At 37.8% G+C, this 576,716-nt stretch overlaps 5 protein-coding genes and 1 pseudogene across 15 annotated transcripts; 3 read left to right on the forward strand and 3 right to left on the reverse strand.

Moving 5' to 3' along the window:
• Positions 1 to 1,721: 1,721 nt before the first annotated feature.
• On the forward strand, positions 1,722 to 180,788 carry NBEAL1 (neurobeachin like 1). Of its 3 annotated transcripts, XM_082840791.1 has the most exons (55): positions 1,722 to 1,835; positions 21,031 to 21,122; positions 25,976 to 26,137; positions 37,840 to 37,921; positions 38,485 to 38,612; positions 47,182 to 47,264; positions 52,117 to 52,202; positions 55,473 to 55,779; positions 57,315 to 57,421; positions 64,784 to 64,870; positions 66,982 to 67,065; positions 70,192 to 70,290; positions 70,381 to 70,961; positions 72,541 to 72,673; positions 73,301 to 73,420; positions 74,091 to 74,394; positions 77,079 to 77,164; positions 80,669 to 80,758; positions 83,924 to 84,092; positions 84,549 to 84,682; positions 85,158 to 85,317; positions 85,424 to 85,526; positions 86,121 to 86,277; positions 87,785 to 87,943; positions 89,401 to 89,560; positions 92,395 to 92,483; positions 94,593 to 95,168; positions 95,506 to 95,681; positions 96,740 to 96,893; positions 97,204 to 97,332; positions 102,098 to 102,403; positions 102,498 to 102,647; positions 116,256 to 116,413; positions 118,319 to 118,443; positions 120,953 to 121,079; positions 127,026 to 127,174; positions 127,788 to 127,921; positions 136,242 to 136,343; positions 137,995 to 138,090; positions 138,484 to 138,608; positions 141,205 to 141,345; positions 144,099 to 144,229; positions 149,965 to 150,074; positions 153,299 to 153,416; positions 154,478 to 154,575; positions 157,208 to 157,324; positions 159,785 to 159,874; positions 161,729 to 161,838; positions 162,279 to 162,451; positions 163,746 to 163,840; positions 167,121 to 167,237; positions 167,593 to 167,754; positions 168,709 to 168,857; positions 170,595 to 170,730; positions 174,310 to 180,788. In XM_082840791.1, the coding sequence occupies exons 1-55, from the start codon at positions 1,785 to 1,787 to the stop codon at positions 174,409 to 174,411; spliced, it is 8,169 nt and encodes a 2,722-aa protein (XP_082696917.1). In that variant the 5' UTR covers positions 1,722 to 1,784; the 3' UTR covers positions 174,412 to 180,788. The 3 variants fall into 3 exon arrangements, with proteins under 3 accessions (XP_082696917.1, XP_082696915.1, XP_082696916.1); XM_082840789.1 differs by lacking the exon at positions 64,784 to 64,870; XM_082840790.1 differs by lacking the exons at positions 1,722 to 1,835; positions 64,784 to 64,870 and adding an exon at positions 18,227 to 18,317.
• LOC309963026 (translation machinery-associated protein 7-like) lies at positions 7,866 to 8,438 on the reverse strand (the record flags this gene model as incomplete). The annotated part of the gene is made up of 1 exon (XM_082841126.1): positions 7,866 to 8,438. The coding sequence occupies one exon, from the start codon at positions 8,436 to 8,438 to the stop codon at positions 8,274 to 8,276; it is 165 nt and encodes a 54-aa protein (XP_082697252.1). The 3' UTR covers positions 7,866 to 8,273.
• A 7,355-nt stretch (positions 180,789 to 188,143) lies between the features above and the next one.
• Positions 188,144 to 268,659, forward strand: CYP20A1 (cytochrome P450 family 20 subfamily A member 1). 2 transcript variants are annotated; one of them, XM_082840818.1, is made up of 13 exons: positions 188,144 to 188,283; positions 192,552 to 192,601; positions 193,222 to 193,388; positions 196,559 to 196,701; positions 216,458 to 216,625; positions 223,242 to 223,320; positions 234,504 to 234,619; positions 235,664 to 235,718; positions 238,653 to 238,773; positions 243,415 to 243,526; positions 244,680 to 244,744; positions 255,313 to 255,402; positions 268,611 to 268,659. In XM_082840818.1, exons 1-13 carry the CDS (start codon positions 188,212 to 188,214, stop codon positions 268,612 to 268,614), a joined length of 1,242 nt encoding a protein of 413 aa, XP_082696944.1. In that variant the 5' UTR covers positions 188,144 to 188,211; the 3' UTR covers positions 268,615 to 268,659. The 2 variants fall into 2 exon arrangements, with proteins under 2 accessions (XP_082696944.1, XP_082696943.1); XM_082840817.1 differs by lacking the exon at positions 268,611 to 268,659 and adding an exon at positions 255,552 to 258,594.
• Positions 268,660 to 270,394: 1,735 nt separating this feature from the next.
• On the forward strand, positions 270,395 to 374,976 carry ABI2 (abl interactor 2). 5 transcript variants are annotated; one of them, XM_082840814.1, is made up of 11 exons: positions 270,395 to 270,618; positions 300,961 to 301,128; positions 329,957 to 330,133; positions 338,815 to 338,912; positions 342,089 to 342,235; positions 342,969 to 343,093; positions 348,843 to 349,001; positions 359,171 to 359,254; positions 361,831 to 362,004; positions 370,023 to 370,115; positions 372,207 to 374,976. In XM_082840814.1, the coding sequence occupies exons 1-11, from the start codon at positions 270,502 to 270,504 to the stop codon at positions 372,368 to 372,370; spliced, it is 1,506 nt and encodes a 501-aa protein (XP_082696940.1). In that variant the 5' UTR covers positions 270,395 to 270,501; the 3' UTR covers positions 372,371 to 374,976. The 5 variants fall into 5 exon arrangements, with proteins under 5 accessions (XP_082696940.1, XP_082696941.1, XP_082696942.1 ...); XM_082840815.1 differs by having other exon boundaries at positions 370,023 to 370,119; positions 370,347 to 372,320; XM_082840816.1 differs by lacking the exon at positions 359,171 to 359,254 and having other exon boundaries at positions 370,023 to 370,119; positions 370,347 to 372,320.
• Positions 374,977 to 375,322: 346 nt separating this feature from the next.
• Positions 375,323 to 472,674, reverse strand: RAPH1 (Ras association (RalGDS/AF-6) and pleckstrin homology domains 1). Of its 3 annotated transcripts, XM_082840792.1 has the most exons (16): positions 472,513 to 472,674; positions 439,086 to 439,205; positions 434,812 to 434,917; positions 433,489 to 433,994; positions 422,340 to 422,420; positions 416,879 to 416,953; positions 401,073 to 401,150; positions 400,468 to 400,627; positions 398,072 to 398,193; positions 396,845 to 396,910; positions 395,386 to 395,529; positions 394,398 to 394,508; positions 390,468 to 390,566; positions 389,291 to 389,411; positions 385,483 to 385,625; positions 375,323 to 382,862 (listed from the first exon to the last, which is right to left on the reverse strand). In XM_082840792.1, the coding sequence occupies exons 2-16, from the start codon at positions 439,203 to 439,205 to the stop codon at positions 380,931 to 380,933; spliced, it is 3,864 nt and encodes a 1,287-aa protein (XP_082696918.1). In that variant the 5' UTR covers positions 472,513 to 472,674; the 3' UTR covers positions 375,323 to 380,930. The 3 variants fall into 3 exon arrangements, with proteins under 3 accessions (XP_082696918.1, XP_082696919.1, XP_082696920.1); XM_082840793.1 differs by lacking the exons at positions 416,879 to 416,953; positions 422,340 to 422,420; XM_082840794.1 differs by lacking the exons at positions 375,323 to 382,862; positions 416,879 to 416,953 and having other exon boundaries at positions 382,896 to 385,625.
• Positions 472,675 to 509,589: 36,915 nt separating this feature from the next.
• LOC309963110 (large ribosomal subunit protein uL22-like) lies at positions 509,590 to 510,192 on the reverse strand (annotated as a pseudogene). Its single transcript has one exon. The product of its transcript is annotated as a large ribosomal subunit protein uL22-like (transcript).
• Positions 510,193 to 576,716: the final 66,524 nt, after the last annotated feature.

Raw genomic sequence — 576,716 nt, forward strand, 5'->3', positions numbered from 1 at the left:
TTGAGTAGTGGTAAAATAAACCCTTTGCACTTGACACCCGGCGACAGAGAAAGTATGAGGCACAAACACGATGAAGGGAAAGGATTTTTGCAGGGGTGTGGGAGCAGCTGTCTGTTCTCACTATACACTCCCACAACCAATCTCCTTTTCACACACACAAAAAAAGAAATCCCCTTTAGTTATCACGGTACGGTTCCCTGCCCTCAGATGACTCGCGGAAATGACGCCATCAGCCGAACGCTGTCTGCTAGTCCGCAGCAGCGGCGGTGGGTGGACGTAAGCACGTCGGTCCTCCTACGCGGCCACCTCGGGGAAGACTAGAGCGCTCCGCCGGGTGCCGCCGCGCACCGCCGCCGGGTCGTCAAGAGCCGGGTCGCCTGCGACTGCGCAGGTATGCAGGGGCGCGGCTTCAGGCCATCCCGCCCCTTCCCAGCCTTCGCGACCAATGAGCAGCTACTGCCCCGGGGCGGGGAAATCCTTAGAGGCCGGAATCATTAGCCGTGAGGACAGCCCCGCCCCTGTCTCCTCCCAGCCCCGCGCCCCGCCTCGCGCTGTCGTCGCCCCGCCTCCCTCTCCCGCCCTCTTGCCTAGCTGCGGGGTGATACGGGCTTGAGCTTGGGAAGAGGGCAGGGGAAGCAAGTTAGATGTCGGCCTGGCGGCGGCGGCGGCACCACAATCGTCCAATGTGAGCGCGGTGATGGGGAGCGGGTCGTAGGGAAGACGGGGCCGCGTGGCAGAAATGGGAGGGCTCCGGGTGCTTGGTGGTGAACGCGCCGTAGAGTGAGGGGCGGCCGTGAGGGGGCGAGGTTGACCCGGGTGTGTCCCGGTGCGGTCGGGAGGGCGTGGATAGCGGGTCGGGGGACGCCAAGCTCGCTTTGCCCCCTCCCCAAAGCTTCACTTGGCAGCTTGGCACGTCTTAAGTTTGCCTCCCTTTCGGTTGTTTGGGATGCGAGGAGGAAATTTAAAGGTCCCCCAAAACATTTGGAGGCTTTCTCGGGGTGTTTTCCTTGCCGGTGCGTGCGTGCTCCTTTCTTCTTACTGGATGGAGAGGTAGAGAGGCCAGGTGGGCAGGTCGACTTTCACTCTCTGAGGATTGTCCAAACAAACAAACCAGGAATTCTTCACCCTCCTCCCCACGCCCTGCCCTGCAACACACGACAAACATTCCCAACAAGTTTGAAGAAGCAGACTAGAAAATTCTGAGGGATTCTGTGTCTTTGAAATATGTCAGTAGTAAGTGTACTTCTTCTATGTTTATAGAAAATGTATGAATGGGAACGGCGTTTTTTCTGTTTATTATCATTGGACACATTTTTTGTTATGAGTACTCATCTTTGAGTTCTGCCCAAGAGGATTCTGACTTTGTGTTGATGTGATATATTGTATTAGCTGTGATGTTTTCCTGAAACACAAGTTTCTATGAAATCCAATCAGTTGTAAATGCTTAGCCGGTTGGTGGTGGGAAATGAGGTAGATAAATCTCTAGTTCTGATAAACCTATAATTATTAACATGGCCTCTTTTTAAAGCAAATCCTTGCATATTTTTCTCTTTCACAGATTTATCTAATTGCCCAACGACCACTGATGAAGATAGGTTGGAGTAACTGCTGAAACTGAATTTTATTGACCAGAAGACAGTCCATTTGTTTCACTTCTTTTTGTTTTCCCTACTGCTTTGAGCTTTACTGTAACGGCTGAAAAACTTGGAAAATAAAATGAACATGCTGTGGTCTTGAACTTTTTTTTTTTGAGGAAAAATTAAAGTGCCAGAGTGAAAGCCAGAATGGCATCCAGAGAGAGACTCTTTGAACTTTGGATGCTTTATTGTGCGAAGGTAACTGCTTTCCTTTTTATTTCTAAGTTTTAAAATACTTTGTTATAAAATTTTGTGACTGGCCTTATTAGCGCTTTATTTAATGGATAATAGCATATTTATTCATAGTAATGACCCCAAATTTAAAAACACAGGATTTTCTGTTTTCCAGTTTTTCACGTTTGAACACATACACAATATTGGCATGCTCTTAAAAGCTGTAGGATGTGGTTTTAATATGATATTTGTCTTCAGGGATCCTAAAATTATATAAGTAAAAGTATGACCTTTGAGAAAAATAAAACATTTGTATTTTTGTTTGTGCTTTTTTTTTTCCTCCCACAAGTGGGAGTACAGATAGAGATATTTTAATGAGAAGAGCATTAAGCATTTTTCTCATAATCTTTTAAATTAAAAGATTATTATATAAAAATGCTATTGATTTGAGGTGGTTACTGTAAGGTTGCCCTGATATTAGCACCTTATAAGCATTGTCTTTCTTGATCCTCACAACAATCCTGTGAGATGGGTATCTGTAATTATCCTTTTTACTGATGAGAAAAACTGATGCAGAGTTTAAAGGGGTTAGTGAGAAGGAGCCCCTTCTGCTTCCGTATATAGCCGGGAACTCACAACTGCCTGATTCAAGTCCATGCTCTTATCCATTATGACTGCTCATTATTTTTTCTTTGTCATTCAAAAATAAGTTTTTCTCCATTCGTCTTTATGTGAATTTTTACATGTTAGCTTTGATTTTAGGTTATTGGAGAAGAAGGGTACTACTTAAAAATATGTTTTTCAAGTTAGGAGCTATATTACTACTTTGAAGATACTGGCAAGGGTCAGAGTAACATCTCTAACTTACTCCTTAAGTTACTTTAGGTCTGCGTGGTGAAGTTCTCAAGTCTCAGCTTCCGTTTCTGCATTATCCTGTAGGGCTCCCTTTCTATACTTTCAGCTTTTTAAAGAACTAAAAGTTCTTTGAAGTTATTCTTTAACAGATGATCTCAGTTATCTTAATATTAAATATTAGAGCTCACACTGGAATTTTCTATGACTTCCTGGTTTGGTATTTTTTATAGTTACTGAAGGACATATACTTTGAAATATTTAATATGAATTTTTAAAATAGCTTTTAGTCTTGTGTAATTTAATGCCAGAAATGTCTTTTTAAAAATAGACCACTCTTCCAATAAAAAAGGGATCCAATTCTTAGTGACTTGAAAACAGTCACTAACACATGTCAGCCAAAAATTAAAATGCATTTTAGTATGCATGCCCAGTACTCATTTGAAAATTATTTTTTAAAAAATCCATCAAACTTACTAGGTTTTACATTTTCAGAATGACAAAAAGTAAATGGGGTTACACTGCCTTATTAATTAGTTATATTGTTTCTAGGTCGAGTTCATGTTTTATTCAGGCGACACTGTGCTTATTGAAAAGATAGTGTAGTTTGTTCGACAAACACAGAATTTTGTTCTTAATGACTTAACATAAAAGTGAATCCTTACTCTTTTATGAGAATGTCTGAGTAAATAATGAAGGACCTTCATGGTCAAATTTTGAAGCCTATTCTTGGACAGGAAGATAAATCGCATTTTTATGTTTAAGATTTAAATCACTTGTGCACTTAATAAGATTAAAATTTTTTTCAACGGTTTTCAAAAAAATCATTATTTAAGATAATGATTTTATGTTTCACCAGTTCATGAATAAGCTACTTGTAAGCTAGACAACAACTTTCTTTTCTTCCGATACCTTGAATTCAAGTAGCTTCCAAATATGCATCATAGATTTAACACTTCTTTTCCCTAGTGAGAATGATTACCAAATACCTGGTTCTCTATAGTACTTTCTCTCTAGCTTTATTGCTGTCACTCTAGCATATAACCCTTCAAACCACCTGACTTTGTTTTTTTCTCCTAACTTTTAAGACTTTTTTTTTGTACCTTTGACAGGCTTTCAGACTACTTCAGGACTGCTCAGATCTTCTCTTAACTTAGCTCCAACTAAGATCTCTTTTTGGGTTTGCAATTGTGCAGTCTAGTTTTGGCTTTGTTGCTGCTTTGTTTTTTGACCTTGAGCAAGACATATCTCTTTGGGTCTCAATTTTCTTATTTGTCAAGTAGTAGTGTGTATACAAGGAGAATTCTTGTCTAACTTACCATAAGATTTTCATTTATTTTGACCTCTGAGGGACGTGGAGCTTTTTTGTCCTTATTCTATGGATTATCATATAGAACTTTTTAGTTCATCTTTCTTTTTAAAGCTTTTATTGTGAAAAATTTCAAACAGGCACAAATAGAGAGGATACTGTACTGAATCCTTTGTATCTGTTACTGTGCTTCAGTAGCTATCCGTTCATATTCAGTGATGTTTCATGTAGAATCCTCCACTACCCTTCCCTCTACCCCTGAATTATTTTAAAGCAAATCCCAGACAACATATCTTATCCATAAATATTTTAAAATATATCTATATTATAAGAACTCCTCTTAAAAACATAATCTCAATATAATTCTTTAAACCATCAAATATCTGGTTGGTCTTCAAACTTTCCTGGTAGCTTCATAAATGTTCTTATTTTGCTACTGTTTGGTTGACACAATATTTAAACAAAACATACATGTTGTATTTTGCTGAAAATTTGTCTGTTAAGTCTTTTAATCTATGGGTTCCTCCTCACCACACTTTTTATCCCTTCTATTTATTTGTTGAAGAAACCAGATTTTGACATGAGAATTTCCTCAGTCTGGGTTTTGCTGGTTGAATTCTCTTGATTTTAATTGTTACTTCTATTGGTGTCTGCAAACTGGCAGATCTAGAGACTTGATTGATTCACATCCTGCTTGGCGGCTGGAGGCTAGAATAATTAATGAGTGTCTTGGCCATCAGTGACTTTTGCCTGTATGCATTAATTATGTCATTAGGAGTTTGCAAAACTGTGATATTCAGATTTTATCATTTCTTTATTTATGAGTAGAACATATATAGAGAAATGTCCCCTCATCAGTTATTTGATGACAGTTCCTTAAAGGGAAGGCAGGCAAAATAAACTTTGATTCTTTTTTTTAATGTTGAGCCTTCTTTTTAATTTATTTATTTTTTATTTTTGGCTGTGTTGGGTCTTCGTTTCTGTGCGAGGGCTTTCTCTAGTTATGGCAAGCAGGGGCCTCTCTTCATCACGGTGCGCGGGCCTCTCACTATCGCGGCCTCTCTTGTTGCGGAGCACAGGCTCCAGACGCGCAGGCTCAGTAGTTGTGGCTCACGGGCCTAGTTGCTCTGCGGCATGTGGGATCTTCCCAGACCAGGGCTCGAACCTGTGTCCCCTGCATTAGCAGGCAAATTCTCAACCACTGCGCCACAGGGGAAGCCCTAAACTTTGATTCTTTCAGTTTGTTTCCAGAATAATGACTTGATTGCTAGCATCCTCCAAAGGTGACCAGTTATTTTTCTTGAGTATCAAGTTCATCCTTAATGATTAAAATTTAAACATTGTCTATTATTGTGCTGCCCTGTTTGGTATGCTATTCATATCAAACACTGTATACATACCTGATTAAAGAAGACGACTTTGAAGATTTATGAAGATCTGTTTCAGGGCAATATGTATGGTTAAGACATCTTTTGTATTTGTTACAGTGCTAACCTCGGCACGTGTATTCCACAGTGTGTTAGCAATAGATGAATATTAAGGTGCCATCATAGAGTTCTATGTAAAGTGATGTTTTAAAGGTTGCCATTGAGCATTATGAAAGTTCAGTAGGTATTTAAATAGGACTGTATCAGAAATAACCCTTAGATAATACTGTTGGGTCAAAGGAATACTAAGGAGATATAGAAATATGTCTTTTTCCCATTAGTCTGGGTTTAGTTGCAAGCTTAAATACTAGTGATTAAAGTTTTTAAAGTAGAATTAAAATAAATTCCTGGTTTCAGAGTTTACCAGATGGGTCCCCATATATTAAATGCAATATTTCAAAAGAATTTGGGTAAAAAACTTTGCAGTTTGTTTTTTTTTTGCAGTTTTTTTAACCAAAGTTTTCAGGTCTAACTTTTTACTTTCTAGGAATAGGATTTAATTGCATTGTTAAGAACATGCATCTTCCTAGTAGGTTATTTATTAATCTCATGTAGTTGTTATTACATAATAGAGGCAGGATGATTTCTGATTACCCAGCATTCCTGCTCTATACAGGGTCTTTCACTAATGTATTAGGCTACTAATTTAAGTTATGTAGTCTGAATTTTTCTTGCCTCCAAACAGTCATCCCCACCTAGGGTCAAGGATTTCATCAACAGTGCATTTCATATAGCTCTTATAAGTTAAACATTAACTTGGAAACAGGTTTAATTTTGTATCTGGATTTTAGTACAGTAGTTAACTACTTCTCATCTGAGCATACTTTTCTCAAGTGTAGAAGGTAACTTTATTTTTTAATATCTAAAGATTTTAGTTTATATTGTCTGTGTTAGGCACCATGTAATTCCCTGTTTCTTTTGACATTATTTCTTAATGTGCTTGTGGTAAGAGAGATGGCACTGAAAACAGTTTTGGTTTCTACATTATCATACAACTTTTTGGAATTCATATGTTGAATAGAACAGATACGTACGTATCCCTGTCTCAAGTACACCCCTTAGATAGGCATAAGGATATATTTCTGTTCAACATTTAGCCTTTTGGTAGTGCTACAGTTGGTCACCAAAATATGCAGAAGAAACTGAGTCCTCAAATTCTTTGATAAGATTAATTCATTTTTGTTCTGTGTAATGGAAAGTATCAACTGCATTAACTCAGTAAAAAGATACAAAGTGAGTAAAAACATGACATTTTGAAATGTGGCAATGTGGGTTGAAATTCATGGTTCATTTTTGTCACTAGCTGTTTTTTGTTTTTTGAGATTCAATTTACACTGGAAAATTTTGTGAAACTTCAGAATTAGAGCCAAGATTTAGTCCCAATTCTGTTTCTGATTTTAAGGACCCAAAGACAGGTTACCTAGTTTCTTTATGTTTCAGTTTTTTCATGTTTCAAATGGAAAAAATAATTATTTTGCGTATCTTTCAAAGTTGTTGAGAACAAAATGAATTGACTGTATTTAAATGCACTGTAAGGGTAAGCTAAGAAATATAAAAATGTAATCTTTATTAGCATGTAAAGAATATGTATATGAGCATGAGAGTATGTGTATCAAGATTACTTCTATTTTGTCTTTATATGGTATAATGATAGTGGGAAATACTCTCTTGTCTTTTTACCAGTAGTGATGAAGCTGTGCTCATGAACGTCTTAATTTTTATTTTATTTTTAAATTAATTAATTTTTGGCTGCGTTGGGTCTTTGTTGCTGCACACGGGCTTTCTCTAGTTGCAGTGAGTGGGGGCTACTCTTCGTTGAGGTGTGCAGGCTTCTCATTGCAGTGGTTTCTGTTGCAGAGCACGGGCTCTAGGTGCGCAGGCTTCAGTAGTTGTGGCACGTGGGCTCAGTAGTTATGGCTCGTGGTCTCTAGAGCACAGGCTCAGTAGTTGTGGCGCATGGGCTTAGTTGTTCCGCGGCATGTGGGATCTTCCTGGACCAGGGCTCAGACCTGTGTCCCCTGCATTGGCAGGAAGATTCTTAACCACTGTGCCACCAGGGAAGTCCCCCCATCTTAATTTTTAATCTATTTATTTTTGCTTTCAAGCATAGCGCTTAATTATCCCAGTAATGATTCGGGATTTTTTTTTTTTTCACTCTAAACCAAGTTTGTTTTGGATCTTGGTGATGCTCCATTTCCTGCTGTTGCCCTTTGTCCTGCTAAATCTGGAATATGACTGAAATAGATAGTTTTGCAATGAGCTCAGAGTAAACTTCCTTTTCAGAATAAAAGTTTTGCTTCATAAGGAAAACAGAACTTATAGGTGTTTTATTCAGATAAAAAGGCATGTACCTCTTTTTATATATAGATTTGGAAAAAAACGGATGAATGAATATTCTTCTAATGAGGAAATTGTAATTTATTTATACAATTTTGGTTGTAATTGTAAGTGAAACTTTTGGCAAGGCGTACCAATATACATCAACTCTTATAATTTAGCCCTTTTTTTTTTTCATTTCAAATGAGTTGGTTTAATTCCAGGTGGTACAGAATTCAGGATAGGACAGGGGCTTAAGGACACAGGATTGGCAGGATTCTGGGCTGGGTTTATGCGGATCTCATAGCTGAGGTAGAAATGGCTGAGAGGAACTAAAGACAAGATGAGCCACTGTATGGTTTTTGTTTTTTTTTTTTTTTACAAAAGTTTATTCTTAAATGTGCATTAGGTTCCAAGACAACACTTATTCTAGCTATGGGTAGCAACAGATGTTATGGCGGGGAATCCAGATGTTTAATCCAGATGTTTAAACAGGAATGGAATTAAGGATCATCATTGCTTCAGGCACAAGGAACAGCTTACTTTTTGCCAGATTTCTTAATTCCACCTGTGACCTTTCCCTACGGCCTTCGCTTTTAGCTCAAGTTTCTTGTGCTCTTCCTTCTGTTTCTGCTTGAATGCCGTATCTTCCTCATCCATATCCTTGGCTTGCTTCTTGGGCTGCTTCAGGTGCTTCTTCTTGCCACCTTCGCGGCCCGACATGGTGCCTGCTGCCCTTTCCCCCATCCCTGCCACTGCAACCCATTTTTAATAAGTCTCTGATATGTGCAAAGTGTAGATAGAAATAGCTCTCAATTTACTCTGGCTTAATAATGACCTTGTATATAAAGAAAGTAATGTTGTTTGACTCTAAGGCAAAACAAAACAAAATCATCAGCTTAGTAGTATTGGTTACCAATTACATGTTCATTTTAGGAAGTTAGATGTGAAAGAAAGCAAGAAATGAGTATTTTTTGTCAATAGATGTGAGATTTGCCCTTAGGAAAGGAATATTACTACCTTTGTGGTTTGACTTGAGGAGCTTATGCACTACTCTAAAAAGTTGTTAAGATGCATGGCAATTTTTTTATTATTCTTTCCTTTTGAATATCAAAATTTAAATTTCCCTGGTAGAAGGTTGAATTGATAGCCCTTCAATGTGTAGGTGTGGAGGAAGAGGGAAAAGGAAGAGCCTAAAATAATTTTCAGGTTTTTTGGTTTTGCAGACTTGTACTAGGTCATCCCATTCACCAAGTTAGCTAGTGCAAGTTCACCAGGTTTTCAGGTAAACATGTGAGTTTGCAGTGCCTGGGGAATATCCAGGTAGAGAAACACCCCACGAAATGGAGTTCAGAAGGCCGTCTGTGCTGGAAATAAAGATTTGAGAGTTGTCATACTGGCAATTATTGAAGAGTTACATGAGAGTAAGAAGGGAAGAGGTTCAAAAGTCAGGGAGTCCTGAAGAATATTATCTTTTAAGAGGAGGATAGAGGAAGAAGAGTCAGGAGTTTGAATGGGAGGAGAGCCAGGAGTGAGTGGTTGCCTCAGAAAGTAGAGGGATGTCAAATTCAACATAGCTTTGAAGAAAAGCATTATGGAGTGTGTGTTGGATTCCAGTTAAGAGATTAATTGGTGGCTTTAGCAAAGTAGTTCTAAAAAGAGTGGGGAAAAAAGATGTTAAAAATACAAGCCCCCATTTTATTTTTAAATTGAATTCAACAGACTTAAAATCACTGACAAACTGCTATTAAAGTTTTAAAATGTTTACTCTTGATTTTTGTGCTTATCTGGCCAAGGACCTTTCAAACTTATTCTTAACTATATCTAAGGAATATCAGCATTTTCTTTTTTTTTTTTTTTTTTTTTGCGGTACGCGAGCCTCTCACTGCTGTGGCCTCTCCCGTCGCGGAGCACAGGCTCCGGACGCGCAGGCCCAGCGACCACGGCTCACGGGCCCAGCCACTCCGCGGCATATGGGATCCTCCCAGACCGGGGCACGAACCCGTGTCCCCTGCATTGGCAGGCGGACTCCCAACCACTACGCCACCGGGGAAGCCCAGCATTTTCTTTTAATTTATGTCTTGTGACTTAGATTTAAACTGGTAAAATTATTCTTTGGTTGAACCAAAGCATTAACTGATCCATGCATTTCACACAAAAGTCATTCAAGCATTTCAAAACAGTTTGTCTCTAAAAAAACCCCAGTGGTTTTGTTTGATGCCTTTAATTTAACTACTACATGATCTTTCCTGACAATAAACTTTAGAATAGTAGGAAAGATATGTACTATTTCAATTTATGGTGTCATTGTGAGGTGGGTTTATACTTTTTTACTGAATAATTTTGACTTATGATTTTTGTCAAAATGTAACATTTAACTAAGTTTTAAAATATAAAATTTCATTTTGTAATGAATGAACCTCATTTGAAGCATGACAATATATAGACTTTCTAATTTAGATTTATGCTCTAAGAAAAAGTAGTAAAGATGTTTTACTTTTATAACAAGCTTTAAAAAATTTTAAATTTAAGGTATACAAGTTAACTGTAGAAAATTTAGAAAATACAGATATGCAAAAGAAAGTAAAAATTTCATTATTCAGAGATTTTTAGTTAAAGTACTTTTATGCATGTGATTGAAAAATCTGTGTAAATTAGTTACGTTTACTACTACAAATCATTAGGATATCAAATTTGAAAAACTTCCATCTGATATGAAACTTGAATATTGTTTTAAACTTATAAGTCCCATTTAAAAAGTGTCAATGTTATATTTAATTAATGCATACATAGTGATATGCTTTTCCTTTCTAAGGAATTTATTTTAGTCCAATTTAGCTAGTTTTTATTGGATGCCTACTGTATGTACATGTTACTTACTGTCATTTTATCCCTTGAATTTAATATTTTTCCTCTTTTAAAAAATTTGGTCATTTAAAAAAATTAATAAACTATATTTTTAGAGAAGTTTTAGGTTCACAGCAAAATTGAACAGAAAGTACAGGAGGTTCCTGTGTACCCCCTGTCCCCATATATGCACAACCTTCCCAATTATTGACATCCTGCACCACAGTGCTACATGATCACTTGACTGACTTCCCAAAAACACTTGAAGCAGAAATTTCTTTACCTGTTAACTATGTGTGAAACTCCAAGATGAACACAAAAAGCAACAGGACATATTACACCTAACATTCCAATACTCTAGATGTTGGTCTTTTCAAGCCTTGTTAATTTTAACTGAGAATTCTCTACACTCTATTGATCAAATGTAGAACTTCATTAAAATAGTTATCTGAATGAATAGTTACTTAAAATTTAAGAAATACCTAAAGTAAAAAAATCTTTGTCATTAGTGTATTCTAAGCCTATTTTTATGCACAGACCTCTATTAGAATATTGCTTCTTTTCTTTGTGTTAAAATGGTTTCCAAATCTTTCCTGGATGTGACTGGTTTTTATCAGAATTTCCATCAAAATTTTATAACTTTCATCTGGTTAATTGACTGTGAGTTCATCTGAGGTCATGCTTTTCCAACTAGAGTCAGTTTCCCACTTAGATTGTGGGATGTGGGACCTAAGGGAGGATGAATGAAGTCATCAGCGATTGCTTAGTTGAAGAGGTAGCATTTGATTGAGGTTTTAAAGAATTAATAGTTTAATAGTCACAGAGGGTGTTCCAGACACATATAAGGCATGAACAAAAGTACAAAGGAAAAACAATCTTAGTATAGATTTTCATCATTAATGTCAAATTATACCCTGCTGCTCTGTTTTCATGCCTGTCTGTGTACACAATAACTTCATTTTACTGATTAATTTAGTATAATATTTTGAAGACATTTTGAACAGCAGGTAATCTCAACATGTTGGAGTACCAGCTGTGCACATAAATCTAGCAAAAGGACATCACCATGAACACCTGTTACCAGGTTTGCACAGGCAGTGACAAATATAACAGCAGCCTTTCTGACAGCAATTATAAGATGCATTTTGATTTCAAAGATCCCAAAATGTAAAAAATTATATGTCTTAGAATCAGAGAAATATGGTATAAAAAGCAGTTGTAAAAAAGGATGTCTAGAAATAGGAAAGAAATCCCAATAATGATATTTAAAAACCAATAAATTGGATACGAGTTTAGATAGCTGAAGAGAATTAGAGAGTTGGAAGGGAGGTCATAAGAATTCTTTTAGAATATATCCTAGGAAGTCAAAGAGTTGGAAAATGTGGAAGGTTCTGAAGGATAGTATGAAAACATTTAACACATATTTAATTGGACTCTGAAAAGGAGAGTAAAGAAAGCATGAAACAAATGATAATATTTGAAGAGATTGCAGGTGAGAGCTTTCCAGGATTGATGAAAGTCTAGTAAAACTCAAGGAGAAAAAATAAAACAAATTCCATACCAAGATTCATCATAGTGAAACCACAGTGGTTTTGCAGAAAACCAAAGGGAAAGAGAAAATTCTGAAAAGCTGCCAGAGGAAAAAAAGATTATCTTCAAAGGGATTACACATTAATAGCTGATTTTTCAGTAATAATGATGGAAGGGAAAGGAAAATGGATTGATATCTTTAAAGAAAATACTAATGTAGAATTTCCAACCAAGTGACATTTTTTCAAAGAGGAAAGTGAAATAAAGTCATTTTCAGCAAAACAACAGTTCATCAGGAAAATATAACAGTTTTAAATTTGTGTGTACCTCATAACCTAGTCTCTGAAGCAAGCATTGACAGAACTACAGAGAAATGAACATATGACAGTCATGGCAGTTTTTTAATTCAATTTATCATATTTTAGTATTTTTTTCTCAGTAATTGGTAGAATGAACAGACCAAAGAAAAAAATCAGTAAAGATACAGAAGATTTAATCAATAGGATCGACAAATTTAAAAAGGGATTTATGTAGAACAACACCCATACATTCCTTTCAAGCACACATATTTACAAAAATGATGATATGACAGACCTTAAAGCGAGTTTCAACAAATTTCAGATGATTGAAATAGAGTATGTTTTCTGACACGAATGTAGTTAAGGAAGAAATGTTGCTAAGGAAGAAATAGCAAAAAAAAAAGTCATGAACTACACTTGAAAACAAACCTTTGATTAAAGAACAAGTAATGAAGGAAAATTAGAATTTCGGGGAGGTGGAACTGAATGATAAAAGTAAGCATTTTAGAGCTTCTAAATGGGGGGTGCCTATAGCATTACTTAGGAAAATTTATGGCTATAAATGTGTTAGAGAAAGAGGCTAAAAATAAATGAACTAGTCATTTGTGGTAGCCAGCCTTCAAGATCCCTACCTCCTGGTATTCACACCCTTTTATAGTCCTCTCCTACATTGTATCAGGGTTTGTCTGTGAGCAGTAGAATTTGGCAAAACTGATGGTATGTCATTTCCGAAATTAGAAAAGACACTGTTGTTTCCATCTCAGTTACTCTTTTTTTCCTTGGATCATTCGCTCTGGGGGAAGCAAGCTGCTATGTTGTGTGCAGCCCTATGGAGAAGCCCTTGTTGCGGACAACTGAAACCTTGCCAACCACCACGTGAGTGAAGTTGAAAGTTCCTTCAGCCCAGTCAAGCTTTGCTATGACTGCAGCCCTAGTTTCCGTCTTCATTACAGGTTTGTGAGAAATGCTGAGCCACAGCCACCCACCTAAGCTGTTTTTGAATTCTTGGCCCTGAAAAACTGAGATGATATTTGTTGTTCAAGCTCCTAAATTTAATTTGTTATGTAGGAATATATTATTAATATATCATCCATTTCAAGAAGACAAGGAAAGAACAGAATAGGCCCAAAGTAGAGTGAAGGAAATTGTGAGGGCTTTTTTTCTTTGATGTGAAAATTCTGAAATTTATTATTTTTCAGTTGTTGAAGGAAGTGTACATAAGAAGGTTGACATGTATCACGGAATGTTTAATTTTAATAAAAATTATTCATTATTTAACAGCTTGGGATGAATGACATAAATACAATCTGTATCTGGATATAATTTTAATTAAGAATCTGGAAGTGAGTTTGAAAATAAATTAATAGCTCTTCCTTCTGCAAATCTTTCTAGTAGTCATGGTGGTATAAGGAAATTATAAGGTTTATTACAGAAATTACTCATAATAAAATATTGGATCTAGGAAAAGATAATAGGTAGCTTCTAACATCATGTAAGAGATAACTAGAAATTTATCTTTTGAAGGACATGTATAACACCACCTATGTTGTGTTTTTTTTGGGAAAAAAAAAATCTCTAAATCTGACAGTCTGTAGATCTACTACTTCGCAGGAAGTACAGAGGACTGAGGAACATGTTAAATGACATAAAGATGTGCAGTCAGCAAAATCCCTAATGCGAGAAATACTAAATGACAAATGGCCCAGTGTCTTCAACAAATAAATTAGGGCAAAAAAAAAAAAAAAAAAAAAGAAATGTAATAGAAACCTACAGGTTTAAAAAGACTTAAAAGATATACCAACAGTTTGCAATTTATGGACTTTATTTGGGTCCTGATCTTATCGGTTAAAAAAGGCATTTGTGGGACTTCCCTTGGTGGTCCAGTGGTTAAGACTTTGCCTTTCAATGCAGGGGGTGCGGGTTCAATCCCTGGTTGGGGAGCTAAGATCCCACATGCCTCGAGGCCAAAAAACCAAAACATAAAACAGAAGCAATATTGTAACAAATTCAATAAAGACTTTAAAAATGGTCTACATCAAAAAAAAGAGAAAAATCTAAAAAAGGCTTTTGTGAGCAAGTCAGGAAAATTTGAACATCAACTGATATTAAAGAACTGCTAATGTTTTTAGATATGATAATGTCACATTTTAAAAGATACCTTTTATGGATATACATTGAAATATTTGTGGATGAAATATGATATCTGGGTTTGCTTAAAAGTAACATTAGAGGATGGGGCTATAGGTGAAAGAAGATTGGTTACGCATGATTTGAAAGTTGTTGAAACTGAGTCATACCATTCTCTCCACCTTTTTTGTATGTTTGTGATTTCATTTAATAAAATGCTTTTGGAAAGAGCAGAAATTAATAATAAACATAATAGAAAGGATCAACCAAATAAAAAGTTGGTTCTTTGATAAAATTAATGAAATTGAGTCAGGAAGATAAGGTTTGTGGTTGTATGAGTTTCAGAAATTTCATATTATATTCACCCCTTCCAAAGGCGTTCATAAGGCATAGTTCATCTTTTTAAAATTTATTTATTTATTTGGTTGCGCTGGGCCTTAGTTGCGGCTCGTGGGCTCCTTAGTTGCGGCAGGTGGGCTCCTTAGTTGTGGCATGCGAACTCTTAGTTGCTGCAGTTCCCTGACCAGGGAATGGAACCCGCGCCCCCTGCATTGGGAGTGTGGAGTCTTAACCAGTGCGCCACCAGGGAAGTCCCGCATATGTCATCTTAAAGATAATGTATTGTTAAAAGTCTTGTTTAATTTTGCTTAACTAGTGCTTCTCTAACTTGATTAAACATAGCCATCTTTCCTTTTTCTTTTTTTTTAAACTTTTCAAATTGTATCTGTTCTCATCGAAACCGACAGTATTGTTAAGTACTTGCTTAGGAAATGGTGACTTCTCCAGTCTTATAATTCTATGCACCTGTCCCACTGCTTCCTGTTCTTTTCATGGTGGAACAATACCAAATATTGTACATCCTTTGAGCATATCTTGCTATTTTCTATCTGTCTGGAATTCCCCTCTCCCTTCCTCTCTCCTAGAGAATATCTGTTTATGATTTGTGAAAACTTTTGAGTATTTTTATTACTCAGTTACCTCCAACCTTGACAGATTCAGTAGCTCCCTCTGTATTGTTTTGATACTTTTCACAACTGTTCTACCTCTCATGATGTTTTGCACATATTTGTTTATGCTCTTCTTTCCTACTGAAAAAAGAGCACTTTGAGGACAAGATTATGGTTTTTTTAATTGAGGGATAATTGATATAAGATTATGTTTTGTCTTCATGTCCATAGAGTCTAGCACTGTCCCTGGTTGGTACATGGTTGGCATGTACTTATTAAATGTTTTTTGAAGCAGCTGAGTTCTATTAGAAAACCTTGAGGGCTGGCCTAGTATTTCTGTGGGAGGAATTTATCTTCTTTTGCTAGGACATTAAAAATGTGTTATGAATATAACTGACTGAAATGAACTTTTAAAATGCAACTCATATGTAAGTTGCAAGTTGTCCAACATATGGTTGAAATATATGTATGTATCTAAAAGTTTATAAAACTTGAAAGAATACTACAGCCCAAATATCGTTGTGTGGAGGAAGTAAGGTGTTTCCCCCATTCTTACCTGTAACCCTAGCCCATAAGAACTAGGTGAAATTGTATGGATCCCTTAATTCTGTTACCCACTAAAGCCTCCCAGTGGAGGAGTGGATGTTATAAGAAGGTAAAAGCCTCCTGTGCTTTAATGTAATTTAAATAATCACATTCGGCTAGTGGTCACTGCACTGGACAGCACATCTAAGTGTTTAGACTTCATCCTCTGGTAATGGGGGGACGTTGAAAGTATTTGGACAGGAGAGAAAAGATGATTAGATTCAAATTTAACAAACCCCATTAGTAACTGTGTGTAGGTGAGAGAAACTGAAGCTACAGAGACCTGTAGGGAGCTACATAACAGTCCAAATGAAGGACTGTCTTAACGGCAGATGATTGGATGAATATTTGAGTACAAGATCAATAAAGTTGATTTTAATTATTTTATAATTGCTTATTTTATTGAGCATTTGCTAAATGTCAGGTATTGCTGAGTGCCTTACATGTATTATCTCATTCAGTGCTTTCAACAGCCCTATGAGGGGAAGTATTACCTTCATTTTATAGATCAAGAACAGATCAGAGAGATGAAGTAACTTCCCCAAAGTTACACTGAAAGCAAATGCAGAGATTTGAAAGGAAAAGAATACAGTTAAAATCATGTGGCACAGGGGATCATGAAATATTTAAGTGTGTATGTGTAGCATAGGACATTCCTGTTTTGTGAGTGAGCCGTAATTTAGGCACATAATAGGTTATAAAAATAGCATTAGGGACTTCCCTGGTGGTGCAGTGGTTAAGAATCCGCCTGCCAATGCAGGGGACACGGGTTCAATCTCTGGTCCAGGAAGATCCCACATGCCGTGGAGCAACTAAGCCTGTGCGCCACAACTACTGAGCCTGTGCTCTAGAGCCTGCGAGCCACAACTGCTGAGCCCGTGTGCCACAACTACTGAAGCCCGTGTGCCTAGAGCCTGTGCTCCATAACAAGAGAAGCCACTGCAGTGAGAAGCCTATGCACCACAATGAAGAGTAGCCCCCGCTCGCCACAACTAGAGAAAGACCATGCGCAGCAACGAAAACCCAATGCAGCCATAAGTAAATAAGTAAATAAATAAATAAATTTAAAAATAAATTAATAACTTTAAAAAAAGTAACATTATACTTAGCATATACTATGTGCCCTTGACTAGGTTATTTAATTTTCACAACCCTGTAAAGAAAGCTACTATCATTATCTTCATTTTTATAGAAGAAACTGTTGTGCAAACATAGGGTGACTTGTTCAAGAAAGTGACAGAGCAGGGGTTAGAATCCATGTAATCTGGCCTCAGTGCTCCTGTAGTACTTAATACATTTGTGTGTTGTGTTAATAAATATCATACAAATGGAGAGATAGACCCTACTGTGGTGTTTCATTGTATCCAGCTCTCTTAACCATGAAAGTGGCTAAGCTTGAGATTTAATTAATATTGTTTCTGGGTGTGTGGACATTTTTCCTTTTATGGCTTTTGGCAGTAAAGTATAGATCTTCTTAAGGGTTTTCTCAGGCTGTGTGGAATGTGGCTGTTTTATGTGTTAAGTTGTTTATGGCCTTGAGTTTACTGATCCTTAGTTCCTCTTTTCCTCTTTTTGTCCACTAAGCTCCATTTTATTCCTGCTCACAGTTCAAAGACAGTATAGTGTAGTGTAGTAGAAAGAGCACAGTTGGATTCATATATCTTTGCATTTTAATCCCAGCACTATTGATGACTAGCTGTATGACTATGGATAAGTTATATATCCTTAGAACTTTGCTTTTCTAACCTGTAAAATGGGGAAAATGAAACCTCTAGATGGTTGTAAGGAGTAAATGGGATGATGTACACTTTTTAAATACCTGCTATAATACTTTGCACATTGCAGAATCTCAAAAAAAAATGTAACTGCTTCACTTCTTACTAAATAAAACATTTCCAGCTTTAAGTACCATTTCTTTCTTTATAGTTAGTTGCTCAACTTCGTAGGAGAACTCTGTACTTACCAAACTCTGAATTACCAAACACTTGGTAACTCTGACTTTCAGACTTTGAACTAGATATGGTAGAATTTCTAAATAAACTATGAGGAGGAATACATTAATTCTTTATGGCATTATAAACTGTTTTGTGCTGAACTTTTACAGAGTTTATTAAAACTCTGCTTTATTAAAAAGGAACCATGATAAGGAAAACTCCGGCTACCTGTATTTCTGGAGTCTTATCCTGATGAATGTATGAATGAATGAAGTGCTGGTTGGAAATGAAAAAAGCAATTAATGAAATCCTTGAGAAAATTTCTCACAAGAGGTAGTTCTTTTTCTGAAATATTTCTGTCTTCTCAGTGATGATGTGGACTATAACAATTTATGATCTGATTTTGGAACAGTATATTAATAGAAAAAATAAATACACAAAAGGTTAGCAGTCTGCATATTCTGGGAACATTCTGTTAGGAATTCTGATTTGTGTGTAATGCTTTTATTTTAGGGAAATAAATTATTTGAGTTCCCTTTATCCAAGAGCAGTACCTAATCAGTGATATTTAATGAGTAAGTAAGACTCCTGATATCATGTTGAAATTGACTGGAGTAAAAAAGTGTTAACGAGGTGAAGGAAACAAATTTGAGCATCATTGGCTCCGGACGCGCAGGCTCAGCGGCCATGGCTCACGGGCCCAGCCGCTCCGCGGCATGTGGGATCCTCCCGGACCGGGGCACGAACCCGTGTCCCCTGCATCGGCAGGCGGACTCTCCACCACTGCGCCACCAGGGAAGCCCTGAGCATCTTTTTTAATGATGTAATTTATATTTAAAAAGACATTTCTGAGGAATCATGGTTTTTTTCAAATCATCTTTGAGATGTAACTTACAGACCTTAAAATGCACAGATTTTTGGGCTTCCCTGGTGGCGCAGTGGTTGAGAATCTGCCTGCTAATGCAGGGGACATGGGTTCGAGCCCTGGTGTGGGAGGATCCCACATGCCGCGGAGCAAGTAGGCCCGTGAGCCACAACTACTGAGCCTGCGCGTCTGGAGCCTGTGCCCCGCAACAAGAGAGGCCGCGATAGTGAGAGGCCCGCGCACCGCGATGAAGAGAGGCCCCTGCTTGCCACAACTAGAGAAAGCCTTCGCACAGAAATGAAGACCCAACACAGCAAAAGTAATTAATTAATAAACTCCTACCCCCAACATCTTCTAAAAAAAAATGCACAGATTTTAAGTGTCAAATTTGATGAGTTTTGATACAAGCAAACATTTGTGTCACTACTACCTAATAAAACAAATGGAAAATTTCTATTACCTAGGAAAGTTTTCTTTGTGCCCCTTTGTAGTCAGTCCTCTGAAAGACAATCAGTGATCTAATTTCTGTCACCATAGCCTGCTCTAAAACTTTGTATAAGTGAAATCACACAGTGTATATGCTTAATGCCTGGCGTCTTTTGCTCAACATGTTCTTGAAATTTCTGTTCATTGTCGTATCAACAGTTCATTCATTGTTATTGCAGAATAGCATTCCATTGTGTGAATATACCACAATTCATCAGTTAACCTTGTTGATAGAATTTTGGTTTGTTTCAAGTTTGGGGCTATTAAAAATAAATCTTCTATGAACGTTTTTGTACAACTTGTTTTTGTGGATATATGTTTTCCCTTTCTTAAGAGGAATGACTGGGCGATGTGGTATATTTATGTTTAAAAGAAACTGCCAAACTGTTTTCCAAGTGATTATACCATTTTATACTCCCACCAGAAATGTGAGTTCCAGTTACTCCACATCTTTACCAACACTTGGTATGGAAAGTCTTAAATTTTAGCCATTCTAGTGGGTGTGTAATGGTATTCCATTACATTTTAATTTGCATTTCCCTCGATAACTAATAATGTTGAGAATGCTTTTGCATGCTACTTGCCCATTTGTGTATCTTCTTTTGTGAAATGTCTGAACCTTTTGCTCATTTTTAAATTGAGTTGTCCTATTTACATTGATTCATAGGAGTTCTTTATATATTCTTGGTACAAGTCCTTTGTCAGATATATGTACTGAGAATATTTTCAGCTGGCATATGGCTTGCCTTTTCATTTTCCTAATGGTGTCTTCTGATGAATCAAAGTTTTAAATTTTGGTTAAGACAAATTATTATTTTTTTATTTTTTTGCTTTGTGATTTTTGTGTCCTAGCTAAGAAATCTTTGTCTACCCCAAGGTTGCAAAGGTATTCTGTATTTTCTTTTAGAAGATTTTTTAGTTTTTATGTTTAGGTTAATGATCCATCTCCCATTTTATCTTACTTCTGCATTTTATATTTTTCATTAATTCATTGGGCACCTGGTCAATGCCAGGAGCTGTTTTAGGCACTTGGTGTCCATTAGTAAAAAGAAATCACTTGTGGTGGGCCCTTAGATAGGCCTTGAAATTGTGAAGCCTACAGTCTAGGGGAAATGACAGATAATAAATTAATAAATAAATAAATTATACAGTATGTTAGAAGGTGAGAAAGCACCATGAGGTGGGGCAACAGAATAGGGTAGAAGGTAAAGGTTAGTGAGAAGGTTTAAGAAAGGGTGGTAAAATTTGGCCTCATTGAGAATAAGCCATTTAAAGAATGACTTGAAGATGTAGGAATTAGCTATTCAGCTATCTGATGGAAGAGTGTCCTGGGTAGAGAAAACAGCCATTGCAAAGGCCTGAGATGGGAGCATGTCTGGTATGTCCCAGTAACAGCCAGGAAGCCAGTATAGTACAGGGTGACAGTGGATAAGGCCACAGAGATAGGGGAGGGCAAATTGTTTAGAATCTTATAGGACATTTTTCAGATTGTAGCTCCTTGTGTGAGTGCCATGGGTTCACTATACTTAATATACATTTTAAAACAACACATATGTCTTCTGTATATCATTTAGAGATTTCATATTATTGTTTCTTTAGATTTATCAATTCATATCTGCTCAATAGGAGTAAAAGCATTTTTAAAAAAAATTCCTGAAAGATGTACTTAATATTAAAATGGTTTTCTTATTTCAGAAAGATCCAGATTACCTGAAGCTGTGGTTGGACAATTTTGTTTCTAACTATGAACAATTCTTAGATGTTGACTTTGAAAAGCTGCCTACCAGGTATGTTGAAACACTTAATTTCCTACCCTTGGGTGAGTTTGTTAATTTTTGGTACAAAAACTTCATTGATGACATTACAAGGATGGCAGTTATGTGACACACATAACCCTGCTTTCACGGCAGACATTTCTGATTGATCACAGCAGTCTTTCTTGCTGATACTAGACGTGACTTCTAGAAGCCTCTTCTTTACTTTGTTCAGCCACTGGCAACTGGGTGTCCTGCAATTCATTTCAGTTCTGACACTACCTGGAGTTAACGCCAGATCCCATGAGTTAAAGGCAAAGTCCTCCACAAGACTGCCCTCACTTCAGACATCGTTAGCAAGTCTTGGGAGCCACCGACATTTCTGATCAACAGGCTGTAAATTTAGGGGTTGACATGACTCCCTCAGGTTCAATAATTTGTTAGATTAACTCACAGAACTCACTGATAGTCCTATACTTACGATTACAGTATTATTATAAAGGATACATGTAGGACAGGGCCTGGGAGGGTCTTGGATGCAGGGCTTCCATGCTCTCTCCCTTTGGAGTCAGGGCATGTTGCTCTCCCTGAACATCAGTGCATTCAAAGAAGGAAGCTCTCTGAGCTCTGGGTGTCAGAGTTTTGTTGGGTCTTATTACTTCATTGACCATGTGATTGAACTCAGTCTCCAGCTCCTCTCCCCTCCCAGAAAGTTGGGGGGGGTGAGTTATTTAGACGTGGCCAGCCCCTTTTTTGAAACTATCTAAGGGTCCACCATGCATCACTTTATTCATTTGTATAAAATTTCTTTATTATATGACAGGCATTCTATTGTAGTTGAAACTTATTATACTTCTTTTCCTAGCTTTAGAGAAGGGCCTTAGAAAACATCTTGGAGGAGGTTAAGTTTTCTGATTTTTAAAAACTAGGTTTGAAAATCATAAAATGAGGGAAAAATAAACATCTTGGAAGAGGTTAAGTTTTAGGATTTTTTAAAACTAGGTTTGAAAATCATGAGGGAAAAATTAGCATCTTATGGAAATGTATAAGTGAAATTACAAATATTTTCTCCCATTCCTCTGCCTACATCTGTTTCTGCAATCTCACTGTTCCCAGGCCCACTTCCCAGATAAAGTTCATATTGTATCTCAGGTCATCTTGTGGACCTAGGTAAGAGAGGTTAGGTTTGCTGTGGTTAAAAGCTGGAGAAATGAGGACATACTTTTAGCCGCAAAAGCAACTCCATTTATAGAGATGTGTTGAGAGAAGAGGAGAGAAATGGGTGGTGGTTGAGGATGAAAAAGTATCTGGTGAATTAAAAATCTTCAAGGACGAAAATATTTGCAGTTTGGGGGTGGAGGTAAGCAGTGAGAGTTTAGACACAGGTGAGTTGAACCTGGAGAATCACATGGGAGCCAGATCATGAAGTGCCACAAATGCATTACTAATGGACTTTGACTTTTTGTTATGGAAGATACAAGGCTCTACTAAAGAATTTTCTGCATAAGAGTATCATGGGACTTCCCTGGTGGCACAGTGGTTACAAATCCGCCTGCCAATGCAGGGGACACGGGTTTGAGCCCTGGTCTGGGAAGATCCCACATGCTGCGGAGCAACTAAGCCTGTGTGCCACAACTACTGAGCCTGTGCTCTAGAGCTCGCGAGCCACAACTGCTGAGCCCACATGCCACAACTACTGAAGTCCACGTGCCTAGAGCCTGTGCTCTGCAACAAGAGAAGCCACCGCAATGAGAAGCCCGCGCACTGCAACCAAGAGTAGCCCCCGCTTGCCGCAACTAGAGAAAGCCTGAGCACAGCAGCGAAGACCCAACATAGCCAAAAATAAATAAATTAAATATATAAAAAAAAAAAAGAGTATCATGATCAAGTTTGTTTTTTAAAAGTCACTTTGGTGGCATTATGGAGGTTGGATTGGAAAGGGTTGAGACTGAAGGCAAGAAGCCCAGTTAAGGGGTAATTGTAATAATTCAGAGAAAAAAATCATTAGCGCTTTGGACCAAGGCAATGAACTTAAGAAACAATATGGTTATGCTCAGAAACCACAAGTACTGTATTTATAAATACAGTTTCAGAGTTCTTCCCCATTAGATTATTTGTAACAGGTTTATAAAGGTTGAAAATCAGTATTAAATCTTGAACTCAAAATAAGATTATGTATTATTGATTTCTACTCATAAAAGAATATTCTTGTAGTTTATACTTAGGAGTGCTTTTATTTTAAAAATTTATAGCTCATTTTAAATCATGAGCCTAAGGATCTTATGGAGTCAGGATTTTGGCCTTTGAATGCTTGGGGTTTTGTAAGATGCACTTGTTATCATCCATACATTATAAATGTCTCCTTCCTTGGGAGGTCATTTCTAAAAACACTATGTAGACTTATATTGCCACTATATTTAAAGTAAGATGAAGAATCTCAAGAGTGTTTTTTTACTTGTGATTTAGTTGGTTTATTTAAAATTATATTTCATATCTTTGTCTTTCAAACTGAACCATGAATTTAGATTTTGCTTGTAGTAAACTTTCAATTTTTCAAGTGAATATTATATGTAAGATCTGTAAAACTAGTCTAGTCACCTTAAAGATAAGAAACTCACAGATAATCCTCATTTAAAGTATACTGACTTTATAGAATTTCCAAGTTAGAGAATTCATAATAGAAGACAAGGATTGCTTTTACCAGATTATAAGGCCTTGAAATTTAAGCTGGACTTTTTCCTAAGTTAGAGAGAACAATTGGCAGCTGTTTACAATAGACATTGACTAGGCAAATTGAGGAGTGGAAAAGATTTCTGGAGTTTGGGATATTTCAGCAAAAGGAGCTTAGAATTTTGGACAATAAAGTCCTAGAGGTGGGAAAATTCTTCTAAATTCTTAAATCCTCATCACATTAGGAACAAGGTCAAAAATTCCAACTTTGTCTATATGCCATGTCCTAAGTAAGCCCCAATTTTATAATGAGAGTCAATTAAAAAAAAAAGATTGCTCTTTTAGAAGTTAGTATTTTTTTCTGCCCAGTTAAATCAAAACGTGTGTAAATAGAAAATGGAACAATTAAGGACAAAAGGAACTACTCCTTTAAATAACTAAAATGGAATATTGGGAAATCTAATGTCTTCTTGCTTGTTGATTTAACATTTTTGGAAAAGTGCGGAGGAATAGTTTCACTTTGTCTTGAAAATCAGTTATATTTAAATGTTTGTTTATTATTTTGAAGTTAACTCTGGTTTTTCTAATCACCTCTTTTTAGCTCTCCAAAAAAAAATTAAATATAAAAATGGGTGTTTCTGATACCATCTATAAATAAGAGAGAATGAAAGAATCCAAAGCTGCAAGTGAAATGATGCCCAGACTAAAATGAAACATGTATTTTTAGAACATGATTATATAGTATTAGGCAACCTTGGTAGTATGCTTTGTGACTTGTGTTTATTTTATAAAATGCTTTATTAATTTATGTTGTAGGGTGGTTCAGGAAGAGGCTAATAATATTTACATATGTGTTTATGTGACTACTGCTAAGATGCTTCAAATTTCTTTGTCTACAGTGAATGCCTTTTACTCAATGTAAACATAGTACTAATACTTCATGTTAAGCATTATCTGAAGAAAAGACTATTGTAAAGTATAATTGCCATTTAATCATGGAACTCTTCGCAGTGCTTCTTTGCTATTTGAGCATTTTTCTTAACAGAGATAGGGAAATAATACAGTGGCTTATGAAAAGATTCTGAGGCTTTAGAGATAGTATATTTAAAATGCATTACATATTTAGAGTTCTTTACATACTTTATTTTTATTTATTTATTTATTTTTTTGCCGCACGCAGGCCTCTCACTGTCGTGGCCTCTCCCGTTGTAGAGCACAGGCTCCAGACGTGCAGGCTCAGCGGCCATGGCTCACGGGCCCAGCCGCTCCGCGGCATGTGGGATCCTCCCAGACCGGGGCACGAACCCGTGTCCCCTGCATTGGCAGGCGGACTCTCAACCACTGCGCCACCAGGGAAGCCCTCTTTACATACTTTAAAGCTGAAAATGCACATTGACTTTCTGGTTTCAGAGCCCAGTGAAATAGGGTGGATATCTGATATTACCGTTTTATAGATTAGGGAACTTCAGAGATTAAATGAAGTGCTTCATGTTACAGAGGTGGAACTTAGTATGCAGGCTTCTGACTTTGAATCTAGGGGGTTTTAATGTGAGAGGCACATGCAAGGAGCCAGTTACATCTGGTATTGGCTTTTGCCCATAAAGAACCATATTGTCTTCTTACACAGAAACCACCTGTCACAAAATATTGATGTATTGCTTTAAAAGAGTCTTCTATTGATGCTCATGCTTGGGGTTCTACATTCACCTCTATCTTTCTCCTTTCATTTTGCTAGTTTCCTTCTCTCCCTCTTCTGATCAGATGGCTTAGGGACCCTGTAGGTAGGTGAATATTGTTTATTTAGTAAAGCAGTTAACAGATATTAAACTAGTTAGAGGTACTTCATTTTTATTTGCTAGTTACCGTTTCTTTTAGAAATGGTATAGACACATTGTATTTCTAAATAGTAGAAGGTGAAGTAATCTTATATTTTAAATATTTTCTTTAACAATAGCACAATTGAAAATACTAAATAGCCTTTTTTTTCTCTCTCTTCTCAGTAAGACTCCTCTGAAGTAAGACTAACCACTCTGCTCTAATAATCTTCTAAAATGTCACTCTCCATTTGGTGGTACTATGCAGAGAGGAAGGCACAGAATATCTGGACTAAAAGAGCTTCTTTAGGATTTGAGCTGAAAATGTAGTTACTTTAAAGTGCCACAGATTTTCGTCCTGTATTTAAACACCCTTCTTATTTTGTTCCCCTTATATTGTAGGGTAGATGATGTGCCTCCAGGAATATCTCTGCTTCCTGATAATATTCTGCAGGTTCTGAGGACCCAGCTTCTGCACTGTGTTCAGAAAATGGCAGATGGGTTAGAGGAAGAACAACAAGCCTTGTCAATTTTGCTTATCAAGTTCTTCATTGTTCTTTGCAGGTATCTGGTACAAATAAACTAGTTATCTGTTTCAAATAATTATTAGCAAACTAATAATGCATTTATTAGTTATTAATGATGTTTGTTGTTCATATGGAGCTTTTAGGGATGAGTACAGCTTTTGCAATAGGCTTGTGGTTTGTTATTATATTGGAAAGCCTTTTACTATATCTACTTAGAGAGATTCAGCCAGGATAAAAAATAATTGCTTTAGAGTAAAGACAATGACAGGAGTTTTTACTTAAGAATTTATTGCACTGGTATTTTCTATATGGTCCTCACCAATAAACATGTACGTATACATTTTTATACTGTGCGTTATCATTTGTGAAATGTATTTTTCTAGTTTTTCATTTTATAATTTTCCCAAAGAAAGTATAATTATTCCATAGCTTATATTTCCAGATTTATAGATGATTAGGTCTGTGGTACTTAAATTTTGGTGTGCATAAATGTCAACTGGGAAGCTTAATAGAAATACAGAGTTTGAGCCTTATGTATGGAAGTTCTGATCCAAAAGAGCTCAGGCATTTTGAATTTTCACACATTCCATTAATCTGCATATAAGAATTTGAGAACCATTGGGTTAGGGGCATCACATGCCTCTTAAAATCTGTCTTCTTTTCTTGTTCTTAGAGGAAAAGCTTTCAGTCTTTTACCATTTAGTATGATATTTGCTGTGAAATTTTTATATATAGGTTTTATTATGTTGAGGTAGTTTCCTTCTGTTCCTAGTTTGCTGAGTGTTGTTATCAGGAATGGTTGCTGAATTTTGTCAAATGCTTTTCTGCATTAATTGAGATGATCATCTGGGTTTTTTTCCCCTTTATTCTGTTAATATGGCATATTACATTGATCAGCTTTCATATGTTTAACCATCCTTGCATTACAGGAATAAATCCCACTTAGTCATAGTGTGTAATACTTTTAATATACTGTTGAATTCTCTTTGCTAGTATTTTGTTGAAGATTTTTGCATTAATGTTCATAAGGGATGTTGGCTTGTAGTTTTCATGTAGTCTCTTGTTTGGCTTTGGGATCAGGGTAATACTGGCCTCATAAAATGAGTCAGAAAGTGTTCCTTCCTTTTCAGTTTTTTAGAAAAATTTGAGAAGGATTGGCATTAGTTCTTCTTTAAATGTTTTGTAGACTTCATGAGTGAAAACATCAGGTCCAGGACTGCTTTTTTGGGAGAGTTTTGATTACTGATTCAGTTTCCTTACTAGTTGTAGGTCTATTCAGATTATTTATTTCATCATGGTTTAATCTTGGCAGATTTTGTGTTTCTAGGAATTTGTCCATTTCATCTATGTTATTCAATTTGTTGTTGTACAGTTGTTCATAGTACTCTCTTAATAATCCTCTATATTTCTGTAGTATCAGTAGTAATATCCACACTTCATTTTTGATGTTAGTAATCTGATTCGTCTCTCTTTTTCTTAGTCTATCTAGCTAAAGGTTTGTCTATTTTGTTGATGTCTCCAAGGAACTAATTTTTGTTTTCATTGATTTTCTCTATTTTTAAAAATTTATTTTAATCTCTGCTCTGATCTTTATCATTTCCTTCTTTCTACTAACTTTGGGTTTAGTTTGTTCATCTTTGTCTGATTCCTTAAGTTGTAATATTAGGTAGTTGGTTTCTTGTTCTTTTTTTTTAGTGTAAGCACTTACACCTATAAAATTCTCCCTTTGCACCACTTTCATTGCCTCCCATAAATTTTGGTAAGTAATGTTTTCCTTTTCATTCATCTTAAGTATTTTCTAATTTCCCTTGTGGGTTTCTTCTTTGATCCATTGATTATTTTAAAGTATTTTTGTTAATTTACACAGTTTTGTGAATTTTTCAGTTTTCTTTATGTTACTGATTTTTAACTTCATCCTGCTGCAGTTAGAGAAGATACTTTGTATGATATCTGTCATTTTAAATCTGTTGAGACTTAATTTGTGGCCTAATATAGTGTCTATCTTGTAAAATGTCCCAAGTGCACTTGAGAAGAATGTTTGTTCTGTTGTTGTTGGGTAGAGTCACCTGTATATGTTTCTTAGAGCTATTAGATTTACTGTGTTAAGTCCTCTGTTGCTTTACTTATCTTTTATCTAGTTGTTTTATCCATTATTGTGGATGAGATATTGAATTCTCCAGCTATTATGGAAGAACTATATGTTTCTCTCTTCAATTCTGTCAGTATTTGCTTCATATGTTTTGATGGTCTGTCATTAGATACATAAATGTTCATAATTGTTATATCTTTTTGCTAGTGTAATACCTTTGTTATATAGTATACCATATATACTTTTATTACATTGTATTGTACCTTTTATTTTATTTATTTTTAACATCTTTGAGTATTAATTGCTCTACAATGTTGCATTACTTTCTGCTGTATAACAAAGTAAATCAGCTATGTGCCTACGTATATCCCCATATCCCCTCCCTCTTACGTTTCCCTCTCACCCTCCTTATCCTACCCCCTAGGTGGTCTCAAAGCACTGAGCTGATCTCCCTGTGCTAGGTAGCTGCTTCCCACTAGCTATCGATTTTACATTTGGTAGTGTATATATGTCAGTGTTATTCTCTCAATTCATCCCAGGTTACCCTTCCCCAACCCCGTGTCCTCAAGTCCATTCTCTACGTCTGTGTCTTTATTCCTGTCCTGCTCCTAGGCTCATCAGAACCATTTTTTTTTTAGATTCCATATATATGTGTTAGCATACGGTATTTCTTTTTCTCTTTCTGACTTACTTCACTCTGTATGACAGACTCTAGGTCCATCCACCTCACTGTAAATAACTCAATTTCATTTTTTTTATGGCTGACTAATATTCCATTGTTTATATGTGCCACATCTTCTTTATCCATTCATCTGTCGATGGACAGTTAGGTTGCTACCATGTCCTGGCTATTATAAATAGTGCTGCATTGAACATTGTGGTACATGACTCTTTTTGAATTATGGTTTTCTCAAGGTATATGCCCAGGAGTGGGATTGCTGGGTAATATAGTAGTTCTATTTTTAGTTTTTTAAGGAACCTCTATACTGTTCTTCATAGTGGCTGTATCAATTTACATTCCTACGAACAGTGCAAGAGGGTTTCCTTTCCTCCAAACGCTCTCCAGCATTTGTTGTTTGTAGATTTTTTGATTTTGGCCATTCTGACTGGTGTGAGGTGATACCTCATTGTAGTTTTGATTTGCATTTCTCTAATGATTAGTGATGTTGAGCACCTTTTCATGTGTTTGTTAGCAATCTGTATATCTTCTTTGTGGAAATGTCTGTTTAGGTCTTCTGCCCATTTTTGGATTGGGTTGTTTTTTTAATATTGAGCTTCATGAGCTGCTTGTATATTTTGGAGATTTATCCTCTGTCATTTGCTTCCTTTGCAAATATTTTCTCCCATTCTGAGGGTTCTCTTTTTGTCTTGTTTATGGTTTCCTTTACTGTGCAAAAGCTTTTAAGTTTCATTAGGTCCCATTTGTTTATTTTTGTTTTTATTTCCATTTCTCTAGGAGGTGGATCAAAAAGGATCTTGCTGTGATTTATGTCATAGAGTGTTCTGCCCATGTTTTCCTCTAAGAGTTCTATAATGTTTGGCCTTACATTTAGGTCTTTAATCCATTTTGTGGCGAGTGGGGGCCACTCTTCTTCGTGATGCGCGGGCCTGTCACTGCCATGGCCTCTCTTGTTGCAGAGCACAGGCTCCAGATGCATAGGCTCAGTAGTTGTGGCTCACAGGCCCAGTTGCTCCACGGCATGTGGGATCTTCCCAGACCAGGGCTCAAACCCGTGTCCCCTGCGTTGGCAGGCAGATTCTCAACCACTGTGCCACCAGGGAAGCCCTCCCTTTTTTTCTTGATGAGTCTGGCTTATGGTTTATCAATTTTGTTTATCTTCTCAAAGAACCAGCTTTTTGTTTTATAGATCTTTGCTATTGTTTCCTTCATTCCTTTTTCATTTATTTCTGATCTGATCTTTATGATTTCTTTCCTTCTGCTAACTTTGGGGTTTTTTCTTCTTTCTCTAATTGCTTTAGGTGTAAGGTTAGGTTGTTTATTTGAGATTTTTCTTGTTTCTTGAGGTAGGGTTGTATTGCTATAAACTTCCCTCTTAGAACTCCTGTTGCTGCATCCCATAGGTTTTGGGTCATCATGTTTTCATTGTCATTTGTTTCTAGGTATTTTTTGATTTCCTCTTTGATTTCTTCAGTGATCTCTTGGTTATTTAGTAGCATATTGTTTAACCTCCATGTGTTTGTATTTTTTACAGTTTTTTTTCCTTTAATTGATATCTAGTCTCATAGCGTTGTGGTCGGAAAAGATACTTGATACAATTTCAGTTTTCTTAAATTTACCAAGGCTTGATTTATGACCCAAGATCTGGTCTATCCTGGAGGATGTTCCATAAGCCCTTGAGAAGAAAGTGTATTCTGTTGTTTTTGGATGGAATGTCCTATAAATATCAATTAAGTCTGTCTCATTTAATGTGTCATTTAAAGCTTGTGTTTTCTTATTTATTTTCATTTTGGATGATCTGTCCATTGGTGAAAGTGGGGTGTTAAAGTCCCCTACTATTATTGTGTTACCATCCATTTCCCCTTTTATGGCTGTCAGCATTTGCCTTATGTATTGAGGTGCTCCTATGTTGGGTGCATAAATATTTACAGTTGTTATGTCTTCTTGGATTGATCCCTTGATCATTATGTAGTGTCCTTCTTTGTCTCTTGTAATAGTCTTTATTTTAAAGTCTGTTTTGTCTGATATGAGAATTGCTACTCCAGCTTTCTTTTGATTTCCATTTGCATGGAATATCTTTTTCCATCTCCTCACTTTCATTCTGTATGTGTCCCTTGGTCTGAAGTGGGTCTCTTGTGGACAGCATATACACGGGTCTTGTTTTTGTATCCATTCAGCTAGTCTGTGTCTTTTGGTTGGAGCACTGAATCCATTTACACTTAAGGTAATTATCAATATGTATGTTCCTATGACCATTTTCTTAATTGTTTTGGGTTTGTTATTGTAGGTCTTTTCATTCTCTTGTGTTTCCTGCCTAGAGATCCTTTAGCATTTGTTGTAAAGCTGGTTTGGTGGTCCTGAATTCTCTTAACCTTTGCTTATCTCTAAAGATTTTAATTTCTCCATCGAATCTTAATGACATCCTTGCTGGGTAGTGTAATCTTGTAGGTTTTTTCCCTTTCATGACTTTAAATATGTCCTGCCATTCCCTTCTCTTTTGCCGAGTTTCTGCTAAAAGATCAACTGTTAACCTTATGGGGATTCCCCCTTGTATGTTATTTGTTGCTTTTCCTGCTGCTTTTAGTACTTTTTCTTCATACTTAATTTTTGATAGTTTGATTAGTATGTGTTTCGGCATGTTTCTCTATGATTAATATGTGTCTCAGCATGTTTTTCCTGTATGGTACTCTGTGTGCTTCCTGGACTTGACTATTTACTTTCCCATGTTAGGGATGTTTTCGACTCTGATCTCTTCAAATATTTTCTCAGACCCATTCTTTTTCTCTTCTTCTTCTGGGATCCCTATAATTCGAATGTTGGTGCATTTAATGTTGTCCCAGAGGTCTCTGAGACTGTCCTCAGTTCTTTTCATTATTTTTTCTTTATTCTGCTCCCTGGCAGTTATTTTCACCATTTTATCTTCCAGCTTATTTATCTGTTCTTCTGCCCCAGTTATTCTGCTATTGATTCCTTCTAGAGTATTTTTAATTTCAGTAACTGTGTTGTTCATCACTGTTTGTTTGCTCTTTAGCTCTTCTAGATCCTTGTTAAATGTTTCTTGTATTTTCTCCATTCTGTTTCCGAGATTTTGGATCATCTTTACTATCATTACTCTGAATTCTTTTTCAGGTAGGTTGCGTATTTCGTCTTCATTTATTTGGTCTTGTAAGTATTTACCTTGCTCCTTCATCTGTAACATATTTTTTTGTCATTTCTTTTTTTTTTCTTTTAATGGGTGGTGCTGTATTCCTGTCTTCCTGGTTGTTTGGCCTGAGACATCCAGCACTGGAGTTTGCAGGCAGTTGGATAGAGCCGGGTCTTGGTGCTGAGATGAGGACCTCCCGGGGGCCTCACTCCGATGAATGTTCCCTGGGGTTTAAGTTTCTCATTAGTCCAGCGGTTTGGACTTAGAGCTCCCACCACAGGATCCCAACTCCCGGCCTGGGAACCAAGATCCTGAAAGCTTCGTTGTGTGGTAAAAAAAAAAAAAAAAAAAGGAAGAAGAAAAGGAGCAGTGCAATATGCAAGAATATAGAACAAAATAAAATTAGAAAGATAAAAAATATATTAATTGAAACAACTCCAACCGGGTAAAATAAAACCATAACAGTAAAAAGAAAAATAAAAAAGAGGGGGGAACAAGCCAAAAGGAGAGAATGTTAACAAAGTATAAAGAATAAAATAAAACTAGAAAAATAAAAGGCTTTTCAGGAAAAATAAAAATATAAAAGAATCGACAACAATGAATCAACAAGGTAAAACAGAACCCCAGTCTAAAAGAGGAAAAAAAAAAAAAAAAACCTTGGCTGTAGGGGGCAAAGTTTAGGCAGGGGTGGAATTTACGCAGGGGCTGGGTTTAGGGTGGGGCGGGACCTAGTCAGGTGGGGGGATGAGTTTTGAGCTTGGGGCAGCTCCTAAGCTTAGGACCCACGCAGCTGGAAACGCCCTGGGGGTGAGGCCTTGACAGAGTGATGTTCAAGCATAGGGTGGGGCCTCTGCTTAGGACCTGTGTGGAAGTGGAGAGGCAGCACATGGAAAGGAGGGCCTCTGGAGTGTGGAGTTAGGGAGTTTGGAGGTAGGGCCCTGAGTGAGGGTGTGTGGGTGGGGTTTAGGCCCAGTGCATTGGATGGGGTCTCAGAGGGCGTTCTCTGAGTGTACAGGTAGGGCCCTGGGTTGGGGTGTAGGGGCGGAGCTTGGGTTCTGCGTGGCAAGAGAGAGGCTCTGAGGGCAGGAGATTAGGCCTGGGGCCTAACAGGCTTCCTGGTACCTAAGTGGACAGGGAAGGCACAGACTGCATTCCCTTCCATTCCTTCATGCCCCCTTCCCCACCATCTCCCCCAGGGTCTCCCCCCTTGCTGCTGGACCCCTAACCGTGGGTGGGTCCCACTGGGTGTAGGAACTCCTCCCCTCATCCATCCACCCCTCAGGGGTGCCAGTCCCGGAGGTCCAGCCTTTACTTTTGCTCCCTCTTCCCTCCTTCCCACTCCCTCAGGACCCATGGAGCTGGAAGGGGCTTTGGTGGACAGAGGATCAGGCCTGGGATCTCAGCAGGTTCCTGGGGGCCCAAGTGGGCAGGAGAAACCTGGCCATGCTCCCTTTTGATCCTCTGCCCTCCCAGTGGTTCCCCAGTTTCCCCCTTCGGGTGTGGGATCCCTTCCCCTCCCCCAGCTGCCCCTCAGGGGCATCAGGCCCATCCCGCCTCCACTTCTCCTCTCCCATCACTCCTCCCAAGCCCCACATCCTACCCGCTCACTGGGGGTTCCTCCCATCCCTTTAGGTGTCTGTGGTCCCCTGCTGGTGCTGGTAGGTGCCCTAGTTGTGTGTAGACGCGAATTCCGCGTCCTCCTAGTATGCCATCTTGACTCTGCCCCCTGTACCTTTTAAAATATAAGATGTCCTTCTTCGTCCCATGTAACCTATTTTGTCTGATATTTGTATGTCAGCCTCTGCTCTCTTTGAGTTACTCTTTGCATGGAATATCTTTCCCTCTGCTTTCAGTTTCAACCTGTTTGTGTCCTTGGACATCAGGTAGACAGTATATAGTTGGATCCTGGGTTTGTGTCCATTCTGCCAATCTCTTTTCTTTTTTTGTCTTTTTTTTTAATATATCGTGATTGGAGTATAATTGCTTTACAATGTTGTGTTAGTTTCTGCTGTACAACCCAGTGAATCAGCTATATGCATACCTATATCTCCGTATCCCATCCCTTTTGAGCCTTCCTCCCACCCTACTTATCCCACCCCTCTAGGTCTTCACAAAGCACCGAGCTGATCTCCCTGTGCTATGTAGCTGCTTCCCACTAGCTGTTTTACATTTGGTAGTGTATATATGTCAGTGCTACTCTGTCACTATGTCCCAGTCTCCACTTCCTGCTCTGTGTCCTCAAGTCCATTCTCAATGTCTGCATCTTTATTCCTGCCCTACCACTCATTCATCAACACCATTCAGTCTGGTGTCTTTTGAATGGAAACTTTAATCCATTTACATTGAAAGTAATTACTCCTAAGGAGGAATTTACTTCTTTTACTGTTCTATTTGTTTTCTTTATGCCTTAAAACAGAAGTTTGTTTTTTTTAAAATTTATTTATTTTTTGGCTGTTTTGGGTCTCCGTTGCTGCCCATGGGCTTTCTCTAGTTGTGGCGAGCGGGGGCTGAGCTTCGTAGCAGTGCATGGGCTTCTCATTGTGGTGATTTAAATTCCTTTATCATATTCTTTTTTTTTATAACGAGCATTTCATTATTTATTTATTTTGTAATATTTGTTTATTTATTTATTTGGCTCTACCGGGTCTTAGTTGCAGCATGCAGGATATTTTAGTTGCAGCATGCAGGTTCTAGTTCCCTGACCAGGGATTGAACCCGGGCCCCCTGCATTGGGAGCGCAGAGTCTTAGCCACTGGACCACCAGGGATGTCCCCTTTATCATACTCTTTTGTATACATTCTGTAGATATTTTCTTTGTGGCTACCATTGGTGTTACATTTAACATTCTAAAGTTATAACATTCTAATTTGAATTTATACCACTTTAATATCAATAACATACAAAAACTCTGCTCTTTTATGGCTCTGTCCCTACTCGTTTTGGTTGCTGATGTCACAAAATTACATTTACACAATGTTTGCCCCCAAACATAAGCTAATAGTTATTTTAGATGCATTAGTCTCAAATTACGTATAAAACAAGATTTGGAATTACAAACCAAAGTTACAGTAATACTAGTTTTTACCTGAACAATTTTATTTCTTTAAATATAATCTCTTAAATTATATAAAAACAAAGAATACAGTTACAAATCACTGTTTCAATAATACTAGCTTTTATAATTGCCCATTTATTGACCTTCACTGAGATCTTAGTTTTCCATGCAGCTTTGAGTTGCTGGATAGTGTCCTTACCTCTCACCCTGCAGGAGAGTGTTTAGCATTTTTTGTAGGGTAGATCGAGTGATCACAGACTCCATTACCTTTTGTTTCCTGGGAATGTCTTTATTTCTCCCTCATTTTTGAAGGATAGTTTGCCAGATACAGGATTGTTGGTTGACAGCTATTTTTCTTTTAGCACTCTCAGTGTATCCTCTCACTATCTTTTGGCCTAAGTTTCTTAGTAGAAATCTGCTGATAATTGTATTGAAGATCCCTTATATGTGATGATTTGCTTCTCTCTTCCTATTTTCAAGATAGTCTCTCTGTCTTTTGAAAGTTTGATTATAACGTGTGTCTCAGTGTGGGTGTCTTTGAGTTCATCTTATGTGGAGTTCGTTGAGCTTCTTGGCTGTTCATATTCATGTCCTTCATCAAATTTGGGAAATTATCAGCGATAATTTCTTTAAGTATTCTCTCCCTTTTTCTTAGACTCAATCTTTTTTCTTTGTGTTATTCAGACTTGATAATGTCCATTGTGCTATCTTCAAGTTCACTGATTCTTTCCTCTGCCAGCTCAGATCTACCGTTGAATTCCTCTAGTGAATTTTTCATTATAGTGATTATAGTTCCAGAATTTCTTTCTGGTTTCTTTTTAGTTTTTTTTTAATCTCCTTACTGATATTTCCATTTTGTTTACCCATTAATTTCTTGACTTTCTCCACATCTTCCTTTAGTATTGATACTTTGAGCATCTTGAAGACAGTTATTTTGAAGTCTTTGTCTAATAGATCTTTTTCAGGGAGTTTCTGTTGATCTGTGTTTTTTTTTTGACTGGGCCATATTCCCCTATTTCTTTGTATGCCTTCTGATTTTTGTTTTTAATTGAATACTGGACATTTGAATCTAAGAATGTGGTAACTCTGAAAATCAGATTTACCCCCTTTCCTGGGGTTTGCTGCTTTTTGTTGTTATTTTTGTTTATTTGTTTTATTTTTTGATCCTTACAGATTGTCTCTGTGCTGAGGATCAACCTGAGTTGTAAACATAAGGTCTGCTCAGATCTACTCTGACCCTTTCCTTTAGCATGTGTGGTCACTCTCTAATTTTCCCCATTTATGCTGTTATTTTTGAATGTCCTAGTCTTTAACATCTGGCTCCCAAAAGGAGAAAAAACAAAAAGATGAAGGGGGAAAGGGAAATGGCCTTTAAGTCCCCTGGAAATTACTTCAGCCAGAGGGGGAGAGGCTTGTAACAAGTGATGGGGATGTGCAATATCAGTGCCTGCCTGCCTCTTTGTCTGCACCTCTATAATCAGAAGGAGCAATCAGTGATCAGAGCACGATCTCCAATATGTTGAGGACAGGGTCCTTTTTGCCTACATTGGTTTCTTCAAGCTGGTAGCAAGCTGCTCCTGGACTATGTGCACAGCTGCTTCCCACATGTCTGGGGGTGGCAGATTGATAGGTGCTACTGTGCTAATAGCTGAAAATGAGCAGAATTTAGGACATTAATTGCAATTTATCATCCAGATTTTCCCATAGAAGTTGCCAGCCTTCAACAGAGACTCAAGGGTTCCAAAATAGTTACATCAAACTGATTTTGACAGTGTAACTGTTTTCTAGGTTGAGAGACAGATTCCTGGTTCTTCCCACTTGGCTATTTTCCCAGAATCCTCCACAGGGGCTTTGAATTTTACCTCTGCCTTTACTCTTTGCTTTCTCAAAGATGTCATGCCATTCTGACTTCTTACACTAGGTTCATTAATTTAGTTAATTTTTCCTGTTCCTTTAGCATTTACTGGATTTTAAGATATAAAGTATTTTTCAAGGTCACAACGTCTCAGAACACAATAGAGTTTTTTGTCTTAACAGAATTTTTTTTAGTATGCCAAGAAAAAGACTGGTGATATTAGTAAGAGTACATGTTAGCATTTTACGTGTCATACCTCAGTCTTATTAAAAATGGAACAAAAATGAGGGCCATATTTTAATTAAACACCAGGCACTTGTTGACACACTGCTTTAAACAAGGCATGCACTGTGCCCTCTTGGAGTATGTATAGATGCCCACCCTTCTCTCAAGGCTTTTTAATATAGATGAGGAGATATATTATGAGTCTAAAAGGGGAACTATAATTTCAGAAAGCAAGATGATAACTATAAAACTGCACCACATGAGTTATAAAGGCAACGATATGTATGAAAAACCAAGCTTAAAAAGTACATAGGAAAATAACAACAAACCTGGAAAGAAATAATCCAAAATGTATATAGTTGCTAACGTTGGGGTTGTAAGAATATTAGTGACTTTTTCTTTTCTATTTCTACTTTGTGATATTTTCCAATTTTTTTATAATAAACAAATGCTAATTGGCATGTCTTTCTTAAATGTTCTCTGTTTATAGTAGTTAAATGGTGCTTGAGGTGTGTTTTGCATTCTCAGTGGGAAAGCAGTTATATAACCATATTGATTTTAAGTTTTAATGACTGTTTTTTGTATTTCATTTGCCAACATGTGTTCCGAAAAGCAACCTGAATTCATGAGCATACATTTTTCTCATTATTCATATGTAATAAATATATGGCTATTCTTTTTTTTCTCACAGAAATCTATCTAATGTAGAAGAAATTGGGACTTGCTCGTATATCAATCATGTTATCACTATGACAACACTCTATATTCAACAAGTAGGTGTGAATTAATATATTCCTTTTTGTTTTACTGAGAGTAACTAGTTTTTATTTTTTAAAATATCATAGTAAAGTTAAATGTGTTCAGAGGAGGTAATAATTGAGAAGATCATTAAAATTATCAGTGGGTACTTATATATTTCAGGCATCTTATGCAATTATCTGAAAGTAGACAAGCAATTATTAATACATTTTGTTATTTTAATTTAAAAGTTGAAGTGTTTTATTAATGACTATTTTAAATGACACAGTTTGCCATTTTATGTATTTATTATTTATTCATCAAATAACCCTCTTATTGAAAGCATCATCTATTTTGGAAAGACGTTTGTCTATCCATTTGAAATCCTTCCTAGGAAATATTTAAAATTTGAGAGGTTATATCCAACCCATATGATTAACTGGCCCTTTACACACTCAAATGGAACTTAGGCTTATTTGAATAAAAATGAGTTATTATTATTAGATGAATGAAACATGTAGTCTTTTAATGATGTTGGTCAGTATGTTATACAGCTTAACATTTTTAAGTATATATAATTTTATGTTTAAATTCTCAGTTAAAAAGCAAAAAAAAAGAGAAGGAATTGGCAGATCAGACATCTATCGAAGAATTTGTGATCCATGCATTGGCATTTTGTGAAAGTTTATATGACCCATATCGGAATTGGAGGCATAGAATTTCAGGGTATGTCTTATAAATCATAATGTTCATTTAAAACCTAAATATCATAATATATACAATTCTTCAAAGCAGGTCTCATTCTCTATGAAAGCAGTTGGTAAGATGTGTCTAAGACCCCATCCTTATCTCTGAGGTAGAGAACTACATTGGAGGTAATGAATTAGTGATAAACGCCACTTCTAGATAATAAATTTACCCTGAACATTTATTTTGTAATGCAATTGAATGCTAATAATCTGATGGTAAAATCTCAGAGCACAGTAGCATCAAGTAGAGTGTACATATTTTTCAAGGAACTTTATCTTTTTTTAAAGCATATTTCATGATTTGAAAAAGAATTTTAACAGTATTTTGTGTTTTTATTTTTAATTGTGGAGCTTGTATCAGTCAGAAACCAGTGTTTAAAAAGAGAGACTATAATACAAGGAGATTGTTAAATAGGTATTAGAGAACTCAAAAAACAAAAGGGGGACACTGATGTAATACAGAGATGGTAACTTCAGGAAGCAGCTACTTCCCTGGTTCTGTGGGAACAAAGGGAAGAGATTAGAGTTATCAGAAACTAGAAGTTTTGGAGAAGAGGTCCTGCAGTGCCTGGTCTGAGGCTTCTGAGGAAAGAGTCCTAAGCCAGTGCTGCTATCACTGAGCAGCCGTGAAGAGGCTGGTTCTGGTGTTGCCAAAAATAAGCTGAAGAAAGAAACCAACTGTGAATGCCATAGTTAAGAACTGTTGGCCAGTAAAAAAATAAGGAATAAGGCATCAGTCCCGCTTTCACTCTTTCAACTTTCCAGGCTCCGTTTAGTACCCACTATTGATGAACCCAAGAGTGAGGTAGCTGGAGAAAAGGAAATACAGTTTGTAGAATGACTGTTCCAGCATCACAAAGCAAATGGAATGTAAGATGATGGATTTGTAGCTTAGTGACAATGGCATAATTACCAGTACACAGCTCAAAGGGAAGAGTTTAAAAACTCATGTATCTTTCTTACCTGTGGGCAAAGAATAGGAAGAATTGTGTTATCACCTACAATCAGATCTCTTTTTTAGGTCTCCCTAATCTGCTGTGCTTTAAATCTCAGGATTTTTTCATTTTCTGTGTAACCTGACCCACTTATAAACAATTCCTACTTCCTGCAACATTTCGTTACTAGAATGTTTGATTTTTTTTTATAGGCTTTTCAGGATATTTAGGGTAGGATACCCTCACTTTGAATAGCCACCATTAGATAATGGTGAAGGATTGGTAACTGAGAGAACATGTATGTAGACTATGGGGTAATTAGACTATGGGGTAATACTTTATATGTTCTATATAATAATATTTTATTAAAATAACACATCCTTTAGGTAAAGCAAGAAGTGTCTAATAGAATTAATAGGAACAAATACTCCAGCTATTAAATATAACAATTCTATCTGCTTATTTATACATTTGCTTTCCTTTATGTGTTGAAAGTTGTAGTTTTTTTTTTTTTTTTTTGCGGTACGCGGGCCTCTCACCGTTGTGGCCTCTCCCGCTGCGGAGCACAGGCTCCCGACGCGCAGGCTCAGCGGCCACGGCTCACGGGCCCAGCCGCTCTGCGGCATGTGGGATCTTCCCAGACCGGGGCACGAAGCCGCATCCCCTGCATTGGCAGGCAGACTCTCAACCACTGCGCCACCAGGGAAGCCCGAAAGTTGTAGTCTTTAGTCAGGGTTCTCCACAGAAACAAAACTAGCAGGCCGTGTGTGTGTGTGTGTGTGTGTGTGTGTGTGTGTGTGTGCAGAACTTCATTGTAAGCGATTGCCTCACATGATTATAGAGGCTGGCAAGTCCAAATCTGCGATGTGGCCTGGCAGCCTTGCCACCCAGGGAAGCCAGTGGTGCAGTTAGAGTTCGAAGGCTATAGAGCCAGTGTTCCAGTTCCTGTCCTAGTTCAAAAGCAGTCAGGCTGGAGACCAGAACTGATGGTGCAGATGAAGTCAGAGGGCACTCTTCTGGAGAATTCCCCCTTGCTTGGAGATGCCAGTCTTTTTGTTCCGCTCAGGCTTTCAACTAATTAGTTGAGGCACTTTCTGGAGGGCAGTTCCGTTACCCAGTGTTCACCAATTTAAGTGTTAATCTCATCCCAAAACACCCCCCAAGTTGACACATGAAATTAACCATCACATCGTTCTAATACTTTTCTTGATTGTTTATTAATGGGAAGGTACTAGTGACCTTCTGATTACTTCCTTGTCTATTGAACTTTAATATGTCTCTTTTTCCAGTGAGAAAGTGCTTTGCATTTTTCTTGGCAAAGATTTATCCGTCAGGATAAGCTGCAGTAACAAACAAGGGGTTATAATAACAAAGGTTTACTTCTTGTTCCTGTTCTCTGTCTACCATGGTTGGCAGGGAGCCTCTACTCATCATAGTCACTCAAGATCCTAAACTGACAGAACAGCAAACATCTAAGGCTATGCTAGTTACCATGTGAAAGAGAAAAGAAAGCTCTGAAATTGGCAGAAAGAAAAGAAAGCTCTGAAATTGGTCTCACATTGGCAGTTTTAATGCTCTTGTCTGGTCATGACATATGACATGTTTCACTTTCATTCAGAACTCGTTGGCCAAGACTAGTTACATGCTCCCATCTACCACAGTGAGACCAGAAGAAGAAGGGAGACCAAGGTGGAAGTTAGTTCTACCCTGTGACTAAAAGGAGTAGACATGGAAATAGTTGGCAGACAGCACTGTCACTGCCTTTTCCCTCTGCCTATGTACTGCTCATAACTCTCTAAAGATTCAAAGAGAGGAGCACATAATAGTGCTCCATTTGTAGCCTTTCTACGCATTTAGCACTTTGGTTCTCAACTAATCAATGTTCCCCCAATTTTGACATTTATGCCAAGATTTCTTAAGGAAATTATATCTCTTCCTCCCACTATTGCTACTTCCCCATCCCCCACCTTAGCCTTGTCAGCAATGGCAAATCTAAGGTAACGTTTTTTAAGTTTTGAAACAGTGACAAAGAATTTTTATTTATAGACAGGAAGACATATAGAAGGAGGAACATAAGGAGAGGAGTCTGGAAATGACAGAAGAGGCTTTTAGAGGAATCCTTAAGAGCAAAATGAATTTAAAGGTGGGAGAAAGAGAAGATATGAAAAGGTAGACCGAGAACAAATTAAAACAGATTAAATAAAATTAGTAATTGAAAACAAAAATAAGTTTTGTTTTTGTTTTTAAATTTATTTTATTTCTGGCTGTGTTGGGTCTTTGTTGCTGCACGCGGGCTTTCTCTAGTTGCTGAGAGCGGGGGCTACTCTTTTTTTTTTTTTTTTGCGGTACGCGGGCCTCTCACTGTTGTGGCCTCTCCCGTTGGGGAGCACAGGCTCCGGATGCGCAGGCTCAGCGGCCATGGCTCATGGGCCCAGTCGCTCCACGGCATGTGGGATCTTCCCGGACCGGGACACGAACCCGTGTCGCCTACATCGGCAGGCGGACTCTCAACCATTGCGCCACCAGGGAAACCCGGGGGCTACTCTTTGCTGCGGTGCACGGGCTTCTCATTGCGGTGGCTTCTCTTGTTGCGGAGCACGGGCTCTAGGCACGCGGGCTTCAGTAGTTGAGTAGTTGTGGCGCACGGGCTCAGTTGCTCCGCGGCATATGGGATCTAACCGGACCAGGGCTCGAACCCGTGTCGCCTGCATTGGCAGGCGGATTCTTAACCACTCCGCCACCAGGAAAGCCCCCAACACAAGTTTTGAGAGCCAAAAACAAGAAGACATTTAAACATTATAACATGATAGAGTTATAGAGTAAGAGTTATAGTGTAAGATGACAACAAGAAGGAGAACTAAGAGTAGATGATCAGTGGTGGCATTTCATGAGTGCAGTATATATACCAGAAATTGTGCTGGAAGCTGTCCAGGTATTATTTTTAATAGGCGTAACAATTTTGCCAGGAATAGTATGAACTACTTCTGAGGTAAATGGTAAAAGCAGAGAGTGAGACTTGGTTTTCTTTGACTTTGATAGAAAAATGAAACATAGTGGAGATAAATCATGTAATTAGGAGAAATCTGTATAGCTCATGGAAGACCTGTACAGGGGAACTATAACAATAACTTAGACTTTATATATTAATATGATTCTGAAGTTAAATGGAAATTTGGAATGTATATATTTTCTTATTGTTTGTGCTTGTTGCTTACCAATACAGCTAAAACAGATTAGAACAGATTTAATTAAAATTAACATAATTCCAAATACAAAGCCATTTAAAATTATATTTCTTATTTGATGAAATATATGGATGTTTTTTGTATCTTCATGTGTAATTTGATTTAATTAATAGATTTGATTAATCTATTAGCCCAATTTTGGTTTTATTTGTAGAATCCGTCATATTTAGAAAGATTTCTCCAAATGGAACTAAAATAGGGAAAGAAATCTTTCCCTGAAAATTCATTCATTTATTCATTCAAGCATTTATTTAAAATATATTTATTGGGACTTCCCTGGTGACCCAGTGGTTAAGACTCCACGCTTCCATTGCAGGGGACATGGGTTCGATCCCTGGTCAGGGAACTAAGTAAGATCCTGCATGCCTCATGGCAGCCAAAAAACAAAAACAAACAATATATTTATTGACTTCCTACTTTGTGCCTAGTGTAAGTTCAGTAGGACTCATTGTCTGCCCACAGACTAAAATAGATTTTTAAAAAACATTATTTCACCTTTTTTTTTTTTTTTTTTTTTGGTTGTGTTGGGTCGGCACGTGGGATCTTCATTGAGGCATGTGGCATCTTTCGTTTCAGAACGCAGGCTTCTCTCTAGTTGTGGCGTGCAGGCTCCAGGGTGTGAGGGCTCTGTAGTTGTGGTGTTGGGTTCCAGAGTGTGTGGGCTCTGTGGTTTGCGGCACACGGGCTCTAGTTGAGGCATGCAAGCTCAGTAGTTGTGGTGCACGGGCTTAGTTGCCCTGTGGCATGTGGGATCTTATTTCCCTGACCAGGGATTGAACCTGCGTCCCCTGTGTTGTAAGGCAGATTCTTTACCACTGGACCACCAGGGAAGTCCCGAGAAAAATAATTTACATTAAGTTTTGTCTTCGGGCTCCTACTGGCCAAATCTGGGACAATATATACACAAAAATAATTCATTAAAGAATTATAAACCATTAGGGGGAAAAAGGGATTCATGAGTCCATACCAGTGATTGATAAAGATTGAGAGAGAGACAGAGAGGGAGAGAGAGATAGGGGAGAAGAGAGGGCTCTTGCTTACATTAGAAGGCCAAATGCCAATTAGTAATGTACAGGGGCTGCTGGTGTTGGGAAAAAATCAGCATTTTGCACACATCATAGGAAAGATATGGTTCAGGATGCTAAGTCTAGGGGCAGGTGTTGATAACAAACATGGCTTTTGCATGGTTTTAAAATGTTTCTCCACAGATTACTTATTTGTTGCAAAGGAAAAATTAGTAGTTATTTTGTACAGTACTGGGTAGTACATTGACTGGATGATCAAAATTAACATCATCATTGAGAAGCAGGTGGACATCCTGTGCTTACAACTGTGATACTCTAAGAAGGACCCATCATTGCTTGTATAATATTCCAGCCAAGAATGCATACTCTGAATCTTAAGTGTATGGAAACATCAAGCAAACTCCAGATGAACAACATTTTAATGAGTAAAAGGAGGGGTTAGGAGACAGTATGCTTTAAAAGTGTCATAAAGAAAGGCTGTGGAAATGTTTCAGATTAAAGGATGCTGAAGAGATGTGACAGCCAAATGTAATACCTGACCCTGGACAGGAGACTATACTTAGGGGTGGGAAGGTGGGAATGCTATAGGACATGATTAGGTCATTTGACATACTGGATTATGAATGGTAGATTACATAAATGTATTACATTAATGTTAAGCGTATTGAAATTTACAACTGTACTGTAGTGTTATGTAAGACAGTATTCCTAGGAATTATTCACTAAAGTATTTAGAGGTAAAAGGCTATAATATTCATAATTTTCCCTTAAATGTTCTGAAAAATATTATAGGTCTGAATATGTGTATATATAAATATATATCTCATATATAGATATATGTGCATATGTATTTTTTTCAGGGGGGAGTGAGAAAATTATAACGCATTTAGGATAAAGTTTTAACAGTGAACCTGGGTAGACTATACTTGAAGTTTTTTGTACTATTTTTATTCTTGCAGCTTTTGTAAGAGCTTGAACTTATTTCCAGATAAAAAGTTGAAAAATTAAGAAAAGTAGTTATGTTCTAGGTATGATGGGAAAACACACACACACACACACACACACACACACACACACACACGCACAAAAGCACAGAAAAATTGACCAGGGGACATAAACTTAGAAAACTGAGATGCAAGCAAACATTTTGCATCCCTCTCAGCAACCTGTTGATATGTATTGGCATCAACTAGGTGCTAAACGCTTGGCCCAAATATCAGCTAATAATAGAGCAACCAAATATACTATGTTCTAAAAATGGTACATTATTAGCTGTTTTGTCTTATCCTATTGAAAACATGCAGTGCAGACTACTTATGCTTTAATATTTGTGTTATGTATAATAGTTTTCACCTCTTTAATTTAGCTTATTAAATTTTAGCACAATTATAATGGAAATTATGTTCATATATTGCATCTAATACAGAGCCTTTAGAATGAGTCATTAATCACAGATTGCAGGAGTACATTTTCATTATGTTAATCAAACGAGAATCTTTATTTTTGTTTGTAGCACAGGATTTTTGGATAGGATATATCCAATGTATTAGTTAATATCATAATTTATAATAAATGTGCAAAATGTAAATAATTACGTGGAAAAACCTAACTGAAAGCTAAATCAGATTTCATACTTTTAAAATTACTTTTTCTACAACATGACTAATTTTTTTAAGGCATGACTCAGTTTTTTATTTGAAACTCTAGTAATATTTGTATTGTTAGAAACACATAAACAGTTTTGATAATGATCTTAAATAGGAAGATCTAGTAATGTTCTAAGATATTATATTTGAAATTAAAATAAATACAGAAGTATGATAATTCTTAAGCCCTCTACGCAATGGAAATAGGCATAGATTTGGAAAGCAGTGCAGTAGCAAATGGTATCTGATATGATTTCTAGTGAATCTGGATATTAGATCTGGATCTTAGAACTCTTTAGTGTGTCAGTACTAAGTCCAACTGTGCCTATCCTGTTCAGCTTATTCTATGATCAACTGGCTTTTCTTTCTATATAATTATAAGGAACAATTGTAATAATTATAAAGAAAATAATTTCAATACCTTAATTGAATATTGTTCAGATTGTTGAGAAGGCGGCATCTTAATCCAGTGCTTTATCAGTAGATTGTATTTAAATGTATGGAATTTCTATGTGGCTGTTCTCCAAATATTTTCCATTTTTGTTGGCTCTAACAGTGTTTTTTTTTTTGTTGTTGTTGTTTTAAGATTTAACAAAGTTTATTAAATCACTTGCTCTCTGTAAAGGCATGATTTTACAACCTTTTTTTTTTAGTGAGAACAAAAAGATTTTGGAGCGTATTTATACATTATTTTAATTAATTATTAATTAATTAAATTTTTAAATTTTATTTTATTTTTTTATACAGCAGGTTCTTATTAGTTATCCATTTTAAACATATTAGTGTATACATGTCAATCCTGTTCTCCCAGTTCATCCCACCACCACCACCTGCCCTGCCACTTCCCCACCTTGGTGTCCATACGTTTGTTCTCTACATCTGGGCCTCTATTTCTGCACTGCAAACCGGTTCACCTGTACCATTTTTCTAGGTTTCTAACAGTGTTAAGAGCTTGTTTGGGGGATGGAAAAAAGTCTTTTTTTTTTTTTTGGATTTTCAACAGTCCACCAGTTGCTGATATGTCATTGTAACAGTAACCTTTATTCCCTAAGCTCCACACCCACCATGCCCATCTAAGAGATTCATTTTGTGTTGAAGTGTTCTTTGTAAAAGCACATGCTGTTTGTGTTGGCCTTACCAAAGTCTGTAGAAATATTTCAGCCATCAAAATTACTGAAATTGTAATTAAAAACAAAAATAATCCCAGCCCTCTGGATCTGTATCCTTCAGGTAGAAGAAGCCAGTGGTATGGAGTCTTTGTGTCCAGATAAAATTTCAGAAAGTGGCACAGAGTAGCTTGATTTCTGATGAATTTCAGTTGCACTGTAGGAATAAGCTACTACCTTAGGTATCAAATTAGCAGTACTACTGAACTAGTTCTTTTACATTTTGGAAATTTTAAATGGCTATTTCCTTTTTCTATTTCCAGTTGTTAGGAAACTTAATGTGACTGCTACGTTTCACCATTAATTGTTTTAAATTTTTGTGTAATTCGAAAGAAGAAATCCTTTCAGTTGGTGAGCATTTAAATTAGTGGCTAGACTTGCTTTTCAAGATTATGGCAATCCTGGTGATGTATTATTTAGTACACAAATCAAAAGTAAAATATTAAATTTATTTTATAATTGTTTTTGTAATTGTGCCTTCTCTACTTGTCCATGTTGTAATTTGGTATTAACTTCTTTTTAACAATAGACGAATCCTTAGTACTGTGGAAAAGAGCAGACAGAAATATAAACCAGCTTCTCTCACAGTGGAGTTTGTCCCTTTCTTTTATCGTAAGTAACAGCTCTAATTTCTCTTGCTTTGATTCTGATGTTACTTTGATTGTTCCTTATTCTGATTCTGACCTTGATTCAGCTTTGTGTTTTTATATGATAAAGATTCTAAGAAACTATTACTGGAGTACTTGATTCATGTTTTGTTGTGATTATTCTTCTTGGTTTTATTTAATTCATTGTTCTCAAAGTGTTTTTCTTTTGAGAAGAGCTGAATGTTTTAATGACGGTAGTATATCTTAAAACTTTAGAATTTTTATGGAAAATAAACTTGAGAGAATTGGTCTCCGTTTGTATGACCTATATGGACTCTAGCTTTCTTTCTTTAAAGAAATGATTTTGCCATATTTTAAGAATGTAGAAAATTTTGCAGAATATAAAAGGAACACCTTGTGTTTCCCACTCAAATTGGTCAGATCTTAACATTTTGCCGTTTTGCCATATTTGCTTTAATTCTGTCACTCCTTTTTTTTTTTTTTCTAAGAAATAAAATAAGACAAATAGTCCCTGGAAGGGCAGTTGGTCCTGTCCAAAATATATATGACATTTGGTCCACGCCAAAAGATCCTTGATATTTGGTCCTGTCCAAAATGTCCATAAGACACTTGGCTATGCCAAAAGGTCCTTGAAATTTGCTCCTATCCAAATGAGCATATTTGGTTCATGCCACATGATTTTGGGTAGGACCAAATGTCAAGGACTTTTTGGCATGGACCAAATATCTTATGGACATTTTGGACAGGACCAAATGTCTGCTAACGAAATAGTCCTTTGATTGCTTGGTGAAGATGATTGCAGTGCCCACTTTGCTTGACCACCAGTAGTGATACTGCCTTCAGCTAGATAATCAAACTCACATGTCCACAGTAGGAAACCCAGCATGCCAATGGAACAGTGTAGGTGTTTCTTTTCAGGAGGAGATCTCAGAACATTCCAAGGGCTTTTCTTGGGTTTTCTAAGTGAGGGTATGAAACCAAATTGGTGGGTGTGTGAGCCACTCTGGCTTTGAAGTACAGTATCCCATAGAAGGCATGTATAGCTTGTAGTAACTGATGAATGTAATTTCCACATCCTGGGAAGGGAAATGCCTAAATTACACGTTGCAATCAGGGAAGCCCAAGGTTATTTTATAGTTATCATAGTCTTCCTAGTCCAGATCAAGGGCCATTTTTACCATGAGCAATTTTGCCTGGTAACTCATTTGTCACTCATTGATGGTCCACATTTGTCAGATTTCCAGAAATATAATTCTTGGTCCATTTTCCTATAGAGAAGGAGAAAGGGTTTTTCCTACCCTTTGTTAATCAGTATTCACAGTAGTGATAGTGAAAATTTTCAATTGTAAAGATGTTTTTCCTTTTGCAATTTTGCAAGATATCCTTGGAATGATACTGTGGCATAGGGTGAATATCATATTTTTCAACATTTTTTCACCTAATATTTTGCATCCATTGATGATACTTGCCTGGATCAGTTATTTTATTGAGGGTTGCAATATTGTGGTCTTCAAATTCTATCCTTACAGTTCTATCAGCTGTTGTATTCTGTAAAAAAGAATTTTCCCTCATCAACTGGGGATAAACTACAGCTGTTCCCAAAAAGGCTGGATAAAGTACTTAAATCTTTCCCTTTTACTATCTGTTTTCAAAATGAGTTCAAATAATAGTTACTTTTAGTGGGGCATATAAGTTTTATTTCTCTCTTTTTTGTGTATCACTGTGGACTCAACTTTTATTTATTCAATGTTACAATCAGGTTATAGTTTTTTTTTTTTTTTTTTTGCGGTACGCGGGCCTCTCACTGTTGTGGCCTCTCCCGCTGCGGAGCACAGGCTCCGGACGCGCAGGCTCAGCGGCCATGGCTCACGGACCCAGCTGCTCCGCGGCACGTGGGATCTTCCTGGACCGGGGCACGAACCCGCGTCCCTTGCATTGGCAGGCAGACTCTCAACCACTGCGCCACCAGGGAAGCCCCAGGTTATAGTTTTTGATGCTAAAGTTATTCCACACTTGATCACGAAGATCATTTTATCCTATTCAATTTGCATTTTCATTTAATTGAGTCTTTTAAAACACAGAAGCTTTAAATATTAATGGTATCTAATTTATAAAATTTTTTTTATGATCTGTGGTTTTTGTGCCTTACCGAAGAAATCTTGGTTACCTCAAGATCATGAAGATTTTCTCTTATGTTTTCTTCTATTAGGTCAGTTACCTGTTTTGAGTTAGTATTTTCTATCTAGCATAACGTTTTTCATTATTGTTCCAGCAACATTTGTTGAAAAAGCTCTTCTTTCTTCCATTGAGTTACCTTGGCACATTTGTCAAAAATTTGTTGACCATAAAACATGGGTTGACTTCTGGATTCTCTTTTTTGTTTCACATGTCTACCTGTATGCTGTTACCACGCTGTATTGATTATTGTGACTTTATACTAAGTCCTGAAGTCATTAAGACCTCCAACTTTGTTCTTCCTTTTCAAATTGTTTTCATTATTCTGGATCATTTGCATTTTTATATATATTTTAGAATCCATTTTTCAGTATTGTTACAAAATGCTTGCTGGGATTTTGATTGGGATTGTATTGAATCTATGGAACCATTTGAGGAGAATTGCCACCTTAAGAATATTGAGACTTCCAATTCATGAATCTGATATATCTCATTGTTTATTTGTATGTTTATTTCTTTAACCAGTGTTACATAGTTTTTAGCACATAGATTGTGCACATATTTTGTTAATTTATCCCCAAATATTTATCCCAAGTACTTGTAGTTGTAAAGTCTTTAAAATAAACTATTGCAAATTTTTTGAAAAGCCTTATCTTCATGACCTGTTTTTTGATAATGAAATGTCCCTTCGTATCCATGGTAATATTCTTTGCCTTGCCTTGGTGATATTCCTTGCCTGTTTTGTCAGATACTAGTATAGTATCTGACACTCCAGCAATCTTATGATTAGAATTTGTTTTCTGTATGTCCTCTGTGGCTGAATAGAACTCTATCATCTGTGTGAAATCTGAAATTTCAGTTTACAACTTCTTGGTAGGTTTTTGCCTGTCTTGTGGGATTTCATACTATAATTTAGGACTGGTACTTGGACTCAAAGTGAGCCCTTTGCATATTTCTGGATTGCTTTCTCTGTATGTAGAGCTTCCTCCATTCAAGTACTGCTTTACAAATTCCAGTTGCCTAGGCCTCCCCAAACTTTTTATCTGTCTCCTAACTCAGCAAATAGCCATGTTCTTTTAGGGTTCCCCTTTTCTCTGCATTTGTTCAGAAAATGTCTACAAACCAAAAGCTGAGGTGATTCTTGGGTTTACTTTGCTTTCCTTCTCTTGTGTTTCACAATAGAAGGACAATTTCTAGAACCTAAAAATCTCTAGAGCCTATTTTTTCCAATTTTCTAGTTATTTATAGCAGGAAAACATGTATAGTGACAGTTATTCCAGCATAGCTGGAATGACTTAATTTTTTAAATGTAAATTTCTATCAATACACTTTAACTCAAAATTGTTTCTTTTTGGTAATGTTTCTTATGTATAAAAATTGCATATAATTCTATTGTTATTATCTTGTCTTTGTGTGTAATGATGTATGCAAAAGGATATTCATTACTGGATTGTTAGTAGTATCAAAAGAAAATGGAAAAGCATAAATGTTTATCAGTAGAGAACTGGTTGAGTAAATTAAGGTACATCATTGTAGTGAAATGCTCTCTAGTCATTCCACTACTGATGAATAATGCAGATGTATATGTTAAGATGTAATAATGCCCGGAATGTATTAAGCATAATGTATTAAGCAAAAAAGCATAATGCAATAATATATGTAGAGCTTTTTTGCTTTTTTTTTTTTTTTTTAAGGTGTGGAGAGCAAGGTGGATTGAGGAATAGGTTAGAGGGAAACTTTCTTTTCCTTGTCAGTTCTTTTATGCTGTTTAAAATTTTCTGTGTAATGTGCATGTATAACCTTTTTTTTTTTTTTTTGCGGTACGCGGGCCTCTCACTGCTGTGGCCTCTCCCGCAGTGGAGCACAGCCTCACAGCCTCCGGACGCGCAGGCCCAGCGGCCACGGCCCACGGACCTAGCCGCTCCGTGGCATGCGGGATCCTCCCGGACCGGGGCATGAACCCGTGTCCCCCGCATCGGCAGGCGGACTCTCAACCACTGCGCCACCAGGGAAGCCCTGTATAACCTTTTAAAAACAATAAAATTATGTTAAAAGAAAGGTTACTATTGGTACTAGAGCTTTAGAATATTGGCCCTGGAGTGGACCCAGGAGATCTTTTTATCTAACTCTTTCAGTTTTATAATTGAATAATAATAGTTATACTAATAAGCAGTAGTTCTAGTAGTAAAAAGACGTCTAGTTTTATTGCAGATTTGGGTTAATTTGTAGCTCTGTCACTTAGTAACCGGATGACTTTAGGCACCGTATTAAATTTTGACCTTCCATTTGCTCATTTATAAATGGGGGCAAAATATCATCCTCGTATGCAGTATTATGAGAATTAAATGAGGTAACATAAAGAAAGTATCTAAAATGCTCCCTGATTGATGGTTTCTCTTTTCCTTTCCTATGAAAAAAAATGCATGTTAACTTTGCCTTTTAACAAATTTTAGCCTTTCACAAATCTTTTTTTTTAATTTTGTTCTGTTTTGTTTTGTTTCTTATAATTAATTTTTACTGGAGTATAGTTGCTTTACAATGTTGTGTTAGCTTCTACTGTGCAGCAAAGGGAATCAGCTACACAAATCGTTTCTGATGTTTCTGTGTCAAACATTCCTTAGAGATCAGTCATACTGTGAAAAAGAAACCTTATTTATTTATTTTGTGTATTATATTCACAGAATGTTTTCAAGAAAGTGAGCATCTCAAGGAAAGTCTTAAGTGTTGCTTATTGCATCTCTTTGGAGCCATTGTAGCTGGTGGGCAGGTGAGGAACATGTTGAAAGTTAACCTATGAAACGATAGTAAACATTACAAAAAGTTTTCCATAGATTATTTAATGAATTCTTTGTGTCTTTAAAAATTTCATGAACCATACAAATATTTTTTTGAGTTTAGATCTTGTTTAAAACTTAATTTACTTACTTCTTTTATTTATTAAGTTCCATAAAACCTAAGTAATAATATTAGCATTAACAATAAAATTACTGCATAAATAACTAGATTTAACAGTTCTTGGTATTTGAAGTTCTTAGTTGTATTAACTTTCAGCTTCCAGTTCTTACTTTAGAATATAGAGGATAGTCATCCCTGTTAGTTCATTTGATGAAATAAAACTCTAGCCATTTGATTTCCTAAGACATATGAATTTAGTCACTCTGCTGTCTATTTTTACTTATTAAATGCATATATACATGGCTTATATGCATTTTTCAACAAACTGAACTAGTTTTTAAATTATTTATAAGAAAGAAGTTCTAGTAATTTTATTTATTTATTTAAATTGAACATCTTAAAAGCTGTCTGTAGTAAACTTTGAATCTAACTACTAGTTGAAAACAGGATTATAGTTCAGAAGGAACATTCTACTTGTTTTGTTTAGCCACACAGTTTAGATCAGAGGTTTCTAACACATTTTATATCACATACCCCTTTGGCAGTCTGATATAGCCCCTTGTCAGAATGTTTTCACATGCCTAAAATAAAATACATATGATCACAAAGGAAACTATACTGAAATGCAGTTACTAAAATATTAACAAAACAAGTTTGTAACATAGTAATGTGCTTCTTTATAACACATCAAATAAAAAAATACAGCAGCAAGTCTAGTGACTAATGTAATTTCAAAGAAGAGATGAGGGTAAATGATATTTCAAGACACTACAACAACTATAATACATGAAAATGTATATGATTTCTATTGATGACAAAAATCACAGGTATTGCTAATAATACTGCTTGGGTTTCCTAGTGGGCCACCTTGCCCTCTCCTCTGCACTCTAGTAGAGGATAAGAGTCTCTGTAGCGAGAGGGATGGTGACCAGAATCCTGTTTTTCAGTTTGTTTGCTTTGTCACCTTCCTTTATTAGCTAATATCCTTCTTTTGCCTCAGTACCTCCCAATTTCCATCATTTCTCCACTACTAAGAATAAGAATTAATAAGTGTACATGAGTAAAATTGGAAATGACATTGTTTTTGACTGATGCCGAAGCTGGTTGGATCCTGTTCCCTTTTTGAATATACCCAGACTTGTTCTTGTTAGGGCCTGGGGTAATCGAGCCCCAAGAGACCTCCAGTTATTAAAACTCACTTGGAAATCAAATAGGTTGGAAGCCCAATTTATTATTTTATGTACTGAAAATACCCCAAATCCTTATAATCAGGTCATAGCTATAGTTACAAATATATTGAAATCAGAAGGCTGTTGAATATAGCCTCAGTACAAGGGTATTTAGATGAATAGTTAAAGGCATAATAATGGCTTTGTCACAGAGTCAAAAAAGTCCAGTGATTGGTCTCCCTTTCCAAAGCATCATGCCTGGCTTCCCACTGGCATATTTCTGCTGTTTTGTGCTATGTTAAGAGCAGGGGCTCTGGAGCCAGACTGACATAGGTTTGAATCCTATGTCATTTCTAACTAGTTGTGTGACCTTGGATAAACTGTTTACATTTGTTTAGTTTCTCTATTTGTAATGTGGAAATAGTAACACTTATAGGGCAGTCATAAGGACCAAATGACACATAATATATGTAAAACACTTAACAAAGTGCCTGTGCTTATAAGAATGAAGTATATCACAGGGGTATCAGATTTATGATTCCTTGAAAGTAGCAGTAAATACTGAAGTTCTAGTAGCTTAAGTTAGAAGTTTACCTTTTTTCTTTTGTTTAAAAAAAAAAAATAGCTGTAAGCAGTCCAGAGTTAATCTGGTGGCTCTAACCTCTTCAGGGACTCAGGTACCTTTTGAATGTCAATTTGTTATCCTTACTATTATTTCTTGTGGTACAAAATAGCTTCTAGAGTTTTGGCCACCATGTCTACATTTTGGGCACAAAGATGGAGGGGGAGGTGAAGAAGGAGACAAATGGCAGGTGCCAATTATCTTTGAAGGAGATACTGAAAAGCTGACAGTATCTCATTTGCCAAACTCCATCAGATAGCTGCAAAGTTGCAAATATGTTCAGATAAAAAATTTGATAAAACTTGTTTCCTCAGCCTCCTTAACAGCAGGGGAGGTTAGGAAATGTAATGTTTATTCCTGGTAGCCATGTGTCCAGCAAAAACATCAGGGGCTCTGTTAATAAGGAAGCAGAGGAAAATTGATGTTGGATGGGCCATCAGCAATTTCTTCCATAGTAGCACTTGTTATTATTGATATTATTTATCATATTGATAATAAGTCCAAATGGCCTAAGTGTTATTACTTTCAGATGATTTTACATAATTATACTCTGATTTATTATTTATGAATTTAACAATTTAGGGCAACATATTTATTTCAAGCTTAATGGATCACCTCAAATAGCTACCAGTTACTTAGAGTTTCAGAAATATATTTGTAGAATCAGAGCCAAGCCAGTCCTCTTATATATCTATATTATTTGGGATAATATGATATAAATGATATATGTCATTTGCTATAACCAATAGAAAACCTGAGAGAGGCTTGGCCAAATCGACGTGTTTATTTTTATTCTTGCATAAGAAATCCAGATGCAGGCGGTTCTGGGATAGCACAGCAACTCAATGATATCATCAGGGACTAAGGTCCTTGTGTTCCTGTTCTGCTCTGTAGCCTGCTACTTTAATTCTGGGGCTTGTTTCCTCATGATATAAAGGTGGCTCCAAGCTTCTTGTCTGCATTTCAGGCAAGAAAAGGGTGAAAAAACCAAAAGCAAAGGATCCTTCCCTTTTTTATTTGTAAAGTGATATCCTCTTCATGGTCTACTGGCATATATTCTTGACCAGAACTATGTCACATGGCTACCTCTAGCTACAAGGGAGGGTGGTAAGTAAGTTTTCTACATGGGCAGATGACTATCTGAATAAAATCAGAATTCTATTAGTGAAGAAATGAAGACCTAATATGTGTAAAACACCAGCGGTGTCTGTCAAAGTATCTGTGTAAAATTTTCTCAATGTTGATTGATAAAGAAAAAGTTGTCTGCAGATTTATTAAATTCTCTTTGTTTTTGCAAACATACAGCACTACTGTTAGATTTGGGTTTCAATTTTAGTCTCTCATGTTTCAGAGGAATGCTTTGCAAGCAATTTCTCCAGCCACCATGGAGGTTCTCATGAGAGTTTTGGCCGATTGCGATTCTTGGGAGGAAGGAAATCCTGAAGAAGTGGGTAGGAAGGTAGAACTTACTCTGAAGTGCCTTACAGAGGTGGTACATATCCTTCTCACTAGCAGCTCTGATCAGCGTCAAGTGGAAACCAGCACTATTTTGGAGAACTATTTTAAATTGCTAAATTCAGATCATTCAGCTTTACCTAATCAAAGGAGGTCCAGACTGTGGGAAAGCCGGTTCATAGCTCTACAGATCAAAATGCTGAGTGAGTATTAGATGAAGTTTATTATATTCAGTTTTCTCTGAATCTAGTTTGTTTTTTTTTTTTACCTTTATATTCTCCATTTTCATTAAAAATTCAAGGCTATTGTATAGAAAATATTGATTGTTTAATTCAGATATTGTGTGACTATTTAGATTTGACTTCAAAATAATATGGAATTGATTTGTCTTTCACATATTTGCTTTAACAGTGACAAAATCGAGCCTCTATATTCTCTTTTGAAAGTTGTAATCCACTAAAAGCATCAATGTTCAAAAGTAAATCAGCTGTGATTTTGAAATTCTAGGAAAAGTAAATTTTCAGAAAGTGCCATTTGTAGTTTCTAACCTATGGCAAAGAGTCACATACGATCAATTTTTTATGTGCTTCTAATACATCTCTGTAGAAATCACTTCAGTATGTCCTTCCTTTTGAGAGTTTCTGGTTTCTTGTTTTGTTTTGATTCCTCAGATCCTCTGTGTGTATGTGTCTTGTTTTTCTTTCCCTCTCTTTGTGTTGGTTGTTTTGTGTCATTCTGTGCTTCTTTCTCTCTCTCGCCATCTCCCGCCTCCCTGCAAGCTCCTTCACCAATATACGTGATTTCTTTTCGTACTCCTGTTAGATTGATAGATACTAATATTATTAACTGAGAGTTCCTTTTTATAGAAGTAAAATATTTTCATTATAGCTAAACTAGAAAATTCAGATAAGTGAAAAAAAGTTTTTGTATCCTGCCACCCAACATAACCAACATTAATGGTTTGTTGTATAGCCCTAGAGACTTTAAAAAATGTTTGTGTGGGTATGTGTGTGGTGTCCAATTTAAAAATATTGGACATCAAAATCTCAGTGAAACTTAATGATTCATAACAATAGTGTTTTTGTAGGAAAATAAGATTCATCTTATATAGTTTCTATTCTTTTATATGTTATAACATGTCACGTTTTATAATTATTATAAATTATAAGTTTATAAGGAAATTTGAGTCTATATTGAATGGACTTCTTTTTTATTATGAACTTGCATATTACCTATGTCAAATGTCCCTTGATTTCTGAGTGGGGACATCCTTTCAGTAGGAAACAAGACCAAAGCATCATCACCAATGGATTAATTACCTAAGTCTCATTTTCATGATAGCCATATGTTAATTTTATACTATAGAAATGAGACAGTGTTGCCAGACATAACCAAGTGTTGCTTATTCATAGCAAGTTGGGAACCACAGATTATTACACTTAAGTTATAATGGAAGAACACCTAAGTAAATCTCTGGGAAATATATATATCATTCTTATATATAAAAAAATAAATATTTTTAATAATAAAGTATAAAAATGTTCACTTTTTTTTTCACTTTTCTTATCAAGTAATAAGTACAGGTTTTGTTTTCTATTCCCCCTCTTTATTATTTCCTATTAATTTACATCTGTTTGTTAGCCAAAAAGCCTAAATTAAGTATATGGCTAGAGTGAATGTTTCTGTGATCCCAGATTTTCCACTTTATTAATGGACAGTTTTGTTTTTAATTTCATAGATACCATTACAGCCATGTTAGACTGCAGAGATAGGCCTGTTCTTCAGGCTATTTTTCTTAACAGTAATTGCTTTGAACATCTCATACGACTGCTACAGAACTGCAAGGTATTTTTCTATTATTACTATTATTGTTGTCTTTGATTTTAAGAAGCGGTTATTTTGTTTATGTTTTGATTCTATTTTGAGCATAACTATAACTAAATTTTTTTATTGTGGTAAAATACATGTAACGTAAAATTTACCATCTTAATCATTTTTAAGTATACAGTTCAGTGGTATTAAATACATTCACGTTGTTGTCGCAGCCATTACCACCATCCATCCCCCATAACTCTTCATCTTGTAAAACTAAAGCTCTATATCCATTAAACAACTCTACATTCTCCTCTCCGTTCAGCCCTTGGCAACTAGTTCTTGCTGTCTCTGTGATTTTGCTACTCTAAGTACCTCGTATAGGTGGAATTGTACAGTGTTTGATTTTTTGTGACTGGCTTATTTCATTCAGCATAATATCCTCAAGATTCATCCATGTTGTAGCATATTGCAGAATTTCCTTTCTTTTTAAGACTGAATAGTATCTCAATGTATGTATACATATGTATATACCACATTTTGTTTATTCATTCATCTGTTGATGGACTCTTGTGTTGATTCTACCTTTTGGCTATCATGGATAATGTTGCTATGAACATGAGTATACAAATATCTCTTCAAGACCCTACTTTAAATTCTTTTGGGTATATATCCAGAAGTGGGTTTGCTGGATCATACAGTAATTAAATTTTTAATTTTTTGAGGAACCACCTTACTGTTTTCCATAGTAGCTGCACCATTTTACATTGCCACCAACACTGCACAAAGGTTCCAGTTTCTCCACATTCTTATCAACACTTGTTTTCTTCTTCTTCTTCTTCCTCTTCTCCTTCTCGTCCTTCTTCTTCTTCCTCTTCCTCCTCTTCCTCTTCCCCTTCCTCTTCTTCCTCTTCCTCCTCCTCCTCTTCTCCTTCTTCCTCCTCCTCCTCTTCTTCCTCTTCTTTTTTTTTGATAGTAGCCATCTCAATGGATGTGAGGTGGTATCTCATTGTAGTTTGATTTGCTTTTCTCTAATGATTAGTGATGCTGAGCATCTTTTCATGTGCTTACTGGCCGTTTATGTGTCATCTTTAGAGAAATGTCTATTCAAGTCCTTGGTGCATTTTTTAATTGGGTTTTTTAGCTTTTTTGTTGTTAAGTTTCAAAGTCTTTTTTGTTATGCATTGTTAAAATTTAGTATGAGCATTTGATGGCATATGTTTTTGCACTTTTGTTTCACTTAAGATTATTTCATTAGCATATTCGTGTGTTATGATTTTAATATTTACATGTTATTATATTGAGTGGATGTACCATAGCTTACTTAACTATTCCCTATTGGTAAATTCTTAATTTGTTTCCAATTTTGTTTGTGATTACATAACTCTTTAAAGTTTCATAGAACAGAATTCTATTTCTAGTACAATTATTAGATCAAAGGGCATAAATTTTTTTAAATAGGGAACATTGTGTGTAAACTTATAAGTGGAAAATGTAGAAAAGTAGAAAAATAAAAATACTATTAAGGTTCTTGATGTATACTTCCAATTTGCTTATTTTTAAAAGTTTTTACTAATTTACACTTGTAGCAGATTTGTGTGTAAGTACATAATAACTAATATCTCTGATTATTATATGTTTCCATAAATATCAAGATGGTACCAGAAACCTTCTTGAGAAGCCTTTGAAAGTAAAACTACTTCAAAGAGCTTTTACCTTTCTATTTGAAATATTCCTTTCATGAATTCCCTGTTGAAAAATACTGGGGGTCCCTTCTGATTCTGTGAGAATATTCCAGAATAAGAATTTTAACGTCAGCTCCTTGAATTTTTCCACTCTGTTAGGAGGGGTATCCTTGAAAACATTTATGTCACTATATTGCTTAACTTATAGTAAAATTGTGAAGAATAGCATAAAATAGGAAATAATATATTGATAAAGTAAGTCATAATGAATATTTATGAAGTCAGCAAAAGTACCAAATTATCACTGTAGAGTCAAGATCTCTCTGTCCGCCTTTTAAAAATCATTCTTGGGAAAGAAATCCTAGGGAGGTGAAAGCAGCATAAGAGAAGTGTTTATAAAACCTTCTGTTTGTTGTAAAAATGCAGCGTGGCTTTATCAGTTATAAAGACAACTTCAGTAATAAAGGCAAGATCTCACATGTGCATTTATACAGTATATGAAACTAAGACATAATTAAAAATCTCTATCATATCATGGTCAGCAGTATCTTTTTTAAAAATACAGAACTGTTTGACATTGCGGTCATGATGGTGAGCTAATATTTACTCTTCTATGTTAAAAGCCAAAGTTTCTTATCATTTAGATCTAGAAACTTGCTGGTAGTCATACCATTTTAAAATTTAATTATTTGTTACCATTTATCACATTTTGTTTTGAAACAGGAAATGGTAGAGAAGAAACCAATTTCAGAGGGGAAAACTAGGCTTTGGGACCTGAGCCTTCTCTCCTGGCAGTAGTCTTTATTTGTGGAATATTCTAGTCAGACTCCCTGTAGATTCCTCACTAAACTTTAGACTCATTAAGTGTTTTTTTTTTTTAACATCTTTATTGGAGTATAATAGCTTTACAATGGTGTGTTAGTTTCTGTTTTATAACGAAGTGAATCAGTTATACATATACATATGTCCCCATATCTCTTCCCTCTTGCATCTTCCTCCCTCCCACCCTCCCTATCCCACCCCTCTAGGTGGTCACAAAGCACTGAGCTGATCTCCCTGTGCTATGCGGCTACTTCCCACTAGCTATCTATTTTACATTTGGTAGTGTATATATGTCCATGCCACTCTCTCACTTTGTCCCAGCTTACCCTTCCACCTCCCTGTATCCTCAAGTTCATTCTCTAGTAGGTCTGCATCTTTATTCCCGTCTTGCCCCTAGGTTCTTCATGACCTTTTTTGTTTTTTAAGATTCCATATATATGTGTTAGCATACCTCCCTGTATCCTCAAGTTCATTCTCTAGTAGGTCTGCATCTTTATTCCCGTCTTGCCCCTAGGTTCTTCATGACCTTTTTTGTTTTTTAAGATTCCATATATATGTGTTAGCATACGGTATTTGTTTTTCTCTTTCTGACTTACTTCACTCTGAATGACAGTCTCTAGGTCCATCTGCCTCACTACAGATAACTCAGTTTCGTTCCTTTTTATGGCTGAGTAATATTCCGTTGTATATATGTGCCACATCTGGACTCATTAAGTTTTAAAAACAAGAGGGGGGCCTTCGCTGGTGGCACAGTGGTTAAGAATCTGCCTGCTAATGCAGGGGACACGGGTTCGACCCCTGGTCCGGGAAGATCCCACATGTGTGGAACAACTAAGCCCGTGTCCCACAACTACTGAGCCCACATGCCACAGTTACTGAAACCCGTATCCCAGAGCCCGTGTACCGCAACCAAGAGTAGCCTCTGCTCACTGCAACCAGAGAAAAGCCTGCGTGCAGCAACGAAGACCCAACGCAGCCAAAAATAAAATAAATAAATAAACTTATTAAAAAATATAATAAGTTAAGATGATTTAATAAAAAAATTTTAAAATAGTAAAAACAAGGGGGAACCTTTGAAATAAACTGCCCAACTCTTTTATTATAGTAATGAGGAAATGTGTCCTAAGAGATTAAGTGATTAGCCCAGGGTTTAACACTAATATATGATGGAGGAAGGATTTCTTACCCAGGTATTCTGACCCTAAGTTCATTGTTATATGTAGTTTTGTAACTGTATTACTGGTACTTAAGGTCACTGTTTAGTCAGTAGAAAAAATGTTTTCTGTGCACTAAATATAAGAGAACTATAGGTTTTATTTACTGTATATACAAACATGTTTGATGGAGAGAGGTGATATGATTTATGAATATATAAAAATGTTTGGCATCTTGTGAAAACTTAAGTTCCCAGATGTGTTATAGAATGCTACAGATGTCTATGATTGATTTCTGTTTAAATTGTTATTTGTTAATAAGGAATGAATCATTTACTCTTTTATACAGTAATACAGAATCAAGACAATTCCTCATTTAAATATTTAGACCCATTGGAAGCATTATCAACTAACGCTTAAAGTGTCATAAACAATTTATGAATTACACAGAAATCTTTAGGGTGACTGTTGCAGTTTCTATGCCTTCTTTTTGCATGAGATTCACCAACCAGTTTAAGTACACATTAATTTCCTTGAATATTTGTATAAAGACTTCTGGGCTTGTCAAAATGAGTTTCATCATACTATAACATATTTAAAATACAGTTCCATGAAATCATATATTTAACTTTTATGATAGGTATGATGAACTTTAAATATTTAAGAATTATTTTGTTTTACTATATTGAATTTTGAAAGGGGAATATGCTTTGAGTTAATGTAAGTTTTTTTTAAGCTGTTCAAAAATATTTGAATTAATGTGAAGAAAATAACAGCAAATTTCTAGTAGCAAAGAGTAGAATTCAAAACCATTACATGGACTTTAGCACTTTGCTAGTTGAAATCATTTTTTCAAAAATATATTGTAAATATATAAAGTTCCATTTGAGGACTTAAGTCATAAGATTCTGGAAAGCTTTTGATATTGTGGTGTTGCTCATCTTCTTTGATTTGTTTTCTTTAATTTCTTCTCTTTCTTCTTCACATCTACTCCTTAAAATCAACTGCAACAAATTTATCATGATGACAGTCTTAGTAAGAATGAGAATTTATGAAAGGAGCAACCAAGGGATACTTTATGGAAAAGATTGTTAGGAGTGAATAGACAAAATGGTGTAGTTGAAAGCCTGACTTTGGGAATCAAATCTGTCTGGATTTATACACATTGTCTTAGTGACCTTGAGCAAGTTTCTTTTCATTTTTTAAAAAATAGATATTTATTTATCTTCTAGAACAATACACAATCAATATAGAGATTTTGGAGGAAAAAAGCATAAAAATATTTTTTTACAAAGCATATATATAGTATTTAAAATGTTGCAAAATATACATAATATTTGCATATATATTTTTAATGTGGATGTATTTTCCTTTACAAAATTGGAATACTACTGAATTTTTTTCATTCTGCTTTTAATTGTGTTATATCATGAGTCTTTCCATATGCCATCATATTTTTCAAAAGATTGCTTTTAATGACTGCAAGTATTTCAACACAGCAGTTCTCAAAGTATGGGATCCCCAAGATCATTTTAGGGAGTCTGCGAAGTCTAATCTTAACAAAATTTCTTTTTGAAGTTAATTTTCTTCTTAAACTGTAACCAAAACAACATTATAAAAGTTTGAACGCAAAAGCAGATAGGAGGGCTTCCCAGGTGGCACAGTGGTTGAGAGTCCGCCTGCCGATGCAGGGAACACGGGTTCGTGCCCCAGTCCGGGAAGATCCCACATGCCGCGGAGCGGCTAGGGCTGTGAGCCATGGCCGCTGAGCCTGCGCGTCCGGAGCCTGTGCTCCGCAACGGCAGAAGCCACCACAGTGAGAGGCCCGCGTACCGCAAAAAAAAAAAAAAAAAAAAAGCAGATAGGAGAGTTCATCTGTCTTATCTTAAGTCAGACATTTAAAGAGATTTGCAAGAATGTAAAAGCAGTGCCATCCTCACTAAGGTATATTTTGGAAAATATAGTTATTTTTCATAAACATGTTTTTATATAAACTTGTAATGGATTTATTTTTTGAATAAATAAATATTTTTTAAACGCCTTGATTTTAATTTCTGATATGGTAAATACTGATAGATGTAACCCACATAAATAAAAGTTCAGTTCATTGGGGTTCTCAGTAATTTTTAAAAGAGTGTTAAGGGGTCTTTAGACCAGAAAATTTGAGGATTTCTCTTTCAACCTATGGATGAACCATAATTTATTAACTTATTCTATTATGTTGATACTTGACTGGTTTCTAATTTTTTGCTGTTGTAAACAGAATTGAAGTGAGCATTTCTTTTCCAAAATCTTAGTGTCAATTTCTGACTGTTTCTTTGAGTAGATTCCTAGAAATACAATTACTGATTTAAAGAGTAAGAACTTTTTAAAAGAATCTTGATATGGATTGCTTTCTGGAAAGACTTTACTTATTTTTACTTTCATCAGTTTTGAGCAGTCCTGTGTTATTGCACCTAGACAATATGGAATATTACTGTTTTAAAATCTTTGCTGATAATAATAATACCAGCTTTCATTTATTTCACCCTTGTTGTATGCCAGTTTCTAGGCTAATAACCTAACATGGATCATCTCATTTAATCTGCACGCCAATTTCATGATATCTTATTCTTTTCATTTCTGAGAAAACAAACTTGGAGAATTTAAGTAGTTTTCCTTAAAACCAGACAGCTTATAAGTAGCAGAACCAAGATTCAAATGCAGGTTTCTGATTCCAAAGCATGTATTTTGTACAGTAATCTATTTTTAGGTTTAGCGTTACTTATGCTCTTGCATACCTTAACTATTATCCATTTTATTTTATATTGCATTTTTTCAGCACATTACTGGATTTTTGTTTTCAATTTCTGAAATGATAGTAGTTCCTAAGAAGAACTTCCTTCTTAGGGTGCTCTTGATAAATCCCTTTATAAATCTAACTTTCTCTCCCTTTTCACTCTCATTTGAATTATTTTCCTCTTTACCCAAACTGACTGAGATCTTTTGGGATGCTGGGTTTTTTTTTTTTGGGGGGGGGGGTTTATTTATGTAAGCCAAACTACTTGATTCTTTCATTTCTTTCAGAAAAGAGTAGTCTCAATGTATGTCAGAGGTAATCCTAATCCATCTTTCTACTGTACAGAGTAATATAAATTATGCTCAACTCTTGATAATTTTGGAGAATACTGTTAACAAAATTTTTAACAAAATGTGTGGTCAGATAAATTTGGGAAATACTACACACTGACCTCCCTTGTCAAAGTACGCATTAGCATATTCGAGACTCTGAGGAGCATTTCCAGAAAGACCCCTTTTTAAAGTTAGTTTAATAGCATTTCACACACCTATGTGGCTGCAGAACCCTTACTATACATTATTTACTACAGTATCTTTAGTCTGTCTCAGTAGCAGTTTCCTTCTCTTCTATGAGTCTTTCCCTGCTGATTCTTTAAGAATTCAGGAATATTAACTAAGTATTCCTAATAATTATTTAATTATTGCTGTTGTTTCTTATTTTGGTAACTTTGAGTTTCAGAGAGAAATAAATGATAATTAATTACATAGTTTATGAACTAATGTTAGTTAGTAATCCAAAAAGTGGAAAGTTGATTGTCATTTTAAGAGTGGTAGACTTCATGAGTGGATTCTTGGATTTATTTCAAGAGATATGGAAATCCATTTAAGCTTCACTTCTGCTTATAGGTAACAATTTAATGTTCTTTCTCCATTATTCTTGTCTCTGTTTTTAACAGCTATTTTTAAATGCTAACAGTAAGGTGGCAGACAAGAACGAGAAAGACCTTGCCAACAAATTACTGACAGAAATGAATGAGGACCAGGTATCTACAAAGCCTGCATCTTGTTTCAGCTGAAGTCCAAAATCAGTCAATGGGAGCACCTATTCCTGTACTTTTCTTCCTATGTTTTAAAGTATACAAACATTATCTATTTCTAATCTTCATTAATTATTTTTGAAAATTGTTTAAAAATTTAAAAATAAATGCTTTCATCTAAAAGATAAATATATTGAAATCTTGGTGAGGGATATAAATGATCGATTGACAGGATTCCATCTATGTATGTGTGTCTTCTTTTCAGTTTGAGGAAATATAAAGTACAGGAATGGAATCCCAATATCAGTGCTGTCCACCTAGTGATGACTCCATATTTTGGGGGCTTCTTTTTCTAAGCATTGTGGTGTATTGGGACCTTAGGGCTTTGTTCGTGAATATGTTTGATCAGTTTTAATATCTTGATTCTTTGCCTCTTGTTGACAAATGATTATTATAATTCAATGGACAACCCAAATCTTGGAGGAAGGGAAGAAGATGCCGAGCTCTTTGAGTCTTAATTTAGCATAAAATTTAACTTTTTTCTTTTCTAAAAACTCACCTTTACACGGGTATAAGGCAGACATATACAATTTATCTTGCTTTTCACAATACATTAGGCAATTTAGTTTGGCAGAAACTACCTATAAAAATTGCTTTGTTATTTGTCTTTCCCAGAATGTTTGTGAGAGAGCTTATGTGATATCTTTTATTAACATATTATTAGCGTTATCTTAATGTCCAGGTGTATAAATAGAGCTGTGGTATAAAAAGAGACATGATAATCTATTCTCTTCTGGATGTCAAATATCAATTACAGGCTACCGTTCTGGATTTCCATATAAGTGTTAGTCCCTCTTAAAGTCTTCTTATATAGATTTATAAAATGTTATAATAATCTCTTAGAGGTTGACAATTAGTATTCCTGATTATAGGTACTGTGATGCCTAGTCCTCTTCAATAAAGTCAAGAAAAAATATCTTAGTTGTATGATATTCTGTATGCAGAATGTTTAATGCATATGATGTTATTACACATGTAATATGTTTATTTTATGTAATAATGTTTAATAAACAAACAACATCAACAAAAACCAAGATACCAGCTTAAATAACTTGCCTGAAAATGATAGAGCTGAGCTCACAATGACAAAGATCTAATCAGTCCCCCTTTACTCAGATCATTTTTAGTGGGAGGCAGAGAGGAAAATTCTATTTGTGGGGTAACGAGCTTCAAGTCATAGTAATATATTACCAAAAGCAGATTTTGGGGTAATTTTTACAACTTTCTAGTAATTTTTACAACTTTCTAGTCCTCACACTATGCTTTCATGGTTGACTAAGTCTGTTGATGTAACATTCACTTTCAGTTTTTTTACATTGTTGATGTTCTATTTTGTTTTTGTTTTTGTTTCTTTTTCTATGAATGTACTGCCCTGAAATTTAACACATCTCTTCTTTATAATGAAGCTTAAACAGAAATAGACTGGAGCTGGTATTAATTTTTTCTTACAACTTCTGGCATTAAAGCTTGCCTTCTCAAAAACATGACAGTGCTTATAGATACATATTTCATTTTCTGTTCTGCCTCAAATTTCTGCATTTTATATAAAAATAGATGTATGTTCTTGTTTGCAAATGTGATTGATATATGCACATACCATTTCATTTATAACACAGGGTTTGGAAACTATATAGATAAGACTGTTTTAGACATCTTATTACACATGCTAATGAAATTTTAACCTAGGAAGTTTCAAGTGTATTTTTGAAGGAAAATTAAAACATACAAGAATTTCCCATGATAGCCCTCCCTCCCTTCCTCTTGAGATTGTCCATTACTTTTTAAAAGCATGTTTAAGCTTGGTGGGTTTTTTCCTCCTCAAAGCATTTTAATATAATGAGTGAATGTAACCTTATTCTTCTTGACATATGGCTTATTTTCTGTCAAGTATGTAACTTTTCTTACAGGTTTTAGTGTTTCAGAGATCCATTTCATTGGAAGAGGAATGTATTGCATGTTAAATATTTTTTTGAGGTTTTCAGAAGAAAGGCTTCCTAACTGAATACAAATCTTGAACACATTTGTTAATTTCTTACCTTTTCTTCCTTCTCTGGTAGGTGTTTCAGGTACAGTTGGATTGTTTGGCTGTGTCAACCATTCAGGCTTTGACAGCAGTAATGAACAAATCTCCAGCTGCTAAGGTAAAACATATGTCCTCAAGCTCTAAAATGTTATCATAGATATACCTGTTTTCACTATATAATTCCCAAAGTAATGTATGAAAGTATAAAATACGTAAGGTTTCACTCATGAAATAATTCACAAAATATCTCATCTTTGTGTAGGAATCACTTTGCCGATAATTTAAAAGACAGATGCCTATGGGCAATACTTTGGGCTTATTTAAAGCATTGATGACTGACTGCAAGCTCTAGGGATTTACAGCATCAGTCAACGAATGGGAAGAGAGCACTGGTGTTGAAATGTTGAAAGGATCATTTTAAGTGATTATTTGATTAGTGCATTTAAAGAATTAAATTTTATATCATAATTTTTCTTCATTAATAAAATAATCACTCTTTCACTATTTGGTCAGTTTATGACCATCTAGAATATGAAAAATTTTCACATGTGAACAGCCCTGTCAATTTGGGACTTGTTTTTCCAGATGGCCTTGGAAATTCTGCTTCTTTGTTTGTAGTCACTGACCCTCAGGATTTTCTTTCCCTTCTCATTCACTACCACTGACTCTGCCCTGCAGTCCACTTATGCTGATTCTGTGCTAGTAGTTTTCCCACTGAGTACTTTTAAGGATTAGTGACATCATCTGTGTAAAATGGTAAGCAGAGTGCCAGGCACAAGGTAAGTGCTTAATAAGTATGTGTCTATAATTATTTTTACCATTTTACCTTCTTATCCACCACTTCTAATATATTTCATTTAGTACCAGAAATAAATGAATTATTCCTTGTTCCCTAAGCCATGCTTTCAGTTGTATTTCTTACTTTCTATTGGTTTTTGTTAGGAGACTGACTTTCCCTATAAATGTTGCTATATATAACTCATGGTTAAATTCCTGCTGAATAGGCTTTTACAGCTATCACAGGCTGGCATGGAAGTCTAATCTCCATTTATAATAGTTACTTAAGGAAAAAATTATTTTAAGTTCTAAGTAATTGGTTTATGAATATAATGGATTGCCTATACTGTATTATGAAATTCAAACCTGAAATGATGTCCAGATCTTTTTTAAATATAATTTTTTAAACTATGTTATGTGTTGCATGGCTTAAAATTCGAAAGATTATTTTTTAAAATGCCTTTTGAAAAAAGACTTTTTTCCTATCCTTGGCCCACAGTCAACTAATTCCCCTTCCTAGAGACAACTAGTCATACTTGTTTAAATCTTTTGATTTTATAATGAGTGTATATATTTTTGCCTAACTTACTGGACCAATTTAGTATTGCTAGTTTTTTTTGTGTTCTTTACATTTTACGTTATGGCTTTTGGTACCCACAAGTCCAAGTGTGACTTAGAGCTTATTAAATTGAACTTTGTGCTCCAGATAATTTAGACCATTTAGATATTGGGTTGGCCAAAAGGTTCGTTCATTTTTTTCCCATAAGATGGCTCTAGTAGCACTTAGTTGTCTTTAACTTCATTTGAAACAGTTTTGCTAGATTGTATGACACCTGTCATATCAGAGTGCATTTTAAAAAGGACTTAACAAAATTGGTGAATTTTTGTATAGCCATTTTAATATTGAAGATGGAAGAACAAAAGCAACATTTTCGGCATATTATGCTTTATTATTTCAAGAAAGGTAAAAACGCAACCGAAATGCAAAGAAAAGGATTTGTGCAGTGTATGGAGAAGGTGCTGTGAGTGATCGAATGTGTCAAAAGTGGTTTGCAAAGTTTCATGCTGGAGATTTCTTGCTGGATGATGCTCCACGGTCGGGTAGACCAGTTGAAGTTGATAGTGATCAAATGGAGACATTAATTGAGAACAATCAACGTTATACGCCGGAGATAGCTGATATACTCAAAATATCCAAATCAAGTGTTGAAAACCATTTGCACCAACTTGGTTATGTGAATCGCTTTGATGTTTGAGCTCCACATAAGTTGAGTGAAAAAACCTTCTTGACCGTATTTCCGCATGCGATTCTCTACTTAAATGTAATGAAAACGTTCCATTTTTAAAACAAATTGTGATGGGTGATGAAAAGTGGATACTGTACAACAATGTGGAATGGAAGAGATTGTGGGGCAAGTGAAATGAACCACCACCAACCACACCAAAGGTCGGTCTTCATCCAAAGAAGGTGAGGTTGTGTATATGGTGGGATTGGAAGGGAGTCCTCTATTACGAGCTCCTTCCGGAAAACCAAATGATTAATTCCAACAAGTACTGCTCCCAATTAGACCAACTGAAAGCAGCACCTGACAAAAAAGCGTCCGGAATTAGTCAACAGAAAATGCATAATCTTCCATCAGGATAACACAAAACCACATGTTTCTTTGATGACCAGGCAAAAACTGTTATAGCTTGGCTGGGAGGTTCTAATTCATCTGCCGTATTCACCAGACATTGCATCTTCAGATTTCCATTTATTTAGGTCTTTACAAAATTCTCTTAATGGAAAAAATTTCAATTCCCCAGAAGACTGTCAGAGGGACTTGGAAGAGTTCTTTAATCAAAAAGGTAAAAATTTGGGGAAGATGGAATTATGAAGTTGCCTGAAAAATGGCAGAAGGTAGTGGAACAAAAGGGTGAATACGTTGTTCAGTAAAGTTCTTGAAGAAAATGAAAAATGTGTCTTTCATTTTTACTTAAAAACCGAAGGCACTTTTTGGCCAACTCAATACAAAGAGCAGAGGGAAAACCGTACCCAGGTTTTTTGGCCACTACTCAAAATTGCCAGGAGTCTTTAATCTAGTTCTTTGAGGCTACTGACTCCTTTATTCCTAAAGTCTTCTCACTTTTTCTCCATTTTTGTTTTGATTTCAAGTAATATTGTACTAATAACAAATCAAGTGAAGAAAGTAAAGGGATCTGCAAGTAGTATAACAATTTTATAATACACAGTCTTTGCTAATTCCATTTGTTTTACATTTTGGTATTTTATTGTAGCATTGTATTCCAGAAGGTATATGGAATATATTTAAGATGAAGACACCTGACTTACGAGAACAGAAATATTGAACTCATAATCTTTTAATATTGTTAATTAACTTAAATGGGTATTACTCAACATTTTTAATATTTTAACAAATTCAGTCTTTGAAAATCTGTTTTGATGTATTGATTTCTCCTCTCTTAGGAAGTATTTAAAGAAAGAATTGGTTATACACATATGTTTGAAGTATTAAAATCACTGGGTCAGCCACCACTGGAACTACTTAAAGAACTTATGAATATGGTGAGTTTTTTTTAGCTTTATTAGAAGAAGTTCCATCATCTTTGTATCAAAGATGGTAACTAACCTTTTGTCTCTTATGTTGCTTTACAGGCTGTAGAGGGTGATCACACTTCAGTTGGAATTTTGGGCATTAGTAATGTCCAGCCTCTCTTGCTTCTTATCCAGTGGCTTCCAGAGCTAGAATCCCATGACCTGCAAATCTTCATCTCTGATTGGCTGAAAAGAATTTGTTGTATTAATAGGCAAAGTCGAACTACTTGTGTCAATGCAAACATGGGAATTAGAATCATTGAAACCCTTAATTCCGATTCTTCCCTCCATCGAACTTGTGCTGAGAACTTGATTGCACTCCATGGTTCATTGGGGAGTCAGTCAGTGAGCTCAGAAGAAATCCGTCAACTACTAAGATTGTTGAGAGTGGATGAATCCGAGTACATTCACCCTTATACCACTCTTGTAACTCGAGCAATCCTGACAATGGCCCGAAAACAAAGTCTAGAGAGTGCACTGCAGTATTTTAATTTGTCACATAGTATGGCAGGAATTTCTGTGCCTTCCATACAGAAATGGCCAGGGTCTGCCTTTTCTTTCAATGCTTGGTTTTGCTTAGATCAGGATCAGTTGACTCTTGGCAATGCTAACAAAGGAGGAAAAAGAAAACAGTTATACAGGTACTGGTACAAGTTATGGAATATAAATGAATACTGTCATAATATATGCTGTGATTCTTAAACAGGAAAACATTTTTCTAAGCATCTATTTTTTTACTCCTCGAATACCTTTTTTTTTTTTTAAAAACTTTTATTTTTATTTATTTATTTATTTATTTTGCGGTAGCGGGCCTCTCACTGTTGTGGCCTCTCCTGCTGCGGAGCATAGGCTCCAGACGCACAGGGTCAGCAGCCATGGCTCATGGGCCCAGCTGCTCCGCGGCATGTGGGATCTTCCCGGACCGGAGCACGAACCCGTGTCCTCTGCATCGGCAGGTGGACTCTCAACCACTGCGCCACCAGGGAAGCCCCTATTTAATTTAATTTAATTAATTAATTTATTTATTTATGGCTGCATTGGGTCTTCGTTGCTGCACGCGGGCTTTCTCTAGTTGCAGCGAGTGGGGGCTACTCTTCATTGTGGTGCACAGGCTTCTCACTGCAGTGGCTTCTCTTGTTGCGGAGCATGGGCTCTAGGCGTGCAGGCTTCAGTAGTTGTGGCACACGGGCTCAGTAGTTGTGGCTCGCGGGCTCTAGAGCACAGGCTTAGTAGTTGCGGTACACGGGCTTAGTTGCTCTGCGGCATGTGGGATCTTCCCATACCAGGACTCAAAACTGTGTCCCCTGCATTGGCAGGCGGATTCTTAACCACTGCGCCACCAGGGAAGTCCTAAGCATCTACTTTTTAAATGTACAACAATTTATCTGAAGCCTCTCCTCCTTAGGGTGTACACAGTTTAATTATAAGTGCTTTGTTGCTTTCATAATAATAGTTGTATATCTCAAATATTATGCTAGTTAAGTTCTGAAACTAATTTGGAAACAAAGTTCCTTCTTAAAATTATTGTAAAAGTGGAGGAAAAAGGAATAGTAAACTTGAAAATGAATGGTGATTTCTCTGTTCTATTGAGGATGCTACTATATATTTATATGAAGGACCAGAAAAACCTATGTGTTCCCAAACATAGTTACTTCAGTAACTAATACATTTTAATATGCCTTGTGATTTTTTTTTTTTTTTGCGGTACGCGGGCCTCTCACTGTTGCGGCCTCTCCCGTTGCGGAGAACAGGCTCCGGACGCGCAGGCTCAGCGGCCATGGCTCACGGGCCCAGCCGCTCCGCGGCATGTGGGATCTTCCCGGACCGGGGCACGAACCCGTGTCCCCTGCATCGGCAGGCGGACTCTCAACCACTGCGCCACCAGGGAAGCCCCCTTGTGATTTTTTAAGACTTTATTCATTCTTTCTGAATCTTATTTGGAAGAATTTTGAAGATTTGAAAGTTTATAGTTTTGCTAGAGTTTGCTAATGGCATTCTGTGTATAAGGCTACCTTTTATAATTTACTAAACTGCTATGCCCAAAAAAGATTTAAAAATCAACTTTGAGGCAAGGTGGGATTGATGGTGTGTGACAATAGAATGTAAGCCACAGTGTGTTTTGTAAAGATATTCATGGTGAAGTTATGGTTTTGTGTGCCCCAGTGATGATGAAACTGTACAACTGACTTCAAAAGTTCTGATAATACATACTTTTGTTAGCTTTTTTACAGGAAGTGGCATGGGTTTTGAAGCTTTTATTACCCATTCAGGTATGTTGGTTGTGGCAGTGTGCACGAAAAGAGAATATGCAACAGTTATGCTTCCTGACCACAGTTTCTGTGATTCCCTCTGGGTAAGGCTTTAGGGCATCACATCTAACTTCTGGGTTCTTTCCTTTTAAAAAAACACATGTTTGGTGTGTGTACATCAGGTGTTATCATCTGCTTGTTGAGAGTTGATTAATTTTATGTTAAAGTTCTATTCATGTTGAAGTTTACCTATAAAGGAGTTAATACCATTTATCATAATCTCAGCGGTAATCATTTTTCTGCTAAAAAAATTAGATTGAAATGTTATATTTCTTTCAAGTTTTCTAGAATCAAATTTGATTTTGAATTACAATTTAAAATGAGAGCAGAAATTGTTAAAAAACAATGCATTTCTGTTGCTTTTCTTAAAAAATAAAATGCTTCTCATTAGAAACATTAATTCTAAAGAACACTCATAGACTTGGAAAATGCAGAAAAGGTACTATGTTACAATTGTGTGTAGATTTTCTAGAATAGTCAGAAGCTCTTTTATAGTACTACAGGCAAAATTGTTACTTTAACAGCATCATTTTAATCAGCGTTTAATTATGCTTAAACTTACTGTTCTACCTTTCACACAAACTAGTTATATAGTAATACTCTGAAAACATTTGTTATTGCAAAGACTTAATGTAATTTTTACTTTTTAAATATATGTTTTACTTTACCAGCACAACATAACCATTGTTCACATGCCTGGAAAAAGGCCCTTTGGTCAGAGCCTTGTATATATCTATGACAATGGACAGCAGAAGGTCTCTGCCCCTCTGAGATTTCCTGCCACGAATGAAGTAAGCACATCTAACCTACTCTTTTTTTTTTTTAAATATTTTTTTTTAATAAATATTTTTTTTTATTTTTAATAGGCGTAACAATTTTGCCAGGAATAGTATGAACTACTTCTGAGGTAAATGGTAAAAGCAGAGAGTGAGACTTGGTTTTCTTTGACTTTGATAGAAAAATGAAACATAGTGGAGATAAATCATGTAATTAGGAGAAATCTGTATAGCTCATGGAAGACCTGTACAGGGGAACTATAACAATAACTTAGACTTTATATATTAATATGATTCTGAAGTTAAATGGAAATTTGGAATGTATATATTTTCTTATTGTTTGTGCTTGTTGCTTACCAATACAGCTAAAACAGATTAGAACAGATTTAATTAAAATTAACATAATTCCAAATACAAAGCCATTTAAAATTATATTTCTTATTTGATGAAATATATGGATGTTTTTTGTATCTTCATGTGTAATTTGATTTAATTAATAGATTTGATTAATCTATTAGCCCAATTTTGGTTTTATTTGTAGAATCCGTCATATTTAGAAAGATTTCTCCAAATGGAACTAAAATAGGGAAAGAAATCTTTCCCTGTACTGTTTTATTTTAAATATGAGGATAGAGATTTAATTAAAATGTGTAATTTATTATATTTGTTTGTTTCTTACTTTTAGCCTTTTATTTCTTGCTGCATTGGTTCAGCTGGGCAAAGAACCACCACTCCTCCACCATCCCAAATCCCAGATCCACCTTTTTCTTCTCCCATTACCCCTCATCGAACATCATTTGGTGGAATTTTGTCATCAGCTTCCTGGGGAGGAACAATGGAAAAATCAAAGTTGATTACCAAATTGATATCAGCTGGAACACAAGACAGTGAATGGGGGTGTCCCACATCTCTGGAGGGTCAGCTGGGGTCTGTTATCATCTTCTATGAAGCACTGCAGCCTCTTCAGGTGAAGGCATTATATTTAGCAGGTGAGCATGTACCATCATACTGCCTAATTAAACTGAAATAGTTTTTTCTGTTGCCTAAATATATTCTGAAGAATATATTTGATCTAAAGAATGTACAGTTGGCCATTGAACAACTCTAGGGTTAGGGGTGCCAACCCTTCATGAAGTCAAAAATCCACATATAACTTATGTCGACCCTCCATATATATGCAGTTCCTTTGTATGCATGGTTCTGCATCTGCGGATTGTGGTACTGTCTATTTACTATTGAAAACAATCCACATATGAGTGGACCTACACAGTTCACCTCATGTTGTTCGAGGGTCAACTATATTTGTTTTAACTGGAACTGAAAGGGAAGAAAAAGCCCACCACAGATCATACTTTTACTCCCCTTAACTTTATTGAGATATTGACATTATAACATACATAAGTTTAAGGTATGCAATGTGCTGATTTGATACACGTATACCCTGCAAAATGATTACTGTAATAAAGTTGGTTAACACCTCCATACCCTCACATAATTACCATTTTTTAACGTGTGTGATGATAACATTTAAGATTTACTCTCTTCACAACTTTCAAGTACATTATAATTAATTATAGTATACTATACATTTTTTGATATGCATAAAAAAACAAAACTTTGAGAAATATTTCAAATATCATCCATAATACTGCCTGTGTTAGTCTATTAGAACTGCTATAACAAAATACCACAGACCAGATAGCTTAAACACTATTTTCTCAGAATTCTGGAAGCTAGAATTCAAGATCAAGTTTCCGTCAGGCTTGGTCTCTAGTGAATCCTCTATTCCTGGCTTGTAGATGGCTGCCTTCTTGCTCTGTCCTCACATGGAATATGTTCTCTGTGTGTATGTGCAGAGAGAGATCTCTGCTGTCTTTTCCTCTTCTTATAAGGGGCCCTATTGAATTAGGGCCCGACTTTTATGACATCATTTAGCCTTAATTACCCCTTACAGGCCCTATCTCCAACTACAGTCACACTGGGGGTTAGAGCTTCAACATAGGAATTTTGAGTGGGCGAGTACACAATTCAATCTATAATACTGCTGGTGCTTTTGACAGATTTTAATACATTGATGAAACAAAGTGTAAGTTTGTCTTCATAAGAAGTCACACAACTGATTCTATAGTCATATGAGTCTTATTCAAAACTTGTCATTTTTATAATTTATATGGTGATATATCTGAAGAATTCATGAAGGCATTAGAATTAGGAGCTCTTGGATAAAATTACAAGTTTTTGTTTTGGCTTTTACTTTTTCATTTGGCTCTGATTTTATTTTTATTTTTTGGGTTTTTTTTGTTTTTTTTTTTTGCGGTACGCGGGCCTCTCACTGTTGTGGCCTCTCCCGTTGTGGAGCACAGGCTCCACATGCGCGGGCTCAGCGGCCATGGCTCACGGGCCCAGCCGCTCCGCGGCATGTGGGATCGGACTGGGGCGTGAACCCATGTCCTCTGCATCGGCAGGTGGACTCTCAACCACTGTGCCACCAGGGAAGCCCTTGGCTCTGATTTTAAAGATACACACTGGTTGTTATTGGATCATAACTATTTGCAAAATTCAGGAGTTAAGCCTATAAGTAGTTATGTATATTAACTCTGCAGCTTAGCTTATTATTTGTCAGAATGTCTTTTTTTAGATTACATGGAGTTTTGAGATGAATGTCTCTGTCCACACTTAAAAAGTTTGTATTAGAACCTTGTCGTTACTTTAAAACTCACCAAAGTATTTGAAGTTGACCTTTAATCTAAATAAATTCCAAGTTAATAATAAGTCATTTAGTGTAGTCATTATAGCTATATAGTTTGGATTTTGCTCTTACAATTTTTCCTACTTAAAATTCTACTCTTACAAATAATAATTATTTGTTATGTATTATAATGATTATTTTTAATGGCTACATAATATTTCATTAGATTCATAATGCATGATTTACTTAGGTTGTTTATAATTTTTAATAGTTATAAACTTCAAAGATTAAATATGATGAACTATTGTACCAATTTTTTTTTTTTTGTATTTTGATGGATTTGCTTATGATAAGTTCCCAGGATAAATATTCAAAGGGTGTGAATATTTTTATAGCTCTCAATACATGTTACCTACTCAGTTTTCATAACGGATATAACAATTGACAGTGCCTACCAGTAACACATAAGTATATCCAACTCATTACAGCCTCATTAAGATGGAATGGTAAATACTGTTTCCTCCATTTTTTTGATGTCAAATGGAACCTTGCTTTAATTTGTAGTTTTATTTTTGTTTTTTTTGTAGTAAGGTCAAGAGTTTTTTCCTACTCATTTGCTGTTCCATTTCTGTGATATCTATTCACATTATTGATTGGTTGTTTTGCTGTTTTATCTTACAAATTTGAATTGTTTTACATTTGATAAATGTATAAACTTTGTTATGTTTTATATTAGTTTTTAATGCTATATAAAATTTCCTTTCTGTAGTAGAGATTGATCTACCCCCTCTCCGAACTTTACTAGGTGTTAGACAAATTGGATGTGATATAAAAATAAAGTACATTTTGGCTAATGTGTTTTAACTGTGTTATATAAAAAGCTTGAAACAGCTTAATTAAAATTTTTTTTCTGATTACACAGACCTGAGGAGGCCATATATATTCAATGATTTGTGTGTGTATGTGTGTATAAATAATTTTCAGGTCCAAACTGTTTAAGCCCTTGGAAATTTCAAGAGTCTGACATGGCTGACCTGCCTGGTAACATCCTTCTTCACTACACTGCAAAGGTCAGAGTAAATGCATGGACTGTCCATCTAGCTGTAACTATGCTGTGAACTAAAATTCCATTTTTATTCCTTTTGTCATTTCAGTGGGTAATTGAGAAGAAGGGGCTTGAACTACTGTTAAAAATTATTAATTTTCAAAAGAAGATGAGAAGCAGTAAAAATTAAGCTGCAGTTCTCAGCTGTGGTTCAAGTGTTATTTATCATTATGTCATCCCAGTCGTATGAATGGAGATGGTTGTAGTGGGAATTTGTACTAATGAATCAACTTCAGTAAATGAAATTGTTTAAATGTATTCTTCTTTTTTGGAAGGAGAGTTGAAACAGAATCGTGCTCAACTTTTGTTTATTTTTTAAATTTTTTGGCTGCGCGGCTGGTGGGATCTTAGTTCCCTGAACAGGGAATGAACCTGGGCCCTCGGCAGTGAGAGCGCAGAGTTCTAACCACTGGACTGCCAGGGAATTCCCTGTTTATTTTTAAAATGTGGTTAACAAGAAAACAAAACAAATGTTTACATCAGAAGGAGAAGAAAAGCTACATATACGCATACCATGCCCAGTCCTTTTTCCTTCAAGAAAAGTCGTTTATCTAGTGAAAGTAATTGAGGTTAGCAAGGGCTGAGGGAAAGATCAAAGGTAGAACTGGGAGGAAGAAAAGGGAGAAGTGGCATAAACAATATTAATTGCCTTCATTATATTTAATGTTACTTTAACCCAGAAGTTGCTTCTGTTGTGTGATATTATACATCATAGACCTTCCCCCCCCTAGTTGAACCAGCTAGTACATGGTCATAATTTATTACTCTGAACACTTGTTTATGTGTAACCTAATAAAATTTACTTGTCAGGTGGTATTTCCCCTTAACTTTTAATTTTGATTAATTTCAAACCTAGAGAGAAGTTGAAAGAATGGTAAAGTGAAATCCTGTATACTCTTTACCTAAATTCACCAGTTACTAACATTTTGCTGCACTTGGTCTTCACCTATTTCAAATCATTTGTGAAAGCAGATCAACATAGCAATCAAGACACTTTACTCCTAAACTTTACAACATAATCATTAACCTCCCTGAGAAAATGATCAATAATTCATGTCCTTTACAACCCATGTTCAAATTTTCCCAGTTTTCCCCAAAATATTTGTTTAGCCTTTTAAAAATTTAATCTTGGATCCATTTGAACATTGCATTGGTTATAATATCTCTTGAGTCTCTTATTTTTTATTTGTTTGGTTTTTATAATACTTTTTCCCAAAGATATAGATGTTTGTTTACCAAACTAGATTTTAAGTTATTTCCTGGCAGGGACTATCTCTTTTTTTTTCCCCCAGGGACTATCTCTTATACTTATTTTCATTACAACTATTTCGTATAGCTGGATAGGAAATAATTGGACTTAATCTCACTAATTGGTGACATGTCTAGACATGTGATGACTAATTGAGTCTTTTTGGCATATCCTTTTTTCAAAGTAACTTTGATTTTAATAATATTAAGGTTGAATTTTTACTTTTGGAAGTAAAAATTCTGTAATATTTAAAATAGCTATTTTTGGTCACAAAACCCGATATGACGAATATATACAATAAAACAGTTTATTGGAGGAACATTTCTTGAAAATGGTAACATATCATTATACAAGAATTCTGTGGTTAAATAACGTTGAGGGAATGTTGCATTCTGTATATCCTTCTTGGAGATGGATTATACACTTGAAAAATTCTGCTTATAAAGAAACTAGTTCACATTTGTTTTATCCTACTTTTTCACCAGTTATTTGAACATAGAACACATTTTGATTTTCATTTCACTTATTAACAGGTGGTAGTTTGGGAAAAGCTACTCCAGGGAATTTTAGCAGTCAACAATTTTTCATCTTTGTACTTATTTGTAGGAGGTGTTTAACCATCAATTTAAAATTTTTTGAGTGTTCTCTTTGTGCCAAGAGTTGTCTGAACTTTTAGGATACAAAGATGAGTAAGTTAAAACCTCTGGCTTTAAGAAGGTTACAATCTAAAGTGAAATAAATGTGTAAAAAATAAGTGCAATATAATTTTATTAGCATTTTTTAGCTACCATTTATTCGGTATTTACAATGTATTAAGCACTATGCTAAATGTTTCACATGTACTGTTTCACTTAATCTTTACAAAAGCTCTGAGGGTTATGTTGTACTCTTTGTATCTTTTCTAAGCTCTAGTTGTCTGAGGCTGAGGAAAGATAAGTAACTTGCCTAGCCTCATAATTCTAGTTAATACCTAACCTGTTTAATGCTTAACCACTATACAATATTTTTGTGTTGGAATTATATGCAGAATACAGTGTGGGTACAAAGGAAGAGTGGTTGGTTCTTCCAGGAGGATAGAATATCATAGAAAAGATGGTTTGATTTGTGTTTTAAAAGGCGGAGTAAAGGGAGGGATGTTCAGTGAGCAACACCTACAAAGGCATAGAATGTAAAGCTGGATTCTGTGTGTATTTGGGTATAGGTCACTGAGTGGGAGCAGTTGGCCAGAAATGAAGTTAGAGGGCCAAGTGGAGGCCAGATCATAGCAAACCTCTTATGCCAGGCTAAATAGTAGGCAATGGATAGGATTTTAAGAAGAGTGATATGATCAGGTTTGCATTTTAGAAAAAGGTCTTGAGCTACAGTGTCAAAGTTGGATTGGAGAGAGAGACTGGAGGCAGTCATACCACAGGGAGATTACTGTGTTTGGACAGGTCATAGATACATATTACCAAACTAAGGTAGTAATAGGAGAAAGACTTTTCTGTCTCGGAGACTAATACAGTTTACATTGAGTTAAATGTAAACTCAATTTACATTTACTTTATTAAATCAATTTTTCTCAGTTGCCTTAAGAGAAAAGCAACAACCACATCATCTGTGCTAAAATTTGTAGGTTTCTTTATTTTCTTTTGGTCTGGGGATTAGATTCAAGAATGTTTCATTATCTGCCAGTTCACAGGTTACATGTGAGGTTCCCTGGTTTATAAACCTTTATGGAAGTTAACAAATTAACAGTTTCTAGAGTTGCAGACTTTAAAGCTCTTAATTTGAATATAACTAAAATAGTCAGTAATATAAGGGAAAATAATGTCTTGTGCCTGTGGTTTGATTTTTGTATTGTGATATAATTTTCTGTACTAATGGGAATAAAACATTGAATTTTTTAAAAAGTCAAAAATCTGTTTGCATATATTGGTTTAGAATAGAAGGAATTTTAAACTATGTGATTGGTGAATGGTAAGTTCTAGCTAATCCTTATCTGTCAGACGACAAGCAGCAGTGACCTGCATTTGATGAGTGAGTGCATTAGAATCTAGTCCCTGATTCTTTTAAAAGACAATCAGAGAATAATAATATTAAACTTAATATTGTAAGCATCTTATCCTTGACTATACTATATACCTTTTAAAATTATGGTGAAATGTTCCATATATAGTTAAAGTTATGTTTTGTCTTCATTGTTCTTAGCTGTTTGCCATATTTTTCTTTTACTTTTAGGCCTGCAAAAATTCAATCTGTCTTGATTTATCTACTAATTGTTTGCATGGAAGGTTAACAGGAAACAAAGTAGTAAACTGGGACATTAAGGTAAGTTAATGATGAACGATGGGCAACGTATTATTTATTTAAGTGTACTGATCCTTTAAAAACTTTTGTCTTTTGAGCACCACCAGATTGATCTAAATAAGTCCTGTTTAAAATGTTTGCAGATACACAGTTTGAAGGATAAATAAATAAGTAGTTGAATGACTATTTGATTTGTTTGTAACGTAATTACCTTTTTAAACTATGCCATGAGCTTAGCAGTTTTCATAAGAAAAATATGCTGCCCTCGTTAATAGCTCCACTTTTAAGGTATTTAATCCCTAAAACTATGTAACAGATTTCAACCCCTCAGAGACTTCTTTGATTATCCCTTTTCTCCTATATCACATTCGTCTCCTGTCCATCAGCTTTAAACAAACTTAGATCTTTCCTCTCTGAGGTTAAAGATGAGTAATTTTTCCTCTTCTTCATAACCCCGTCTAGCCATTATATCTTGTCTGCCTTTTTCATGTGCCTCATATTTATGTCTTAGCTGGATGTAATGTCTTTGCTTCTATTTAAAGTCCTCTACTTATTTCCCAAGATGGAGTTGACTATTCTTGTCAGGAGTACCTATAGCAGTTTCTATTATTTCACTTATCATGGTGAATAGTTAACTGTTTGCTTGCTTGATTCTCCAGTAGTCCTTAAGAACTTCAAAGGAGGGAACACTGCTTTTTCCCCCAGTGCCTGGCACAGGGATACATAATAACATTGTTGACTGAGTGATTAAACTAGTAAAGATTATTTGGGCTAATGTGAAAGTCAGAGATATCCTATTTCTAAAATACAGGATTTCCTTAAAAGATATATTAAATAGAAATTACAGCCTAAGTAAAATAAAAATAAATATAAAATATAGTTATACTGGAACTTGCTGATAAATCAGCAAAACAACAACAACAAAACTTTTGTCTTCTAGTCATTTAATACCAATCAAAAATGCTTATTGTTTCAATGAACAGAAATCATTAGGATAATTCTTCTATGTAAAAATGAATCCATAAGTTTGTATTAATCTCATGTTATTCATGTAGTATAAAGCTTTTTTCTCTTTGACTTTGAGATAAGAACACCTATTCTTACCTGTTAACATAGTAAGATTTATGACTTGTTTGCCAATTTGTAAGTTTTTTTAATTTGAATTTTATTGTATTTATTTTTATACAGCATGTTCTTATTAGTTATCTATTTTATACATATTAGTGTATATATGTCAATCCCAATCTCCCAATTCATCCCACCCACCCCCACATACCCCCCCCACCCGCTTTCTCCCCCTTGGTTTCCATACGTTTGTTCTCTACATCTGTGTCTCTATTTCTGCCTTGCAAACCAGTTCATCTGTACCATTTTTCTAGATTCCACATATATTCGTTAATATACGATATTTGTTTCTCTTTTTCTGACTTACTTCACTCTGTATGACAGTCTCTAGATCCATCCACATCTCTACAAAAGACCCAATTTCGTTCCTTGTTATGGCTGAGTAATATTCCACTGTATATATGTACCACATCTTCTTTATCCATTCGTCTGTCGATGGAGATTTAGGTTGCTTCCATGTCCTGGCTATTGTAAATAGTGCTGCAATGAACATTGGGGTGCATGTGTCTCTTTGAATTATGGTTTTCTCTGGGTATATGCCTAGTAGTGGGATTGCTGGGTCATATGGTAATTCTATTTTTAGTTTTTTAAGGAACCTCCATACTGTTCTCCATAGTGTCTGTATCAATTTACATTCCCACCAACAGTGCAAGAGGGTTCCCTTTTCTCCACACCCTCTCTGGCATTTGTTGCTTGTAGGTTTTCTGATGATGCCCATTCTAACTGGTGTGAGATAATACCTCATTGCAGTTTTGATTTGTGTTTCTCTAGTAATTAGAGATGTTGAGTAGCTTTTCATGTGCCTCTTGGCCATCTGTATGTCTTCTTTGGAGAAATGTCTATTTAGGTCTTCTGCCCATTTTTTGATTGGGTTGTTTGTCTTTTTAATATTGAGCTGCATGATCTGTTTATGTATTTTGGAGATTAATCCTTAGTTGAGATAAGGACACTTATTCTTACCTGTTTACATAGTAAGATTTATGACGTGTTTGCCAATTCGTAAGTTAACTTTTGATGTCATGTATAAGATTGGTTTTATAAGGATAGTTTTATGGATTACTTATATAGAGAAAGCCGATTATTTGTGTTATACATTATACTTGAAAATCAAAGCAGTCTTTGTTGCCTTGAGTATAGATATGTAGAAATCAAAAAGGAACAGAATTATCAAGAGCAAGACTATTGCTTTTTTATACTGAAGCAAAATCAAAGCCAAAAAAAGTTAAATGACATGACAACTGGGAAAAAAAAAACACTTCCCATCCAAAATTCTAGTTTACTTACTGTAAAAAGCCCTTAAAAATCAATATGAAAAACAGGCAAAGACTATGAAGAGGTGGTTTACGGACTTAAGGTATGTAAACACGGCAGTTCAGAACATTTTAGCAGTTAATAATAGCTAATCTTATATAACACCCATTGTATGTCAGGCACTAAGCACTTTTCATGTATTAGCTTATCTCATCCTTGAAACAACTTTACAAAGTGGGAATTAATATTATCCTCATCTTACAGATGAAGAAACTGAGGCTAGGGAAATTAGTAACTTGTCTAAGATACTGAATATATTTTGTTAAGCTATCCAGAATAGTCAGTCACTTTGAACTTCAGTTGAAGCCACTCACTCCACCTTTTTTGTAAACTTAAAGTAGAGGAGTCAGTCATATTTGTACTGCAAATACATTCTTTTTTTTCATGACTTGTTCTCCTGTTTGTTGTGACTAATTGCCTTGTGACAGTTGTTACCTCTTATATCACTAGTGTTACGTTGTGAAGTCTACTTATGGGGTCATGTTTAGATTGCCTATGTTGGGAATTCGTAAACTTGGGAAAACAAAGATGTATTAAAATGGTCTGGCCTTGTCTCTTGAGTATTGATTTTGGTGACCCTTGAGGCTGCTCTTTAAAGCATATGCCTGTACAAGGGTTCCTTTAGCTTAGGCCATCATATACTTTACTTAAAGGTTTAGCAAATTGTAACCTCATACATGCTGTGTAGGTATTAAATGAGAAAATTGCCTGTGTTTTATAAGATTAAAAAATTGTAGTTTCCTCTTTCAGGACAGCATAAACTGCATAGGTGGAGTAAATGTACTTTTTCCTCTAATGGAACAAATCAGCCACTTTGGTGAAGGACAGATTCCTGAGGGATTGAATGAAAGCACAGTTCCTGAAGTGATAACACCTGTAGAAGGAGATTGGGTGGTATTGAACTCCACAAAGGCATCAGGTATTAAGCTGAAATTAATGTGAACTAGTCATTGAGAAACTTGAGAATTAATTGAAAGATAGATTGAAATGTCTTGCTACCATGATGAAGAAACTTAACCATTTGTAGCTGAAGTAGTCCATCCCTAATTTTACTAATGGAGTTCAGAAAGTGCATAATACTTCAGTGAAAACACTTAAGATGTTGATTATACTCTTGACTATCCTTAGTTTGTACTGTTAGCAGAAATCGGACAACATTGTTAAATTTATGGTAGAGAAAATATTTACATGTTCATATAAGTATATAATATGCAGTCACTGATTTCTCTGATATTTATGTTCTGCAAGTGACCTTTGGATGCAAATTCCTGAACCAAATTCCTTGTTTGTTATAATATGCATATGATATAGAACATGTGATACAAAAGTGATTAGCATAATTATGATAATTAATGACATCTTCACAATTCCACAGAGTCAAGACTAGAGAGAAATTTAATTGCAACATTTATCTTGATTGTGAAACACTTTATTCAAAGACATCCTATTAACCAGGACAATCTTATTCACTCCCATGGAGTTGCCATTCTTGGTGCCTTACTTCAAAAGGTGAGCTAGTCTAACGTTATGTAGATGTGACTGATGATTGTAATTACCAGTTAGTGTTGAGGTTTTTTTCTTTCCAATAAATAAATATATGTATATATTTTTTATTAAATATATTTTAAAAATTATACTATTATAGCTTAAGTTATATTAATGGATATAATTTATTTCACAAGCCGCTTTTTAAAACTTGAATCACCTTATACAAGAACTACATATCTTACATAACAGTGTATAATCTTTGATATAAGGACCTTGTGTGTTAACTTTGGTATTTGGGATATTTCATCATTTAAAGACACTATTTTAGGAATATGTTCTAGAGTTACATCAGAAAATATAATGTTTAAATTGTTTATATTTTTCTAACCAAGCGTTTTATATTTAGTAGATGTTCTGAATTAATCATTTCAAATTATAGCTTAATGACAGTTATTTAAACTGAACTTTACAGAACCCTCTTCTATTTGGATTTCAGGTGCCAAGCACCTTGATGGATGTTAATGTATTGATGGCAATTCAGTTACTCATTGAGCAGGTATCATTAGAGAAAAATATGCAGCTCCTGCAACAAATGTATCAGTATTTACTCTTTGACTTCCGTATTTGGAACCGTGGCGATTTTCCCTTTCGAATTGGTGAGAGCAGGCTGTTGGATAAATTTTATAGTTGTTTTAAAAATGTATTACTACTTATGTGACTTTATTTTAGGTATATAATTGAAGAGTGAACTTTCTATTTTAGGTCACATACAATATCTTTCCACCATCATCAAGGACAGCAGGAGAGTTTTCCGAAAGAAGTATGGTGTACAGTTTCTCCTAGATACACTTAGGATTTATTATGGGTATGATATCCTTACTCTTTCTCAGTTTGATATTGTTTCTGTTACTTGATTGGAACATCTAGATTGTTTATTTTCCAGCAGTTCTAATACCTTTAACTTCAGAGAGCCAGGATGTTGTGGAGGTTAAAATGATGAACAGTGGATCACATACACTGGGTTTGAATATTATGTTTCATTAATTGTCTAGCCATAGGCAACTTAGTCACCTTTTCTGTGCTAAAGTTTTCTGCTTTGTGACAAGGAGATAATAAAACTGTATGACTTCCTATGGTTGTTTTGAGGATTAACTTAAATGAATTAATAATGTGTAAAGCACATAGAACTGTGTCTGCTACATAGCATTGCATAAATATAAGCTGTTTTAACCCTTTTTGTCTTAGTATTGCATAAATATAAGCTGTTTTAACTATTTATGTCTTTGTCATTGCAACTCCTAACTTCAAAAGGTTTTCCTTAAAAAGAAAAAGAAGCCAAAGATGCTATGAATTCTAATAATTACATGGAAACAACTTCTTTTAAACTATGAAATCTTTTATATATAAAAGTACAAAAATATAAAAATTTCAATTCTTGCCCATTTACTTTCTCTTTCAGGAGTGATTGTAAATATAGTGAGCTGTCTCTAGATGATATTCGAACAATAAGGACTTCTTTGTATGGACTAATTAAATATTTTCTGTGCAAAGGCGGAACTCATGAAGAGATACAAAGTATTATGGGTTATATATCTGCTATCAATGAAGAAGAACAGGTATTATGCTCTGGATAAATCTGTTATTACTTTTTAATAATTAAGTTGCTATATCATCTTCTTTTAAACTTACATGTAATATAACATTTTAAGAGTAAAATGTTTATAGGTCACATATAATATTATTAAGCAGTTAAAGAGGTAAATTTTATCTCCTAACTGAAAGTTTAATAAAATAAATGGCAGTGTAATAAAACATTTATTTTCTAGCTAATAGGAAAATATTAGCTAGAAAACAGTATGTGGAAATACTTGTCCTGGCAATTCTGAAATCTGTTTTCGTAGGCCACATGATGTATATTTAACTGTTATCAAAGTTACTAGGCAGATTTCTAACATGAATTTTAATATATCATAGGTTCATAAAAATTTTGCATAAAGAGTAAATTATAACTGTATTTCTATTTTTAAATACTTCTATGTACACTATTCATTTTTACCTCAGAACTATCCTTTAAGACAGTGGTTCTCAATGTATGGACCCACTTACCTGGGAATTTTTTAGAAATGCAAATATATGACCAAATCAAGCCCTCCAGGTGATTCTGATGCATGGTAGAATTTGACCACGGATACAAAATATACAGACCAGGAATTACTCTTCCCATGTGCACATTTGGAAATAGATGTTCAGAGAGATTAGATGACTTAAAAAGTTACACAGCTGATATACCTGGAAAAATAACCCATGTGTATTTACTGCTCTTTCTGTGCTCTTTCGGTATACCACTCTCAACACCAAATCTGAGCATCCTTAATTTATGTTGACTCAAATATTTTGCCCTCTATCATGATATATGCATTGTGTACTCAGTGGTTATTATAACTTCATAATTGGTATTATATAGAAGAGTTAACTTAGGCTATTTCCTTATAAGGTTGAACTACTTCAAAAGCTTCTCATATTTAGAATAATGAATAATCATCTTATTTCATGATAGCTGTATTGTCACCTGCTATGATTCATTGCCAATGATATTTTCTTGGTCAATTTAGTCAAACAATTATTTATTGAATACTTTTATTATACATATACATAGAGTAATACTAGATATTGTAGGTATTTAATGATGAAAGAATTATCATTCTTATTTTTAGCCTAATGGAGGCAGGGATAGATAAGAAATGTTTATAAATAATTATGAAACAAAAAAGAGTATGATAATATTTATAAGAGAAATATGAAGTCCCATGAGGTTTTCACTGGAGAGTGTTACATGTTGAGGAGACTAGGAACGGCTTCAAGGAAGAGATGGCTTTTCATATGGACCAAGCAGGATAGGAATGGTTCAGCGGGTGAATGTGAGTAGTGAGAGGATATACAAAAGGAAATGGAATAAGCCAAAAGCCTAATGGAGGAAAGGCAAGGAGGGTTCAGAAGACATCTATTAATCCAGTTAAGCTAGAACATGAGGGTATAGAGGACTTAAATAACTATTTGTGGTTTATGACTTTATTTATGCTTCCATATATGAGTGTGGTTGTTTGTGTTGCTTAATTTTAAAAGCTTTTTGGAATTTTGGACATACTCTTCAGTCTCCTACGTACCAGCCCAACTAGAGGTCAACTTTTCTTACTGCTGTTTGAACCAGGAAATGCTGACATACTTTATGCCTTGCTCTTAAATCAGAAATACTCTGACAGACTAAGAGAAATCATTTTTAAGGTACAAACATGTCTTAAGAGTCTTTATATTTGGGGACATTTGTGGGTGTATGCATTTACATGGAACATATCCATTCTATGAATGTAAATTCTTTTTTTCATGTCTACTTCCATCTAGTTTTAAATTGTTCAGTTTGTTTTGATATATATTTATCATGTTTTTGTTGTTTATGTATTTTGATACTAATTATATTGTAATCTTATCAATAATTTCGGTGGAAAATCTACTCTGCCATACTAACGTAGAACCTCTTATCCCCCTTTTGACTTACAGTGGGTCTATGTGGCAGATCATACTAAGCTTATTTAGCATCCACTGTTTATCAGGCACTAAACCCTTTTTATATATTAGTTTACGTAGCTCTTGCAGCAACTTTATGAAGTGGATATTATTATTATCCTCATTTTACAGATGAAGAAACTGAGGCAGAGATATTAATAACTTGCTAAAGGATGTAGGACATATTTTATTAAGCTATCCAAAATATCCCAAACTTTGAACTTCAGCTGAAGCAGCCCACTCCACCTTTTCGGTTAATTAAAATTAAAGAAGGCAGTCATATTTCTACTGCAAATACATTTTTTTTCCATGATTTATTCTCCTGTTTGTTATGCCAAATTGCCTGTGATATTTGTTTCCCCTTACATCATTAGTATGACATTATAAAGTCTACCTGTGGGGTCATGTTTGGATTGCCTATGTTTGGAATTCTTAAACTTTGGAAACAAAAGTGAATTAAAAGTGGTCCTACATAGTCTCTCTTGAATATTGGTTATGGTTGACCCCTGAGGCGACTCTTTAAAGCATCTGCCCACACAGGGTTCCTATATGGAGATTTAATGTTATTTCTTCAAAAATGGCCTTGCAGGGGTTGTTCATGATACTATTTTGCCAAGATTACCCTTTCCGTATAGGCTTTCAGTATCTCACTTTGTAAAAGATTGATCTAACTCCAAGAAGTATGGGGTTACTAATTCATTCTTCCATTTTAGCATATGGATGGGTTGCTTCACAAAGTATTTCCTCGTTGTTGAAAATTATTTTGACAACTGTCACATAAATAGATTACTAGATTGATCTAGAAGTATCTTTGTTTTCTTTCAGAGCACACCTTTGTTCCTCTTGCAAGCTACAGGATTTGTTTCCATCTACACCGTAGCCATTAAAAGAAATTTTTAAAGTATTCCTTTCATCTACCAAGAAATTTATATAAACTAGGGTTTTAAACATATTAATTATTCAAATGCAGTTGCATTTCAGTCCAGTTCATTTTTAAATTTATTTTTTAATGATAGCAAGATAATGGAGTGTTCTTCCCTATTTAGTGCTATTTTTTTAATACTTGAGGAGTAAAATGATACTCTAGAAACATTGTATACTAATATTTATTCGATATTAACCTAAGTGACAATTGTTCTTAGTTCTCTATATTGAGAATATATTACTGTTGTGACCAGGTTATGGAACAGATGTTGAAATGCACGAACGTTTATGAACGAAGTAAACAACGTATTCGACTTAGAGAAGTTGGCTACTCAGGATTAGGGCTCCTTCTTAATGAAGCACCTGTTAATACTTCTCTCATTAAAAGTCTCACCAATCAAATTATAAATACAGGTATGACTAAGGCTAAATTATTGATACATTTAAGAAATGTTCTTCATAGTCATGTAATTCTATTTGATGGCCCTGAATTTTTTTTTTTCTTCTGAAATTCTTTCTTCTTTTCCCCTCTTTCCTCAGGTTGCTTTTAAAATTACCTATTACTTGATTCAGCAGGGCTTTTCTTGGGTACTGTTTCAAATGTACCTTTGTTGTTTTTGTCTCCCCGGAGCATAGCATAGTATCTTACTTGGTAGTCCTTCAGTAAATGTTTATTGACTGAGTGATTAGTAAATAATTCAGTCTATGTAAAACGAAAAGGACACTAGAGAAAATATGTACAAGATATTCTTTTTCCTTTCAGAGCTTAAATTCTTAAAGGGAAAATGAAAACTAATTTCAGATATTCCTTTTTGTTTCTAATTTTGCTTTTATGAACCTTTTTGTAAGTAGTTCCTACAAACTATAAAATTTTTGTCAGATGCTAGGGGTTCAGAAAGGTATAAGATAAGGCTCTTTGTCTTGAGTGGTTTATCATCTCATTGAGAAGACATGTACATAAAAAGATAAATACAAGTATAAGATCCAAGCAGTATCAACAGTATGTTCAGGCAATCAAAATAAAAGAACAGCTTTTTAGGGTTTAGCCAGGAAGATGTTAAACATTCTAAACCTATTGTTTTTGTAAAATTTGAACATATCTACAATTCCTATTTAAAATGAAACAATTATTTCTGCGTTTATATGACTATTACATACAGTTCTTTCTTTGAGAAAGAAGAAAGCTGGAGGCATCACACTCTCGGATTTCAAACTATACTACAAAGTTATACTAATCAAAACAGTATGCTGCAGTATGCATAAAAATAGACACATAAACAAGTGGAACAGAATCAAGAGCCTAGAAATAAAACTATGTGTGTACAGTCAACCAGTATTTGACAAGGAATCCAAGAATACTTAATGGAGAAGGATAGTCTCTTCAATAAATGTGATTGGTAAAACTGGATATGCACTTGCAAAAGAATGAGAATGGACTCTTGTCTTACACCACCCACAAAAATTAACTCAAATGCATTAAAGACTTAAATGTAAGAACTGAGCTGTAAAAATACTAGAAGAAAACATACGGGAAAAACTCTTTGACCTTGGTCTTGGCAATGATTTTTTGCGTGTGACACCAAAAGCATAAGCAACAAAAGTTAAAATAAACAGTGGGACTAAATCAAACTAAAAAGCTTCTGTGGACTTACCTGGTGGCGCAGTGGTTAAGAATCTGCCTGCCAGTGCAGGGGACACGGGTTCAAACCCTGGTCCGGGAAGATCCCACATGTTGTGGAGCAACTAAGCCCGTGTGCCACAACTACTGAGCTTGCACTGTAGAGCCCATGAGCCACAAGTACTGAGCCCGCGTGCCACAACTACTGAAGCTCACACGCCTAGAGCCCATGCTCCACAACAAGAGAAGCCACCACAATGAGAAGCCCACTTGCCGCAACTAGAGATAACCTGCACACAACAGTGAAGACCCAACGCAGCCAAAAATAAATAAATTTATTTATTTTTTTAAAAAAGCTTCTGCATAGCCAAAGAAACCATCAACAATATGAAAGGGTAGCCTATGAAATGGGAGAAAATATTTGCAAGTCAAATCTGATAAGGGGTTAATATCCAAAATATATAAGGGATTCATATAACTCAATAGCAAAAAATCCAATTAAAATATGAGCAAAGGACCTGAATAGACATTTTTTCAAAGAAGATATGCAAATGGTCAACAGATACATGAAAATGTGCTCATCATCCTTAATTATCGGGGAAATGAAAATCAAAACCACAATGAGATATCACCTCCCTCCTGTTAGTTTGGCGGTTATCAAAGAGACGAGATAATATGTGCTAGTGGTGAGGGTGTGGAGAAAAGGGAACCCTTGTGTGCTGTTGGTGGGAATGTAAGTGGTGCAGCCACTATGGAGAACAGTGTGGAGGTTCTTAAAAAATTAAAAATAGAACTACCATATGATTCAGCAATCCCTCTTCCAGGTATATATCTAAAGGAAATGAAATCATATCTCAAAGAGGTATGATCTGCAACCCCATGTTTATTGTACCATCATTCACAATAGTCAAGGCATGGAAACAGCCTAAGTGTCCATCAATAGATGAATGAATAATAAAGATGTGGTGTGTATATATATATATATATATATATATATATATATATATATATATATAAATGGAATATTAGCCATAAAAAAGAAGGAAATCCTGCCATTTGCAATAAGAGCCTAGAGGGCATTCTGCTAAGTGAAACAAGTCAGGCAGAGAAGGAAAATACTGTGTGATCTCACTTACATGTGAAAAAAAAAAATTGAGACAGGGTAGGTTGGTAGTTGCCAGAGTTGGGGCAGTGGGGGAAACAGGTGAAGGTACAAGGGGTACAAACTTCCAGTTATAAGTAAGTTCTGGGGATCTAAGGTAAGCGTGGTGACTGTAGTTAACAATACTGTATTGTATATTTGAAAGTTGCTAAGAGAACATATCTTAAGTGTCCTCACCACAAAAAGAAATATAGTAACTATGTGAGATAATGGGTGTGTTAACTGACCTTATTGTGTAATCATTTTGTAATATATACATATATCAGATCATCATGTTCTATACCTTAAACAGTGTTTTATGCCAATTATATCTTAATAAAGTTGGGGGCAAAAATAAAGGGCATCTGTTGTTGACAGCAGGAAAAAAATAAAAATGAAATGATTGTCAGCCTTTATATATAGCTACTACCACAGTTCTTTCTCTGGTTTTCTCTAGTATTTAATTTTAACTTTTTTTTCCCATCATAGATCCTGCTATTAATTTCAAAGATCTGTTATCTGTGGTATATATATCTCACAGAGCACGTATAAATGTCAGGGTGGTCATCTGCAGAAAGGTTAGTAAACTTTAAAGATGTACTTTAAAAATTGCAGTATCGTTGTATTGTGAAGAACTTTTAGATTGAGTATTTTTCACCAGATATAAGTTTAATATCTTTTATATGACATAATTTTATAGTTTCCTTTTTTGAGGTGAATTAACTTTATATAATCATAAGAAATCAGCATATAAATTTGTTCTTCTTAGCCATACATGAGCTCCTGGAAATAATGCCCTTTCCAGAGTCAAAAATGTATTACCAGAGAATATTTTCTTTATTCAGAACCTTTTGTTGTGACCATTTTTAATGCAAACACCATATTTTAGAGTTTCTGAATCTCTTAACCTTTGTGGAAAAGATTTTCTGTAGTTTGTTTATGAGTGTATTCCAACAATGATTTACCTTCAGTCCACTCATTTAACCTCTAAGTCGACGAATTGTTACCCCATGCGCTTCTTCCTGATTATATCCTTCTCTCTCCTCTACTGGCAACCACTGACCAGTCTAGTGTTTAATTTGCTTCCTTGTTTTTCTTTTTAGTTTTACTCCCTAATTGTGTCACAGTACCTTTCCATCAGTAAATCTGGATATGTCTTTCTCTTTAACAGCTACGTAGTTTTTTATTCTATGGCTATTCTATAAAAGTATTATCTGGTTCCCAGCTGATGGACATTTAGATTGTTTCCTGTTTTACCATATTAACAAACTTCTGTTAGGAACATTTTTTTACATTTGTCTTTACCTATCCATGGTAATACATATGTAGGACATAATTCATGAAATGTAATTTTTCTGTCAGAGTATTCACATTTTACATTTTAATGGATTTTGCCATGTTTTCCTTGAAGCAGGTCATGTAAATGGATCCTTTTCCTTTCAGTGTGCAATTAGAAACCTCTTTCAGTACAGCCCAGTTTTTATTCATTATGTGTTTATAAAATTGTAAAATAAGTCTGAAAATTTTAAAGTCATGAAATCATGAAAAGTTTCTTTGCCAACCAAAGGTTAATATGTTCAACTTAGTTAATGTGTTTAAAATTGCTATTGTGCACTGCTACAGTAAAGGTAGCTCACTGATTGATGGCATTAAGTGAGGAAAGAAACTTAACGTGTCATCATGACTCACTGCGACTCACTGCTTTCTATATCAGCATCAGTGTACATAAGAACCATTAATTTTGAAATCTGTACCAACATAACTCATTTCCTGCTATGAAATTTGTCAGAAATTCTGATAAAAGAGATACTCTATAAACACTGGGAGCCAAAGTTCTTTTCATCTACTTAGAAGTTTATTGGCTTTGTGATTAAAATGTCTTAAAGATCTTAACAGCATTTCTGATAGTGTTTGAGAATTTGTTTTTATCCAAAAAATGTGAAGTCAGTTGGGATACTAGAGATCATATACATTGCCATGTAAATTTCTACTCTTTAATTTCAGTTTCTTATTCTAGCTAAATATCAGCATCCATCTCATTGGAAATAGTTTTCTGGAATTAAAGTTCAGTTTTTGTTTTGTTTGTACCATGTAGAGTTAATGAAAAAAAATGCTTTTGTAAAAGCAGCCATTAACTTTGCCTGAGGAAAAAATGAGGTGGGAAAACATTCTTGGTGTACCTAGGTTCTGTCAAAGTTTCTTATGTGTTCTAGTTTACTCCCTAACCATAGTTCCAGAACTGTGCCTGGCACATAGTAGATGTTCAGTATTTACTGAACAAATGTACTAGGCTCATGGAAATTACTTAGTTGAGAGGATATGACTTTATTACATTTTATATATACCTTAATTCTATCTATATTTTTTTCTCCAACCAAATTAAATTAATAACGTGAGTGTGTTGGTATGTGGAGGATTATTTTATCTTTTTTTCCTTTTTTATCTTTCAGCAAATATTTGAGTCCCAACTCTAGATATACAAGGAGTAATATGCAGATTAGTTAAAAACACAATGTCTGCCGTCCACATATTTTCTAATCTAGTTAAGAATATAATCGTTTGAAAGTATATCCTTCCAAAGTTTCTTACTAAATTACTTTGTCATTAAAATAGCTGAAAAGAAACTGTTGTTGATGTAAAGTACTGTACACTTTTTGACGAATTTTGCATTCTTAATCTCTTCACAGATTTTACAGATTTTACAGTCCCAGCCAGATGCAGCACATCAAATATCTCAACAAGTGGGTTGGCAAGACACTTTAGTTAGGCTTTTTTTAAAAGCAAATTTTGAAAATGGAAATACTCTTCATAAGCACAGTAGGGCTGTTGTAATGAAAGACAATGATAAAAATATATCAGCTGAAGATATGAAGAGGAACTCTGATGAAAAGACAGATGAGGAAAAAATCAGCTCTTTTGCCTCAGCTCATGTGTCTTCAGATCAGTGGAGTTTGGAGGATAGACACTCCCTAGACTCGAACACACCATTATTTCAAGAAGATAGCTTGATGGGAGAATTATCTTTCAAATCAGAGAATCGAGGAGAATTCTGGCATAATAACCCTTCACATCTGAGTTTAGATCTCAGTGGAATTGATTCATGTGAACTGAGTGATAGTGGAAGTCAAATGCCAGACAGCTTGCCTAGCACGCCATCCCCGATAGAGTCCACTAAGTCATTTTCTGTGCAGTGTGACAAAGAAAGCAGCATCACAAATGATGTGGGCTTTAGTGATGACTTCCCTTTACTTGAAAACCAAGAGGTAAGATTCCTTATTTGTCCAAATGTGGTTTTATTTTTTTTATGTCTGACCTCAGAAATGTGTGATTGTTAACAATTTCATGTAGTATTCATGTTCCAAGTCTCATGATCTAAGGTATTAGAAGCCTGGAAGTCACCAAACTGTGAGTGTCTTGAGACCAAAGCCAGTGTCTTATTCATCTTTACATCTCTAGGGCCTTCGTAGTAAAGTTCCAGGTTCATGTAGCCACCTTAAAAATATGTTGCATGATTATAATTCATGTACCTCATGTTTCTCATGATCTGCTTTTAACACCCCCTCCCTCTAATAATTTCATATTAATTTCTCTTTTTTATAGAGATGTGAGGAAGAGCTTATTCAATTACTGACAAATATTTTGAACTGTGTAATGTGTAAGGGACTAGAAAAGTCTGATGACGATACTTGGATTGAACGGGGACAGGTGCTTTCGGCACTAACTAAACCAGGAATATCCAGTGAGCTACTTCGACCATCAGATGAAATAAAACTAATGTAAGCATTCATTTGGTGATACACCCTCTCCTTTTAGAGTGGGCAGGAGTCCAAAATAACATTTGTTATTGAACCTTTATTCAGTATTCAGTGGATGTAGAGAGAGAGAGAGAAAAGGAGAAGCTTTGTGCTCAGCCCTTCTCCTGTCTGTTGCCATTCTAGTGGGATCTAGAGAGAAATCCAAAACTAACTCCAATGTGAGGAGATTTAATTCTTACATTAATTTGGATTCTAACTGATTATATATTCCTTGTGTAAGTTGTTCTCTGCAGTATCTAAGCACTTGGTGCATGTGTTCTACAGTCTTGTCCAAATTTGAGTGCTTCCATGCTAAAGGAAGGTAGTAGTGTTTTCATGAAAATTACTTCTCTAAAGCTTTGAGTTCCCTGCATATGATAGAACACTGTACCAACAGCACACTAGAACAGAATTACTTTTTTGTTTTTCCATAGGTCTAGACTCTCTGTAAGGCATAAGGCTTTCTTCCCTAACATTTCCAATTTCAGTTTTTTGTTTTGTTTTGTTTTTTTGCGGTACGTGGGCCTCTCACTGTTGTGGCCTCTCCCGTTGCGGAGCACAGGCTCTGGACGTGCAGGCTCAGCGGCCATGGCTCACGGGCCCAGCCGCTCCGTGGCATGTGGGATCTTCCTGGACCGGGGCACGAACCCATGTCCCCTGCATTGGCAGGCGGACTCTCAACCACTGCACCACCAGGGAAGCCCTCCAATTTCAGTTTTAAAGAAACTTTTAAGTATCTCATGGAGGCTGGAATGTGAATTATTTTCATAGCTTTTTCAAGGTCAAGTCAAACAGGTAACTTTTACTTTGCCTTTTAATGTTAGGTATATTAAAGATAAGTACTCCAAAGATTAAAAAGTTGCTTCATTATTACTAAATTCCATCCACAGTGTCTTATACCTGCCAGTGATACTGTATCTTTGGAGGTACATTCCTATTAATAAATAACGAGGTTTGTTGTTGCTGGGTTTTTTGTTTTTGGTGACCTGTTATTTTTATAAATTTAAAATGGTTTTAAGAGGACTTTGTTTTATACTTAGTTTGCTACAGAAGATGTTAGAATGGGCAGTCACAGAAAACAGAGAAGCAAAATTTAATCCAGTAACTGCTGAAAATGCTTTCCGACTCATGCTGATCATACAGGACTTTCTGCAGTCAGAGGGACTAGTTAATTCGAACATGTGGACTGAGAAGGTACAGTAACATCTCTTTGAAATTATTTGTTTGGTAGTGAAGGACTTTCAAAGAAAGAAATTTTGTATCCCCTCTTTTCAGAGCATTAATATTTAATCAGATGCGATAAACATGGATAAGATGTGATAGTCGCAGATGTGATAGTTACTTTTGTTAAGTAACTCTTACTAGGATAATTCTTTTGGTTTTTACCAACTGAACATTGAATTAGTTTTGAAATATTTATGATTTGTATTACTTTTGGGAAAACTCATCATCAGTAGATTTAAAAATGGAATGTTTTTATTTCTCAATTTTTCCTTTGCGTTAGCTTTTAGAGGATATGATGCTGCTCTTCGACAGTCTGTCAGTCTGGTATTCTGAAAGTCCAGTATGGGTGAAACTCTCACAGATTCAAATCCAGATGCTTCTAGGCTTCATTGGAAGGGGTAATTTGCAGGTTTGTCGATTCTTTTTTGTTATTTTATATACTCACATGCAACATAGGAATTTGTGCAGTAACTGAATGGCAGTTATGTTTTCAGCATTTTAATTTTTTAATTAGTTTCAAAAATATCATGATTTAACTCTAGTTTCAGTTTTGTGAGATGAGAAAGAAGCTTGAGAGGCGGCTAATCGATTCTTTTTTCCTGATGTTTATGATTCAGTATAATTTAAGGTTTCCTGTTAGAGGATTTATGTATAGCTTATATTAGAGGGCATTACTCATATCATCTACATTTAGTATAGCTACGAGCTACACAGCCTGCATAGACTTTTATACGTGTGGAGTTCAGGGCTTGCATTTTTAGGAAAATTATTTTTTAAATTGTTCTGTCAAAATCTTTTTCTGTACTTAGTAATCCACTAATTCAGTTTTACATTTATCTCATTTTTCTTCATTTATTAAACACTTACTGAATACCTACCAAGTGTTAGCATTGTGCTAGGTTTCTACTATAAAGATAAATAAAAGATGGACCCACAGAATATTTATTATTTTCAAAAATTTTAAAGGTTGGGAAAGTTCCATGCAGATTTTAGTCTGTCATCTTTCTATTTATATTGGATGCTTGTGATTACCTGCATTGGATTAGTCACGACATGTATCGCATGGTTATTTATCTGGCCCTTTTTATTTTCTTTTGATAATCGTTTCTAATATAAACTTGCTATAATATTGATAAGAACATGAGGAGGTTAAAATACCATAAGGTTGCCCTATTTTAAAAAGACCATATTTTTCAACATATATTCTTTTCCAGTCATTTAAGAAAACATACTCATTGTGGAAAGTACACAAAAAACATAAAGAGAAAAAATAGATAAAACATCCTTCATCCCATATAGCCTAAGAGAAAACAACTGTCAATATTTTAATGTTTTTTTCTCTGTTTATATTTTTTCAGATGATTAAAACCATCATATATTTTGATAATTTTGTGTTCTTTTTTATTTTTCTTACAATTATATTAAACTCATTTCCCCACATTACTAACTTTTTAAAAGATAACACATGGTCATTGGAAAAAACATGGAAAAAGCAGAAAAGCTAAACAAAAAATAAACATTCTGATATGTGGATGATGAAAATTTGAATTGTACAGCTTTTAAATACAGTTTGAAAATTATATGAACTAAGAACTTTAAAAAAAAGTATGCTTTGTCTAGTAATTCTACTCTAAAACTATATCCTGAGGTAATAATCTAAAATACCAAACAGTATTTGTACACATAGATGTTCATTGTAGTTTTCTTTTTTTCTCCATCTAGAAATAGAACAAAGGTAACTTTTTTGGCTTTTTTATTAATATGAGTCTGGTGACTGGCTGTTAAAGCCCTTGCAGCCAGCATACCAGGTAGTTCTTTTTTTAGATATTAGAACTCTGTTTTTTTCCACTCATGATCACCCTCAGTGTTTTTATCCTTGGTGAGATTTCCAAGGAGAAGTAAAATGTCTGTTTTAATTTGCTCATGATTAAATATCCAGTGCCTGTACCATAGTAGCACTCTATAAATACTTATTAAATAAATAAAGTGTGCAGCACCTACAGGTAAGACTGATCCTATCAACCAGTAGTTAGTGACCTATAATACTTCTCACTAGCTACTTGTTTAATTTCACTCCCTCAGGAATAAAAGCATATTTCCCTGAGTTTGTGCATGTTAAAGGCTGGGGAAGGAACCCCTTCCCTTATAGGGGTTTAAATAGAGTTGCCTGCAAAAAGAATCTGGCTAGCAAATTTGTTTTGTTTGGCCCATACATTATTATTTAATTGCCAGCATTTAAGTATTAGGAGATTTCACATCAATGCCAGGATCTCCCAGGTTGTCTTTAAAGCAGGACTGAGTAAGTTGTTGATTTATTTAGATGCAGTATATGGTCACCGCGTTGTCTGGGTTTCTGCTCCTTCAGTTGTCTTAGCTCAGCCAGTGATTCTCTTCACTAGCTACACATGAAATCACATAGAGGAGCTTTTTAAAGATGCCTTTGTGGGCTTCCCTGGTGGTGCTGTGGTTGAGAGTCCACCTGCCGATGCAGGGGACGCAGGTTCGTGCCCCGGTCCGGGAAGATCCCACATGCCACGGAGTGGCTGGGCCTGTGAGCCATGGCCACTGAGCCTGCGCGTCCGGAGCTTGTGCTCCGCAATGGAAGAGGCCACAACAGTGAGAGGCCCTCGTACCGCAAAAAAAAAAAAAAAAAAAGGCCTTTGTGTGGGGCATCACTCAGTAATTAAACAGGAGAACTAGGGCCCAGGTATTTTTTGTCATTTCTCAGGTGACCATAATGTAGTACTCTTTATAATGTGAGGGCAGGGCTATCATATCTATGTGTGGGGGGGTAGTGTGTGTATCCAAAGTTAAGTCAGTGGTAAGTAAATCATTGTATTCACTGAAAGTGTCTTTATAATTTTAAATAAACATATAAACTTATAGTTATTTAATACTGTGATACTAACTTAAAAGCAAATCACTGAATATTCAACCTTTCATGTGAATGGTATTTTTAAAAACATATAGCAAAAAAGCCCAGAATATTAACATTGGTATTTCCTGGATAATGAGATTTTATGACCTTTTGTCTCACATTTGTTGGCCTCTATTGGGTTTGAGCTGCTTTAGTCAGATTCAAAGACTAAAGTGAAGGGATTTGGGGAAAACCTGAGAAGGGTAGAGAAGCTTCACTAGTAGAGGCTTAAGTTAAAAGTAGAAGAGTTAAAGTTTTGAACCATCTTAGAGGTTGTGTCCTCCAATGCTGTTTGCTTCCTTAAGTCTTGCATGGAAAGACTGCCTGAGATCCCTTATTGTTGCCTTGGCCTGCAAAGACGTGCATACAGCTCAGATCAGCTTTTGGTACACATATATTCTTTTTTTTTTTTAACATCTTTATTGGAGTATAATTGCTTTACAGTGGTGTGTTAGTTTCTGCTGTATAACAAAGTGAATCAGCTATACATATACATATATCCCCATATCTCCTCCCTCTTGCGTCTCCCTCCCACCCTCCCTATCCCACCCCTCTAGGTGGTCACAAAGCACCGAGCTGATCTCCCTGTGCTATGCGGCTGCTTCCCACTAGCTATCTGTTTTACATTTAGTAGTGTATATAAGTGCATGCCACTCTCTCATTTCGTCCCAGCTTACCCTTCCTCCTCCCCTTGTCCTCAAGTACATTCTCTACATTTGCATCTTTATTCCTGTCCTGCCCCTAGGTTCTTCATAACCATTTTTTTTCTAGATTCTGTATATAGGCACATATATATTCTTGAAGTGATGTCAGTTTTTAATACTTCCCTTCTTTCCCTTGCTGTTCTTTATTTTGAAAGTAATATGGTCCAAAATTGGGTTATAGGGTTAAGGGAGAAGGAGACACTTTATATCATTTGTCCTGTTTTGGTTTTAAGACTTCCATCTTTCTCTAGTCTAGATGAAATGAGGCCCCTTCATGACCAATTTACCTTTCTAGGATGGAGTTTAAGGCCAGAGCTTAAGAGTAATATGCATATTCCTTTGCCTGGGTTTGTGACCTAGATATGTATTTTCCTTGGGAACTTTACTCAGTTGCCTGTTCACTGTCCTTTATCTATAAGAATGCTTTTGATTCCAAATAACAGAAATATCAATGCAAGCTGACTTAGTTAAGAAGATTCATATAGTTGAAAATTCCATAGCTAAGATGAGTTTAAGGCATGATTCAGTCAAGGCTCTAGTTCCATTTGTTTGCTGTTCTCACAGCATTACTCTCCATCATGTCAGCTTTTCTTAAGCTGGCTGCCCTAATTGTCACAAAATCACTGCCAGCAGCAATTAAGGCTACATGCTTCCTTGTTCATATCCAGAGAAAGAGAGTGCTTCTTCCTAGAGTCATTGTTGGTAGACAGTTCTTCATGGATCTCCTGTGAATACAGACACTGGATGCCTTTGTGATGAAGTGTCTTTTTGAGGACGCATGTGTAGAGAACAGCTTGGGAAGATAGAGATGATGTCTCCCTCCAGAGCAAAAGCAGGTTTGTTTACTGTCCAGTATAATAAAGATAATGTCTCCTTCCAAGGCAACGTTCAGGTACACTTACTACCCAATTTAAAAGACTTGTGTTCACTTTGCTTGGGGTTCCTCTCCTATAATGCAACCACTGGGTGTGCAGGCATCATCTAGTTCTGTTCATTTCTCACCATGGAATTACATTTCGGGGAACAGGGCAAGTGCTGATATTCTGGCTATTGCTAATGCTGTAGATCTTCGTCTCTGATCCAGGAGTCTCATTCTTCTGCCAGCATCTATGAAACAATGGTAGGCTAACTTGTCAGCTTGGAGATGGGGTATTGATAAAATCCAAGCCCTTTCACAGTTCTTTACAGTTATTGTATAGAAGCTGTGTCTTTGCATGATAAAGCTATCCCTGAATGAATCCGTGTGACAAAGACAGTGACATGAGTTGACTGAAAGATGAGTTACCTGAACCAGTCACTGTGGCAAGGGGTTGGATATTCTGTTTGGTTTGTATCTTTTAGAACTAGAGATGGAATCATCCCCGAATTCCTGCAAACTCTCTGAAGGAGTAGAGTGGATGTTGGGGTGATTAATTATCAACCTCTTAACTTTTCTGTATATTCCAAATGAAACATGGGTTACTTTTATAATTTATTTTAAAAAACAACTTCAAGAGGAGCCAAAGAACTTTGTTATCACTAAATATCTGCTTTATTTTACTATTTTACTCCAGGTTTGTGCAGTGGCATCAGCTAAGCTAAACACCCTTCTTCAGACCAAGGTGATTGAAAATCAGGATGAAGCATGTTACATTTTAGGGAAGCTGGAGCATGTTCTAAGTCAATCAATCAAGGAACAGACTGAAATATACTCATTTCTGATTCCGCTTGTCCGTACCCTGGTTTCCAAAATTTATGAGCTTCTCTTCATGAACTTGCATCTGCCTTCTTTACCTTTTACCAATGGAAGCTCTTCATTTTTCGAAGATTTTCAAGAATATTGCAGTTCAAATGAATGGCAAGTTTACATTGAAAAATATGTAAGTTTCATCTTTGTTGAGTGGGGTTTTTCTACTAAATTATCATTTTTATGGAAACATGCATTAAATTTTGCGTATGTATATTTTTTATAAGATTGTACCTTATATGAAGCAGTATGAAACCCATGCATTTTATGATGGTCATGAGAGCATGGCACTTTATTGGAAGGATTGTTATGAAGCCTTAATGGTGAATATGCATAAACGAGACCGGGAAGGGGGAGAGAGCAAGCTCAAGTTTCAGGTAAAAATTATTAAATGTTTTTAATACCAGTTTTTTATGTTGATTTCAAGCATTTAATGTTCAAATGAGAGTAAAAACAAGACTGAACTTTGAAAATGAACAATATTTTATATTTTTTAATTTATTTTTAACATCTTTATTAGAGTATAATTGCTTTACAATGGTGTGTCAGTTTCTGCTTTATAACAAAGTGAATCAGTTATACATATACATATGTCCCCATATCTCTTCCCTCTTGCATCTCCCTCCCTCCCACCCACCCTCCCATCCCACCCCTCTAGGTGGTCACAAAGCAGCAAGCTGATCTCCCTGTGCTATGTGGCTGCTTCCCACTAGCTATCTTATTTTACGTTTGGTAGTGTATATATGTCCATGCCACTCTCTCACTTTGTCTCAGCTTACCCTTCCCCCTCCCCGTATCCTCAAGTCCATTCTCTAGTAGGTCTGCATCTTTATTCCGTCTTGCCCCTAGGTTCTTCTGACCATTTTCTTTTCTTTTTTTTTTTTTTTCAGATTCCATATATATGTGTTAGCATATGGTATTTGTTTTTCTCTTTCTGACTTACTTCACTCTGTATGACAGTATCTAGGTCCATTCACCTCACTACAAATAACTCAGTTTCGTTCCTTTTTATGGCTGAGTAATATTCCATGGTATATATGTACCATATTCCATTGTATATATGTACCACATCTTCTTTATCCATTCATCTGTTGGTGGACACTTAGGTTGCTTCCATGACCTGGCTATTGTAAGTAGAGCTGCAGGGAACATTGTGGTACATGACTCTTTTTCAATTATGGTTTTCTCAGGGTATACGCCCAGTAGTGGGATTGCTGGGTCGCAGGGTGGTACTATATTTACATTTTTTTTTTTTTTTTTGTGGTACGCGGGCCTCTCACTGTTGTGGCCTCTCCCATTGCAGAGTACAGGCTCCGCAGGCTCAGTGGCCATGGCTCACAGGCCCAGCCGCTCCGTGGCATGTGGGATCTTCCCAGACCGGGGCACGAACCCGTGTCCCCTGCATCGGCAGGCGGATTTTCAACCACTGAGCCACCAAGGAATCCCAGTAGTTCTATTTTTAGTTTTTTAAGGAACCTCCATACTGTTCTCCATAGTGGCTGTATCAATTTACATTCCCACCAACAGTGCAAGAGTGTTCCCTTCTCTCCACATCCTCTCCAGCATTTATTGTTTCTAGATTTTTTGATGATGGCCATTCTGACTGGTGTGAGATGATATCTCATTGTAGTTTTGACTTGCATTTCTCTAATGATTAATGATGTTGGGCATTCTTTCATGTGTTTGTTGGCAATCTGTATATCTTCTTTGGAGAAACAGTCTATTTAGGTCTTCTGCCCATTTTTGGATTGGGTTGTTTGTTTTTTTGATATTGAGCTGCGTGAGTTGCTTGTATGTTTTGGAGATTAATCCTTTGTCAGTTGCTTCATTTGAAAATATTTTCTCCCATTCTGAGGGTTGTCTTTTAGTCTTGTTTATGGTTTCCTTTGCTGTGCAAAAGCTTTGAAGTTTCATTAGGTCCCATTTGTTTATTTTTGTTTTTATTTCCATTTCTCTACGAGGTGGGCCTAAAAAGATCTTGTTGTGATTTATGTCATAGAGTGTTCTGCCTATGTTTTCCTCTAAGAGTTTGATGGTGTTCGGCCTTACATTTAGGTCTTTAATCCATTTTGAGTTTATTTTTGTGTATGGTGTTAGGGAGTGTTCTAATTTCATTCTTTTACATGTAGCTGTCCAGTTTTCCCAGAACCACTTATTGAAGAAGCTATCTTTTCTCCACTATATATTCTTGCCTCCTTTATCAAATATAAGGTGACCATATGTGCGTGGGTTTATCTCTGGGCTTTCTATCCTGTTATATTGATGTATATTTCTGTTTTTGTGCCAGTACGTACGGGCACATATGTAGCTTTGTAGTATAGTCTGAAGTCAGGGAGCCTGATTCCCCCAGCTCCGTTTTTCGTTCTCAAGATTGCTCTGGCTATTCGGGGTCTTTTGTGTTTCCATACAAACTGTGAAATTTTCTGTTCTAGTTCTGTGAAAAATGCCAGTGGTAGTTTGATGGGGATTGCATTGAATCTGTAGATTGCTTTGGGTAGTAGAGTCATTTTCACAATGTTGATTCTTCCAATCCAAGAATATGGTATCTCTCTCCATCTATTTGTATCATCTTTAATTTCTTTCATCAGTGTCTTATAATTTTCTCCGTACAGGTCTTTTGTCTCCTTAGGTAGGTGTATTCCTAGATATTTTATTCTTTTTGTTGCAATGGTAAATGAGAGTGTTCTCTTAATTTCACTTTCAGATTTTTCATCATTAGCGTATAGGAGTGCAAGAGATTTCTGTGCGTTAATTTTGTATCCTGCTACTCTACCAAATTCATTGATTAGCTCTAGTAGTTTTCTGGTAGCATCTTTAGGATTCTCTATGTATAGTATAATGTCATCTGCAAACAGTGACAGCTTTACTTCTTTTCTTCCAATTTGGATTCCTTTTATTTCTTTTTCTTCTCTGATTGCTGTGGCTATAACTTCCAAAACTATGTTGAGTAAGAGTGGTGAGAGTGGGCAACCTTGTCTTTTTCCTGATCTTAGTGGAAATGGTTTTGGGTTTTCACCATTGAGGACCATGTTGGTGGTGGGTTTCTCATATATGGACTTTATTATGTTGAGGAAAGTTCCCTCTATGCGTACTTTCTGGAGGGTTTTTATCAGAAATGGGTGTTGAATTTTGTCAAAAGCTTTCTCTGCATCTGTTGAGATGATCATAAGATTTTTATCCTTCAATTTGTTAATATGCTGTATCATGTTGATTGATTTGCCTACATTGAAGAATCCTTGCATTCCTGGGAATAAACCCCTCTTGATCATAATGTATGATCCTTTTAATGTGCTGTTGGATTCTGTTGGCTAGTATTTTGTTGAGGATTTTTGCATCTATGTTCATCAGTGATATTGGCCTGTAGTTTTCTTTTTTTGTGACATCCTTGTCTGGTTTTGGTATCAGAGTGATGGTGGCCTCGTAGAATGAGTTTGGGAGTGTTCCTCCCTCTGCTATTTTTTTTTTTTTTTTTTTTTTTTGCAGTACGCAGGCCTCTCACTGTTGTGGCCTCTGCCATTGCGGAGCACAGGCTCCGGACACGCAGGCGCAGCAGCCATGGCTCACGGGCCTAGCCGCTCCGTGGAATGTGGGATCTTCCCAGACCCGGGCACTGACCCGTGTCCCCTGCATTGGCAGGACTCTCAACCACTGAGCCACCAGGGAAGCCCCCTCTGCTATGTTTTGGACGAGTTTGAGAAGGATAGGTGTTTGCTCTTCTCTAAATGTTTGATTGAATTCGCCTATAAAGCCATCTGGTCCTGGGCTTTTGTTAGTTGGAAGATTTTTAATCACAGTTTAAATTTCAGTGCTTGTGATTGGTCTGTTCGTATCTTCTATTTCTTCCTGGTTCAGTCTCAGAAGGTGTGCATTTCTAAGAATTTGTCCGTTTCTTCCAGGTTGTCCATTTTATTGGCATATAGTTGCTTCTGGTAATCTCTCATGATCCTTTGTTTTTCTGCAGTGTCAGTTGTTACTTCTCCTTTTTCATTTCTAATTCTAATGATTTGAGTCTTCTCCCTTTTTTTCTTGATGAGTCTGGCTAATGGTTTATCAACTTTGTTTATCTTCTCAAAGAACCAGCTTTTAGTTTTATTGATCTTTGCTATCGTTTCCTTCATTTCTGATCTGATCTTTATGATTTGTTTCCTTCTGCTAACTTTGGGGATTTTTGTTCTTTCTCTAATTGCTTTAGGTGTAAGGTTAGGTTGTTTATTTGAGATGTTTCTTGTTTCTTAAGGTAGGCTTGTATAGCTATAAACTTCCTTCTTAGAACTGCTTTTGCTGCATCCCATAGGTTTTGTGTTGTTGTGTTTTTATTGTCATTTGCTTCTAGGTTTTTTTTTCAATTTCCGCTTTGATTTCTTCAGTGATCTCTTGGTTATTAAGTAGTGTGTTGTTTAGCCTCCATGTGTTTGTATTTCTTACAGATTTCTTCCTGTAATTGATATCTAGTCTCAAAGCGTTGTGGTCGGAAAAGACACTTGACATGGTTTCAGTTTTCTGAAATTTACCAAGGCTTGATTTGTGACCCAAGATATGATCTATCCTGGAGAATGTTCCATGAGCAGTAGAGATGAATGTGTATTCTGTTGTTTTTGGAGGGAATGTCCTATATATATCAATTAAGCCCATCTTGTTTAATGTATCATTTAAAGCTTGTGTTTCCTTATTTATTCTCATTTTGGATGATCTGTTCCTTGGTGTAAGTGGGGTGTTGAAGTCCCCTAGTATGACTGCGTTACTGTCGATTTCCCCTTTTATGGCTGTTAGTATTTGCCTTATGTATTGAGGGTCTCCTATGTTGGGTGCATAAATATTAACAATTGTTATATCTTCTCCGATTGATCCTTTGATCATTATGTAGTGTTCTTCTTTGTCACTTGTACTAGTCTTTGTTTTAAAGTCTATTTTGTCTGATATGAGAATTGCTACTCCTGCTTTCTTTTGATTTCCATTTGCATGGAATATCTTTTTCCATCCCCTCACTTTCAGTGTGCATGTGTCCCTAGGTCTGAAGTGGGTCTCTTGTAGACAGCATATATATGGGCCTTTTTTTTTTTTTTTTTTTTTTGCGGTACGCGGGCCTCTCACTGTTGTGGCCTCTCCCGTTGTGGAGCGCAGGCTCAGCGGCCATGGCTCACAGGCCCAGCCACTCTGCGGCATGTGGGATCTTCCCGGACCGGGGCACGAATCCGTGTCCTGTTCATTGGCAGACGGACTCTCAACCACTGCGCCACCAGGGAAGCCCTGGGCCTTGTTTTTGTATCCATTCAGCCAGTCTGTGTCTTTTGGTTGGAGCATTTAATCCATTTACATTTAAGGTAATTATCGATATGTATGTTCCTATTACCATTTTCTTAATTGTTTTGGGTTTATTATTGTAGGTCTTTTCCTTCTCTTGTGTTTCCTGCCTAGAGAAGTTCCTTTAGCGTTTGTTGTAAAGCTGGTTTGGTGGTGCTGAATTCTCTTAGCTTTTGCTTGTCTGTAAAGGTTTTAATTTCTCCGTCAAATCTGATGAGATCCTTGTTGGGTAGAGTAATCTTGGTTGCAGGTTTTTCTCTTTCATCAATTTAAATATGTCCTGCTGCTACTCCCTTCAGGCTTGCAGAGTTCCTGCTGAAAGATCAGATGTTAACCTTATGGGGATTCCCTTGTGTGTTATTTGTTGTTTTTCCCTTGCTGCTTTTAATATTTGTTCTTTGTATTTAATTTTTGATAGTTTGGTTAATATGTGTCTTGGCATGTTTCTCCTTGGATTTATCCTGTATGGGACTCGCTGTGCTTCCTGGACTTGATTAACTATTTCCTTTCCCATATTAGGGAACTTTTCAACTATAATCTCTTCAAATATTTTCTCAGTCCCTTTCTTTTTCTCTTTTTCTTCTGGGACCCCTATAATTCGAATGTTGGTTTGTTTAATGTTGTCCCAGAGGTCTCTGAGACTGCCCTCACTTCTTTTCATTCTTTTTTGTTTATTCTGCTCTGCAGTTATTTCCACTATTTTATCTTCCAGGTCACTTATCCATTCTTCTGCCTCAGTTATTCGATCCCTTGTAGTGAATTTTAAATTTTAAATTTCATTTATTGTGTTATCATTGTTTGTTTTCTGTTTAGTTCTTCTAGGTCCTTGTTAATCATTTATTTTCTCCATTCTATTTCCAAGATTTTGGATCATCTTTACTATCATTATTCTGAATTCTTTTTCCTGCCTATTTCCTCTTCATTTGTTTGGTCTGGTGGGTTTTTGCCTTGCTCCTTCATCTGCTATGTGTTTCTCTGTCTTCTCATTTTGCTTAACTTACTGTGTTTGGGGTCTCCTTTTCACAGGCTGCAGGTTTGTAGTTTCTGTTGTTTTTGGTGTCTGTCCCCAGTGGCTAAGGGTGGTTCAGTGGGTTGTGTAGGCTTCCTGGTGGAGGGGACTAGTTCCTGTGTTCTGGTGGATGAGGCTGGATCTTGTCTTTCTGGTGGGCAGGTCCACATCTGGTGGTGTGTTTTGGTGTGTCTGTGGTCTTATTATGATTTTAGGCAGCCTCTCTGCTAATGGGTGGGGTTGTGTTCCTGTCTTGCTAGTTGTTTGGCATAGGGTGTCCAGCACTGTAGCTTGCTGGTCATTGAGTGGAGGTGGGTCTTGGCATTCAGATGAGATCTCTGGGAGATTTTTGCCATTTGATATTACGTGGAGCTGGGAGGTCTCTTGTGGACCAGTGTCCTGAACTTGGCTCTTCCACCTCAGTGGCACAACCCTGACGCCTGGCTGAAGCACCAAGAGCCTGTCCTCCCCACAGCTAAGAATAAAAGGGAGAAAAAAAAAAAAGAAGGAAAGAAAGAAGAAGATAAAATAAAATAAAGTAAAATAAAATAAAGTTATTAAAATAAAAAATAATTAAGAAAAAAAGATTTTTTAAGTAATAAAAGAAGAAGAAAACCAGACGGAGAGACCCCTAGGACAAATGGTAAAAGCAAAGCTATACAGACAAAATCACACACAGAAGCATACACATACACACTCACAAAAAGAGAAAAAGTTGGAAAAATATATATATCATTGCTCCCAAAGTCCACCTCCTTAATTTGGGATGATTCGTTGTCTATTCAGGTATTCCACAGATGCAGGGTACATCAAGTTGATTGTGGAGATTTAATCTGCTGCTCCTGAGGCTGCTGGGAGAGATTTCCCTTTCTCTTCTTTGTTCGCACAGCTCCCGGGGTTCAGCTTTGGATTTGGCCCCGCCTCTGTGTGTAGGTCGCCCGAGGGCATCTGTTCTTCACTCAGACAGGATGGGGTTAAAGGAGCAGCTGATTCGGGGGCTCTGGCTGACTCAGGCGGGCGCAAGGGAGGGGTACAGATGCAGGGTGAGCCTGTGGTGGCAGAGGCCGGTGGGACGTTGCACCAGCCTGAGACGCGCCGTGCTTTCTGACAGGTAAGTTGTCCCTGGATCACGGGACCCTGGCAGTGGCGGGCTGCACAGGTTCCCGGGAGGGGAGGTGTGGATAGTGACCTGTGCTCGCATGCAGGCTTCTTGGTGGCAGCAGCAGCAGCCTTAGCGTCTCATGCCCGTTTCTGGGGTCCACGCTGATAGCCGCGAATCGCGCCCATCTCTGGAGCTCCCTTAAGCGACGCTCTTAATACCCTCTCCTCAAGCACCAGGAAATAAAGAGGCAAGGAAAAGTCTCTTGTCTCTTCGGCAAGTCCAGACTTTTCCTGGATTCCCTCCCGGCTAGCCGTGGCGCACTAACCCCCTTCAGGCTGTGTTCATGCAGCCAACCCCAGTCCTCTCCCTGGGATCTTGACCTCCGAAGCCCGAGCCTCAGCTCGCAGCCCCGCCCGCCCCGGCGGGTGAGCAGACAAGCCTCTCGGGCTGGTGAGTGCCGGTCGGCCCTGATCCTCTGTGCGGGAATCTCTCCGCTTTGCCCTCCGCACCCCTGTTGCTGTGCTCTCCTCCGTGACTCCGAAGCTTCCCCCCACCGTCACCCGCAGTCTCCGATCGCTAAGGGCCTTCCTAGTGTGTGGAAACCTTTCCTCCTTCACGGCTCCCTCCCACTGGTGCAGGTCCCGTCCCTATTCTTTTGTCTCTGTTTTTTTCTTTTTTCTTTTACCCTACCCAGGTACGTGGGGAGTTTCTTGCCTTTTGGGAGGTCTGAGGTCTTCTGCCAGCGTTCAGTAGGTGTTCTGTAGGAGTTGTTCCACTTGTAGATAGATGTATTTCTGATGTATTTGTGAGGAGGAAGGTGATTCCGCATCTTACTCTTCCGCCATCTTTAAGCTCCTCCACGTTATACTCACTCTGGCCCGCGGTCCCAAGGACTGTTGCGGCTTCAGCTGGTGGGGCCCCTCCAGAGCCGGCAGCCTTAGTGAGGCCGCCCTCCCCTCGGGCTCCAGGGCACTTCAGTCCGAACAGTGTTTCTTATTGTTTGTCCAAAAATTATTTGAGAATTGGAAGAAAAACAGATAAGAACTTAAAAATTAATATCAAAATGTTCTGTACATAGTGATTATGTAAAAAGTCTATCAGGCTGATAGTAGATATCTTTAAGGAGGCTGAGTATGTATCAGTCCTTAGAGGGAAATTTATAATACAAAGTACTTATTAATTTGAGACCTTTCTTCTTTTTTAGTATAAGTTCATTCTACCCTAAGGAACTTGAAAAAGTAAACTAAATTACATTAGTTTGGTTTTTTTGTTTGTTATTTTTTTGTTTTGGCTGTGCCACGCGGCTTGTGGGATCTTAATTCCCCGACCAGGGATTGAACCTGAGCCACCACAGTGAAAGCGCCAAGTCCTAACCACTGGGCCACTAGGGAATTCCCTTATTAAAGAGCAGAAATCAACGGAATTGAAAGCAGAAAAACAATAGAGAAAATCAATGAAACCAAAATCTACTTAAGATATCAATAAAATTGATAAACTTCTAGCCAAATTGAGGGAAAAAAAGTGAAAAATTACTCATACCAGAAATGAATCACCACTGACTTCACAGACATCAACATGATAATAAGGGACGACTACAGGCTAATCTGTGCACATAAATAAGATGATTTAGATGAAATGGATCAATTTCTTGACAGCTACAAATTTCCCAAACTAATTCAATAATAAGTAGATAACCTGGATAGTTCTCTGTTAAAGAAATTGAATTTATAGTTAAATACCTTCCAAGAGGGAAAACTCTAGGCCCAGATGGTTTCAGTGGCAAATTTTACCAAGTGTTTAACGGAGAAGTTACACCAATTCCTCACACTCTCTTCAGAAAATTGAAAAGTGGCATAACTTCCCAACTCATTATATGAGGCAATATTACCCTCATATTGAAACCATACAAAAACAGTGCAAGAAAACTACAGACCAGTATCCCTTGGGAACATAGGTGCAAACCAAATCTAGCAATGTATAAAAAAAAATACATCACAACCAGGTAGAGTGTCTGTTGGGAATGCAAGGCTGGTTCAACATTTGATGATCAGTTAATAATCAGTCACATTAATAGACTTATCAAGAAAAAGTACATGATCATATCAGTAGATGCAGAAAAAGCATTTGAGAAAATTCAGCATCTATTTATGATCAAAGTTTTTAGCAAACTAGGATTAGAAGGGAATACCTAAATCTCTACAAAAATTGTACAGCTAGCTTCATATTTAATGGTGAAGAACTGAGTGCTTTCCCCATAAAATAGAGACTAGGGTGGAATGTTCACTTTCACTCTTCTTAGTCACTATTGTACTATAAGACATAGGAAATGCAATAAGAATAGAAAAAAAAAAGGCATTTATATTGGGAAGGAAGAAATAAAACTATTTGCAGATCACATAATTATCTGCGTAGAAAATCCTAAGGAATCTATCAGAAATCTATAATTAATGAATTTAGCAACATTGCAGGACACAATATCAATACACAAAATTTAATCATATTTCTATATACTAGCAACGAGCAATTGGAAACAGCAATTAAATAAATACTATTTACAATAGGTCTAAAAAGAATGAAGTACTTAGATATCTATCTAACAAAATATGTATAGAATCTATATGCTAAAAACTAGAGAACACAGATGAAACAAATTAGAGAAGATCAAATAAAAACACATGTTTATTCCATAACTTAGGTATAAAAAGAAACATTCGTAATCCACCACTACTAATATTTTGGTATATTATCCTTCCTGTATTTTTATATTTGGTTTAACCAAAATGGTAGTTTCATTTGTTACTACTTTCTTAAAATGTACTGTGAACATTTTTCCATGCCATTATATGATTGTCTAATATTCCATTATATTATGTATTAGAAGATTTAAACTTATTTCCCGGTTTTAGACCTAATTTACCAGTTTCTTCTTTATTATAAATAGTATCGATCGTCTCTGTAGTCATATTTTTATGCTTATCCACAATGACTTCCCTAGAATAAGTGGAATTACCGGTATGGAGCAATTATAATAATTACTGTTATATTGCCCTCAAAGATGTTCTACCAACTACTATACCAACCAGCATTTTCTCTTTAACTTCACACTTAGCTTTTCTAGGAAAACCTGATTTGAGAATATCCTTATGGGGGGGCACAGGCAGGATGGCGGGTGACTCTGAAGTCCTGGACAGCTGGGGTGGCAGGGGTGGCTGGGCGGGCCCTGCAGCGCGGATGCTGCCGCCGCTGCAAACTACTGAGCTCTGCGTGTCGCGGCGGCACAGCACTCTTCAGGGCCGGGCGGACACCCCGCATCCACGGCCAAAGGGCCGGGAAGCCGGCCACACGTATCTGTCCAAAGCGTGCCTGTCCCATCCACCTTGGAGGCGGAGATTGCCCGTGGGTCCCTGGCCCCAGGTGCTGAACCGCACCAAGGGGCGATTGGGAAGGAGCTCATAGCGGCAGCGTCCTGGCGGTCCGCCGGAGAGCTGGATTCCCGCCTTCTCCGAATTTCCATCGTCAACTTTCTTGACCAGCCTTCTCTGGTGATCCGGACCATGCAGCGCTTTGGGCCCCCTGTTGCCCACTAAGTCAGGGCTAGGGAAAGGGGTTAAGGTCTAAACTTGTGTCCCTTCCTAGACAGTGCATCCCTCCTAGGGCAGTGATTCCTGCAGTAGTTGCCACTTCACTATGGGGGCCTCATCTTTTGCCTCTACTGGCCCTTGGGTGCTGAGGGTTCACTTGCTTTGTTTGGTGCTTAAATGTTTCTTAACTACTGAAAATAAAACTGAGCTATGATGCAATGTCTGACTTTATTTTCAAATATAGCACCTTTAAATATTCTTTCCTTTGTCCTTAGATTGGAGGGGAGGTTCTGTGATTCAGATATTCAAGTAGTACAACGTAATTGAAGACAGTTTAAGAAGTGGAAGAGGATAGGTCCTGTCATTCAGTATTAACTACTGTCCACATTCTGGAATATTTTCTTAGTTTTATAGTTGTATTTATGTAGTAAATATGTAACAGTAATAATATTTTGCAAGTTTAGCATTTTTCCTGATATTTTTCATCTAACATGAACCTTTTTCTAAAAGTTCTTCGAAAGCATTATTGAATGGATACATAAAAGATACATTATTGAATGTTTAAATTATTTTCAATTTTTGCCATATTATAGGTAATGATTCAGTGGAATGCTCGTATATAGAGTTTTGCCTGAATGATTGTTTTCTTAAGATAGACTACAAGAGGTAGAATTGGTTAAATATTTAAAGCTCTCAATCTGCAGTGTGTGAAATTGCTCGCCAAACTGTACAGAAAATGTACCCTCCCACCAGAATGCTGGTTTCCCACATCCCAGTCACTACTGGGTCTCCTCAGTAAAATTTTTTTAAAAACTGGGTTTGTATGACAAGAGCAAACGACCGAGAAACACTCGAATAAGGAGCTTTGTGGCTTACTGGCCTTGTCTCAGATCAGTGAAGAAAAACTGCTAGGACAGTCATATAGGCCTTTTGTTAGGAAGAGTTAGCTTCCTGTAAAAGATGTTATATCCTGCAGCCTTTCTAAACTCACTTATTCTAGTAGCTCTTTGGTAGATGCCGTTGGATTTTCATCATTGGTGATCACGTTTTCTAAGAATAAAGGCAGATTTGCTTCTCCCTTTAAAAAAAAAAAAAGAATATCCTTATGAGGACTTCCCTGGTGGCGCAGTGGTTAAGAATCCGCCTGCCAATGCAGGGGACATGAGTTCGATCCCTGGTTCGGGAAGATCCCACATGCCATGCACCAACTAAGCCCATGCGCCACAACTACCAAGCTTGCTCTCTAGAGCCCGTGAGCCACAACTACTGAGCCCATGTGCCACAACTACTGAAGCCCATGCATCTAGAGCCCATGCTTCACAACAAGAGAAGCCACCGCAACGAAGAGCAGCCCCCACTCGCCACAACTAGAGAAAGCCCGCATGCAGCAAACGAAGACCCAACACAACCAAAAAAAAAAAAGAATATCCTTATGTGCTTGAACTTCAAAACTGTGAAATTGATGTTTAATTATCATGGAGCTTTCATGACTTCTTCAGTTGTCTCAGCAATGATCTGTTTTAAATATTTGATAACACTGTCTCCCAAATCATTGATTTCCTACAAATATAGTAGTAGTTACAGTAACAATTATAATAATAACTATAATTTATTGAGAGCTTGCTACTTTTCTGGCATTATATTAAGCACATTAAATCTTAATCTTTATGATGACAATTACTGTCAGCCCCATCTTACAGGTGATGGTACTGAGCTTCAGAGAATTAAGTACCTAAGATTTGTACCCAGGTCTAGTTCCAAAGCTTATAGCCACACACGTCTGTACTGCCTCTTTAAAAGATGTCTTTTTCTTTTTTTTTTTGGCTGTGTTGGGTCTTCATAGCTGTGCGTGGGCTTCTCTAGTTGCTGCGAGAGGGGGCTACTCTTCGTTGTGGTACCTGGGCTTCTCACTGCAGTGGCTTCTCTTGTTGTGGAGAATGGGATCTAGGTGCACGGGCTTCAGTAGTTGCAGCATGCGGGTTCAGTAGTTGCAGCACGTGGGCTCAGTAGTTGCGGCAGGGCTCGTAGGGTGCACAGGCTTCCGTAGTTGTGGCGCACGGGCTCCAGAGTGCAGGCTCGGTAGTTGTGGCTCGCAGGCTTAGTTGCTTTGTGGCATGTGGGATCTTCCTGGACCAGGGACCAAACCCGTGTCCCCTGCATTGGCAGGTGGATTCTTAACCACTTGTGCCACCAGAGAAGTCCTTAAAAGGTGTCTCTTAAATCAATGTCTTTAACTATTCATTTTAATGTGATTCAGTGTTATTTGTTTGAAACAAGTTAAATACTATTTTAGTTCCTAATATTTCCTCATAAATGAATGTCAGTGTGAGTTAGATAAGCCAGGCTTACCTCTTGTCTTTTTGAAAACTTTAAAATTTTAATTTCAGGGCTTAGAGTTATATCTTGGTAGAACTTATTATCAGAATCTATTTTATCCTGAAAACTGGAATAGGTATGTGAATTCATTTGCTAGCTAGGATGCTGTTCAGAGAGTAGCACTCTTAAGTGATGGAATTTTTCATTGTGAGAGATTTGCCCCTGTAGATTTCTTTTGTCTTTGGCATTGCCTTTCAGGCCATCAACAGTAGAGTAGAATGTGGTTACTCTTCCTTTTACTTTATTTAAACTTGAGTCACATTCCAGATGCCTTATAAATCAAAAGATCTCAAAAGAAAATCATTTTACTTGATGGTATAAGGTTAATAATTCTGAGATTTAAAATCTTATGTTGAGACACTTTACATTTTTGAAGTTCTTCACATGTTTATTGTTGGTTAGTTACTTTCTTAAGTTTTAAAAAATACAAGTAGATTATAGCTAGGATTATATTAAAGAAATGATTCTAATGGAATAAGAAAATCTTGTTGGTTACCAGCTTCTTTCTTTCATTGCTTGATTTTATTGGGTCAGATGTTTAAAATTATGGCATTAAATTTTAAATATACCTCTAAATATATGATTCAGTGCTATTATTTATTGCTGTTTCTTTCAGGAGTTTTTTGTGGAGCCATTTAATCGAAAAGCACGCCAAGAGAACTTGAGGTATAATAATATGCTTAAACAACTTAGCAGTCCACAGTTAGCCACCCTGAGACGCTGGAAGGCAATAAAGCTCTATCTTACATGTGAAAGGGGACCTTGGGCTGAAAGGTAGGTGTCTATCATTCATTAAATACCCTTTTTTCTTTAGAGCTCTGATCTAGAACTTTATGAATCAGTGACCTCGCCAATCCAATTTTTAAAATGTTCAATTTTTAAAAGATTACTTTTAATTAATTTGCTTGCCTTTTATGGATTATAAGTTCGGTATGTGTAGAGCTTTGTGTGTATATGTTTTTCACCATGGAGTTATTTCCTTTACTCTTACCCTGTGACATAGAATTTGTTTTGATTCCATTTACTTCTGTCTTCCTGATACCACCTCTTTGAGCTAGGGTTAGTGACAATGTGTATTTGAATATTTTACAATTTCTTTATTTGATCCTAAGTCACTTCTGTTTTGCTGAATTATATTTTATACACACACACATTTTTTAACAGCCCTTTTTTATTGTGGTAAAATACACTTAATATAAAATTTGCTATTTTAACCATTTTAAAATGTACAATTTAGTGGCATTAAGTACATTCCTCATGTTGTGTAATAATCACCACTGTCCAGCTTCAGAACATTTTCATCACCTGAAAAAGAAACCCTGGACCCATTAACAGTCACTAGCTATTATCCCTTCCCCCGACCCCTGGCAACCACCAATCTGCTCTCTGTCTCTATGGATTTGCCTATTCTGGGTATTTCATATAAATGAAGTCATTCAGTATGTGGCCTTTTGTGCCCAGCTTCTTTCATTTAGCTTAGGATTTTCACTACGTTGTAGCATGTATCATTACTTTCTTTCCTTTTTATGGCTGAATAATATTCCATTGTGTGGAATGGATGATGGACATCGTGTTGCTTTCCTTGTGGCTGTTGTGAATAGTATTGCTGTAAACATCTGTGGATAAGCGTTTGTTTCAACACCTGTTTCTAATTCTCTTGCTTATGTACTGGAAGAATTACTGGGTCATATGGTAATTCTGTGTTTAACTTACTGAGGAATTGCCAAACAGTTTTTAACAGCAGCTGCATCATTTTACATTCCTGTCAGCAATGTTTGAGGGTTTCAGTTTCTCCACAACCTTACCAAGACTTGTCTTTTTTTTTTTTTTAATTATGGTCATCCTAGTGGGTGTGCAGTGGTATCTTATGATTTCATTGCAATTCCCTAATGACTAATGACATTGAGTATCTTTTCAGGTACTTGTTGGCCATTTGTATATCTTCTTTAAAGAAATGTCTATTCAAGTCTTTTGCCCATTTTTAAATTGGATTGTTTGACTTCTTGTGGTTGAACTGTAAGAGGTTTTTTTTTTTCAATAATAGACCCTTATTGGATATATTGTCTATAAATATGTAGGTTGTCTTTTCACTTTCTCCAAAGTGGCCTTTGATGCACAAAAGCTTTGAATTTTGAAGTCCAGTTTATCTGTTTCTTTCTTTTGTTGCTTATGTTATTGATATCTAAGAAACCATTCCCAAATCCAGGGTCATGAAGACTTACTCCTATTGTTTCCTCTAAGAGCTTTAACTCTTATATTTAGATCTTTGATCCATTTGCAATTATATTATCTTTATTTGTACTAAACTTATTATTTTATTTTGAAAACTGTATTTGGAATAAACTCCTAAATAGCTAGTTAAGAACTTCCTTGTAACAGTGAAAGAGTAAAATATATCAAGCTGTAAGTCTGAAGATTTATCTTCAGATCTTATTCCTGTACCTGTAAATCACATGGCATCTTGGGCCTGTCTTAGATTCCTCAGGTATATACTGTTGATATGCATAATAACATTGGTTTTTTTTCTCGGGGTTGTTTGGGTCAAATGAGATAAGGAATGTGAATGTTTTTATAAAATGGTGCCAAAAAAATGTAAAGTACCTGATACTCTATTTCAATAACCAGTCTTTGTAATTTTAAGCGAAATAGTTTTATTTGTTTACTTATGAATATTCATAGGAAACAAAATCCACTTCACTGGAAACTAGCTAACGTAGAAAATTATTCCCGCATGAGACTTAAATTGGTGCCAAATTATAACTTCAAAACCCATGATGAAGCTAGTGCTTTGAGAGATAATCTAGGTGAGTTTCAATGGCTGTTTAATTATTTATTGAAGATAATGAGGGTGTTGGTGGGGATTGGTTATTGTTTTCATTGTTTCAAAATTATTTAATCATGAGAGAAGGGTGACATTTTATAATTGATATTTAAGTGGTTGTGTATGTTGCCTTTGGCCTAAATCTAAAATGATTTCCTATTTCAATTGATTGCAGTTTTTCAAGGAAAAATGTAATTTAAGCTCATAAAATTATACTGTAGTTGATGTGAAATGTATCATCTCTATCTCCATTATGGTATAGTAAAACATGGTCCTTTAACCTTAGCCTTTTGCTTACCAAAACTGAGTTTAATGTTAAATATATTCAATATTTAGAATTCTTAGCAGCTCTTTAGGTCTTTCTTCTATGACCTGTTCTTCGTATAGAACTCCAGACATTTAGTATCTAGATGGGCCAATGCCTTTTTTCTAGAAAAAAGTGCTTAAAAATGCATAGCCTTGCAGTATATCAAAACAGATTTTAAAGAGTTTCTAAAATTCTTATGAAGCCCTTCCTTTATAGCCATCTGACTGAGCATCTGTGCACCTTATGTTTAGTGACTAAGTTATAGATGAAATGAGTACCAGTTTTTTAATCTTAGTTTTTAAAATTGCCTTAATATATTGGCCAGTACAGTAAATGCCATAAAATTGAGAGCTACGATGCCTGCCATTTAGAGTCTTATATTCTGAAATAAATCAGACACAGTAAGTGATTTCCCTTAATGTAAAATAATGGCCTTGTCCATGGTACAAAGAGTGTCTTATACAGGAACGGTCAGTGTGTATAGCTTGTCCTCCCAGTATATGTCCTGAGACTATTATACTTTCTCTACCTCTTAAAATTTTATACTTACCACACAGAAAACATCTTATGGTGAATGACTTCAATTTAGTAATATTTAAGGAAGAGTGTTCTCTATTTTTTCTTCATTTTTGCCAATAAATCCCACTCCAGGAAATTCCCTGTCCCTTTCCCTCCTTCTTCAACCCTCTTACACACGTATACAGGTATAATTTTATGTTTCTTCTTCTTGGTCTCAGTTGTTTTAAGTCCAGGAAAACCAGTGTCCTTTCTCTTTTTCCATCTCTGTTCCTTTCTTTACCTAGTTTTCAAAATTATCCCAAGTATAATGATGATAATAAAATTGTACAGAAGAAAAAAATCTTACATTTCAAAGTGAAATTGGGGGAATTCCCTGGCAGTCCAGTGGTTAGGACTCTGCGCTTTTATTGCCGAGGGCCTGGGTTCGATCCCTGGTCGGGACCTAAGATTCCACAAGCCGCACAGCACGGCTGAATGAATGAATGAATGTAATAAGTGAAATTGATAATAGTATAAAACCAGTGACCTCAGTCTTTAAAACTCTTCAAAGTTCCTTGAAGTTTACTTCAGAATTAACTGCAGAATGTTTTACCTACTCCATATATTTGTTTGTAAGTATTTTCGTCAGTATTTTTCTATTTGTATCAGATTATCTAGACTTGTATGTGATCAAAGCAGATTTATAAAAGAGAAATGCAGCTGTACATTAGGTTAATTCATTTTGTATGTCAGAGCAAGGATACCATTTGAGAAATTAAGGGAGGTTTTGTCATCTTTACAGTGTTTTGTTATTTAGCATGAATTGTTTTTATTATACACATGAAATGTCTTTATTCATAGTTAAACATATACATTTTTTCCAGTCCTACCTGCACATTATGCATATATTTTTATTACTATTCTTATGCCACCAGATAATTGAGAGATGAATGTGCAGTAAGAATAGCTACCATTTATTTATTTTATGTGTGATGTGATGTATCTCCATTTCACAGTTGCAAAAACATAGATTCAGAGGGGTCATATGGTTAATAAATGGCAGAATAGAATTTGAATTTAGGTTTACCATTTCACAGCCCATCTTCTTTCCATTACACTAGCGCTGCCTTCTTACATTAATGCATAGTTCATGACATTTGTTGCATATATATGTATCAGAATTATCTATTAAATTCCATACACTCCAGAAAGGAACACTTCAGCTTTTGGTCTTTGTATTATCTTGCAGTTAAAAATAATTTGTCACATTCTTTCTTAATATTTCTGTAGTTCAAATGCACAGTAAAAAATAATTCCATTGAATTAATGTAGTGAGAATAATTCTTTAACTTACTTAGTAGTATGCTTTAGAAGTAAATATGATTGAAGAGATTACTTGGCCTGTTTCTGAAACATAAATAATACCATCATTAAAGATAAATACCATCTTTTAAAACATTTATTCCTTGTATTATATGTATGATTATTTTAAAAAATCACAGGCAACACCATAGATAACTCTAAATCATGTATAAAAACTTCTCTGTAGTAAGTCGCTTATCTTAGAAAATTTCAAGTACCTTACTTATTATACATATTATTCATATAATTAACAGTCAGAAATTACAGAAGGACTGTGATATGATTTTCCTACTTTGTGTTTAACAAACATTTTATGTTTAAACAGGTATCCAGCACTTGCAGCCTTCCAGTGATTCACTGCTTTTGGAAGTAGTGAAACAAGTAAAAGTTAGTGATATGGAGGAGGATAAATTAGATCTTCCTGAAGAGGAAATAACAGCCAGAGTAAATATGTATGTATAAGTACTTGAAAGAATTTAAAATTATTTTATTCTGAGAAATGGGATTGTAAAATTGTGGAAAATATTTGCTTGAAATTCTAATACTATGCATTCCCAGAATCCAACAATTGATACTATATATCAGCTGTTAGGAGTCTATTAGTGTTAACTGAAACTATTGAAGAAGGCTTCTTAGGACTGGGTTAATTTGGAGCTGGACCTTGAAACTAGAAAATATTTTGAGTTGAATGATAATGAATCAAATTTATGGGATACAGCTGAGGTATTTATCTGGAAAGTACAGGTGAAATATAAACTTTTAAGAAAAAGGAAGAAATTATAAAAGCAGAAGTCCATGAAAGATAAAACCAAAAAACAAAAAGAAAGATCAAAGAAAACAAAAGTTGGTTATTAACAATCAGGTAACCAAACAATAAACCTCCAGCCAGATTGGTTAGGAAATAAAGACAACATAAATTACCAGTATCAGGAATGAGAGAGGAGATAACATTACAAATACTAAAATGATTGATTTAATACATTAAAATAATTAAAAGGAAATGATAGGGACTTCCCTGGTGGTCCAATGGGTAAGACTCCGCACTCCCAATGCAGGGTGCCTGGATATGATCCCTGGTCGGGGAACTAGATCCCGCGTGCATACCCCAACTATAAGAGTTCGCATGCTGCAACTTAAAGAGTCCACACGCCGCAACTAAGTCCACATTCTGCAACTGAAAGATCCCACATGCTGCAACTAAAGATCCTGCATGCCTCAATGAAGATTTCGTGTGTGGCAACTAAGACCAAGCGCAGCCTAAACAAATAAATAAATATTAGAAAAAAAATTCCAGACATCATTTAAAAAAAAAAAGGAAATGGCAACTTTATGCCAATAAATTTGACAATTTAAATGAAATGGGCAAATTCCTTGAAAGATACAAATTATCAAACCTCTCCCAGGAAAAAATAGCCTTAGATATATTTTAAAATTTTGAATTTGTAGTTTAAAAACTTCCCCTAAACAAATATAAAACATACTCATTTTCTCATCTCTCCTTTGTTACCATACATATTAAACCTGTATATGTTTTAAGCCCAACAGTACAGTTTAATGCATTTACTGTTTTATGCACTTATCTTTAAATCAGTTAAGAGAAGAAAAAACTATGTAATTATGCTTTCCTTTATATTTCCCTGCATATTTACCTACTTATACACTTCATTTCTTGGTGTACATTCAGATTGCCATCTGGTGCCATTTCCTTTTAAGCCTGAAGGACTTCCTTCAGTATTCCTTGTAAGGAAGGTCTATAAGCCACAAATTCTCTTAGTCTTTTGTTATCTGTGGAGATTTTTATTTTGTCTTCATTTTTGACTACTTTTTTAAAAATTGAGATATATTTTTTGAAAATTGAGATTCACTTAACGTAAAATTGACTATTTTAAAGTGCACAGTTCAGTGTTTTTTTAGTATATTCACAGAGTTGTGCAACATCACCACTGTCTAGTCCAAGAACATTTCCATCACCCCAAAAGGAGATCTTATACCTTTCAACAGTCAGTCCCAATTTTCTCTCCTCACATCCTCTAGCAACCACTGATTGGTTTTCTTTCTCTATGGATTTGCCTATTTTGAACATTTCATGTATTTCATTCAATATGTTATTTTTTATGTCTGGCTTTTTTCATTCAGTTTAATGATTCCATCCATTTGTTTTTGTGGCTGAATAATATTCCATTATATGGATATACAGTTTTTGTTTATCCGTTCAGCAGTTGATGGACATTTATGTAGTTTCTATTTTTTTTCTTTGGCTATTATGAATAATACTGCCTTGAATATTCATGTACACATTTTTTTTTTCGGTACGCGGGCCTCTCACTGTTGTGGCCTCTCCCGTTGCGGAGCACAGGCTCTGGACGTACAGGCTTAGCGGCCATGGCTCACGGGCCCAGCTGCTCCGCGGCATGTGGGATCTTCCCGGACCGGGGTACGAACCTGTGTCCCCTGCATTGGCAGGCGGGCTCTCAACCACTGCGCCACCAGGGAAGCCCCATGTACACATTTTTCTATCAACTTATGTTTTCATTTATCTTGAGTATAAAAAAAACCACTAGGAGTGGATTTGCCGATCATTTGTTAATTCTATGTTTAACCTTTTGAGGAATTGTGGAACTTTTCATAATGACTGTACCATTTTACATTCCCTCAGCAATGTATGAAAGTTCTAATTTCTCCAAATCTACCCCAACTTCTATTATTCTCTGTTTTTTTTTTTAATTTATGATACCATCCTAGAATGTTAGAGGTGGTATCTTGTGATTTTAATTTGCATTTCCCTAATGACTAATGATGCTGAACATCTTTTTATGTATTTGTTGGCCATTTATATGTCATTTTTGGAGAAATCTTTATGCAGATCCTTTGCCTATTTTTTAATTGGGTTGTCTTTTAGTTATTGAGTTGTAAGTGTTCTTTACATATTTTAGCAACAAGTCCCTTATTAGATACAGGATTTACAAAAATGTTCTTCCACTAAATTGTTTTTTTTTTTTTTTTTTTTTTGCGGTACGTGGGCCTCTCACTGTTGAGGCCTCTCCCGTTGTGGAGCACAGGCTCCGGACGCACAGGCTCAGCAGCCATGGCTCACAGGCCCAGCCGCTACACGGCATGTGGGATCTTCCCAGACTGGGGCACGAACCCATGTCCCCTGCATCAGCAGGCGGACTCTCAACCACTGTGCCACCAGGGAAGCCTTGAATTGGTTTTTTTTTACTTTCTGTTGGTATCTTTCGATGTACAAAAAATTTTAATTTTGATGAATTTCCTTTCATCTATTTTTTTCTAAGAGTTTTATATTTTATCTCTTATGTTAGGTCTTTGATCCATTTTGAGTTAACTTTTGTATGTGGCGTGATGTAGGGGTCCATATTAATTCTTCTGCATGTGATTCTAGTTGCCCCAGCACCATTGCTTTTTCTTTTGAAGATAGTTTTGCCAGATACAGAATTCTTGATTGACAGTTTTTTCCTTTCACCATTTTGAATATGTCTTTCCACTACCTTCTGGTTTTCACTACCTTTTGTTTCTGATGAGAAATGTGCTATTAACCTTTTCTGTTGTGTCCTGTATTATGGTGCTTTTAGGTTATTCTTTTTGTCCTTGGCTTTTAGTACCTTGGCTTTAGGACCATGTTTGGATATCTTTGTGTTTATCTTGCTTGGAGTTCATTGAACTTCTTGGATGTGTAGATTAATTTTTTTCATATTTGAGAAGTTGCCAGCATTATTTTTTCAAAGATATTTTGGCCCTTTTTCTCTGTTCTCTCCTTCTGGGTCTCCCTTTGCACATACGTTGTTTTGCTTGATGGTGACCCTTTGAGGTTCTTTCATTCTGCTTGATTCTTCTTTCTTTGTGTTCTTCAGATTGGACAGTTTCTTTTGATCTATCTTCAAGAGCCCTGCTTCTTTCTTCTGCAAGTTCAAATATGCTGTTGAGTCCTTGTGATTTTCAATTTCAGAATTTCTCATTTGGTTCCTTTTTAAAATATATATATAATTTCTATCTCTGTATCAATAATACTCTATTTGACTAGGCTTTTTTTTGCCATAATGCACTTTGGTTCTTTAAACATAGTTTCCTTTAGTTCTTTTCATGTATTTTTATGATAGCTACCTTGAAGGCTTTGTCTACTCAGTTGAGCATCTGAGGTCCCCCAGAGACAGTTTCTTTTTACTGCTTTTGATTTTATGGCCCGTATTTTCCTGTTTCTTCCTATGTCTCATAATTTTTGTGAAAACCATACATTTTAGATAAATTATACCAACTTTGGTTTCTAATCTCCTCCCTTGATGCTGGTTGTTGTTGTTGTATTTTTGTTTGTTTAGTAGTGACTTTTCTAGATTAAGTCTGTGGAGTCTGTTTTACCTGCAGTGAATGCCACTGATATCTGTACTTACTGGGTTTTTGTTTTGTTTTATTTTTAAAGCCTTGCTTACTAGGGGTTGCCCCTGGGTCAGCATAGCTTAGTGGTCAGCCAGTGATTAGTTTGTTTTCTGTGTTTAAACCCCTTGATCAGTATGACTGCCACTCTTTGCCAGTGGATCTGTATGTGGTTTAGAGAATGCATTCAAATTTGATGATTTACACATCTGCCCTGACTTTTACTTGTTATGATTGTAAAGCCTCACATTCAGCCAAGAATGAGTAGCTAAGTCTCAAGTATATAATTTATTCTGGACATCACTTTGTTTAGGTTATAAACAACATATGGCAAATATTTCTCAGAACTTATTTTAATACTATAAATTGACCAGGTTCATGGGACTTCCCTGGTGGTGCAGTGGTTAAGAATCCACCTGCCAATGCAGGGGACACGGGTTTGATCCCTGGTCTGGGAAGATCCCACATGACGTGGAGCAGCTAAGCCCGTGTGCCACAGCTACTGAGCCTGCGCTCTAGAGCTCACAAGCCACAAGTACTGAACCCGCGTGCCACAACTACTGAAGCCCGTGTGCCTAGAGTCTGTGCTCCACAACAAGAGAAACCACCGCAATGGGAAGCCCACACACTGCAACGAAGAGTGGCCTCCACTCACCGCAACTAGAGAAAGCCCATGCACAGCAGTGAAGACCCAATGCAGCCAAAAATAAATGAATAAATAAATAAATAAATTTATTAAAAGAAAAAATTGACCAGGTTCAATAATATCCTTTGTTGGCATAAGCAGGTTTTTTGGTTAATATAATTTTAGTAATTTTTAAATATGTCCTTGATTATTTTCAGGGAACTGGATGGGGTAGTTATCTAGGGAGCTGTCTTTGGTTTTGGTAGATTTTTTTAGTCAGCCTTTTAATGGGATTTTATTTTCTTTCTTCAAGGACTAGTGAATTCAGTGGATGTCAGTCTCATTCATTTTCAAATGAAAAGCCAAAACTCTTTGTTTCATAGAATAGAAATAACCTTCAGACTATTTACTCTCTCAGGTCACTTTTTTCTCTATTTCATCACTGTGAATATTGGAATTTCACTATTTAGGAAAACATTTTCAGTTTTTTATTTTAAGCTTAGCTTTAATGGTTGCAATATTCCCAGTTAGGTTGGTGATACTTGTAGAGCTTCTCATCAAAATCCATTGGAAACAAAATTAGATTTAGTCATTGCTATCCTGGAAATGAGGCAAATGTGAAATATCTAGGACCAGAGAGCAGCTGGCTTGAAGGATATACTTGAATAACATACCATGAGTCATAGGAGTTCTCATTTCTGTACTTGGCAGTTAAAAGTCAACTAGGCCACCAGAAGACTGTCCCTTCCCAGTTATTTCCTCCAAAAAGCATACTTGATAACAGTCCTCCAAATATGAGATGACTTCACTTTAAGTATGGTGTGGCAACAGTGGCTCCTAGTATTATCTCCGTTTACACTATCAGGGGATGCTATGATGATGATGCTCTAGCTTTTGTTGCTCTTGAAACATCTCATTCTACAGTTGAAGAATCAATCATAATACTTCTAATAATTATTTATGAAACACCACTAATGATACAGTCCTTTATTCACAGATTCGTTTATTCCCTGGGTCAATTCATTTATTCCCTGGGTCAATTCATGTCTGCCAAATATAACTAAAAAACATGACCAGTATTGCTGCATGTTTGAACCATCCTCTAGCAGTAGTATTGAAGATTCACTATATTTCGTTTTAATGGGTCATATACAATTGAAATGTAAAAAATATGTTTTTTGAAACTTAGTTATTGGGTAATAAGTATATTTGGACATATTTAAGTAATTTAATATGCAGTGGAATGGTTTTTGTAGAAAATTCAAGTACTCTTTCTTGGATAGTGACTTTACAGACACAAGATTCGTATTTGAATATGATGTTCTTTTCCATTTACACAGAATACATTGTTGGATGTTGTTTGTTTGGTTGGTTTTTGTTTTTACAGTAATGAGAAAGAAGAACAGGATCAAAAAGAAAAATTGGTGTTGTTGGAAGACTGTGAACTCATTACAATAATTGCCATAATTCCTGGCAGATTAGAAATCACTACTCAACACATTTACTTCTATGATGGCAGCATTGAAAAAGAGGACGGTGAGGAGTTCTGGGGGAATAATTTCTGTGTTCAATAGTTAAGTATCCAGTTTATCAATCATTAATGAGAAGAAAGCGATAAGGTGGGACTGTAGAATTGTAGTCTACCATGTAAAAGGAGACATGGAAAGTCAGTATGGAATTAAATTTATTATCAACAATGTACTGAAGGGAATGCTTCCTTTTTATTAATGTTTTTGAAAAGGTTTGGCTAGAGGGGATTGCTATAAACTGAAGTTATAAAATACAATTTTACTTTTATTTATATGTACACTTGTTCCTAGAGGCTTTTCACCTAATCCTTTATCTGAAAATAAAAAGATATTTAAATCTAAGCTGCCAACATAAAGAGAAAAGGAAAACTGTTTCTAAGATATAATATTCAGAGTTATTCTCTATTCCAATGGAAAGGAAGTAGAAAAGCTATAGAATTTTAAAATAGTCTTAAAAGAAACAAATTAAACATCCAATAAATTTAACAAATGGTTTTCATCATACAGAAACTGAATTCCTTTTCCATAGTGCTACTTTTGTCAGGAACTAGGAGATATTTTCTGCATAGCATCAGTAACTTTTTGTGGTACCCCAGTCACAAGATTGTTTCTGTTTTCAGGAGTAGGCTTTGATTTCAAGTGGCCTCACTCTCAAGTTCGAGAGATTCACCTACGACGGTACAACTTAAGGAGGTCAGCCCTTGAGATTTTTCATGTTGACCAATCCAACTACTTTCTCAATTTCAAAAAAGAGGTATGTAAGATGCTAACTTTCTGGAAGCCCCAGACTGTTAGCTTGAAATTATTTTCCAACTAGTGAGCTGTAATGAAACTTCACAACTCTACTCTTTCATCGAGTCAAAATATATATTAGAGAAAAATATATATATATACCTTTGGGACTAACCAGTATATGCATTTTTGTTGGAATTTATGTGCAAGTGTTTGGAGGATATTTGTTTTCAGTTTTTATATATAGGTAGATAAAGAAGTCAATAGAATATTGAGTGTCAGCTAATAGGTGTCTCACAGTATCCAGTTGTGAAATAATATGCAATATATATGATATAACTGGATTTATGAAATTAGGTTGGGTTCAATTCAACAATAGTGGAGCCTGTGTAATCAGGAAGAATAATGGAACATGTTTTTCTAGGAATAGAGTAAATTCTTACATAGTGTAAGTGGTTAAGAGATTGCCACTGAAGCCAGGTTACGTGGATCGAAGATCATTCCACCACTAGCTCTGTAACCTTTGACCCGTTACTTGCCCCCAGCCTTCCTTCCCTCTGTCATATACTTGAGGTCAGACTTGTATCAGAGTCTGATAGCTCTCTCCACCTTGCCTAGCTTTCTCTCCATTTTCTCTCACTGTCATCTCTCTTAAAAAAATCCTGCATGTTCAATTCTGTCTTAGCATTTGCTTCTCAGATGACCTGGATTAGCATAGTCAATAACTAAGTTTCTGTTCATTTGTGAGTTCCAGGTTTATTTGTGGATGATTTGATTCAGACATTAAAGAGCATTTTTCTATTTTTACAAAAAGATAATTTTTTACTATTAAAAATAAATTTTCCCCCATAGGAAAATACAATGTATGTGTTTTTTAGAAAGCTATTTTATGTAAGTAAACCAAGCACACTCCTATTGAATACTATGCTTTTGTAAATAGTTTTTTGTTTGTTTGTTTGTTTTTAGGCCTAGTGGTATGTCTTTATTTTGTTCCATTTATTTAATTCATTCTTTTGGTGGATTCGGGGCATAATAAGTTCGATTCTTATTGATAGATATAAGATGCTAGAAGGGTATCCAGGGAGAAATGACAAATATCTCCAGTTGGAAATATAAGTGTAAGGTAGACGTTAGGGTGGTAAATATAGATCTGGAATCAGCATATGGGTAACAGATGAAATTATGACAGAAAATAATATCACCTCATGAGCAGAACAGAACAAGAAAAGGAGTAGATGATAGTGGACCCCATCGTCAGTTTAAGGAGCAGGTAAAGGAAAAGGAGTTGGTGAGAGACTGAGAAGGATGATCAGAGAGTGATGTAAGACCTGGAGAGTAGTGTCCTGGATGATACGTACGGGAGAGTCTTAGGGGTTGATCTGTAAGGTCTAATGACATGTATCAATAGAATGAAGCCCCAAACAGATCATCAAATTGGAAAATGAGGTCAACTGCACTGACACAGTTCATCCAGATTGCTATGACAAAATTACCATAGACTGGATGGCTTAAACAACAAATACTTATTTCTCTTAGTTCTGGACTGAAAGCTGGAAGTTCAAGAGCAGGATTCCAGTGGAGTCAGGTTCTTGGTGAACACCTTCTTCCTGGTTAACAGATGCTGTATCCTTACATGGTGGGCAGAGAGGGAGAAGGAGAGAGAGGATGAGAGAGAGAGAAAGAGCTAGCTCTCTGGTCTCTTATTTTTTTTTTTTTTAATTTTGTAATTTTATTTTATTTACTTTTTTATACAGCACATCCTTATTAGTCATCAATTTTATACACATCAGTGTATACATGTCAATCCCAATCGCACAATTCATCACACCACCATCCCCACCCCCACCGCGGCTTTCCCCACTTGGTGTCCATACGTTTGTTCTCTATCTGTGTCTCAATTTCTGCCCTGCAAACCGGTTCATCTGTACCGTTTTTCTAGGTTCCACATATATGCATTAATATATGATATTTGTTTTTCTGACTTACTTCACTCTGTATGACAGTCTCTAGATCCATCCACATCTCTACAAATGACACACTTTCGTTCCTTTTTATGGCTGAGTAATATTCCACTGTATATATGTATCACACCTTCTTTATTCATTCATCTGTCAATGGGCATTTAGGTTGCTTCCATGACCTGGCTATTGTAAATAGTGCTACAATGAACATTCGGGTGCATGGGTCTTTTTGAATTATGGTTTTCTCTGCGTATATGCCCAGTATATTGTTGGGTCATATGGTAATTCTATTTTTAGTGTTTTAAGGAACCTCCATACTGTTCTCCATAGTGGCTGTATCAATTTACATTCCCACCAACAGTGCAAGAGGATTCCCTTTTCTCCACACCCTCTCCAGCATTTGTTGTTTGTAGATTTTCTGATGATGCCCATCCTAATGGGTTTGAGGTGATACCTCATTGTAGTTTTGATTTGCATTTCTCTAATAATTAGTGATGTTGAGCAGCTTTTCATGTGCCTCTTGGCCATCTGTATGTCTTCTTTGGAGAAATGTCTATTTAGGTCTTCTGCCCATTTTTGGATTGCATTGTTTGTTTTTATCATATTGAGCTGCATGAGCTGTTTATATATTTTGGAGATTAATCCTTTGTCCATTCATTCATTTGCAAATATTTTCTCCCATTCTGAGGGCTGTCTTTTTGTCTTGTTTATGGTTTCTTTTGCTGTGCAAAAGCTTTTAAGTTTCATGAGGTCCCATTTGTTTATTTTTGTTTTTATTTCCATTACTCTAGAAGGTAGATCAAAAAAGATCTTGCTGTGATTTATGTCAGAGTGTTCTTCCTATGTTTTCCTCGAAGAGTTTTATAGTGTCCGGTCTTACATTTAGGTCTTGAATCCATTTTGAATTTATTTTTGTGTATGGTGTTAGGGAGTGTTCTAATTACATTCTTTTACATGTATATCTGTCCAGTTTTCCCAGCACCACTTATTGAAGAGACTGTCTTTTCTCCATTGTATATCCTTGCCTCCTTTGTCATAGATTAGTTGATCATAGGTACATGGGTTTATCTCTGGGCTTTCTATCGTGTTCCATTGATCTATATTTCTGTTCTTGTGCCAGTACCATATTTTCTTGATTACTGTAATTTTGTAGTATAGTCTGAAGTCAGGGGGTCTGATTCCTCCAGCTCCGTTTTTTTCCCTCAAGACTGCTTTGGCTATTCGGGGTCTTTTGTGTCTCCATACAAATTTTAAGATTTTTTGTTCTAGTTCCATCGAAAATGCCATTGGTAATTTGATAGGGATTGCATTGAATCTGTAGATTGCTTTGGGTAGTATAGTCATTTTCACAATATTGATTCTTCCAATCCGAGAACATGGTATATCTCTCCATCTGTTGGTATCATCTTTAATTTCTTTCATCAGTGTCGTATAGTTTTCTGCATCCAGGTCTTTTGTCTCTTTAGGTAGGTTTATTCCTAGATATTTTATTCTTTTTGTTGCAATGGTAAATGAGAGTGTTTCCTTAATTTCTCTTTCAGATTTTTCATCATTAGTGTATAGGAATGCAAGAGATTTCTGTGCATTAATTTTGTATCCTGCAACTTTACCAGATTCATTGGTTAGCTCTAGTAGTTTTCTGGTTGCATCTTTAGGATTCTCTATGTATAGTATCATGTCACCTGCAAACAGTGACATTTTACTTCTTCTTTTCCAATTTGGATTCCTTTTATTTCTTTTTCTTCTCTGATTGCCGTGGCTAGGACTTCCAAAACTATGTTGAATAATAGTGGTGATAGGGGACATCCTTGTCTTGTTCCTGATCTTAGAGGAAATGCTTTCCGTTTTTCACCATTGAGAATGATGTTTTCTGTGGGTTTGTCGTATATGGCCTTTATTCTGTTGAGGTAGGTTCCCTCTATGCCCATTTCTGGAGAGTTTTTATCATAAATGGGTGTTGAATTTTGTCAGAAGCTTTTTCTGCATCTATTGAGATGATCATATGGTTTTTATTCCTCAATTTGTTAATATGGTTTACCACATTGATTGATTTACGTATACTGAAGAATCCTTGCATCCCTGGGATAAATCCCACTTGATCATGGTGTCTGATCCTTTTAATATGTTGTTGGATTCAGTTTGCTAGTATTTTGTTGAGGATTTTTGCATGTATATTCATCAGTGATATTGGCCTGTAATTTTCTTTTTTTGTGGTATCTTTGTCTGGTTTTGGTATCAGGGTGATGATGGCCTCATAGAATGGGTTTGGGAGTGTTCCTTCCTCCGTAATTTTTTGGATGAGTTTGAGAAGGATAGGTGTTAACTCTTCTCTAAATGTTTGATAGAATTCACCTGTGAAGCCATCTGGTCCTGGACTTTTGTTTGTTGGGAGATTTTTAATCACAGTTTCAATTTCATTACTTGTGATTGTTCTGTTCATATTTTCTATTTCTTCCTGGTTCAGTCTTGGAAGGTTATACCTTTCTAAGAATTTGTCCATTTCTTCCAGGTTGTACATTTTATTGGCATAGAGTTGCTTATAGTAGTCTCTTAGGATGCTTTGTATTTCTGTGGTGTCTGTTGTAACTTCTCCTATTTCATTTCTAATTTTATTGATTTGAGTCCTCTGCCTCTTTTTCTTGATGAGTCTGCCTAATGGTTTATCAATTTTGTTTATCTTCTCAAAGAACCAGCTTTTAGTTTTATTGATCTTTGCTATTGTTTTCTTTGTTTCTATTTCATTTATTTCTGCTCTGATCTTTATGACTTCTTTCCTTCTGCTAACTTTGGGTTTTGTTTGTTCGTCTTTCTCTATTTCCTTCAGGTGTAAGGTTAGATTGTTTATTTGAGATTTTTCTTGTTTCTTGAGGTAGGCTTGTATAGCTATAAACTTCCTCTTAGAACTGCTTTTGCTGCATCCCATAGGTTTTGGATCGTCTTGTTTTCATTGCCATTTGTCTCTAGGTATTGTATGATTTCCTCTTTGATTTCTTCAGTGATCTCTTCGTTATTTAGTAACGTATTGTTTAGCCTCCATGTGTTTGTGTTTTTTACGTTTTTCCCCCTGTGATTCTTTTCTCATCTCATAGCGTTGTGGTCCAAAAAATTGCTTGATATGATTTCAGTTTTCTTAAATTTACTGTGGCTTGATTTGTGACCCAAGATGTGATCTGTCCTGGAGAATGTTCCGTGTGCACTTGAGAAGAAAGTGTAATCTGCTGTTTCTGGATGGAATGTCCTATAAATATCAATTAAATCTGTCTGGTCTATTGTGTTATTTAAAGCTTGTGTTTCCTTATTTATTTTCATTTTGGATGATCTGTGCATTGGTATAGTGATGTGTTAAAGTCCCCCACTATTAATGTGTTACTGTCGATTTCCTGTTTTATAGCTGTTAGCAGTTGCCTTATGTATTGAGGTGCTCCTGTGTTGGGTGCATATATATTTATAATTGTTATATCTTATTCTTGGATTGATCCCTTGATCATTATGTAGTGTCCTTCCTTGTCTCTTGTAACATTCTTTATTTTAAAATCTATTTTATCTGATATGAGTATTGCTACTCCAGCTTTCTTTTGATTTTCATTTGCATGAAATATCTTTTTCCATCCCCTCACTTTCAGTCTGTATGTGTCCCTAAGTCTGAAGTGGGTCTCTTGTAGACAGCATATAGATGGGTCTTGTTTTTGTATCCATTCAGCCAGTCTGTGTCTTTTAGTTGGAGCATTTAATCCATTCACGTTTAAGGTAATTATCCCTGTGTATGTTCCTAAGACCATTTTCTTAATTGTTCTGGGTTTGTTTTTGTAGGTCCTTTTCTTCTCTTGTGTTTCCCACTTAGAGAAGTTTCTTTAGCATTTGTTGTAGAGCTGGTTTGGTGGTGCTGAATTCTCTTAGCTTTTGCTTGTCTGTAAAGGTTTTAATTTCTCCATCAAATCTGAATGAGATCCTTGCCGGGTAGAGTAATCTTGGTTGTAGGTTCTTTCCGTTCATCACTTTAAGTATATCATGCCACTCTCTTCTGGCTTGTAGAGTTTGTGCTGAGAAATCAGCTGTTAACCTTATGGGAGTTTCCCTGTATGTTGTCATTTTTCCCTTGCTGCTTTCAGTAATTTTTCTTTGTCTTTAATTTTTGCTAGTTTGATTACTGTGTGTCTCGGCGTGTTTCTCCTTGGGTTTATCCTGTATGGGACTCTCTCTGCTTCCTGGACTTGGGTGGCTATTTCCTTTCCCATGTTAGGGAAGTTTTTGACTATAATGTCTTTAAATATTTTCTCTGGTCCTTTCTCTCTCTCTTTTCCTTCTGGGACCCCTATAATGAGAATGTTGTTGTGTTTAATGTTGTCCCAGAGGTCTCTTAGGCTGTCTTCATTTCTTTTCATTGTTTTTTCTTTTTTCTGTTCCGCAGCAGTGAATTCCACCATTCTGTCTTCCAGATCACTTATCCGTTCTTTTGCCTCGGTTATTCTGCTATTAATTCCTTCTAGTGTAGTTTTCATTTCAGTTATTGTATTGTTCATCTCTGTCTGTTTGTTCTTGAATTCTTCTAGGTCTTTGTTAAACATTTCTTGCATCTTCTCTATCTTTGCCTCCATTCTTTTTCCAAGGTCCTGGATCATCTTCACTATCATTGTTCTGAATTCTTTTTCTGGAAGGTTGCCTATCTCCACTTCATTTAGTTGTTTTTCTGGGGTTTTATCTTGTTCCTTCATCTGGTACATAGCCCTCTTCCTTTTCATCTTGTCTGTCTTTCTGTGAATGTGGCTTTTGTTCCACAGGCTGCAGGATTGTAATTATTCTGCTGTCTGCCCTCTGGTGGATGAGGCTATCTCAGAGGCTTGTGCAAGTTCCCTGATGGGAGGGACTGGTGGTGGGTAGAGCTGACTGTTGCTCTGGTGGGCAGAGCTCAGGAAAACTTTAATCTGCTTGACTGCTGATGGGTGGGGCTGCGTTCCCCGCCCCCCCCCCCCCCCCCCCCCCCCCCCCCGCATTGGTTGTTTGGCCTGAGGCAACCCAACACTGGAGCCTACTGGGCTCTTTGCTGGGGCTAATGGCGGACTCTGGGAGGGCTCACGCCAAGGAATACTTCCCAGAACTTCTGTTGCCAGTGTCCTTGTCCCCATGGTGAGCCACAGCCACCCCCCACCTCTGCAGGAGACTGTCCAGCACTAGCAGGTAGGTCTGGTTAAGTCTCCCCTGAGGTCACTGCTCCTTCCCCTGGGTCCCGATGCGCACACTACTTTGTGTGTGCCCTCCAAGAGTGGAGTCTTTTTCTCCCAGTCCTGTCGAAGTCCTGCCATCAAATCCCACTATCCTTCAAAGTCTGATTCTCTCGGAATTCCTCCTCCCGTTGCCGGACCCCCAAGTTGGGAACCTGACGTGGGGCTCAGAACCTTCACTCTAGTGGATGGCCTTCTGTGGTATAAGTGTTCTCCAGTCTGTGAGTCACGCACCCAGCAGTTATGGGATTTGATTTTACTGTGATTGCACCCCTCCTACTGTCTCATTGTGCCTTCTCCTTTGTCTTTGGATGTGGGGTATATTTTTTGGTGAGTTCCAGTGTCTTCCTGTCGATGACTGTCCAGCAGCTAGTTGTGATTCTGGTGTTCTCACAAGAGGGAGTGAGAGCATGTCCTTCTCCTCTGCCATCTTGGTTCCTAATCTGTAAATAGTTTTAAAAGCACATTTGTATGTGGTATCTAAACTTCATAACAACATTCAGATTAGATATGGCAAATTCCATTCCTTTTTTTATAGATGAGGAAACTGAAGTTCAAAGATTAATTTTATTTTTTACATTTGCATAAACCTGAGTAATTCACAGAACTGTAAGGGTAGAGATTATTATATTTAATATACAAATAAGACTCAGTAAATTAATTGATTTGCCAAGATGATCAGTAAATGACAGAACTAAATTTGAACTAGAAGTGAAGTAGTTTTTTGATTCAATGTCTGAAGATTATTCCATTATATACTATAAAGTTCTAAAAAAAATACATGTCATAATTTCGTTAAGCCTTGTAAAATAGAGAAGTTAAAACCACAATCCTCTATTTATATGAAATGTTCAGAATTGGCAAATCCATAGTGATGGAAAGTAGTTTAATTGTTGTCAGGGGATGGGAGGGAGTGGAAATTGGGGAGTGATGGCTAGTGAGTATGTAGTTTCTTTTGAGGATGATGGAAATGTTCCAGAGTTAGATAATGTGAATGGTTGCACAACTCTGTGAATATTAAAAAAAGCCCACTGAATTGTATATTTTAAAGGGTGAATTTTATGGTACATGAATTATATCTCAATAAATCTGTTAATAAAGCCATAATCCTCATTTGTCTTGATCAATTTTTAAGCCATAAAGTGCTTCTTTTTTTTAATAGGTTAGGAACAAAGTATATAGCAGACTGTTGTCACTTCATTCTCCAAATAGTTATGGAACCAGATCACCACAGGAGTTATTCAAAGCATCAGGATTGACACAGGTAGGAAATTTTAAGTCACTGATTTGCTGTTCATTTTATATCTCAGACTTTTGCTTAGAAGTAAAACTTCCTTCTTTTAATTATTTTATTTTGATTCTGCAACTGCTCTTCTTCCATTCAGATTGATCTTATCAATTATCTTTGAATCATTCTGTTTCCCTCACACATACAGTGCCCTGTCTCCAGTTTGCATGTCATTCAGTTCATGGGCATATCTTATAAATTCTTTTTCTTTTTCTTTTCTATTTTTTTTTTTTTTTTTGCGGTACGTGGGCTTCTCACTGTTGTGGCCTCTCCCGTTGCGGAGCACAGGCTCTGGACGCGCAGGCTCAGCAGCCGGCCATGGCTCACGGGCCCAGCTACTCCGCGGCATGTGGGATCTTCCCAGACCGGGGCACGAACCTGCGTCCCCTGAATCGGCAGGCGGACTCTCAACCACTGTGCCACGAGGGAAGCCCTAAATTCTTTTTTAATAGTGTTCTTTTTAAAAAGTAGTACACAGGATTTTTTTTCTTAATAATAAAAATAATCTGTTCACAAGAAAAAAAATGGGAAAATACAAAAGACACCATGGAAAAAAGGCAAAAAAAAAAAAAAATTCTCCAATCCTTCTATCTGCCAAAGCTAATGCTTTCGTGTATTTTATCCTCACATATATCCCAACATCTCTTGAATTTACACTGTCCAAAGCCAAAGAAAGGCCCTTGTTTTTTGCTCTCTAGGGTTTTAGTAGTTTTCCAATTAGGTTCTCTTGTCTCCTGGCTCTCTCCTTCCTCCTACATATGTGTTAATCTTTAAATGTTGCTATTGTTCAAAAGCCATCAGCAATTGTTTCCTATTGTTTATGGAATAAGCTTTATTTAATAGAGTATATTTCCTGCTTTCTGTGGAATAAACTTTATTCATTAAAGTACTGTTTCCTCAGTTTGGCACTCAAGTACAGTTAAAATTGGGCTTTCTATAAAATCTGTATACATAGATTAATTTTTCACTATTTCCCATAAGTATGTCCTTTGCTTAAGGCACACAGTAAACTTAAAGGGGTGTATTAATCTGTCAGCAAAATGCTTGAGCATGCCTACACTGTGTAATTAGTAGTCTAAGTACAGTAAGGTGATTAAAAAAATAATGTTTATGTCTTCCTTTAGAAAATTTTTATATCTGTTATAGCAAAATCCCATTTACCTTTGCTCTATAAAAGTAGTTTTCTGAATATAGTTAATATAATGTTTATTTAAAATTTGTAGATCATTTAGTACATTGAGATACTGATTTTTTAATATTTACACTTATGAAAATTTCAACTTATGACAAAAATTTCAAATTTGGGCAGTCCTAGAATTAAAAAGTTTTAAGATATTCAAACAAAATATTTTTTAACTGAAGAAAAGACTTAATTCTTATAGAAGACTTTTTAGATTGTAGTGTAGGAGTTTTCCTTTTCTAGAGACCAATTTTTAAGAGGAAGTGAATTTAGGAAAAGCATATTGATTTTACCTCCCTGTTAAATATTTTTTAAAGCTTCATTCCTTTATCAAAAAGATGATAGAGATAATGGGAACAAATGATTATTTTAGTACTGTCAGTAATAGTTACTGATTTCTAAGAGTTACAGATTAATTTTGATTTTTTCTTTTATTGTGCTGTCTAGAAATGGGTAAACAGAGAGATATCAAATTTTGACTACCTCATTCAATTAAATACAATGGCAGGACGAACCTATAATGACCTTGCTCAGTATCCTGTGGTGAGTTTTATATAAATCTTGTAAATATGGAATTACCTTTCAGTTTTCTAATACACAAAATATATGTGGATGATATCTAATTTTTATTTTTAAAAAGACATAAAAACTGATTTTGCCTTTCTTTATATTTCTACCGTGCTATTTTCAAGAAGTATGTAAATATGAAGAGTATTTTAAAAATAAAAACTCTTTTTCTTTCACTTCATTGAAAATATTCCAGTGGAATTACAGAAAATAATGCTTCTGGTTATTGAACTAAAGATGAATAAACATTTGCAACAGGGAAAAAATAAAGACTATCCCTTTTTGTCTTAGATAAACATTTATATTAGATATGGAGATGGTAGCCTCTCTAGGAAGGAATGTCTAAATTGTAAATTGTGGCTCTTTTAGTTCCCCTGGATTTTACAAGATTATACTTCAGACGAGTTGGATCTTAATAACCCATCTGTATTTCGAGATCTATCCAAACCAATTGGGGTAGTTAATGATAAAAATGCCAAAGCCATGCGAGAAAAGTAAGTGCTTTTCATCCCTTTTGAAAGATGCCCATAGCTTGTTTGAATTTGTATTGATTTCTGCTATGGCCAACCAAGTGTTACTTTTTTTAAATGCACAACTACTTTTGATAATCAGAGTCTGGTAATTCCTTCACTAAGTTTTCTTGAAAATATATCAGTTGTCCTTCAAATATCTTAACTATAGTCTGTGTATTTCCCTTCATTACCAAAGTTAAATTTATATTGTTTAGAATTTCTTTCACCTTGTAATAAGTATGTGCTAAATGGTAATAGGTTCTTGAAATTTTTCTCCCCAGGTATTTTAGACTTAATAACCTACAGATCTAACATTCCATCTAATATAATATTTTGGTGGATATAAAATTAATAATACTAACCTGTTGTTCACCAATAATGTGAATAAAGAACAGTGAAATGTGTGAAAATTTAGAAAGTGATATTTGAATAAGGAAAGGAAATATTTATAGTTCTATATATTTTTGAGCCACCCTGTAAATGTCTTGTACTTTTTTTTTTATCCAAAGCCAGCTGCTGACAGTAAAAAATAATCTAATTTTAATTTTCTTTTTTCTCCGTGTGAACTTGTGGATGACTTGTCAGTTATGACTTCTAGTAATAAAGACAAAGAGCAATTCTGCAAACAAACTTAGTTGTAGATTTATTTGAGGGTTGATGGTACATTATTTTTTTCCCCCCTTTTTGTTTGCAGATCTTCTCCAGGACTTTTTGCAGTGTTTAATATTTGTTGTACTAAATGGAATTTTGCTGTGTATATATTACTCTACTGCCATTAGTCACACTGTTAACATTGTTCCACAGGAAATACTGATCATATAAATTAACTTATTTTATAGATAATCAAAGATACAATTTAATTTAAATTTCAGTAGTTTATTTTTTGCATAGGTACAAATGACTTTGACCCGAAAACTTTCTTTATTCTCCTGAATATTCATGATTTCTATGTAAAAGGAAATTTACCTTAGCTTGATGAACTGATTAGTATTTTGGCTTAAAAATTTCAATGTTTATTGCTTCCAAAAAACTGTTCATTCTTATTTAGATACTATATCCACGAACTCAGATGTCACCATTCAAAACAATTACAGGATCAGTGATAGTTCTTGCAGAATTATTATATATATCCTTTGCTGATAATCTGATTTAGACCTTCTATTCCACCATCTCCTTTTTTTTTTACCTTTTTAAAAAAAATTTTATTAGAGTATAGTTGATTTACAATGTTGTATTAGTTTCAGGTATACAGCAAAGTGATTCAGTTATACATATATTCATTATTTTTCAGATTCTTTACTCATATAGGTTATCACAGAATATTGAGTATAGTTCCCCGTGCTATACACATCTCCTTCTTTTACCTTTAGATCATTAGACATTCATTTTTACAATTCTTGACTGACCTTCTATATTTTTTTCCATTATCTTGGCCACAAAAGGATGTCTAATTATCACATGCTTACAATAAGCAGAAAAATAGAAACAACCTAAATATCTATAAGTAAATAGTGAAATTGTTGTATATTCGTAGATCTAATTTTTATAAATACCGTGTACCTGTTAAAAATAGACTATTCAGGGCTTCCCTGGTGGTGCAGTGGTTGGGAGTCCACCTGCCGATGCAGGGGACGTGGGTTCATGCCCCGGTCAGGAAGGATCCCACATGCCGCGGAGTGGCTGGGGCCGTGAGCCATGGCCGCTGGGCCTGCGCGTCTGGAGCCTGTGCTCCGCAACGGGAGGGGCCACAACAGCGAGAGGCCCGCGAACCGCAAAAAAAAAAAAAAGACTATCCAGTCGTTTCGTAAGATTTTTAAAACTTTTTATTGTCGTGTGGTTGATTTACAATGTTGTGTTAGTTGCTGCTGTACAGCAAAGTGAATCAATTATACATATTTTGTAAGATATTAACAGAAAATTGTTAGATGAAAAAATAAGTTGTGAACAATATATAATGTATAGTGGTTTTACATTAAAATATATTTTTATATTAAAATATATATTAATTCATAATTCAGGATTGACACATATTCATCAAAATGTTAATGTTAATTATCTCTGGGAAGTGCAATTGTAACTGATTTTAAATTTCTTCATTTTTGGTAGTTTCTCTCTGGTTTCTAATTTATAGTGAATATTATTGCATAATACAAGTGTTCAAAAATCCAATATTAGTGCTATTTTATTACTCAGAAAAAAGTAATAAATTTTTTTTCATTTATTAACATGACATGATGATACAAATACATAGTTTCTTTTTTTTTTTTTTTTTTTTTGCGGTACGCGGGCCTCTCACTGTTGTGGCCTCTCCTGTTGCGGAGCACAGGCTCCGGACGCGCAGGCTCAGCGACCATGGCTCACGGGCCTAGCCGCTCTGTGGCATGTGCGATCTTCCCAGACCGGGGCACGAACCCATGTCCCCTGCATCGGCAGGCGGACTCTCAACCACTGCACCACCAGGGAAGCCCACAAATACATACTTTCTTAAAAACTGTGTTTTCAGCAATACAATACAAACATATGTCTTTCTAAGTTAATTTTACTATTGTGGTTATAAAACTTTAGTTTCTTTTTTTAGATATGAAAATTTTGAGGATCCTATGGGAACTATTGATAAATTTCATTATGGTACTCACTATTCAAATTCTGCTGGAGTTATGCACTATCTTATTCGTACAGAACCATTCACCACCCTCCACATCCAGCTTCAGAGTGGAAGGTATGTTTTGGGTAAATAAGCTATTTTCTTAAGACTGTATGATAGTGTTGAAAACTCTTTGCCTTCATGTCATGTACTGTTATAACAGGGCCTTATCTTTTTTTTCTCCTCTGTTAGATTTCGATTCATATACTAGCTCCCTAGATAAAAGCAGCCAAACTTGTTTGAGAACAGGTCACTCAAACTGACTTACACAAATGACTTTTAAGGTGAATTCCTTTTTACTGCTATCCAGTGTACTTTTGTGATTTTCAACTGGGTTTAGGAATCTACCAGAGATTTAGAGTTAGAACTGATTTAGACCTTGATCCAAGATGTATCCCAGAAATTCAAACCTAACCAATGCCTATGTAGTCCTCCTAAAAATATTTATTAATCAATAGGAATAAAAATAGGGAGAAATAAGGGCCCTTACATTATTAGTAGCAGCTCAAACAGATCTGTGATGCCATTGTATTATCGTATCACCTGTCAGTGTTATAACTTACCTAACTTTCACATTTTCTTAATGATCCTAAAGAAAGAAACTTTTCCAAGAATCCTCCATTCCCCAATGTATCCTCCAGGAAGCTCTCTACTAACTCCCATTTTGTCTTCATGTTGCCTTATTCTTTACCATTATCATTTTGCCTTTTCTACCCAATCAAAAACTATGTAAACATTGCCTGTTCTACTCTTTCCATGTACATTTTATCTCTCAAAATTAGCCTGGGTTCCTTATTCCAGTCTTTAGTACACCAAGCCTTGGCTATCAAGGAGAGGCTTTGATCACTATACATCTCCAAATGTTACATTTGTCATGAATGCAGGTAATTTTCCTTCCAGGAAAGTATAACTGGGTCTTTTCAGCTTTTAGTGATTTTATGAATAAATGATTTTTTAAAAAGCTTCAAAAATAGATTCTGTTTGTGCTTCAAAGGACATCATCAAGAAAGTAAAAAAGACAACCAATTCAGTAGGAGAAAATATTTGCAAATTATAGATCTGTTAAGGGACTTGTATCTAGAATATATAAATAATTCTTGCAGTGCAATAATAAAAAGACAAATGACCCAGTTAAAAACTGGACAAAGGGTCTAAATGGACATTTCTCCAAAGAAGATTACAAATTCCCAATAAACACATGATTAACATCGTTAGTCATCAGGGAAATTCAAATCAAAACCAAATTGAGATACCTCTTTACCCACATGAGGATGGCTATAATAAAAAAGACAGATAATACCTACTGTTGATGAGTATGTTGAGAAATTGGAATAATTATGTACTGGCAGTGGGAATGTAAAATGATGCAGACTCTGTGGAAAACAGTCTGGCAGTACTTCAAAAGATTAAAGATAGAATTACATATTACCCAGCAATTCTACTCCTACGTATATACCCAAGATAACTGAATACATATGTTCATGCAAACACTTGTACACAAATGTACTTAGCAGCATTATTTATAATAGCCAAAATATGGAAACAACAAAAATACCCATTAACTGGTAAAGGAATAAATAAAATGTGGTATACCATGCAATAAAATATTATCTGGCATGAGTTAATAAAGGGAATGAAAGATTGATATATGCTACAACATAGATGAACCTTGAAAGCAGTACACTGAATAAAATAAGCCAGACACAAAATGCCATATATTGTATGATTTACATAAAATGTCTAAAATAGACAAATCCATAGAGACAGAAAGTAGATTAGTAGTTGCTCAGGGGTGGAGGGAGAGTGAATGGAGAGTGACTGCTATTAGATGCAGGGTTTCATTTTGGAGTGATGAAAATGTTCTAAAATTGGTTGTGGTGATGGCTACACAGCTCTGCATATACTGAAGGCCGTTGAATTGTTCACTCAGAGCAAATTATATGTATGTTAATTATGTATCAGTAAAGCTGTTCTCCCCCACCCAAACAAAAAGATTCTTCCATTAAAACTGTACGTCTCCTTCAATTTGAACATACCATTATTAGACTTTATTGATGACACAATCATTGACTATAATTAAATTTAGAGTTCTGCTAAGTTCAGCTCTGCTTCAAAACAAGGTTGCTAGGCATAAAGAGTCATATTAGTCATTAACTGTCACTTAGAAGTCATCATTTATGGAATAAATCCAGGAAAACACTATCAAAGGAGATGAAACAGAAGGGATTTATGCTGTTTGTGATTAGCCAAAACAATAAAATTGCAGCATGACCACGTGCGCTTCTTTCAACTACCATAGTCCCAGGATGGAACTTGAAAATAAAGTTAAAATAAGATAATAGTATATGCAAGTAAAGTATAAAAGCTTTAGCTACAGAACTATTTCCCTAACACCCTCTGGTTTTTAGCAAAAGAGTTTGTAGAGATACTTATGTATCAAGGATTAAATCAGCAGCATTTCCATAGATCTGTTAACTATGTATGTCAATACTATAATACTTAGAGTGATATTTAAACTCTGTAATTTTAAAATATCCAAATAATATTTATTCACTTTCTGTAATAAATTTTACTGATTAAAAATTATGCCATTTTCATCTATTTTAACTAAGATGATACTAGTGATTAAAATTATAGTATTCAGTTCCTGGCAACAAAATAAGAAAGATTGTCATAAGGAGAGCAACTTGTGTTTTTAGACGTTAAAGAGAAAGGTTAAATAAAGAGAAACTAATCATGAGGAAACCTGAAGGAAGATTAAAGGTTTGTTATAGCCTGTTGTTGCTCTCATTCAGTATTCACTGTTCTCTTTCAATCTCCGCATGCAGGTTTGACTGTGCAGATCGACAATTCCATTCCATCCCTGCTACCTGGCAGGCTCTCATGGACAATCCATATGATGTGAAGGAACTTATTCCTGAATTCTTCTATTTCCCAGAATTTTTGGAAAATCAGAATCGTAAGAAATAGATTAAAAATTGGACTGAACAGGTCCCAATGGAGAATCCTGAAAAATATCTTTTAGGACATTTTTGTGACGACCTCTAGATTATTTAAGGTTCATTCTGTCTGTGTATTATTCAGTGACAAGGCTTAAATGATGTTCAGGTACTAGTCTTATCTTCTACAGATAGAAGTGCTACAGTGAATAAGATAAATGAGTCAAATTTGAATTGGTAAGAGAATTTATGAGAGTACAGTGTTTACTAGAGAAGCAAAAAATGGCTATATGCTATTTCAGCCATAAAGCTCCATGGGTTAAAAGTGTTTGAGTTAGGTAAGATGAAGATTTATACCAGGGGTCAGCAAACTATAGGTTCATGGGCCAAATCTGTGAGCAGACCCATATGTTTATAAATAAAGTTTTATTGGAATACAACTAGCCAATTCATTTACATAAACTGTGGCTGCTTTCACAGTATAATGGCAGATTTGAGTAACTGCAACAGAGACCATAGGGCTCACAAAGCCAAAACTATTTATTCTTTGACACCTTGTAGAAATTTGCTGACTCCTTTTACAGCAGAAGACAGGAGGCAAGTTGAAAAAAATGACTGGGTATAAGTTACCACAATATTTGAAAAACCATATTATGTTTTTGAAGAAAAGAATCATAGAGTGAAATATGGTCTTTAAAAATGTCCAAATACTTTTTCTATGAGGTAGTTTAGATTTATTTTAAGTACAAATAAGGAAATTGGCAAGGTTCTTACTACTGGTGTTCTTTAGGGAAATTCCAGTGTCAAAGGGCTGTTACAACTTCTTTTTCCTCCCTCAGCACATAATGTTAATGTTTGACCCTTTGCTTTCTCAGTAGAATTGTTTGTCCTGCTGGTGAAAGCATATCCAGGACTTCATGACCTTCAATTGTTCACTCTGGGGCAGGTTGTTGGAGGCAAGGCATCTAATTCTCAGAGTAAGGCAGTTAGAAGTGGTCACCTTCAGAAAATCAGATGCAACTGTTGACTAAGTGTGATCCTAGACTCTAAGTCAGCCAGAGGATTCGAGTCTTCTAAAGAAGCGTATCTGGGATAGTAGGAATAAGCAGATTAAATTTGGATACAGAATTTAAGGTTTGCCTAGCTTGACAATTACTCACATTCACCACAGCTAGTTGCTGTCTTGTACTACTGTCCTGGTGGCCTCCATTTCTAATTATACATTGCTTCTTTATTTGAAATGAGCTGGGTAGGACAAAGCAAAGTATGTTAGAATAACAACAAATATGAATAAAACCAACTCAAAATTGTGCAAGCAAGAAAATTTTAGTACTTTCCATAATAAAAGTCCTGAGATATGGTAACTTAACAACATCATCAAAGCCAAGTTCTTTCTGTATTTTTACTCTGCTGGTCTGGGTGTTTTGGCTTTGTTCTTGGCTAGTTACTGTCATGATTACAAATAACTAAAGCAATTCCAGGCATCATAGGCAGATACAACAGTGTCTTAGAAAGAAGTGGGACTTTTAATTCTTTGTGTCCTTTTTTTTTTTTTAACATCTTTATTGGAGTATAATTGCTTTACAATGGTGTGTTAGTTTCTGCTTTATAACAAAGTGAATCAGTTATACATATACATATGTTCCCATATCTCTTCCCTCTTGCATCTCCCTCCCTCCCACCCTCCCCATCCCACCCCTCTAGGTGGTCACAAACCACCTAGCTGATCTCCGTGTGCTATGCGCCTACTTCCCACTAGCTATCTATTTTACGTTTGGTAGGGTATATATATCCATGCCACTCTCTCACTTTGTCACAGCTTACCCTTCCCCCTCCCCATATCCTCAAGTCCATGCTCTAGTAGGTCTGTGTCTTTATTCCTGTCTTACCCATAGGTTCTTCATGACCTTTTTTTTTTCCTTCTTAGATTCCATATATATGTGTTAGCATACGGTATTTGTTTTTCTCTTTCTGACTTACTTCATTCTGTATGAAAGACTCTAGGTCCATCCACCTCACTACAAATAACTCAATTTCATTTCTTTTTATGGCTGAGTAATAATCCATTGTATATATGTGCCACATCTTCTTTATCCATTCATCTGTTGATGGACACTTAGGTTGCTTCCATGTCCTGGCTATTATTGTAAATAGAGCTGCAATGAACATTTTGGTACATACCCTTTTTGAATTATGGTTTTCTCAGGGTATATGCCTAGTAGTGGGATTGCTGGGTCCTATGGTAGTTCTATTTTTAGTTTTTTAAGGAACCTCCATACTGTTCTCCATAGTGGCTGTATCAATTTACATTCCCACCAACAGTGCAAGAGTGTTCCCTTTTCTCCACATCCTCTCCAGCATTTATTGTTTCTAGATTTTTTGATGATGGCCATTCTGACTGGTGTGACATGATATCTCATTGTAGTTTTGATTTCCATTTCTCTAATGATTAATGATGTTGAGCATTCTTTCATGTGTTTGTTGGCAATCTGTATATCTTCTTTGTAGAAATGTCTGTTTAGGTCTTCTGCCCATTTTTGGATTGGGTTGTTTGTTTTTTTGTTTATGAGCTGCATGAGCTGCTTGTAAATTTTGGTGATGAATCCTGTGTCAGTTGCTTCATTTGCAAATAGTTTCTCCCATTCTGAGGGTGTCTTTTGTCTTGTTTATGGTTTCCTTTGCAGTGCAAAAACTTTGAAGTTTCATTAGGTCCAATTTGTTTATTTTTGTTTTTATTTCTATTTCTGTAGGAGGTGGGTCAAAAAGTATCTTGCTGTGATTTATGTCATGGAGTGTTCTGCCTATGTTTTCCTCTAAGAGTTTGATGGTGTCTGGCCTTACATTTAGGTCTTTAATCCATTTTGAGTTTATTTTTGTGTATGGTGTTAGGGAGTGTTCTAATTTCATACTTTTCCATGTAGCTGTCCAGTTTTCCCAGCACCACTTATTGAAGAGGCTGTCTTTTCTCCACTGTATATTCTTGCCTCCTTTATCAAAGATAAGGTGACCATATGTGTGTGGGTTTATCTCTGGGCTCTCTATCCTGTTCCATTGATCTGTATTTCTGTTTTTGTGCCAGTACCATCCTGTATTGATTACTGTAGCTTTGTAGTATAGTCTGAAGTCAGGGACCCTGAATCCTGCAGCTCCATTTTTCGTTCTCAAGATTGCTTTGGCTGTTCGGGGTCTTTTGTGTTTCCATACAAGTTGTGAAATTTTTTGTTCTAGTTCTGTGAAAAATGCCAGTGGTAGTTTGATGGGGATTGCATTGAATCTGTAGATTGCTTTGGGTAGTATAGTCATTTTCACAATGTTGATGCTTCCAATCCAAGAACATGGTATATCTCTCCATCTATTTGTATCATCTTTAATTTCTTTCATCAGTGTCTTATAATTTTTTTACATATAGGTCTTTTGTCTCCTTAGGTAGGTGTATTCCTAGATATTTTATTCTTTTTGTTGCAATGGTAAATGGGAATGTTTTCTTAATTTTGCTTTCAGATTTTTCATCACTAGTGTATAAGAATGCCAGAGATTGCTGTGCATTAATTTTGCATCCTGCTGCTTTACCAAATTTATTGATTAGCTCTAGTAGTTTTCCGATAGCATCTTTAGGATTCTCTATGTATAGTATCATGTCATCTGCAAACAGTGACAGCTTTACTTCTTCTTTTCTGATTTGGATTCCTTTTATTTCTTTTTCTTCTCTGATTGCTGTGCCTAAAACTTCCAAAACTATGTTGAATAAGAGTGGTGAGAGTGGGCAACCTTGTCTTGTTCCTGATCTTAGTGGGAATGGTTTCAGTTTTTCACCATTGAGGATGATGTTGGCTGTGGGTTTGTCATATATGGACTTTATTATGTTGAGGAAAGTTCCCTCTATGCCTACTTTCTGGAGGGTTTTTATCAGAAATGGTGTTGAATTTTGTCAAAAGCTTTCTCTGCATCTATTGAGATGATCGTATGATTTTTCTCCTTCAGTTTGTTAATATGGTATGTCACGTTGATTGATTTGCGTATATTGAAGAATCCTTGCATTCCTGGAATAAACCCCACTTGATCATGGTTTATGATCCTTTTAATGTGCTGTTGGATTCTATTTGCTAGTATTTTGTTGAGGAGTTTTGCATCTATGTTCATCAGTGATATTCGCCTGTAGTTTTCTTTCTTTGTGACATCTTTGTCTGGTTTTGGTATCAGGGTGATGGTGGCCTCGTAGAATGAGTTTGGGAGTGTTCCTCCCTCTGCTACATTTTGGAAGAGTTTGAGAAGGATAGGTGTTAGCTCTTCTGTAAATGTTTGATAGAATTCACCTGTGAAGCCATCTGGTCCTGGGCTTTTGTTTGTTGGAAATTTTTTTTTTTTTTTTTTTGCAGTACGCAGGCCTCTCACTGTTGTGGTCTCTCCCGTTGTGGAGCACAGGCTCCGGACTCACAGGCTCAGCGGCCATGGCTCACAGGCCTAGCCGCTCCACGGCATATGGGATCTTCCCGGACCGGGGCATGAACCCCTGTCCCCTGCATCAGCAGGCGGACTCTCAACCACTGCACCACCCGGGAAGCCCTGTCCTTTCTTAAATTTGAGAAACCCTTTCTCATAATCTCCCTTCACTGTCCAGAGCTGGGTCATATACCAACCCCTATGCCAGTCACCTACAACAAGCATGAAATATAAGACAGGATGGACACTTGAATTAAAGCAAGGTTCTTCTACCAGATAAGGAGGAATGGCTGTTAGGTGACCAACAATATCTGCTATACAATAGTTGGGTTAAGGCCACACACCCTGTGCATCCTATCATTCTGTGACACTTGAACCTGTCTTCAGCTTTAAGGACACACTGATATTTTTAGGCAGCATCTTTAATGAAGGTCTTTTGTGTTAACACTTTTCCCTTTCCACACTGTATGAATAAGAAAATCTCATCTTTGGGACAATTTTGTCAAAAGTACTGTGTTCTAACTAGAATGAGCAAATCTTTATTATGTCAGTATCTACTTAATATAGTGGTATATAAATATATTGTTTTTCCATAACACAAACAAGTCATTTTAAGTTACACCAAAAAGCTCTAAGGAGCTCTATTTTGTAAATTAACCATTAGAAGGACTATGTTAATTATTTTTAATGTAAGAAGAATGCTTACTGTTGCATTTTTGTTCAGGTTAAGGGTTTTGGTCATAACTATAATTTCCTCCACTTTTTTTCAGCAAAAAATAAACTATTATCTGATTTATCTTCTAATAACTAATTTTAAACTATCTTATTTTCATTTACCTTTTTAATCAACTGATAAAATACATTCCAATAAATAAGAATTATTTTTACCTGTTCAATAAATGTATATCAAGAAGGGAACTTGATGGGGGGGAGGGACAGATTGGGAGTTTGGGTTTGACATGTACACAGGGCTATATTTAAAATACATAGCCAACAAGGACCTGCTGTATAGCACAGGGAACTCTGCTCAATACTCTAATAACCTTAATGGGAAAAGAATTTGAAAAAGAATAGATACATGTATATGTATGGCTGAGTTGCTTTGCTGTGCATGTGAAGCTAACAGGGCATTGTTGATCAACTATATTCCAATATAAAATAAAAATATAAAAAAAAGAGAAAGGAACTTGATTCTCACCTTTTAATAAAAGAAGAAAAGCATTCAGTTTTGCTAAGTAATGTACCCTTTTATTTGTTTTACTTGATTTATTTAAATCTAAAATGATTTGATACGTTTATCTTTTACATGTCTTAGAATTTAACTTGGGTCGTCTACAAGTTTCCAGAGAACTAGTAAATGATGTCATTCTCCCCAAATGGGCTAAGTCAGCTGAAGATTTCATCTATAAACATAGGAAAGCTCTGGTAAGATTTTTGTGTTTAGTTATTAGACAATCAATAAGATAAAGATCTATGTGTTTTCCAGAGGATGATGGAATAAAGTATACCTATTATTTTCCTGGATTAATTTGTAATCTATTATATGTGCTGTTTTAGAAAGTATAATATAGTAATTTATTTTGAGGTTATGGATCTTCTGTTATAGTGAGACTATAGTAGTACAGTCCTATGGATGTATGCAAAAAATTTTTTTTCACTTCTATGAGATATCTACCTATTGTATGTGAACCTATTTTGGTTATAGTTTGATTTTCACAGTTCCCACATTTGTTTCAAATCTAACAAGAATAAGTACATTTTTTTTCCTCTGAAGGATTCCAGTAAGTTTTTAATAAGACAGCTAAATAAATCCTAAATGCCACTTAAAAATTTTACTAGTTTTTTAGCTAAATTTCCATTTTGGAATTGAAGGACTAGTGAGAGTTAGTTTAATGTTGCTATTGTGTTATTATCTTGCAGATAATGCTTTTTTCCCCCACAAGAGCACACTTAGCTTTCTATCTAAACTGAAATGTTACAGATTCTGAAACCAAATAGGCCAGTACTTGGAAACATTCCTTGTCATTAGTACATAGTCAAGTTTACAAAATTCAGGATTACATTTTAACATTTGTAAGCAATAACCCCATGCATGAATAAGGAATTGGGAAAAAATAAAACAACTCTGAAAAATAATCTGTTACTTTTTAACTAGGCAGGAACTTCTCAGATGCTTCCTTCTGTGTTATCTATGACAGTAAGTAGGGGTCCAGGATTTTAGGAAGACATACTCCTCATTAATAAGAGGTTAGAAGTTTGTGTTTCAGTTATGTATTGCCGTGTAACAAACTATCCCAAAATTTCGTGGCTTAAAACTATAACCATTTTATTATTTCTCACGCTTATGTGAGTTGACTTGCCTCAACTGGGCAGTTCTTCTGGTCTTGCTTAAGGTTCTCATCCCCTTGCAGTCATATGGCAGCTAAGGTCGGAGTCATCTGGAGGCTGCCTTGAGACACTGGGATGCTGACTTTTCTCCCTCTCCCTGTAGTCTCAGGATATCTCCTCTTCATGTGGTCTCTCTAACTGATTAGCCAGACTTCTTACCTGGCAGCTCAAGGCCCCCCAAGAATGCAAACGTGGAAGCTTCTAGACTCTCTTGAGGCCTAAGGCTGTGAACTGTCACAGTATCACTTCTGCCTTCTTGTCATGGTTAAATAGTAACAGGATGAGTGCAGATTCCAGAGGAAAGAAAGTAAACTCCATCTCTTAATGGTTGGAGTGAGAAAGAATTTGCAGCTATCTTTAATCCACCATTCACAGGCTGCCCTCTGGCCACAAAGTATTTACATTCCTTCTACATGCAAAATGTACATACTTCCTCTCAAGACCTTCCCAAAATCTCAGCTCCTTAAGGCAGGGTTCTACAGACTTTTTCCGTAAAAGACCAGCTAGTAAATATTTTCATTGGCTGTAAACTTAGTCTGTGTTGAAATTCTGCCATTGTAGTGCAAAAGAAAATGGGGGTATGGCTGTGTTCTGCTAATCTACAAATCTGGCTGCTAGTAAGGTTTGGCCCACAAACAGTAGTTTGCTGATCCTTGCATAAAGGCATGAGGCCTGAAGTCCAGAATCTTACTAGTCATCTAAATCAAATCCATGTGTGGATGAAACTACTCCAGTGTCTCCTCTTGTATCTGAAGACTGAAGTAAGGAGACAAGTTATCTGCCCTCCATGTAACAGTGGTGTAACAAGGACAGGAAAACTATAATAGACACTAACATTCAAAAGGAAGCGAGAAAACAGAGGCACCTAGCCTCTTGTTTATAACAATTCAGAATTCCAGCAGGGACATGCTCTCAGTTACTTTACTAGGGCCCAGTGCTATTCCCTGATATTGGTTCTCCATGCCTCTTTTTGTTCTACCCTTAGGCTCTTGGCTTTTCACTCTGAGTCATTCTTTTCCATAAAAACTAAAACAAAAAAACATTGTTTCCAAGAGTATCTTTGCAAGCCACTTTCCTAACCATGATAAGCTGGAAGCCAAAGTCTCTTTTATTTTTTGAACAGTTTTTAACTTTTTCAGCTTGAATTAATGCAGTTTCTTTTAAAATGTTATGGGTTTCTTATGCATCAACTCTCTTGGGCAAAAACCATTCCACATTACTTAACGAGATAGTTCATTATCTCCTTTGGGCTGAGTGGGAGGCTACAATGGGAAAATGTTCTTAAGGTTAAGATGCTCTATTGTCTAGTTAGGTGGGTCTGTGACACACAACCTAAAATCTTTGAGATCTCAGCAGATTGTTTTTTAGCCACACTCCTGATCTAAACTTTTGCCCAAGGCCATATTTTACTGGAAACATTCTGATTTAAGCATTAACTTAGACCATTTCTCACTTTGAGAGTCTTTGCTTTCTAGTGATCCTGGAAATGAGAAATAATTTTCGTGCCCAGCAAGACCCAGCTCCTTTATATACTTTTAAAATTATGCTTAAAACCCAAACAGTTCATTTTTAAAACTCATCCTTGCTCCTCCCACACATAATCACAGGCAGCTAAAAGAAGCCAATTAGCATTTAAAAACATTCTGCCTGGAAATCTCTGTCCCCAGATCCAAGAGTTCATTAGGTACCCCTTCTATCTTTCATGTAACGAAAACATGAATTCCCTTTTCTCCTGTCTCCAATAACAATTTTCTTATGGTCTTTCAACTCCTCACTAACAGGCTCCAGGTTCTTTAAGCTTCTGCCTACCACCAAGTTCACCTCTTAGTTGGCCGTGTGGGGGTGTGTGGAGGGAGTGATTTTTCAGCTATCTTCAGTCCACTCCAGTGCAGTTTCCTTGTTTCCTTGAATTGAATTTCTGGACTATTTCAGTGGAATTTTCACAACAAAGATGTATTCCACAGCTATCATTAATTTTTTTGTTGTTCTTATTTGGACTATAAGAGTATTTGTTATTTTCTTCACCCATTAGTTAGGAGATGTATATGTAGTAAATATTAATAAATATGTCTACATTTTACTAGATAGAATATAGTCAAATTGGATCAATGTTTAACATGATTTTGAGATAATTTTATTTACAGTGATAAGATTTGTGTGTGGAAATGCTTACAATGCTCTTATTTTTTTAAAGGACCTATCATTACGTTGTAGTTGGAAGGTATCTCTATATTAATTGCTAAATTTGTTTTTTTTTCTAGGAGTCTGAATATGTTTCTGCTCATCTTCATGAATGGATAGATCTGATTTTTGGCTATAAACAGAGGGGGCCAGCTGCAGTGGAGGCACTCAATGTTTTCTATTACTGTAGTTATGAAGGTATAAGCCTATACTTTTTCTCTTATGTTAATAAAAAATATTATTTAATATGTGTTTATACATGGTATTTTTGGCATAACTATTTAACACAAGAAAGACTACATTTAAAAAATAATTTTAGTTATCTTTTCTATTTGAAAGGCTGCTGCTTTTTAAAAAAATAGTAGTTAAAATGTCAATTATTGGTGGCATAAAAGATTTTGATCTCTGGCCATATGTATCCTATTCAGTTGGGTCTGAGTATTCTGTATTAAATTGTTAGCAGACATTAAATAAGAGTTTTTAAAATTAAAATAACAAATTCTTCCAATGATAATAAGATGACAGTATTCTAATGTTTAGCTCTGGATCAAGAACATTTTCTGAAGGCCTTGAAAGGCTTAAGAAGGAGTTCTTTCCTAATCCTTCCATAGAGCTAATAGTTCTAAAGATTATAAATAGTGTGAAGTTTTATGAATTTGAGCAGAACCCACATGACTTTTGGTAAATAGACAAGCATGTTTTTACCTTGCTGTATTCATTTGATAACAGTTTTGTAGGAAGGTAGTATAGCATGGTGGTTAGGAGCATAGTCTTTGAAATCAGACTTTACCTAGTTTGGTCAATTACTAGCTATGTAACAATAGGGATTAAGTATGGCTGGTATAATCAGTTAGCCAGAATATCACCTTGCCCAACTTTTGTTAGATAAACTAATTTATAGCAGTAATTTTGTGTGGTTATTATACTTGTTTCAGCTTAACTATCGTGAAGAAAGCAATCAGGTGTACTATGAGTATAGTGTGCATTTTTATAAGAGAAACTTTTATAGACTACCAGTTAACTTTTGTTTAAAATATTTTAGTTCTAAACAGTGGGTGGAATTTATTTTTGTACATATTTAATATCTGAAGCTTTACTGATTTTTTAAAAGTTACCTCTTTACAGTAGTTTTATAAATTGATGAATGGAATAATATTTTGTTGAAAATATACTAATCAGTCTCTGATATGTTAAACAGTTGTGTGGCTTGCTGATTTGTTTTCGCTCTATAGTGAATTGACTACTTCTCTTGGTTTTAGGAGCTGTGGATCTGGATGCCTTAACAGATGAGAAGGAAAGAAAAGCCTTAGAAGGGATGATTAACAATTTTGGGCAAACACCTTGTCAACTGTTAAAGGTAAAGCATAAAAGTTATTGATTACCGAAGTCCAGAATTTAATTTCTAAGGAATAGTACTATCAGTAATTTTCAAGGTTTTTAATGATTTAAAACCTGATTTCAGAATTATCTAGAATTTGGAAAAAATTATACTGTCACTTTAAAAATAAATAGATTTAAATGATTTTTCCTATTTTTTTAAATTAATTTATTTATTTTTGGCTGTGTTGGGTCTTCCATTTCTGTGTGAGGGCTTTCTCTAGTTGCAGCAAGCTGGGGCCACTCTTCATCGCAGTGCGCGGGCCTTTCACTGTCGTGACCTCTTGTTGCGGGGCACAGGCTCCAGACATGCAGGCTCAGTAGTTGTTGCTCACGGGCCTAGTTGCTCCGCGGCATGTGGGGTCTTCCCAGACCAGGGCTTGAACCCGTGTCCCCTGCATTGACAGACAGATTCTCAACCACTGCGCCACCAGGGAAGCCCATGATTGTTCCTATTTTGAATGTCAAAATATTGCAGTCAAAATCCACATATTCAGTCAATTCGTCTTAAGTCACAAAGGATTTATATTTACTCAGAAAGCCAATCACATTTATTTTGTTGTTTCTGGGAAAGGAAAAGGTGAGGTTGAAGGCCCCTGTCAGGTGGGCCTTCCTCCCTCCTTTATTAAATGGAGAAGTAGCTCTAACTGAGTACCAGTTAGGTTATACCATTAAAGCTGTTCTAATACTGGGACTCATTGCATGTATAAGACTTTTAGTAGCTGACATCTGCCCCCAAAGGGTTCTTATCATCCAGAGCCCAAACCCAGTCCTAAAAATCAAATTGCAGAATATATAAAATCGAAGTATAGATATTACTGTATTTCTTTTCCCATCCTAGTATCTGAAGTTAAATTATTGTCTTCCTGATTGCATACAGCTTTGGATTCATAGAAGTTAATCCAGTATTAGCTTGCAAAGACGTCTTGATCTTCGTTAGTATATGAATTTGGAAATGAGGAATACATAATAATATACCATTTATTAAGTTGATACTTTCCTATGCAAGCACTGTGCTAAGTGATTTACCTAACTTCACAGTAAATATTCAATTATCCTTACTTTTTACATGATGAAGCCGTATTTCATAGAAATTAATACCTAGCCTACAACACCTTAGAAAAATCAAATACTTTTTTCCAACTTTATACAACTAGAATGTGACTGGGACAGAATTTGGATGCATGATCATCTAACTCCAAATCCTTTCTTCCATGCCATGTTTCCTCTGAATTAATAGCTGTAAGCCCCCTTGTTGAACTTGTAGATCATTTTTCCATTCTTATGGGCTGTTATTTATATCCTAATTATGACACTTCCACCTTAGTTAGTTGTATATTTATTCATTTGCCTCACTATATTATAATATGTTAAAGGCGGCAACTTTTTAAAAATCATTTTTGTATCTTTCTTGCATATAGTTTGTGGGCAGTAAGTATTTGTTGAACTGAAATCTCCACAGCTATAAGAGCAACAGTATATCTAAACTCTGGCTTATAGATGAACTTCTGTTCATTCAGTTATCAGACCAAGATTTATAATTGTTACCATTCCTTAGCAACAGTTTGAATCCTCCAACATTGATTTTTGCAGAACACTCATATTTGAAATCAGTCTTTATTCCTTACCTGCTGATAGTCAGAAGGCAAAAGTAACAGAATAAAACACAACACTTCATTGGACTTTGAAATAGATTCTATAATATTTTTGCAGCAGCTTTTTTTTTTTTTACAAGGGCACTGCTAATTAGTTTTTAAGATAAAAAAAGACATAAAAATCAGCTTTTGATTTCAAATAAAGTGAATAATACTCACATGGATAATTCAGAGATGAATATTGAATTAGAGCTCTTAAATCTGTTTCCCATAATCTAATATTTTGCAATGGAGATAGAATCCTCTTTAGCTAGATTTCTATTCTGCATTTTAACTGTGGCATTGGATTATTAATTTGACTTGTAATTTTCTTCTCATTTAAAAAGGTGATAATATCTTTTGTTTCTGACATTAAAGGTAAGGAATAATAATAACTTATTTGAAAAGCAATACAGTAATATCTATAATTTGATTCTGAGAATATTGACATTCAAATCTTACTTCAGGAATTAAAGATTCACCCGTATTATAAATTTTGACTTTTGAATAATGTATTTAATTTTACCAAACATATACATAAGCATGTACCATATTTATGATACTTTTCTATGTGTTGAAAATCCAAAAATGAATATGACTTATTTTCTGACTTTAAGGTACCTATTGTCTAGTTGGGAAAGACCATAACCAACTATATGTAATACAACATAGAAAGAAATAAGTACTAAATAAAATACTAAATAATGTAGTGTGCTGAGAAAAATAATAGAATAGTTAATTCTGCCTTAGAGATTCAAGGGAGAGATCAGTACGAAAAACTTTAAAGTAGAAGTAGGGTTTCTCTAGGAATGAAGAGGGCCCGAACTCTGCCAAGGAAATTGAGCAAAAGCCAGGAGTTGTCAATAGTGCATGGTATGTAATCCATCATAGCTAGAGTCTGGTATGTATGAAGGAATATAGTGAGAGATGTTTTAATGTAATTATGGAATTATTTTTTTCTTAATTTTTTTTTTGAAGGAACCACACCCTTCTAGATTATCAGCAGAGGAAGCAGTGCAGAAGCAAACCAAAACAGACACTTCAACCTTTAACTTATTTCAATACCTCCCTGAACTCAAGTCATTTTTTATAGAGGTAATATCCAATTTGATAATATCAAAGGATTTTCTCTGTGATTTCTGTACACTTCATTGTTCCTTTTGTTCTTTAATGGAGAGGGTGGATTTTAATACTTAATCCAAAATAGTAAATAATACTTCAGTAATATGTTCTTAGATATTTTAAAACAACCTTGTTGAAAGCTTTTGTTTGCTGCTGTAATGTTTGTTTTGGCTTTCTTTCTTCCAACCTCACGTTCTCCCGAAGGAAACATAAAGAAGAAGAATAATTTGACTTAAATTGCTTTTTGTGTAGTTGAGATGATATATAGAGGAAGTCTGAAATAACTTTTAATTACAGTGTCTACTCACATATAAAATATGGCCCATGAGTCAGATTGTTAATTGATGATGTCAGAAGGAATAGTCAAGTGGAGCAAGATAGATAGTTAATGCTGTTCTTGAAAGAGTACCTTCAAATTCACACGTTTAAATATACATATTGAATTACAGTTGATTCTTGAACAACACAGGTTTGAACAGTGTGGGTCCACTTATACATGGATTTTTTTTCAATAGTAAATACTACAGTACTACATAATCTGGGATTGGTTGAATTTGTGGGTGCAGAACTGCAGATAAGGAAGAAGCACAGATACAGATATTATATTTATATATAAATTATATAATAATGCATGGAGGGTTGGTGTCCCAAACCCCTGAGTTGTTCAAGGGTCAGCTGTTCTTTGAATAGTTCAGAATGTGAATATGAAATGCATTAATACCTATAAATTTGGTTAGGACAGATAATAGTAACTCTTTTGGAAGAATACAAAATGATAAAAAGTTACTAAGAATAGATTGGAGATGTGCATAGAACAAGGATTAACTCTCATGCCATACAGCAAACGGTGGTAAATGTTTTCTTAAAGGGCCAGATCGTAAATACTTTGGACTTTGTACCTACATATCATTTGAAGGTGCTTAATTCTTCCAGTAATGAAATGTGACAACATGATTTTGTCTCCCAGGGAAGCTCATTAGAGACTCAGCTCTGCCTAGCACATTCCAAAACTCTAGACTCCCAAAAGAAAAGCCTGTATTCAGACGATTGTTTGCACAAATAGTCTAGGCATAGTGAGCCACGTGTATTATTGAAGACAAGTTTTATATCAGTGTAAGGATGTCTTTGCCTGCCAAGTTCCCTGATGCCAGGCAATGGCCAACCTTGCAAGCAGCCTTTCTAAGGTGAGCAGTCTCAGTCCTGCTATGTTAACTTTTGGCTACACATAGGGCAACCCACAAAACCCTATTTGACCCCTAAAATGATGGACATGTAATAAGATATTATGTAATGCTGATAAAAGTATTTTCATCATATCTAATCATTTGTGGCATTGTTTTTTATAGTACAATACATTCTGAGTTCTGTCTGCAGATGCAATGGCATTTGCCCCTCTCTGCACCCACCCCAAGTCACAGGGTAGCTTTCCTCAGGGCCAGTGTCTGGAGCAGGATTAAGAACACAATAGATATCCTTGGGTACCAATAATTGTTAATCCCTTTTCATCATCATACAAGAAGGTGTTTCCCACTCATTCATATGAAAAGAGAAGGCCTCTTTTAGTTCTCTTCCTAGGTATTAAAATGGTGAAGAAAATTGACGTAGCAGTGAAAGCAAGGGGCTTATTAAATGGATTTCTTCAGATACCATTTCCATTTATGCTGTTTCAATGTCAGTTGTCTTCTCTTGATTAATTCACAGTATGAAGAGAAAAGATATGCATTAACTTCATGTGGTTATACATCATTATTTAGTTCATATAAAGCTCTTAGAAAAGCATCTGGCACATCGTATGTACCCACTAATGTTAGTTAGGTTATAATTTATCTAATAAATGTTAGGTGTAATTTATAAACTATTGTCATATCAAAAAACTTATTTCAAATCGTTTTTCTCTTTCACACTGTAATAAGATAATGGTGGATGTTTTCTGAAGACTGTCTTTATTTTCTGGTCCTTTGTTGTAGCTTTCAGGAAGGGCCTCAGGTAATGGAATAGATCTATTTTTTGAAAGTTAAACCCAAAAGGAAAATTCCATAAAATAGAACTAGTTTTCCCATTTCACTTATTTGAGAAATGTTTTCTTATATGGTCTGTATTTTCTACTTTATATTCATGTCAGTACAGCATGGGAAAAGGAAAGGTTTTAAATCACTGGCTGTTTTAAATGGTTGACACTCCTTGAAATCTACATCCTTGTTTAACAGCAGCATAGTGGAATACAAGAGGTGATGGGTTTCAGAACTTTCAAGTCTGCCATTCAAACATGGTATATAATTCCTTTCGTATGTTTAAAATTAAGTGATGATATGTTTTGATAGAGTACAAGGCTGTATCTCAGGGTTTATCTTTAAAGAAATAGAAGTTTTCAATAATTTTTACCTAATAAAGATAGTAGAACCAGCCACTAAACCTCTGTCCTTTATTTTATAGGGAATTAGTGATGGTATTCCACTAATAAAGGCCATTGTCCCCAAAAATCAGTCTCGTTCTTTTATTTCACAAGGCAGTCCTGAGTTACTGGTAAGTTGATTTATACCTTTTCACACTGCCATGTCTATATCCATTACAACTTATGAAAAAAATTGAGAAAATAAAAAAATTTTTTAAGTCTTTTTTAAAAGCATAGGTAAAGGAATTCCCTGGAGGTCCAGTCGTTAGGGCTCCACACTTCCACTGCAGGGGGCCTGAGTTCGATCCCTGGTAGCCTGGTGGGGGAATGAAGATCCCACATGCTGCACAGCACGGCCAAATAAAAAAAGAGAGAAAATTTTAAAATAGAATTAATTTGACCAAGTATAAAAATGTATCTTTTAGGGGCTTCCCTGGTGTCCCTGGTCCAGGAGGATCCCACATGCCGCGGAGCGGCTGGACCCGTGGGCCGTGGCTGCTGAGCCTGCATGTCCCGAGCCTGTGCTCCGCTACGGGAGAGGCCACAACAGTTAGGGGCCCGCGTACCGCCCCCCACCAAAAAAAAGTATCTCTTATTTACAGAGCTTTTAAGTAGTTCTATAATCCTTTTTTTTAAAAAATAAATTTATTTATTTATGGCTGCATTGGGTCTTGATTGCTGTGCACGGGCTTTCTCTAGTTGCAGTGAGCGGGGGCTACTCTTTGTTGTGGTGCACAGGCTTCTCACTGCGGTGGCTTCTCTTGTTGCGGAGCACGGGCTCTAGGTGTGCAGGCTTCAGTAGTTGTGGCACGTGGGCTCAGTAGTTGTGGCGCACGGGCTTAGTTGCTCCGTGGCACGTGGGATCTTCCTGGACCAGGGCTCGAACCCATGTCCCCTTCATTGGCAGGCGGATTCTTAACCACTGCGCCACCAGGGAAGTCCTAGTTCTGTAATTCTAAAATTTATTTGGAATAATAAATATGTGAAAATACCAGGAAATTTTGTATGAGAAAATTGTGATGTAACTTCTTACTAGATGTTAAAATTTATCATAAGCAGTGAGAATAATGAAAATGAGATATAATACAGAATTGATAAAGGTCCGTCCACATGCAGGACATATTAGTGAGTACTTGAATTTCATCATTTAATCCACCTAACAATCCTGTGAGATAGGCACAATTATTATTTCCCTTCCTCAGATGAGGAATTAAAACTCAGAAGTAACTTGCTCAAAGTCACAGAGCTAGCAAGCAAGGGACCCTGGCAAATGGACCAAACCTAGGTCTGTCTTATTCTAATTCTGTCACTTAGAAATGATAAAAATTGAGCATAGCACAGTGAAAAGTAGAAATTCCAGAGTTAAACCTATTTTTCTAATTATCCATATTGTGTGTTTGCATAGAAAAAACATCTAGAAAGATATACAAAAATAATAAGTACTTTTGAGTGGCAGAATTCTTGTGATTTTTCAGTTTTAATACCTGTATATTTTTAAGTTATCTGAATTTTTTTTTTGGTAATCTGTTACTTTTATCAAGGGAGAATAAAAATTTCCATTTTTTAATGCAAATATTCACTGTTACTGTCCCTAATAAAGGGAGACCTTCTTAATAATTCTTCATAAGATCTACTTATGATTTATGTTCTAAATGATAGGTGTCTTATTTTTATGGTAAGACTTGATCCTTAATTTCTTCTGACTGCCAACTAATAGATGCTAGTAAACTTTGAGAAATTTTGAGGAAAATAATCTTATACTAAAGAAAGATACATTGGGACAGCTTTTCTTGCAGTAGGATAACAATGAGCTTTTTAACCATTTGAATTATTTTAAGACTTTCTTAATGAGTCTCATGTTTTAAGTACACAATCCCACACTATTCCCTAAGTGACAAATGCTAACATCATGTGAGCATTTGGTTATTCTATGTCATTTTCTTTAATTTTCATTTAATGTTTGTCTTCATGTGTTTCTTTTCCAGATAACAGTAAGCATGAATTACGTTATTGGAACCCATGGATGGCTGCCTTATGACAGAAACATTTCTAATTACTTTACATTCATCAGGGATCAAACTGTGACAAATCCAAAGTAAGTAAGTGAACATTTAAAGCAAAACAGGTACAGCTAGTACCTTATTGCCAGGAAAAGCAAATAGATTAAACTTTCCAACTTCCAGCTTTCCTGATCCTGGCATACCCTTATCTTGTCTAATTTGAGGCTGTTTACAGAATTGACAGTCTTACTAAATTGGCTTTGAAAGTCAAGATTTAAATCTTTTTCACACCTTCACCAATCTCAACTTCTTTACACTTAACCCTTGAGACTATTTTGTTACATGTATTTTTGTTTAATGAATAATATAAGATTAATGTAGTTCATGAATGTATTTATCACTTACCAATAGACATTTCAAAATGAACAGTTGAACAGACTTATTTTTTATTTCTTTTTGGAGAGATTAAAAAAATAGTTCATATCGGTCTAAGTGATCTTTTAAAGAAGAGTCTAATATTTAATTGTGTTTACAGAACTCAGCGTAGTATGAATGGACCTTTTGCTCCAGGGCTGGAGATCACTTCTAAGCTATTTATAGTATCACATGATGCAAAGTTGCTTTTTAGTGCTGGACACTGGGATAATAGCATTCAAGTGATGTCACTTACAAAAGGCAAAATTGTTTCACACAATATCAGACATATGGGTAAGCATTAACTATTTTTCCCCGTAAAAAATTTTTTCTGTTTTTTTCCTAACCATAATAGTAGTACATACGCCTTATAAAAAGCATAAATTTTACCTTTGAAGCTAAGTGAACTTTTTAATAGAGTTATGTTATGAATATTATATTCTTTAAGAGTGTCTAATGTATTTTGGTTATACTAAGCACTATATAAATTAAATACAGCTTCATAGTATCTGAAAGATGCTAGGCTAAGTCTGAAAAAATTGGTTGCTAGAATTAGAATTTTATGAAAAAATGGTAAAAAAAAATCTGTCATAGTTGAATAAGAAATCAACTGTCCTATTCTTTAGTAGTAAAGCATGAGAGAGGTAAAATTGTTGAATATAGTTTAACCAGATGCTTCCTTTTTTTTTTTAACCTTTATCTATCTATCTATCTATCTACTTATTTATTTTGGGCTGTGTTGGGTCTTAGTTGCAGCACATGGGATCTTTTGTTGCAGCACGCGGGCTCTTCATTGTGGCGCGCAGGCGTCTCTGTAGTTGTGGCGCGCGGGCTCCAGAGTGTGTGGGCTCTCTAGTTGCTGCACATGGGCTTAGTTGCCCCGCGGCATGTGGTATCCTAGTTCCCCGACCAGGGATCAAACCCAGGTCCCCAATATTGAAAGGCGGATTCTTAACCACTGGACCGCCAGGGAAGTCCCTAACCTGGTGTTCTTAGTGTCTCAGTCTTTTCAATGTAAGAATAAAACATTGAGTAGATTTTTTCCTAATAAACCCATTAGGGAAGGGGAATGGAGTCTGTTACTAATTCTGCGCCAGTGACTCCCAAGGTGTCACTTAGCTCAGGTTTTTACAGTTTAGGAAAAATGTATTTTATATTGTGAATTTACAGTGTCATATGTACTATTTTGGCTACGGACACATATTCTATAGGATTGCAGTTCCAGGGGGAATAGAAGGTGAATGGGGATAAGAGAGTAAGGGAGCAGAGAAGCATATCAAAATTAAGTGGGGATCCATTTAAAAGCTACCTAATCTCCTGCCAATATTTTTAACAGGCATTCCCTTGCCTCATGTCTACTCTTAACCATCAAAGAAGGGTGGCCTCAAAGAAAGCTCTCCTACATGATTTTAGTGCTGCTGCTTTTTTATGTCAGTCTTTCCCAGTGCTTTTCCAATGCCATTCCTACATTTCTCCCTGCTAGAACAACTAATTTAGTAATAGTTTGAACATGACCTAAAATTGCCCTTATGATTCTGTTCTAGCCAAACTATGCCATTTCATTTTTTTACATTCCTTTTTCTTACAGATATTGTGACTTGTTTGGCTACAGATTACTGTGGAATACATTTGATTTCTGGTTCCAGAGATACTACATGTATGGTATGGCAGATAACCCAACAGGTAGTCACTCATTTAAATACTCTTGGTTTGGATCAGAGATTCACCCTGGGAATACTATTGAGATGTTCTAATAGAATACTGAATTCTTCTCTTACATTGAATGATTATTTGAGCTCCTTTGCCTCCTTTTACCCCTCATTCTGTTCTGTCTTAATCACCACTTTTTCCCTAGGTTTATTGTTTGATTCATGACCTTATCTCATATTACCTTCCAAAGATAGCTCCTTATTAACTTCTTCTAGGAAAACAATTATTTTTCTTTTCTTTGTTAACATGATAATATTCCTATTTTCCTTTCAGGTGGAACTACTAGAAATTATAGATTTAGAATTTTCATCAACCTTATTGTGTACTCTCATGATAATGTTGGTGCAAGGAAGTGTCTTTTTTCTTTATGGCTTCTGGATTTTCTACCTTGCTTAGAAAAGTAAACAGGCGTTTTCTCACTCCAAGTTTATAAAAATATCATCTAAAATAGTTCTTGTAACACTTTTCCTGTTTTATTTTTTAAAATTTCAATCTTTAATCCATTTCTATATTTTGTAATACAGAATATTTAATATTAGATATATAATTATGTAGAAAGTCATTTATGCCAGCATAAACGATTACCTACTAAATTGGATCTTTTTCTGTATTCCCCATTCTTTTACATTTATCTATTTCTGTGTCAACACCAAAATGTTTTTACTTTAGTAGTTTAATATTTGGTAAGGCAAATCCCCTCTCACTGTGTTTCCTTTATTAACCACAGCTGTTCTTATATGAATATTTATTCTTCTGTATGAACTTTAAAAATACTTTAACTATATCCTCCTCAGAAAACTTCATTTTAGTCTTAATGAAATCATATTTATATATTTATTTGGTATGGATTGACATGTTTATAGTTATTCCTATCCAAAAATAGGAAATGTCTTTCCATATTTGTTTCAGGTCTTTTTTCAATGTCCTTTGATTTTTTTTTATTTATTTATTTTTTTTCCGGTACATGGCCTCTCACTATTGTGGCCTCTCCCGTTGCGGAGCACAGGCTCCAGACGCACAGGCTCAGCGGCCGTGGCTCACGGGCCCAGCTGCTCTACAGCATGTGGGATCTTCCCGGACCGGGACACGAACCCGTGTCCCCTGCATTGGCAGGCGGACTCTCAACCACTGCGCCACCAGGGAAGCCCTGATAATATTTTTTAATAATTTTTTTCCATTTAGATCCTGTACTTTGTTATATTTACTTTTAATTATCCTATTTTTATGACTGTTTCAGTGGGATTTTTAAATCATTTTTATTTGTAACTATTGCTAGTAAAAAAAAAGCTATTGATTTCTATACAGTTATCTTATATCTAATTATTTTGCCAAATCCTCTTATCTAGCTCTCATAATTATTAGTATTTCTTGGATTTTCTGAAAACAAGGTAGATATACATTAATGTGATCTGAAAAAATAGTGATTTTCTTTATCTTTTCCAATATACTAATTATTTCATTTTCTTACCCTCATACATTATTAGCAAATATAATAAAGCAAGAAAATTATAGTGAGCCTCCGTGTCTTATGTCTGATTTCGATGAAATTACCTTCATTATTGTGCCATTTAGTATACTGTTTGCTGTTAGGTTTCACTAGATTTTTTAAAATTTATTTTATTTCAGTAGTTATCTTCCTTCCTTTTTTTTTTTTGGTAGGCTTTTAGTTTTAATAAAATTTCAATTTACAGAAAAGATACAAAGGTAGCACATTTTTGCCATTTGTCTTAGCATTCTCTCCCAATCTTTTTCTCAGTATCTTTTTTTTTCTGAATATTTTAAAAGTTGGAAACTCTATGTTCCTTTACCCCTAAACACATCAGTGTTTTTTCTAAGAACAAAGACATTCTTATACATAGCCACAGTGCAGTTATCAAAACTGAAATACTTAACATTTATACAATACCATTATCTAATCCACAGTCCAGGTTCTAATTTTGTCAGTAGTCCTAATAATGTTCTTTACAGCTATTTTCCCAGTTTCTCTTTCTTTTTTAATTTATAGTTTTACTTTTTCTTAATGTAATGTATTATTGAGAAGTGTCCTAGGTTTGAACCATCCTTGAATTTCTATAATAAACCCATATAATTCATGAGATATAGTTATATTTTACTGCAGGATTTTATTTGCTAGTACTTTAGTTATTTCTCTACTTATAAGTGAAATAAATCTGTTTTTATTTTGTCTTTGCATGTTTAGTATTAAGATATGCAACCTTTATAAAATGAATTTGAGAAGAGTCCATCTTCCTCTGTAACTTGAATTGATTAAATAATATAGGAATTACTTAATATTTAAAAATTAGATGAGTGGACTAAGCACTCAGACTGATACTCTTAGAGGAAGACAAATGTGACCCAAGTAATAGAGTGTCAGGGAGAATTCATTTACATTGTATAAGTGCTCATAGAAGATCTAGGCATTTATCTATGATAATCATAAACCAAATACCATGGAAACTACTGAAACCTTCTGTCATTATATATCATAGAAAGTACTGTATCAAACAAAGCACACTAAAAACAGATGAAGGAAACAAGTGCAGAGAGATTTCCTGCAATAAATTGTGCTATTAGAAGAATATAATAAGAATATCATTCAATAAAATAGGACCTCAAAGATGAAATTATAAACTAGCATAATAAGATGAAAAGGGAGATTGCAGAAGAATCAAGCTGAGACTAAAACCAATACTGTTACAATTATAAATAAACCCAATGCAGAAGCATCAAGGAACAAATTTGATGTGACTGAAAATCAAATTATTAGCATGGAAGAAAGATTTAAAGTAAAGTGAATAGAAATGAAAAAACAAAAGGATTAAAGCAATTAGAAAAAGAATGATAGCTATAGAAATCAAAGACAAGTCGGCATAAAGATAATTGATGTCCTTGAAATAAGGACTCCAATAAATGAAAAAGAGAAAGTATTCAGAGATGTAATAGAAGAAGTTTCTTCCAAGTAAAGGAAGAATAATTCTGTAGATGAAAAGGGCAAATAATATACCTGTTAAAAATAATCCAAATCAATCAACTTTGAAATTCTTCAGATTAAGTTTCTGAGCTTGAAAAGATTGAGAATAATTTGAGAATCCAAGGAGAAACCCAAGAATGAGTACTTGTATGAGTAGACTTAGTGGTAAGAACTAGTTGCAATATCAGTTTGTGATTAGACGGTTTAAATACAGTATAAACCTTTTTAAAGAAAATAGCATACAAGAAAATTACCTTTGCTATTCTGTTTTTATATTAGGGAGGTGTTCCTGTGGGCCTAGCATCTAAACCGTTTCAGATTCTGTACGGACACACTGATGAGGTATTGAGTGTTGGCATCAGCACTGAGCTAGACATGGCAGTGTCAGGATCAAGGGTAAGATTTCACCTTTAAAAATACTGATTTCTTTAATACAAATTCAGAGGCAATATTTATATTTAATTTTTTTTCTAGAAGAATTGGTAAAAGCATAGAAATTTTATACTGTGTTTGCCTTGAACTTTGCAAAAGTAGAAAAATACAGAAAAAAAGAGACTAGATTCTATTTGGGGATTTTACTGGTCTTAGTAAGACTTGAAATTTCAAGATTGGAATTTTTCCTAAGGTACATGTGTCCTTGGTAGAATAATCATTTTCTTAGTTCCTTTACCATATTTCTTTCTCTTGCTCAGTTTCTTTTCTTCTTTTTTGTTCTTTTCTTTTCTCATTTTCTAATATTTTCTGTGTGTAGGATGGCACTGTGATTATACATACCATTCAGAAAGGTCAGTATATGCGGACTTTACGACCACCTTGTGAGAGTTCTCTGCTCTTGACCATTCCCAATTTGGCTATATCTTGGGAAGGACATATTGTCATCTACTCCAGCATTGAAGAAAGTACCACCCTCAAGGTATATAACAGTTTCATGCAGTAGGGCTAGACTATCTGTAAGCCTGTCTTCTCCTTCCCACATTGTGTACATATGAGGAGGCATTCTGAAGAAGGAAAGAACACCATATTTTGAAAAGGATGTTTTCCTTTCATCATTCAATTTGTTCATTCCCTATCACAATATTAGCCTCATGTTTGATTTTGTTTTAGGGCTTTCTATAGCCCTATATGACTTTAAAAATAATTTCTGATTATGTGGGGCTTCATAAGCTCAGGTGGAAATTACAACTGAATTAAATTCTTTTTGCACAAGACAGGGTATAAATAAACTAACTGTGAATTTTATATGTTTATTTCCTTCCGGTGATAAAGCTTTTTAAAAAATTAAGATAACTTTTTTTTTGTTTTTAATTTTATTTATTTATTTATGGCTGTGTTGGGTCTTTGTTTCTGTGCGAGGGCTTTCTCTAGTTGTGGCAAGCGGGGGCCACTCTTCATCGCGGTGCGCAGGCCTCTCACTATCACGGCCTCTCTTGTTGCAGAGCATAGGCTCCAGACGCGCAGGCTCAGTAATTGTGGCTCACGGGCCCAGTTGCTCCGCGGCATGTGGGATCTTCCCAGACCAGGGCTCGAACCCGTGTCCCCTGCATTGGCAGGTGGACTCTCAACCACTGCGCCACCAGGGAAGCCCAGAGAACTTTTTTAGTTTTGTTTTAAGAATGTGGGTTTTGTTGGATGAGAGTTTTAATTCTTTTGTAGGGGTGAGATTTTTAATTCTATTAAAGAAGAGGAGTACTTGTTTAATATTTATTTACTTAGCAATCTGATTGAAATCACTTTAACAATATTTCTACCTACTTTCTCTTTAAGTATAACCATTTGTTTATTCCAAAATTTTAAACCCAGTCATCATTCTGTGATAGTCATAGTTTTAATTTGAGATCATTAAATTTTCTTCAACTAATCTTTGCAGGATAAGAATGCATTGCATTTGTTTTCTGTAAATGGCAAGTATCTACGGTCTCAAGTCCTGAAGGAACAAGTATCAGATATATGTGTAATTGGAGAGCACATTGTCACAGGCAGCTTACAAGGATTCCTGTCCATAAGAGATCTCCACAGGTAAATAATAAGAATTATTAAAGTATCACTTCGGAAAAGATGGTAGTATTTTCAGCCCAGAGAGAGTAAAATCTGTAATCTAAGATTTCTAATCTTTTTTTTGATGTTGGGGGTAGGAGTTTATTAATTAATTTATTTATTTTTGCTGTGTTGGGTCTTCATTTCTGTGCGAGGGCTTTCTCTAGTTGTGGCAAGTAGGGGCCACTCTTGATCGCGGTGTGTGGGCCTCTCACTATCGTGGCCTCTCTTGTTGTAGAGCACAGGCTCCAGACATGCAGGCTCAGTAGTTGTGGCTCACAGGCCTAGTCGCTCCGCGGCATGTGGGATCCTCCCAGACCAGGGCTTGAACCCATGTCCCCTGCGTTAGCAGGCAGATTCTCAACCACTGTGCCACCAGGGAAGCCCAGATTTCTAATCTTTTTGTTCATCATTTATTATGAACATGTCTTTTTTGGCAACTATGAAAAAAATTGGGGAAGATGAAGTATTTCTGGGTTGGTAATGAAATATAGATGTACATTTTTAAAATGCAGAAAATTTTATGTTGTGTACATTTTACCACAATTAAAACAATTTTTTTTAAGTAGCCAGAAAAAATTTTTTTCATAGTGCCAAGCCTGGATTATGGATTTGGAAATTTGTACAATTATAGTTTGAATTTTTAGAAACTAAAGTTAGGTTTAAAAAATTTTTTTAATTGTGCTAAAATAAAGTATTTTTAAGGCTAGCACATCTGTTCTTGATTTTGTATGTCTGTGTTTAAAATCGATGAGGAGTCTTTTGTTACTTCACCCAGTGAAGGAAAAGATGTTTGAAAAATGGATATGTTTTTAAGTTTGGTATTCTTCATGTTTACCAACTTATATACACAAAGCATTGTTATTCCCTGCATGCCCAAATACATTTTTTCTTTTCTTCTCATTTAAAAAACTTACTGTGACATATTTATACTCCTCAAAGTATCTTGGCCCCTCCCAAAGCCCTTTTTTCTGAATCATTTCCTGATCCAGAGTGTTCTCTTATTACATTCATATCAGAATCACTTCTGTACCAACATCGCTTCCCTGTTTTTGTATTTGCCTTTTCATTTTTGTCATTCTTTCTCATGTGGTAGAGCATTGAGTCCACATTTCAGTAACGTCTTTCCAATATTTTGTATTAAAACCCTAATCTTAGGGTATTGTTAGGAGAATCCCAAATTAGAAAAAAATTAATGGAATCTTCTGGCAGGTTAGTCTAGACCATAGTATGTACATCCTAAGATTCTTCAATCTCTAATCATAAAAGCTGTGAGCATTTTTCATAATGGGGTGTTATATTTTATACCATATTATATTTTAAGATATTTTATATTGTATATTGCATCTTTTAAGACAAAGCAAATATACCAATTTTATTTACCTTATCCCCCACCAACACACAGTTTTTGAGCTTTTGCCCTTTTTATCCAACTTTTGCTCATTAATCAACAAGGTGAAAATCGTTTCGTGAGAGCACATATATATGGTTAGAAGGCAAACAGATGTTGGAAATAGAAAAAAAAAATCTGTTAAGTATTTTAAGTAATACTATAAATGTGGGCCTTTGTGTCACTCAGGTTTTCTGAACCTAAGTTCCCACATCTGTAAAATTAGAATGCAGAATTAGATGATCATTAAGTTATCTTTCAGGTATAAAATTCTGTGAATCCATTGTATATCCATGTAATTATGTGTGTGTTTTTTATTTCTCTTCTAGTTTGAATCTCAGCATCAACCCATTAGCCATGCGATCGCCTATCCACTGTGTTTATGTAACCAAAGAATATAGCCATATTCTTGTAGGATTAGAAGATGGCAAATTGATTGTCGTGGGTGTTGGCAAGCCAGCTGAGGTAAAACCTAGCATCAAGAATTTAGTTTCCCGTACTGTTGGGGATTCCTTCGGTTCTTTATTCCAGCTGAATCAGAAGTCTCCATTATGGATAAACAAATTGAAAAACAAATTTGATTTTTCAAACTACAGTAAATGAAAGGGGATAAAACTAGTATTCAAGAGTGATGTTTATATTATGATATTATTGAAATCACACATTTAACAGTTTATAACTCTATATGAAGAAGAAAGTTCTTTTATTCTGTTTTTCCAAATCTAGATTTTAGACCACATACTTGAATTTTTAATACATAAAAGCATTTGTAAAAAATGAAATATAGACTCAAACAACAAAACTACTTACCTTATTATTATTATTTTGTTAATTTGCCCATGCTGCGCAGCTTGCGGGATCTTAGTTCCCTGACCAGGGATCAAACCTGGGCCCAGGCAGTGAAAGCACTGAGTCCTAACCACTGGACTGCCAGGGAATTCCCCAAACTATATACTTAACTTTAATTTCAACAAATATTCAGCATGATTGTATGTCAGTTGTACTTTTGTAAAAGCATCATTTTTTTTTAACTTGGAACTACAAATATCCCCATATAAATGTGCTAATTCTCAATGAATTTCCTGTAGTTCCTATAAATTTATTTGCCAGTGGTTTATTAATTACTGAATATTCAGATATAAATGTAACACTGTTCCTATGAAAACTTAGTGGCTATACTCCAAGTAATCTAGTGATTCTTCTAGAAAATTTATTTTGTTACACAGACTCATATTTAAGCATTATAAATTTTTATTGGTATCATTGGTCTTTTCTGAGAAATCTAAAATGACCTCTGTACGGGTTATTTCAAGAGAAGACATTACTGAATAACATACTGTCAGTAGTTATAATAAATCTATTACAGATCATAAGAACATTTTTTTAAGTAAATATTTTAAGGTTTTGTTAGTCCTTATACTCTTTTTCAGGATATTATTTTAACAAGAGAGGTCTTATTAAATTAAAGTGATTGGGACTTCCCTGGTGGTTCAGTGGTTAAGACTTCGCCTTCCAGTGTAGGGGTGTGGGTTCAATCCCTGGTCGGGGAACTAAGATCCCATGTGCCTCCTGGCCAAAAAACAAAACATAAAACAGAAGCAGTATTGTGACAAATTCAATAAAGACTTTAAAAAATGGTCCACATCAAAAAATCTTAAAAAGGGCTTCCCTGGTGGCGCAATGGTTGAGAGTCCACCTGCCGATGCAGGGGACACGGGTTCATGCCCCGGTCCGGGAAGATCCCACATGCCGCGGAGCAGCGAGGCCCATGAGCCATGGCCGTTGAGCCTGCGCGTCTGGAGCCTGTGCTCCCCGATGGGAGAGGCCACAACAGTGAGAGGCCCGCGTACGGCAAAAAAAAAAAAATCTTAAAAAAAATAAATTAAAGTGATTGCAACAACATTTAGTTTCAGGTGTAATGATTCCCCAAATAATGTCAGCAAGTCTGTATCTCGATATTTCACTTACATTTAAAACATTTTAAGCGTTTTTACATTCAGTAGTAGAGTTTCTTGATTAATATATTTCCCAAGTAAAGATTTCCCTTCTGTCCTCTGCTGTGATGACTACTTGAGAACTCTGCTTAGACACTACTCTTTGAGTATGTTTCACTTTCTATGGTTTACTCAAGTGCCTTTAAATTTGCCTGCCCTCCAACTTAGGTAATTTGTTAAGTTTACAATTTTACTGAATTAAAAAATGAAATGACGTTATGTGCACACATTTAAAAAAAAATTGATTGGAAAAAAAATACCTAAGTAGCTTCATTTCATAGGCCTACATCAGTGTTTTGTAATATTTACCAAATAAGTTTTTGATCCTCATTGAAAGATTTATGTATAGTCTACAACACATGGAATTTGAATTGTGTATAGATTTTGAATAAAAGTATTTTTTATCGATTTTATATCTTTGTAAAATACATTTTCCATCAGCTGAATTATGGACCTACTTTATTAATAAATAATCTAATTAAGTACTCAGAATTTTGCATATTTATTAAATACAACTTTATGTGAACGTGTAGAAATTAAATAGATCAATAGTTATGAAAGAGTTCTATTTCAACATCTATTTTTATCTAAAATATCAAAATCTTGATTAATGTATATTTTTAAATCATGTATCAGTTTTTTTTTGTTTTTTGGGGGTTTTTTTGCGGTACACGGGCTTCTTACTGTTGTGGCCTCTCCCGTTGCGGAGCACAGGCTCCGGACGCGCAGGCTCAGCGGCCAAGGCTCACAGGCCTAGCTGCTCCGCGGCATGTGGGATCTTCCCGGACCGGGGCATGAACCCGTGTCCCCTGCATCGGCAGGCGGACTCTCAACCACTGCGCCACCAGGGAAGCCCCATGTATCAGTTTTACATATTATACTGTCAGTATAAAATCCATATTTATAAATTAGATGTTAAAGTGGAACTAGATTAATGGAAATAATGGTTTTGGAAATACATCTGGAAATGAAAATGCAAAGCAAACATGCCAAAGTGTCTTTGCCTGCGGCTTATCTTTTATCGCTCCAATAAGTGGACCCTAGAAAAGTACCATTAAAAAAGGGAAGCAGATGAAGCACCATTAAAAAGTAGATTGCTGGGGCTTCCCTTGTGGCGCGGTGGTTGAGAGTACGCCTGCCAATGCAGGGGACACGGGTTCGTGCCCCGGTCCGGGAAGATCCCACATGCCGCGGAGCGGCTGGGCCCGTGAGCCATGGCCAATGAGCCTGCGCGTCCGGAACCTGTGCTCCGCAACGGGAGAGGCCACAGCAAGTGAGAGGCCCGCATACCGCAAAAAAAAAAAAAAAAAAAAAGTAGATTGCTCTTGGGAAGTAATTCCAACAAATCATATGGTTAGATTAAGAAATGTTTCCCATGTGGAGTTTTGTTGCCCTATGTAGAAGTATAAGCACTTTTAGAGGGGCATTAACCCACTGATTCAATTAATTTTGATTAATAATTGTTATGTGCTAGGTGATAAAAAATTTAATGGTGGAAAAATATGATTCTTACCTTCAAAGAGGTTATGCTATTCTTATTTTCTAAATTACTTATCATGCTATTGTTAAAGATTTTTTTACATTCTTAGATCAAACTATTTAAAAGTTACTTCCTTTTCATCAAAATGTTATTTTACTTTCTTATCATTGTGATTGTCATTAATAGTACTGCAAATATAAGAGGAGAAAGTTCCCCACAACTATGTGTCTTGTTGCCTGATTATTTGAGAAGATTATTTTAATGAAGTGAAATGTAGTTTTGTAAATATATAAAGTAAGGGAGTCTTGTAATTTTGATATGTGGCACATTTAATTTAAAAAGTTGTACGTTGGTGTTAAATCTTTCTCAACTAAAAGACAATCAATGAAGAAAAGCCTTTCTTTAATTATTATTAATTATCATTAAAATGTTAATGATTCTGCTAACAAAACCTATTTCTTTTACATTCTACAGAATCATTGTCTTGTATATCAATTTCATTTATTTTTTATTTTTATTTTTCTTTCTTAATAACGTCTCTTCTTCATTTTTCTGGATTACTTTAAACAGATGCGCTCAGGTCAACTTTCTCGAAAATTGTGGGGATCTAGCAAGCGGCTCAGCCAGATTTCAGCTGGAGAGACTGAATATAATCCTCAAGATTCCAAGTGATTGTTATTTCTGCCGTCTGTCATGGATAACTGAAATTTGATTTATTGCTTTGTCACTTTAATCTGTGACAGATTAAATGTGATATTAAATCACTTTAATGTCACATCTCTCAACTATCTTAAATGTTTCAGGGCTGTTGTCCCTGAAAATCATTTAGGGATTACCAAAATTTGGTATCGTATGTGTATAAAGTCATAGGTTATATTATTATTATCCACTAAAAAAATTTCTGGTTAACATCACTGAATCTATCTTATTAACTAATTCTTGGTCTACACTAAGATGAATTTGAGAAAATACATTTGATTAAATTTAGTAGTTTATTTCTAAAGATCATTAGATCCATTTAAAAAAATAAACTTCTAAAAATAAAGAAGCTAAATTCAATTTGCTTATTCTAAACAGCAAAAGTTGAGGTATTTCTAATAAAAGAGTAGCAATAATGGGACAGTTGAGAGATACGGCTTTTAATACATTCTTTAGTTAATCATTCTCCTATTTACTGAATAAATCATCCTAAATACATCAATTTTATTATGGAACTTCTGATTGGAGGTAATATTTTAAAAGCATCTGTTGCATACTTGGATTTTTAAAGCTCAATGTAAATTACAGGTTTTCATGATAAGTTGAAAACAAGACTTTTGAAACTGGTACATTGGCTCATCCCACTACTACTTAGCATAGTACTAATGAGAATTTATTGCAATGTATTATTATTATCCTTAAATAATAAATGTTGAGTAGGAGTAAGAGAAACTAGAGACACATTTTGCGGATATATTTCATTAGTAGTAGAGTTAAGGAAAAATGCTCATTATGATTTTGACAGCTGGGTCCTTTAAGTAGCATCTGCAGCTCAATCTATATGTGCTAAGTACAAAATTTCTTGGCTTTTTCTTTATTAAACACTGTGTTTTCCCCCAATAATTATTGGAGTTGGCAATGATACCCAACATTTTTACTTATTTCATATGATTGATGAATGAACCGAAAAGATATGCATAACTTAAACTAGTCATTTGGATATAGTAATTTTTTAAAATACACGTTTCTATTTCATGTTATGTATAACTTTCAGGATTAAAATTAATTTTATTATACATAGCTAGATGTTACATTATGCTTTTAAACTAAAAGGCTGATAGATTTAATTCAAAGAGATTGTTAAACTTTGTACTTTTATAAGGTCATATTTTGAGTTAGAAAGTTTTTATAACTACGAGTGTCCTTAATCCAAGATTCCACAGGTTGGGGGGAATTTATGAATCCCTTAAAATTGTGTGGAAATTCTGTATGTTAGCTGCATTTTTTTTTTTTTTTTCAGGAATGAATGGTTGGGTGGCCTTATTAAAAGGGTCTGCGATTGGGGGAAAAAAGACTTTCTACAATACCTTTTAAAAATAATAATATTCTTTTTTCTACAAATTATAGATTTCCTTATATCCAATTGTCTTCTCAATTGAATCTTTGAGAAATTCTTCCTTTGTAGTCCTCTCCTGTTGCCCACGGTATCTAATACCCTTTTCTTTATAATCGTATGAGTGAGTACAAAATTTATGAGAAGTAAAGGATTTTGTTTAGGGAAACTTTTTGATAGATTTGATTGGCTTGTATTAGGACTTGTAAAAAGTTATAGAAGAATTTTCTTTCCAGTTATTTAAAATCCTCTGTTTTATTCAGTAAAAAAACGTTATGTTTTAGGTAAATCACACTGAAATAAACCGATGCAACAAGTGTAAAGTAGAACATATGCAAATGTGAAGGTTTCCTTTTTGAGGACTTCAGTAACTAGTGGTGAAAATGTCTCAAAACAAGTCAATAGAGATAATTATCATATATTAAGATTTATTTCTTCTGTTTTTTCATTCTATTTTCATTTTTTATCTTATATATTTTAGGAAGTTTCAAGTCAAGAGAAACAAAATGATGGGGTTTTCATATTTTAAATTTGATTTTTAAAAAACTGTTTCTAAATCAAAACTTTGAAAATGTTTCTTTTGCCTATTTATCTAGAGATTTTGGTATAAGGATGTTTATTTTTAAGGTCACTTAATATTGGTTTTGGAAGTTATTTTGGATGATTATAAGTTACAAAAAAATTTAACTTAGATTATTAGGGGAAAATTCCTAAATTTTTGGTATTTTATTTTGCTACTGTTTAGATGGAGGAGCTAAACAAGCAGTATTTATTTTATAGCACAAATATGAAGAAGCTTTTTTCACAGTAGATACCCTACCTAGAGTAATAGTAGATGTTCAGAGCAGTGGGATTAACCCTTATATAATATTTTCCAAAAAGTGAAAACCAAAAATGTAAAATTTTGAGGAAAATCTTTGAGAATATTAGCAACAGTCTAGAAGAATGGAACTTAAAGTTTATTAAATAAGCAAATATAGTAGTAGCATTGGCTGAATAATTCCTCTTTTGAACAGTTTAGACCACTGATTAAAAGTCACTAGATAAAAATCACTGTGAAGATATACCTTGAGGGATTATGGTGTATTTACATGTTACCCATAGAAATTATTTCTGTATTGTATAATGGGAGAAATGAACAGTATCATTAGAGTGCAGTAACAGGTGGACATTTCAGATGATGAATATAATATCTCAGCTGTTATATGAAGTGTGTTGTCTTTGAAGAACTTTTCATCTGCTTTTGTTTCTTGACACTCGTGATAGAAATAAAAATGTCAGCATCCTGATGATGTGGAGCAATTTATACTAAGGAGATGATTTTTTTTAGAAAGTGAGGTCAAGTATTAAAACATACAATAGAGGTACTCATTTAGAGAATAAAGAAACTTTATAAGATTTTTTTTTTCAACTCTTCCCAATCAGTATTCTGTCATTACTTAGATAAAATTGGAGGAGAGAAGAAAAAATAGAGTAGGGCATGAATGAAGCTTGGCCAGTTGTTTAAAATCATATAAGCCTGTGAAGCTCGTGTCATCTATGAATCATTTCTATTCGTTTCCTTTAGGTCGCAGTGCTTTTTCAGGTCACATCCTTTTGTAGGAGAGAAAATGCCAATTATTCATTTGTCATTAACTAGGCTTCCGTCTTTCTCTATGTAAGGCTTCCTTCTTTCTCTATGTAAGGCATATAAAAATTATCCTTCAAGAACTAGTATTGAAAATCAGTTTAATGCTTCTGAAGGAATAAGTGTACCCTCATAATTAATTAGAATTTAGATTTGAAAGTTAAATCCTTACCGAAGATTTTTTGTATTTTGCTTTAATAGGAGTAAGCAGAGGAAATTGTTAACTTAATACCCTATTTTTATTTAATGATGACACATGACACATGGCCTTTGCCTTTAAGTATATTTTATATTGCTATTACTAAAGAAATCACTAATGGAAATCTTTTAATTGAATTTAAAGAGGTTAGCTCCTTTTATATATTTATATTTATAAAGTGAATAGCATTGTCTTTATCACCTTTCCAATGAAAAGATGCAAGTGCATGGACTATATATAAATATTATATAAATATTAAATAATATTATATAATATGTAATGTCCTGTGGGGGTGTGTATATATGAAGGTTGATCTCTTAAAATACATCATTAAATATGTAATCCATAAATAAGTTCTTAAACCTGTCTTTAGGATATAGTTTTTGACTGATATAAGAAATGAAATACATTTTTTTTTTCTCTAAATCTAATCTGTTGTTTTCCTTTATTAGGCAGACTCATAGCTTGTCCTAATTACTGTTTCTCTCATCAACTAAAACTGTTCTTTCCCAGTAAGTGACCAGCCTTAAACATTTTTATCACTTTAAACAAATACTGTTCTCAGTATTCTTTTTGCCTAATTCATTTATCATACGTACATTTGATTTGCTTTAAACTTGATCATCCAGAACATTGTTATAGAGAGTTTTCCTACATCAGAGCCCTTGTTGTGTTTTTTCTGATGACATTAGGCAACAATATAGTGTTATCAGTCATCATTGGCCACAACTTTACTTCTTTAATTTGAATCTAGCATTTTCAAGGCCATTGTTTCTTAACTGAGATTGTAGATCAGACTTCTCTGTGAAGCTTTATAAATATACAGAAGTTTAAGTGCTACTCTGGATACTCTGAATCTCTTTACTTGATATTCTTGGTATAAAAAATTGTCTCAGGGTTATTATATTAAATCTTAAAATATTTTCTGCTACAGAAATTATATCCATTCATTTTTATAAATCAGATCCGATATTCACAGGCTTATTTGAAAATAGGTTTAATCATTATCCCTGAAGACATTTTTTCTAAAATTTGTTTGGAATGGCTTTCTTATCTTTGTTTTGCATGCCGTGGAAACAACCAAATTTCCTTTTCAGTTTGCGTTATTCTTATCATAAACTCTCTTCAGACCTTTCACATTTGAAAATTATAAATAAAATTTGCCTCCAAAAAAGTGTTTGCTTGTATTAGTTCCTAGTGGCTATCAGTGAATATTTTGCATATCTGAGTTAGGTAACATTTTAAACTATTAATAAAAAACATGAGTAACAAAATGCTAGATTTAAAACGTAGACTTAGATCTCTTACAGCGTTGAAGCTAGTAATCAGTAGTTTTCCTAATTAAAAGCATTGGATAAATTCCCTAAGCACTTCTGAGGACTTTTGTAGGTATAGCCTCTGTATGGAAATACTCTTTAAATTTTCATATGGAAAGTCTTAGTGTTACAAAAAAATAAAGCATTAACATTTAAGATATTTAGGCCTGTACTGGAAATGATTCAAATTTTCTACATTAAAAATGTAAGGTCATCTTAGATTATAGGAGTCATGCTTTTCTTCAGTATAAGAAGCTTGTGTAAAAGTGGCTGTCTTATCAGGTACTTTTCTGATACATTGTAGTAATTTATCAGATACATCTTCTTAGATTATCTCACTGACATTTGTCACATGTGGGTGATTTCTAAACACATTGTAGGATTTGGACCTATGAAGCTAATGGCGCTAGTGAAAAATAAAAGGACAGAGATAAAATTGTATTTACTTTTGTCTTCATGCCTTTAATCTTATAACTGAAAATTCAGAGGAAAAGAACAAGTAGAAATTCACTAATTCAGCATTTGTTTTCTGTGGTTTAGTTTTAATATGTTTCCTTGGAAACTTATTTTGCAAATATTACCATAATAATAATAACACCACAATATTGTCTCTGAATTGAAAAAGTTACCCATTCATTTTCAAAGTTGACTGCCAGTGGACTTTTGGATGTTTGTGTGTGTGTGTGTTTTCACTTATAATATGATGGCTGTCTCATTATTTAAAATTTATAACTATTTTTGAGTGTACAAACTGATTAGCTATTTATAATACTATTATAATATAGCATTGTAATTTGAGAATAAGAAAACAAGTTAGGATTTAGGTGGGATTGAAAAATAAAATTATATTTTATTGATTAAAATATAAACTTTTAAAAAAGAAGTCTTATTCCAATTGGACCTTTTAAAATTTTATTTTTCTAATAATATATTGCAACTTAATGTGTATAAAACTAGAGTTTCTCTGGTAGCCAGTGTACTAAATAAATAGTTACTGTTAAAATGCTATTTTTGTTGTTCCTTATCTTGGAAACATTTCCCCACAATATCTAAGCAATGTGTTTTAAGATTTATTGGGCTCAACCTACAAATTCAACAAATACTCCTTTTGCATTTTGGAGGAAAAAAATTAACTATGATATACATATTTTGCTCTTCAGAATGCTAAAATTGTATTAATCAATAAACACTTTAGAAAGTAGTTCTGGTAAGGAGACATCAGTTGTTGGACTTAAGTGAAAAAATTTCAACCTCTTAGTTTCTTATATAGGGATTAAAGAGAATAACTTTATCCCTTTGGGATTTTAACTGGTTTTCTTGGATATTTTTCAAAGTATTTAATTATAATAGTTTCTACATTTCTTCCAAAATTATGGCATATTACAGTACATCTTACTGTTAAAGATCTTTTATATTTTTGACTTTTTTTTCCTATTATGCTTTTTACTGCTGTCTCCGATTCATAAATACCATCACCAAAAATTTTTTGTGGCTACTGTTTATTTTATAGTTAGCTTTAACCATATGGCTGGTCTGTTCTCTTCAGGAATTCCTAACGGGTATGGCTTTCTTTCCCCCAACTGTTTGCTTTTATAGACTTAGAGCAAAAAAATTAGCAAAAAATAATGAGAGATCTAGCCAGTCATTTTCTATCAGATGCATTGCTATAGAAGTGAATTCATTAAGACTGAAAAATATTGAACACATATGATTTGTCTCTTATGTCAGTTTTTCTGGGACCCAGATTAAATAGGAGCATTTCAGTGTTATCATAGAAGTGACAGTGACTTGAATGCATACACACACACACACACACACACACACACACACACACACACACAGAGTCAGTTCAGAGGAGGACAGATGAAAATTTGGAATTGTTTAAAAAAAATACTTGCAAATCGTGCTGCTACTTAAATATTTAAGGAATTCAAAAAGTTATGTAGTTATCGTAAAGTGTTCCTTGTCATTTGTTCTACTGGAATTGTCCATGAAAAAGAATATTAAGCCTTATTTATATCCAATTATTGACTGTGCAAACTGTGACTCAATGGATATTTGTATGCCAAAAAAAAAAAGTTTTTAAAGTTGAGAAAGTTTTAGACTTAATAAAGATGTATAAATAATTTTGATTAGTATTCTCATTATAATGAAGCTACTGTTAATTTGGTGCAATACATTCTTCCCTTTCTCATCCTTTTAAAATTAAATATATGAGATGTATGTTTTGTTTTGTTACATTGAATTTTGTTTAAAAATTTTTCAGTGTGTATATGAACTAATGTTTGATTTGTTTCTGTATAGCATGAATGAAGATAATTGAAAATTTTGCACATTTTTTAGTCCTTTGGAAATTTGTATTCTAACAGTTTGTAAGAATATGCATTTATTTTGTACATAATAAATTTAGCTTTGTATAGGAAAATGGGTTTGAATCAAATAAAAAATGATGTTTTCTTCAGCTGGTTTGTAATTCTCAATTTTATAGAGTCTGATTAGAACTTAGCATTGGCTGAGTTATTTGAGTAGACAAGGGATTGAATACAGTATTTAAGCAGCAAATTGATCGCTGCTTCTTTCTCATATGAGCAGAATTTCTTTTGTAGTCCTATGTGCACAAGATAAGTGTTATGTTAATTGACCAGTTTTTGTTGTATATAACAACAGGTATTAAGCCTTTCATTTTAAAGCCACCTCAGAAACATGGTTATGAGCTAGAAATCTCCATTTGTAGCTAATCAAATAATACATTAGATTGGTTTTTTTTAAAAACACTTATTTCCTTTCACAGTTAAAATCCTTTACTCATCAACTTTGACAGTGTAGATGTTGACCTATTCCTATCCTATACACTTTACATTTGTGGATAAGGGTAACAGATTGAATGTAAGTAACTGTATTTTAGTTTGCTCCATATTAGAGTTCTGGCAGAAAAACAGTGAAGGCATAAACCTACAAGGATGAGGGCATAAGCCTAAAAGGACAAAGAAAATAGAGAAGATAATCAGTACAATTTTGGAAGGTGGAAAATTAATGGATTCAAACTGGATGAATCTAGACTTACAGGGTGCCTAAGATAACAATAGGTACCTAAGTCTAAATCTCTCCACATGTCCTCCAAAAAACTATACAGATAAACAAAAACAAATGTATCCTCAAATATCCCATGCCTTCAAGATATCAAGAAGACAGATAACACGACAAACATCAAATTACATAAAAATAGAAATATAAAAAGCAAATTCCAACAGAGCTATCTCTTAAGTTTCTATAGTAAGCCTTTACAGAAAGCAAGGAGAGTCCAGAAAAACTTGAGGGTAGTTGATTAGAGAACCTAAGATTGAGCTATAAAAAAAAAAAAGACTCCCAGAAAGAGAAAGCCCATCCTAAGTGCAAAAATACTGAACAAGAGTTTGAGTGGGTCAGAGTACTGCATACAAAAAGTGGACTTAGTGTGCAGGATTTGACATGGCAATCTCAGAAGACATTCTTAAGAAGAATGTAGAAATGCAATTGCTTTGTAGACTAGTTGGTAAAAGAGGAAAAAATGGGGGAAATTTAGGATTTAGGATCCTGCATGCAAGAGAGAAAAATATTGAGAGATATGTAATTCTACCCATCACCCTCATCTTCCGAAAACTAAAATAAAAAAAACTACAATCCATTATCTATCATGAACCATGACACGAAAATCCTTAAGTGAATATTAGCAGATCATTTCTAGCAGTGTTTAAGAAGTATAATGCCTCATGACCAAGTGTGCTTCATCCCATGAATTTAAGATTGGGTTAATGTTTAAAATGTCACCTGTTTAAGATAATTCTCAGTAGACTGAAAATAGAAAACTTTCGTAATAAAGTATATTTATGAAAAACCTATAGCTAACATAATATTTAATGTAAAAGACTGAATTCTTCCTAAATTAGGAATAAGGTAAGAATACCTATTCTCACTATTATTCAACATTGTACTGGAGACTCTAGCTAGTGCAATAATGCAAGAAATAAAACAGCATACATATTGGAAAGGAGACAGTAAAAATATCCTTTTGTGGTTAACAAGCATGTAGAAAATTCTAAGATATCTATGTACACAAAACAGTAGAACTTATGTAATAAATGAGCCAAGCAAAGTCACAAGATACAAGGTGAAATACAAAAATAGATCATATTTCTGTATTCTAGCAATAAAAATTGTAATTCAGAACAATACAGTTTACAATATCTTGAAAATATTAAATACTTAGGAAATAAAATATTTGCAGGACATGTACACAGAAACTACAGAATATGGCTGGAAAAGTGGAATAAAAAATAGATTTGAAGAAACTGAAAGGCTGATTCTAAATTTTATAGGGAAATGCAAAGGACACAATGTCAAAACAATTTGAAAAAGAACAAGGTTGGAAGACTTAACTCTGATTTCAAGAATTAGAGCTACAGGAATCAGACATTGTGGATTATCCAGCATAAGGATAGACATGTAGGTCAAAAGGAGTAAATAGAAGGCCTTTAGATGTGGCCATATATATGATGAATTGATTTTCTACAGATGTGCCAAAATAATTAAATGAGGAAAGAACAGTCTTTTCAACAAATGGTGCTGGAACTGATGATTTATTAACTTGAAGCAAATTATAGACCTAAATGTAAAACCTACAACTATAAACTTGCAGATGAACTCATAAGAATACATTTTACAATCTGATGTCACAGCTAAAAAATCTGAGTTTAGGAAAGCTGAATCTTTTATAATGGGCTGCAAGCACACCTTCCTGACCTTTGCCCTGGAGGGAAACATTAATACTGATGAGGAAGCAAACCTGCCTTCTATTCCAGAAGGAGACTATTTCTGCCTTCCAAGTAGTTTGCTGTACAAACATCCTTGAAAAGATACGTCCAGAACAAAATGGCAGTTAATACCTTGCTCTTAAGAGACTCAGTTTCCCAACACTGCCTATCATCCGCTAGGCCTTGTCAGACCACCACGTCTTAAGGACCGTAGGGAAGACATAAGCTGCATGAGCAAGTAGCCCAGATCCCCAGAGTATCCACCACTGTCGTACCAGTGCCCCTTCCTCAGCTAACACATTTGGTTTTATAAGTGATCTTGTATGATCAGATGGAGGAGGAAGAAAAAGACCAAGCTTCATTTACAGATGGGATGGCTCAGTATGTGGGGAAAGCCAAAAATGGGTAGCATTGAAGCCTTACTTATGAGTGGTTTTGAAAAACAGTGGCAAGGGAAAACCACCTCCATGGGCAGATCTTTAGTGGTGCACCATGTCATTTACTTTGTGTGGAAAGATAAGATGTGGAAAGATAAGAGACCCAAAGTTAGAATATATACATATATATGGAATCATGGGAAGGGATGAAAGGCCTGGCCAGCTTCTGAGAGACATGAATGGAAAAAGATTTTAAGATTGGAGACAAGAAGGTCTGGGATAGAGGTAGGTACATGGACATATGAGAGTGGGAAAGAAGTGTGAAAATCTTTGAGTCACATATTAGCACCCACCATGAAAGAGGCATTAAACAATCAAGTGGACTAAACAACCAATCCAATTCATGTCAGGTAGTCCCTGCACTGGCCACTCCAGGGCCGGTGCAATGGGTAGGTACGTGAACAAAGTAGCCACAATGGCAGAAATGGAGGCTATCCATGGGCTTAACAGCACGAACCCTCCACTTACCAAGGCTGGTCTAGCTATTGCCACCACTGAATGTCCAATTTACCAACCACAAAGATAAATGCTTAGTGCCCAATTCCTCAAGGAGACCAATGGGCCACGTGCTGGCAAGTTATGTATTTTGGGCCCCTTCCATTCTGGAAGGGCAAGTTCATTCTCATAGGAACAGACATGTATTTTATGTACATGGTTTGCCCTTTATGTCTACAGGGCCTTAACCAGCACCATTATCTTAAGGGCAGTGGAGTATTTGATTCATTGGCAAGGGATTCCACATAACATCACCTCAGACCAAAGGACCCACTTTACAGTACATAAGTGCTGGAGGGAGCCCATGACAATGGAACTCACTGGTCATATCACATACATCACCCACAAGCTGCCATCCAGATAAAGCATCAGAATAGCTTGCCGATGTGACCTGGATAATTAGGAAGAGGTACAGCTGCCATTACACAGTGGAATATGTAATAGTGTAGAACCCAGGTGATTTACTTGGGCACTACTTTGTACTTCTTTGCCCAATTGTGACTGCAAAGAGAAAAACCATAGTCTGAGAAGTACATGATTACCAGGTACTCAGGCAGTTCAGAATAATCCAGTCATTCTTCCAGAATAATCCAGTCATTCTTCCAGACTAATCAAGCCTCAAGACTCCATCTACAATGGATAGCGGAGAAAGAAGATAATAAGTATCAGTTGTGGCCCTCAGAAAAACTACAGAGGCTAACTTCCCTTCCAAGTTTTTTCTCAGGAAGAGAGTAAGGTGGGTGTGTGGAAAAAGGCCCAGCAAAGCCCAGTCGTTGTGGGTAATTCTCATTCCAAACTCCCCACTAGGTTGGTCTAGGAGTTGTTGGGCCTGCATCATAGTTCCACTTCTCTTTCTGCCCAATCCAGATTCCTTCCTTCACATGTATTAATCCTTACTACATATCTTGCATCTTAAACTCCATCTCAGACTCTGCTGATACAATGTGCAAGTACCCCATACACTCAACCTGTAGGAACTTTATCAATATGGCAGACTCCTAAATATTTTTTGAGATTTCTCTCTGACCTTCTGGCATGTATTATTTTACTAAGGCATCTAGGAAATTTCTACTTTATGCTCACCAGGTCTCAATAGTATGTCATCAGAGTAATGGACGAGCAAGATATTGTGTGGAATACCATTACAAATAAGTTAGAAATTTTATCTTACTATGTCACAGAGGAGAACTGACGAAGTCCTGGAGTAAAACACTGATGGTGTAATGCTGTCTCTACTAGGTAAAGGCAAACTGTATCTGATTATCCTTATTCATTAGAATTGAGAAAAAAAATTTGCACCCACCAAACAGGCATTTTTTCTTTTTTTTTTTTTTTTTTTTTTTTTTTGCCGTATGCGGGCCTCTCACTGCTGTGGCCTCTCCCGCCGCAGAGCACAGGCTCCGAACGCGCAGGCCCAGCGGCCATGGCCCACGGGCCCAGCCGCTCCGCGGCACGCGGGACCCTCCCGGACCAGGGCACGAACCCGCGTCCCCTGCATCGGCAGGCGGACTCTCAACCACTGCGCCACCAGGGAAGCCCAAACAGGCATTTTAATGGCAATAATAATTACCATGTGGATCAGAGTCCCAGCAGGAGACAGATGGCATGCTGAAACCAGTAATTAAAAGAGAGTTCAGTAAAGGAAATATTTATGAAGGTGTGGGAAAGGTTTAAGGAAACCACAAGGTTTCAGTGCTCCAAGACTAGCAGCAGAGGTGAGCCATCACCAACCCTAAGCCTGAAGTGGCAAGAAGGGAGTTCCATTTCCTAGAAAGGGTATCTGTATGGGAAGGGCCATATGACAGGAGCTATGGTAAACAGTGAGTCCACAGCATGAAAGCCAGTAGAATGACTATCTTGACTTTACTTTCCTCTCATCCTCTCATCTTATGCTACTATTTTCCGTTGGCCAAATCCAACCAGAATTTGGATCAGAGGGCTAGGGAACCCACTGAGTGTCCTTTTATATGGACAGTACCACCTATAGAGCAGAGCAAGACAGGCCCATGCTTGGGAGTTACCCACATATCACAAATCCATAAAAAAGTTAAAGAACGCATGGGCAAATCAGTATTCGATGGTCAGTCAGGATTTGGTGGTTAATCAGGATTTTGTGGTCAACGAAACTGTTAACATCCATTCTCATAGCTAATACTGCTCAGGCTCCAGGGAAATTCTTCATATCTCACATTCTATATCTTTGAAATATTATAAAATGTGACTGCATCTAAATGCTATAAAGGTTTGTAGGCTGTGCTGCTATAAAACTGGAGGAGAATATAACAGTGGCAAGAGTATTTGAGCTTGAGCAGGTCGATAAAAATAGATAAATTACTTTAGCCAATCTTTGTTCTCAGTAGAAACACAATAGATTTTTGCATAATGAAACATTATTTCTTCTCTTAGGGTTCCATTAGTGGACTGGAAGTACTCAACAATTATTGTGGTGACCACGGTGGTTGCAATTGGCAGCTTAGGAACACTTTTCCATATTAAATTACTGTTCCTTTTAAAATAATATATATGTAGGTCTAGATATGATGTGAGTAAAGTGTGGTACCACTTCTTTATATTACCCTACAGATCTAGTTATCGCTTTAAGAGATGGTGAGAATCACAATATAAGTGATACAATTGTTATGATAAATTTAAACTGTTTTATAATATTTGCTGCAATAACAATGTTACCATATGCAACAACTCCATTACAGTTGAACACAATAGATAAAAGTCATTGTTCATTTCTGAAGCTAAAGATTACTTTAAAAATTTTATTGATAATTCCAGTTGCTACTGCTTCAACAGAGCAAAATTTCTTCAATTTGAAAGAATTAAAAACACTATTCTATACATAAATTATGCTTCAATAAGCCTGAAATTGTTTTAAAAAAATCTATCCAAGAACCACAATGACCGAAGACAGGATAATTTGGCATTTCTGCAGACAGAAGACAAATGATGTCAAAAATCTTGACTTTAAAAAGAGATTCTTCTGAAGTAAAGGGAAGAAAAATAAATTTTATGAAATAAATATATAATGTGTGAATTATGCATCTATATTTTATATTTGATCCAAACACCACTAGATTATTATAGAACACCCAGACATGTGCAATAAAGTTCAGTTAGATTTTGTTATTACATATATTTTAAATCTACTTGGAAAAGTGTTGGTCGGGGCACAGCGATGATAACTCCTAATGTTTTCTCCAAGCCAGGGTTCCTCCTCCCCCAACAACTCGATCCCGGAGTCGTGGGCGTGTCTGGAGTCTCGGGCGTGCCAGGAGTCGCGTCCGCCGGAATCCCGCCCCGGGGCGCGGCTCCCATCTCCCAGAGCTCCTCCGCGCTCCCTTGCTCCCCTCGCCAGCCCTGGCGGCCCAGGCCACGCCCCCAGCGGCCCATTCGTTCGCTCGTCCCGCGGGCGCCCCCGCACACCCCTCCGTTGCGCGGGTCCCAGCACGCTGAGGCGCTGCTGCCGAGCGTGGAACCAAGACGTGGCTCCCGGGCGGAGGAGCCATGTTGGACTTCGCGATCTTCGCCGTTACCTTCTTGCTGGCGTTGGTGGGAGCCGTGCTCTACCTCTATCCGGTAACCGCCGGCTCGGCCTCGGTCTCCCCCGCATCCACGTCGCCCTGCCCGCGGCGGGCCGCAGGGGGCGGGCCCGGAGGGGGTGCGGGGAGAGCTCCTGCTGCGGTTCCGGCTCAGTCCAGCTCCGGGGCATGTGACGCTTCGCGGGCGCGCGCGGGGCTGGCGCTGAGGACGGAGCGGCGCGGACCACAGGGCCGCTTTCCGACGCCGAGTGAGGCGGGCAGGTGGTTCAGCAGCGCGGATGCGGCCGCCGGGGGCTGAGGGCTGGTCCGCGGGTCCGGCTTCCCTGCGCCTGCCCTCGCCACGCCACTGTTAAGGGCGGGTCTGAAGCGCTTTGGTGGCTTTCGGGCAGTAACTCTGCCCACTCCAGTTCCATTTTCTAGTGTGCCTGGGAGGAAACTCCAGGCTGCTCCACGCCTTTCCCCTTTCCCAAGGATTCTCCCCCAGTGTTTCTTTTGTCGTCTACTCTTCCATCTGTCTTTCGACTTTCATTCCTGACATCCAAAGTCCTTAAGGTCCAGACCGGGTCTTGCTCCTCGCAGGGCCTCACGGGCTAAATAAAGCGGTCGTGGAAGGAGCCCTGTGCAGGGGGAGGTTAGCTGTGAGCTTCACCTAGCCTAGTGCTTTATCTCTGAATCTCCTTCCGGCCTTCTTTCTCTTCTTGCCTTCTTCAACCTCAGAAGGTGGTTCTGAAAACAAAGGAACTAATGGATGAGGGATCATCTGCAAAGCAAGGTCGTGGTTTTGTAGAAGAAGTTGTAAAGCAGCAGCACAGTGCCAAATACATCGCTGGCAATGACAGAACACCTTAAATATTCTTGCTGGTAAATGGGTTGGATTGGAGTATTGCAACTGCACAATCTGGAACTTTCAGTGAATCTTATTTTCTGAGAAATAGCCATCTGGAAGGTTAGGAGAGTGCGGGAGTAGGGAAACGAGATTACCAGGCAACTCACTTGAGGGTCATGAAATTAAAATAAGACTAGTCATTATGGGTGTGTTTTTCCCCAGCAGTTTTTGTTTTTATTTGCGGTACGCGGGCCTCTCACTTTTGTGGCCGCTCCCGTTGCGGAGCACAGGCTCCGGAAGCGCAAGCTCAGTGGCCGTGGCTCACGGGCCCAGCAGCTCTGCGGCACGTGGGTTCCTCCCGGACCGGGGCACGAACCCATGTCCCCTGCATCGGCAGGCGGACTCTCAACCATTGCGCCACCAGGGAAGCCCTTCCAGCAGTTTTTCTTCATCTATGTGGAATCAGGGGCAGTTGACAGATATTGGGTTTAATTAGAATTGGTGTTTTACTAGGTGCTTTTGACAAAAGGATATAGGGCAAGGGAGTGGTTATAATGGACCATGGAATCTCAGCTGGAGAGAGTGGAAAATGAGTATATGAGTGGGTGGGTTAAAAGTCCTTTTGGGGTAAAAATAGTTTTTGGAGTCAAGATGTTAAAAATAGTGAAAAGGAAAAATAGGAGGTGCTTGGAGATTTGGATGCTTGATGTTAAAACTCTGGAGATGGTGAAGTTATTGGTAATGTCAAGACCTAGTGTACAACCATAGGAATGAGTGGCTGAGATCAGGTGGAGTTTTGAGTTGGGGACAGATGGGTCAGGAAAGAAGATAAACTTCTGTAGGAATAGGAGTCTGGGGGACGAGGGAAGACCTGGGGATGGTAGTCCTGGGCTTAGTGTGGTGTCTAATATAGGTAAGGAAAAAGGTCATAGTAACATTCTGGATGGTCTTAAGGTAGATGATAGTGGTGAGGGTACGATTATCAGGGAGTTTGGCAGGGTCTTGCCAGGTGCATGCCAATTTGGGGATCTCGTCAATTTAGCTATGTGGAAGATGTGGATATAGTAAAGGGCAGGAGAGCATTTTGCCTGGTGTTCTGGGGCTCACTCTTCATTTCTCCTCTTGAAGGGTGGAGGTTGGTGTAGGAGCTTTCTTATGCAAAACGCACAGACTTCTGAGGAAAATACATTTTTTGAGGCCTTGCTTGTGTGAAAATCTTTCTGTTCTAGCTTCACACTTGAATGATAGTTTGGCTTAGTGTAAAATTCTAAGTTGGGAATAATTTTCCCTTAGAATTATAGGGGCCACCACCCACCAGCCGGTTGTTCCTGAATCTGTAGTCTCAAGGTCTCTTTCCAGAAGGATCGTAATCACAAGAATGGTGTCTGAGGGATCTGTATACTGGCTTTTTGCTAATTGTTAAAATCTTGCGTCTTACCCTGCCTTTCTGGTTACTGAGTGCAAGTCTGATTGCTTCTTGTGGAAATTCTCCTCTGCAGACCCCCAGAGGAGGCCTCACAACTACGTCAATTAATCACTACTCCAACAGCTTAACACTTCCAAAAAAATTGGTTGGATTGTTCGTCCACTGTTGTCTCCTCTCCCATTCTCTATATCGGTATTTTCTCCCTTTTTATATCTTCACTTTCATTTTGTGGGATTTCAGGAAGAGATAATTGATGAGTGTTATCAATCTACCATGTTTAAAGAGAAGTCAGGAAACTTGTTTCAGTCAATAATTTCAACCTAGAAAATAAAAAGTTGGCTTTTTTTATATGACTGACTTTTTCTTTTTCTAATTGAGTTCCTTCCATCCTTTTCCCCACTTTTTATAATATCAAACTTGACAAGTTTCCATTATTGATGAGACTGTAGGACAAAATTTTACATTGTAGGTTTCATTGTCATCAGTTAAATGCAAGTTGCACATACTATTACCTAGATAGTATTTTTTTTTTTTGGAAAGATAATCACTTCAGACTACTACTTTTTTTTGTTTGTTTTAAATTTATTTTTATTTATTTATTTTTGGCCACGTTGGGTCTATGTTGCTGCGCATGGGCTTTCTCTAGTTGCGGCGAGTGGGGTCTACTCTTCATTGTGGTGCACAGGCTTCTCATTGCGGTGTCTTCTCTTTTTGCAGAGCACGGGCTCTAGGTGCATGGGCTTCAGTAGTTGTGGCACACAGGCTCAGTAGTTGTGGCTCGCGGGCTGTAGAGCGCAGGCTCAGTAGCTGTGGTGCACGGGCTTAGTTGCTCCACAGCATGTGGGATCTTCCCGGACCAGAGCTTGAACCCGTGTCCCCTTCATTGGCAAGCAGATTGTTAACCACTGCACCACCAGGGAAGCCCCTAGATAGTATTCTTATAGGATTTAGTACAAACTGTTAAACTCTTCAGTTAGTATCATTCAACCTAGTATCTCTCTTTTGGCATACATACCCCAAAGGAGGAAAAAAGTAAAGTTGTATAAAGATTTTCATGGCACTACCTATAACAATGAGAAAATGAAAGAAAGAAATAGCCTAGATGTTTTATAACACTATAGCAGGAAGATGATTACACAATTCTGGATACATAGTGGAACACTGTTTAGCCTTTAAATGTTCAAATAAATAAATATTCATTTATTTGTATAATGTTAAGTAGGGGAGAAAGGGCAGAATGTCAGACAAATAAACTCTGATTAGTACTAGCTAAAATCATTGACAAAATTCAGAATTGATTCTGGAGTTGACTATTTTAGGTTATTTTTCCTATAAATATTTAGTTTATTTAAAAATAGTTTTACAAGATATCTTATTATAAAACGCTTGTTGTAAAAAAAGATATCTTATTATAAAACGCTTGTTGTAAAAAAAAAAAAAGACACTAACCTCTAAACCCAGCGACCATAAACCCAGTACAAAATTGTAAAACATGAAAATTCCCCCAACTTTTTCATAGTTCATTCTTCAGAGGTTGTCACTTTTAACAATTTGCTATGAATTATTTTGTTATTTACTTCTATACCAGACACCTTTCTGACTGTATGACCCTGATAATAATAACTGCATTAAAGCAAATGATGAATATCACATTGTATTTTGGTAAATTCTTTGACTAGAAAGAGGAGAACTATTTTAGGAATGAAACTATTATAATCATGACATTGATTTTTTTTTGAAAGCCAAGCTAGATGGGACCATATGTAGTCTCAGAACAAAGAAAAATGTACTTGATTATGTATTAATTGATGAAGAATGGATGTTAAATTCTTCAAACACCTTAGTTTAGTTGATGGAGAGGAGGAATATTAGGATAATGCTTTTCAATACAAAGAATCCAGTTTTTGTATTTTAATATAGAAATAATCTCTGAGATTCAGCCAATTTGGAAAACCATCATTTAAGGTCCTGCAGATGTCTTGGGAAAATGCATCTGACTTATGGGATATGTGATAATTCATTATACTAAACTTCTTAAAATTTTTTCCCTAAGGCTTCCAGACAAGCTGCAGGAATTCCAGGGATTACTCCAACAGAAGAAAAGTGAGTTGTTGTTTTTTTAAATCAAGTAGAGTCAACTCTTAATTTTGGATCAAAACTAAACCGTGTCTTTAGATTACTCAGTTTATTTCATTCCTTTGTTTTCTCTAAACTTATCTCTGGGCATACTACCTAAACTTTGTTAAGAACAGAAAGGAAGCCTGTATAAATCAAAACCTTTAATTTCTTTCACTTCTGTTAGCCAGAGAGTGTTGAAAATAGAAAGAAAGGATTAAGATAGAAGGAAATAAGAAAAAGTTGCCATAGCTGATTTAAATTAGCCTGTGATTTAATAGCCAATGATGGTGTCCATTGCTATCTCAGAATGAGTTGCTGCAAAAATTGGATAGTTTTCCAGTGTCTAAGTCAGATGTTCCTCGTGTAGCTTTTTTATTTGGTATGAAGTGTTATGAATTCTCAAAATATCAGACAAATCCATATCCAAATGTAACTACCGAGAGAGAGAAGTCAAATATAATTCAGTTTTGGATTTTGCAGTAATTTGAATTTTGTGTACTTTTGCTCTCATCTGTTGACACAGTTAATTCAGAATCAACTAGTATTGTTTTTCTGATTCTTCCATGTTAAATTGATTATTTTGTCAAATGTTGCTCTTTTTTCAGAGATGGTAATCTTCCAGATATTGTGAACAGTGGAAGTTTGCACGAGTTCCTGGTTAATTTGCATGAGAGATATGGGCCTGTGGTCTCTTTCTGGTTTGGCAGGCGCCTTGTGGTTAGTTTGGGCAGTGTTGATGTGCTAAAGCAGCATATCAACCCCAATAAGACATGTAAGTTTAATTTTCTTTTTAATTAGAGTAGATGTCTATAAATGAAGATCTATAGGATTTATTAAATTTATTAAATACTTTGTATTATATGCCAGACATTGTGCTGAAGTCTTTATATTATTTCTTCATTTAAGACACAGTATTGTAAAATGATGATTTTCTTCCTTCAGTTTATAGATATGTACGAAAAAAATCCCAGCGTAAATGCCAACAGGATTTTTTTGGAACCTGAAAAACTAGTTCCAGGGTACGTCTGAAAGAGTAAAGGTACAAGAGCAGTTAAGAAACATCTAGAAAGAACATTAGTGCGGGAGATTCTTGTACCATCAGGTCGAACAGTGTACTATAAAACTTGATTAACTTAAAGAATCTTGTACTGTGATAGGACTAGACGGATTGATGGAATGGAGTAGGTAGCCCAGTAGACAAACCGAGTATATATGATAAAGGTAGCATTTTATGATAAAGGGGAAAGGTAATAAATGGTTTGGGAAAACTAGTTAGCTATTTGGAAAAAATAAATCTCAGTCCCTGTCTCACTCTTTATATCAAAATGAATTAGAAATGATTAAAATTTGGAGTCATAAAAGTAATAGAAGAAAAAATGGTTAAATCTTAAATTTTTTTGAGGGGGTTGTTGATAAGCCCTTTTGTACCCTGACACGAGATCTAAGAGCCATCAATCACAAGATGGGTAAATCTGTCTACATAAAAATGAAAAAATTTCAGTACAATAAAAAACACCATGAAAAAGAGAGATAGGAAAATGTTGGCCACATACTATATTTCTGTAAAATAAAAAGGTATCATGAAGAAGTTTAAAAGAGAGATGGGGGAACTATTTACCACCTATATATATATATAAAGTAAATGAAAACTAATAAGAAAATAAAATGCAATTGTGGAAAAATGGGCAAAAACAAGGTAATTAAGAAAGAAGAAATAAAAATAGCCAATAAGCAAATTAAAAGATTTCAACCTCACTAATAGTCAGTGGGATGCAAATAAATATGAGATTTTCACTTATCTGACTAGAAGAGATGAAAAATGTTGGCAAAACTCATTGTTGGTGAGGGAATGGAGAAACATGGAGTATAAATGTTTTACAAACTATCTGGAGAGAAGGTTGGCAGTGACCTTTGACTTATCTTAAGGAATTATCATAAGCTGATAATCACATAGATGAGAAAAGACATTAGTATTATTCATAATAAAAACTTAAAACTTAAATTTTTTTTTTTTTTTTTTTGTGGTACGCGGGCCTCTCACTGTTGTGGCCTCTCACTGTTGTGGCCTCTCCCATTGCGGAGCACAGGCTCCGGACGCACAGGCTCAGTGGCCATGGCTCACGGGCCCAGCCGCTCCGCGGCATGTAGGGATCTTCCTGGACCCGGGCACGAACCCGTGTCCCCTGCATCGGCAGGCGGACTCTCAACCACTGCGCCACCAGGGAAGCCCAAAACTTAAAAATTTTTAATGGCTGCATTAAAGGATACATTCAGGCGTTAATATGATGATATAGGTTTATTTTATTTTGTTCTTCAGATACTCATATAGCAATTTCTATATGCCAGCACTATTGTAAGACCTTACACACGTTAACTGATTTAATCCTCAGAACACCTTATGAAGTATGTATTATAATTATCCCCACTTTACAGAAGAGAAAACTGATGTACAGAGAGGCTAAGTCATTTGCCCAAAGTCACACAACTAATTAGTGATGGAGCTGGGACTTGAAGCTAGGCTCTCTGGGCTGGGTCTGTTTTCTTTTTTTTCTTTTTTTCTTTTTTTGCGGTACGCGGGCCTCTCACTGTTGTGGCCTTTCCTGTTGCGGAGCACAGGCTCCGGACGCGCAGGCTCAGCGACCATGGCTCACGGGCCCAGCTGCTCTGCAGCATGTGGGATCGTCCCGGACCGGGGCACGAACCTGTGTCCCCTGCATCGGCAGGCGGACTCTCAACCACTGCACCACCAGGGAAGCCCATGGGTCTGTTTTCTTAATCACAAAATTTCCGCAACGTGGAAGGATGGCTCCGTTAAGAAATGCAAAGATGGGTATAACCAGACATGGCCTCTGCTCCTGTGGAATTTATAGTCTAGTGCTGGGGAAGTGGGGGAGCATGTAAATGGTGTTCGAATGATCACACTAATGAACTGAGAGACGTGCTCTGAAAGAAGGGACTGTAGTTCTTTGCAAAATCTGACAGATTTTTCTGTCTGTCTCTCTCTGATGAGAAATGTTAACAGCTGTAAAAAAAAAAATCTCAGATATTTAACAGTGACTATCTCTGTGTGGTGAGATTTAGATGAATTTATTTTCTATGTATCTATGTTGTTTTAATTATTTACAATGACAGTGTATTTTTGCGTATGTGGAAATAATACAGTCATTAAAGAAACACTTATGGAATTCTCTGGCGATCCAGTGGTTAGCACTCTGTGCTTCCACTGCAAGGGGCCTGGGTTTGATCCCTGGTTGGGGAACTAAGATCCTGCGAGCCTCACAGCGCTGCCGCCAAAAAAAAAACAGGAAACAAGAAACACTTAAAAATGAATGAAGGAGAAAAGAAAAGAAATTTTTGAATTCAGCTAAATAATTTTAACTGTAATACTTGACAGTTACATACACAAAATCAATTTTGCTTTAAAAATCAGTGGTGTGATTTTTTTTTACAAAGTGAAAGATATTGCTGTCATGTGAGTAGAAAATTTATGTAAATATTAATGATTTACAGTGAAATTCCCAGTCAGAATATTGTTTTCTTGCCAATTTTTTTTTTTTTTTTTTTTGTGGTACGTGGGCCTCTCACTGTTGTGGCCTTTCCCGTTGCGGAGCACAGGCTCCGGACACGCAGGCTCAGTGGCCATGGCTCACCGGCCCAGCTGCTCTGCGGCATGTGGGATCTTCCCGGACCGGGGCACGAACCCGTGTTCCCTGCAACGGCAGGTGGACTGTCAACCACTGCGCCACCAGGGAAGCCCTTTCTTGCCAATTTTTATTGCCTCTTGAACTGTTCACATTTAGGAAAGACAAGGGAGTTGTGAAAAAAAGTTCATAGTCTCTTGGCTACAGTCCTGTACCTCCCTGATCTCTGTTCTTTTGCTGGAGATTTTTTTTTTTTTGAGTGATTACTTTGCCTTTGAAATGTTTAATTTGTCTGTTTCAGCGGACCCTTTTGAAACCATGCTAAAGTCATTATTAAGGTATCAGTCTGAGAGTGGGAATGTGAGTGAAAACCTCATGAGGAAAAAATTGTATGAAAATGGTGTGACTAATTCTCTGCGGAGTAATTTTGCTCTCCTGCTAAAGGTAAGGTAGTTTGTCCTGGAGTTCTATCATACAGATAATAGTATATGGATCTTCCTCGAGTTACGATGGGGTTATGTCCTGATAAACACATCGTGAGTTGAAAAATATCATAAGTTGAAAATGCATTTAAATACACCTAACCTCCTGGACATCATAGCTTAGCCTAGCCTGCTTTAAACATACTCAGAACACTTACGTTAGCCTGCAGTTGGGCACAATCATCTCACACTAAGCCTATTTTATAATAGAGTGTTGACTAGCTCGTGTAATTTATTGAACACTGTACAGAAAGTGAGAAATAGATTGTTGTCTGGGTACAGAATGGTTGTAAGCTTATGGGCTCTTTGCTGTCATGGTCCCATGGCTGGCTGTGGGCTACGGCTGCTGTTGCTGCCAGCGTCACAAAGTGTCGTACTTCATACGCTAGCCCAGCAGAAGATCAAGATAAGTTCAGAGGACCGTTTCTACTGAACGCTTATGGCTTTTGCGCCATGGTAACGTTGAAAAATTGTATGTCGGGGACCGTCTGTATATTTTAACTATTAGTGTGTCTTTGTTTTTCCTACTCTTTTCTTACCTGTCTTTCGAAGCTGAATTTTACTCTTTTTTTGCCGGGGCGGGCTGCACTGCAAGGCTTGTGGGATCTTAGTTCCCTACCAGGGGTTGAATCCATGCTCCCTGCAGTGGAAGCACAGAGCCTTAACCACAGGACCGCCAGCGAAGTCCCTCTAAGCTGATTTTTATTCTCCTGAAATTCTAAAACGAAACAAAAACAAATAAAAATCTTAACATCTAGACTCCCTATGTAAGTTGGAATGATGGGAACAGAGAGAACCTGAAGATATTTTATGTATCAGTAGACTTGTCCATTGTTTTCAGACCAGACTAAACCAGCATTTCCTAAAATATGGTCTGAACTCACCTGAAACACTCCTTCTTGTTTAAGGTGCAGATTACTGGGCCTTTACTTGGACAAACTGAATCACTGGGAGGGGCACCTGACATTTTTAAGAAGCTCAGCAAATCATTTACAAAGGTTGAGAACAATACTAATCCATACCGTTTCCTTTTTGTTTCTAAAGACCCTTAGCCAAGCCCTGTGCACTGCCTCACGGTTCCCTGTGCTCCCACAGGGCTGTTGCAGACCTTCACCCTTATTCTAGTACTGCCAGTCCTACCCACCCCTTTGCTTGCTGTAGATGTCCTAGCCTCCTGCTTTGCTGAGACTATGGAGTCCTTTACGTGTGAACTCCCTCAGTAGCCTGTTCCCCCACCAGTAGACTCTGTCCATCACAAACCTTGGTTCTTTTTTCTTACTTTAAATCTTGAAGAATCCTTCCTTCTGTCCAAAGCTAATCTATCCATTTGTGCCATTTAAAAATGATGTAATTTATAAAAGTAATATATGGTTACTAAAGAAAACGTGGAAAATCTGATAGTGTAAAGAAATCACTCATAATTTGACTATAGATTTTTTATATGGTTGAGATCATATTGTATGTACAATTTTATATACTTTTTCACTATAAAACGTATCGTAAGCATTTCCCCATCATTAAAAAATTTGCAGGGACTTCCCTGGCCGTCCAGGTGAAGGCTCTGCACTTGCTGCGGCCGTGGGGTGAGGGTGGGGTGAGCATGGCTTCGAGGTTCCATCCCTGGTCGGGGAACTAAGGTCCTGCATGCCCTGTGGCTCGGCCAAAAAGAAAAAGAGAAAAGAAAAGAGAAGAAAATTTCCAGAAATAACTAAAATTATGCTTTTTCTGCTAGTCACTTTTTAAAATATGGAAACATTTAGAGAAGTCCTAAGGAAAAAAATAAACATTTTTACTGCTGTTCATTCCCCGGTGATAACCATGTTTAACATTTTAAAATACTTCGCATCATTCCAGTCATTTCTGTGTACAGTAGAATTTCAATCAGCATTATACTGTAGAGATAGTTTTAGACTGCATTTTTATTTACCATTATATGATAAGTATTTTTATAATAGTAAATATTCTTAGAAAATTACATTTGAAAAGAGTCTCTAATGTCACTTTTACCTTCTGAATATCTTTCAAATTGCTCTACTCCACCAGCACTGCTCCCATCCTGGTTTAAGCTTCCATCGTCTTATGTGGATTGCTTGTTTCTCTGCCTTCTCTCTGCCCTTCCCCAATTTCTACCCTTTGTTAGGGATTCTTAGGCTTCTTTTAAGACATGTACCCCTTGCAGTTGTGGTGAAACCTACAGACTCCTTCGGAGAATAGCATTTGGAAATGTGTAACTACAAAGGAAACCAATATAGTTATCAAAATGTTATTTTTAAAAAACTTGTGATATTATAATATCAGTGCTTTATTGTTAATGTATTACATAACAAGATCTAGCAATGCTTCCTCAAACTTCCACAATTTTAAAGTAATGATGTTATGAGAGACAAAACCATTATTTTGAGAGTTTTACAATAACCAAAATATAATGTGAACGTATTTGAGATTTGTATTGCGACAAAGTTAAAAGGCCTATATTCAGAAAGAAGTGCTAAATTTTATTTAGAGGTTAGTGAAAAATAAAGATTTTTTTTTCCCCCCTCATCCAAGTTCATGGACTCCTGGATTCTATGCACAGACACAGACCCTTTGGTATCTATGGACTGGATGTTCATAACCCCTAAGAACAGACACTTTCAAAATACAATTCTTATTTTATCAGTCCCTGATCAAAAACCTCCACTGGCTTCCCTTTGCTCTTGGGACAAACTCCGAAGTCTTGAATGTAATCTTAAAGACCGTATGTGGTTTGACCTGCCTACTTTTCCAGCCTCGTTTCCCACTTTCTCATTTGTGCTTATACTCTAGCCACCCTGGTTTTCTCTTAGTTCTATACCTTGTTCTCTGCTATCTCAAGGGCTCTGTATATGCTGTTCTTGTTGCCTGGATTGTCTCATCTAACCATCCACACACCTAGTTAATGCATGTTCATTCTTCAGCTCAGTTTAGATGTCACTTCCCCAGGGAAGCCATCTCTGATCATCCCACTGTCCCTAGGAAGGTCCCCCTTTTAGATGCTGTCATAACACCCTTTGCTTTTCCTTTGCAACACGTCCTAGTTTGTAATTATATTATGTGTAATTCTTTGAATAATCTTTCCTAAGCTGTATGCTCCACGGAGGGAGACACTATTCTGTTTTGATTTCTACTGTATCCGTGGGTCTTGGTGTAGAGTAGGCCCTCAGTAAATATTTATTAAATCAGTGAATGAATACCAACCAACTTACAGGTCCTCAATTCATAGTCTCTTCTCTTATCTCTGTGGGTCTGTTCTTGCTATTTTCTCCTCAGCTAACTCCTGGCCAGCTCGTCTTCCAATATCCAGTTTAGTTACCTACGCTCTGCCATTCACTCTCTTTACTACCATGACAACCTGGCCATACTTACATAACAAAATTAAATTGACTTTCTTATCTCCCTTCTTATATTGTGTTTTCCTTCCCCTTTCCTGTAATCTGTGTACCTCGAAGAAAGTTTTTATTTTGTTGTATGTTTAATGTAGCTTCTTGGGAAGTAGTAGTATTGTATAGAGCAGAGACTTTAAGCTTGGGCAAAAGGCTTTGAATCTTATTTCTGTCATTTAGTATCTGCATGATTCTTTGTTACTTGGCCTTTGTGAGCTTTTATTGCCTCTTTTTTTTTTTTTTTTTGGTCACTCTGCAGGGATCCCTTAATTTCCCGACCAGGGGTCAAACCTGTGCCCCTTGCGTTAGAAGCACAGAGTCTTAACCACTGGACCTCCAGGGAGGTCCTATTGCCTCATCTTAAATTGAGGCTAATAGCATCCACGTTACAAATTTGCTGTGAGGATTATATGAGGTCATGATGTAAAATACCTAACAACAGGTCTTAGAACACAGTAACTACCCAAAAAAATACCTTTCCTTCCTTTGTTTGAGAAGTAGATTTTCCTGCTGTTTGTTTGCTGCTCCCCCCACCTCCCAGCGTTCTTCTGTTCTGTTAAATTTTCTTCTTTCTTACATTTTTCCTGCTCCTCTGAAACTACACCTCCTTATTAATGCTTCCAATTTAGTTAATGCGTTTCTTCTTTCATGCAGGATTTTTATAGTTGATGGGCCTATATCTGTCCCATTTGAAGGGTTACGTAGGAGTCCTTACTGTTCTATATAGATTAAACCCACATTCACTCACAAGTACACAAGTACACCCCACTGACTTTCACATTGTATATGGTAAATAATTTTTAAAACCATGGAAAAAAATTTTTTTTGAATTTTATTTTATTTATTTTTCTATACAGCACTTTCTCGTTAGTCATCCATTTTATACACATCAGTGTATACGTGTCAAACCCAATCTCCCAATTCATCACCCCTCCACCCCACTTTCCCTCTTGGTGTCCATACATTTGTTCCCTACATCTGTGTCTCTATTTCTGCCCTGCAAACTGGTTCATCTGTACCATTTTTCTAGGTTCCACATATACGCGTTAATATATGGTTTTGTTTTTCTCTTTCTGACTGACTTCACTCTGTATGACAGTCTCTAGATCCATCCACATCTCTACAAATGACCCAATTTCGTTCCTTTTTATGGCTGAGTAATACTCCATTGTATATATGTACCACATCTTCTTTATCCATTCGTCTGTCGATGGGCATTTAGGTTGCTTCCATGACCTGGCTACTGTAAATAGTGCTGCAGTGAACACTGGGGTGCATGTGTCTTTTTGAATTGTGGTTTTCTCAGGTATATGCCCAGTAGTGGGATTTCTGAGTCATATGGTAGTTCTATTTTTAGTTTCTTAAGGAACCTCCATACTGTTCTCCATAGTGGCTGTACCAATTTACATTCCCACCAACAGTGCAAGAGGGTTCCCTTTTCTCCACACCCTCTCCAGCATTTGTTGTTTGTAGATTTTCTGATGATGCCCATTCTAACTCGTGTGAGGTGATACATCACTGTAGTTTTGATTTGCATTTCTCTAATAATTAGTGTAAAAGTCATGAAAAATTTAATCCGTATTCTTATCACCAAACTTTAACAGTTAGCAAATTAGATGCAATCTTACTTTATCTATACCCCGACTTACCTCCCCTGTTTTCTCTCTGGATTATTTTTAAACAGATTCCAGACATCGTACAGGTGAGGACATACTTTTTCAAGGGCTTAAGATTATTTAGCATGTAATAGCTACTTGGTCAGGTTTCTTTTCTTTTCCTTCTCACCTTCTGTAACTTTGTTCATTCCTCCTAAAAATGTTCAGACTGCGCATTATAAGACTTTTGTGACTTTCTTGAGTTGTAGAATAACTGATAAATCTTAAGAGGATGCCATTTTGACTCATCCTACAGTATCTACTTTTAAAAAACTACATTCAGTAAATGCTTAATGCCATATTTTCCTTATTCTTCAATTCTGTTTGAAACTCACACTTTTCATTCAAGATTTGAGGCTGGCTTGTTGAGTTTACCAGAAGCATTAATTAACATGTTGGCTCCTCTGCACAGTTTTGCTTCCAAAAACTAAGCAAACAAGGCCTTTAACCATGGCCAGCTGCTGATTAGTCTTTCTCCTTTCCAGTTCCTATTTCTAACTGATAGCCATTATTCACAGGGCCATCAGGACATCTGTATATCAAATTTCCACCTTCTCATTATTGTCAGTACTGTTTGGTTTTGTTTTGTTTTAAATATTTATTTATTTGGCTGTGCCAGGTCTTAGTTGTGGCACACGAGATCTTCATTGTAGCGTGCGGGACCTTTAGTTGCAGCATGCGGGATCTTTAGTTGTGGCATGCAGAATCTAGTTCCCTGACCAGGGATTGAACCCAGGCCCCCTACGTTGGGAGTGCAGAGTCTTAACCACTGGACCACCAGGGAAGTCCCGGTCAGTACTGTGTTGTATCATCATGTTCTCTGGACCTCTCAGGCTGCCTGCCTGGGTTGTCATAGCTGGTCCTGTCACACCTGAATGTCCTACATGAAAGCAGTTATGTTGCCTCTGTCCAAGCATTCACCAGTCAGAACCTTTCTTTCTGTTCTGTTTAAACACCTAACATTTGTCTGTAAGAATCTTGGTATTTAATTGTATAGCTCCAGGGAATTTTACCTATTTCTCTTTGCTTTGCTTTCAGTGATTATGCTTTTCAGTAATCTTTATTGTTAAAAGCCTTAATTAGTCTTTCTTCTCTGCTTCAAGCTAAGTAATTCTAGCTTCTTTAATCTTTAATCGTAGGCTTTCTTTCCCAAATTTTCAATCTTTTTTGTCCTTGCTCTGTATTGCGTTTTTTCCTCCTCCTGTCTGATCAACGGCAAATCAAAGTGGAAAATTATTTACCAGTTTTCACATTTCTTGCCATCATATTTTCAAGCTTTGGTTCACAGACTGGGTCCATACATGAGAAACGTGTTTCAGGTTTATGTTTTCAACCCCATAGCACAAGCCAGTTACTTAGCTTACTCATTAGTCAGAAATACCAATTAATATTTAATCAGTAAGAACATGATTGAAGAGAGCTGTAGTCAGAGCATCCTCTTCCTCCCTACTAATGGTTTTTCTTTAAGAGAACAGGGCTGTTTATCAGAGTTACCACTCCAGAATAAGCTGTACTTCATATTGACACAATAAATCTTTTGCCTTTCTTTTTTTTTTTTAATTTATTTCTTTTTGCGGTACGCTGGCCTGTCACTGTTGTGGCCTCTCCTGTTGCGGAGCACAGGCTCCGGACGCGCAGGCTCAGCGGCCATTGCTCATGGGCCCAGCTGCTCCGCGGCATGTGGGATCTTCCCGGACCAGGGCACGAACCCGTGTCCCCTGCATTGGCAGGTGGACTCTCAACCACTGCGCCACCAGGGAAGCCCTCTTTTGCCTTTTTTATTTTTATTTTGGTCCAAATCTGAATTCTGTATTCAGACTCTTCTCTAATCCTCTCAAACCTCATCCTGTGAGTTCTGGTTCCTTCTTGCCCTGACCGTCTCTGCTCAAAGGCTGTGTGTAAACGTCCACTTTAGTTCTGTGAGTGTAACTTCTCTCTTCTGTGTGCTTCAGCCCCATATGCTCCTATGACTTTTGGGTTAAACTCTGATTTAAGAAGTATTTTCTGGATTTTAGAATTTATGACAGTTTTCCAGAACCCTCTTAATTGACAGCTTAGTAATAATAGCCAAAATTATTGAACTCATTGGTTTAATACTATCAAGTGAAGCTCATCAACAGATTGTTAGAATTCCCATCTAATACACATAGTCAAGATTCATAAACTAAAAGAGATTCATATAAGCCTCTAGCAGATGTACTAGATATGTATGTCGAGTAAAAACCTCCATGAATCATTTCTAATATTTGCATTGTTTTGTAGAGTACTGTGCAAAACAAATGGATGAGCAAATCACAACACAGTTCTGTGATACAAATGACAATATTGATAATAAAATTTTTATGCTCATGGCTAAAAAGGGGGAAAAAAAGGCTTTACCAGCATAGGCTGAAAGCATTTCCACAGTTAGTTGCATAATCAGTAATAACCTGGTACTGTGGGGAGATAGTCACAGTTAAAGTCTCTGATAAGTCACAGATTGCCCTAATAGGTTTTTAGGATACCATTTGGTCCTAAATTTGGACCCAAATGGTCCAAATTTAGGAATACCATTTATAGGTCCAATGTTTAGGAATACCATTTATAGGTTTGTTTTTTTTTTTTGAACATGTAATATCTCACAGAAGAAAGGTCACCAGAAAACTGACTACCTATCACTTAGAACTGAGGAAATATATACCCTGGATTTCATTTAAAAACCAGCTATGTACAGAAGCTCTTACACATTATTAAGGAAAAGATACAAGCCCCAGTAGAAAAATGGCTAAAGAAGTGCACATGCAGTACATTGTGGAAAACATGTAAATGGCCATTAAATATTTGAAACTTGTTTAAACCCTACCAATAATTAGAACGAAATAAGCCAATTAAAGCAATGTTGAGTTATTTTTTACCTGTTAGACTGACAGAGGTTTTATAAAATGACAACACTTAGTACAGTCCAAAGTATGGGAAATGGACACTTTGAGATTGCTGGTAAGACTGTAAGCTGATATAGGCTTTCTCCAGGGCAGCATGGCCATATAAAGCAAAAGCTTAAAAACTACTTCTTAACTCAGAAATTTCATATCTAAGGAAGTCAAATGGCAATAGATGTATATACAGAGATGGCTGTTGAAGCATTGTTTATTGTAGCAGAAATTGGAAAATACTTAAACGTCCAGTAGTAGAGGATTATTTGAATGATCGTAAATCCGTACAGTGGATTAGAATGAAAACATTAAGGTGGCAAAGACATTTATTTACTGACATGGGGAGATGGTTTGCTAGAGCTAGCACACACTTGGTGGCTTAAACACAGAAATTTATTGTCTCACAGTTCTGGAGGCTGTTGCCCAAGATCAAGTTGCCAGCAGAGTTGGTTCCTTCTGGGGGCTGTGAGGGAAATCTGTTTTATGCCTCTTTCCTAGCTGCTAGTAGTTTGCTGGTAATCTCTGGTGTTCCTTGGCTTGTACACTTATCACCCCAATCTCTGCCTTCATGTTTATAATGAGGTATCCCTGTGTGTGTATATGTTTGTGTGTGTGTTTCAGTGTCCAAATTTCCCCTTTTTATAAGGACACAGTGGTATTGGATTAAGGCCCACCCTAATGTGCATATCTTAAACTGATTATCTGCAAGAACCTATTCCCAAATGAGGTCACATTCACAGGCACTGGGGGTTAAAACTTCAAGATCTTTTGCGGGGGCACAATTCAACCCATAACAGATGGTAAGTGATAAAAACCAGTATACAGAACAGTTTGTAGAGTATTAATACATTGTCCAAAGTATACCTTTATGCACACATGTATGTACACATATACATGGATACACATACCTATAGAAAAACATGAAAAGCTCTATTAAAAAAAATGTTATCAGTAATTACTGCTACTGGGTTGAATTTAGGGTGATTTAAATTAATTTCTATATTTTCATTTATTTTTAAGTTATTTATTGTTTTCTACATATTAATTTTCTTTACACTAACCTGTATTACTGTACAAGTCAAAAACAATGAACCAAAAAAAAAAAACAACAAAAAAAAACAATGAACCACTCAACTCAGTGATAGTCTGAATAGTCACTGAATTTTCATTAGGAGCAAAGCTTAATAATTCATTGACTAATTAAAACCAAAATTCAATAATTTATTTAATTTTCTCTAAGAACAAAACCTTTTATTCATGGGCTTTCTTAGGACTATGTATTTGGTTTCTTTTTTCTTCTGGAAGCTGCTAATACGCAGGAGTTGATTTGGGGAGAATGATGTTCCCTGCTGTTGTTTTTGTACTGTTCAGTATTTTTTTTTAATTTAATTTAATTTAATTTTTTAACATCTTTATTGGGGTATAATTGCTTTACAATGGTGTGTTACTTTCTGCTTTATAACAAAGTGAATCAGTTATACATATACATATGTTCCCATATCTCTTCCCTCTTGCGTCGCCCTCCCTCCCACCCTCCCTATCCCACCCCTCCAGGCGGTCACAAAGCACCGAGCCGATATCCCTGTGCCATGCGGCTGCTTCCCACTAGCTATCTACCTTATGTTTGTTAGTGTATATATGTCCATGCCTCTCTCTCGCCCTGTCACAGCTCACCCTTCCCCCTCCCCATATCCTCAAGTCTGTTATCTAGTAGGTCTGTGTCTTTATTCCTGTCTTACTCCTAGGTTCTTCATGACATTTTTTTTTCTTAAATTCCATATATATGTGTTAGCATACGGTATTTGTCTTTCTCTTTCTGACTTACTTCACTCTGTATGACAGACTCTAGGTCTATCCACCTCATTACAAATAACTCAATTTCATTTCTTTTTATGGCTGAGTAATATTCCATTGTATATATGTGCCACATCTTCTTTATCCATTCATCTGGTGATGGGCACTTAGGTTGTTTCCATCTCCGGGCTATTGTAAGTAGAGCTGCAGTGAACATTTTGGTACATGACTCTTTTTGAATTTTGGTTTTCTCAGGGTATATGCCCAGGAGTGGGATTGCTGGGTCATATGGTAGTTCTATTTGTAGTTTTTTAAGGAACCTCCATACTGTTCTCCATAGTGGCTAAACCAATTCACATTCCCACCAGCAGTGCAAGAGCGTTCCCTTTTCTCCAAACCCTCTCCAGCATTTATTGTTTCTAGATTTTTTGATGATGGCCATTCTGACTGGTGTGAGGTGATATCCCATTGTAGTTTTGATTTGCATTTCTCTAATGATTAATGATGTTGAGCATTCTTTCATGTGTTTGTTGGCAGTCTGTATACCTTCTTTGGAGAAATGTCTATTTAGGTCTTCTGCCCATTTTTGGATTGGGTTTTTTTTTTTTTGTTATTGAGCTGCATGAGCTGCTTGTAAATTTTGGAGATTAATCCTTTGTCAGTTGCTTCATTTGCAAATAGTTTCTCCCATTCTGAGGGTTGTCTTTTGGTCTTGTTTATGGTTTCCTTTGCTGTGCAAAAGCTTTGAAGTTTCATTAGGTCCCATTTGTTTATTTTTGTTTTTATTTCCATTTCTCTAGAAGGTGGGTCAAAAAGGATCTTGCTGTGATTTATGTCATAGAGTGCTTTGCCTAATTTTTCCTCTAAGAGTTTGATAGTTTCTGGCCATACATTTAGGTCTTTAATCCATTTTGAGCTTATTTTTGTGTATGGTGTTAGAGAGTGATCTAATCTCATACTTTTACATGTACCTGTCTAGTTTTCCCAACACCACTTATTGAAGAGGCTGTCCTTTCTTCACTGTACATTCCTGCCTCCTTTATCAAACATAAGGTGTCCATATGTGTGTGGGTTTATCTCTGGGCTTCCTATCCTGTTCCATTGATCTATCTTTCTGTTTTTGTGCCAGTACCATACTCTGTTGATTACTGTGGCTTTGTAGTATAGTCTGAAGTAAGGGAGCCTGATTCCTCCAGCTCTATTTTTCTTTCTCAAGATTGCTTTGGCTATTCGGGGTCTTTTGTGTTTCCATACAAACTGTGAAATTTTCTGTTGTAATTCTGTGAAAAATGCCAGTGGTAGTTTGATGGGGATTGCATTGAATCTGTAGATTGCTTTGGGTAGTAAAGTCATTTTCACAATGTTGATTCTTCCAATCCAAGAACATGGTATATCTCTCCATCTATTTGTATCATCTTTAATTTCTTTCATCAGTGTCTTATAATTTTCTGCATACAGGTCTTTTGTCTCCTTAGGTAGGTTTATTCCTAGATATTTTATTCTTTTTGTTGCAGTCATAAATGGGAGTGTTTTCTTGATTTCACCTTCAGATTTTTCATCATTAGTGTATAGGAATGCAAGGGATTTCTGTGCATTAATTTTGCATCCTGCCACTCTACCAAATTCATTGATTAGCTCTAGTAGTTTTCTGGTAGTATCTTTAGGATTCTCTATGTATAGGATCATGTCATGTGCAAACAGTGACAGCTTTACTTCTTCTTTTCTGATTTGGATTCCTTTTATTTCCTTTTCTTCTCTGATTACTGTGGCTAAAACTTCCAAAACTATGTTGAATAAGAGTGGTGAGAGTGGGCAACCTTGTCTTGTTCCTGATCTTTCAGTTTTTCACCATTGAGGATGATGTTTGCTGTGGGTTTGTCGTATATGGCCTTTATTCTGTTGAGGTAGTTTCCCTCTATGCCCACTTTCTGGAGAGTTTTTATCATAAATGGGTGTTGAATTTTGTCAAAAGCTTTTTCTGCATCTATTGAGATGGCCATATGGTTTTTATTCTTCAATTTGTTAATATGGTATATCACATTGATTGATTTGTGTGTATTGAATCCTTGCATCCCTGGGATAAATCCCACTTGATCATGGTGTATGATCCTTTTAATGTGTTGTTGGATTCTGTTTGCTAGTATTTTGTTGAGGATATTAGCATTTATATTCATCAGTGATATTGGCCTGTAATTTTCTTTTTCTGTGCTATCTTTGTCTGATTTTGGTATCAGGGTGATGGTGGCCTCATAGAATGAGTTTGGGAGTGTTCCTTTCTCTGCAGTTTTTTGGAAGAGTTTGAGAAGGATGGGTGTTAGCTCTTCTCTAAATGTTTGACAGAATTCACTCGTGAAGCCATCTGGTCCTGGACTTTTGTTTGTTGTAAGCTGTTTTTTTTTTTTTTTTTGCGGTGCGGGCCTCTCACTGCCGCAGCCTCTCCCGTTGCGGAGCACAGGCTCCGGACGTGCAGGCTCAGCGGCCAGGGCTCACGGGCCCAGCCACTCCGCGGCATGTGGGATCTTCCCGGACCGGGGCACGAACCCATGTTCCCTGCATCGGCAGGCGGACTCGCACCCACCACGCCACCAGGGAAGCCCTGTCGGAAGCTTTTTAATTACAGTTTCAATTACATTACCTGTGATTGGTCTGTTCGTATGTTCTGTTTCTTCCTGGTTCAGTCTTGGAAGGTTATACCTTTCTAAGAATTTGTCCATTTCTTCCAGGTTGTCCATTTTATTGGCATATAGTTGCTTGTAGTTGTCTCTTAGGATGCTTTGTATTTCTGCGGTGTCCGTAGTAACTTCTCCTTTTTCATTTCTAATTTTATTAATTTGAGTCCTCTCCCTCTTTTTCTTGATGAGTCTGGCTAATGGTTTATCAATTTTGTTTATCTTCTCAAAGAACCAGTTTTTAGTTTTATTGATCTTTGCTATTGTTTTCTTTGTTTTTATTTCATTTATTTCTGCTCTGACCTTTACGATTTCTTTCCTTCTGCTAACTTTGGGTTGTTTGTTCTTCTTTCTCTAGTTCCTTTAGGTGTAACGTTAGATTGTTTGTGATTATTCTTGTTTCTTAAAGTAGGCTTGTATTGCTATAAATTTCCCTCTTAGAACTGCTTTTGCTACATCCCATAGGTTTTGGATCGTCGTGTTTTCATTGTAATTTGTCTCTAGGTATTTTTTGATTTCCTCTTTGATTGCTTCAGTAATCTCTTGGTTATTTAGTAACGTATTGTTTAGCCTCTGTGTCTTTGTGTTTATTACGTTTTTTTCCCTGTAATTGATTTCTCGTATCATGGCGCTGTGGTCAGAAAAGATGCTTGATATGATTTCAATTTTCTTGAATTTACTGAGGCTTGATTTGTGACCTAAAATGTGATCTATCCTGGAGAATGTTCCGTGTGCACTTGAGAAGAAAGCGTAATCTGCTGTTTTTGGATGGAATGTCCTATAAATATTAATTAAATCCATCTGGTCTGTTGTGTCATTTAAAGCTTGTGTTTCCTTATTAATTTTCTGTTTGGATGATCTGTCCATCGAGGTAAGTGAAGTGTTAAAAGTCCCCCACTATTATTGTGTTTCTGTCGAGTTTTTCTTTTATAGCTGTTAGCAGTTGCCTTATGTATTGAGGTGCTCCTATGTTGGGTGCATATATATTTATAATTGTTATATCTTCTTGGATTGATCCCTTTATCATTATGTAGTGTCCTTCCTTGTCTCTTATAACATTTTTTATTTTAAAATCTATTTTATCTGATATGAGTATTGCTACTCCAGCTTTCTTTTGATTTCCATTTGCATGGAATATCTTTTTCCATCCCCTCACTTTCAGTCTGTATGTGTCCCTAGGTCTGAAGTGGGTCTCTTGTAGACAGCATATATATGGGTATTGTTTTTGTATCCATTCAGCAAGCCTGTGTCTTTTGGTTGGAGCATTTAATCCATTCACGTTTAAGGTAATTATCGATATGTATGTCCCTATTACCATTTTCTTAATTGTTTTGGATTTGTTTTGTAGGTCCCTTTCTTCTCTTGTGTTTCCCACTTAAAGAAGTTCTTTTCGCATTTGCTGTAGAAGTGGTTTGGTGGTGCTGAATTCTCTTAGCTTTTGCTTGTGTGTAAAGCTTTTGATTTCTCCATCAAATCTGAATGAAATCCTTGCCGGGTAGAGTAATCTTGGTTGTAGGTTCTTTCCTTTCATCACTTTAAGTATATCATGCCACTCTCTTCTGGCTTGTAGAGTTTGTGCTGAGAAATCAGCTGTTAACCTTATGGGAGTTCCCCTGTATGTTGTTTGTCGTTTTTCCCTTGCTGCTTTCAGTAATTTTTTGTTGTCTTTAATTTTTGCTTGTTTGATTACTGTGTGTCTCAGCATGTTTCTCCTGGGTTTATCCTGTATGGGACTTTCTGCGCTTCCTGGACTTGGGTGTCTATTTCCTTTCCCATGTTAGGGAAGTTTTCGACTATAATCTCTTCAGATATTATCTTGGGTCCTTTCTCTCTCTCTTCTCCTTCTGGGATCCCTATAGTGCGAATGTTGTTGTGTTTAATGTTGTCCCAGAGGTCTCTTAGGCTGTCTTCATTTCCTTTCATTCTTTTTTCTTTATTCTGTTCCGCAGCAGTGATTTCCACCATTCTGTCTTCCAGGTCACTTATCCGTTCTTCTGCCTCAGTTATTCTGCTATTGATTCCTTCGAGTGTAGTTTTCATTTCAATTATTTTATTGTTCATCTCTGTTTGTTCTTGAATTCTTCTAGGTCTTTGTTAAACATTTCTTGCATCTTCTTGATCTTTGCCTCCATTCTTTTTCTGAGGTCCTGGATCATCTTCAGTATCATTATTCTGAATTCTTTTTCTGGAAGGTTGCCTATCTCCACTTCATTTAGTTGTTTTTCTGGGGTTTTATCTTGTTCCTTCATCTGGTACCTAGCCCTCTGCCTTTTCATGTTGTCTATCTTTCTGTGAATGTGGTTTTTTTCCACAGGCTGCAGGGTTGTAGTTCTTCTTGCTTCTGCTGTCTGCCCTCTTGTGGATGAGGCTATCTAAGAGGCTTGTGCAAGGTCCCTGATGGGCGGGACTTGTCATTATGATTTTGATTTGCATTTTCCTGATGGTGAATACAATTAAGCATTTTTTCCTTTGTTTATTGACCAGTTGGATAGTCACTCTGGTGTAGTGCTATTTCAAGTCTTTTGCCCATTTTTCTTTTGGGTTTTCTCTCTTTGTATTGATTTTTAAGAGGTTTTTAAAAATTCTGAATTTAAGAACTTTATTGGATGCATGTGTGTGTGCATATATATTATATATGTGTATATCTCAAGTATTTTCTACTGTGGCTTGATTTTATATGATCTTAAGCTTGTCTTTTGATGAACAGATACTAATTTTGGTGTAGTCTAACTTATTTTTTTTGCCTTTATGTTTACTGCATTTTAAATCTTACGTGAGAAATCTTTATTTAACTTAATGTCATGAATATATTCATCTAAGTTTTGTTCTGAGAGTTTTACTGTTTACCTTTCGAACTTAGATCTATAATCTATTTAGTGTTTATTATTGTGTAAAGAATGAGGAAGGGGGTTAACATTCATTTTTTTCCCATATGGTTATCCAGTTGACCCAGCATAACATTGAAAAGATCATCCTTTTTCCATTGTACTGTAATGTTACCTTTGTCAAAACCAAGTAACTGTGTAGGTCACTTGATGTATGTAAAGTTACCTTTACATATTGTTGACTGGGGAGAAACGCACAATCTAAAAGTTGTGAGTTATATTTTATTCAGGGACCTTACTGAGAAAAATAGCCCGGGAAACAGCCTCTCAGATGGCTCTGAGGAACTGTTCTGAAGAGGTAAGGGAGGAGCCAGATTATATTCCTATATATTCTGAGAAAAAAAACTGTGTAGTCAAACATCAGAAGACTACTGCTAATGGCAAAAACCAGATATCTGAAATTAGTGATTTTAGTGCTTTTCTATGTATGAGAAGATGTAAGAGTCTGGGCTTATTGAAATTATTCCTTAGATATACATCTTACATATCTAGGGCCTGTATTCTGTTTTTCTCCATTCTGAATCCCTTCAGGGTGCACCATGTGGGGAGGAGGGGCAGCAGTGGCTGATGGCTTGATGGTGGCAACATTTGTTGTTTACTGGAATGGTAGGCAACATTCTTTGTCCACAATATTATGGAATTTTCCAATCCATGAATATGGAAGAATACCCTCCCACTTTTTGGTCTTTAGCTTTCTCAATAATTTTTTCTCTTTTCAGTGTAGAGCTCTTGTACATCTTTTATTAAATTTAGTCCTATTTAGTGGTATTTTAAAAATGCTATCATAAATGCTACAGTTTTTAAATTTCATTGTTTGTTTGTTACTTATATATACATTTGATTTCTGCATATTGACCTTGTAGTCATTAACCTTGCCAAATTTCCTTATTAAGTCTAATGGTTTATCATGATATCCGAGATTAGTGACAGTTTTATTCTTTTCCAATCCTAATACCTTTCATTTCTTTTCATGCTTTATTGCCAATTATTCTGTTATACATATATATTTTAAAATATTTATTTATTTATTTTTGGCTGTGTCAGGTCTTAGTTGCGGCACATGGAATCTTCTGTTGTGGTGCGCGGCCTTCTCTCTAATTGTGGCGCAGCAGCTCTCTAGTTGTTTTGCACGGGTTCCAGAGTGCGTGGGCTCTGTAGTTGTGACATGCAGTCTTAGTTGCACCGCGGCATGTGAGATGTTAGTTCCCTGACCTGGGATTGAACCCGCATCCCCTGCATTGGAAGGTGAATTCTCAACCACTGGACCACTAGGGAAGTACCTCTGTTATATTTTTAATGTCATTAGCCTCATTAGTACCTTCTCTCTCTTCTTCTTGATTCATGTTTCTTAAAGTGTTTATCAGTGTGGGTCCAGTCAGGAGAGATAAAGCACACAATTATTTAAATAGGGAAAGTTTAATATAAAGAATTATTAACTACAGCAGGGGATTTGGAGTAATGAGAGATTAGCTAGTCAGAAGTAAAGATAACTCTAAAGAATACAGGAATAGCTGGTAAAAGGAGCAGTCACCAGCTCTAGGGCTGAGACAGAGCACCCAAGGAAGATCCCATGCTCCCGTGACTGATATCCAGACTCTGCTGGAGGGGGCACACCTGTGGATGGCAATCTTGAAATCAGATTCTTCACCTTCCTTAGAGTTTGTTCTTGCTATCTGTTGTGGATTATTGTTGTTCACTTGCTTAGTCTTTTCTAAACTGTTTTTGTAAAGTCTGTATTCTTTGTCATGTGTGGCCACTGAAGCATCTGTTCTGTTAGCTTAATGCTCAGCTGGTGTTTCGACAGATTTTACCTTAAACACTTGAAGCTTACAAAAGAAAATTAAAAAAGCTCTCCCAGCGTTTGCAGATTGGCTTTGTGTTGGAGTCCTCCTTTAACACTTACCCAGGCTTTATACAGCTCTGCCTTTGTTCTCACTTTCTGCTTATATGGAGCCAGAAGACCCCAGATGTGAAAGCCTAGTCTTCTCAGACCTTTTCTGAGCATGTATCCTGGTCTTGGGCATGTGCATGACTTTCTTAATTCCCTGGTATTTGCAGAAGCTTTTAAAAGCTCTCATTCCCACATTTATCTCTTCTCCCAACCCCTTCCTTCCCTGGCTTCTTGGTCTTTTCATTGCTTGTCCCAGCTGTCGTTTCATGCCCCAGCTTTTGCAGCCAATACCTGCACCTTTAAATGTTTTCGGCAGAAGCCACCTACGAACCTGTCCTAGCTCCGGAAATGCTCAGAGTTGGGCCAAACAAGGGCAGCCTTTGCACCAGTCCTTGATGGGAGTTGCCAGACAGGTTGAGACCCACAGCCACAATTTTTTGACAAAAATGTCTGTATCACTTCCTAGCAATTTGCACCAGGAGTATGGGCTGCTGTTCTCTTAGCTGCTGCCTCTCTGGGATATGGGAATTACAGGCAGTCTGTTTAAAATGTCACAGTGCTTTCTTACCACAAAGCAACGGCTTCTTTCTTCATCAAGGCTTCCCCTGGTTGTTGTAAGTCTTTGGCTGTATTCCAGAGTTTTTCAGAAGTTGATTTTGACAGTTTTGGCCAGCTCATTACATGCTTTTGGGGAGGGTTAGAGTCTTGGGATTCCCTGTCCTCCATTTTCAGTGACCGTTTTGATGACCAGTGGTGATGGTGCTTTTAATAGAGCTCTGTTTTCTGCAGTGCTGTTGACTTTTGGCTACTGTTGAGCTGGGGAGAGAAGGAAAATGAAATAACCTTAAGTTAAAACACTGAAGACCCCACTATCTTACGAAGGTTTAGTCGTTCCTGTTGAATAGACACTTCTCAGTGGGTACTGGGTTTTGGTTAATTGCCAAAGTGCTGGAATGGTTGATGTTAGTTGTTTAGTTGTTTTGCATGTATTTTCACTGTTTTAGAGGGAGAGTGAGATCACCAAAGTCCTCACTCCACCATTGTGGAAGTCAGTCTGTCTTCTGGAACATTTTGAAAGAGAATTGTAATGGGAAATATTATATAGATATGGTAAATTTTCAAAATTATGTTAGTGGCATATGTGTAGATCAGTGAAGTCCTTTACACTGTGACAAAACTTTCATGGAGTTGATGTGGGAAAGTAGCTTAAATTTGAGTTCCTAACATGAAAGGGGCTTTATATATTTTACTTCACAAAACCCTTCACAAAACTGTGTTGTGTGACGTAAGTACAATTATCCCTATCACAGCAACCGTGAAAAGTGGGAGATGTCATGCCTGTTTAACTGTTGAGACACCTGAACCTTGGAAAAGTCAAGCAGATTGCTCAAAGTCACATTACTTCTAAGTGACAGAGCCAGAAGTAAACCCAAGGTTTTTCTGACTCCAAAGCTTTTGATCTTTTTATTACACATTGTTTTATTTATTTATTTATTTATTTATGGCTGCGTTCGGTCTTCGTTGCAGCACGTGGGCATTCTCTAGTTGCGGCAAGTGGGGGCCACTCTTCGTTGCGGTGTGCAGGCTTCTCATTGCAGTGGCTTCTCTTGTTGTGGAGCATGGTCTCTAGGTGCGCAGGCTTCAGTAGTTGTGGAGCGTGGGCTCAGTAGTTGTGGTGCATGGGCTTAGTTGCTCCACGGCATGTGGGATCTTCCCAGACCAGGGCTTGAACCCGTGTCCCCTGCGTTGGCAGGTGGATTCTTAATCACCGCGCCACCAGGGAAGTCCCTACACATTGTTTTTTATTCCACAGGGGATTTGATAAATATTCGTTGGATGAAGGAATGACAAAGAGACTCTGAGAGGTTTCTGTCACTGAAGCATGTCTAGGACTTTTACATATTCATATATTTATTGATTGTTTACTATATCACAGCCAGTCTGTGGGGAACCTTTACCATTTTAAATTAGATACTAAGACTTTAATATCTTTTTTTTGTGTGTGTGGTATGCGAGCCTCTCACTGTTGTGGCCTCTCCCGTTGCGGAGCACAGGCTCCAGACGCGCAGGCTCAGCGGCCATGGCTCACGGGCCCAGCTGCTCCACGGCATGTGGGATCTTCCCGGACCGGGGCACAAACCCATGTCCCCTGCATCGGCAGGCAGACTCTCAACCACTGTGCCACCAGGGAAGCCCAAGACTTTAATATCTTAATTTCCTATAGGTTTAAGGTTTTCCCAGCCTTTGAACATTTAACTTATATTTTCTGTTTTCACTGTTGTGGTTCTTTTGTTTTCCAAATCAGCCCTTTGACAGAATCTGAACCTAAACTATTAGGGATGTAATTATTGGTGGAGCCAGTATTAGCCTGACAGGTCAGTAGACACCTGAATGTTTGCTGTGATTAAGGAGTTGAACTGTATACTCTATGAAATGAATCTACTTGATGGATTTTTCTAAGATTTAGTAGGAGAAAATAGTAAATCGTTGTGTTTTTCTGTTTTCTTTCAGCTTTCGGAAGAATTATTGGATAAGTGGCTCTCCTACCCAGAGTCCCAACATGTCCCTCTCTGCCAGCATATGCTTGGCTTTGCAATGAAGTCTGTTACGCAGATGGTAATGGGTAGTACATTTGAAGATGAACAAGAAGTCATTCGCTTCCAGAAGAATCATGGAACAGTAAGTCTAGGGCCAAATATAAAATTACTCTTTCATCAAATTAGATAGTTGAATAATGTAGACTTTGCCTCTTAAGAAGAAGGTTTAAGATTCTGTAGTACAGAATTTCCTTGTTTGGGGCTAAAAACAATGCAAGAAGGTTAATTGTTCCCTTTTTTAAAAATTTAAGAATTACTTTTTTTTTTTTTCTTTCTTTTTCTTTTATTTTGCAATATGCGGGCCTCTCACTGCTGTGGCCTCCCCCGTTGCGGAGCACAGGCTCTGGACATGCAGGCCCAGCAGCCGTGGCTCACGGGCCCAGCCGCTCTGCGGCATGTGGGATCTTCCCGGACCGGGGCACGAACCCGCGTCCCCTGCATCGGCAGGCGGACTCTCAACCACTGTGCCACCAGGGAAGCCCAAGAATTACTTTTTTAAGCAGTTACTTTTTTAAAAAAATTTATGTATATTATTTATTTATTTTTGGCTGCGTTGGGTCTTCATTGATGCTTGTGGGCTGTCTCTAGTTGAGAGAGCAGGGGCAACTCTTCTCTTCCTTGTGGTGCGCGGGCTTCTTCTTGTGGTGGCTCCTCTTGTTCTCTTGTGGAGCACGGGCTTTAGGCGCATGGGCTTCAGTAGTTGTGGTGCACAGGCTTAGTTGCTCTGTGGCATGTGGGATCTTCACCAGGGATCAAACCCGTGTCCCCTGCATTGGCAGGCGGATTCTCGACCACTGCACCACCAGGGAGTCCCTAAGCAGTTACTTTTTGAAATTTAAAAAAATGAATGACTAAAAAAAATTTTTCTTTTAATATGTAGCAAGTATGTCGGGAGTTCCTTGGTGGCCTAGCGGTTAGGATTTTGGGCTTTCACTGCTGTGGCCCAGGTTTAATCCCTGGTTGGGGAACTGAGATCCTGCAAGCCATGTGGCGTGGCAAAACACCCAAAACCAAGTGTGTTGTAAAATAATACTAATTTCTAGAATAAAGAGAAAAACCATACTTAATAGAGACTACGTCCTATATAGAAAGAAATTAAAGTTGATGGAGTGTTGAAATACTAAAATGAATATGAAGAAAGGCTAATGCAGTTGAAAACAGGTTTACTGTTTGCCTTTTCTGAACTCACATATGGACTTTATTATTCTCTATTTTTATCAGTCTCAACATTATATTACTTTATTTGTTTCAAATCATACTTAAGTCATTTACTTCACTGCATTTTCGATCTCTGAGAAATCACTTATTTTCTTCAAATCTATAAAAACAGGTTAAATAATATAACGTGTGTAAAACAAAATCACTAGGCACTGTGGCTTAACACTCTGTCACTGTTTAATATTATCATTTTTCCCTTTAAAATGGTTTTATTGCTTGTGTTTGATGATTGAAAAATATACATTTCTTAGAAAACGTTCACATGTTCAGGAGCGTAAAAATAAAAGTGGAAAAATCACTCTAATTCCCCTTCCTAGAGTAAACTACTCAGGTTACCCAGCTAAAACAAATTGGCTAAGGAATTCCTAAAATGTTTTCATATTTTAACGAAGAATCAATTTTTGACTCAGTTGTTGATATCTGATTTTTTTCATGTTGATGAGACAGCAGTTTTAAAACGGGACCTCCACTATTATTTCCAGAATTTTATTCTAAGCTGCTGATACCTATTCCTATTCTGTGTATTTTTATGCTGGCATTTTCTTTACCTTTCTTTCCTTAGAATTTCAAAGTAGAAATAATAATTTCAAACTTATAGAAAAGTTGCAGCTAGTACTAGGAACTCCCATAATATCCTTCGCCCAGGTTCACCAGTTGTTTACATTTTGCCCCATTTGCTTTTGTCATTCATTCTCTGTCTATCTATCCATCCATCCATCCATCCGTCCATCGTCCATCCATCCATCCATCCATTCCTCCTCTCCTTACCCAAACCATTTGAGAGTAAAGTAGACATTTTGCTTCTTTCCCCCTAAATACTTCAGTCTGTATATCCTAAAAACAAGGATATTCTCTCATATAGCAACAACATGGTTGTCAAACTTGGGAAATTTAGCATTCATACCATACTTTTATCCAGAGTCCATATTCAGATTTCATTACTTTTAGTGGTCAAACCTCTTTAATGTGAAACAGTTTCTCAGCTTTTCTTTGTTTCTTGACCTTGACATTTTTTTTTAAGTACAGGATAATTATTTTGTAGACTCCCTCATTTGGGTTTGACTAGATTCAAATTACATATTTTTGGGTGTGACTAGATTCAAATTGTATATTTTTGGCAGCAATCTGGTATTTTCTTAACATTACGGGAAGTTGTCAAAGTTTTCAGACCATAAACATGACTTAAAATCCTGCCTTAAATGATCTTTAATTTCTGAAACACCCCGGGGCTGCTGTTGTCCAGCCGTGCCACCAGGAGCACTAACCAGGTTGTGAATGCAGAGGCAGTGACAGCTGCACCATGACTGTTGCTTGGCTGACAGCACTTGGGAGATGTCGTCAGTCATAAGATGCATACCGCTTTCACAGGAGTTAACATGTGAAAAATGTTCACCTCACACCCAACTGCATACTGTTTCTGAACTACCCTCCAAAAACATTGTCCCAGTTATTTTCCCACCAGCATTAGCGTGCTCTTTCCTTGTGCTTTTGACATTTAGAGTTATGTGTCTTTTAAATATCTGCCTATCTTGTAAGTAAAAAATGATTTTTTATGATTAAAATTTATAATTCTTTTGTTTGTGAGGTTAAACATTGTTTAATATTTTTGCTGAACAACTTGTGTTTCATCTTTTGTGGGATGCTTTCTCATGTCCTTCACCCATATTTCTATCAATGTGTTTCTTTTTCTTACTAATCTGTAAGAGCTTTTTATTTTTATCTCAATTTTCATTTGCTTTTACGTTTATTTATAGTGCTTTTAAATTTTTATTTATTTATTTTTTTAAAAGATTTTTTTGATGTGGACCATTTAAAAAGTCTTTACTGAATCTGTTACAATGTTGCTTCTGTTTTATGTTTTGGTTTTTTGGCTGCGAGGCATGTGGGATCTTAGCTCCCTGACCAGGGATTGAACCTGCACTCTCTGCATTGGAAGTCAAAGTGTTAACCACTGGGCCACCAGTGAAGTCCCCTATAGTGCTTTTTTAAAAAGACTTCTTTTTTAAGCAGTTTTAGGTTTACAGTAAAATTGAGAGGATGGTACAGAGATTTCCTATATACCCCCTGTTTCCACACATGCATAGTCTCCCCCATTATCAATATCATTCACTAGAATGGTGCATTTTTTGCCAAGGATGAACCTACATTGGACACATAATAATCACCCAGAGTCCATAGATTATGTAAGGGTTCACACTTGATGCTGTACGTTCAATGGCTTTGGACAAATGTATAATGACATATATCCATCATTATAATATCGTCCCCCCCAGTCTCAGCAACCACTGATCTTTTTCTTGTATCCATAATTTTGCCTTTTCCAGAATATTGTATGACATTGGAATAATACAGTATATACCCTTAGATTGGCTTCTTTCACTTAGCAATATGTATTAATATTTAAGCTTCCTCCATGTCTTTTCTTTTTTTTAAAAAAAATATTTATTTATTTATTTGGCTGTGCTGGGTCTTAGCTGTGGCATGTGGGATCTTCGTTGTGCCATGTGGGATCTTTCGTTGCGGAGCGTGGGTTCTTTGTTGTGGTATGCGGGCTCAGTAGTTGCGGTGCGTGGACTCTAGAGCACCTGGGCTCAGTAGTTGGGGCACGCGGTCTTAGTTGCCCTGCAGCATGTGGGAACTTAGTTCCCCGATGAGGAATCGAACCCACGTCCCTTGCATTGGAAGGCAGATTCTTAAGCACTGGACCACCAGGGCATTCCCCCTCCATGTCTTTTCATGGTTCTTTTAGCTGGATAGTATTCCATTGTGTGTACCACAGTTTATTCATTCACCTACTAAAGGGCCTCTTGGTTGCTTACAAGTTTTGGCAATTATGAATAAAGCTGCCATAAATATCTTGTGGAGGTTTTTGTATCAACATAAATTTCCAGCTTCTTTGGGTAAATACCAAGGAGTATGATTGCTGGATCATATTGAAAGAGTATTTTTTGTTTTGTAAGAAACTGTGTTTGAGGATTCCATGGATATATCCTCTAGATCACACCTTCTTTCCTAAGCCAAAACCAGTATACTATCAGTAATAAGCCTGTCAAAGGCATTCTTCATTTCTGTTACAGTGTTTTTGATCTCTAGTTTTTTGTTGTTGTTGTTGTTCTTTCTTAGGATTTTCATCTCTCTGCCTACATTGCCAACCTGTTCTTGCATGCTGTCTACTTTATCCTTTACTTAAGGATCATTTAGAGCCCTTAGCCTATTACCCTTTAGAGCCTTTAGCAATTAATCATAGTTGTTTTAAATTCCTGATCTGATAATTCCAAGATTCCTGCCATTCTGATGCTTGGTTTGTTTCTTCAAATTGTGTTTTTTGCCTTTTGGTATGGCTCGTAACTTTTTCTTGATAGCCAGACATGATGTACTGTGTAAAAGAAACTAGTGTATATAGGCCTTTAGCAGTGTGGTGGTGAGGTGTGGAGAAAGGGGAACCATTCCATAATCCTGTGATTAGGTCTGTCTTTTAGTGAGCCTATGCATTTGGACTGTGAACTTCACCAGTGTTTCTCAGTTTTTTTCTCCCCCCTTAGGTGGGAAAGGATGGCTAGCATAGGCGGGAGTTCGGTACTTGCCTTCTCCCACGGGAAAGACCAGACTTGACTGGGATTGAATATCCCTTTCCCAGCTCTGTTAATACCCCAGAAGGTTAGACTCTGGCTAATGAGTTCCCTCTGAGGGCAGGCCTTGTTAAGAAGAGCAGAGTGCTCTGCCTTATTTTAAATGGGTTCCTTTTTCAGTCCCCCTGCTGGAAGCCTAAGGGGATTTTTCTCTTATATTTACTGTGGGAACCTGGTCAAGCTCCCAGAGGTAAATCTCACTTGGGGGGCCCTGTGTCTGGGTCCCCTGGAGTTTTTAACTGTCAGAGTTGTCATACTGAATCTCTAGCCATTTGTCAATTACAGTTCAGGTTTTCCTACCCCAGCACTGGTTCCTGAGGTAGTTTCCACTTGTATGTCTGTTCCAGTAAAGTGTGACTCCCTGTTTTCACCTGTCTCTCCAGTCTTGGGGGCCTCAGTTTGCCCTGGGTCCTCCTCTGTCTCAGAGACCCAAGAAGACTTGTTGATTTCTGTCTGTTCAGCGAAAAGCTGAACTTCTTTCTCACTTTAAGGGTATTCCTACATTTTCACGGTACTTTTTTTTAAAATAAAGATTCTATACTTAAATTCATTATTTATTTATTTATGTATGTATTTATTTATTTATTTATGGTTACATTGGGTCTTTGTTGCTGTGCGCGGGCTTTCTCTAGTTGTGGTGAGCGGGGGCTACTCTTGGTTGCGGTGCACAGGCTTCTCATTGCAGTGGCTTCTCTTGTTGTGGAGCACAGGCTCTAGGTGCGCGGGCTTCAGTAGTTGTGGTACGTGGGCTTCAGTAGTTGTGGCACGCGGGCTTCAGTAGTTGTGGCACACGGGCTTCAGTAGTTGTGGCTAATGAGCTTTACAGAGCAGGCTCAGTAGTTGTGGCGCGCGAGCCTAGTTGCTCCGTGGCATGTGGGATCTTCCTGGACCAGGGCTCGAACCTGTGTCCCCTGCATTGGCAGGCGGATTCTTAACCACTGTGCTACCAGGGAAGCCCTACATTACTTTTAATAGTTTAATTTTTTACACTGAAATAATCTGAAAGGCATACCTTTGTAAGATAAGACTTGAGGACTCTTAACTCTATTAATAATTTAAAAAATATTTAGGATTGATTAATAAGTGTTTTGTCCTTTCCCAGGTTCTTTCAGAACTTTTGAATTATAAACAATTTTTTAAGGGCTAATTATCCAATTTTGAAATAATTGGAAGCCTATTCTGTTGTTTACCCTCTCTAAATCTTAGACTAATTTTTAACCTTTTTCTGGATCTCAGCCAAACCTTATCAGTATTGCAGGTGAAGTAAAAATTTGGAATTCCGGATGAATTTTACTTATCCACTGGTGCCATTATAATAAAACATTGAGAATTGACTCTACTGCAATGTTCTTTTCTTCCCTGTGCATATACTTCTTTGAAATTCAGGAAGGGAACTTTTTTTTTTTTTTTTTTTTTGCGGTTCACGGACCTCTCACTGTTGTGGCCTCTCCCATTGCGGAGCACAGGCTGCGGACGCGCAGGCTCAGCGGCCATGGCTCACGGGCCCAGCCTCTCCGCGCCATGTGGGATCTTCCCTGACCAGGGCACAAACCCATGTCCCCTGCATCGGCAGGCGGACTCTCAACCACTGCGCCACCAGGGAAGCCCGGAAGGGAACTTTTGACTTTCTAATTATAATTAGTTTGGAAGTACTTTGAATGAAATTATTAAAATATATTTGTGCCCTATCCTTAAAGACTATGGAGTAAATGATTATGCAGCCCACTTGAAAAGGGGAGTTTAATTAACAGTTCTGTTAGTGAGACAGGTTCTCCGGCTGTTAGCTTAGATTGCTTGATATGATTTGGAAAATTTACATATTAGGTAATAGATATGTTATCCTATTTTCAGGTTTGGTCGGAGATTGGAAAAGGCTTTCTAGATGGATCACTTGATAAAAGTACAACTCGGAAAAAACAATATGAAGATGGTAAGTTTTATCACTATTAATTTTTAGTAAGTACTAAAGGAAATGTGCCCTAATTTTAATAGGGCTATGTCTGATTTATGAACATATAGGTCATGTATATTTTCTTCCTTTATTTATTTATTTATATTTTTAATCTTTATTGGAGTATAAGTGCTTTCCAATGGTGTGTTAGTTTCTGCTTTATAACAAAGTGAATCAGTTATACGTATACATATGTTCCCATATCTCTTCCCTCTTGCGTCTCCCTCCCTCCCACCCTCCCTATCCCACCCCTCCAGGCAGTCACAAAGCAACGAGCTGATCTCCCTGTGCTATGCAGATGCTTCCCACTAGCTATCTACCTTACGTTTGATAGCGTATATATGTCCATACCTCTCTCTCGCTTTGTCACAGCTCACCCTTTCCCCTCCCCATATCCTCAAGTCCGTTCTCTAGTAGGTCTGTGTCTTTATTCCTGTCTTACCCCTGGGTACTTCATGACATTTTTTTTTTCTTAAATTCCATATATATGTGTTAGCATATGGTATTTGTCTTTCTCTTTCTGAATACTTCACTCTGTATGACAGACTCTAGTTCCATCCACCTCACTACAAATAATTTGGTTTCATTTCTTTTTATGGCTGAGTAATATTCCATTGTATATATGTGCAACATCTTCTTTATCCATTCATCTGTCAATGGACATTTAGGTTGCTTCCATGTCCTGGCTATTGTAAATAGAGCTGCAGTGCACATTGTGGTACATGACTCTTTTTGAATTATGGTTTTCTTAGGGTATATGCCCAGGAGTGGGGTTGTTGGGTCATATGGTAGTTCTATTTATAGTTTTTTAAGGAACCTCCATACTGTTCTCCACAGTGGCTGTACCAATTTACATTCCCACCAACAGTGCAAGAGTGTTCCTTTTTCTCCACACCCTCTCCAGCATTTATTGTTTCTAGAGTTTTTGATGATGGCCATTCTGACTGGTGTGAGATGATATCTCATTGTAGTTTTTTTTTGTTTTTTTGTTTTGTGGTACGTGGGCCTCTCACTGTTGTGGTCTCTCCCATTGAGGAGCACAGGCTCTGGGCGCGCAGGCTCAGCGGTCATGGCTCACAGGCCCAGCCGCTCAGTGGCATGTGGGATCTTCCCAGGCCAGGGCACGAACCCGTGTCCCCTGCATTGGCAGGTGGACTCTCAACCACTGCGCCACCAGGGAAGCCCCTCATTGTAGTTTTGATTTGCATTTCTCTAATGATTAATGATGTTGAGCATTCTTTCATGTGTTTGTTGGCAGTCTGTATATCTATCTTGGAGAAATGTCTATTTAGGTCTTCTGCCCATTTTTGGATTGGGTTGTTTGTTTTTTTGTTATGAGCTGCATGAGCTGCTTATAAATTTTGGAGATTAATCCTTTGTCAGTTGCTTCATTTGCAAATAGTTTCTCCCATTCTGAGGGTTGTCTTTTGGTCTTGTTTATGGTTTCCTTTGCTGTGCAAAAGCTTTGAAGTTTCATTAGGTCCCATTTGTTTATTTTTGTTTTTATTTCCATTTCTCTAGGAGGTGGGTCAAAAAGGATCTTGCTGTGATTTATGTCATAGAGTGTTCTGTCTATGTTTTCCTCTAAGAGTTTGATAGTTTCTGGCCTTACATTTAGGTCTTTAATCCATTTTGAGCTTATTTTTGTGTATGGTGTTAGGGAGTGATCTAATCTCATACTTTTACATGTAGCTGTACAGTTTTCCCAGCACCACTTCTTGAAGAGGCTGTTCTTTCTCCACTGTACATTCCTGCCTCCTTTATCAAAGGTAAGGTGACGATATGTGCGTGGGTTTATATCTGGACTTTCTATGCTGTTCCATTGATCTGTCTTTCTGTTTTTGTGCCAGTACCATACTGTCTTGATTACTGTAGCTTTGTAGTATAGTCTGAAGTCAGGGAGCCTGATTCCTCCAGCTCCGTTTTTCGTTCTCAAGATTGCTTTGGCTATTCGGGGTCTTTTGTGTTTCCATACAAATTGTGAAATTTTTTGTTCTAGTTCTGTGAAAAATGCCAGTGGTAGTTTGATAGGGATTGCATTGAATCTGTAGATTGCTTTGGATAGTAGAGTCATTTTCACAGTGTTGATTCTTCCCATCCAAGAACATGGTATATCTCTCCATCTATTTGTATTATGTTTAATTTCTTTCATCAGTGTCTTATAATTTTCTGCATATAGGTCTTTTGTCTCCTTAGGTAGGTTTATTCCTAGATATTTCATTCTTTTTGTTCCAATGGTAAATGGGAGTGTTTTCTTGATTTCACTTTCAGATTTTTCATCGTTAGTGTATAGGAATGCCAGAGATTTCTGTGCATTAATTTTGTATCCTGCTACTTTACCAAATTCATTGATTAGCTCTAGTAGTTTTCTGGTAGCATCTTTAGGATTCTCTATGTATAGTATCATGTCATGTGCAAACAGTGACAGCTTTACTCTTCTTTTCCAATTTGGATTCCTTTTATTTCCTTTTCTTCTCTGGTTGCTGTGGCTAAAACTTCCAAAACTATGTTGAATAAGAGTGGTGAGAGTGGGCAACCTTGTCTTGTTCCTGATCTTAGTGGAAATGCTTTCAGTTTTTCACCATTGAGGATGATGTTGGCTGTGGGTTTGTCATATATGGCCTTTATTATGTTGAAGAAAGTTCCATCTGTGCCTACTTTCTGCAGGGTTTTTATCATAAATGGGTGTTGAATTTTGTCAGGCTTTCTCTGCATCTATTGACATTATCATATGGTTTTTCTCCTTCAGTTTGTTAATATGTATCACGTTGATTGATTTGTGTATATTGAAGAATCCTTGCATTCCTGGAATACACTCCACTTGATCATGGTGTATGATTGGTTTAATGTGCTGCTAGATTCTGTTTGCTAGTATTTTGTTGAGGATTTTTACATCTATGTTCATCAGTGATATTGGCCTGTAGTTCTCCTTCTTTATGACATCCTTGTCTGGTTTTGGTATCAGGGTGATGGTGGCCTCGTAGAATGAGTTTGGGAGTGTTCCTCCCTCTGCTATATTTTGGAAGAGTCTGAGAAGGATAGATGTTAGCTCTTCTCTAAATGTTTGATAGAATTCGTCTGTGAAGCCATCTGGTCCTGGGCTTTTGTTCGTTCGAAGATTTTTAATCACAGTTTCAATTTCAGTGCTTGTGATTGGTCTGTTCATATTTTCTATTTCTTCCTGATTCAGTCTTGGCAGGTTGTGCATTTCCAAGAATTTGTCCATTTCTTCCAGGTTGTCCATTTTATTGGCATAGAGTTGCTTGTAATCACTCACAATCCTTTGTATTTCTTCAGTGTCAGTTGTTACTTCTCCTTTTTCATTTCTAATTCTACTGATTTGAGTCTTCTTCGTTTTTTTCTTGATGAGTCTGGCTAATGGTTTATCAATTTTGTTTATCTTCTCAAAGGATCAGCTTTTAGTTTTATTGATCTTTGCTATTTTTTCCTTCATTTCTTTTTCATTTATTTCTGATCTGATGTTTATGATTTCTTTCCTTCTGCTAATTTTGTGGTTTTTTTGTTCTTCTTTCTCTAGTTGCTTTAGGTGCAAGGTTAGGTTGTTTATTCGAGATGTTTCCTGTTTCTTAAGGTAGGATTGTATTGCTATAAACTTCCCTCTTAGAACTGCTTTGGCTGCATCCCATAGATTTTGGGTCGTCGTGTTTCCATTGTCAGTTGTTTCTAGGTATTCTTTGATTTCCTCTTTGATTTCTTCAGTGATCACTTCGTTGTTAAGTAGTGTATTGTTTAGCCTCCATGTGTTTGTATATTTTACAGATCTTTTCCTGTAATTGATATCTAGTCTCATAGCATTGTGGTCAGAAAAGATACTTGATACAATTTCAATTTTCTTAAATTTACCAAGGCTTGATTTGTGACCCAAGATATGATCTATTCTGGAGAATGTTCCATGAGCACTTGTGAAAAACATGTATTCTGTTGTTTTTGGATGGAATGTCCTATAAATATCAATTAAGTCCCTCTTGTTTAATGTATCATCTAAAGCTTGTGTTTCCTTATTTATTTTCATTTCGGATGATCTGTCCATTGGTGAAAGTGGGGTGTTAAAGTCCCCTACTATGAATGTGTTACTGTCGATTTCCCCTTTTATGGCTGTTAGTATTTGCCTTATGTATTGAGGTGCTCCTATGTTGGGTGCACAAATATTTACAATTGTTATATTTTCTTCTTGGATCAATACCTTGATCATTATGTAGTGTCCTTCTTTGTCTCTTCTAATAGTCTTTATTTTAAAGTCTATTTTGTCTGATATGAGAATGCTACTCCAGCTTTCTTTCTGTTTCCATTTGCATGAAATATCTTTTTCCATCCCCTTACTTTCAGTCTGTATGTGTCTCTAGGTCTGAAGTGGGTCTCTCGTAGACAGGAAAGATATGGGTCTTGTTTTTGTATCCATTCAGCCAATCTGTGTCTTTTGGTGTGAGCATTTATTCCATTTACATTTAAGGTAATTATCGACATGTATGTTCCTATTCCCATTTTCTTAGCTGTTTCGGGTTCATTATTGTAGGTCTTTTCCTTCTCTTGTGTTTCTTGCCTAGAGAAGTTCCTTTAGCAGTTGTAGAGCTGGTTTGGTGGTGCTGAACTCTCTCAGCTTTTGCTTATCTGTAAAGGTTTTAATTTCTCCATCAAATCTGAATGAGATCCTTGCTGGGTAGAGTAATCTTGGTTGCAGGTTTTTCTCCTTCATCACTTTAAATATGTCCTGCCAGTCCCTTCTGGCTTGCAGAGTTTCTGCTGAAAGATCAGCTGTTAACCTTATGGGGATTCACTTGTGTGTTATTTTTCCCTTGCTGCTTTTAATATGTTTTCTTTGTATTTAATTTTTGACAGCTTGATTAATATGTGTCTTGGCGTATTTCTCCTTGGATTTATCCTGTATGGGACTCTCTGGGCTTCCTGGCCACGATTAACAATTTCCTTTCCCATATTATGGAAGTTTTCAACTATAATCTCTTCAAATATTTTCTCAGTCCCTTTCTTTTTCTTTTCTTCTTCTGGAACCCCTATAATTTGAATGTTGGTGTGTTTAATGTTGTCCCAGAGGTCTCTGAGACTGTCCTCAGTTCTTTTCATTCCTTTTTCTTTATTCTGATCTGCAGTATTTATTTCCACTATTTTATCTTTTAGATCACTTATCTGTTTTTCTGCCTCAGTTATTCTGCTATTGATCCCACCTAGAGTATTTTTAATTTCATTTATTGTGTTGTTCATCGTTGTTTGTTTCATCTTTAGTTCTTCTAGGTCCTTGTTAAATGTTTCTTGCATTTTGTCTCTTCTGTTTCCAAGGTTTTGGATCATCCTTACTATCATTATTCTGAATTCTCTTTCAGGTAGACTGCCTATTTCCTCTTCATTTGTTAGGTCTGGTGGGTTTTTATCTTGCTCCTTTATCTGCTGTGTGTTTTTCTGTCTTCTCATTTTGCTTATCTTACTGTGTTTGGGGTCTCCTTTTTGCAGGCTGCAGGTTTGTAGTTCCCGTTGTTTTTGGTGTCTGTCCCCAGTGGCTAAGGTTGGTTCAGTGGGTTGTATAGGCTTCCTGGTGGAGGGGACTAGTGCCTGTGTTCTGGTGGATGAGGCTGGATCTTGTCTTTCTGGTGGGCAGGTCCACGTCTGGTGGTGTGTTTTGCGGTGTCTGTGGGCTTATGATTTTAGGCAGCCTCTCTGCTAATGGATGGGGTTGTGTTCCTGTCTTGCTAGTTGTTTGGCATAGGATGTCCAGCACTGTAGGTTGCTGGTCGTTGAGTGAAGCTGGGTGCTGGTGTTGAGATGGAGATCTCTGGGACATTCTCGCCCTTTGATATTATGTGGAGCTGGGAGGTCTCTTGTGGACCAGTGTCCTAAAGTTGGCTCTCCCACCTCAGAGGCACAGCACCGACTCCTGGCTGCAGCATCCATATGGCTCAGAGGAAAAGGGAAAGACGATAAAGTACAATAAAATAAAGTAATTTAAAATATAATAAAGTTATTAAAATAAAATAATTATTAAGAGAAAAAAATTTTTTTAAAAACGGACGGATAGAACCCTTGGACAAGTGGTGGAAGCAAAGCTATACAGACAAAATCTCACACAGAAGCATACACATACACACTCACAAAAAGAGGAAAAGGGGAAAAAATCATAAATCTTGCTCTCAAAGTCCACCTCCTCAGTTTGGGATGATTCCTTGTCTATTCATGTATTCCACAGATGCAGGGTACATCAAGTTGATTGTGGTGCTTTAATCCGCTATTTCTGAGGCTGCTGGGAGAGATTTCCCTTTCTCTTCTTTGTTTTCACAGCTCCCAGGGGCTCAGCTTTGGATTTGGACATGCCTCTGCGTGTAGGTTGCAGGAGGGCGTCTGTTCTTCCCTCAGACAGGACGGGGTTAAAGGAGCTGCTGATTCGGCGACTCTGTCTTACTCAGGCCATGGGGAGGGAGGGGTACGGAGTACGGGGCGAGCCTGCAGCGGCTGAGGCCGGCCTGACGTTGCACCAGCCTGAGGCGCACCGTGCGTTCTCCCGGGGAAGTTGTCCCTGGATCACGGGACCTTGGCAGTGGCGGGCTGCACAGGTTCCCCGTAAGGGGGGCATGGATAGTGACCTGTGCTCGCACACAGGCTTCTTGGTGGCGTCAGCTGCAGCCTTAGCGTCTCATGCCAATCTCTGGGGTCCGCGCTTTTAGCCGCAGCTCGCGCCCATCTCTGGAGTTCCTTTAAGCAGCGCTCTTAATCCCCTCTCCTCACGCAGCAGGAAACAAAGAGGGAAGAAAAAGTCTCTTGCCTCTTTGAGAGCTCCAGACTTTTCCCCGGACTCCCTGCCGGCTAGTTGGGGTGCACTAACCCCCTGCAGGCTGTGTTCACACCGCCAATCCCAGTCTTCTCCTGGCGCTCCAACTGAAGCCGGAGCCTCACCTCCCAGCCCTGCCCTCCCTGGAGGGTGAGCAGACAAGCCTCTCAGGCTGGTGAGTGCCGGTCGGCACCGATCCTCTGTGCGGGAATCTCTCCGCTTTGCCCTCCGCACCCCTGTTGCTGTGCTCTCCTCCGCGGTTCCGAAGCTTTCCCCCTGAGCCACCCGCAGTCTCCGCCCGCGAAGGGGCTCCTACTGTGTGGAAACCTTTCCTCCTTCTCTGCTCCCTCCCACTGGTGCAGGTCCCGTCCCTATCTTTTTGTCTCTGTTTATTCTTTTTTCTTTTGCCCTACCCAGGTACGTGGGGGGTGTTTTGCCTTTTGGGAGGTGTGAGGTCTTCTGCCAGCGTTCAGTAGGTGTTCTGTAGGAGTTGTTACACGTGTAGATGTATTTCTGGTGTGTATGTGGGGAGGAAGGTGATCTTCGTGTCTTACTCTTCCGCCATCTTCCCGGCCCTTTATGTTTTTTTCCTACATTTCCTATTGTGAAAGTTTTTCTTAAAAGAAAGGAAAAAGCAGTGAATTAGTAAATAAACTAGCACTCACTGCAGAATGAGGGTGCTGGAGAGCTGGTATAGCCTACAGGATTAATGCAAAGTGTCAGGGATACAATCCTGGGAAAGTAATTTAAAAATACAAGTTAAGAGTCATAAATGAGTGAAATTATCTAAAATAAGAAAATATTCATGAATTTTTTTGTAATGCTATTTCTACAAGTAGAAAACCGAAAAAACTAAATATACAACAATATAGGAATTTTTAAGGAAATAATATCAACATGATAAATCTGTAAGAAATGTAGCAACATAAAAATATTCTTGGCCATTATAACATTGAGTAAAGATATTTTCAAAACTATTTAGCATTGGTTACAACTTTATAAAATCTACACAGAAAAATAGCAATTTTAGTTTAAGATGGGCCCCAACGTGTGTTCCCCCTTTTTTCTTTTTTTTTTTTTTTTTTTTGAGGTACGTGGTCCTCTCACTGTTGTGGCCTCTCCCGTTGCGGAGCACAGGCTCTGGACGCCCAGGCTCAGCGGCCATGGCTCACGGGCCCAGCTACTCCGTGGCATGTGGGATCTTCCCGGACCGGGGCATGAACCCGCGTCCCCTGCATCGGCCGGCGGACTCTCAACCACTGCGCCACCAGGGAAGCCCCCCCTTTTTTCTTTTGTATTATATCTTCTGTCAGTAATTTAATGATTGTTATCCTTTAATACGTTTATTCTGAGCTGCTGCAATTTTTGTTTTGGAAGTAAGCAGGGCAAATTAAAATACATAGGCTGTATTGGAATAATGGATTATTTTTCATGGATAATAGTATTGCTTCCCAAGATTCTCTTCCTTCATTCTTTCAACAAATATTTATTGAGGCCTGTATATGCTAGGCACTATTCTATGTATGTATAGGAGACAAAAAATCCGTGTCCCCGGGCTTCCCTGGTGGCGCAGTGGTTGAGAGTCCGCCTGCCGATGCAGGGGACTCGGGTTTGTGCCCCGGTCCAGGAAGATCCGCCATGTCGCCACATGCAGCTGGGCCCGTGAGCCATGGCCGCTGGGCCTGCGTGTCCGGAGCCTGTGCTCTGCAACGGGAGAGGCCACAACAGTGAGAGGCCCGTGTACCGCAAAAAAAAAATAAAATCCCTGTCCTCTTGGGGTTTACCATTCTGGTGATTCCTTCAGTTCCAGCGTAAGTCTAGAAAAGCCAATTTAATGGACACGTTTTCTGCTATCTGCTAGCCTACCATTCTGACTATCTTGATGGATGCATTTGGATTAATTACCCTTAATAAAAAATGTATTTTACAAATATTGGTTTTAATTTATATAAAAGGAAAATTAATAATTTATATTCTTTGATTCTAAATAAAAGTAGGTTGTCTAGTATGATATGCTCCTTGAACTGTAACATGGGCATAGATCAAATTTGAGCTTTTATTGAAAATGATTATGTTTTGGTATTTATATGAGTGGAAACTCATGGCTGGGTCACTTCTTCTGTTTTAAGTAAGTAATTCTCAACCTGGTCTGTACATTAGAATCACTTTGGGAACTTAGAACAAAACAAAAAATATTGAAGATCAGGCCCCACCCTAAATCAGTTTATTCAGAATATGGGATAGAGGTGCTTTGGTTGTCATATCTTTTTTTTTTTTTTTTTTTAAATAAAAGCTCTCCAGATTATCCTCACGTACTTGTAGGATAGAGAATGTACAGCAGTAGTTCCCAAACTTTGCTACACATTGAATCTTTTAAACTTTTTTGAAGCTTGACTTTCGCTCCTGAATATTCAGATTTAATTGGTACAAGGTGTGGTTTATATTTTATGATTTTTTTAAAAAAAAGCTTCCTAGGTGATTGTAATGTAAGCAAAGTTTGTGAACCATTGCAGTGCAGTATTAACAATTTCTCATTTTAATCACTAACGTGTTACTAGACTCCTTCAATTCTATAAATAATGAAGATCTAGAATATCCTGGTATGTTTTTCGTCCTGGGGAAGTGTCAGTGAACAAAACAAACAAAAATTCCTCTCCTTGTGGCACCACATTCTAGTGGCAAGAGGCAGATGAGAACCTGAATAAGTAAACTGAATAGTGTGTTAAAAGATGAAAGTTGCTATGGAGAAAATTAAATCAGGAAGGGGGATAGGAAGTGCTAGGGGTGGGGAGATTATTAGGAAAGGCCTCACCAAGATTAGGTGACTTGAGCAAACACTTGCAAGAGATAGGGAAACCAGTCCATGCAGATCATGTGTATATCCACAACAAGTAGTTGCAAAATCCTTGAGGTAGGATTCTTCCTGATGTATTTGAGGTACATCAGGGAGCTGTATGCCTGGAGTGAAATGAGTCAGAAGAAAAATAGAAGGAAATGATACCAGAAAGATTGGGGGGATGGAACAGATTTTGTCTGGCTTAGGTGTGACTAGGTTGCTACTATGAGATAGGAAGAAGCCACTGGAAGATTCTGAGCAGAATTATGAATCTGAGTCATATTTTTAAAGGATTACTATGGCTGCTGTCATAAAGGGGCTCAGAGCAGAAGCAGGGAGACTAATTAGGGGGCTACTGCAATGAACCAGGCAAGAAAAATAATGTGGCTTGGACTAGGTGACGGGTAGCAGAAAATATAAAATTTTTTTAAAAAGAGTAAGAGAGATTAATTCTGTATTTTGAAGGTTAGAGCCACCAACATTGACTGCCAGATTAGATATGGGGTATAAGAGAGAAGGAGACACCAGAGTTTTAGGCCTGAGTAATTGGAAAATGAAGTTAATAGGAAATAAGATGGGACAGACTGTAGAAAGATCCAGTTTTGAGGCGAAAGATCACGACTTCAGTTTTGGATATGTTTATGTTTAGTATGCTTCAGACATTGAAGTGGAGATGTGAGTTGATTGTCAGTTATATGAAACTGAAGTTCAGGGGAAAGAGATCCTAAATGGAAATATAAATTTGGAAGTGTTCAGTACATAGATTGTACTTAAAGCTTTGAGAATGGTGATCACCAAGGTAATGAATATAAATAGAAAAAGAGGAGAGGTCCAAGAAAAGAGATCCCTGACCTTGGGCATTCCGTCATTAAGAAATTTGAGAGGTGAGAAGGAATCGACAAAGGATACTGAGAATGAGCTGGCAGTAAAGTGGGAGGAAAGTGTGGAGTCCAGGAGAGTGTGGAATCCTAGGAGCCAAATGAAAAAGTTCTTCCTACAGAGTAAGTGACCAGCATCAGATGCTATGATAGGTCAAGTAAGGTGGGGCCTGAGAAATCTGTGGATAATTTTCTTGATAGTTGGATTAATCTTCCAAATGTCAGAAGTTTACTTTTCTGATTATTTCACATCTGTTTCAGTCTCTAAATGAGTGCTGATTTGGGAGAACAATGGAGTTAAGAGGACAGAATTTAGAAGGAAGGTGAATAACACCAGGGGAGGGATATATGTGTAAAAGGCCTTTAAGGGGCTAGCATTGTTCTATTTCTCGATCTGGGTGTTTGATTTACAGTTGTTTGTTAAATTGTGCGTGTATGTTTTATTCACTTTTTGGTGTATGTGTTAAATTTAGCAAAAAGAAGAAAAGTAAGTGGATGAGTTTAAACATAAATTAGCTTTTAAAGCATTATTGGTTACTACTTTTAACTTTGAAAGTTTTATTCTGCACATAGGAACATTGTAGAGATACAGAAAAATGTTCAGTCCTCACAAATGCTTATATTCTAAAATCTTTTCTTGTTTTTCTTCTCTAAGCCCTTATGCAACTGGAATCTATTTTAAAGAAAATCATAAAAGAACGAAAAGGAAGGAACTTCAGTGAACATATTTTCATTGACTCCTTAGTACAGGGGGACCTTAATGACCAACAGGTGATGTAATTGTTAAATGTTTATCAAACAAAAGATAATCAGACATGTATAGAGTGTGCTTTTTATCCACTTTAATTAACCCAGACTCCCTCCTAGAATTCAATGGCTTTTTTCTTTTTTTTTTTTGTGGTACGCGGGCCTCTCACTGTTGTGGCCTCTCCTGTTGCGGAGCACAGGCTCCGGACGCGCAGGCTCAGCAGCCATGGCTCATGGGCCCAGCCGCTCCGCGGCATGTGGGATCTTCCCGGGGCACGAACCCGTGTCCCCTGCATCGGCAAGCGGACTCTCAACCACTGCGCCACCAGGGAAGCCCCTTTTTTCTTTTTTATTGTACATCATCCAGAAATAGTATTTAGTATTTAGTCTCCTGTTATTTAGTTCTTTGAAGCAACTATATAGTATTTAATATTTGAGTAAGCAAATATCGAACCAAAGTTCTCTGACTGTAAAAGAGGAGGACTTGGATAAGCCTGTACTGACTAAGCTGCTCTGCCTACATTACCAGGTGTGGCAGCTTGGCTTGTTCCCAGTGTGTCTGTCACCCCAGCACACCACTGGGATATTGTGTGTTTGTGGTGTTGTCAGGCAAAGGACAGGAGTGGAGCTGTTACTGCCACACCTACCTGTTCAATGTAGGAATCTTCTGCCCTACTCTATGCATGCAAGTGCTCATAGACAAAAGCGGTTTTCTGGGTGTGTGTGGGTGCAGAAATTATATCAGGATCCAGGACAGTGGCAGGCTCTTCACTGTTCCTGAGTCTTCGTTCTGCTCTAGGCCAAGCTAGAACAATAGCACTGAACCAGTTTGTTTGATGTATCATGAGCCAGTAATATTACTGGGTAAGTGTTCACTGTATCAAAAATGCAGTGCAGTGTTTCTGTTGGTTTTTTCATTATATAGATTTTCTTTAAGTGAAAACCTCATAAAGAAATAACATGTTTTCCCTTTCCTTAACTCCCATTTTGTATTCTAGGTGATTTTACTAGGGCCTAATATAGGCCACCTTACATTTCACACTTTCTAAACTTAGTTTTGTTTCCTAGATCCTAGAAGACAGTATGATATTTTCTCTGGCCAGTTGCATAATAACTGCAAAATGTAAGTATAAATTGATTTCTGTTTGAGATAGGTTATAAAATATACAAGGATAAAGCTATTCTAAAATAAAGGAAACACTGTTTGCAAGACCTCTTTATAATTTCCCTTCGTTCTTCTTTTTTTATTCTTGTTTGAAAGGCTTGATTCACACAGGCACCTTTTTTTTTTTTTTTAAACCCCAGATGCTCTGTGCCACCTCTGAACATTGCCATAAATTTCTTGACACAGTTTATGGATTGTGAATTCTAGTTAGTGCCTTTAAAATGAACTGCTATTGACACCTTTCCAGCCAGAGCTGTGAGCTTTTCAATTTCCTGCTGTGGCTTTTCACTTTGTCTTCAATCTAGTCTGCTATTATTAAGACCTACCAGCAGAGGATATAGGCCACAGAAATCATGATTTAAAAAGAACTCTTCTCTTGGTGGAATTGAAGGTGATTATTATTTAAAATTCTAAAATGGGTGATATATTTCTAGTTTCCTTTCTGGTTTTTAGTTTATCAGACTACCATTTGTTTATACAGTATTTGTAAAAATTTGTATATCCATAAAAATATACTGACATAAAATGCTAAAGGAGATATTAAAACATCAGTTTAAAATCTAAAGAATTTATGTTAACTTGAAGGATTTCACTCACAACTCTTTCAGTTTAAGAAAATTTTAAAAAGGATGAGTATAAATGTAAACATTCTGTATTTCTTCTTTGTAAAATTTTTGATATCTAGACATGTCCAGATATTATAGATTAAATGGAATTTAGGTAAGCATGTGTCAGATATAATGTATCAAACCTTTTAAATACTTGTTTAAAAATTTATTACATTAAAATATATCTTTGCTGAAGACCTTCAAAAAATCTGAATCATTTATACTCTGGATACCATAAAAAGTGACCATTTCCAAGGTTGATTTAATATTTTAATCTTTTTTGCAGTTTTTAGGGGGAATTTTCAGAGTATTGCTATTTCTTTGCATGTGGGTTGGTTATTTTTTAAGGCACCTCTGAAATTTTGAGAGTCAAGATCGGCAGGAAACCTTAATTAAAGTCCCTCCTCTGCGACTTAGCAAGTCTTAGCCTAGAGCAAGATACTGAACTCTGCATTTCTTTCCTTTTCTAAAATAAGGGTGACCTCCAAGGTATCTTTCAACTATAAAATGGTGTCTTGATTCAATAGTATAATTAAAGAACATTAAGTGGCTTAAAATCCCATTTTAAAGCTATCCCCTCTGTCATACTCTTTAATAGAGTTGTACAAAAGAACCAATGTTTGAGGTTATTAAGTATATACAGTTAAATTAATTTTAAGTGATAATCTAGTCAATCAGTGTATATGAGTGCCTACTGTATGCAAATACTTGTGCTAAATCTTTCAATATTATATATTACTACATATTGTTGTAAAATTGCATACATGTACATATTGTACACTGTCCACGTAAGTTTTCATATCACTTGTGAAATAGAAATTCTGCAGTTCACTCAAAAGCCATAATAAAGAAACATATGTAGGAAAAAGTTAAGGTCCGCTACTCCTATGTGTTTTATGAACTCTGGGTGTGAGTAAATTATCAAAATAATTGAGCATGAGGTAGCTGTTGATTTTATTGATAATATTTAGTGCAGAAAGTGAATTACGTATTTTCCAGGCATTGGAATTGGATGATAAGTGACTTTGGCGAACATTTAAAAAAATTAACTTTGAGATAAATTTAAGCCAGCCCTTTAGCTCAGGAAAGAGATAATTAATAAGCAGAAGTAGAAATTATTAAATGCATTTTAAGAAGTACTTGACATAGAAAAAGTAGAGCTGTACATAGAGTCATATCAAGCATAGTCTAGGGAAAGAGATATTATGTGTCTGGATGGTTCCATTTGAACAGTTGTAATCCCAGTGGATTCCTAAAGGGAATATAACTACTGTTTCCTCTGTTTTATGTTCATCATGTAATTAATTTTCTTACCTTTTGATTTCCCCATGGCTATTATAATCCATAGCCATTTTAAGCAAAAGTAAGCCATAAGCTAGTGATCTTCCAGTGTTGATGTTCATCAAAGTAATTGTGGTATTTGTTAGAAATATAGAACCCTGGACCACACCCTAAACCTACTGAGTCAGGATCTGTGGATGGTGGGGTTGTGCCATCAGCAACCTCTCAGAAGAGTTTTGAGAACCACTGTCCTAAGCAATAATCGGTCTCAGTTCTTGAACCAGTGTATCTACCTTTACAAGTAAAAATTTAGAGTAATGATTTGTAGGTAAATCTCCTGCTATTTTGATTTGTATGAATCATTTAATTAAAGCTCCTGAGGAAATTGATAAATCAATTTTTTTTTTTTTTTTTTTTTGCGGTACATGGGCCTCTCACTGTCGTGGCCTCTCCCGTTGCGGAGCACAGGCTCCGGACGTGCAGGCCCATCGGCCATGGCTCACGGGCCCAGCCGCTCCGCGGCATGTGGGATCTTCCCAAACCGGGGCACGAACCCGTGTCCCCTGCGTCTGCAGGCGGACTCGCAACCACTGTGCCACCAGGGAAGCCCAGATAAATCAATTTTTTGATTTTACAAGGTCGATTGAACCAAACAGTTCATCACAGTTACCAACATTTAACACTTCCCCAGATGTGAAGTTTATTTATTATCATTACTATTTTATCTAAGGTAAAATGTATTAAGTGCCTTTGATTACTTGCCAGTTTTAAGAAAGAAATCTAGATTTCACTATCTCTTTTTGGGAATATTCTGTAAATATTCATGTTCTGTTCAATGAAGTACAAATCTTGTGAACAGTCTTGTTTTATCTTTTGGTAGCATTTATGTATCTTTTGTATCAGAAAAAAGGAAAATACCAAAAAATTATAAATTTGTTTCTTATTCTGCACCCAAACTATGAATTAGCTGCTTTCATTGTTATTAATATAAATTTTCGCTTAGTGTGTACCTGGGCAGTCTGTTTTTTAACTACCTATGAAGAAGTTCAGAAAAAACTATATGAAGAGATAGACCAAGTTTTTGGGAAGGGACCTGTAACTCCAGAGAACATTGAGGAGCTCAGGTAAGAACACAATAAGAGGAAAGAGGAGATCATTAAAGGGTAAATTTGAGTGGGTTTATCTAATTTAAAGCTAATGCTAATATCTAGGAAAGCTATATATTTTTACAGGACTTAAAGTATTTACATACAGATTTTAATAGATAACTTGCTTTTTAAAATCTTAAGGTACTTTTGGGAAACCTTTACATGAGCCTGTATAAAATAGTATCAGTGGGCTTCCCTGGTGGCGCAGTGGTTGAAAGTCCTTCTGCCAATGCAGGGGACACGGGTTCGTGCCCCGGTCCAGGAGGATCCCACATGCCGTGGAGCGCCTGGGCCCGTGAGCCATGGCCGCTGAGCCTGTGCGTCCGGAGCCTGTGCTCCGCAGCGGGAGAGGCAACAACAGTGAGAGGCCCGCATACCGCAAAAAAAAAAAAAAAAATAGTATCAGTGATATCTAATAAGTGGAACATCCACCACACCTTGTTGGTACAAATGCAGGATGGTACAGTTCTGTTAGAAAACAATGTGGCAGGATCTTATGAAGTTAAACATACCATATGACTCAGCAGTTCTCCTAGGCATTTACCCGAGAGAAATGAAAACATATGTCACACAGAGACCTGTATGCAAACATTTATAGTAATACTATTTATGATAGCAAAAACTGGAAGTAGTCCAAATGTTCATCAACTGGTAAATAGATAAATTGTGTTATATCTATACAAGGAAATGTTACCAAGTAACGAAAAGTAACACAATATCAATACACACAACAACACGGATAAATCTCTTTATGCTAAGTAAAAAAAAAAATCAAACACAAAAACTGCCTACAATACGTTTCATTTAGGTGAAATTCTAGAAAAAGCAAAACTATTGTGATAGAAAGTAGATCAGTGGTTGTCTGGGGCCAGAAATGGGGAGGGGATCAATTACAAAGGATCATGAGGAAAGTTTTATAGGGTGAGGGAAATGCTCTGTATCTTTCTTGTGGTTATGTTCACACAATTATATACAATTACTAAAATTCATCAAACTGTACAGGTAAAATAGATACTATTTTTTTTTTGCGGTACGCAGGCCTCTCACTGTTGTGGCCTCTCCCGTTGCGGAGCACAGGCTCCGGACGCGCAGGCTCAGCGGCCATGGCTCACGGGCCCAGCCGCTCCGCGGCGTGTGGGATCTTCCCGGACCGGGACACGAACCCGTGTCCCCTGCATCGGCAAGCGGACTCTCAACCACTCCGCCACCAGGGAAGCCCCTAGATACTTTTTTTTGTATGTAAGTGATACCTTAATTTAAAAGATTTTTAAAAATAACAGCTGTGACTTCTTAGGGGGTTGGAAGTCTGAGACTGGGTAGTAAGCACCCTTACCTTGGATCATCTTTCAACTATAGAAAAGAAGATAGGGATACAGCCATTGGAAAGAACTCTAAGCTATGGGTTTCACAGGGAGACTTTTGTTACCAATTCTTTAAAATGTAGGAAGCTTTATTACAATTTTAAAAGTAATACATACTTGTTTTTCTTAATTTATTTTTTAAATTTTTTAACATTTATTGGAGTATAATTGCTTTACAATGGTGTGTTAGTTTCTACTTTATAACAGAGTGAATCAGCTATACATATATCCCCATATCTCTTCCCTCTTACATCTCCCTCCCTCCCACATACTTGTTTTTTGAAGTTTTTATAATACAGAAGTGTATGAAGTGGAAGGTGAATGTCCTTTGTAAAAGAGATAATAATTGTTAACTATCTGTATTGTTTTTCCGGACTTTTTCTATGCATATATACATATGTATTTAACACAAAAAAATTAAAACCATTTAAAAATACAAAACATGTAACTCTTCTGTAAATTCCATTTTTTCTCTAAATGTGCTATAGTAACTCCACATCCAATCAGTGACTAAGTTCTGTTGATTTTGCTTTCCAAATAACATTTAGTTGGAAGTTTAGTTTTAGTTCTTTCCATTGCCCCCACTGCCTAGAGCACCATCAACTTGTCTGGGATATTTCAACAACCTTGGATTTGCTTCCCTCCTATGCATTCTCCAGATTGCTGTTGGAGCCTGTGACTGTACACTGTAATCGCTTCAACTACTTTAAAAATACACATAACCTGTGACCAATCCCAAACCAACAATCTCTTGGCATCAGAAATTTTCAGAAGCTTCTCAGGTGATTCTAATGTGTAGCCAAAGTTGAGAATCACTGTGCTAGTCATCTTTCTATATCTGGGGAGTCATATCTGATCAGACTCCCCGACTTAACATCCTTCAGTGACTTCTGGTTGCCCTTAAGATAAAATTTAAACTCACCAGCTTAGCTTATAAGGCATTTCAGGAGCTAGGCCTTGCATTCCTCTCCCACCTTTTCTCATTACTTGTGTCTCTTCATACCCTTGGATTCAGCTGTATTGAAATTCTTTTGTTTCTTCAAATGTAAAGCACTCTTTTTTATCTTCTGGCTTTTGTCGAGATTCTCTCTTCCTCCCTCCTCTAGCTAACTCCAGTTTTTTCTACAGGTCTCAGCCTAAGTGTTTATTTCTCTGCAAAGTCCTTTCTCTAGTTAGGTGCTCTTGCCATGTGTCCCCTAACACCCTGAACTTCCTTTATCATAACAGTTACTGTGCCCTTTTTTTTTTTTACTTCTTTTACTTTATGGCCACAGAGGAAGTAGAGGTTAAAGAGAGGCTGGAGAGAACTATTATAAAATTCCAGTTAATATCATCAGATAATTTGTGAGCTGTTATATTCACTGAAACCAGAACAGAGAAATTTCTGGAATGGAGCAACTCCACTAGTAATTTCAAAGCCTTCCTGACTATAGCACCCTAAATAAGAAGCCCTGTTTCTAGGAATACACTCAACTGGTTGTGCAGAAGAGCCATGTTAAACTAAACTGAGGAGATCTGACATTGACTTCTTTGCCATCCATCATTTTTAATCAACTTTATTGAAGTATAATTTACATATCATAAACTACATTTATTTTATACTCTGCCTTTTTTTCTTTGTATTTACGTTTTTAATATACTGTGGCTTTTTAATTGTTCATTCTTGATGTCCCTTCCTCCGTCCCTTCCCCTGCCAAGTAGACTTTGAAATTCTTTGAGGGTATCTGTCTTGTTCACTGTTGTAGCTCAATATCTAATGCAGTGCTTCTAATGTAGTAGGTACCCAAAAAATATTTGCTCAAAGAGGAAAGGATGTTTCCTCTTGTTTTTGTTGCTTTTAGAAATTACAAAAATCAGCATTCCAATGCTTACATCTTTGCTGATATTTCTGATTGTTTCTATTAATAAGGTTCAACTGGCATTTACTATGGATCCAACTCGTTATTTTTAATGGATGCATAGTATTGCATTGTATGAGATTATTATTTAAGAGTATATGCAATAGTGTAGTGTTTACGATTAGGGGCTATGGAGTAACAGACTTGGGTTTGAATCCTACCAATACCACTTACCTGCAGTACACTTTTAAACAATTGCCTCATTTTTAAAATCTGTAAAATTAAAAACTAATAGCATCCATGAGTTTCTTGTAAGGATTAAATGAGATACTGCATAGAAAGTATTTAACAGAACTGGCTCATAGCAAGATTTCAATACATTTTAACTTTTATTCTCATTGGGAGGCACACTTCATATTTTCATATATATTGCCAAGTTATCCTTCAGAAAGGTTGTACCAATTTATACTTCCACCAACTGAATATGAATGTCCTTTTCCTTATTTTTTGTTAGTGTTTGTCTGTGACAGTACTCTTGTTCATCTTTGCTAATCTGGCAGGTAAAAAAATTCGCTTTGATTGGCAATCTTTCCATTGTTAATGAGGTTGAGTATCATTTCTTAGGTTTCCAGGCCATTTGCATTTTTTCTTTGTTTTTGTGGTTTGCTTTTTATATTTTCTGTCCATATTTCTATTGGGGTATTTGATCATTTTAATTATGAATTTTTAAAGAGCTTTGATGCATTAAGGATATATTTACTGTAAATATTTTTCCTACTTAGCTTTTAATTTTACTTATGATGATTGCAAGAATGAAAAAAAAACTTCCATAGTCATATCATTCAATATTTGTGTTTTTCTTTATGGTATCCTTCATTGTTTCAGTATTTTTATAATTTTTAAGTAGAAAAGTCTTTTATTAAAATTTTTATTAAATCCTTTATTAAAAATAAAAGACGTTGGGGGCTTCCCTGGTGGCGCAGTGGTTGAGAGTCCGCCTGCCGATGCAGGGGACACGGGTTTGTGCCCCGGTCCGGGAAGATCCCACATGCCGCGGAGCAACTAGGCCCGTGAGCCATGGCCGCTGAGCCTGCGCTCTGCAACGGGAGAGGCCACAACAGTGAGAGGCCCGCGTACCGCAAAGAAAAAAAAAAAAGGCATTTCTACTCAAAAATTTTAAAAATACTGTTTCGAGTTTTCTTCTGGTACTTTTAAAGTTGTTTTTATTTGTTTAAATCCTTACTCAACCTGGACTTTATATACCTCTAATATGTAATGTATTTTAAGCAAATAAGAATTATGACTATTTCAAATTAGGAAGGTTATGAAAATTGTTGAATGACACTTTAAAATGTATATACATTTCAAACTGCCTCTCCCAAAATAAAGATCTTCAAAAAAAAATTTTTTTTAAACAGGTATTGTCGGCAAGTACTTTGTGAAACTGTTCGGACTGCCAGACTGACCCCAGTTTCTGCCCGGCTTCAAGATATTGAAGGAAAGATTGACAAATTTATCATTCCTAGGGAGGTAGGAAACATTTGGTATACTTAACCCATTCAGTTATTCTTTTCAACTCTGTTAGTGTGTGTTTTTAAATTTTATTGTTTAAAGTGTCCAATAAATGTTGCCTATTGTTAAATCAAAGACAAGTGTTTTAAATGACAAAATAATATGTGCTTGTTTTAAAGTTCAAACAATATAAAAGAAAGGCTCATTTCTCCACACGTACTACTGTGAATAGTTTAGTGTTTATTTTGTAGGTCTTTTTCTGTATATATGTATTACTCTGTGTGTGTATATACATGTATATGTATGTATTTTAAAAACCAAATTCATATGTGAAAGAGTAGTCTGTGTATTCTTTAATTTTCTTTTATTGAGTGTACCATGGCAATCGATACAACTGGCACTTACTATGGATCCAACTCATTATTTTTAATGGACGCATAGTATTGCATTGTATGAATGTACCGTAATTTATTTAAGCAGTCCCCATTGATGGAAATTTAGATTGACGTTAATTTTTTTCATTTTTACAAATTGTATACTTGTACTGGTATTGCGAGAGCCTTAGAAAAGGAGTTTGGGGGCCAAACAGCACATGTGTGTAAAATTTAAATTGCCCTCTACAAGGCAGTTTATACTTTGAGCAACAGTGTATGAGAATGTTTTTCCTTTCCATATTCTTACCACATCTGGATTTATGAATCTTATATGAAAAATTGTCTCTTAATTTGCTTTCCCCTGATCATTGGAGAGATTGAACAGCTTTCCATATATATATTAACAGTTTGTATTTCCTTTAACTTCTTTCTAGTGAGTTTATATGTCTTTTTGTATATTATACATATTAATTCTGTCACTTATATGGCAAATTTTTTTTTCTGTCTGTTATTTATCTTCTACTTGTTTTATGGTGTGTTTTTTGTTTTATTTTTACTGGATACGGGTTTTAAATTTTCATGTAGTGAAGTTTGTTATTCCTTTATGGCTTCGATATTTTTTGACATGCTCATCCTTCCCACTGTGAGATCACCAAAATAATGGCCTGTGTTTTCTTCTGTTATTTTATTTTTTATTTTTTATTCACTATCTATATTAAAAGAGCATTTAGATAAGTTGGCTTTCTGGGCATCTTTTTGTCTCTGTTAGACCTTGAATAACTAATTTTTTTTTGCAGACTCTTGTCCTTTATGCCCTTGGAGTGGTGCTTCAGGATCCCAGTACTTGGCCATCACCATACAAGTATGAAGTTTCTGTCATTGTCTTTGCAATTATTGATTTTTATGTGTTTGCAAGTTTTGTGTTCCTTTTTAAGTTTTGAGGAGAAAATTCAATATGTAACAGGCATACAACAAAAGAAAGCCACTGCCTTCCCTGTGTATCTTCTGCTCACTGCTTTTTCTTTCATGAATCTACTGTCTGCTACCCTTTGTCTCTCCTATTACCACTTCTATCCTAAGATCTATTTAATTACTTAATCTCTACAATTATTCTTTAATTTCAATGGTATTTTGGAGTTATTTTACTGATAAGTGGGTATTTTTAAATTAATTACTTAATTTTATTTTTGGCTGTGTTGGGTCTTTGTTGCTGCACACGCGCTTTCTCTAGTTGTGGCGAGTGGGTCTACTCTTTGTTCTGGTACGCGGGCTTCTCATTACAGTGGTTTCTCTTGTTGTAGAGCATGGGCTCTAGGCATGTGGGCTTCAGTAGTTGTGACACGCGAGCTCAGTAGTTGTGCCTTGTGGGTTCTAGAGCGCAGGCTCAGTAGTTGTGGTGCACAGGCTTAGTTGCTCGCAGCATGTGGGATCTTCCCGTACCAGGTCTCGAACCCATGTCCCCTGCAATGGCAGGTGGATTCTCAACCACTGCACCACCAGGGAAGCCCTGGTAAGTGGGTATTGGTTGTGCAGTTTCTTTATTTTCCTTCTTTTGGTCTCAATTATTAAGCTCTTTAGTCAAATGCAGAAAATAGGTGTTGTGTGTATATTGTTATGTGTGAGAACAGCAAAGGAGGGAAAAGGTGAAGAATAAAGTTGATATTGTTTGCCTCTTAGGTAGGCGTCTGGTAAATCCACCTTAAAGAAATGGGTTAAGATGTACTGCCCTGAAGAAGGTTATTCATTGAGTTGATTGGGACTAAGAGCTGTGTGAAATGCAGGGGACAGAGTTGATGGCATGGTTGAAGTAGTAGAAAAACCTACCTCTGGAATATAAGGATGGGACATTTTCAGTGTTCCTATCATTTTAGTTTTTAATATTACAACGACATTAAAGGAGAATCTATTAATAAATGAAATAGCAGTCCTTCAAAATCTTCTGTAAAAATTAAGTAAATTTTATATTCCAAGGGGCTTTTGTAGCAAAATTAAAGATAAACATTGGTTAAAAAAAAGTATGCTTATAATTATAAAAAATGAAAATTTCAAATTTTAAAACCTTAAAAAAATTTCATGTGGAAAAATGCCAAGTTTTTGATAAACTTTAGGTGTAATGCGAAAAGTATAAGAACTTTGCTGGAACTTTTGACGCTATTCCTATCCTCAGAGCACTCAGAGAATCTAGATTACAGATTGAAAATACTGAAAGGAATATCTGCTAACGTGTGGAAATCATTTTTACGAATCAAATGCAGTCAAATTTAAGAAATATTATTAATAATGTTGTATACCAAGGAAAAGCTTTCTTAGGTTGTGCAGCTCATCACCCATCCCTTGTGAAAAGTCCATAGATTCATTTGTGTCAGCACCTTGAGAGGATCCTTGAGAGACTAATTCACAGTAGCAAAAATGTTCGTAGACTGAGATAGACCCTGTAGAGGTAATTGATTAATTATAGTTTAAATGTGTCACACAGAGGAAGATGAAGAGGTTGACTTTTTTCACTATATTTAATGCTCTTGAGGTCAACAGAGGATGTTGCATATCTTTTTATGGCTGAGTAGTATTCTATCTTATGGATGTGCAGGGTTTGTTCAACTTTACCCCACTGAAGGACATTTGGTTTGTTTGCAGTATTTTGCTTTTAGGAGTAAAGCTGTTATAAACATCTGTGTACAAGTTTTGTGTGAACATAGGGTTTCATTTTTTAGGATAAATGCCCGAGAGTACGATTGCTGGGTTATGTGGTTAGTGCATATTTAATTTTGCAAGAAACTGCCAGGCTATTTTTCTCAGATTCTTAGCAGCAGTGTTTTGAGAGATTCAGCTTCTCTGCAGCCTCAATAGCATTAACTATTGTCACTATTTTTTATTTTAATTGTTCTAATAGGTATGTGGTGATATTTCATTGTGGTTTTTATAAGTTTTTTTTGAGTGAGTAGCTGACATTACCTTATTCTCCCTATAGAAAAATGTCTAGATATGATTTATTTGCAGAAATAAATGCATGGAAATATATTATTACTGTATTGGCAGTATCTCAGAGGAAGAAACCCTGGGTCAAATTCTATGACTTAAATGGATCATAATGTAAATATTACTCTATACCAAATAATGAAATATTCTCAACTTTAAAAAAACAGACTGAAATAGAATTCTCAACTGAAAAGAATGAAGACATGACTTCCCTGGTGGCACAGTGGTTAAGAATCCGCCTGCCAATGCACGGGACATGGATTCGATCCCTGGTCCAGGAAGATCCCATTTGCCATGGAGCAACTAAGCCTGTGTGCCACAACTACTGAGCCTGTGCTCTAGAGCCCGCGAGCCACAACTAGTGAAGCCACGTGCTGCAACTACTGAAGCCTGCGTGCCTAGAGCCCATGCTCCGCAACAAGAGAAGCCACTGCAATGAGAAGCCTGCGCACTGCAACGGAGAGTAGCTGCCACTCGCTGCAAGTAGAGAAAGCCCGCATGCAGCAAGGAAGACCCAATGCAGCCAAAAATAAAAAATAAAATAAAAAAAAAAAAGAATGAAGACAAACATTCAAAACCTCAGTATGGACTGGGACCAAGATAGTGACATAGCAGGCTTCTGAATTTCCTTCCTCACACAGATGCATTGAATGTACAGCTACACATGGAGCAATTCCCTCTGAGAAAAATCCAGGAGCTAGCTGAGTGACTCCTACACATTGAGCAAATGAGAAAATACCCACATTGAAACAGGTAGAAAAGAATGAGACACATTCTTGCCATAAACCCCACCCCCAGCCCAGTGCCATACAGTCAGGAGGGAACCCCCAAGTCCCAGCTTCTCCCTGCGGATTGAAGGCTTTGGACCACACATTTAGTGCCCTGGCTTTAGAGACTCCCACCTGAGGAGTGGGCTCCTAAAACATCTACCTCCGAAAGCCATCTGGGCTTGCATTCATGAGTCCCACAGGACTGTAGCAAACAAAGAAGCAGTTCTTAATGGGAGCATAGCGTGAGCACAAGCATTCATCATGGCTGTCCCCATAGGGTTCAGCATAGAGAGAACAGGAAAAAATGCCTGTCTCCCAGTCTTTCTCTGAAGGAGGTTGACTACATACTTTACAAGCTGCTGCCTGAAGGTCTAGCTTCTAATTGGCATGCGTCTGGGTATACTGGCTGTGATCCTCCCCGGACCCTGGGGGAGTCAGTGGACACACTTCCAACCTTCTCCTTCTGGTTCACTCCAACAATAAAACCAGGTCGCCAGCATCTCCCTTGCACAGACATCTAGTGTCCCAACTTTTATGGCTGCCATGCGAGGGAGGGATATGCCCTAAATCTCATAGCTCTGATAGCTAGTACATCTTGCATTCATAAGTCCTACGGGACTATAGCAAACAAAGAAGCATATGTTAATGGACATGGAGGTATTTGTGGTTAGCACCCACCTTTCAGTGCAGAGGGAGCAGGCAAAAATGCCCATCTCCCAGTCTTTCTCTGGAAGGAGTTTGACTACATACCTCACAAGCTGTTGGCTGAGGGTCTGGCTTCTAATTACCACCATCTAGGTGTTGACTGTGATCTTCTGGACCCCAGAAGAGCTGATGGGTACTTTCCTCACCTTCTCCCCCCAACTTTATGCCAACAATAAATCCAGCTTGCAAGTATCTCCCAGGAAGGAGCTTGTCCACACATCTAGCAGTCCAGCTTTTATATCTGCCACCTAAGGGACAGGCCCCCATCACCCAGCTGTGATAGCTTATGGGACTTGCATTTACAAGTTCCACAAGATTATAGTAAAGAAACAAACAGTTTTTAAATGGGTGCAGGAACACCCCCTGTGGCTATACACCCAGGCTCAGCACAGAGGGAGCAGATAAAAACGTACATCTCCCAGTTTCTCCTTGGAAGCAGTTTGACTACATACATCCTTACCTGTTGCCTGGCAGTCCATCTTCTTATCAGCCTGTGTATAGGTGCTGACTGTGATCCTCTCCTTTTGGACACTGACAGGTCATGACATACCCTCAACTACTGGGAGCAACTGTGAACAAAGACAGCAGTTTAGACAATCACAGATGTTTAAGAGGCAACCAGGAAGTCAGGCTAGGCTAATTAATGAGCTTCATCTCCTACACAAGACTGTGACAGCAGTCCATTTTACTAGATAAAATAGTCTGCTGTAAAGTGATGACACTGGAGAAAGACTGGAACAGCCATTGCTGGCTTTCCGTGAAAAGCCATATGCCAAGGAATGTGGGCAAACATAGGAAGCTGGAACACACAAGGAAATGATTTCTATTCTAGAACCTCCTGAAAGAAGTGCAGCCCTGCTGACACCTTCATATTAGCCCGAGTGAAGAAGGAGCCTCCCAGGAAGGAATTCTGGAAGATATGCCCTTGGATCCTGACAGAGAGGCTTATGAAATGCCTTCTGAGGAACAATATCAGGATTACGAACCTTAAGCCTAAGAAAAATCTTTGCTTCCAGTTTCCTGAGATCTGCTGACAGATGTTCCATCCTGTACAAATGCTCAGTTCCAAGATGTCCGGTAATGACATTTTCTCAGAGTTTTCACGTTGCATTATAAAGTAGAAGAATGTTTTATCTGATATAAAGAAACCAACACAAGGAGTCATGGAAAATGAAGAAACAGGGGACTATGTTCCAAACAAAAGAGCAAGATAAATTTCCAGAAACTGATCTTAACGAAATGGAGATAAGTGATGTACCTAATAAAAGAATTCAATATAATGGTCATAAAGATTGCTCACGAAGGTCAGGAGAGCAATGCATGAACAAAATGATAATTTCAGTGAAGAGATAGAAAATATAAAAATGTACCAAACAGAAATCACAGAGCTTAAGAATACAGTAACTGAATTGAAAAATTCATTACAGGGGTTTAACAGCAGATTAGATGAAGTGGAAGACAGGATCAGCAGATTTAAAGGCAGGGCAGTGGAATTCATCAGAGTTGCAAAAAGAAAAATGAAGAGTGAATATAGCTTAAGGGACTTATGGGATATCATCAGGTAGTCCAATATACACATTATAGTTGTCCAAGAAGGAGAAGAGAGAGAGAAAGGGACAAAGAAAGTATATTCAAAGAAATAATGGCTGAAAACTTCCCTATCTGGGAAAAGAAACAGACATCCAGATCCAGGAAGCCTGAAGAGTACCAAAAAAGATGAATCTAAAGAGACACACACTGACACACATCATAATTAAATTGTCAGAAGTTAAAGACAAAGAGGGAATTTTAAAAGAAGCAAGAGAAAAGCAACGTGTTATGTACAAGGGAACCCACATAAGATACTCAGCAGATTTTTCAACAGAAACCTTGCAGGCCAGAAGGGAGTGGGCTGATATATTCAGAGCGCTAAGAGAAAAAAATTGCCAATCAAGAATACACTACCTGGCAAAATTGTCCTTCAGAATTGAAGGAGAGGTAAAGAGTCTCCTAGACAAACAAAAGCTGAAATGTTAAAGGGAGTTATTCAAGCTCAAATGAAAGGATGCTAATTAGTGACATGAAAACATATAAAAGTATAAAATTCATTGGTAAAGGTAAATATATAGTTAATATGAATACTCAAATATTGTAATGGTCGTGGGTAAATCACTTATAACTGTAGTATAAAGGCTAAAATACAAAAGTGTTTAAAACTGCAATAATTTATTAATGATACACAGTATAAAAAGATGTAAAATGTGACATTAGAAACATAAAATATTGGGGGAAATGTGAAAATGTAGAGCTTTTCAATGCATTTGAAATTAAGTTGTTATCAGATTAAAATAGACAGTTATAACCATAATATATTTTATGTAATCATCCTTGTAACCACAAAGCAAAACCTATATAGTAAATATACAGTGTATAAAGAGAAAGGACTCAAAGCATCCCACTGTAGAAAATAATGAAATCACAAAGGAGGAAAGGAACAAAGGAACTACAAAACTGCTGGAAAACAGTTCACCAAATGGCATTAGTACATCCATACCTATTAATAGTTTCTTTAAACATAACTGGACTAAATTTTCCAATCAAAATACATAGGGTGGGCTTCCCTGGTGGTGCAGTGGTTGAGAGTCTGCCTGCCGACGCAGGGGACACGGGTTCGTGCCCCGGTCCGGGAAGATCTCTCATGCCGCGGAGTGGCTGGGCCCGTGAGCCATGGCCGCTGAGCCTGCGCGTCCGGAGCCTGTGCTCCGCAACGGGAGAGGCCACAACAGTGAGAGGCCCGTGTACTGCCAAAAAAATCAAAAACAACAAAAAACAAAACAAAACTGTATGATCATCTCAGTAGATACAGAAAAAGCTTTTGCCCAAATTAAATATCTTTTCATGATAAAAACTCAACAAATTAGGTATAGAAGGAATGTGCTTCAACATAATAAAGACCATATATGACATGCCTATAGCTAACAGCATACTCAAGGGTGAAATGATGAAAGGTCTTCCTCTAAGATCAGGAACAAGCCAAGGATACCCACTCTCACCACTTTCATTCAACATGATATTAGAAGTCCTAGCCAGAGCAATTAGGAAAGAAAAGGAAATAAAATCAGAAAGGCAGAAGTAAAATTGCCTTTACTTGGAGATGACATGATATTATACATAGATAACCTTAAAGATTCCACCAAAAATTGTTAGAATTAATAAATAAATTCAGTAAAGTTTCATGATTCAAAACCAATATAAAAAAGTCAGTTGCTTTTCTATACACTGACAACAAATTATCAGAAAGAAAAGTTAAGACAGCAATCCCATTTACAATAGCATCAAAAATAGTAAAATACTTAGGATTAAATTCAAATAGATGAAAGATGTACTCTGAAAACTAAAATATTGATGAAAATAATAGAAGAAGACCCAAATAAATAGAAAGATAATCTGTGTTCATGGATTGGAAGAATTAATATTGTTAAAATGTCCCTACTAGACAAAGCAATTTACAGATTCAGTACAATCCCTGTCCAAATCCCAATGTCAATTTTTATAGAAATAGAATAAACAATCCTTAAATTCACAGAACCACTAAAGACCCAGAATAGCCAAAGCAATCTTGAGAAAAATGAACAAAGCTGGAGGCATCACACTTCCTGATTTCAAACTATGTTACCAAGCTTTAGTAACCAAAACAACATGGTAGTGCACTTTAAATATATTACAGTTTTGCAGTTATAAATCAATAAAGCTGAAAAACTTTAGATTAAAAAATCCTTCAGCATTTGAGGCCAAATTATCTATTTTTCATTTTCATTTTATTTTTAATCCTTAAAATTGTGAGGTATTTCATAAAATAGTTGGATGTCTGTATGTCTTCTTTGGAGAAATGTCTATTTAAATCTTCTGCCCATTTTTTGATTGGGTTGTTTCTTTTTTTGATATTGAGCTGCATGAGCTGTTTGTATATTTTGGAGATTAATCCCTTGTTGGTCACATCATTTGCAAATATTTTCTTCCATTCTGTGGGTTGTCTTTTCGTTTTGTTTATGGTTTCCTTTTTTCTGCAAAAGGTTTTAAGTTTAATTAAGTCCCATTTGTTAGTTTTTGTTTTTATTTTCATTACTCTAGGAGGTGGAGCCAAAAAGATATTGCTGTGATTTATGTCAAGGAGTGTTCTGCCTATGTTTTCCTCTAAGAGTTTTATGGTATCTGGTCTTACATTTAGGTCTTTAATCCATTTTGAATTTATTTTTGTGTATGGTGGTAGAGAAGGTTTTAATTTCATTCTTTTACACGTAGCTGTCCAGTTTTCCCAGCACCACTTGTTGAAGAGACTGTCTCTTCTCCATTGTATATTCTTGCCTCCTTTGTCATAGATTAATTGACCATAGGTGCTCAGGTTTATTTCTGGACTTTCTATCCTGTCCCATTGCTCTCCAGGTCTGTCTTTGTGCCAGTACCATACTGTTTTGCTTACTGTAGCTTTATAGTCGGAGGTCAGGGAACCTGATTCCTCCAGCTCCATTTTTCTTTCTCAAGATTGCTTTGGCTATCTGGGGTCTTTTGTGTTTCCATACAAATTAAAAATTTTTTTGTTCTGTGTATGCAAAAAATGCCATTGGTAATTTGATAGGGATTGCATTGAATCTGTAGATTACCTTGTGTAGTATAATCATTTTGACAATATTGATTCTTTCAATCCAAGAATGTGATATATCCATCTGTTTGTGTCATCTTCAATTTCTTTCATCAGCATCTTATAGTCATTGGAGTACAGGTCTTTTGCCTCCTTAGATAGGTTTATTCCAAGGTATTTTATTCTTTTTGATGCAATGGTAAATGGAATTGTTTACTTAATTTCTCTTTCTGATCTTTCGTTGTTAGTGAAGATGACTAAAAAGCACTTGAAAATATGCTCAACATAGCTAATTATTAGAGAAATGGAAATCAAAACTACAATGAGGTATTACCTCACACCGGTCAGAATGGCCATCATCAAAAGGTCTCCAAACAATAAATGCTGGAGAAGGTGTGGAGAGAAAGGAACCCTCCCACACTGTTGATGGGAATGTAAATTAGTACAGCCACTATGAAGAACAGTATGGGGATTCCTTAAAACCTAAAAATAGGGTTGCCATATGATCCAGCAATACCACTCCTAGGCATATATCTGGAGAAAACCATAATTCGAAAAGATACATACACCCCAGTGTTCATTGTAGCACTGTTTACAGTAGCCAAGACATGGAAGCAAGGTAAGTAACCCTTGACAGAGGAATGGATAAAGAAGATGTGGTACATATATACAATGGAATATTACTCAGCCATAAAAAAAGTCTGAAATAATGCCATTTGCAGCAACATGAAAGGACCTAGAGATTATCATACTAAATAAAGTCAGACAGAGAAAGATAAATATCATATGATATCACTTATATGTGGAATCTAAAAGAGTGATACAAATGAACTTTTTTACAACACAGAAACAGACTCACAGACTTAGAAAACAAACTTAGGGTTACTAAAGGGGAAAGGTGCGGGGCGGAGGGATAAACTAGGAGGTTGGGATTAACATATACAGACTACTATATGTAAAATAGATAATTAACAAGAACTTACTGTATAGCATGGGAAACTCTAATCAATATTCTGTAGTAACCTATATGGGAAAGGATTCTAAAAAAATAGATATATGTGTATGTATAACTGAATCACTTTGCTGTACACTTGAATTGAACACAGCATTGTAAATCAACTGTACTCCAATATAAAATAAAGATTAAAAAAAGTAGTTGGAAAAATCAAGTTTGATTCCCTTTTAATCTGGAAACATAGGTATCTTGAAGTAAACATTTAGGGTCTCAATTTTCAAGATAGTTTACAAAAGGAAAGGCTGATTAAATTTGATACAGTTTTTTATATGGACTGTAATATAAATATAGTATATTCCAAAAGTGAAAGGTAATTTACACTTTTTAAAAAGGGCAGTGAAAGCAGGATTCTTTTTCTTTTTCTCAGAGTTTAGATCTTTTAAAAACACTTGTTTTTGAGGGGAATTTTTATGCTCCTTGGTGGGTGGGTTGTTTTTGTTTAATATATCCATTTCCTCATTGACTTTTTTTTTTAAACATCTTTATTAGAGTGTAATTGCTCCCATTGACTTTTTACAGAGTAAACTTCTGTACAATAAAAGATCCTTCTTAGCCTCTTCATTTCCCTCACTTATTAATAAGTCTGGGTCTCATTTAATTGATTAATAGAAATTGTAGTCTGGTGTCTCCAGACTAAATTTATTTATCCTTAAATTTATCCTTAATTTATCCTTAAATTATTTATCCTTAAATCTCATAAATTTATCCTTAAATCTCATAAATGATGTAGTTGCATGTTACAGTTTCATTCCTCGATGATTCTAGAGAAATGTATTTTGCATCTATTCTTTAGAAGTAGGGGTTTCCCTGGTGGTGCAATGATTAAGAATCTGCCTGCCAATGCAGGGGACACGGGTTCAATCCCTGGTCCTGAAGATCTCACATGCCGCAGAGCAACTAAGCCTGTGCACAACTACTGAGCCTGCACTCTAGAGCCTGCGAGCCACAACTACTGAGCCTGCGTACTGCCACTACTGAAGCCCGTGCGCCTCGAGCCCGTGCTTTGCAACAAGAGAAGCCACCTCAATGAGAAGCTTCCGCACCACAGTGAAGAGTAGCCCTCGCTCGCTGCAACTAGAGAAGGCCTGCTCACAGCAAGGAAGACCCAGTGTAGCCAAAAAATAAATAAATAAATAAATAAAATAGAAGTAATAAAAGTAAACAAAAAAAGATGTAATATATGTTCAATAGTTTGGGAACATAAAAGGTCAAATTTAAATATAATGTGAGAGCAGTTTCTATTTTCAGTAGTTTTAAAACTTTATTACATACCTGTGTTCTTATAGTGTAAATATGTACCATGCCAGTGGAACTCTGTTGTGATCAGGCCCAAATCTTCTTTTTAGGTTTGATCCAGAGCGGTTTGATGATGAATCGGTAATGAAGACCTTCTCCTTGCTTGGATTCTCAGGCACACAGGAATGCCCAGAGCTGAGGTGAGATGATAGAGAAACGAAAAGGAAAGGAAAGATGCTAGACTTTGTACTTATAATTTTGTTTATCACTGTTGATGAGAATGAACAATCTATATAGTTAAAGTATAGTTGTTAATCTTTAGTAACCAGTTCACTTTCTTCCTGACTAGGTTTGCATATATGGTAACCACAGTACTTTTGAGTGTACTGGTGAGGAGACTGCACCTACTTTCTGTGGAGGGACAAGTTATTGAAACTAAGTATGAACTCGTAACATCATCCAAGGAGGAAGCTTGGATCACTGTTTCAAAGAGATATTAAAATTGTATACACTTAACTTTGTTGAGGGAAATGACCATTTAGAAAATATGTATTGAATCCTTTTATAAGCCAAGCATCATTGTATAATATAAACACCTATTAGTACTTCATCATGTAAATTTGAATTTTTGTATATCAGAGTTTCTTAGTGCATTATATACTTTTATACTTATTGCATTATTATAGTGATAATTTTAATGGGAGGACTTCTACTTTTAACTTTTGTTTTATCAGTTTCTATGTCATTGTTTTCATATTCTTAGCCTTAGTTTGATCTCTAAAATTAATATTCTTGAAGAGAAACTATTTTTCACAATAATGTTTTTTAAATATTCATAAAAGAGAAAAATAACTCATTTTCACACTTTTAGTAAATCCTCTTAAAGGGGACTTTACATAAAAAGGAAAAGAAAAAAGGACTTTATATAATTTTATTTATTGGATTAATATTTTTATTTTCTGAGTATAAATTAGTTTGTGTTTAATCATTGTTATTAGGTTTGAGTAATTCAGTGAATAACATACCTTGTATTTGCTTGTATGCCTTCCCAGACAACAGTGTTTATTTCATGACTTATACATTGCTCATCATTTTGAACAGTTCTGAATCATTTGGAAAATAATACAGTTAGTTCTGAATGTGTTTTGAAGTGGTGTCCTTCCTAAGTAGCAAACTAAGAGTGAGGCTTGTCTGTCCTTTTTTTGCTGGAAATTGTAGTAGCACTCTATTACTCCACTAATCATCATTTGTGTAAAAAAAAAATTCCTGAATTTATTTATTATTATGTCATATCCTAACCATAAGAAATGAGAGAGCATTAACTAAAAACTGAAACCAAATTTAAAAGAAAGAAAACAAAGATGGGTCGAAAATAATTGCAAAATATATGACAGAAAGGGATAATATCCATATTACATATAAAGAGGTCAAACAAATTGTTAAGAAAACATACAGTAGATAAATAGACAAAACAGCTTTTATAAGGGGAAACAGCTAATAAGCTTTTAGAAAAATGATCAGTCTAACTAGTAAGCAAAGAAATATTGGGGCTTTTTCAAAAATAAGTATCTTTCAAATTTACATTTTAGTACTGGTAACTTTTATATTTAATGCTTTTTTATTGACAGCATTGTATTTTAGTTTGCTTTCTTTGGTTACACTGTTCTTGAAGAACTCTTTTTTTAAAATATGTTTTTTTAAAGATAAAAGGAGATATGAAGGAAGTATGCCAAGTGCTGATAGAGAGGAAAGGAAGAATAGTGATAAATGTTTGCAGATGGGCTTGTTTTTGACACTGCTGAATTTCTCTTGTAATTTTAGTTTCAAGAATGTACCCTAGTTATTAATTGAGTTATTTTATGTTGTGTTTATGGTTATATAGCTAACATTTTAGACCTAGTAATAAGTAGTTAAACATAGAAACTAAGTAACTAAATGCAGCCTTTATTTCTGACAAAAACATTTAATTTATGGAATAATTTAAATTCTGAAACTTTAAGTGAAATGTATTCTTAGTTCCTAGCATCATGTTTCTACAAAGGCATGTTGTTACATTTATTCCCTGTCGCCTATCATATTCTATGGTTTTGCGTATAAAGAGCATCTTCCTTTGTTATCCAAGTACCTTAATTGGTTTGGAAACTGGCACTGGAAGGTTAGAGTAGCCAGTTGATATGTAAACCGAGTGTCAGTAAAATCAGGTGAGATCAGTGGAATTTTAAAGCAAGTGCGACCTGATTAGCCATGATCAAGGCAAAAACAGGGTAACTGAACCAGAGTCAGGGTGTTGGCATGTTGCCAGTAAGTGAGACAATGTATAATAATGATGGAATCGAGGAAAATAGAGCATAGAAGAATCAGGTAAATAAGCATATTTTATCCAGAGTTACATAAATAACTTGAAACATAAAAAATAAATCATTTTTCTAGAGGATTTTTAAAAAATAAAAATTACTGTTAATCATATGTAAAATAAGTTATCCATTCACTGTTGTTCTTACGTGGCCCTCTGTATTTGTCAAATGACCTAAATTTTAGTAGCCTCAGTGTTACTGATGGCTCGTAGCATGGCTCTAGCAGGACTCTTTAAGTTTTATAGCTTTCTGGCTTTTTAAAAACTATTTCTTCACTGATTTTGATCTACATTCTTTTTGATAGTTCAGAAGTTTATTGTTAAAAACATCAACACAACACATTTTTTATGGAATGAAAGGGCTCTTCCACACTTTGTGCTAATAAAATTCAAAACAATTAATTCTGTGCATATGTTTGGGAAAAATGAAAAACTCACATGCTGTTTGGCCCACAAATGTACAGTTTCATTTTTTTATATAAATAGAGTATCTTATTTATAGACTATCAAAATTTATTTGTTTTCTTTATATTAAAATAGTTTGTATTTTAAAGACAAAATGCTCTATTTTTTTATTAGAAAATTGTATGGGTTTATTGTAGAAAAATCTAGGAAACATAGAAGCACAAAAATAGGAAACTCCATCACCACTATTTGAACTTAACCAGTGTTAAGCTTCTGAGGTGGATCCTTCTACACTTTAATCCACATGTAATTTTTACAGACATATTATGCACAATGTTCTCTTCATTTAATATGTTATGAACCAGTAGTGTTTTCCACAGCTGGAACATTACTATTCTTACTCAGAATGTAAGCACAGACTTGTCAGTCTTTTTCTCTGCCTCTTTCCCTTCTCAAATATTGTTATTCTTTTCAACTTTAAAAATGGCCTTAGTTCTCCATCTATTCTATCAAAACAGTTATATATTAGTAGAACCAAGTTGCTAAAGTCATAGCATAATCTAGGTGTTACAATGAGCATTTAAGAAATGAAATTACTCCATTATCCTAAGAAAAATCTTCAATATAATTAAGGGATAATTGGGATAGCATAATATAATATATAATTATAATACATAATTGGGATAGCATAATATATAATTATAATACATAATTGGGCTAGCATAATATATAATTATAATACATAATTGGGATAGCATAATATATAATTATAATACATAATTGGGATAGCATAATATATAATTATAATACATAATTGGAATAGCATTTCATCTTTTAAGAGGACATTTTAAGAATCTTCGTTGTTGTTTTTGGTCTCTGGGGGAAACAGATTAAAATTCTTCCCTGAAGACATGTTTATTTTTTTCTCCAGACCCATAAAAAGTACTGTTACCCTTTATAAAATGTACCTTTTTTTCACATGCGGTTATGTTGACACATTGAAAACTGCTTAAAAAAACATAATTCTACTGAGTGTGTAAAAGTGAAGACATGGCCGGTAGAATCGAGGAGTCATTTAGTAGCTGTGAGAAGACAGCTGCGAGAGAAATGGACACTATTTTCAAGGGTGGGTTTTTATATTGTCAACAAGTTGATGCTAACGACCTTATTTTTCTTCTTAGCCAGTCCTGTGCCTGTTTCCTGAGTTCCTAAGACCAATGATGAAGGTAGAAGGGGAGGAGTTGGGGGAAGGGAGGCAGTGACAACAAAGCAGTTGCTGTTATTGCAGAAGTCAGAAAATCAGCATGGCCAGAAAGGCTGGATACTGTGTTGCTTTGAGCGTTGTCAGTGATCTGCACTGATAAAAAGGAGTGAGACTGAAACTTGCCAAAGTAGAACAAGGGACTGGAATGAGCATTTGTTACACACCAAATTCTTTATATACTCATCTCATTTAGTCCTTAGAAAGTAATAGTAGGTACAGGTAGGACTAACTAAAATAGTTCTTCATTCCTGCTAGAATAAATACTGTAAATAAAGACAGCAGATACTAGCTAAGAAACAGTAAAAGATCTAAACTTCAGATTATCTTAATAGCTTCAGTGGGGTTTAGTGGGGTTTTGTTCTTATTTAAGAGAGAACCAAGCAATAGTTTCAAATGATGTACAGTTCATAATAGCTAAAGAAAATGATTAAAAGAGTAATGTAACAGCAGTATTAAAAGAAATCTCAAAGGAAACTAAATATTGCCAACTCAGCTCCCACTTGTACAACTGTTTTAAGTTTTTTCCTGTTCCCACATACGTATATTTTTACCTATTGCAATCAGAACAATTTGATCTACTTTTCATTTAATGCATTTCAGACATTTTCTTTTGTTACTTCAATTTTGTAAGGTCTTATTTTGGGGTGGGAGTAGACTTTTAAAATACAATAGAAATCAATTTCATGTTTGATTTATAGAATTTTATGACACTGAGTGAATGGATAATTGTAAAATTTGAGCTGGGAGCCATTTTGTAAAACATCCAGACAGTAAACAAACGGCAGGAAATGACATTCCTTCTTCCAGTTGGCTTCCCATTCAGTCAGTTTACAGTTTGGTGGCTGTCTTTCTACAGATTGGGAATGGATCTTGTTATAGCATGGATAAACTGCCAGGAGCAAATAAGTCACAAATAATCCTGTTTGGTAGTTTTTTTAAAAATCTACATCTATATACATCTAAAATACTTGCAAATTCTTGTTTTAATTTTTAACACATGATAGTAGAGAATGAAACTTATTTTGTAACTATATTATAGATAAAGTTGTAATGTGCCTGTCTCCCAAAAGGCAATCAGTAAATATTTTTGAATAAATGAATGAAATCTTCATTGAGGTTTTGTCTGCATATAGAATAAAGGAGATTATTGAAGTTACTTAATAGTTGAAAAAGATTTCCAGATAGCCAAACTACCTCTAATGCTAACAGCACTTTGTAATATGCTAAGTACCCCATTGCTGGAAGTATTTAAGAAGATGTTGTATGGACATCTTTCAGTGATGCCTGTATTAGGTGTGAACATAGGTTTATAATAGCCTATAGTTGTACAAAATATCAACCAAAATAGTTGGTAAGCAAGTAGTCCTTTGTTCCTTCTATATCTTATCACTAGGTCATCATTAAAACTAGGAAATGTTTAAGGATCAGAGTTTTTTTATTAGGTTAGCAACGGCATTATTTCCCAAAGTGTGTCTCATGGTACCCTATCCTATGAGATACTCTGAGAAAAAGTTTCCTCGATCGTATTCATTCTGTTTATATACATATATTCTTTCTCAGAACGAATATTAACGTATTGGAAGAACTGAGAAGTTCTACTGTAAGGAAACCTATTTTAACTTGGTGTAACACTGAGTGTTCCAAATGTATTTGATGAAGGTACCCCTTTTTCAAGTTATACCTATTATCCTGAAAAACCAGTGTTTCATGGAGATATAGTGTTCAGTAGATCTATAGATGTCGTGTCCAGAATGATCTACAGACAAAAGGAGTCTAAAGGAACATCTGTCTTAGGTAGTTCTTTAACCTATGCCTGGTCCAGAGATTCTCCAGACTAGGAGTGACCATATTAGAACCAAGGCACCTGAATTCCATGTTCTCTCACTCCCTCACCTCCTCCTCTTTTCCCTGTCAGAGGACAGAGCCCTCTTACTCTCCTGACTCTCTCCGTCTCCTGACTTCCATTTCTGTCCAAAGAAATGTGACCCATTTAGTTAGGCAACACTTTTTTATTGGTCACTTAATGTGTGTCAGATCTTATTGCAGACGCTGGGGATATAGCACTGAGCCAAACAGACATGGAATTTACTGTGTTCTCTCTCTTCTGTGCTTCACCCCAGGAGGAAGAACCCCAGTCTCATGTGCCAAAGCTTAACTTTCTAGCACTTGAGCTCTCTAGGTCCTGGGTTTGGAAGCAACTCAAGGACCCTTTAGGTTAGTGGCTGAAAGGGACAAAGGAAGAAACTTGTAGTTGACTACATGACAGAGAACAGAAGGCTTCAGTTACAGGCTGTAGAGGTGCAAGAAGCACAAGGAACCATTGGGAGTCAAGCCATTATTTTTGTTACTTTAAGTTTATGAGCAAGAGAATTAAACTACGTATCTTATCAAGGAAAACTGTCAACATTGATGCTGAATAGAAATCCTGGAGATTGTTCAGAGTGAGACGAAACAAAGCTGAGAATTGGTTTGACTAGGTTAAAGAGCAATATTGATTATAGTCATTTGTATGAATTGTTCAATTATACTGCAGCACTAGGTGTGTTCATCTTTCATGATTTGTTGCTATGTTGCAAGGTCAGCAGCTAATAGATAATTGATTTTTAGAGCTTAAAAGGACCTTGTAGAGATTATATGGCTTAGCCTGCTCACAATTTAAAACTTTAGAGGGGGAAATCTAGGGCCTCTGGGAGTAGAAGAGCAACATTATTTGGCTTTCATTTTGGATTTTCTCATAGTCTTCCAAAGATAGGTGCTTAAGTCAATGCTGTTATTATATTCATAGGATTTTGTTAAGCTTCCAAGGAAGTGTAGATGCAGAGGGAATTGGAAAAAATTTGTTTAATATTCTTGATACAGAGCCTTTGAGGGAGATGCAAATGTGTTTTGAATGTTAAATTTACTTAGATTTAAAAATACATATCTTCAAGCGCAGTTGCCATGACAACCTTTCTTAATGTGTGTATAAAATTTATGTCTGTCTCTGAGGTTTTCATCTTTCTCAATACAGGGTTTAATCACAAGAATTGGGCACTGTGGTGTATTTCTATCTAGATGGTGCCCTGTGGGAATTATATAATTTTGAGAAATGCAAATCAAGCATCAGAGCAGTTCTGTAGCATGGTGATCCCACCAAGGTAAATGTCATCTTGTTCTCTCCATGATCAGAGATTGATCTGGCTTCAAACCCAAGATGAAATTCTGGATTGAAATAGAACCATGAGTCTGTTCTGAGTTTCTGTTTTTTTCATATTTAGAGGATTTGTAGGAGGGCCCTAGGAGGTTTGGGAAATTTTGGACTAAATCTCTTGGATAGCCCCCAAACTGATCCAGTCTCCTTGGGATCATCTAAATCTAATCCATAGTATAGGTTGACTCAGAACCACAAGAGACAGCTCTACAATGGCCAGCCATGTGCACAGAGACACCCCAGAGACTCCTTCTAGCCTGAACTCCAATCCAGCAATCCTAGAGAGATACCATTATCAGACCTCTTCACTTACTTTTAACTCACTTCATATGCACTTGTCTGTCAGTCTCTCTTTTGCACGTCAGGGGCCAGGAGAAGAATACTGGGATTTGGGACACCCAAAGTTTAGGAGGAAGGAATTCTCATCCTCAATTCTGGAAATATGAATTTATTAAGCAGTGGAATAAGGGGGTAGTCACTGGTACCTTCTGGTAACTATGACTTGAATTTGAGAACTCAACATGGCTGCCTGAGATTTTGAGATGCTTGCTAAAGAGCTATGTTTGTGTTTTATATTTTAGTTCCTCTGTGGTATAGTAAAAAATAATAATAAATTTTTTTTTGCAATTTAAGAACCCCTGAAGATAATTAATTGAGATTAGAAGTATGATCTACTAATGTGCTAGCTTTGAATTTACTTTAGTTTTAATAGACTTCGTAAAACTATGTTACATTTAAGAGACTCCACGGATATGTTCTAATCCAATGGCCTTATAAAAGGGGGAAATGAAAGCTGAGAGAACTTATTTTATATGAGAATTTGCCCAGGCTAGCACAATTTTTTTTCCCCCCAAACTTGTTCAGAATGTGATTTCCTTTTGGTTTCATATTATTCTCTAAAGGATGAATTTAAAACCAAGGAAAGGCCCCCTAAGCAAAAAGAACTGCCTAAGTTACTATACTATGCTATTGATAACTGGAAGAAATAGGATAATAGTCTCCTAAAAACAAACACTTGAAAAGAGATGTCCCATCTATGATGGGACATGCTATGATGTTTATAAAGGTTTGGGGGCTTATTTTTATTGTAAGAGGCACAATCAGGGCCAACTACATAATTTGTATGCCCAGTGCAAAATGAAAATATGGGGTCTTAGCTGGGGATGAAGTCAGTCTCCCCCCTTCCCACCGTTGGGTCTGCTCTTTTAACCTATAGTTGATGAGAGACCCCCCTCCCCACCCCACCCCCAAGGGATTGAAGTCTCCATGCTGGGACAATGTTGTTTACCTGGATCAGGGGTAGGCAGAGGAGCCCCACCCAGTTACCTGGTGAACATGCTGTGGTGTGGCCAGCCCAAAGCAGAGATGACTTCTTCCTTGCCCTGCCTCAAGATGCTGCAGAGCAAACTGCTGGCTGGACTCCAGCCCTCCCCACACCTGCTCCCAGGCCCCCACTGGAGGGTGACGTGGCAGAAAGTGGGCCTCCCTCATCAACTCTCCTCCTAATGCAATCTTAGTGCTGCTCTGGGTGGAAGGCAGCAGTGGTAATGGGCAGGGATGGTTAGAGGGAGGCCAGGCAGGGTGCAGGGCACCGGGGAGCAGGAAGCTGGTAACTGAGAACATGTCTAGGGAGGCAGGGAAGTAAACTCTAAGCCCCGGGCGTATACTCCAGGGTCCCATTGGACTTCACTTACAAAATACAAATCACAAATAAAATTTGAGAATTTCACTGCAGTGCCTTCAAAGTGTTATACCCCAACATAGGGTCCTTCTGAGGTGTGGGCTTCTGTGGGACTGCACTGGTTGCAGCCCATGAAGCTAGCCCTGGACACATCTGACCTTACACAGCATGGTGCTGTGACTCAGTGGTTTTTGAGGGCTGTACCTCCTGGTTGTATGCTAGTTGTCCTGGCAAATACCCATAAATGTCTTTTTCATGATTTATCATCAAGTGATTTAAAACTCTCTAGGATGTCTTAAAATTATTTACAAAATAGGAAACAAATAGATGCCAAACTTAAAAGCAATTTCATAATACAGATTATTAAAGTTGCAAAAGTGATACAGTACACTATAAGTCTCTTATCTGAAGCCCCATTTCACTGATGGAGCTCTTACTTTCCTGTATTTTAATAATTGCCAAACATTTTCTGCTGGAAGGTAAAATGGGATTTTTCCCTGAAATACCATTATAAAACCCTATGAAATATTTCAGTGATCTGAGTCATTCACTTACTCATATGGTTGGACATCTAGATAATAGAAATCTGTGAGAAATATATTATTAATTCCTGTGGAGGAGGAAGGAAGAAATCCTACTGATGTATTTTAAGTGTAGTTAAATTCAGTATTCCTTGCCATTTTAAAATACCAAAGTTATTCTCTTCTGCTCCTTTCTTTCCAAGAGGCTACATAAAATTACTTTGACAAGGAAAATCATGAGTCACTTTTTTTGCTGTTAACCTCTTCTACATTCCATTTCATGAACGTAGCAATCGGTGGTCAATGATATTCTTAGCAACCTTGTACTATACAAGTGAGACTTACTACCATATACCATGATGTTTAGTTAGCAATTTTGTCAAAGTATAACCTCTTTGTTTGCAATATTACTGAAACTGATAAGGAACAGATTGTTATAAAAAAAAGTTAGCAGCTTTGAAAATCATACATGCTGCAGTGAATATTCAGCATACAGGTTCTAATGGTATTAAAGCATAATCAGAAAAACTGGCATATTTCAAACTCTTAGCAGTTCATGTTATTAAGTGAAGGTCAATATCGCTGTCAGTAATAAAAACCTAGTTAGTACATTTTGAGGCTTGATGCTCTATAAAACCTTTAACATAATTTAAGACAAAGTGTGAACAAAAGTAGCTAATTTTAGAAATCCAGTTTTTGTGAACTGATTGGTGATCTCTCTGCTGTGGGAAAGGATGATCTGTTTTATGCTTTAGCTCTGAAATTCACTGTTTTTGTGGGGGAGGGATATGTAAAACCAATTTTAGTAGAAACTTAAAGAACTGAGGACTTTTTATTCTTCAAAACCATATGCCTTTCAAGATAAATTATCTACCCCATTGGTTATGTCTATACACAGAGATATGTTGTCATGAAGAATTTCAGGTTTATATTGTCCACTCTCATGGTTTGATGGAAAAACTTTTTTCCTCTTTTCACTTTTCACAGGAAAGGGAGCTATTTTGTTGTCTCTTACAGGAAACTATTATAGATTCTAAATATTTAAATACAATCCTGCCAGGTTGTATCTTGGGTATATGTTATTTTCTCTCAAGAGTAATTTCTTCTTGAAAAATGCTTTTTATTGGGTATTGGTTAGTATGAGGGGATTATTGCTGATTTTGTTAGATGTGCAACAATATTGTGGTTATGTGGCAAAATATCCTTGTTTTTTAGAGATATATAATAAAGTATTTAGGGGTTAAATGTCATGATTATTGTAATTTTCTTTAAAATTCTGTATCATAAGAATAATATAAGGTAAAATAGAAGCCATTGTTACATCTAATCAGTGGATGTTTGTGTATTCATTACACCATTCTCCGTACTGTATGTTTGTAATTTCCATAATAAAGAGACAAAAAAATGACTTACAATAAAAATGAAAAAAATATGTGTGAGACTTGTGGACTCCTGACTTCCTGAAAATGGGAGGGGATTTTTTTTCTTACAGACTAATTTTGGAGGATTCTTTGTATTCTTTCCAGTCATTTTTAACTTATTTCTTAAAATGTGTATTCATATAGCTATAAAGCATGGAATGCTCTATTGTACAGTAAAGCTTCTTTTTTAGTAGTTTGGTACATTTTTAACCATTAAATAAGTATCCCTAAAATTGAGACCAAGGTTTATATCACTAAAACTGAAACCAAAGTTTCAGATGATAAAGTGTGCCTAAAAATATAAGGCTTAGATCCCAGTCATTTATCTTCTGATCACATACAGAAAATTTGTTTCAAAAATTTAATATATACACATTATATGCACTTGGTATTAAAATTTCCTGGTAGTCTTAAATTTGATTAAAACCCCAAAATGTGTATAAATGTGTATGAAAATATTAATCACTGATAATTATTTTTCTTGTTTGGGGTAAGAATAGGAACTAAGTTAAACATGTCATTGCTTGAGTAAAACACTCTGCTTTGCATTTTTCCTGATTACTACTGTGTAATATCTCAAACAGGGAACTTAACTACTTAAAAAGGAATTCTTTTAAATTTCATTGAAATATATATTCATTCGTTGAACTGTGTATGTACATATATATCCAACTTGGTATTGCCTGATAAAATCATATAGCAGCCAGAAAACTAGTTTTGAGATCCTCAAGGTAAAGAAAGAAAACAGTCCCAAGTATCTTCATGAAGAAGGATGACATTCTTATAGTTTCTTATTTAATAGTTTCCAAGCATTTAATGTAAAACCAGGAAAAGGGATAAATATTACAGAAAGTGCCGTGTGGAAATGAAACACATGGTATTCTTTAGGTGCCATAGATATTATTCTCTAATAAATTTTTTAAATGTATGAGAAAATACAGTAGTATTAACTACTAATTAATACTCAATGTTAAGGATTTTAAACCTGATAGGTTGATGTCATTTAAAAGAGAGACTGAAAATTTGGAGGCAAAGAGTTAATGATGAAAATAATGGGGTTTTTTTTTTTGTATTCTTTTTGGTGATAGCTCTTCTGACGTGTGAGGTGATGTCTCGTTTCCCTGATGATTAGTGATGTTGAGCATCTTTTTTTCCTTTTTTTAATGTTTATTTATTTATTTTGGCTGTGCCAAGTCTTAGCACACAGGATCTTTAGTTGCAGCATGCGGACTTCTTAGTTGCGTCATGTGGTCTTATTGCGGTATGCACGTGGGATCTAGTTCCCCGTCCAGGGATGGAACCCAGGCCCCCTGCATTGGGAGCATGGAGTCTTACCCACTGGACCACCAGGGAAGTCCCTGAAAACAATGTTTATGATGAATTATCATGTCAGTGTGTGCAGGAAGAGTCTGGGCAGAAAGTCTGAAGTGAATCGGTATGTCTTCTAGGTATCATAAGACAAGCAATGTAAACAATTCAGTTAAGCAACATTTATTTCTTTAGAGCCCATAATATTAGGCAATATATTATATGTTTTACCTTAATTTCCTCATTTAAGTATAGAGTTGCTAGGATGAGATACATCAGGGGAATTCCACAGTATCTTTATTTCAGCCGAAGAATTTGACACTTTCTCACCAGTCATGTGACTATGATGATGAAATACTGGATAAATGTGAATCCTTTAAGGTACAGTCACAAGTGGCCCAGTTTAAGGCATACTGAGAATGGCTCTGACCAACTAAGTGAGTCTTCTAGGGCCAAGCCGTTAGGCCCTCTTCTTGGCCTTGAATTCTTCAACATTCTTATTGAAAGCTATAATGAACCCCAAAGTCTTGCTTATCAAATCAGTAGATGATGTGAAGCAAGATAATTTATTTCAGGAGATGGTAATGAGGGTTTAAATCTGGGAAAAAGCCAAGGCATAATTTGGAAATAAATATAAGGACCTGCAATTAGATTAAAAAAAAAATCAACCGCACTTGGCATGACTGGGTTAATATGTAAAAAATCTGTGACTTTTTAATGCTTACTTTGAATCAAACTGATGATAAAATTGCTTTAAAAATGTCATCTTGGGATGCATTAATAAAAGTATTCTCTCTGATTTGGGGAGATAATAGCCTCACCGGACTCTTATAAACTAATCCATGCTCATTTTCGAGGAATTAAGATGCGCAAAACCAAAAACCCCTACAATCCTTCCACTCAGATAATATATATGCACACACGATGCATGTACTTTGTATAGATTTTGTAGTTGTCTTCTTTTTTGCTGAAATGTTCTTGGTGGCAGCAGAAGTGTGTATCTGTGTCCTTCAATTCTTAGATTCTGCCGAATATTAAAAGGTCTTCTCTCGGCAAAGAGTCCCACTTAGACCTTCAGAGCCAGAAGGACAGTTTCATTGGCACCACCTGGGACCTTGTTAGCACTATTAAGTGGGGCAGACCAACTGAATCAGAAAGTGTGGGGCTGGGGCCTAGCGATCCTGCGGTTCAACAAGCCCTGCAGGTGATTCCAATCCACTCAGAAGTTTAAGAACTGACCTGAGTTTAACCCTTTGATATTTCAGATAAGGAAGCTAAGCTCCAAAGAAGTCGCATATTAATTTGAGAAAGTGCATACTAGAATCTTCACGCAGTGATACCTAGGATGAAGAATCATCCCTCTGGGGAGAACTGTTTATTGGGCTAATTGCTAAGCAGTATTTGAAAGAATGCTAGGTGGAAACAAGTAATGGGGGAAGAGTCTGTTTAGCATTTAACTTACCCTGGTGGACTTAACACAGTTCCAACAGTAGCCTTTGATTCATTGAACTTTAGTCCGGAAAGAAAAGTTTGCTTGATCTAATATGTTAATCCCTGAAGCATGTTTATGGGCCATTTAAGTAACTACTCCATTCCATTACTAAAGCTAATGAATCTCTAGAGTGTGACCTTGCAGCTTTCATTTTAAAGAGCTCTTCACACTTAAGTTTGAGAACCACTAATACAGAAGATGTTTAAAGTGGTTAAGAACAAAACTAGCTGGACTGGAACAACATTTTCAGTATCCTTTAATTTGGGTTCCACAGAGAAAACACAATTTGCTAATGTGCATATAATAAAGCTAATATAACATCATCAGAGATTGCTCCAGACATGTGTAATGGTAAGGCATTAAAGTGATTTTTTGAGAAAGTATAATATAGTTTCCTCATAATCTGGGAAGAAAAAAATGGGGGGGGAAATCACTGTAGGAGGGCCAACAGATCACAAATACAAGAGTTGAAATAATGAATCTTGCTCTAAACTGCAAATGTAGTCAACCTTGACTTTCCACAGTACAAATAAAGGTCATGGACTTTATAATATCTCAGCAGTTGTCACGAATTTTAGTTTTCTAAGATTGCATTGTGTGTAGTAGTCAGATTTAGGAAAAAAAGATATAGTATCTAAGGAATAACAATAATAACTGCAAGATCAAAATGATCTACCTTGAATTTTTGTGTCATTTATCGTTTCCCGAGGTGCTTTAAACTTTTATTTTATCCATGTAACAGCCCTGTGAGGAATGAAAGTACCAGCAAAACCGTTTTCGAAACTTTAAACACGGAACAGACGAAGAAAAAAGTGAAGTTGACAGACTCAGAGAAATGACAGAAAAGGTGGTCACTGAGGAAGCGTAGCAAAGAGAGGGGCAAGCTCAAAAAGCTGAAGTCCGGAGGATGGTCAAAGGAGAACAGAACAGAGGCTAACCTGGCCGGGGGAAACGGTGTCAATGGGCAAACAGGTGCTAAAAAGGCGAAGGACAGGAAATTTGGGATTAGGAAATTGAAATTTATCTGTACCAGAGAGAATGGATGAGGTCAAAGATGAAGAGAAAAATGAAAAGTGGGGCGGCACTTAAAGCTGCATGGAAGTTTAGTGGGCTGATGTTATCCCTCAGGCCCATGACCATGGGGTTGGGCCCCAGGTTGAGGATAACACCGAGGGGAGTCGCTGAAGACGCGGGCCAAAAGACGGCGGAGCCGGGTGGGCGTTCACGCCGGACTAACAAAGACAGACCGGGGCGCTTCCCCAGCCACGCAACCTGCGGGGGCCGAAGGGTTAACCGCGCGCTCTACTCCCGCGCGCATCCCGGCCCCCACTCCCGCGGTCGCTAGGAGACGCCGGAAGTGGGGGAGGGGCGGGCGGCGCGACCAAGGGTGGGAATCTTTTTCGGGCTCCCGGAGGCGGAGGGAGGCGAGCGCGCGTGCGCGCGCCGTGCCGGCCGTCGCCGCGGTGACCGTCCTCGGAGTCCGTCGGCTCGCGCCCCGCCCCCGTTCCTGCTGCCCGCTCCCCTGTCGCTGGCGGGGAGTGTTTCTCGCTCCTCCCGGTTGCTGCCGCCGTCGCCGCCGCTCCTCCTCTCCCAGTCTTGGGTTTCCCTGGCGCTACTGCCGCCACTGCCTCTGCGGTCTGTATGAGGAGGAGGAGGATGTGAAGATGGCGGAGCTGCAGATGCTGCTGGAGGAGGAAATCCCGGGGGGCCGCCGGGCCCTCTTCGACAGTTACACGAATCTGGAACGGGTGGCCGATTACTGCGAGAACAACTACATCCAGGTGCGACGCATCTCCCGGCCTGGGCGCGTCGGGCCTCGGGGTGGTGAGGGCGCGTGGGAGACCCCCGGCCGGGGGCCGCGCGCCTGGGGGCGTAGGGCGCGTGGGGTCGAGGCCGCGGCGGGGATACAGTCCAGCTGACCCCCATGTAGCGGGGGGAGGAGCATGGTGGGAGCTGGGGTTGGGGAATGGGTGAGAATTCTCCGGTTGGAGGAAATTGTAGCTTTAAAACATTTTAAAAAGCCATGAATCAGCCCTCGGTGCGGGTGTGGTGTGTGCGTGTGTGTGTGGTGTGTGGTGTGGTGTGTGTGGGTGTGTGGTGTGGTGTGGTGTGTGTGTGTGTGTGTGTGTGTGTGTGTGTGTGGTGTCCCCCGCCTCCTCGCTTCTTCCCTCGGCCGCCTCCGCACTCGGTGCCAGTCAATTTTCGGGATGGCGGAGGAGGCGGAGAGTGGCATTTTCTATTTGACAGAATCTTGCTCCCCCATATGGCAAGGGTGTGGGGGGATTGATGGGTCACCCCCATCCCCCAAGCTCTGGAGGATTTTTAAGGGGTTATATTGCTGCAGAGTAAACTGTCTCAGCTTTCTATTCATTTGAATGCATCAAAAGATCGGTTTTTGTTTTTTTGCTTGTTTTTAGGTTCTAACTGGGGATACAGTATAAGAGTAAGCTGTCCCTTGTTGGAAGTTAATGCCATTTTTCTCCCTATAGAGAGTGAGAAGCTGCATGATAATGAAATCTTCCGTCCCGCCACCTCCCTTCAATCCCATTAGAATAGGTAATTTGTCTTTGGGGAAAAAATTGGGGATTATTTTTCAGAGAGAATTAGGAAATGATCCTCATGGTTTAGTTTTTCCTGTGATGATTGGTTTGGCACAGTGGTAGCGCTGTATGTATGTGTATGGAGGTGGGGGATATTGGGTGAGATGAAATCCAGCTGCTCCTGGAAGAAGCAAAAGACTGTGGATTAAAAAAAATTCCTCTTTAAAAATTATATGAAAGGATAGTTTAAAACGCACGGTTTGCAAAGTTAGTATCTTTTGTTTTCTTTATAGCTTATTCTGAATCACAGGTTCTACCTCCATTTTTTCCCTTCCCATTTAAATTCTCTTGGGATGAAGGTGGAAATGGAAGAAATAAGTTAAATTGTTCCTTCACTATGGTCTTTTTTTCCTGTTCCCACCTCCATCTCTCCAGGCATCCTTCTTAACATCGGCTGTATTGGGAAGCATTCTCAAGTTTTGGTTTAAACCAAAAAAATAGGTGTTAAAATTTACAGGTTCATAAATTTTGTAAGGACCACATGGTTGATCAAGGATAGTATTGTGAGATTTTGCTTGATTAGACATATCCTGAACTCTGTATTTTCTTGTAGGGAATATTTGTCTTGGAGAATAAATCAGACATAATTCAAGGCTTTTCCCTCCAAAGAGGCAGTTGAAAGTATGGCTAGTAGGAAAAGAAAGAATGTGACTTGGGTCAAAGATTCATACAAAAAGTACAATTGTCCATATTCATCAGGTGCTTTGCTGATACTGAGTGTGGTAGGAGAGATTCAAAGGTTAAAATGCTCAATTTTTCACTAAATACATTTGAAAGTCTATATAGCCTGGCACTGTGTCAAGTGTTGATGATTCATACCTAGTGTCCACAGAATCTCATAGTGTAGTTAGTAGGAGAGGCTGATCTGTGAGCAAATGAATACCATGTAGTGTGTCAGTTTATACTCTTAATGGGCTGCAGGTGGGAAGAAGGAAGAAGCTATGCTGTCCTCACTCTGGGAATTCACAGTCTCTAGGAGAGGCAAATTAAAAGGACTGAAGTTGTTTTTACAATCCCTTGTGCAACATATTATGAGAAAGAGTTACAGGTCAGAAGAGAAATTGAGGGTGGAAAACTGATTGGGTTGTGGTTATCACCACTAAATTAAAAAAAAAAAGAAAGAAACAGATTTCTCTATCTTTGGAAGATAATTTTTATTGTAATTTGAAGATATAGTTCATCTTATATTACAGTTGTTACATAAAGGTAAAAGTACCTGAATTAATAAAGCTGAGAGAGTAAAGGGATCAACAACTGTCATCTTTTTATATATTTTATACATTTATTCCAGTTCAAGAGAGAAGAATGTTACTGCCATCATTTGTCTTAGCAATGGGACTCAGAATTTAATGGGATGGTATTTTAAAATTCAAAGTATAAATACTGGTTAATAGAAATGGACTTGGGTTTTAAAATATCTTATTTCTTCAACTTAGCATCTAAAATAAACTTTACACTTTTACCTCTTAGATTATCATCTGTGTTAAGATCCAGTGGGGATATTGTTGGGGATCTCTCCACAGATGACAACTCTTACATGATTTGTTTGTGCTAAATTGATAAATAGAAGATGGTGATAGTGGATTTGTGCTGACCCAGCTGCTCATTTGCCTGGCTCTTCTTGGTGACCAGCAAACTGACCAGCAGGAGTTTCGATGCTGCCTGTGACCCTGCTATAGATGAAAGTCATTTGGTGGGATCGGTGATCAAATGGTCAATCTAGCCTTATTATAGCATCATGTCCTAACCATTAGCTCAAGTTAACTCACCCAACACTCATTTTATTTTGTGGAAATATAATTTTTGCCTGTAAAGCAGAAAAAAGGCAAATCTACTGATCATAAGTAACAAATGATAAGGTTCTTTGCTCAGTGTCCTTAAATAGCTGGTTTTATGCATTGGAATATAAAAAAATAAGGTAAATAAGAATATTCTAAACGTGGATTATATTTAGTGTGAAGATTGAGGAAAGGAAGGAAAATGGTGTGCTGTCCTTCTGAAAACAAACATACTGTGTTTAAATTATTTCTATCATGAAAATGTCCTTCAGAAATGTTATCTATTGGCATTAGGAGTGATCAGATATTACCTGTATTAACACACACACACAATCTACAGGTACAGCAGAGTTGTAAGTAGTAGTTTTCCAGGTTAATAATGCAGTTAACATTAGAAATTTAAAAATCATTTTTAGTAAAAAGTTAGATGATTCTGTTTTATTTCAACCTCTAGAAAAAGTGATAGTCAAAATATTTTTTCTAAAATGTGATGATAAAAAGTGATAACTACAGTTTCCTGTTTCCCCGATTGATTTTCTTTCCTGTAAAAAGGATTAAAGTTATTGTTAAGGACTTTTTGGAGATAAATGTAAGACCTGTGTTTTTTTTTTCTTCATTTATAAATATAAACATTGATTCCTAATCTAGGAAATGTCCAGAAACTTTAAAACATTTTTGATTAACTTGGAATCTACATATTTACATACGGAGAATAATAACATGGGTTGCTTTAATGCTTTGGTGGATGAAGTAAGATTATATTTGTTACTTTCCTAAAGTAAGTCTGAAAAGCGAACTTATTCATATTTATATTTTTCCTTTTCTTAGATAAAAGAAAGTTATTCCTTTTTGTGAGTGTTAATTCACATAGATACATAGTAAAATCCCGTTGTCCACTGTTTGGATTAAGAACAAAGTCATCCAGTAAAATGGCATTGCTCAGAAGAACAGAAATTAAGAATTTACCTTAATGTTTTGATAAATGCTGGAGAGGGTGTAGAGAAGAGGGAACCCTCTTGCACTGCTGGTGGGAATGTAAATTGACACAGCCACTATGGAGACAGTATGGAGGGTCCTTAAAAAACTAAAAATAGAACTAGCATACGACCCAGCAGTCCCACTACTAGGCATATACCCTGAGCAAACCATAATTCAAAAAGAGTCATGTACCACAATGTTGACTGCAGCACTATTTACAATAGCCAGGCCATGGAAGCAACCTAAGTGTCCGTCGACAGATGAATGGATAAAGAAGGTGTGGCACATATATACAATGGAATATTACTCAGCCATAAAAAAAACGAAATTGAGTTATTTGTAGTGAGGTGGATGGACCTAGAGTCTGTCATACAGAGTGAAGTAAGTCAGAGAAAAACAAATACCGAATGCTAACACATAATATATGGAATCTAAAAAAAAAAAAAGGTTCTGAAGAACCTAGGGGCAGGACAGGAATAAAGACACAGATGTAGAGAATGGACTTGAGGACATGGGGAGGGGGAAGGGTAAGCTGTGACAAAGTGAGAGAGTGGCATGGACATATATACACTACCAAATGTAAAATAGCTAGCTAGTGGGAAGCAGCTGCATAGCACGGGGAGATCACCTCGGTTCTTTGACTATCTAGAGGGGTGGGATAGGGATGGTGGGAGGGAGATGCAAGAGGGAGGGGATATGGGGGTATATGTATACATATAGCTGATTCACTTTGTTATACGGCAGAAACTAACACAACATTGTAAAGCAATTATACCCCAATAAAGATGTTTAAAAAAAAAGAATTTACCTTAATGTTTTCTCTGAAATCTTTCTTTTGAATAATGGGAAAGATGTCATTAATAGCTTTCCTTTTTTCTCATTATCAGCAAGGATACTCTCAGAATTCATTAAAAATTGCAGGAAGGGTTTATAAGGGCATAACAGAATCATGGCTTACTAGTCAGTTTCATTAAAAAGTAGTTACTAAAATGATATAAAGATTGCACATTCCTAATAAAAACCATTAAAATGCATGCTTATTGTTGAAAAATTATTAGAAAATACAAATAAATATTAAGGAACAAACTTAAAATTGCCTAATCATTTTGAATATATATCTGGTATTTATACGTTTAAATCTTTTTGACATGTACATCTACGTATCATATATTTTAAAAATATTATTTTCATGTTCTATATTACTTTTTTTTTTTTTTTTTTTTTTTTGTGGTACGCGGGCCTCTCACTGTTGTGGCCTCTCCCGTTGCGGAGCACAGGCTCCGGACGCGCAGGCTCAGCGGCCATGGCTCACGGGCCCAGCCGCTCCGCGGCATGTGGGATCTTCCCGGACCAGGGCACGAACCCGCGTCCCCTGCATCGGCAGGCGGACTCTCAACCACTGCGCCACCAGGGAAGCCCATGTTCTATATTACTTTTGTACCTTGCTTTAAAAAGAGACTTTTAGTGGTGGTAATCTTTGCTTTTTATGATGGTCATAGAGTATACAGAAAGGAGGTTTGTATTTATGTGTTTAACTTCTGTTTGTTCTCACAAATAGAATAATGTTAAAAGTACCTAGAATGAAGAAGGAGAAAGTAGAAATTTGAGGACTGATGTTTGAATCCTTCCCTGTAACTTTTGTCTTTTACCTCCACAGAGAGGAGTGAACCATGCAAGTGAACATCAGGCTGAATTAGGGAGATTGAATTTCCGTAGATGGAGGTGATTTAACACATCAGAATTTTTTTTAATTTTATTTTTTTTAATGCAGCAGGTTCTTATTAGTTATCTGTTTTATACATATTAGTGTATAAATGTCAATCCCAATCTCCCAGTTCATCCCACCCCCACCCCCCCACTTTCCCCCCTGGGGTCCATATGTTTGTTCTCTACATCTGTGTCTCCATTTTTGCCTTGCAAACCGGTTCATTTGTACCATTTTTCTAGATTCCACATATATGCATTAATATATGATATTTATTTTTCCCTTTCTGACTTGACTTGACTTTGTATGACAGTCTCTAGGTCCATGCACATCTCTACAAATGACCCAATTTCGTTCCTTTTTATGGCTGAGTAATATTCCATTGTATATATGTACCACATCTTCTTTATCCATTTGTCTGTTAATGGGCATTTAGGTTGCTTCCATGACCTGGCTATTGTAAATAGTGCTACAGTGAACATTGGGGTGCATGTGTCTTTTTGAATTATGGTTTTCTCTGGATATATACCCAGTAGTGGGATTGCTGAGTCGTATGGTAGTTCCATTTTTAGTTTTTTAAGGACCTTCCATACTGTTCTCCATAGTGTCTCTATCAATTTACATTCCCACCAACAGTGCAAGAGGATTCCCTTTTCTCCACACCCTCTCCAGCATTTGTTGTTCGTAGATTTCGTGATGATGGCCATTCTGACTGGTGTGAGGTGATACCTCTTTGTAGTTTTTTTTTTTTTTTTGTGGTACGTGGGCCTCTCACTGCTGTGGCCTCTCCCGTTGCGGAGCACAGGCTCCGGACATGCAGGCTCAGCGGCCATGGCCCATGGGCCCAGCCGCTCCGCGGCACGTGGGATCCTCCCGGACTGGGGCACGAACCCGCGTCCCCTGCATCGGCAGGCACACTCCCAACCACTGCGCCACCAGGGAAGCCCCTCTTTGTAGTTTTGATTTACATTTCTCTAATAATTAGTGATGTTGAGCATCTTTTCATGTGCCTCTTGGCCACCTGTATGTCTTCTTTGGAGAACTGTCTGTTTAGGTCTTCTGCCCATATTTTGGTTGGGTTGTTTGTTTTTTTAATATTGAGCTGCATGAGCTGTTTATAATTTTTGGAGATTAATCCTTTGTCCATTGATTTGTTTGCAAATATTTTCCCCCAATCTGAGGGTTGTCTTTTTGTCTTCTTTATGGTTTCCTTTGCTGTACAAAAGCTTTTAAGTTTCATCAGGTGCCATTTGTTTATTTTTGTTTTTATTTCCATTACTCTAGGAGGTGGGTCAAAAAGGATCTTGCTGTGATTTATGTCAAAGAGTCTTCTTCCTATATTTTCCTCTAAGAGTTTTATAGTGTCCGGTCTTACATTTAGATCTTTAATCCATTTTGAGTTTATTTTTGTTTATGGTGTTAGGGAGTGTTGTAATTTCATTCTTTTACACGTAGCTGTCCAGTTTTCCCAGTACCACTTATTGAAGAGACTGTCTTTTCTCCATTGTGTATCCTTGCCTCCTTTGTCATAGATTAGTTGACCATAGGTGTGTGGGTTTATCTCTGGGCTTTCTCTCCTGTTCTATTGATCTGTATTTCTGTTTTTATGCCACTACCATATTGTCTTGATTACTGTAGCTTTATAGTATAGTCTGAAGTCAGGGAGTCTGATTCCTCCAGCTCCGTTTCTTTCCCTCAAGATTGCTTTGGCTATCCAGGGTCTTTTGTGTCTCCATACCAATTTTAAGATTTCTTGTTCTAGTTCTGTAAAAAATGTCACTGGCAATTTGATAGGGATTTCACTGAATCTGTAGATTGCTTGGGGTAGTATAGTCATTTTCACAGTATTGATTCTTAAAATCCAAGAACATGGTATATCTCTCCATCTGTTTGTGTCATCTTTGATCTCTTTCATCAGTGTCTTATAGTTTTCTGCATAGAGGTCCTTTGTCTCCTTAAGTAGGTTTGTTCCTAGGTATTTTATTCTTTTTGTTGCAGTGGTGAATGGGATTGTTTCCTTATTTTCTCTTCTGATCTTTTGTTTTTAGTGTATAGGAATGCAAGAGATTTCTGTGCATTAATATTGTATCCTGCAACTTTACCAGATTCATTGATTAGCTCTAGTAGTTTTCTGGTGGCATCTTTAGGATTCTCTATGTATAGTATCATGTCATCTGCAAACAGTGACAGTTTTACTTCTTCTTTTCCAATTTGGATTCCTTTTATTTCTTTTTCTTCTCTGATTGCCATGGCTAGGACTTCCAAAACTGTGTTGAATAATAGTGGTGAGAGTGGACATCCTTGTCTTGTTCCTGATCTTAAAGGAAATGCTTTCACTTTTTCACCATTGAGAATGATGTTTGCTGTGGGTTTGTTGTATATGGCTTTTATTATGTTGAGGTAGTTTCCCTCTATGCCCACTTTCTGGAGAGTTTTTTTCATAAATGGCTGTTGAATTTTGTCAAAAGCCTTATCTGCATCTATTGAGATGATCATATGGTTTTTCTTCTTCAGTTTGTTAATATGGTGTATCACATTCATTGATTTGCATCTATTGAAGAATCCTTGCATCCCTGGGATAAATCCCACTTGATCATGGTGTCTGATCCTTTTAATATGTTGGTGGATTCTGTTTGCTGGTATTTTCTTGAGGATTTTTGTATCTATATTCATCAGTGATATTGGTATGTAATTTTGTTTTTTTGTAGTATCTTTGTCTGCTTTTGGTATCAAGGTGATGGTGGCCTTCTACAATGAGTTTGGGAGTGTTCCTTCCTCTGCAGTTTCTTGCAAGAGTTTGAGAAGGATGGGTATTAGCTCTTCTCTAAATGTTTGATAGAATTCACCTGAGAAGCCATCTGGTCCTAGACTTTTGTTTGTTGGGAGATTTTTTTTTTTTTTGCATTACGCTGGCCTCTCACTCTTGCGGCCTCTCCCGCTGCAGAGCACAGGCTCCAGACGCGCAGGCTCAGCGGCCGTGGTTCATGGGCCCAGCCGCTCCATGGCATGTGGGATCTTCCCAGACTGGGGCACGAACCCGTGTCCCCTGCATCGGCAGGCAGACTCTCAACCACTGCGCCACCAGGGAAGCCCTGTTGGGAGATTTTTAATCACAGTTTCAATTTCATTACTTGTGATTGGTCTGTTTATATTTTCTATTTCTTCCTGGTTCAGTCTTGGAAGGTTATACCTTTCCAAGAATTTGTCCTTTTTTTCTAGGTTTCCATTTTATTGGCATAGAGTTGCTTGTCGTAGTCTCTTAGGATGCTTTGTATTTCTGTGGTGTCTGTTGTAACTTCTCCTTTTTCATTTCTAATTTTATTGATTTGAGACCTCTGCCTCTTTTTCTTGATGAGTCTGGCTAAAGGTTTGTCAGTTTTGTCTATCTTCTCAAAGAACCAGCTTTTAGTTTTATTGATCTTTGGTATCATTTTCTTTGTTTCTATTTCATTTATGTCTGCTCTGATCTTTATGATATCTTTCCTTCTACTAACTTTGGTTTTTGTTTGTTCTTCTTTCTCTAGTTCCTTTAGGTGTAAGGTTAGATTGTTTCTATGAGATTTTTCTTGTTTCTTGAGGTAGGGTTGTATTGCTAGAAACTTCTCTCTTAGAACTGCTTTTGCAGTATCCCATAGGTTTTTTTGTTTGTTTTTGTTTTTATAAGTTTATTCATTTGTTTTTATTTTTGGCTGTGTTGGGTCTTTGTTGCTGTGTGCAGGCTTTCTCTAGTTGCAGCAAGCGGGGTCTACTCTTCGTTGCGGTGTGTGGGCTTTTCATTGTCGTGGCTTCTCTCGTTGCAGAGCATGGCCTCTAGGCACGCAGGCTTCAGTAGTTGTGGCACGCGGGCTCTAGAGCACAGGCTCAGTAGTTGTGGCGCACGGGCTTAGTTGGTCTGTGGCATGTGGGATATTCCCGGGCCAGGGATCGAACTCATATAGCTCTAAAGTTGGTGGAACCGTTATAACTCATATAGTTCAGTATTTCCCAAACCAGAATTGTGTAATATGTAAAAATATTTGTTGTAAAGTAGTTACTGCATAATGTGCCCCTTTTGAACCTACAAAACACAATATCATTTCAAGTGTTCTGGGAAGTCTTGCAGTAAAGAAACCTGTTTAAGTTACCTACATGTAGTGTTTCACAAAATGTATTAGTCCTCGAAACTGTTTTTGGATGCCCAGTAGCTATTAATAAGACCTACAGCACAGTCTGGGAAATGCTCTTGTAGTTAATTTTCTTTTTATAAACTCAGAAGCTTATGCCCATAGAGGTTAAACACTGTTTTGAAGTCATCCATCCTTGGGTTATAGCTTTTGGACTTTCATCTGAATTTATATTCAAAAGTTTTAAGCAATTACAGTCCAAATGTTTAGCACTTCTTTGCTAGTCTTAAATTTGTCTGTTCCTGCTCTCTTCCCAGCACCTACTTCTCAAATGGCTGAAAACAGAAGTCTGTTTCTTGCTAATCGAAGGCTGCTTTGAATTTAGGCGCCCTCTATAGCTGTGCTGTCTAGTACAGTAGCCCTTTGTGGCCATTTAAATTTTTTGAATTGAGATATATTTCACATACTGTAAAATTCACCTATTTAAAGTGTACGGTTTAGTGGGTTTTTAATTGAATTCACAAGATTGTGCAACCGTCACCACTATCTGATTCCAGAACATATTCATCACTCCAGAAAGAACCCTGTACCCTTTAGCCGTCATTTCCCCATCCCCCTCTCCCTCTGCCTCCTGGCAACCATTAATCTTTTTGTCTTTATGAATTTGCCTATTCTAGACACTTCATATAAATGGACTCATATGTGATTTTCTGTGTCTGCGTTCTTTAATATAATGTTTTCAAGGTTCACTATATTGTAATATGTCAGTATATCATTTTGTCTTTTTTTAAAATAAGTTTTATAGAGATATAATTCACATACCATTTAAGTACCCATTGAAAGTGTATAATTCAGGAGTTTTTAGTATCTTCACAGATATGTGCAATCATAAGTACAGTTAATTTTTAGAACATTTTCATTACCTCAAAAAGAAACCCCATACCACTGAGTTACCAACTCTTATCCTCCCAGCTGCCTATATCTAGGCAACTACTAATATAGTTTTTTGGGGTTTTTTGTTTGTTCTGGACATTTCATAGAAATGGAATCATATGCTATGTGGCCTTTTATGTCTAGATTTCTTTCACTTATCGTGCTTTCAAGGTTCATCCACGTTGTATTATGTATCAGTGCTTCATTCCTTTTTATAGCTGAATGGCTGTACTACACTTTTTTTATCCATTCCTCAGTTGATGGATTTTTGAGTTGTTTCCACATTTTGGCTATTATGAATAATGCTACCAGAACATATATTAACATGTAACGTTATAAACATTCATGTATACGTTTTTATGTAGGCATATATTTTTTCTTTCTCTTGGGTATATACCTAAGAATGGAATTGTCAGGTCACATGGCAACTATATTTAACTATTTGTGGAACTGTGAGATTGTTGTCCAAGCTGGTTATACCATTTTACATTCCCACTAGCATTGTACAAGAGTTCTAGTTTCTCCACATCCTCATCAATACTTGTTATTGACTGTCTTTTTGCTTACAGCCGTCTTAGTGGGTGTGACGTGGCTTTTTTGTTGTTTTGATACGCATTTTCCTAACAACTAATGATGTTGAGTATCCTTTCATGTGTTTATTGACCATTGGTATATCTTCTTTGGAGAAATGTCTATTCAAATCCTTTGCACATTTAAAAATTGGATTGTTTGTCTTTTCCTTTTCTAATTGTAAGAATTCTTCATATATTTTGGATACAGGTCACTTATCAGATATTTGATTTGCAAATACAGTCACCCATCATCAACGGGTCCCGCATCTGTGGATTCAACGAACTGCAGATCAAATTGGTAGAACCCGAGGATACGGAATCCGAGGATGCAGAACCCATGGATACTGAGGTTATATAAAATGGATATGCCATTTTATATAAAGGACTTGAGCAGTGGTGGATTTTGGTATCTGCAGGGAGTCTGGAACCAGTCCCCCAAAGATACTGAGGGATGACAGTATTGTCTTCCATCTGTGGGTTTTCTTTTCATTTTCTTGATGGTGTCCTTTGATGCACAAGTTTTTAATTTTAATGAAGTCCAACATATATATTTTTTCTTTTTCTCTGTGCTTTTGGTATTATATCTAAGAAACTATCACCTAATCCAAGGTCACAAAGATTTACTCCTGTGTTTCCTCCTAGGAATCATAGTTTTAACTCTTACATTTAGATCTTTGATCTGTTTTGAGTTAATTTTTGATATGTTGTGAGGTAGAGGGCCCATATTCCTTTTATTCCTTTTATTCCATTTATTCCTTTGCATGTGCATTTATTCATCTCAGCATTGATTGTTGAAAAGATTTTTCTTTCCCCATTGAATTATCTTGGCACCTTTCTTGAAAATGAATTTCCCATAAAGATATTATTTTGTTTCTGGACTCTCAGTTCTAATCCATTATCCATGTATATCCTTACCCCAGTACCACAGTCTTGATTATTGTACTTTTGTAGTTTTGAAATTTTGATGTATGTGTCCTCCAACTTTGTCCTTTTTTAAAATATATGTGTGTGTGTATATATATATATATATATATGTGTGTGTATATTTATTTATTTATTTATTTTTTGGCTGTGTTGGGTCTTAGTTGTGGCATGCAGGCTCTTTGTTGCAGCATGTGGGCTTCTTTCTAGTTGTGGCACGCGGGCTCTCTAGTTGTGGTGCGCGGGTTCAGTAGTTGCGGTGCGCAGGCTTAGTTCCTCCACCAGGGATTGGACCCGCATTCCCTGCATTGGAAAGCGGATTCTTAACCACTGGACCACAAGGGAAGTCCCCCAACTTTGTTCTTTTTCAAGATTATTTCAGCTACTCTGCATCCCTTGAATTTCCATATGAATTTTTGGGTGCCTTGTTAATTTCTGCCAAAAAGGCTGCTGGGATTTTGACTGGGATTATATTGAATCTGTAGATAAACTTGGGGAGCCATCTTAATTACATTAAGTCTTCTGATCAATGAACATGGGATGGCTTTCCACTTAATTCTTTAATTTATTTTAATAATGTTTTGTAGTTTTCAGTGTCTAAGTCTTATACTTCTAATTTTAAAATGATTTCTAAGTATTTTATTCTTTTGGATCCTATTGTAAATGGAGTTGATTTCTTAATTTCATTTTTGGATTGTTTATTACTATATATACAATTGACTTTGTATATTGACCTTATATGTTACTGAAATTTAAATTAATTGAAATTCAATTTAAATTTTACATTTCTACTACCTACCTTTCAAGTGCTCGATAGCCACATGTGCCTAGTGACTGCCATATTGAATTACACAGATTTGATTATTTCCACGGTTATAATTCTATTCAATGTCTACACCCTCACCCCCCCCCCCCAAAAAAAAAGAGTACCCCCTTTACTTTTGATTTCCCTCTGTCTGGAGACTCTTTCAACTTTTATGTTTCTTCTGATTTTTACTTCCACGTGTCCATGTTCATGTTGCTATTTTTAAAGTTTTAGATAATTCTGCTATGAGAAATGGTGACTTCACTTTCCTATACTTTTTCCCATCTTTTCAACATAACTTCTAGCAGTTTGGATTTATTGTATCCATTATATCTATGTAAATATTCACAGCTGAATCATACAGTGGACTGGTGATTTTATTTCCTTTCCTAAGCAAATTTTTTCTTTTCCTTGGGGCTAATAATTACCTCACTTCTTCGAAGGCTTAATTACTTATGTATCTATCTCTGTTTCATCTCTAAACTTTCCTCTGGATGTATAAATCTTATCTCAATATATTAAAGCATATTAGTGATCTATCAGTGGTCAAAAACTGTGAAGGGTCTGAAATTTAACCCTGTTTTCGACCTAACAGGCTAGCTAGCCACAGTTTTATGGTTGCTGTGGCAGAAGACATGAGACTCCTGTGTCAGAGACATAAGACTTTATTACTCACAGCAATAACATTAGCCAGAGTATCATTATTCCTAAAACCCCTGACTTTCAGTGTGAAAATCCTTATTTTCACTTATTATTATTCCTAAATAATATTCCTAAAACTCCTGATCTTATTCCTAAAACCCCTGATCTCAGTGTGACATGAGGAAGGCCAGGTGATATCTGCACATGCAGTGGGTTGCATTATTGGGAGGAACCCTGAATTTAGAGAACCTGAATCTTTTATGTAGTTCAGTAAAAATACCTGCCCCTTGCTCCAGAGGGAGATACTCTTTATCTTCTAAGACTGTTTTCTGTACAAACATACTTGAAAAGATAGTGAAACAAAGGCCATCAGTGCGTCTGCTCACCACAATGTACAAAATGCAGAAGAACCGCAGAGAATTGTCTCCCAATATCAGTTTTATTTCCTCCCCCAGGAAGTATATTTCTTGGAGCCCTTGGCCGTTCTTCTCCAATATGGATTATATGAATTATTAACCCAGCCGTCATCTCAGAAACTTTCTTTGCCATTGGTCTTTGATTTTCCTTTGCCTCTTTGAGGTAGATTCTATTTTCTGGATTCCATGCTTCCTCCTTTCTTGCCTTTCTGTTTTGAGGATGTACATCCTCCAGTGCTTCCTGAGAAACGGTACATGGAAAGTTTAAAAAAAAAAGTGTGCTGAAAATCTTATTCAACTTTCACTAGATTGATGGTTTGATTGGTAAGGAATTATAGGTTGGAAATAATTTTCTCTCAGATTGTAAAGACATTCTTCTATTTCTACATTTTCTATTAGCTTTTGGTGTTGCTTTTGAGAAGTCAGGTGCCATTTTGCTTCCTGATGTTTTTGTTTGTATATATATTTTTTTCTCTCCCTGTCTGGAGGCTTGTAGGATCATTTATTCCTCATGATGATGTTTTTTGCTATTGGTCTTTTTCCATCAGTTGTACTAAGCATTTGATGAGTACATTTAGTGGAGTCTTATATTCTTTAACTCTGAAAAATTGTGTGATGTTTCTGCTGTGTTTTCTTTTTTTGTGTTTTTATTAGTCAGATTTGGACCTCTTGGGTTGAGTTTCTAAAATTGTTTTCCCTTTTTTGTGGTTTTATATTCTTTTAAAATGTCTCTTTACTGTTTTTCACAGTGGCTGCACCAATTTACATTCCTCCTAATAGTGTACAAGGATTCCCTTTTCTCCACATCCTTGCCAACATTTGTTATTTGTGGTCTTTTTTTTTTTTCTTTTTTTTGGATGATAGCCATTCTGACAGATGTGAGGTGATATCTCATTGTGGTATTGATTTGCATTTCTGTGAATGATTAGTGATGTTGAGCATCTTTTCATGTGTCTGTTGACCATTTGTATATCTTCTTTGGAAAAATGTCTATTCAGGTCTTCCGCCCATTTTTAATTGGGTTTTTTCAATACTGAGTTGTATGAGCTGTTCATATATTTTGGATATTAACTCCTTATCAGTCATGTATTTGCAAATATTTTCTCCCATACTTGAAATGTGTTTAAAAAGGCAACTGAGTAAAGGAGAGCATCTTTAAGTAATAAGGAAAGTGTTTTAAAACTTTTGTCTGTTTTAAAACAAATTTGATGTCAAATTTACCAGACTTATTTTTTTCCTAACCTAAAATAGATACTATTATAAAACTTGTGATCTGTCACTTTTTAGATAAGCATGTATAGTTGAATCTAAAATGACCTACTTCCAAATTCCAGAAAAGAATGATGGTATTTTATAGCTGAAAATGATGCAATAGTCTAGATTTTCCAATGTAACAAGTAGTAACTGATTTCTTGAGAGTATAAGTGAGTTATTTATGACCTGGTAAGATAGTAGCAGAGCTAGAATAAGAACCCAAATGCCCTATCTTTTCTGTTATCCTCATCATTTTCTAGAAACCTCACTTTGGCTGTAGTGATAGGTTTTCCTGAAATAGCCAACCACAATCTCAGCAAATAACTTTATTTTTTGAATCTCGAAAAGATTAGTCTGTGATCTTTTGTTTTATTTCTAAAGTAACCTTCTTTTTCTCTCCACTGATACTTTAGGGGTGGAGGTGAATATCAAGTTTATCTGCCTCAGTTGTTTCCAGTTAGCATATACATAGGTTGTCTAGGTAGGTGACATAACAACTATTTTAAAGATGCCGTGTTACTGAGAGCTGAAGCCAGTATATATTAAGCTATTAAAAGTAACACTTTTAAGTGTTTTAGGATTCGTTGGCTTCAAGTGACAGAAACTCAATTTGAAAAAACTTTTTTTAACTTTTCCTCTTGGTGTTTAATATGAAAAGCAAAGCAAAAGGTCCATATTTTCCTTTTCAAGCATCAGTGAATATCCGCTTAGAATAATGTTCTTTTCCATAATAATGCTCCTTCAGGCAACAGGGAACCTTGCTAACTTGTCAGTTCCAACAATTGGTGTAAGATCATCTTCTGATCATAAGAAATCCGTGAAGCGTTCTGTTCCTTCTAGCTGAGTTTGGCGTAGACTTCCTTATTACTCAATAAATCTTGTTCAGTTTTTAAGTCTGTGGCATAGGTTTGCAGGGTCAACAAAGCACTGTCCCCAAGAAGCTGTCTCCATGATGTTTTGAGTTTAGTGACACTTGTGATTGTCAGGCTGTCCTCTTCCCTTTTTTTTTTTTCTTTTTTTTTGCGGTACGTGGGCCCCTCACTGCTGTGGCCTCTCCCGTTGCGGAGCACAGGCTCCGGATGCGCAGGCTCAGCGGCCATGGCTCATGGGCCCAGCCGCTCTGCGGCATGTGGGATCTTCCCGGACTGGGGCACGAACCCGCGTCCCCCTGCATCGGCAGGCAGACTCTCAACCACTGCGCTACCAGGGAAGCCCTGCCCTCTTCCCTTTTATCGTCTCCCCATCCATCCTGGTCTTTAAACTCTCTGAACTCCTCAGCAGGCGTGCACCGTACCTTGAGTGTGGTGGTCAGTTCCTCTTCAGTCAGCACCTCCTGCTGCCCAATCACAAATAACAAAAATGTGAATGTATTAGTTACTAACCAAGCCATGTGAAAACGTAGGAATGGCTGGCATCAAGAACTCAAACTCTCTCATTTCTGTTTCTTTCTGCGTGTTGGCTTTGTCCTTTCAGATAGGCATACTCCGTGTCCCGTGAGATAGCCTTACATATGTTTCAGACCTCATACATCTAAGAGGAAAGGAAAGTTCTCTCTTCTAGAATCAGTTGGAAGAAATCCAGAGATGTATCTGTATTTCTCTGGAAGAAAATCACTGTGGCCTAGAATGGGCAAAAGTATTAGAATTGGCCTAGTGTAGGTCACACCCAGGGTATGAGATGGAGAGAAGTTTCTTTTCTCTTTTTAATAAAGATGGAGGGAATGTTAGATAAAAATGTGATCCGCTATGACACGTTAAATACAATTTTTCAGTCTTTTACATATGTCTTTATAGTTCTCTCCATCCCATATGAACTTATCTTCTAATTCCCAAGCAGATAGATGAATTTTCACTGATTACATTTTCACTTGACTTCCTATGAATGACATCTTAATTTTATCAGTAAAAATGTCTCCAGATCACATTTCGAGATAGAAAACCCTCTTGGGAAGGTTCTTAATAGCAGGCTTGCATCATTTATAATTGCTACATGATAACTTACAAATCATAGGGAGCGTTGTTTCTGATCTAAGTTCTTGCCTGTTCTTTTTTCTGGCTCTGTGTGTGGAGGAGTGGTGTGTGTGGGGATAGGGTGGGCATGGATAGGCATCTACCTATTGATACTTTGGGTCTTTTAAGCCTCTACCCACTGAAAAATGTTAGAGAATTCCACCTATAGTTTCTCTCATTTGTAGAATCTACACAGAGATCCCAAATTCATACCTTGCTTGATCTGAAAGAATTAACCTTTTTCATCTGTTAAGTTAGAACAGTATATAGCTTATATTCTTTTTTTTTTTTTTTTTTGCGGTACGCGGGCCTCTCACTGTGGTGCCCTCTCCCGTTGTGGAGCACAGGCTCCGGACGCGCAGGCTCAGCGGCCATGGCGCACAGGCCCAGCTGCTCCACGGCATGTGGGATCTTCCCGGACCGGGGCACGAACCCGTGTCCCCTGCATCGGCAGGTGGACTCTCAACCACTGCGCCACCAGGGAAGCCCACTTATATTCTTAATATAGAATATGTAGTATATTTATATATACTGACACTCTCTATACATATACAGTACATGTACTGGTACATATAGGTTTAGGTATTTAGAAATTGAAGCGATTTTACACTTAAGACACTTGTAAGTTTTCTATTCAGTTGCTATATCTTGTGTTAGGATTTTAAGAAAACTTTTAAATGATTTAAAAATGGTTTGTATTGCCATGTAAAGTCATGAATGACAAAGGTTCTGATTTGTAAGAAGATAAAGAATGCTTTAAACACAAGGTGCAGTTTTGGGTGGAGAGGATTTTTTCACTTAGAGTTTTGAGAAGCTGGAAAGGGGAAGTGGGATATGATGAGGGGAAACAAATTTAGTTGTTTTTAGGTTAGGACAGTTGAGGAGCTGCAAATGTGAGGGGAGAAGAATTAGAACACTGTAGGTGATGGAGGACAGAGATGGTAAGCACAGAGAGGTATGGACAGGCCAAAGTAGCAGTTCAGCAAGAGGAGTATAAAGGAGAATTTAGATACTAGGGATGAGCTGATTCAGAATAACAAATTGCCTGGGGATCAGTAGAATTGGGTTCATTATATGGGCTAGGTAAGAAGCAACAGATGATGAGCCCACCATGCAGAAAAGGAGGTTTGCTTGGCAAACTAGAGACTGGGCCAGCATTTAAGGGCATGACTCCAAGATCAGGATACTTCTGAGTTGAAAATGTTGACCCAACACAGGGATTAAATAGGGTCCTTGTTAGTCTCTTTTGCCTCTTGTTGCTGATATCATGTATGAAACCAGGAAGGACCAAAATCAGGGTAATTACTTTCAAGTATGATCTATACTTTGTTATTCAGGAATAATACATTTCTTAGGAGAAGTGTGGCTCAGCATGAGCACCATCTCTAAAGGTGCAGCTGGTGACTGTCAGTCACCTGGGCTCCCTAAAGCATGGTCTCTGGAAGGGAGGTCAGAACATGTGTCTCTGTGGCCACCACAGCAACCTTTGCTAACTAATTAATTTTCCAATCCGTTAGAGAAGTTCCAGAGAAGACTCTTACTGGCTTAACTTGAATCAGTGTCCTCTAAATCAGACAGTGTCCAAAGGATTGGTGTACTTTAGGTAAGCTTGGGTCTTGTGTCCATACCTGTGGCATGGGTAAGGTGGAGGGAGAATGGGAGTCAACTGCCACAAACTGAATTTGCCACATGAATGTGGAATTCTTTAACCAGAAAAAACAGTAATAGGTGCTGAACAAGAAAGAGATAATACTATCTTTAATACTGCTTTCCTGTACTGAGTTATTTTTTGTTCGTTTGTTTTGGCCAGGAGACAGTGTAGAAGATGACTGTAAAGGAAAACAGAATGAAAACTCTAAAGCAAACAGAAAGGCAGAGCCTGTTGTGTTTTTGTTTGTGTTTGGCTGTGTTGGGTCTTTGTTGCTGCACGCAGGCTTTCTCTGGTTGCAGCGAGCAGGGGCTACTCTTGGTTGCAGTGTGCGGGCTTCTCATTGCAGTGACTTCTCTTGTTGTGGAGCATGGTCTCTAGGCACGTGGGCTTCAGTAGTTGCAGCACACGGGCTCAGAAGTTGTGGCACGCGGGCCCTAGAGTGCATAGGCTTCAGTAGTTGAGGTGCATGGGCTCAGTAGTTGGGGCGTGCAGGCTCTCCGGCGGGTGGGCTTCAGTAGTTGTGGTGCGCAGGATCAGTAGTTGTGGTGCACGGGCTTAGTTGCTCCGCAGCATGTGGGATCTTCCCGGACCAGGGATCAAACCCGTGTCCTCTGCATTGGCAGGTGAATTCTTAACCACCGCGCCACCAGGGAAGTCCCGTAAACAGTTTTTTTTTTGTTTTTTTTGTGGTACGCGGGCCTCTCACTGCTGTGGCCTCTCCCGTTGCGGAGCACAGGCTCTGGACGCGCAGGCTCAGCGGCCATAGCTCACGGGCCCAGCTGCTCCGCGGCACGTGGGATCCTCCCGGGCTGGGGCACGAACCTGTGTCCCCTGCATCGGCAGGCGGACTCTCAACGACTGTGCCACCAGGGAAGCCCCATAAACAGTTTTTAATACTAAATATCTTATGATATAGTTGTGCCAAATTTATGTAACTCTTTCCCTGTTGTTGGACATTTATATGGTTTCTAATTATTTGTGTAAGAGGATATTAAATGAGACTTTATTTTGTTGTCTTGGTGTTATAGTTCAGGCTCCAAAGTTGAGGACAATATTTAACAATTACCTCTGTATTTTAATAAAGACTGTTATGTTACTCTTATAGGACCTGCTGAGAGATGAGACTGCTTTTCACCCCCTTATTCTCTGTATATCCATTAATATACATATACATAGGTATATATATCCATTCATTTACATATGTGTATGTAAACAAATAAAGATTTCTTATAAGAGGGTGGTAGAAATGCTGTGCTTCTCCCTCATATCCACATATATCAGGAGAGGTTTATGAAAATCAGTCATAGAAATTGGGGTTGTCTACTAAAAAGGAGGATTGAGATTTCATCCTCAGTTTGAGGTTTGCTAATCTGTAGAAATGCTTGAGCTGTGCACAGGGAGCGAGATCTCAGTAGATCCTGACTGAACTGGGCATGATATGGGAGTAGGCATGAAAATTGTTGCCTGACTTTTCTTTTTTTCCTTTCGCTGCATTGGGTCTTCGTTGCGGTGAGCAGGCTCTACTCTTAGCTGCGGTGCACGGGCTTCTCACTGCGGTGGCTTCTCTCGTTGTGGAGCACGGGCTCTAGGCGCGCGGGCTTCAGTAGTTGTGGCACGCAGGCTCTAGAGTGCAGGCTCGGTAGTTGTGGTGCACGGGCTTAGTTGCTCTGCAGCATGTGGGATCTTCCCGGACCAGGGCTCAAACCCATGTCCCCTGCATTGGCAGGTGGATTCTTAACCACTGCGCCACCAGGGAAGCCCTGCCTGACTTTTCTTGAGAAAATTCTGAAGGTTAAATCCTACTGGAATGGAGCAAAGAGAGTAAGCTGTATTGGGAGGACCTAGTACTTCTAGAGTTTGGAGGTGCAAAAATACTGATTTTTTTTTTTCCTCTATGGGCTAAATAAGTAGAACAGAAGGTAGCTGGGATAGAACTGTCTTATAAGAATGTCGGTTATAGGGCTTTTATTTTAGATCAGTTTTAGTTTTACAGAAAAAATGGAATACAGAGTGTTCTCATATACCCCTAAACCCCTACGCCCAGTTGCCCCTTTTATTAACATCCTGCACTAGTGTGGTACATTATCAAAGCTGAACCAATATTGTAATTATTAACTAAAGTCTGTAGTTTACATTAGGGTTTGCTTTCGGTGTTTCACATTCTATGATTTTTGACAAATGTATAGTGACATGTACTCACCATTACAGTATTATACAGAATAGTTTCACCGCCCTGAAAATCTCCTGGGTTCCACCTATTTATCCCTCCCGTCCCTTTCCACAAACTCCTGGCAACCACTGATCTTTCTTCCTGTCTCCATAATTTTGCCTTTTTCAGAATGTCATATAGTTAAACTCATACAGTATGTAGCCTTTTCAGATTGGCTTCTTTCACTTAGTAATATACATTTATTATTCCTCCATGTCTTTTCATGGCTTGATAACTCATTTCTTTTTAGTGCTAAATAGTATTCAGTTGTTTGATGTACCACTGTTTATTTCTCCATTCACCTACTCAAGGACATCTTGGTTGCTTTTAAGTTTTGGCAATTATGAATAAAGCTTCTATAAATATCTATATATAGGTTTTTGTGTGGACATAAGTTTCCAGCTCTTTTAGGAAAATACCAAGTGCTGGATCATATGATAAGAGTATCCTTGTGCAAAATTTGTATAAACATAAATTTTCAGCTCATTTGAGAAAATACTGAGGAGCATGGTTACTGCATCATATGGTAAGAGTGTATTTAGTTTTGTAATAAACTGCCAATCTGTCTTCCAAAGTGGCTGTACCGTTCTGCATTCGCACCAGCAATGAGTGAGAGTTCTCCTTCCACTTCCTCTCCAGCATTTGGTGTTGTCAGTGTTTTGGATTTTAGCTGTTCTAACAGGTGTGTAGTGGTATTTTGTTGTTTTAGTTTGCAATTCCTTCATGACATATAATGTTGAATCTTTTCATATGCTTATTTGCCATCTGTATATCTTCTTTGGTGAGGTATCTGTTCAGATCTCTTGCCCATTAAAAAATTTGATTGTTTTCTTACTGTTGAGTTTTAAGAGTTCCGTGCGTAGTTTGGATGCTGGTTCTTTATCAAATACGTTTTGTAGATATTTTAAACCAGTTTGTGGCTCGTCTTTTCAATATAACTGTCGTTTACAGAGTTGGTTTTAAATTTTCTGTCTTAAATTTGTGTATTTAAATTTACATGTTTGTTACCCTGTTGGGTGTAGGGTTTTGATTTGCTTGTCTATATTTTGAAGCTTTATTATATTATTTAAAAACTTTTATAATATAGCAGGTTTGGAGATCGTAGTTGTCCTTCCTGACCATTGCTTTATATTTAAAAGATTTTCTACATCTGGAGATCAGATAACATAAAAAGGTCTATCATTTATTGAGCTCTTCTATTGTGCCAAGTTCTGTGCTAAATTCTTGGCATACATGATCTCGTTTAATCCTCCCTGTTTTTTCTGAGATAAAGATGTCTTTTTTTTTTTTTTAGTAAGATAGAATTGAGAATGGTCTTTTTTTAAAAAAATATATTTATTTATTTATTTATGGCTGCATTAGGTCTTCGTTGCTGAGTGTGGGCTTTCTCTAGTTGCAGTGAGCGGGGGCTACTCTTTGTTGCGGTGTGTGAGCTTCTCATTGTGGTGGCTTCTCTGGTTGCGGAGCACAGACTCTAGGCATGTGGGCTTCAGTAGTTGTGGCACGTGGGCTCAGTAGTTGTGGCACGCGGGCTCTAGAGCACAGGCTCTGTAGTTGTGGCTCACGGGCTTAGTTGCTTCGCGGCCTGTGGGATCTTCCTGGACCAGGACTCGAACCCGTGTCCCCTGCATTGGCAGGCGGATTCTTAACCACTGCGCCACCAGGGAAGCCTTGAGATAAATATGTCTTATCTTCATGTCTTTCTTTTTTTTTTTTCTTCTCTTTTTATATCCACAAATCTCTCTGCCCTCTTCATTTTTATATATTGCCCTGCCTCATACTTCAGAGATTAAAGCTACTAGCCTAAATCTTCATCTTTCCAGATTAAAATCTATAAACCTTTTTTTTTTTTTTGCGGTACGCAGGCCTCTCACTGCTGTGGCCTCTCCCGTTGCGGAGCACAGGCTCTGGACGCTCAGGCTCAGCGGCCATGGCTCACAGGCCTAGCCGCTCCACGGCATGTGGGATCTTCCTGGACCGGGGCACGAACCTGTGTCCCCTGCATTGGCAGGCGGACTCTCAACCACTGTGCCACCAGGGAAGCCGTATAAACCTTTTAACTGCAGCAACTTTCTCCTTTTTGTTTTTTGCAAAGACGACAGTTTCTAAAAGAACTGTTCTCCTCCAATCAAAGACTAGTCACTCCATTTGAGCTCTCCCCTTTTCAAATATTTTGTTCCTTTCCTTAAACCCTTTTGCCTCTTCCACCTTTCCTGTCTCATTAGATTGTTTATCTCAGCATGTAAAACTGCTCTAGTATTTCCCACCTTAAAATAAACCTTTCTTTAACACTATATTCTCTTCTAGCTCGTTCTATTTCTTTAATTTGCTGTATGGCCAAACATTTTACAAAGAGTTGTCTATATGTGCTTTCTTCAATTCTTTTTTTCTTTTTAATTTCAAAACAATATTTTTAATCTGTAGAATGAAAGCTCCCAAACATGGAAAAGGTAATGGAACGTAAAAACCCCGGATGGACATGCTGGGCCCAAGTGTATAGTGAAGAGAGGACAGTTTCACGAGGTGAATTCCCGGAGAACGTGGGATAAAGAGTGAGGGAGGTTACTCAACCACCGACACCTGTGGGAGCATCAGACTGAAATCCACAAGGCCACCCTCTCCACCCAGGAGAGGCCTGCCACCCGCCACCTCCTCCACTCAGTACTCATGCTGGTATGTGCTTAGTCATCTGGCATACAGGAGACACTCAATACAAGTCGGGTGTTGTAGGATTTCAGAATGAAAGAGAAATCATGAAGGAGTTGTAGTTGTAAATACCAACAGGACCTGTTCAGGTGAGAATTAGAAACAGTTTGCCCTAGGGGCAGCATTTTTTTGTGCCAGAGTCAGCATGGGCCTATGGGAGTGGGGAGGATGGACCTCTAAACTATGCCTTTGGAAAGGCTCCAGAAGGATGTCCTCAGGTGGTGAGAGCCGGCATTGGCACTTGAAGGAAGAAGGAGATTGTCAGACTGGTCCTCCTTCCAGGCACCTCTTCTCCCTCTGGTCCCCGTTCCCCGGACCCTGCCCTACAACATACACACATTCAGCTCCTCTTCTTCCTTGGGCTGTCCCATTACCATCACCATGTTCCTCAAGGGCAGGTCCTCCTGCCGGAGCAGGAAGTCAGGGCCTCCAGCTAGCTCCAGATACCCATGACCAGATTCTACTGAAGCTCAAGCTGTATTACCCACAACTCCCCGCCATGTGCTCTCTGCTTCACCTGGTTTTTGCTCCTCCCAGGAGACCTGATTCCGTGGTTCCTTGGCTGGGCAAACTGTGTACGTCCTGTCTCACCCTAGACAGCTATGCATCCAGATCAGACTCATCTTTCCAACGCAAGCACAAATGATCCCGTTGGGGGAAGATCGTCCATATTCCTCTGAGGACAGGAGTCCATGTTGCTCTGTCCTCTGGTTTGAGGTACTCAAACTTAGTTCTTCCTGCACCTGATAGTCTGTCCCCTGAGGTGTCACTTGTCAAGGTCATTGATGAGCACCATGTTGGATCCATGTCTTTGTTCTCATCTTGTTTTTTTGCTCAGCAGCTTTCAACTCAGCTGAAGGAAAACATTCCCCTGAATATTTTCCTCTCTTAAGTCCATGATTACACATTCCCCAGGCTTTCCTTCTACCTCACTGGCTGCTCCTTTGTTCTCCCTTTGCTGGCTTCTCTTTAGGAGAGTCCTTCCTTGAAATGTTGGCATGCCCCAGGGATGAATTCTCAGATTTGGGTTTATACTCCTCAGGTATCCTCTTCTAGGTTCATGCTGTAAGTACCATCTATACACCAATGACAAGTGTTTATTTCCCACCCTGACCTCTCTCCTGAGCTTTGGACGCCTACATCCGGCTTTCCCCTTGGTAGTTCCTGTTGTACATCTAAGTGGCATCTCTAATGAACCACGGCTTTGTGGACCTTAGGGCTGCTTTCCCAGCATCCATCTCAATTCTTAAAATTCATTCTGATCTGATTTCTACACTACTGCTCAGCTAAAAATGCTTTTTAAAAATTCATTAAGCAATTCCATATTGCCACAGCTGTTTACTGGATACTTTTCTGACCTCATCTTTCTTCTTAGTAGCATGACCATGTTGTCCTCTTAAAACAGTCCTTTCTCTTGATTTCTGCAGTCTCCTGGCACGTTCAGTATTACTTTTCCTTTCATAAGAGTATTTGGCATTCATCGCATGTGCTTCTCTTTCTTCGTCTTCCAAAGCAAGACAACCACAAAGCAAATTTAAAACGATGCAGGTATGCTCTTTAAAACTTTTTTGTTAATTACTTGGTAAAAATGGTGCTTTGTTTCTGTCGTTTTTTTTCCCCCATCATTTGTGTGGCTGAATGTTTTCCCATGTTCATGTTTGTCTTGTGTTCTTTCCTTGGTGAACTGTCCATGTTTATCTAATTGTGCTTTGCTCTTTTTCACTATGACTTGTATGACTCATTCTAATTTGAATGCCATACTTTTTTTTTGGAGACTGCATTCTCCATCCAGGAGTTTGGAAGCAAATGAATATATTCCCTTTTAGGCATCATAGAAATTAATATTTGAATAATTCTGAAGATATAAGTATGTTTCTAATATTTTGTATGGTCTTTTGGCAAAATTTTTCTATTTGTATATAATGATTGGCATATATTTTATTTTATTATTATTATTATTTTTTGCGGTACGCGGGCCTCTCACTGTTGTGGCCTCTCTCGTTGCGGAGCACAGGCTCCAGACGTGTGGACTCAGCGGCCATGGCTCACGGGCCCAGCTGCTCCGCGGCCTGTGGGATCTTCCCAGACTGGGGCACGAACCCGTGTCCCCTGCATCGGCAGGCGGACTCTCAACCACTGAGCCACCAGGGAAGCCCTTGGCATATATTTTAGAAGCTATTACTTTAATTTCTGTGAGATTTAGTGATGGGACCTTTCTTTTCAATTTGGTTTAGTAACAAGATTTTTTGGAATGCAGAATTGAAAGCTCAGTAAATAGGTAATCTAAGAATACTCCCCTCTCCTCAGCCCCATTATTGAATCAGGTGCTATGACTCTGCCATGACCTTACTAGGTTAATTATATGTGTGATATTTTAATTTCTTAACAATTTTGTGAGAAAGAAAACGGATAGTTACTATACTAATCTTAAATTTCAGCACATGTCTCAGTCTTAAAGTAGGGGCAGTAGTGAACTGATGATATGTTAATAATACCAAACTTACATGTGTTCTGGATTCAAGAATCTTTTTCATGCCTCTGTGCCCTTGTTTAGGCTGTTTGCTCTGCCTGGAATATCTTCTCTTACTCCTGCTTGGCAGGATTAACTCTATTCTGTGAGACTCCACTTGGATGGTCATATAAGATAGTGTTCCTAGTTGGATGACATTCATATCCCTGACCATTCTGCATTGACATTTTCTGTTTTATATGCTTTTCTCTGTATTGGACTAAAATCTTCTTGAGTGCAGAGAACGTGTTTCATTTTCATATTCTAGTACATAGTACAATGTCTGTCATGTAATATACATTCAGTCAATAAGGGTTTATTGAAATGAACTGATGAAATGAAATTAATCATGGCAGGTCTAGAAGAAATTGTTTAATACTTTAGATAACTGATTGAATGAGAACTTAGTACCTGTACTTTAACTAATGTGGTAATAGTTTATACCCAGAGCAAAAATAATTACATATTTTCCAGGTAGAGTAACAGGCTGGACTAGAGTGGGTGAGAGATTTACTGCTGGAGAAGAGAAAGAAACAGACAGTAGATCTCAAGGGTGTGATCTGTAGAGGAAAATTCTCTCCTGCATGTCCATACACGTCCGTCTTAAATATTATCATTGTTTTCCTGCCCCCTCCCCATTATCTATATACTTAAATCTCTACCAAATCTGTTTTCCTATTAGTAGAAGTGAAAAGGAAAAATAAATAATGGTAGTAACCTAGTGGTAATAATACTGCAGTCTTGAGCTGCTCTAGAGGGTGTAACGTTCTTATTCTTCATATTTCTCAGCACCCATCCTAGAACATCAAATTGAAAAACAAGTTTGAACTTTCTTTTTAGGGGTACACAGTAAGGCATGAGTACCATGGATGGTGCCAAAGCTTCTGGAGGTCAAAGAAATCTTTCTTATATCACTTCTTCCTCCCCACCCTCACTGCCTATTGGGTGATAGAAGTAACTTTGATTCTCTGGAACATTTTGGTAGATACACTTCAACAGATAATATGTAATGCCTGTGTGTAATGTGATGTGAAAGCATAATACTTACCCTCAAGGGCTTTCCACTAGGGGGTGTGGGAGTTTGGGTCAATGAAACATGCACATATTGGGTTGGCCCAAAAGTTCATTTGGGTTTTTCCGTAACACCTTGCGAAAAACCCGAACGAACTTTATGGCCAGCCCGATATTATAAAGTATGTGCTGTAAACCTGAAAACAAAATCCTGTGGGAATTCTCAGTAAGAAATGATCAGTATCACAATCAGGGATGATAAGGTAGGGGATGGGTTGTTGGTGAAGTTGATGTGTTCAGGTGAAGAAAATAGGCAAACGCACAAAGGTAAGAAACCAAGGTCTGTTTTGTGAACCGTTAAGTCTAATTAAACTGTAATCTAAGGTTCAAGTAGGGTTGAATGGAAGATAAGTTCTAGGCCATATTAAGGAAGACTGTAAATGATAAGTAGGTAAGATGAAGCTCTGGGGGTTTCAGAACTGATTTAGAAAGATGAATCTGCAGGACCACGTGTAAGATACTGCAATCTGACCTAGAAACTGGTATAGTAGTCCTGGCAAGAGATAACGAGGGCCTGAAGTAGAATGTAGGCAGTAGCAATTGAAAGAAAGGAAATGATATGTTGGCACAGATAGAATATAAGGATCATGTAAACGGATTAGGTGTAGGATACAGAGACTTGGAAAATATCTGAGGTGATGGAGTAATAATGTTATTAACAAAAGTAGGAGGAAGTAGTTTTGGGGAAGGTGGTGAGTTATAGATATACTGATACGGCACATTATACATGGTGAGGTGCCATGTAAACAGAAATATGGGTTTGGGAGAGATGGAAGTTAAGATATAAATAGATTTAAAAATTCTGTGCTTGGAAGTGATAGCTAAGGAAGGAGTGAAATTTCTTTCTAAGGGTTGCAAGTACAGCAAGAAGAGTAGTCTAAAGACAAGAGTCTTTGGGAACATCCCCTTGTAGAGATAAGAAGTCAGTATCATGAGGGAAGGTGAAGAAATAACAAAGTAGGAAGGATTAATCATTGCCTAGGATGGCTCTTGGCAATAAGTCACTTTATTCTATGTAAGAATCTTTTCTCATAGGACTGTTTGTACTTACCATAGCATACCTTATAATATTCCTCTATAAGCCTATGATAATTTTCTCCTTTATCTAAATTTCTTCTTTTTTTCAGGAACTTAATCCCATTTAAATAGGAATATTAGATAACTGGGTTGAGGTGTCATAGTGCCTTTAATGCATGAACTATAACTGTGATAATTAAACTTGGTTGTAGCAAAAGATAAGAATATAGTCACAGGTGTTTCCTTATCATACATTGTTTAAGAATTACAAAATAACCTCTATTACAGTGTTGTTCACTATTTCTTATATGTAAAATAAGATATTGTAGCTTCTCCATTGTCATTTATAAGGCTTCTAGGTTAAAGTAGCAATTTTGATATCAGTTTTATTTAAATAGGTTCTGTTTGCATTTATTCAGGTTTTTATTCAGCACTTAACTTTATAGGAAAACAATCTCAGACTTAGAATATGTGCTGCTGAAGCAAGCACAAAACTCTAAAACTTAGAATATCCGCTCTTGTAAAATTAGGTTCTTATAAAACCTTAGTGAATGTCCGAGGGTTGACTTATCCATACAGCAGACATGCAGCAGCCTCAACACTTTAAAGCTTCATTTGGCGCTTAGAAATAACAAGAAAAATGTCTTGAGCCCCAAATCATTGTTTAAATAAGTGTGCAAATACATTTCAGAAGGATTAAAAAAATTGTTTTGGTGCTCTTATTCCTTACAAATATTCCTTGTGAGTAGTTAACTAGGACAGAGCACTTAGAGTTTGCTCTTTTGTATTAATGCATGCATTATGGTTTTACAAAGTAATATAGCTTTACTTTTTCTGATAACAAGTATTTATGCCCAAGGTAAAAAAAAAAATAGACCATATTAAAAATCATTAAAAGACTCAAATTATATTCCTAACATTCAGAGAAAACTTATGTTAACATTTTGGGCCTTTTTCTGACTTTTTTCTCGTGCTTACATTTATACACAGTCACCTACAAAATTAGGATGATTGTGTTAAGGTACTTTGTAACCAGCTCTCTTTCAATTAGTTATTTCATAGATATTTTTCCATATCAGTAATACATAACAATACTATTTTCATTACTGCATAAAGGTAGTATATGAATGTATTGTTTAATCAGTCTCATGTTTTTTTCTTTTTCACCATTAACTGTCAGTGTACATCCTTGTCTGTGTCTTTTTCTTATTTGACTGTTTTTCTAAGCTAAGTTTAGAAGTTTAGAGTCCTAAAGAAGTTTAGAGTCCTAAACGGTGTGGGAGAGGGGAGAGTGGGACATAGTGGACTTTGAACAGTTAATGACTACTCAAAGAGGTAATGACGTTTGTTAGATATAATGATTTATAGTATTAGAAAGTGGTTTTACATTCATTATCTTACTTGATGTTCACAACTGCTTAAAATATGACATGCTGTAATAGTAGAACTGACATTAAGATAAAAGGTTTCTGATTCAGACACTTGTGTACATTTTACTGAACCGTAGAGTCTTTCTGTAGAACTAAGGCAAGAAAATGGTGTTTGCCAGCAGTATAGAATATGTAACTTTACAATTGCTTTCCTTTGTGACCTTGGAAATAATCACTTAACCACTTTTTACTGTGTACTCTCCGTTTTTCAAGTAGGGTTTATGATACGTGGCAGTTTATGTTCCATAGGGTTATAATACTTAAGATGCTTGGGAAGAAAGTGTCCTTTTATTTTAATTTATCATTATTTATCATGATTATTACCATTTTATTTACTTCGTCATTTTTATTTATCATTATTATTTTGTCATTATTACTTTAAACAGACATTTCTTTATAAATGCATTTTACATGTTAGAGTGAAAGGAAAAGAGGAATTCAGGAAAGTAGAAAAATGTACGCCAGAATTTACTCATTCAAATCAATGCTACCTTTCCAAGCAGTGACCTTGAGAAGCTATGTACTGTACTTGCTGTCATTACTCAAAATATCCATCGGATCTCATTTTTTAAACAACAGCTTCAGGATTTTATTTGCATCTGTACAAAGATGAAACTATTCAACGTGAAAATATTAGTGAAGTCAAGTCAATAATTTAGTTGTTGGGTTTACATGAATACTGATAACTAGTTTTCAAAGAATTTTACACTAGTGTGTGTAGATTCAGCAACATAATGGTTTTGATGAGTATTTTTGAAGATTAGATCTATAGAATGGGTTATCTTTGAAGTAATGATTGTTTTTGTTTTTCTAGTCAGCAGATAAGCAGCGAGCCCTAGAAGAAACCAAAGCCTACACCACCCAGTCCTTAGCAAGTGTTGCCTATCTGATAAATACCTTGGCCAACAATGTCCTGCAGATGCTGGATATCCAGGCGTCCCAACTTCGAAGGATGGAGTCTTCAATCAATCATATTTCACAAGTAAGACCACACTATTTTCCTATTTTGCCTATGAGGAACATGTAATAAACACAGGCTATCTGTAACGCTGGCAGCCTTTATTATGTGAGTTAACTCACATGTATGATTTGGAAAATACAAACTCAGTAGTAGGTTGTTTTTTGTTTCTATCTTTTTGTCTAGTGATTATCTTCTCTGTGATTTTGATAGGGAAGTATACTTTGTTTATTTTAAACATCTTTTTAAAAAAATTTATGTATTTTTGTCTGCGTTGGGTCTTCGTCACTGTGCATGGGCTTTCTCTAGTTGTGGTGAACGGGGGCTACTCTTTGTTGCAGTGCACGGGCTTCTCATTACGGTGGCTTCTCTTGTTGGAGAGCATGGGCTCTAGGCGCGCAGGCTTCAGTAGTTGTGGCACGCGGGCTCCAGTAGTTGCGGCACACGGGCTCTAGAACACAGGCTCATTAGTTGTGGTGCAAAGGCTTAGTTGCTCCGTGACATGTGGAGTCGTCCCGGACCACGGCTCAAACTCGTGTCCCCTGCATTGGCAGGCAGATTCTTAACCACTGCACCACCAGGAAAGTCCCTAAACATCTTTTTTTGTTTTTTTTGTGGTATGTGGACCCCTCACTGCTGCGGCCTCTCCCGTTGCAGAGCACAGGCTCCGGACGCGCAGGCTCAGTGGCCATGGCTCATGGGCCTAGCTGCTCCGTGGCACGTGGAATCCTCCTGGACCGGGGCATGAACCTGCGCCCCCTGCACTGGCAGGCGGACTCTCAACCACTGCGCCACCAGGGAAGCCCCCTAAACATCTTTTTAAAAAAATATTTATTTATTTGGTTGCACCAGGTCTTAGTTGCCGCAGGTGGGCTCCTTAGTTGCGGCACATGGGCTCCTTAGTTTCAGTTGCGGCTCCAGGGCTCCTTAGTTTCAGCAGGCAGCCTCCCTAGTTGCGGATTGCTGGCTCCTTAGTTGTGGCACAAGGGCTCCCCAGTTGTGGCATACGATCTCTTAGTTGCAGCATGCATGTAGGATATAGTTCCCTGACCAGGAATTGAACCTGGGCCCCCTGCATTGGGAGCTCGGAGTCCTATCCACTGCACCACCATGGAAGTCCTGGGAAGTCTACTTTAATGGTTTCATTAAAACTCAGTTGTCAAGTTAAAATGATCAGCCTTGAGGTGAGAATTTGCCTGCTTTCTTCCAATTTTTACCGAATTTTACACTTAAAATGTGATAGCTTGATGACTTGTTTAAATGCTTTTTTCTGTTACCTCAGTAATGGATAGATTAAGTGACCTTATAAAATTATCTTTGTATAGAACTTAGAAAAAATTAATGTTATACTTTCTCCATTGTAAATGTCATAAAGAAAAGAGAAAAAAATAGGAAAACAAGCCCTTTCTCCACTACTCAAACATCTCCTGTTAACATTTCGGTATATTTCCTTTTAATATTTTTTTCTTCTAAATGATTTTTAAAATTTAGCTGGGATTATACTATATATGGAATTTTGAGTTCTGCTCTTTTACCATTGCAACAAACATCTTCTCATGATGTTATAAGATCTTCATAAACATTTTCGATGGCTACATAATGTTATATATATATATCATAATTTTCATAACCATTCCTATATTTTGGGACCATTTAAAATATTACTACAGTAAAAACCAATTTATAATTGCAAAATACATTTTTAAAAACATTAAAACAAAAAGATTTTGATCTGTCTGCTTCTCTTTGAAATCTTTGGAACTTTTCTATTTTAACTCTCTTGCCATTCAAGTAACTTGGTGGTATTCAATTCTATTTTTAGAATAGAATAAATGATTAGAATGCTTGTGGAATAAAAAGAGTTTTAAAATGTGCATATTACCTTCGTATATCTTAAAAGTTCAGGACTCCTCTAAAATTGACTAATCCATCAATTTTTCAAAGTCTTTGGTTTAATTTATATAATTAAATATAGTCCACATAACCGAATCAGTTATGTAAGGTCTACCTTATATTTCTTCTTTTTTTTTTTTAACATCTTTGGTGGAGTGTAATTGCTTTACAGTGGTGTGTTAGTTACTGCTGTATAACAAAGTGCATCAGCTATACGTATACATATATCCCCATATCTCCTCCTTCTTGCATCTTCCTTCCACCCTCCTTATCCCACCCCTCTAGTTGGAAACAGAGCACCGAGTTGATCTCCCTGTGCTATGCAGCTGCTTCCCACTAGCTATCTGTTTTACATTTGGTAGTGTATATATGCCCGTGTCACTCTCTCACTTCATCCCAGCTTACCCTTCCCCCTCCCTATGTCCTCAAGGACATTCTCTACGTCTGCGTCTTTATTCCTGTCCTGCCCCTAGGTTCTTCAGAACCATTTTTTTTTTTAAGATTTCATAAATATGTGTTGGCATACAGTATTTGTTTTTCTCTTTCTGACTTACTTCACTCTGTATGACAGACTCTAGGTCCATCCACCTCACTACAAATAACTCAATTTTGTTTCTTTTTAGGGCTGAGTAATATTCCATTGTATATATGTGCCACATCTTCTTTATCCTTTCATCTGTCAATGGACACTTAGGTTACTTCCATGTCCTGGCTATTGTAAATAGTGCTGCAGTGAACATTGTGGTACGTGACTCTTTTTGAATTATGGTTTTCTCAGGGTATATATGCCCAGTAGTAGGATTGCTGGGTCGTATGGTAGTTCCATTTTTAGTTTTTGAAGGAACTTCCATACTGTTCTCCATAGGGGCTGTATCAATTTACATTCCCACCAACAGTGCAAGAGGGTTCCCTTTCTTCTACACCCTCTCCAACATTTATTGTTTGTAGATTTTTTTCATGATGGCTATTCCGACCGGTGTGAGGTGGTACCTCATTGTAGTTTTGATTTGCATTTCTCTGATGATTAGTGATATTGAACATCCTTTCATGTGTTCCTTGGCAATCTGTATATCTTCTTTGGAGATGTCTATTTAGGTGTTCTGTCCATTTTGGGATTGGATTGTTTTGTTGTTTTCATATTGAGTTGCACAAGCTGCTTGTATATTTTGGAGATTAATCCTTTGTCAGAAGCGTTTGCAAATATTTTCTCCCATTCTGAGGGTTGTCCTTTTGTCTTGTTTATGGTTTCCTTTGCAATACAAAAGGTTTTAAGTTTCATTAGGTCTCATTTGTTTATTTTTGGTTTTATTTCCATTTCTCTAGGAGGTGGGTCAAAGAAGATCTTGCTATGATTTATGTCATAGAGTGTTCTGCCTGTGTTTTCCTCTAAGAGTTTGATAGTGTCTGACCTTACATTTAGGTCTTGAATCCATTTTAAGTTTATTTTTGAGTATGGTGTTAAGAAGTGTTTAATTTCATTCTTTTACATGTAGCTGTCTAGTTTTCACAGCACCACTTATTGAATAGGCTGCCTTTTCTCCATTGTATATTTCTGCCTCCTTTATCAAAGACAAAGTGACCATATATGAGTGGTTTTATATCTGGGCTTTCTCTCCTGTTCCATTGATCTCTATTTCTGTTTTTGTGCCAGTACCATACTGCCCTGATTACTGTAGCTTTGTAGTGTAGTCTGAAGTCAGGGACCCTGATTTCTCCAGCTCTGTTTTTCTTTCTGAAGATTGCTTTGGCTATTCAGAATCTCTTAATGTTTACATACAAACTGTGAAATTTTTTGTTCTAGTTCTGTGAAAAATACCAGTGGTAGTTTGAATGGGAGTGCATTAAATCTGTATATTGCTTTGGGTAGTATAGTCATTTTTAAAATGTTGATTCTTCCAGTCCAAGAACATGGTATATCTCTCCATCTGTTTGTATCATGTTCAATTTCTTTCATCAGTGTCTTATAATTTTCTGCATACAGGTCTTTTGTCTCCATAGGTAGGTTTATTCCTAAGTATTTTATTCTTTTTGTTGCAATGGTAAATGGGAGTGTTTCCTTAATTTCTCTTTCAGATTTTTCGTCATTAGTGTATACGAATGCAAGGGATTTCTGTGCATTAATTTTGTATCCTGCTACTTTACCAAATTCATTGATTAGCTCTAGTAGTTTTCTGTAGCATCTTTAGGATTCTCTATGTTTAGTGTCTTGTCATCTGCAAAGAGTGACAGTTTTACTTCTTCCTTTCTGATTTGGATTCCTTTTATTGCTTTTTCTTCTGTGATTGCTGTGGCTAAAACTTCCAAACTATGTTGAATAATAGTGGGGAGAGTGGACATCCTTGTCTTGTTCCTCATCTTAGTGGGAATGGTTTCAGTTTTTCACCATTGAGGACGATGTTGGCTGTGGGTTTGTCATATATGGCCTTTATTAAGTTGAGGTAAGTTCCCTCTATGCCCACTTTCTGAAGGGTTTTTATCATAAATGGGTGTTGAATTTGGTCAAAAGCTTTTTCTGCATCTATTGAGATGATCACATGGTTTTTCTCCTTTAGTTTGTTAATATGCTGTATCACATTGATTGATTTGTGTATATTGAAGAATCCTTGCATTCCAGAGATAAACCCCACTTGATCGTGGTGTATGATCCTTTTAATGTGCTGTTGGATTCTGTTTGCTAGTATTTTCTTGAGCATTTTTGCATCTGTGTTCTTCAGTGATATTGGCCTGTAGTTTTCTTTTTTTGTGACATCTTTGTCTGGTTTTGGTGTCAAGATGATGGTGGCCTCATAGAATGAGTTTGGGAGTGATCCTCCCTCTGCTATATTTTGGAAGAGTTTGAGAAGGGTAGGTGTTAGCTCTTCTCTAAATGTTGGATAGAATTCTCCTGTGAAACCATCTGGTCCTGTGCTTTTGTTTGTGGAAGATTTTTTTTTTTTAACATTTTAATTGGAGTATAATTCCTTTACAATGGTGTCTTAGTTTCTGCTTTATAACAAATTGAATCAGTTATACATATACATATGTTCCCATATCTCTTCCCTCTTGCATCTCCCTCCCTCCCACCCTCCGTATCCCACCCCTCTAGGTGGTCACAAAGCACCGAGCAGATCTCCCTGTGCTATGTGGCTGCTTCCCACTAGATAGCTGTTTCTCGTATGGTAGTGTATATATGTCCATGGCACGCTCTCACTTTGTCACAGCTTACCCTTCCCCCTCCCCATATCCTGAAGTCCATGCTCTAGTAGGTCTGTGTATTTATTCCCGTCTTGCCCCTAGGTTCTTCATGACCTTTCTTTTCCTTTTTTTTTTAGATTCCATATATATGTGTTAGCAAACGGTATTTCTTTTTCTCTTTCTGACTTACTTCACTCTGTATGACAGACTGTAGGTCCATCCACCTCACTACAAATAACTCAATTTTGTTTCTTTTTAGGGCTGAGTAATATTCCATTGTATACATGTGCCACATCTTCTTTATCCACTCATTTGTTGATGGACCATTAGGTTGCTTCCATGTCCTGGCTAATGTAAATAGAGCTGCAATGAATACTTTGGTACATGACTCTTTTTGAATTATGGTTTTCTCAGGGTATATGCCCAGTAGTGGTATTGCTGGGTCGTATGGTAGATCTATTTTTAGTTTTTTAAGGAACCTGCATACTGTTCTCCATAGTGGCTGTATCAATTTACATTCCTGCCAACAGTGCAAGAGTGTTCCGTTTTCTCCACACCCTCTCCAGCATTGATTGTTTCTAGATTTTTTGATGATGGCCATTGTGATCAGTGTGAGATTATATCTCATTGTAGTTTTGATTTGCATTTCTCTAATGATTAATGATGTTGAGCATTCTTTCATGTGTTTGTTGGCAATCTGTATATCTTCTTTGGAGAAATGTCTATTTAAGTCTTCTGCCCATTTTTGGATTGGGTTTTTTTTTTTTTAACATATTTATTGGGATAAACTTGCTTTACAGTGGTGTGTTAGTTTCTGCTTTATAACAAATTGAATCAGTTATACATATACACATGTTCCCATATCTCTTCCCTCTTGCGTCTCCCTCCCTCCCACCCTCCCTACTCCACCCCTCCAGGTGGTCACAAAGCACCGAGCTGATCTCCCTGTGCTATGCGGCTGCTTCCCACTAGCTATCCACCTTATGTTTGGTAGTGTATATATGTCCATGCCTCTCTCTCACTTTGTCACAGCTCACCCTTCCCCCTCCCCATATCCTCAAGTCTGTTCTCTAGTAGGTCTGTGTCTTTATTCCTGTCTTACCCCTAGGTTCTTCATGACATTTTTTTTTCTTAAATTTCATATATATGTGTTAACATACGGTATTTGTCTTTCTCTTTCTGACTTACTTCACTCTGTATGACAGATTCTAGGTCTATCCACCTCATTACAAATAGCTCAATTTCGTTTCTTTTTATGGCTGAGTAATATTCTATTGTATATATGTGCCACATCTTCTCTATCCATTCATCCAAAAATGGGCACTTAGGTTGTTTCCATCTCCGGGCTATTGTAAATAGAGCTGCAATGAACATTTTGGTACATGACTCTTTTTGAATTATGATTTTCTCAGGGTATATGCCCAGTAGTGGGATTCCTGGGTCATATGGTAGTTCTATTTATAGTTTTTGAAGGAACCTCCATACTGTTCTCCATAGTGGCTGCACCAATTCACATACCCACCGGCAGTGTAAGAGTGTTCCCTTTTCTCCACACCCTCTCCATCATTTATTGTTTCTAGATATTTTGGTGATGGCCATTCTGACTGGTGTGAGATGATATCTCATTGTAGTTTTGATTTGCATTTCTCTAATGATTAATGATGTCGAGCATTCTTTCACATGTTTGTTGGCAGTCTGTATATCTTCTTTGGAGAAATGTCTATTTAGGTCTTCTGCCCGTTTTGGGATTGGGTTGTTTGTTTTTTTGTTATTGAGCTGCATGAGCTGCTTGTTAATTTTAGAAATTAATCCTTTGTCAGTTGCTTCATTTGCAAATATCTTCTCCCATTCTAGGGTTGTCTTTTGGTCTTGTTTATTGTTTCCTTTGCTGTGCAAAAGCTTTTAAGTTTCATTAGGTCCCTTTTGTTTTTATTTCCAATTCTCTAGAAGGTGGGTCAAAAAGGATCTTGCTGTGATTTATGTCATAGAGTATTCTGCCTATGTTTTCCTCTAAGAGTTTGATAGTGTCTGGCCTTACATTTAGGTCTTTAATTCATTTTGAGTTTATTTTTGTGTATGGTGTTAGGGAGTGTTCTAATTTCATAGTTTTACATGTAGCTGTCCAGTTTTCCCAGAACCACTTATTGAAGAGGCTGTCTTTTCTCCACTGTACATTCCTGCCTCCTTTATCAAAGATAAGGTGACCATATGTGCGTGGGTTTATCTCTAGGCATTCTATCCTGTTCCGTTGATCTATCTTTTGGTTTTTGTGCCAGTACCATACTGTCTTGATTACTGTAGCTTTGTAGTATAGTCTGAAGTCAGGGACCCTGATTCCTCCAGCTCCATTTTTCATTCTCAAGATTGCTTTGGCTATTTGGGGTCTTTTGTGTTTCCATACAAATTGTGAAATTTTTTGTTCTAGTTCTGTGAAAAATGCCAGTGGTAGTTTGATAGGGATTGCATTAAATCTGTAGATTGCTGTGGGTAGTAGAGTCATTTACTTAATGTTGATTCTTCCAATCCAAGAACATGGTATATCTCTCCATCTATTTGTGTCATCTTTAATTTCTTTCATCAGTGTCTTATAGCTTTCTGCATACAGGTCTTTTGTCTCCTTAGGTAGGTTTGTTCTGAGGTATTTTATTCTTTTTGTTGCAGTGATACATGGGAGTGTTTTGTAATTTCACTTTTAGATTTTTCATCATTAGTGTATAGGAATGCCAGAGATTTCTGTGCATTAAGTTTGCATCCTGCTACTTTACCAAATTCATTGATTAGCTCTAGTAGTTTTCTGGTAGCATCTTTAGGATTCTCTACGTATAGTATCATGTCATGTGCAAACAGTGACAGCTTTACTTCTTCTTTTCCAATTTGATTCCTTTTATTTCTTTTTCTTCTGTGATTGCTGTGGCTAAAACTTCCAAAACTGTGTTGTAGTGGTGAGAGTGGGCAACCTTGTCTTGTTCCTGATCTTAGTTGAAATGGTTTCAGTTTTTCACCATTTAGGACGATGTTTGCTGTGGGTTTGTCATATATGGCTTTTATTATGTTGAGGAAAGTTTCCTCTATGCCTACTTTCTGCAGGGTTTTTAACATAAAGGGGTGTTGAATTTTGTCAAAAGCTTTCGCTGCATCGATTGAGATGATCATATGGTTTTTCTCCTTCAGTTTCTTAATATGGTATATCACATTGATTGATTTGAGTATATTGAAGAATCATTGCATTCGTGGAATAAACCCCACTTGATCATGGTGTATGATCCTTTTAATGTGCTGTGGGATTCTGTTTGCTAGTACTTTGTTGAGGATTTTTGCATCTATGTTCATCAGTGATATTGGCCTGTAGTTTTCTTTCTTTGTGACATCTTTGTCTGGTTTTGGTATCAGGGTGATAGTGGCCTCATAGAATGAGTTTCGGAGTGTTCCTCCCTCTGCTATATTTTGGAAGAGTTTGAGAAGGATAGGTGTTAGCTCTTCTCTAAATGTTTGATAGAATTCGCCTTTGAAGCCATCTGGTCCTGGGCTTTTGTGTGTTGGAAGATTTTTAATCACAGTGTCAATTTCAGTGTGTGTGATTGGTCTGTTCATATTTTCTATTTTTTCCTGGTTCAGTCTCGGAAGGTTGTGCTTTTCTAAGTGTTTTTCCATTTCCTCCAGGGTGTCCATTTTATTGGCATATAGTTTCTTGTAGTAATCTCTCATGATCCTTTCTCTTTCTGCATTGTGAGTTGTTACTTCTCCTTTTCCATTTCTAATTCTTTTTGTTTGAGTCTCTCCCTTTTTTTCTTGATGAGTCTGGCTAATGGTTTATCAATTTTGTTTATATTCTCAAAGATCCAGCGTTTAGATTTATTGATCTTTGCTATTGTTTCCTTCATTTTTTTTCATTTATTTCTTATCTGACATTTATGATTTCTTACCTTCTGCTAACACTGTGGTTTTTTTCTTCTTCTTTCTCTAATTGCATTAGGTGTAAGGTTAGGTTGTTTATTTGAGATATTTCTCGTTTCTTGAGTTAGGACTGTATTGCTATAAACTTCCCTTTTAGAACTGCTTGTTCTGCATCCCATACGTTTTGGGTCAACGTGTTTTCATTGTCATTTGTTTCTAGGTATTTTTTGATTTCCTCGGTGATTGCTTGGTTATTAAGTAGTGTATTGTTTAGCCTCCATGTGTTTGTATTTTTTACAGATTTTTTTCCAGTAATTGATATCCAGTCTCGTAGCGTCGTGGTCGGAAAAGATACTTGATATGTTTTCAATTTTCTGAAGTTTACCAAGGCTTCATTTGTGACCCAAGATATGATCTATACTGGAGAATGTTCCATGAGCACTTGAGAAGAAAGTGTATTCTGTTGTTTTTGGATGGAACGTCCTATAAATATCATTTAAGTTCATCTAGTTTAATGTATCATTTAAAGCTTGTGTTTCCTTATTTGTTTCCATTTATATCCATTGGTGAAAGTGGGGTGTTAAAGTCCCCTACTATGATTGTGTTACTGTCAATTTCCCCTTTTATGGCTCTTAGCATATGCCTTTTGTATTGAGGTGCTCTTATGTTGGGTGTATAAATATTTACAGTTGTTACATCTTCTTCTTGGATCGATCCCTTGATCATTATGTATGTCCATCTTTGTCTCTTGCAATAGTCTTTATTTTAAAGTTCATTTTGTCTGATATGAGAATTTCTACTCCAGCTTTCTTTTGATTTCCATTTGCATGGAATATCTTTTTCTATCCCCTTACTTTCAGTCTGTATCTGTCCTTAGGTCTGATGTGGGTCTCTTGTGGACAGCATATATATGGGTCTTGTTTTTGTATCCATTTTGCCAGTCTACGTGTTTTGGTTGGAGCATTTAATCCATTTACATTTAAGGTAATTATCGATATGTATGTTTCTATTACCATTTTCTTAATGTTTTGGGTTTGTTATTGTAGGTCTTTTTCGTCTCCTGTGTTTCCTGCCTAGAGAAGTTCCTTTAGCATTTGTTGTAAAGCTGGTTTGGTGGTGCTTAATTCTCTTAGTTTTTGCTTGTCTGTAAAGGTTTTATTTTCTCTGTTGAATCTGAATGAGATCCTTGCTGGGTAGAGCAATCTTGGTTGCAGGTTTTTCCCTTTCATCACTTTAAATATGTCCTGCCACACCCTTCTGGCTTGCAGAGTTTCTGCTGAAAGATCAGCTGTTAACCTTATGGGGATTCCCTTGTATGTTATTTGTTGCTTTTCCCTTGCTGCTTTTAATATTTTTTCTTTGTATTTAATTTTTGATAGTTTGATTAATATATGTCTTGGCATGTTTCTTCTTGGATTTATCTTATATGGGACTCTCTGTACTTCCTGGACTTGAATGACTATTTCCTTTCCCATATTATGGAAGTTTTCAACTATAATCTCTTCAAATATTTTCTTAGTCCCTTTGTTTTTCTCTTCTTCTTCTGAGACCCCTATAATTCGAATGTTGGTGCGTTTAATGTTGCCCCAAAAGTCTCTGAGTCTGTCTTTAATTCTTTTCATTCTTTTTTCTTTATTTTGCACTGTGGTAGTTATTTCCACTTTTTTATCATCCAGGTCACTTATCCATTCTTCTGCCTCAGTTATTCTGCTATTGATTCCTTCTAGAGAATTTTTAATTTCACTTATTGTGTTGTTCATCAGTGTTTGTTTGCTCTTTAGTTCTTCTAGTTTCTTGTTAAACATTTCTTGTATTTTCTCCATTCTATTTACAAGGTTTTGGATCATCTTTACTGTCATTACTCTGAATTCTTTTTCAGGTAGGCTGCCTATTTCCTCTACATTTGCTTGGTCTGGTGGGTTTTTCCCCTGCTCCTTCATTTATTGTGTATTTCTGTCTTCTCATTTTGCTTCACTTACTGCGTTTGGGGTCTCCTTTTCACAGGGTGAAGTTTCGTAGTTCCCACTGTTTTTGGTGTCTGCACCCAGTGGTTAAAGTTGGTTCAGTGGGTTGTGTAGGCTTCCTGGTGGATGGGACTGGTGCCTCTTTTCTGGTGGATGAAGCTGGATCTTGTCTTTCTGGTGGGCAGGACCATGTCTGGTGGTGTGTTTTTGGGTGTCTGTGAACCTATTATCATTTTAGGCAGCCTCTTGCTAATGGGTGGGGATGTGTTCCTGTCTTGCTAGTTGTTTGGCATGAGATGTCCAGCCCTGTGGCTTACCAGGTCGTTGAGTAGAGCTGCCTTTTAGCATTGAGATGGAGATCTCTGGGAGAGCTTTTGCTGTTTGATAGTACATGGCGCTGGGAGGTTTCTGGTGGACCACTGTCCTGAACTCAGCTCTCCCATCTTAGAGGCTCATGCCTGACACCTGGCTGGAGCACCAAGACCTTGTCAGCCACATGCCTCAGAAGGAAAGGGTGGAAAGAAAGGAAAGAAAGAAAAATAAAATAAAGTTATTCAAATAAAAAATAATTAAAAATAAAAAAGTAATTAAAAAAAGGAAAGAAAGAAGAGGGCAAAGAAACCAATAAACAAATCCACGAAAGATAACAAGCACTAAAAACTATACTAAAAAAACAAAACCAAAATGGACAGAACTCTAGGACAAATGGTAAAAGCTAAGCTGTACAGACAAAGTCACACAAAAAAGCATACACATACACACAAAAAGAGAAAAAGGATAAAAATATATTTTTTTTTTTAAAAAAAAGAGCAGCCAGATCAATAAACTGATCTACCAGTGATAATAAGCTCTAGGAGTGGAAGATGGCGGAAGAGTAAGACGCGGAGATCACCTTCCTTCCCACAGATACACCAGAAATACATCTACACGTGGAACAACTCCTACAGAACACCTACTGAACGCTGGCAGAAAACCTCAGACCTCCCAAAAGGCAATAAACCCCCCACGTACCTGGGTAGGGCAAAAGAAAAAAGAATAAACAGAGACAAAAGGATAGGGACGGGACCTGCACCAGTGGGAGGGAGCCATGAAGGAGGAGAGCCCAGCACACACTAGAAACCCCTTCGTGGGTGGACACTGCAGGTGGCGGAGGGGGAAAGCTTTGGAGCCGCGGAGGAGAGCCCAGCAACAGGGGTGCGGAGGGCAAAGCGGAGAGATTCCCACAGAGGATCAGTACCGACCGGCACTCACCAACCCGAGACTCTTGTTTGCTCACCCGCTGGGGCGGGCGGGGCTGGAAGCTGAGGCTTGGGCTTCAGTCGGAGCACAGGGAGAGGACTGAGGTTGGCGGCATGAACACAGCCTGAAGGGGTTAGTGCGCCATGGCTAGCAGGGAGGGAGTCCGGGGGGGGGGGGGGGAAAGTCTCGACCTGCCGAAGAGGCAAGAGACTTTTTTTCCTTCTTTGTTTACTGGTGCGTGAGGAGAGGGGATTAAGAGTGCTGCTTAAAGGAGCTCCAGAGACAGGCGCGAGCCGCGGCTAACAGCGCAGACCCCAGAGACGGGCATGAGATGCTAAGGCTGCTGCTGCCGCCACCAAGAAGCCTGTGTGCGAGCACAGGTCACTATCCACACCCCCCTTCTGGGGAGCATGTGCAGGCCGCCACTGCCAGGGTCCCAGGATCCAGGGACAACTTCCCCGGGAGAACGCGCGCCTCAGGCTCGTGCAACGTTACGCTGGCCTCTGCTGCTGCAGGCTCGCCCCGCTCTCCGTACCCCTCCATCCCCCCGGCCTGAGTGAGCTAGAGTCCCCGAAGCACCTGCTCCTTTAACCCCGTCCTGTCTGAGCAAAGACGCCCTCCGGTGACCTACACGCAGAGGCAGGGCCAAATCCAAAGCTGAGCCCTGGGACCTGTGAGAACAAAGAAGAGAAAGGGAAATCTCTCCCAGCAGCCTCAGAAGCAGCGGATTAAAGCTCCACAATCAACTTGATGTACCCTGCATCTGTGGAATACCTGAATAGAAAACGAATCATCCCAAATTGAGGAGGTGGATGTAGCAAGATTTATAAATTTTTTCCCCTTTTCCTCTTTTAGTGAGTGTGTATGTGTATACTTCTGTGTGACATTTTGTCTGTATAGCTTTGCTTCCACCATTAGTCCAAGGGTTCTGTACGTTCGTTTTTTTCTTATTAATTTTTTTATATTAATAACTTTATTTTATTTTATCTTCTTCCTTCCTTTCCTCCCTCCCTCCCTCCCTCCCTTCTTCCTCCCTCCCTCCCTTCTTCCCTCCCTCCCTCTCTCTCTCTTCTTCTTTCTTTCTTTCTTTCCTTCTTTCTTTCTCTCTCTCTTTCTTTCTTTCTTTCTCTTTCTTTCTCTCTTTCTTCCTCCCTCCCTCCCTCTCTCCCTCCCTCTCTCTCTTTCTTTCTTTCTTCTTTTTCTCCCTTTTATTCTGAGCTGTGTGGATGAAAGGCTCTTGGTGCTACAGCCAGGAGTCAGTGCTGTGGCTCTGAGGTGGGAGAGCCAATTGCAGGACACTGGTCCACAAGAGATCTCCCAGCTCCACATAATATCAAACGGTGAAAATCTGCCAGAGATCTCCATCTCAACACCAGCACCCAGCTTCACTCAACGACCAGCAAGCTACAGTGCTGGACACCCTATGCCAAACAACTAGCAAGACAGGAACACAACCCCATCCATTAGCAGAGAGGCTGCCTAAAATCATAAGAAGTCCACAGACACCCCAAAACACACCACCAGACGTGGACCTGCCCACCAGAAAGACAAGATCCAGCCTCATCCACCACAACACAGGCACTAGTCCCCTCCACCAGGAAGCCTACACAACCCACTGAACCACCCTTAGCCACTGGGGACAGACAAGAAAAACAACGGGAACTACGAACCTGCAGCCTGCAAAAAGGAGACCCCAAACACAGTAAGATAAGCAAAATGAGAAGACAGAAAAACACACAGCAGATGAAGGAGCAAGATAAAAACCCACCAGACTTAACAAATGAAGAGGAATTAGGCAGTCTACCTGAAAAAGAATTCAGAATAATGATAGTAAAGATGATCCAAAATCTTGGAAATAGAATAGAGAAAATGCAAGAAACATTTAACAAGGACCTAGAAGAACTAAAGATGAAATAAACAACGATGAACAACACAATAAATGAAATTAAAAATACTCTAGGTGGGATCAATAGCAGAATAACTAAGGCAGAAGAACGAACGGATAAGTGGCCTGGAAGATAAAATAGTGGAAATAACTACTGCAGAGTAGAATAAAGAAAAAGGAATGAAAAGAACAGAGAACAGTCTCAGAGACCTCTGGGACAACATTAAACACACCAACATTCAAATTATAGGGGTTCCAGAAGAAGAAGAGAAAAAGAAAGGGACTGAGAAAATATTTGAAGAGATTATAGTTGAAAACTTCCATAATATGGGAAAGGAAATAGTCATTCAAGTCCAGGAAGCACAGAGAGTCCCATACAGGATAAATCCAAGGAGAAATACACCAAGACACATATTAATCAAGCTGTCAAAAATTAAATACAAAGAAAACATATTAAAAGCAGCAAGGGAAAAACAACAAATAACACACAAGGTAATTCCCATAAGGTTAACAGCTGATCTTTCAGCAGAAACTCTGCAAGCCAGAAGGGACTGGCAGGACATATTTAAGGTGATGAAGGAGAAAAACCTGCAACCACGGTTACTCTACCCAGCAAGGATCTCATTCAGATTTGATGGAGAAATTAAAACCTTTACAGACAAGCAAAAGCTGAGAGAATTCAGCACCACCAAACCAGCTTTACAACAGCTCCTGAAGGAACTTCTGTAGTCAAGAAACACAAGAGAAGGAAAAGGCCTACAATAATGAACCCAATCAATTAAGAAAATGGGAATAGGAACATACATATCGATAATTACCTTAAATGTAAATGGACTAAATGCTCCCACCAAAAGACACAGATTGGCTGAATGAATACAAAAATAAGACCCATATATATGCTGTCTACAAGACACCCACTTCAGACCTACAGACACATACAGACTGAAATTAAAGGGGATGGAAAAAGATATTCCATGGAAATGGAAACCAAAAGAAAGCTAGAGTAGAAATTCTTAATCAGACAAAACAGACTTTAAAATAAAAACTATTGCAAGAGACAAAGAAGGACACTACATAATGACCAAGGTATGAATCCAAGAACATATAACAATTGTAAATACTTATACACCCAACATAGGAGCACCTCAATACATAACGCAAATACTAACAGCCATAAAAGGGGAAATCGACAGTAACACATTCATAGTAGGGGACTTTAACACCCCACTTTCACCAATGGACTGATCATCCAAAATGAAAATAAATAAGGAAACACAAGCTTTAAATGATACATTAAACAAGATGGACCTAATTGATATTTATAGGACATTCCATCCAAAAACAACAGAGTACACGTTTTTCTTAAGTGCTCATGGAACATTCTCCAGTATAGATCATATCTTGGGTCACAAATAAAGCCTTAGTAAATTTAAAAAAATTGAAATTGTATCAAGTATCTTTTCCGACCACAACGCTGTGAGACCAGATATCAATTACAGGGAAATATCTGTAAAAGATGCAAACACCTGGAGTCTAAACAATACACTACTTAATAACGAAGTGAACACTGAAGAAATCAAAGAGGAAATAAAAAAATACCTAGAAACAAATGACAATAGAGACACGACGACCCAAAACCTATGGGATGCAGCAAAAGCAGTTCTAAGAGGGAAGTTTATAGCAATACAATCCTACCTTAAGAAACAGGAAACATCTCAAGTAAACAACCTAACCTTGCACCTAAAGCAATTAGAGAAAAACAAAGAAAAAAAACCCAAAGTTAGCAGAAGGAAAGAAATCATGAAAATCAGATCAGAAATAAATGAAAAAGAAATGAAGGAAACGATCGCAAAGATCAATAAAACTAACAGCTGGTTCTTTGAGAAGGTAAACAAAATTGATAAACAGTTAGCCAGACTCATCACAAAAAAAGGGAGAAGACTCAAATCAGTAGAATGAGAAATGGAAAAGGAGAAGTAACAACTGACACTGCAGAAATGCAAAAGATTATGAGAGATCACTACAAGCAACTCTATGCCAATTAAATGGGCAATCTGGAAGAAATGGACAAATTCTGAGAAATGCACAACCAGCCAAGACTGAATCAGGAAGAAATAGAAACTATGAACAGACCAATCACAGGCACTGAAATTGACACTGTGATTAAAAATCTTCCAACAAACAAAAGCCCTGGACCAGTTGGCTTCACAGGCGAATTTTATCAAACATTTAGAGAAGAGCTAACACCTATCCTTCTCAAACTCTTCCAAAATATAGCAGTGGGAGGAAAACTCCCAAACTCATATATGAGGCCACCATCACCCTGATACCAAAACCAGACAAGGATGTCACAAGGAAAGAAAACTACAGGCCAATATCACTGATGAACATAGATGCAAAAATCCTCAAGAAAGTACTAGCAAACAGAATCCAACAGCACATTAAGAGGATCATACAACATGATCAAGTGGGGTTTATTCCAGGAATGCAAGGATTCTTCAATATATGCAAATCAATCAATGTGATACACCATATTAAGAAACTGAAGGAGAAAAACCATATGATCATCTCAATAGATGCAGAGAAAGCTTTCAGTAAAATTCAAGACTCATTTATGATAAAAACCCTGCAGAAAGTAGGCATAGAGGGAACTTTCCTCAACATAATAAAGGCCATATATGACAAGCCCACAGCCAACATCGTCCTCGATGGTGAAAAACTGAAACCATTTCCACTATGATCAGGAACAAGACAAGATTGCCCACTCTCACCACTCTTATTCAACATAGTTTTGGAAGTGTTAGCCACAACAATCAGAGAAGAAAAGGAAATAAAAGGAATCCAAATCGGAAAAGAAGAAGTAAAGCTGTCACTGTTTGCAGATGATATGATACTATACATAGAGAATCCTAAAGATGCTACCAGAAAACTACTAGAGCTAATTAATGAATTTGGTAAAGTAGCTGGATACAAAATTAATGCACAGAAATCTCTGGCATTCCTATACACTAATGATTAAAAATCTGAAAGTGAAATCAAGAAAACACTCCCATGTACCATTGCTACAGAAAGAATAAAATATCTAGGGGTAAGTCTACCTAAGGAGACAGAAGACCTGTATGCAGAAAACTATAAGACACTGATGAAGGAAATTAAAGATGATACAGATAGTTGAAGAGATATATCATGTTCGTGGATTGGAAGAATCAACATTTTGAAAATGACTCTACTACCAGAAGCAATCTACAGATTCAATGCAATCCCTATCAAACTACCACTGGCATTTTTCACAGAACTAGAACAAAAAATTTCACAATTTGTATGGAAACACAAAAGACCCCGAATAGCCAAAGCAATCTTGAGAATGAAAAATGGAGCTGGAGGAATCAGGGTCCCTGACTTCAGACTATACTACAAAGCTACAGTAATGAAGACAGTATGGTACTGGCACAAAAACAGAAAGATAGATCAATGGAACAGGATAGAAAGCCCAGAGATAAACCCACGCACATATGGTCACCTTATCTTTGATAAAGGAGGCAGGAATGTACAGTGGAGAAAGGACAGCCTCTTCAATAAGTGGTGCTGGGAAAACTGGACAGGTACATGTAAAAGTATGAGATTAGATCACTCCCTAACACCATACACAAAAATAAGCCCAAAATGGATTAAAGACCTAAATGTACGGCCAGACACTATAATAGTCTTAGAGGAAAACACAGGCAGAACACTCTATGACATAAATCACAGCAAGATCCTTTTTGACTCACCTCCTAGAGAAAATGAAATAAAAACAAAACTAAACAAATGGGACGTAATGAAACTTCAAAGCTTTTGCACAGCAAAGGAAACCATAAACAAGACTAAAAGACAGCCCTCAGAATGGGAGAAAATATTTGCAAATGAAGCAACTGAGAAAGGATTAATCTCCAAAATTTATAAGCAGCTCATGCAGCTCAGTAACAGAAAAACAAACAACCCAATCCAAAAACGGGCAGAAGACCTAAATAGACATTTCTCCAAAGAAGATATACAGACTGCCAACAAACACGTGAAAGAATGCTCAACATCATTAATCATTAGAGAAATGCAAATCAAAAGTACAATGAGATATCATCTCACACCGATCAGAATGGCCATCATCAAAAAATCTAGAAACAATAAATGTTGGAGAGGGTGTGGAGAAAAGGGAACACTCTTGCACTGCTGGTGGGAATGTGAATTGTTACAGCCACTGTGCAGAACAGTATGGAGGTTTCTTTAAAAACTACAAATAGAACTACCATATGACCCAGCAATCCTGCTACTGGACATATACCTTGAGAAAACTATAATTCAAAAAGAGTCATGTACCAAAATGTTCATTGCAGCTCTAAATTTACAATAGCCCGGAAATGGAAACAACCTAAGTGCCCATCATCGGATGAATGGGTAAAGAAGATGTGGCACGTATGTACAATGGAATATTACTCAGCCATAAAAAGAAACGAAATTGAGCTATTTGTAATGAGGAGGATGGACCTAGAGTCTGCCATACAGAGTGAAGTAAGTCAGAAAGAGAAAGTCAAATACCATATGGTAACACATATATATGGAATTTAAGAAAAAAAAATGTCATGAAGAACCTAGGGGTAAGACAGGAATAAAGACACAGACCTACTAGAGAATGGACTTGAGGATATGGGGAGGGGGAAGGGTAAGCTGTGACAAAGCGAGACAGTGGCATGGACATATATACACTACCAAACGTAAAATAGATAGCTAGTGGGAAGCAGCTGCATGGCACAGGGAGATCATCAGCTCGGTGCTTTGTGACCACCTAGAGGGGTGGGACAAGGAGGGTGGGAGGGAGGGAGATGCAAGAGGGAAGAGATATGGTTACATATGTATATGTATAACTGATTCACTTTGTTATAAAGCAGAAACTTAACACACCATTGTAAAGCAATTATACTCTAATAAAATGTAAAAAAAAAAATAATAAGCTCTAAATACTAAACTAAGATAATCATAAAACCAGAAACAAATAGATGCAAAAAGCAAACCCCAAGTCTACGGTTGCTCCCAAAGTCCACCTCCTCAATTTTGGGATGATTCGTTGTCTGTTCAGGTATTCCACTGATGCAGGGTACATCAAGTTGATTGTGGATATTTAATCTGCTGTTCCTGAGGTTGCTTGGAGAAATTTCCCTTTCTCTTCTTTGTTTGCACAGCTTCTGGGGTTCAGCTTTGGATTTGGACCCGCCTCTGTGTGTAGGTCGCCTGTGGGGGCTCTGGCTCACTCTGGCCCGGGGGAGGGAGGGGTACGGAATGTGGGGAAGCCTCTGGTGGCAGAGTCTGGGGTGACATTGCAACATCCGAGCCACACCTTGGGTTCTCCCAGGGAAATTGTCCCTGGGTCACGGGACCCTGACAGTGGCAAGCTGCACAGGCTCCTGAGAGGGGAGGTGTGGATAGTGACCTGTGCTTGCACACAGGCTTCTTGGTGGCTGCAGCAGCAGCCTTAGCGTTTAATGTCCGTCTCTAGTGTCCGAGCTGATAGCCGTGGCTCGCATCCATAGTTGTAGCTTTTTTAGGCGGTGCTCTGAATCCCCTCTCCCCATGCACCCTGAAACAATGGTCTCTTGCCTCTCAGGCAGGTGCAGACTTTTTCCTGGACTCCCTTCCGGCTAGCTGTGGTGCACTAGCCCCCTTCAGGCTGTGTTCACGCAACCAATCCTAGTCCTCTCCCTGGGATCTGACCTCTGAAGTCCGAGCCTCAGCTCCCAGACCGTCCCGGTGGGTGAGCAGAGAAGCCTCTCAGGCTGGTGAGTGCTGGTCGGCACCAATCCGTTCTGCGGGAATCTCTCCGCTTTGCCCTCCGCACCCCTGTTGCTGCGCTCTCCTCTGTGGCTCCGAAGTTTCTCCCCCACCCACCCCCTGTCTCCACCAGTGAAGGGGCTTCCTAGTGTGTGGAAACTTTTCCTCCTTCACAGCTCCCTCCCAGAGGTGCAGGTCCCATCTCTATTCTTTTGTTTCTGTTTTTCTTTTGCTTTACCCAGGTACGTGGGGGAGTTTCTTGCCTTTTGGGAATTCTGAGGTCTTCTGCCAGCGTTCAGTAGATGTTCTGTAGTTGTTGTTTCACATGTAGATGTATTTTTGATGTATTTGTGGGGAGGAAGGTGATCTCCACGTCTTACTCCTGTGCCATCTTGAAGGTCCCCCCTACCTTATATTTCTGTTAAATCCATCAGACCATTCAGAGGGATTTCTTGTTATTTAATATTATTTAATCTTAAATCTGAATTTGCCCCTATAACGGTTTCTTCACATTCCATATAAACTTCTGTAGACATCATATAATTTATTGCTTGTTGTATTGCTGTGTCTTAAACTAAAAAAAAAAAAAGTATTGGTGAATTTTAATGGGCAAGAGGTAGATTTTTATTCTGAAAGGACCTCCTAGAGGAAATAGTGGCATTTTAAATGATGGAATAGATGAACTTGGTTTTTTATAGAAAAAGGGGATGCTGACATATTGCTAATCTGATATAAAATTTTGAAGTTTATACTTCAGAGTCTTAAAATTTCCGCATGTTTGAAATTTTGGCAAAGAACTCAAAGAAGAAATTAAGAAGAAAAGTGCAAACGCAGAAGAGAAATTAATATATTAGAGTTCCTAAAAAGGAGGGACAACTTTTTATTAGTTTGTGAGATTGTGTGGGTAGATAATGGCAGTAGGACAATGACAGTGAAAGTAATCATGTGTATTCTGATTAGAATTCTGTAGTTCTTTGGTAGAAAAGTGTAGCAGCCTTAAGGAGGAAGGCGATTAAGTTTACTCTAAGTTGTAAGTATATGTATTCAGTTAATGAGAACATTTTCTTTTTGAGTATCACACAAATCTATTATATATTTAATTAATATGGCTTAATACTATCTTTTAAAGCTGTTCTAATGGAATAAGTAAAAAATGGGAGAGATGAATGGATAGAGATTGGTAGGTCAGAAATAACGGGGGGCTTCCCTGGTGGCGCAGTGGTTGAGAGTCCGTCTGCTGATGCAGGGGACACGGGTTCGTGCCCCGGTCCGGGAAGATCCCACATGCCGCGGGGCGGCTGGGCCCGTGAGCCATGGCCGCTGAGCCTGTGCGTCCAGAGCCTGTGCTCCGCAACAGGAGAGGCCACAGCAGTGAGAGGCCCGCGTACCGCAAAAAAAAATAAATAAAAAATAAAAATAAAGAAATAAAGAAAGAAATAACAGGGGCCTTAGTCAGAGCTGTCAAGAATATGTTGAGCCTCCTTCCTTTGGAGTTGAGTGTCTAGAGGGCAATACTTGGAAAAGCAAGGGATCTGCAACTCTACAGCAGCTGTTAAGTTTATATGAAATATATTGAAGTATGTTGGATGAGGAGTTGAGTAGGAGAAATGGGCTGATAGAGGCTATAGCTAAGAAATGAGTAAATTTTTAAAAATTTATGTACTTTTAGCATTTACCTTAAGGATTGAAACTTTTTTCAGTTTCATTTAATGTATGTAGAGTCCTTTGTTTTAAAAGTCAATTGAATATCAAAGCTCTTTGATGCTCTTTAGAATGAAATATGATTCCATAGTATAAGAGAAAATGTTTTCTGTTTGTAAAGCAAATGCTCAGTAAATACTCTGAAGCAAGAATTGGCAAACTTTTTTGTAAAGGGCTAGATAGTCAATATTTTAGGCTTTGTGGGCCACATGGGGTTTCAGTCTCCTATGATTCTTCGTGCTGTATGTTTTGTTTTGTGTTGTTTTGGCCACGCTGCATGGCATCCGGGATCTTAGTTCCCAGGGATCAAACCCGTGCCTCCTGCAGTGGAAGTGTGGAGCCCTAACCACTGGACTGACAGCGAATTCCTGTGCTGTATGTTTTTAAGCAACTGTTCAAATATGTAAAAAGCATTCTTAGCTTGTGGACCATATAAAAGCAGGCTACAGGCCAGTTTTGGCATGTGGGCTATAGTTTGTAGGCTCTTGCTCCAAAATACTGGTTTTCAAATGTTTGGTACTTAAATTTTATTATTATTATGCTTTATTAAAAACATTATTATGTTTTTAGAGGGAGTTCTCAAGATATCTTGAGGTCATATTTATTTTTGCATTTGGAGCGAAAATACTAGGTTGGGAGAATTTGGAGAGAAGGTGGGGTTGAGGAAGCAAAGAAATGGAGGTTCAGTCAGGTCAAAGATGAGATCACATGTATATTGGAATGGTAGGTGTCAAGAGTTGTTAAGGGTTGTCTGGTAGAGTGGTTAAGGACCAGTAGATATTAGATATCTGAGGTATTCAATTTCTTTCCTCATCAGTATCTTTTTCCTATCTCCTAGGTAGGAAACTTACCACTTTTCAGCCTCCTAGTGCTCTAGCTCTTTTCTCCATTTTAATAGAGATGAACACTGAGTATTGGGAGGGAGAGGGTGAGGGATCTAGATTTTACTCTGGCCCTTCTGCTGACTTGTGTGATATTTGACTTATTTGAACTTCAGTTTTCTCACCTGTAAAATGATAGGACTGATTAGATGCTTTATGAGCTGTCTTCCATTTTGAATTTTTATTCTCACAATTGTGAGATTCTCACAAATGAACTTGATTTATATTTGCTTTTTTCTTCTTTCTATTCTGCTGGCTCTGCTGTTTACCTCAGTCTGCGCCCTACTCACCTCAACCCTCTATCACTCTGATGTAACTGAACTATTTCCAGATTACTTTCATTTTGAATCTGAGGATGGAAATTCCACTGACTCTACCAACTATGTATCAGGAAGAAATAATTCAACAAAACAAAGTAATAACCCATTCTCCCAATGGCAAATGTTTTGAAAAACAAGATAGAGTTGATTATGAATATTTAGTATCAGAAACTTTTTATACTAAAAAGACCATATAGTATTAGGTAGTGTACTAATCTATACCACACTCACTGTATCTGTTCTTGATGTGGGTTACCTTAGGTATTTTAAGGGTGTTAAATTTTAAAGAAATTCCACCTCTCGCTTTGTTGCTGTTATCCTGTCAATTCTTTGGAAGCATATTGTTTAAAAGATAAATGAAATTTTTAATCTTCAAGCCGAGAGTAAGAGTTAAATTAATGTTAAATATTTTTCAAGAATGTGTAGTTGTCAGAGCAGACATTTAATTTTTACTGAATACTTGTATAAGCAAAGCACACAGAGCTGCTGTTAAGTCAGTATAGCTGTTTACTGTGTCCATGGTTTTGTGTCTATTTCTGGTAAGGTAAAAAAAGATTTATAGAACATTATTCAAGCTAAAATTCTTATAAACTTGTAAATTAAAATTCTTCTCTTAACTACTAAAAACAGTCAATACTGTCAGTATTCGGTTCAACATGGCTTAGAAGAAGATCAAGAGAGGGCAAAAGGCAACATAAAGAACTTACAAAGCAGTGTTTCTCCCACCCTCCCAAGAGCTAACTAGAGCTTACTGGGCCAGGTGTTGAAGTAGTTAGCACGTAACAAGTAGAGGAGATAGAAAGGAATGACTATAAAATAATATAGGAATGGAAGTGATTCTTCTTAAGGGTTTAGGGACTACTAAAAGGCAATGGAAGGTCTAAACCCTGAGGAACTCATCATGTAGGGTAATTTTTTGTTGAAAAAACTTTATGTAGGACTTCCCTGGTGGCGCAGTGGTTAAGAATCCGCCTGCCAATGCAGGGGACACGGGTTCGAGCCCTGGTCCGGGAAGATTCCACATGCCGCAGAGCAACTAAGCCCGTGTGCCACAACTACTGAGCCTGCGCTCTAGAGCCTGTGAGCCACAACTACTGAGCCTGCGTGCCACAACTACTGAAGCTCATGTGCCTAGAGCCCGGGCTCCGCAACAAGAGAAGCCACCGCAATGAGAAGCCTGCGCACCGCAATGAAGAGTAGCCCCTGCTCGCCGCAACTAGGGAAAGCCCTCATGCAGCAACAAAAACCCAACTCAGCCATAAATAAATAATAAATTAAAAAAAATTTATGTATATAGATTTGTTTAAAAATTCCCAATTTTAAATTTAGGAAATCCCACTAATGGTTATCAGTGTGTAATTATGTATAGAAATTAGGATTTATACAGTTCCTAATTAAGTTTATATCATTTTATAAAAAATAAATAACTGAAAATTACCCATTCAGTTTGTGAATAACTAATTTGTTTTATGAAAGATGAATAGTGTAAAGCATATTTGTGATTAAAATAAATGCTTATTTGAAACATTAACTTACTAATGTAAAAAAATGGAGACACATTTTAAAACACCTAACTTAGTTGAGTTAACCCACTGTAACTGTTTGACTGCGGATGTTTTCCCACACTGATGGGCAGCTGACTGAGGTAGTGCTATCCAGTACAGTCTACTTTCAATTATCTGTGGTAATGGGACAATGCATGGATAACCCTAAAGCAAAATACTCTATACATACCTTCCTGTCATCTGCTGTGGCCTGAGCATGTGCTTGGGTCCATGATGGAGGTGTGGGAGGGGGGCTCAGGCTTGCAGAGGAGCTGAAAGTCAAGGCCATGAGAGGTATTCTAGAGGAGCCTGGGTTTGGCACTGCGTGGTTGAAATATCATGGGGGGAGCCTGCAGCATGTGACACCAGCTTGGCAATAGCTGTTAGAGGATGGAGAAACAAATTGTTAAGGAACTGTGGGAGAAAAGATATTTAACTCTTGCACAGTTGCAGCAATACTACTTGGCGTGTTTTTTGGTTAACAGGTAGCAAACAATAATAGTATTAATAGCAGTGTACTTGCATTAGTTTTGGTCTTCTTTGCTAGTTAAACACATTTTCCACTTGCCATAGGTGAGTGCTATTATTGAGGCCTCTTCTGAATGAGAGTAAGTTTATTGGCATATAACTAGTAACTTTAGAAATCCAGGATAAGTGGAAAATACTTTCCTTATTATTAAAATTCTGACTAGCTATCAGTGTTGAATTCGTACTTCCAAAATTTAACTTAATTCATTTCAGCATTGTAATATCAAAGTATATTGTGAAGGCAAAGGCAATGGTGATTACTGATAGCTATGAGTTTGATTTAGGAAAAACATACAAGCCATATTTAAAAATATGTTTTAGGAGCCTTACCAAAGTTCTTTTAAAACTGACAATTGGCTGTGAGTTGATGAATGTTGAAGCTGGATGTTAAGTATATGGAGGGTATTCATTACATTACTCTGTCTAATTTGAAAATGATTGTATTTTCTACCAGAGAAATCTTTGAAAAATGTGAATTAGGTAATTGCTGAAAACTTCAGAATCTTCTGGACCAAACTTTCTCCTCCTTATTTATGTAATAGATTTATTGTTCTCCATAAAAAGTTGTTATTCAGACTTAAGATAAAATCATAGCCATGTTCTGAAGGTATATTTGATTCTGTCTACGGGAACTCCTACAGTTCAATTCAGTGTGGTATTAGGATGGCAATTCACAAATTATACCTTTGGGTTTTCTTAACCATATATTACTTTTATTACTTTAGATGATTTTTAAAAGTTAATGACATCAAATATTGATATTTGGCAGTCACTAGAGGCATTAATCATAAATCAACTCTTGTACAAAGTTTGGAAACAGTTGACATTTGAGAGTGAATAATGTATGAGACAAATGAATTAGTCCTTCTTCTACATCACTGGTTCTCTGTCAGAGCAGTTTTACCCCCAAGGGAACAATTGGCAATGTCAGATATTTTTGGTTGTTACAGCTTGGGGTGGGGAGTGCTATAGATACCAACTGGGAGGCTTCACTACAACCTACAATGCTCAGGACAGCCCTTCCACAACAAAGAATTATCTGGCCCAAAATGCTGGTAGTGTTGCTGTTGAGAAGCCCTGCTCTAGTATTCTTTTAGAGTAGACAACTAGAAACGTATAACCAAACTAGATTATTTTGGCTTCATATAGACATATGCTGTTAAGAATTACGTTTTAAAATATGCCTTCAGTTTTAATGAGAATTAATGTAAGAAGCAAAAAAGAACATTTTTCTCATAATTCCTTCAACCAGTTCCTTTAAGAGTTTAGTGCTGGGCACATGGTCACTTTTCCAATGAAGGGGTGTATGTTTTCTTGTAACTCATTATTTATACTTTGCCTTCCCTACGAAGCTAAGAGCCTAATTTTATGCCCTATTGTAGCAACTATCCCTTATTTCAGCTTATATATAAAAGTTCTGTGATCGTTTCTTTTGCTGTGTTGGTCTTTCTTTTATGCTTACTGTAATGGCTTATACAGGTTTGGGCTGTGTGTTTATGTGTACATAAAGAAAATATATAAGTAATATGTAAGTGCCCCCAATCCCCAGGTATGATCTAATTGTTCTAATGCTTTTAAAAAAGTCTCAGTTTTTTCAAACAATTTAAAATATGTGCTTGTTATAAAATATAACTGTATATTAGTGCAAATAATAATGAAAAGTTACCCCTCTTTTCATTCTCCAGAGATTTATTAATATTTCTAGCAGGAAAATTTGAAGTTCCAGTTTGCCCTAAGTTTAGAATTCTGTTATTGTTGATTAGGTTTACATTCTTTTGTTTGCATTTCTGAATAAGATAATTATATTTCTAACTAAGCAGAATGAAAACAATGTTGAAAGAGGATTACATTCTCTAATAAATTTTCTTTTATTGGTATAACAAAGACCAGTTATATATTAAAAAATAAGTGTCATATTTTTGGGTTTTTTGGTTATTTTGAAGTATAATTGGTAAGTATGAAATCTTCCTAGCTCATTTTTGTTCGTTTGTTTTGTTTTGTTTTGCGGTACGCGGGCCTCTCACTGTTGTGGCCTCTCCCGTCGCGTAGCACAGGCTCCGGATGCGCAGGCTCAGCGGCCATGGCTCACGGGCCCAGCCGCTCCTCAGCATGTGGGATCTTCCTGGACCGGGGCACGAACCCGTGTCCCCTGAATCGGCAGGCGGACTCTCAACCACTGCGCCACCAGGGAAGCCCCTAGCTCATATTTTTAGTAATTCAGAAAGACTCATTAAAAATTATTCAAAAGTAAAATATGATTAATTTCCATTTCTCTGAAGTTAAAAATAAGTAAATTCCAATAGTCACTAATGTGCAACCTTTTTTTTTCTGTTATAGCTCCCTCAAACAGTTGAAAAGGAAAGCAGATTTTGTAATTTTTCTAATATGCACTGAAAAAGTTCAAAACCTATTTTTGTCTTAAAAAGAAATAATTAAAATGATAAGGTCACTACCTTGGCCAGTATTCGATTTGTTGCTTCATTTAGATATTTATTAGTTATGAACTTATAGATTCTGTTTCTTTTAAGATCTGTTGGTTGAAATGGGAGGCTTCAAATTTGTTTCAGGTTTTTTTCACACTTTAGGTAGTTTAGAAGGATAAATAATCAGTGTTCAGATTTCTTAAAGTTGTATTTAATAATGTCATGATGGTTATCTTTCATTTCCATTTCTGTGTTACTACCTGGTTATTCTTTAGACAGGGTAAATTAAAGTAGGTTTGGGGAGGAAATAGCAAAAGTATCTGTTAATTGCTGCTTGAGCCAGGAATGGTGGCAAGAGATGTGAACAAAATTTTAGTGAAGTATTTTTCAAACTTTTTAAACTGCAGCTCACAGTTAAAAATACATTTTATATTCCATCCAGTACACAATTTAATGTATGTATTTATATACATAACATTTTAAGAAAAAATACCTTACTATGTGTATGTTGTCTGATATTTCTGTTCTTTTTCATTTAAAATAATTGCTGCTCACATCTCGCTAAATTGCACCTTGCAGTTTGAAAAATGCTGCTTTAGTGTATTAATGACCCGTGCTTAAATTCGCCCTCTCTCAGCAAATAGAAAACTGAGTAAAAACACATTGTTGTTATGTACTAAATTATATCCTATTTTGAACATTTAATAAATAAAATAATGAAATATTTTACAAGCATTTTGTTATGATAAAATATAAGCAGCATTGCCTCAGTAAACAAGTTTCTCTGTAAAAAATGATTCTTAATTTTAACATTGTATTTATAGTTTAGGCCTCTCTTTTTTTAATAAAAATTATTTAAACACTAATAGAATTTATACTAATAGGTTATTTTTAAATGGAACCAGATTAATCACTGGGACTTTCTTTTTTTTGAGGATTTTTCTTTTTTTTTGGCTGCACTGCACGGCTTGTGGGATCTTAGTTCCCCAACCAGAGATTGAACCCAGGCCCTCAGCAGTGAAAGCATGGAGTCCTAACCAGTGGATCACCAGGGAATTCCTTCACTGGGGCTTTCTTAATAAGGTTAAGTCTTAATGGAGAGGGGAAAAATTAGCATGTTTAGTCCAGAGGTTGGCAAACTTTTTCTGTAAAGGGCCAGCTAATAAATATTTTATGCTTTGCAGGCCATAAGGTCTCTGTTAGTACTACTCATCTCTGCCATTATATTGTGAAAATATGTAAGCAAGTAGAATGACTGTGTTCCAATAAAACTTTGTTTATGGAAACTGAAATTTGAATTCCATATAATTTTCACATGTCAAAACCTATTTTTCTTTTGACTTTTTTCAACCATTAAAAAAATGTAAACACCTCTCTTAGCTTTTGGGCTGTAAAAATTAGGTGGTGGGCCAAATTTGGTCTGCCAGCCATGGTTTCCCATCCCTTGCTTTAGCCTAGAAAGGGAGAAAGTCAGTATTGGTCCCAAAAGGAGAAGTTAGCAATTGTGGTTAAGAATATGAATAATGATATTAAACCTCTAAGTATTTATATTTTTATTTTTCTGGATATAAGAGCTATACATTTTGTGTTGTGTTTATATTTTGTAGACCGTTGATATTCATAAAGAGAAAGTTGCAAGAAGAGAAATTGGTATTTTGACTACCAATAAAAACACTTCAAGGACACATAAGATTATTGCTCCAGCCAACCTTGAACGACCAGTTCGTTATATTAGAAAACCTATTGACTATACAATTCTAGATGATATTGGACATGGAGTAAAGGTAAGTATAATTTTTGTCCAGCTTAAAAACAACAGCCCATAATGGAACTAACTCTTTAGAAAATTAAGCGTTTATCTTTTCTTTCCAGAGGATCAAGTCTTGGCCTACTTGTAGTTCTGAAGATTTCTTACCACTATAACTATGTTATCCTTCTTTCTTCTTAGTATTATGTTCTCAAGTTTTAAACAGTCATCTTTGACTGAATTGCTTTTGCTTAATCAGTTATGAAAATACCTCATATAGATCTGGAAATAAATGTGGTATTATATTTCTAATCTTTTAATGATTTAGTATGACTAATTAAAAATTATTCAGTATGTTATTAAAGTATTTGCTTTATCTCAAAAATATCAACAAACTTTTGGCATTAGTTTTCAGAAAGAACATATATAAACAAACATGTACTTTGAATTTTTCTAAAACAAATTTATCTCAACATTTTGGGTGAGAATAATGTAGATAAAACTAATATGTGAACTAGTATTTCCACTGCTTTTGAGTAGATAGTCATTATATATTTTGGCTATCTTTTAAAATGTATTTAAGTGCCTGCTATGTATGTAAAGTACCATAATCACAACTGAGGAGCATATAACTTTCATTTAAATTGGTGTTCGTTCTTAAGAAACTATTCAGAGCTTCAGCTAAGTATTAGGTTATTTAAAGTTTGCATCTCAGCAGTGATTTGAAAGACAGTGACTTTTCAAATGTGATGCTGAATGAATACGTATATGCCTATAAGTGAAACTGTACAGTTCATGCAATTGATTTGTGTCTAATATAAGCAAATTTAAATTTAAAAAATATACCTCACACAAGTATGGCTAGAAATTGGTTAAATCTAACTTTAATGTAGATCTAGGTAAAAGAATATGTACGGTGTAAATTTTTTTTAAAAATCTTTTTCTTTCTTACAATTTTGATATAAGCACTATTATCTGAAATTTGATATTTAATTTTATAATGAACACCTAATGCATTTAGTTTACAGTACTAATTAGAGCATGTTAAAATAGGATGTACAATTGGATGGATAATTAATAACTGAAATTTATTCTAACTTGGGAAAATCTTTTGAGATTTATTTGAGGCTAACAACTGCTAATAGAAAATTTTAGGATCCTGAACGAATTTAATGATAAAAAGGCACTTAGAATATAAAACATCATATTTGTACTTCCCCACTTATATAATAAAAAGGTGATCCCCCAATTCTTATTTAATCGTCAAGTAAATGTTCTTTAGGGAATCTGTAGTCCCTTTCATTTTTTGTACATTTTAGTGTTTAGGGGTCACTAATTTGAAGAAATCTTTAATAAAGTTGTTTTTAAATAAAAGTGTCATATAATTTCATCACAAAACTCCTGTTCATGATACATTCTGCTTTAACCACTCTTTCTACGATCTACTGAAACATTATTTTTTAATGCTGAATGCTTAACTTGTTTTTTCTTTGTTTTTTTCCTTTCTCTTCACATTCTGAAGTTCCAACTAACCTTTCAATGCTTTTTTCCCTTACCTCTTTTATTTGCTCCATTTATGCATTAAGTGGTTGCTTAGATTTAAGGTAAGAGATTCCAGGGCTGGATTTCCATTCTCTGTTCTTATGTAGAATATTACATATGGGGAGTGAAGAGATATTTGGTACTTGGCCTTTTAAAACCAACAAATAGTTACTCTTTTTTATTTTATTTTATTTTTTTCATGAAACTTTGTGTGTCTTCATGTTCCATGAGGGCAGATGTTTTTGACTGTTTTGTTCATTGCCCTATCCTGTGTGCCTAGAACAGTGCTTGACACACATTAGACACTTAGTAAATATTTGTTGACTAAATGGTTATTTTGCAATGTCAATATATTTTGTGAAACTGAAATGTAAGTTACCCTATCATAAAATGTCATTAGGAAATAAAATTAGCTGGACTTTTGTAAATGTAGAAATTTTGTTTTGGATTGGAGGGCTGCTAATGTGCTTCATTTAACTCTCCCCCTGTGTAATAGCCTTTTTATTCTATAAATGGTGTGCTTTATTATGTACCTTGTGGCCACTATGTCATTATCTCTTGACTCTTAATCACTCTTAAAAAAATTGAAAATTGGAAAATATTCAGTGTTTTGGGTGTTTTTTTAAGTTGCAGTATCATGTATTTTGCAAAAAACAAAATTAATCTTTTTATTCAAATTGCTATATAAATTATATATTTCAGTATAAACTCACTTTAAGAGGTTTTCAAGCCGAGTATTATATGCAAAGCATCAAAAGCTCATGATAGTGTTTAACAAAATACAAGTTAAGAATTAAAGATATTTCCTTTTCTTACTTGTTTCAGTAACATTTTAGTATTTTGGAGGGAAAAATGGGAAAAGACATTCAAGAATAATCAAGAAGCCTGTCAGATAGAATGGTATTAAAATTATTGTCACCAAATCGATCATGCATTTCATTTTTGTTCTTTTTTTCTTAGCTGAATTCTATAATTCCTTTTCAAATATGTATTCTTACCATATACCCTGTTGTTTGCCATGTCTTCAGTGTAGAAAGTGATAACAAGAAGACAAGATGACTGAGATCTGAATCATTAACTAGCTACTAACCACGGCCACAGAAAGTTAACAGATCATGGTAGAGAGATGTGACTGGAGGAGCCCAGGCAGATGTACTTCATGTGTACATAAAAGTATATTGGAGTGTTGACTCCAAGCCCTCAGTCTCGGTGAGTGAGGAGATTCCTTCGCATAAAATAGGTCGAATTAGACCAGAAGCTGTCTTTGTGACTACCTTGGCTTTTTTCCCTTAAAGTCTGTATTCAGATTTTGGCTATTGATACATTAACCTCCAAAGTGATAGAAGTGCATAGAAAGATTAACTAAAGGAAAGACAAAAAAAAAAATGGACCAGTTCTTTCCCCTTAAAGTTTAGACCAGCTTGCCTAAGGAACTATCCCTAGCTCATTTCTTCCAAACCCTACCAGGATTCCTTCTTGCTCTTTCTGGGTTCAGGATCTGTTCTGTGTGAGAGGCCAGAGTGAGTGGGAAATGAGAGCTTCCAAGAAAGAAAGATCTAATAAGGGAACATCACACTTGGATAAGATTCCTTAACATCTTTGCTCTTTGCACCAAAAAAGCTCCACTCCTTAGTACTGTCGCTCTATGTAGTTGTTTCTACTATATTGGGATGGGGTTGACAGGGTGAGAAGTATGTACCGTGAGGTCATCCTAGAAGCTAGAATGTGCCAGTCCTCTGTCTCTTTCTTCTTATCTTTCTTTCTGAGTATGTCTGTCATCTCTATAAACTTGTGGCACATAGTTAATAATTTTGGGTGAACCAAAACAAAATAGAGTGGAAAAAATATTCAGCATATAGCAAATCATTACTCTTTTTAATGTTGATGGGAAAAAATGAATTGCTTTAGAAGGTTGATTAATGGAATAATTGAGTATATTAAGATAGAAAATAGAATTTAAAAATGTTAAAGTTGGAAGGGACCGCAGATAGTAAACTAGTCCACTGGTTTTCCAGCTGAGATTTTTGGAGACCTATGGATTATGTCAGGTGCCCTGGAAGTCTCCTGATATTTGATTTCCTCCTCAGCTCATTATGAGCTCTGTCTTTGCTCCCATTGTTGTCAGACTTGATGCCTTTCAGATATACTCTAAACAAATATCATACTTTGGGACAAGACACATGGGATTTGACTCAGAAGAGACCTCCATGCTTAAAAGTTGAATTTTTAACCTTTTATACAGCATGTCCTGGTTGTGTTTAATGGTTCTTTTCATCTAAAATTTGGGTTAACTTTTTTCAGTCGAACGAGAAGTTGTAGAGTTTAATTCATAAGACCTTTGAAAACAACGTGGTGATATTTTTAAAGAAAAAGGTATAAAAAGCCGATGGATAGAATGCCATATTGGAGGGGTTTTAATATGTACCTGAGGCCATATAAAAGTGGATTGTACCTTGAACTGGGGTACCCTTTCCCCACTCTTTATTTTAATAAAAGAGTTTTAAGACCTTGTTACTGATGTGTTTGAAAACAGATATTTCTGTTGAAAGTTGTCACTAATGAAGCTAAGCTTAAGTACTTTTAAAATAAGTGTATTTAATGCAAAAAAAATAAAGACTTCTGATCTGTTGTTGTAGTATTTATTTCAGATGAACATTGTACAAGCAGATTCTTAAAAATTAATGAGGAGGGCTTAGGAGTTTCTTTTACAGTTAACACATTAAGAATACAACACTTCTGAAAATTTTGCTTGGGATCTTGAAGATCCATAACTTTATGTAAAAAATGGGCTAACCTTTTCACTTTGCATGTGATCTTGTGTGTCATTCCCTACAGTACAGAAGGATGATAAATTGCCTCTCACATTTCTAGCTCTCGGGTACAGCTGAGGGTTCATTGTTAAGCATTTATTTGATACAACACTTGGAAGAAAAACTCCACAATAACAGCAACTTTTGGAAGACTCATCTGGGTTTGCCTATCAGTTCCAGACTTGAGCCACCAATTCTATCTTGTCAAAAGCCAGTTGTTAGAAACTGTTTTCAGAATCAAGCAGAAGTTTGTCCATCTTTATTCCTCTTTTCTTCTTCTTACTTTCTTTATTTGTTCTTCCCCCCTTAATCCTAATCTCTTATTCCCTTATCTCTGTATTAGATTATTTTAGGACTCTTGGCACCTTAGGCTTTTTGTCTTACTAAAAATTTTACATCTCTCCTGAAGTCATACTCGAATTCCTGATTTCAGCTTTGATCTCCTTCAGAGGATCTCCTGGTTCTTTCCCTGCTGGCTCTGAGAATTGAAGTAGGAACATATATCCTCTGAGGAGAGGGATAAAGATCTCTAGGAAGCCAGAAAATTATGCACTGGATGGAACTAATGGGGAACGATATTGGGCATTGAACGAAAGCCTAGAGATGCTTGACCACAGCTGCTGCCCATTCTCACTACGCCACATCCAGACACAACCTATACATACTACTCCTCTTCTCTTAGTATATTTAAATCTTGCTCTTTTTAAGACTTGTTAACACTCCAGCTCAGATTTTTCTGTAACCTTCTGTAGCCATTTTGTCTTACATTGATATTTCTTTTTTGGAGATTTAGATATAATTTGTAGATACTACTTTTTGTTTTAAACATGTGGGTCTTAGTTCTAAAATAAGTTCCTTAAAAGCAGAGAAATCATTTTACAGACCTTTGTCTTCTTTTATTTTTCATATTCTTTTACCCTTGTGTCTAGTAGTCTGGTGGTAGGTAGTTCAAATGAGGGATATACCACAGATATCATATTAGAATGTGTCTGTCACTGTTAAGTTGCAACAGGTCATCTTTTCGTGGGAGATTTCTTCATAGCAGAGGTGATGTGCTCTATGAACTAGAGATACCTGGCTGGCCAGCTTTATAAAAAATACTGGAGTTCACAGGGTACTGGAAATCACTAAGATTTGTAATGAGTGTTATATATGAAATACATGATACTATATATATATCAGGGTTCAAGGAGGGTATTGCATTTACCAAAAAAGGATAGAGCAGGAAAGATAGGAGCACTTTAGAAGCAGTAATAAGGTATAATAATTGGCCTGATGGTTGGTTCTAGTTGTAGTGATCTCCAGAGTCTGGGAGAGCAGACCACTCTGGTCATAAAGGAATTGCTCTTACTCTCGGTATTATCTGCATTTCTTCATCCAGGCCAGTGGGAAACTATTTGAGTTATGATCATGCATTAACTTCATCACCTAAATGAAGTATTTCTTCTGTTTTGAGAGTTTCATTCTGGCAGGGAAAAAAAAGGGACCTTTCCTGCTCTTTCTCCATGTGGCTAACACCTGCTTCACTCAGCTCTCAATGATGACTTTTCCTTTGTGGCATCAAAAAATACCCACATTAATTGAAATATTGTTGGAATCAGCCACCAAAGTTTCATTCCAGTTCCCAAGTAAAACTTTGAAAAGTATCGTGAGCACTCCTATTCATGATTCAGGACCGCCAACTACACGTTTATGTGCCAGATGATAGTTTTGCCTGTGTGTGTTACATTTTCTAAAGCTTCATGTGGAATTGCTGTTATGGAGTGGGTGCAGTGTTGCTTTATCCTGAGTTTGTGGTATGTCCTCTCTCTCTAGTTAAGTTCCCCTTCACCACACTCACAATTCAGTCATGTGTTTTGCTCCTTTTCAGGAAGCGTTGTGTCCCCCTGTAACTTCCCTCAAAGTAGTTTTTAGAACCATGATGAGTATCCAGTAAGTAATTTTTTACCAAATTATTTTAGGTGTGAAATACAGTTTATTAACTTTTATCATAGGTGAGATCTATATTATAATAAGTTTTGTTTGGCAATTATTCCTGTTCTTTTCCCTTTTCCTCAAATTAGATGGCAGTATGTATATTCTGCATAGCATGTTCATTGTTTTACTTAGCGTAGAAACATTTTTCACAAGGAAAGCTACCTTGGAGAAATATCGAATACTCTTTTAGCTTAATACAGAGGTAGCACAGCATCAGTGAAGTATAAAATAATAGATTAGTTGGACATTCCACAGGGACTCTTTGGTTTCTTAAGTGAATTAAGTTACTCATGCAAACCCCATTAACCAAACAAATAGAACCATTTGATGATTCTACAGATCATAAAATGTATCAAGTTTTATGTATAGAAATGTCCACCAGATTTTAATTTATAGATTGTTTATTTTATGTTTTGGGTAGACTAAAAGACTTATAGAGAAGATACTGCAATTTAAACAAAACACCTTATATACCCAAACCTTAAACAAATCAAAGTTGGAAAGATGTTTTCAAGTATTTTAGCTATTCCATGTATAGAATAAAATTCTGTTTTACTCTTTTTCTGTCCCTGCTCCTTTTCCTTCCTGTTTCTAGCAAATTGATGTAGTTTAGTGTTTGGCTCACCTACTTCTCCTTCATCACTTAAAGTGACTTTGGGTTTTATGTTGTTTAAGGTTGAGCTTAAAGGACTTTGGTTACTACTTTTAAAAATCTTCTGGTATCATAAATTAAGATATACAGTTTTAAAAGCTATTCGTTATTTGTCATATTACTCCTAAAATTTTCCCCAAATGTGGATTAATTTTATAAAACTTCTGACATTTTCATTTTAAGATACAATTATACCCTCTGCTTATTAATGAGGGGGAGAGCAAGGATAAGTTAATCTTTATTCTTCCTTGATAACCAGTTTGTTTTGTATTTGTTGTTTAAAAGCAATAACAAAAGGATTATAGATGAATGCTTAACTTTAAAAATATTGATATTTCAAAGGTATCATTTGTCATTAAAGATTGTTTTAACATCACACACAACTTGTTCACTGGGCTATTCATTTGAAGAGTTTGTTTCTTGATATATTATTTCTTGCCTATTCAGATAACAAGTAGTATTTTAGGATTTTTAAATATTCCCTTTAAGCCAGAGTTAATTTTGTCAGCCTCAATACTCTATATAATTATGATTTGTTTTCTTAAAATTTATATTTTAAAATTACAATTATAAGTGTATTCTGATTTCAGAAGTCTTGCAGTTTCATTTCATAAGTATAATTTGAATACTCTGGATGTATTCTTATTAGAAAAGTTAAGATCCTTTTTTGAAGTGTTTGGAAATCCAGAATATTAGGGGCTTAAAATAGGGTCAGGTATGAACATATGTGGTGAACATTATTAACTCTAACCAATTGGTAATCTCAAACAACTTGAGATTGCATTTGATCTATATTTGTGCATGACTTCTCTTAACTCTTTAAGGTACCCAGATTTCTAGGGCTTTCTGTGTAAGTGCTGACTTTCTCCTTTGGTGGCATCCATGGTTCCCAAATCACCCAACTGTCCCACACTTGCACTTTCAGTTGGGGATAGAATAGTGAGGAATCACGGCTTAGCTCTGATTTAGGACTATGTTACATCTTTCCTATACCTAAATTAATCTTCATTTTGGGCCTGAGTGGGTTTAATTCCCATTGGAACTAGGACATTGCCAGTGGCCATTGTACTGCTCACAGTTGAATGGGATACCTCAGCCCTACCTTTCTGGTTCAGATGTTTAGGAACATGCCTTAACTTCTGGCAGTTTTCAGGTAGGTGATTCCTTCATAAGAGAACATTAAAGAAATCTGAATTGTAAGGCTGATCCACAATTTTAAAAAATGGAATTTTCTCTGTATATGATATAACTTTATTTTATATTCTCTACTTACAATGGATCAAAACTAAAGTTGCATTTTTTTGAGGGGAAACATGTCTTTTGTTTTTTATGATAAACTTGCTATCTAAAAAACAAGGAATTGCTTAAAGGCATTATTGTCTGATTTACTCACTCTTTATAAAAACTAAAGTTTTTATTGTTATCCTATTTGATTTCAATTGAATGTAGTATCTTATAGTCTAACCAGTGATCTGTTGGTGTGATGGCCTAATGGCAAATAAAGTCTTTGCATACAACTTTATAATCATTTGAAAATCTCACGTTAGGAAGAGTCCTTTGAGTACAACTGTAGAATGATAGTAGAGTAGAAATTGCGTATGAAATGCATGGCCTCTAATTTTTTTTCCTATTTAAACCTTCCCCTCCTTTGTTAAATAGCATAATGTTATTTCCTGAAAGTGCCACTTTGTTTCACTGCATACAGGTTAAATTGATTTTTCCTCAAAATTTTTTTAGGTGAGTACCCAGAACATGAAGATGGGTGGGCTCCCGCGTACAACACCTCCAACTCAGAAACCCCCCAGTCCCCCTATGTCAGGGAAAGGGACGCTTGGGTGAGTATGTAACTAAGTAATAATTGAAAACCATTTCATGTAGTGCTGTGTGGAAACTAAACAATATATATGTTTAAACTATTTTTAAATATTTGAAAAGAGAACATTTTCTTCCTAGGATTATCTTTTTTGTGTGTAACTTTTCCAAAAGGAAAACATCTTTTATACTTTATACCTGGGAAACATCTTTATACTTTAAAAATATTTTGTTTAGAAATTATTTTTCTAATGCATTTTAAATTTTAGGTAAATCCTAACCTGAGTTCATGGCTTATTATAAATTATACTCTAATTCCTATTTTCAGAAAATTTTTAGTCTTTTGTATTATAGTTGATTTTTCTTATTCAAACTAGTCTTCTGAAGAAAATACTGTGCCTAATACAGAAGTCTGTATATCTTGTGTTTTTATGAGAATACTGAGCTTTCATTCAGTCTACAGACTTGGGCTTCGGATTTGACTTTGGGAGAAATGGGCAATTGATGGAAAAGCTTGACTTTTTTCCTCTATAGCATCTTAGTATAAAAACTTGGTTTATCATGATCAAGATTTGTGATCAGGTGGGCGTAATATCACCCAGAAGTGAGATGACTAAAATCGTGGTCCAGCTCTGCTCCTGCTGTGTCGTGTTGCATAGTAAGCCTCTTAGCAGTTCAGCTTTTTCATCTGTAAAAGGGGGTAATTTGTCCTTTGTCAACTTTTCAGAGTCACTGTACCATGAATTGGATTTTTTTTAAATGTGTAAGACAAAATGCTTTGACTACCATTGGCTTTGTGATATATGCTTAAAAGTTTTTAATTGGCAATCTTGATTTTTGGCCCCCTCACCAAAAAAAAAAAAAAGCAAAAAACAAAAAACCAACCAAACAAAAGAAACAAACAAAAAACCCTAGCAACCTAATCAAGCAAAGAAAGATGATGTTGGAGGAATTATAGTTAGGAGAGTGTGAAACAAAAGAATAAAAATGATTTCCAGCCAGGAATAGGATGATTTTATTCGGGGTAGACAAAAAATTCTGCTTAGATTAGAGAGGAGAGGATCTAGTAGCTTAAATAAGATTTAAACTTCAGGGTAGAATGTAGATGATGTGTGGTAGGTTATAATTGTACAGGGTAAGAGTGGAGAATCAGGTCAAGAGGAAATATTTATTTTCCTGTGGAATGTCTGTATTTCTATCATGTATAGTATCTAATGGATTTTAATTAGGTTTTGAATCAAGATTGTTAGCAAGATAACCCTAGTAAAATAAAATTTTCTGTTACTCCCCAATTTTAAAGATTTACTCATACACTAGTATTTGTTTTCCTTGTGTATTAGCAAGGGCTCTGCAGTGTCTTCAGAGACCAGAGTGGCTGGGCACTACTAGCCGTTTGATGGTCACAGCCTGGCTTTTTCGCGGTCTTTGCCCAGCTACCGTGTTTTGTCCTCTGCCCCTAGTTTTTTACCTTTTTTTTTTTTTATCATTGTCTTCATTGTATGGTTCTCAGCAAAGGTTTTTTTTTTTTTCTTGCATGAAACAGAACATTTTTATTGTCTGGGAAAAATTGGAAATCAATCAGTTTCGTATTTTATGGTGTTTTATGTTTACATCATAACTTCAGAGATGCCCAAACTTTGTTGTCTTTTATTTTATTTATGTTTTAAAATAAATTTATTATTTATTTTTGGCTGTGTTGGGTCTTTGTTGCTGCATGCGGGCTTTCTCTAGTTGCGGCGAGCGGGGGCTACTCTTCATTGCAGTGTGCGGGCTTCTCATTGAGGTGGCTTCTCTTGGTGCGGTGCACAGGCTCTAGGCGCGTGGGCTTCAGTAGCTGTGGCACGCGGGCTCAGTAGTTGTGGTGCACGGGCTTAGTTGCTCTGCGGCATGTGGGATCTTCCCGGATCAGGGCTCGAACCTGTGTCCCCTGCATTGGCAGACAGATTCTTAACCACTGCACCACCAGGGAAGCCCCTTTTTTGTATTCTAAATCCAAGGTCCTAATGTTCCTTCTTCTTTCTTTGACCCAATATCTTGTCTAGTGCCTGTTATTTATTTTTAGTAATGTGTATATTTGTTTATGCAAGAAGATTTTGAGCGTAGTAGACAGGGTCATTGCAGAGTAATCTCATCCAGAATCAATGAGCCAAAACTCGAGTGGTCCAGGAGAACAGTATTTAAAGGAACCGTGGGAGCTTTTTGGGAAGTGAATTATTGAGAAATACATAAGTCAGGTGAGCAACATCATTTTAGGAAAAGAAAGCTCTTTAATTTTCACATCTGGAGATCCAGTTAAAGACCAGAATCTCATCTACACAATATCAGTTTCGTGTCAGTTGAGTATTTATCATTGTCATAAAGTTATTTGGAAACTTAAAGATGAGAACTAACTCAATAATTACTAGTGTTCCAGTGTGCATCCTATTTCCTATATTTCCTTTCTTGCTCTTCTCATTCTTTTCTTTTAAAAGGAAATTTTGAAAAAAAGAGGGAGATATGCTAATGAAATCCAGTCTGTTTTGTACTTCAAATAAGGTAGAAAGACTTAGGTGATCTTTTTTTCCTTCTCTCCCTTTTAAATGTTGAACTGTGAAGAGGGTAAGAGGTAAGAGCAGTCAAGGTGAAAGCTGAAGGAGGATGTGAAGTGAGAATGGAAGGAGATGAGATTAAATTATATATTTCTGTGTGTGGACATGGTTTTATTTCTGTACCTTATAGAAAGGGAAGTGACTTGTTAGGGTTGCTATTGATCATCAGTGCGGGGGTTGTGGAGCCATGTTCTAGACTGATTTACCCTGTCTGAGTTTTTGGTTAGGGAGAGAGAGGTGAGGAGGATAATTAGTGCATTTATGCAGTGCAGTTGGGGGAATTTGACATGGCATTAAAATAATTTGAACTCATCTAAGAAGAGAGTCTGGGAAACATTGGCTTATCTGGTAGTAGAATCTTCATGCTCTCAGAATGAATGAACAAAATCACATTAGCAGAGGGAAATGAAGTTGGAGACTAAAATACAACAATATGCATCAAAACCCTAATGGAGAAGTGATACTTAAGGGAAGACTGAAATTGGTAGCTGGGTTTTATTAAAACACGTTCTACTACCTCCGAGTACAAACTGTATTTCACTACTGGCAGCTCTGAATTGATTGTGCCGAAACTTGCTAATCACACAATACATACGCTCTTCTTTTTGTAGGCGGCACTCCCCCTATCGCACACTGGAGCCAGTGCGCCCTCCAGTGGTACCAAATGATTACGTACCTAGCCCAGCCCGTACTATGGCTCCCTCGCAGCAGAGCCCTGTGAGGACAGCTTCTGTGAATCAAAGAAATCGAACTTACAGGTATTTTCTCTACCTCAGCGCAAAATGTGATGGTCATAGTACCATAATTTGTTCAGATAACTTCAGTTAAATCTCTCTCATTTTCCAAGCACTAAGTTCTTTTCCTCACTCTGCTCCCCCAAACCTCATCTGATTCTACCTCTCTCTTCTCATGTTCTGATGCAACTTTGAGCAGCCAGGAAGTTGGAAGAGAACAGTCATCTCAAAGTGCAGATTTCTCTGCAAGATTAATAGTTATTGTTGACCTGAAAAAAATAATTGACCAGATGTGGGAAATTTCAAGTTGTTTTTTGGTGGAACTTTACAGATGAAAAACTATATGCAATAAAACATTAATATGGGATAGTATATCATGATATCATTACAAATAAAATTAAATAATTTGTTTAGGAAAACTGTTTTTATTATGAAAGAGGTTTCTTCAGACAGCCATTAAACTGGAATAAGAGAAAGTAATATTATTTTTATGTGTCAAGCCCTGTGATTTATCACTATGTTTATGGAGAATTTTTTTTCTTTCTCAGTTTCTTTAATACATGCTTATTAAAAGGTAGCCAAAACAAGTTTCTTGAACTCAGTTCTTTTCCTTACTTCATTAAGAAATTCATCTTTTAAGTGGAGGGCTTTTGAATTATCATTTTGTAGCTATATTCATTTCAGAAAATTCTGGAAAATGCTGGCAGTATCTTGCTGTATATCAATACTCATGTTTTGGTGGCTTCTGTTTCTTTAGCAGCAGCGGGAGTAGCGGAGGAAGCCACCCTAGTAGTCGGAGCAGCAGTCGGGAGAACAGTGGAAGTGGGAGTGTGGGAGTCCCCATTGCTGTTCCTACACCTTCTCCTCCCAGTGTCTTCCCAGGTAAAACATGAATTGTGCTTCATCTTCACCTTGCTGAGTTTGGATTCAATTTCTGATTTAATTACACTGGGCTTTCTTCATAATCAGGGTTTTTTTCCCTCGAAGACTCTGTAAATGCTGAAAAATCTTTATGCGTTTGTTATTTTTAACCAAATGATTTGTGAGTTTATGTTCACATACTTCTCTGTTATTTGGTTTTGTGTCTTTGGTGCTGTGGCGTAGTTGGTGCTTTGAGTTGAGGTTTCACGGAATGAGTTACAAGTTTAATTCCAGCTGGTGTTATGACAGTGCATGCCTTTGGGCACAGTGGGGTCTCAGTGTGAGAACCATATTGGTAGCAAAGGATTGAGCAGATATAATTTTGACAGTTCAATCTCATGGACTCTGAGAACTTGATAGTCACTGAAATGCTACCCTCTTTTGTCTGAAACAGAAAAATGTACTTGTTTAATCTGAGGACACAAAGTTAAAATTTAGTTTTAAAAACATGACAGAAAAGACGTAAGGATAGAATATTACATATTTAACTTACTTATAATAACAAATAGATAATACCTTTTTAAAAATCATGAAAAAGAGTTATTTTTCTAAATTCTTTTTTACCTGATAAGATATTTATGTCTGAAATATTTTTATTTTCTGATTTGTATACTTCAAAATGGAATACTGTCATTTTGTAGTGTGTTGTGTTTCATTTTGTATACTATCAATATTTACAGAATGTTAAAAATAACAATATAAAGGGAGCACTTTTCTTCTAGAGTAGTGGCTATCAGGTAAAAAGGAATGCTTTTAATGAATTTAAAATCCTGTACATTACCCTTAGCATCTTGAATTATTTGCTGCAAACCTTAATAATCCTTTAACATAATAAGCTCATTCTTTTTTTTTTAACACTCTCTTCTATTCTTTGGTTATTGATAAGCACCGAGTAGCTAACATTAAGTTCTCTAATGCCGTTTCTAATCCTGCCTGATGGAACTGCCTCATTAATGCTGCCTCTTACTCCTCTTTCCCCTCAGCCCCTGCTGGCTCTGCTGGTACTCCTCCCCTTCCTGCTACTTCTGCATCTGCCCCTGCCCCTCTTCCTGCTACTGTCCCTCCCTCCACTGCCCCAGACACTGCCGCTGGGGGTGCCCAGACCCTTGCTGATGGCTTCACTTCTCCAACTCCCCCTGTTGTTTCTTCCACTCCCCCTACAGGTGAGTATTGGTTTATTCTTTGGCAGGCAGATCCAATTGTCTGGCTCTTCTCTTACTTGGAACTCTGGCTTTATGATTTTTGTTTGTTTGTGGTTTGCATTAAAAAAAAATCTGAAGAATAATGTGCTAACTAGAAAATGGCATGTGACCGAAGAATAGAATTTCCTGAGGGAATCAGGGTAAGGTTTCTCATTTTTCTAGTAGAATAGCACAAATACACATTTTTTATTGCTTGAATTTTATTTACTAGAGATTTGCAAATTTAGTATGGAGCTGTCTTCTCTACAGTTATTTTATTTTATTTTTTTTTTGGCTGTGCCGTTGGGCATGTGGGATCTTAGTTCCCTGATCAAGGATTGAACCCATGCCTCCTGCATTGGGAGCACAGAGTCTTAACCACTGAACCTCCAGGAAGTCCCTTCTATACAGTTTTGAGAAGTTGTTATTAGAAGTATTCTTTGTTACAGGTTATGTCATTAATAAAAAGAAAAGTATGACAGTAGTTTTAAGGTATATTTTATAGGAAATATTTGATATAACAGTTTGAAAGTCCAAGTCTATTATAACAGAATTTGTTGCTTATTATAGCAGCACTGGAAACACATAGTTAGGGGGCTTTTTAAGGATTTCAAGTTTATTTGTAATTTAAGATTGACTGGTGTTTTACTGTTTTAAAATTGCAACCTAAAGTTTGTTTTCATGGCTAAGGAGAAAAAGGCTCAATTGCTACAAAGTATATTTTCAAAGTTAATAGTGATGCTGGTTTAGTAAACAAGTTCTTATCTACTATAAAAATGTATGTGTTTGGACACACATCACCTTAGCTGGTTAATAAAGTACTTCATAGAATATATGTGCAGTGCTGCTGCTGTATCTAGGTGTTTAAGTGTTTTAAAAGACATCTTAAAAATCCATGTTAATCCATTCATTTTGGATGGTGTTTTATGGCATAGCTTCTGTAACAGCACTTTTTAAGAAAAGCTTTCTGCAGTGGGTGTATGTAAACATGAGCTGTCCTTTGATCTACATACCACTCTGTTAGGCCACTCTAGCTATTTAAATATAGAAATCTTGTTATGCTCCTGCATCAGTAGAGTAAGGAATACATCTTGAAATCAGTTGTAGGCCCAGAAAGGACAAATCACCCTCACCTAGAGTCAACATTTTAGTAATTAAATTATAATTTAATAACAGGTGCTGGTTCCTAGTCTGCACTGAATCAACATTTGTTGTCTGAGTGAATAATTACAGTTTTTTTTAACAAAAAGCAAAGTAAATGCCTTATTAACAACTTATATCAATATAATCTCTTTTATGTAGTATCTTTGAATCACCCACCAAATACTTTTTTTTCTTTTCTTTTTATTAAGGTATAATTTATATACAGTAAAATTCACCCTTTCTAGTATGGACTCATGTGAGTTTTGACAAATGTATACAGTGATATAACCACAGCTACAGTCAAGGTATAGAACAGTCCTATCATCCCCAGATTTCCTCCATGCCCCCTTTGTAGGCAGTCCTTCCATTTCACTCATTTCATTCTTAGCCCCTGGCAACCTCTTGATCTGTTTTTTTTTTTTTCTTCTAAAGTTTACCTTTGTAAAAATACCATAAATGGAAGCATATGTAACATAACCTTTTGGGTCTGGCTTTTTGGCACAGTGCATTTGAGATTTATGCATTATTGTATGTTTTGTTCCTTTTTATTACTGAGTAGTATTCTATTGAATGGATTTACCACAGTTTGTTTATCCCTTTCCCAATTGAGGGACATTTGGATTTATTTCCAGTTTTGGGTGATTATGAAAAAACTGCCAAATACATTCACACACAGACTTTTGTGTGAGCATAGGCTTTCATTTCATTTGGGTAGATACCTAGGGAGTAGGATTGCTGGGTTGTCTGGTAAGTGAATGCTTAACTTTGTAAGAAATTGCATAATTGTTTTCCAAAGTGCTTGTACAATTTTGCATGCCCACCAGCAGTGTGTGAGACTTCCAGTTGCTCTGCGTACTTGTTAGCACATGGTGTTGTCATTATATACATATATACACACACGCACACATATATATATGTATATTTAATTTAGCCATTCTCATAGGTGTATAATAGTTTCTCATGTGGTTTTGATTGACACTTCCCCAATGACTAATGATGTAGAACATCTTTTTCATGTACTCATTTGCCATCTTCTTTGGTGAAATGTCTGTTCAAATGTTTTTGCTTCCCCTCACCTTTTTAATTGGGTTGTTTGTTTTCTTATTGAGTCCTTTTATATTCTGAATATGCCTTTTATTAATTGTGTGATTTGCAAATATTTTCTTCCATTTTGTGACTGACTTTTTCATTCTCTTAATGGTGTCTTTTAAAGAGCAGAAGTTCTTTATGTTGATGGTCTCGTTCATTGCTCTTTTTCTTTTTCCTTTTGGGGATTGTGCTTTTAGTGTTGTGTTTACAAACTCTTTATCTTACACAAGGTCACAAAAGATTTTTGTCTTGTTTTCTTCTAGAAGGTTTTAGTTTCAGGTTTTTATAGTTAGGTCTGTGGTAATTAAACTATAGTTTTGTTTTTCAGCTCAAAGCAAAATAAATGCTTCATTAATGGTTTGAATAGAGTCTTGATTATGTAGTGTCTTTGGATCACTGATGGCTTATAACATGGGAGGTTTTAGACTGGATCTAACTATATAAAATTCATAATGGTGTTAAATATCAGAGTTTTTAACTTGATTATTCTAGATTTGTATTAGGCTGTTACAGACTAATGCCTAAAATGCCAGCAATGTGTGATTCAAATGACAAAATATACCTTCTAAAAAATAGCTTATTAGTTTACATGCTTTTGCATTTTTACCATGGCTGTATAAATTGACAGTGGGTTATGCTTGAGCTTGACTACTCAAGATTTTTATACAACAGAATTGAGTTTTAGGTTTTGATACTGTCGTATGTATGAAGAGTAAATCCTATAGCAGCTCTTGAGTGCTTCTATAATATTCTTTATATGAGTATCCATATGAATCCAAGTTTGATAAATTTAACAGTTCCTGAAGATCAGTTTTAGTCACGTAAAACCATTTTACAATCATGGAAAAGAAGAAAAATTGTTGTGTTTTTCTCTTTTCGCCTCTTCCCTTCCCTTCTTCCCTTGTCCTTTCTCCTCTCCTTCCCCCACCCCTCCTTTTCTTCCTCTCACCTTTCTCTTCCCTCCTCTTCTCTCCCTCACTCTTCCCCTTCCCCCATTCCTCCCCCTTCTTCTCTTTTCTTGCCTGCTCTCTCATGGGTGCTCTAGTACTTGGTCTGTCTGTACAGTAGGCCCTTAGCTAATGATTTTAAGTAGAATTGGAGTCAAGATAAAATTTAGGAACTGGATTGAACTAGGCAATTGGATGGATTAGGAAAGAGTGTCTTCTGTTGTCATTAGTTGTTGAAGTGCTCTCAGAGAGCAAAATGTATGAAATTGCTGATAAATATGAACACGTTCAGGATGATACTAAAAATTAGATATTTTTGACAACACTTTTTGTATCTTAGCTTTTTTTCATAATTGTAAATTTGTTAAACTCTAATTTTAAGACAAAATAATCTAAGTTTAGAGAAAGATATTTTTGATTGAAAAATGTGATTTGGAATTATGTCACTTGACCTTTTGCTGAAATATTTTATTATTTCCTTTAAACAAATTGGCTTGCTACCTTAAATTTATTACTATTATTATTATTTTGGAATAAAACTGTGTGTCAAACATTTTTTCTTTTTCTTTTCTAAACGTTTTTCTCATCTTGTTGAGTTTAGTTTTCAGTGTTTAATTGCTGGTGTTTTTTTGGAGGAAGTGAGCAATAAATTTTATTTTATTTTATTATTTTTTTTTCAAATTTGTTTTTATTTTTGACTGTGTTTGGTCTTCGTTGCTGTGTGCGGGCTTTCTCTAGTTGCAGCAAGCGGGGGCTGCTCTACGTTGCAGTGCATGGGCTTCTCATTGTCGTGGCTTCTCTTGTTGCAGAGCCACGGGCTCTAGGCATGCGGGCTTCAGTAGTTGTGGCATGTGGGCTCAGTAGTTGTGGCTCGCAGGCTCTAGAGTGCAGGCTCAGTAGTTGTGGCGCATGGGCTTAGTTGCTCCACGGCATGTATGTGGGATCTTCCTGGACCAGGGCTCGAAACCCTGTCCCCTGCATTGGCAGGAGGATTCTTAACCACTGCGCCACCAGGGAAGCCCCCCATAAATTTTAATTGTGATGATTTTGAAACCCTATCAAATTACTAATTTAATAAAATCATAATATTAATTAGTAATCTATTTAGATACAGCTTTTCCAAACCTAATCATAATTTTATTTACCTACTTTCCTGCTTTTGCACTTGGATATACTGTTAACTGAGAAATAACTGTCACCTTGCATTAATATTTGTCAGATGGCAATTAAATTAGCTAAATATTGTTATTTTTAATAATCTTATTAAGATTCAGGCATTGTACCTAAAGTATTTCATTGTCTGAGATAATTTTCTTTTAGTGACAAATTTATGTTCTGTCCCTTTTCCAGGTCATCCTGTTCAGTTCTACAGCATGAATAGACCTGCCACTCGCCATACTCCCCCAACAATAGGGGGCTCTTTGCCCTATAGGCGCCCTCCTTCCATAACTTCACAAACAAGCCTTCAGAATCAGATGAACGGAGGACCTTTTTATAGCCAGAACCCAGGTTAGATTTTCTTTTGCAGTCTGTGGAATATATCTAATTAAAAATCTTCAGTTACACAGAAAAAAACCTTTAATTGCAAATGACTAGTACATGGTAGGTGGTTAGTACTATTTGTTGAATGAGTGGAAGAATGAATACAAGGTTGCTAATACTGTATTTTCCAGTTCTCTTTTTAAAAATCAACATGGTTTCCATATAAAGTTGCAGAACTTAATTTTTTTTTAACAGTTTTAAATTTATTTATTTATTTATTTAATTTTGGCTGTGTTGGGTCTTTGTTTCTGTGTGAGGGCTTTCTCTAGTTGCGGCAAGCGGGGGCCACTCTTCATCACGGTGCGCGGTCCTCTCACTATCGCGGCCTCTCTTGTTGCAGAGCACAGGCTCCAGACACGCAGGCTCAGTAGTTGTGGCTCACGGGCCTAGTTGCTCCGTGGCACGTGGGATCCTCCCAGACCAGGGCTCGAACCCGTGTCCCCTGCATTGGCAGGTAGACTCTCAACCACTGCGCCACCAGGGAAGCCCCGAACTTAATTTTTTTGAACGGAATCTTTTTTAATGTGTTAGTGATTATTTGCTTTTTAAAATAATATTGTGCTGAACAGTATTTCCTTCTTATTTAATCAGATACCCTTGCTCTATGAATAGCAAATAATGAAAGTTGAGCATACATGAACAGAGTTTATAAGTGGCAAAGGAAAAGGGAAATGACATTTTTGAAGCTGCTTTATGGTGGGCAGTTAGTTATACTCTCTTTTTCAATACTCCTACCAAACCTATAATGGAAAAACTGGGACTTGGACAGATTGATCCAGATATAACAGTCACCTTTCAGCTGCATCATGCATACAGAAGAACTAATCTGGCACATATTTAATACTAAACATAATCATTTGTTTTGCTTCTTCCCCAGAGAGGGTAAGAGTAGATATTATACTCTGTGACTACTGTGGACATGTTATGTGAACTTACTGTGTTTTTCTGGATTTTTGCCAAGAGGCCAGTAAGCCCGTGTGTGATCACCTGTAATATTAGGGGACAGCCCATTCCATCTTGGATGAGCCCTGAATTGTATGGAGCTGAAATCTGTCTACCTTTTGGTGAAACCTTGTTATATCCTTTGAAATCTTGCAGAAGAAATTTGATCCTCCTCTTACATAAACAGAGCTTAAAGAATGCTTTTATATTTTTTATATCATTTGATTCTTATAATCATGTGATCGTTTTCATCTGTATTTTACAGGTGAGGAAACAGGCTGAGGTGATAATCAAGTTAGGATTTGAATTTAGGTCATCTGACTCAAAGTTCCATGTTATTTCCATTGTACTATCCTATCCTACCTACCTTCATATTAAAAAAAGTCTTTCTCTTACCAAGGGTAGGAGGGTGGGATGGAGGATTGCCAACATTGTAATGTAAAGTGCATGAGAACCTGAGACCTTGTCAGTTTTTTAATCTGTTATATCCTGGGAATAGTGCTCAGTAACTACTTGTTGAATGTGAAATGAATCTCTTGTTAACTTTATTCAGATCCCCTCACTGTTTTGGGTCCCTCTTGTAAATTAAATACCATAAATGACTATATAGTCTAACCAGTGCACACTGTAGTGTGATTACCATCTGCCTATATGGAAATAGACTTCTTTTTTAAAAAATTTACATTAGATTATTTAATTTGAGAAATATACATGTGCATTGTTTTACCCAGCGATCACATTATGAGTCTTAAAAAGGAGTAGTTTTTCTTTTCCTAGTAGTTAACTATGACCAAATTAAAATCTATAACCTTAAAATTTGGGGGGTTATTCTTCTCTTATTTGTTTTTAAATTTTGTTTTACTGAAGTATAGTTGATTTACAATGTTGTGTTGGTTTCAGATGTACACTAAAGTGATTCAGTTATACATATATCTATCTATCTCACTGCTGTCTTTGACCACACTTAATGATTTTGGGTGTGCCATTCTTTTTAACTCATTTTGAGCTCCATTTTGACAAATACGCCTGTCTTTTCTCACATTCTACTTTTAAATCATGTGTTCCAAACCCATATTTGTACAGGTGCTATTTTGTACTTAAATGAATATTTTATTTTTAAATTTTAATTTGTTAGATATGGCCTGTTCATAGCTCTGCTGAAGATAAGCTCTCTCCCTGACCCTCTTGGAAGTCTTGACAATTATTTCTTATGACCCTTATGCCCTTCCTTACCCTTAAATAGAGTTTTGAAAGAATGGTGTCAGTCCAAAATGGGGCAATTCTGTAATGGAGCTGAGAGATGCTTTACTGTTACAGCTTGGGACCAAGTGTACATGATATTCATAAAGTATATACAAGGGTATTTCATGCTGTATACATGTACATACCAAAATACTGGTCTTATGAGAACCCTGATTAAAAATTCCACCTCTTGGTGGAATTTATTTGAAGGCTATTTATTTAAATGTGTTTTAAGTACATATTTTAATACTTCTTTGTAAGTCTGATTTTAACATACTTGAAAGTATATGTTAAAGTAGAAAAATAACCTACTCTAAGGAATGATGTTAATGAAAGTATTTTTCACACTCATGGGAAGTATAAAGTGAATTGAGATTTTTTTTTTTTACATCTTTATTGGAGTATAATTGCTTTACAATGGTGTCTTAGTTTCTGCTTTATAACAAAGTGAATCAGTTATACATATGTATATGTATATGTATATGTATATCTCTTCCCTCTTGCGTCTCCCTCCCTCCCACCCTCCCTATCCCACCCCTCTAGGTGGTCACAAAGCACTGAGCTGATCTCCGTGTGCTATGCGGCTGCTTCCCACTAGCTATCTACCTTACGTTTGGTAGTGTATATATGTCCATGCCTCTCTCTCGCTTTGTCACAGCTTACCCTTCCCCCTCCCCATATCCTCAAGTCCATTCTCTAGTAGGTCTGTGTCTTTATTCCTGTCTTACCCCTAGGTTCTTCATGACATTTTTTTTTCTTAAATTCCATATATATGTGTTAGCATACGGTATTTGTCTTTCTCTTTCTGACTTACTTCACTCTATATGACAGACTCTAGGTCCATCCACCTCATTACAAATAGCTCAATTTCATTTCTTTTTATGGCTGAGTAATATTCCATTGTTGAGCCTTCAGCATAATGTGTGAGGCAATTTAGTTTGTTTGTTTTCATGTACTTCTCTCAATTAAGTTCTGCCTTTCTTCTCCGGGGATTTGGTAACTGTTTAAAGAGGCTGGCTACAACTTAGTTGAATAATCAGAGTGCTTTTTTCTAAACTAAAAAAAAATTTTAACTAAATTATGTTCTTTGAAAAGTTCTTCTTGCAACACTTAATGCTTTGTAAGCCAGTATTCGAAGGCTGTTAGATGCACTTTCATTTTATTTGCATTAGATTATTATGTAAGTCTCTTGTATTATTACCACTGGTCTTACAGTGGTCCTTGTTTTTTCATATTTAAAATGAGAAAATTTGTTGTGCTTTCTCAAGTAGCTAATTCCCTGGTTTAACAGTGATCCCAGATTTGTGTTTTATGAGCATATTTTTTGCAGCTGGAGGCTTGACATGGATTTGTGCTTCTGAGGAAGTGAGCTGACAGGCTGGGATTCATGTGACTGTAAATTCAGTGAGGTTTTCTGTGAGCTGTAAATCTAACAGCACTGCTACTATATTTGGTTTGAGTTTGAAATGACGTTATAACATAGGAATTAAAATATGGAGCACCCGCTGCGTAGTGCCAAGTCCTAAGAGCACAATAATTGTTTTCTAATGAGATTATTTCAGAAGCAAGTTAAGGAAAGGAACACTTCATTTAGAACATAAAATGAATCCTATTTGGTTCTCATTGTTTCTTAATCTAATCCAGCCAAAGAAATAGGAATACTAGTTTATCATTCATCTTGTCATCAGCAAGGAGTGTCATTGAAACAAATAGGGCTAATCACAAGTTTTAACAGTTTTTACTTTCAATATAAATAGGAAGCACCTTGGTGGTAAAGAAGAATATACATATGTATTTGTACATGTACATTTACATACATTAACCTAGCTTGGTAAGTGTCTTAGTTTGGGCTGCTATAACAAAGTACCATAGACTGGGTAGCTTATAAACAGTAGAGATTTATTTCTCACAGTTCTGGAGGCTGAAAGTCAGAGATCAGCATGCCAGCATGGTTGAGTTCTGGTGAGAACCCTCCTGAGGTTGTAGACTGCTGTCTTGTTGTATCCTCACATGGTGGAAAAAGAGAGAAAACTCTCCATGGTTTGTTTGTTTGTTTGGCAATGCCTTTTTAAAAAATTTTAAATATAATTTTTAAAGGTTACTTTCCATTTTACAATTATTACAAAATATTGGCTCTATTCCCCATGTTGCATAATATTGTGCATCCTTGAGCCTGTCTTTCACCCAATAGTTTATACCTCCTACTCCCCCCTGCCCCATATTGCCCCCCTTCACTGGTAACCACTAGTTTGTTCTCTATACGTATACTGTGAGCCTGCTTCTTTTTGTTATATTCACTAGTTTGTTGTATTTTTTAGGTTTCACATATAAGTGATATCATACAGTATTTGTCTTTCTCTGTGTGACTTATTTCACTTAGCATCATGCCCTCCAAGTACATCCATGTTGCTGCAAATGGCAAAATTTTGTTCTTTTTTATGACTGAGTAGTATTACAGTGTGTGTGTGTACATCCTCTTAATCCATTCATCTGGTGATGAACACTTAGGTTGTTTCCATATCTTGGCAATTGTAAATAATGCTGCTGTGAACATTGGGGTGCATGTATCTTTTCAAATTGTTGGGGGGTTTTTCAGATATATACCCATGAATGGAATTGCTGGGTCATATGGTGGTTCTGTTTTTAGTTTTTTGAGAAACCTCAGTAATGTTTTCCACAGTGGCTGCACCAATTTACATCCCCACCAACAGTGTTCAAGGGTTCCCTTTTCTCCACATGCTCACCAGCATTTGTTATTTGTGTTCTTTTTGATGACAGCCATTCTGACAGGTGTGAGGTGATAGCTCATTGTGGTTTTGACTTGCATTTCCCTGATGATTAGCGATGTTGAGCATCATTTCATGTGTCTGTTGGCCATCTTCATTTCCTCTTTTGAAAAATGTCCTTTCAGTTCTTCTGTCCATTTTTTAATCGGGTTGTTTTTTTGATGTCGAGTTGTATGAGCTGTTTATATGTGTTGGATATTAATTCCTTATTGGTCATATCATTTGCAAATATTTTCTCCCACTTAGTAGGTTGTCATTTTGTTTTGTTTATGGTTTCCTTTGCTGTGCAAAAGCTTTTAAGTTTAATTCGGTCTCTGGAGTTCTTTTATAAGGGCACTAATTCCATTCATTCGGGCTCCACCCTCATGAGCTAATCACCTCCCAAAGGCCCCACCTTCTAATACCATCACATTGGAGGTTAGGATTTCATATGAATTTTGGGGAGATATAAACATTCAGTCCTTAACAGTAAGGAATCAGTAATGTGGTGTTTAAGTACTCAGGCCTTTGGTAAAAGATATCTTACATTTTACTACTCATATTTTCTTTTTTTTTAATTTATTTATTTTATTTATTTATCCCTGGCTGCATTGGGTCTTCGCCGCCGCGCGCGGTCCTTCTCTAGTTGCGGGGAGCGGGGGCCACTCCCTGTTGCGGTGCGCGGGCCTCTGACTGCGGTGGCCCCTCTCGCTGCAGAGCATGGGCTCCAGGCACACAGGCCCAGTAGTTGTGGCCCACGGGCTCCAGAGCACAGGCTCGGCAGCTGTGGCGCACGAGCCCAGCCGCTCCGCGGCATGTGGGATCCTCCCGGACCAGGGCCCGAACCCGCGCCTCCCTCATTGGCAGGCGGACTCCCAACCACTGCGCCACCAGGGAAGCCCCCTACTTTTCTTACAACAAAGACTAAAAAAATCTAATTCATAAAGTGGAATGTTGGTTCCAAGCAGTGTGAGTGTATATAGTTGTATGAGAAAGAGGAATTTCTGAATGAGTATGGTGTTTTACACAGGGAAGATATCAGGCTTCCCTGAATGATATTAAAAACAACTAAAAAGAAACTGAGAAAACAATGTTGGGTTGGTGATATTGTAAAAGAAAAGCCATAACACATATTCTTTAAATGATAGCTAACTTACAGCACTACCATAAATCTCCAGAAGAATACAGATGTGGTGGGGCTTTAGCAAAGTATAGAGAGCAATCAAGAAGCTATTTTCCAGCCCTCATTTTAGGCAGTCTTTAGCTTTTGCTAGTGAATGTTTACTCTAGGGAGAACAAAAAAGCTAGAAAAACCCGAAAAGTTTAAGTATATTCTCAGATGACCAAGTAAACCAAATAGACCCTTTACATCAATTATTAAACACGAGTTATATTTTTAAACTGTGTGTATTAATTTGCTACTTTTTCTCGGCATAATGTCAAACGATGTTTTTTTTTCACTTGAAAAGGAATAAGAAAAATGGCCCAATTCTTTTAACCCTTCTGAGACTACAGGAGTGATAATTATTTGGTAACCCTATTCTTTTCCATCAAAAACTTCCCTTACTGAGTATGATTAGTTAGGTTCACTTTTAAATACTCCTTGTTCTAAGTTACTATCCATGTTTAGAAAATATTTCACTCTTAAAATAAATTGCTTAAATTATTTCCCTCACTGGAATGTAAAATATTTGCAACTAAACTTGAATGGGCTGTCAAATGTATGGCCTCTACAGGTGATATCTTTAATGGTTTTAGAAATAGTATTTAGAGTGGTTATTTTGTCTAATTTTCTTAGAGTATTTATAAAGCAGTAAAAAAAAAAAAAGCCTAATTTTTCTTCAAAACTCTTTGTACATTTTAACCTCAAAGAAGATGCTCCAGGATTTTGTAAATAACCAGGAAGGTCATACTTAGGAAGTCTGTATATTTCATCAGCACAGACTCATCCTCTAAGTTTGGTTTGCTTGCAGAGCCTTTTACAGTTTGTATACCTCCGTGTTGCTGAGTGAATGTAAGCTATAGTCCTTATAGTTCTACTTAAGATCTCTCTATAAACTCCAGTCTCTTCTTGAGCCTTTCTCTTCACGTTAACTTCATTATTGTGTAGTTTGAACGTAATATTACTGAATCTAAGTTTGGAGACGTTTCGGTGATTATAGGGAAAGGGTTTTGTCTTGTGAGGAATCATCTTAGCTAAATAGCATGGAAACAAAATTGATAGTTACTTTCTGCTCTTGCCTGTTCATGAGATACCTCAGACTAGAACTGATTATTGTAAACAGTTCGTCACATCACAGTCCTGCTTAAATTCTCCTAAAATAGTTCATTTTCAGTTCGACTCTGAGGAAGATAAATCTAGTCTAAAGTAGGATGTTCTGGTTCACAGGTTTTCTGATGAAATCTCCATGACCAGAAAGAAAATGCTGTGGTAACTAAATTAATTTGGACCATGATGTAAAAAGTTTGCCCTGGGCAAAAAAAGTAGAATTTGGGGCAACCTTTGTAAACTCCATGTGGAACTGAATTTTTTAACATGCATTGGATTGGCTTTGAAAAAAATCTAACTTGTTTTGTTATGATGTAATTCTGTTTAAGGAAGATCTGGGACTGGTTTTTACCTGGGCTGCTGTTAGGCTTCTTAAAAAAAACCACTAGAGTTTCAGACCTTCACTTTCAAAACAAGAAAAGAAAAAAATATATATAATCATTAAAAAAATAATAAACTCAACCTACCTATAAAACCCCTGTTCTAAGTTAAGTACCTTACCATTCTTTTTTAGCTGAGTACTAGAAGGTCTTTTTTTTTTTTTTTTTTTTTTTGATGAGAAACAATGACTGAAGTGGGAAATTTCCTGCTTTTCTGTTACAGGGGAGGTTGGGATGGGTGCTAACAGAAGAGGGACATTTCATCATCTTATATTCCACTTTTCTAGTGCAGTTGCTGTCTGCTGCTGTCTCTCAGTTTTATCTACTTTGTTTCTGTTGCCTTCTCTGTTCATTGTGTCTTCTTACCCCAAGTTTGGGAACACAGGGTGTTGTGAACATATCAGCAATTGTTCCAAGCCTCTGAGAGTGGGACACAGACACACAGCTTAAGGGTTTACTACCAAGAAGTATGACTTCAGGGAAAAACATAACCACAAGGTATCTTTTAAAGAAAGGTACCAATTTCTAGGGTTATGTGACTCTGTCCCTTAAATCTGAGATATTCTTCAGGATTACCTGCTTAACTCTTGTCTGCCCATTATAAGTACATGTTCTGCCTGCACTTACCCATGGCACAACCGTTATCTTTACTGATTACTGCCACCTCTGTACCTCTTGATTTTTCCCACAGATTCAACCCAGACTTTCCAGTTGCCTTCCATATTTATGTTTTAAGTTACTTTTGTACATCTCATTATTTCTCCCTGACTTTTCTATTCACCAGCCCATTTCATTCCCTGTACTACCCACCAAGGTTAATGTGGTTAATGGCACCACTACCTTCATAGGTAGGAAGGATAAAAATCTAAGACATCTTGAGCTGTTTCTCTCCTTCATATGCTTCCTGAATCCTCAGATACCAAATACTCTTTTTGTCCACACTGTACTAAAGTTCTCTCCTTTTCTTTCCACTTCTATTGCCTTGATTTTTGTGTGTCAGGCCCTGGGTTAGACTTTCTGCATACATGTTTTTTTTTTTTTAAATCTTTGCAGTTACTCTGTAAAATAGGTTGCATTACCTCTTTCATTTCACATTTATGGATTAAGCTCAAAAAATAACTTGCCGTTCCAATAGCAGCGAAATAGCAAATCAGGGATTTGATGCTAGGTGACTTTAAGTCCAAGGTGTTCCCACTAAGCGCTCTTTCACCTAACATATAAGATTCTTACCTATTGCATATCTACCTGCTCATCTTTCCAGGTTTTGTACTTTCTCTCTGGGGCATCTTATGCCAACCATATGGAAATATTTCTGGTTCTGTGAGCTGGTCATGCTATTTTATATCTCAGAACCTTTGCCTCACTTGGTTCTCGGCTTGTCTTTCTCGACACCTGTCTGCTTGTCGAACTCCTTTTCTTCAAGCACCTGCTCAGAGGTTACTTCTGGGTAGCCCCACCCCTACTCAAACCCTGACCGCCCTCTCCGTCACCACCATGATACCACACCATCACCAGTGCCTCTTCCACTACCCATCACCGCCACCACCTGCAGGGAAGTGCTACAGATGTTGTTGGGTTAGGGTTATTATTTTGTCTTCCATTCCTAACTAGAATTGATCTTTTTGAGGGCAGTGACTCTTACTCATCTTTTTAGTTTTATTAGTCTTCACTGTGATTTGAAGCTAATAAAGATGTTCTGTCTTTATAAGAAGATGCACACCATACTGTATACCCATTCCGAAGGAAACCATAACTGTAGAGTTAATCTTGGAAAGTTGTTTGGCATGTACCTGGCTTATTTATGTATTTATCTACATCAGACGTTTGTTGAAGGCTCACTAGTGCTAGGCGCTGTACCAGGTGTTTAAAAGGGAAAGACAGATTTGGGGGGAGAGGAATGATTTGAATGAGGCTGGCACTTTTCTGTAGCTTCAGGGAGAAAATGTACCTGGAATAGGTGGTATGAATTGGGACTGTGAGAAATTGTAAAGACACAGACCTGACTCGAAGAGAACGGTTTCGATATTGGTCTCTTAGCAGAGTGCTTGCACCTTAGTGGGAAGTCAGTGAATATTTGTTTAATCAATGGCTGAAAACCAATTAATTTTGCCTGTTAAATGAAGTAATGAAAAGTATAAAATTAGGATGTTGGCATGTAATGGTTTTTTCCCTTGTGTTGATGAACATTTAAACTTATAACCTTCAAGGTAAAATTCAGAAAACCAAGTTATTCATGGTAATCTGAAGAAATTATTTTTTTGAGAAGACATGCTATTGACATGAAAAGATAATTTGCCATTGTATGTAAGAATAGATCTGTATATGATAAATGCTTCCTGTTGTAAGTTTTTAAAACTTCCCTAATACTTTGTTTTGTGTGTTAATGAGTTATCCCTCAAAAGAGGATCCTTAAGATAGCTTGTAAAATGTTTATGCATAGCGGTTTCCCTCCTTATATGTTTGTTTTATTGTGTTACCCTTTCCGTTTAATGTAACTTGCCCTTACCCCTTACCCTCCGCACCTTTTTGTTTTTGCAGTATCTCTTGCTCCTCCTCCCTCCATCCTACAGGTAACTCCTCAGTTACCTTTAATGGGATTTGTGGCCAGAGTCCAAGAAAATAGTAAGTTTATGTCTTCTTTATGCTGTAGTTCAGATTCTAGGCATAAAATGTCATTTATATATGATTGGCTGAATAGTCATTCATTCACTGATACTTCAGATATTTGAATATTATGAACAGTCATTGTATGAGCAGCTAGTGTGGATGGTAAAGTAATTACGATGAAATTCTCTACTTTCAAACAACTTAAAATCTGGTAGTGAAGATAAGACAAATAAATATGAAATAAGGCACATGTAAAAAGAAAGATCACATCTAATTGAGGAGGTGCTCTTTAATCACTGGATATCCCACACTTTTCTCTGGGTTGCTCAGACAATTCGTGGTCTATCACTGGAGTTTTAGGGTTTTGTGGCCGGCCTGAGAATCTTCTTCCAATCCTGTGATTCCAGGTGTAAAAATGGCCATGCCATGGTGGGTCCCAGGGGACCAAATTGTCAGTCTGTCTCCCGTGAGGCCTCATAGATTGGCAGTGAATTTAAGCTGGCCTGTGGTCTGGTGTTGAATCATGCAGGATCAGATAACTAATTGTATTGACAGGTCGAGTTTGCTCCTAGAGAAGCATTAAGGAAGCTGAGGAGACTGATGTCTACAGAGCAGGAGGCCTGTATCTGTATTTAGTGAGGAATTGCTAAAGCAGTGAACATAGTCTGTATGATAGATGAGTTCTCTTCTTGTGAGCAGTCTACATGGGAACCATGTCACAATCATAAGGCTGTACGGGTGTGGAATCTGAACTAGGGGAATTACACTAATGAAGGAGATAATGTCATGAGGCTGATGTAGCCTAATGCATGCATCTCATAACAGGGATGGCCTCAACCGTGGGACAGAAATATTTGCATTCTGTTGCTTAGGACTCCTGCTCCTTTGGAAATGGGCATTGCCAATACTAGAATGTAAGCTCTATGAGAGCAGGGATTTTTGCTTGTTTTTCACTGGCTATTTCTCCAGCACTTAGTAAAGCGTCTGACACAGAGCAGACACTTTGAGTCCCTCCTTTTTTGTGTGCTTCCATAGCTGACTAAATGCTCCCTTTGTATCGACACATTTCTTCCTTGTATTTTAACTGGTTATAATCCAGTCTTATTGGCCTGAGGGCTCAGTGTCTCTTTCAGGTGCCTTTGCATCTCTGTTTGCTAATTTCTGAAAATAGTCCATTTTACCTCTGTTTATTGGAAGGTACCCCAATGAGCACCTCCAATATTTACCTTTTAGGATGTGTGCAATATTTACCTTTTAGGATGATCTTTTCTCATTTCTTTCCATAGTCATATACATTTTCTCACCTACAAAATGTATAAAAATAAGAAATTTTTGTGCAATATTTACCTTTTAGGATGATCTTTTCTCATTTCTTTCCATAGTCATATACATTTTCTCACCTACAAAATGTATAAAAATAAGAAACTTTGTATATGAGGTGAGCCGTGGCTGATTTTACAGGCATAGCAGGACTTATACATTCAAATGAATGTTGTCCTCTTCAAAACACTCACCTTGGAAAGATATATACCTATCTTTTGGAATGATCTTTATAGCTTTCAAGTACATTATTGAAGATAACTCTGTGGTAGCAGATACTTACTCTATATTAAGTTTGATGTTTGGAAGAAGTCTGGAATTATTTGGAACCAGTTATACCGGGCTAAGTCATGCAGCTGTGATTCTGTTATTCTTCTTAAACCCTTCTCTGGCTTCGCATTGCTCTTTGGATAGAGTTCAAACTGTTACAAGGCCCTTTCTGCTTAGTGCTGCTCAGCTTCCTCATGCCTCTTTCTACTGAACTTTGCTCAGCTCTTTGAAGGGCTCCTGCTTTGTATTTTCCTTTACGTCTGACATGAAATATCTACCCCCACCCTGGGCCATTAACTCTTACTCATCCTTCAGGTTCCAGGAAGCCTTTCCTGACCCACATAAGAGATGTGGTCTACTGCTCTGTTTTCCATGATGACTTAAAGCACTTACTGCACTTAATTGTAAATGCAAGTTTGGTTGTCCATGTCTCCATGACTTTTGCTCACTGCTGTATTCCCAGTGCTGAGCATCGTAGCTGGCCATGGTAGGCTTTCAGTTGATGCTTTTGAATGAATAATGAAACATGACTTTAAAGTTGTTGAATTGATCTCATTCCATAATAGTGTAGCTTTTAAGATAAGAGGCATTGGAGTTCAAATTCCTGCTCTTCCACTTACTGTTGGAGTACTTAATCTTGGAAAGCCAGTTTACACATCCATAAATGAGGATTAAAAACACCACCTCCCAAGGTAAAGATTAAATGAAATAATGTATTATAAAGTGCTAACTGAGTAATTGGAACATTTTAAGTAAAAAGTAGTAATCATTTTGGCTAAACTTTATTCAGCATCCATCAGCACTAACCCAAAGGGAGGAGAAAGTCAAGCTTGGGGATTTGGAACAGTATAGTTGGTGGGAACACTTCTCTTGCCTACTTATTTTTTGAAAGATTATTATTTTCAAGTCTAGGTTTATACTCCATGAACATAGAAGCTTGGATAGGAAACACTGAACTTTGCATAATGTGTAGTTTTGTTATCAGCTTGATACATTCTTAGTTTCAGATGCACCACCTCCACCACCACCTGTGGAAGAACCAGTCTTTGATGAGTCCCCACCACCACCTCCTCCTCCAGAAGATTACGAAGAGGAAGAGGCAGCCGTGGTTGAGTATAGTGATCCTTATGCTGAAGAGGACCCACCGTGGGCTCCAAGGTCTTACTTGGAAAAGGGTAAGTTTCAGAGGGATATCTGGAAGGATGGGAAGAAACCTCTATGTACGTAGAAATGAAATTTGCTGGTACTGAAGAGAATCTTATTTATTTTTTACTTATAAGTAAAGTTTGGCCTGTATTAGCCTGTATATTTTAATTAATTTAGTTTACAAGGTTCATGATTTTGGAAGTCACACGTAAAATCCTGTGACTGATTTTTATTTACGATTATATGTTGTTCCCGTTGAACATGCTTTTTATGAATGGTTTCTATAAGGCAAAAATTTTGAAAAGAGGTTTTTTTCTGGAATGACTCAGGAAGAGGATGATCTTTCCAAATTATGTTATTCCTACTCCCATGCTGTGAAGCATTTTTTAAAAAATATTTATTCGCGTTGGCTGCATCGGGTCTTAGTTGTGGTATGCAGGATATTCGTTGTGGTGTGCAGGATCTTTCATTGAGGCACATGGGCTCTTTGTTGTGGCGCGCGGGTTTCTCTTTAGTTGTGGCGTGCAGGCTCCAGAGCATGTGGGCTCAGTAGTTGTGGCACATGGGCTCTCTGGTTGTGGCGTGCAGGCTCAGTAGTTGCGGCATGTGGGCTCTCTAGTTGTGGCATGTGGGCTCTAGATCACGTGGGCTTAGTTGCCCTGCGGCATGTGGGATCTTAGTTCTCCAACCAGGGATCGAACCTGCATCCCCTGCACTGGAAGGCGGATTCTTAACCACTGGACTACCAGGGAAGTCCTTAAAGCATTCTTTTGTGGCATCTTATATCAGATATTCCAGTTTAAGTATCTCCATATGAAACTTTCTTCCAGAGAATATGGTTTCTCAGTTTCTTTGCAGAGTAGGTGTTTGGCATTTCTTTTGGTGAAAAGTTTCTCTGAATATATTAGCTAACCATCATATGACACTTTTGGGACACAGGCTTACAAACGTCATCAGGACTAGTCAGCTCAGAAGAAATGTGTGCTGTCTTGAAGGAAATTTTCTGTTAAGAAAGTTAAAGCTACTAACTCACTGGGTTTCAAAACTGACTGCACGTTAGAATCACCTGGGGAGCTTACATCAACGAATAGTGGACTTCCACTTCTGGCTAAGATAGAGCAACAGTAATCAGATTTACCCTCCCTCCTAAAACAATTAGGAATGAATCCAGGAAAAAATATAAAAGATAATGGTTTTCAGACATTAGATAACAAGCATTGGTGGACTATGGTCCCAGAAAGAAGGAACTCAAACACGGTGAGCCCTTAATTGTCCTAGCTTTGCTATCTAGAGGCAGTTTCCAGGCCACAGTGCAAGGAGGTGGAACCCAAATAAGCCTGGAAGTCTCACTGAGTAGACAAGATAAGAGATCACAGAGTTTTGGGAGACCATGGAGAACAGGTAAACTACTCAAAGACAAAGGACAGAGCTCTGGATATCTGCAGAAGGGTCTCCTTGAATCTTTGACAGAGTACTGATCTGTACATGTATGTGAAGAAACTACCTGAGATTAGAGAAAGAACAATCAGAAAGGAGTAGGCAGAAAAAGTCTTGGAAATTACAGGCCTGGGAATAGTTCATGTTCCCGAACGAGCAAGAACAGAAAGACCCTGTAATACACAAGGCATTGAGAAGAGGCCTCAAAAGTGTGTCCCCTCAGTTGTGGGGCGAAATTAGCCCTAGATTATAGGTTGCCCTGAACTGCCCTAACAAATGTTAAAATGCAAACTTTGAAAACATCCAACTGATTTCAAGTAACTTAACTGAGTTCCAGGACAAAACCCAGCATTGTGCAAAGGAGTCAACAAAATCCAGTACACCAAAAAGTAAAATTCATAGTGACCAGCATCCAATCAAAAATTACAAGGCATGTAAAAAGTCAGGAAAATATAACTCATACCTAAAAGCAAAGCCAGTCAGTAGGAACAGACCCAGAAGTGACCAAGATGATGGAATTACCAGACATGGGTATAGCTAGTATAAATGCCACATATATCCAAGAAGGCAAAGGAAAACATGCACATGAGAGAGAAGCAGAATATATTTTCTTAAAAAAGAGAAAGAGAAACATAGAATTTCTGGAGATTGAAAAATATAGTATCTGAAGTGACACTTAGAAGAAAAGATCAGCAACCTTGACAATATGACATTAGAAACTATCCAAAACGAGGCACAGAGAAAAAAACCAAGACCAAAAACACAGCAACAGATATGTGGAACAATATCAAATAATCTTTATTTGCAGAAGATATAATCTTGTATGTAGAAAATCCTAAGAAATCTACAAAAAAGCTGCTAGAACTAAAAAGCGAATTTAGCAAGATGGTAGGCTACAAAGTTGATTTGCAAAATTAATCGCATTTTTATATACTAGCAACAAACAATTAGAGATTGAAATTTACAAAATGATACCTTTTGTAATAACATCAAAAATATGAAAACTTAGGGATCAATTTTTTTTTTTTTTGGCCGTGGTGCGTGGCTTGTGTGATCTTAGTTCCCCAACCAGGGATCAAACCTGGGCCCTTGGCAATGAGAGCTCAGAGTCCTAACCACTGGACTGTCAGGGAATTCCCAGGGATAAATTTAATAAAATATATGCAGGACCTGTATTATGAAAACTATAAAACTTAAGAGAAATTAATAAAGGCCTTAAATAAATTGAAATAAATAATGTTTTTTGATCATTATTGTTAAGAGACAGTTTTTCCTAAATTGATCTATAAATTGAATGCAATCTCAAAAATTCCAGCAGTCATTCTTACAGAAAATGACAAGGGGATTCTAAAAGTTAAATGGAAATGCAGAAGACCTAGTTTAGTCAACACAATTTTGAAAAACAAGACTAATGTTGGAGGATTTAAACTACCTGATTTCAGAGTTCTGGTATAAAGCTACAGTAATCAGGACAGTGTGGTATAAGTATAGAAATATACATCAGAATCCAGAAAAAAAAAGAATCCAGAAAAAGATCCACACATACTTTTTGATGAAAGTGCAAGGTAATTCAATGGGGAAAGGATAGTGTTTTCAAAAATAGTGCTGTTAACAATTGGATATCCATCTGCAAAACATGAACTTCTACCCTTATTACCTCACCATACACAAAAATTAACTCGAAATGTATTTGGATGTGAATGTAAAACTGTGAAACTTCTAGAGAAAAATATAGGAGAAAATCTGTGTGTTCTGGGGTTAGGGGAAACTTTTTGTAGAGAACACATTAAAAAACATGAAGCTTAAAAGAAAAAATGATAAATTGAATTTCATTCAATTAAACTTTTCTATTTTAACGATGGTGTTAAGAAAATGACAAGGCAAGCCATATAGACTGGGAAGAATATTTGCAAAATAACTCAGGAGACGACAAACAACTTGTAGGAAAAAACAGTTTGGAAACACTTCTTCAAAAAAGATGTATGAATTGCAAATAAGCACATGGAAAGATACTCAACATTATTAGTCAGGGAAATGCAAAGTGAAGCTGCAATGAACCAAACTACTTATCACTACACACCCTCTGGAATGGCTACAATTAAAAACACTGATAATACCAAATGTCAGAGAAACTGTGGTGAAACGAGCTGGTACCGTGTACACTGCTGGTAAGAATGCAACGTTTCAGCCACTTTGGAAAACAGTTGGCAGTTTCTTATGAAGTTAGATATACACTTACCAGGTGGTCTGGCAGTCCCTTCTTAGATGTTTATTTACGAGGAATGAAGATGTATGTTCACACAAAGACTTGAACTTGATTGTTCATAGCTGCTTTATTCATAATAGCCAAGACTGGAAGCAACCTATACGTCTTTCAACTGGTGAATGGATACGCTAATTGTGGGCTATCCATCCATTCAATGGAATACTGTTCAGCAATGGAAAGGAATAAACTACTGGTACGTACAGCGATATCGATGGATCTCAAGCATTATGCTAATGAAAGAATCTAGGCACAAAAGACTCATACTTTATGATTCCATCTAAATGAAATTTAGAAGATGAGTGGTTTGCGGGGGACCAATAGTGGCTACATCGGGGCATAAGGAAACTTTGGGATAATGGCCATTGTAACGATTGTGGTAGAAGTTCATTTGTCATGTATACAGGTGCATACATTTGTGAAAACTCACTGAATATAAACTTAAGTGATTGTGTTTTGTGTCTAAATTACTTCTTAATAAAGCTGCTTTAAGAAAAGAAAAAAAAGAGCCCAAGGTACACTAGGGTACCAGTGTCCAGTGGCCTTGGACATGGACATGTTTTACAGATTCCATGACATGTTTTACAGATTCCTTAGCTGATTTTAACACTGTCCTGGACAAAGTGATGACAGTTTTCAGCTCTGAAAAACCAGCTCAGTGAGTCCTTAAGAGAAAAGCATAATGAAGAGATTTGCTTGTTAAAAATCTCCTCTTCGGTGAACATGTTAAAATCTGGAGAGATTTGTAAGAGAGGAAAGTAAGTTTATTTTCAGTCCAAATAACTCTTTAAAGCTTAAAAGAAAATGCCTGAGTTGTTTCCTAAGATACTTTTCAAAGTTAATCTCTGTTAAGCTCAAATCTTTTAAAACATGAAAATCAAATAACCTCCTCCTTACTCTTTCTGGAGAAACAGAAATAACCGTGTTCAGCTTATGACTGATTGCTTTTTGTTGGAGTGCATAAATGTTGAGCCTGTTGCCTAATGTCTTATTTTGCTATCTTAGACTTAGGACCTCGTTCTCAACTGTGTCTGCATATTAGGGTCACCTAGGGAATGTTTAATATGTCTGCACTTCCAGATCTTTTAAATCAGAATCTGTGGACATGGGACGCAGGCATCAGAATTTTTTAAAGTTCCAAGGTTGAGAACCACTGCATAGGTTTATCTTAACCCTTGATTATTAGCCAAGTGGAGATAATTTGTATATGTAAGTATCTTTATTTAACTTGGGTAGAGAAAAGATATTTTCTTTTATTTATTATGTGCCTGGCATGATGTAAGACTTATTACATATGTAAGGCAGTTTCCCCACTTTGAAAACTAGGAAATTGAGGTTCAAAATAATTTATGTTACATAATATGACAGAAGATGTTTGTGTTACAGGAGTATATATATGTCATATATATCATAATAGTTATTAATGGTAATAAAAGCAGCTAACATTTATATAGAATGTTTACACACGGCCCTGTATCGTGTGTACATTGCCTCATTTAATATAACGATGCTTTGAGGTATTGGCACTATTATAATACCCATTATACAGCTGAGTAAAAAGCAGCTTAGGAAAGTTAAGTATGTTCTGTAAAGTAATAAGCGGTACAGCTGGGATCTGAACTAAGTGGCGTAACTCCTGAGCCTACATTCTTAACATTGTCTTAAGCTTGTACTCTGACAGACCTGGAATTGAGTCTTGGCTGTAACGTTTACTAGCGTTAAATTATTTGTGACAAATTGACTTGTCAGTGCCTGTTTTAGTTCCCTTTCTTCTATCAAGCCATCTGTTCTTGTGTTTTTCTAGCTCAATGACATAACTTCTTGGTAGAAGCATAAACAGTGTATGGTAACTTATCAGATAACACTTCTGTCCTCACAAGACTGACGGTCCCTTGTCTTATTCATCTTTGTATCTCTAAAAATCAGAATGGATGCTCCATTAATGATTGTCAGAAAATGAATAGTGCCATTAATTCTGTCTGGGGAGTCCAGAAAGCTTCTCAGAGGACATGGTATATGTGATGTGCTTTGAATGATGAGTATGAGTTTCTCAGGCAGAGGAGAGAGAGAGGAAGGGCTATCCAGTCAGAGGGAATCCTCTGAGTCAAAAGGGCATGGTGAATAATGTCCTGTGCTGGGGGGGACCTGGGTGGGTTGTAGGGAGGGAGTGGGCAAGCTAAGAGTGTAGGAAGGGAAGTAAGTTGTAAATAATGATGGGAGGCCTTGAATACCAGGCTGAGGTGTTTTGAATTTTTTTCTTTTTAAAAAATCTGATAGTAGAGGGAAATTGTGGAAGATTTTAAATAGGTTAATGTTAAGTTCCCATGTATTTGGATTTTAATTTTTGAAAAAAGATACTTGATAATAGTGTAGTGTGCATTAGAAAGAAAGAAAAATAGGAGTTGGAAAGACCAGGTTGGGTATCTTTCTAAGCAAGAGATTAGGGCCTCAACTGAGGCAGTGGTGCTGAAAACCTTGTTCACATAAATAAGTAGATGCAAATGGAATTATTTTTCATGCAGCACTGTCAGTTCTTTTAAATCCTTCAGAGTTATTTGCCAAAAGTCAAATAATGTTCTATCTTTAAAAATCATGTTTTATATGGTGTGTCATCTGATAACCCCATTAAAGTCCACCTTAACTTTTGTTAAAAGCTAAAGAATGGGAGCCGCTTAAGTTGCAAAAAGGTTGGGATAGTCAGTGGAGTAATTCTCTTTCTTAATACCACACTGGTATTTTGAATTGTCCCTTTGGCACTCAGGGTGTTTTATACTTAAGCATAGTACATCACTGTATTTTTGTTAAGTAGGAGAAAGATAAACAGGAAATGAGAACTTTTATGACTGATGCTTGACAGAGGGTATCATCTCAAGCAGATCAGATTTCGATGCAGGATTTATAAAAGTTGAGGATCTATAAAGAAACTCTGTAAAATCATCTGTCACTCATGCTACTTAGAAAACCTTCAGGTGCCCCACAGTGATATGTGTATTCCAGTTTAAAGACTGCTGCGCTGATTAGGGCGTTGAGTGTGATGATGGAGAAAAGTGTTTGGGTTTGAGAGATTCAGAAGGTGTAGAATTAACAGGACTTGTGGATATTTTCCTCTGAATTACTTTTCAGTGGGTTTGCATTTCTATAAGCACCAAGAATGTTATCAACCCCCCCAAAAAAAGCTAAAAAATACTACATTGACTAGAATTACTGAGTATTCTACATATCTTGTGTTCTCTTTAAACTTGTATGCCATTTAATTGTATCTGTTTAGATGTTAGAAATACACACTAAATGCTTTCTAGGTCCCTCTAAAGTGTTTTCTGGCATCCTAGATCACTGTAATGGCAAATATTCAGAGTTTAAGAAAGCTGTTGAATTTTACTTAAAGCAGGCCTGGAACAAATTGCACTGTATCAAAAGTCCCTGTTTTAGTTTCTGTTTCTTAATTATTTATTTAGGATTAAGGTTGCACAGAAAACAAAGTCAATATGTGCTTCTTAAAATGGATAGATGGAGATATGAGTGAAATTCTGAGTGGTTTAATAAACATAGAGGATCTTTCTATAAAAAAGATAAATCTTCAAGTGGATCTGAGCAAGTTACAGGGTATCCCAATTTAACTAAACTGTTGAGGAAAATGTAACACTTAGGAACCAGAGATTGTCCCAGATATCATTTAAAGGCCCCATTTACCAAGTTATTTAAATAATGAAAATCATAGGAGAGCTTACAGGTATCTTGGTTTTCTTAACACTTTTAGTCTGTTACTGTGGATATGTTAAATTGGTGGCATAATGCAGCATGTGTTTTGAAAGAATATATATAGTAGACGCCCGTCATTCACACATATAACCTGTGGGAATTCAACCACTATTCTCAGTGAATGGGCATAGGCTCTAGAAAGTGTGAGAAAGCAGATGGAAGTCTGCTCTTCCCTCAGTCTCTCATTTTTTCACTGGCCTCTCCTAGTGTATCTCACTGCACTAGTCTAATTCTAATGTTTAAAGGTACGTGTTTTTACATAATATGGTGCTTTAACACAAGCTCAACTGAAGAAACAGCCATCTTTCCCTATTCTGGGATTGTATCTCTTCAGAGAGATTGTTGAACAGTAAGTGTGACTAAATACTATTTTTGGCCATTTATACAGTTTTGAACCTAACCTCAAGATGGGATTCCACTGTGCAGGACTGGGTATTAGAAAACAGAATTTGCAGGGAGGGTCCTGTGTTTAGAAAGTCACTGTGTTTGAAGTGCTGCAGAAGTTCAGAAAGGATAGATATTCATTTATTTGGTTCTGCCTTTCTAGGAACGTTATTCTTTTTCATATCCTTTTTTTCCCCCCTCTAGTTGTGGCAATTTATGATTATACAAAAGACAAGGAAGATGAGCTGTCCTTTCAGGAAGGAGCCATTATTTATGTCATCAAGAAGAATGACGATGGTTGGTATGAAGGAGTTATGAATGGAGTGACTGGGCTCTTTCCTGGGAATTATGTCGAGTCTATCATGCATTATTCTGAGTAAAGCTCAGCAAGGCTGTGTTTCCCTCACAGGAATAGTCAGGTCTTCCCAGATTATCAAAAGGCCCTGGGGATTCCCCTCCAGTGAAATGAATGAAGGATTCAAATGACAAAAACTACTTATGTTTTGTTTTTTTTGGTTTATCCCTCAGTATTAAAACAAAAAAGCAAGCTGAGTTTGAACAAATGGCTCTTTCTGCCATCACTTATACTATGCTGAGCTGTTTGGACTGAAATAAAGTGACGGTTTCTGAATATATCAGAGGTATAACAGCATAACTATGTGAAACAAATCAGGTTAAAACTGATTCAGAAAAGAAATCTGGGATCTTTCTCAGGAATACTGTACATGCGTGGGAGTTCTCCTCCTGCGGAATCTGTGGCATTGGATGATCTGCAGTGCCTGTGGCTAGCCTCATGGCCCAGGGTGTGCCCCAGCCCCACTTCCTTCCACTGGGATGAGGAGGGGGAACCAATATTTAAATACCATACATAACCATTTTTATAATTGTTTCACATGGCTTATTTCCTCTTCAACACTGTAAATCCTGCATTCTCTCAGCACGAGTGCACCAGGTGAGTTAGTGTTGAGCTGACTTGCATCCCTTCATGTTTCTTAGTTCGTAGATTTTAAGAATGATTTGAGTCTCCAAACATTCTGAAGGTGGTTTTGTTCTACTGCGCTGCTGCTGAGACTGCATTGCCACTGCTGGCAGTGCACCCAGAGGTGTGACAGGTGCAGCCTGGCCCGTGCGCTCAAGTGGGCGTGCAGAGGTGGACACGAGGGTCCCTAAGGTTCTAGAGAGGTTGAACTGCAGAAGTGCATCCTAAACCCTTGCCTTAGGTGCTGTTTTGAGGAGTAGGACCTTCGAGGTCAGACCAACTATTTCTTTACTTCTTTCACTATTTAGATAAATAGTTTTTTTTTTTTTTTAATAGCAGTTATTTTCAAGTCTCGACAGTCACTGGGAATAAAAGGCTTGCTGCTGTGCTCTCTGAATGTTATGGCAGGTGTCAGCTACTGCTGAATTTACTCACTTAGAAAAGGTAAATATTCCCCTGATTCTGTGTGTTTGGCTTTTGAAGTAGCTGCTGTTGGTAAGGATCTGAACCTTATCTCTCAGACTAAGAATAGTGGGATAAGTGGTATAAGGCCAAATACTTATTCAAGTTTTTTTTTTTTTTTTTCACCTGCACAATTACAACTTCAGATTCAGTGGAGTTTGGAAGGCAGATGGCTTTAATCCTCTCTTCTGTAATCAGTATAATATTGAAAAACATCCAGGAGGCCTTGCTGCTCAGCAGCTGAATACTGTGATGATAAACCAGCTCACAGGCCAAAGCCACCATGGGTCCTTCCCAGTCCCAGTGACTTGGCCAGAAGAGAGCTTTGCCGGGTGACTTCCCAGTGCTGGGGGAAAGGTGAGAGGCGGTAGGCTGCATATATTTCAAACATGGGCCTTGAACATAATAGGTAGTGCAGAGAGAGGAACTTGATTGAAAAATGAACAAGGGTGGTAGGTGTGAGGGAGTTTCAGATCGTGTAGACAGAGTTAATATTCCACCTGTGACTCTGTTATCAGAGCAGAAAACTTACCACCATTTAACTGAGACCCAGGTACAGTGTTTCCTATCAAGATTTTTGTTTCACGGTTGCAGGTTTTTTTCTCACACACTGCAAGTTAGCTCTTTTTAGATTTCTCCAGCACTTTGAATTTAGTTTTCATTAACTTGCCTCCAGTACACATTACACTTCATGCTTTGTTAGGTCACCTTGACACCCTTTATTCCCTGTCTTCCTTCAAAGTAATGGCCCTTGAGTGTCCTCTGAGCCTTCAGCTTCATTATGGCTGCAACCAAGACTATACTTGGAGAGGTTAAACTCTTCTTAGTGTTGGTGTGTAACTAGGAAAACTGTTTTGAAATTAGATGTTCAGTTATGTAAATAGCTTTTCGCTGAGAAAACTTACTGGACTAATAAGGCAGAGGGTATTTTGAAATCCAATAAATAGTGCCCACAGCTCACACCTACAGAAGCCCAGAAGACAATTGTGCAAAAGGAGTTGGTGGTGGTCAGCTTGCCTGTTGGACCCCTGCTGGATTGGGGAACCGAGAAGACGTCAGTGAAGTCCTTCAGACTGAAGACCTGCTGCAGAGGGATCCATGGGTCAGCTGATTTTTCCTTTATTTTTTAGTACTAACGTGTGTGATTTTTTTGTTTTAAAAATAACACCTGTTGGGTTTTCTGCATATTTTAAATTTTTGTATAGTTTTGAATTCTATATATCGTTTTGGAAGGATACTGTGTAATGATGGGCCAGGCCTAAAGTCATTGGAGACTTTTAATGTATGTAACATTTCATAGATTGCATGCTATTAATAGTATGTGAGGGTAGTATTTGTTTTATCGTAAGTTTCCCCCATTTATCTTTTTATACACTACAAGATGGTTGGTAGTAGTAATTCTAAATGAGTGCAGAAATCTTACATGCTACATAATATTGTGGCAAAGATGATCCAAGTCTAAACTCTGACCAGTAAGCAACCATTTTATCAGGCTAGAGGGAATCTTTTTCCTCTTGAAGTGTTTTTGACTTGTGTCCACTCCCTTTTTCCTTAAAAAAAAAAAAAGGTGGGGGAGGGTTAAGAGTTTGTTCCCTTTTTTAAAGTATTACTATTTGAAAGGCCATAGGGATGTAAATGAAAATATACTTCCTTGTTGACGTTATGGCCTAGGCAATAAATTGAAAACCAAAAGTGTCAGTGTGTCAAAATCTAGACTTGAGAGATTCAGCCTGCTGTGTTTGAAATACATATGAAACCTTTAAGATGTCTTGTTCATTGTTTCCCATCTTTTGGCTACTTGCTTTCTATCTTCTCCAGGGGCACCTCCTGTTCCTACAGTAGGGTTAAGGGCCTGCTACTCTTGCTGCATTCCTAACAGTCACTGGGTGAGACATTTTCATCCCTCCCTTTCTTCTTCCCCTCCTGCCACTGTTTATTACCCAGCTAGAGAGACTGTTTTATGTGTCTCCCCAGTGGTCTCTGTGATGTAGCTGTGCTCCTCAGCAGTCTCTTGATATTCTGAAGACTTTCCTGTTTGAGGGGCATCAAAATGATAGTAGTTTGCTTTTATCCTCTTATGCTCATTTGCTTTTAGCAGGTGACCTTTCTGCATTAAGAACTGGTACTTTGGTACTTTCTTACCACCTTTTCTCCTCAGTGGAGACAGCATGGCATGTCCTGAAGGCCACCTCTCCCTTTGAAAAGTGTTTGATGGAGGAACTGGCAGGTGGTTGCTACGTCTTGGAAAAGAATGGGGATCTGCATCACTTCCCATCTGTTCACTTCTGAACTTCTTTGGCCAGGAACTCCTGATCAGTGTTAAGGTGATGATTTCCCTCACATGATTTACTTAAGAGTCATAGAATTTTAGAGCTAGATGAGATTTCAGAAATTTTAGTTCAATACCATTTTACTGATGAGGTTTAGATGTTTCCTTTTCAAATAACAGCTAGTTAACAAAGGTAGAATTCCTGACTCAGCGCCTGGTACTCTTTCTACAACTGTCTTAATTGTGTTGTATGTTTCTTTTAAAGTTCTACTGGATGTCTTAAGGAAGATACTTGAAAAGATATGCTATGTCTCCATAAATACCATTCAGAGTGTTGTCTAAAGGAGTGTATTGAGTGTAGCCTTAATTAGTGAAAGTAATCTTCATTTTAACCCTTTTATAACTACACTCAGTACAAATGGTCTTTTCCGTAAGGTGTATGTAGCTAAAATGTTACAGTGTCTGGGCACTGGAAAGAGCACAGCACAGCCTTATTTGAGAGAGCCTTAGAAAACACTTCTAAAACAGGCATTGCGCTCATTACCTTATGTTTATTTTATGCTGATCTTTGTTCCTGTTTCTTGAGAATCTCATAATTCTTCAAAAAAAGAAGAAAATTGACAAATGACAGGGCTTAGCTGTGTATAAATGATCCTTGCTAAATATCTTGAGGTTTTTTGTAAAAAATCAAAACAAAAGACAAAAAGCTTATTTTCACATTAAAATGGAAACGTCTTTTGCAACTTCAGAATTCTATGGAAACGCAGTTTTTATCATATTTGTTGTGTCCATGCATCTTTTTCTTAACAAGATGGTTTACAAAAAAGAATGTAAACAATTTGTGATCTGGTCAGTTATACTTTTAGCTCCCGGAGGGAGGGTTGGTGTTATGAGTTGAGTAAAAACCCATGTAGGAAAATTTGAGGGAGCAGTCTGTTGCCAGTAACGTTTCTTGTGTGTGCCATTAAACCACCTCCAGATGAGTTGCGGGAACATTCACTTTTTAATTTTGAAATTGTATTTCGAATTAATTGTTGCTGTGTACTAAGAACTTGGCCTAAATAAAATCCTACAAAGTATATCCAAATGTCTTGTGAATGTATTTCTGCAAGTAACTTTTCTCCTTTCTTTCTTTTTTTTTTTTTTTTTTTTTTGGCTGTGCTGTGTGGCTTACGGGATCTCAGGTCCCCGACCAGGGACTGAACCCAGGCCACACCAGTGAAAGCCCAGAATCCTAACCACTAGACCACCAGGGAACTCCTGTAACCTCTTTTCTAAGGTGGTAAGTTTAAGTGTGTCAGAGAGAATCCGTACCTGTTGCACTAATTACTTTCTGTCCCTATTTTTGCTGTAAGTGAACCTGAGGTTTTGATCACTTTCCACGAAATACATACAGTTCTTTTCTTTTAATATAAAAAAGGAGAACTTCTGTTCTTTTTGCCCCAGTTTGGTAATTGATAACATGATTTGTAAATACATTCGAATCCACGTTTATACATACCTTGACAGACATGGCAGTCCAAGACATGATTGTGATAACAAGCCTTTGAAACAAAAAGCACCTCTTTTTGTACTAGTTCGTACCTAGTTGTATTTTGTTTGTTTAAAGAAAAAAATCTTAAAAGTTATTTTCTTACAGGCTAATCAGTTGAACACATCAAATTATAGTTTGTTTACCTTCACACTTTATGTGTGTGTTGCAGCCTCTCTGTTTTGGGTACCTTGACATAAACAGCAAAACCAGGCTCTTAGTGGTGCCGATCCACAAACAAACAGTCAAGTACAGTTCTAACGTTTAAATGAAATCTATGTATTTTTATTAAGGATTGGATAAGCTGACATAAGGAAAACACGTAGCTGAAAAATTACACTGACTGTATGACTACTGTCCTAGGCCATTACAATAGTTTACTGACAGTAACTGGCAAGAGTAACTTGGAAAATAACTTAATCCAGCAGTAGAACAAAAACATGGTCAGTAGTACTGAATATATCTCTTATATATATCTATATATATATAGGTTTGCACAATCAGGGAGCAAGGCACATAATTAATTAAATGAGAGCGTACATTTAAGCAGAAGAAAATAATAGCTACAACGCTGAAAGAAAAACTGTAACTTCATCTTTACTGAGCTGTGCATAATCATCTGAATAACGTCTTCTATCCAGTACTTTTAACGCAGTTCCTTTTGCCTTTTTCATGCTTCAGTAAGGTATATTCCTACATTGTATCTATTTATGGCAAAGCTCCCACAGCTTAGATGTCAGCAACTGGGAGCAATCCCAGTTAAATATAATGTGCAATTTTTCTTTAAAACAGTAAACAATGTTTTTATGACATTTAGCACAAGCTAATATTTTAAATGTACATTTCTATAAAAGGAGTTCACTAGTGGCTGATAATAAAATTAAGCAAAATCATTTGAAACATTCCAGTTAATGCTTATTTTCTAGGAGGAATTATTTACAAGTAGAGAGAAAAATATAGGAGGTGGTAATCATGAAAAATGGCAGTTTTTGGTATTAGGTTACAATAAACTTAACAATGGACAGTTTCCAAAATGCAGATTTTTTTTTTTTTTTTTTAAGTGCCACAAGCATGTTCTGCCTAAGAAGAGGTTGAGGCTTCGATGATGAGCTTGGTATTAATAGCCATCCATGATCAACATTCACTTCTGAACTTGGCCATCTTTTAAATATGTAGTATTCACCATCACCCTGACTCGACTCGCTTCTCTAAATGTCTTTGGTAGAAAGCAGCCAGACCCCGTTTAGGTAGATGAAGCCATCTCTCGTGAGACCATCACTTTTCCTTTTTCTGCACAAACTAGAAACACTTTCCTTCTCTTTCATTAGCACCTCAAAGTTTGCCTGTTGGATTTTTTTTTTTAATGCTAATCCTCCAAAAGAGTTCAAGGCACTGGGGGTTATAGCAGATGTTTCCTCTTCTAAATGGTTTATTACTTCAACAAGCAAAGAGCAAACCAACTGGAGATTATTTCCTTCGAGTATTTATCAAGTATATTGTGTTTAGCTTATTTTTACTTAGCAAGTTTATAGTACAGCTAAATTTCAGATTTCTTTTACATATAGATCTTCCAAGGGCACAATTAAGAACCGAGCACTTGTTTAGTTTGAGGGAGTCTGGGAAAGGGGTTAACAATGATCTTCTATTCAATTTTTAAATGAAAATAAATCTTAAAAGATACTGGGATACTTAATTCTGCACTACTTGCATCTCTCCATGGATCAAATCTCAACTTCGTGAGTGGTCGCATGTTCCTATAGGGTTAGGAATAACTTGCTTTATGCAATGACATAAAGTGTATAAAACAAAATTCCAGGTTGGCAAAAGGTACTGGCAACCTAAAGTGATTTTTTTAGAAAGAGATGTCCGCTTATCAAGTGTATAAATCCAAATTATGAAGCCTATGTTATTGAAAGCAAGTCATTACACCTATAATCACACAGGGTCATACAGTTTTAACTGGTCTGAACTTATATCTGTGAGATAAGTTATACCTATGTGGAAACTGTATAAAAAATTTGGTAATACATAAAACGAGGAAAAGGTTAGTTTGCTTGTTTAAAATCACCTTGTGTTTGTAACATAAAACTGCTTTTAGCTGAGGGAAAAAAGGTGACAAAGGGTTCTGTTGGTGGCCTGATGGTCAAATCAAACCAATCCTACCATTACCTGAAGTTTTTTTCAGGCTAATCGTAGCCTTACATCCTTGACATGAACTTATTAGCAGTTGTATTCTCCCAGAATAGCAGCTTATGAAACTCTAATTAGATGCACAGCTATTAATAACCTTGACCTCAGAGTTGTTACCCTATTGGAATTATTCTTCATGATCCCCCAATTTTGTTTAGATTAACTTTCTTGATAAACTCAGGACTGCTTTCAGTGGCAAGTAAACTTACATAGAGAGGGGACTTCCAAGAGAGTTCACAGCCCTTCCTTAACAGGATGTGCATCAGTGGGCAGGAGCACCTTGATGTCAGGACTGTGAGACATTACCTTGTCTATTACTGTGAGACGTTCTGATGAAAATTGTTTCCCAGGACTTTTCTGAAGTCAGCAGTCTTATCTTAAAAAGCCCCAGAAATTAAAAAAAAATCCAATTTACAGTTAAGTGGGCACCTGTAAACCTTTACAGTAGTAGTTACTTTTTCCAAGAGTATGATTCTGTAGCAGCTAAGGGAAAAAAAAATGCATTTGAGTAGTAAAAGCTTCAGTACAGAAAAATCTAACCAGAACAGGCTTTGCTACCCTTCAGAGTTGGTGCCAAAACTTTAAGCATAGGTTGGATCCAATTTTGAAATTATGTGGTAGAAGTTAAGGGTGTCACTAATTAATCTAGTCACTAGCTCTAATGGGCACCTGTTTGCACTGCCCTCCACAGCAGGGTGAGTTCATCTATGCTGTTCATCTTTCGGTACAGCCAAGACAGCCGCCAAGATCTTCTTCCTTGACCTGAAGACTTTGCTGAGTTAGAGCTGCTGAGCAGAAGGCAGTGAAAGAAGGCACAGTACTAGTGTCATCTGGCAGTATGTTTTTTCCTTGAACACACCAGGGAAGAAGAACAGTACAAAAATAACAGTAATCTCCAAAGCCCCGACCCCCCCATGAAACCACATCCTAACAAATATCCAAATTCAAAAATTAAAAAAAAAAAAAACACTAGGGAGTAAAACACTAGAAGTGTATCTAAAGTACCATTTTGGTTTTTTTTTTGATTCAGTTGTTTCACACACAGAGGAAAAAATGTTGATTAAATAGCCTTTTCTGTCTTTGGAGAAATACAAAGGGAAACGGCCTGTTGTCAGATAGTCAACAAGCCACTGACTGGGGTAAAAATGATACAGCTCCTCCTCTGGCCCTGTTCTCTTTAGTGTCCCTAGTGTTCTAAAGGATGTCTGCTCTTTCAGAAAAACGATACATCAGAAGCATCAGTTCAGATGGCTACCATCCAGACCGACACAAGCAAGAAGGCCCGGGAAATCCCCCACTGAAAAAAAAAAGGCTGGATCTTAGGGCTCAAATGCGGAGGGAATGAAGACTGAGGGCACATGATTTGTTTCCCTCAAGGAGAGCTGAAGTTGCCCACCTTCATATAAAAAAACACCACCACCACCACAAAAAACCCTAGTGATGAACATTTATATCATTGGATTCCTATTCTTAGAAACTCTTTATCCCACAAATAAGGGCGATCCTTAGAATATAAAGCTGCAGGCAGAAGACACTGGGAAATCACTTCACTCATGAGTCACAGTGGAGCTTGGCAGTCTTTCTCAAATGTTTTTCAAATTGGTGTGCATGCTTAAATTAACAACACAGATGTGTTAAAGGTCACTTCATAAGCATAACAATATCAAGCACACAAAACTTTGTCAACTGAAAAGATCTAAAAAGTGTCTTTTAAAGAAGCAGGGCTGTAACAAATGCACGATGGTGTGTATTCTTATTGCTCTATAAACACATGAGTGTACTGTCACATCTGTGACAGTTGGGGGGTGCCTCTTACTCTCTCTTTATGATGAAGTACTTTGTTGGAGAATGGGTTTACAGGGAAATCCTGTTTACATAGCACAACTCTGCTTATTCTTGAATTATTTAGTATCTCTGCCCCACTGTATTGGCATCGCTTTTTCCTTATGGGATAGTGTCAGAGATTTTTGCAGTTTGCACTGGTGATCCCTATTCATAACAGGCACAGGCTTTCATTACAAGGTGTGCTCGTTTATCACTGCTGGGGAGGCTAGTTTTTATTCTCTGGTTTAAGAGCAGCTCTGAGATTGACCTGACGGTCCATTTATCATCACAAATTGATGAGCCAATACACATTTCTCTCATATACCGAGGAAAATTCACAGGGGAAAAAAAGCATCTAGAAGTATAGTGTGAAGCATACAGAATTATAGTGTGTCCTTAGAGCAATGATTCTATGTTATAGCAAACTGCATATGCATAATATGTAATGTCACTTACTGTACTTGGACTATACAACTCCCATCAGAACACCTGGTAACCTGGACAAATCTCTACAACCAGGCTACAACAAGCAAGGACCCTAGTGTGCTCCAGTCGCTATGGGTGAAACTGTCAAAAAACTCATTTTCCCCCTCCCTCTATGATAGTCCCACACGTAAATGAATTCTTTGTATTTCACGTTACTAGCCACAAAAAACCTGATTAATGACAGCTGCACAGGGGCCAGTTTTGTTCTCTTTTCTAATCATCCATCCTTCTAGAGAGCAATATACAAAAAAGACGTATTTCAGAAGGTGATTTTGTTTTTCATCATGATGCAACATACTGGACTGGATGGACAAAGGATTGAGTACACCTGATACAGCAATTGTCTACAGACACCTAGTATCAGCATCTACCTACAGCACACACCATAAGGAGGTAACTGGTGACCGAAAGACACACTGGGACAGAGCATTCCAAGGGTGTCGTGTTGGATATCCTCTTACAATAAATCAAAGCAAGAATCATGAAGCCAAACTTGAAGCTTCACAAGCTCATGAAAAGGATCCCAACAGTACAAAAAGAACTATGCAGGATTACAGTACTAAATTATCCATGTATTACAGGCGAAGGGCTTACCTGTGGCCGAATACATCCTAGATTCCTGTGGGATCACGGCAACAGTTTTGCAACTAGAATGGTTGAGTTACACCATGTATTTACTTTTTTCTATGCACGACCGACCACATACAGATAAGTGTCTGAAAATTTCCCCACACTGCACTATTACCCGTTCTATGAAGCTGAGAGGTTTTCCTGATTAAAGTGCCCCTTTATGTATAGTAATGAAATGTCAGTCAAGCAGTTCTAACTTCAGCCAACTGGGGAAAAAACAAACACAAAAGCCCCATAGATACACCAAACATTCTGGTTGTCTTCTCAAACTGAGAAGCAGCACATTATACATCTATCCTTAATATATAATATACAACATGCACAGATAGGCCGCGCATGGACATTTATAAAATACCTTCTAAATAAGTCAGAAGTTTTTGGTCCAATCCACATGACAGATAATAGAAATCATAAGGGACCGGCAGGCCACACATCCCCTTCCATGCCGCTGCCACCCAAAATACACAAAACCCATTTTCAGATTAGGAGAGAAAAAGAATAAATAGAATCACTTTCAGCTATATATATACATATACATATATGTATACATATATATACAAACACACACTACCTATGTATAGCTATGTGTGTACCTGCACACGTACACACACATATAGCTGAACACTACCTGAATAACAGCAACATCATACCAAGAGGCTCTGAACGCCTGAATTCGTAGATGATCAGGTGAGCTGACTGTAGAACTGATTACAGATCCCACGAAAATAAAGTCCTACGTAGCTACCAATCTCTTGAGAGCTTGGTGTTCTGGTCTCTTTTGGGGGGAGCGGGCGGCGGCCCTCTCCGCAACGTTGCATAGCCTGATATATGACTGCCTCCATAACGGGCTTTCTGTTGCTCAGAGAGCAGCTCGGGGGGTGGCGGGGGCAACGCCATATCGTCCATGGTGGCTGTGGGTTCTGCTCTAGACACGCGCGAGGAGGAGAGCGAGCCATGCCGCGTGATGGACTTCCGCTGCAGTGTCCTGTTGAGGTCAGCCAGGAATCCAGGCTGGACACTAAGGCTGGATTTGGGAGAGGTGGGCACTTGTGGCACGACTGTGGCCATTGGCGGCTGCTCGGAGGTCTCGGCTTGCGTGAGGCGGGTGCTGTCGTTCCGTTTGGGTCGCGTGGGCGGAGGGGCCTTCCTGACCGACTTGGCCCACGGCTGTGGCTGCGGATTAACCACTGCCACTTTTGGAGACGTGCTTCCCGAGAACACTGCTGGAATGTCTACGGGGGGCAGAGGAAGCTCTATTTCCGGCGGAGGGGGTGGAAAGTCAGAATCGGACGGAGGAGAAGGGAATTCTGCCACGGAGTCCTTGCCGCGCCCACTCAGAACAGATGCTTTTGCCGACACACCCCCTTGCTGGAGAACTCCGGGAAGACTGAGTTTTCCAGGTTTGGGGGGCGCTGCGGGAGGTGGCGGCGTCTCCTTGCCGGGAGACACCGAGGGCTCCGGCGCTGCGAACTTGCTGACTAGACTGTCTACTGAGGGTCTCTTGGGCTCAGGGTGCTCCGCACAGCTGCCGGACTTAATGCTGGAGTTGCGCTGCGGGGTCGGGGGAGGTTTCTTTCCCCCTGGACTGGACGTCTTACTGGTCTTTTTGCCCGGAGATCCGCTTTTGTCAGGGGCAGGGGCAGCAGTGGGTGCGGCTGGCGGAGGCGGAGGAAACACCAGGCTGCTCTCGGGGGGAGGAGGAGGGAAGTCCGGAGAAGGGACAGGGGTAGAGCTGGGCTGCCACTTGGGCTTTGCTTTCACAGCAGGCGGGGACTGAGGGGCGACGTTTGCTACGGCTGAAGCGGGCTTCAAGGACGCCGCCTCCGTGGGGGCGGCGGTTGGAGGCGGGGGGAACTGGCTGGCTATTTGCTTCACCACAGAGGGCGCCGGAGACAGCGGAGAGGGAGGGGGCCTCACACAGAAGCTCTGCTGCTTGGGTAGCGTGGGCGGGGGGACCGGGCCAGGAGGAGCAGGGGGAGAGGGTGGAACGTGAGACACAGGAAGCGCTGGCTTTTTCACTGGGGGGACGGGAGGAGGAGGTGTAGGTGACAGAGCCTGTGGCATAGCGGGCGGCACGGTCACAGGGGGTTTGGGGGGGGCCTGAGGAGGGAGGGGTGCAGGGATGGGAGGAGGTGGGGGCGGCGCCGGAGGGGCTGCTGGAGCGGCGTGCTGCACGTGGTGAATCTTCAGCGGGGGCGGGGGCGGGGGCGGGCTGAACTGCGGCAAGGCCTGGGCGCAGGGGGCGGGCTTCAGCTGGGCCATAGCCGAGCCGGGGGTGGGGGGAGGCGGCGGGGGTGGCGGCGGGGGAACGGCTCCGCTGGGCGGCACCAGGATCTGAGGCTTCCCTGCCTGTGAGGTCGAGGAGGGAGGCTGCATCCCTGGTGGCGGGGGAGGCTTAAACAGGGCTCCCGCATGCTGAGAGGCGTTCTGCAGCCTGGTTATTGTGCTGTACTTGACAAACATCGCGGCTGCTGAGCCCCCAGAAGGGGCCGACTGGCTGGGCAGGGGCGGGGGCGGCGGCGGCGGCGGCGGCGGGGGAGGCGGCGGGGGCGGGGGCGGCGGCGGCAGGGGCGGCGAGGGCTGTGAGGCAGAGCAGGGGGTGAGCGGCTTAGGCTGCGGGGACAACGGGGGCATGAGAGAAGTGTAGGCTCGATTCACAGACTCCATTCTGGCCTAAAAGGAGGACAAAAGGGAGGTTGGGAGAGAGAAAACACAACAAACACAACAGTTACAGAGGTAAGCTTTGACTGTCAAACTAAAAAGCAAGGAAACAGAGACATGCATGAAAGGATGCAGCAGCTGATCATAAAGATGGACAATGTCGGGGAGGCTAAAATCTAACTCCCTGGGCAGCAAGGGCGCGGAGAAAATGTGTTTACCCAACGATCTTCTCCAACAGCCAGGCTGCCTAACAACCTGGGGAAAACTTCCCGCTGCACAAGCTGTCTGGATGGTGCTGGGCCCTCTGGCTTCTGCCTCTGGCTTTCACACACCCTGCCCCGAGTTAGAGCACGGAACCGCACCCCGCGCCTCCCCGGACTCTGGCAAAGGGAGACGTGATGGCTGGAGTTCACCTTTCAGTCCAGGACGGCATCTACATCAAGCAGATGCCATAACTGGGTTTAGGAGTGCTGGTGGAGGGCCTCCCGAAGAATGAGGACGGCTTTCTGATGCTAGTGAGCAGACACGTGAGAGTATGAGTATGTTCAGCAGGCGTGCACAGTCACACAGGAATGAATGAGCTTGACACACACACTCGTGTTCGTGTGAGACACTTGCATCCAACATGCACAGAAGTCCAGCAATGCAGGTAAAGGGGGGGTATTCTTTACCTTTGTTTTACTGGAAAATACATAAAGAAATGCTTCATAAACATTATGCCAAAAGATCATAAAAATATCATACAGAAAAAGCCAGAAGAAAATGAGAGGAAACTCTGGAAGGCTAGAGTAAAGGAAATGTACCTAGAAATAGGAGCTAGAGTTTGCCAACAACTCGCTGACCAGCCCATGTGGGCCCCTCTTGGCACTGCCCAAATTACCACATCTGGTCATTTATTTCATGGAGCTACTCATGCATGAATGTGGTTCAAGTACTTCTGAAAGAGCAGAGGAAGAACTCTTGGCTTAATAACTTTGGTACATCTTTTAGGCTCTTTGAACAAACTATGAGCATCCAAGATAAACCATTTGTTTCCAATTCTGAATGACATCTAATTAGCGTCAAGAATGCTTAGGTTAGTAGAGTAGAAGGCTCATTATGGGGCTGAGTTCTAATGCCCGTCAGGACATTCACATGTTCCTTTAATAATTGCACATCAAAATAAAAGCATTAGTCCGCAAGATCTGGTTACAGGAGTCACCCAGGTTAATGTGTTTCCAAAGAACAACCCCCGACCTTAACTTGACCCTGTCTTGGCTGCTGCAGGGGTGTAGTAGACCTTAGCTGTGCTGGCCTTCTCATTTGGCACCTGAGACTGAGGTAACAGGAGAAGAAACACACAGGGGGTCAAGACTCAAATACACTGTCACTGCTGCATGGCAGGGTTCGTGGACTTTCTGACACTACGTGCCATGACGGACTACACTGCTTCGTCACAGACCATGTGGACCTTTGCTTTCCTTGGCCTTTCTCATGACAACTGGGTAGTTCTACAATTTAAAATGCACATGGATAACACCATTAAAAGTTTAGTAAGGTAAAGGACTTTTCTTTAGGTATGTGAATTGTGTAAACCCGGCTTGTCTAAGACACATGTGGACCACCAGCACCAAATAGTGCTGTTCCACTCAAATTGATGAAGTACGAGAAGGAAAAAGAAGTATTTCTTAAAAGTGGGAGCCTCCGATAAGGGAGTTAAACTGCCAGTGTCTTGAGAATTTAGGGCATTAGAACCAATTCTCAAATATTTATTTTTCTAAGAGAAAGTGTTCCACCCCATTGGGTTACATATGCCTCCCTCCACCCTCTCCATGTCCGGTGGATCAACCACATATGCAAATAAAGGAATAAACTGAGGGGAAATAGCCACTTAATTCTCACTGATGAACGTACTGATGTAAGTGATTCAGACAAGACTGACAATGATGAAAAATCAAAATGATTGCTGGGTGAAAACAAAATGGCCAGGCCGGGTGTCCTACTGGCTCCTTGCGATGGTGTGTGCCCTCGCCTGCTGAGAGGTGAGCACTGCTGGGACACGGTCACCCACAGGACTTCAGAGGCAGTTTGATACGGTATCTTTCAACCAGGCTAAAGAACCTCTCTATTTTTCTAAACAGTCTTGCAATAATTATACTTGTGTCCTTCAGGGTCAATGAAGGCTCAGGGATCCTAAATTTTAAGGGGATTAGTTGGAATTTAGTCTTCCACATAAACTATAAATTGAGAAAATTCATCAGTGTGCAGAGAAATGCCAAGAAGCATAAAAGAAAGGAAGATAGAGGAGTGAGTCTGAATAAACTAAATAACGAATAAAGAATTAATCAACACTTAGCAGCTTTTCTGGAAAATTAAGGCATTGGCACTGGAGGGTGTTGTTGCTCCATCCAAACTGATTTAAGAGTGGAAAGTGTTATTTCTTAAAATCCTGAGCCACTGATAAAACTGCTAGGGTTTTTTTTTTTTTTTTGAGATCTTAGATCATCAGAGCCAATTCACAAATGTCCATTTCTGAGGAGAAGCAAAGAAAGAATACTGAAATAAGGCCAAGAAAGATTCCTAATAAAGGAACAACAAGCTACACCCCTGGAACAGTACAGATTTCCCCCCTACCCTGACCCGAGCATGTTACCTTGCTAGACTCCTCCAGCTGCGTGCCTCGCTTCCAGGCCTCGGAGAAGATGGAGCTCACGATGCTCTGGGAACGGACGTGTCCTGCCGGTGGCGTATCAGACACTCCGCTATCAGACTGATTGGAGTGATTGGACTGAGACTCTGTTTGAAACAGATTTTCAAAAATCAGATTAAATAAGTCAGTATTGTGACGTATAAATATGTATGTTTGGATAACTCTTTCACTCAAGATCAGATGCGATGCGGCAACAAGTTACTTTTACCTGACTCATTTCACACAAACACAGCCCGTGTTTTCCAATAGAAAACTTCTCTTGTCCTAGGGTGAATAGGAAATCTCCATTCTTTTTAAATAGTTCACCACAAGAAACCGATAATTGCAATAGAAGGTTCAAGTAACATTATTGGTATCCTGACAGCCTGTCTTGTAAGAACTCCTAGCAAATAAGAGAATTAATGAGGGCTTCCCTGATGGTGCAGTGGTTAAGAAGCCGCCTGCCAATGCAGGGGACACGGGTTCGAGCCCTGGTCCGGGAAGATCCCACATGCGGCAGAGCAACTAAGCCTGTGTGTCACAGCTACTGAAGCCCGCGCGCCTAGAGCCCGTGCTCCACGAGAGAAGCCACTGCAATGAGAAGCCCGTGCACCACAACTAAGAGTAGCCCCCGCTCGCCGCAACTAGAGAAAGCCCGCGTGCAGCAACGAAGGCCCAACGCAACCAAAAATAAATAAATAAATTTAAAAAGGAGAGAGAATTAATGAACCATGAATAGGGTAGTGAATTTTTTTGTTCAGTCATATCTTCATTACATGGAGAATCAATCTTTTTATATACCCCTGTTCCAGACCATCTCAGAGATTTCTCACTTATGAATTCAGATCTATACATGATGATTACTTCCTTTATCCCAGTAATGAACAATACTGAGAATCTGATCCCCAGTAAGAAGTGTGTTTCCTAGGGATTCAGGTATTGACATCACAAGACAGCAGCTGTACCATAGCCTGGCTTCCTGAAGGGCATGAAGACATCTTCAAGGGACCTGGGAATGGCTGAGGATACAGTGTAATTTGACTGACATCCAGGGTGAGGGAACTGGAAAGATTATTTCACTGGACTCCAAGGCAGGTGAGATAACCTTGCAGAAGCACCTAGCCCAATGTCTGGCATCTGGTGGAGACTCAAATGTTAAAGCTAGTCCCATCCAGTCACTCTGTGAGACGTGGGCATTATTAGATTGCAGTATTAATAAGCAAGTCCAGCCAAGTTCATCAAAGTATTGCAAAGATAACAGCCACAAACTCCTTTAGATAAAGTTAAGATAGTATCCTCAGGGTAAAAATATAAGCAATATAGGATAAAACCTACTTTATTTTCTTCATCCCTATCTAATATCTAGGATAATAGCCTATGACAGGCTGGAACATGTGACTTCTTGAGCTCTCTTCAGCATGAATATGTATGATTTTACAGTTTACCCGAAAAAGTCTACCTAATACTTAACACAATGTATACAAATAGATGATGCTGGAGTGGGAAAAGGCACCATACCACTTCATAAAGTAACATGTGGAAGCACTTGAATTGTTAAGTGCTATGTAAATTTTTATAAAATAGTATACATCATTTTTTCCCTCCATCTTTCCCTTAATTCCATTTTCTACAACCCTACTTGTGACATGCTCTTCTTACCGTGCCTTTCCTAATCCATTGCCACAAAGGTTTCTCCCCCCCAAGTTTAATAAACATTTTATTTTAGAATAGTTTCAGATTTCCAGAAAAGTTGCAAAACTAGCACAGAGTTCCTACATACCTAGCACCCAGTTTACCTCGTTATTAACATGTTACAATACTCTGGTCCATGTGTCACGAATAATGAACCTACACTCATGTTAATATTAACTAACTCTGGGACTTCCCTGGTGGTCCAGTGGTTAAGAATCCATCTTGCAATGCAGGGGATGCCAGTTCGATCCCTGGTCAGGGAACTAAGATCCCACATGCCGTGGGGCAACAAAGCCCATGCGCCACAACTAGAGAGAAGCCCATGTGCCGCAACAAAAGATCCTGCACGCCACAACTGAGACCCGATGCAGCCAAAAAATAAATTTAAAAAAATATATATATATAAAACAATACTTAAAAAAAAGCTAACTAAACTCCAAACTTTATTTGGATTTCACTAGTTTTTCCGCAATGTCCATTTTCTGATCAGAATCCCATCCAGGTTACCATATTACAGATAGTTGTCATGTCTTCCATGACAGTTTCTCAGACTCTCCTTGTTTTTGAAGACCTTGACAGTTTTGAGGAGTAATGGTTAGGTATTTTGTCACATGTCTCTCAATTTTGATTTGTCTGATGCCTTTTCTCTGAGGTTAAGGGATTTGAGGAGGAAGACCAAGAGAGGGAAGATGTCTCATCACACTGCATCAAGGGCACATGCTATCAATATGACTTATTACCGTGATCACCTGGCCGAGGTATGGTTTGTCAGCTTTCTCCGATATAAGGTTACACCTCCCCGCTCCGTGCTCTTTGGAAGCAAGTCACTTTACACAGCCCACACTTAACAAGAGGGGAGTTAAGTGCCACCTGCTTGAGGGCAGAGCATCTTGTATAAATCTATTTAGAAATCTGTACAGGAGATTTTTCTCTTCCTCTCCATTTATTTATTTAATTCAATAACTTATTTATATCCCCATGGACTGATGGCTATTTATTTTATAATTTGGATTGCAGTCCTATACTATGTTATTTTCTTGCTCAAATTGTTCCACCTTTGGCCACTGAGCACTCTCTTAGGTTGGGTCCTGGGTCCCTTTTATAGACTCCCCATCGCTGTGTTTTTTTTGAGTACTTCCTTTGTCACATGATGCTCCAGGCGCATCTTATATATTCTCTGCCACAGCCCTAGAATCAGCCACTCCAGAGCCCTGGGATCCTTTGTTTTGGAAAATGGCATTGAGAAACCGAGGTCTAGGTTCTTAGTGTTCTCACTGCTACTAGCCCTCTCAGTGGACAGAAGAGAGAATATATGTGTGTACACTAGCCCATGTACATACACATTCTCGATGTGTTTTTATTTACTTATTTAGGAATGAGATCTAGTCATACAGCTTTTAAATCAAATACTTCTTAAAGTAATTATTTCATAACATGGGCTGTTAGAACAAAGAAAAAAATTATGATTTTAGATGACACAGATATCATTTACGGAACTTTTGAAGGGAAAGAAGCATTTATCTTAAGATGTGATCACAGCATCCTTGTTTAAAGGATGTGGGACTCTGAAAATAAGCACCTTTTGAGTATCACTATTTCCTCTGAAAACTTTACAAAATTTGATGACTTAAATAGCTTCCTTAACTGTGATACTGAACTAATTCCAGTTGTTTCCACTCTGCTGAAATGTCAGGAAACCTGTGGGGAAGGAGTGCAGTTTCATCATGATTCGGAGTACTCTTCTCCAAGCAACTTTCTACCCCCAATTATGCATCAACAGTTGTTTTCAGCAATATGATTGAGTTTCAAATTAACTTTATAAATATGTAACAAAACTCCCGGCTTTACCACTTTACCCGTTTTCCATTTCAAACACATTTGGGAACTAGTCCATGATATTATCCCCTCTAAAAATAAAAGAATAAATGAATAAAAGCACATGTACCTATTGATTATAATTTAGAAATCAGGCATGGCTCTAGTTTTAAAAAATCACTCTGAGATAACCAGGTCTTCTATCAGTCTCTATAGAGACACCTTCCTGTTGGTAGTAAAGAGTTCTTTGGACATTTTAAACTACCTGGGATGCTGGAAGAACTGGATCCTGATTTAATGCTGGAGCTGGATAAGGAAGTCCAATCATAAGCCGATTCTGTCCTCTTCAAGGCCTCTTGATAGTTCATGTAGAGCTGCTTCCCGTACTAAACAGAAGGCAGTAAATGATGACATCTGTACTTTACTGGGTATGGTATGGATGCGAGGGATAGGAAAAGGGGACACATTTCTGTTTACTGACTCATAGTCTCTATTAAAATACCTATAATACTTCAAAAATTCTTTTCATACCAGTAAATTATAATCCACTCTTATTTGTCCTCATTTTGAGAAAGGCAACAAGAAGTCAACACTTGATTCTGATTATGTTCATTAACAATATAAAGAGTATTTTTCAGTTACTTTTAAAGCAACTTTGATTTTATGTCTCTAATAAATTTTATTTTTAGTTACATTAACTTAAAAGTAACTGAATAAATACCCTTTCAAGCATTATGTATAATCACCCTTAAGATGTCCTTTAAAAAAACTTTGTTAAGACTTTCTTTTTTAAGAGCAGTTTTAGGTTCACAGCAAAACTGAGAGAAAGGTACAGAGATTTCCCATATACATGCACAGCCCCTAAACATGCATAGTTTCTCCCATTATCAATATCCCCCACTAGAGTGGTACATTCGTTACCATCAATTAACCTACATGGACATGTAATAATCACTCAAAGTCCATAGGTCACCTTAGGTTCACTCTTGGTGTTTACATTCTATGGGTTTGGACAAATGTATAGGACATGTACCCACCATTGTATCATACAGAGTATGAGTAGTTTCACCACCCTAAAAATCCTCCATGCGCCACCTATTCATTCTTCCCCCAACCCCAAGGCAGTTTAATTTTCAAAAAATTTCTTTTGTTTAGGCTAAACTCTGCTATATAAGAATCATACAGTGCATTCTCCAAAGCCCAAATAAATCACTTGGATGCTACATAAGCTTTTACCAGCAGTATTATTCCTTGGATACCAAGTGTTAAAAGCTTATCCCCATCACCAAGAAAAAAAGACATTTAAAACGTGAAACTTAGGCCTGAGAAAACTAGACACTGGCAAAATCATGAACATGAAACAAACAGGATAATTATCATGACAACAAAAACCATATCATTAAGCACCCATCATTCCATTATCAAACCAAAAGAAAACCTACCTTTGCGATGCGGATACCATTGACCCACTGGTGCAGGGTCCTCACGTCATCACAACAAAGGTATTTGATGTACTGAGATTTCTTCTGGATCTGTGGGTGCTGCAAGATTAAAGGCAAAATCCAACTAAGTCCCCTGGAGAACTAAGAAATAAACAAAGTCTATCAAAGCTTAAACATATCCTGACAAATTACAGGTCTTTGGAATAATGGCCAAATAATTTATACCTCTTAAACATCCATAAGGCCAAATAAAATGGCCCTAAGTATTTTTACAAAATAAACAAGAAAGAAACTTGTGTTAAATTTTAGGTCAAGATGTTTCAGTTAAAAAACAAACAAACAGAAAAACCTTCACATCATGGGAAACTCCACAGTACCCCTTCTACATTTCAAAGAAACAAAGTCTACCAAGCTTAACAAAGTCAGTGGAAGTTTTAATCTACCAATATAGGAGTATAAAAAGGGAGGAGAATGTTTATTTCACTTTGAATTAACTGAACTCATGGAATCAGAAGACTCCATATAAGAGAGTCTTTGGTGAAGCTTCCAGTGCTTCTCTGGAGGTGAACACCTGGGTGGGGGGAAGAAGCACAGGGCACAGCACCTGGGATGCAATGGGTGCTGCTCCCTGCTGTGGACTGAGCACTGCTCTGCAGGCCCCTCTGCCCACAGCATGTGCCCTCTGGGCAATAAGCAGCTTTTCAACTGCGTCATCAGATTTAGTCTTCACAGCCCAATGTACTTTTCAGTTGAGTCTTGGATGGGAGGTGAGTGACTTGACCTTGGCTACAAAATGCAAGTGCTAGAACAGACTCAGGGTATTTTAACTCCACTGGGCCACAACCACTAGTTCCCTGGGAAGAAAAAACCCTTCCTGCCAAAAATTAGACTGAGACATAATTCCTAATCTGTAACTAAAAGTGATACTCTAAAATCTTAGTCCAAGTACCAAAAGAAACTACTGAATATATACAATGCATTTATTACTTTGGAAACAATATAGGCCTGAAAATCAATTCTCTCAACTAATATGCAAGAAGCTAAAAAATAAGACTATAACACTCCACCCTGTTACTTCCATGATTATCATGTATAACATCCTTCTATTATAACAGTGTTTGAGAAGTTCATATTCATACTCCATCCCTAAATCCTAACTATTTTTTTCCTTCCCACCTAACATATTAAATTACTTTGCCTCATTTCTCAAGGGATGAAAATTTAGACCTGGCTAAGCTGAGCTCTATTCCAACAATTGTTGTGGTATATATGTTTTTAAAACACAGGTTTCCTTTAAGATACTTAATTATACACGCATACGTATGTGTCCCAAGTGTGTACCTCTTTCAGATAATACATAAACATATATCTTATTTATTTCTACATTGTCAAATTTCATGAATAAGCTCTTCCCTTATTTTTATTATCTTAAAAAAAAAACCTAATTACCAAATGGTGTGTTTTATTACCTCCTACAAGTGTGTATATATTTCCTGTATCCTGCATGTCACTGGAAGGACTCAGACTCAGTCATTAAAGCTCAAAGCTGATGAAAGGGATCAGGCCCTACAAATATTTACATTTGCATTTGTGTAGACCCTGTGTGGCAGCACTTTTTGGTTTGTCAGAACTCAAACGCTCAAGAATAAAACACTTACATAGGCAAAATCTAGTGTAGACTTACAAGAAAGAAAGACATATCTTAAATACGAATATTTGAGTGGTCTCAGGCAAATTGATCCCTTAAACCTCAGTTTCCACATCTGGAAAATGGGGACTCTAGACCAGACTTGTGAGATGGACATGTCCAGTGCTTCTAGTGCAGCATCTTCCACCCTGGAGTTCTTCAGTAAATGGTGGCCATTATTTTTACTATTATTTGCACCCAGTGGTATGGTGTTTTTTTCAGTTCAATACATTAAAATTTCTAGATATAAATAGGTAGGCAATATAAATACATAAATTTAGCTTAACCGACTTTACTAAAAGCAAATACGAAGCATACAAATCATTATTATAAAAACAAACAAGAAAACCCTTAGAATAAAAATATTCTTAACCTAAGAATTCTATGAGCTGCAAAAAGGATTAAAGTACTAGCCAGTGGTCCTACTTACTTCTGGCCCTAACAGACACTGTTGATTGCCTTCCCCACAGCTAACTCCTCCTCTCTACCCCTTTTCTGATAGAACCCCAATTTGTTTGGATGTCTACCCCTCACCTCAGACAGCAAATTCTGACTAGTGTAAACCAAAAATGGTGGCTTTGTTCCCTGCCAGTGATTGGTGTAAGACTGGGCATGTACTCCGGGCCAACGGCCCTCAAAGGGAGGGCTGTTAGAAGAACTCCTGGGAAATATTTCTTTCCTCTTAAAAAAAGACATACAGGGAAAAACAGTCCCTCTTCCTCTGCTGGATTTTGTTGGGTCAAATGGCAGTGGCCATTTGTGACTGAGGTAAGTCGGTCTGAGAATAAGCTGATACGCAGCTTATTAAGCTCCATACGCAGAAGATGGAACAGGGGAAGATGGAAAGAATGTAGGTTCTCACTGACAACTTTGAGCCACTGAAATAAATTCTTACTGTCTCCATGTTATGAGACCCCCAAATAACTTTTATTTATATTGATATTTACCTTATAAGAAATTAAAGCTGAGAAAAAGTTAAATATAAGAGTATACAAATACACATTCCACTACCCAGGGGAGCAAAGATATCATCACGTGTCATGTAACCTTTTAGAAAACTCCATTATACACTTGTGAGAGAATCAGAGTATAAAAGGCAAAAAACATCTTAGCATTATTAGAAGAATAACACTGACATCACAGGTCCCTTTACAGGGTCTCAGGGACTCCAGGGGACCCTAGACCTCATTTTGAAAACTGCTGGATTAAGCTACTTTATACTGACTTTTAAAAAATTATTTGCTACTGTAACTAAGTGATATAGGGTATTCTCCAAAAACGATCACTTAATAAAGGGCTACCATTATAATACACCTAACTTAATCAAAGCAATCAAAACTCTACCCCAAAATCCTAAACCACCTCTTCAAACCCAACTGACAATTCTCAGACAAAAGCAAAATCAAATGATGATATAAACATGTAGACCTAAGTAGTCACCACGGGGCTACTGAGAAAATGAGAAAACGTAATGAGAAAAACGTAATCATCCCCATAATTATCCTGAACTTTTTAATGTTACCTTTTCCTAATGTTCCAATAGATCACTAAAAATGTCAGTTCTCGAAAGTAAAGATATGATGAGTATGAGAAACTCAAAAGTTTGGATATAGGGGGAAAAAATCACTAAAAACAGCTTAGATGGATCATAATACATACGTGGGCTATCAGAGCCATAGTTCAGGAGAAAAGGGAGACGAGAATTATTTCTGGACCAGATGAGAACCAGCCCACTTTGAACTCGGGCTCTGTTGGTTCTGCTGAGTTAGTACCGGAAAAGAACCCTTCCCCCCACATGTGGCTCTGATCTAAGTCTTCCTAAACTAAGCCAGCTATTAAATGAGAGTCTCAGATTTATAATCTAATCCATTTTACATATTATGACTCAAAGCTTACAATTCAGTATCCATTTCCTAGTGTCATCACTCTAACTAGGGTCAGCTGTGGGATAAGCACAGGCTTTCCTTCCTTCCCTCCTTCCTTCATTTATTTATTGGCCACGATGCACAGCTTGTGGGATCTTAGTTCCCCGTCTAAGGATTGAACCCAGGCTCCGGGAGCTGAAAGCGCTGAGTCCTAACCACTGGACCACCAGGGAATTCCCTTTACCATTCCTTTAAAAACCTATACAGAAAAAAGCAAAAATAGGACACTCGATGGAGATCCAAACTATTTTAAGATGTCCAATAACCCCCTCTATGTCTAACATCAATTAAAATTCCTAAAAAGAGATATATGTTTACCTTGAGCACCAGACAGTAGTCGGTAGGTGCTTTGTATTTATTCCGATAATCCTGTCCATAGTAAACATTGACGTGATCCAGCTGGAGAAAGCACACCAGATCCCGAGACACCTGCGGAAAAAACACCCGAAAGACTGAATTAACAGTAATGTGTAAACAAGCAGATATCACTAGTAACAGCTTCTAACTGAGAATCAAACTTTACCAAGTAGAAATTATTGCTATTTTGCAGAAGACAAGACAGTGAGATTCTCTGCAGATGCTTCTTCTTTAAATCCATGATGCAACAAAAAAGGCAGTCCGTTTCACTTACTGTCTTGCCATTCATAAGGAACAATGACTTGCTTGGAAAGGATGGCACTTTAAAGAGACTTTAAATATAGTATAGTATTTATATTAAATACAATATAGTATGATAGAGCTCTCTGGAAAGAACAAGAGATATCATGTAGCTCAGTGCCTGTAGTGCATATCTCAAGTACAGCAATTCTCAAGTCAGGGTTCCTCGCCAGTTAAACAGAGGCAACAACATGTACCTCTCAGGATGGTGGTAAACACTGGATGAGATTACCCTGTAAAGATCTTCTGCAGTGCTGGGCCCCCAGTAAGCACAGAAGTGACAGCTACTATGGGGGCCCTTAGCAGAAGCGCGTTACCTAAGCAAGGCTAAAACGCCTGTAATCCTAGAAAGGTATTCTCCCCCGAACAATAACAAGCAAAAATGACTCTGGCAGAAGCTCCAAAAATAAGAAATAAAAGCATGATTTCAAATTTGCCAGGAGAATCGAGATGGGCCCAACTAATGAGCAGAGAGTGAACATTTTCAGGTTTCTTCTTTCTTATAATAGATCAATAAACAAAGCAATGTTTTGTGTGTCCTACAGGAGCGGAAACAAATCAGAGCCTGAATCACCTTATTAGCATGGTCACTACAAATTAAAATCAATCAGCATAATAAGGAAACTAAAAGTCAGCAGAAGGGACGCACCTTTGCTTTTCCTTTAGGGACATAGTAAATACCAGATGCTCGCAAGAGAAAATAACGCTTTTTCCAGGACTTCTTGCCATCATCTTTCAACCAAAGGACTCCCTCAATTTCTGGTACAGTTACAGAACTTCCACAAAAACACTCCTAAAAGAAGAAGATGATTTGGAAAGACACGATCCTTAGATTCTCAGAACAAAGTTGTGTTTACCCCTGTGAAATGCATGACACTGTGATTAAACCAAAATGCCTCTGTATAAAAACCATGCTGCTAATTTTACCTCAATTAGAACTTTCTGTTCTAAACATTACATGGCTTTACTCTGGAACGACTATGGCAAGCCCTAAGAACTTTTACCTAACATTGTTTTGAGGAAACTAAGGTGAAATGTCAACTGAGTTGCATATAAAAGTACTTAAATGCATTTATAAACAGCATAGTTACACTAAATTTAATCAAAGTGTCAGAGCTAACATAAACATTAGACTTTATTTTTCTCCAAATTAACAACACATTTCGATTAGCTGTACGTTAAATAGGAATATATTTTAAAAGAAAGCAACATGCTAAATGAATGATTACACTTTCACAGTTTAAAAACTATCAATGTATCAAAACTTCTAAAACAAAGAATATTTAATACTAGGTTGAAAGGAATGTAAACAAACTCAAAATTCTGGATTCTAATGTCTATACTTAGATAAAAATTTAATTTAAAAGATCAATCATGTATTTAGTAAAGGAAAAGTAGAAATCCTCACTAAACTTGAACACATGAAGGTGAATTAATTTCTCTCTCCCCAAAACAAAAAAAACAATTAGGAATTATGCAGAGTACTTTTCTTAATTATAGCTATAGCATCCCTATGAAAAGCTTAGTGCTGATCTTCATCTTCCTAATAGCCTTGTTGCTAAATAAGAGTTTATTCAGATTTTCAAACATACTAATGTCGACCTTAGTTCTCTAAAATCAGCAAAAACCAAAAATTCAATTATGCTTGAATTTGTTTTATTACTCTTCAAAATAAAGAGATGTATATATTTTTTAAAAAGAATCATTATGATTTTTAAAATTATTTGAGTTATTTCAGGCCAAGGTTTGAAATATTTTGTAAATAGCTAACTATACTCAAATTTCTCTCTGGGTAAGCAGATAAAACAGTACAATCACATCCTTCATGACCAGCCTTTTCTCCCACTTGTCAGCTACTAAAAGCTCATAACTCCTTTTAGCCCACTAGTACACTGCCTGGCAAAATAATAAGTTTTACAAGGTTCTTCGGCGTTCTAATGTTCACACAGCTGAACTCTCTCCAACAGGCTATGGAAGAAAATAGGCTTCCCTATTTACGATTGTAATTATAAATATAGAGCACTGACATTCTGGACTTCAAAAAAGGTGCTTAATATTTGAAATATTATAATGTGCAGGAAAAGGGGAAGGAGGGAAGGAAGTCATACCTCCAACAGCACTTCTTTGTTTCTATCTGCCATCTCAGCTGTTTCCTTTTTTCCCAGAAGATAATTCTGGAAAAATGAATAGATGAAAGTTAAAGGATAAACCCACTCTGCTATTCCCTTGGCACAGGTATGTATATGATTTCTTCTAGAGACACAGAAACCCTGTGTTGATTTCTGCCTACACAGAGTGAGGGGAACACCCCTTTGAAAAGCAACCTGTTCGTGGGATCTTCACGGAAATGCTTAACACTGGCCTCCTCACCTTATCCATTTATCTTGAATTATTCCGTAAACTGCCCTCCCCCAAATCCTGAGGTGATATTACATGCAACAGCTAGCAAATATGTTTTTGTATATCTAATGAAAGCTACACTTACAGGACCTTAAAGGTTTACAAATTATTAAGTACAACAAGTAAGGCAAATTACCTTAAAATATGCTGAGTTTAACTGATCCAGATGGAGAAAATTTAATCTAAATCCCAAATTCTCTGAGGCTACCATGATCTCATTTGCTTGACTCAACTAAAATTTGAATTCTAATTATCAGCCTTATGAAACATTTTTTCACAATCATCCATAAAAAGATCTGTTGGTATTCCCAAATGTGTATTCTTCACTAAAAATACCCAGTAACGATGTTTCATGATTAAGCTGCCTGAAGGATAACTATTCAATAACTTTAACACTGCTACTATTTTTCTCATTACTACTTTTTATAGTGGGGCTGTTTTCTCTCACCTATTGATTTTTATAAAATATTTGGGTATTAGGAAGGATTAACTCAAATATTATTTTGGAATAAGCGAAGATACTAAATAGATAAAGGTAACATATATTAGAATGTGGAACCATTTACAATCAAGGTTACTGGGTTTTCAAAAAAAATAAAATAAATCAAAGTGTCAACTGGATAAATGACAAAAGTAGAGAAATATGCAAGTACTTTCCTTTGAGGGATAAGGAACTCACCAAATAAACAGCTCAAAACGGCTCTGAATTAGAGAGAACAGAAACCTGGTAACCCCCTGGAGGTAATCCTGCTTCCCCAAAGGCTCATCCCATCTGGCTCTGCAGAACTGGCAACTTCTTTGAGGCCTGCCACCTGGGCAGTAGTGAATGCTCCAACCGGGTGGTTACCAATCTTTTAACTCTATTAACTTAGCAGTCAGAGAATTATATAATATGAACATTTAAGAATCCTGACCTCTGTAAGCTATAGTCTCACCTGTGGGTTTTTGAAAAGTGCATATTTTTCTATACGCTCCATAAATATAAGCTTGTTTTGGCTATCTCTTGTCCAATTCAGAAGATTTTCAACCAAGTTTTCATGGTCTTCAAAGATTCTCTCTGTCCCAAAATAAAATATCAGTATTTTGTTAGTATTCATCAGAACTGCATGAAAGACAAGAAACCTTGTGAAGTAATTCACAGCAAAACCCTTAACTGACACCCCTGAGAGATTATCTAGTCTTCCCTCTATTTTCAAATAAGGAAACATGCCCTCGTGGTGTTAAGTGACTTCAGCAAAGGTCACACAGCTGCTACATGGAAGGATCAGGACTAGAATCTAGGTCTTCTGACTTCAAGGTCTTCTTCAGCCTTCAGCCTTTGCCCATCCCACCCTTAAAAAAAAAACCCAACATGCGGGCTTCCCTGGTGGCGCAGTGGTTGACAGTCCGCCTGCCGATGCAGGGGACACGGGTTCGTGCCCCGGTCCGGGAAGATCCCACATGCCGCAGAGCGGCTGGGCCCGTGAGCCATGGCCGCTGAGCCTGCGCGGCCGGAGCCTGTGCTCCGCAACGGGAGAGGCCACAACAGTGAGAGGCCCGCGTACCACACACACACACACACAAAACACCAACATGTTAGTTACATTTCATAAATTCTGGTATTAAGTGCTTCTAACAGCATTCATTTCTTGTCATTCAAAAAATTTCCAAGATGAGTTCTTCTTTGATCTATGAGTTTTGTTTAAATTTAAACAGAGATGTATTTTCTAATTTCCAAATTAGGAATCAAAGAACTTGTCCTATATATTGAACATATGTTCAAAGAACATATTCTAGAGATAATGATTTTTTGAAATTTCTTGAGAGCTGCTTATAACCTCATACCAGAATCAATTTTTAGAAATACTCCATTTCTGCCTGTAAAGAATGCATATTTTCCTGTTATTAGTGTTCTAAATATATCTATATTCATTTTTGTCTGCTTGATTATATTGATCACTGAAAAGATTCTTAGATGAAAAGTTTCTACTATGAAGGTAGACTTGTGAATCTCTCCTGGTAGTTCTGTCAACTTTTGCTTTATAAATTTTAATGCTATTATTAGATAAAATTTAGAATGATTATACCTGCCTGATGAAGATGTATGGTTCTCTTTATCTCTAGTAATGCATTTTGCTTAAAGTTTATTTTGCCTGATAATAACATAGTTAATATTATCTTTCTTTTGGTTAGTGTCTTTCCACACTCCTTTTACTTTGAATCTTTCTGTGTCTTTAGGTAAAAGGTCTTTTGTAAACAGCAAACACTTGCATTTTGTTCATTCATCCTTTCTAATAATCTCTGTTGTTTAATTGAATGATTTACATTTGTCATAGTTTGCTTCCACCATCTTATTTTGGGCTCTTAGTAGTCCCTTGTTTTCTTTTCTTTTATTCATTCACCAAGTACTGAATGACTACATATTATATTTGAATCACTGTGCCAAATATGATTAAATGATAGTTATGGATCTTTAACTATGGCCATGGAAATATTCTAAAAACTATCATCCAAACATTTTCTGTGTATGGTGACACTATATCTATGAACTCAAACCTTCCTAATTCTCTAAGAATAGTTATAGGGAAGTATTATTAGAATACATGTTTATACATATTAATAAACTTCTAACTTATGGTTTGGTTTTGGGGGTTGTGTGTTCTGAAAGAAAAGTGTTAATAATTAAATTTTTATTTCTCTGGAAACTGCTGTGAAATATTTAAAGATATCATAGGTAGTAAGAGCAATGCAAATACATTTTTTAAACAAAATAGCAAGTTGAAATTGATTACTGATTGAATAAAGCCTAATAAAATAATTATTGCGAGGTTTCTGTAATCACACAATATTACAAAAAGAACACTTTTTAAAAGAGTCAAAGATGATATAAAAAATGAGGGATTTTTAAAGTTAGAAAACACCATACCAAACTACAAAACATAGGAAACTAAGACTTAATACATCTAGCTAAAAATAAGATGTGCTTTATGTTTCCCCTGAAAGTCAAATGGTGGTATAAAGACTTCAGTACAAATGTGAATAAATGTAACGGTCTTTAGTAAGTGTGTTCAATATATTTGGTTCTTATTTGAAGGGAAAAGAATATTTTATTACCTTAAAAAAAGCGAACAACTTTGTTCTGGCCAAAAAAAAATCTAAAGTGAACTGGAAATGATACTGCACTCAAAGAAATGTCAAAACACTTGGGGGGAAAAAAACAATGTAAAAAGGCCAGGGTTATATTATAGAAAAAAAATACAGTATAAAGATGTCTCAAGTTGCTTTTTTCAACATGAAAACTGTTGAAATTACAAAGAAATTAAAAAGTAATTATAGCAATGATACTACTAACCCATTTGTAACTCAGAGATGGTTTCCACCAGAGACCAGTCTAAACTATAACCACAGTGAGATTTGTCCATCAGGTTGTCCAGCACTTGTCTCACTGTCTGCCTCTCATCCACCATCATTGTTTTAGAACTATCGTCAGACATATGGACTCTAATCACCAGCTATAATAGGAAAAAAGGAAATTAAATACAAACCAAAAAACAGGCATTCTAGAAATTTCTTCCAATATTGAGTAATGTTCTGAGTAATGTCCTTAGCTAAAATATAAATTAAAACACAAATAATGACTTTATTATGCAAGAAAAATACTCTAAAATTAGATATTAGATACCCTAACTAAATAAATTTAATGCATTTTTAAAAATTAAAATAACAGGTAAGATTATAATAAGACTATTTTGTTTTACCCTTAGAATTTAAAACCAGAAAGGTACTTCTTTTATAATGCATTTTATCCACAAAAAAATACATGTGAAAAATGTATTGGAAAGAAATACCCCTCTATAGCTTGCTATATCTTAGAGCTATGTTACATAAACAAGGCAATTCTTCATAAATCCGTAAAACAGATAAAAATCCCAAACCAAGAAAAAGCCCAAATATCACCTTTTTCACTTGTGCCTCTTTAATTTTCTCTAGGGCAACTCTGATCTTCTCAGCTTTCAATTTTGCTGCCTGTTCTTCCTGTGAACACAAAGCACTTCAGATAAACTAATGCTAAAATAATGAGAATTATCTGAGAAGTCTTTTTATCCTTAAGGATGCTGCTAAAATTGAATTTCAGTAAGAATATAACTTCACACACTTATATAGAACACAATTTAAAAATAACCGTGTTCACAAAGTGAGAGCAGACATATTACAAAGGAACATTTTTTAAGATGCAGACTTGAAGATCTCTTATAATAAGACTAGATTTTCATATTCTGGTGATGTAGTAATTTAATTTTAATTTAATCCAACAGTTTAATTCTCAACTGTCAATCTGAAGCAGATAAATTTCAGGTTTCAGGATAGGGAAAACATGAGGGTATCTGTGGGTCTGCCAGTGACTCTGAATTTATACCCCCTCCAAAGTACAGGCAATTCTTTGCATAGTAATGTTCTGACCTGTTACACTGAAAACATATCATCATCATAAAAATAGCAAAAAACCAGTATCAATTTATCTCTTTGCAGCCATACAAAAATACTTAATAAAAAATGTAGGTATGTTCATATTAATATACAAATACAAATAGAGAAGGCTGCATTAAATTCTTAGGTTTTACTCTGCTTTGGAGCAATCACACAATATAATCAATGTCTCGCGTCTTTAAATGCAATTTTGTTTTTATTAATTCATGGATAAAAGTTCTTAAAATACTAATATAATTTTCCAAATATTTAACTTACAGTAATTTCTACATTATAAAATTTAGATTACAAGTAGTAATAAAATAAAACTATACTTAAAACATTTGCCTATTTTCTCCTAGAACAACATATAGTACTGTAATACTGGTACTTACTTGTACTTTCCAGCAATAGGCCATAGTACACTGTAGCATTAATCTCCAATTGAAAAAGACTCATGTAAGTAAACCTTTGCTTATAATAAAGGATTCCTTTTTAATTCTAAGCTTTTGGTTGCTCTAGCAAATATCTAAAATACCTAAGAAAAACATAAAATGCCATATTATATATTTCTTTACTTAATATGACTTTAAAAAAAAAAGAGAAACCTATTTACATCAGCCAAACTTTATCTGCTCTGGATTGTGATTAAAAACCACAATCCATGTGTTATTCTTCATTAAAAAGCTAAAGTTTCTAGGGCAAAAAAACAAAAACTCAATTCATTTAATAGATTCTTCCCTGTTCTCCTAAATTCTGTTGGCTTCCTTATTTTTTAACTGCTTCTCTTTCCATTTCACACTCTAGGCTGACTCCCCTCATTTCAAGCTTAGTATTTACTACTCTGTGGAACAGAGAAGAAAACAGTGGTTAGGAAGGACAGTGGGTTTGTTTGCCAGAAATCTGATCCATTTCAATGAAAGCAGTCAGTGAATTAACATAATAACTAAGGTCTGGAAATACTACCTGTAAACCCAATTAGACACAGAACAAAGAATTGCATTTTAACAATGGAGAGGAGTAAGATAAGACTTGATTCTTAGATATACTCCTCTGATTAAAAGATTAAATCATCCTACCTCCGCCTGTATGCAAATAAACAAATTACAGAATTATAAAATATGTTGACTGTATATTTTAACATAAGATACATTTTTTTTTCTTTTTAAAGCAGGCTATAAAATGAGAAAACTAGACTACTGTCATTAAAACTCTCATTAAAACGCGCGGGCTTCCCTGGTGGCGCAGTGGTTGAGAGTCTGCCTGCCCATGCAGGGGACACGGGTTCGTGCCCGGGTCTGGGAAGATCCCACAGGCCACGGAGCGGCTGGGCCCATGAGCCATGGCCACTGAGCCTGCGTGTCCAGAGCCTGTGCTCCGCAACGGGAGAGGCCACAACAGTGAGAGGCCCGCGTACTGCAAAAAAAAAAAAAACAAAACAAAAACCAAAAAACAAACAAACTCTCAGCCTCTAGAATTCTGTGTCTTAGAGAAACAAAATCATTATTAAATTACCAAACCCTATGTGTTTCTGATGAGTGGAGCACTATTCTATACAGGAATTCTAAGTACTAGCATTTTCCAGCGGTTTTTATTAAATCAGTTATTTCATCATATTTTGGAAGATAAAGAGGGAAGCAGAAATTTTATGAGTGTTTTCTCAATGGGATAATGATTGTATGTTCTTCATGGCTCATTTGCCACATCCTTATATTGGTATAAATGGCTGCTATAAAGAAGAAAAATTTACCAAGGCATAATTTCGAATTTCACTTCATATTTCGGAAAAGCAAATTTAAATCTCAAAGTCTGAAGAGGAAAAACTGATAGTATCAATGCTTTGTGTATCTGGAACATAAACATGAGCTTCTAAAAGGCCAATTCTTTTATGATATTATGATTAATCTGCATAAGTTAAAAAACGTTTAGAAGATTTCCTCAAGGCCAAATAACATTTTTAAGAAAAAGAGAATATTCAAGAGAATGAGAAGACAAGCCATAGACTAAGGGAAAATATTTATCAGACACATCTGATAAAGGACTATTATCCAAAATATACAAAGAATTTTAAAGCTCAACAAGAAAATGAACAACCCAATTTAAAAACTGGGCCAAAAACCTGAACAGAACTCACCAAAGCTTACACAGATGGCAAACAGCCTGTGAAAAGATGCTCTTGTCATATGTCATTAGAGAACTGCCATCGTTGTTTTAATTTAAACAACGATATACCACTACACACATATTAGAATGGCCCAAATCCAAAACACTGAAAACATCAAATGCTGGTGAGGTTGTGGAGCAACAGGAACTCTCAGTCATTGCTGGTGGGAATGCAAAAGGGTACAGCCACTTTAGGAGATAGTTTGGTAGTTTCTTACAAAACTAAACATGCTCTTACAATATTCCAGTAATCAAGCTCCTTAATATCTACCGAAATGAGATGAAAACTTACCTCCACCCCAAAACCTGCGCACAGATGCTTATAGCAGCTTTCTTTATAACTGCCAAAACTTGGAAGCAACCAAGATATCCTTCAGTAGACAAATGGATAAACTGTACTACATCCAGACCATGGAATATTATTCAGTGCTAAAAAAAAGATGAGCTATCAAGCCATGAAAAGACATGGAGGAACCTTAAATGCACATGACTAAGTGAAAGAAGCCAACCTGAAAAGGCTACATATTGTATGATTCCAACTATATGACATTCTGAAAAAGTAAAACTATGGAGACAGTAAAAAGATTAATGGCTGTCAGAGGGTAGGGAGCGGGAGGGATGAATAGGTGGAGTACAGAGGATTTTTGTGGGAGTGAAACTACTCTGTATGATACTATGATAGCTATACATCATTACGCATTTGTCCAAAGCCGTAGAACGTACAACACCAAGACTGAACCCTAATGTAAACTATGGACTCTGGGTGATAATAATGGTCAACACTTGTTCATCAATTATAACAAACGTACCACTCTGGTGGGGGATGTTGATAATGGGGAAGCTATGTACGTGTGAGGGCAAGCGGTATACTGGAAACCTCTGTACCTCCTTCTCAATTTTATTGTGAACCTAACACTGCTCTTAAAAAATAGTCTATTCAAAAATGGAATATAAAAATTTAAATATAGCATTCTGATATTGGTTATAAACACCAAAACAGTATTTTCATACTCCCATTTTATTATTATATTATTTACCAAATACAATAGAATACAACCACTGCTATCTTTTGAAGCAGTGACATAAAAAGTCATTCAATTGTAAGATTAATTTAAACTCCCAGATCAGTTTCTGCTCCACAGGCTAAAAAGTTGACACATAGGAAGAAAGGATTAAAGAAACAAGAGAAACAACCAATTAACATACATTAAACCAATCAGATTTCCTAGCCATCAATAAGAAACCATTTTTATGTAGAGCAGCCAGGTGGGCCTATTTTAACATCCAAACTCAGCTATTCTTCCATTTGCTCAAAATACTACTCTTAATAAATACATAAATTGGTCAAATTTGAATTTAAGAACTGTGTGCTTAATTTCAACCTAGGCAAATTTTAGTTTATTCTTCTCCAGTTTATTAGCAAGGATAATCAATCCCTGCTAGAAGCTTTTAGAAGAAACAATTGATCAAAATACCTCTAACTATTAGAGTTTGAATGTCACTGGAGCAAAACTGGAAATAAAAATATTTGTATCAAATTGCAAGATTCATAGTATTTTATACTTCCCATGGGTAATATGCTCTTCCTCAGAAAGTTGGCTTGTATTTACTATATTTAGGCTAGAATCATATCTTTTAACCATAACAACCATAGAAAGGAAGAAATTGTTTTAAGCTCAGAGTGCTGTGCAATACAGGAAAGGTCAATAAATCTTTGCTGATGTGTTTAGATTATATACTTAGAAGACATCTAATAGTTTACTTATTTAGGCAAGGTAAATCTCTGTTCAATGTCTGCAGGCCAAGTTTAATACAAAGAACAAAGCTTTATTCATCCCATCTTCTCTTCTGTTTGTTAAAGTTGACAAACTCAGGTAGGTCTTAAGTTTTCTGCCCCTTATCTTTGGGCTATCCCTTTGTTCACACTGTTTGTCTCACAACCATCCTTAACATAAGTAAAAGATACCTCACACATATAACAACTTAACTTTCTCTCCTACCCCTTCCCTTAAAAGGGCAAGAGACAACCTATTTTTCCACCTGAAAAACTCCTGTGTGGCTATCAATAACCATCAAATGCCAAGCCTCCTCAAATTTACATAAAGGACAAAAACTCCGTTAAGATCTTATGATTAAATGAAAGCCAATGCTGTGGTTACAAAGTGTTACAGCATTCTCTTCATGTTACAGCATTCTCTTCAGCGTAAAAATTAGAATACTTACAGAAAGAGTTACAGTTGCAAAGAACTGGCTAGTGAATTCCTTCAGCTAAGAAATTATTAAGGCTTTGCGGGTTCGGAACCAATGGGATTGAAATTAAGGAGCTGAAGAGTAGTTAGCAGTTTCTTTGAGGTCCAGTTTGTGTCACAGATTACAATAAAGTTGTGTAAATTAAAATGATTCAAAGAAAACTTGGAGTGATGAACAGTTTAATGCCCACAAAATGTTCTATTCTATAAAACTGCTTAGAGCCAAAATAATAATAGTAACAACTAGTCTGCTTCCCCCTGAAGAAATCACGAAACAGATTCTCTCACTAAGAAGAGAACTAATATTAACTGAACACCTACTTGCCACACACTACAAGGCATGTATCTCATCTAATTCTCAATAATGCAGGGGCTAACATTATTATTATTATGTCCACTGAACTAATTAAGGCCCAGAAAGACTTATCTTTCAAAGATCATACAGGCAGTTACCAAGTGAATAACTACTTGCTCTTTCTACCATGTCACAGTCCCTTTTGTCCTTAAGGATTATAGCACACATACACTTTGGGGATAACAGTAAATAAAAACTGCTTATCAAAAATAAAAGACTTTCAGTAATATAAAAGCATTTTTACAACTTCTCTGAAGCAAAGAAAAGGGTGATTAACAGTACAGCAGTCCTTGAAACCTCGATGGTCACTAGAGGACCATTCTTTTACATGACAGATGTTTGTCGGGACTGTCCAGGCTTGGGCTTGAGTGCAGGGGATACAGAGCTCCTGCTCTCATGGAGCTTACATTTAACGAGAGACAAGAAAGAAACAGGTATGAGATAAGTCAGTTAGTGGTCAGTTCTATGAAAAAAAATAAAATAAAGCAGGTTAAAGGAGTAAAGAGTGAAAAAAATGCATTATTATTTCAGGAGGTCAGGGAAAGCCTTTCAAATGGTACCCAGAGACTTAAGGGCATCAGATCAGCAATGTGTCTTTTGCCCATTGCTCCCATTTATGGCAAAATAGTCCTGTGCTGGCACTAATGCTGCTCCTAGAAGAAACAGGTTGGCATTGTTTTTGTAGAGGCTCCGGGCTCAGAACTGTATAATGGGGTAGTTATTTCATTAACAGTGATATAATGACAACTGGATTGGGGATGGAAACAAACAAACAAAGCATTCTTTTTGCATTCTTGGCCTAAGCAGTGTTACTGTGTTCATTTTACTGTGTTCTAACTACCCAGTGTTACAAAGTCCTAGTTTGGAAAAGTGCAGGTCAGAGGTGAGTCAGTAACTGGGACACCATGCTTTTGGGTAAGGGGAACCAGACTGCCACACAGGTGGTATGAAAGAGGTATAAACTCAACTTAGCTTCAAAACAGCCACGTGCTCTGGTAGAGGGCACTGACATCGAGAGGTCCCTGTGGCTCTGGTTATCTAGGAGTTTCTGCCACCTCATCCTTGACTCCATCCCCCACTCCACCCTAAACGTTTAGGTTCTATGCTACTGAGTCACCTTCCTGATCAAATGTCTTGTTGTATAAAAGCAGGGCAGTATATAGAGGTAGCTAGAGTCAGATGTTGGCCACATACACCAATAATGCCAGCACTTGGATCTGAGTAGCGATGGCTCTGACGCTGCAGTAAGTATCAACATCTCTTGGGCAAAGGGAGATGAGAAGTTACTGCCTGCATTTTTTCCAAACTTGCAAACACCTTACTCTCCCTGTTATAGGAACTCTGTTCTGTTCACTGCCATATCTCAAGGGTTGTAAACAGTGTCTGGCACATAATAGGTATTCAGTAAATATTTGTTGAATGAAGTTATTCTCTTCAATAGATTCTCACTGCATTTAGCGGGGGGCTGGGGGGGGGGAACTCCTTAGTGTGCCTTGAATGATCTGATTCCTGTCTACCTCTCCAAACCTAAATCAAGATACTCATATCTTCATTCAACTACTCAACTACTGTGGCTCCAGCAACATAGGGTTTCTTCAGCTTCTCAAACATGCCAAGCTTTTTTCTCCCTGGACCTCTCTACTTGGAACATTTCCCTTCACCCTCAAGCTGGCTTCTTTTCATCCTTCAAGCTTTACATTAAATGTCACCCCTTATAAGGGCCTTTGCTGATGTTACCATCTAAAGGAAATGTAGCCCTAATCCTCCCCCCAGTATTCTCTATTACTTACCTTGTTTCCTTCATAGCACTTAACATGATTTAGAGTTTTGTTTACATGCTTGCTTGTAAACGTTTTTTATCTATATTCCTAAATAGACTGTGAGCTGCTGAGGGCAGGGACGATGTCCACTTCATACAAAATTATTGTATATCCCAGCACCTAACGCAGTACATGATTAAACAAATATTTGTTGAATAAATAGGCAATGGAAATGGTAATATGTTATACTTCATCTGAGAGCAGTATACAAAATGCACTGGAGGAGGGACAGGCAAAAATAGAGACAAGAGTCGTGGCTCTAATAAAAAATACGAGGCTGCTTTAGGGTGGTGGCAATGGGAATGAAATGGATGGGTGAACTCAACCAATCCTACAGATTATGACAAGCTTATTAGAGCTCTGAGATAATAAGTGACAAGAAGAAAGGCACCAGATGGCTCAAACCTGGGTAAGTGGGAGAGTGGCAGCATTGTGTACAGAAACAGAGGTGTCAAAAGAAGAAAACAGATATAAATTGTGAGGCCCCAGGGAGAGTGTGGTTAAGGAAGCTGAAGACCTGCAGAACTGGAGGTGCTGGTCATCTTCCAGGAAATGTCTGACAGCGACCTCTCAGGAAGAGAGACCTGATCTATTAACAGAGATCCTAGTTGAAGCTATGAGAGTGGATTCCAGAGAGAGAGTGAACAGAGAAGGAAGGGCTAAGAAAAAGGGAAGAATTTTGCTCTTTGCTCTGGTTATAACGTACACGGCTACCATATGCTTAAGATTTCTAAATTTCCCTCATCTTTAAGCTGCTTCTACCCTATTCCTAGATCTCCTTTAAGGAGAGAAACTCAAGCAAAAGAAAGGGTTTTATTGCTGATTCTTTTTTTTTTTTTCATTTTAACATCTTTATTGGAGTATAATTGCTTTACAATGGTATGTTAGTTTCAGCTTCACAACAAAATGAATCAGTTATATATATATACATATGTTCCCATATCTCTTCCCGCTTGCGTCTCCCTCCCTCCCACCCTCCCTATCCCACCCCTCCAGGCGGTCACAAAGCACCGAGCTGACCTCCCTGTGCTATGCGGCTGCTTCCCACTAGCTATCTACCTTACGTTTGGTAGTGTATATATGTCCATGCCTCTCTCTCGCTTTGTCACAGCTTACCCTTCCCCTTCCCCATATCCTCAAGTCCATTCTCTAGTAGGTCTGTGTCTTTATTCCTATTTCACCCCTAGGTTTTTCATGACATTTTTTTTTCTTAAATTCCATATATATGTGTTAGCATACGGTATTTGTCTCTCTCTTTCTGACTTACTTCACTCTGTATGACAGACTCTAGGTCTATCCACCTCATTACAAAGAGCTCAATTTCGTTTCTTTTTATGGCTGAGTAATATTCCATTGTCTATATGTGCCACATCTTCTTTATCCATTCATCTGATGATGGACACTTAGGTTGTTTCCATCTCTGGGCTATTGTAAATAGAGCTGCAATGAACATTTTGGTACATGACTCTTTTTGAATTATGGTTTTCTCAGGGTATATGCCCAGTAGTGGGATTGCTGGGTCATATGGTAGTTCTATTTGTAGTTTTTTAAGGAACCGCCATACTGTTCTCCACAGTGGCTGTATCAATTTACATTCCCACCAACAGTGTAAGAGGGTTCCCTTTTCTCCACACCCTCTCCAGCAATTATTGTTTCTAGATTTTTTGATGATGGCCATTCTGACTGGTGTGAGATGATATCTCATTGTAGTTTTGATTTTCATTTCTCTAATGATTAGTGATGTTGAGCATTCTTTCATGTGTTTGTTGGCAGTCTGTATATCTTCTTTGGAGAAATGTCTATTTAGGTCTTCTGCCCATTTTTGGATTGGGTTGTTTTTTTGTTATTAAGCTGCATGAGCTGCTTATAAATTTTGGAGATTAATCCTTTGTCAGTTGCTTCATTTGCAAATATTTTCTCCCATTCTGAGGGTTGTCTTTTGGTCTTCTTTATGGTTTCCTTTGCTGCGCAAAAGCTTTTAAGATTCATTAGGTCCCATTGTTTACTTTTGTTTTTATTTCTATTTCTCTAGGAGGTGGGCCTAAAAAGATCTTGCTGTGATTTATGTCATAGAGTGTCCTGCCTATGTTTTCCTCTAAGAGTTTGATAGTTTCTGGCCGTACATTTAGGTCTTTAATCCATTTTGAGCTTATTTTTGTGTATGGTGTTAGGGAGTGATCTAATCTCATACTTTTACATGTAGCTGTCCAGTTTTCCCAGCACCACTTATTGAAGAGGCTGTCCTTTCTCTACTGTACATTCCTGCCTCCTTTGTCAAAGATAAGGTGACCATATGTGCGTGGGTTTATCTCTGGGCTTTCTATCCTGTTCCATTGATCTATGTTTCTGCTTTTGCGCCAGTACCATACTGTCTTGAGTACTGTAGCTTTGTAGTACAGTCTGAAGTCAGGAAGTCTGATTCCTCCAGCTCCGTTTTTCGTTCTCAAGATTGCTTTGGCTATTTGGGGTCTTTTGTGTTTCCATACAAGTTGTGAAGTTTTTTGTTCTAGTTCTGTGAAAAATGCCAGTGGTAGTTTGATAGGGATTGCATTGAATCCGTAGATTGCTTTGGGTAGTAGAGTCATTTTCACAATGTTGATTCTTCCAATCCAAGAACATGGTATATCTCTCCATCTATTTGTATCATCTTTAATTTCTTTCATCAGTGTCTTATAATTTTCTGCATACAGGTCTTTTGTCTCCTTAGGTAGGTTTATTCCTAGATATTTTATTCTTTTTGTTGCAATGGTACATGGGAGTGTTTTCTTGATTTCACTTTCAGATTTTTTATCATTAGTGTATAGGAATGCCAGAGATTTCTGTGCATTAATTCTGTATCCTGCTACTTTACCAAATTCATTGATTAGCTCTAGTAGTTTTCTGGTAGCATCTTTAGGATTCTCTATGTATAGTATCATGTCATCTGCAAAGAGTGACAGCTTTACTTCTTCTTTTCCGATTTGGATTCCTTTTATTTCCTTTTCTTCTCTGATTGCTGTGGCTAAAACTTCCAAAACTATGTTGAATAAGAGTGGTGAGAGTGGGCAACCTTGTCTTGTTCCTGATCTTAGTGGAAATGCTTTCAGTTTTTCACCATTGAGGACGATGTTGGCTGTGGGTTTGTCGTATATGGCCTTTATTATGTTGAGGAAAGTTCCCTCTATGCCTACTTTCTGCAGGGTTTTTATCATAAATGGGTGTTGAATTTTGTCAAAAGCTTTCTCTGCATCTATTGAAATGATCATATGTTTTTTCTCCTTCAATTTGTTGATATGGTGTATCACGTTGATTGATTTGCATATATTGAAGAATCCTTGCATTCCTGGAATAAACCCCACTTGATCATGGTGTATGATCCATTTAATGTGCTGTTGGATTCTGTTTGCTAGTATTTTGTTGAGGATTTTTGCATCTATGTTCATCAGTGATATTGGCCTGTAGTTTTCTTTCTTTGTGACGTCCTTGTCTGGTTTTGGTATCAGGGTGATGGAGGCCTCGTAGAATGAGTTGGAGAGTGTTCCTCCCTCTGCTATATTTTGGAAGTTTGAGAAGGATAGGTGATAGCTCTTCTCTAAATGTTTGATAGAATTCGCCTGTGAAGCCATCTGGTCCTGGGCTTTTGCTTGTTGGAAGATTTTTAATCACAGTTTCAATTTCAGTGCTTGTGATTGGTCTGTTCATATTTTCTATTTCTTCCTGATTCAGTCTTGGCAGGTTGTACATTTCTAAGAATTTGTCCATTTCTTCCAGGTTGTCCATTTTATTGGCATAGAGTTGCTTGTAGTAATCTCTCATGATCCTTTGTATTTCTGCAGTGTCAGTTGTTACTTCTCCTTTTTCATTTCTAATTCTATTGATTTGAGTCTTCTCCCTTTTTTTCTTGATGAGTCTGGCTAATGGTTTATCAATTTTGTTTATCCTTTCAAAGAACCAGCTTTTAGTTTTATTGATCTTTGCTATCGTTTCCTTCATTTCTTTTTCATTTATTTCTGATCTGATTTTTATGATTTCTTTCCTTCTGCTAACTTTGGGGTTTTTTTGTTCTTCTTTCTCTAATTGCTTTAGGTGGAAGGTTAGGTTGTTTATTCGAGATGTTTCCTGTTTCTTAAGGTAGGACTGTATTGCTATAAACTTCCCTCTGAGAACTGCTTTTGCTGCATTCCATAGATTTTGGGTCGTCGTGTCTTCATTGTCATTTGTTTCTAGGTATTTTTTGATTTCCTCTTTGATTTCTTCAGTGATCACTTCGTTATTAAGTAGGGTATTGTTTAGCCTTCATGTGTTTGTATTTTTTACAGATCTTTTCCTGTAATTGATATCTAGTCTCATAGCGTTGTGGTCGGAAAAGATACTTGATACCATTTCAATTTTCTTAAATTTACCAAGGCTTGATTTGTGACCCAAGATATGATCTATCCTGGAGAATGTTCCATGAGCACTTGAGAAAAATGTGTATTCTGTTGTTTTTGGATGGAATGTCCTATAAATATCAATTAAGTCCATCTCGTTTAATGTATCATTTAAAGCTTGTGTTTCCTTATTTATTTTCATTTTGGATGATCTGTCCATTGGTGAAAGTGGGGTGTTAAAGTCCCCTACTATGAATGTGTTACTGTCGATTTCCCCTTTTATGGCTGTATTTGCCTTATGTATTGAGGTGCTCCTATGTTGGGTGCATAAATATTTACAATTGTTGTATCTTCTTCTTGGATCGATTCCTTGATCATTATGTAGTGTCCTTCTTTGTCTCTTCTAATAGTCTTTGTTTTAAAGTCTATTTTGTCTGATATGAGAATTGCTACTCCAGCTTTCTTTTGGTTTCCATTTGCATGAAATACCTTTTTCCATCCCCTTACTTTCAGTCTGTATGTGTCTCTAGGTCTGAAGTGGGTCTCTTGTAGACAGCAAATATATGGGTCTTGTTTTTGTATCCATTCAGCCAATCTGTGTCTTTTGGTAGGAGCATTTAGTCCATTTACATTTAAGGTAATTATCGATGTGTGTTCCCATTCCCATTTTCTTAATTGTTTTGGGTTTGTTATTGTAGGTCTTTTCCTTCTTTTGTGTTTCTTGCCTAGAGAAGTTCCTTTAGCAGTTGTTGTAGAGCTGGTTTGGTGGTGCTGAACTCTCTCAGCTTTTGCTTGTCTGTAAAGGTTTTAATTTCTCCATCAAATCTGAATGAGATCCTTGCTGGGTAGAGTAATCTTGGTTGCAGGTTTTTCTCCTTCATCACTTTAAATATGTCCTGCCAGTCTCTTCTGGCTTGCAGAGTTTTTGCTGAAAGATCAGCTGTTAACCTTATGGGGATTCCCTTGTATGTTAATTGTTGCTTTTCCCTTGCTGCTTTTAATATTTTTTCTTTGTATTTAATTTTTGACTGTTTGATTAATATGTGTCTTGGCATATTTCTCCTTGGATTTATCCTGTATGGGACTCTCTGTGCTCCCTGGACTTGATTAACTATTTCCTTTCCCATATTAGGGAAGTTTTCAACTATAATCTCTTCAAATATTTTCTCAGTCCCTTTCTCTCTTCTTCTTCTGGAACCCCTATAATTCGAATGTTGGTGCGTTTAATGTTGTCCCAGAGGTCTCTGAGACTGTCCTCAGTTCTTTTCATTCTTTTTTCTTTATTCTGCTCTGCAGTAGTTATTTCCACTATTTTATATTCCAGGTCACTTATCCGTTCTTCTGCCTCAGTTATTCTGCTATTGATCCCATCTAGAGTATTTTTCATTTATTGTGTTGTTCATCATTGTTTGTTTCATCTTTAGTTCTTCTAGGTCCTTGTTAACTGATTCTTGCATTTTGTCTATTCTATTTCTAAGATTTTGGATCATCTTTACTATCATTATTCTGAATTCTTTTTCAGGTCGACTGCCTATTTCCTCTTCATTTGTTAGGTCTGGTGGGTTTTTACCTTGCTCCTTCATCTGCTGTGTGTTTTTCTGTCTTTTCATTTTGCTTATCTTACTGTGTTTGGGGTCTCCTTTTTGCAGGCTGAAGGTTCGTAGTTCCTGTTGTTTTTGTGTCTGTCCCCAGTGGCTAAGGGTGGTTCAGTGGGTTGTGTAGGCTTCCTGGTGGAGGGTACTAGTGCCTGTGTTGTGGTGGATGAGGCTGGATCTTGTCTTTCTGGTGGGCAGGTCCACGTCTGGTGGTGTGTTTTGGGGTGTCTGTAGACTTATTATGATTTTGGGCAGCCTCTCTGCTAATGGGTGGGGTTGTGTTCCTGTCTTGCTAGTTGTTTGGCATAGGATGTCCAGCACTGTAGCTTGCTGGTCATTGAGTGAAGATGGGTGCTGGCGTTGAGATGGAGATCTCTGGGAGATTTTCACCGTTTGATATTATGTGCAGCTGGGAGGCCTCTTGTGGACCAGTGTCCTGAAGTTGGCTCTCCCACCTCAGAGGCACAGCACTGACTCCTGGCTGCAGCACCAAGAGCCTTTCATCCACAGGGCTCCTAATTTGGGATGATTCGTTTTCTATTCATGTATTCCACAGATGCAGGGTACATCAAGTTGATTGTGGCTCTTTAATCCGCTGGTTCTGAGGCTGCTGGGAGAGATTTCCCTTTCTCTTCTTTGTTCTCACAGCTCACAGGGGCTCAGCTTTGGATTTGGCCCCGCCTGTGCGTGTAGGTTGCCGGAGGGCATCTGTTCTTTGCTCAGACAGGACGGGGTTAAAGGAGCCGCAGATTCGGAGGCTCTGGCTCACTCAGGGCGGGGGGGTGGGGGGGGGTTAGGGAGGGTCACGGAGTGTGGGGCGGACCTGCGGCGGCAGAGGCCAGCGTGACGTGACGTTGCTAGCCTGAGGCGCGCCGTGCGTTCTCCCGGGTGAGTTGTCCCTGGATCCCGGGACCCTGGCAGTGGCGGGCTGCACAGGCTCCCCGGAAGGGGGTGTGGATAGTGACCTGTGCTCACACACAGGCTTCTTGGTGGCGGCAGCAGCAACCTTAGCGTCTCATGTCTGTCTCTGGGCTCTGCACTTTTAGCCGTGGCTCGCGCCCGTCTCTGGAGCTCTCTTAAGCAGCGTTCTTAATCCCCTCTCCTCGTGCAGCAGGAAACAAAGAGGGAAGAAAAAGTCTCTTGCCTCTTCGGCAGGTCCAGACTTTTCCCCGGACTCTCTCCCGGCTAGCCGCGGTGCACTAACGCCCTGCAGGCTGTGTTCACGCCGCCAAGCTCAGTCCTCTCCCGGCGCTCCGACAGAAGCCGGAGCCTCAGCTCCCAGCCCCGCCCGCCCCGTCAGGCGAGCAGACAAGCCTCTCGGCTGGTGAGTGCCGGTCGGCCCCGATCCTCTGCGCTGGAATCTCTCTGCTTTGCCCTCCGCACCCCTGTTGCTGTGCTCTCTTCCACGGCTCCGAAGCTCCCCCACTCCGCCACCCGCAGTCTCCGCCCGCGAAGGGGCTTCCTAGTGTGTGGACACTTTTCCTCCCTCACAGCTCCCTCCTGCTGGTGCAGGACACGTCCCTATCCTTTTGTCTCTGTTTTTTTCTTTTGCCCTAACCATGTACGTGGGGGGTTCCTTGCCTTTTGGGAGGTCTGAGGTCTTCTGCCAGCGTTCAGTAGGTGCTCCGTAGTTGTTGTTCCACACGTAGATGTATTTCTGGTGTATCTGTGGGGAGGAAGGTGATCTCCGAGTCTTACTCTTCCGCCATCTTCCCGGAAGTCCTATTGCTGATTCTTCTCTTTGAGCTGTTACTCATGGAGATTTTAATTTTAGCTTTACCATCTTCTTTCACAAGTTTATAAAGTTAAGAAGAAATAATTTTTTAAAGTCCGGGAAGATCCCACATGCCACGGAGCGGCTGGGCCCGTGAGCCGTGGCCGCTGAGCCTGCGCATCCAGAGCCTGTGCCCCTCAACGGGAGAGGCCACAACAGTGAGAGGCCCGTGTACCGCAAAAAAAAAAAAAAGAAAGAAACCCTCTGATACGATAATAAAAACTTAAGAGACATAAACCATAATTACTTTGTATATTCTTCAGAAACTATCTATAACCAAGTCTGACATGCTTGAATTTAACATTATTTAAATAAAATCACAAAATAAAAACATGATTTGTGAGGAGGTAGAAAGCTGTTCAGCATCCCTATTCTGTTCTTCCTGAGTTAATGATGACAGTGGCTAAGTGATTTTAAATTGTTGTAAAATGCAAGCCCAATGAAAATCCAGCTGGACTGATTCAAACCATTCTGAGGGCAGAGAACTGAGAAATTTAAATTGCAGCCTTCTCTTCCAATTTGATTAAACTAATGTAAAGTAAGATTCTGTTTATATAAATAAATGTTTAATTAAATGAGGCATTGATAATATAAACAAAAATTAAAAAACAAAGTTTGCTAAAATACCTCACAGCATGGATGACCATTAGAAGTAAGTTAAAATTAAACAATGATTTCAGACTTCAAAATTAAATACAATGTTAAACTAGAAAAAGTGCCAACACACTTGGGCAGGCTGTCAGGTATTTACGAAAGTTAAAAACTAGTGAAAAATTACTGAAAATATTTTCTACTCTCAGTATTTTCTGATAGTTATTAAGATCAGTAAATAATTACCTTCAGTAAGAGAAAAAAATACCTCTATTAAGAACAAAGGTGCAAAAATAAGAAAGCACAACCTGAGAAATCTGAGAGCACAGTGAAAAACAGAAATTACATTCTACCTATAAGGCAATAAATATTTACATGCAGGTGGAAGAAGAAGTATCACCTTGGTCAGCAAATGAGAAGGTTTTCCTGCAATGTTTCTCAGAAGAAGGGAGGTTTCCCTGTCCAGATAGGAGTGCTTGTGCAGGAAAAGAGAGAGAAAAACAAACAAACAAAAAAGGCAATAGAAGTCAGTGGAGGTTTTATGTGTTTAAAATATAACGTTGACAAAGCAAGAATGATTCTCTACCATTAATTTCATATTTTACCTAAACTCAATGAAATATGACCAAATTTTAAAAAAGAAAAAGAAAAGGAGGGGGAGGGAAAGACACCACCTTTGCCAGCAGGCATGCCCTAGCCCACTCCTGCTGACCCCTCAGCTCTGGGAAAATGGATCACACCCTGCAAAGATCACAGAGCAATTTGTCTTTCAGGGCTGTGCTTCTGAGTGCTGTGCACACAGCACAAATAAACAGGTGTCAAAGACGAATGACTATCCCTATTCCTTCCTCAGTTTTAAAACTTTTGCAAGTATTTCTGACCAAATCAATGATAGCCACACCAAGAGGAAAAATGTCCATAAATATTTTGCCTAATGTTATCACGTGTTTTCAGTAAAATTTTATTAATTCACTCATTATATCAGTATTAACAGTACTGTGTTGCCCAAGTAAAGGACTTGTATAGCAAATGAATGATATAAACAAAATATTATGAAGTGTTTTCCCTTAAGTTGGTTAAATGAATTCAATTAGTATATTTTCATAAAAATGATTTGTGAATAACATAGTCCCTAACTGTCCTCTTCCCCCTTAAAACCTTTTTAGTAAGGTTGTAAACATTGGAAGTTATGCTTTTGCAACTGTATTTATTAAACTCATATAGTATAAATTGCTGCTGTTTTGATATATGTGTAATTCAGACTTGCTTATCCCTAAATAATTCTAAGTTAGTATTTATTTTTTAATGTTATGTAGTTACTAACCACCATTTAAAACAATGCATGGCACAGCTGAGTAGAGTTATAGAAAGTATTCTATAATATTATATTTTATAAATCTAAGTATATATCAAGTTATTCTTGAGGAACAAATTTTTTGGAGAGAAATACTAGAACAGCACCTACTCTCATGAAGTTCATTGTCACAGATAACAAGATACACAACTTCAAAATTAAAACACTGTTACAGAAAATAATATTAACTTAATCTTTGCTCATATCTGCACTATGTTGTGTTGGGTTTGCTATATTGTATGTCACTGCCTGTATTTTTTTTTTAGCTTTTAGTTCAAGATGAACCTTACAAGCATACCTGCCCCTTTCACCTACTCCTGGGGGGGGGAAAAAAACAAAAAACAAAACAAACAAACAAAAAAACCCTAAGGGCTTCCCTGGTGGCGCAGTGGTTGGGAGTCTGCCTGCCGATGCAAGGGACACGGGTTCGTGCCCCGGTCCGGGAAGATCCCACATGCCGTGGAGTGGCTGGGCCCGTGAGCCATGGCCGCTGAGCCTGCGCGTCCGGAGCCTGTGCTCCACAACGGGAGAGGCCACAACAGTGAGAGGCCCGTGTACAGCAAAAACAAAAAAAAACAAAACAAACAAGAAAAAAAACACTAAAAAAAAAAAAAAACCCTAAGATTTAAAACAAAAACTGGACGTTTTCATCAATATTAGCACTAAAAGGTCAAACAATAATAAGAATGGAGAAAATTATCTCTAGGTCCTCATTTACCTAGATGGTATAATCCCCTGAAGGTAAAGATTAGTTGGCTCACCTATAAAAACGCCAGGTTAAGCAGAAGTTTCTGAAAATTGAATTTAATTTGAGGTTAGCAATCAGCTAAGACCAGGAAGAAAACTGAGGACAATTAAAAAGAGCAACTATAACTTTCATTGCTCTTATTCTCATTCATTTTTTGTTATTCATATATAATTGGAAAAACGTATTCTTACGTAATTATGTAGAACATAGAGAAAATAATTTCTTGAAAACCTAGTCCTATCTGTCTTACTCATAAAAGTTACTTTCTCAAATAAAGATCCCCCAAATGAGTAGAATATCTATATTCAGATAATTATTTTTCAAATTAAAAAAAAATTCTGCTTGAGGCCATCGAAACAAACTATTCTTTGGTAAATATAATTCTAGACATTAAATTCAAGTTTAAACTTAAAAAAAAAGATCTTAGAAAATTTAGTCAGTCTTCAAACTCAAATCACCTCAAGACTTCAAATCACTAAAAAAATCTATATCTGATCAGTAAGGAACAATATTATCTAACTGTATTTGTTTAAAGACCCAGAAGTAGAAGTTACTGATTTTAAAATACTGAAAGGTTTAAATACCTTAAAATAAAAAGAGGATAATCATTAATGGTTGGTGACCCCCAAAAACACCACATCTAAAAAAATGAGACTACAAGCAGTAGCTGAACAAGATCATAAGCCCTTTGTGTTTGGGACAGTCACTCAGCCATGCACTGCTTCACCACTGGCCAGGGCTCCACGTTCCCTCTAAGCCACAAGTATTTGTAGCAGAAAAAAATGAAAATCTAGAAACCACAAGCAGCTAACACCTTCCTTCAATAAATGCCTTATCTTCCTTCCCCTACTGGCGCCCGTCACACAGTGCTCTAGAATTGCTCAGGAGGGAGGTGCTGGTGGCCAAGAACTGGTTACTGGAGAAAGATGCGAGAGGGATGAGGAGAGTGGAGTGCAGGTGGAGGACTGAGAAAAGGGAAAGACACAGTGTTCTGGGCACACTGTTAAATCAGCCTCAGTCTTGGTACACGTGGCTTGTAACAAAAATGCACATAGCTTCATTTAAATGGGGCCTTCTTATATTTTCTTTCATTTACCACTAACAACACAAAGTCAATAGCCTATTTTTAATCCATTTCACTGGTGTATTAGCCCATTTTCTCTCTCTCGTCTATTTCCCTCCTTTTTTCATTTATTCGCTATTTATTCAGCGTTGAACCTGGAACCATGCCAGGCACTGGAGATGCAAAGGCACTCCCTGCTCTCACAGAGTTTAGAGTCTAATAGGGAGATAACTGACAACTGTAATACAGTATGTTAAGTGGTATAGGAGCAAGTAGGAGGTAGAGGCAATGTCTAAACCCAAATTAGGGGCTCAGCAAAGTATTTCTGAAAAGGCCTAGAGTCCTGGAGGATGAGTAGGAGGCAGCTGTGGGTGGGGTGGAGGGTAGAGACAGAGCAAAGGGAGATATCAGTGGTTCTCAACTTGGGTGGTGCTTCCCTCAAGGAGGCATTTCATACAAAGCTGGGGATATTTTGGGCTGTCACAATGAGGAGGAGGGGGGCATTACTGGTATTTATGAGGAGGGAAGTCAGAAATGCTAGATGCCCTGCAAGCACGGAACAATGTCATATAATAACAAGTCCCACATCACACATGAATTTTTAATGTCCTTATTATAGATGGGAATTCCTGTTGATAACAATCTGAGTTTAGAACTCAGTAACTCCATTTTACACATAAGAACAAAGTATTTCTATATAATTTTGATATTCAGTGACTCTTCCAGGAATGCTATTTACCATGTAAAATAAATTGAGGGAAGCCTGCACTTAATTCCCGTTCAACATTTACCAAGAATTATTCATTATGTTGGAAAATCATCTCACCAATGGAAACCCAGCTTGAAGTAAGATTTGCCAATATGAGAACTGGTAGTATCAGTGTGCACTCTGTCACATGCAAATAAATGACAGGAGAGAGCTGATATCCCTTTTAACAGAATTAAGAACCAGATACTGTTAAATTAATGAAAAGACATGAAAGGCAGGAATTTCACTGAGTTTCATTAACACAGATTATTTTAAAATATTTCAATTACTCTATCTTTCAGAATTATTTAAAATATAGCACAATGAGAAATCTGTAATGTAAAAAGTCAAATATAAAAATCATTTTATCACTACCTCATCCCACACTACAAGGCAGGGAATAATTTTGTCACTACAATTATAAATAAGCATCATCTTATTTGCAAGAATTTTGTACTTCACCATTTTCTTTTCTTTGGCAATCTATAAATTGTGTCAGCACATTATCCCTACTTCATTTAAGGTTATTTCCCTTTTTAAAATTACCATATACAGGAACGTTTTGTCTGCTATTATGTGCCATAACATGTTTTAATTCTGGGTCCACCCATATTTCTGCTTTGTTTTTCCTAGAAAAATGACTTCTGATCTCACTTTTCTTAAATCCAAAGTTATTAGTTATAAATAAGTATAGGATTTGACTATTTCATTGTGTCTTTTAGTACAGTTTTTAAATGGCCAATAATTTAAAACCTGAAAGATACATTATAATATTATAAATTATTTTTGGCTATTTCTCCTTCATACTAGGTGTTAGGGCATTAAATTCACTAAAAAAACAAAAACAAAAACAGGTATGTAGGTAAGTTATATTATCTATGAATTTCATTTGGGATAGTAAAAGTATTGCTATAAATTATCTGTTATAAAATAGGGGTATTGGGACTGAAAGGACTGAGAACTGCTGCCCGGGCGGAAGAGACAAGTAGATGACAATGCAAATACTACAGTACGAGTGGCTGGTGCTTAAGAATGTAGGGGAGGGGCCAAAGGTAAGCTTGGAGAAGTGTTTTTCACTAAGCAGGATATAACCCATTAGTGGGTTGTGGAATCAATTCACTGGGTTACTACCAGTATTTTTAAAGGACAGGAAGGAAGGGAGGGAGGGAGGAAGGGAAGGAGGGGAGAAGGGGAGGTCAGAGGGAATCTGATTCAACTGCGTGGGGGTCAGGGACTTTTTTTTTTTAATGCTTCATAGATGACTCTGAAGCAGCACTGTCTAATGGAAATATAATATGAACTACAAATGTAATTTAAAGTTTTCTAATAACCACTTTTTTAAAAAAGTAAAAAGAAAATGATGAAATAAACTAATATTAGCATCTTTTATTTTACATTCTTTTTTTCATACTAAGTCTTCAAAATCCAGTATGTGTTTTTATCTTTATAGCACATCTCAATTTGGATTAACATTTGAAGTGCTTAATAGCCTCTTGTGGCTAGTGGCTACCGTATGGAACAGCGCAGCTCTGAAGCATCCAGGTGTGTCAACCACTGACCAGAGGATACATTTTTGAAGAAATTAGGTTTTCTGTTAAGCATCAGTGCAGAAGAGTCATTACACTTGATATCCCCCTTCTGAAGAACAGCTAAATTTAGCAATATCTTGAGAAATTTACAGAAGCCCTTAGCTTAATAAAAAAGGTTCTGATATAAAATTTCTCTATACCAGATATACAACCACCAACATACTCTTACCATGAGTTTTAACATTCAATAATACTGTATCATACAGTTGCTCATTTGTTTCTGCTTATTTATTAAGCTTTGTTTGTGTTCAAAAAATTGAGATATATGACAAGGTTTCACCATCAGGAGTTGTAGAGAATGCATTCCTCTTTGCTAATAAAATTTGAGTAGTCCCAATGGACATGTTTACAGAACTTACAGGTGTCAGCTCAGCCTGTTCTTCTGTGAAGTCAATATGACGCTTGGCCTGCTTGCTGGGACATCTCAGAGAAATAGCATGCTGTGAAAATGCAGGAAGGAAGAAAATGATAGGTAAAGGAGGTGGAAAAGGGCAGTTCTCATTATCATGCAGGAAGAGAAAAAGATCACTGAAATGAATCATTGAAACAAAATAGTAATGAAAAGTTGCATGCACCTCATTATACTGTGCAAAAATAGAAAAGGTAAGAACCAGATGATCCTAACCCTTGATAATTTAAGGATAAGCTCACTCTCCTTCTGGACAGTAGAGCTCTATCGGAGAACTACACAGAAAGAGTGTGTCCAGTACCAACTCATACTGAACCCCAACTGGGCCTTAACTGTTCTTTAGCGGTACTCTTAATCTTTTCTCCTCTCTCTAAGTCATTCCCTCTAAGCTTGTTCTTAGAGGGAACAAGTAGTTTCCAAGTTCTTCAACTTCCTGGTTTCATCCTTCAACCTCTTCCTATGACCTCACTTCCTTCCATTTCTAAGAAAATCGCATCTATCATGAGGATCTTCATCCCTACAATGTATCCTACAACTACACCCATATTCTCATCCTTCTCTCCACTTCTATATGAGTAAATACCCTTTTTTCCCCTCCAAAGCTAACCATGTCCTAGATCCCACTCATTCCCCTTCTAGTATCTCAGTCTCTGATACTCAACTGGTCTAGCTTACTGGGGCTGAGAAGGACAGAAAAACATTCAATTCTTCTGGGTACCCTCCTCTTGTTAAACTATTATTTTTTACTTTCATTATTTTTTACTTTTGAATTCAGCTACGGTGTACCTCTTGCACTTATCCCTTAATTCCCTGCAATCTAGCATCCACCTTTCTTCTCCAAAGTCTTCACCCTTTGAGCTGTAATGCATTCTGTTATTCATTCTCAAAGTCATCAATGACCTTTTAACCAAGGTTTCTGTCTTTCCTATCATAGTACTTTACTCACTGTACTAAAATTGCTTCTTTGGCTGTCTGTATTGACACCCCTTTCCTCAGACAATAAATTATAATCTCCTAAGGACGTTGTGTATTATGTTCATAGTTTTATCCCTTACAGCCCGTCACAGTGTCTAGGTGCTCCAATATTTATGGAATGTATGAATAACTATTACTTCTTGGCCTTCATGCCACTTGCTTGGCCAGATCAAGACTGTTTTTGCTTTCCCCTCTATACATTTTCTCAGTCAAAATATCCTATAGCGCTGTGTCAATCACTGCATCAATGGGAGGCCTATCAAATCTATAATGCCATTATCCTCATTTTTAGGAAATAAAGACTTAAGTATTAAGGGCTAAAAAGGCATGATAAATGCAACCAACTCTCAAATGGTTCAGGAAAAAAATGTATATACATAAAAAATAAAGTGTGGCAAAACGTTAAAAATTAGTGAACATGAGTAAAGAGTTTCATGAGTTCTTTGTACTATTCTTTCAAATTTTTGTAAATTTGACATTATTTCAAAATAAAAAGTTTAAAAAATATATATTCTCTCTAGGCTCAATCTCACACAAGCTCCCATCATATTTCTAAACACTTATTGGTTAGTTAAAAAAAAATCACAATCCAAGGTGTTCAACAAGAGATGGCTGCCTATATGCCATGTTAAACAGTATGATGGAACCATTATATTATTAAAATTCAACATATCCTTACCAAAAATGAATATACATATGGGAAGTAACAAAGACAACAGAAAACAGTACATATGCAAACAAAGATTAAATGTTGTTATCTTAATAAAGATGAAAAGGGATTATGCAATGACAGAAATCATTTCCATAAAATATTTAAATACTACAAACCATTTTATGGAAACCATTTCCATAAAATATTTAAATACCACAAAAAATACTACTACTATTTAAACACTTTTTTTTGTAGTATTTTTATCTTTTCTTCATCACTACTTTCATAAATCTAAAAGCTGTGCTCAAAACACATACGAGAAGTGAATGTGAAGGTCAATTCTGCACACAAACTTTGCTCCATACCTTCTCAGTTTCAAAATCTTTCATTTGTTATAAAGCTATCACGTTCTCTATCAGTCTCTCAAGAACTCTCCACAAATCTCTGCAAAGCAAGTTATGGATCACTGCTTTCTTGAACTGAATCTGTAACGTGTTAAAAGTACCATTTACGAGCCAGAATCTTGTGGGGGGAGGATGTATAGAGAAGCACCGATCTGAACACAGGAGCCCACCCATAATCAAGAAATGACCTTCTACCAAAACCATGGTTACAAAATAAAACACTTCGTTTTGGTAGCGCACACCTTAGATAACAACTGGAGGAAAGTGGAGGTTTGTGAACACACATTAATGCTTCAATAAAACGTTCATCATCTCTTACTGATATGTGTATATGCTCTTCGCAAATATTAAAAATAAATATAGCATGACGGTTAAGAATCCAGACCCTGCGGCCAGAGGGCCTGTTTCAAGCCCCAGCTCAGTCGTTTCCTGGCAATGCGACTCTGGGCTTATTATTTAACCTGTTTCCTCATGTGTAAAATGGTGTAATGACAGCATTTATCTCCAAAAGTTGCTATAAACATTAATGAGTAATAATTACATTACTATTATATCAAAAGTGGGAAACCACCAGCCATCATCTGAATTTTATTTAAGCCTCAATTCATTTAGATTAGAGCTAGCTTATAGCTGTTAAATTTTAACAATGTATTCGGGAATATACTAAAACACCACAAGATGGGGATGTTGCTGCATAAATCTCTTTGCCTTTTTTCTACTGCCCATGTAGTTCTGTCTCTAGGTCTGGATCTGAGAAGCACTGGCCAGTCTAGCCTTGTCTTGATCCTCCTTCAATTCTGTGATGAAACAGCAAAGTACTGCTGACTGTCTGGGTTCAAACCCTTGGGAAAGTTATTTAGTCACTCTGCCTTAGTTCCTTTCATTGTAAAATAGAGGTAATGGTACCTATTCCACAAGGCACTGTACAGATTCAGTGTGTTAGGCATGTAAAGCACAATGCCCAACACAGAATAAGCACTCAATATAGTAGCTGATATTATTTTCTTTTTCCCCCTCTTCCGTTTATTCCTCTCCTAGATATGTAACTGGCCATTATATAGCCAGTATAAGGTCCTTTACCAGCTCTCCCAACACAAAACAAAACAGAAAAGAAAAACAAAACAGACCTAAAACCAAATAAAGATGCGTTTTCACTTCCTTAAGGAAACACTGCATATATTTCTAAGAAACCCATGCAATAAGGATCAGGGCATATATGCCAGTGTTGACTGGGTGGTGTGTCTGAAAAGTGTCTATGAGTGATGACCAGGCTTTTCCCCTGGCTTTCACCAATCTTCAGTTCTTCTTTCATCTGATACCTACTCCTTTTATTAATCTCACTAGGCCAGTGAAATCTAGAATTAAACACCAAGTTGGTACACGTGAATAAATTTCAGTGAGATGTAGCAACATAGCCACTAGAATTTTAGGCGAAATGTAGCTGTAATAATTAATAACCCCAATCTTTTAGATATGTAGGCCTCTTAAAGTTTCAGAAAGCCCTGTGCTCCCATCTGGTTAATACTTCAGAGCAAAAGGTTGTTTTCTAAGAATAATTTGGGACTTCAATGCCAATGCTACCTGATAATACAACACAATTGCTGTTTTCTTTCCAATACCTCAAAATTTCTGCACACATTAATTCCTGAAATAGTTCGGGAAAGTAAAAGAAGTAAAGGAATTGCCCTGAAGCTATGATATGCTGTGTTGCATATCACAAGTTATAATGGTGTATCCATGAAATATTTCATTTAAAAAACCCTATGTACATAAGGAAAAAATATATAACACTGAAAAGTTTTAGTAGCTCAGATATTTAGGGAATTTTTCCTATCAAAATATTTATAATACGATCATCAAATATTCTTAAAGATTCAGCAAAACTTTTTGAATCTACCATAAACTTCAGTAAAAGCTTCTAAAAGTATTTTCACTTTAAAAACACATTTATGTGTATAAAATTCCAAATTCAGAGGAATCATTCGCTTAAATCCCACCAGAAAATAAATATACAGGTATATTTTAGTACTAACCTTTTATCAGTAGATCCTACTTTATATAAAATTTATAACATGAAATTACTATTTAAATTTGAAAACTGCTGTCTTATTAAAAATTGTTTTATCAGTTAATGTGAATAAAAGTACCAGCAAGTCAGCTGCAACATTTATTTCACATTGCTTTAGATATAAAGAGCCCTAATTTACTTCAACTACAATGAATTCTAATTTTAAAAACTTAGCAAATGAACATTACTGATGGATTTTATAAGAATACTAACTAAAATTATTCTGTAATTCATTTTTACGTTTATCCATGGAAAATATTTTTATGCTTAAAGCATTCTTTAACATTCAGGGAATAATCATTTTTGATAATCAGCTTCACTTTATTTTTAAGATACTGATAAAAGTTGGGAGGCAAATGTAGTTTTGGAATTCAAATATAGACTTCCCAGTTATTTGACCTACTTAATCTCCTTTGGAATAATGCCCGGGATAGCGGGAAGCTTAAATGAAATAAACATATGTGAAGTGCCTGGAAGCACAGTATTTCAACAAAAGTCAAGAAAGAGAAAGGAGGGGTAAAAGACATACTCTCCCTGATGTGAAATTATACTGTGCCTATCCCTGCTGGCTTCAGAGAGCAAGGAGGCAGAAAGATAAGCCACAGAATTATTTATTTTTGAATGGGCAGTTTGAATACCCACATCCCCAAGACGAAATAGTACCAATCTCAAACTGATTTTTCCAACTGGTATTTGTATCACCAAACTTCAGTGTAAGTAACTATTCTGTCCTAGGTTTCTTAAAACAGGTATAATTACTTCCTCTAAAGAACTTAGTGGGGTCTAAAAAAAAAGTTTCACTATCAGAATTTTTACATATTACTTCACTCATGGCACTCCGCCCACTATCTTGAAAGAAAATAATTGCTGATAATTTTAGAGTGCAAGACTTCTAGACAAAGATGGATTGAACATGTGCATATATTTAAATGCTCATTCAAATATCTGACTGCTTCTTACGAGCCAAATAATGTTCTAGGTGCTAAAGACACATCAGGAATCAAAGAAATTTTTCAAAAATTTCCTCTCCTCCTGGACCTCACATTCAAGTGGGAGAAGACAGATGAGCAAGATGAAAGAAGTAAAGGACTTCCCTGGTGGCACAGTAGTTAAGAATCCACCTGCCAATGCAGGGGGCACGTGTTCAAGCCCTGGTCTGGGAAGATCCCACATGCCGCGGAACAACTAAGCCCATGCGCCACAACTACTGAGCCTGTGCTCTAGAACCCGCGAGCCACAACTACTGAGCCTGCGTGCCACAACTACCGAAGTCCGTGGCCCTAGAGCCCGTGCTCCACAACAAGAAGACACTGCAATGAGAAGCCCGCGCACCGCAATGAAGAGTAGCCCCTGCTCGCCACAACTAGAGAAAGCCTGCATGCAGCAATGAAGACCCACCGCAGCCAAACATACATACATACACACATAAATAAATAAATTTATTTTTTTTAAAGTAAAATATATAGTATTTTAAATGGTGATAAAATAAAGAGAAATATAAAGCAGAAAAGGGAGATAAAAAGTATCACAGGGCAGAGGAAGAGGAGTTCAATTTTAAAATAGGGTGATCACAGAAGGCCTCACTGGGAAAGTGACTTTTGAGCAAATCCCTAAAGGTAGTAAAGGGGTACTATCACAGGGAAGGGCATCCAGGCAGGGGGACAAACGAAAAGGCTCTGAGGCAAGCTCTGACTTCTGGCAACGAACAACTGGGAGGCAGTATGGCTGACAGAGTAAGGGAGGGAGGAAAGAAAGGAATACAGGAGCAGGCAACAGGAAAGCAGATCTGGTAAGGCCCTGCAGGCCACTGTAGGGATTTTGGTTTTATACTAAGATACAAAGCCTTTGGGTTTGAAAGGAGGAGGGGCAAGATCTGACTTACCTTTAATAGCACCACTCTGGCTGACATGTGGATAACAGACTGGTAAGGGAACAGTGAACACAGAAGACTAATCGGGAGGCTACTGCAAAAATCTATATCAAGACAGGGTTGGCTTGGTGGCAGTGAAGGTGGTGAGAAGTGATCAAATTCTGGATATAATCTGAAGTTAAGGCAACAGAACTGGCTGCTGGATTGGAAGCAGGGTGGGGGAAAAAAAAAGAGAAGGAGATAAAGACTCCAAGGGTTTTGCTTGATGAACTGGAAGGACAAAATAGCCATTAACTGAGATGGAGAAGACTGCAGGAGGAATAAGTTTGGGAGAAAAAAATCAGGGCTTCAGTTTTAGACCAGTTAAATCTGAGTTACCTATTAGATAACCAAATAGAGATACTGATTAGAAATAGGATGCATGAGCCTGGAGTTCAGGGGAGAGGCACTGGCTAAAGAAACCTGTATTCCCTTGAATCCAAGATGATTTAGTGCTGGTATTTCTTGATCTTTATCAGAAACTGTCAACAGATAGCTTCACACAACACAGTGTAATTGCCATCTTGCTGACAGTGAGTGACCGATGCCACCTGCTTTAGAACACGGCTCCTCAATCTTGGCACTATTTTGGGTCAGATACTTGTTTGCTGTGGAGGCTGTCCTGTGCATTGCAGGATTTTAGCAGCACCCCTGGCCCCTACCCACCAGATGCCAGGAGCACCCTTCTATCACTGACAGCCAAAAACGCCCTCTGGGGGACAAAATAGCTCCCAGTTGAGAACCATTGTTTTTAGAGGAACTAAGATGTAGCGGGGGGAAATGTGCCTTAAATAAATGATAGGATATTAAAATTTGGGAGTTGTCAGTGTGTAAGATCACAAAAGGAGTAGATACAGATAGAAAGGTAGTCTGAGGACTGCACCTTGGGGCACTCCAAGGTCAAGAGACAGTAGACATGAAAAGGAGACTGTGAATGGCCAATGAGGTAGTTCCAATCCCTCCCCAAATCTCACTAAAACATAGATAAAGGGTTTGGTTGTTGCTGCTGTTTTAAAGACAAACTCATAGGAAGACATGACAAAAATTTGGAAGCCAGAAAGCATATGGCTGAGTGGTAAAAAAAACACTCAGCAGGCCCAAGGAAAGCTGAATGCTAAGCCAGCACTGGAGAAAAGCAGAGGAGCACCCCAGTTTACATTCTGTAGCCTCAAATGACTCCAGAATCAGCAGAAGTGAATGAAGGTGGGACTAAAAGCAGGACTGGTTGAAAGCATATTTAAGAAAGCAGTTAATTCCCAGATTTCCTCCTTTCCTGCCACCAGCAGCAGTCTCAGGTTCAGACCGATATTCATTCATAGGACCCCAAAGACCACAGCTTGGCACCAGGTTCATTTAGTTCTGCAGAAAGACAAAGACACAGACAGCATGCTAGCATGAGGCACTCTATCTTCAGAAGGGGTTTATACAGCCCAGCAGGGGCCTTTTTTGGACCCTGTAAGAGAAAGAGATCATGTGAATAAGTACAGAAATCACCCTGGCTTAGGGAAACTCCATGCTTCACAGGAACCAGGAGCATATTTTAACAGCCAATGAGTGTAGGTTCCAGGGCCCCTGGAGGGATATGTTCATGCTCACCTACAAGAGTCACACATTGCACAACAGGAGTCAAGTTCAGTGTCTTTTCACAGGCTTCTATAGTTCACTCACAGTCTTCCTGATCCATATGCACTCACCAATCAGCATCAATTTACAATAAACAATATTACCTGGATACATTATATATTCATTAATCAAGTTTCTAGTAAAGAATGCCAGGAGAAGGAAAATCCAAGGTCATTTCCCATGAAAAAAAGGGCTCAGACCTGCTATTATTAACCCTTTCTACTTACACAGTGATTCTCAAATGGGGGCGATTTTGCCTCACAGGGAACACTCAGCAATGTCTGGAGACATTTCTAGTTGTCACAACTGAAGGGATGTATGTAGTACTGGCACCTAGTGGGTAGATGCCAGGGATGCTGCTAAACATCCTACAATGCACAGGATAGCTCCCACAACAAAGAATTATGTAGCCCAGATGTCAATAGCCTTGACCTAAAAGGATTAAATGGAAGGTGTGTTAAGGACCACTCCACATCCCATGCCTTCTTTCCCAAATGAGTGCTAAAGCATTGGCAGCCAAGCATATGCCCTCCATGCAGGGGATTGGAAGAATCTTCTCTGGAGAAGCTTACCCACCTGAGAGAAAAGACCTAAGAATGATACTAGAATAAAGACTACAAAAGACAAAGAAGAACTTTAAGAAGATGAAATTAATAGAACACCAATTTTGTTCAAACCAAGTAAGAGATTTAATCAACTGGGAGAAAGTTTGGAGTAGAAATAGTGATAAACATACAAAAAGCTATTTTGAAATCTAAAGACAATTCTTAATTCCAGGAAAAGCAAAGGTAATGTCCCCAAAAGGAAATGTAACAGAAGTATATACAGTTTAGCAGTAAATTGCATGTATACAGTCATGATAATATAAACACTGAATAGTTACCCAACCAAAATATATTCGAAGGATGGGGGAACGGGAGGGGAGAAAAGAGGGGAACTGTCTAAGGAGAACTATATCCTAATTTCCAAAGTGAGAAGACAGTAGGTAATACATACAACTGAAAAAAAATCAAGAAATAGCGATATACTTATAGATTTAATGATAGGTAAATACACTAAGAATCAGCTGAAAGAGTAGAAAGCACTTACCTCTGCGAGCAGAATACAGGGTGCATGAGCGTGTGTGTGCACGTGTAGCAAAGTTTTTTTGGTAACAAGTCTCTTTAGAACTATATGACTGTTTTTTAAATTAATTTATTTATTATTTTTAAAAATTTTTGGCTGCATTGGGTCTTCGTTGCTGCGTGCGGGCTTTAACTAGTTGAGGCGAGGGGGGCTACTCTTCGTTGCGGTGCACAGGTTTCTCATTGCGGTGGCTTCTCTTGTTGCGGAGCACACCGCAGGCTTCAGTAGTTGTGGCTCACGGGCTCTAGAGCGCAGGCTCAGTAGTTGTGGCACACAGGCTTAGTTGCTCCGCGGCATGTGGGATCTTCCAGACCAGGGATTGAACCCTGTCCCCTGCATTGGCAGGTGGATTCTTAACCGCTGTGCCAACAGGGAAGTCCCTAGAACTATATGACTCTTTAACTCCATGCATGCAAAACTAATTAAAGTATTTTTTAAAAAATTGTATTTGAGTCTGGTGGTAATTTGATACACTGGTTTGGGATCTAGCAAGCCTCCCTTAGTTTTCTTGGTTTGCATTAGAACAGACTAGATCCAAAAAAAAGTACATTGAAACAAGTTCCAGATTTGTTAAGCCACTTTTCTACCCACCTGGGCAAGGCAAAAGAACAGGCTGGACAGAGAAGACTTTTAACTCCTTTCCCTGCTTTTTGCTGGCTTACTCACCAAACCTTATACTAAAGTCTTATATTAAATATTATACCATTGAACACTGGTATCCTTGCCCATGGATACCACTAGATACTGTGTGAAGTGTTTGCTAGAAGACTTCACTTTTTACTTTGTTTGCTCTTCAATTGTTACTTACAATGAGTGTACTTTACAGAGTGAACCTTATAATGAGTGTATTTTACAGATGGAAACACACACATACACACCAAGATTCTTAATTAGTTCATAACCTGTCCTCATGCATTTTGACCCAACTCAAAATAATCTGATTGGAAAGAAGGAATATCAACACACAAAACACAGAATAACCAAACAAGCTCATCCCTAATAAAATATTGCTCATTTCCCAACAGGTAAGCCTAAAAGATATAAGTGATGCATGCTAAGTAGCTGGTGCTAAATATAACGCCCAGGTATCACAAGGTAGAAATAAGTTTTCAAGTTCTCTATAGAATATATACCGCTTAGAAAAGTTTCATTTTAAATAAATGAAAGTTTACTCTTTGATGTAATTTGCTAACTTTCTTTACAAGCAATAAAACTTAAATTTATCTCCAAACTACCATGATTCATGCTTCTTTTGTGCTCCACAGTGCCTAGAACAAAGTACTAGTGGATACCAAGAGTTACTGATGGATGGAAATTAACCTAATGAATTAAATCAATGGTGGGAAGATCAATAATATTGAGTAACACGTGTAAATTTTGAATTTCTCTGCAATTCCTTAAACAACGTTTTATAAGATTTTACCTTCGTATTGATTAATATAAATTATTTTACCCTGTATTAGAGAGCACTATATATATAAACTGAATGGAAGGCTGGCTTTATTCTGCCCCATAGGTTTTCTTCTTTCTTGCTGCTGCCTTATAACAAAATTGCCTTCTCCTTGATGAAAAAAACTCAATAAAGAATTCATCTTCATCAAGCTCAGCTTTTACTAAACTTATTTTATCACAGATCCATTCCTTACCCTCACCCCATCACATCCAGAAAAACTTCATCTTTTAAAATCTGTTCATGCATATCATATCACTTCTGATTCTCTGAACCACCGTATGAGGAAGGTAGACCATGTACTATTAGCTCCACTTTACTTATGAGAAATTGAAGTTCACAAAGATTGAATAACTCATGTAGGTCTGATGGGTAGTGAAACACTTGGAACCAAGTTTTCCAATTCCAAGCCCAGTGGCTCTTTTCACTACATCACACCAACTCTTTGACAATAAAATGGAGTAAACCCTGAGAGCTAGAATCTGGGAGAATTATAATGGGGATATGAGTCATTTTCTCAAATGGTTATTTTGTAATAAACATATATTAGAAAAGCAATTATTTCAGCTTAATAGCTATCATAACTTTACAAAATATCATTAAATATATTTCAAGTTTTTTAATCATGTGATACAACTGACATTAATTTAAGGACTTCAAATAGTCACAAGAATAAAACTGAAGAAACTAAATCTCTTCTTAATCATCTTTATGATACTGCTATATCTGGTAATATATTCTGTAGTCTGATTTTAAAGCTTAGCTCAGAGGTATTCTTGACAAACTTTAAATGTAGAAAAAACAGGAAAGTTGATTAGAACTGCATTTTTAAAATATCATTTCTTCCTTATTGTAATACTGAAATACCAGGGAAGAAAGTTCCATCCACTTACCTCAGTAATTGGCTGCCCCTGATGTGTCAAATCCAGTTCTTGAGGGCGTGTTACTTTATCAATATCCAAAGAGTCCATGCTAGAGGCTGCAGAAGTGATGCTTGAACGAGAGGAGTTACTAATAGAGCGTACTTCAGCATCACTCACTGTGCCCGCTGACGCTGTTCTCCTGTGCTGATTAGTTACTAAGGACTTAGTACCTTCTAGTACAGACTGCTGAGCAGCCTCATCCATGCTCAAGGAGGCCTGTTCTAACTGTGCAGTGATGTCATCCAGGGAGTAGTTGGCATGAGACGGTTTAGTTATCCTATTAGACGAAGAAGACAATCCTTTCAAGGTGCCATGTTTTGATGTATGTCGGCTAGCAGGTAACTTCTGAATGGCTTTTGTTTCTGTGATTTGACGCTTACTATTGCCTGCACCAAAACTGCTGAGCTCCTGCTCTATTGAGCAAAGATCGGCCATTAGGGCATCCAGATCCACAGTCTCTCCCTGATTCAGAGCTTCTGCAATGAACAACATACATGATGTTTCCAGAACACAATGAATTAGAATTTATACATTCTATTATAAATCAGTTAATGAATGCCAGGGGAAAAGCAAACAAATTCATCCTATTGGGCCTAACGCCTATCAAATACAGGATTTCTAACAGTTTTTTGTTTTAAATTCCAAGAGAAAATTTTAGAAGCAAAGAGTCCATCTTTTAAGATTTGTAGTAATCAGAGGAGAATAAAATTATGAGTTGAAAGATAAAAATAATGGAAAAATTGTATACTGTTCCGTGGTTTTAACCACATCCCCCATGCAATTTTTTACCAGAGGCTCTAAGTTGTTAATATTGCCCTGGTGGAGATGTTAATACCTAAAGATCTGAGGGCATAAAAAGAGAAATGTTAAGCCCTAAAAAAATTACAGATTGAAATGTCAGTTCCAAGAACTAAAAGCTGACTAGGTAGAGTTCATTAAATAAAGGCCAGAGGGGCTGGTTTTAAATTAATAACAAGTAATTTCACTTTCACTGGACTTTATTCCAGTGAAAATACAACAATGCAATTAAGTGTGCTGTAGGATTCTACCTGAGTATGTACTTTGTCAATTATTAATAACTCAACTAGAAAACTATTTTAGTTATGTTCCAGTTTGTTTTTTTCTGTGATGATTTGAATTAGTAATAAAATGTACAAATCAAGAAATATAAGAACTCAGTCAAGTTATGCATATATGGTTTTTATATTGAGCTATTTGTAATTGTTACTGTATTATTTCTACATTATATAACTTAATACATTGTTTTACATTTTATTTCCAATTACATCTTACCATTCAAGTTGTATATGGAGAAACGATAAGAAAAATTGGCCATGTTTGTTTCCTGGCGAAGAGGAGATCTTTTTATTGGTTCCGTGGGCTTGTCAGAATCCAAACTCTTTAAAAAACAAAGTTTAAGAAGTCATATTAAATTCAGGCTTCAATTATAATAAAAAGATGAATAAAGTTTTTTTTTATGATTAAGTGAACTGTCGTATAATAGTTAATACAACCAAAGTTCTTCTAAGTAATAGCATTAAGGAAAAGTATAATTGGTTTTCATATCATTTTGGTTATAGTTTCTTCAATTTTTAGATATATGCTTACTTAAGGCACTTGAGATAGTTACAGTTTGGAGTAAATATCTTTCCAAATATTGAATACATCAAGGATAGTGACTGAGCTCGTTTTACATAAATTCACTATAAAATAAGCTAGGTACATGAATATGGGCATGGTAAGATTAAGAAATAATGCAGAGAATTCTGTTTTCTCTCTCCTCAAAGGAATTTGTTTTTGGTCCAACAGAGCCTCATTCTTGGAATGAATTACCCTGGAGATAAGGCACAATTCTGGACTCAAAATTATGAGACCCTAGATCTTAATGGCTACAACTTCAAACAATGATGGAATGTCCTTGTTCTTTGCAAGCTCTACTAAGGTGAGGGCAAACTGTAACCAGCTATATTGCCTGTGATTAAGTCTTCAATCACACTGAACTTCAGGGTAGGGTGTCTTGTAAGTTAACTCACCACCTTTTTATTTTTAAGATTTTTAAATTATTTATTTATTTAATTTATTTATTTTTGGCTGCATCAGGTCTTAGCTGTGGCATGCGGGATCTTCGTTGAGGCATGCAGGCTTCTCCCTAGTTATGGCGTGCGGGTTTTCTCTTCTCTAGTTGAGGCGCGTGAGCTCAGTAGTTGTGGCACGCAGGCTTAGTTACCCCGTGGCATGTGGGATCTTAGTTCCCTGACCAGGGATCAAACCTGCGTCCCCCGCATTGTTAAGGTGGATTCTTTACCACTGGACCACCAGGGAAGTCCCAACTCACCATCTTTTTAAATGACACTTTTTTCTCTCCAACCTTTCTACAATAAGGAAGATAAGGCGTTTACAACAGAGAAATTCAGGGAAAGGGTCAATAGTTATTTAGTGTCTATTTAAATAAATTTGTAAATATTACGACTAGTCTTTTAAATTTTTAATTTCTCTTTATAATTATCAAATAGATTTCAAATGAAAAAGAATGCTGAATAGTCTATTTGTAGAATCATGGAATTAGATTAGAATGCTATCTTCTTTATTGTTTCAACTGAATCCATTTAGATAGTGTCCATCCAGTTTTTATTTGTTTTTTTGTGTTTTTTTTTAACATCTTTAATGGGGTATAATTGCTTTACAATGGTGTGTTAGTTTCTGCTTCACAACAAAATGAATCAGTTATATATATACATATGTTCCCATATCTCTTCCCTCTTGCGTCTCCCTCCCTCCCACCCTCCCTATCCCACCCCTCCAGGCGGTCACAAAGCACCGAGCTGATCTCCCTGTGCTATGCGGCTGCTTCCCACTAGCTATCTACCTTACTTTTGGTAGTGTATATATGTCCATGCCTCTCTCTCGCTTTGTCACAGCCCACCCTTCCCCCCTCCCCATATCCTCAAGTCCGTTCTCTAGTAAGTCTGTGCCTTTATTCCTGTCTTACCCCTAGGTTCTTCATGACATTTTTTTTTCTTAAATTCCATATATATATGTGTTAGCATACGGTATTTGTCTTTCTCTTTCTGACTTACTTCACTCTGTATGACAGACTCTAGGTCTATCCACCTCATTACAAATAGCTCAATTTCATTTCTTTTTATGGCTGAGTAATATTCCATTGTATATATGTGCCACATCTTCTTTATCCATTCATCTGATGATGGGCACTTAGGTTGTTTCCATCTCCGGGCTATTGTAACATCCAGTTTTTAAAGCTATCATCTGAAGGAGATCCACAGCCATTCAGTGTCTTATTTCAAAGTTTCGGGAAACAGCTAGGAAATTCTCCTTCAACTTCAAACCAAAATCTGCTGTTGCAATTTAAGGTCTAATCCTCCTTCTCTAAGTGGAAATGAAGAATAGTATGTAGGTAATGTTTTCAGTAAAACCTGAATATAATTGAAAACATATTAAAACTCAATCTATTCATCAGTTTAAATAAGCAAATACTTATTATAATAATCTGCTGTGTCCATGGTGCTGGGGCAAAAAGGGAAATAATAAGAAATACTCCTTGATGCCAAGAAATGGGTAATCTAGTAGAGTGGTTTTTTTAACTTTTTTTTTTTGGGCAGGGGGTGGAGTCAGGGTGGGAGTGGAGGTCACTGAGAATGTGATAAAAGCCATGAATCTTCTTCCAGAAAAATGCAAATACATATAAAATTTTGCAAACAATTTCAGATGATTCAACAATCACTTAAAACTGATTTAATATAAAGTTGAAAATCCATTAACATCGTTTGGGTAATACAGGTGCACAGATGACTCTGTAGTTAACTAAAATGAGGAAATAAACAATTTAAGTTTCAGCCACCAACTTAGTAAGTAAAATATTTTTTGAAAATTTCTGAAGTGTTAAAAAGCAACTTGCTAGCAGCGAGCCATGTTATGCAATAGTTTTAACCTGTTTTCTCTCTAAAGACAGCTTCATACATAAAAAAAGAACTGTCACAGCATTAGTTTAGGAGCCAACTTTTTTGATGAATGGCTCTTCACATCTGTATGTCAGGGAATTTAAAATATAGGGAAGAATACAAGGTTTTATTGTATTCAGTAGAAATGCCACCTACAGTGGAGTAGCATGGAGGCTACTCCACCCAGAGTGGCTAGACTGATATTTACCTGTCTTTGCTCTTTTTTGGCCCCTCTCCAGGGATGGACAATAAAACCCACAGTCAAGGAAACCCCTGGGAGTTCCCTGGTGACCAAGTGGTTAGGATTCCGGGCTTTCACTGCTGTGGCCTGGGTTCAATCCCTGGTCAGGGAACTGAGATCCTACAAGCCACGCAGCATGGCCAAAAAAAAAAGGAAACCCCACACATAACAGCTGGCCCTCATATACTTTCCTTCAAGCATTATCATTTTCTATTTCCTCTTCTTTCCTTCCTCTTTCCTTTTTCTCCTCAGCATAGAACTGCATAGCCTAGTCATCATCTCCATGCCAAAATCACTTTTTTAAAAAAAAATTAAGAATTAAACTGAAATGGTTTGGTAACTACATAAAAGACCTTTATCACCACAAATACTGTTATTTCTTCTGATAGGAGATGAAGAGCATGATCCTTATGAAATCCTAGCAAGATTGAAAGCGTTCTTCTCAAAATTCATCATTAACAGGCTGTGGTCACAAACATGTCTGCTTTTCAAAATGATCTAGTAAGAATTACATGAAGAGTTTCTCAGTTTCAATCCCGGACTGCTATAGAAAGAGATACAGAAACAAACTAGTACTTTAAGTTTCCACCTTACCACCTACTTTTCTACTGGTTAACAAATCTCATACTTAGCAATTTACACAAAAATTCTTCCCGGAGATATTATTTAAGTATGAGTGAAAATAAGTTTTGTTCTAATGTTCTTTCCCATTGTCATAAAGTTAACGTTGCTTTAATAAACATAACTATCTTCATATATATTGAATATAATGTATTAACTGGGGTTGTAATAGTATACGCTTTTATTCTAAAAAGTGACCTGGTTTGGAGGGTAAAGTCGTTCTTTTTTTTTAAAACCGAAGATCCAATAAAACAAAATGAAAAAGCTCTGCCACTGTTTTCAAATGCAGCCGGGGATGAAATTTTGTCAGTATTCTGGAATCATGTAATAGAAAATATCTGCATGTGAGGATATTATTTATATTGTAAAATGTGTTCATACTCACTAAATTTGCTAAATGTGTTCATACTCACTAAATTTGCTAAAATTTAGATTTTTTACATTTTAGGCTTTAAAACTTTTTAGGCAGCAACTCAATTTATGAAACAGATTTTAAGAAATCCCTCTAGATGCACAGAACCTCTGTCAAAAGCATTTTTTTTTAACTCCTTAAAATAACCACAGAAGACAATATCTTGTGTTCTAGAGTTACTATTCATTTACTTGTTAATGTTTTGGACATTTTCCCTTTATAGCAGTATTTTAAAACATAAACTATATTCATATCCTCATGTCTACACAGTAAAGTTTTGGCACATAGTGATGACTTAAAATCCTCAACCAGTTTTTCAAGCACAATTTCTAACCTGAGTGAGTTTGTCTAGCTCCCCCAGCCAGGCTCCAAACATTTTGTCCAGGTCCTGATCTTCCTTGTCACTGTCTTCTTCAGCACCATGGTCAATTTCTTCATCTGACAGCTGCTCCATCTGAAATACAGATATTTGTGTATAATGAATAACTATTGAACTTGAAAAATCATGCAGTGTATGTTCTAATACATGTCGCAACTCTCTGGAGTCAAACTTTAAAAACTAGAGATTATATTATAAAAGGAAACGAAATCATAAGTGGAGACAAGGTTAACGAGTAGAAATGAGCAATTAAGTCTCAAATTTTTAGGAAATTGTGAAAGAAGAACAAACGGTATCAGATTATAACCAGAATCATAAGTAATGATGATTTTTTTAAAAAAATTTTTATTGGAGTATAGTTGCTTTACAACAATGATTTTTATTTTTTTTTAATTTTTTTGCGGTACGCGGGCCTCTCACTGTTGCGGCCTCTCCCGCTGCGGAGCACAGGCTCTGGATGCGCAGGCTCAGCGGCTGTGGCTCACGGGCCCAGCCGCTCTGTGGCACGTGGGATCTTCCCGGACCAGGGCACGAACCCGTGTCCCCTGCATCGGCAGGCGGACTCTCAACCACTGCGCCACCTGGGAAGCCCACAACAATGATTTTTAGATCACAGACCACTCCCATTAATCACAGGATATTAAAGTAGTACAGTTCTTTCCACTAATAGATCCTGCAACACCCCCAAACACCACAGAAAAAAAAATTTCAGAAGACTTTAATGAGCAAGTTATTATCTTATTTATTCTGTAAAAATTTGTTCAAATAAGTATGTATCATGAAAACCTTAGTCCAAAAAGCATTTCAGAGAAAAGACAAAGCAAACACCTTTAATCTAGTTCAGTTTGTTGAATTAGTTCTTCCTTCTATCTTACTCTTACTTTCTACCCCATTTGTCTTTTACTAACTTCCCTATCAGTCCCTACAAAATTCAAGGAACTAGAATTCAAATAGAAAACAGGAATTGAAAACATGAAATTCATATACATAATTTCCTACATGTGGTGACTTTTCACGTGTTAAGTCCTTTGAAAGAAGAGATATTTTCTTTCTTCCCACTAAAAAAATAACGTGATATCTGACACGGAACTTGCATATTATTTTGTGAAAGGAGGAAAAGATTACACGAAACAAAGTAAGATCAATGACTGACCAGATACTTAAAATTCTTAAAGTAAGATTAATCTGATTAATATAAAATATTTCAATATTAAATGCTCTGAGAAATCTTCAGTAAAGCTTAGCTTTGCTTAAACCAACATATTCCAAATTTACTTGACCACAGATCCTTTTCCTTCAACTTGGAGTAACACCCATTAACTTTCCCAGGGACACAATGAATATCTTCATTGTACATGCCAGACTCTTGACTCACATTTGTGAAAACACAAATTTTGTTCTAGTGGATCTAGGCAATATTCAGAATACAACTTGTCAGTTAGCTTGAACAGTTCTTCAGAGATTAAAGATATCCTTAATCTAGAATAAGAATTTATATACATCTTATACCTCCAAAGCAGCAATCAACAAAATTATTTCTGCAGTCCTTAAATACAGTTATGAGATACATAAGGATTTTAGATATCTGATGAGGTGCCATGAAGTTAAATTTTAAACTTTATTTTACCATATAAAATTTTGTAGAAACAGTCAAATAATGTTGCAAAATCAAAACTGAATTTAGTTCTAATAATGTTGAAAATCAGATCATATCCCATTTAACCACTTAAGAGATTCTCATTTCTTAATTTCACTACTATAAGCATGTATAAATCAGGGCATTCTACCTTGACAAATGGAAAATGGATCAACTAATTTTCCAATGCATAAATTTGGCTCTTAAAGACATTTGGATTTTATAGTTCACTTGTATTAATACTATTTCTAAGATTTTCATTCATTATTGAATTATTTACAGAGAGTAGCCCCCGCTCACCACAACTAGAGAAAGCCTGCGTGCACGGCAAAGACCCAACGCAGCCAAAAATAAATAAATAATTTTTTAAAAAACATTATCAACCCATTAAAAACAAAAAGTTAGTGCAAAGAAAAACCTCATCTCACCAGGTGACTTAATTATTTGAATAACAGTTGCTAGTATGAGAACATCTAAGAGTAGTAATACTCAGTCTTCATAATGAGGGCCAACAAGCAACATAACTGGGAACGTTAACAGTCAACTTCCTGTTCCTCCCTAATCTTCAAAACTAAACACTGCAATAACCCAGAAGCAAAAATATTCTAGGAAGAATTCTGCTTTGAGATAATGACACTTACGCCTACGCTTCCCTTCTGAGCACACATTGCAAATGTCCATAAGGAAGATGCTACACTAGAAAAAAAATGAAACAATATGAACATAATTTTACAGCGCAAACACTAAACGGTTCAAAATGAATATGAATATTTTAAATTGTCATGGATCCAAATAGAACTACAGACTCCTCACCAAAGTCTGGTGTGTTCTGTGAGTTTTTTTTCCTATTATTCAAACCCAATAATTATTTGGATTTTAAAAAGTCTCTCAAATATTTTAAGAATTTTGTTTTATCTAGACTACTGTTGACTCACGTAAAGGAACATATGCTAAGGAACAATGACAGAGTCATAAAATAAATCAAAAATTTAAAGTAACTATTAGACTTACTATTTATGTAACTTTTGCCAATTTTGTCCTTTCTTGAATTTCTGTCACCCCATGGGTTATTTTACAAAAATGAACTTTAGACATTTTATTCGGAGACTTTTCCAATAAAAATTTAGGTCCTACAACATTTCTTAAAGGATCTATACTCTAAAATAGCACTCTCCATTCTCTAGAAGCTGATGTTAATCCTTATTCTCCTACCCCCAATACGGCATTGTTTCTGTTTACTACACACACCAAATGAGGAGCCCCAAGAAAGTTTATAGGCTCTGCACCGTCTAAAAGTCAGCAAATCTGGTAAGACAATTCACTCCTTATTATATATCAATCCTGTCTCCAATTAAATCACAATTCTAAACCTGAATTTTCCCAACATAATGCCCCTGCTGGAAATGATGACAGCAGAAAATGCAAATTAAATTATACACTAGTCAGTCAACTGTCCCTCCAAACAAAAAGGGGAAATTTTTTTTAAGAAGAAAAGAGAACTTACAAATTTTGTTTTAAAATTAATTAGATATAAAGCAGAAACTAACACACCATTGTAAAGAAATTATACTCCAATAAAGATGTTTAAAAAATTTTTAAAAAAAGGATTTAAATGGATAGCTTCTAATGTGATGTTTTTCCTTAATGATGTAGAAATAGGCCCAAGGAAACTATAATACATACTAGAACAAATACTATTAAATTACTCTATTAAATTAGGAGGTACTTTAGGAGGAACGTACTAAGGTTTCACTCAAATTCCCTGCTCCATTATATCCGAGGGAAACTATTTCCTTAAAGAACAAATGTACCCTGCCACAAATGAAAAGGTTTACGCTTCCAAAGTGCAGACTTACTGAATACAGAACAAAGCCCAAAGTCGCTGGCAGGTCGAGAAGGCCCTGAGTGATCCTGGCCTTCAGGGACCTCTCTGACCTCTATTCCCACTCTCCCCACTCTCCCCTCCAGCCACACAGTCCTGCCCACTGCTGTTCCTTGGAGCAGGTTGCAGAGGAAGGAAGAATGTGGATTCTGTTTTGAAGACAGATTGAGAGATGCCTAGCAAACATCCAACTGGAAAAAAACGAGGAAGTTAGGACTCAGGTAATGAGAAAGTTTAGTCAGCCTGAATATTATTTCAAACTCATGTTTATTACAGAAAAATAATAGATTACAGCTAATAATAACTAACATTTTAAACTAGTTGACATTTATTTTATTAATGAAGTGAAAACAGAAGTAATGGGGGAATGATCCATAGTTGATTTTATGCTGGTTGGTTTCATTTCATAAATAACAGTGAATAATTGTGCTTCAATTACTACAGGTGAAAAACGTATAATATACATAGTAAGCTCCACTACACATAACAAAACTATCCATTTAGTATGCCTTAGTATGAAACAATATTATTCCCACTAAATTTTCCATGAAGTTAAAACATGCAAGCATATTTTCCCTATTAACCTTCCCCTTGGAAGATATTTTGGCTCACTATTCAATTTCCTCACTGCAAGATGGAATGGTGATCTTTATCAAGAAGGTGGGGCTTAGAGTAGGACTTAAGGATTTGATAAATATATTCCAGGTAGGGCTAATTATAAAGAGCAAAGAAGAAGGTCTGTTTTTGTGAGACTGTCAAATAAAACAAGAAGGAAGAGTGAGATTTAAAGGTCAAGGACTAAGAAAGGACCCGGTCATACAGGACCTTGAAAGCCAAACCTATTTTTTTCCTCCAGAAGGCAACTGGGAAGAACTAAACACAGAAATGAAGGAGGTAGGGGGAGAAATGGTATTTTAGTCAGAGGACGTGGTACCTGTATAAGAGTTATTAGAAAAGGGAAAGACCATTAGAAGGCCACCGTGGGTATTAGTTAGAGAGAATTACAGATACAGAAATTAAAGTCTTGAGAGGAAGTACAACTTATACAAGTCACATACTCAAGTGGCAAGAAAAATACACGGTATATAGCAAAGGTGCCTTATTTATTACCGAACTCTTTTTGTCCCTTTAATTCAAAAATTCAAAAATAATTCAAAATACTTGCTTTTTGTAAAAGCACTTAAAGAATAATTGCTTTTTGTAAAAATAAGTGCTCTATACTTAAAAACACGTGAAAACTCTCAGAATACAGGAGTGCAGAGCTGCTACTACAGCATTTCTTTAGCTCTAGCATGCTTAATGTTCCAAAGAGGCAAGAGAAGCTTTGATATTATTTAGTACTTACTCTACGTCTACCATGTGCCAGACACTGGGGGAACAGAGATCAACGTGACAGACTCCATCCTTAAGTACATATAATCTAGTAGGGAACAGACCAGGAAACCAACAATGATGAAACACTACTATGTTAAGTGCTATAATAGAGTATGTTATGTCAGTGTAGCTTAATTCCGTTTGAGAAGAAGAGAGGAAAGGTGTGATGCTTCAGTAGAGACCTGAAGAATGAATATGCAAGGCAGAGATGGGGAAGAGGGTTATAAGCAGAGGGACCAGCATGTGCCAAGGTATATAAAGGTGTGAAAAGGTTAAGACATGTTGAGAACTCTAGGTGGCTTAACATTCCTGAAGCATAGGATGTGTGGCATAGACTCATGGAAAATGGGGCTGGAGAGGGAGGTAGGGGCAACATTATAAGCCATATCAAAGAGTTTGGACTTGATGCCATATGGCAACATTATTCCAACTGTGGTCTACTGATGACCTACATCAAAATTACCTGGGGTGCTTCTTCTTAAAGTCAGTTTTAAAATGGCGTGCCCAAGATCTGAATACTAATTTCCAGGAGGGGGACATTTTTAACAAGTCCCCCCAGGGAATTGCTTATGCCCACAAAAGTCTGAGAACTGCAATAGTGTGTTATAATTACTGGGAGGACTTCCAAGACAAAAGTAATGCAGTTTTGCACGACCACAATTTGGTTAAAGGCAGAACAACCTAGAATAAGTACTCCCGAAGACCATAAAAAAACTAAGTAGCATCAGGATCTCCTAATTAACATACCCTAATTACTCCTCCTCCATGGAAGAAGCGAAAGTTCCATGCTTCTTCTCAGAGTTATTTAGAAATAAATTTCAGTTCTTTATGTCCAGTTATGTTTCAGTAGCTCTATCACAAAAACAGTTTTGAAAAACACCTCCAGGCTTCCCTGGTGGTGCAGTGGTTGAGAGTCCGCCTGCCAATGCAGGGGACATGGGTTTGAGCCCTGGTCTGGGAAGATCCCACATGCCGCGGAACAACTAGGCCCGTGAGCCACAACTACTGAGCCTGCGCGTCTGGAGCCTGTGCTCCGCAACAAGAGATGCCGCGACAGTGAGAGGCCCGCGCACCGCGATGAAGAGTGGCCCCCACTTGCCACAACTAGAGAAAGCCCTCGTACAGAAACGAAGACCCAAAACAGCCAAAAGTAAAATAAATAAATAAATAAATAAAAGAAATGCATTTCCAAAAAAAAAAGAAAAACACCTCCTATGCCGCTCTAATCTGATAAATAATTCTAAAGAAAAACAGACACCAGAGAAGGGGGGCTGTGAAGACTTCCAGGTTCAAGGAGTGCCCCCAAATGCGCAAGATACAACTCTTGCAAAATAAAAGCAAGAGGAAGGAAACCTAAATCAGGCAAAAGAAACAATAAGGAAAAAAACTGTTAAATTTAGTAAGGCGAGAAAAGAGGAAGAGAACCCATCAAAAGGAGGGAGGAAGTCAGAGCTAAGAAGGCAAAGGAGAGAAACAGGACACAACAAAATGTAAAATGAAGTGAGAACTGTGGGGGATAGAGGGCTATTAAGTACTCATCTAAATAGGGCACCAAGAGGTTATGTTTCTCTCTGGACCTACAACTCTTAACTCAGTTCTGTTGTGAACTAAATGGTAGCAAGTGTAAACGGCCCAAATGGAAGCTGGGAATTTAATAAACCAATTGAAACAATATAAAGGCAAGGTTGATAGAAAAGAAGAAGAGGAGAAAATAAAATAAAATAAACCAATTGAATTTACATGAGCACTTTACAGAATTAAGATATTAAACATGTTGTGTGTATAGCAACATTTTCCTCAGGTTTTACCTTTTAACTTCGTTGGACTTTTTTTTTTTAAGACACCGCTGAACATTTTTTTTTTTAAGTCACCAAATGTACAAATAGTGAAAAACATTCTTACACTGTTTTGTTCAGTAAATTCTTCTCCGCCCAGAAATCAGATAAATGGTTATATAAATTTTTAGTTTTATTATTCATTCTTTTATGTAATTATTGCATTTTACATAAGTAACTTAGTTTTGCAAAAAATGTGAAAGTGAGAACATAAACTGATTTTTCCCCAAATTCTAAATTTCCCAGGCTTGATATGTTTCTTTTATTTATATATATCTATGTTCTATGAACACACTAGGTTCTTTTTTTGAGGATCCTTTTCCAGTGTGAGCCTTTTCTTAAACATCATTTTATAGCTTGTTATTAATTTATAAATCAGGTGAGTTTAAAAAAAGAAATAAAAAGTTCTGTATAACCAATCACTTAAGTTTTTTCTGGAGGTTAGTGGCCCTCAACAGAAAAGGCCCAAGTTCTACTTGGGGTCCAACACTTCAAAACACCTTGGCTACAAATAGCATTATGCAAGATACAAAGAAAGCAAAAAATATCTTCCATGACTTCAGAGAACATTAATCCTAACTATGGGGAAAGGTGGTAAACATAGAGGTATCTTGATTAACAAATTCTCTAAGAACAAAGTTCCTTTTGTAGGCCTGTGCATAAAGGAAGCTACCATCTCCTAAGTGTTGAAAGAGACAAGAAGCAAAGTACTACATCATTCAAAGGCTTTGCAGGAGCATGCCCAGTAAACTCACTGGCCATGAGCAAACTTGCATGGCCTGGTCCTCTGGGAATGAGCTGACACCTGGAACTAAGTTTTGTGAAGTTTCCACATGGAACTGAACCTCCCTAATAAATACAGAGGTGTACTATTCTTGGGCCAGCCACTGTGAACCTCTCCTTACTCAGAGGAAAGAGAAATACTAGGGGAGGTGATTCACACCCTTATACCTACTTCTCTATTTATGTCTCTGTTTTTTGACAACCCAGGATGTAACTAACACATCCTCTTCACTATCATGTACATTAACTGTGAGGTAACTAAAGATCATATAAAGAAGCATAAAAACAAGCAAGAGCTCTTGTAACAGTTGACAGAGTATTATAATGCCTAAGAGCTAAAAGTCGAATCAAAGGCAATTTTGTTAATTTAATGTTTTATTTATCAAGCACTTAAACACAGCCCCTAGTAAAGGAATTCTTTGAACAGCATGAACCATATTCATTCTTTTATTTACACTGGATTTTCATAATACTAGATATTCTTAATCTACTAAACCCCAAACAGGAACTCCTTATCTAAGTGGAAAAAACAATCTTAGTTCAATGTACTACAAAGAAACTCCTACCATTCCCAGAAATAAGATGTTCTAATGATCAATTTTATAATTACTTATTACACAGTATACCACAAACCATAATCTGAAATCACAGGGCAACTAAAAAATAAACAATAAAAACTGAAAAACAAAACCAAAAAATAATAAGTGTAAAGTTCTTTCATTTATATTCCAGCTTTTCAAGTTTATTTCAGAAACTGTGAGAAAATTATTTCTGTTGTTTTTTAAACCACCCAGTGTGCGGCGATTTGTTACAGCAGCCCTAGGAAATTAATACGGTATATATACATATGTGGGTGTGTGTGTAGGTGTGGCTTCCACAACTGCTTCCAGGGATATTCATCTTGCTCCACACTTAGGACATTTCCTGCTATACTACATAAGTATGTAGTTATCTTTGGAGATGGCTAATACTGTTCATGCACTCTCAGGTTCAACTGAAAGTAGAGGCTACAACTTTACTAGTCTATTGGGTAGGAGAAACTGTCTTGAAATTACTGAAAGCTTCATTAGGGTGGTGGTCGACTACTGTTTTTCTCCACTTTTGCCCTATTCTCCTGTAAGACAGGCAAATGCATGGCAGGAAATGCAGCGCCTCAAGGCAGCCCATACTTTGGGGGATAAGGGAGACTGCCAGACAGCTGTAGCCTGCAGCAGAGAAACCATTTGGATTGGATTTTGAACCATCAGTATGAACTCAAGGTTTTAAACAGATAGAGATAAAGGGAGGGGTAGAAATAAAGGCAGATATTATGTGTATGTGTGTTTATAGGTATGTCTACTGAAAGAGCCTCGTAGCAGTAACACCCCAGTAGCAATTAGAATACCTAGTTCCCAGTTCTTGGTTTCTAAATACATATTCTACCCAAAAAGTCACCAGAGATCCTTGGAGTAATGATTCCAGGGCTGGGGCAGAGAAAATATAACAAGATGAGCCCCTAGAACATCTAGTGCCAAAAACTGCTCAATAAAGATGGGGACATGTCATAAGGACACAGGAGCAAGCCTGGGGGGGAAGGGGGGGCGGGTGTCCCAGGAGCCTATTCTGGGACAATTTAAGCATCAAAATAAATTATGACAGAAAAAAAGTATAACACTGACTAAAACAAGAATCCATAAATCTATACTGATATAAATAAACATAAAAGGGAAGAAAGTTCATCCTTACAGTAGAATGCCAACTAATTAACATAGAAGAAATGACAGAAGATCACCAGTGCAACCACTGCAATAACAACTGATTCAGGCAAGAACCATCAATAGATGCTGAAACTAGTGGGTGAATATTTGATGTGACATTTACATATTCTCAAAGTATCGCCCCACAGATTACTGATTGGAGGGACACTGCCTTAACCAAGTTATCAAACTTAACAACATCAATATTGGGGGAAACCTTATGCTTCCTGTAATAATGCACTGAGAAGACACATTATCATTTTGTAGTATTCCTGACAAAAATTCATTACTAAATCAATCATAAGAGCCATTTTATAAAATAACTGGCCTGTAGTTTTCAAAAATGTAATGGCCAAGAGCACAAAGAAAAGCTGAAGATATGTTCCAGATTAAAGGAAACCTTTAAAGGAGACAGGACGACTAAATGCAGTGTTTGATACTGGGACGGGATCCTGGACCCAGAGAAAAAATGTTAAGTGTATAAACAAAGCTATAAAGGACAATATTGGGACAACTGACAAAATTTGACTATGGATTATAGATTAGATCATAGTACTGTATCAATGAAACGTTTCCTGATTTTGATAATTGTACTGCTGTTATATAAAAGAATATCTTTATTCTTAGGAAACATACGCTAAAGAATTTAGCCATAAAGGGGCATAATGTCTGCAACTTATCCTTAACTGGCTCAGAAAAAAATGTGTGTGTGTGTGTGTGTGTGTGTAAATATGTATATGGGGGAGAGTAATGATAATTAGGCAAAACGTAAACAATAGGTGAATCTAGGTAAAAGGAATATGGGGGTTGTTTGTACTCTTCTTACAACTTTTTTGTAAGTCTAAAATTATATCAAAATAAATTAAGGAAAAGAGAGAAGGGAGACAGGGGAGATAAAGAAAAGAAAGAACAGTCTCTACCCTCAGGAAGTTGTAGTTTAGTTAGGAAAACACAGTGTGAATTTTTAAAAATTCAAAAATAAACTTAGAGAAAAAAACGTAGGTTGAAAATATTTTTACCAAATAAAATAATGCAGTTTACCCTAACAACCCTAAAAAACACTTGCATATTTCTCCAACATATGGTTTTCATTATGTATGCATGTGTTACCATTCCTAAATTGCATTTGCCTGGTTTACTCAGTTAACTTTTTTTTTTTTTTTTTTTTTTGCGGTACGTGGGCCTCTCACTGTTGTGGCCTCTCCCGTTGCGGAGCACAGGCTCCGGAAGCGCAGGCTCAGCGGCCATGGCTCATGGGCCCAGCCTCTCTGCGGCATGTAGGATCTTCCCAGACCGGGGCACGAACCCGTGTCCCCTGCGTTGGCAGGTGGACTCTCAACCACTGCGCCACCAGGGAAGCCCTCAGTTAACTTTTTAAGGTTAGTTTGGTCATCATAAAATTAGTTTTACTTAACGGAAATAAAAGCTTAACATCTTAGAAAAATAATTACTCATCAGATAATTCTTTCAGAGGCAAAAGACAACCATTTCCAAACTTCAGATGTAAAAATAAAGCAACTAAGTGAAAAAAAAAAAAAAGTTGGTTAAAATCACAGGTAGGTCAGGAAGAAATCAGAATTCAGTTCTAAATCAAAGACTACTATTTAATCAAATAATAAGGCTAAAGCTAAATATAGACTTTAAGATGGGATTTTTAAAAGATGTTTTGATTTTTTAAATTGTTACATTTAGTGAGAACAAAGGGAGTTAAACAGTGAAACACTTGTACCACCCTGCATTATTCATTAACGTATTCCCTGACCTCTTGCCAACATCCAGGGATATGAAGTGCCAGAGTTGACCAAATATCCCCAACTCAACAAAGCTGAGATGTCTGCTTTCTGTTTCAGCTCTCTCATAAATGTAAAAATTCTAAGAAAGACATTTATAACACATTACTGACAGAAGATATTCTATACAGTTCCCCATACAATCAACCAATCCATTTAAAACAAAAAGTCACATTGCTGAACTGTAATTATTACAGAGAAATTTATCAGTGTCAGCACCAGGAGGCTCAAATATTTTTCTAACTCCTTGCCCTCCTTTTCATTTTGTTGACCACTATCTTGGTTCAGATTCACAATGAATCATCCTCAGATTATTCTAGTAACTTCCTAACTGACCTCTCTTCTTTATTACATCACTGTCAGAACAATCTTCCTTAAAAACTCTTTTCAAGTCATGATTCTGCTCGAACACCCCACAAGGGTTCCCCAGGACATTCTGAATTAAGTACAAACTCTTCATGATTTCAGACCCTCTCTGACATGGCCTCAACCTAAATTCTCAACCTTATTTTCTACCCTTCAATCAACCTAAACTACTTAGTATTGTCAAAAAAACAAGCCATGCTTTCCTAACTTGGCTGCTGTTCATGTTTTCAACCTGACTAAAACATCTCAATCTGTCAAAAGACAGACAGAATACATTTCATTCCATTGAAATGACAGTAAACAATTACAAAAGGGAATTAACTCATAAAGGCAGTGAGAGCTGGAGCCGGCAAAGGCATCAAAGGACCTGAGATTTTTGGCAAATTTCTGTAAGACAGAAATGGAATCATACTGGCAGATGAACCAGTGCAAGAGCCATAGTTCAAAGCAACCATTTATTCAACAAATAAACGTATTAAGCACATGCTATGTGCCAAACACTGCTCTAGAAGCTCAGGATGCAGTTATACATGTGACAAACAAGGGACCCACTAACACTGAACTTACATTTTAGTGGAGAGAAAATTATTAACAACAGCAACAAAATCAGACCCATGACAACTGTGGTGATAAATAAATTAGAGTTGTGTGGAAAGTGAGCAAGTAGCCGCTTTAGAGTCAATGACCAGGGAAGACCTTTCTGAGTAGTGATATTTAAAATGAGATATGAATGACAAAACAGAATCAGACATGCAAAGATCAGAAAGAAAAGCATTCCAGGCAGAGGGTACAAGTTTGCTAGGTCATGGAACAGAAAGATTAGTCTGATGAGAAGAAAAAGCCAGATCATGTAAGGATTTGTAAGCCAAGAAAAGCAGTTTGGATTTTATTCCAAGGAAGCCCTCTCGAAGGCAACAGAAGTCATCCCTCTCAAAAGGCTGCAGCAGAGGTGGGGACCATTCTTGGAGGAGTCAGAGGGTAGAGTGGGAAAAGGGATAGAGGTGGGGAAAAGGATGCTCAGCAAGACAGCAGCCAGTATTCCCCACACCTGCAACCCCAGGGTAATGCGGGCATTTGCTTCCAAGGTAAAGGAAACTAGAAAAACAACTCCTCAAGCCTGGAGGCAAACTTAAATGCCTTCAGGAATCAGGTGGCCAATATAAAGACCAGAGGCAGCCAGATGTAAACCAGTAGGGAGTGGTGGAGCCTAAGAACTAGAGGGCATATCATAGCTAAAAATATTTGAATTTTTTAAAAAGTTTATGCTGGAATTAGATAGTGGTGAAGTTGCACAACCTGTGAATATTAAAACCCACTGAAACTTACACTTTAAAAATGTGAATGTTAGGGCTTCCCTGGTGGCGCAGTGGTTGAGAGTCTGTCTGCAGGGGACACGGGTTCGTGCCCGGTCCAGGAGGATCCCACATGCCACGGAGCGGCTGGGCCCGTGAGCCATGGCCGCTGAGCCTGCGCTTCCGGAACCTGTGCTCCGCAGCGGGAGAGGCCACAACAGTGAGAGGCCCAAGTACCGCAAAAAAAAAGAAAAAAGTGAATGTTATGTATGTATATCTTAATTTAAAGAAAACTAAAAAAAAAGTTTAAACACTGCTAAACAAAAGAAGAATTAGGTACTACTTCCTCTGAGAGACCCATGAACTTTGTACCTCTCTATGGCATTTATCACTAATCAGCTTTGTATTGTGTGGTGGTTATTTGTGCACTTGCCTTATGACCCTCCACACCCAACTAGGTTGTAGGCTTCTAGAAAGAGACCATATGGTTCTCATTTTTCACCCCAGAGCAACTACCAAAGAATCAATTCTTCATCTGAATTTCAACTTTTTTTTGTTAAATATTTCTAATTTTAGATGACTTAAAATTTAAGATGACATCTAATTTAAGATGACTCAAAGCTAAAGGTGCATTTCTTAAAAAAAAGGGGGGGGGGCTAATTTATCCGGCTCTCAAAAATACTAACTTAAAGGAACCAACACATTTAAAATTAATTTCTCTATAATAGAGGAATGGTTTAGAAAAAAAAACTCTACAATGCATTTTAGTTTCAGCAGAATAGTTTTATATTATATGACCTGATTCAACAGCTGTGTTATATGACTCTCTTATAAAAATTAACAAATGAGGGACTTCCCTGGTGGTGCAGTGGTTAAGAATCCACCTGCCAGTGCAGGGGACACGGGTTCGAGCCCTGGTCCGGGAAGATCCCACGTGCAGCAGAGCAACTAAGCCCACGTGCCACAACTACCAAGCCTGCACCCTAGAGCCCTCGAGCCGCAACTACTGAAGCCCACGCGCTCTAGGGCCCCTGTGCCGCAACTACTGACACCCGCGCACCTAGAGCCCATGCTCCTCAACAAGAGAAGCCACTGCAATGAGAAGCTCACACACGGCAAGGAAGAGTAGCCCCCACTCGCCACAACTAGAGAAAAGCCCGCGCGCAGCAACGAAGACCCAACGCAGCCAAAAATAAATTTAAAAAAAAATTAAATGAGTATTAGTAAGGGTTTCTGCACGTGACAGAAACCTAACTCAAACTAGTCTTAAGCAAATAATTTATTCAATTCAAAGTATAAGGAAGTTTATCAATACATTTATCACAATGCATCTCTTCTCTCAACCTCCTTTATATCCCTTTCTCTCCTTTCCAAGGTTTCATTCTAAAATTCTGTAATCCTGTTCTGCAACCTGCTTTACATACCATGCTTTAGATTCTCCCCATTCTGTTCCATCATTTCCCTCTCTCAGTATCCTTCAAAGGTGCTAATCCAAATTCCTGCATATGAAAATCCAAAATTTATACAGTTGCTAAAACAAATGTTTAGAATTAACCAGAATTCTGAATAGAAGCTCAAGGTTGGGGAGAATCACTTTACTAGTAAATCCCACATCTTTGCATATCTTAGTATTTTATTGTGGCAGGAGTCAGAAAACCAACCAGAGATGGCTCATTATTCCTGACATTAACCAGCCAAAAATGGAAATAAATAAGACTGATGGTCAAGACTTGTTTTGGGTAAAGAGGAGAGAGTCTATAGTTAACTGAAATTTTCAGAACGAGTTTGTGGAATGTTTAAACAATAGATGTTAAATAAACATCCTCTAACATTTTAACACAAATTCTGGCTAACAAGAAAACTCAAGTAAGTAAACCTTTCATTTTTATGCCCTAAATATGAATTAGTAAGAGCAGAAACCTTTATTATCTAATAACACTGAAAAGCTGGTCCGTTTAAGGAAAGTCTGCAAGATGTTCCTAGCCTAAGCCAGCTGGGATAAGAAGTCAGGAAACTGGAAATTCTTATTCTGCCACTAACTAGCAGAAACTATGGGCTAAATCATTTAAATCCTTAGACCTCATTTTTTTAGTCTGGGAAAAAAAAAAAAAAGGACTAGTTAAATCCAAAGGCCTCTCCTCACCCTTCTCAACCTATTCTTGACTGAAGTTCTATTACTTAATTACTGACTTCACTCTAAATCCCTTCAAATTTATCAGTCTTCTCTCTCCAGTCTGAATTCCAGAGGAAAAGCACCTCTTTTCCAGTTACTCTTTAGGCATACTGCTTAAGGGGAGGGAGGGGCTTGAGGCAGCTCGCTTTTCCACCTTCTCTGCAACCCGAACTCCCAACACAAATGAAGTCTCAGCAGGAGTCTAGAACTTGTTCAGGGTGCTTGACTTCTAATAATTTAATACTGTTAGGGTTTTTATGGGTTTCGGTTTTACCTCCCACAATCTATTCATTTGTCTGAACAGTAGAAATGGTCATCATTACAAGAAAGAATTAAATTTGACTTACTGCACAACAAAATATGGATTCCAAGAAGTATGAAAAGTGGCTGCCAGTGACAAAATGAGCAATATCCCTGGAGTGGGCTTGCTGTACACCTAAAATTTATTTTGAATTCAACTATCTTATCTTAAAATTTCATATTAATTTTACATTCTGCTCTATAAGTTAAAATAGAAAAAGTGTTTAAAACTGCCTATCAAATAAATTTAGAACTCCAGGATAATGGTGACATTTATTCTATGGTTCTGCATTCCCAATCCCTCTGAATCCCTAACCCTGTGTGCACTTGCACAGACACACCTAGGGGAGTCTAGGAGTACACTGCTCTAGTTCGAAAAAGCAGGAAAGCAGGTGGTATCACTTCCATCTTATTATAATGAGGAAACTGAAGTTCAAAGAAAGTCTCAGAGAGAGGAAAGATTAAAAACATTTACCCAGGACTTCCCTGGTGGTGCAGTGGTTAAGAATCTGCCTGCCAATGCAGGGACATGGGTTCGAGCCCTGGTCTGGGAAGATCCCACATGTCGCGGAGTAACTAAGCCTGTGCGACACAACTACTGAGCCTGCACTCTAGAGCCCGCGAGCCACAACTACTGAGCCCGTGTGCCACAACTACTGAAGCCCACACGCCTAGAGCCTGTGCTCTGCAACAAGAGAAGACACCACAATGAGAAGCCCACGTACCGCAACGAAGAGTAGCCCCCGCTTGTCACAACTAGAGAAAGCCCACGCGCAGCAACGAAGACCCAATGCAGCCAAAAATAAAATAATTATTTTAAAAAGTAAATAAAATAAAAAACATTTACCTGTTCTTTATTAACCTCTCAACAAAATTTAAACAAAAAATTAAAATTTTATTAAAATTAAATTTAAAAATATAAAAACCAATAACTTCACTAATCTTCCTACAACCTTAAAGAAACCAGTAACAATGCCTAACCATTATAAGTTTTGGCTAAACAGCATGTGGGGTTAAAAAAGAAAAGAGGGGGTAGGTTTCAAAATATCAGTGATTCTCATCTCACCACATTGGCCAAATCTAATAATGGTCAGGTAGTGTTAAGTTTGGTGCACTGTTTTTGATCATAGCTAAAAGGTTCACATGACTGGAGCCATATCTACAATATACAAAAAAGAAGACATTCTTGGTTACAATTTGTCATTCCACAGATGGCTAAGTGGTGTCCTTTCTTCCATCACTGTTTCATAGGCATTCCCAGATGAAGAAAATGAACTTGATTTGGTTAAGAGCTGGGGCTCTCCAGTTATTAGATTACCTGATTTGAATACTGAATAGCTCCATAAACTTGTATTAGTCCTTTTACATCTTCTAAACCTGTGTCCTCATTTGTAAAATCATCCCACATCCTTATGGTGAAGCATACATGAAATAATCTACATTAAAGACTTCAGAGTCTGGCGTATAGGTAACATCTACTGAGGGCTTCCTATTTTCACTGTGGCCCAGCTTCTATCAATGATGTTTTCTTTACTTCTCTATTTAAGAAGGTGGTTGATGAAAACATTTAAAAGGGTTTAAACACCATTGACAGATTTACTTAAAATCAGATTTAATAATTTGGACATAGAAAAAAATGATAAACTGCTACAGTAGTCTTTCAGAGGCTGTCACAGGGAGGAATGCCTTTGACTTTGTTAAACCATGTCTGAAACAGATAAGCAAAATAGAAATATCTACTGTATCAAAAAGAGATCCCTTGCATTTAATCTTCACATTTGAGAGCAAAATGATCCATTTGACCATCTCCAAGATATCTGTTTAAATGATTAAAGATAATGTTCATATCAATTATACTTCAATAAAAAAATAATGTTCACAACCAATTGAGTAGAAGAGTTTCCCATCAATACAAAACATATCTAAGCTCCATCTATTTTTCAAGATCCAATTTAAGTTCACTCTTATGAAACTGCCCTGATGACTACAGCTTGTATGTTCGTTTAAATTTCAGTTTTTTACTTACAGTCTTATCACACTATTTAGCACTCTAGTACAGACTACCACTGTTTTCTATTGATATCATATACTTTGAATATAAAGAGAGGAGGGAAGTTTCAAAATGTTAGTGAGTCCACAGGAAGGTGGTGTGGCACTGGTAAATATATGGGGAGTACAGGCAGAAGGCTTGAATCCTCGCTAATAGGTTGCCATGAAGCTTTTAAATATATGCCTTTGGTCCGTCCAGTACATTCTAATTATTGGGAGACTGGGATGGAGTCCACACATTTATACATTTGAAATGCTCCAACGAACAGAGACAGCAGGATTAAAGATTACTTTTTAACCTTCATTCTTAAAGGCAGTGGCATTTGAACGTATCTATAACTTCCTCATCATCTGTAATGAAATTTTTTCAGATAAAAGAAGGTGGATAAAATTTTGTTCATCAGAATTTCAGCTGGGGATCAGTAAACCTACCTGATATAGTAAGATAGATGATAGTTTCCAAATGACTGCAACAATATCCCCAGTCTCATTTCCTCTTCTCACAACAATTTGCCTTAACACTCTTTTTATTGAGAGGTAAAGTCTATGTTCCTTTCCCTGGACTCTGGGGAGGACCTATGAACTATGGAGGAAGTGACGCTGAGTGACTTCGGGGACTAGATCATCAAAAGTGCTAACAGCTTCCACCTGCTGTTTCTCTTGGAAAGCTGCTGCTGGAACCCAACATTATGCTGTGAGGAAGCCCAGGCCACAGAGAAGGAGGCTAAGTGTAGAAACTAGCCCACAGCCGCAGCTGAGGTCCCAGCTTCAACCACCAGACAGGTAAGTGAGGAATCCTTTGAGAGGACTCCAGCTCCAGTTGCCCCTGACTGCAACTGCATGAGACATTCCCAGTGGGAACCATCTAAGCCTGGGCAACCCCCAGAACCATTTGAAATAATAATAAAACGATTGCTGCTGTCTTCAGCCACTAAGCTCTGGGGTGATCCATTGCACAGCAATAGACAACACAACACAGTGCTACTCCTCGTGAAAACTACATTGAGAGTGGGGGACTAAAGTTCTGAGAAAGCTCTACAGGATAAAAAAATGGTGGCAGGTCTGAAGAGCTGGCTGGGGAAAGTAGCCACAGATGGGGTGCAGAGGCTGTAAGACGGTAAAAGGCTACATACACATCATGTGATTTCTCCCTTGTAAACCTCCAAATGGTCAATAAAGTCACTAAATTTATGAGACCCTTGGCTCGTAAAGGAAAGCGCTTTGTGCCCACAAGGACTAGGGGCAAAGATACAGGAGCAGAGAGGTGAGACAATAAGGAAGTCAAGTCAGAAGTCATGGAGAGAGAACTGGACGTTCACAGGCTAAAATACACCTAAATCATGCAGAGGGACTCCAAGTGAATTCTTAGGCTAAAAAGTTAGTTTTCTTTTTCAGTTAAAAATAGATCCAGAGTTGGGCTTCCCTGGTGGCGCAGTGGTTGAGAGCCTGCCGGCTGATGCAGGGGACACGGGTTCGTGCCTGGGTCCAGGAAGATCCCACATGCCACGGAGCTGCTGGGCCCGTGAGACGTGGCCACTGAGCCTGTGGTCCGGAGCCTGTGCTCCGCAACGGGAGAGGCCGCAACAGTGAGAGACCCGCGTACCGCAAAAAAAAAAAAAAAGATCCAGAGTTGAGTTTCTTTATAATAAAAACTACCACTTTTTTTGCCTTTACTTGCTTGCTTCTCACTCAGAAGACCAAAAAAACCAAAGCTTAAATATTACCATTTAAGAATAAATACTGACAGAATTCTAGGTTCACACAGAATTAAGTCTGTGTTTATCTGTACTAAAAAAGTAGTTATTTTTCACTTAAGATTACTACTTAGCAAGAAATAATATCATTCATCCAACAAATACTTAGTGAAATACTACTATGAGTCAGGCACTGTACAGAAAAACACAGAGAATATAGCTATTTAAAGGGTAGACATGGTCCCTGCCTTCAGGCAGTTTTATTACAATCTCCAACAGAGAACAGAACTTTTACATCTTTTATATTCTTTACTTTTAAAATTAATGTACCTACATGTTACAATATTTTAAACTGGAAATGTGTATTATTATACACATACACACACAGTAGGGAAAAGGGTTAGGGAAGACAACTTTTGTAGGAATAATACATTCAGAATTTCCACAGTAAATCATTTCTACTCTTGTGTCATAAGCAATTGTCAGTTGTTGAAATGAAAAAAATTACAACTGGATATTACATTTTTACTTGACTGTACATGATTTAAAAAATTAAATGTTTCCCCAAAAAGCTCACAAGAAGTAAAATCAGTCAAGGTTCTGTTAGCCAAATAATCATCTAAATTATCTACACAGATGTCACAACATAAGAGTTAATGCATTTTAGGTAATTCTCCAATATTAGTCTTATAGCCAGGACAGATAATACTTCTTTAGACAAAACAATTATACCCCACTGTGAATAAACATAAACAACAATGCTTTTATTCAAAACTCTTTAAAAGTTTTAATGTGTGATTAGAAAACATTTCTTAATGGATATCTGAAAGAATACAATTTCCAAGGATAAAAAGTTTCACTGAATACGCTACAGAACCTTGTGCTCCCATCCTAATAACAATATCTCTAAAAACATACTAAAGAAAAAAATATTATCCATTTCGTACTCATCAAGTTGGCAAAAACAGTAAGTCTGATAAAAACTAGGGGGCGGGGAGGATGTGGAGCAATGAGAACATTGCCGGTCGGGACATGTACTCCCCACCGCTTTGGAGAGCCTTCTGGAGATTATGCACCTTATGATCCTGCAATACCACTTCTAAGTGCCCAAATATGTAAGGTACAAGCACCAGGAGAAATGTAAAAGGATGTTCACTGTGGCATGCTATCTATCTAACTAACCCCCCTCAAAAGAGGAATGGAAAAACTGGCTTATTCTGATAAAAAGAATGAACTGGATCTACAAGAACCAGTACTAATAATTTCAAACCACACAGTTGAGTAAAATATGCAAATTTCAGAAGAAGATATAATTTATTGTTTCTATAAAATTCAAAAGCACAGACAGTAATAAGTAAAATTCTATGGACACACATTTGTTAAATGCGCTAAAATATGCACCAGAATAACACAAATTGTTATCTGGGGAGGATTTTTGTTTTATCTGTTACTTCTCCTTCAACAAATTATTTGAAGCAAAATATAAACAATTGATTACTCCTGGTGATGAGGATGTAGATGTCTATCATATCTTACACTTCAGTTTAAAACTTTTCTGACTTTAAAACAATGTTAGAAAGACATTAAAAATACGGACAAAGATTGTGAACAAGTATGCTCATTAAAGCCAAATATTACACACACACACACACACACACACACACACACACACACACACACACACACGGGGAGGGGGAAAGGCAACTAAATATCCCACAAAAAAAGAAAAACTGAGTAAATTCAAGTGTGTTTTATTGTCCATCCTGGATTATAATGCAGATGTTGTAAATTATTCATAAAGCATTTAATGCGTGGGAAAATGCTAGTGATATAAGCATTTAAATGAAAGAAGAACTAAATTATGCATACAATAATGAGCTATATAAAAGGCATGTGCACGCACACACACACACGAGAAAATATACCCAAAATTTTAACTGTAATCAGTCCTGGGTGGTAGGATTATGTTTTATTTTCTTCTTTATACATTTCTGAGAGTTGCGTATTTCCATTAGTATTATTAATGAAAGGGGGAAGAAAAGGCAAACTATAAAATGCAAACTCAAAATGCAAACTCCTCTGGTAAGAACTAATGCTCCAATTAAACTGATAAGATTCTGTTTCACTTCTGATTCTAAAAATACTAGGCTATGCTAATAAAGATAAGTCTCTTTAAATATTAATATCCACAACCATACAAGTCAAAAGAATTATGCCAATAACTATAAAGCTGTAAGCTTCTGCTTTAATGTTTCTAAAGATATGTTTCAGTCTCCTCTATTTGTAGCACTGTCACATCAGAACAGGTGGTCCCTTCATCTATGCATTAGATAAAGGTTATCAAATGGAAAATCTCCATACCAAACCTTTACTTATAAAAATAAGCTTGTGTAAAGTATGATTTGGCCATAAAAAAAAAAAGATACAAATAGGACAGCAAGCAGTGTTTATTCTATGCCAAGTGAAAAATGTAAAATACTGCTGAGAGAAATCAGAGATCTAAATAAATGGACAGATATACCATGTTAATGGATTGGAAGATACTATATTATTATAAGCCAATTCTCCCCATATTGACTAGGTTTCCAATTTAATTATAACACTCCTGGTGTATATCCCAATATCTAATTCTAAAATTTATATGGAAAGGCAAGTGACCTAAAATAGTCAAAACAATCGGCGAAAAGAACTTGATAAGGCTAAGTAATCAAGACAATGTAATTCTAGCAAAAGAAGAGAGAATTACATCAATGTAACAGAATGGAGAGTACAGAAATAGACCCACACTTATTGTCAAATATTTTCAACGAAGATTTCAAAGGAGGAAAGGAAAGGAGGCCTTCCTCAGCTTTACTGAGATATAATTGACAAAAATGGAAAGCACTTTTTTTTTTTAAATAAATGATGCTGGAACAAATGGATATTGTATAAACATGGGATGGGGGGTGGGGTTCGACCTCTACATCACACCATAAACAAAATGAATCACAGACTGAAATGTGATAATGCTCCTAGGAAAAAACATAGGGAGATAGCTTTGCAACTTTAGTGTGGGCCAAGATTTATTAGGACAAAGAAATCACTAACCATAAAAGGAAATATTGATCATTTTGATGAAGTGCAATATCAAAACTTCTGCTATCTGAAATACACCACTAAAAAATAAACAGGGAAGCCACAGACTAAGAAAAAACATTCACAGGGCTTGTCTGGTGGCGCAGTGGTTGAGAGTCTGCCTGCCGGTGCAGGGGACACGGGTTTGTGCCCTGGTCCGGGAAGATCCCACATGCCGCGGAGCGGCTGGGCCCGTGAGCCATGGCCGCTGAGCCTGCGCGTCCGGAGCCTGTGCTCCGCAATGGGAGAGGCCACAACAGTGAGAGGCCCGCATACCACAAAAAAAAAAAAAAATCACAAATATATCTGATAAAGGACTTGTACCTAGAATATATAAAGAACTGCTACAACTAAATTTAAAAAGATAAAACAACCCAATTTTTTAAATGGGCAAAAGACTTGCACAGTCACTTCCCAAATGGCTAATAAGAAAATGAAAATTCGCTCAACATTATTAGTAATCAGGGAGATGCAAATTAAAAGCACAATGAGATACCACTATGTATCCATTCCAGTGGCTAGAATGAAAACGACTGACGATACCAAGTGCTAGGATGTAGAGTAATTAAAATTGTCATATAATGCTGTTGGATACATAATATGATACAGGTTTGGAAAAGTTTGCCTGTTCCTTAAAAAATTAAAAATACATGTACCCTATATAACTCAGCATGTCCTCGTAGTATTTATCCAAGAGAAATAAAAACATATTCATGAAGATATATGTGTACATATATCTGTCTCCATTTGTACAAAATGTCACAGCGGCTTTATTAGTAAAAGGCTAGAAATGAAAGCAGCCCAAATAGCTATCAACAGGTGAATGGATAAACAAAATGTGGTATATACACATAATGTAATACCATTCAGTAATAAAAAGGAACTAATCCAAACAATATGGATCGATCTAAAAATTATTATTCTATTACATCAATCTATAATCATTATTCTGAATCATTATTCAGAGCCCAGCTGTGGGGAAGGTGGCCACTTGGTCCTGACTCAACCCGTTGCAAAGCTGTGCAATAACCTGCCAAGTCCCTGTGTGCGTGTAACTTATCGGATGGTTCAGTCTGGTAAAGCTGTGAGAAAGAACATGGGATTCTTTCTTTTTAATGTTAAAATAAAGACTTTTGTATAGAATTGTTAAAAAAAATCATTATTCTGCATAAAAATAAACCAGACTAGAGAGAGAGAACGACTGAAAGAGAACACTGTATGATTCCATACATCAAATTCTAGAAAATTCAAACTAATCTACAGTGCCAGGTTGCACGGAGACAGAGGTGGAGGGGAGTATGACTGGCAAAGGGATGTGAAGAAACTGGGGGATGATGAATATGTTCCCTACCTTGTTTGCAGTGACAGCTTAACAGGTGTATGAAAACTTATCAAACAGTATCCTTTAATGCGTGCAGTTTATTATGTGGAAATTATACCTCAATAAAGTAGAAAAAAAATTTAAAGAAACAAGCAAACCAAAAGACTTTACAGCAAAATTAGAGTAAGGAGTCAAGGCAGTGGCTACCCATGACAGGGCAGTCATATAGAAAAGCAAATATGAGGAGGGTTTCTGGCACACTGGTAATTTTCTTTTTCATCTATGTTCTGGTTACACAGGAGTATTCAGGTTGTAGAAGTGTACGTTTATGATACATGTGTATATTGTTCTTCAAATACAAGTCTTTAAAAAGAGGAACATCTACGTATGACCTAGCAATTCCACTCCTTTATCCAAGAGAAATGAAACATTTGTCCACAAAAACACTTGTACAAAAATATTCATGGCAGTTTTCTTCACAGTAGTCCCAAATTGGAAACAGTCCACGTGCCCACCAACAGGTAACTGGATAAACAAATCTATGGTACATTCAATATTCGTACAATTGCATATATTACTCCACAATAAAAAGAAACAAACGACTGATACAAGCAATAACATGGATGGATCTAAAAACATCATGCTGAGGGCAAGAAGTCAGAGACAAAGGAACATATACATATGATTCAACTAATACAAAATTCTAGAACAGGCAAAATGTATCTGTGATGAAGCAACTGTGGCTGCAGTTGCAGAAGTAGAGAAGAAAGGGAAAGATAAAGGGTAGAGTCATGGAAACGTTTTCTATCTTGCTAGAGATTCAAGGAAAAAAATGCTCACTATGGGCATGGAAAAATTATGTCTATCAACACTACTGAATTACTAAATTAAATTTTAAATGGGTACTTTTAATTCACCCTAACTCCTGAAAGCATAATGTAAAATCCAAACTGAAGATTCTAAAATAAGCTAGTAACTTCAATTGTGGTAAAGAATAAATTTTATTGGGCTTCCCGATGGCGCAGTGGTTAAGAATCCGCCTGCCAATGCAGGGGACACGAGTTAGAGCCCTGGTCCGGGAAGATCCCACATGAGGCGGAGCAACTAAGCCCCTGCGCCACAACTATTGAGCCTGCACTCTAGAGCCCACGTGCCACAACTACTGAAGCCTGCGTGCCACAACTACTGAAGCCTGCTCACCTAGAGCCCGTGCTCCACAACAAGAGAAGCCACCGCAATGAGAAGCCCGCGCACCGCAACGAAGAGTAGCCCCCACTCGCCGCAACTAGAGAAAGCCCGTGCACAGCAGTGAAGGCCCAACACAGCCATAAATAAATAAATAAAATTTTTTTAAAAGAATAAATTTTATTAAGGTCTCACTTTGTTGAAATTTATCTATTTTTCTTCCACAAACATTTCTTTCTAACTAGTAAGAAAATCAGAATGTCTTGTCCCAAGTGCTTTATTTTTAAGATGGCTTCATACAAGTATATTATACACTATGAAATGGAACTTGATATAAAAGGTTCATCATTATCAACAGTACTTCAATAAGCTTGTATAGCAATTTCCAAAATGGAGGTGATTATAACCCAGGAAGTATGAGTGATGATCCATTAGGGTATAAGAACAACATATTAGGAGTTCTATTTAATCTTTATCTTAATACACATATGTATTTTAAGTACCATATAATGTAATACAATATAATACATGCGTATCCTTATCATAGAAAACGACACTGGCCTCTTCATTGTGGCCACCTGTCAGACAGTCACACATCATATATATAAAGTAGTCTAAGTATTCTGGTACTAAATGATTCTAAATATTTAGAGGGAAGAGTGATAGTATTTGCTGGAATCTTTTTCAAAAATGAAATAAAGGGGCTTCCCTGGTGGCACAGTGGTTGAGAGTCCGCCTGCCGATGCAGGGGACACAGGTTCGTGTCCCGGTCCGGGAAGATCCCACATGCCGCGGAGCGGCTGGGCCCGTGAGCCATGGCCGCTGAGCCTGCGCGTCCGGAGCCTGTGCTCCGCAACGGGAGAGGCCACAACAGTGAGAGGCCCGCGTACCGCAAAAAAAAAAAAAAAAAAAAAAAAAAAAATGAAATAAAGAACGCACCTTTTTGTAAATTGCTACAAGAGACTGGTGTTCCAGGGAAGACATATTCTTACAGTAAATGATTTCCTTTATAGAAACAATATTTTATGGAAAAACTGTATTATCTAATCCTTCATGAAGCAGCTGCTTTGACCTCAACAAAAGAAAGTTGGGGCAGGGGAAGTAAGGTTTAACCTCAAATGCAACTACTGCAGCAAATGACAAGCTGAAGCAGAAACAGCACCAAGTGTTACAGAATGTTGCTGATGTAGTTGAGGAGTGACCAGTTAAATATTTTATACCAAACAGGTTTACTGGTTGTCTCATGGCAAAGTATTTTAAAAGAGCTGTCAAATTTAAAGATGAGTTAAGCATTTATCTTTCACACACACACACACAAAGTCTAAATTTGCTGACTTTCTGTGATCAGTGACGGTTAGCAGTATGCTACCTAGCAGTTGTTTTTAAAAACAAAAACATAGTTAATCTACGTGTACCTTAAAGGTAAATGAAGCACTTTTTTAGTAAGAAAATAACTGTATTTCAAAAGAAGTCAATGTGTGTCATCTTGAATACTCATACCTGCACACTCTAAACACAGAAAAACCATTTTCTAATTCTTTAAATGCCTTCCATACGTAGTAGTTTCTCTGGATTTTGAATACATTTATTAAAAACATATAAATGCAAATCCTCACATTGGTTTGCATAGAAAGGGCAAACTTTGCTAGCCAAATCTGCATAATTGATGGACAGAAATTCAACAATGAGTATCTCCATTTAGAAAGTATAGCCAAAGAGGCAGTTATTCTTTTGGGGTACGTGTCCCTGCATGAGCTGCCTTTTAGCTAAGACAAGCATTAAAACCAAGTACCAAAATAAACAAATTTAAGATCCAGACTTTGGAATTTCTGTATTACTAAGCAGTACAACCAAGATTTTTCAAACATAATGCACTGTATTCATTACGCTTGCTTTAAAAAACAAATATTTATTTTAAAAACTTAGGGTAAACAAAAAGGTTTTTGAGCCATTACTAACATTTATAAAGAACTCTATTCACAGATAAAGAGGATCACTGATTCCCTTCACAAGTCTCTAAAGTCATTTGTTACATTATAAAATAAACCAAATAAGGCGAGAAAGAATTGTTCTTTATAAATAAAATAAACATTATTAGATTTTTATGGATCCTTTCAGGAGATGTAACACCAACCATAAAGAATTCTTCAAATGATGGCTTTCATTAAAATCTTTATTTATTTATTTATTTAGGGCTGTGTTGGGTCTTCGTTGCTGCATGCGGGCTTTCTCTAGTTGCAGCGAGCGAGGGCTACTCTTCATTGCGGTGTGCAGGCTTCTCATGGCGGTGGCTTCTCTTGTTGCGGAGCGTGGGCTCTAGGCACACGGGCTTTTCAGTAGTTGTGGCACGCGGGCTCAGTAGTTGTGGCTCCCGGGCTCTAGAGCGCAGTCTCAGTAGTTGTGGCACATGGGCTTAGTTGCTCCGCGGCATGTGGGATCTTCCCGGACCAGGGCTTGAACCCGTGTCCCGTGCATTGGCAGGCAGATTCTTAACCACTGCGCCACCACGGAAGTCCTCGTTAAAACCGTTTTTATTGCACTTCTATTATATTTAAAGGACTGAGAGACTTCAGATGAGTAAAACTAGATCCAATACTCCAGAATCGGAGATTTAAGACAGTATACAATTATTTACAATATAGGGAAAATCAAGTAAGGTCTACAGGAATGAAGAGGAAGGCAATGAATTCTACTTAGTATCAAACAGTTTCACAAAGGTGTGTGGCAATGGAACTGGGACTCAAAGCATGAGTAGAATTTTGACTAGAAAAATTAGGGAAAATAAACTATGCTTGGAACCATGGATAGAGGCACGTAAAGTCTGGGATACATAAAGAATATATTGTATTTTCAAGTCACACTGCTAGTTATTTTGCTGTACTGACTTAGCTAACACTCTTCTTCAAACATATCAAACTTAGTAAGATCATTCTAAAAGTGATTTCCAAAAAAGCATTCAATTTTCAAGTACAATTTAAAAACTGTACTTACTATTGTAATTCTACAATATTTGGGCCTATTCAATATGTTCACAGTTCTAATTTTCTCCAGATTTCACCATTCTTCACCAGGGGGCTTACATTTTTAGTGCTACACAAATGACAAGACACCTATTATGGGCCACGCAATCTTGCTTTTCTTCTCATGTAAAGGGATGACTTGTCCCTTCTTTTCCAAGCCTAACAAACACCAGTCCCTTCTGTTTCTTTTTACACTCTGCTCCCTTAAATTACATTCTCTACTGATTCCTTGTATCCTGCACTTAAACTAGTATCCTCTCTATTTTTAGGGGAGATATACCTATTTCTTTGATTTCTCCATTATGCGTAGCTCTGCCTAAAGCAGACTAACAATATATATTTTATGAATAGCAGAACATATGCTTTTTAAAAAGTCAATTTATAAGTTATGAGTGATGTTTTTGTTTTGTTTTTTTTTGCTGTACGCGGGCCTCTCACTGTTGCGGCCTCTCCCGTTGCAGAGCACAGGCTCTGGACGCGCAGGCTCAGCGGCCATGGCTCACGGGCCCAGCCGCTCCGCGGCATGTGGGATCTTCCCGGACAAGGGCACAAACCCGTGTCCCCTGCATCGGCAGGCAGACTCTCAACCACTGCGCCACCAGGGAAGCCCTGAGTGATGTATTTTAAGACATCTGCCCCAAAGTGTGGTAAATACTATATCTTAAAATGACAGTGATTAAGAGCACAGGATGAAGTGTAGACATCATATAATCTGAGGGGTTTCTAATATTTCACAACAAAACTTTTCCAGAAGAAATCTTACGCAGCATGGCAAATATATATAACTGCAAAAGCACTGCTAATACCATTTTATGTTCAAATATAATTTATTAAAAACTCAAAGAGACAAATGAGGGTTAGAGATGTTAGTCTTGACACCTAAACAACCCATTTATTTCTGTAAAGTTTTGTTTTTATTTCACTCAGATAAGTAGTTACAAGTAGGTAGCAGCACTTGTTTTGTTTTCTTAGTAGCTTTTAATGGTTTCTTTTGCAGTCTCAGGATATGTTTCAATTAAATTGATTTGAGAAATTTTTTAAATAAGAATTTTCTTCTTTCAAAATGAGTTAGTAACAATATCTAAAAACTGCTTACAAGGCAAACAAGAAAAACCTAAAACTTGCAATGAGCTATAAAACATCTATACTGTAACATGATATCAGGACTTAGTGTTACATGTTCATTTGTTACTAAACAAATTGACTTACACAGGATGAGTATACCCCCAAAGGAATGGGCTTGAGTCTTGCCTGTCATTTAACCAAACACAGTTTATATGGCATAGTAATGTACTGTTTAGACAATTCTATATGAATAGACATGCACAGGACTGAATTTTTAAAATACTTACTGCAAACTACAACTTTCCTTACCCATTTAAAATTCACAAATAATCAGAGATAGTAAAAGAAGCTTCATTCTAAGGAATGCTTCCCCCCAATTAAGCAGGTGTAACCAATGCAGCACTACTGTTTTCAATGTGAGAAAATTTTATAAATATGTACAAGAGGGTGCCAAGACCATTCAATGTGGAAAGGACAGTTCTTTCAAAAATGGTGCTGGAAAAACTGGATATCCACAACCAAAAGGATGAAGTTGTACCCTTACCTAAAACCATATGCAAGTATTAACTCAAAATGGATCAAAGAGCTAAATATAATAGCGAAAACTATAAAGCTCTTCGAAGAAAATGCAGGGGAAAAGCTTCATGACGTTGGATTTGGCAATGATTTCCTGGACACCAAAAGTACAGGCAACAAAAGAAAAAATAGATCAAGTGGACATCATTAAAATGAAAAACTTTTATACATCAAAGGACACTATCAACAGAGTAAAAAGGCAACCCACAGAATAAGAGAAAATATTTGTAAATCATGGATCTGAGATTAATATCTAGAGTATATAAAGAATTGCCACAACTCAACAACAGCAAAACAACCCAATTTTTTAAATTGGCAAAGGACTTGGATAGACATTTCTACAAAGAAGATACACAAATGGCCAACAAGTACATGAAAAGATGCTCCACATCCCTAATCATTAGAAAAATACAAATCAAAACCACAATGAGATACCACTTCACACTCATTAGGATGGCTATTATCAAAAACACAGAAAATGACAAGTGTTGAGGTAAGGATGTGGAGAAACTGAAACCCTTGTGCTGGCTGCAGCTGCAAATGTGTAAAATGCTGCAGCTGCTGTAGAAAACAGTGTGGCAGTTCCTCAAAAATCCAACACAGAATTACCATATGATCCAGCAATTCCACTTCTGGGTATAGACCCAAATGAAGTGAAAGCAGGGACCTGAGTAGATATGTGTACACCAATGTTCAGAGCAGTATTACAACAGCTAAGAGGTGGAAACAACCAAATGTCCATCTACAGATGAATAAACAAAATGTGGTATATACACATACAATGAAATATTACTCAGCCTTAAAAAGTAATGAAACTCTGATTCATGCTGCAACATGGATGAATCTTAAAGATACTGTGCTACAGGGAGATCAGCTCAGTGCTTTGTGACCACCTAGAGGGGTGGGATAGGGAGGGTGGGAGGGAGATGCAAGAGGGAGGGGATATGGGGATATATGTATAACTGATTCACTTTGTTATAAAGCAGAAACTAACACACCATTGTAAAGCAATTATACGCCAATAAAGATGTTAAGAAAAATAATAAAATAAAAGGTTTAATTATGCTCCCCAAAATAAAAATAAATTTGATATTCAAAAAAAAGATACTGTGCTAAGTGAAATAAGCCAGATAAAAAGCAAAAACAAATATTGCATGATCCCATTTATATGAAGTATCTAGAGTAGTCAAAAATCACAGAGACAAAGTAGAAAAGTGGTTACCAGGGGCCAGAGGGAAAGGAGGTGGGAAGTTAATGTTTAATGGGTAGAGTTTCAGTTTGAGAGGATGAAAAAGTTCTAGAGATGGATAGTGATGATGGCTGCACAACTATGTGAATGTACTTAATACCGCTGAACTGTACAATTAAAAATGGTTAAAATGGTAAATTTTATGTTGTATATTTTACCACAATAAAAAAAATTGCGTGTTATTTATTATGGTGGCCAATATAGGAATGTAGTTAAGAACACAAGCTTAAGAGTTATGCTGCCTGCTTTCAAACCCAGCTCTGCCACTTAATAGCTCTGTAGTCTGTGCCTGTTTTTTCACATATTAACAGAACCTACATCACAGGATTATAGCAAGGATGAAATAAGTCAATACATGTAAAGCACTTAAAATAATGCATCTCAAAAAGTAGCTGCTTTTTATTATTCTGGGTTTAAAACACAATTTTAATGCAATTAAACTCAAACACCTAGAGAACCTCTGAAAGTCCTCTTCAGAGTTCTAGAGTTCAGTAAAACACAGATTGAAAACCAGTGATTTAACCCAAATTTCTCACTTTATAGGTAAAGGAATTGAGAGTCCAAGAAAAGTGATTTGCTTGAGGTCATATATCTTGTTTTGCTAATATTAATTTTCCTAAAATAAGTGTTTGAGATCAACAATACTAATGTTGACATTCAACTACTTCAGAACCAAGGCAAAGTCATGAGATTTTATAATGTGTGTCCAAGTATCTGTGAATAATATTGTGATAGCCATCCACCATGCTCATCTAATAAATAATTATGCATGGGATGGGAACCAAAAGGTAGCAAAACCAAAAGAAAAGCCATTTTAATTCTTTTCAAAGACAAGACAATGGTTAAAAACACCTCTTCCGAAAATTAAGTGTTAAAATATTTGTGAAAACAAACAATACTGATCAAGAGTTTGAGACACACCCAATATGTGCCCACTACTCCACATCTTTCAGCCAGTTACTCACTATATAATCTTAGTAAGACCTCTGACTGACAATATCAGCGGCTTTTTCTGCCAAATAGAACTATTATTCATCACAAGGAACTAGCTACAAATAATTCTTTATTAAATTCAAACAGGAGGGAGAAGCAGTCCAAATACCACAAAATGTCTTATCCAAAAAATCATGTATTGAGCTTTGTAGGCATTTCTGTACTTACTTGAATATACTAAATCTGGTTTCTGGTAAATTCACAACACAGAAAGCAAAATAACAGAGACAATCTTTGAAGGTCAGACTCAACAAGAGCTAAAAAGCCTTTGAGTGTCTCTAATTTTGCCCTTCCCCCATTGCTGTGTCTCAATTCCTCCACCTCTACTAGGAATGTCCTCACCCTGCCCATCTACATCAGCTGAAATCCTACCCATCCTTAAAGGTTCCACTTAAATGCCACAGCTTCCATGAATTTTCCCCCAGTGCTCCCAATTTAGAATTATTCCCTCGCCTCTTCACTTCCCCATTTTGCACCTCTCCTTCAACATTTTATTATATAATGCCTTGCATTACAATTACTTACATTCACTTCTCCCACCTTCCCCCAAGAAAATCTCAGGAGCAGTAGGCTAGAGAGAAAAGGAATTAACATTTGTTAAAAACGCCGTGGTGCCCTGCAAGGTGCTAGGCATTTTGCATACATTATCTCATTTACTCCTTTGACAGCCATCTCGGGAGGTAAGCAGGTGGTCTTAGTTATTCCCATTTTACTGATAGAGAACCGTACAGTTGAGAGTTCAACAGCTTATCCAACGTCACAATACCAGCCAATTCCAGTGCTTACGGCGCCCCTGGTTTCCCTGGCTTCAAAGAGCTCTCTCCACCACTATACGCTGCATTCTTGTTCACTTTATATCCCCCACCCTGCCTAACAGATAGTAGGTATTCCATAAGTACTTGCTGAATTTAATATTCCTACGGACTCACTACCACCATTTTAATAACCCCATCACGCCCCATCCCTAGCCGGTTGGTTACCTTTACCGTCCCTTTACCGCGGACTTCACACACAGAGGCAGCTCTCCACATCACCAAGACAAATGCTGCCGACACCAACCCTTATCTGGAGGCTAAGTGAACCGTTCAGTTCGCTCAGATTTCCCCAATTGCCCTTCCCACAGAATATATGAGATACACACAAACAAGTCACATTTGATGTAACGCTTACACCCTTCCCCAAAGCTCTTATTTCATACTAAGCCACGTCTTTATGCTTACAAGCAATGACTTACGCGGTTTCCAGCTCACACCGCGGGGACACCCTAAGACTCCGCCTGAATTATTAACCACATCTTTCAAACAGTCTTAAAACGAAGGCATCCTAATGCTATTACACTGCCTTCCTTCTCCCCCCCTCCCCCCCCGCATGAACTGCAGTTTGGATTTCCGGCGGGAATGCAAACAGACGCAGAAGAGATGGGCTCAAAAGCAATGGAGCAATTACTCAGCCTGCTTAATTAGAAAGAAGACACAGAAGGTGCCCCGCCTTCCTAAATCTCTGCACTGAACTCATTTACGAAAGATGGGGAGCACTGAAACCCGAGGAACCCCAGACACCGAATCACTGGTTTCTGTGGCTAGTCGGGGAAATAGTCCTTTCCTTCCCGCGGTCCCGGGCCACCAGTCCCCGGTGCCGGGTCGGAGAAGCCCAACCGCACCCTCCCCAGGCGGCCCTGCATCTCATTGTCTCCCTCTGTCGCGGCCCCCAGGGGCGCAGGGTACAGCCCAGGCCCCGCCGACCCCCAAACACCGGCCGGCCGCCTGACGGGCAAGGTCCGACCAGCCCCGGCCCCGGCCTCGGCCGCGGCCGCGACCCCGCCCCAGGCTCGGCCGTCCGCAACGCGCCCGGATGGCGGGGCCGGGCGCCGGGAAAATGGAGGCGGGAGCGACGGCAGCGCTTCCCAACCCTGCGCCCGGCCGGGCCCGAGAGCGAGGCTGAGCACTCACCGTGGCAACGGCTCGGTCCTCCGGCGGGCCCGGCTCCGGGGCGGCCCCGGGCTGGGCAGCCGCCGCTCGCGCTCGTCCAGCCGCCGCCGCCGCCGCCTCCTCCCCAGGCGCGGCGCTCCTTCTCCGGAGACGCCGCGAAGGTCCGCAGCTCCCGCGCCGCGCGCTCCGTGACTGACTGACTGACCGACCGCCCTGGCAGCGGCGGCGGGGGCTGGGCGGAGCGCGCGGCGGGCGGGGCGGCCGCAGCGCCCAGCGGCTGCGGATCCGAATGCAGCCGCGTCCGGCCGAGACGCAGAAGGCGGGGCTGAGGGCCGGGCGGCCGCCGGGCTGACCGACTTGAGTCTGACCGCTCGCTCCCCCCACTCCCGCCCGCCACCCGCCACTCACTTCCGGCGCAGGCAGCCGAGCCCGCCCCTCCCGGGCGCCCACGGTCCGCGCCCCCTGGCCTGCCAGGCTCACCCCCAGCCCCAGGCGCCCGACCGCACCCAGCGGGGGCCGCCCGCGCTCCGCCTTTCCTCAGCGCGTCCCTGGGAACCGCCTCCAGGAACCAGTGAATCGGAGAATGAATGAGTGAGGGAGGAAAATTACGGTGCTGTTCCACCCCTGCTCGCTTTTCCTTGGAAGCAGGTCCAGCGGCCTCTCTCCGAGGGCCCTGGGACACAGTGAAGCCTTGAGCACGTCTGTCAAGGACTTGTATGCGTGCACCTTCCTGTTGGAGTATTCCAGGACTCCAGCAACCCTCAGATGGGGCCTTAGGCACTTAAACTGACCATTGTTGCAGTGTGAGGCCTTTTTTAGGAAATCACATTATGGCCAATGACTCTCTCTGCAGTTTCATGCACTATTTTAGGAAGCTTTTAGAAATTGGACATTTCAATTATCTTCGATTACTTTTTAGCTTTGCAATTTGCTTATCTTGCGTTCTTAATTTCTGTCACACACACACACCCCTTATTGAAATGGTTTAGGAGTAAGGTGATAGCACCTTTATTCTTTATCACCAAGCTCTAAGTTACTCAGATGCTGCTTAATTTGATGTAGGCTTGACTTGGACTTAAATTTTAATTTATATCTTTATTTTGACCTTCTAAAGTTGATCAAAGGAAGAAAAAACTAGAATTAAATCATTTTTGCCTGGCTACATGCAAAGCAAATTTGTTGACAGCATTGAAACAATTAACAAATCCGGAGTGTGACCTGAAATTTGTTGCAGTGAATATTCCTTTTCCATGTCTTCCCATCTGCTTGCTAAGTAAGAGTATCTGTATCTGGAATTTTCACAAAAAATTTACTGTACATTTTTGAGATCCTGGCTCCCTTTCTAAGAACCAGAGTGTTCATTTCTCTGTCCTGGGGCCAAATCCTGGATTGGTTAATTACATTCCTTCTTTCAGATATTCTTGAGGACTTTGAAGTGGTTTGGTCTCTCTTGCACAATCTGTTCCAAACTGGTACATAATCTGTTTCAAACTGGTATTTAGAACCATACAATACAGTTACTAGTTGCATTTCACACTTGAGATATCTGTACTTTAGAAACATAACTGCAGTTTTGTATTTTAAGTCTAGAAAGCGCTTTAATATTCTTGTGTAGAATAATGTTATCTCATATAAATGAAGATGCTGCTGCTGACCAATTCCTATAGCCTTCTGTTCCTTTCTTGTGGAATTCATCATTCATTACCTCTAATTATAATTATTTCAATAAATTATAATCTTTTCTAATGAATGTAATACAATAGTTTATTCATCCTTATATCTGCCATAATGTCTAGCATAGTACCTTGCACAATAAATTAACAAAAGCTTTAAACATTTTAAGTGATAATTCATACAAATGTGTCTATAGCTTCTCACCCTGTATCCCTCATGACCAGGTTTGTTGGAATTATACATACCTGAGTGCAAAACATAGTAACTCCGTATTCTCATCAAATTCTATATAACAAGGCTGTGTGATAACTGCACAGGGAAGATATTCACTTCATCGAAACCTTTAAAAAATAGACCATTGAGTGTTTTTATTTATTTATTTATTTTAATTTATTTTATTTATTTATTTTTTTGACTGTGTTGGGTCTTCATTGCTACCCATGTGCTTTCTCTAGTTGCGGTGATCGGGGGCTACTCTTCCTTGTGGTGCGCGGACTTCTCATTGCATTGCCTTCCCTTGCTGTGGAGCACGGGCTCTAGGCACGCAGGCTTCAGTAGTTGTGGCACACGGGCTCAGTAGTTGTGGCTTGTGGGCTCTAGAACACAGGCTCAGTAATTGTGGTGCACGGCCTTAGTTGCTCCATGGCATGTGGGATCTTCTCGGACCAGGGCTCAAACCCGTGTCCCCTGCATTGGCAGGCGGATTCTTAACCACTGCACCACCAGGGAAGCTAACTCTCTCTCCTCTCAGTGCTCAGGTTGGTCAAGGCTAATTAGAAAACAGTCACCTTCAGCCATTGAGAAAAGTGAGCGGGTTCTCATCAGTTCCTTTAAACCGTAAAATCATTCATTTATTTAACAAGGGTTTATTGAGCTTCAACTAAGGCCTAGGAATGCAAAGACAAGAAACACAAGACAAGATGGTTCCTGCCCTCAAAAAGTGCACCGTCTAGTGAGTAAAGGTGGCAAAGAAATCACAATTGGAATATGGAGTCCATTCCCAGGTCGGAAAGCCTCCCTCGGGGGAGGGGATTCTTGAACTGAACGTTCAGGGACAGAGAGGAGCTAGCCAGGTGAAGAAGGAGAAAACAGGCATTCCAGACAAGGGCAGGTACACAGGCACCAAAGAGCACCATGCCTTGGAGGCTTTGCATGTAGTTCCATTTTGTAAGGATGCGTACAGAGAAGGGTCAAAGTGGTGGGCGGAAAAGGTAGAAGGATCTCATCAACAAAGGGGCTCATGTGCTAAACTAAGGAGTTTGAACTTGATACTTTGGGAAATAATAAATAATACCAAAAATCTTTGGAGTATTTTAATTAATAAATAAAAATAAAATCTTTGCAGTATTTTAAGCCCCACCTGGGTTTGTGTTTTGGAGACCAGGGAAACCAGACTGGGGGCAAGAGTAAACTAGGAGGTGATGGCAGCAGCCCAGAAGAGATATGTCGCCAGTCTCCATAAAAGCAGAGGCAGTGAAATGGGGAGGAGGGACTAGATGGGAGAAATAATAAGGAGGTGGAATCCACAGGATTTGATATATGATTGGATATGAGGGAGTGAATAAGAAGGAGACACTTGGGATGACCCTCAGGATTCTGGTTTGGGAGACAGACTGGATGGCAGTGATGGCTTTCGCTGAAATGAAGACCCCAGAAGGAAGAGCAGGTTTCAGGGGACTTGCTGAATACCTGTATGAGAAAGAGTAGTAATACACATCCAGGCATCTCAAAGGATCTTAATCCATCATTTACCAAAGCGTGTTCTTTGGAACTGTAGTTTCACAGGATTTTAGTAGGTGTGATTCCAAAAAAGTAACAATTCCCTTTAATCAAATAAATGAGAAATGTTAAAGTTCGACAGGTTTCTAAACGAGAGGGGTTTTCAGTAGTTTTACTATGTTAATATGAACTGTGAATTTCTAAGAGGTAATTGTCAGCTTAGAAATTTGCAGCATTTCCCAAATGCATTCGACCATGAAACGCTTTTTTCAATGGAATATCTCATAGGACATGTGTTCCATAGAACACACCATGGGGAATGCTGACCTAAGCCAGATTTTTGGTTTATAGTAGAGAAGACTATGGACCCTCGAGCTGAAGTGACTTGCCTAAAGTTAAATAGGCATTGCTGGAAGATATTGGGTTAGAATCCATATCTTCTGACCCCACTCACATGTTCTTTGCACTGCATAATGCTTTATAAGCTACAAACACATTCCAGTACCTTCAACCAAGCCTGGAGAGAAAGATACTATAAAAGAATTATAAGATATATCCATTTAAATGAAGTTTCAAATCAGTAATTTTTAAAGCTATGCTAATTTTGAATGATTACTACTCTACGTAAGATGAAAAGATTTGTACATTGGAAAAAGTGGAGCCAATTATTACCTTAGTATGATCTTTCTGATAATTCAGCAGGAGTCTTGTAGAATGAAATCACCTAACAATAAATAGGACATCCATCTATCTGCACTAGCCCTGAGGTAGCTTTAAATAAAACGAACTTTCACAAATGGATAGAAATATTAAAACTCTCCCCAGAAATTTTAGTGTTGATTTCCCCCGCTTCATACTGAAGGAAAGGACAGGTTCTAAAATATGCTGAGACTATGAAAATCCACACGAGGTTTTGACTTCTTCTCTGGCACAATTTCCCTGATTCTTAAAACTCTAATAGCTGATGGATGGGAAGGTTTTTATATCCTAATTTCACAGTCCTATTTCCCAGAGGAGAAGTTTTAGTACTTCCTATTCTTAGAAAAATGAGATGAATTGTTTGTTCCCAAGAGACTTCTTAGAACGATAGGACAGCTTTCATTTTAAGAGTAGTTTCTATAGACATTACCTTTGAAACTAGTTATCACTAATTTATGATTCAGTAATTCATAAAATATTTGTTTCATTTCTAAATGCTGTATTAATTTATAGTAGGCAGACCAAGGACCATCAAAATCATAATGAATAATTTTTTACTTAAATCAGTAGTTACAAGTAGTGGGAAGAACACTACTTATTAATTAATATATCAGAACTCTTTCCTTAGTGTCCACTGTGTCCCCAGCTCTGTTGAATCACTTTAAGGAATACTAGAGAAATATAAGAAATAGTCTCTGATTTTCTAAAATGACCCCACCCATTGTTGGTGAGGATGAAAAGAAACACACTCTCATATCCTGCAGGTGGGAATATAAACTGTTACAACCTTTTTCTGGAGGGTAGTCTAACACTAGATAAAATACTTTAAAATGTGCATCTCTTTGATCAAACAGTTTCTCTTCTATGAGTTTATTCCAAGGAGTAAGAACAAAACATCAGTTAGGATATTATGGGATGATAGCAAATAATTTGAAATCCCCTAAATATCCAGCAATGAGTTTATGAAAATGATGATTTCTAAAAGAATCATTTTTGATATGAAAATGTGTTCACAGTATGTTAATCAATAAAAAATTACAAACACTATATACAATATGAACTCATGAAAAAATATGTAGGAAAAATCTAGAAGGAAATACAACAGGAAGACAAAAATGTTTATTGCAGAGTGGTATGATTATGGTACTTTCTTTTATCTTTTAATGATGAATGTGTTTTCTTTAATTGGCAATTAAAATGAATGAACTAAATCAATATTTATGAAGATAAATCTCTAAAACAAAATGTTGAAGATAACACACAAAGTGTATTTCTTTTTTTTTTTTTTGCGGTACGTGGGCCTCTCACTGTTGTGGCCTCTCCCGTTGCGGAGCACAGGCTCCGGACGCACAGGCTCAGTGGCCATGGCTCACGGGCCCAGCCACTCCGTGGCATGTGGGATCTTCCTGGACCGGGGCTCGAACCCATGTGTGGGGCTTCCCTGGTGGCACAGTGGTTGAGAGTCCGCCTGCCGATGCAGGGGACATGGGTTCGAGCCCCAGTCCAGGAAGATCCCACATGCCGCAGAGCAACTAAGCCCATGCGCCACAACTACTGAGCCTGTGCTCTAGAACCATGAGCCACAACTGCTGAGCCCATGTGCCGCAACTACTGAAGCCCGTACGCCTAGAGCCCGTGCTCCACAAGAGAAGCCACCACGATGAGAAGCCCACACACCGCAATGAAGAGTGGCCCCCGCTCGCCGCAACTAGAGAAAGCCCGCGCACAGCAACGAAGACCCAGCGCAGCCAAAAATAAATAAATAAAATTGATTTTAAAAAAGTTAATTTTAATTTTAAAAAGGATTTCTGCATTCAAGAAACTGTTGATGAGACAAGGCAAGAACGCATGAAATAATCAGCAAACAACGAAAAACTCAGCTCAGATACAGATACAGTACAATAGGAGTTATGAGAAGAGAGAAATGACTGGGGTTGGAGCAGGTTAAGATGACTTCACGGAAGAAGTGAGACTTAGCTGGTACTCGGAATCTGAAAGCCAAGGGGAGATTATAGGGTGAGGCAAGAGCCTCGCATGGCCCATCCTAGGTACATCTCACCCGTACCAGTCAAACATTAACAACTGCAGAACACTTGATCTTTGCCTATAAAGGTGTTTCTGCTTCTTTCATACATGTAGGATTTACATGCCCTATATAATATAAATATATAGTAAATAGAGTATTACATATACTTTGTAATATATATTTTTGAAGTTACAGTAGATATTTTTAAAGAGTAGTTCATTTGAGGGGCATTTTATCTATAAAATCTGTAGAACTGGACATGCCCAGATATTTGCCTAGAACAAACACCAACTATTATGCAAGAACAGTTATCATAACCTGCTCCCTTGTGAGTGTTCTGACGTCCACAATCAGACCACAAATGAATTCAACCAACTGGAGCTCAGAAATTCTCTGATTACACACATGTTACAGAGTGCTAAGCCAGCTTTCGAGCTCAATAACTAAACTACCACTACAGTGTTAGCTACACATACTAATTGAAAGCGAATGACTTGTCTTTAGTGCCTAATAATAAACTAACGTTATGCCCATCTCAAAAATGTCTGCAATGGGAAAGGACAGGGCAGACCGTGAACTTCCATCAAGTATTCCTTTAGTGTGGGGTATTGCCAGGTCTAGAGTTGCACTGTAAAGAGGCAAAAGCATTCCAGGTGTGTGGGTGGTGTAACAAATACATCAAGCAGAAAGAAGCAGGTTATTTTTAGTAAACAATGGGGAAAATGGTTTTATTAGAGCTGAAGAGGTCTATCTAGGAAGAATGAGATGAAAGAAAGATGGATTATGAAGGCCCTTGGTGACCAAGCAGTAGATTTGGGAAACCGTGCAGTAGAGGAAGTAATCAAGTCTGTTCTTGAATGTGCCAGCCATGTCCCCAACTCTGAGCCTTTGTCATTATGAATTTTCTCTGTCTGGAATGTCCTGTCCCCTTTCTCTGTCTGTCCTGCTCCTGTTCATTACGGTTCTAATGTCTCCTCCTTTATCCCCAGTTCCTCTGGAAAAATGTTATTTGCTGCAACTATGTGCTTCCCCAAACTTTGCACATTGGTACTGGAAGTTCTGCACATGTGTCTGACTCCTCCAAAAGACCATGAGTTCATCAAAGGGCAGAGACTATGTCTTATTCACATGTGTGTTTTCTCCAGCGCCTTGCATAGCATCTTGTTTGTAGAAAAGTTCAGCAATGTTTGTCAAATTAAAGGATGAGAGGGATGAATGAGAAACATCTGGCAACATTTTGAAAAATAGGTTGGAGTAAGAGAAACAATTGGAGAGCTGGTTGTGTTAATCCACATGTGAAGTGACGAGGAATGAGAAAGGAGGGAAACTAAAATACACTTGGAGAAACTGACAAGCCTAGGTAACAGAGTGGACAAAGTTGTGAAGGAGAGGAAGAGTGCAAGATGACTCCAGGATTTCTAGGCTGGAAGAATGCTGAAAGCAGAGGACTGATATCATTGCTACAGCAACAGATAGATACTGAGTGCCTCTCAGGTTCGAGGCACTGTGCTGAGGGAGGCCACAGGGAAGAGCTAGAACCCTTCTGTACTCTAGAAAGTAAAGCCTGTTCCCTACAAGGGAAGCCACAGTTTTGGACAAGTGGCATCTGAAGTACATAATGGTGAGACATTCAAGTGGATCTGGTGTTTACGTTGCTGGAAATCAAGAACTAGATTGTCCTCCAGGCTAACAACTGTGTCTTTTCTATTGGCGCATATCTAGTCTCTGTCTTTTGTCACAGTATCTAACTCATAGTAGATTGCTGTATTAGTTCCTAGGGCTACCATTATAAAGTGCCACAGACTGGGTGGCTTAAGCAGCAGAAATTTATTTTCTCACAGTTCTGGAGGCTAGAGGTCCAGGAGGCTGAGATCAAGGTGTCGGCAGGCTTGGTTTCTTCTGAGGCCTCTCCTTGTTTGGCAGACAGCTCCTTTCTTGCTGTGCTTTCAAATGGTCATTTCTCTCTGTCTATGTCCTAGTTTCCTCTTTTTACAAGGACACCAGGAATATTGGATTAAGGTACATTCTAAAGATCCTATTTTAACTTCATTACCTCTATAAAGACCCTGTCTCCAAAAATGATTGCAATGACAAAGAACAGGACAGACTGTGAACTTCCATCAAGTATGTCTTTAGTGTGGGGTATTGTCAGGTCTAGAGTTGCCACCATAAAGAAGGGAAAGCATTCCAGATGAGGGGATGATTAGGGCTTCAACATATGAATTTGGGCAGGAGGGGGACACAATTCAGTACATAGCAGCTACCCAATAAATATTGGTTGAATTGAAGGGACTGCATCGAAGATGAGAAATCAAGGCTGAAGAGGTAAATACATATACACCTAGTGGCCATAAAGACTGGAAACAGCAAATAAAGACTGGAAACACACACACATACATATATATTGATATTACACATATAATAAATGGTTTATTGATATTATAATACATGATGTGTTCAGTGGCATTCCATGATATGTTTAATGTGTTGTTCCTCGTTAGCTATGTATAATTCAGTGCACTATGAAAAATTACAATGATCGTGGTATATTAATGTGGTCTTTCCATTAACCCCTGCACATCCATCTGTAGTTCTTTGCTTCAGATGATTTGCATCTCGGAAGTAATCAGGGGTGTTCAATCCGTAAAAAAAAAAAACATTATCTAGGTTTTTAGACTTTGTGGTCAAAATGTATATATGCACTGCATAGGCAAAATGTGCTTTTTGGGGAACAATTAGAAGTATCAAAGTCCTGTTATTTTACCAAAAACAACTTAGATTCTCCTACTATTATATATTTATCATTTAACACTTTTTTTTCTTTGATAATTCATCTAGGGAATTGATGAGTGAGTTAAGAAATGACTCTCTCCCTTTGCTGCCTCAATGTCATATTTGTATGATTCTTTGAACCATTTGGGAAAAGTCATTTGAAAAATATGTCATGGAAAAACAAACAAAGCAAACAGATGCTAATAGCTGATCACTAGAACATTTGTTCAGTTATGTGCCTTGAGGCAAGTCTATGCCAAAGAACATGACATCACCGAAGTGTTGTCACTGATTTTCATCAGTCATGCTTTTCAAATGTCTCTAATTGTCCCTTCACTGTTCTTTTTGCTACCATCCCTCTCAAGATTTTCATCGTCTCGAACTAGGGTTTTGCAAAAGTCTGCAGGTTATCTCCCACTGGCTTCTCTCTTCTCCCTTTGAAACACCCTGCATAATATTCTGACCCAATCTCTAGTACTACCAGGACCCTTTTCACTGTATCATTTTTCTGTTAAAAACGGCCCCCCCCAATTACAATATTTTTATTTTGAAAAACACAAATCACAAAACATCAAGTACTGTATGATCCTGATTTGGTTGAAAACAGAAAACCCCAACCGACAGACATACATGTATACATTTACATCCACTGTATTACATACATATCCATTGTATTGGTTTCCTATTGCTGCTGTAACAAATTACCATAAACTCAGTTACTTTAAACAACACAAAGTTATTAACTTAAAGTGTTGGAGATCAGAAGTCCAAAATCAGTCTCAGCTGGCTAAAATCAAGGTGTGGACAGAGCTGCATCCCTTCTGGATGCTCTGGGGAGAATCTATTTTTATTTAGCCTTTTCTAGCTTCTATAGGCTGCCTGCATTCCTTAGCTCATGGACCCATCCTCCATCTTCAAAGCCAGCAGAATAGCATCTTTCTAATCTCTCTCTCTTTCTGGTACTAACCCTCCTGCCTCCCTTTTATAAGCACCATTATGATTACATTGAGCCCATCTAGATAATTCAGAAACATTTTTCCATCTCAATATCCTTAATTTCATGACATCTGCAAATCTTTTTTGCCATGTAAAGTAACATATTCACAAGTTCTGGGAATTAGGACGTGGATATCTTTTTTGGGGGGTGGCATTATTCTGTCTAACCCAGATGTTAACAGGTTGATTATCTCTACATTAAGAATTTCAAGTGATTTTAATTTGTACTTCATTGTGCTTGATCAATATATTCCCAGTTTTCAAAAGAATCTTGCATTACTTTTTTATTCATAGAGAATGATGACAGAAACAGTAAATGTCACTATACAGGACACTTGCTATTTCCTGCCCTGTCCTCTTTTCTTCTTCTGGAGATACGATCTTTCTTTGGGAACTACTCCTCCCAACACAGCCTCCAACTCAACTGTGCAGCTCTAAGGATTGCTGCCAACCATGGTACCTCTTTACCTGGGTTACAGGTGAGAGCATGTGATCCTACTGGGCTAACCAGAGGCAGTTCCAGCATTTTTTTTTTTTGTTCTTCTTTTCTTTTACCTAGAATTAGGAGAAAAAGTCAGTTCTTCTCTGATGGGAAAGGCAAACAAGAAAATTTTGGTGACTATGATTCTAATATCATAGAAACCTGAGAGCAAAGCAGAGATGAGGAAAACAGAGAGGGTAAATCCTAATTTACCATCCTAAATGGTATTTGCATCCTTGGTTGGAGGTGTCTGAGGACCAGAGAGCTGTATTCGTCTCCTTACCTAGGTTTGGATCTATAAATCACTAGATTTCTCCTTCTGCCAAAACTGGCTGTTTCTACCATTTGTAACAAGAGTTGGGTTAAAATAGTTAGGAATGTTTTTAAGCCTGCAACAATTCCCTGTTGCCTGTTGCTGTCTCAGATTAGCTCCTCTGACTGACTTCAAAGCTGTTCAGCAGCCCCCACTGTCTCTGCCCCACTTCTCAACATTGCTTCGCTCTGGCTGGCCTTCTCATCTTTCCTTACTCACTTTATGATGTTCGCTTCTGTGGCTTTGCACTTGTTGTTCTCCTTGTCTGCACTGTTTTCACCTCCCGTCCCTTTCCATCCAAATTCTGTCCAACCTTCCCAGCTACTTCTAGGAAACTCCATGAAATACCCCCCAAATTAGCCAGGGAAGCCTTCCTTCTCTGAATGTTTATAACATGCAAGGTCTGCATTCAACACCTATGTCCACTTTTTATGGTTCAGGATGACTCCAGATAAATGATAAACCCCATGAGGACTAGAGCCATCTATGTTTCACAAGTAGAGCTAGCTGTTCATGTTGGTTGATTAAATTACACGTTAAGCAAAAGCTCAGCAATGTTAAGGTGCAGTCCTTCTTGGAAGAAAGCACTGTGGACACAGAGAATATTTATGTTAGAAATGGTCCGGTACATTGGAGGACAGTTTCAGGACACTAAGTTGTCATCTTTATGTTGCGTGTTTTCTCATCATTTCCATGAAGATAATTTAAGAATGGGAAGTAAGACCTGATGGGAAAAGGTGAAGAAGCCAGAATCATTTAGCCATGAGAAAAAAAAAAAAATGGAAGGAAACCTAACAACAATCGTGACATTTGTGAAAATTTGCTATACAGAAGGTAGGGTTCTCCCTCTCTGGGAGTTAAGACTGAGGCAGGGAATAAGCATCTAATCACAAAATGAAATTTAGGCGTGCCTGGATAGGTTTTTCACCATAAGGATGTCAAACAATGAAATGAATTCTGAACTTTGTAGAATGTATTTCTAAAGGCAAGGAGTTGAGTAAGATGACCACAAAAAATTCTTAATAACTGTAAGGGTCTATTTTATGAGACTAATCTTAAAGAGAGGAGAAAAAATTTTTTATGACATTTAAATATTATAGCTATGTATGCAGATGCTTTTACTGTTTTCTCCATGGAAGGAGAATGTCTTGCTCCAAATACATACAGGGATAAATTAAAAACTTTGCCTGATTTATTCATCTGCCTTCTTCCAAGGGAAAACTTAACTATGTTCAGATGTAACTCTTTTTCTGCCTTTTTTTTTTTTTTTTTTTGCCTCAAGTGGAAGTGTAAATTTAAAGTCCAAATCAGGTATTAAAACCTCTAGACAATATTCTCTACCTGGACAATGACACCCTTCTCCCAATAATTCTAACATGAACACAAAACAGAGCCCAATTCTGTATAGAACTGTCCATCAGGAACAGAAAAGCACCAACGATATACCCATCGCCAGGCTAAAAAGTGATTCCAGGGGGAGGGAGGAGTGAGTAGGAACACAGGGCATTTTTAGGGAGGTATAACTATTCTGTATGATACTATAATGGTGGATACATGTCATTATACATTTGTCAAAACCCATATGATGTATAATACAAAGAGTAAACCCTAACGTAAACTATGGACTTTAGTTAACTATAATGTGTCAAGGGACTTCCCTAGTGGTCCAGTGGTGAAGACTCTGTTCTCAATGCAGGGAGCCCGGGTTCACTAGATCCCGCATACCTCAACCAAAGATCCCAAACGCTGCAACTAAGACCCGGCGCAGCCAAATAATAAATATTTTAAAAAACCCAATAATGCATCAATGTGGATTGTAACAAAAGTACCACACTAATGCAAGATGTTAATAATAAGGCAATGGGCAGTGGGGAGTTGGTAAAGTGGAATGTATGGGAATTCTGTACCTTACCATTAAACTTTTTGTAAGCCTAAAACTGCTCTTAAAAATAGCCTCATTAAAAACAAAAGATTCCAAACAGAAAAACCCTCTAAGGATCATAGTCTCATTGAAAATAAATTAAATTTGAAGCCATGAACATTGTTTTGTGGCTTCATTTACTCACTCTAAACCAATATTAGGGAGAACACATAACTGTCCTCCATAAGTAACTGAAAGTACTTGGAACAAATTTCCCCTTTCCTTTTCTATATCAGCAATCCATTTCGGCCTTAATTTTGAAGAAACAAACAAACAAAAAGCCATACTGGCATCAATGCTTCCCTTCATGGATGAAAGTAGTTAGTATTTTTATTCACTCTTCTCATCATTACACTGTATTTTAGAAGTTGAACAAACAATGGGGATGCCAGTCTTCCAGAAAGTATAATTCCTTTCCAAACCTTTTCTCTTATGGCCTTTCCAGCCTAGTGCAGAAGTTGGGCACTGAGTATTATTAAAGGCAAGTAAAAGGGTACGTGGGAACACATAACAGGGAATGTGCTCAGGGAACAAATGCTGTCTGAGCTCAGGGAACAAATGAGTAAGAGGAAGGAAATACTTATCTGAATGAATGGGGAAGATTTGAGCAATGATATAGGATTGTATATTTAAATGCACATTGGTACACCAAATGCTTCATATGTATTTTTCAAGGTCACATTCTCAAATGAACACAGCTAATTCTTATGTATGGTTCACCACAGTAAGCACAACTGGGTTTTTTCTAAAGAATATCAGCTGTTGGTGGAAGGGATCACTACCCTTTTTCAGTAGGAGGAGGCGGTATATGTTCCTTTCTGTGCTTTTTAGCAGCCATATTCAATTGTTCTGGCTATAAATCTTAGTCCTCAAACTAATGTGCGAAAATATCACATTTCTTGGCTTTCTTGAATTAATTTTGACTTGGAGTCTCCCTTTCCACAATGTAAGAAATTCAACCTCATTCATTCCTGGGGCTCCCCTCCCCCGTGATTCCCTACGCCCTGCCAAGGAAGTACAGAGGCCTCACGTAGCCTCCAAGCCCTGGGGAGGTCCCTTCCGTCATCCACCCCTGCTGGGTTCTGTGGACTCGCCTTAGTTCGGAGTCCTTCAGATTCAGGACTTTGTTGCTTTCATTCAGCCCTTGGGTACTTGAGTCTTTGATGAGCTGGAAATGTGTGGTCACATCCTCAGGCTACTCAAAGGGAAAAGAGGGCAGAGTGCACAGACATTTCTCATTTTCCTCAAGGAAAATGCCTTTTCCCCTCAGAGGCAAACCCACTTCTCTTTTTCCTTCAGGAAATCCAGCAGAGACTTCTGGAGGGGTTAGGCACTTGCAAATACCAACAAGGGAAGTATCTTGCAGGCAACTTCTGCTTTCCTCCTTTGGACATGTGAATACTCCCTCGAGGCAAAGAAGCATGGGGCCTTACTACCTTTCTGAATTTAGGATAGGTTGTGAAAAGAGGAAAATACTCGAGGAGGCCATAAACAGATATCTCGAAAGCCTCATCCTCCCACAGCGTCAGATTGCCCAGGCTTGCTTAGCTGACTGAGAATTTTTTGCCTGAAGCCTTAGTGTAAAAGCACTTGGTATCAGTCAGACATTCTGACTGAGAGGGAAAAGTCCAAGATCAGAGACATGAGGAAAAGAAATGCATGGAATACATTCCATTGTTCACATTTACTAATACATTTTTCCTACTGGTTTACTAATACCAGTAGGAAAAATGTTAGAAGTATGAGCACCAGTAATATAGGCCGGTTGATAAACTTAGGAAATTTCAGTAGTAATTTTGTCCTTGGAGAGCTTGATTCTCCCTTAAAAAATGTTGATGACAATGTAATTTAGATAGTTACAATTGCATTGTAAGAAGAATCACTGTGTGATTTGTAGGAAGTCTCCTCTCATTTACGTTTAACTCATTGATTTTTTTTTCTCTAAAATAATTTGGTAAAGAGCAAAAGGCAAGTCACTACCAGTAGTTTCTTCACTGATGTATTTGCAACCTCTGTGATAACTTTTACTGTATAATTACTGTTTGTTTGTTTGTTTTTTTCCCCAGAAACGCACGAGTTGACAAAGGGAAACATAGGTTTCCATTGTGTCTGGAGATTTCATATTCTCTGTTCCTCTGCTCCAGTTTTGGGTACATTTATGCCTGTGATGGCAATGCTAAGTAAAAGTTCTAATTAGAATATCATGGTAATGTAGAATGAGTAGTATGTGTGTGTGTGTATATATATGTATATATATATACACTCCAGAGATTCTTTGCTGTTACCACAACAAATAATGGGAAACCACAAGGGCCTCTCATGCATTTTTGTATTTGAAGGGTTATCCATGTAGAATATTTGTCAAAACTCTAAGTGAAAGATTTTTTTCCTCAATATTTGTTACCGTCTTTCCTATTTATATTTTATGCTTTTATTTGTGTAACAAAAACGTTCTTTCCTTTAAGTATTGTCCAAAGGGATCTTTAATTAAATATCAGTCCTTGTTTAGAATGTTCCTTAGCTAGATCATATTTCTTTACACTTATTCTAGAGGAAGAAACGTGCACCTGCCACTGATAATCTCTATATCATGGTTCATAGAATCAGGGACATGAAAACTGCATGCATGGAAGGCCAACCAAAAAAGTTATTAGCTCTCAGGGTAATGTGAGGATGTGTGCCTGTTTCTTTCCTTGAGGCTCCAGGAAGGGGGAGAAAAACCTTTTTCCGCCAGCATTCTCTAAGCCGTAGAGCAACTGAAGAACAGATCATCTGCATGCTGATTTTTATCACATAGAAATGTCTACTCCTAGAGTGTCACACAGAACAAAGAATTATCATAGATGATTCCCTTTGGATTTTTGGCTTTACCTGAACTTCGCTCACTCTAATCCAGGTCTACGTAGACCTGGATATTCATTCAGAAAAAAAAAAGCTTTTATTGAGGGCTTACCGTGTGTTGGGTATATTGAGGGCTTACCGTGTGTTGGGTATATTCCTAGAAACATAAAAGCAAAGGCAGTCTAGGACGGAAATGCTGAATTGTCCCTGTGGCTGGGTCAGGATGGGAGCTCAGCTCTACCACCTAGCTGGGCTTGAGGGGTCAACATGGGGGGCTCAGAGTTTCAGGCCAAGCATCTGGCATAGAGTGGGTGCTTGGAGAATGAGGCCAGCTAAGGAGATGATGGGAAGCTATTCAGCCAGATAGTCTCCTGAGAGTGACAGCCATGAGTCATGTCAGAGTGATGAGCAGAACCCCGGGGACGTAGTCAGCAGAAGGGAGGCCTGGAAATAGATTTCACTGACACGGTTATGGGTCTAGGTTTTGAGGCGCTATTCTAGTTCTAAGGAAGACAAGAGCAAGATGGATCCCAGGCCTAGAATAACCAGAGTAGGAACTACAAAATATACGGCTGCTTGCCACCACAAAGCATCCCCAGCTTCCCTCCCTGGCAGTCAGGGGTGGCCATGTGATCCAATTCCAAAGCAAGACATATTATGGGATGTCTGCTGGGACTAAGGGGCAGGCTTTTGGGAAATATTTTGCTTTCCTGATAATTAGGGCTAAGCACTACTGACAAGAACCTTTTCTTTCTTTTGTTTTCCAGCCTAGAATAGGAGCATGCGGCACGCTGCATCAGTATATAATGATCAAAGGCAACATGCTAAGGACGGTAGAACAAGAAGGGAGAAACAGGCTGGGTCTTTGATACGGTGCAGCTACTGTCCCAGCCCTAAATGTCCTGCGTCCAGATTGCTTGTAATTGAAACAAATAAACAAAAACAGATAAACAAAACACACTTGTTTGATTAAACCACCGTTGGGATTTCTGTTGCTTACATATTTTGAACTATATGAAATACACATAGTCAAACACATGCTGAACTGAAATAGAAACCAAGGTGGACACTGCATGGAAAATAAGTGGTGGAGGTGAGGATTTAGCTATTGAAGTGGTGTTAAGAGATGGGAGATGGCGTACAGGGAATGAGGTCAAAACTCAGTGATTAGAACAAGGGAATGTGTTCAGACAGCATCACTGGCTGAAGGCTGGTTTTTAGGCTTCTTGAATTCCCCACAGCCAGAAGCAGGATTGGACTCAGAACCTAGGACGGGGACAAGGGGGTTAGATTAGGGCATGGAAAGTTTTGGGGAGCAAGGAGACAGAAGGTATCAAAGTCTATGTCCTTCATTGTCAAATTCTTCTTAAAATTTCATCCCTTTATTTAAGAGCTCCAAGACAATGTCTCATATCATATAAACCAAAAAAGTAAACACTATTTTGCCAGAGTTATTCTTAGAAAATCACAAAGTTTATTCCTTCATTGATAAGTTGGTTAAAATGTCTATTAACGTGATTGATCTAAATTACAAAAATGAGAGTCCAGAGATCTTATGGGACTATTACCTATGAAGTCTATCTTACAAGGCGAACACCTATGAAGACTTTATTTCAGTATAAAAAGTATAACAATAATATAAATGTAGTATTTTTTTGAATTTTTGCATTAAATGTAGTATTATATTAGCAAGTGAAATGACTCACATTTAAAGATGGTTAAAACACGTATTATTAAAAAGTAGAAATAGAGAAAGTGTAAGTTGTAGGGAAACTAGACTTGTTGCCTGAATACATAATTAATTTCTAACTGGAATTAGAGAAAACGTTCTGGGAATCCAAGATCTACAGCTGCGGGTCTTGGGGAAAAAGAAGGGAAGGAGTAAGTGTAGGATTGAAAGGTGAGAACATAGCTGTTCTAGAGGGAGCAGGGAGTTATGCTCTAGGAGACAGAGGGACCCTGAGGACAGACTGGGCTCCCTCCTGGACATTAGTGGTGAAAATGAGACTCTTGCTCCTCTGACCCTGTTATCTTCTGGGAATAGAATTCCGGGAGCTAGAGTCTAACATCATTCCCCAAGAGAGCAAAAAGACATTCCGGGGGGAGAAAGTAATCATAGCTGACATCTCCCTATTCTCTGACTGGCAGGAAGGTGGCTAGGCACAGTTTTACAGGTAGGAGCAGAGCAGTAGCATCTTAGGTGAGTTCAGGTGTGGGGTAAGGCAGCAGGAGGCATAAAGATTACTTGAAGTCAGGTCAGGTATATGTTGAATATAGCGGTGGTTTTAGAGTTTAACTGTGGGTTGGGGCAGATGTCTGCTCGCCTGACTTTGGATATTCCTGATGTCAGATTTCCAGGCTTACCAAACAAAAGCACTGGTCCACTGGATGACATAGCACAACATCTGGAAAGAGTTTGATCCACTGGATAGAGCCTGGGGTGTGAATTGCCTTTAACAAAGTGTAAGGTCCAACTGAGGTCCCATTCTTAGGAAGCCTGAACTCATTGTCAACTTTGCACTGATGCAGAGTCATTTTGCTGTTCAAAAGACCCTACTCTTTGATTTCAGACTTGGTTCCTAAGGCTGTTTCCCTAAGAAATTTCAGCCAACGGACCAAATGGCTGATTCCTTCTAAGAAATCTGATCAGGGGACTTCCCTGGTTGCTCAGTGGTTAAGAATCTGCCTGCCAACTCAGGGGACACGGGTTCGAGCCCTGGTCTGGGAAGATCTCACATGCTGCAGAGCAACTAAGCCCGTGTGCCACAACTACTGAGCTTGCGCTCTAGTGCCTGCGCACCACAACTACTGAAGCCCACATGCCACAACTATGGAGCCCATGTGCCACAACTACTGAAGCCTGCGCGCCTAGGGCCCTTGCTCCACAACAAGAGAAGCCACAGCAATAAGAACCTCGCGCACTGCAGCAAACCCCCGCTCAACGCAATTAGAGAAAGCCTGTGCGTAGCAACAAAGACCAAATGCAGTCATAAATAAATAACTAAATAAATTTATAAAAAATAAGAAGGAAAGAAATCTGATCAGGAGCAAGAATAATGAGGGAGGCCTCAGTTTCTGGCCTGGCTTGGGGCTACATCGAAGTGATCCCCTTTCTCAGGGAGACAGAGTCATTTTGTTGAGGAGGTCTGTCCTCCACTTACTAGGGGAAATCCCAACAGGGGCTCTGCCACACTGAACATACATATGGGAAAATAACTAATCCTTCACTTAGGGTGGGCATAGGTGATTCTAGAGTCTCCCTGACCCCACAGAGATCTCTTTACCTGCTTGATTATGCCTGAAATTTCTTTTCTTGACAAGTCCTTTCCTGGACAATTAGAGATAAGAGACAAATGCCTAGTTGAAGAGATACACTGACTGAAACTCGTTCATACCAGGGTAATAGGCAATTAATCGACAAGACTAAGTGACTGATTTGAGGGAAGCTACTGGGTCCTTGGAGTGGGTGATGAGGTGGAGAGGGGCCTGCATGGAGCAGGACGACTTAGATGAGTCTTTTTTAAGAGGGGAAGGTGGGGAATTTTAAAGGCAAATGTCAATTATTCCACAGAAGAATACTGCTTTTCAATTGAACAATGTACAGTTCTCATTATGGAGAAAGATGAGTGTGAATGTTTGTGTGTTTCCAACTTCACTATAAAGCGGTTTCATTCTAGACAGAATAGTTTCCACAGGAAGCTATTATTTAACATCTTAGTTACTATTTCTATGAATTAGAATACAATGATGACAACACAAATGTACATATGAGCAGAGGTTACTCGTGATAGAAACACACAAAATGCTCGAATCCAGGTGATTCACCCAAACTGTTGGTGGATTCTCTTTCTCAAATAGCAAGAGGATGAAATTCTATCGTCCCTCCTCATATTTGTGATACCTTGTCTCCATTTACTTTTACTTCTTAGGAGTTCCCTCACCTCCAAAGCCAACTCAGGAGTTTTTATTTTCCATTTTAATCTCTGAGTAAATGATTTTTAAAATATTGCCTTAAGTATTTATTTTACCAGAAAATTATTGCATTATGAATCTGCATTATGAATTTAATGTGCAAAAGTTTGAGTGTTCTGTATGAATTGAGTTGGAATTTGGCTGATATTATTTTCCCTACTGTACATTCAACATATGCTGTGGGTATGTTAAAAACATAAAAATACGTTTTTATAGCTAGAAAAAACTGTTAGAGGCCATTTTTGTCAACATCGAATGTTTGTTTTTAGAGTCTAGAAAAGAATTCTGTGATCCTTGAATCATTTAAAGTCACATTTAACCACTTTCACCAATGGACAGGTCATCCAAAATGAAAATAAATAAGGAAACACAAGCTTTAAATGACACATTAAACAAGATGGACTTAATTGATACTTATAGGACATTCCATCCAAAAACAACAGAATACACTTTCTTCTCAAGTGCTCATGGAACATTCTCCAGGATAGATCATATCTTGGGTCACAAATCAAGCCTTGGTAAATTTAAGAAAATTGAGATCGTATCAAGTATCTTTTCTAACCACAATGCTGTGAGACTACATAACAATCACAGGAAAAAAAACTGTAAAAAATACAAACACATGGAGGCTAAACAATATGCTACTAAATAACCAAGAAATCATTGAAGAAATCAAAGAGGAGATCAAAAAATACCTAAAACAAATGACAAGGAAAACACAATGACCCAAAACCTATGGGATTCAGCAAAAGCAGTTCTAAGAGGGAAGTTTATAGCAATACAATCCTACCTCAAGAAACAAGAAACATCTCAAATAAACAACCTAACCTTACACCTAAAGCAATTAGAGAAAGAAGAACAAGAAAACCCCAAAACTAGCAGAAAGAAAGAAATCATAAAGATCAGATCAGATCAGAAATAAATGAAAATGAAATGAAGGAAACAATAGCAAAGATCAATAAAACTAAAAGCTGATTCTTTGAGAAGATAAAGAAAATTGATAAACTATTAGCCAGACTCATCAAAAAAAAAAGGGAGAAGACTCAAATCAATAGAATTAGAAATGAAAAAGGAGAAGTAACAACTGACACTGCAGAAATCCAAAGATCATGAGAGATTACTACAAGCAACTCTATGCCAATAAAATGGACAACCTGGAAGAAATGGACAAATTCTTAGAAAAGCACAACCTTCCAAAACTGAACCAGGAAGAAATAGAAAATATAAACAGACCAATCACAAGCACTGAAATTGAAACTGCGGTGAAAAATCTTCCAGCAAACAAAAGCCCAGGACCAGATGGCTTCAAAGGCGAATTCTATCAAACATTTAGAGAAGAGCTAAAACCTATCCTTCTCAAACTCTTCCAAAATATAGCAGAGGGAGGAACACTCCCAAACTCATTCAATGAGGCCACCATCACCCTGATACCAAAGCTAGACAAAGATGTCACAAAGAAAGAAAACTATAGGCCAATATCACTGATGAACATAGATGCAAAAATCCTCAACAAAACACGACCAAACAGAATCCAACAGCACATTAAAAAGGTCATACACCACGATCAATTAGGGTTTATCCCAGGAATGCAAGGATTCTTCAATATATGGAAATCAATCAATGTGATAAACCATATTAACAAATAGAAGGAGAAAAACCAAATGATAATCTCAATAGATGCAGAAAAAGCTTTTGACAAAATTCAACACCTATTTATGATAAAAACTTTCCAGAAAGTAGGCAAAAATGAAACCTATCTCAACATAATAAAGGCCATATATGACAAACCCACAGCCAACATCATTCTCAATGGCCAAAAACTGAAACCTTTTCCTCTAAGATCAGGAACAAGACAAGGTTTCCCACTCTCACCACTACTACTCAACATAGTTTGGGAAGTTTTAGCCACAGCAGTCAGAGAAGAAAAAGAAATAAAAGGAATCCAAATTGGAAAAGAAGAAGTAAAGCTGTCACTGTTTGCAGATGACATGATACTATACATAGAGAATCCTAAAGATGCTACCAGAAAACTACTAGAGCTAAACAATGAATTTGGTAGAGTAGAAGCATACAAAATTAATGCACAGAAATCTCTTGCATTCTTATACACTAATGATGAAAAATCTGAAAGAGAAATTAAGGAAACACTCCCATTTACCACTGCAACAAAAAGAATAAAATATCTAGGAATAAACCTACCTAAGGAGACAAAAGAGCTGTATGCAGAAAACTATAAGACACTGATGAAAGAAATTAAAAATGATACAAACAGATGGAGAGATATACCATGTTCTTGGACTGGAAGAATCAACATTGTGAAAATGACTATACTACCCAAAGCAACCTACAGATTCAGTGCAAACTACCTATCAAACTATCAATGGCATTTTTCACAGAAGTAGAACAAAAAAATTCACAATTTGTATGGAAACACAAAAGACCCCAAATAGCCAAAGCAATTTGAGAAAGAAAAGCAGAGCTGGAGGAATCAGGTTCCCTGACTTCAGGCTATATTACAAAGCTACTGTAATCAAGACTGTATGGTATTAGCACAAAGACAGAAATAGAGATCAATGGAATAGGAGAGAAAGCCGAGAGATAAACCCACGCACATATGGTCACCTTATCTTTGATAAGGAGGCAAGAATATACAATGGAGAAAAGACAGCCTCTTCAATAAGTGGTGCTGTGAAAACTGGACAGCTACCTATAAAAGAATGAAATTAGAACATTTCCTAACAAAATACCCAAAAATAAACTCAAAATGGATTAAATACTTAAATGCAAGGCTGGACACTATAAAACTCTTAGAGGAAAACATAGGCAGAACACTCTGATATAAATCACAGCGAGATCCTTTTTGACCAACCTCCTAGAGAAATGGAAATAAAAACAAACAAATGAGACCTAATGAAACTTAAAAATTTTTGCATGCCAAAGGAAACAATAAACATGACGAAAAGACAAATGTCAGAATGGGAGAAAATATTTGCAAATGAAGCAACTGACAAAGGACTAATCTCAAAATATATAAGCAAGCATCCCATGCAGCTCAATATCAAAAAAAGAAACAACCCAATCCAATAAGGGGCAGAAGACCTAAATAGACATTTCTCCAAAGAAGATATACAGATTGCCAAGAAACACATGAAAGGATGCTCAACACCATTAATCATTAGAGAAATACAAATCAAAACTACAATGAGGTATCACCTCACACCAGTCAGAATGGCCATCATCAAAAAATCTACAAACGATAAATGCTGGTGAAGGTGTGGAGAAAAGGGAACCCTCTTGCACTATTGGTGGGAATGTAAATTGATACAACCCTTATGGAGAACAGTATGGAAGTTCCTTAAAAAACTAAAATTAGAACTACCATATGACCCAGCAATCCCACTACTGGGCATATACCCTGAGAAAACCTCAATTCAAAAAGACACATGCATCCCAATGTTCACTGCAGCACTATTTACAATAGCCAGGACATGGAAGCAACCTAAATGTCCATTAATAGATGAATGGGTAAAGAAGATGTGGCACATATATACAATGGAATTTTACTCAGCCAGAAAAAGAAACGAAATTGAGTTATTTGTGGTGAGGTGGATGGACCTAGAATCTGTCATACAGAGTGAAGTAAGTCAGAAAGGGAAAAATAAATACTGTATACTAACCCGTATAAATGGAATCTTAAAAAAAAAAAAAAGTGGTTCTGATGAACCTAGGGGCAAGACAGGTATAAAGATGCAGACCTAGAGAATGGACTTGAGGACCTGGGGAGAAGGAAGGGTAAGCTGGGACGAAGTGAGAGAGTGGCATGGACTTATATATGCTACCAAATGTAAAATAGATAGCTAGTGGGAAGCAGCTGCATAGCACAGGGAGATCAGCTAGGTGCTTTGTGTCCCCCTAGATGGGTGGGATAGGGAGGGTGGGAGGGAGATGCAAGAGGGAGAGGATATGGGGATATATGTGTGCATATAGCTGATTCACTTTGTTATACAGCAGAAAGTAACACAACATTGTAAAGCAATTATACTCCAGTAAAGGTGTTAAATAAAAAAAAATAATAAAGTCACATTTAAAAGTATGCTATGTGGAAGTTAAGGACATGACAAAAGTAAAAGGAAAGAAATTATGAGAAAAGAGAATCGTAAAATAATTTTGTAGTATTTTTGCAATTAAAGTACATTTAGAGTACTGAAGAGAATGATAATTTGATTTTGTGAGAGGTCTGAAATTAAGATTAAACATGTTTTTTTTTTTTCTTTTTTTTGCTGTACGCGGGCCTCTCACTGTTTTGGCCTCTCCCGTTGCGGAGCACAGGCTCCGGATGCGCAGGCTCAGCGGCCATGGCTCACGGGCTCAGCTGCTCCGCAGCATGTGGGATCTTCCCGGGCCGGGGCACGAACCCGTGTCCCCTGCATCGGCAGGCGGACTCTCAACCACTGCGCCACCAGGGAAGCCCTAAACATGTTTTTAAAAACTATTTTCAAGTGCTGTGGCAGAGACGGCCAGCTGTCCATCAAAATCCCTTGTCCCTTTCGTGGTTAGAGCTGTGGTGAGAGCATAGCTGCTGAGCTAGGGTCTGGATTTCCCAGCCTCCTTTGCATCTAGGGGCGGGCCATGAGACAGTTATGGCCAATGGAATGTGAGGAGTGACTTTTGTCACTTCAGGGCCAAGCCTTTAAAGAAGCAAGTATGCCTTTCTATCTGCAATTTCCTCTTCCCTTTCTTCTTTGTCCTCCTCCATCTGGCTGGAGGCACATGACAATGGGGGCCTAATGGAGGTGAAGCTGCTGATGAATTGAACCTGGGTCCCCAAGTCACCATCTAGAAGAAAGCTGTCTGCCAACCAGAAGCACTACATGAACAAGAAATAGATCACAAAATGTGTAATAGCTGCAAGATAGTGGGAATTTACTTGTTTCAGCAGCTCCTGATATCCCAGCAATACAGGTACCCTTATTACTGTCATTCACTGGAAATTTCCAAAAAGAGATTCTTCTGGACTTACTTAAATGAACAGATGAGACTCACTTGCAATTAGCAGAACTTTTGGACACAGATTTTTTTTATTGTGGTGAAAAACACATAACATGAATTTACCCTTTTAATTTTTTTTTTTTAGAAGATGTTGGGGGTAGGAGTTTATTAATTAATTAATTTATTTTTGCTGTGTTGGGTCTTCATTTCTGTATGAGGGCTTTCTCTAGTTGTGGTGAGCCGAGGCCACCCCTCATCACGGTGCGCGGGCCTCTCACTGTTGCGGAGTACAGGCTCCAGACGCGCAGGCTCAGTAGTTGTGGCTCACGGGCCCAGTTGCTCTGCGGCATGTGGGATCCTCCCAGACCGGGGCTCGAACCCATGTCCCCTGCATTAGCAGGCAGACTCTCAACCACTGCGCCGCCAGGGAAGCCCACCCTTTTAATTTTTAACTGTACATTAAAGAGCTGTTAACTGTATGCAGATTTTTGCACATCAGTTCACTAAAACTTTTTCATCTTGCATGACTGAAACGGTGTACCCATTGAACAAAAAATGGAGACATTTTTAAAAAGTCTTTAATAACTGTTTATGTTCTTGAGGTAAACTATTTTCTTGAAGTCTTAATTTCAGTACAAGCACAGCATAACATTTAACACGGTACAGCCCTTGTTATGTGCCAGGCACTGTTGTAAGTGCTTTTTTTTTTTTTTTACAGTTATTGCAAAATATTGGCTATAATCTCCGTGTTGTACAATACATCCTTGTAGCCTATTTTACACCCAGTAGTTTGTACCCTCCCTCCCCCTCTAAGTGCTTTTTATATAATATCGCAATCTGACAAAAAAGTGCAAGACTTCTATTGAGGGAAAAGTAAAACTGTATTGAGAGGCAAAACTCCCTTTTATATTTCAAACTTAGGACTGATTATCACATATTTTAAATGAATGAATCTGTGCTAATGAATTTAATATAAAGAAGGATATTTAACAGAATTATAAGAAGATTTATTGTAAATATGAATGTTCATTAAAATAGGTACAAAAACATGACATGTTTCTCATATTTCTGCTATTTTAATGCTTGTGGTGATAACTGCCCTGATTTTTCTCACCGAGATGCTTTTCGTAGCCTGGACTGCCACAGTACTGTTAATGTTTCTGCCCTAGACCCAGGCACCGTATTAAAAGAGTTGGTGAATGGAATGATTATAACCTAAGATAAATCTTCATCCAGAAAGCATACCAAAGGGTTGCTAATGGACCTTCAACTAGAATAGGAGTTTTATCCTTTGCTGTGTTGACTCCAGCACTACTCTCCAGAGCTACAAATAAACACAGAAAAATACCAGGCTTGCCCCTACCTACACGCAAAGAACCATTATCGTCATTTGGAGGACCCTTCAGATCATATAAAAACACTTACTGTGAATACACTACGACTGCTGTCGAATTGGTTACATTTTCCAAATCAGTCATGTGGGGTGGGAAACCTTCAACTCCACAGTTTAAATTTAGATAAAGCTCCCATATCAAATTCCCACACTCCCTCTTTATTTTAACCTCCCAGAATAATGTTCTCTTTAATCCTTTGCTGTCCTTCCTGCTTATCTGCTTTCATTTTTCTTATATCCTAATCCATTTTATGAGATCCATTCAGGCTCCTATCAAGGCTAATGCTTTAGTTTCCTCCTGGCTCTCATCAATCTCCTCTTCTTTGGTCTTAACAGCTGGAATCCCCAAGCCCTCACTCTTAGGCTCAGTCCTACACTTATGTTTGGGAACAGCTCTCGGTCAGGTCTGGAGCAATTTAAAGAGCCCTAGGCCAGTATCTGGACAACTCACACTCATTCATTCTGTCTGATGATGTCATTAGAACATTTGCCAAGTACTTATTCAACACCTACCTCTGCTACCATTCATTCCCTACTATGTGCCAGGCACTGTGTAAAGCTATGGAGACACAACAAATACCAAGACATAGTCCTCGTCTTGAGAGTCTTTCAATTTTGAAGTGAAGATGTACAAGTTAACCAGCAATCACAGTAGAGTGCTAAGTGCCATGACAGGCTTAAGGGCAGGATGCTGTGGGAGCCCCTAGGGGAGGCACCAACAGTGGGAACATAGTGTGCGTACAGAAGGGGGGGTCAGAAAAAAGCTTCCCAGAAGAGTTGATTTCTGTACTAAGATCTGAAGGATGACGAGTTACCTAAGTATGTAGGAAGAAGTGTGTGTGTGTGTGTGTGTGTGTGTGTGTGTGTGTGTTATCTACCTATCATCTATCTATCATCTATCTATCATCTATCTGTTTATCTATCTATCATCTATCTATCTATCATCTATCTATCATCTATCTATCTATCATCTATCATCTATCTATCTATCTATCATCTATCTGTTTATCTATCATCTATCTATCATCTATCTATCTATCATCTATCTATCATCTATCTATCTATCATCTATCTATCTATCTATCTATCTATCTATCTATCTATCTATCTATCTATATCTATCCATCCATCTATATATATATATGGAGAGAGAGACAGGCCAGAGGTTAAGCAGAGAATAGCATGTTCCAGGAACTCTAAGTAGCTCTGTTTGGCAATATAACATAGTAGTTAAGATCATGATCTCAAAGCCAGACCGCATAGGTTTGAATTCAGACTGCTGCTATGTCACCTTGGGCAAGACGCTTAGTCTCTTTCTGCCTCAGCTTCCTCATCCATAAAATAGAAATAATAATAGAACCTGCCTTATAGGATTGTTGTGAGGAATAATGAACTTAATATGTTCAAGTACTTAGAATGATGCCGGGCATATTGCATAAGAATAAGGGTTTGCTATCATTTAGCTATAGTATGACATGAATGATGGGGAGTGGCCAAAGAAAACTCTTGTGTGCCATGGTAAGGAGTTTGGACTTTAAAAACATTTACTGAATTCCTGTTGCCCTCAGGATAAACAGGGCAATTATGCATCAAGTTGCCACTTTAAACAGATCACTCTGCTGCAGTGCAGACATCTACTTGGAGGGGTCCAGCGGGAAGAAGTCTGCTCTGCCTGCAGCCCCTGCTGGGAAGATGCTGAGCCTCTTGCTCCACCCTCTGCTCCACTGAGTGGCCACTGGGAAAGACCACTAGGGGAACAGGATGGGCTGGGGAAACGATGAGTTCACACGTGGTCTTTGAAGTGCTTGTGTAAATGTCTTTTGAGTAGCTGGCTATTCAATTCTGAAGACAAGATTTAGAAGTAGTCAGCATTACAAGGATACTTAAAGGTCTAGAAGTAGAGTTAAGATTATCCAGGGATGCTGAGTAGATGGAGAAAAAGAGAGGTTCCAAGAACACCGAGAAAGACCATCACTGAAGAGACGTGAGTGAAAGAAGAGCCCTTGAAGGATATCGAGAAGGAGTAACTGGAGAGGCAGGAGAAAATCCAGAAGTGCCCAGTGTTATCTAAGCAAAAGGGGGACATCACTTCAGAAAGCAGGAGCGATCAACAAATGCTGCTAAGAAAGTGCGTGAGACAAGAAGGGAAAAAACTCCATTTGTGACAGGGAGCACTTTGGCGAGGAGTTTTAGTGGAACTTTTGGCAGAAGCCAGGTTGCAGAGGACTGAGAGGTGAATGGGAGGTGAGGAATGGAGGAGAGTGAGTAGAATTCAGGTGGGAAGATTCAAGAGGATAGGAGTTTGGGAAGCTAGTGGATTCAAGAAATTGAGAGGTAAAAAGGGATAGATGGAGATGATAGGTAGAGACACCTGTGGAGTTGAAGGGTAAGCTGTTTAAATGCTGGTGGTAGAGAGCCAGCAGAGAAAGAAGATGATAGGGGTGGTAATTGGAGAGAGAGAGAGAGAGAAAAGAGTATCTAAGGTGGGTTAGGGAGCAGCTGTGGGGAGGTGTTGGCTGTGGATAGGAGAGACCCTTCTTGCCTTGGGGCAGGAGGGAAAGAAACAGGATGGGTATGAATGCAGGAAGATGGAGGGACTGAAGCTGAGGGAATTCTCTTCTGTCACCATTGTCTTGGGAAGTAGGAGGCTTAGTCTTTGGTTCAGAGGGAGTGGGTCGGGGATGGAGTAGGAGGTTGGAGGAGAGTGAGGAAACTGAAAGAGTGAGAGGGCTCCCTGGGAGAGAGAACCTGTAGGCATGACTGATGTCTCTCTTTTTTTTTTTTTTTTTTGAGATCATGTTTTTTCCAGTGGTTTAACACAATAGAAGTTTTATTTTACGCTTATATAGCATTTCTGCTGGTGGAGTCCATATATTTTAACCACATCCAGTATGCACAGCAGTGTCTTTTCCCCCAGGAGTCCCCTGTAGCTTGAATATAGGAGTAGAGAAGACAGGATTGGGATTTTATTAGACAGGTGAAATGAAAGGCAATGGCAAAAGAGAATTGCAGGGCTTGGGTGAAGTGATGAACCATGGATGAAAATACAGAAGGCAGATTGTAGGAGGGATTTGCACCTGGCAGGGAGGGGGATGTGTGACCAAATAATGAGGATGCTAGTGCCTTGTGATGTGTCCCCCCAAGTAGTGCACAACCTGCATAGCCTTTTGTGGCAGCTCTGCGTGACAGGCATGGTGAGGTTAGCTGTCCACGAGCTCTCCAAAACAAGGGCAGGAGGAAGGAGGAGAAAGAGGGGCCTAGATTTTCAGGATGGGGCTAACCATGGCCTAGACCGATTATCTGCTATAGGGACCCAATATAGATTAGTTTGTTCCCAAGCCCCTTATTGTGTATTGGAAACAATAATTGTCCTGGGTGCCCTAGGCCATGGGGTAGAGTAGGGTGAACGGAAGACCAAATTTTGCTCCTAGTGTCTGAGCTTCCCCCTAGTTAATTACACTATATTTAAAGGACAATATACACATAAATAAATAGATATAATGTAATAAATATAATACATGATGTATGTAATGCATATCATATAATACAATCGCTATAATGTAATGTAAAGAAGTGAATGTTACTTATAGTCGTTAGGCCCCTGACTTGTTCCCTTTTGCCCATGTCCTTGACTTGAGATACAACCCTCTTTGGGGTTAGCATTCTACCTTACTCTCTAGGACTCTTGGACCTGAACTTCTTGCTCTCGGTCCCAGCTCCCTGGCAGAGATTGGTACCTGCCAAGACCTTTCTGTTTCTGATGGCCATCTACCTCCAGCTCTGCTTCTAGTCTGCTCCTGGATTCTTTGGAGGAACACACAAATGGATATAACTGTTTGGTCATGTTCTCTGGAGCTCATACTTATTAATTCCCCTCAGTGATAACTGATCTTAAACATGTTTTACCACTCACAGACCTCATGCAAAATTTGATATTTCTAACAATCTGAAGCAGTTTGCTTAGTGCAAAGAACACTGGATTTAGAGTTAGAAAGTCTGCTTTAAGTAGCACTTAACCTCTTGGGCTTAGTTTTCTCATCTGTAAAGTGGGGATGACAATTACCTATTTGATGGGTTTGTTGTTAGGATTAAATGAGATAATACATATAAAAGTTATTTGCAAAGGACTATAAAAATGTAATTTACTTTTCAGAATGGATAATTTACTGAGTGGAAGAAAACCATGATAGCAGCAATAAATAGGTACTTGAAGCATTATGGTCAGAGGTTCAAGTTTATTCTTCATTTTTTAGACAACACTCCTTCTTAGGCAGGGAACAGTAATGTTGATCCAAATTCAAGTAACAAAACAACCTCACATTTTTCAAAGTTAAGTTCTTAGGAAGCTATAGTTCTCAGGAAGCAGAAACTATTGAGTTTCTCCCTCCGCCCCTCCTCATTATAATTATATTTGCCATCTAAATTTTGGGGACAGTGGTGGTAAATTTCCCTCCAACTAGGATATGCATTTAATTGTGAGGGAGGTATATTAAACAAACAAAAAATCTTAAGTGCTTATTTCAAGGAAAGGCTATGTGTAAGGATCAGATTGTTTTGGGCACTAAAATGTTTACTAGAAACAATTTAATTGCCCTACGCAAATCCTAATTTGAAAGTTAAGTGTGATTAGAAGAAAAAGAAAATATTCAGAAGAATGTAACCCTCTGAATTGGTGAATCTGTTTTTCATTGAAAGGAAATTAACACATTGCTATGGGAAGGCAGTATTCTTACCAAATATGCTGTTCTGTGTTTCTCAAACCCAGGGGATCTCCTATGGGATCTATCCTGTGACAGTACTCTATTTGAACAATTAGTCAACAGATTTCAACACAATGGAAACTGAAAAAACAGTATAAAAAGATCTGGAAAGCTTCTCACTATTCTGCCTTCTGAGATAAATGGTTTGTTATAAGGAAAAATAGCTCGTTCCTATTTCTGAAGCTACAAATGAAACCATGTGGGTTTTCATTTAAATCCAGGGACTTTCTTAGCACGGAGAGACATGAAAGAATCGCCCAGGGTAAAAGTCATATTGTCACTGATTCACTGCAATTAGCTAACTTGACTAACCCCTTTCCTGCTGAAGGAAGAAAAGCTCCCTGTGAGCTGGAGAGGACCTGAGAGGTCATCTTTTTGCAAATGAAGAATCTTAGGTAATTTTTGCAATTCAGAATAAAGGGGCTTGAATATTTCTAATACCTCACTCTGAGGCATCATTCCTTGCTGTTCACATGCAGAGAGAATTGCTTTAGGTGTGCTTTTGTCTGACTTATTGAGTCAACCATTTCTTGTATATATAATTCTAATTATAGTAAAGAACAATGTCAATATTTAGTCATCTTTCTCCATTTGCAAGTAGAACTCTTAATCCTTACTTGAAAGAAAAAAAGCTTTCCCCTGCTCTGTTTGAAAATGCTAATATCCAATGTCTGTTTCTTTTCTGCAGTTATTTCCTGCAACGTATTTCTAAACATCTGAATTTAAAATTATATCTTTGGGAAATGAAGATATTTCTTTTATTTATTTTCCAAACAACGAAACTGACTCAGAAAAATAGCCCTGGCACTAGGTGGAAAGCCCACTAGTTACAAAATCAGACATAATGTGTACAACCTTGAAGTTTGGAGCTGCCTGTGGAAGCTCATGCCATCAACCCCTCCAACTTAATCAAGTTCAAGTTTGTTGGCATCCCTGCTGGCTGTGCGACTTCAGTGAAGAAAGGCAAGGAAATGAGAGGAAGTGCTGGTAGCAGACAGCACTGTTCCCTATAATTCCCATCATTTGAGATTCATGCCTTTGAAGTCAAATATTTCATTCCAGGAAATGTTTAAAATTCAGAAGCTGCTGGTTGAAAGGCAGCATTGGACCACTGTTTGCTATTAGCACCTCAGGGATAAGCAATTCATTCACTTTGGGTAACATTAGGAGACTTAAGAACAGGAGGCCACTGCTATAGTAGAACACCCACTGTGGGACTAAGGACAAAACTCTAATTACCACTCTGCTAATAACTAGCTGTGTGAGCAAATCACTCCCCGCCCCTAGCCTCTCTCTCCACATTGGAGGAATGAGAGGATTGTTCAGCTCTAAATTTCTACAACTCTACTAAGGCAGAGAAGGCAGAGTGAGGTAGAACCGGGTAAGGGAACAGTGAGTCTTGTTGTCCCTGACGTTTCTGTCCCTGCAAAGCCAGAGGACTTGAAGGCCAAGTGCTGAAGGAGCTTTCCAATTCTTGTTCAGCTCTGTGATCCTAGCTTGAGTTGTTGTCTCAGGTGGACGGTGGCTCTTAATCAGGGAGCAATGGCCCAGTGGTCGGATTTGCTCCACTTTGAGCCCTACCTAGCTGGGCTTGTTACTCACCTTTAAATTTTTTTTTTTTAGCATAGCTGTGAACCCACTGCTTAGTGACACTGCTCTTCACTTGGAGCATGAAATAGCCCCAAACGACTCAGTTTCTTCTGTCCTATTGAACCCTGAGTCTCCGATTTACTCCCTCCTTTCTTTTCAGAATTGGTCAAAATTGCCTTTTAAAGAGAAGGCATGGAAATGTACCAAGGCTGATTCTGATTCACTCAGGACCACTTTCAATCGTAGTGCCAGTTTATCTGACCTTCCCTCCCCCTTAAAAAATCGCCTAGCCTCTTACAATATCCAGTTGTTGCATTCTTTCTGACTTTTGGAAATCATTAGGTAAATGTGAGTAGACATGTTTTCTCACACTTCGTGTCATGGTCAGAGAGAGGCCAGGTCTGTCATTCTTGTTTCCTTCTGTCCCTTCACTGATGTGCTCCATGGGAGAAAGGAGACACATTGGAATCTGTATTGGGATGGAGTTGCTCCTGATCAAAGCAGCAATAAGATAAAACAGATTTGCAGAGCTTGGAGAACTTTAGATCCAAGCTACCCCTGCTTTCAATTAAAAAGTAATAAGCAAACAAGGTAAATAATACGAATAAATGAAGAGGATCTATAAGAACCCTTCCAGAAATTTTCAATTAATATAAACATATATATGCTTATTTTCTTTCTTCCTACCTCCCTCCTTCCCTCCTTCCCTCCCTTTCTCTCTCTTTCCTTTTCCTTTCTCTTTCCTTCTTTGTTTCTTTCTTCTTTTCTTTGTTTCTTTCTTTCTCTCTCTCTCTTTCTTTCTCTTTCCTTTTTCTCTTGATGGAAGCCAAGAGATAGAGGCTCTCTGAGTCTCTCACCAGAGCCTCTTTTTATTTATTTATTTTTTCCAGGTTTATTGAGATATAATTGATGTACAACATTGAGTAAGTTTAAGGTATACAATGTATATGGTTTGATATATATATACATATTGTGAAATGATTACCACAATAAGGTTAACACAACCACCACTTCCCATAGTTACATATTTTGTGTGTGTGCGGTGATAATTTTTTAAATCTACTCTCTTAACTTTCATCTTTCTTTCTTTCTTTCTTTCTTTATCTTTTCCTTCTTTTTACATAAACGAAGTCACAGTATTCATCCACTCCTGCTTTCTTTTCTATGATTGTACAATATATTTCATTGTTTGGGTATGCTATAGTTTATTGAACCAGTCCCCAGTTGAACATTTTAACTCTACTTTTTGATTTGTTTGTTGGATAAGTCAGAGAGCATAGATAAAGAGACCACACTTTTTAGAGAAGTCTGCTTTATAAGATTAATTTGGGGTAGACAGTGTCTTCTTCAGAGCAGAGACCACTTTTTGTGTTTCTTCATTAGTAGTAGGCATGGTCTCTGCAGGCAAATCTCTTCTAATGCTGCCAAATCGACATGATACCTGGTACAGTCACTTGTATTACCTGTGTGTGGCGTTTGTTAATTAATGATAATTACTGTGTTTCGTTTTAGAGGAAAGAAGTGAGTTACTGAGAGATTGAGCTGCAGGATGGTGGGAGCGGCCAAGAGCCAACGGTTGGCTGTTGAACTTGATCTTTATTCATTAAGTGTTTCTCATTATTTCAAGGACAGTTATTACCATTACCATTAAAATTGTTGGCTTCGAGCTAGCATGTATAAATCCAGATCAGAAGACTGATCTCCAGACACAAAAAAGTTTAAAACACAAGAGATGAAACGAGGTCCATGTTAAAAAGTCAGAAATGAACTATTATTATTATTATCAGTATTGTGATGTGAACTGAAGTGGAATGCTAAAAATTACATTGTCATTAATTTATATAACAAAAATAATTGAAAACAGTACCTCACAGCATTGTTCTTCAGCATGAGCACAACTACAATTTTTAAAAATTTTTTTTGCGGTATGGGGTCCTCTTACTGTTGTGGCCTCTCCCGTTGCGGAGCACAGGCTCCGGACGCGCAGGCTCAGCAGCCATGGCTCACGGGCCCAGCCGCTCCGCGGCATGTGGGATCTTCCCGGACAGGGGCACGAATCCGTGTCCCCTGCATCGGCAGGCGGACTCTCAACCACTGCGCCACCAGGGAAGCCCCCCACAACTACAATTTTATGCAGGATAATTCTCTATTCTTAAGTGCCTCTTCTGTAATTCCAGGAAGACGTGATTTGCAGTGCAGTGAGCAATGCCAATTACCTTGTTTCTCTTGTGGGCTGCAGCTAATGCTTGTCCTCACCATCCTTCTCACTAAGACGTGCAGCAGACATCAATCACCATTACTGCACAGGCTGTCTGCATCATTAATTAGCAAATAACACACAGCAGAGCTTAGTGGCAGAGTAGACAATATTTTGCATTAAAAAAAATTGTGGTAAGAAGCAATCCCAAATAATTTGCACAATAGCTTGTGTACTGTGAGCCCAGGACACCACAAGGTCTTAGGGAGCCAAAACCATTTGTCTGATAAAATTTCAAGAATCTAATTGAACATACCCTGCTTGCCTAAGCAATTTGCAATTATGTTTTTGAGTACAAATAGGAATATGTTCAGGGTTATTCCTCATATTTTTATGGTAGCTTTCCAGGTTAATTTACCTTGCCATGGTTGCTTCATGCTGTTTCCTTGGCTGTTTATTTGGCACTTGATGTAATTAGCTGTTGATGGTTCCAGCACAATGAGAGATTACTACTGGATGGGAAAATACCACAACTTAGGTCTTATCATTGATTTTCTGCTTTGTTGTTTCATCATATCCTCAGGATTCATCTTGGCTATTACTGGGCAAGAGAGTGGTGGAAGTGATTCTGATTTAACGAAAATAAAGGCATTTAAAACTGCAGCAGGGAAGGAAAAGGGAGCTAACATTTATTGAGTACCTACTGTGTTCCAGGTAGTACTCCAGGAGAACTGTCTCGTTTTATCCTTACAACACACCTTTGAGGTCTTTATTATTACCTCTATTTTACAAACTAAAAAATTGAAATTCAGATTATGTAATTGCATAATGTCACACCACTCAAAAACAGTGGAGCCAGGATTGGAATCCAAGTTTGTTTAACTCCTATAATTCTGCTTCTTCAAATGATGATAGTACTTTATATTTGTATAGAGTTCTATAGTTTTTAACGTACTTTCCCATATGTTATTGCCTTAATTTTCCCACCAGCTCCATTTGGTACACGCTATTATAAAATTTTACAGATGGGGAAAATGAAGCTCAGGGAGGCTGTGACCTGCCCAAGGTCAAACACATAATAAATAGCAGGGCTAGGACTTGGAGACTTGTGAACGTAAGAGCATCACTTTTTCCATGACACTGCTAAAGACTCAGCAAACCAATTCCTATTTAGAAGAATGTAGGTTATTTTGCACTATGTTGTGTGTTTATTTATAACTCTATATTACTATATTCCATGCACTTGGGAAAATAATTTGTGAGAATCACAGCTTAAGACATAGATGTTGTTATACATTTAAAGCCAAATGGTGAATTAGTGAATTAGAAAAGCTAGGCTAGGGACTTCCCTGGTGGTTCAGTGGCTAAGACTCCACGTTCCCAATGCAGGGGGCCTGGGCTGGATCCCTGGTCAGGGAACTAGATCCCACATGCCGCAACTAAGACCTGAAGCAGCCAAATAAATTAAAACAAAACAAAACAAAAACACTTAGGCTAAGAATACACATTTGTAGTTATGCATAAAAGTAGCAGAAGTTAGATCTCAGGTCAGGCACAAATTGAGGCATCTTCTTATTGAGACACTGATATGGCAGTTAGATACATTTCAGTCTTGTTTAATAAAGGACTCTCTTGCCCAAGAAGACAACTTATTAAAAAGTTGGAGTGAAGAGGGGAGGAAGTTGGGGGAGCAATAGGAATCCTTTTTTCTTAGTTAAATTTTTAAACTCCCCAATCCCTTCTCTTTGACTCCCCCTGTCACTCCAAAAGATGTTTACCTAATAAAAACATTGGCACTGAGGTGTGAATGCCTTCTATCTTACCTTTTCAAAGAGAAACCTATTAACACAATTGGAATTCCAAGTGGTGGTAGGTCCCTGAGAGGTTCTTTTGAGTAGGGGTGGTTTCTGTTGCTCTATGATTGTCCCAGGCAGCCTCATCCCTAAACTTGCCCATAACCCCCCTCAAAATACTCTTTCAACATGCTTTCAGCAACAAATATTTATTGGGCACAGTTTTTAAAAAGTTTCTTATTATTCTTTTTATTGAGGTATAGTTGATGTATAGTATATGTTTCAGGTGTGCAACAGTGATTCACAATTTTTAAAGGTTATATTCTGTTTATAGTTATTATAAAATATTGGCTATATTCCCTGAGTTGTACAATATATCCTTGTAGCTTATTTTATACTCAGTAGTTTGTACCTCTTAATCCTCTACCCCTGGGACTTCCCTGGCAGTCCAGTGATTAAGACTTTGTGCTCCTAATGCAGGTGGCGCAGGTTCAATCCCTGGTCGGGGAACTAAGATCCCACATTCTGTGTGGTGCAGCCAAAAAAGAAAAAAGTTAAAAAAAAAACCTCCTCTACCCCTATCTTGCCCCTCCCCCCTTCCCTCTCTCCACTGGTAACCACTAGTTTGTTCTCTATAACTGTGAGTCTGTTTTTTTAATTTAATTTAATTTAAAAATTTTAAAATAAAAATTTAAAAGGTTACTTTCCATTTACAGTTACTATAAAATATTGGATATATTCCCTGTGTTGTACAATACATCCTTGAGCCTATCTTATATGCAGTAGTGTATACCTCCTACTCCCCCACCCCTATATTGCTCCCCCTGCCATTGGTAACCTCTAGTTTGTTCTCTATATCTGTAAGTCTGTTTCTTTTTTGTTATATTCACTAGACTGTTGTATATTTCAGATTCCACATATAAGTGATATCATACAGTATTTTTTTTTAACTTTTATTTGCATTTATTTTTTGCAGCATTTATTCCTGGGCCATAAGTTTTTGTTTCTTCAATTTCTTCTGGGATATCTTTTTCTTCTGGGCAACCTCCTCTTCTGGTTTAGGAACAATCTGTTCTTTTTCAGTAAGGATCATCTCAATGTGGCACGGAGAGCTCATGTATGTGTTGATCCGACCATGAACTCTATAAGTCCTGTGCCGCATCCTGGGGGCTTTGTTCACCTGGATATGCTCAATGACCAGAGAATCTACATCTAAGCCCCTAAGTTCAGCATTACTCTCTGCATTTTTGAGCATATGCAGTAAAAATTCAGCACTCTTTTTGGGCCACAGACCCTGCGTCCAGCCCCACTGTTTGGCCTGGGCACACCTACCAACTCCACCATTGTAATGATGGAATGGCACACACTGCTTCTTTAAAGTGACATCCTTCAGATACTTGGTGGCATACCCTTAATGGCCTGGGCTGTTTCATGAGTGTTCTTAAAGTGAACACGAAGATTTGAACCTCTTGACTTGCGTGATTTTGTGGGATTTTCTGGGTCAAGTGAATAGCGAACCATTTCTAGAGGTCACCTGGAAACGAGCAAGTATAATTCTGTCAACATATTTACAGTAACTTACATGGTTTATGTACTAAACGCTGCTCGCAGCTGCTCAGAGAGTAGTTGTTTTCATGATTAATCCAAAGGTGTCCTAAGAAATGCCACCATCACAGCCATCCTTCTATCCACTGTTTCTTCCCATGTGGAACTACCAGTGACTACAGCAGTTCTGACACTAGACTAGTGACACAGACATCATTCTTTTTACCCTCTCAGGCTACTGACCAGAAAAGCTATCATGCAGTATTTAGTAATATCATACAGTATTTGTCTTTCTCTGTCTGACTTATTTCACTTAGCATAAAACTCTCCAAGTCCCTCCATGTTGTTATAAATAGCAAAATTTCATTCTTTTTTATGGCTGAGTAGTATTTTACCATACACACACACACACACACGCACACGCACACGCACACACACACACACACACACACACATATATATACCACATCTTCTTTATATTTATCTGTTGATGGACACTTGCTTCCATACCTTGGCAATTGTAAATAGTGCTGTTATGAACATTAGGGTGCATGTATCTTTTCAGATTCGTGTTTTTGGATATATACCCAGGAATGGAATTGCTGGGTCATATGGTAGTTCTATTTTTAGTCTTTTGAGAAACCTCCATACTGTTTGCCATAGTGGCTGCACCAATTTACATTCTCAATAACAGAGTATGAGGGTCCACTTTTCTCCACATCCTCGCCAACATTTGTTACTTTTGTTCTTTTTCTTTTTTCTTTTTCTTTTTTTTTTTTTTTTGCAGTATGCAGGCCTCTCACTGTTGTGGCCTCTCCCGTTGTGGAGCACAGGCTCCAGATGCGCAGGCTCAGCAGCCATGGCTCACGGGCCCAGCCGCTCTGCGGCATGTGGGATCCTCACGGACCGGGGCACAAACCCGTGTCCCCTGCATTGGCAGGCAGACTCTCAACCACTGCGCCACCGGGGAAGCCCTATTGTGTTCTTTTTGATTATAGTCATTCTGACTGGTGTGAGGTGCTAGCTCATTGTGGTTTTAATTTGCATTTCTCTGATGATTAATGATGTTGAGCACCTTTTCTTGTGCCTGTTAACCAAATATGCATCTTTTTTGGAGAAATGTCTATTTAGTTCTGCCCATTTTTTGATTGGGTTTTTTGTTTTTTGATATTAAGCTGTATGAGCTATTTGTATATTTTGGGAATTAAACACTTGTCAAGCCCATCATTTGCAAATATTTTCTCCCAGACCGTAGTTTGTTTTTTGTTTTGTTTTGTTTATGGTTTCCTTTGCTGTGCAAAAGCTTTTAAGTTTCATTAGGTCCCACTTGTTTATTTTTGTTTTTATTTCCATTACTGTAGGAGACGGGTCCAAAAAATATTGCTGTGATTTATGTCAAAAAGTGTTCTGCCTATGTTTTCCTCTAGGAGTTTTATAGTATCTGGTCTTACTTTTAGGGCTTTAATCCATTTTGAGTTTATTTTTGTATATGGTATTAGAGAGTGTTCTAATTTCATTCTTTTACATATAGCTGTCCAGTTTTCCCAGCACCACTTACTGAACAGACTGTCTTTTCTTTATTGTATATTCTTGCCTCCTTTGTTGTAGATTAATTGACCATAAATGTGTGGGTTTATTTCTGGGCTTTCTAACGTGTTCCATTGATCTATATGTCTGTTTTTGTGCCAGTACCATACTGTTTTGATTACTGCAGTTTTGGAGTATAATCTGAAGCCAGAGAGCATGATTCCTCTGGCTCTGTTCTTCTTTCTCAAATTGTATTGGTTATTTGGGTTCTTTTGTGTTTCCATTCAAGTTGTAAAGTTATTTGTTCTAGTTCTGTGAAAAATATATTGGGCACAATTTTTGACAGGCACTGTGCCACTAACACACTGGGGATGTGTTAGTGAGAAAAAAAAGACAAACTCTCTTACAGAATATAAGCTCAGGAAGGTAGGGACTATAATATATGGAGTTAGCATTGTTTTATACCAGCAATAACTCCCTTCTCACTTTGGCAAATGACTGTGTACTCCTTTGGACTCACTAAAAAGAGAGAACTAATAGCATGTAAATAATTGTCAGTTTGCAGATGGAATCATTGAAACCACGAATAGAGTATCTGCAATGGATATTATGTTGCAGTACCTATTTCCTTCTTCTTCCTTCCCTCCCTCCCACCCTCCCTCCCTCTTTTCCTCCCTTCCCTCCTTCCTTCCTTCCCTTCTTCCTTCTTTCCTTGCTTCTTTTCTTCCTTCCTTCCCTCTCTCCTTTCCTTCTTTCTCTTATTACACTCAAATTATTCGTGAAAACTGAGATAAATTTACAGAAATTAGGCTCCAGGGAAGACCTTCGCTTTGGGTCTAGCCACACAGCATAGACCTCACCCATTTACTAGCTCTGAGGTTCATTTGTTCTACCTGTCAAGTGAGGACAGTTAATAGTTACCTGAAAGAATGCACTACATGTACATAATAGGTGCTCAGTAAATGGAGCTATTATAATCCCTACTATTTAACTATTGAAACTATTTTACTATTAGAACTCTTCATTAAATAATTCCTAACCTTTGTAATATTGGAGGTATTTTCTTAAGGCATTATTTCTATAAAGATGATGTTTATAATAATAATTCTGCAATGTATGACTTGTAGGACTTTATTTAGCATATTCATAGCTTAGATTGTTTTGATTGTCCTAGGTAGGTTCTTTCTATACCATTAGCAGGTCAGCTAAGTGGTTGAAAAGTCAATATGTATTTGTAACACATATAATACTGGCAAAATGTACACTTACACGACATAGGAAACTGGGTCTACCTCACCACCTTTGGTCTTGATCATTTTTTCCCCTCATGACACAGTATAATGTGACCAAATGGTGTGGCTCAACTGCACTCTCTCAAATATCCTATGTGGTCCACTGTGATATCTTAATGCCCCCAAGTTCAAGGGCAGCTAAGGTTCCAGTGCTTATGTACCAGGTTTGGAGAGTGTCTGCAGAGATGCAAAACATCTATGTTGGTGGCCCTAATTCATTAAACTTTTTGCATGATTTAGAAAAAGAGAGAGATTCTATAGTACCCAAATCAAATTAAACTGAATCATAAGAAACAACTAAAATTTGTGGGCCATTCCCCAATAACTACACAGCTGTCAGGTGTGTTTGTAGGTTTTGCTGAGTCCAGTTTGGCTCTCAGACCCAATGTTTTGGCTCCCACATAAGTTAATTCTCATCAGAGGATGTGTTCTTATTAATTGAAAATGTTCTTTAAAAGGTGATATGCGTAAATGCAAGAAAAAAATCCCAAATGAGTTTTCTATATGCCTTTTATAGTTCTTTGGGGAAACATGCTAAGTGGGACCATACAGTAAATATTACTAAATACAAACATTCCAAGTCTTTTTTTCTTCCCAGTAAGATTTTACATTTACTTGAATAATGCTGCTGTTGTTCAAAATAGGTTTAGAATAAGCTTCAGGGCCTTTAGCATTTTCTTTGAAATGTCCTTGGTTGTGGAAAATCTTCATCTTTCAAAGATGGATGTGATTTCCAAAAACCACCAACGGTCATTTGGAGCCAGTTCTGGGTAATCAAGCTGGATAATTCCACTTGAGGTTAAAACAAAACAAAATGTGGTAATTATGTTAAATTCTGATAAAAGATTACAATAGATGTGGCATAGAAGGTGACTTTAAAAACAAATCAGTTCTAAAGCTCTAAAATAACTTTAGGCAATGCCAACAGCATTGGAATTATGTTGCCTTCCAAGGTGACTGCTTTAAAAATCTAACTTCAGATTCTTTTGTGAAAATTGAGTTTTGTAACGTACTGGTGACACTTCATGCCAATGAGGTCTGACTCAGAAGAAAATTCCAAGAACTCAGGGACTGTGCTTTTGACAGTTAAGGTACAGTTTTACTCAAGTGCTTAGTTTGATGCCAAACATTATGTGGCAACTGAATAAACAGTAGACAATGGGGATGACTGGCTTTGACATCAATGGTCTTGATAATTTAAGAACACTTGGCAAGACATTAGTGACCATGGGCTGGCTGCTTCAGGATCGCTGGCATTGCCTTAGAATAGAAAGAGTAAAATTGCTACTTACTGATAGGTTTTTTTTTCTCTTTTACATGGCAAGTTATAAAACACACGTCTCACACTTGCTTTCAACAGAGCTTATGGAAATTGTGTCATGAAGCTGAAAAAGAGCCACTGACAATGGATGAGCTTGGCACCCAGCAAGCATGAAGTGGCTCATTTTGAGGAAAGAAAGTCATGAGAGGCCATGCTAATCATACCAATGACTATTAACCTCAGGGGAGAACTCAGAGATCGTTGACCTGCAGAGTACAGTCAAACCACAGACAGTTTTCCATTCTCATTTATATCTTGGGAAGCATTTGTGCTTTTATTCCAAGGTATATTAATAGACCTTTACATGCAAAAATTGTACTCTAAATATATATATATATATATATATATATATATAAAAGAGAATTCTCTGTGGAATTTTTCCTTAGAGAGTTTACGTGTTAACAGGAGAAATCAAGATAGGCAGAGATAATTTAAAAATGCAAAGTAGAAAGTGATGTGAATTATTTGAGAGGTACAGATAAGTGAGATTTTGGCTGGAGGAAAGAGGGTCAAGGCTTGTGGAGGAAGTAGCATTGGAACTGAGATTTGAGAGTGAGATCAGAGCAGAAACATCAAATGTGCAGAGGCAAAAATCCAGAGATGGTGTAGGGGAGGAGTGAGTTGTTCAGTTGGCTGGAATGTGGGAGTGTGAAGAAAGACGGCTTGCAAACAGGTAGGAGAAGTAGGTTGTAGGGAGTGGGGAAGAGTAAACAGATGAGTGATACTGTCTGAACTTTACTTCCTTAAAAACAATCCGGCAGCACTGTTTCAGGGAGAGATCTCTTTTCAGCTAATGTTCAACAATCCGCTCATGTCCAAACATTAGCTTGAGAGGTTGTCAACGATTATTAGATGTGAAACAAACTTGAGGTGTAAATATGTCTTCAATTCTGTGGTTGTAGCGTTCCTGATTGACTTAGTAAATTAAACTTTTCCAACATGAATGATGTTGGTGTATGGATGTTAGCATTACACTGTCCACTAGCCAGGCATCAAAAGAAAAAAAAATTTACTGTTGAGCTGGATGAAATGCTCTTGAAAATGCAGATTTGAGCATGAACTGCTTATTTTTTTTCTATAAAATGATGAATCTGGAAAAATCCTTAGAGCAGAGGTAGGAATCTATCAGTTTACCTGTTTATAGCCCTTTAAGTAAGAAGAGACCAGTGGAATGATTTGTTCAAATTTTCTTAAACCTCAGTGTGTGTGAGAGTGCAGGTTGATGCAAGCTTCTTTTCAGTTCCCCAGGCTATAATAAACCCAACATCTGCTCTCCTCCTATTGGTGGATGTAAAGCCATGCATCTGCCATTGGAATGCTGGCCAGGATGTCAGACAGCTCGACCACGTTACTTTCCATTATCCTGCTTATTCTGTTATCAAACAAAACAAAAACCAGCCCCTAAACCTAAAACTCATGATCTGTTCTCAGTTAACACCAAACCCAGAGTCGGTGAAGTGATCAGCAAAGACAGGAGCGTGGGCATCTTTACAACGCTGAGTCACCCTCAGAGGTGCATGCTTTCACTGAATTAACGTTGCAATGTTTTGAGTGTAGCTTTCAACAATACAGAGCTCTCATAACCGAGTGTGGGAGTAATAACAGAACAAGCAAATTATAGGGAACTAGAGAAGGGATTCCACTACTGAGGAAGCAGACCAAGGGAATAGCTTTTGCAGGAGATGTGAATTTGGTTCCCCACACATTCCAGTGTCCCTTCCAAATATAAAAAACTTTTTTTTCATATGGAACCAATGGCTGAAACTGTGGACTGCACACACAATAAATTCAGTACAGCAAGAGCTCTGCTTGTTGTGGTATTATTTAGAATGTTTCTTTCACAGTTTTCACAGTTTTCCTCAGAGTACTGAGATTAAGTATGATCTTAGTTTAGCGTTGTTGACTGTAGATGGCAAAGGACAGCGGAAACATGTGAATACAATGTATCGATGAATGCTCAGGTTTACTTTCTCAACTAAACATACTTATGCACCAGACTCTGTGCTAGACTCTGCAGGGTGTACAAAATTGAGGAAAGCATGGTGTTTTTCTCAAGGAGCTTATATAGAGTAGGGAACATAGGTAAATGCACAATTGACTAAATTACAAAGGAGGATGTGTTAGATGCCATAAGTGAGTTTACATGCAATATGCCATGGTGGCTTGAAGCAGAAGAATGTCCAGAAAAAGTTAAATGAAGGTCGTAAATGTGAATCTCCAAGAACCTGGGCTACTGGGAAGATGGTGGCCCCATTCATGGAAATATGGAAATCCGGAGAAAGAGTAGGCTTGCCTATGAATATGCTGAGTTTGAGAGGTGGTTGGAAGCCCAGCTAGAGAGAATTTGGGAGTAGGAATGTGGATGGACCTGCAGAGATAATAGTAGGTGTTGTGGAGGAGATAAGATCATCAAGAAAAACCACATCAGGAGAAACAAGAAGAGCACTGGGAACTTTCAGGGAAAATCTGGTTATAGGAGACAGTAGAAAGAAGAGGAAGTGGTATTAAGATACTGAAGGAATGATCTGGGCAGTAGGAGGACCTGGAGAATGCAGTGTGATAAAATATGAGAGGATTCCAGGAAGAAGCTGAGCAACAGCAAGGATTGCAATCGAGGGCTCAAGGAGGATACAGACCAAGAAGAAATGGGGTTTAGTGATTAGATGGTGACTGATGCCTTTTAAGAGAGCAGTGTCAGTAGAATGGCAGGGACAGAAACCAGATTAATTATTAAAAATTTGCTGAAGCATACAAAACAAATTACACAAAGATCACAAATTTTCATGTTTAGGATGAATACTATGCTTTTTAATGTCATGGAAATAATGCAATAGCTAGAGGAAATTATTTCACGATGCATTAAGCATTAAAAAAATTACCATTCGGTGAGGTTATCTGCGTCTTTCTCACACATGCTAATGTAAACCCTTTGTTGAGATAATTGAGTGGCTTGTCTTCTGTATCATTCACACTTGTTAGCACTACCAATGGAACCTACATATAGTAAGGCACTGAAGTGGGGAATGTCTGGAATAGGTGATGGAAAATAGCAGAGAAGATGCCACGTCAAAGGGCTTAGCATGTGAAGCCACTTGAGTCATTGATTTTTCCTTATCTTGGAGTGCTGATTTCTCCTCTTTACTTCTGTGCTTCTCTTTGGGCCCCAAGCTTTTTTCTTTAATGGTGTTTTGAGTGGTTGCAGACTAAGCAATAGGACTATGGTTACATAATCATCTGGCAAACCTCCCTTTTGCTCCTTTCAGTTGAATTAACTAGCTGGCGATTATGGAAATAACAGTAAGATTGCAACAACAATATCTTTCATTTCTATATTGCTTTCTACCTCTCAAACCCTATTTGCATACATGCTCCCATTTGACCTCTAATCAGTTCTACTAGGGATAAACAGAGACCTTTTGGATGGGAATAAAGGAACAGAGGAAATATATGATTTGTTTATTGACTCTTTTCAGCACCATTGTATTTCCTTTTTTTTTTTTTTTTGCGGTACGCGGGCCTCTCACTGCTGTGGCCTCTCCCATTGCGGAGCACAGGCTCCGAACGCGCAGGTTCAGCGGCCATGGCTCACGGGCCCAGCCGCTCCGCGGCATGTGGGATCTTCCCGGACCGGGGCGCGTACCCGTGTCCCCTGCATCGGCAGGCGGACTCTCAACCACTGCACCACCAGGGAAGCCCTCCATTTTTTTTTAAGCGATTTATCTTCTCTAGTTAAATAGAAGATATGTAGATAGACAATATTTCTGTATCATGATTTTTAAAAAGCTTATGTGTTCTTAGAGATTGGGTAGTTAGATATAATTCCTGACATCTGTGAGAGTAAAATATCCAGTATCGATACTCTACGTAAAAGAATAATAAACGGAAACGTCATTGAAATAAAATTAGGTAATTATTTTTATTTATTGAAAGTAATCCTGAAAGTGGAAAAAACATACCCAACAATATAAAGGGTTAGGGTAAGGCAATCTGACTTAACTTATTCCTAAAGAATCTTTCCCCCCTTTCAATCTGACAATCCTTCTATAAAAGCTCTTACAGTTAATGGATAATAGTTAGAGGTAAAGAAGGGGTATTCAGGGGATTGAGGTTACAAGGGGGAAGTTACAGAGAAGGAAAACCATTCATTCATGCATTCTTTCACTCATTTAACATTTATTGATATCCCTATGTGCCAGCTTTGGTGCTGGGTCTTGGATATAGAGTCGCTTTGGTGAAGGACATAATATTCTTTTGAGAGGAAAAGTTCTCCTGAAAGCCTTGAAACAACCTGGTGTTGGAGAAGAGTTTGCTGACAGTCAGTGGCTGTAGGAGCGGAGGAGGAAAGAGAAGCCTGACAGCGAACTTCTTGAACAATATGAGGAGTAGGCTGCCACAGCCAGCTTTTCTTTCCATCAGGAATCTTGCTGAACCTGAGGAAGAAAGGCTGGTTGCAGAAGGAGGATTGGAGAACTCTCGGATAAAGTTTTTTTTGTTTAAATACATTTATTTATTTTATTTTTGGCTGTGCTGGGTCTTCGTTGCTGTATGCGGGCTTTTCTCTAGTTGCGGCAAGCGGGGGCTACTCTTCGTTGCGGTGTGCAGGCTTCTCATTGCGGTGGCTTCTGTTGTTGCAGAGCACAGGCTCTAGGCGTGAGGGCTTCAGTAGTTGTGGCACGTGGGCTCAGTAGTTGTGGCTCGCAGGATCTAGAGCTCAGGCTCAGTGGTTGTGGCGCACGGGCTTAGTTGCTCTGCGGCATGTGGGATCCTCCCAGACCAGGGCTCGAACCCATGTCCCCTGCATTAGCAGGCGGATTCTTAACCACTGCACCACCAGGGAAGCCCTCGGATAAAGTTTTGACTTGAGGCTCTGCTGAGCTTCAGTAAGCGGTTGAGGAACTGTGCTCTGGTTATTCTGTACCAGTAAGACTTCACAATAGGTTTGAAGAGAGAAAGTCAAGAGCAGCTTCTAACTAGAAGCTAGGAAAATTTAAGAATGAATCAAGTTATCCTTTCTATCATATTCCTTTAATGAGTATCTTTGTATTTTCACAAAATCAAAATATGTCAGGACTGGAGGTCATGATTCAACTAGTGTGTTGATTTAATTCCTACTTGGGAAAGAAAATTGCCACTTAGGTCATCAATCTCGGTTTCCGTGGAATCAGATTTTTTTTCCCTCTCTCTGGGAGCTCTTATATAAGAATTGTCCAGGGTTAAATGAGGGGAGGGGTGACAAGTTCATAGCCCAGAAGGAACATTGTGTCTATGGGCTATCAAAACATTGATCATCCGTTGGGTCACTTAGCAGGGATTCCCTGGAAAATCTTTGGTTCTAATGAACAGTAGAAATATGTGAATGGGAAGACTAGATTTGGAAAGCTGTCTGTATGAGAAGAAAGAACAGCGATGACAGAACACAGATGTGTACCCCATGAGCTGGCAGAAGGGTGATTATGTTGACTGTGTCAACAGTTGACAGGCTCTAGGACACAGTGTCTTTGAGCAACTGCTCTGAAGTTCGGTATTTTTTTTTTTCTGGGAGAGGGAGGGGTATTTGTGTAGTGATTGCCTATTCCATACTGATAAGAAAGACATAGTCTCTATAGAGTTCATGACTTTGGCTGGCTCCACTTTTGGCTGATGAAGGAAGCCAGAATGGCCAGTTCTACTGGCAGTTATCTGAGCCAGTCTGCACAGGTCTCTGATTGCTGTGAGGTTCCACAGGCAGGAAGGAACGAGAAATACTGGTTTCTACCAACAGTTGGAGTCCTAAGGACTGATGTGACTAACTGATGGTAACAGCAGCTTCAAATCCTTTCTGGGAAGAGGCAGGATTTGTAAATAAATGGAAAACAAACACAAGTGTCTCAAAACAAATTTGTGGCTTTCGTTTGGTGTGGTGGGTGTGTTCAACCTGGCATAAGAGAGAAAGCTGGAGTCTATATATATGCAATCACTGTTCAACATTGTCTCGAAGAATCATCTACAGTGCTGAAAACTTGTAATAATCATGTGATTAATAGAATGTTATTATAGTGCTCTGCAAATGAGAATATGAAATGACAGTGAATGGGGAAGGGTATTAGGCATTTTAATAAAACAAAATAAGAGCATGCTAATAATAGTCATTAGAGTATTAAATACTTATTGCATATGTTTCCAAATTCTGATTTTAATTGTAAATAATCCAGCTTTAATTATAATATTATTTCTTCATCTTTTTGCCTCTGCTCAAAACTAAAAATTCTCTCTATACAAGAGCCAAAGCTCTTTACAATTAATCTCCCTTTCTTTAAAAACAAATAGAAGCAGCAACAGCTGAGTAAAATACATTTTTTACATTTCAAGCAGTCCTCATTTAAACTATGTATACAAAATGTACATGTTTGTGGGTTTTTTTTTTCTTACCGTGTTTTGGAATTATAAACACGTTGATAGCCCTGGGGACTGAAGCTGGTGCTATTTCTTTCCCAGACTGATAACAGCCGAGGTTGTAGTTCCATGCATGGCACCCTGATTCTGGGATTAGAAATACAAAAGCTGATCTGTGGGGAGGAGAGTTTTTTGGAGGCACGTGCAGCTGCTGCGGGCCAGCACATTGGCCAATCTGACAGCGGCACTGATGTCCCCTCTCAGCCTTTCACGTCGGACAAAGAGATGCAAATGCTGCCACAAAGGCCTTCTCATTCTTAACATATAGAAGGGAAAAGCCAGAGGTTCTGATGGTCATTTCCATCCCAGGAGGCTTTTTTCCTGGATCACTGGTTATCAGCATCTGGGGTAATCACGAATTAACCCCTGGAAGGCACCAGATACCTACTTTATTTTATTTTATTTATTTGTTTGTTTTGCGGTACGCGGGCCTCTCACTGTTGTGGCCTCTCCCGTTGAGGAGCACAGGCTCCGGATGCGCAGGCTCAGCGGCCGTGACTCACGGGCCCAACCGCTCCGCGGCACGTGGGATCTTCCCAGACCGGGGCACGAACCCGTGTCCCCTGCATCCGCAGGCACACTCTCAACCACTGCGCCACCAGGGAAGCCCCCCTACTTTATTTTAAACATAAGTAAGTAAGCCCCTCTTAAAGATTCCTGCTCCACCCCTCCCCTTTTTATGGTATAGGAGCATGGAGATTTAAGTGAGTGATTTTTCTCTTCGCGTGCTGTCTAGAGAGTCTTTTCCACTTTTAGAATTGACTCCCATATAAATAAAAATTAAACATATTTTTGCTATTCCCAATACTTTTAATACCATCTATTTTTTTTACATAAACTTTCAAATTTATTTATTTTTTTTACAATTCAATGGCTTTTATTTTATTAATTTATTTTTATACAGTTATTTTTCGAATTTTATTTTATACAGCAGGTTCTTATTAGTTATCTATTTTATACATGTTAGTGTATACATGTCAATCCCAATCTCCCAATTCATCCCACCACCACCCCCGCCCACCGCTTTCCCCTCTTGGTGTCCATACGTTTGTTCTCTACATCTGTGTCTCAATTCTGCCCTGCAAACCGGTTCATCTGTACCATTTTTCTAGGTTCCACATACGTGCATTAATACACGATATTTGTTTTTCTCTTTCTGACTTACTTCACCCTGCATGACAGTCTCTAGATCCACCCATGTCTCCACAAATGACCCAGTTTCATTCCTTTTTATGACCGAGTAATATTCCATTGTATATATGTATCACATCTTCTTTATCCATATGTCTGTTGACGGGCATTTAGGTTGCTTCCATGACCTGGCTATTGTAAATAGTGCTGCAATGAACATTGGGGTGCCTCTGTCTTTTTGAATTGTGGTTTTCTCTGAGTATATGCCCAGTAGTGGGATTGCTGGGTTATATGGTAGTTCTATTTTTTTAAGGAACCTCCATACTTTTCTCCACAGTGGCTGTATCAATTTACATTCCCACCAACAGTGCAAGAAGGTTCCCTTTTCTCCACACCCTCTCCAGCATTTGTTGTTTGTAGATTTTCTGATGATGTCCATTTTAACTGGTGTGAGGTGATACCTCATGGTAGTTTTGATTTGCATTTCTCTAATAAATACCACCTATTATTTTAATTGGCCTAGTCATTTTAGCATTTAAAACAGTAAATGCTCAATTAAGCTTGTATAAGGGATGTCTGGCTCTTGGGAAACTAGAAAAAAGAGGCAAGTTCAAATCCATGTAGATTTATTCCAATCACTCAGAGACTAGCTTATGTCATATTCCTTATACTTACCTTATCTGGTGTTTCATAAAGCTGTCAACTAACCTTCATATCATCTAGATGTCTTATTTTGGCTTACCAAATTTCAGACTTGGGTCTGTGGATACTCGCAAATATTTTCCTTAAAAATTTACTGGTAGTCTTAAAGTACGTCAGTAATCACGTAATGGTCCTTATTTATAACTAGAGAGCTGGAATCATCCAGCAGTGGAAGCCAATGACTGGGAAGCAACTCAACCAAGGCTCTTTCCCTGGTGTTGCTAGTGCCGGGCCAGATGAATACAGATTGCGAATTTCCTCTGGGTAGTGTCACAAAAAAGTAGGGAGGATTTGCAAGCTGTGCCAGGAGGTGCTAGTTAAGTGGAGATATTAAACATAGTAACTGTTTAAGTAATTATGATAAGAACAAGCTTTTAGAGAACAACTAAATCTTTACAGCCTCCAATAGGACATTTGATGTGTTTCCTAACTTGTGCATTCCCCATTTGAAGAGGGGGATGGATCTCTGCCTGGGATGGCCTCCTCCCTGAATTTCAGAAGTGCTAAAATAACAAGCAACGTCTGGCTGGGTGATTTTCCACATTTGCCCTGTTTAAAGGAAGAAGCTTGTTCTACCGTAAACAGTTATGGGAACTGTTTGCTTTGGATGGGCTTGGTCCTCAAGGGCTGAGGAGGTCCTTCTTACTCGGTTTCCTTGCCAAGGTGGAAATTTGATGCCAAGGTCTTCCTAGTCATGCAGAGGCATTCTCTAATTTGAATAAGACTGGTCTGAAGAAAGAGTGTTGGGGAGCCCAGGGTACACCATAATAGTGGCTTGAAAAAATAGTCTCTTGAAATGGTAGCTTGTGTTAACCTAGCTTGGAGCAGAATCCATTGTCATGTCTTGGACAGAATATTTCTTGGATCTGTTTGTGCTCCACCAACGATTAGGGAAGGCTCTATCCTGAGACTATACTGTCCACCTATGGATGCCTTTGGGACGCTTATGCTCCCTTACCTCTATTAATCGTAGAGGATAAGCATGCTGGGTAACCTACAGTCCATGGCCTCCAAATGGTTATACAAAGGTGAGCTGGGTGTGGCTGCTAGAAGCCAGTTTTACATTCCAGTCATTCCATTACTTGCTGTACTCAGAGTGGATGATCCCTGTAGAGTTGTGGTTCTAAGCATTGCCTTGAGTTGGAACATGACTCTACCAGTTTTTTGCCATGTGATCTTGGACTAATTGCCTAAGTTTGCCATGCCTCTTTCTTTGCCTCTGTAAAGTAGGGATTGTCATGAAGTCTCAATAAATTAATATATGTGAAACCCTTGGAATATACCCCAGCGCCGAGTAAGTGCTCAATAAACTTTAGCTACTTTTACTTTCTCCCTCTCTTAAAATTACAGGTGATACCTACTGACCTCTGACTCATGGTCTAGTTTGATGGTTATGGTTGGAAAGGGAATTCTAGGAGAGTGAGAAGCGTATGAATCTGCCATCTGTCTACCTTAATGCCTATGTGTACCCACATCCGTGCCCCAGAACAAAATCGGGCCCACTGAGTGCTCATACATTTATGAAGATTTCTTTCAGAAGTGATCTTTCTGGCTTTTGTTGCTATCAGGAAGATCAATTCTCTTTTTAATATTGGTCTGTCCTTTTGATGGTTGAATTCAAGCCATGCTTATTATAGCTTATTTTACCCAGCAGTTGTGGCATGCCAATCCTGTAAGACTGTTGACAGTGATCTATGGGGACAGTCATTTCTGCACACAAATCAAGGTTGACCAAATCCATGTGTTCTCTCAGGTGTGGGGCAGAGCATCTGAAATACCACATAGCAAGCAGGAGGTGGGGCACTGACAAGTAGCACATTACTGTACAACCATTTCCTGTGCCCCAGCCTCCTCTGACCTCGGCTGCTTTTTTAAGCCACTGATCCACAGCTCCTGTTATGGGCCACATCCCCACACCTCCCCCACACAGCTCCACCAGCCACTCCCCAGCTTGCATCCTGGCTGCCGTCTCTTGCACAGTCTTACAGATCACGTTAACCGAATTCAGTGTCCCCTTTGTCAAGGGGAGTGTTACTTTGTCTCTTTGTTACTCCCTTTGTCAAGGCCCCTGCAGTCCCTGGTGTTTGTGTGTTTAATATGCCCAGCACGTATTCATTTGTTCATTCATTTCTTTACTCATCCATCCATCCATCTGTCAGTCATTTATTAAGGCCCACTATGTACTAGGCATTGCACTAGGCACTGAAGATGCAGAGATGACCCAAGTTCTTTATGGCAGGGACCATATCTTAGACTCTAGAGGGGAAGAGAGAGACGCACAGATGGATCATGACAAAGGTAGCAAAGTGATGTGGGCTAATGGTTAGAAACGTGAACTTTGAGCCTGAGTGCTTGGGTTCAAATTCTTCTTCTGCCACTTCCTATCTGTGTGCCCTTGGACAAGTTACTTAATTTCTCCACGTCTACTTGTAAAATGGGGAGCGTCACTGTACCTACCTCATAAGGTTGTTGTAGGAGTTAATATCTATAAAATTTGTAAAAGAGTGCCTGAAATATAGTAAGTGCTATCTAGTGTTAAATAAATAAGTGCAACCATAGAGATATACCCGGGGTGTATGTGTAAGAGCGGCTAGTCCCACCGCAAGATCAAAATTTTGTTTCCACTCAGCTCTGTCCCAGGCTGAGGACCTCTTCCAACTCACGAGAGTAGAAAAAAAAAGCCAGGTCAGAGTTTGGCTGTTGGACATCAGGGCCGCTTAGCGCAGGCCACCCTGTCTTGATCTCGGACTTTATTTCCAGAAATAAGCCTTTCACCCCATTCTTTGGACCAAAGTGCTATCTTGTATCTTCGTCGTAGTGGCTGAGTCTTTGTCCTATTTTCCTGCATCCTTAGCCTCTGCCTGACTTTCTGGTCAAGGCTTCAGCCCTTCCGGAGCAGAGGTTCTGCCTTGATCTTGCCTGTCTGCCCCTGAACACTGTTCTCCAAGCAGGAGTCCAGACACCAGCAGCCAGACCTTTTTGCTGCCTGGGTCTCTGAACATGACTGGCTCCAGGATTCCCCACTGCTATGCTTCACTCAGCCCTCTCGCTTTATTCTCCTGACTCCGTGCCCTGCCCATGCAGCTGGTTTCTCCCAAGTGCCTGTTTCCCAAGCTTCTGCCTGGCCTTCAAAGGCAGGTATTTAGTCTCAGTTCTTATCGTCTTACATAAGGGCTGTTCTGCCACCATTTCATCTTTTTACTGACAGAAAGAAGGCGGTGAGGAAAAAAGGCTGAGTCAGATATTCTCTGTGCTGCTCATGAAGTGACCTACACAGTTTAGTTGCTGGTTGAAAGGGATTTGGGGGTGGGGTGGGGTGAATGTATTAGGGGATAGCTGTAATAAATAACTGTGCACAAGCAAAGGTCTGTTTATGAGGGGGTGGCTGTGTATAAAGTTTGCTACTTGGGGACGTTCTCTTCTTGAGGCCCAAATTAAGGAAATTTCTTCACTACTGTAATTTATCCCCCTGAATAACTAGTCTTTCTCAATGCTAGTCATACAACATTGTCCCACAACCCTTCAGTTAATGAAGTCATAATATTGTCGTTCTGGTTTTTGACTTCAGTTCTTTCCACCTATCTTTCAATCTTAGTGTTTGCATGCAGGTTAAACATTTCAGGAAGCCATGGGTTTCCCCTCTCTTTTCTCCCCCCATCATTCTTATTTTTGCTTCCTCAGAGTTTTCTGAAACTTGAATATAGTTTAGATGTTAGCCCAATAAATTTCTCTTTCCATGGATTCACTTCTGTTGAACATGCCACTTTCTTTCTGAGTAAGAAAAGGCACTCATCTCCATTAAGATAATAACCTCAAAACTCCATTGCCGACGAGGGTGTCGCGAAAATGAGGCAACAGTGGAAGGGAAATAAAGGCCACAACATAATCCCCGGCTTTTAGCGATGTAACCTCATTTTCATCAGGCCCCATGTAGCTGCCTAATTTCCATTAGGCACCTGCTGATTTCTTTTACCCCTATGCACACAAGACAATCTTATTTTCCCTTCAGTTCTATTGGGTATTTAGGTCTGATTGAAAACTTAATTGTAAGTGCTCGAAGTCATCTGCAGAGTATTTCTCATTTGTGAGTTATTCTATTAACTATTCTTTATGGTATGCATTTATTTTCTTGATTGAAATAATTTTCATTTGAAACAGCATCTGACGTTTGCAAGGGTTTTAAAGCACATTCACATATGCTATCTCATTAATTCTCACAACAGCCCTGTGAAGTAGGCAGAACTGTTGTTATTCTTATTCTGTAGATGAGGAAATAATGGCGCAGAGAAAGATTGCAGGAGGATAATGTAAAAACTGCACTGGGGGAGAAAAGCCCATTGGAGCGGGAGCTGGAAAGATCCAGCACCGCCTGCAGCTCTGGCACTGTTGATTACTAACTGTGCGCCTCTAGGCAAGCCATTTAATCTCCCCAGGCTTCAGTTTCTTCGTCTGAAAAGTGAAGGACTTAGATTTGATGCTCTTCGTGCTTTCTTCTAAGTCTGGATGACATTTGTGTAAACAGGTACAGTTGGCCTGGCCTCTGTATCCACGGGTTCTGCGTCTGCAGATTCAAACAACCTGCAGATGGAAAATATGGGGAAAAAAATTCCAGAAAATTTCCAAAAGCAAAACTTGAATTTATTGTTGCTGGCAACTATTTGCATAGTATTTATACCTATTTACATAGAATTTACATTGTGTTAGGTATTAAAGGCAATCTAGAGATGATTCAAATTATATTGGAGGATGTGCATAAGTCAAGTGCAAATACTACATCATTTTATATAAGGGTGTTAAGGGACTTGAGCATCTTTGGATTTTGGTGTCCACGAAAGTCCTGGAACCAATCCCCTGCGCATATGGAGGGACGACTGTATTCATATTTACCTCCCCTACTCAACCTCTGACAGGTGAGGAATATAAACACACACGCATACACACACACACAGCCCAAGGACTACTTTGGACCCACAAGTTGAAGTCAAGCAGTCCCGAAGTAAGGAGTGTTGCTAGCTGTAAGAACAAGGGAATTGGGGATATAGGAAGAGATGATTAGTCCTTGAAAAGGGGTAATATTCATCCCAGGTAGAGTGAGGTGGCAAGTCCTAGCTGGTTCGGTTCAGTGCAAATTTGGAGGAATTAGAGAATGGGAGAGGTTGGAAAGTATCTCCTTTCAGGGAGAAGCAAACCAGACATCAGTTACAAATTTTCATCTTATGATGGTGAAGAGAAACATGGTAACCATTAAAAAATGTTAAAGACTTTATGGAGCAGTGTTAGGGTCACAGCAAAGTTGAGAGGAAGGTACAGAGATTTCTCATACACCTCCAACCCCCCACATTCATAGCCATCCCAGTTATCAACATAACCATTAGAATTTTGGAAAAAAGCCCTCGAAGTGTAACTACTTCTACAAATGCAAAGCTGTGAAATGCCTTTAAGAAACAATGGATTACTTAATCTTTGCATAAGAATCTTACCGTAATATTTTGGGAAAGGGGAGCTGTTCTCTTCCTCTCATTGTGTTAGGTACAATGTTATGGCACTAATACTTAGTCAGAAAAGGGTGTGACCACAAGAGTACCTGTCTTGCAACACATAATCTTGAAGGATTTCAATTCTAGTGCTTTAATGATGCAGTGTGTGTGTGTGTGTGTGTGTGTGTGTGTGTGTGTGTGTGTTATTATATTTTTAATAGCTTAGGTGCTTTTTCTGATTATATAATGCAACTCATTGGTCTCTGTAGAGCCATCATCTTATTTTGATCATCGGTAATCACTGACAGAAGCATGGCATCATCGCTGGAATACTTATTAGCTGATGCCAAAATGAGGTTAGTTCAGGGTGGGCAGGGAGCCTGCCTATGTTATTCACCCTCGTCACCTGAGTGCCCAGCAATAGTAGACCCTCAACAAAATTGTGGGTGAGTAACGCCTCTTCCTACTAAGACTATAATAACCATGATTGTAATCATCAACGGTGGAAACGGCTGCATGATGCTACAAGGTGAGCAAAATAGGAAACAGCCTCCAGTGTGAGGTTAAGCTTCCAGGGCTTCATATAGTACCTTCCATGACGATATTTAGTCAATATCACTTCTTTAGGTCTGAGATCACAAGGCAGTGGAGTGTCCCTGTTTTTGTTTTTTTTGTTTTTTTTTGCGGTACGCGGGCCTCTCACTGTCGTGGCCTCTCCCGTTGCGGAGCACAGGCTCCGGACGCGCAGGCTCAGCGGCCATGGCTCATGGGCCCAGCCGCTCCGCGGCATGTCCCTGGTTTTTGAAGAGTGGCTTTTTTCTGCAGCTGCGTGGGTAAGAATTTCTACTTCTGCTGAAAAATCTGAAAAGCGAATAGCTCATGTGGAAGTTGTCAAGGACACCGTGTGCATCCTGATCACTCTTAGAGCCTGGAAATAGAAACTTGTGTAAAATTACTAAATGGGACGTTCCTGTGGGCTCATGCTGAGACACCAAAGCAGAGCACAGTTGGAGACAAGTACCTCCACATTCCATGAAGAGGCGCTAGATCAACACCAGGGCTTGCTAAGAGGGGCCCCAAACTGCTTCTATGACCTGTGGTCCCTCACCCAATTCCAACAAGAGAGTTCTTGGGAGAATTGTTTTTAATAAAAACTTTATTGAGATATAATTCATATATCATCAAATTCACCTTTTCAAAGTGTACAACTCAATGGTTTTTGGTATATTCACGGAGCTGTGTAACAATCACAACTATCTAACTTTTGAACATTTTTTATCACCCGCCCCAAAGAAACCTGTACTCATTAGCAGTCACACCGTCTGTTCTTCTCCTGGCCCCTGGCAATCACTCAACTGCTTTCTGTTGCTATGAATTTGCCTGTTCTGGTCATTTCATTTGCATTTTGTGTCTGGCTTCTTTTACTCAGAGTAACATTTACAAGGTTCATCCCTGTTGTAGTATGAATCAGAGCTTCACTCCTTTTACGGTTGAATAACATTCCATCGTATGTCTATACCACCTTTTGTTAATCCATTCATCTGCTGATGGACGTATGGGTTATTTCCACTTTGGGGCTATTGTGCATAATGCTGCTATGAACATCAACATACATGTTTTTATGTGGTCTTGGGAGAATTTGACCTCTGTTTCTCTGAGCTTGTGAGCACAGAGTATGACATCTGTTCCTTGCCTGGTCATGAGGCTTGGCTGGAGCTGCCCCCCTCACAAAGAGGAGAGCAGAGGTTGTAGTGGGAGTGAGCTACAATTCCATAATAAGCAGGGTAATGATTGGGTCTTACAAGGACTAGTGTGGACACTACAGGAGGTGTAAGCATCTTAAAAAGACCCTGCCCAAGAACACAGTCTTTGTAGGATTACTGTCTGAGCAAGAGCTAAGGGAGACTTGTGAATGGTCAGCAGGAGAATATAGTGTCCATTGAGGGAACAGGGAAGTGTGGGAGATCCCCAGTGGGGACTGAGGGGGTTTCTGAAGAACACAGGAAAGTTCCGCATTTATGTGAGGGAGAGAGCTGGCGGGCTTTTCAGCATCTGTCTCACAGAGGACATCAGTGGCCAAATAAAATGGCATTAGCCAAATAACGAAAACCTTTTTGCTTCTTCTCCTTCCTCCTCCACCCCTCAAATGGGAAGGAACGTCAAACAAGACTGGGGTGTGGTTGGAAGAAGGACTGTCCCCCCCGCCCCTTCCCTATTGCAGGTTACCGAGACCTATGGAGACCTGAACTAGACTATAGGGGAGGAAGATTTGAAGAAGAGAAAAGAGTGAAGTTTGGATATTAGAGAAAATTGAACGTGTATAATGCCTTGAAACAAGACTGCTACAAAAGTAAAAAGCCACTGGAGAAGTTATATAGTTTGCTCAAGTTATTGTCTGGGGTCAGGAAAAGATCTGCCAGAGCAGGTTTGAAGCAAAGAATGGGAGAAAAATTAAATAATTTCCTGATTGCACTCTACAGAGTCCAGCCTGATTAATAAACATGTTTTTGTCAGAGTTCAGTTCTCTCTGAGTTTGGTCTGCTTAGGACTTCTTTGAACTCCAGGACTGTGCTGGAGGTGCTTTGCTGTCATGGGTGGTGGTCACCACTAGTGGGGCTGTTAATCAAAGGGCCTTGCCTTCCCTATCACAAAGGTAGGTGCATGAACAGACTGACAATTAGAATTTTCAATTGACAATAATCATACCCCACGGTTCTTGGCATATATCACTATTGGTCTGTAAAAGATGTCTCTCATTTAAAAAATTATTGTTCTCCTTCATCCCCTATCCCTTCTGTCATTCTCCTTCCATTAGGCGCCTACTTAGATGTGTTTCTATATTTTTCAAACGTACACACGTAGCAAAGAACATATATTGGCATGGTTTTGTGTATTTGTGTTTTTAATATAAATAAATGGCATTGTATTATAGACTTCACTAAGTTTCTTCCTTTTTTGTTATTTTCAACTCAATACTGTGTTTTTAAGCTCTAATTGCCTTCCTGTCTGAAACTCACTGACCTGACTTACTTAGGGCTCCCAGGTTGACTCAATCTCCCTGTTTCCATGAACAATGTTGTCGTTGACATCTTCACACATGTCTGGGGATATAGCCAGGAGTGGAATTGCTGAAACTAACTACTGGATGTTTCAGTTACTACATAAACCACATAAATTATCTTTTTTGCTTAAGCCATTTGACAATGGGTTGTGTCACTTGCAACCGAAGAACTCTTACTTAATCCTTGCCTGTTGGAGGTAAGGGACACCTTGTCTCATCTGCCTGGCCTCCTCTAATTCCCTTCAAAGAGGCCAAGGATAAAGTAGCATTTTTGATGTCTCTTCAAGACTGTCCTGCTTTCAGACTCAGTAACTGGCTTCTCCTTTGGAAAAAGTCTCATCACTTCTGTTTCACATGATGGATAATGTGAATCTGTAGGTGTTGTTTATTGGAAAAGTATTTTAATTAAAAAAAATTCATGTTAAATGCTCAGAACATAGAAAAATGTTTTCAAACTTTGGAACTGTAATTATGTTTGCAGCTCTCTAGAAAAGGAAATGTCTCTTAATGCTAAAAATACTTTACTAGATCAATCATCTTAATAATAAAATCTTATTAAAACAATCTTTCCTCACCACAGGAATGCCAGTTATGAGACCTTGATTAGGGAGATTTCCTTCTGTGGTACATAGATCTTTCTCCAAGTGTTTTTGTTTACTGAACATTGTGGGACTTCTCAGAAGTCTTTTGGTTATACACTGCTGCAGAAACCCCCATTCAAGACACCAAGGTCAGTTGAAGTAGCTGGAGAATAATGGAACGGCATTCTATTCCTTGACCATGAGCTGATACCAGTGAGATGAAAATCAACAGAAATAAATTCTATGGGCATAAATATAAAGCTATTCTTTGATGTTAACCCTAACATTAAATGAATTTGGGAAAGGGTAGACCTGATTTGACAGCAGTTTGTGTGAAAAAGACATAGAGGTGTTAGGTGTCCTTAACTTAATGTTTAGCAACAGTCCAAAGAGGCTGTTAGGAGCACTGATACAATCTAGGCAGCAGTCACTGAAGTGTTGTACTGTGCTCAACTCGGGAGGAATGGGGAAGCACTCCCTTCTTCTTTGCTGGTTTTATGACCTTTGGGGTATTATTCTGGGCACCAAGCTTAAAGGACACAGTGACAAATGGGAAGCTCCTAGATGAGGACAGTTGGCAAGGAAAGAAATCTAGAAACTATTACAGCAGCAAAGACTAAGGAAATAATACCAGCTGTCTTCAAATATTTGGAGGGCTTGCATGTGAATGACAGTAACCCCTTACATTACATACGGCACCTCACAATCTTCATAGCTGTTTCATTTTTATTATTTAACCTGATTCTTACATTGGCCTGTGAAGTAGACGAGGCTGCTATTGCTGTCATTTTGTAAATGAGGAAAACGAGGGTCAAAGAGGTAAACTTCACTTGCTCAAAACAGAATAGCAGTTGAAAGGAGATTCTGGGACTAGAAGGCAGGTTTCTTGACTCGTGTTTAATGCTCTTTCAATTACCTTAAGCAATAGAAAACTTAAGACTTCCACATTCTGTGCTCTTGTGGAAGACAAACCTAGGACCAATGGGTCAGCTGAAACAGAAGGCAGTACATGCAACATAAAGACGTTTTTAAGAAAAAACCAGGAAGTTCTTTCCAACAGTGGAAGATGTGGCCCCTCAAAGTCGTGGTGGACTCTGTCATGGATACTCTTCCAGTGGAGATTTGATAAAAGTCCTTCAGGGATATTGTAGAAAGAATTCCTGAATGGACAAAGACATTGGACAGTCTTCTTCATTTCCATAACTGTTATTTTATTTGTATTGGACTGAGAAGGAAATAAACAAAGAAATGTTCTGGCAACCTGCTATGTTTTCGTCTGTCAGTTTGCTAACTAGAGCTGAGAGAGGTCTGAAAAGAAAATTCCATTTGAAAAAATATGATTCAGGCTGGTCCAGATAAATGACTCACTGATATGTTTATGTCAATCTTATTTCTGTTTATCCACCGACCATGGGCACATCGGTGCTGATGTCTCTTACTCCTCAGCCATTTCCCTTAAAACCAGTTACACCCGGAGACGAAAGAATAAGAGAATAATCATGAAAAACCAGGCTCTGGGAACCGAGTTGCTGGGCTGAGAGCCAACGCCACGTCACCTCAGAGGCTCACGAAATCTGATGTTTATGCAGCCTAAAGTATCTTTATTTTTACTGTGCGTCTGAAGCTTATGACATGATGGAGGTTAGTAACTATGGAGACTGCTGGTTTATTTACCACTGAGGTGGGTCAGCTCTGACAGAACCAGAACAGGCTTCCTCATGTAAGCAGAGTGTCTGCTCATCCTTTCCTAAGGGGATCTGCCGAAAAAAGATGGATTAACGTAACTGAGGAATCTGAGGAAATCTTTTAAATGAAGGCACTTAAGAGCAAAAGGGAAAAAGAAAGGACTTGAAGTACAGGACTGATGTTCTCTCTCAACTCTGTGTCTCTGCGTGTCCACATTTCTCCTTCTGGAATGCCCTGCCCCGTCGGGAATAGTGACCTTCTCCCAGCTTACCCTACCAGCCCGAAGCCCACCTTCTACACAAAGTCTTCCAAATAAAACTAACCAATATTTACTACTCCCTTTTCTGGCTATGTCAGGTGGTTTCTGTGCTATGCCTATTTGCCATGGGTTACACTGGACTGAACATTTTTATTATTGTTCCCAGGGTTGTCCCTCTTGTTTCACATGTATTTTGTGTTCTTCTCAAGGAGTTGTGTGTGGGAGACATCTAGCCCATGCTCTTTTCTCCATGCCAAAGGGGTGCCTTTTCAGATTCTCACATCAAATGTACCCGTGGTGGTCCTGATTGGCCCCTAAGTACCACCCTGGGGTTCTCCATATCTCTCCAATGAGTCGTATACCCCTTGAGGGCAGGGGTCTGTCAGATCTACTTCTGCACTCCCCGTAGGGCCTGGCCTTAGATAAGTGCTCTTTCACTTGATTTAAACAGAGAAACAGAAGGAGGCCTTAACTCAGGAAGTGAAGTACAGGAAAGATGGTCTGCAAAACAGAGAGAAGGAAAGAAAGTGGAAGCAAGAGTTTGCAAATGCGGAGACCGTTTCTTGATACTGCTGTTCTCCTTGTGCTTCGAGGGCAGAGAGATTTTCCAGGCATTTCTGGCTCCCGATCTCTGGTTCTGTCCAAGGGCTAACGAATGCACAAATGAGGGCTCCTGCAGGCTGAGGTGCTAGGCTTGCCCGGGTTCTGTTAGCCGAGTCTAGGTCCTGCCGGTTGTCAGGGCAGGGCTGGGGTCTGAGTAACGAGGCCAGGGTGCAGCCCTGATTTGGAGCTCAAAAGGGAAGCAACCTCTGTTGCTGCAGAGAGATGACCTGACATATTTCACTGGCTCCTGTGGGACAACCCCAGGAAAATCCTTCCCACGCCCAACAACATCGCTCTTCACTTTCAGGATGCAGTAGCCCATTGCCATCACTCAGGCAGCTCTGTCTTCTGCCAGCCAGGTTTTCCGGTGGGGCCTACCTCAGAGTCAGGCCTGGTGGATCCCTTCACATTTAATTTCGCTCTGTTCAGAGTCAATGTCAATTGTGCTCATGACTTAGGAAGAAACAACAGACTGCTCCATTGCTTCCTCCCCAAACTCCCCCGCCTCAAACCCCAAACCAAAAAGACCATCAACTCACCATGCTTGAGGAAGGGAGAGGACACCTAATGACTGCAGTCAAATACCAGTTGCAAAAAGAAAAAAGGGGAAAAAAATCATCAAAAATATGGAAATTTAGGAGTTGCTTTATTATTTTTAGGCAGTAAGAAAACTAGAATCACTTACTATATGCAAGATTCATTAGCTGGGATGGGTTTCAGATGATCAGAGGACATAGAAAGGACTGTCATTGTTCTGAGGAATAACAGAGTCCCTTCCTTCCCTGACATAAGCACAGAACACATTAGCTAATGTCTTTTACAACTGGGTAGAAGAAACACAAATAAAAACCATGGTTGATGCAGCATGAAGAGCCTAGATTTTTACTGACCAGTAAAACAAAGCACACGTGAAACCTCTAGACTCATATAGACCCTTTTTAAAAAAAATATGCCCTAATATCCATGCACAATAAAAATGAAGAGTCTTGAAGTAGACGTGGCAAAAACTGTCTAATGTCTACTTACTAGCAACAACTCAAGACTTTGGCTTTGTGGTATGGGATGGCAAAGGGGTTCTTTCGGTTTCATAGCTTTCCTCTTTGTAGATCTGGACAAACTAGACCTCTGAGACCTTGGACAAATCATCAGTGTCTCTAAACTTCAGTTACACATCTGTGAAATGGGAATTAAAGTGATAGCATACGGGGTTACTGTGAAGATGAAATGAAGATGGTCCATGTAAAACAGGAGTTTAGTGCAGTACCTGGAATATAGAGCTTAATAAACATTTGCTGTCACTATGGTTTAGGCACAATGGTTAAGCACATAGACTCCAGTGCCGGCATGTCTGGCTTTGGATCCTGCCTTTACTACTTAATGGCTGTGCGATCTTGGGCAAGTTACTCAGCCTCTCTGCTCCTGTTTTCTCAACTGTAAATGGGGAAAAGATTACCAACTTGTTGGATGATGTGAGGGTTAAATGAAGTAAGCCCTTGGAACACTGCCAGGCACACAGTGAGCACCATACAAACTGTTAATAATTTTCATTATTTTGTAAAGAGAACTTTGTTGACTAGATGCCTCTCCTACCTATTCCTCACTCCTTCCTTCCAATCTTGGAATTCTCAGACTGTAGAGCTCATCCTCTCTTTTTAAATTTGAGCTACTAGGAAAGCCTCAATTCCCCAGATCTGTGGGGCACCATCTCCTGTCTCCCAGGGACATGAGCAGGAACACATCAGTGGCAAGAAAGTGGTAGACCCAGAAAACTTAGCTGTGCAAGAGCGCTGAGAGCTCTTGCCTGCCCTCCCTCTCCCGGGCTCAGCCCTGGGGGCTCAGGGATGGCCCCAAGGATCTGGGGGACCAGTTGAAATTGTAGTGCTTCAGCAGAGCCCAGGTTCTTGAGAAAGACCCAGAGGCTCAGAGAAGACTCCAGACTCCAGAGCAGAGCAGAACTCTCAGCTCTATCTGCTAACCAGCCTGACCTTAGGTGAATTTTGCAGTCCCGGGAAATCCAAGGCTTAGGAAGGTCACCCAGGTCTGGATGAACTGAAGACTTCCAGTCTGGAATTTCATCCAGGGCTAGAGAGGCTTTAGCTATCTCCTGGCAGCGGTAGCAGGGTGATAGTGTCTAGATTTCTTAGCTAAATTGCTTCATCAACATACAGCTTCTCTTTGCTGTTTCTTTCACACAGAAATCTAGTCTTAAGAATCTCTGATCTTTCTGTTCATGGTCTGTAGGAAAGCCAGCACTAGCCAGGAGGGAGAACCCAATGCGAGAAAACAAGTCAGTTCCAGGCGGCATTGTAAATGTGCAGGTTTATGGTCCTTAATGAGAATGTAAGTGTCAGCCAATGTGCTTTATGTGCTGTATCTCTTTGAACACTTAAAGAGCCCCAGGAGGTCGGTACCATAATTATCCGCATTTTATAAATGAGGACTTAGGGGTTCAGAGAGGTTACAAAGGGTCACACTGACGCTGGTATGATTGAGTCTGGAATCAAACCCCATTTTGTTTGATTTCAAAGCCCGTGCAACTTGATGAGTTTCCAGTCTTCCCACTCTGACTCTCTTCTTCTTCAGGTATCTTCTATTTCTTATCCTATCCTTTTCAAAACCTCCAACAGAAAAGGCATTTGCCATAGACATCTAAGTCTTTGTGTGAATTTAAATCAACATGTCACAATTCCAAGGAGAAAGTCTCCTTTTAAGATCCTACACCAATTCTAACATAGAAGACTTTATTCCACTGAAGACATTAGGGCATTATCCAGTATTTTGGGAGCACTGCTCCTAAAATAATATAATTCTCACTCTAAGGCTGGCCCGGCTAATAATAATAGCAACAACAATTGTAATAATGATGATTGCAGCAACCATCTGAATGGCATGTGCTAGGCTCTAGTGTGCCACGCCCTTTAGGTAAATCATTTCATTTAATTCTCACCATAAGCCTTACAGTGGGTGTAATTATAATGATCAGTTTATAAATGGAGAAACTGAGGCTCAGAGAGGTTAAGTGATTTGCTTAGCTCATGCAGCTAGTAAGGTTAAAGAGTTGGGATTTGACCCTCTGTGCATGTGTCTTCAGAGACTGGGGGTGGACTCACTCTCTGTGCCATACTAGAGAAAGCTAAGCTTTGAGGGGACCCCTTTGAAACAGGTCAGAGGTCTTCCTTACCTTTCTTTCTTTCTGTATCTTATCCTGCCCTTCTTGCGCAAATGGCCATATACAGGAGATTAGGTGTCAGCAGGTGCTTTGACTGAGTTTCCATCTCATGGATTCTGTTTCTGGCATCCCAGTGCAAGGACTGCCGAGTCCTTTGATCACTTGAGCATTCGCTTTGCCAGCTTCTACACTGGTAATTCTATACCTTGTCTCAGTGGGGTGATGTTCCCAGGCTTCTTTTCTAGCTACGTGGCTGATTCATTCTAAGTGACTTTTCTGAGGAGAAATTAGCTTAAGGGTTGTCTTTTGCATGTGCTCAACTAAATGACCCCAAAATGGAGTTGAAACAGTTCATGGTTCCGGGGATTTTATAGGGTAATCAGTCTTCCCTGTTTTAGGTCAAGCCCCCAAGACCAATACTCAAAATACACTTAAAATAATTATTCATGCACTCCTGGAAGGAATCGAAGTTTGTAAAATATAAGAGAAGGCTGAAGACAATGCTTAGTATTTCACTGTCTCTTGTGATGTTCCCTGTGTGTTCTGTTGAAAGGCACAAGAGAAAGTCCATTTGCCGTACTTCTCATAGCCTCTACATTTGATTCTATATGTTCCATTCTGCTGTAGAAGACAAGGAAGCAAATGGGAAGGATAAAGCTCACAAGAAATACTGAATATGCATAGAAAGTAAGCTAGCAACTTATGAGATGTTGGTGGAACTCCTAGGCTGTTATATACAGATGATGAGTAAGGAAATAGTTTGTGAGACAAGCAGAATTCACAAGATGTGTCACATACAGATAGTAAGTTAGCAGTCTTTAAAACATGTTAAAGAAAGATAGAATAAATAAAATATCTATGGGAAAAGACAAGCTTGATGCTTATAGATAGAAAGGGATGAAAAGGTCGGGTTATGATCATGCCACCTCTGGGCAGACAGCTATGTCATCCCCAAGTTGGCCACCCATTGGTGATACCCATTCTGGTCCCACATGTCCTCTGCCCAAGAAATGAACATAAACCCCAGAGCTTCTCAGCAGTTATTGGGAAGCTATAGCTGTAGCCAGGTGAACTTGCCCCTGTGTTTCTCTGAGATAGTAAGTGTGTGGCACCAGCTCAGGGCATCTTCTGTCTATGGTCCCCCTTGCTGCATCCGAATCTCTGGTCCTCATAATCACACCATCCATGGGGAAGTCTGGAAAGAGAGAGAGAGAGAGGAGATATGAGTGTGGTCCTTCCATTAACTTGCACCTTTCTCTAAGTGTATTCACTTACCCCGTCTCTTTCCCTTTGCTTCTAATGGTGTATTTTAATTGGTTTACTAAAACACGCAGTATGAGTATGTTCAGTTTTGAGTCTTTGCGCCTTTCTGTTCTGTGGTCTCAGGCGTGATTTACTTGAGACTGTTCTCAGAGACTCCCTTTGCATCAAGGTGAATTCTCACACGACATTCATGTTAGACTGTTTCCATTTGGATCTATTCACTTGTATTGTCGTTTCCTTGGGTAAGACTCTGACAGTGGATACTTTAACTCCCTCAGAGGACCTAGGAAAGAGCTGTGCCAACAGGGTTTGGAATGGAGGCATAAACCAATTCTGGAGAGTTCCAATGTGTGCTGAAAAAGATAGCAATCAAATAAATGTGTTATATCACATCCTGAATATGGTCTCAGGCCCTCTGCCAGGTAGTCAGCGAACATTTTTTATAAGTTTGATTTTTTTCCTTTAGGAAAATTACTGAAGTTCTGAATCAACCAAAGCAGCACAAGAAGGACAACATCATTCATTCAGAACACAGGTGGGAGAACAATGGTTTGTAAAAATGGGTCCATAAATAATGAATGATTTTAGCAACTGAGTGACTTGGATGCTCACATTGAGTGACCGTCTCAATATATTATTTATGCCTTTGGTGTTTTTTTCTAATATAACATATTTTTTTCCTCTGGTCACAGTATTTTCTTCTCCACTTACTGTTTTAAACCACGCACTTCTTGCCACTATCAGTCACATAGCTCTAAAGTGAAATATAGATTATAAAAGGAAACACTTCCCACACATTTATGAAATGGTTTCCAGCTGGTCTTAAAAATGTCTTTGATTCCCTCTGGATGTAAGAGTTTATCTGCTAATGCTTAGCATTCGGGAGTTTCCCTGCTCAGTTTCAAAAGTGGGACATGGAGATAAAGTCAGTGTTTTAAGAGATTAGTATCTGAGAAACATAAAATTGGGTGAAATAAATATTGCATATGTATAAGAAGAAAGTTTCAATCATTATGTAGTGAAATTATACCTACCCCCCAAAAAAACAAACATAAAATAACAACAACAAATTCTTACTATGTCAGAGGATACAAGGCTTGGCCACTTTTGATCAGGAGGAATGAAGTTGTGTACCAGGAGGGTTAAGGTTTAGGTGTGTGTGATGAAATCCGAAGTGGTATGTCAATTCCTGCAGAGGACCTCAGGTCACTGGGTGGCATCCCTGTGGGAGATTATTCAGCAAAGAGAAAAGGACCTAGGCCCACACCGGATGAACCACTGTGTTAGTGACTCTGAAGGCTTTCTGTGTAGCTAACTGGCCTTGGATATGACTCCTTGCAGCTTTGCTAATAGGAAGGGAGCTAGGGAGTCCCTACTTCCAGGCAACTTTAAGGAACAGGGAGATCTCTGTGCCTGAATTTATAGGGTTAGATAGATATTCCTTTCCCTTCTTCTTACACATCTTGCTCTTGCTGCCTAGGTTTGTATCAGTCACAGCATTCATTTTAAGGCACTCCAACTTTGGACTTCAACAAGACAAAGTGTGGCATCTACCCAAGACATAGTGGAGAAATCGCCCTCAAAATGATAAAGCATTGAGGTGTAAAGTAACAAAGTCCAGAGAAACTCTCCAAGCTATAACTTTGCTTCTAAAAGTCCTCTGACTTGGATGCATCCTTCAATCAAAGTTCTATTTTTCCTTCATTTTAGCTATCTCTGGCTAAAATGGGTGGGGTGAGCCTCCTCTGTTTTCTATTAAGGGGCAAAGAAGCAAGATTTATGTCAGGAAGTCTTGCTAGAAAGAATGGAGTGGGCTCCCAGAGCCACCCCGTTCCATAGTAATAATATTTGAATTGAAAATCAGGGTAGCACTTCCCAAACAGGATTCCCCAGAACACTAGTTTCTTGAAATGATGATTTTTTAATTTATTTTTTTAATTTTTAAAATGTTAATACAGTTCAAATCAGCGTGCCTGGTTCATTTCAGCTCCTTCACTGGCAAACCTGGGGGCAGGGGCTGCTTCAGCTTCTCTGCCTTCTTTTTGTCTGTGATGACCAAGGTGTAAAGTTATCTGCTGCATCGAAGTTTAAACCTCACGTTATCCTTATTTTTCTTGGCGTCACTTGGTGTCCTTTTGCCTGGCTCTAAGCAGAAAGTCCTGGTTTCTACAGTTTTGCGAGGCGGAACTCGGATCGGAGAGCACGGCCGGAACAGCGAGAGGCAAGAAGCTGAACTGCTGAATTTTGTTTTGTTTTGTATTTTTAACCACTGTTTATGGTAAAAAAAAAAAAAAAAAAGTGTGGAAATCCTAGGTTGAATACATTTCAAGGAATTACTTTTTCTGCAAGGCATTAAACATATTTAATGTGTTAATAGGAATTGCATGTCTTGGAATTAATGGTTCACAGAACACAGTTTGCAAACACTGAACAAGGGAGAAGACCGGGGGAGAAGTGGCCCGGGCTAGGCTGCATGACTGTGGGGGGCAGGGGCTTCTTGATTGCTAGGTTGAGCAGTGCCCTTGGGTACCCCCAGTTGTGCCTGGGGTATAGATGAAGAAGGCAGGAAAGGAAGCAGGATAAAACAGAGATAGCGAGGTGGTAGGGTGATGCTGGTTGACCTAGATTTCCAAACTCTGTGGGTGGATCGGGGGCCCTTTTGGGTAAGAAACATTCTCACTACTCTTGCTAGGGAGCAAAACCGACATGCTCTCTCCCAGGGAGAGTGGTATGGAATGGTACAGCTCTCTGTGTTTTCATCAGATTCAGGTTCCTTCTCCAAGTCGGTCGTTCTTTCTCCAGTTATAGTATTATAAAAATGTATATATTATAGAATTGCCATATTTTATTTTGGCTCCTAATTTAAGTTATTTCAAGCATAGTACATACAGTCCTGGGTACTTGGATGTAAAATCTATGGCCTAAGTCCATTGAGAATCTCTCTGTTGGGGTTCTAACATTGCCACCCATGCGGCATCCCTTTCAACATGACCTCAGGGAGACAGTTCTGCATTGGGTTCCTGAGATGAACGCACATGCACATTTGATCTATTGCATTACCTCCCAGACTAAACTTGCTATCCTGCTGCCAGTCACTACAACGTTCTCAAATGTGAGTCAAGTGTGAGTTAGGAGCCGGTGCCTTGTACTCTGAACTTCAGGGAGCGCAAACCAACCATTTAATTTTTATTATTTTTTTCAATTTTATTACCTCTTATTTTCTTCCAGTTTCTTTGAGATATAATTGACGTACAGTTCTGTATAAGTTTAAGGTGTACAGCATAATGATTTGAATTATATACATCATGGTATGATTACAATAAGTTTAGTGAACACAGTCATCTCATAGAGATACAAAATTAAAGAAATGGAAAAAAATGTTTCCTAGTGATGAGAACTCTTAGGATTTATTCTCTTAACAACTTTCATATGTAACACACAGCAGTGTTAACTGTGTATATCATGTTGTACATTACATCCCTAGTGCTTATTTATCTTATAACTGGAAGTTTATACTTTTTGACTGCCTTCATGCAGTTCCCCCTCCCCCAACTCCCACCTCTGGTAACCACAAATCTGTTCCTTTTCTATGAGTTTATTTGTTTGTTTTTGAAGGATAATTGACCTACAACACTATGCTAGTTCCTCTTATATGACATAATGATTTGATGTCTCTGTACATTTCAAAATGATCAATCATGATAAGTCTAGTTACCATCTGTCATCATACAAATATGTTACATAATTATTGACTATATTCCTCACACTGTACTTTTCATACCTGTGACTCATTTATATTGAGCTGGAAGTTTGTACCTCTTATCTCCCTCATTTATTTCTCTCCTTTCTCCATTCCCCTCCCCTCTGGCAACCATCTGTTTGACTCTATCTGTTTTGTTATGTTTCATGAAAAGCTAAAAGCATTTCCCCTAAGATCAGCAACAGGACAAGGATGCCCACTCTCACCATTTTTATTCAACACAGTATCAGAGTTCTTCCTAGCCACAGTAATTAGACAAGAAAAACAAATAAAAGGAATGCAAATTGCAAAGGAAGAAGTAAAACTTTTACTGTTTGCAGATGACATGATATTACACATAGGAAATCCTAAAGATGCCACCAAAAACTACTAGAACTCATCAAAGAATTTGGTAAAGTTGTAGGATACAAAATTAACATACAGAAACCTAACAATGCTAACAATGAACTATCAGAAAGAGGAATGAAAAAAACAATCACATTGACAATTGCATCACAAATAACAAAATACGTAGGAATAAATCTAACTGAGGGGGTAAAAGACCTGTACTTGGAAAACTATAAGACACTGATGAAAGAAATTGAGGACAACACAAACAGATGGAGAGATATGCTGTGCTTATGGATTGGAAGAATTAATAGTAACTGATGTTGTTAAAATGACCATGCTACCCAAGGCAATCTACAGATTCAATGCAATCCTTATAAAATACCAAGGGCTTTTCTCATAGAAGTAGAATAATTTTAAAAATTTGTATGGAAATGTAAAAGACACTGAATAGCCAAAACAATCTTGAGAAAGAAGAACAAAGCTGAAGGAATCATATTCCCTGACTTCAGACTATACTACAAAGCTATAGTAATCAAAACAGTATGGTACCAGCACAGAAACAGACACATAGCTCAATGGAACAGAATAGAAAGCCCAGAGATGAACCTACACTTATATGGGCAATTATTCTATGACAAAGGCAGCAAGAATATAAAATGGAGAAAACACAGCCTTTTCAATAAATGGTATTTGGAAACTGGACAGCTACATGCAAAAGAATCAAACAGGACTAGTTTCTCACACCACATACAAAAATAAACTCAAAATAGATTAAAGACCTAAGTGTAATACCTGAAACCATATAACTTCTAGAAGAAAACATAGGCAGTATGCTCTTTGACATGGGCCTTAGCAATATTTTTTTGGATATGTTTCCTCAGGCAAAGGACACAAAAACAAAAATAAACAAACAGCACTACATCAAACTAAAAAGCTTTTGCACAGTGAAGGAAATTATCAACAAAATGAAGAGGCTGCCTACTGAATGGGGGAAGACATTTGCAAATGATGTATTTGATGAGGGGTTAATATCCAAAATATACAAAAAAACTCATACAACTCAACATCAAAAAAACCCCAAACAACCCAGTTGAAAAATGAGCAGAGGATCTGAATGGACATTTTTCCAAAGAAGACATACAGGTGGACAACAGGCACATGAAAAGATGTTCAACGTCACTAATAATCAAGGAAATGCAAATCAAAACCACAATGAGCTATCACCTCACACCTCTCAGAATGGCTATGATCAAAAAGACAGCAAATAACAAGTGTTGGTGAGGATGTGGAGAAAAGGAAACTCTTGTGCACTGCTTGTGGGAATGTAAATTGATGTAGTCACTATGGAAAACAGTATGGAGAGTCCTCAAAAAATGAAAAATAGGACTACTATACAATCCAGCAACTCCACCCCTGGGCATTTATCTGAAGAAAATGAAAACATGAATTAGAAAAGATGTATGCACCCCTATGTTCATTGTAGCATTATTCACAATAGCTGATACATAGAAGCAACCTAAGTGCCTATCAATGGATGAATGAATGAAGAAGATGTAGTATATGCATGCAGTGGAATATTACTACCCATAAAAAAGAGTAAAATCTTGCCATTTGCAGCAACATGGATGGACCTAGAGAGTATTAGGCTAAGTGAAATAAGTCAGACAGAGTAAGACAAATAATGTATGGTTTCAATTATATGTGGAATATAAAAAATAAGACAAATGAACAAACATAGCTAAACATACCAAACTTTTTATTTTATTTTATTTTATTTTTTTTGCGGTACGCAGGCCTCTCACTGTTGTGGCCTTTCCTGTTGCAGAGCACAGGCTCTGGACGCGCAGGCTCAGCGGCCGTGGCTCACGGGCCCAGCCGCTCCACGGCATGGGGGATCCTCCCAGACCGGGGCACGAACTCGCGTCCCCTGCATCGGCAGGCAGACGTTCAACCACTGTGCCACCAGGGAAGCCCCAAGCTTTTTATTTTTATTTTTTAAAAAATAATGATTTAGAAAAGGAAGATGGGAGAATGGGGGTGCCACAACAATGTTCCAGAGAAGCAGGGGTACAGGTCAGTCCATTCCACTTTCTCTGTCTGAGGTAGGGTCTCTAAGACCCAGATGAAAGGGGAGAAGGTAGCTATATGGACTGAATTTGCTTCTGGACATTTTCTAGAACCTGTCTGGTAGTCCTTGGTTAATTCAGCTGAGTGTCACACTTCATCAGGGTTAGGGATCCAGACCCTTGTGTACTGAATAAGGGATGGCCTCTGAGAGCAGTTCTCAACCAGCGCATCCATCACTCCAATTGTCCCGGAGCCCCACTCCTTCCATACCATGCTTTTAAAATGGTCCCTTTGAACCCCCTCTGGGGTTTGAGGTGAAGGGGAAGCACCACCTCCTCCTTTGGGGTGGAAGAGGGACCCACAGCACAATTTCCTCCCCAAGATGGTCTTTCTCCAAACCCTCCTTCTCCCCACTCTCTCTCAGCCCTTTAACATCTCCAATGTGAGTCAAGAATTTAAAAGAGTTATGTAACCAGTTTTTACTTAAATCCTTAAAAATAATTTGCATATGGACTCATACTTCCTTTGGAATGCAGCAACACTTGTATCTTTGTGCCGCAGTTGAAGCTTCAGTTTTAATTCCTGTTACAAAGATGCTTGTATGCATATCTTTCAATTTCTCTCTTTCTTTTTTTAAAAATATTTTGGGAGAGTTATTTTCTCTTTCTCTTTTTTTAATAAATTTATTTATTTATTTTTGGGCTTCATTGGGTCTTCGTTGCTGTGTGCGGGCTTTCTCTAGTTGTGGCGAGTGGGGGTTACTCTTTGTTGCGGTGCACAGGCTTCTCATTGAGGTGGCTTCTTTTGTTGTGGAGCATGGGCTCTAGGCCCACAGGCTTCAGTAGTTGTGGCACACAGGCTCAGTAGTTGTGGTGCACAGGCTTTGTTACTCCGTGGCATGTGGGATCTTCCCAGACCAGGGCTCGAACCCGTGTCCCCTGCATTGGCAGGCAGATTCTTTTTTTTTTTTTTTTTTTTTGCGGTACGCGGGCCTCTCACTGCTGTGGCCTCTCCCGTCGCGGAGCACAGGCTCCGGACGCACAGGTTCAGCAGCCATGGCTCATGGGCCCAGCCACTCCACAGCATGTGGGATCTTCCCGGACCGGGGCACGAACCCGTGTCCACTGCATCGGCAGGCGGACTCTCAACCACTGCGCCACCAGGGAAGCCCAATGCAGGCAGATTCTTAACCACTGCACCACAAGGCAAGTCCCTCAATTTCTCTTAAATGGTAATTTACCTTAGGATGGTTCTCCAGAAGGGAAATCATTGGTTCAAAGGATTTGGAAAGAGTATTTTCATTCTAAACATGTGGTTGTTTTTCTCAACCTTGAGACTGAAGGGGAATTACTAGGTTGACTTGGGGGGTGAAACAGGTTGTTGTATGTAAGCTAGACCCTGTGTTAAGTGGTGCCAGGGTGCATGCTGGAATTTTCCTAAGAACCTATAATTTACTTACCTGTGTAGTGCCAATAGTTTGAGGTTCTTCACACCACACTTCTTCTAAGCAACTCCCAGTGCAGGAACAGTTCCAAATGCACAGGCCCATGTTTGCAATGGAAATAGGAGAATAATCTTAGATGTCAATGATGAGTGGAGTTTTAAATAATGATAATTATATTTACATAGCACTGAGCATTTGTCAGGCCCTGTCTTAGCTACATTAACATATATTAATTTCTTTAGATCTCACATCAACTCTATGAAGAGACACTATTATTATTCCCATTTCAAAGAAGAAGAGGCTGAGGTACAGAGGGGTTAAGTAACTGACTCAGCTAGTAAGTGGCACAGCTGAAAGTTGTGCATGCCATCGGCTGCACAGTGTGTCTAACCATTGCACTGAACTGCCTCTTAAACTAAACAAAGCGATATCTGTTGCAATGGTCCTCAGAGGTTTTGTCACACTCCCATGAAGAAGATTGGAAACATTCTCAGAACTAACCTGGTTTCCAGGGGTGACAGGCCTGAATGTACAAAAAGAGGATGGTAGTTGGGTTGGGTGGGTACTTGGTGGTATCTGGCTTTGTTTCTCTTCCCTTTGATGGTGAAGTAGGGCCCACAGCACAGTTGAGCTTGGTGCATAATAGATGCTCAGTCAAGGGTCATTGTATGACTGGATGAATGTTACAGTCCACATAGATAATGACACAAATGCCTGCTCTCTGCATTTATGTCTTCTATCTCATTATTATCTCTGATTGTCATAGAAATATAAACTAGATATGATTGCCCCTGTATTATAAGTGATGAGAAAGCTCAAGTTTAGAGTAATTAAGGGAGTTATTTTGTCTAAGACCATGCAGCTAGTCAACCACAGATGCAGGTTCCAGACCACATCAGTCACCTCTTTCATTCACTTAATGTTTGCCACTTATGTCCTATGACCTGTTACAAGAGTAATATTAAGTATTAGCTTACGTCTGTCCCCTTAAGATAGTCCATTGAGAAGAACCAACTAGTTTATCCCCATTTAGATTCCTCAAACTCAGTCTTGCTAGTAAAATATTTCCTTTTGTCTCCAAACTGATTGTTCATATCCTTTTCATTAAAATTAAACCAGAATAATTTCTCAGTAATTCAGAACACAATTGGCTTTGTTAGAAAATCCCTAATTGCATTTTTCTCAGATGACATCTTTTTGAAATTAATTATTCCATTCTCTTATATCCTTTTTCTGCACACGAGTCCAGGAGCTCTGTGGGCAACCTGGGAAGACCTTTCTTCATATGTCTTTTGAGGATGAGGATGTCCTACCTCCAGTATTACAAGAACAGATCTGGAGTCAGAGCACCTGAATCCAGGTGCTACCCTGCCCCTCACTAGAGTGGGAAAGCATTTTAACTGCTCTTGACTTCCATTTTCTCCTACATGAAATGAGGAGTTGTGACAGGTCGAGGAAGTGTTAGGTGTGCCCAGGGCTGGCATCACTAATCGCTCCAGGAATTCCTCCTTGCTGACTCTCAATGTAGTTCCCCAGTCAGGTGCTGTGGATCCACTGGAGGTGGCATCTAAGTTCATGAAAGTTAGTTGCTGCCTTTGGTAAATATGAACACTCAGCTCCCACACAGGCCTACTCTTCACATTTGTGGTGTTGGAGAAGAGTACAAATGGAGGCCACATACTACATGTTTAAATATTTAAAAGTTATAAATTAAGCTAAAAAACTGTTAAATAATGTATGTTTTACTTTTCTATCTTGAAAAATATAGCTTCACTATAACCTGGAATTCTCCTGCTCCTCGAGTTCCACGTTGGAATGTGGCAGCATGGAGAGAAACAGCCATGGCCATGGCTTACCACTTTTCTTCTTATACCTGCAGTCATGTTATGAAGAACCTTATATGCAAACGTGTGGCCACCCCAACCTGCATATCCAAGCTCTGCCCACACTGCTGTAAACTGTTGCCCCCGCCACCCCTCAGGCCTAGGTGTGAGCATCCTAATGGTGCAGTCAACCTTCAGGATTTGGGCAACAGGACTATACAAGCCTTGGAAGGCTATCTGGGGAGGGTGTGCCAGGATCCTGGTCTTGGGCAGGTTATGGATTTCAAGTTGATACACTCCATAGGCCTTGCAGACTCTTCAGCCTGTGAGAAGGGGATGACAGAGGGCTAGAGTGGGCTCTCTATTGTACAGGGTTCCTCTGGCCAGATCGTTTCTCTAGACACCATTGAGGATAAGGTCATCCTTTTCACCACTGGTCATTAATGACCATTTAAATGTTGATTACTCCCAAATTTATATTTCCACAGAAATCAAGGGAGTAGAGAGTTTCAGAAAGATGGAGTGGCCAATGGTTCCTAAAGGACATTTGATCTGATGTTAAATGTATCAGAGAAGTCCTGGGAGTTAAAGGCTGGAAAGTGTCTGTTGGGCCTGGAAATATAGAGGTCATTGGTGGCATCAGATAGAACAGATTCCTATTGAAGAAGGTTGAAAAGTGATGAGAGGTAGGAAGTGGAGGTAGAGTGAGGAGTGTAATGACTTTTTCAAGAAGCTTAACTGAGAAGGGAAAGCAAGAGGAAGGACAGCAGTTAGAATGGGATTTAGGGTCAAATTTAGAGTCAAATTTTTAAATGGAAGGCGTTAGAGAATATTTAATGGCTGCAAGAAGGAGCTACCAAAGAGGGAAAGTGGAAGGTACAAGAGAGAATGGTTAAATGACAATGCAAGAAGAGGATTGGGGTCCAGAGCACAGACAGGTGGAGGGATTGACCTTGAACCAGAGGTGAGGTGATTCATTTTCCAAAGCTGGAGATAGTGGCAAATTTGGACACATTTGTAATTGGGATGTTGAGGCAAATTGTGGTTGCTTAAAAATTTTTTTTCAATGAGGAGATAAAGCTATATGCCGAGAGTGAAGGGAGAAAAATGTGGCTTGGGGATTTAAGGAGAGTGTTGAAACTTTGGAGTAACTGCTTAGTAGAGAACGCAAGGGTTGCTAATCGAGACAGTTGAAAGAATTGTCTAGTGGCACAAGGGCAAAGCTGAGTTTGTTCAAACATGAATGCTGAATAGCAAAAATCTGTGCAGTTTTGTGATTTTTCTTTCCCCAGGAGAAGTTAGCAGCCCAGGTAGCAGGCAGAGGAGATAGTCTGTGTAAATTACCTGGGGTAGAACATGCAGTGCTGATGTGCAAAGTAGTTAGAAGAAACAGGTGTGTAAGGGACAGCAGTGCAGGTAACAGAGTAAAGTAGGTAATCCTCTATGGACTGTAAGCCTGGAGATTGGATAGGGAGAGAAGTGATGCCCCCAAGGGGTTGACCCACTCTCAGCTGAACTCAAGGAAGAGCATATGGAACTGGAGTGCAGGTATGAGAGAACTGGATGATAAGGAGAGCTCTGGAGATGAGTGCTCAAGACTTCAGAGGTGAAGCAGTTGCAGGTGGTGACAGGACCTTGGATGAGGCCATTGGAGTCAGTGATATTTGGCTGGAATGGATGTGCAGATTAGAGTCAAGGAGATCATGGAAATTTGATGCTAAGGTTGATTAGATTTTACACATTGTGAGAAATTGACGATAATACAATAATTGTAGGGGATTTTTTTTTTTTTTTTTTTTTGTGGTACGTGGGCCTCTCACTGTTGTGGCCTCTCCCGTTGTGGAGCACAGGCTCCAGACGTGCAGGCTCAGCGGCCATGGCTCACGGGCCTAGCCTCTCTGCGGCATGTGGGATCTTCCCAGACCAGGGCATGAACCCGTGTCCCCTGCATCGGCAGGCAGACTCTCAACCACTGCGCCACCAGGGAAGCCCTGTAGGGGATTTTAACACCCCAGTTACATCAATGGATAGGTCATCCAGACAGAAAATCAATAAGGCAGCAGTGGTCTTAAATGACACAAATTCCAGCTGGACTGAATAGATATCTACCGGACATTCCATCCAAAAACAGCAGAATTCACGTTCTTTTCAAGTTCACATGGAATGCTCTCCAGGATAGATCACATGCTAGGCTGCAAAACAAGTCTTAACAAATTTAGGAGGATAGAAATTATATCAAGTCTCCCCCCACCCCTACCACAGTGGTTTGAAACTAAAAATCAATTGCAAGAAGAAAAATGGGAAAAGCACAAACATGTGGAGACTAAACAACATGCTACTAGATGTTATACATTGTAATTAAAGAATAATAAAGGGCTTGAAGAAAAGAAAAGAGCTGATAACACTGTATAAAATCCTCATCTTGTTTAAGACATAGACTTTCTCGGCATGCTATCCAGTCTACCTTTTCATTTAGTTTCATGTACAAAAGACGTAGAATACCATGGGTGATGGGGCTGTAAAGATGGGGAGGAGAGGGATGAAATGAGAGGATTACACTTTGGCTCCTGCCTGGGGCTGGCAGGGATGCATGTAGGTTCCAAATGGCATTGTGTGCAAAATGGTACTGGTCAGGACTTAGGCTGTGGAAGCTGGGCTGCCAGGTTACACACAGGTTCAGCCTCCTGGGAGGTAGGGATGTTGAAATGGACAGTCTCAGAAGACTCGGCTTTATGGGGTTGATTCCTTGAACTGCGACTAGTGGGAGAGGAGGGGAAAGTGGCAGAGGGAGGAGGGAAGGGAATTCATGTTTATTAAGTCTCATCAGGCACTTCACATGCATTTAACTTTCATGATAATCCTGCAAAGGAAGCACCATTATCCTCATTTCATAAATGATGTGTCAACTTGCCTGTAACATGATGTGAATTTCCATAAGAATGCAGATTTTTCTTCCTGAGTTGCAAAACTAGGCAATGTGTACATAGAAAGTCAAATAATACAGAGAAATAAAAAGGCAAGTCAATAAGCAATGTAGCCCTCATAGCTGCCTTTGGCTCCTAGACAATATTTTCTCATACCTTTCCTGTCTCCTCTGTTTGATCTTGGCTCAGGGCCTATCTGAATCATCATTTGACAGGATTCAAAGTGCTATTTCTAAGCTTCACCAGTAAAAATATTCAAATTGCATGCTTTCAAGAGTAATTCACTTCATGTTGTCTCTCTATGGGGAGGCAGTCCTGATGAACTGGAAACGCTGCATTGAAAATCAAAACCACGGATTCTGGCTCTAATCCTTGCTACTGACAAACTATGGGACCTTGGGCAAGATACTCAACCCCTCGAGTGTCCTACCTCTAAACAGGGGTAATGATACCTGCACTGCTTGCCTTATAGGATTGATGCACAGGGTAACTGAGATGGCGAATGTGAAAGGGCTACACGATGCTATGTTAATGGCAAGGACCTCTGTTCTTGAGAGAGGGTAACTCAGAACTACCTACTTTATGTCATGCTTCAGACAGCACGGACTTGAAACAGGTGCACAAACCTTTATCTGAAACTTTGTGGCCAAACATGTGTCAGAATGAAGCAGCATTTTTCTGATTTTAGAAAGGAAAAATAGTGCCCATCTGACATATTACTTAACCCTACTGAGGTCTAAGGCAGCATCCTATAATGTCACACATGGACTTTTTTTTTTTTTTTTTTAGCAAGACATGACTATTCATATTAGAAGGGATAAATATAGATCATAAATAGCTTCATTTTCATTTACATCCATATAGTAGGCTGAATAATGGCCACCCAAAGATATCATGTCCTAATTCATGGAACCTGTAAATGTTACCTGCTGGTAAAAAGAATATTTGTAGACATGACTGAGTTAAGGATTTTGACATGTGAGATTAACCTGGATTATCTGGGTGGGCCCTAAATGTCATCAAATGTGTCCTTATAAGAGGAAGGCACAGGGAGATCAGATACACATGGAAGAGAAGGTGATGTGACCATGAAGGCAGAAGTTGGACTGATGCAGTCATAAGTCAAGGAATGCTGGCAGCCACTGGAAGCTGGAAGAGGCAAGGAACGAATTTTCCCCTCGAGCCTCAGGAGGGAGTGTGGCCTTGCTAACACCTTGATTTTGGCTTAGTGAAACTAATTTTGGACTCTAGCCTCTGGAACTGTGAGAGCATACATCTCTATTGTTTTAAGCCACCAGGTTTGTGGTAATTTGTTGCAGCAGCCATAGGAAGCTAATTCAGTCAGGTTTTGCTGCCAAGTGAGTTATGAAAAGAATTCTGAGTTGTCAGTTTTCTGCCTTTGGGAATTGTGAATAGGTGGTTGACCTGTATGTAGCACTGGTACCCAAGTATCTTTTCAAAGTGGTTGTTAGGCTGTCTTGTTCATTCACAGCTGGTCAGAATGGTGGGGAGGGGCCTGGAACTGCTGTTAGCATTGCCCACTGTGCAGCAAGATGGACATTGAGGTATGTTGGGAGAGGGGGGAAGGGTGAGCCTATCCAATAGCAAAGTTTGAGCTGGGGGGGGCAAAGGTGTTTTACCTAAGGAGCACAGTCATTTCTAGCCACGAATCAGGCAAATGGCTGGTCCCTTCAAGGGATTCAATTAGTAGCAGGGTATCCCCACAAGTATGTGATTCTCAAAAGCCCAGGTACCAGGCACAGGTGAGGGAATCTGGGTATCAGGTAGCAGTTGAGGTTCAGGTCAAGGGCTAGGGAGGGCATCAGTGGACATAGGTTACTATAAGAGAAACTGAAGAAATAGGGACTGATGCAGAAGCTCAGTTGTATCAATGTGTGTGTGTGGGTGTGTGTGTGTGAGACACTGTCTAGGGTACTTGAATGAGAAGGGTTCTTTATTAGGGAACATCTTGAGGTGGGTGGGAACGATGACTTGGGAAGAATATGAGCTCTGCCAGTGTTCTGAGCCAGATTAGCAGTAAGGAAAACTCAAGTGAACCCCACAGGGTATGATTTGGGGTGCAAAGCAGGAACCTGAATTAACACTGATGCACTCATCACGGGCCAGAATGGCAGGGAGACTTGATCAGTACTCAGCCCAAGGAGAGGGGTGCTGCTCCGGAGTACTTATTTCTTCTTGCCAAGCTGACTAGGAAACTGGGGTAAGTAGGACATGAAGGCACAAAAGAGTGGGCAATAGAGAGCCACCGACGGGAAATCTGTGAGATGGGCACACACACACACACACACACGCACACACACACACACACACACGTGCACATGCCGTGGGGGGAAGTGGGGAGGCAGAGAGGACGGCTGCTGAGGCTGTCAACATCTTTGTCTTCTTTTGTTTGTTTTAAAATCAACTTCCTCATGATAAAATAGCCCTTGTCTCATCACATGACTGTGTCTATGATGAAATTACTTAAAATCTCCATTTGAAAACTCATTAAGTTTATCTGAAGCCTATTTAAAAAGTTATGATCTAATCTAAATGGCCAACACAGAGCCCAGTTAACTATGGGTATCTATGCAACCAAACTTTTTATAGTCATTAACATTACGTTTAGAAAGAGTTTCTAAAGTCCTGGGAAAATATTTATGCTATAATGCTGTGTGAAAAAGGCAGGATAAAGATTGTTTACAGAGTACAAAGAAACAAACAAAATAAAAACTATGCATGAAAAACTAGTAGGAAATCCATTGAAATGTTAATGCAATCATAGCCTCTAGATAGTGGGGCTAAGAGTATTTTTTTAAAATCATCTTTCTAGTTTTCTATTTTCCTAATTATCTGTGCATCACCTTTTCTTTTAGTTATTTTACTTTTTTTATATATTATATTACCTTTGCAATGGGAAGGACCCAATAAACTCTCCTTTCTGAAAGAGCCTACACCTAACCTTCTTGAATTTAATCCAAAGAATTTTGTGTTTTAAAGGGCAACAATATCTACAAAGAAAAATGTTATTGCATTAATATTTCCAATTGTATGAACTCTAGATATAGAAGGTAAAAAATAAATAGCTCCTCCCCATGCCTACCCAATAAACCTAACAAGAAACAGACTTATTTTTTTCTTTTCTCATAAAACCAACTGGCAAGAAACTTCAGGCTGTGGAAGAGCACCTGGAGAAGATGATATTATGGTACAACATGGCTTGAACTTGCCACTTACACACTTTTGCTGCAGGAAGAGCCTGCTTTCAGAGGTGGGTGTGGAACAGGAGAGGCTGCCTCCTGCAGATTTCCTCTAGGAAGCGAATCCTTCAAGGTTCTTCTCAGGTGTTATCTCTTTCAGATGTGCCCCTTAACCTTGAGCTGGAGTAAGTGTCCTCCCTGTGCACGTCTCTATCACTGTCTGTATCCCGTGACATCATTTCACCAATGAGGCTGCATGAGAGTCTCAGAGAGGCAGAAACTGTGTTTCACTCGTGCTGGTCTTCACAACACCTAGCAGAGCCCCTGGCAGACGGTAGGTGCTGAATAAATATTTGTTAAATGAGCTGAGCAATTCGCCTAAAGTGTGAGAGAAGCTGAGCTTCCTAGGGTTGCCATGACAAAGTAGAGCAAGCTGGGTGGCTCAAAGCAACAGAAATGTATTCCCTCACAATCCTGGAAGCCAGAAGTCTGAAATCAAGATGTCAGTAAGGCTGGTTTCTTCTGGGGGTCTTTGAGGAAGGGTCTGTTCTATGCTTCTCTCCTGCCTCCTGGTGGTGGCTGGCAATTCTGGGCATCCCTCGACTGGCATCTATACCATACAGTCTCCGCTTCTGTCTTTACAATGGTGCTCTCAATCTGTGTGTGTCTCTTCTGTGTGTCTGGGTCCAAATTTCCTTCTTCTTATAAGGATATCATTCATATTGGATTCGGTATGACCCTAATTCAGTATGAGCTCATCTTAACTTGATTACATCTGCAAAGACCCTATTTCCAAATAAGTCATACTCAGAGGTACCAAGGTTAGAACTTGAATATATCTTTTGGCAGGGACACAATTCAACCCACAACAGAAACTATAGGGGATTTGAAACCGAGTGATGTGGCAATAACCTGCCCGTGTACCCAACATAATATAACGACTGGGCAGAGAGGGTACCTGGGTCACTACCAGCCATAGGTAGCCAGGAGCTGAGGGTCTGGGTCAGTGCAACTGGGCAGGAACAAGGAGAGCCAAGCAGGTGGGCGCTAAGAACAAGAAAGGAAGAAACTGTTTCAGAAATAGGGTGATGTTGCCAGGCACGGGGAGAGAGGAATTTGGGGTTAGTGAAGGAGAAGAGTAATTTGCTGAAGTGTGTCAAATGACTCCCATCTTGTCCCGTGCTATTTATCACTTGCGTATCTGGTTGTCTTTGGCTCATGGTATCTACTTAGCGTCTGACCCCAGATCCACATCAGAGAGTCTGGCATGAAAAGAAGTAGGTAGGAAAAAAGACAAGCATTTTTCTCCTGGGAATCATAAAAGAAAAAAATGTGTTGGCTCTATGTTCTGTGAGAAACACACTGAGCTACACCGTACAGTTGTCCTAATCATGTATTTTTCTGACACGTAAAGCCCATAAGAACCGGTAGCATATTTGGCAGAGACTAAATACTCCTAAGAGGATATACATGAAATTCTATATGCAACGTCTAGCTCTGGGGTTTGAAGAGCAAAAGATGACATGTTATCACTTCTCTTTGAAACTAGAACTTTAAAAAATGTTTATTGGCTTCCCTGGTGGTGCAGTGGTTGAGAGTCTGCCTGCCGATGCAGGGGACACGGGTTCGTGCCCCGGTCTGGGAGGATCCCACATGCTGCAGAGGGGCTGGGCCCGTGAGCCATGGCCGCTGAGCCTGCGCGTCTGGAGCCTGTGCTCCGCAACGGGAGAGGCCACAGCAGTGAGAGGCCTGCGTACCGCAAAAAAAAAAAAAAAAAAAATTATTATTCATGGTAAAGAGCAATTAATAATAACAAAATTGGAAATGATCTCAGTAAATGAATACCCCAAAGTGGAATGGTTGCCTCACGCCATTCCTTTGGGAGAGTCATTTTTCCTGAAGTCACAAATCAACTGCTCACTGTTGAACCTGAGAAGAATGTGAGACAGAATTTTTACATTTCCATGATAAGACACTTCAACCCTTTTATGTTTGTGACCCCCTACTATCCATCTCTTGACCAAGAATATCCAAGCTTATGGAGATTTTCAGACTTGAATATCAGAAGGTGAAAAGAAAAATTAATGAGCTGAAATGTTCTTGCTTTGATTAGGACTACATCATTTGCATTTAGTTTAATTGAAGTAACTACATTACAAGTTGAGGAGAAAGATGAGGAGGTGACATGTGGAATGCTGAACTAAAAGAAGGGGGAGGGCTTCCCTGGTGGCGCAGTGGTTGAGAGTCCTCCTGCCGATGCAGGGGACACGGGTTCGTGCCCCCCTGGTCCGGGAAGATCCCACATGCCGCGGAGCGGCTGCGCCCGTGAGCCATGGCCGCTGACAACAGTGAGAGGCCCGCGTACCGAAAAAAAAAAAAATAAATAAGGGGGAGCCCTGGGCTGTAGATCTATCAAAATCCCAGGAAACACTGTTTACTTCCCAGACTTCCGAACAGGAGACTGGGATTTGCAAGGGCAAAAAAGATGAGACCTGGGTCTTGTCAAGTGCAGCGTGGTTTTCATGCATGCTTTGGGTCTGTTTCGATAACGAAGCATATCTTTTGTAACTCAGGCATAAAGGAAATATTTGTCTAACCAGAGGAGCTATCCTAGACTGTGAGATGAGCTCTGAGCATTCTAGCCTCAAAGATAATTAAGTCTCAAGAAGTTTTCTTCTCGAGCTAGAGTTCAAGAAAAGTTTTTACTGACTTCACAACTGGCTCCAACCAAAAGTTTCAGCACCCTTCTATTTGAGGTATTAACTCACTTGATCCATAGTTTGTACATGCAACTGGCTAAGGAGATAGGGGCAACATGAAAATATAGTTCAAAATTTGGCTTTGAACTATGCCTGGTATGCTAAAATATTTAGTTCTTCAAAACTTGGCATTTAGAGAAGAGGGTGGATTTAAATACAGGATGACCAGCTGGCTAATTGCATGTTGCCAACATCTTCCTCTGGTTATTTACTGGATGGGTCTTGTTTATGTCAAAAGCTGACTCTGTCCTTTCTCCTCTCTCATGGCCAAAACATGGAATGCCATGCATTTTACTCAACATGAAATGTTCTGGTGAAACCCAAGGCAACAAAGCCTGCTTCAGTCTCTTGGGCCAGACAAGGCAGGTGGTAGGACAGAACTGGGGAGAGGTTTTAGGACAGGCTGAAAATGGCGAACAACTCAGATTCCAGTTTATCATCTTCTACATCTCCTTTTAGAGAAGATAGTTTCTTCTCCTTAGGATATTGTCAAGCCAAAAGCTATTGATGGTACATTCAAAGCTAGGTTTTTCGGTGTGAACTGACTTCTTAAAGCCCCATCAATCTCGCTGAGCCCTGTGGATAAAGTGAGGGCTGAGGTTAGCAGAGTGTAAAGTGTAAAGTGGGGGTGGCCTCTCCTCATTGCATGATTGAAAAAAAACAGCCTCCAGGGACCTCTGCAGTATATTGCACAGAGAAGGAACCAAGTATAAAACTGATAGAAACTTGAAGAAAATGATGTACAGAGGTAGAAAGGAAATGAGGGTATGTGTGAGGGTCACATGCTGAGTGTATCACCTAAGTCCATCCATAAGAGGCCCCTCAAAGAGGCAGACTCTGGTTGGAATTGCAAATTAAAATGCCTCTAGGAAGGCTCTGGTGGATAATATAAATGTTAGAGGTTGTTAGACTACAGGGAATGGTGGGAACTGTGTCAAACTGCAACACACTTATCTGCTATAAAGGTATTAAAATTTAAAAAAAAAAAAACACCCCGCTGACCAAACAAAATATTTCTGTGAGCTGCATTTAACTCAAGGGGCATCAATTTGTGACTGCTATCTAGTGAGAACTCAACTTTGAGGGTCTGAAATTTGGGGCTGTATTTATTTGTTGAAAGTGTCTGGTAAAACTGCTTTACATAAGGGAAAGCTATTGTCTAAACTTCCTGTCATGATGTAAAATTCCTTTTTTTCCTCTGTTCTTTTTCTCTTGTCATAAAATGAAGACCACATCCTTGAAAGGAAGATATTCATTTTGGAAATTGTCAGGGGAGCTGCCCTTCACTTCCTCAATGAAGAGGTAGGGGTAAACACTCAGCGAATGCCTGTCACTCCACCCTAAACTCAGGGGTTATCAGTTTATCACCCTAAACTCAGGGGTTATACTCTGGGCCTCTCCTTAATTCCAGGCACACTCTGCTCCATGCTACGTCCTCTCCAAACCCCAGTGGCACCAAAAGGAAGCAAGCCATCATAACAGTGAGTTTTAAGTCAGTTTTGTGAATAGGGACGGAAGTTTTTGTTGATTAGAAGGAGAGATTACTTTGTGTAAATAAATCAAAATAAATTCTTCTTAAAGTGGGTGCCCCTATGGGGAGAAGCTTGAATGGATAAGATTTACAGTTGGGATAATAATATTCAGTGAAGGATACAACTATGGCTTTCCATCCTCTAGGGCCCTAGAGACCTCTCACCTGAGAATTTCTCTCTAAACTCTTTCATTAGGGATATTATTTAAAAATAGCTTTAATACATGGTATATATTCCTTGAGCACATCTGAGGTGCTCATTATGGTAGCTCCATGCTACTGGCCTTAGCTTACCCCTCTTACTGTTGCTGAATTTCCCAGCATCCACTGTGCTCAAACTGGAGTTTCTGTGCAATCCTTTCCTCTGGTTCGACCATAGCTGTCTGCCGGAGCAAAAATAACACTAGCAAATAGTTTCTAACCACTTATTGTGTACCTAGTAGTTGTATATGAAAAGTGAAATAGAAATATGTATCAGACGGGTGATACATAGAAAAGGGCCATCAGTCTAGCTGGACCAGAAAGTTGGAAAAGCAGATCAGAGCCAGGCTATGCACAGTGTTTCTGGCTAGTCTGACGAATTCAGACCTTTTCCTGATGTAGGGAGCCCGTGAAAGTTTTTGAGCAGAGATGTAAAATGATGGAAGAGACTTACTAGAAAGCTTTACTTGGCAGGCATCTGTAAGGTGGTTCAGAGGAGGGAGAAACAAGAAGCTTGGCAATCAATGTTATTAGTAAATCCAAGCATTAGACCATCTAGAGACTTCCAGTGACAAAGAGATACCTAGTTATAATGATAAATGACCAACATTAACTGTGTGCTCTCATATGCCAACTACTGTTGTATGTGCTTCACGAGCACCATTTAATTTAATATTTGCAACAACATTCTTAAATATCACTCATTTTCAGAACAGGAAACTGAGTCTCAGAGCAATAAAGACACTTTCTAAGCGTTACCTGGCTAGGAAGTATCAGAGCTGGGAGACAAACCTAGGTGGTCTGGCTTCAGGGCCTTCACCTTCGACCATGCTTCTGCAACTTGCATCTGAGCATCTCCATCCCTGGCCTTCCCTTGCCACTGTGGTGAGGCTGCGACTCAGCTTAGGACCACTGTTATCACTCTACCTCATTGCCTATTATGTTTGTACACAGGCCTCTACCTTAGATGACATGCTTGCCCAGGTGGTGATTTCAAGACACTCAAAACACTTGCTAATGCTTGCATCTAATTCAAAGGAGTCTTGTGAGCAAAGAAGGGGAAGACGAGGCACAAATACCATAAAAATATCACCCAGGACTGCCCATCACATTCTAGCAGAGGAAGGAAGAAAATTCAGGACTTTCTGCCCTGCTGCTTTCAATTAGATGTTAATGACGTTACTTGCCTGGCCTCGTTGGTCTTGGTTCAGTGGATTTTCGATGCATTTACTTCCAGAATGGGCGATTTGGAACTTACCTGATAGTAAATTGTTCAGTGTTTTACTGGTTCCTTCAGTCACTATCAGATGAGGAAAATTTACTGTGAACTTAAACTGACTACAAGTTTTTCTCAAAGCTACTCTGCAAGATTCCCAAACATTTTGAGCCTATAGACAATCTAGGCCAATACAGCCCTTTAAGAACAAAACCAAGAATAGATGTTTGCCATTTAAATTTCTTTTAACACTATTCGTACAAATTTTAAGTCAGGTGCAGATTCGACCAGAAGGTGGCCTAATTAGATCATGTTTAAATTGATAATTCCATATAGGTTGCATAGAACAATTTATATTTTTTTCTCATTGCAAAACTTTCTTGTATAGAGACATCCAGGAACACAGAGAACATTAATTTTGGCTTGGGTTCTGGACTTATATATTTACTCTTTCTTTACACTATTTAATAACAAACATACTGTGTTAAAGGAATTCTATTGTAGAAAAATAGACAATACCTTAATTGCAGACCTAAACGTTTACAGGTCATTGTCATTGTATCATACAATGGAGGAAGTTAACACACAGGTATTTGATAAGACATCAGTTTCAGAGGACCTGCATATAACGTAATCCATGTGATGCAGTTTTATAGCTAGGTTGGATTCTCAATGCTGAATTGCATCATGAATAAGTTGTTTACTGTTTTAACAGGATGCCCTCTGGTCAGGTGTAGCTACACTCTACTGAATCAGCAGATCAGCCTATTGAGTAACTGTTAAGTCGATTTTTAAGTTTAAACTTTGGCCAGGCAGTGATTGAAATGAATTTATTTTTGCAACCAAGATTACAGAGGTAAGAAGGCTTGGAAGGACTACTGAGAAATCTTGAAACTATTTAGGAAGTTAAACAAATGTCTTTATTCCATAAGATAAACATCTAAATCTGCACAGTAGAGGTTCTCTAATTGTTGGCATTTAAATAAGCATGAATAAACTTGTCAGTTTTCTATAAATATATGTTACTGAGATATATAAGGTTAAGGCTATTAGAAAACTCATGAAACTTGTTTGAAAAAGTTAAAGTAATTCTTATTTGATTTAGTATGGGTCCAGTTTTAGTCAGAATTGGTAGTAAAAGGTAGGACTTTATTTTTTTAACAGTAGAGAAAGTTCATCAAATCCTTGAGGAAAAGTTGAACACTTAGGTCATTCTTCCTAATAATATTGGGTTTGTAGAACTGATATAGATCGAGAACTAAGAATTCTATTTCTGCCTAGGAACTTTAAAACTTGATTTCAGAGAATCAATTTTTAAAAGCCAACCTTCCCCAAATCCAGATTTCTTATTAAATTTTACTTTACATTATTTTACTGTATTTTTAAAAAAATATTTTGCCCAGAGAACTGAGATTTTTTTTCTATTAAATAATAAAATTCCTTAAAATGGGTTTGGGGTAGATGACATGTTAAAAAATTTAAAAACCATGTAATATGCAAACATCTTCTTGTAATAAAAGATTCGGATGGTATTGTTTGAAAGATTCCCCCCACCCTCCTCCTCAGATTATTTCCAGCTGTAGTTCTGTGCATGGTTTCTAGGTGTTTACATACACATACAACTATATTGGCACATATAGACTTCTGAGTTTTCCCCTCACATTTCTATCCCACTTACACCAAATTCATTTTGTCAATAAAGCAGTTCCAGACTTAAAAGGACAAATAATATTTACCTCCTCCAGTTAGTTAGTAGTAAATTAACAGTTCAAACAACCAATTAAACACATGTGTCTCATTAGGGGATCTTTTCTCTGACCCTATTACTCCAGTCTACATTTGGGTAATCCTTTGTTAGTGACCAGGGGAACATAGGAAATGAGCTACACTCTGTCTGGACGGTTAAACAACTTGTTTCTATCCCATGTTATTACTTTTATGATCAGAAAGAACGGGGCACCTGAAAACCTTACAGATTTTGATGCCCTTCTTGTCTGTCTTGTTCTCTCTTTTACTTTCCCCCTTTTTCCTTTTTCTGTCAGTTAGGCACCCATGATTTTTGTTGATTTTTGAGATAAACCATACATGTATTTGACAAGTGGAGTCACACTCGCCTAGTGGGTTACACCCAAATGCCAGTGAGCACTGATTTCCTGACATTGTGGCACAGCGAATTCTATAGTCAGAGAGACTCACTTGCTCTGTGGCCATAGCAAATTACTTAATCTAGTTAACCTCAGGATCCTCTTTAATAAAATGAGGGTAATAAGATCTGCCTTACATGTGGCCATTGTGAGGAAATAAGGAAATAATGTATGCAAAATTTCCTAGCACAATCTCTCAATAAGCGGTGGTTATTATCACAGTAGTGTCAGCACTTGCCTTGCGGATGATGGGGGAGAAAGGGAAAAGCTCGTACATCTTTTTTTTGTTGTTGTTCCTGGAGAGTTTTTGCCCATACTGTTTCCTAAGCTCTAAACACTTTCTCTTTTCCTCATCTGACCTAGACCTTCAAGTCTAGGCTTCAAACTAACTCCACAGTGAGGCTTTCTCAGGCCAGCCTGTTTAAATTAGACTCCCCTCCCCATTTATTTCTTTTTATGAATAGACTTTGATTTCTGAATAGTTTTAGATTTAAAGAAAAATTGAGCAAGATAGTACGAAGAGTTCTTAGATAGCCCCTACACCACTTCCCCTTGTATTAACATCTTACATTAGGGAGGTACATTTGTTTCAATTAATGAACAAATACCGATATATTGATATTAACTGAAGTCCATATTTTATTCAGATTTCCTTTGTTTTTATCTCATGTCCTTTTTCTGTTCCAGGGTTCCATCTAACTCTCAGTAACTCTTCATCAATGGCTCAGCTTCTGGGAAGGCACTTCGTGAATTTGCAAAATCTTTTTTGGAGAAGTGGAGAAAGGAGGGATCAAATGTAAAGTGAGCCAGACAATTCACTGGGCAAGATATTTTGAATTAGATAAAGCTCAAAGGGGTAGGTACCAAAAGTTCACAGGACAAAATCAAAGCGCTGCCATGCAAGATGGGGAAAGGCAGACTTCAACTCAACGTGGTGGCCCCAGTAGAAATAGTCAAGTGAGTGCTGTTTATTTATAAAGCCAATAAGATAGTGGGATGCAGGGAAGGCAAAGGGCAGGAAGTGGCCTGTCAGCTTCTCCCAGCACTGGTCTGACCCCAACTGTGGCCACTTTGTGTCTCCCCTTTAAGGAGGATGTGGGGAACTGGCAGAACTCCAAAGAAGAGCAAAAATGTAATTAAGCCTTGGGAAATAAGGGCTGAGAGGAAAGGCCACAGAGCTGTGGGGTTATTTAGCTTAGAGAATAAAGGTCTAACAGATTTGAAGGGTCATTATATGAAAGACATCAGTTGTTTCCCATCTCCACAAATAACAGGACAAGAGGAAAGAAGCTTACACTGCACTTTGGAAGGTTTGGGGCTGTGAGAATTTTACTGAGGAAGCTGTCAAAGCTCATGGTGGCATCGGAAAAGAAAAAGGATTTATGTACAACTATGGGGATACAACGCATTCACATTTACCTTCAAAGGAAGAAGAAAGGTGGAATTCAGATACTGGCTTTTGGATTATTTTGAAAACAAACCAGTTATCCTTGGCTTATATCATATGGTTGTTTACCATTTAAATTCAGTTATTAACAAAAAGTTACTTTGAAGTTATAGATGTAAATTAGATAGGTTCACAATTTCTTGGGACAAGGCCCTGCCCCGTTCGACTGGGCTAACACCAACTAAAAGGCTCGCAGCCTCTATTATTTACCACGTCTTGGAAGAAACTATATTTGGTTGTGACTTTTAGGAACAGTCTGACAAACCCCAGTGCTGGTGTCCAAAATATTGCAGAGTAAGACTGCAAGGAAGGGTTCTCTGCCTCTCATTTAGGCCCTTTGGATGGCGATAGGGAAGTTGGGCCCTGCAAGTATTATGAGGAGTCTCAGCTCGGGATGCGATGGGTCCAAGTTAGAGGGATAGGAGTACATTCGGTAAATACCTGGTCCGTGGATGCTGCTTGCTGTCTTCCAATGTGTTAATAGGTGGCTGGTGGCTGACTTCAGTTTGGATGCTTCCTCTGCTGTTAAATGAAGCCACACTCAAAATAGCTTTACTCCTCATATTGCTTTTCTCTTTTCCTTTTTTACAAATATATTTATTTATTTATCTTTGGCTGCGTTGGGTTTCCATTGCTGTGCGTGCGTTTTCTCTAGTTGTGGCGAGCCGGGGCTACTCTTCGTTGCGGTGCGTGGGCTTCTCATTGTGGTGGCTTCTCTTGCTGTGAAGCATGGGCTATAGGCACATGGGATTCAGTAGTTGTGGCAGGAGGGCTCAGTAGCTGTGGCGCACGGGCTTAGTTGCTCCTCGGCATGTGGGATCTTCCTGGACCAGGGCTCGAACCCATGTCCGCTGCATTGGCAGGCGGATTCTTAACCACTGCACCACCAGGGAAGTCCCACTTTTCTCTTTTCCATCTACCATTCTTTCTATTATCACTTCTGTTATTAATTTTTTTTTACATCTTTATTGGAGTATAATTGCTTTACAATAGTGTGTTAGTTTCTGCTTTATAACAAAGTGAATCAGTTATACATATACATATGTTCCCATATCTCTTCCCTCTTGCGTCTCCCTCCCTCCCACCCTCCCTATTCCACCCCTCCAGGCGGTCACAAAGCACCGAGCTGATCTCCCTGTGCTATGCGGCTGCTTCCCACTAGCTATCTACCTTACATTTGGTAGTGTATATATGTCCATGCCTCTCTCTCGCTTTGTCACAGCTTACCCTTCCCCCTCCCCATACCCTCAAGTCCATTCTCTAGTAGGTCTGTGTCTTTATTCCTGTCTTACCCCTAGGTTCTTCATGACATTTTTTTTTCTTAAATTCCATATATATGTGTTAGCATATGGTATTTGTCTTTCTCTTTCTGACTTACTTCACTCTGTATGACAGACTCTAGATCTATCCACCTCATTACAAATAGCTCAATTTCATTTCTTTTTATGGCTGAGTAATATTCCATAAATTTTAGATGTGCCACATCTTCTTTATCCATTCATCCGATGATGGACACTTAGGCTGTTTCCATCTCTGGGCTATTGTAAATAGAGCTGCAATGAACATTTTGGTACATGACTCTTTTTGAATTATGGTTTTCTCAGGGTATATGCCCAGTAGTGGGATTACTGGGTCATATGGTAGTTCTATTTGTAGTTTTTTTAAGGAACCTCCATACTGTTCTCCACAGCGGCTGTATCAATTTACATTCCCACCAACAGTGCAAGAGGGTTCCCTTTTCTCCACACCCTCTCCAGCATTTATTGTTTCTAGATTTTTTGATGATGGCCATTCTGACTGGTGTGAGATGATATCTCATTGTAGTTTTGATTTGCATTTCTCTAATGATTAATGAAGTTGAGCATTCTTTCATGTGTTTGTTGGCAGTCTGTATATCTTCTTTGGAGAAATGTCTATTTAGGTCTTCTGCCCATTTTTGGATTGGGTTGTTTGTTTTTTTGACATTGAGCTGCATGAGCTGCTTGTATATTTTGGAGATTAATCCTTTGTCAGTTGCTTCATTTGCAAATATTTTCTCCCATTCTGAGGGTTGTCTTTTGGTCTTGTTTATGGTTTCCTTTGCTGTGCAAAAGCTTTGAAGTTTCATTAGGTCCCATTTGTTTATTTTTGTTTTATTTCCATTTCTCTGGGAGGTGGGTCAGAAAGGATCTTGCTGTGATTTATGTCATAGAGTGTTCTGCCTATGTTTTCCTCTAAGAGTTTGATAGTTTCTGGCCGTACATTTAGGTCTTTAATCCATTTTGAGCTTATTTTTGTGTATGGTGTTAGAAAGTGATATAATCTCATACTTTTACATGTACCTGTCCAGTTTTCCCAGCACCACTTATTGAAGAGGCTGTCCTTTCTCCACTGTACATTCCTGCCTCCTTTATCAAAGATAAGGTGTCCATATGTGCATGGGTTTATCTCTGGGCTTTCTATCCTGTTCCATTGATCTATCTTTCTGTTTTTGTGCCAGTACCATACTCTCTTGATTACTGTAGCTTTGTAGTACAGTCTGAAGTCAGGGAGCCTGATTACTCCAGCTCCATTTTTTGTTCTCAAGATTGTTTTGGCTATTCGGGGTCTTTTGTGTTTCCATACAAATTGTGAAATTTTTTGTTCTAGTTCTGTGAAAAATGCCAGTGGTAGTTTGATAGGGATTGCATTGAATCTGTAGATTGCTTTGGGTAGTAGAGTCAATTTAACAATGTTGATTCTTCCAGTCCAAGAACATGGTATATCTCTCCATCTATTTGTATTATCTTTAATTTCTTTCATCAGTGTCTTATAATTTTCTGCATACAGGTCTTTTGCCTCCTTAGGTAGGTTTATTCCTAGATATTTTATTCTTTTTGTTGCAGTGGTAAATGGGAGTGTTTTCTTGATTTCACTTTCAGATTTTTCATCATTGGTGTATAGGAATGCCAGAGATTTCTGTGCATTAATTTTGTATCCTGCTACTTCACCAAATTCATTGTTTAGCTCTAGTAGTTTTCTGGTTGCATGTTTAGGATTCTCTATGTATAGTATCATGTCATCTGCAAACAGTGACAGCTTTACTTCTTCTTTTCTGATTTGGATTCCTTTTATTTCCTTTCCTTCTCTGATTGCTGTGGCTAAAACTTCCAAAATTATGTTGAATAAGAGTGGTGAGAGTGGGCACCTTGTCTTGTTCCTGATCTTAGTGTAAATGCTTTCAGTTTTTAACCGTTGAGGATGATGTTGGCTGTGGGTTTGTCATATATGGCCTTTATTATGTTGAGGAAAGTTCTCTCTATGCCTATTTTCTGCAGGGTTTTTATCATAAATGGGTGTTGAATTTTGTTGAAAGCTTTCTCTGCATCTATTAAGATGATCATATGGTTTTTCTCCTTCAATTTGTTAATTTGGTTTATCACATTAATTGTTTTGCATATATTGAAGAATTCTTGCATTCCTGGAATAAATCCCACTTGATCATGGTGTATGATCCTTTTAATGTGCTGTTGGATTCTGTTTGCTAGTATTTTGTTGAGGATTTTTGCATCTATGTTCATGAGTGATATTGGCCTGTAGTTTTCTTTCCTTGTGACATCATTGTCTGGTTTTGGTATCAAGGTGATGGTGGCCTCATAGAATGCGTTGGGGAGTGTTCCTCCCTCTGCTATATTTTGGAAGAGTTTGAGAAGGATAGGTGTTAGCTCTTCTCTAAATGTTTGATAGAATTTGTGATAGATGTAGATAGAATGTTTGATAGAATTCCATTTCTTGTGTTTCCTGCCTAGAGAAGTTCCTTTAGCATTTGTTGTTGAGCTCGTTTGGTGGTGCTAAATTTTCTTAGATTTTGCTTGTCTGTAAAGGTTTTAATTTCTCCATCAAATCTGAATGAGATCCTTGCTGGCTAGAGTAATCTTGGTTGCAGATTTTTCTCCTTCATCACTTTAAATATGTCCTGCCAGTCTCTTCTGGCTTGCAGAGTTTCTGCTGAAAGATCAGCTGTTAATCTTATGGGGATTCCCTTGTGTGCTATTTGTTGTTTTTCCCATGCTGCTTTTAATATGTTTTCTTTGTATTTAATTTTTGACAGTTTGATTAATATGTGTCTTGGCATATTTCTCCTTGGATTTATCCTGTATGGGACTCTCTGTGCTTCCTGGACTTGATTAACTATTTCCTTTCCCATATTAGGGAAGTTTTCAACTATAATCTCTTCAAATATTTTCTCAGTCCCTTTCTTTTTCTCTTCTTCTTCTGGAACCCCTATAATTCGAATGTTGGTGTGTTTAATGTTGTCCCAGAGGTCTCTGAGACTGTCCTCAGTTGTTTTCATTCTTTTTTCTTTATTCTGCTCTGCAGTGGTTATTTCCACTATTTTATCTTCCAGGTCACTTATCCGTTTTTCTGCCTCAGTTATTCTGCTATTGATCCCATCTAGAGTATTTTTAATTTCATTTATTGTGTTGTTCATCGTTGTTCATTTCATCTTTAGTTCTTCTAGGTTCTTGTTAAATGTTTCTTGCATTTTGTCTACTCTATTTCCAAGATTTTGGATCATCTTTACTATCATTATTCTGAATTCTTTTTCAGGTCGACTGCCTATTTCCTCTTCATTTGTTAGGTCTGGTGGGTTTTTACCTTGCTCCTTCATCTGCTGTGTGTTTTTCTGTCTTCTCATTTTGCTTATCTTACTGTGTTTTGGGTCTCCTTTTTGCAGGCTACAGGTTCGTAGTTCCCGTTGTTTTTGGTGTCTGTCCCAAGTGGCTAAGGTTGGTTCAGTGGGTTGTGTAGGCTTCCTGGTGCAGGGGACTAGTGCCTGTGTTCTGGTGGATGAGGCTGGATCTTGTCTTTCTCGTGGGCAGGTCCACGTCTGGTGGTGTGTTTTGGGGGTCTGTGGACTTATTATGATTTTAGGCAGCCTCTCTGCTAATGGGTGGGGTTGTGTTCCTGTCTTGCTAGTTGTTTGGCATAGGGTGTCCAGCACTGTAGCTTGCTGGTTGTTGAGTGAAGCTGGGTGCTGGTGTTGACATGGAGATCTCTGGGAGATTTTCACCGTTTGATATTATGTGGAGTTGGGAGGTCTATTGTGGTCCAGTGTCCTGAAGTTGGCTCTCCCACCTCAGAGGCACAGCACTGACTCCTGACTGCAGCACCAAGAGCCTTTCATCCACACGGCTCAGAATAAAAGGGAGAAAAAGAAAGAAAGAATTAGTAGAAGTAGAAAGAAAGAAAGAAAGAAAGGAGGGAGGGAGGGAGGGAAGGAGGAAGGAAGGAAGGAAGGAAGGAAGGAAAAAAGATAAAGTAAAATAAAGTAAGATAAAATATAATAAAGTTATTAAAATAAAAAAATATTAAGAAAACAAAAACAAAAAACCCCCCAAAACGGACGGATAGAACCCTAGGACAAATGGTGGAAGCAAAGCTATACAGACAGAATCTCACACAGAAGCATACACATAGACACTCATAAAAAGAGGAAAAGGGGAAAAAATCATAAATCTTGCTCTCAAAGTCCACCTCAATTTGGGATGATTCCTCGTCTATTCAAGTATTCCACAGATGCAGGGTACATCAAGTTGATTGTGGAGCTTTAATCCGCTGCTTCTGAGGCTGCTGGGAGAGATTTCCCTTTCTCGTCTTTGTTCGCACAGCTCCCAGGGGCTCAGCTTTGGATTTGGCCCCACCTCTGCGTGTAGGTCGCCTGAGGGCGTCTGTTCTTCGCTCAGACCGGACGGAGTTAAAGGAGCCGCTCACTCGCGGGCTCTGGCGCACTCAGGCTGGGGGGAGGGAGGGGCACGGAGTGCGGGGCGGAGCCTGAGGTGGCAGAGGCCGGCGTGACGTTGCACCAGCCTGAGGCGCGCCGTGCGTTCTTCCGGGGGAGTTGTCCCTGGATCCCGGGAGCGTGGCAGTGGCGGGCTGCACAGGCTCCCCGGAAGGGTGGTGTGGAGAGTGACCTGTACTCACACACAGGCTTCTTGATGGCGGCAGCAGCAGCCTTAGCGTCTCATGCCCTTCTCTGGGGTCCGCGCTTTTAGCCGCGGCTCGCGCCCGTCTCTGGAGCGCCTTTAAGCAGCGCTCTTAATCCCATCTCCTCGCGCACCAGGAAACAAAGAGGGAAGAAAAAGTTTCTTGCCTCTTCGGCAGGTCCAGACTTTTCCCCGGACTCCCTCCCGGCTAGCCATGGCGCACTATCCCCTGCAGGCTGTGTTCACGCCGCCAACCCCAGTCCTCTCCCGGTGCTCCGACCGAAGCCCGAGCCTCAGCTCCCAGCCCCGCCCGCCCCGGCAGGTGAGCAGACAAGCCTCTCGCGCTGGTGAGTGCCGGTCGGCCCTGATCCTCTGTGCGGGAATCTCTCCGCTTTGCCCTCCGCACCCCTGTTGCTGTGCTCTCCTCCGCGGCTCCTAAGCTTTCCCCCTGCGCCACCCGCAGTCTCCGCCCGCGAAGGGGCTTCCTAGTGTGTGGAAACATTTCCTCCTTCACAGCTCCCTCCCACTGGTGCACGTCCAGTCCCTATCCTTTTGTCTCTGTTTATTCTTTTTTCTTTTGTCCTACCCAGGTACGTGGGGGGTTTCTTGCCTTTTGGGAGGTCTGAGGTCTTCTGCCAGCGTTCAGTAGGTGTTCTGTAGGAGTAATTCCACGTGTAGATGTATTTCTGGTGTATCTGTGGGGAGGAAGGTGATCTCCGCGTCTTACTCTTTCGCCATCTTCCCGGAAGCCTGTTATTAATTTTCAGTTATAACAGTAATACAGGCCAATATTTTTTGGGATTTTTCCCTGTTAGTGTATATATGATCTGCTGCCTTTGTTTTTTTTTGTTTTTTGCGGTACGCGGGCCTCTCTCTGCTGTGGCCTCACCCGTTGCGGAGCACAGGCTCCGGACGCGCAGGCTCAGCGGCCATGGCTCACGGGCCCAGCCGCTCCGCGGCACGTGGGATCTTCCCGGACCGGGGCATGAACCCGTGTCCGCTGCATCGGCAGGCGGACTCTCAACCACTGCGCCACCAGGGAAGCCCCTGCCTTTGTTTTAACTACTGCTGTTTTATTTCTTGGTATAGATGTATTGTCACTTTTTTTTGCTATTGTTTAAAAATATTTAAGATTAGGGATAATGGTGGAAGTCAGAATAATTGTTATCTCTGAAGGGGTAGTGGCTGGAGGTGGCATGTGAGAATGTTCTAGGGCCTGTAAATGTTTTATATCTGGCTATGAGTGCTGATTACATTGGTGTATACATGTATAAAAATTGTCTGTGTACTTTTACATGCTTTATTGTGTGTAAATTATACCTCGATTTTAAAAAGTTTAAAAAAGTGATTAAAGTCATTATACTTTAAATATATGATAAAGTATTGCATCACATTTCTGAAGATATGGGACAGGGATATAGAAAAGGAGAGCTGGAAAGGAAGAGAGCTAACATTCATTAAGTACCTTTTTTCTTGTAAGCATATAATTTCTCATTTAATTATCAGCAACTCTACTAAGTGGGTAGTATTCTTTTTTTTTTTTTTTTGCGTTACGCGGGCCTCTCACTGTTGTGGCGTCTCCCGTTGTGGAGCACAGGCTCCGGACGCGGAGGCTCAGCGGCCATGGCTCACGGGCCCAGCCGCTCCGCGGCATGTGGGATCTTCCCAGACCGGGGCACGAACCCGTGTTCCCTGCAACGACAGGCGGACTCTCAACCACTGCGCCACCAGGGAAGCCCAGTGGGTAGTATTCTTATTCCATTTTTGTAGGTGAGGAAACAGACTCAAAATCAATTGCTCAAATTCACACATATTGGTAAGTACCAGAGTTGGGATTTGAACTGAGATCATTGGAAACTCTAAAGGTCTGAATGTGATTCTGAAAAGAGAGGCTGTAAAGTTAAAGGTGAGCTCAGAGGCTGAGTGAATTGTCCAAGTCTTTGCCATGGGCCAGTGACACATCCATTTGTCTCCTAGCCCACTGCTCTTTAGTGCAACAAATGATTTCCTCTCTGTTTCATTTTCAGTGTTTAACAAAGTTATGGAAGAAAATACTTTAGGTGAGGATTTACTGATGGAGAAACTTCTAGAAATTTCCTACTGTCAAAGATGCAAATATTTAAAATTTATGCAAGAGTGAACCAAACTACTTGAGCATCTGAGAACTTTCTTTTCACTTTGGTCTGGGGAAGCTTGCAAATTATATGCCTTTGTAGAAAATGATTTGATTTATAACCTCAGAAATGTATATGAAAGCTAAGGATTTTCCTTGTTTTGGAACTGTGATACATCATTTATTTAAAGGTATTTAAAGGTAGTAAGAATAGTTTAAATGACAAAGAAGAGAATCTGAGACAATTTAGAAAAATTTATATAAAAGTATAAATTGCATAAACCTCTATATCATTTTAGTTATACAGACTGGCACTCCTTTTCTGGCTCTTTCCTCTCAATTTAATTCATTAAAAGTCTTTAAAGCTCCTTTTTCTATCCTTTTCACTATTAAAAACATTTTTTTCCTTCATTCTTTTCCTCTTGATAATTTTTTTCCACTTCTTGTTACTGAGTTATGTTTCCATTACATCTCAGCACATGGCATGATGTTGTTTACATCAAATCCATCTAACTGTATTTTAGAGATTGTTAATTGTGCTCTTTTAGTAATGACAGGAATGTAGCAAGAACACATACTCCTCATATCATCAGTTTACTCCCATAATTGGAATAAATTCTTTCTGATGTGTTATGTGTTGAGAATCATACAACTTTTAAACCACCAAGAGCACATTTGCTAGAGCCGTAAATAATAGAATCTTAGAATAACCATGGAAGAGGACTAATTTTGCACAGGAGAAAGCAAAAGCCCAAGTGCAAATTGGTTTCTCTCATCAGCCAGTAATCTGAGTCATACAACCTAAAGTAAATGATGTCCTTTCTTTATAGTACTGATTAAATGAATCTGTAATGCGTGCTCCCTTAGTTGATTTGGTTTTGGAGGTGTATATTATAATACATGCAAAGTTGGGAATACTTTTGGACTCAAAAGCATTTATAAACATAGTTTATAAACATAGAATCACTGTAAAGATAGAACAAGTAAGTGTACAGCATATTTCTTCTGGCTACTTGGGCTCGTCAGCGTGAAGCCAGGTTATAAGTCAGCAGAATCACCTTAGAAAGGCCCTCAAGGTCAGTGATATTTTATTCCTTGTTGCCTCTAGAGTAGCCATAAATAAAAGGCATAGACCTACGTTTTCTCTGCTAGAATATACATTATATGCTAAATGAAATCTTTGGCTCTTTTTGACGGTCTCTCTGCATTCAAGAACAACAGAGCCAAGTCCAACTGCATGACCACTGTCTTTCACATGATTGTAGTTTTCTGATGATGCCAAATCCACAAAGCATGTTCAAGTCTATGATCTGAGAGAGAAAAGGTTTTGTTCAAGGTGAGTTGTGATTACTTCAGTAGAAATATATTTCGAAATGTAATTTCTGGAATGTGTTATTTTATGATATGGAAGTCTAGAAGGAGATATATTCCCCCTTCCCCCCATAAGGTCATTTTCTCGTTTTTCTTTACTGATTGCAAAAATAATAGATTGAGGGAGAAAATCTAAGCAATATGGAAAAGTATTAAAACATAAAGTCATCCTAATACCCAAGAAATGTTAACATTTTGGTAAACATTCCCCCCCAGCATCTCTCTATGCATTTATTTTGTCCATCTACGTTTGTGTGTGTGTATTTATGTAAATGATATAATATTCTTTTGTACTTTGTTTTTTACTCAACAATCTGTCATGGAGATTCTCTTTCCTTTAATAAGTATTAAATTCCTTTTAACATCTATGTAGCCACCCCATGTATAGCTATGTATAGCTATACCAGAATTTAACTAATCCCCAAGTGATGGATATTAGGTTGTTTCTAATTATGATTATAATAAGCAAGGGCTGAGTTAACATTTTATACATGTATCTTTTTAAAATTTTTTTATTGGCGTATAGTTGATTTACAATGATGTGTTAGTCTTTGCTGTACAGCAAAGTGAATCAGTTATACACATACATATAACCACTGTTTTTTAGATTCTTTTTCCATGTAGGCCATTACAGAGTATTGAGTAGAGTTCCCTGTGCTATACAGTAGGTTCTTATTAGTTATCTATTTTGTATATAGTAGTGCTTATACATGTAGAATTACCAGTAAAATAAATTCCTATAAGTCTGATCCATGTCACTCGTTTGCTGTCCAAAAACTTCTTTTTACATTTTACCAATTTTCATTGCTACCGACAACATTGGAGAATATGGTAGCAGATCCTTCAGTTCACTGACTTGCAGGTCTTCAAATATTCAATATTAATATACATGAATTTTGGCAAACACGTGTCATTCTTACTGAGTAGATTAAAACAGATGTGACATTAAGGATCAGTAGGCAAAACGAGTCTTTCCGACTGTTTGCCAAGCTGTCAGAAAAAACTTCTTCCTCCACACTCTTACATGCAATACTTTGTATATACCTCTAATGCAACAGAACTGATTTTCACTTATATTCTTAGGTGTCTTTCCAATTAAAATGTTAGCTCCCTGAAGGCAGGAACTGTACTGCAACCCTGCAAGGATCTTGTAAGCTATGTCTGTCCCTCAGTAAACTTTGCAGATGGATAAATAAACACAAAACTTTCTGTTTGCTTCTCCCTCATTTAGCAGCTTCCACCTCCTTCTTTTCCTTTGGCTTTTGAGATATAAGAGTAATATTTGCCCAGGGCAAACAGACTGGGAGTGTGGGAGGCAGCATTGTGTAATGGATGTTAAATAGGCCTCGTTTAACTTTTGGCTTTCTGATTTTGTTAGCTCTATAACCCTGGGCAAATTGCCTAATTTCCTTCTCTGTAAAATGAAGGTAATTGGTTTGACTTCAGAAAGTACAGATTAAAGGCATCATGTTTTAAAGCCTTTAGCATGGTGCCTAGTGTAACACTTGATAAATAGTAGCTGTATTATTTTCTCAAAGGAACAGATATACTAAAAAACAAAACAGAACAAAACCTACCCTCCAAACAAAATACGATATCACTGGCTATTTCTGCCTTCTACTCTTGTGGACACATCAACTTCTGTACTGGAGGCAACCAGAAGCTAAAATGTTGATAGAGATTAGGTCTGAGACTCTCAACAAAATCAATCTGAAACATGTCTGTAGATAAAAATTAAGTTTTTGGTTTTCAGAACTGATAGAAGTGCTTAGTTTATTGAAATAGGGGAAGAATAGGATTGGGCCAGATAGGGTAACAGTAGAGTATTAGGTTAAAAAATAACTTTAGGCAGTCTCTAGCCTAAAGCATTATACAATTCCAGAGAATAAAAAAGAAAAAGTGAAAGTTGAACTATCGTGATCTTTGTTCTTTCTTAACTAGCAACTGACCTTTCGTAATGACAAACTTCTTTAACCTTTTTTGCACTAGGACCATTATTGGTTTTCACCATGCTTACCTTACTGTACTTGAGCATATGTACCTGAGCTTATTTTCCATGTACCAGTTGGGTCTTAAAAATGTGGGAACATCTTGTGGACCTGCTCATTAAAGTGTCAACCAGGTTTCTGCATTTGCTGCTAGAGATGGCTCAGAAAAATTCAGCGTCACCCGTGTGTCATATTTTCAATACTTTCTTCCCTCCACACAAGTTTCTTGTATATTAAGCTGGTTATAAGCAGTGAGTGCTCTTCTAAAAATCTGTGGCACCAAGTGTGGCAACATCTTCTGCACATAATAAGTGTTTGCAAATTTCGGTCAAAGATAGCTCTCTTTGAAAGGCAGAATTAAAAAGAAAAAAAGATGAGCAAAATGTATACTTCATGAGACCAATTGAATATCCTCTTCTATGGAAGCAAAGACATACTTTGTCTCCTTCCTCTAAGGAAGCCAGATCCTGATTCATTTTTTTGTTTAAGACTCAGCAGAAACACAATGCTTCATTTTATAGAGGCTTATTACAACCCAATGACAGCACTATAACTTCCTTCAGGGTGAAGTGCTCCACTTGGCTTTAGGCCAGCTAAGCTCCATGTCATTTAGCACTTCTGTAACTTCTGACACAGGCAAATACCTTCACAGTAAGTGCATTCTGTATATTTTTAGGAAGCATTTTTTTAAAACGTTGTTTTAACAGTAACTCATTTGAAGCAGCAGTCAGATTTCGCATGTGACCAGATTTCATTTCCCTGATGCGGGCATTCAGATAGTCCATAAACCATTGCAAGTGACGGTACCACCCACTTCTTCTGAGGCCAAAGCAGTCATAAAGTCAGTTTGGCATGCAGAGGGCCTTTTGGTTCTTTTGTCAAAGGAAACCTGTAATTGTAAAATTCCTCCTTGGTTTCATTGTTCACATAGACCTAAATAATGTTCCCTTGTCTTTTTCTGGTTATGTGCTATGTGGTCAGTCTTGATATTGTTTTGAAGAAGTTATAGACAGTTAAGTAAACATCTTAGGGAAGTAGCTAAGATCTAAAGCTAGGAACACTTCATATTTTTGTCTATAAAAAAAGACACATAGTTTTTTCAGAAGCCTCCCATGCCTGTCACTTGTTATCACTGTGGACTTTTGCCCCAGGAGACTCTGTCTCTACATAAAAGTTGTGTAATCCTTACTTCCTGAATGGGACCTACCTAAGTGCTTACACATAATACCTCCCACATGGACAGGCATGGTGGCTGCTGGGTGACGGGAGGGGACATACCAGAGGGGTGAGGGGAGGAATCCTCAGAAGCAAGCACAGCTGTGGAGCAGATCTTTGATCCAACAGCAAAGCTGAGTCCAGACAATTAGAGACATGGCATTCTGCTTTAGCAACCAGCATGACATGACAAGCATGCTGCGACTACTTCCAAAGACTTCCCTCCTTTTGGCTTAGACCGGGGTGGGATGAGGATAGAAAATGGGAAGACTTAAGGGGAAAAACAAAGTATTAGTTTCTTTCCCCATTTATTGACTATAAACACAAACATTGACTAGGTGCTCTTTATGGGGCCAGGCACTGTGCTCAGTGTTTTACATGCAATCTCTTTCTTAGTTCTCACAATACCATCAAGCAGGTAAGTTTCAGTCTTCATTTAGCAGTGAAGGAAACTGAGCCTTTGGAGAGGCTGAGAAAGTTGCCCAAGGTCACACAGTAAGAGGCAAAGCTGGGACAGTATCCTGCTATGAGGCCAAGTCTATGCTCTTAACCAATGTGCCAC

This window comes from Leucopleurus acutus, assembly GCF_964270905.1.
Source record: "Leucopleurus acutus genome assembly, chromosome: 6".
In the NCBI taxonomy this organism is placed as follows: Eukaryota; Metazoa; Chordata; class Mammalia; order Artiodactyla; family Delphinidae; genus Leucopleurus; species Leucopleurus acutus.

What these genes read in the sequence shown, in the direction of transcription:
- NBEAL1 (XM_082840791.1), top strand. Translation starts at nt 1,785, where the DNA reads ATGGCATCCAGAGAGAGACTCTTTGAACTTTGGATGCTTTATTGTGCG. An exon ending in AAAAGAAAACAGTTATACAG is followed by an intron (nt 70,962 to 72,540) that starts GTACTGGTACAA and finishes TACTTTTGTTAG; the next exon opens with CTTTTTTACAGGAAGTGGCA. An exon ending in TTGGAAGGGGTAATTTGCAG is followed by an intron (nt 97,333 to 102,097) that starts GTTTGTCGATTC and finishes ATTTTACTCCAG; the next exon opens with GTTTGTGCAGTGGCATCAGC.
- CYP20A1 (XM_082840817.1), top strand. Translation starts at nt 188,212, where the DNA reads ATGTTGGACTTCGCGATCTTCGCCGTTACCTTCTTGCTGGCGTTGGTG. An exon ending in CCGTGCTCTACCTCTATCCG is followed by an intron (nt 188,284 to 192,551) that starts GTAACCGCCGGC and finishes TTTTTCCCTAAG; the next exon opens with GCTTCCAGACAAGCTGCAGG. An exon ending in GAGAACATTGAGGAGCTCAG is followed by an intron (nt 238,774 to 243,414) that starts GTAAGAACACAA and finishes TTTTTTAAACAG; the next exon opens with GTATTGTCGGCAAGTACTTT.
- ABI2 (XM_082840814.1), top strand. Translation starts at nt 270,502, where the DNA reads ATGGCGGAGCTGCAGATGCTGCTGGAGGAGGAAATCCCGGGGGGCCGC. An exon ending in ATATTGGACATGGAGTAAAG is followed by an intron (nt 330,134 to 338,814) that starts GTAAGTATAATT and finishes AAATTTTTTTAG; the next exon opens with GTGAGTACCCAGAACATGAA. An exon ending in TCAGGGAAAGGGACGCTTGG is followed by an intron (nt 338,913 to 342,088) that starts GTGAGTATGTAA and finishes TTCTTTTTGTAG; the next exon opens with GCGGCACTCCCCCTATCGCA.
- RAPH1 (XM_082840792.1), bottom strand. Translation starts at nt 439,205, where the DNA reads ATGGAGCAGCTGTCAGATGAAGAAATTGACCATGGTGCTGAAGAAGAC. An exon ending in ACAAAGAAGTGCTGTTGGAG is followed by an intron (nt 395,530 to 396,844) that starts GTATGACTTCCT and finishes TTCTTCTTTTAG; the next exon opens with GAGTGTTTTTGTGGAAGTTC. An exon ending in ATGGTATCCGCATCGCAAAG is followed by an intron (nt 389,412 to 390,467) that starts GTAGGTTTTCTT and finishes CCTTCTGTTTAG; the next exon opens with TACGGGAAGCAGCTCTACAT.